Genomic DNA, 576,716 nt, shown 5'->3' on the forward strand with positions numbered 1-576,716 from the left:
AGCTTGCACCACCTTTTTGCCCTTTTGGTTCTTTTTTACTACAAGAAACATTTTCTCAATGTGTTCTATCTTTTTGTTCCCAGCTGTTCTATTGAAGAATTCTGAATCTGAGCCTGTCTTCTGGAAAGTTTACAATCCTTCTCAAACATATCTAATTTTTAGGATGGGCTGTGGTGCAGGCTGGTTAGCAGCCAGCTGCAACAAATCACTCTGACCAAGAGGTCATAGGTTCGAGGCCCGCCCGTGCCTGCGTCTGTCTCTGTTCTATGTTATGGCATTGAATGTTTGCCTTATATGTGTGCAATGTGATCCATCCTGAGTCCCCTTCGGGGTGAGAAGGGCGGAATATAAATACTGCAAATAAATAAATAAATATTCGTTCAGTCGTTTCCAACTCTTCATGACCTCATGGACCAGTCCACACCAGAGCTCCCTGTCGGTTGTCACTACCCCCAGCTCCTTCAAGGTCAAGCCAGTCACTTCAAGGATACCATCCATCCATCTTGCCCTTGGTCGGCCTCTCTTCCTTTTCCCTTCCATTTTCCCCAGCATCATGATCTTTTCCAAACTTTGTCTTCTCATGATGTGGCCAAAGTACTTCATCTTTGCCTCTAATATCCTTCCCTCCGGTGAGCAGCCAGGCATAATTTCCTGGAGGATCTTCTTGTGGTCCAAGGCACTCTCAGGATTTTCCTCCAGCACCAAAGTTCAAAAGCATCTATCTTTCTTCGCTCAGCCTTCCTTATGGTCTCAAACGTATATCATGTGCAATTTTGCAGTAATGTCCACTCAATGTATAATCAAATCTCCATAATCTCATCCAGATTATTAATGGATTAAATTAAGAATTCAAGTCTTGCAAAAACTCTGCTGTAGACCGTCTTTCTAGACTGAAAACCAATTATTATTGCAATCACAGATAAAGCCATAACAAAGTTTATTTCCTATCATTTTCCTTTCTCCAAGTCTGTTATGAGGATATCAAATTCCAAATTTGCATCCACTGCTGCCTATATCTGACAAATACAAATCATCTTCTTGTCTTTTCTCATCTTTTCACACAGTCCTAATGGAAAAATCATTTCAACTAATTCTGTCCAAGAGAAAAACTACAAATGTCCACAATTGTTTTACAGATAGAACACAGCTAGAGAAACGCCACTAGTAAATGTTAATTCACAAGCCATCTTGGTGGTTCTGAGCTTATATTCTTTCAGGTTATTATCATTTCACTCTGACATTATGTAATACCTCTGAATTAAGCAGGAGATAATATATTCCTGTTTCATTCTGTCCCTGGTGATTTTGAGCAAGCTTTTCACTCTGGCATCTTCAGACAACTCATTTGGCACAACAGTGTTATTTTTCCAGATGAGAGACAACAGCATGATCATAAAGAATGAATTATTTACACGAAGATCAGCACTTCAAGTCACGTCAAGGCTTTTGCTAATTGCATTTAATTGAACGTTCCACAGTGAGACGTATGCACAGCGCTCTTCGGATTTATAATATGGAAACCAAAATGTTATTAAAACTTTTACCAGTGAGACAGTGCAATGGATATGCATATGAGACAGAAAACTAGACATTCAAATTTGCAAAATAACTCAAAATAATTGGCGCAAGTGACTCCATACATTGTTGGCTGAACTGCTCATTTCCTCTTAGAATTACTGCACAACTTTCAGATAAAAGCTTCCTTCAGTTGACTTCCTTCTTATTCAATGTGCTCCAAGGTCATGGGCCAACGTAGTCTGTATCTATCAAGCTGTTCAGGAAACCTGTACCACTGAGTGAAAAAAAAGATCTGAGCACATTAAATATGGATTTATATGTCAAAGTCTCACAATGGGTAACAGCAGTGTCTAGACTTTGAATGCGCATTCAAAAATTTTCACTGGACCGACAAGAAGCGAACAGATGGTGAGGCTTAGGGTCAAATATTAAATGTCTGTAATGATTTGCTGTAACTCGCTTTTCCATGAGTTGCCAATGGCGAAAGGATCAAGGCTATGAAGATTCAAATAAAAATATTATTTTTGGTCATTGATTTTTCCTGAAATCAGTGTGCTTTAATCATATCTAATAAACTGATCATCTGGTGTAATCCAGGTCAACTGGACACAGAGACAACATCAGATACAAAATGTAGACCAGAGACTTTGTTCTTATATTTTTTCCTGTTCAATTTTTAAACATCTTTTGTGCACCTCAGTTGGTCAACAAAGATATTGTTCTTTTGATTTTGTTTTATTTTGCAGTACATTTTGCAATATTTTGTTTTACTCTGCCCTGAATTTTTTTACCCATATATTGGAATTAGGGTTTGAAAATGGCCCACAACTCACAAAATAAATGCAATGTGTATGTTTCTTTAAAATAATTATTATAGTGTAATATATTTCACATATCATGGTAAGTTTATGCAAGGTGCATCTACACTTAATGTAGTTTAACCCTACTTTAACTGCCATGGCTCAATGGTAAGGAATCATGGGAGTTGTGGTTTTAAAAGGTCTTTAGTCTCCTCTGCCAAAGGCTGCTGGTGCCTCGGCAAACTACAACTCCCAATATGCCATAAAATATAGCAATGGCATTTAGTGGTGCCAAACTGCATTGATTCTATAATGTAGATGCACACATAGATTTCTTATCAAAACAACAATGTCATCCAACAAATCCTTTTCTTGACAACTACTGTTACTTCCCATCTTACTGGTTCAATCCCTTACCTTATTTTGCAACTAGGCATCATCACATTCATCAGTGGCCCTTACTGCAACCTTTGGATTTGACCTTCTCAGAACACATACAGAGAAACAAATATGGAGTTTCCCAGAAAAAATGCTTTCCACCACACAGAGAAGATTGCACTGCTGCTGATTAATCTGTATGAGCATGTCAACAAAGTTTTATTCACCAGTATGTAACCAACAGCTTTTCATTTGACTACTCCTTCATTCCCAGTTTTTTTTAAAAAAATAAGATAAATAAATAAATAGGCAATAATTCATTTCATGTACTATTTTTCATATGCTTTCAAACATCACTAAACATCACTAAAATAAAATCAATAAATATACATTTCTAAAAGCACACATGTAATCAAAGAAAACCCTTCAACAGTCTGAAGTTCAAACAAACCTTGCCTCAGGTGGAAATTCAGGCATCTCTCTCTTATCATCTCCATGACATCACTCGCAGCTGGTGCTCAACTCAGGCAATCTGCTTCAACAATTGTACAAAGTTCCCAGCATAAAATGTTTGTTCAATTTTTTAGAAAAGTAAGGCACCATTTCTGAAATCTTATCTGTTCAAGGAAGACTTTAAAGACCAAAACAAAAGGCAATGAGGTTAATGCAATGATTTGCAAAATAAGTCCCATCCTTGCAGATTGGATAACAAGACTGAGCACCATATAGGAACCCACTAAACATTCTTCCCTGTTCTAGAAAAAGCTTTGAAAGTGACAATAATTTGGTTTGGGTTTAGGCCTGCAATTCCTGTTAAATCTCTCTGAATCATGACCTCTGCTGACAATCAGAGAAAGGAAGGCACTCAGTTATGAAACAGTCAAGAAATGGTTCTGGGTTGTTCAGTGTATTGCTCTGCCTGATTCCAGCACATTCTATGGGATTGAAGTATTCTTCCTCAAGGCTACTTGGCCTCCACCGCACTCCATGTTTCAATAGTCACAACTCTTCATAAGCAAAAGGGTCTCCATTGGACACAGCAACAGATCTCACTGCAGAATGAGGATTAAGACATAATTCCAAAAACAGGATTATGGCGGCAAATGCTAGGGCCGTATTCTTCGTAATCTTTCTTGGTGTGGCACACTTCAAAGAATTCTGGCTGAGTAAAAAAGAAAGAAAAAAACCAAGAATCTGAAAAGTACACAAGCCAATATAAAGACAAAGCTTTGAGTTAGAGTTCAGATAATGCAATCACTTCCATAGCACACACTGAAAAGAAAGTGGAAATCAACATGCACTAGCAGGAGCAAGATAAACTGTTCAGCATTTATCATATTTTTACATCCATTTCCTTTTGGAAACTTCGGCAGTAATATCCATATTGTACCCACTATTTTTGTACTGTCAAGTGTTATAGTTTTCATTGGAGATCTAAAAGCTCTTTCAATATGGGAGTTAAACCTGAACCAAAGTGGCACAACTGTGTAGTATGAAATGGTCCTAAGATGGAAGTACTTCACCAATTTCTTCTAAGGCTAGTTCCAAAGTAACAGACAGGTTTTGAAAGCAAAATACAGTCGGAGTCTGTGCTATCATTGATCAGTTCATGCAAGATCAAAAAAAACATACATACAATGGAAAGAATACCTAGCTAAAGCTAATATTCTGGGGAGAAGCCTTTCTTTTGACACAGGTCCAGATTAGAAGGTGACCTCCATGTATTTTCCAGCACAACTATCCTAGAGCAAAGTGAATTCATAAAGAGACATACTGTTGATGCAAGCATAGAGCCTCCAAACCAGACTGCATAGCGCTGCATGGGGTGACTGATCACTTGAACTTCAACAGGTTTAGGCTGTAGAGCAAAACAGAACTAACAGTTAAAGTTATGAGAAATGCAGTGCAAGCCTTGACTATTTTGACCAGCTTGCTAGTCAGAAAGAGCAATTTCTAGTACCATTGCTAGAAAATACAGTGCCTGTGGAGAAATAATCACGATGGTACAGATTTCCTATTCAGATTTGGCATGTCTCCAAAATCTGGGCTCCCCTTTGAGCCCCCAAATCTATTACAAGCTCGTGAACACCCTGCAGCAAAAAAGGAGCTTAATTACACATTTCAGGTTCAAGCATCTAAAACACATCCTGAACTGCCCCAAATCTGCTGCTTTAAGGAGACTCAGAAGCATTACTTTGTAGGAGCACAAGTCTCTGAAATCCCTCTAGCTACTCTGCAAGAAGGATTCGGGATGTGAAGTAAAAAAGAGATTTTCTATGCTCCGTCAGCTAGAATCACAGCATTGCCATCTACAGTCCCAAAGAACAGGAATATCTTTACTTATATCATTTTCAGACTGGCAATAGTGATTCCCTTTTCTCTTTTGAACTGTGAGGCCCAGAATTGGACACAGTGTGATTCCAGGTGAAGAGGTCTGACCAAAGCTGAATAGAGAGGCACCATGATTTCAATCGTTCTGGACACTAAACTCCTTCTGATGCAGCCCAAAGGCCCATTGGCTTTTTTAGCTGCTGCATCACACTGTTGGTTCATGTGCAACTTGTTGTCCACAAGTACTCCAAGATCTTTCTCACATGGACTGTTGTTGAGCCAGGCATCACCCATCCTGTATCTTTGCATTTCATTTTTTCTGCCTAAGTGTAGTATCTTACATTTGTCCTTGTTGAAATTCATTTCGTTAGTTTTGGCCCAGCTTTTTATTCTGTTATGGTCATTCTGAATCCTTATCCTGTCCTCTGGAGTATTAGCTATCCCACTAATTTGGTGTCATCTGCAAACCTGATAAGCATGCCCTCTAAAGCTTCATCCAAGTCATTAATAAAGATGTTGAACAGAACTGAGCCCACTAGTCACTTCTTTCCAGGATGAAGGGAGAAGTACCCTTTGGGTTGAGTTGCGTAACCTAATTAACCTAACAGATCTACCTAATAGTAGCCTTGCCTAGCCCACATTGGACTGGTTGGCTTGCAAGAAGGTCATGGGGACTTTGTCAAAGGCCTTACTGAAATCAGGATATGCCACATCCACAACCTTCCCTACATCTAACAAACTTGTAACTCTATCGAAAAAAGAGATAAGATTAGTCTGGCATGATTTGTATTTGAGGAAACCATGTTTACTTTTTGTAATCACAGCATTCTTTTCTAAGTGATTGCAGACTGCCTCCTTAATGATCTGTTCCAGAATCTTTAACTGCTGAAGAAAGACAATCCTGTCAATTCGCAGTGTGGCTTTGGGGCAGAAGGTGCAGTTGTGCCAAAAAAGTCAATGATGCTCTGAATACTGGAATCCCTTTGGATTGGTAAAATTCAAAAGCCAGTCAGATCAATGGTCATGTTAGGGAGATATAAATCATTCTACCGTCTTGAATAGACGCTTGTAGCATACTTGTTTTTTAAAAAAACATTTGATTTACAGGCCTAGCTATCAACTACCTGGTGCTTGTTTTGCTCATTCAAGCATTTAATAGATAGTAAAACCTGTTTACCTTTATCCGGCCCGCACTGAGCTCTTCGCTGATTCTCAGCCGGGTGTCAACTACTCTTTTCAAGTCTCTCTGTAGCCGCCGTCCAAAATCCCTGAACATTGTGGAGCCTCCAGCAAGAACCACATTCTACAGGGCAAAGCAAAGATCATTTCTTTGGCAACGGGACACAGGCCAATTGTCACAGGCTCCACAATAATACACTTTATTTATATTCTGTTCTATCTCCTCAAAGGGACTCAGGGCGGATTACAGAACACATATAAGGCAAACATTCAATGCCGTTTACACAATGACATACAATGTACAGACAGAGGTAAAGGTCTTCCCCTTTTATCATCTCTGGCGTCTGGAAGCAATGCTTAACTCCCGGACATGAGAAGGTGCTCTTGTTCCATTTTTCCATGCCTAGGAGCCTGTTATCCATAGATATCTAAGATCTGTTGCCGGCATGTTTTGCATATCTGCATGGGTGCCCTTTTACCTTCCCGCCGAGGCAGTACCTATTGATCTACTTACATTGCATGGTTTCAAACCGCTAGGTTGGCAGAAGCTAGGGCTGACAATCAGGAGCTCACCTCGACTCATAGCTTTGAACTGCCTACCCTCCAGTCAACAGATTTCTGGCAGCTAGCGGTTTAACCCACTGTGCTATTACGGCGCCTACAAATAGTAGAGAAGGGGCAGAATACAACTGTGATTACACCATATGGCAAAACAGCCCTGCCAATGGCCCATCTTGTTATATACGGTGCAGCAATATGTACTGTTTCAATTCCAGTATTTTATTTTGGTTTTTGTTCATCAGAAATCTTGAAATAAAGAGCGACAGGCAAAAGAGAAGAATGTCGAAAAAGCATATCTGTCTCCCATAACAACCCAACATTTGAGTTGTGGATTATCTGCTTTGATAATCTGGATTATATAGCAGTGTAGAAGGGGCCTCAGGGCCATGACTTTCTTGATTGAGTCCATCCACTTGGAATGTGGTTTTTCCCTTTTCCCACTGCACTTCACTTTAATAAGCATTATCATTTTCTAGTGAAGCATTACATCTTGCAATGATATAATACATTCCTATCATAATAATACAACCTCAGTTTCATCATCTACTCCAAGTAAGAGTATTTTAACAGAGCATCCTATAAAGTACATAATCTTTCAAGACAGAGCTTAGAAAAAATAACTTCATTTTTTGGGGACAACAATTCCCAAGATCTCACACAAGCAACATGGGCTCCTAGGAGCTGCATCCAAATAATAATAATAATAATTTCTTCAAGCTCTGAGTTATCAAGCCTCAGAATGACTTATCCATAGTGCTCCAATATACTCGCAACATGATGCAATAATGACTTCAGCCAATTCTTATTTCCTTTTATGCTACCACCATACCCCCATTTTGGCATTCATACTATGTCATCTATATACTGCAGAGATTTTGGCTGTGCTAGATAGGATTTCTTAGTCTCCTTCCCTAGTATTGGTGAGATACTGCTATAAAGAAGGGCCAGCGGTGGGAGAGATTTTTGAATAAGATATACCAACTGTCACCAAGAGAGCAACAATATTAAATCATAGGACAGGTATGTATAAGAAGATGGTGATTCCACAGTGCCACCTATCTATCATACTTGGTTTTCAAGCCATCCAAACAGACTCAATTCATTTTTGAAACTTTTTTGCCATCACCAATCTTCACAATTAAGGACTTGAATTTGTATGTTTCACTTATATTTTCTGCAACAGCCAAGTACCAATTAAGGTTCATAATAGCTCTGAGCAGCATGAAGTGGTTGCAAATCTTAGTAAGACTACATCCAGTGAGCATGGGCCAGGACTGCATCATAAATGTTGGAAATGGCAGAGAAAATCCATTTTTTCGCAGCCAAAAGGACCTTCAAAAATCAATCTCGATACAAATAAATATGTTCTAGAATAGCCAAAAATTAATAACCAATTAATAAGCATTAAGGCTTAGGTTATGACCATTTTTGATATATTTATTTTCTCTTGTTGGCACAAAACTGGAACAGAATTAGATTTGGTAGCAACCTGATTAATCCTTTCAACCCACTTTTTCAGCTGCTTTTAAAATTACTCATTTTTTCTTTTCTCCTCTGAGTTTTCTTCTTATTTTCCTTCAAATGCTACAAACTGTATTTCAAGTAGAAAAACTCAATTGCATTCAGTTCAGCAGATAAAAGGAGAGGAAGGGGAAGAATCTTGACCTTCCCAACAGGCTCAGGCAAAAACAAAGGACTGCAACCTTATCTTAGTTTGTGTATTCTTCATTACAAAACATTTGTCATATCATGCAGCTGCAGACAAGTCTACCTGGGGACCACTAACTGCAGCATTTAAACACAAACCAAGGAACATGAAAGGCATGGCAGACAACAAGAAAATCCAACAAATGCTACATTCAGCAAAGGACAAGAGGGATCCTCTCACCTCTGCAGGAGTCTACCATATACCATGCAGCTGTGGACAAATCTACATAGGGACCACCAAACACAGCGATGCCCAAAAACAAATCAAGGAACATGAAAGGCATTGCAGACTAACTCTACCAGAGAAGTCAGCCATAGCAGAGCACTTGATGAACCAACCTGGACACATCATATTATTTGAGAACACAGAAATGCTGGGCCACTCTAACATCCACTATGTCAGACTACACAGAGAAGACATTGAAATCCACAAGCATGTGGAAAATTTCAACAGAAAGGAGGAAACCATGAAAATGAACAAAATCTGGCTACCAGTATTAAAAAACTCTAGTATCAAGATAGTAAATAAAGAACAACACTAAAAAAAAAAACAGAAATTAATCAGGGCCAGCTAACATCTCCCAACAAAGGATTCCCCCAGGCAGGGCAGGCAGGCTTTGAATCTACAAGGTCATTCAATGCTAATCAAAGTGGCCAATTGCAACATTCACACTTGCCTCCAACAGACAGGAGTTCTTTCTCCCACCCTGGACATTATTCCACAGATATATAAACCTCACTTGCCTAGTTTCCAACAGACGTCACAACCTCTGAGGATGCCTGCCATAGATGTGGGTGAAACATCTGGAAAGAAAGCTTCTGGAACATGGCCATGAAGCCCAGAAAACTTACAGCAACCCATTTATCATTTTAACCACATTTTGATGTAACTTGGCCATGCTTGTCCCAGTTTTTGTCTTTGAAATATTGGGGAATATAGACAAACCTAAAATACTTTGAGTGCCCTTTGCTGAATAGCATACTAATCACCTATAGATGATTACCTGGCAAGCCTATGGCTTCTTTAAAACTGGACACTCAGCAAAACTTCATATGGTTGTCCCAATAGATGTCTTAACAGGGAATATAGGTCTGTTTCTTTAAAAAAAAACTCAGTTTCCAATCTTAGCTTTCTTTGTCAGGAAGATAACAAATTAAGGCCCCTTCTAGACTGCTGTATAATCTGGATCATCAGAACTGATAATCAACATTATCTGCTTTGAACTGGATTATATGAATTTAGACTTCCATATAATACAGTTCGAAGCAGATAATATGGATTTTATTTGGCAGTATAAATTGCCTTATGAATGAAAATCAAGAGCATTTATTAAAATTATATGTGTGATGATATTCATCACCCTTCCCTAACTAATATTTTATGGAAACTTTATCCATCTTTGAGACAAATTCATAACTAGAGAACAGCCATGAATTTGTACCAGAATGGGTTTATATTGAGCATACTACTTTTTAAATAAAAATGGACAGTGATCAGATCCCCTTAAGATTACAACAGGCACAGCAAGTTAAACTACTAGCTCCCATCTATACTGCCATTATAATGTAGATTGAACTGGATTATATCACAGTATAGATTCATAAAATCTAGTTCAATGCAGTTCAGTCTGCATGATATGAGTCCACACTGACCATATAATGCAGCTCAAACCACATTAAATGACAGTGTAGATAGAGCCTGAGACACAGAACTAATTTTTCATTGCATTCTCATGTGGTCAGCTTTGATGAAAAGAGTGAAATTTGCCGGCTGATCATAAGAGAACACTGACTGTTGTTCAGAAAATAGCATAATAGGGAGTGGAAAAATTACAGCGCACTCCGGGGAAGATCTAAGTAATTTAATCCCAGTTGGAAGAGATTTAAGAAAAAGGAACTGAAAGGAAAGGGTGAAATTAACAAAGCAGCCTGAGCCAGGCGCCCTGCTATGGAGAATGCAGTGGGACTCCCAAATACAGCATTTAGTATTTGAATGACTAACACACTCCAGCAATGGTTAAAATACAAAAAGAGAGGAGCCAGCAGGAAAGGAGAAGCAATCTTTGTTATTGCCAAAATGCTAGCAATTTGTTTCTTCAAAGAGAGCCTGCATAAGGAGGAGTCTCCCATTTTAATTCTGTCCCTTTTACTCTCATCTTACTGCATTTCTTAAGATACAAATAAAACAATTGGCAAAGACGGACATCTGTAACCTTTCCATTGCCAGGGAAATCTAAAGACCATTCAATTTCATATTATCTTGTGGGCCATTCATTAAATTAATGACAAATATGGGGGCAAGAGGAGGGGAGCTATTATCAGCCATGAAAACTAGACAGAATTGTTTACATATAGAGACACTGTATATTTAAATATTTTATTTACTAAGTTTCCTCCAAAAACACAATTCATGTTTATTACATAGTTGTCGTCATCATCGCAGTCTATTCAGTTCAGGTCTTAAGGCAGCATACAGCAGTTAAAACAAACACAACTAAAATTGTGAGAATTAAGACAAAGATCCACCCAGAGGAAAAGTGTTCTTATCATACATACCGCAAAGGGAAGCTGATGAAGAAACACAACCTACAAACTATCTGCTGACTCACCAAAAAAAACCAACAAATGCTACGTTCAGCAAAGGACAAGAGGGATCCTCTTACCTCTGCAGGGATCTACCATATACCATGCAGCTGTAGACAAGTCTACTTAGGGACCACCAAACGCAGCAGCATTGCCCAAACACGAATCAAGAAACATGAAAGGCACTGCAAACAAATTCAACCAGAGAAGTCAGCCATAGCAGAGCACTTGATGAACCAACCTGGACACAGCATATTATCTGAGAACACAGAAATGCTGAACCACTCCAACAACCACCATGTCAGACTACACAGAGAAGCCACTGAAATCTACCAGAATGTGGACAATTTCAACAGAAAGGAGAAACCCATGAAAATGAACAAGATCTGGCTACCAATATTTAAAAAACTCTAAAATCAGGCAATAAATAAAGAACAATGCTCAGAAAACAGGAGAATTCCAGACAAGAAACAATCGGGGCCAGCTAACACCTCCCAACAAAGGATTCCCTCAGACAGGGATTAGCCAATCAAGGTGGCCATTTGCAACATCCGCATCTTTCTCAAGCAGATGAGAGTTCTTTCTCCCAACCTGGACATTCCACAGATATATAAACCCCACTTGCCTAGTTTCCAACAGGCCTCACAACCTCTGCGGGTGCCTGCCATAGATGTGGGCAAAATGTCAGGGGGAAATGCTTCTGAAACATGGCCATACAGCCCAGAAAACTCACAGCAACCCAACAACTATAATTTTAAATATACAATACAATATCAAAAAAAATAAAATCTATTAAAAACTTAAACCCTTAAAAGTAACTTCACCATAATCAATGCTGTCAAGATCATGGATGTTTTGCCATGATACAACAGATTTGACAAATTAAGTGGTAATAATTTAAGAAATCTATGTAAATCAAGTGTTGGCCCTTAATTTTCAGATAGATATGCTTCAGCGACTCTCCTTCATACACAGATCATCTATTCTAAAACCATACCTTATATAAAGGACGCCTGACATCAATAGGGCAGTTCTGTATAACTTCATCAACAACATCCGAAATTGACTCCATGAAATCTGCATTGGCAAACTAAAAATACAAACATGTATGTGGGGAAGTGCAAGAGACATTGGATGTTTAATAGAGAAAATCTCCATAGTCATATTTCAATGCTGAAATTACAGCAGTAGTTATAACAAAAATAAGTAATAACTAAAATAAGATAGAACATGGCCATCCAGTCCAGAAACCGTGCAACACTCCAGTGATTCCAGCAGTGAATGCCTACATCAATACGTTAAAATAATTTTGATTTCACTTATACATTTTCTGTTGTATCTTATTATGATTTAGCCACTAGGTGTTGCTCTATCACAAGAAGTGTGGCTCTTACTTTTACTATTACTATTACAATTATAATACAGTAATACCCTTGTTCCTTACCTCTGGATGAAAGAAGATTTCCGGCCCAAGAAATCGTTCGTAACCAACATCTATAACATACTTATTTTTGTTGATTGCATTGATGCCTGTGTATTGCTTTATCCACTTCTGTGGATCTGCATCATATTTGGCAAATTCTCTTACTATGTCAGGGCAAATGTAGCAATATTTTTCCTGTAAAGAAATGTAATGGAATATATTTATTTTTCTCAGTCTGACAGAACATGACAAATTGAATAGTTGACTCCAAAGTTAATATCACAACACAGCTAGAAATCTACCAACCCAATTTATATTCAGTTAGTGCCAATTCTGTGTCTGTTTATGTGGAAGAAGAGAAGAGACAGAGATAGAAGCTACATCTTTTCATCTTTAAAGCAGACTACACTGTAATCAAGTACTTGTGAACAAAATTAGCTCCAAGGGAGCACTATACAGAGGGATAATTGCATTGTATCCCCAGTAAAAAATCTTCCTCCAATAGAAATGCTTCTTTTGTCTCCAAATGTCTGGCACTGTAGAAAGTGAGACAGAAAAATTCATTCATATCCAGAACTATATTTGCTGTAGTGCAGCAGGGTGGATGTATTTGTATTGGTTTTGTATTTTGTAAGCCGCTTTGAGTCCTATCCACGGGAGAAAAGCAGGATAGAAAATAAATAATAATAATAATAATAATAATAATAATAATAATAATAATAATTTGTATTCCTTTGATTGACTCCCTTTGCCAATTTATTTGGATGCCTAAATGGTGCAATATACCCAATTGAAATCTTAAGTCACTGCAATGCTAGACATTTCAGAATCATAGAGTTGGAAGAGATCTCACAGGTCACCCAGTCCAAGCCCCTGCCAAGAAGCAAAATTCCATGAGACTGAAGTAAAATTCCATGGGAGAAGGAGGAAAATTTAAAGAAGGAGGCAATGCCCTCATTTTTATACTTTCCCACTTGCTCCATATATTAGATATATCTCTGCACTTATGGCCTATATTACGTAGTACTCCCTTCTTCACCAGGTCTGCCAGGCAAAGGAAAAAAGAAGAGAGAGTCTTATTTAACTCCAGAGTTTGTCATGCAAAAATATTTGCGTGCTTGACTTCTGCACGGAATACGGTGCTCTATCAAAGCAAATAGAACTGCTGCATATTCCATTAACTATACAGTACATGCAATATGCACCATAAAATCAATTGCAGTAGCATCAGATAAACCAGGCATGGGCAAACTTGGGCCCTCCAGGTGTTTTGGACTTCAACTCCCACAATTCCTAACCATCTGTTAGGAATTGTGTGAGTTGAAGTCCAAAATAAGTTTGCCCATGCCTGAGATTAATGGGCTAAGGCTTGGGGAAGTTATAAAGACCTACATGGAGCAAAGACCGTTTCTGCAAAGTTCTTCTATTTAAATGACTCACTGGCAATCCCTTAGAGATGGGTTAGTTTCACAAACATGTTTACCTTTATGGCCTTAGCTGTCTCCAACGATTGTTCAGGTGGGATCCCCGCCTCCCTCTCCCTTAGGAGTTGCTGAATGAAATATGTAATATCTCTACCTGCAATGGGGATATGTTTGATGCAGCTGCCAATTACGTAGCCTTCTGCCTAGAGGAGAGAAAAAAGTACTTAGTTAAAATGTCTACAAACAGACCAACTATAGCAAATTCAGTATTCCCTACTTATCAATTATATATTTCATATAGTTTTAGGCTGCCTCTTTAACAAATAAGTCTTGATGCAGAATATAAAGTAGAGAGCCATCTTCTTTCCAGCAGTACTCAGAAGACTCACACGTACACACAGAGAAACCTGTTCAAACTGGTTCTCCAGCAGCAGGATAGCAACAGTTACAAAACCAATTCCCAGGTCCATACAAAATCAGCCAATCGGCCTTATGCATCTGATTTTCCAGTTAATACACATATAGTATCTTTGCATACCATGTCAAATAACACTATATAACAAAGAAAAATATATGTTCCTGGTTTGAAAGTGTTATTCATGTTTAATTATGTGGTCCTTACTTTGAAAGTATTTGTTGCAATATACTTTCACTAACTATTTTGGATTGGTTGAGACTCAATGAAATATTCATTGAAATACTATATCAAAATGTGCTGCAGGATGTCCCTCCCGAAAAAACAAAGTTTGTGCAGTTTAATAAGTTTTCCCCATGTTTTTATGATAGAACCAATTAGGAAATGACATTTATAACCCAGGAACAAAAATCGTGTTACATAGTGTAAGCAAATCTGCAAATGTCAGTCTCACAAAAACGAAGGGCCGACTGTAAAATCAGAAATCTGCAAACACCATAGGATGTCTGTACACTCAAGGACAACAACCTCACGGACAACAACAATCCTTCCATAATATTGATATGAAAAACAGAAAAATTAAAATCTGTGTCACTACAATATTTACATGATTTAGAAAAAGATGCCTAACCTCTCTCAGAATTACTATACATATATATTCAATTGTAAACGGTAACACTATGTGGTTCAGTGACTCTCATATGAACGAGTAGATGGCCATCAAAAATATTATTTGTATGAAATCTATATTCTGTTTGAAAGCTGATTCATGCAAACCCTCCTGCAGACAGATTTTTCTCCCTTGGCCTGGCCTGCTTTCTGCCTACAGCATTTTAGTCTCCAAGATACCAAGTCATGGCCAGAACCACATTCTGACATTTGAAGTCACCCAAGGCATATCAGATAAGCATTGACAGGTGTGTTAAACCCTGCCTTGTGCTCATGAGAAATGTTGGAGATGTCAAGATTTATCAAATGCAAAGTGTAATCTAGGTGGGTAGACAGAGAGAGGGAGGGAGGGAGAACAGACAGACAACAGTTCAAACAGCTAAGCGGATCACTTTTTCACCCTGCAAACAGAATTTCATCTGCTTTAAGGTCCCAAATGAATTAAACTAGCAACAGAAACAGTGTTGAAAACATGCCTTAAGGGAGAAATCGCTATTTTAATCAGCCTGGGCTGGGTTCCAAAAAGCTACTTTCCGTGTACTCGAGGGTTTGCAAAAGCCCAGTGGGATTTTCTTGGCCTTTTCAATCTCAGCGGGTCTCCTTGCCATGCTGCACCACAAATTAGAGCAATGTGCTCTGCCTCTGAAAAGCTTTTGGAAACTCTGCCTGCTGCAAAATGGAGTAGCCGGAGTAACCCCCAGAGATGTTTTATGGAACAATTTGTGAAATGTTTTGCATTTGCTTACCCATTCATTTCCAGACATAATTCCAAGCACAGATTGTTATCCGCAAAGTTCCAAATTATCATATTTTGGAAATAAGATATTCAAAGGGCTGTGCTGCCTCATTCTATACAAAGCTTCCTATCTGCCGATTTCTGCAAATGTGGCCCTGATCCATGAACTGTCACTTTAAGAGGAGTTTGTAGTAAAGATGGAGCAATGGTGCTCCCCCATTCTGGCTTTTAGACAGTGGACCAGGGGTTTAAGTTGTCCCCCTCAATCATTTTCTATAATGTCTAAGATGACTTTTTAACACACTAATATCTCTAGGCATTTGGTTTACACTATTTAAAAATCCTTTTGTGCTGTTATCTTTTTGGTTTAATGTCTCGATTCCCCATTTTAATGGATTCATTGGGGTTTTTATGCTCTTAGATTTTATGCCATTATACTGGTGGTTAATTTTTAATATTAAGTGAAAGCCACCTTGGGAGCTCTTGTAAGGGCTAAAAGGTGGAATATAAATATTTCAAATACAATAAATAAATAATAAACTATTTAAAAAAAAAATAAGCAGTCTTTCAAGCATGGCCAACAACTAGAAATGGGAGGTTCCTATTCACAAAGAAACCAGAATTTCAGTTTCCATTGGGTACACAGATATAATACACAGACAAGTAATTTTGTATACTTCTTATGATACAGCAAACAAGGCCTTTGCATTTGCTTTCCTAATGAGGTTGAAAATATTATGATTTTGTCTGATACTTATCTGTGTTCTCTGAATTTAGATATTAAGATATAAACCCAACTGTTTGTACCAACTATAGTAGAAGAATTGAAGCAATGAAAATTACATTAACGTTGATTTACCAAGTCCCAATCGATTCAGTGGATGTGCTTTAAGTTGCCACTTACAATTAGATTTTGACATAAATGTAAATTTGTAGGTATGTATTTATTTATATTGGATTTATATCCTGCATTTCTCTCTAAATGGTATTTAAGGCAGTCAAACACATCCATTTCACACATTTCATTTGTCCTACAATTAATAAAATGACATTTCTGGAAGGAAAGCCCAAAACATTTCATACAAACAATGTTGAACATACATAGTACTCACCACTGGTATTACATGGGTCACTCCATCACCGCTGTCAATAACTACACCTGTTAAGGTACGGTCCCCAACTTGCCGTGAAGTCCAAGATGCAGCTAAAGCTAACACAGCCTGGACAAAATCAAATAATTCCAGCATAAAAATAGTATATTCATAAGTCTTGGCCAAATTTCCAACAGAAGGAAAAAAAGATTAAAAGTCTGAGAGCCTATGCAAAACAATGGCTAAATATTTCAGCTGCAAAGTAGGGAGGTCTCAGCTCAAATCCAGATTCTGTGATCACATGTAGCTTCAGAACCAAATCAGTTTTGATTAACAGACATATGTTTTATATGTAAGTGTCAGCCAAGGAGAAGACTGGCCAGCCAAAATTATTATTTGAATTTCTAAAAATAAGCCTCTAATGCAGGCATGGACAAACTGGCCCTCCAGGTGTTTTGAACTTCAACTCCCACAATTCCTAACAGCTGATAGGCTGTTAGGAATTGTGGGAGTTGAAGTCCAAAACATCTGGACGGCCCAAGTTTGCCCATGCCTGCTTTAATGGCATCAACTGAGACTTCATTAAATGGGCAAGAAGCAGTGTTGGAGGGAGTAATTTTGTCCTCACCATGGAAAGGAAACTATTAATATAACAAAATGGTATCCATAAACTGCATTTATTAATTGCATTCTGGGTTTAGATGTTAGGAAAGATACCATCTCTCAGTGACTCCTTCTTTGCACTATTATTTATTATTATATTTATTTATACCCCACTTTATCTCAAAGCGGCTTAACATAAAAGCATTAGCATACAATTTAAAAGATACACTATGTGAATAGCAATGTCAACCTATTGGAAAAGATGGCTGAAAAATAGCAGAGAAATCATACTTTAAGCATTTGAATCCTCTTAAAAAGTTGTGTTATTAATATTACTATTACAGCTTCCATCTGCTAAGTAAAATCAAGCAGAAAGGTAATTTAAGGGACTGCCTTGTGAAGATCTTGTGATATCACTTCCAAGGAAGACAACTTCGCAGAATCATTAGATTTACCTTCCTAAAAAGTTCCAAAATAGCATATTTTGAAAATAAGATATTCAGGGGGCTGCCTCCATCATACAGACCTACCTATCTGCTGAATTCAGCATTTGTGGTCTTGATCCATGTGCTGTCACCTTCAATTGAGTGAGCCGCGGTGGCGCAATGAGTTAAACCTTTGTGTCAGCTGGACTGCTGACCTAAAGTTTGGGTTTCTGACCTGAAGGTTGCCGATTTGAATCAGCAAGATGGGGTGAGCTCCCATCTGTCAGCATTAGCTTGCAGGGACATGAGAGAAGCCTCCCAGCAGGATGGTAACACATCCAGGCATCCCCTGGGAAACTTCTTTCACACCAGAAGCAACTTGCAGTATGTTCTCAAGTCACTTCTAACACAATTTAAAAAAAACTTCAAAGGAAGTGGTTGAAAAGACTGGTTGTGTTTCTAGGATGCATGGCTATTTCATGTCCTCTTTAATAAGCATAAATTTAGACAACCCTAACATTTCCTCTACTACTATACCAAAATTCTCAAATAATGAAAGATTTACTATGCACCTGAACAGCAATGTAAAGTCCTGGTATGTTAAAAGATTCAAACATGATTTCTGCCAGATATTCTCTATTTTCAGGAGTGTTCAGTGGTGGTTCTGTCTGGGTTTAAAAAAACAAACAAAGAAAGAAACATAGAACATTAAGATGTTAAGATGTTTTGCAATTTCTTTGTTTACATTTTAATCCATCATTGCGAGAGTCCTATTCATGCAAAGAACATTGCTTTTGCTGTACATTTTTTTAATTGTACAAAATGCATAAGGTTGTGGGTGAACTATAACTGACATCATGCCAGGTTAACCCCCAGAAACTCCATCAGTACTTAAAAGTTTGTTATGATGGGCAAGGTTGCTCTGGATGCATCATCGATAGGGTTCAGTGTGCTCTCTGGCTGTAGGGTAAACTACAACTCCCACTATGGTGAGTCAGTCCCCTCATTCCTTCCAGTAAGTTGAGTTAGTCATGAAGGTTCTGTGTGCCAAGTTTGGTCAGGTCCATCATCAGTGGAGGTCACAGCTTCCCTGATTGTGAGTGAACTACAACTCCCCCAAAGCCCTCCAGTAATCAAATTTCGGCATGTCAGGTATGTGTGCCAAGTTTGGTCCAGATCCATCAGTGTTTGGGTTCACAGTGTTCTCTGAATGTAGGTGAACTACAACTCCCCCAAATCAAAGTGAATTTTCCCCAAAGACTTGCAGTATTATTATTATTTTTGCATGGGGGCTGTGTGTGCCAAGTTTGGTCCAATTCCATCTTTGGTGAAGTTCAGAGTGCTCTTAGATTGCAGGTGAACTATACATCCCAATACCTACAACTCCTATAATAAAGGTGAATTCTCCCCAAACCTCTCTAGTATGTTCAGTTACAGATCAATTCCTCTGTTTGCTGTGTGCCATAGAAAATAATAGGAAAGTGTTAAAGGCTAGACAGTGGGCGGGATCATGCAAATTCCACAATGGAGAGAGTAAGGAACACTGGGAGATGTCTTTGGTGGAGGAAACACAGAAACACAGTATGAATGAAATTGTCCCCGTATGAAAGCCTTCACTTGGGTGGTGGGCAGTATGGTGTTTGTGGAAGACATTGGCAGGGCTCTTGGACATGTTAATGGTGCTCGCTATAATCTGCAATGTCATTGGAGGAGGGCTATTGGTGTCTCCTGGGTAGTGGGAGCTACAGCTCTTTGTAGAAGTGGGAGCTTGTCTGTTTAAGTTGACACCTCAGACACACACATATGTATTTTCACTTTTATTACGTGTATAGATGTAAAATTTACATAAAGTTAGAAAGGTGATCTACTAATGTAATGACAAAATGAAAGGCCTTTTCATTTATGGCAAACACAATTGAAATTAAGAACTTCTGGCTCAAGAATACTATAGAATCATATTAGAGCACCTAGAAATTCCTAAAGACGACCTGGATAAATGACATTCTGTATACAAAACTTGTGAATACGGGGGTTGCACTATAGTTACAACCTAGACTGATATTCCTAGAAAAGTATCATTGCAACCAGGTGTACCTATGTACCAGAACATGATATGGAATGAACATCATACACTGTACTATATTCAGTAAAATTATATTTGTTATTAATTGTCCCAATGAATGTTGCCTGATCACCATTATCACGGTTAGAGTGAAGTAGAACCTAAAATTTTAGGAGACCTCGTAGCTGGAGACCCTGTTCCTTACATGGAAATCTGGTCCTACTAAGTCTTGGAAAGAAGACAGCAAACTTCATATTCCAACCTCACAAAGCCTGACTTCTGAAAAATAGTAAGCTAGGAATAACACCCAAGCACTTTGTCAACCATTTCATCTGGAAAAATAGAAAGGGAGATTGGGTGGGAGGAGGCAGAATGAAATTATGCCACTTACAAGTATAAAAGCAGAGCTAATTTGGTCCCTTGGTTGCTAATATACATGTTTTTAAATTAAATAAGTAATAAAAAGCAGAGTTGGACAGTATATTCTACATATTATTATTTCCTTACATAAACATTTTTAAAATCTCTGATTGCAACTTCAGAAAATATCTTACATTAAAGTAATTTAATGTTATCTCTGGTGAAAAGCTTCCACAGAAGGAAATGCAAAATTGTGTGTGTCGCTACTACACCACATATTGCTAAGCGACATTTTACTCCATTTTGCTGTCCTTTGTCTAAGTAAAAATCAGCCAATTATTTCAAGCGGCATCGGTAATATAATCAAGCTACCAAAAGCTTTTTTAAAAAATTATTATTATTAAAAGCACTCAAGCCGGGCAGCCTGCTAAACAAATTTACTGGAATACAGTTCTCAAGTAATTTTATAAATTGTTCCTTCGGCAATAAAAAATGAATGAAAATTTAACATGGTAAAAAGCATTCTGAGAGCTCCTTGCACAATAGAATTTAGTTGTAATAAAAAGGCATTTTAAGAGTATGCGTCAAAATATAACATGAATTAGGTACATACAATACAACCCCCATAAAGCGTGGAACCAGTACTCATGGTTTTATCCATCCACATCCACAAAATAGGGAGTATTCTAGGGTTCTCCTAGGTCATCAGTTGTGACACTACACCAGGCATGGGCAAACTAGGGCCCTCCAGGTGTTTTGGACTTCAACTCCCAAAATTCCTAACAGCCTACCCGGCTGTTAGGAATTGTGGGAGTTGAAGTCCAAAGCACCTGGAGAGCCTCACATTGCCCAAACCTGCTCTACACTAACTTTCAATGGAAGTTTTTTGTTTCCATTCAGCTTGGTATTGTCCATGGTTTCCTGTTTAATGGAGAAGGACCCTTACCACCAGGAGTGGTCATTCTGTTTGAGCAATGGGACATTGTCCACCCAACTCCAAACAGCAGAGGAGTAAAAGAAGTATTTAGATTTAGATCTTCTAAGGAAAAGAGGCTGAATAGCAAACAAAATAAAACTGGTGCTGTAGCTGTAGGTATAGTTGGCCCATATTGTCTCACCAGGACCAGAGAGAAAGAACTGCTTGCCTCCTGACATTATCTTACCTACAGCCCACAGAACTAAACCAGTTCTCAACAAAACCAAACGAAGAATGGAATACCATTTGCCTTACCATTAAGAAGTAGTGATCTTCTGGTTCCGCCCGAAGATATTTAAAAATAACCTGTTCCATGAACTTTTCCATAAGGTCCCAGTCTTCTACAATACCGTGTCGTATAGGCCACTGAAGCAAGGGCGAACGGAAGCAAAGTGTCACTCTACCAAACTCATCACATAATAGTTGTGTATTCCAGTCTTCCCAGAACAGCAGAACACAACATATTCAAAGAGACAACACTGTTTCACAAGATGCACATTGTGGGCTGATTCTGTTCCACTGGCTTTGATGCAAGGCAATATAAGTCATGTGTAACACCTAAATCAGTGGTTCTCAACCTGTGGGTCCCTAGGTGTTTTGGCCTACAACTCCCAGAAATCCCAAACAGTTTACCAGCTGTTAGGATTTCTAGGAGTTGAAGGCCAAAACATCTGGGAACCCACAGGTTGAGAACCACTGGCCTAAATGAAGAGAGCAGCACTTTTCTATGTCAGGTTCAGTGAACATATCAAGAGTCCAATGGAGCTTCAGAACACAGTCTGGTGCACTACCTCATGTAAAAGAGCACAAACTTGGAATTAAGTTTACATATGTATGTATGGTCAATGCCAAGGACCGAACAAGGGGCAAATTTTGAAACTGGAACCATTATGCAGTGCCACCTCCAAGTGAGCACCATCACCATGGCTTTCTATTAACAAAGAATTTGACTATATTGGAACACACTACACCTTACAACAGCAATAGGAATTGTGCAGACAGTGGTTTGGTAGAGCCTGCCAAGATCTCTAATGTAACCACATCTTGCCCCCATGACAAAAAAAAAACTGGTCCCAAAGTAGAGAACTCTATTGCATAAAGTATAATTCTCTATTTTAAGGCTATTCTGGGAAACCTAAATTTAGGGGAAACTGAAATACCATTCTTTCCAAAGCCATAAAAGATGATGATGTTACTTATGGTTTTGAAAAAGGGGATACTGCTAGCCCCAAGAGGTTTGGGAACTGTATGCACTCTCCTAAATATTTCTTACCCATGCATTCACAGGTGTTAATGCCCTGAAGACATTAAGTCTCATCTGATCTTGGAAGCTAAGCAGGATCAGGCTAGGTTAGTACTTGGCTGGGGGATCAGATACTGTAGGCAGAGGAAGGTAATTTCACGTCATCTCTGAACATTTCATGCCTAAGAAAACCCTATGTAATTCATGGGGTGATCATAAGTCAACAGGTGACTTGATGGCATATCCTTTGGCATCAATGTTTTTTAAGAAGTCTTGAAATCTATCTAAAGCTGCAATACTGTCATGCAAAAAGAAAAATAATCTTGGCAATAGGTTTTTTGGTTGCTTCAGGGGTTGGTTTGCTCTGACTTTACCTTTGTTGCATAGGTAGGTTTATCTAGAGCTTCATCACCAATAAAAAAATCTAGATCATCAACTCCTTGTGTCAGCCTCCTCTGTGCTTGGTCACCTACTTTTGCTGATTCTCTTAGTGCAATACCTACACAAAGAAATCACAAGGAAAAGGAATAACCTTATTTAACATGTGCACCCTTTTGAAACTCTAAAATCCTAGCCAGTTCAGACAGATACAACTCCACAGCCAAGTGGTACTAGCAATTCAATATTTAAACTGAGCAGAACACCCACAAGATTATTCAAGTTGTCTCCATGGTGTCTGGTAAAAAAGGAAGTGACTTGTTCATTATGGCAGGTCTCTGGCAGCAACATCACAGAGATAGGAAGGAAACAGAACTTGTCATGGCAACCAGAAACTAGTTTAATGAGTGTTAGTCCAGGCAAGAAAGTAAGCAAGCTTTTGTCTTTGGCCACACTAGTGTCGTTAATAGCACTTCTCAGAAAAAGAAGATGAAAATTTGAATACTCCTCTCAAAGAAAGCAGAACTGAAGAGGTGAGAAGCCAACTTGCCACTAATTCTTATCAACAAGCACATGGCTTTAGCATGAAGAGCAAAATATTACTCACATGATGGGATAATGAACTGTGGTTCTGTATTGCCTGCATATCCCAGTTTTGTATACCTAAAATAAGATAATAAAAAAGAATGCATCTCATGGAGGCGGGGACAAATCTCCAGTAACTAAAATTTACATTTACAGTGTAGATGCTTCGGATTTTGCATGGCTAAATCATCAGGGACTCTGAAGGATGAAATAAAAACAGCCAAAGTTTGAGGACCCTTCTATTCAACTGACTCACTGAACACATGTTGTTAGGACAAGACATGTATGTTTACTAAACGAATAGTAATCATGGATTATCCAGAACTTCATGATGGTGACTTCTGAAATGACCAGACACGCTGCCAGTAAGACAGTTCGGTTCCTGTGCTAGGAAAATCAATACAGAAACATTGTATTGCTAGTAGGAAAATGAAAGTTCATGCCATTCATCTAATTGATGGAATGCATTTTTTATTTATTTCGCTTATTAAGAGACTAGTGGACCACATACGGTACCTATTATGGTCAGTAAAGAGATGGGCATGAAACAAAATCTGGTAACTTTCATGGATTTATTGCAGTCCAGGCCCAAAAGCTAATCCACTGAGGTTTCTGACTTCTTTTAGGGATTTTCCTGCCAAAGTCCTGCTCCCTACACAGAATGCAGGATTGAGCCAGGCTATAGACATCATCACTTCCAAGTGTACTCAAGAAAATCATAAAATCATGTCACCTTCGTAGTACTATTAGAAGATGAGAACAAGAAAAAGGATGAGCCAGTCGTTTGGACACAAATGGCAAACAGCTAGTAACAAATATGTCTTATCTCTGATGATGTCTTATTAGAAAAACACATATGGTCACCATAAATGGGAGTCAATTTGAAAACGCATAACAACAAACTGACCCAGCCAAGAGAACAACTTTATCCACTTTGGAACTATCCATAGTCCCAATAATTTCTGAATCTACCAAAACTAAACTCCCTGTTTTGACTTGGGTTGACTTACTTTGAACTGTCAATAATAATACACTTTATTTATAATACACTTTATTTATATTCCGCTTTATCTCAACAGAGGGACACAAAGAGGATTACAAAATACACATAGGCAAACATTCAATGCCTTTTTATGCAATGAATAACAATGAGGTACAATATACAGACAAAGGTAATGCCTCCCCTTTCATCTCCGGCATCTGAAGGCAATGCTCAATTCCAATTGTTTATCCTATACAGTTTGAATCATCCTGATTTACCTGAGTTGTGACATATTTGTCTGGCATGGTTTGATACTTCTTATGGAGGTTCCAAGAACTGATAAAATTACAGTATCACAGTATGGTCAAGATGACAAATTTATTAATGAGGAATGACACACAAGGTAGAAGTTACAGCAGTTTTCTTTTGTCTGCTGGGAAAAGCAAAAGGGTTAAACCCTTGTGCTGGCAGGACTGTTGAACAACACATTGGTGGTTCGAATCCGAGGAGAGTGGATGAGCTCCTTCTGTCAGCTCCAGCTCCCCGTGTGGGGACATGAGAGAAGCCTCCCACAGAATGGTAAAACATCAAACATCCAGGCATCCCCTGGGCAACGTCCTTGCAGATGGTCAATTCTCTCACACCAGAAACAACTTGCAGTTTCCCAAGTTGCTCCTGACACACACAAAAAAATCTTTGTCTCTTCTCTGACGTACTTTTGCACTTTGATCTGTTTGCAGCAATTAAAGCAAGCTGAAGACAAGGGGAGGACATGGAAGGACAAAAAAGAACCTTGGACATTTTAAAAACAGATAAAAGGGCGGATGGCAGAAAAACAATTGAAAACATTTCCCTGCAAAATTGAAACAGTTGGATTGTATGTTAAAGACTGTGATTATATTACATTGATTTCACACAATATGCAAACAATTCTTTTCATTTAAGCGTCAGCCACTGGAGCTAAATCCATCCGCTGTCCATGGTGTTCAGAGCTTCAGTGTTACATGTCAGCTTTCCTTCAAGAAATAGTAAAGAGAGCACGATCTTGATATATTTAATTTATACAAAGGTAAGCCATACAAAATTCAAAAGACGTGTTCCCAATATACTCTCAAATAACAAATGCAACATAGCATCAACAACAAACAGAATACTCTGAAGGGCGTCTCATTTTGTGAAATTAGCCATTTATTCAGTTGATTGGTTACATTTAATATGAAACTTTACATGAGATACTTTGGACAGCCCAGGTCAAAGAGGCATATCATCTCCAAGTGTTTTAAAATAGATCGCTCTGTCCCATGCGGAATCAGAGTCAGCATGTAAAATGATCACTAGGGGAACTTGTAAGAGGAGATTTATACAACCATAACTGGTGTCGAAACAATCAGGCTGCTTAGTAGATATTTAAAGAAGTGTGATTATTGGATCACGTAAGAAATTGTTGTAAAAATATTCTGATTGTACCCTAGAAATGTCTATAAATTATATAGGATAAGTATTAATGAAAGAATGAAGCAGTTGCCAAATCTATTTTGGATTCATTGGTGAAACACATGCAGATATTATGGGCACAGATCCTGACTGCAAGCAACATACGAGATGGTAAAATAGCATTGCACTGGGCTGCTATTTTACCATCTTGTATATATGGCAATAAGACAGAACTATTCCCTGCCCACAATACTAATTTCATCCAATTGCATCTTACAACATCAAACATTGAAACGAATTGTAGGAAATAATGAACATTTTGGAGCAAATCTGAGGTTGATTTTGGATTTAGAACCCCAAATTTGGAAGAAAAAAAACCTGTCTTTGTTTGTTTGAATGAAGCCTAGATGAAGTATTTTACATATCTCTTTGTTACAATCCAGCTTGTTAGCTTTGGTCCAACTCTCTAATCTGGAAGGCAAAGTTTGGCCCTACAGGTGTTTTGGACTTCAACTCCCACAATTCCTACCAGCCAACTGTTAGAAATTGTGGGAGTTGAAGTCCAACACATCTGCAGGGAGGGCCAAAGTTTGTCCATGTTTGGTGTAAGTGCTGTAGTAGGAAAGCAAGCAAATGGAGGAGGAAGAGGAAGTAGTGAAAGAGGTAAAGGAGGTAGACAGGGAAGTGGAGAAAGAGGGAAAGGAAGAATAGAGGAGATAAAGGAAAAAGGTGAGAATAAGTTCATGGAGAAAGAGGAGGAGGGAGAGGTTATGTAGCAAAAGGAAGAAGAGGAGATGGAGGAAAAGGAGAAAGAAGAAAGGGAGGTGAAGGAGAAAAAGAAGGTGAAGCAGGAAGAGGAGGAGAAAGATGTGGAGGAGGTGAAGGAAGAAGAGGAAGAAAAGGAAGTGGAAGAGGTGAAGCAGGACGGGGGAGAGGGAGGAAGAAGAGTTGAAGGAGGAAGAAGAAGTGGTAAAGGAAGAGGAAAAGAAAGAGGAAAGGGTGGATGAGAAGAAGAAGAAGCAGTGAAAGAGGAAGAGGGGAGGGAACGTGAAGGAGGAAGCGGTGAAGGAGAAAACGGTGAAGCTGGAAGCGGAGGAAAAAGATGTGGAGGAGGTGAATGAAGAAGAGGAAGAAAAGGAAGTTGAAGTGAAGCAGGAAGAGGGGAGAATGTGGAAGAAGAGTCGAAGGAGGAAGAAGAAAAAGAAGAGAGGGTATGATGAGAAGAAGAAGAACCAGTGAGAGGTGAAAGAGGAAGACGGGAGGAAACGGTGAAGGAGGAAAAGGAAGAACAGAGGAAATAAAGGAGCTGAGTAGGAGAGAGGTTGAGGCGGAAAAGGAAGAGGAAGCAAAGGAGGAAGAGGGGGAGATGGAGGAAATAGAGATGAGGGAGAAAAAGAAGTGAAGCGGGAAGATGACAAGAAAGATGTGGAGGAGGTGAAAGAAGATGAGGAGAAAAGGGTGAAGAAAGAAGTGGAGGAAGTGAAGCAGGAAGAGGGGAGAGGGAGGAAGTGGAGGACAGAGAGCTTAAGGAGGAAAAGGAAGAACAGAAAGAAGAAGGAAGTTGTAGGAGGGAAAAAAGAAGGAAGAAGAGGAGAAGAAAGATGTGGAGGAGGTGAAGGAAAAAGAAGAGGAAGAAGGAAGTGGAGGAAGTGAAGCAGGAAGAGGAAGGGGAAAAGGACACGAAAGAGGAAAAGAGGAGGTGAAGGAGGGAGAAGTAAAAGAAGAAGAGCTGAAGGAAGAAAAGGAGGTGAAGGAGAAAGAAGTGAAGGAAGTAGAGGAAGTGAGAGGGAAATGAAAGAGGAAAAGGAGGAAGAGGCGAAGAAGGCGGGTCCCTCTCACCCGGTGCCGGCGTCCACGACGCAGGGGGGCATGAGGCCGGCCATTTCCGTGTTCTGGGAGGAAAAGGCCCGGGGAAAAGAGAGGAAAGGCAAAGCCTGCTCCTCCTCCTCCTCCTCCTCAGCTTCCCCGCCGAGTTGACAGCGCTCTCCGCAACACGCCTGCGCCAAACCCATGCTGCTGTCTGCGGCCACGCCCCTCCCCGGGCATCACGTGGCTCACACGCACATAAACATCCGGCCCCCTGGCGGGCATTTTGGGAAGGGGCGCCGCTCAGCTTTGGCCCGCCCTTCCCCAGTGGTCGCCTAGCAACGCCTGGAGTTGCCAGACACAAGCTTTGTCGCCTTCCACACGGCCATATTATGTGGCACCGTTGACTCATATAATCCAGCCCAAAGCAGACAATCTGGATTATATGGCATTGTACAAGTGCTCTTAGGCCACTTCTGCACTGTCATATAAAATCCAAATTGTCTGCTTTAAACTGGATTATACGGCAGTGTAGACTCAGATAAGCCAGTTCAAGGCAGATAATGTGGATTCTTCTGCTTTGATAATCTGGATTATATGGCAGTGTACAAGGGGCCTTGGTTGCTCCGCTGTTCATGAGACTCTATTCCATTCCTGCTCCATTTACATTGCCATTTAATGCAGTTTGAAACTACATTAAATGTTTAGCGTAGACTCATATAATGCAATTCTACACTGGCCATACGTTGTTTCAAACTGCATTGTATGGCAGTGTAGACAGGACCCTAAATATTAGTTGTCAGATTGTGATTTTCTCAATGTCTATTTTTCCAAATGCCGGCTGAGACTTTTGGCACGGCACCCAGTCTGCCCATCACCACTGGGACCACTTATACTGGTTTATGCCAGATCCTTTGCAGTTTGATCTTGATAATTGCGGAGTTTTTCCTGTTGTTTATCATCAATTCGACTGATGTCACTTGGTATGGCGACATCAATAATCCAAACCTTTTTCTTTCCCACAACTGTGATGTCTGGTGTGTTGTGTTCCAAAACTTTGTCAGTCTGGATTCGGAAGTTCCACAGTATCTTTGCATGCTCATTTTGCAATATTTTTGCAGGTTTGTGAAACCACCCGTTCTTTACTGCTGGGAGGTGGTACTTGAGGCCTAAGTTATAAGTTATTATTATAAGTTGTTGTTATTATTACTATTATTATTATTATTATTGGACTTCCGAATCCGGACTGACAAAGTTCTGGAACACAACACACCAGACATCACAGTCGTGGGGGGAAAAAAGGTTTGGATCATTGATGTTGCCATCCCAGGTGACAGTTGCATTGAGGAAAAACAACAGCTAAAACTCAGCGCTATCAGGACCTCAAGATTGAACTTCAAAGACTCTGGCAGAAACCAGTCCAGGTGGTCCCGGTGGTGATCGGCACATTGGGTGCCGTGCCAAAAGATCTCAGCTGGCAATTGGAAACAATAGACATTGACAAAATCACGATCTGCCAACTGCAAAAGGCCACCCTACTGGGATCTGTGCTCATCATCCAAAAATACATCACACAGTCCTAGACACTTGGGAAGTGTTTGACCTGTGATTTTGCGATACGAAATCCAGCATATCTATCTTATTTGCTGTGTCATAATAAATAATAATAATAATAAATTATTATTAATTATTTTAATAATTAATAAAAATCATTATTATTATTATTATTATTTGAAAGAAATGCATATAAACCTGTCTAGGCAACATCATAAGATCTGTATTCCTAAGTGTATTTACGTATAATTTAAGTTTATTTTCATACTTCTCTTTGAAAGTTTCACATCTCAGCTTGTGAGAGATCAAATCTAATGGTTAAATTTGGTTCAAAACTGCATACAGTCTACCAGGATACTGTTTGCCCTAATTGTTCTTCTAGTTTATTAAATAAATATAGGGCATCCCAGTGAACTTTTTCTTGCCTGTGGATAAAACAAGAATAACTGATTAAACCAGCCAGACTTTCACCGTTTTAACAAAAAGCAACAGACTCTGGGATTTTCAGAGGAAAGGGGAAACCTTCCTTTTACACAAATACAGCATTAAAATTTCTGGGGTTTTCTAACCCCAGCGGGCCGCATGCCACAACGTAATATACATCTGATTCCTTTCTTTTTGATCTTAACATTTGTAAGCCATAAATAATAGATTGCAAAAGGAATTCTGGGAGCGAATTCATTTTAAAGCAAGCACTAAACTATTTGCAAATGTACTTAGGCAGCCGTCCAAAAGAAACATCAAAAACTGTCAGTTGAATATTGGGAAGTGAAGTGCCTCCATATGTTAAGATTAGAAGGCATAAATCCTAAGTAAGTAGAGAGAAAAATAGCTGTCAGCTCTATTAGAAATAAAAATAGGGAAATATATTCTTCTGGGATCACATAAACTTTGGGGCAAGTAAGGATCCAGGATGCTTCACACATTACATACTTCATACATGGAAAGAACTCACGAATAAGATAATAAATCATGCCATTTGCATGTGGATTGCCAAAAGCAATAATTCTACGTTTCTGTTCAAATTTTTGTATATTTCTCTTTTCAGAAGACTCTCTTTAAGGGGATTGCTTGATAGTACAGTTGACAAGACTCTATCTGAAAAATTAACTTGCCGTCTACAATTCGTCTTCTCTACTATGGATGTAATTTCAATACATGGACCACCAGTAAATTGACTGGAGTTTTGGAATAACACATTTGACATAGATCCCTTCTACATGGATATATAATCCATATTATCCACATTATCTGCTTTGAACTGGATTATATGAGTCTACACTGCCATATAATCCAAAGCAGATAATCTGGATTTTATATGGCAGTGTGGAAGGGGCCTGAGTCTCCACTGTCATATAATCCAGATCATAGCAGATAATCTGGATTTTATATGGCAGTGTAGAAGGGGCTGCGGGAAACTTTGATTGTTAATTGTATTAAATCAACTAATTGTTATAAGGGGAAAAGAATATACAATTTTTTGTAAATCTATTCAATGCATAATTTCCACAGCTCCAACCATCCTAAAGATATCTTAGGTCCCTTCTACACTGCCCTATATCCCAGGATCTGATCCCAGAATATTTGCTTATCCCAGTTTATATGGCAGTGAAGACTCATATAATCCATTTCAAAGCACATCATTTGGGATCAGATCCTTGGATACAGGGCAGTGTAGATCCAGCCTCATTCTGACCTCGATATTCTTTTGCCTAATCCAATATAGTGGAATGGTTTGAGCATTGGACTAAGACTACGGAGACCAGGGTTCAATTTCCCACTTGGCAAGCCACAAACGCTCAGCCTGAAAAAACCCCATGACAACTTCGCCTTATGGTCATCATAACTTGAAGGCATACAACAATCCCAGCTGATATACGAAAGCAAACTGAGTTGAAGAACTGCTGATTTAAGGTTATAATTTTCTCTATGTTAACCTGGCAATAAATTCTACCAGGTTTACTTCTACTGGACACTTAAAGGATTGAATTCATTTGCTGCTCCCACTCATCTGCCATAAACAATAGCAGGACAATAATACCAACCCATTCTATATTACTGCAATACTGAAATAAGTGTGCAAAAGAGGTCGACATGCATGAAGTATTACAGAGCAATGACAGTTTTTAGGTTATTGTGGCTATTCTAGATGTGGATGTGGATTCTACCAACCCCACCTAGCAGATCAATATCTTCTCCACTTGGCCAGTGGGATCTTTTTCCTCTCGCCCTTCACACCTTGCTTGCAGAGATGTTTCCCAGTTATATACCACACAGCTTGATGAACACAGTTTCCACTAGCATCTAATTTCTCATTAGGTGTTGACACCTGCCATAAAGACAGCCTTTCAGTGGGACTCCACCTGAAAAGGAAGAAACAAAAGCAGAAGTGACCGTAAGGTCTAGTGCAATTGATTTTCTGCCTCGTGAAACCAAGAATAGATGCTAGACTGGCTTGATTTTTCAGATATTGCTGTCATTTTTAATGACTACTGTCCATTATAACATGAAGACTTGCTTTTATGAACAAAGAACTGCTGAGTTTAGCACAGCCTTCTCTTTTTCTTTTGGTCCATCAATATATTAATGGCTTTAGAACAATGAATGCATTTCAGCACATTAGCCATCGCAAGGCTAGTCCTTCCACAGTAAGCAATAAGAGTGGTTCAAAGGTGAATTTTTAAGAGGAACATGAACTTAAAGGGACCAGCACAAAACGTTACAATACAATCAGTTAAGGGTTTATTGACCTCCCTTTCTCCCAATATGAGACTGAAGACAGCTTAAAACAAATACTACTAACATTATTATTATTATTATTATTGACACAAAGACAGAATATGACACAGCAAATGTGATATATATGCTGGATTTTGTATCACAGAATCACAAGTCGAACACTTCCCAAGCATTTAGGACTGTGTGATGTATTATTATTATTATTATTATTATTATTATTATTATTATTATTATTTTATTATGACACAGCAAACTAGATAGATATGCTGGATTTCGTATCACAAAATCACAAGTCGAACACTTCCCAAGTGTCAAGGACTGTGTGATGTATTTTCGGATGATGCGTGCAGATCCCAGTAGGGTGGCCTTTTGCAGTTGGCACATCGTAATTTTGTCAATGCCTATTGTTTCCAAATGCCGGCTGAAATCTTTTGGCATGGCACCCAATGTGCCGATCACCACCGGGACCACCTGCACTGGTTTCTGCCAGAGTCTTTGAAGTTCAATCTTGAGGTCCTGATAGCGGCTGAGTTTATTATTATTATTATTATTATTATTATTATTATTATTATTATTATTTGATACACAACAAGATTAGTACACAGCAAACAAGATCACTATGCTGGCTGTTGTATTGGATCACATGTCGAACATATCACAAGCGCCTAGGACAATGTGATGTATTGGCAAATAATGTGTGCAGATCCAAGTAGGGTGGTAAGTAGATGGTAATTTTGTCAGCACCAATTGTTTTTAAATGCTGGCAAAGTTCTTTAGGCACTGCACCCAGTGCGCAGATCACCACTGGGACCACCTTTACTGGCTTGTGCCGGAGTCTTTGCGGTTTGGTCTTTAATTCTTGTTGTTGTTGTTGTGTTTATTTATATCTCACTTTCTCTCTCTACAAGGACCCCCAAAGCAGCTTTGAGTATATACGTATACTTTAAAAACCAAATATGCAAACGGAAGAACTAATTCAAAACCGTTTAAAATATGCAGACTAAAATCTAATTCAAAACAGTTTGCAGCATTTGTAACATGGATGGAATACTTTGTAAAACTACAATTCCCATATTATTGTGAGCCACTTTGAATCCTCACAGGGAGAAAGGCAGGGTAGAAATAAAGATAATGACGTGTTGTCGAAGGTTTTCATGGCCAGAATCACAGGGTTGTTGTGATTGTGATCTGAGGATGCCTGCCATAGATGTGGGCGAAACGTCAGGAGAGAATGTTTCTGGAACATGGCCATAGTACCTGGGAAACACACAACAACCCACTGATGATGATGATTTTGAAAAAAGATGTATGAAATAAAACTATAAAATGTATAATGCCAGTCATGAAATTATGTTTCACCTGGTGCAGAAAGCGTTATTACCAAGAAGCGTGAGCACTCACTGATGTGCAAGGCTTCCCTTTCATCAGCATCCTTGTTGTACATAACCCACACTTTAACATGTGTGACTCATGGAAACAGCCACTCTTCTTGGGCCCAGCTTACTGGGAAATGACATATAAATCTCAAGTTAGAAAATGAGAAGAAGCAGGCAAGCAGCGCTTTTGCCCTCTGGCTGCAATTCAGCTGCACAGGTTCTCTTCTTGAGCACAATTTACTCCATACAGGCTCCTTCCTTATGCAGCATGAACTGGCCCTCAGGGTGCTGACTTGAACTATTAAACATACTAATCATTGTCTTGTATGACGGCAGTGTTTGTACTATATATGGGAGCAAGAGATGTGAACACCTGGCATATGCAGGTGACTATGGATGTGAGCATTCTTAAAGGATATCACTGCAGTGAATGCAAGCTATAGGTCCTGTTGAGACAGCCAGGAGTCACCATCTCAGCTTCTCAGATGCCAAAAAGTGACCATTCCTGTCTTTAGAGAAGAATATGGACTTGATGTCATATACAAACACCTTCCCACACATTTAATGATCTTAATTAGTAATATCGTACCTTAAGCTTCAACTGGTCTAAGCAAGCAACATTGGATCAAAGCCCCTCACAGGTGTATCTCTACATTGTTGAATAAATGCAGTTTGACACATGACCCCATGCTATAGATCCCTGGTATAGTTTGCTAAGGCACCAGTTCTCTTTGGCAGAGAAGGCTGAAGACCTTGCCAAACTATGATTCCATAGCATTAAGCCCATGATAGTTAAAGTGATATCAAATTGTAATAATTCAACAGTGTAGGTGAACCTCACCTTGACAATATAATTGAAGCAACATTTCTATTTCTTTCTTACATTTAAATGCTTTCATATACTGATTCATACTTCCTGTCAGTAGCTTATGACACTATAAACCATCGCCTTCTCCTGAGAAAAACTTATAATATCACAAAGGACTACCACATCACCCGCTTCATAGGAAATCTTCTACATAACAGGAGCTTTTTTTGTTGAATTCCAGAGCCAGAGAAGCAGATGGTGAAAACAGAAGAGCGTGTCTGCTCCATCAATGTTTAACATTTACACAAATGATCAGCCACTGCCAGAAGTGACAGAGAGTTTAATCTATGCTGACGATCATGCCATCACCGCCCAAGCATGGTTGAAGAGAAGCTCTCCAAAGCTTTAGGTGCTCTTACTGCCTATTACAGGGAAAACTAGCTGATTCTTCATCCATCTAAAACACAGACATGTGCTTTTCACCTTGAGCTCTGAGGATTACCTGGAAAGGAATCCCAATGGAGCACTGCAGCACACCAAAATACTTGGGAGTTACCCTGAACCGTGACATACAAGAAGCACTGCTTGAACATCAAGAAAAAAGTGGGTGCTATAAACAATATCATATAAAAGCTGACTGGCACAACCTGGGGATCACAACCAGATACAGTGTAGACATCTGCTCTTGCGCTTTGCTACTCTGCTGCTGAATACACATACCCAGTATGGAACACATCTCACCACATTAAAACAGTGGATGTGGCTCTTAATGAGACATGCCACATTATCACAGGATGTCTACGCCCTACACCACTGGAGAAATTATACACCTGACATCTGCCAGGAAGTAGAAGCCAATAATGAAAGGACCAAGGCAGTGACGTCTCCGGGCCACACCCTGTTTGGATATCATCCAGCACACCGCCTTAAATCAAGAAATAGTTTTCTAAGATCTACAGAGATACTTGCAGGAACATCTCAGCAAGTGAGAGTCCAAAAGTGGGTGCTCAAGTCCCCTTATGTACAATGCAGCAGTTAAAAATGTGTCCTTTATATGTAATGGCAAAGTCAAAGATGGCTTGGGTGGATTTTAAAAAATATTTTCAATCTGTAGATGGTTGAATCTGTGGATGCAGAATATGTGGATAAGGAGATCTAGCTGCAGAACCCATGGGCACAAATATGATCCTGGTCCCTGTCAAATTGAGAGAGAAAAAATGACAATCAAGTTGCTTGAGAAATACTGCTTTGTATGATTGCTTTGGATCTTGCAATTCCTCTGCTAGACTAAAGGTAATTGTATCTTCCCACAATTACTTTTTAATTTAATGTACACTCTCTCCAGAGATATTGAAAGGATTAATTCACTCATATTTGCAAAGCGCTTAAGTATTCCACCACGGAAATGCACTACTGAGCAGAAAATACATCATTATAATCTGCAAATGAAAGTCTATTGTCAAAGGTAGGTAAAGTGAGGCTTGGGAACATATACCCTTCAACAGGGTTTTTATTTTAGGGTTCTCACCCCAACCTGACTTCCTTATGGCCAAAAAAAGGAGTGAATTGCCTTTCTTTGAAACCTCCAATATTGCAGGGATGACAAAAATCATTGATAAGGAAGAACTCACAAACGAAGAGACGGCAGCAATTTGCTTTTGCCTCAGATGACTGAGAAGGGCAGACTAATCGAATGCTAACTTTTGCCTTTTGAACTCAAGTTTGCAGCAATTTAAGTAAGTTGAGGATAAAGGCGGAAAGTTTGAGGAGAAAAATTGGGAAAAATTACCAATTACACTATGTAACAAAATTAGAATTTTTTTCTGTTCCTGTTTTGAAAGTGTTGTTTCCTGTTTAATTGTGCGGTATTTACTTTGAAAGCAGTTGTTATCCTCCAGAAACTTAATTTTTGTGGCTGCCACAAACTATGTTGAATTGAGACAGAATGAGGTATTCATTGCAAAACTATTGCAAAATATGTGGCAGGATATTCCGCAAAAAACATTTTTGCAGTTGAATAAATTTTTCCCATATTTGTATGATAGAACCAATTAGGAAATGACATTCATTACCCAGAAACAAAAATCGTATTACATAGTGCTATTCAAAGCCAATTTTTTTGGCCTCTTCCATGTTGTGGTGTGGAGGGTAGCTTACTGATCTTTACTCCTAAGGGCCCTTCCAAAAGCCATATAAGGGCTGGGCTGTGGCGCAGCTGGTTAGTAGCCAGCTTCAATAAATCACTACTGACCAAGAGGTCATGAGTTCAAAACCAGCCTGGGTCAGATTGAGCGCCCAACCATTAAATAGCCTAGCTTGTTTTTACCCAAGCAACCTGAAAGACTGTTGCATCTGACAAGTAGGAAACTTTTAGAGACTGCTTATGCGGAGAGGCTAATTTAACTAATTTACGGCACCATAAAAACGTCCAGCAGCGTGCATGCGGAAGAATGAGAAAGTACCCCATCAAGGACTTGGTGTCACAGTGGATGACGACGCAGCAGCTCCCCCTGTGGCCGGAATCGAGCATACCCTCATGAAACCAGAAGCTGGAAAATGTTAAATTGCCTCTGTCTATATGTTGTATGTCTAATGCCGGCATTGAATATCTGCCATGTATATGTACATTGTGATCTGCCCGGAGCCCCCTTCGGAGACAGAAGGGCGAAATATAAATGCTGTAAATAAATAAATAAAACCCAGAATATCAAGGCAGATAATCCACAATATCTGCTTTGAACTGCGATATCTGAGTCCACACTGCATATTACTGCATATAACTCAGTTCAAAGCAGATAATGTGGGACTTTATACATCTGTGTGGAAGGGGACTTGTGAAGATAGCATTATGCTACTTGTCTGAGAATTTGCACCCATCCCACTGTATTTACATTAGACAATAGTTTTGTAGCTCTTCTCGAGTTCCTGTGGAGTCAACTTTAAATTATTTTAATGCTGTTTAATACTGTTTTAATACCTGAATATTTTAAGATGTACTGTATTTCAATGTTTTTAATTTTGAGCCACTTTGAGTCTCTGTATGGAAAGAAAAAGGGGAATATAAATAAACAGCACACAAGTAAATATGTAAAAATGTAATTTTAAACTATTAATAGTTATAAGTATTGAATCCTGGTTTAATTGCATAATCTAATAGTGTATTTAGTTATTTTTGTTTAATTTATTGGTGTTAAATACTGCAAACATAACTGCAATTTGAATCCCAGTAAATACACTAAGCAACAATGCATTACTACACTGCAATAAATATTATTATTACAACTGTAAATACTGCAAACATAATTGCAAGTTGAATCCCAGTAAATGCATTATGCGACAATGTAATACTATACTGCAATTATTATTATTATAACTGTAATTGAATACTGCAAACATAACTGCAATTTGAATCCCAGTAGATGCATTAAGCAACAATGCAATACTATACCACAATAATTATTATTATTATACTGTAATTAAATACAGCAAGCATAACTGCAATCTGAATAATACGACACTGCAATAAATATTATTATTATTATAAATACTGCAAATATGATTATTATAAATACTGAAAACATAACTGCAATTTGAATCCCAGTAGATGCATTAAGCAACAATATAATAAATAATAAATTAATCAACCAAGGACGTTTTTAAAACACCCAGCATCAAAAATAAAGGAGAGGAAGAACCTATTCCTTTCGAAGTCTAAAAACTTGCTGCGCGCGTACTTCTGTAAATACGGTACGGCATGAGCAGCACAGGCAGGAAAGGGCAGCGAGAGGAACCTATCTGTGCCCACTGCGCATGCGCAAAACAGGTAGCGAGCTCTCTCCGGTTTTTTTGACAGCTAGTACGCCTGCGCGGCGGCTGGAAACGCATGCGCAGTGGAATCCAAAACCGTGGCTGCCGTCTCCATATAAGAAGCTATAAGCGGAGGGAATCCCGCGCTAGGATGACTGGCAGGTTCGGGGAGGCGGAATCGGGCGCCCAGGTGAGGCAGTTGCGCATGCGCCTTGGGGGCTTTCCCCCCCCCCTCAGGCGTTGAAAGCATTGCCCAACAGAAGGCCTCAGAACAGTAGGGGATATATATATATGTATGCAGTATACACAATATATGTATATATACATAATAGGCCAGGCTCTAGCTATAAATAAATTATTAATAATATTAATATGTGTTATATAATATATATAGATAATAATTATATGCATACAATATAATAATATTTATAATATCTATTATAAATATATATAGATAATATATAATGTAATATTTATATCATTATATATATAGACAGGTAGTCTATATTGTATAATATATATAATACAATACAAAATGCAGGCTGAAGCTATATATAAATTAATACTGTACTATTAATAAATATTTGTTATATATTATTTAGAATAATATATAATATATATTTATAATAGATATAAAATATATAGATTATAATATACTGTGCCTGGCCACGCGTTGCTGTGGCGTTGTCTGGTGGTGTTGGTGAGAAATTGTTGAGGTAGTGGTGGTATTGAATGTCTGTTGTATGGTTGTCTCTATGTTTAGTATGCATTTGGTTGTTTGTGTACTGTGAAAGTGGTGAGGGTAGAGGGGTGTCTATGTTCCTGTGTAGTATTGTATAGTATTTATACGTTGTCCATGTGTTGTGAATGCTTGGATTGTGTCCTGCTGCATAGTAGAAAGGGTTGAGCTGGATGGCCCTTAGGGGTCTCTCCAAACTCTTGGATTCTATGCTTCTATTATTATTATTATTATTATTATTATTATTATTATTATCTGCTTAGAACTGTATAAAATGCATACTGAAGTGGATTATATGGCAGTGTGGAGTCAAGATAATCCAGTGCCAAGCAGATAATATAAGATTATAAATGGGTTATATAGCTATGTGGAAGGGCCTTGAGTCTACACTGCCATATAATCCAGTACAAATTAGATAATCTGTGGAAGAGGCCTAAGTGAGGCCTAACAGTGCCTGTCCCCTGGGCTGAGTAGGTTGCTAGGAGACCAAGTGGGCGGAACTTAGCTTTGTAACTGGCAGCAATTGGATAAAAACAATTATTCCTCTCTCTCTAATTAGGACTTTATTTTTCTTTTCTTTTTTGTTGTATCAACCTAGAGCCGTGTATGATGGGTTGTGTTGTCAAATTTCGAGGTTGGGGGGCCTGTAGTTTTGTTGTTCTGTCCGCTGCCCTGATGCCATCACTCTTTTATATATATAGATAATATAATCATATTATTTATATATATATATATATATATATATATAGATAGATAATATTACATACATAGATTATAATATATAATATGCAATAATGGTTATTTAAAATAAAAAAACACAGCCATAATAAAAACATATTATATAGAGAGATCATTATATATATTAATATATAATAATATTTGTTATTACAAGACAGAATGCAGACTAGCTATATAAAAAGAATAATATTGTGTTATATATATATATATATATATATATATATATATATATATAATTGCATTTATAATATCTATTATATTATATATAAATAATATATATATATTATAATATTTATGACAGTTAAATGCAGGCTCTAGCAATATATAAATAATAATAATAATTGTTATATATTATAATTTATATAATATATAAAATAATATATATAGATTATATATATACTATATATAATAATATATTATATATATTATAATAATAATTGTTTAAAATACAAAGCATGACCATATTAATAGCCAGACATAAAATTAAAATGCATTGATGTCATAGGTCAGGTACAATGCCAAGACACACAACTATATAAACAAACAAAACATTTATTGATGTATAGGGTAAGTTCATTGCCTAATAAAACATCACAGTGGATTAGCATCACTGGACCAAACTAGAATATTGTATCTGCAAGAGCAGGAAATCGAGACAATAAAGCCACATCTGCATTGACTATTTAATGCAGTTTGAAGCCAGCTTCAATACTGTGGCAGGTAGACAACGAATGCCCACAAAAGGGAGCCAAAGAAAAGATAGCGTGTTGCATGTATGAGATTCCTTGCATTGCAGTAGTAATAATTCACCAAGAGGATGCTTTTATTAAGAATGAGAACTATTGTTTCCATTCTAACAAAACTTCATTTTGATCATACTGGTTGCCATTATAATATATTAGTTAATGCCAGGGCTGTAAACATTGGCTACCATTTGATTAACCTTTCCCATTAGACGGTCGTGAAAACTAAGGGGTTAGATGGGAAAGAGTGATTACTGGTATCTTGGACTCCTCACTATAAAGTTAGGATTAATGTGTTATAAATACACACCAACGGAGGTGGAATTTTAAGTTGGTATGATATTGGAAATCTGGAATGTGACCAAATTTATCTTTACTAGTTGGTTTATAGCGATTGATATTTAATTGTTCGGCCTAAGGCTTTGTACACAGAGAGACTGGCCTTTGTGGTGTTTCTTCTTTTTCTTGGAAAGCTGTTTGTTCGCTCCCTCTGTAATGTTGCCCATCACACGCAGCATGCAGCTAAATGACTGTAGTTATTTTGTTTTTTTAAAAACAACTAGAGAGTAAACAGATACATGGAACACAGGTGCATTGGTACTTAAATTATCATAATAATTTGCATATGCAGTTAAGCCCCTGCTGTTATGTAAGAAAAATATGTGAACCATTACACTCATATTTCCTCTACAATAAACGGAGTGTGCGGCTTCTTGAGAGCGGCTTGGAAGGAGAGAAATGCTAGAAGAGCCCCCGCAATGGACAGACTTTTATTTATTTATTATTTATTTATTTATAGCATTTATATTCCGCCCTTCTCACCCCGAAGGGGACTCAGGGCGGATCACATTACACATATAGGCAAACATTCAATGCCTTTTAACATAGAACAAAGACAACACAAACATAGGCTCCGAGCGGGGCTCAAATTCATGACCTCCTGGTCAGAGTGATTCATTGCAGTGATTCATTGCAGCTGCTCTCCAGCCTGCGCCACAGCCCGAGCTTTTCGTCCAAATAGCTGACTATTTTCTCCTCTGGCAACATCTTGCCAGTGCCTTAGGTTCAATATGTCTTTCGTATCATTTGCAACCTGAAAGACCTTTGATAAGAAATGCTAGAGATCTGCTGGGTAAAAAACACTATGTGTTCCTACTGAGCTATTGCCTTTCCACAACAAAATATAGCCAATACATTCTACAAGTGTGTAGAAAGGTATACATCTTCAAGTATAGTTGCTGGTTTGATTTTAATAGATTTGACCACAGATTTAATTAAAATGTTTTCCATAGGAATCTCTAGGCCCTCCAGTGTTACTCTATGTTTTTATCTTCAACTTCTGCCAGAAATTGACAATAAAGTCACACTGAAGAACCTACTGATTCAAAAGAGAACATAGCTCTACTAATTGCTTCAGGTGGAAGTTGACCATAGAGTCTCCCATCAATCTACCAAAATGCTTTTTAATGTGGCAGGACTGGGAGAAGAGCCTTCTTCAAACAATAACAACAACCACAACAACAAAAACAATTTTATTACCTGCCTCTCCTGATGGCTTGGGGCAGGGTACAACAAATTCAAAAACATATGAACATAAAAATTGAGGCCGTAATAGTAGTAGGCATTGAATATTTGCTTTATATGGTATTTCAGATGGCCTGGAGCCAAAGGAAAAGGAAAAAGATTGCCGCTATGCCACTATTTAGAAGAGATTATGAGAGTTAGAAGTGAAATTATGCTTTGTGCTTTCTTTTCAAAAGATATTTACTTAACAATTACAGAAAACAATCTCAGCATAACATTTTTAATGCAAAAATATTACATATACTCTAATGCGTAGTCATCCGAAAGTGTTTTGTGCCTGTCTTCTGGTACATTGGGATATTTGGTGTATTAAAACAAAAGACCCCATTAAATTTGAGAGACTTGTCCATCTAGAGCAAAAATCCATATTGCATTAGGTTCTCTGGCTGAGCTGTCCAGGAATTTCTTGGTAAATGTCATGAAGCTGACAGACCAAAATAAATGGCCAATTGTATCTAGAAAGCTGCAGTGTAAGATAAATGGGAGAATAAAGAAGAAAGATGGTTTGACCTTTTATTCATTGCCTATATAGCTGTGTTTCAATCCAGGCTACAGTTAGAAACGAGATTGATGTCGCTTCCTTGTGGATGTTTGTCTTCTAGAAAGGCCCTGAGGTCGTCCCATTCTAGTCCTTCTATACTTCTCAGCAAACTTTTAACGCAAGTCACAACCAGATACGGGGGAACTTGTAAGAGTGATCAATGGGTAACAAAGAGTGGTGAAGGAGGAAGTTCTATTGCAGAACCCCATGTGGATTGTTGTGCCTTTGTTTTTGTTTAATAACACTATGAAGTTGGAGAGCGGTTGTCTCAAAGTTTGACATGATGAGGACCTCCGAGAATTATTTTCTTTTCCATCAGTCTGAAGGATGACAGCAAACAAGCAGAAACTAAACCCAGACAAGCTAGAATTAAGTTGTTTAGGGGTTTTGTGTATTAAGGGAAAGCAAAGGTGCCCGCAATTAATTCATTAATCAAATTCATAGATGTACTCTTGAGCCTGGAACTCGCCTTAGAAAACCCAGTGGAGGCAGTGGGCTTTACCAGCTTTGCTTAATCCAAACATATAATATTGTAGTCTGTGGGGAAATCTAGCAAACGCCACGTGTGCCTTTGTAACTTTGAAGGTCAATTGCTCCAATATTTCTTGTGTGCAGTTCCCTTCAGAACTCTTGGAAGGCTAAAGTTGGTGCAGGATATGATTGCCATTCTCAGTAAGAATAATAAGATGGGGAAATTATTGCATTAGCTGCCTAAATGATGGTTTTCTGTCACATTCTAGCTGTTGGCTGTGAGATATGGAGTTTGGAGGCCCAAGATACCTTTAATTGCTCTGCCATCTCCTGCTGCTTTTTCATCTACGAAGATCAAGAGAAGCCTTGCTGTAGTTCCCACTAATCTAATTAGGAAGCTGGATTAGTGGAGAAATGCAGAATTTTTTAAATAGTGTTCCCAATACTATAGCATTTGCTAAAAAAATCTGTGTTGGAAAAGAAGATAATGCTTCACAAAGTGGAATGCGCTAGAAATAAGGAAGCCCAGTTGACTTTGGAAGATCTGAGGAAGGCAGTGGTTGATTGGGGATCTTACGGTCTCTCGTTCATTGTGTTGCCATATGTCAAAGTTGATTTGATGGCAAAGAACAGCTAAAGTACTTCAAGGGCATATGTGTGCAACAAATAGCAGTTGGGCAGGGAAACAACATCTTGCTGGAAGGATTACCTCAAAGGAGTCATGATAGGTTGCTACCTGTCAGAATGAAGCTTCCAACAAAGCTTCAGCTGTTTGGACAGTTTCTTAGCCCTATTTCCAAGGACTCTTCAGTCCACTATTAGGAATAAATAATGGTTTTGTTTTTCTTCTCCCAATCTTAACCTTAGAAGGGAGAAAGAAACCTTGTGAAAATACAAAGAACGTAAAAAGTAGCTTGGCAACCATGCAGTCCTTCAAATGGGGAAGGTTTTAATGAAAAGTTCCTTTCCAAAACCACAAAGTCAAATGTTCTCATAGAGAAGAAAAGTTTATTTGGGAAAAGCAGAAAACAGGAGGAACAGGGGTACATTACAGAAACATGGTGTGAAAGAGAATGTGTTGGGCCTCCTGATGAGAAGGTTAGAAAAACGTTTAAAGGTTACAGAAAGACAAAGGCTGCTTCTACACTACCGTATGAAATCCAGATTGCTTGCTTTGATGATCTGGATTATATGGCAGTGTAGAAGGGGTCTCTCATAATCCAGTTCAAAGCAGATAATGTGCATTATCTACTTTGATAATCTGGATTATATGGCAATGTAGAAGGGGCTCCAATCTCTCCATGCTTGAATTATAAAAGAATTGTTATGATTTACTGGGGCAGAGCTTTTCAAACATTTCATGTTGGTGATACATTTTTTAGACATGCATTATTTTACGACACAGTAATTCAATTTCACTAGCAAACCAGAGGTTCAACCAACCCCTTGTAAGAGATATGAGCACATACAAAAGCTGTAATAACAAAGTGTATGGGACACAACATATCTCATGAAATCCATTTATATTTTTGAATGTATACTGTATATGATTTATTTCTTATTTCACATAAACTCAGAGGTTTATTATATTTGTGTGACACACCTACACACTGCCACCAACACACGAAAGTGTCACATCAAGAAGCTGCAGTATCAGTTTGGAAAGTTTGGTACTAGGATATGACAAAAAGATCTTAAGTTCTGGATGTGTTGGGGAAAATAAAGAGGTAGGATATGGCTTATTTGGGTTTCTCAGCGTTGTGCCAACTTACCAGATACTGCAGGGGGAGCTGATGAGCTACATCAAAAAGTGGTGGTTTCTCACAGCTGCTTTCAGCAATTTTGGCAAAATACCATAGAAATAAACAAGACAGGTTTCAGAAAAAAAATTGCTTCCTTGAGTGAACAGCGGGGGACCGTATCTAGCATTTTTTAAAATACATGAGGTACCGTATTTGTAATATGTGCAACAAAGTATCTAAAATTCAGCTGCTGAGAAGTCATTAAATTCATACTTAGTTTTGTGTACATTTACTATGTGTATGCATTACTTTTAAAAAATCTTTCTTTCTCTTTGCTTGATAGCTTCTTGCACGACTCGAGGGCAGAGGTTCGCTGAAAGATCTTGAACCTTGTCTGTTTGCTGAAGAAGGATATCCCATTCCTGGTAAAATATATAGAGAAACACTTTTAAACTTGGGTATCCTCCTTGAGATAGTGTGTTGTAGTAGTTGAATATTACTGTGACTCTGGAGACCAGGGTTCAAATCCCTGATTGATCACGGAAGGCCATTGGGTGATCTTGAACAACTCATACTCTCTTAGCCTCAGAGGGAGGCAAATCTTGCCAAGAAAACCCCACAATAAGCTCATTTTAGGGTCACCATTAATCAGAAACAATTTGAAGGTGCACAGTAAGTCTCACAAACACCAACTAAATGCAAATATGGACATTTTATGTATAGCAGGTATTTTCCCTTCTCACATCCCAGCTATAAACATTCAGAGAGACCTGACCTAGTGTGGCACTTTAAGGAAGCCTTGTTTTGTTGTACACTGAACATTTAATACATCTTCCTTTCATCTATTTATAAGTAACAATTATAATTCTGCCTGCATTTTGGTGGGACTTCACTTTAGGCAATGATAACTTTCATTCCCAGATCTCAAAGTAAAATGATGATGCTTTTATTCCTTAGTACTAGACTCCAGAGGGAGATTTCCCTTGAGTGTCAAAATAGTGTATTGTTCTGTTACCTGGATTTAACAGCAGTACTTTTTTTCTTCTGTAGTCACATTTATTTCTGAACAGGGTAATTATTTAAGAAATTCTTGTCCAAAGAGGTGCCAGTGACATTTCCCCGCCTCTGGGCATTTCTCTCCTTGTCTTTAGTGTCATTTCTTCCCTGTTAGTGCCTGTACATTCATGAAAGTCAGTCTCTTTTAACTTTGCTTGATTGGAGCTGTTAAAAATGTCCAAAATGACTTTTATTTTGGATTAGAACATGGTATGTGTGTATTAAGCCTGAAAATTAAATGGTTCTGTCTAGTTCTTGAGTAGCAGATGGCTTTTCAAGCTTAAACACTTGTTTCTTTATTTGTTGAACAGGAGATATTATTGAATGCTATGGCCCAGAAGGGACAGGAAAAACAGAAATGTTCTACCATCTTATTGCCCGTTGCATTCTTCCAAAATCGAGAGGTGGTTTGGAAGTTGGCTTACTTTTTATTGACACGGACTTTCACTTTGACATGCTGCGCTTAGTGACTATTCTGGAACACAGGTCATCCCAAGGCACAGAAGATATGATAAAGCAGTGTCTGGGGAGGTTTTTTCTTGTTAATTGCAGCAGCAGCTCTCAGTTGCTTCTCACCCTTTATTCTCTGGAAAACATGTTTTGCTCTCACCCTTCGCTCTGCCTCCTGATTATTGACAGCATATCTGCTTTTTATTGGATTGATAGAGTCAATGGAGGGGAGAGCATTAGTCTGCAGGAAGCAAACTTAAGGAGATGTGCTCAGTTCCTTGAGAAGCTTGTCAGAGAGCATCATTTAGTTTTGTTTGCAACAACTCAAGCAATTATGCAGAAATCACTGAATGCTATTGAAAGCTCCAGAAAACGCAACAGTGATGGAGACGTGGATTACCGGCCTTACCTCTGCAAGTCATGGCAACAGATGATAACCCATCGGATCTTTTTCTCCAAACAGTGCAATCCAGACAACACCCAAAGTTTTTCTATTACTGCTTGTCATATCAGAAACAACTCAGTGATAAAACGCTCATTTAGCATTTTGGAAAATGGGGTCCAGTTTTAACAGTGGACTACTTTGAAAAGGGACTGTTGACACCATAGTAAAATCCATTTAAACATTGTATACTGTTTTGTAAAATAATAACTTTTATATGTTTATACTGGTGTTTCTTAAAACATTGTTTTAAAAGCCACAAGATTGTCATTTTTGTAACTGCAAGAATTCAGATTGATAGTTGTAAAGTATTGAAGTTTAATGTAAAAATTCCGCTATGTAAATCTAATTAAACATTGCTTGGTTTTAATGCCAATCTTCCAGCAGTGGATGCTGGTTATGGGCCTAGTACTGTATACTTCAAGCTTGAGTCTATTGGTTAAATAGGATTATATTAGTACATTTAAGTATGCTGTGCATGATAAACACTTGAACATAACAGTCAGCCCTCCACATTTTTGGGAGCTACACTTTTATGAAAGTGGGAAAACTGCATATAAAAGAACACCCTTTATTGGCATGAATATCTCTCTAGAAATCTCTAGGTCCTGTAGCAACACTCTGGTCAATTTACACCAGAAGCTGACCATAGAATCATATTAAAGGACCTAGAGTTTCTTAGAAAAAAACACAATCAGGTCTATAAAAGCCAAACTTACAAGGGAGGATCAACTACAGTTGAAAAAGGGCAGAGTATGTTCTACTTCTCCTGTTAAATAGCTTGCTTTTAATCTACTGTGTCAGGTTCCAGCTAAGTATCAATCAATATGGAAATGAACAATATTGAATTGAATGGGAGTTTCTTCTTTATATCAGTGTGTAAAAATTCACTCACCTGGGTTTACACTGGAGTATATTCTCTAATCCAGCCTTTGGGTTGTGTTGCAGTTCTAAATATTGAAAACCACACAAAAAGAGAACAAATAAACGAAGTTCTTTGAAGAAGAACCGCTTGTGTGATGTCTCAGTAGTTTGGTTTTCTGAAGAATTTACAAGCAACATGTCAGAATTCCAGTAAACCAGTTCAAGCTATTGAGAAATTCCCTGTAGTTTTGGCAGAAAGAGACCACATTAAAACCATAAAGTGAATGTTAATTGTTTCAGCTTTTGAAAAAGTCCTTTGTAAATTAAGCAGCCCTTTGAGCTATGTATAAACTAAGGACACATCACTTTAAAAAAGTAAAATTCTAGAAAAATAAAGTTTATAAGTAAACTATACATACCTTCTAGTAGCCTTTCAGAAATTGATGATAATGATTGGAATTCTACCTTGCCTACATACAAGATGAGATTTCCACTTCATTTTTGCCAACTCACAAAGCAGGATCTCTATCACAAGTCCTTGTTGCAGCCTTGCTGCCAGGTAGGAAGAGATTTAAATTCTCCTGTCCTCTAATCACCAGCTTCGCCTGATCCAACTGGTTTGTGATAAAATAGATTTGGGAAGGAATTAACAATCAAAGCTATAGCGCCACAGTCCTGACTACATAATATTGGTGAATATGGATCATTGACTGATGCATATACATCCATAATCACAATCCTGAATTCCAGCCAATATTTATTAGTTACTTAGGAACTCAGATGAAAAATGGCTTGTGTATGCTGTCTATCTTGTTACAGACATTACAACAAAGTCAATACTGTATTGTTACTCCATAACAGGGACAGAATTCCAACTCTGAATGAACAGGAACAATTTTGTCATGTCTGAATATATTTTTTCTTTAGTCAACACAAACTTGTTCAAGAGATATTATGGTAACCAAATTCTTTAGGCTAAATGTAGTCATGGTTATAGTGGGCTAAGGTGGGTTTTTAAGGACAGCAGAATGTACGTTTGAGCAAGTAACTAGACGTATTTAGCCACCCTCCCGATTTGTTGGAGAATGAAGAGGGACAAAAAGGTGCTATCAGTAGATTGGCTCTATGCATAACTACAGTAGAGTCTCACTTATCCAACATAAATGGGCCGGCAGAGTGCTGGATAAGCAAACATGTTGGATAATAAGGACAGATTAAGGAAAAGCCTATTAAACATCAAATTACATTATGATTTTACAAATTAAGCACCAATACATGTTTTACAACAAATTTGACAGAAAAAGCAGTTCAATACACAGCAATGTTATGTAGTAATTACTGTTTTTATGAATTTAGCACCAAAACATCACAATATTTGACTACAAAAACATTGACTACTAAAAGGCAGACTGTGTTGGATAATCCAGAATGTTGGATAAGTGAGACTCTATATCTAATCCACAAGGTTAAAGTTTGAATTTTCCACTAGAACATGTCTCCTTTGGGAGAAATACACTCCACTTGCTTCTGGAGTATAGGCAATTTCAGTAAATAAAATACTCTCATCAGAAAGCAATTATTTTGGTGATAAATCATGCATAATATATTGTCTGGCTTCAGAGTCGGACATGACTAGACTTCACGTCGGGAAAAACTTTATCCTTTTAGAATTATTTCTATGAGGATACATTTCCACAACTATATTTTATGGTCTAAAAGTAAACTTCTAACCAAACTGATGCTAGAGTTGACTTATACAATCAGTTGTAAATACTAAACCGTTATTATTGACACAACGACGTTGTATGACACAGCAAACAAGATAGATATGCTGGATTTCATATCACAAAATCACAAGTCGAACACTTCCCAAGTGTCTAGGACTGTGTGATGTATTTTCGGATGATGCGTGCAGATCCCAGTAGGGTGGCCTTTTGCAGTTGGCAGATCGTGATTTTGTCAATGTCTATTGTTTCCAAATGCCGGCTGAGATCTTTTGGGACGGCACCCAGTGTGCCCATCACCACCGGGACCACCTGCACTGGTTTCTGCCAGAGTCTTTGAAGTTCAATCTTGAGGTCCTGATAGCGGCTGAGTTTTTCCTGTTGTTTTTCATCAATGCGACTGTCACCTGGGATGGCAACATCAATTATCCAAACCTTGTTCTTTTCCACAACTGTGATGTCTGGTGTGTTGTGTTTCCAGAACTTTGTCAGTCTGGATTCGGAAGTCCCACAGTATCTTTGCGTGTTCATTTTCCACGACCTTTGCTGGTTTGTGATCCCACTAGTTCTTTCCTGCTGGGAGGTGGTACTTGAGGCATAAGTTCCAATGGATCATTTGGGCCACACAGTTGTGCCTCTGTTTGTAGTCTGTCTGTGCGATTTTCTTACAGCAGCTGAGGATATGATCAATGGTTTCGTCAGCTTCCTTGCACAGTCTGCATTTTGGGTCATCAGCTGATTTTTCTATCTTGGCCTTGATTGCCTTTGTTCTGATGGCTTGCTCCTGGGCTGCAAGGATCAGGCCTTCTGTTTCCTTCTTCAGGGTCCTATTCGTGAGCCAGAGCCAGGTCTTCTCCTTATCAGCTTTTCCTTCAATTTTGTCAAGGAACTTTCCATGCAATGTTTTGTTGTGCCTATTATTATTATTATTATTATTATTATTATTATTATTATTATTATTATTATTATTATTTCTTACCAATCCAGTTGAATTAATTGAGTCTTTTGAAATGTCCATGCTGAAAACAGATTGCTAAAGCCAGGATGCCTGTCCGTATAAGGACACAGCTGGGCTGTCAATTGAAATGAGTAGAAGAGGCACCATACCAGTTGAGCCTAAAGTAATAGTAATGAATCCAAGAGAGCCCTCAAGCTATAAACCTGCTTCTTCATAGTACGGCACCAGCCAGAACAGGCTGAACATCATTCCTTTGGACAGGAGAATAACTCACGAACAGTATCTTGGTTGTTGGACTGAGTATCTTGGATTAAGCTGCAGTTCACTGGCCTTCATTCACTCCATTGTTACAGTTGGGAACCAGCAATTTTACAGATACGACTGATGGCAAAAGTGATCTGTCCTCAGGATACTGAGGATTACAAACTCCAGAACTGCAAATGACCCCACTCACTAGTTTCAGTAGAGATATTAAATAGCTTGGAGGACAAAATAGGTCCCTATACAACCCCAAATGAGAATCCATGATGCCAGGCTTTATTCCTAAGTACTATCTTACGAAGCAGCCTTATAATTTGGACAGGATCTTCTGAAAGGATGCCAGGTTCCATGGTATCAAATGGCACTAAAAGATTCAGGAATCAACAAAACTGACTTCTTTAAGTGTGTCAGTGAGCCATTTAGAAAAATAATCGCATGAGTGCTATTGTTTTTCTTTGATTTGTTTGAGTACATGACTTAGAATATAAAAGCTACTGTATGAAGCTCATTCACAATCCAGAGACAATTTTCAATTTCATTAGCCCTTCCCTTTGTCAACTTACATTTTAGTGCACTCTTTGCTTTCTAGCATATTAGATCCAAGTGCAAGATGTAAAAAACCGTACAAAGCAGATCTACACTATTACCTCATTTATGCATTTCTTTTGAAATACTATTTTTTTTACATTTCTATAGGACCCTCTTGCAGTTCAAGGTTTCCCCATGGTCTTGCACACGATGGCATTTGGTTGCTAATCCCATTGCTTTCAAAAGTGCAGTGAATTGCATGTAACCTTGAATTTAAATTACCTACTCCACAGAGTATTCAAAAAGACTGTAATGACTTTGATGGGAAGATGAAGCTTTAGTTTTCTGATTGAGTTATTATTGTCAGCATCTTTGCCAGTTGCGGCAAGGCATGGTTTAATCAAAATAAGGTCAGTTACTTGAGTGACCTTGGATAAGAATTCATAGGTGCTTTTCATAAGATTTCTATAAGGAGCTAAAAATAAGAGTGATCCACTCAATAATAGAACTATTCCATTCTTGATAGTATATTTGAGGCTTTGTGATAAATTGAAGAAAATATCACACCCTAGATTCTCTCTGTTATCTACTTATATTAATGTTGGAAAAGTATAGACTACTTTGATCTTGCTGGCGACTTGGCTACATACCAGAGTATAATTGGGATAGAAGTATAAAATCACAAAGTAATTTTTGAAAATGTTATTGGAAGGCAATCTTTCAACATCATCCTATTTTATATATGAATGAAATCTAAAGTCTATCTAATCCGTCAGTCTGATTCCTATCATCATTGACCAGGTGTCTTCAGGAAATCCACAAGCAGGATATGAAGACAACTGTTTTCTCCAACTTTTCTTCAATACTATTAGAAGGCATGCTGCTTCTGAGCTCAAAAAATGCTTCTGACTAACATTATGACTAGCACACACTGATAGTCATAATTTCTATCAATATGATTAAATCAAATCCCTTTTTTAAACAATTTAGGTGGGTGACCAACATTACACTTAAGAGCAGTGATTCCCAACCTGTGATCCGTTGACCACCTGTGGTCCACAAGAACTAAAGTGTGGTCTGTGGCCTCATCATTATTACTAAGGATAATAACACGGACCAACCAAAAAAAATCTTGGTGTCTTCGTTTTTAGGCCTGTTCCTGGGGTTATTTGGAGTGCTGATTCAGAAAATTGCATTGGATAGACTATATCGGCTCTAGATTATTAAATATGGTGTTCTGTGGGCAAGCAGATGTCGACTACTGGATGGCATATGTTCTGTATCAAAAACTAGAGCTTATGTAGTCTATCCAATGCAATTTTCTGAATCAGCACCCAAAATAACCAAACTGAATCTAAAGTTAACCAAAAACAGATTTGTAACCCTTTTGGTACTAATATTGGAGAGTGGTCCCTGGTCAAAAAAATGTTGGTAACCACTGCTTTAGAGCAGCAAATTCTGCCCTTAACTATGAAGAAGTGAAATATATATTATCTCTCGTAAGTCAACAGTATGTTAAAATATTTCTCAATTAAATAGTAGCTCAGATGTTTCATATTTACATGGAAGCAATTTCCACCATGTCCAGTCGGACTTAATGCTGAAAGTATCTTCCATATAAAATACCTGCATATTTCTAATTGGCATCATGATTTGGAAACTGGAAATACATCCTGCTAACGGGTAGGGAAGACCAGTATTTTCAAAAAACTGAAAACTATTTTACATTCCTTTTTTGGTAGTTCTTAATTCATCATCTAGTTTCCATTATACCACATACAGAGGCTAAATACAAACCAGTTAATGGCCATTTTCTCAGAAGTAGATATTCTGGAACCCTACTACTGGTTTCAGAACAAAGCAGCAGAATTTCACACATATTGTAGGATGTAAATTATCCTGACAGGAAGCCCTGGAGTAGTTTTTTTTTTTGCTATGTAAGGATTGATTTCTTTTTTGCTGAGTTGCCGAACTGTACTTCTTCCAAAATCGGATATATCTAGAACAGTCAGTAAAAGATGTTGGAGGGAAATGAGACACTAACCAACAAAGTAAAAGCTGTAGTGTCTCCCTGAGCTCTCAATATTGCCCTTTCTTTTGCCTCCAGCATCCCATGGTGAAAGGCAGCTTCATCTTATTTTGGTTTTTGGGCGAAATGCCTTCAGCCATTGCTTTTGGCCCAGAGAGGTATTTGCTTACCTGGCTCCTGAGCAATAGCTAGAAATGTTAACTTTTATTGGTCTCCATACATTATTTTTAAAAATTCAAAAATTGGACTGTATTCATTAAGATTGCAATTAAGGCAGTTATACTGGGTTTAATGGATTGGAGCCAACATCATCACATTGTCAAGGGGACTCCTAGGTGTGCTGATTTACCGAGTTGTGAATTAGGCAGTTCTTCCACATAAACTCTTTAAGGATATTAGTCTCTCCCCTCACCCTTCCTTTTTCCCCTCCATGTTCCATTGATGTAGCTTGCATAAATACTTTATAGCTGTGGCTTTTATTTCTAAAAGAACTAATTAATATCAACTGTGCAGGGGCAAAAACCCCTGGCACATTTGGAGCAAGCTTGAAGACTTTTACTCTTTCCCAAGTGAAACATCACACCGGTCCATCTCAGAGTAAATGGTGACTCAACCGTAGCTATTTTAGGTTCCAAATGAGATAGCATCGTACATCTGGAAGCTTTAATGGACTTCTCCAGTGGATGCCATTATTTAATTAACAGCTCCACTAAGGGAAGCTAATAATAAGCCCATTAAAGTTTTCCCCCTCTCACTTCACACCTTTTCCCCTAAAAGATAAGTAACATTGGTAGTAGGAATATACCCTTGCACTGTTTTCTCCTTAGAGAATACTAAAATGTAAAACCATCAAATGTTTTTATTGATTTAAAAAAATGTCTAAATTGTGTCTCCTATCATATTTGGGGTGCAAAAGAGAAAGTCAGTAAAAGTCCGCACTGCCTTGAAACACCATAGCAGCTCTGTGGCTCCATGTATTTCGTTCAAGCACCGAGTTCCAGAGAAAGAGCTTGGCAACCTCTAGATTAACTTTCCAAATGCCACGTGTGACAAGGTTCCTTTTGCCAGTTTCGACAGTGGAAAAATATGGAAAGCGCTTGGAGCAAGTCATATATCAGAGGTGTGCAAATGCCAATGTCTGCCAGCTCACGCAACAAGTTGGCCAAGCCAAAAACACAGTGATGTAAAAAAACAGCTATCAGTAGGACTCATACTCATGGAAAATATCTGATAGAAGTTGTGATTTTTCTTGCAATGGTATTATTGTGACACATCTCAATAATTCCTTTGGAACAGGTGACCCACCGAGCAGAATCAAGCTCTACAGCCTACTATGAGGGCAACCAACTCCCTTTCACTCATCTTTTTTGCATCTCACTTGGTTGTTCTCAAGTAATGTTTCTACTGACACTGTATCTCCTGACATCTTTCCTAGTGATGCCTGGAGATGCAATCATAGTACATTTGAATGCAAAGCATATGTTGCACCCCTGTTCACAAGTGACATGCTCTGAAATAACTACACATATAGTAATTCTTACATTATTTCTTTATATTTGTTTTGATTGTAGCATGATTGACATGACTATATCCACTCTAACCATAAAATTATCCCCAGAAATAAATTATAGCTTTCAGATTTTATCACACTAATCAGGATTTTAACAACTTGCATTAAAGTTGTGCTGTACCACAAATATTACTGGTTTTCTTTGACGGCTGCAATCATAGAAAAGGCCTCATTTTCTGAAGATGTTTGAAAAACCACTGTGATCAGATGGATTTGCAACAATTGGTGGCTTCTTGGTTTGAGCCTGGTGATCATCACTTTAATAATCTAAACATAACTTTCATTGGACAAGTTAAAACCTCTGTGAATGCACAGCTGTCAATGAACATAGCTCTTGTTTGTGAACATATGGCGATTCTGTCCAGAGAGATTAGTGATACAACAGAATAAGGTGTTGTCTACACCAGTAAAATAAATCAGATGCACTTCAAAGCATTCTTCCCTGGAGCTGCTCTGGATTGCTCCCCATTTCACTCCCAGACCGACTCCTAAAACACCTTACTGGCTTATTCTTGATGACCGTATATATCCCGTGTCCATATCCAGATCGAGGCTCCCATCCAGCCGAGCCCAGCAATGAATGAAACCAATGGTGACAGAGTAGATTGAAGCCCTCCCTGTTGAAAAGGCAAAACAAACTATGTCTTTCTCCTTAGGGTCACCCAAGCACTGCTGCTGCCTTTCTTGCCAAGCAACTCTCCAGCAGAGCCCCGCTTAGCCATGAAATCAATGGAATGGAATTACATGATCTTGAAATATAAGATAAAGACCCTGAAATAATTAAAGATTTTCCAAACCATGGCTCAATCATTAGTCAGAAGATGACTAGGAATGGAAAGGGCAACTATGAAGGAGCTAGACAAGATTCTGAAGTCTAAAGATCTATCACTAAATACTAAAATCAAGATAGTCCATGCATTTCCCATATTTATGCGTGGTTGTAAAATAGGCATTGGCAAACTTTGGCCCTCCAGGTGCTTTGGACTTCAACTCCCACAATTCCTAACAGCCGGTAGGCTGTTAGGAATTGTGGGAGTTGAAGTCCAAAACACCTGGAGGGCTGAAGTTTTCCCAAGCTTGTTATAAAACTCAACAGTGAAGAAAGTTGATAGGGAAAAAAATCTCATTTGAGAAGTAGTGCTGGGAAACAGTGGACTGCTAAAAAGACACAGTGGATACCGTGGACTGCTAAAAAGACACATAAATGGGTAGTGGAGTACATCAAGTCTGAACTCTTCCCTAGAAGCCAAGATGATTAAACTGAGTTTGTCACTATTATGCAGAAATGACTCACTAGGAAAGACAATAATAATTAGTAAAGTAGAAGACAGGGCCTAAATACCCTAAAGGCACCAGATCCCATCTGATCTAACCAGTAAGATCGACCCTGGTTAACACCTGGATCCAACAAATTTCAGGTGCTGTAAGCTACACAGAGTCAGAAACTGGCAAAACCACTTCTGTTTATTCCTTACCTATGAAAATGTATTCCTTTCTCTATGAAATTAATGCAGTCACCAGAAATCAATGGGCAACTTGAAGGCACATAGACACATGAGGTAGAAGGCATTAGGAAAAGAGTAAGACCACATGATAGATGGATAGACTCTGCAATCTTATAATTCATTCTGAGTCCTTGGCATACAGCAGGTTTGTACCTAAAACCAAACGTTAAATTAATCCTGTAGATTAGCAGTCATGTTGTAGATGGGGAGAGACGCCGAAAAACTCATTTGCTATGCAGCAGATAGATATTACAGATTTTTTTAAAAAACCAGGTTTACTCATGAATTTTAACTGATTAACCAAATCCCCATGAGTGTCCACTGAAGTTTATCTGTCTTGAGTGTCCACTGAAGTTTATCGATGGAGCCTGATTTCTAAATTATTTTGTGTTATGGAACTACTCTTAATGATTTGCTCAAAAAAATTTCAACCCCTCCCTTGAAATTTTTTTCCGGGTATGGCCATGTGTGTGCGCATCACCTTCAAACAGCCTGAGAACCTTTTGCAACCCCATTAATTTCATAAGTTTTCCTATGAAATTAATGGAATATTTAAGAAGTAGTTTGACATTTTCTTTCCTTTGGAATACAGCCGTTGTCACCTGATATTCCTTGACAGTCTCCTATACAAGTACTAGCCGTGGCTGACCCTACTTAGATCAGGTGGGATCTGGCGCTTTAGGCTACTGAGGCTGTATTATCTTCCCTATATTCAAGGGAAGGCAACAGCTGGCGAACTTTGGCCCTCCAGGTGTTTTAGACTTCAACTCCCATAATTCCTAACAACCTACCGGCTGTTAGGAATTGTGAGAGTTGAAGTCCAAAACATCTGAAGGGCCAAAGTTTTCCCATGCCTGGTCTAAGGGCACTAGTTCCAAGATGATTTGAACAGTTTCCCATAACTGTTACACTGCACATCCAGCAAAATTATTTCCAGAGGTACTCTTAATCACCATTCCACAAACAGTTTATCACAGCACTTAGTATTTCTGCACCACTAAATTAAATTTCCTTTCATCCTAGGCTGTGCTCAAGGGACTAGGCACAGGCCCTTTCCATCAATGTTGGTCCTTCTAGGGAAGAGAGAGTCCAATTTGCTAGAGAGTGTTTGCACTTCATTGGGGTTTTCCATGTGCTCGTTCCCAGTTGGGATCCAAGCTGGAGAGCTGGGAAGTGACTTTGTATTCTTCTCCCTGTCGGCACGCACGCCCCTGTCACCTCCCTCTCGGCACAAGCCTGAGTACTGTGCTGTTTTTATAAACATCCCTCGGGCTTTGCCAGGGCATTGGCAGCGGAACGGGTTGGCAAAAGACAGGCCCTGTCTCTGTTCTGTATCAGGGAAGTCAAAGCAAGCCCAAAGGCCTCCGGCCAGAGGCTCTCTTCAGGCAGGAACGCAACCAATGGCTTCCCAGATGAGGTCATTACATGGCAATGGCACTTCCCCGCTCCGAGCCCAAACTGCAATGCCAACTCCAACTATCAGTGTGTTTTCCTCAGTCTGGCCCATGCACTGTAATAATTAAGTCAACTGGAAAAAATATTGAAGAAAAGAACGGAGGAAAAACAGCATGTAGAGGCAGCTGGAGCCAGGAAAGAAGGCCCCCTGAGAGTTATAAAGGGACATTGTGCTGCGGCTACTCCCGACTTCAGGATATTTAGCTCCCTGACAGGACTTGGAGAAGATGGGCCGTAATAAGCTGGCCTTTATGTCCAGAGGTGTCCCTCGGAGCCACAGCTGCATGAAGATCAGCCTTGGGGGAAACGTGGGAACAGTGCTTGCAGTCTTTCTCTCTCTTGCCGCACTTCCCACTTAATTGAATGGCCTTGGTCCAGAAAAACAAAATAGCCTCTGTGAAGGAAACGGCCATTGAGCTCGGAATGAGACGGAGCAGCAACAAAACCAGCTTCGGAGGAAATTGTGGTTCCCAATGTAAGAGTGCATGTGTTGCCAAAATCACAAGCACCATTCAAAAGAAAACCTCTGTGGGATCCGCTGATAAGTAGTGATACTGTAAGCAAAGCAGGGTGCCATTCTCAAATGATTTTGCCCCGTTCGCATGACATTATAGAGAGTAGTGGGGACTGTTGTTATCTGAGTAGGTTGAAAGATGGATTGTTTGTAGCAGCATCGACAACTAAAAGACAACAGAAAAGTGCCTAAATGGGTCCAGGAGGGGTATTTTTCAAATACAGAAAACCTGTACTTAATTCCAGATGTGTGAGAGCTGAAAAGTTCCTAGAAAAGAAAAGGCACTTTGTTCATGCTCAGCTAGGACAGGTTCAGATTAGTAGGTCCCAGGTTCAGTTTCTTGCACCTTCATCCAAGACATTGCACTGGAAAATAATATAGCATTAGGGGTAGATTCATTGAATTATAGAGTTGAAAGAGACTACAAGGCCTTTTGCTGAGATGTTGGCTCTTCTCTGGGAAAGATGAAGACTAGTCAAATGAAAAGTTAGTCTCCTTTACAGGTGAAAGTGCTGCATCTCTCGAGTCTCTTCAAGACTAGCTTTTGCACACACAAAAAGTAAGCAGGCAGTATGCAAACAGCTTAACAAATTGCACTGAAATGTACCTTAAGAAGATATACACATACATTGTTTAAGACCTAGAGGAAAATTCTAAGTAGAGGAGCAGCTCATAAGTCCTAGCATTCACCATCTTTAAAGAATAGCAAGAGTGAGAAAAAACTGTTTACTTTTTTATTGTGTCAGAAGCGAATTAAGGCAAGTCACTTCTGGTGTGAGAGAATCAGCCATCTTCAAAGATGTGTTACCATCCTGCAGGGGGCTTCTCTCATGTCCCTGCATGGGAAGCTAGGGCTGACAGATGGGAGCTCATCCTCTCTTGCGGATTCGAACCACCAATCTTCAGGTCAGCAGTTCAGCCAGCGCAAGGGTTTAACCCATTGCGCCACCGTGGCTCCTATAAACCAATTACCGTACGAAGAGTTAAGATTTATGGGAGACCATGATGCCAATGTCCCATTTTTAAAGGTAATAACAGGCTGGAGGTGTTGGTGAGAAAGAAGAAGGAAGCTGCAGAGGACACGCTCCCGTCACCAGCTGATCCAAGCCTTGGCTGCTGCAGAAATCTCATTCAGCCCTTCTCTTTCTTCTCCTCAAGAAGGATGACGACCTGGAAGGAGCATAACATAACATATGGTATAATAATTCTCCTTTTCCAGATGTAAAAGTAATAGCATGAGATCCAATCATACATAACTAAGGAATGAAGAGTTGCTCTGCTGACCATATTATATAAGAATCAGTTCGGCGCTGGGCAGAGAATCACCTCTTTCTTTCTCTCTCCCTCCTTACTTCCTTCTCTCCCAAAACATATGCATGAGACTTTTACCATGCCTGATCCACAGCAGTTTTACAGAAATATCAAGATGGATGTCTTCTGCTTGTCATTCTTCTGTTCTTCTCCTCTTTTTCCTGCTCCTAGAAAATTGTGAAGACAGAATAGTGGAATAGCTGTGCAGTGTTTTGACTGGTTGTACTTGGAACCATATATCTCAGTGGTTCCCAACCTTTTTTGACCATTTTGACCAGAGACCACTCTCCAACATTAGTACCAAAATACTAATACCCCAAGCACCAATTTTCCCTGCATGTCTTGCAGACCTTATTTTAGGTCTCGTGGCCCACGGGTAGGGAACCACTAATATAACTGGATGTACCCTAAATTTTACAAACACCAGTAAACCATTGTAGAGGGAAAAGGAAAACCTTACTGGTGTACATCGGGGAGAAGCAAGAGGCTGATAGATTTGTGAAGTGGCAGCATGAATGACACACATGGTACATCAGCAGTATAACCGAAATGCATTACACAGTTAAGAATTAAAATGCTGTTGGAAGTGAATTCTTAAGAAATGTCATTTTGTGGCAGGTCCATGCAGCCTGTGAGTCACCAGTCTGATGATACCTCCCCTATCTCTTTGAAGGATACAGAAGAGACGCCTGATTGAACAGCAGTACATGTGAAAAGGATCTTGCAGTAAACAATGTGATGTGGCAGCTAAACTGGCCAATGGAATTTTGGCCTGCATAAATAGGAGTATAGTGTCTAGATCCAGAAAAGTCATGCTACTCCTCTATTCCGCCTTGGTCAGACCACACCGGGCACTGCAATTAAAGGGAGATGTTGACTCTAAGCTGGAATGTGTCCAGAGAAGGCGACTAAAATGATCAAAGGTTTGGAGAACAAGCCTTATGAGGAGCGGCTGAAAGAACTGGGCATGTTTAGCCTGCAGAAGAGAAGACTAAGAGGAGACATGATAGCCATGTATAAATATGTGAAGGGAAGTCACAGGGAGGAGGGAGCATGCTTCGGAGTCCCTCTGGGGAGATGGTGGCGGGGTATAAAAATAAAATTATTATTATTATTATTATTATTATTGTTGTTGTTGTTGTTGTTGTTGTTGTTTTCTGTTGTCCTGGAGACTAGGACGCGGAACAATGGCTTTAAACTTCAGGAAAAGAGATTCCACCTGAACATCAGGAAGAACTTCCTCACTGTGAGAGCTGTTCAGCAGTGGAACTCTCTGCCCTAGAATGTGGTGGGAGTTACATCTTTGGGGGCTTTTAAACAGAGGTGGAATGGCCATCTGTTGGGGTTGCTCTGAATATAATTTTTCTGCTTCTTGGCAAGGGTTTGGACTGGATGGCCCATGAAGTCTTTTCCAGCTCTATGATTCTATGAAATGATTCAATGCTATGAAATCATGGGAGTTGTAGTTTTACAAAGTCTTTAGCCTTCTCTGTCAAAGAGTGCTGGTACTTTGCCGGTCTACAATACCCATAATTCTATAACATTGACCCATGGCAGTTAAAGTGGGGTCAAACTGCATAAAGCCTACATTACAGATGTACCCATAGGGAAGCATTTCCCTCGAACACTCTGACTGGCGGAAAACAATGCAAGTGCCTTGTTCCAGAAGCACCACCTTAAGAAAAGATTGTTGCGGCTAATGAATAAGAACTGCTCATATCTCCTCCTACAGACTTACCATCTGCACTGATCCTTTGAGACCGAGGCAGTACAAGCATCAAATTAGTTTTCAGTCCTAATTAAATCTCACCAATACAGACCAGTGAATATCAGCGGAAGAATCGGAATTCACTGGAGAACCAAAACATTCAGATCATGCCTTGCAGGCTTCTTCTATGTATTTATTCTGAAAGAAAGTCTGCTGTTTGTGCAGCAAATGTTCCTGGAAGGGGATCTACCTGGCCAGCTGCTGCAAGAAATGTGTCCTCCTGTGATCAATTCAATTCATCTGTATACGGATTATTATTTCAGCCTTTGGACAACACCCAGTTGAACAGGTGGCCAGCCCCTCTCTTCCAATACAATCTCATACTTCTCTGCAGAGATGAAATGGCTTTAGAGACCGTTAGGGGCTGCTATAGATCAGATCTTTGTTTTCTCCCTTCCCACCCTTAATTGTTTATTCTGAAGGCAGAGCAACTATTTACAAGGCCGAGGTTCTCTTCATCCAGTTTACAAAAGCCATCTTCTTGACTGGGTTTGAGTAACAAGTCCAATGTTCATCAAAACACTCACACCCAGCACACACTTCTGTTTGTTAACTTAGCCCACTTCTGATGGATCCATGAAATTCGGCATTATAACCCGGGCAAAAGTTGATGACTGCTAGCCATAACTAAGAGATGGGAATCAATAATTCAAGCCCATGATTTGGGTTTCCAGGAGAATTATAAGAGAAAATGCTAGTAAGAACTCTAAAGTAGGCTTGGTTTGCATAGGAGATTTGTTCCTGATCTTCATGTAGATGCGCAAAACAACAGATACAGTAGAGTCTCGCTTATCCAACGTAAACGGGCCGGCAGAACATTGGATAAGTGAATATGTTGGATAATAAGGAGAGATTAAGGAAAAGCCTATTAAACATCAAATTAGGTTATGATTTTATAAATTAAGCACCAAAACATCATGTTATACAACAAATTTGACAGAAAAAGTAGTTCAATACGCAGTAATGCTATGTAGTAATTATTTTATTTATGAATTTAGCACCGAAGTATTATGATATATTGAAAACATTGACTACAAAAATGCATTGGATAATCCAGAACATTGGATAAGCGAGTGTTGGATAAGTGAGACTCTACTGCAATAGACAATAGGGATGTGCGATCCATTAAAAAATTGTTCAAAAGTAATTACAAACCGGGGGTGCTGGCATTTCGTTTCTAAAGTGTTTCTAAAGTATAGTTAGTGAAAAATTTGTTACTATAACAAGAGCAACGAAATTTTGTTACTAAGACGTGGCTATGTACTCAAGCATTTAATGAATGAGCATTATGATCCGACATGGTCCAAACTAAGGTTTATGTATGAGGTATTTGGATGAATGGACTGAAGTATTTATGTGTTTTAAGCTTTGTATAATGTTTTTATCAAGTATTTAATTGATGTAACTGTGTTGTTTGATTTTATTGAATTCTGTTTTGGGCATTGAATTTTGCCATCTCCTGTAAGCTGCCTTAAGTCCCTTCAGGTAAGAAAGGCGGGGTAAAAATGGTGTAAATAAATAAATAAATAAATTTTGTTATTTTAATTGCGCATGATTACTACAATTGGGGAAACTTCAGAGGCTCCTTTCTCCCTCATTTTTATACATATGGGGGTGAAACTCGCTATAATAGTAGAGCACATTTACTACTCAGTCCACCAAATTTCAGAATGTTTCGCTTACCTGTGGATTTTTAGGGAATTTTCAAAGTTTTTATAAACAACATTTTTAATAGCAAAGAAAATATGCTCCATTCACCCAACAATCACATTTAGCAGCATGACAAATGTTCATCATTATTTTCCTTAATGTTTCTTTCAACACTTAAATTAAAATAAATCCTACTTGAAGCTTGGTAATCCTTCTAAACAAAGCGTACAAAAGAGGTATAATACAACCGACCCTCTGTATTTAGGGATTCTGTGTCTATAGATTCAACCATTCACAGCTTGGGGAAAAAAATTAAATCCAAAAAGGAAATATTGGTTTTTGCCATTTTATGTATGGAACATCATTTTACTGTGCTATTGTATATAATGGGACTTGTGCATTCATGGATATTGGTATGCAATGTGAGGTCTTGTAATCAAATTTTAGCAGATACCAAGGGCCTGTTGTATTTTACATCTTAGTTCTCAGAATCAAAAAAAACTGACTAAAGAAAATTGCCATAAAAGACTTAGTTAACATCTACTTCATTAAGAATATCTTTTTCATACCACTGAGTACAGACACCATCAAGTGACTGAGTAAGCAGGCTTTCAAGAATGAATTCTTCCCTATTAAATATTTGAGTCAAGCAACACTGAATACAATCCATTTGTGCCTTTCCTAACTATCATACGGCAATCAGGAAAATCTATCCATTTTCAGCCAGCTCTGAATATCCTGCTAAAGCTACAGCTTTCCAGCAGCCTCCAATGTATGGAGATGGCTAGTGAGAGCTGTCCTCGGATCATCAATCCTGGATTACATCCTTATGCTGCATCACTTGTGTGTATTTTAGGAAAACCATCACCTTTAACAGCGTTGTGTCTGGCAAGGCACACTATATTAAACAGAGCCTTATCTGTAATCTAATTTATGCCATTGAATGCAGTTTGTCCACAATGCCATTTTCAGGATGCCAGCAAAAGGACCACCATCCTATGCACACACACATTTGCAATCAGGACCGGAAAATTAGAACAACTGGTGTCTAGGCATTTTAATGCTGTCATCGCATATTTGATGTGTTAACGATTAGTATAGGAATGCCACTGAATGCAAGAACATGAGGAGAAATGTCAATTCTTGCTTTGTAATTCAACCTAGATGGTAATATCTGGCATCAGCCATTCACTCCAGAAAACACCATCATCTATATTCTGCAAATGCCACCTTGAGTACAGCTTGCATTGATTCAAGGAAGCTAAAACAATCAGTTGCTGAAGTTTTGCCACAATATTCTAGCATTTTTGCATTGATAGTTTGCCCTACATGTGTGCGCAGTGTGCGCATGTGTGCATATTGCTCTTCTTCAAGTGACTCATTAACCTCACTGATTATTTAATGACTTATCCATTGATAATCCATTGTTACTTTTATTTTTGTACAGTAAAGTCTCACTTATCCAACATAGTCTCACTTATCCAACATAAACTTCCTCACTGTGAGAGCTGTTCGACAGTGGAACTCTCTCCCCCGGACTGCGGTGGAGGCTCCTTCTTTGGAGGCTTTTAAGCAGAGGCTGGATGGCCATCTGTCGGGGGTGCTTGGAATGCGATTTTCTGCTTCTTAGCGGGGGGTTGGACTGGATGGCCCATGAGGTCTCTTCCAACTCTACTATTCTATGATTCTATGATTCTACGGGCCGGCAGAACGTTGGATAAGTGAATATGTTGGATAATAAGGAGAGATTAAGAAAAAGCCTATTAAACATCAAAATAGGTTATGATTTTACAAATTAAGCACCAAAACATCATGTTATACAACAAATTTGACAGAAAAAGTAGTTCATTAGACATTAATGCTATGTTGCAATTACTGTATTTACGAATTTAGCACCAAAATATCACAATGCATTGAAAACATTGACTACAAAAATGCGTTGGATAATCCAGAACGTTGGATAAGTGAGTGTCGGAGAAGTGAGACTCTACTGTAACAAAACCACAAAAATGGACCCATCTCAGTGCTTTAGAAGTAACCAATACAATTTTCACACTAAAAAAATACTCTCTAACATTGTTTTGAAAAAGAAGCATCATAATGCCCTTGTTATTGCAAAAGTTAACCGTGGTATTTGTAATGTTATACTGAAGTGTTGGTTCTTGCATGAGTGGTAATTTAACAACAACAACAACAACAACAACAACAACAACAACAACAACATAACACTTTATTGATGTTCTGCCCTTCTCTCCATAGGGACTCAGAGCGAATTACGGTGTAAACAGATACTGGAAAACATTCAAAGCCTTGTTACTATACAATGAAACACACAAACACAAACAAAGGCAAAGGCTTCTCCTTTCATTTCCGGCTTTGGAGGCAGTGCTCATCACTGGCTCTGAGGAGGTACTCTTCTCCATTTTCAGGCCGAGGAACCTGTGTTGTCACCTCCTGGTCATGTGACCAGCATGACTGCTTGGAGCATCTTATGCCTTTCTGACGAAGCAGTACCTATTTATTTACTCACATTTGCATGTTGTCGAACTGCTAGGTTGGTAGGAGCTAGGGCTAACAGCAGGAGCTCACCTCATCCCACGGATTCGAACTGCCAACCTTGAGGTCAGCAGTTCAGCAGCACAAAGGTTTAACCTATTGCGCCACCCCGGCCTTTCTGGTAATCACAGAAACAAATAGAAACAGGAGTAGAAAGATCTTGAAATTGGTCATGGATCCATTTTAGGAGCCTCAACACATGTCTTGCCATACCTATCCCTTACACACTTTGATATGCAGATTAGTTTTTAAATGGCAATCACCTGTAAGAGTTCCTAAACCATTTATTTCCCTTTGCATAGCCTCCAACTGCCCTGATTTGGCAAAGACAGACCCAATTAATCCTTTCTCATCGCACTTCTTCACCTGGTTTTATAATGCCCCTATTTCTCCCCTACTTCCCTCCTTTGTCCTTAGCTTTAGCATCATGATGTCTTAGAATGTAAACAGGAAATGTGCTAGGACACATTTGTTAGGGAAATGTATAGTGTATAGAGCCCCTGGTAGCGCAGCGGATTGAACCACTGAGCTGCTGAACTTGCTGACCGAAAGATCGGCAGTTCAAATCTAGGGAGCTGGGTGAGCTCCTGCTGTTAGCCCCAGCTTCTGCCAACCTAGAAGTTCAAAAACATGCAAATGTAAGTAGATCAATAGTCACCGCTCCAGTGGGAAGATATCAGCGCTCGGGTGCAGCCATGCCGGCCACATTGGAGACCTTGGAGGTGTCTACGGACAATGCCGACTCTTTGGCTTAGAAATGGAGATGAGCACAAACCCCCAGAGTTGGACATATTGAGACTTAATGTCAGGGGAAATCCTTTACCTTCACTATAGCAGGCATGGGCAAACTTCAGCCCTCCAGATGTTTGGACTTCAAATCTCACAATTGGCATACATATTCGGCGTTGTACTGCGTTAAATCTTTTATATATTGTACTTTATTATGTTTTTAACTATTTTAACTGTTTTATTATTTTATTGTATTATGATATACTGGTAGTGATCCTGCCAGTTGTGTAAGCCACCCTGAGTCCCCTTGGGGAGAAGGGCGGGGTAGAAATATTGGAAATAAATTCCTAACAACCGGAGTCCAAAACACCTGGAGGGCCGAAGTGTGCTTGTGCCTGTTGTATAGGATGACTTGATCAATGTTTTTGTGAAATTATATTCATAAATAGTCTATGGGAAGCATACTTGGGCTTGCTTTGCGTGGGAATCACCTTCAGCTCCTTATCATATTTACCATACAGAAATCTTGACTTAAGCACTGAACTTGGGTCTGAGTTCTAATCTAGTTTGAGGTATGAATTTATCAGATATCCAGCTCCAATATCGCAGTCGGCGGAGCTCACGTCTTCCTTCGGCAAGTTTCTTGAATTCTTGCAAATCCTAGCCCCAAGAAACACAAATACTTTTCAAGATGCAGAAGTTGTGATTACTGCATGTCTTTCTGACCTGGCTATTAGGAGAGCATTGTAATCAGCAAGCACTTCCTAAATACGAGATTCCTTAGCGGGCTGTGTACTTGTATGTAAACCTTGACTCCTATTGCCCTTGCCTAGACCTGAGGAAAGATATATTTGGTCTAGAGCAGCAATACTCTTCCTTTTGCTAAAGCTTATAGAAGAGAAGTTAGATGGATGAAAATAAGATGAGGTACCGGTACTTAGCCTTTTTGAAAGCTTATGAATAGTGCAAAGTATATGCATTATCGTGCCATGGAATATAAAGATTCTAGAACAGAAACCATCCTTGTATTGCAGCCGTTTGGAAGACTGCGGCTAAGAGTCTATTTCCTTAAGTGCTCAAAAGCTGTGCATTATTTGAGATGCCTGAAAAAACAATTTGGACCAATGTCTTTCCATTAAAAGCCTTATGGCTGTGAACTAGCCCCTTTTTCTTGCCCTAGTCCTAGAAAGACAACCAAGAGTGACCATAAATGTGTCCCTTGGAGCATATTATGGAAGAAGATTGGTTTGATGCCAGCATTTCCCCGGCTTAATTAATTCGTTTCAGACACTGTGATTCTTCTAACCTTTCCGGGTTGAGGGCCGTCGTGCAATTGAATTGAATCCAGACCTTTTCCCATCTTGAAGACAAAATTGACAACGACGAAGTTTTGATTGTTTTCGCGATCCAGCGTGGCTCGTGAAAGAGTAGCTGTGCATCATCATCATAATTATCATTATAAATGTGGAGAATTCCCTTTCCGGCTACACAGGGGAGCAAGAAAAGTCTCTATAATTTATCTCGGTCAGAGTTTAGCAGCTTTATGTGCTCATAAGCCAAGACTTTAAAAGGGAACAGGGAACAGTATATCAAGGACATTTATTTACATGTTTTGCAACAGGAGACTGGGTTTTTTAATGGTTCCTGAAACAAATACAGGATGCAAAGAAATACTTTTCAAAATCAGACTCAAGACTAAGGTATTTGTTCAGCATCCAGGAAGAGAAAGTGGAGAGAGAATGAATGAATGAGAACTAAAGATAGAGGGCATGCCATATTCAACGAGGGCACTTCACCTAATTAAACGAAGGTTCTCTTTCTTGACGATTGGGATATATTATTGATCACTTCCAGATAGTGAACCATTGCTTTGTTTTCATATTTATTAGAATCTGAATTCATTCCATCACAATAATATGTATCGTTTCCTCGTGATTTACTTCTTCAAAGTTACTTGGAAACAACGTCCACTTCTAAGCTGAAGAACCGGCGTTGTCCATAGACACCTTCAAAGTCATGTGGCTGGCATGACTGCATGGAGCACCATTACCTTCCCGCTGGGTGGTACCTATTGATCTACTCACATTTGCATGTGATTTAACTGCTAGGTTGGAAGAAGCCGGGGCTAACAGCAGGAGCTCACCTCACTCCCAGATTCGAACCTGTGACCTTTGGGTCCACATGTTCAGCAACTCAGCGCTTTAACACGCTGCACCATCGGAGGCCTATGTATATTTATGTGTGTGTGTGTCATCTCTTCATATATGAGTGTACACACACACACACACACACAAATAATTCGGTAGTATATTGCATCTATCATCCCAGTTTTGTACCATCTTATACAGCAGAGTCTCACTTATCCAACATAAACGTGCCGGCAGAACATTGGATAAGTGAATATGTTGGATAATAAGGAGGAATTAAGGAAAAGCCTATTAAACCTCAAATTAGGTTATGATTTTACAAATTAAACACCAAAACACCATGTTATACAACAAATTTGACAGGAAAAGTAGTTCAATACGCAGTAATGCTATGTAGTAATTTCTGTATTTACCAATTTAGCACCGAAATATCATGATGTTTTGAAATCATTGACTACAAAAATGCATTGGATAATCCAGAACGTCAGATAAGTGAGTGTTGGATAAGTGAGACTCTACTGTAATATGTCCCTCTCTTGATCATATAGCACCCCTATTCTAGATTTAAATTTCCAATTAATTTCTCAGATCTCATCGGTCTCTTGTTTGTACTTTTATTGTTGCCATCTCTGATTACCTGCATGATAGGGATTAGCAGGTATGGACAAATATAGTTTCTGGTTGGTTGGATGGTTGGTTGCTTGCTTGAGAATTAAAGTAGAGTCTCACTTATCCAAGCTAAACGGGACGGCAGAAGCTTGGATAAGCGAATATCTTGGATAATAAGGAGGAATTAAGGAAAAGCCTATTAAACCTCAAATTAGGTTACGATTTTACAAATGAAGCACCAAAACATCATGTTATACAACAAATTTGACAGAAAAAGTAGTTCAATACGCAGTAATGTTATGTTGTAATTACTGTATTTACGAATTTAGCACCAAAATATCATGATGTATTGAAAACATTGACCACAAAAATGGCTTGGATAATCCAGAAACTTGGATAAGCAAGGCTTGGATAAGTGAGACTCTACTGTACAATAAAAGCAGACTTTCAGTTTACCTGCGTGATAGGGATTAGCAGGTATGGACAAATATACTTTCCTTTTGGTTAGATAGTTGGTTGGTTGCTTGAGAATTACTATAAAAAAGTAAGACTAATACTACTATATACCCAATATTACACCATCAACTCTATATTTTCATATTAATATTGAAATGTGGTAATGAAAAGCAAACAAAGACAAACAAAACTTAATGTCACAGTTTTACTATATTATAAAAACAGCATTATGAATGCAGAATGCAGCGTTCCTTTAATTCTGGTGTCAAAACTGCATTAATTCTACAGTGTAGATGCACTCCCGAGTCAAGTTTTTTTCTCTTCTGGTTGAGTTGAAATGAATAAACACTCCCCAAAAGAATGTTGCAAGGATGGAAAAAAAGAGCACCTTATCCACGCATACACGTGTACAGTGCGCGCATTCAGACGTGCACACGCGTGTACTGAGCCTCTCTCTGGAGTCTGGAGGTCCCTGCGCAGGCGCGCTCCCTCCGCGAGCAGTCTCGAGGCGATTCACCGCCGCCTCTTGGAGAGGGCGATCCTTCCGCGCCAAGAGGATAAGAAAGAGTCCCGCCTCCCAGTTTCGTCCCACCAATCAGAGACGGCGGGGGAAGGAGCGCCTGGGATGGGCGGGGCCAACCATGGGGGGAGAGAGAGAGAGAGAGAGAGAGAGGCGGAAGTGGCAGCTGGGCTTTTCCAAAGGGAGGAGGGAGCAAGAAGCGACAACCATCATAAATATATTGCATTGCAAAAAAATAAATTGCAAGGGTATGAACTGTTCAAATGTATGCTTTTTGGAGGTGGGGGGACACCCAATAGATAGATTTTCTATAATTATTATTTAGGGTGTATACATAGATATAGACATACATACAATATAATTTACAATAATATATAATATTATAATATATTGTATATGCACATAATATTAATAATATTATTTTGTAATACAATATAATAATATGAATTATATATTATACATTACATGCAATATTACTAATAATACAGTAGAGTCTCACTTATCCAACATAAACGGGCCGGCAGAACGTTGGATAAGCGAATATGTTGGATAATAAGGAGGGATTAAGGAGAAGCCTATTAAACATCAAATTAGATTATGATTCTACAAATTAAGCACCAAAACATCATGTTATACTACAAATTTGTCAGAAAAAGCAGTTCAATAGGCAGTAATGCTATGTAGTAATTACTGTATTTAAGAATTTAGCACCAAAATATCACAATGTATTGGAAACATTGACTACAAAAATGCGTTGGATAATCCAGAACGTTGGATAAGCGAATGTTGGATAAGTGACACTCTATTGTATTACAATATATAGATATAGTACAATATGGTAATTTATTGCCAGTATTGTGCTATGCAAATACAGTAGAGTCCCACTTATCCAACGTTCTGGATTATCCAACACATTTTTGTAGTCAGTGTTTTCAATGCATTGTGATAGTTTGGTGCTAAATTCGTAAATACAGTAATTACTACATAGCATTAATGTGTAATGAACTACTTTTTCTGTCAAATTTGTTGTAAAATCATAAGCTATTTTGATATTTAATAGGCATTTTCTTAATCTCTCCTTATTATCCAACATATTCGCTTATCCAACATTCTGCCGGCCCGTTTATGTTGGATAAGTGAGACTCTACTGTAATATAATATTGTATGTAAATTTAATTTGTAAGCCACTCTGAGTCCCCTTTGGGGTGAGAAGGGCGGGATATAAATGTATTAAATAAATACATAGATAGATAGGTTTTCTAGAATTGCAAACTATTAGGGAGTGTGTTGTCAAAGGCTTTCATGGCCGGAATCACTGGGTTGCTGTAACTTTTCCGGGCTGTATGGCCATGCTCCAGAAGCATGCTCTCCTGACGTTTCGTAGGCATCCTCAGATTGTGAGGTCTGTTGGAAACTAGGAAGCAGGTGGAAAGATGAACTCTTGTCTGAGGCAGGTGTGAATGTTGCCAATGGCTACCTTGATTAGCATTTGAATGACCTTGCATATTCAAAGCCTGGCTGCTTCCTGCCTTGGGGGAATCCTTTGTTGGGATGTTTAGTCAATCAGGGCCAGCTAACACCAGGCAGGAAGCAGCCAGGCTTTAAAGCTGCAAGGCCAATCAATTCTATTTGTTGCCAATGGCCATCTTGATTAGCATTTGAATGGCCTTGCAGATTCAAAGCCTGGCTGCTTCCTGCCTGGTGAAATACTTTGTTGGGATTTCTTTAGTCAATCAGGGCCAGCTAACACCAGGCAGGAAGCAGCCAGGCTTTAAAGCTGCAACGCCATTCAATTCTATTTTTCCGTGTCAGGAGCGATTCGAGAAACCGCAAGTCGCTTCTGGTGTGAGAGAATTGGCCGTCTGCAAGGACGTTGCCCAGGGGATGCCCGGATGTTTTGCCATCCTTGTGGGAGGTTTCTCTCATGTCTCCGCATGGGGAGCTGGAACTGACAGAGGGAGCTCATCCGCGCTTTCCCCAGGTTGTATTCGAACCGGCAACCTTCAGGTCAGCAACCCAACCTTCAAGTCAACAGTCCTGCCGGCACAAGAGTTTAATCCATTGCGCCAGCGGGGGCTTGAATGCTAATCAAGTTGCCTAATGGCAACATTCACACTTGCCATTCAAACAGACAAGAGTTCTTTCTCGCACCCTAGACATTATTCCAGAGATACATAAACCCCACTTGCCTAGTTTCCAACAGTCCCTACAACCTCTGAGGATGCTTGCCATAGATGTGGGTGAAACGTCAGGAGAAAATGCTTCTGGAACATGGCCATACAGCCCGGAAAACTCACAGCAACCCTGTTAGGGAGTGAATATATTTGGGAGGAACACCGTATACAGAGAAAGATATATTTTCTAGAATTCTAAACTTGGGGAGTGAATAATATTTGGGAGGGACACACTAAAGGCATACATAACTACAGTAGAGTCTCACTTATCCAACGTTCTGGATTATCCAATGCATTTTTGTAGTAAATGTTTTCAATATATCGTGATATTTTGGTGTTAAATTAGTAAATACAGTAATTACTACATAGCATTAATGTCTAATGAACTACTTTTTTGGTCAAATTTGTTGTATAGTATGATGTTTTGGTGCTTAATTTTTAAAATCATAACCTAATTTGATGTTTAATAGACTTTTCCTTAATCCCTCCTTATTGTCCAAGATATTTGCTTATCCAACGTTCTGCCGGCCCGTTTATGTTGGATAAGTGAGACTCTACTGTACATATATTTTCTAGTACAGTAGAGTCTCAACTATCCAAGCTAAACGGGCCAGCAGAAGCTTGGATAAGAGAATATCTCGGATAATAAGGAGGGATTAAGGAAAAGCCTATTAAACATCAAATTAGGTTATGATTTTACAAATTAAGCACCAAAACATCATACTAAACAACAAATTTGACAGAAAAAGTAGTTCAATAGGCAGTAATGCTAAGTAGTAATTACTGTATTTACGAATTTAGCACCAAAATATCACGATATATCGAAAACATTGACTACAAAAATGGCTTGGATAATCCAGAAGCTTGGAAAAGCGAGGCTTCGATAAGCGAGACTCTACTGTATTATAAACTCGGTAGATGATAGATAATTATAGGGCACTGAAAGTTGTTAATGTATTGTGGTGCAGGCTGGAGAGCAAGCTAGCTGCAACCAGCTGCAATGAATCACTCTGACCAGGAGGTCATGAGTTCGAGGCCCACTCGGAGCCTATGTTTGTCTTGTCTTTGTTCTATGTTAAATGGCATTGAATGTTTGCCTATATGTGTAATGTGATCTGCCCTGAGTCCCCTTCGGGGTGAGAAGGGCGGAATATAAATGCTGTAAATAAATAAATATTAATTATTAAAAAATAGATAAATATAGGGTTTATACTTGGGGGCGGGGACATCCTATATGTAGATGTATGTATGTGTCTTATCTATCTATCTGTGGAATCTGTTGGGATTTGTTACCTTTTGGAAACAAACTCCATATGAATATACATATAGGCATGTATGTATGAAAATTGCACATACATTTTGGAGGCATACCTTGTATATATGTATACTAGCTATGCCCGGCCACACATTGCTGTGGCGTTGTCTGGTGGTGTTGGTGAGAACTTGTTGAGGTAGTGGTGGTATTGAATGTCTGTTGTATGGTTGTCTTTATGTTTAGTATGCATTTGGTTGTTTGTGTACTGTGAAAGTGGTGAGGGTAGAGGGGGTCTATGTCCCTGTGTAGTATTATATAGTATTTATACGTTGTCCATGTGTAGTGAATGCTTGGATTGTGTCCTGCTGCATAGTAGAAAGGGTTGGGCTGGATGGCCCTTAGGGGTCTCTCCAAACTCTTGTGCCTGTCCCCTGGGCTGAGTCGGTTGCTAGGAGACCAAGTGGGCGCAACTTAGCCTTGTAACTGGCAGCAATTGGATAAAAACAATTATTCCTCTCCCTCTAATTAGGACTTTATTTTTCTTTTCTTTTTGTTGTATCAACCTAGAGCCGTGGATGATGGGTTGTGTTGTCAAATTTCGAGGTTGGGGGGCCTGTAGTTTTGTTGTTTTGTCCGCTGCTCTGATGCCATCACTCTTTTATATATAGAGAGAGATTTGTATATATATACTCACACATATATTATGCCAATGCAGTCATGGCAGTGAAAGGAGTGTCAAGTTGCATTCGATTGGTGTGTGCTTTCCAGGTGTGCATCCCACCTTCTAGGTCAGGCATGGGCATACTTTGGCAGTTGCTCCAGGTGTTTTGGACTGCAACTCCCACCATTCCTAACAGCCAAAACACCTGGAGCAACAGCCCAAGTTTGCCCATGCCTGATGCAAATGCACTCTTGGAAGATGCAAATCCCAGGCCCCTTTCTCTCCTTTCTCCGTCTGCAGGCCCCACCGGACAGGGGCGAATGGGGTCAACCCCTGGCTTGGACAGAGCCTTGACCTACTTTGTCCTGGAGTGGATTTGGCAGGTTGGGAGCCAGCCCAGCCTGCCTCCCCTTGCTGGTACCTCTCTCCCTTTGCAGAGAGCCTGCCAGTTCCTTGCCCCACGTGACCCTTCCTCCCTCTTTCCCTCCCTCCTGGCTTCTTCTCTCAACCCTTTCGGCTCCATCTCCATAAAAGACACTTTGCCTTGCTCCAGAATAATATCTCTCCCTGCACCCTCCCCTGAAACCTCTCTTTGAGCCACAGTGGGCACAGCATTGCTGCACACAACCACACTCACACAAAATCCTGGCACAGGGAAGTATGGGGCGGAGAGGTACTAGAAAAGCTGGGGTTTTGTTCCAAAGGTGGAGCTTTTATTTTATTTTAAAAAAAATAGTTTTTATTGAATTTACTTTTATCACATAGCAGATATATAATGTACTAGCTGTGCCCGGCCATGCGTTGCTGTGGCGACGTATGGTGGTATGGGAAATAAAGTACAGTAGAGTCTCACTTATCCAACATTCGCTTATCCAACGTTCTGGATTATCCAACGCATTTTTGTAGTCAATATTTTTAATATATCATGATATTTTGGTGCTAAATTCGTAAATACAGTAATTACTACGTAGCATTATAGCGTATTGAACTACTTTTTCTGTCAAATTTGTTGTATAACATTATGTTTTGGTGTTTAATTTGTAAAATCATAACCTATTTTGATGTTTAATAGGCTTCTCCTTAATCTCTCCTTATTATCCAACATATTCGCTTATCCAACGTTCTGCCGGCCCGTTTATCTTGGATAAGTGAGACTCTACTGTATTGAGGAATTGGTGGTAGTTAAGGTAAAGGGTAAACGTTTTCCCCTGACATTAAGTCCAGTCATGTCTGACTCTGGGGGTTGGTGCTCATCTCCATTTCTAAGCCGAAGAGCTGGCGTTGTCCGTAGACACCTCCAAGGTCATGTGGCCGGCATGACTGCATGGAGCACCGTTACTTTCCCGCCAGAGAGGTACCTATTGATCTACTCACATTGGTATGTTTTCGAACTGCTAGGTTGGCAGAAGCTGGGGCTAACAGCGGGCGCTCACTCCGCTCCGGGATTTGAACATGGGACCTTTTGGTCTGCAAGTTCAGCAGCTCAGTGCTTTAACACACTTCGCCACCGGGGCTCCTAAGAATCATTGACCAAATCAGCTGGTAATTCTGGGAGTTGAAGTCCAAAAACACCTGAAGGAATACAGCAGCATTTCTCAACCTTCCGGTCAAGACCCCTGGGAGGGTCGCCAAAGACCACCAGAAAACACATATTTCTGATGGTCTTAGGAACCCAAATCCCTCCAGTATTTTCTGTTGGTCATGTGTGGGAAGTTTGGCACTATCCTATCGTTGGTGGGGTTCAAAGTTCTCTTTGATTGTAGGTGAACTATAAATCCCAGAACCTACAACTCCCAATAGGGCCCCTGGTGGCACAGTGTGTTAAAGCACTGAGCTGCTGAACTTGCAGACCAAAAGGTCCCAGGTTCAAATCCCGGGAGCGGAATGAGCGCCTGCTGTTAGCCCCAGCTCCTGCCAACCTAGCAGTTCGAAAACATGCAAATGTGAGTAGATCAATAGGTACCGCTCCAGCTGGAAGGTAACAGCGCTCCATGCAGTCATGCCGGCCACATGACCTGGAGGTGTCTATAGACAACGCCGGCTCTTTGGCTTAGAAATTGAGATGAGCACTAACCCCCAGAGTCGGTCACGAGTGGACGTAACGTCAGGGGAAACCTTTACCTTTACCTTTATATGTGTGGGAAGTTTGGCACAATCCTATCATTGGTGGGGTTGAAAGTTCTCTTTGTTTGTAGGTGAACTATAAATCCCAGCAACTACAACTCCCAAATATCAAGGTCTATTTCCCCCAAACTCCACCAGTGTTCAAATTTGTACAGATTGAGTATTTGAGTATAAATTTGGTCCAGATCCATAATTGTTTGGGTTCACAGTGCTCTTTGGATGTAGGTGAACTTCAACTCCAAAACTCAAGGTCAATGTCCACCAAACCCTTCCAGTATTTTCTTTTGGTCATGGGAGTTCTGTGTGCCAGGTTTGGTTCAATTCCATCGTTGGAATTGCTCATTGATTGTAAATCCCAGGAACTACAACTCTCAAATGACAAAAATCATCCACCCTCAACCCCACCAGTATTCAAATTTGGGCATTCGGGTATTTGTGCCAAATTTGGTCCAGTTAATGAAAATACCTCCTGCATATCAGATATTTACATTATGATTCATAACAGTAGCAAAATTACAGTTATGAAATAGCAACAAAAATAATTTTATGGTTGGGGTCACCACAACATCAGGAACTGTATTAAGGGGTTGCAGTATTAGGAAGGTTGAGAACCACTGGACTAGAGTTTGGAAATCACTACATATCTGAACATATTTTTTGATCGAAGTCTTGTTTGCTTTTTAAAGAGAGGGAAGTTTCTGGTCAACATGCTGGTTCAGCTTCTAGCTTCTCCTTGGGGAAAAAAACATTGTGATTCAGTTTTAATTTGCAAATGTTGGCAAGTATAAGATTTTTTTTTCTGAGTCAGGGAAAACAATGGAAAGCTGGAATGAGTGGATGAGTACAGTGCGTTTTACTCCCTTCCCCCTTTCCATGGAGCCACAGTTGTACACAATTGACCACAGGTAGAAGGAAAATGAAACAACCCACAAAGAAAGCATCCTTGCCTAGGTACTAAACCAGTTTATAATAGTCACTTTCATTCCACTGTTATTATAGTTGTAACCAAGTCTGTAATAACACACCCGGGCTCCATACAGTAGCAAGGATAATAACCAGAGCAAGGAGGTCCATTGTTTGTAGTTCCAAACTATTTGTCCTTGTCTTGGAACACAATCAGCTGTCCTTAATTTTAAAGAATGGTTCTGTTCAGTCTGTTCGTCAGACCTCACCTGGAATATTGTGTCTAGTTCTGGGCACCACAATTCAAGGAGGATCACATGCTGGCACATATCCAGAGGAAAGCAGACAAAATGGGACAGGGTTTGGAAACCAAGTCCTGTAAGTCACAGGGTGGGTTTGGCACAAAGAACAATGAGAAGAGCTAGAATAATCCATCTTCTGATAACTTGAGGACTATTAAGTGGAAAGGAGAACACGTTTCATATCTACCAGTCCAAAGAGTAATTCCTAAAACAATATTAAAAGAAGGGAGAGTCTCAGAATTTCCTGAAGTTTAGAGATGTTGGAATGGTGGGCTCTTCTTGATAGGAGATTTTAAAACAAAGTTTAGATGGCCATCTCTCAGAAGTGCTTTGGATGGACAGTAAGCCCTCCACTTTTACATGGTTAGGAAAGCAAGGCCAATGGTGAAAGTGAAAATACACAAATAGAGTCTTTTCAAACCTAAGAAACACCTCTCTGGAAATCTCTGGATCCTCTGCTGCAACTCTGTGTTCAACTTTTGCTGGAAGTGAACGATAAAGATTCCTAGAGAAGTATTTAGAGTTGCATTGGAGGACTCAGAATTTCCTAAAAGGGTTGAATTACATGACTATTATGATCCCTTCTAACTCTACGATCTCCTCCCATTCAAGAATGAGATTTTTGTGTGTGTCAGAAGCAACTTGAGTCCCTTCTGGTGTGAGAGAATTGGCCGTCTGCAAGGACATTGCCCAGGAGATGTCCAGATGTTTTTTGATGTTTTTACATCAAAAAACCTCCTTGTGGGAGGCTTCTCTCATGTCCCTGCATGGAGCTGGAGCCGATAGAGGGAGCTCATCCACGCTCTCCCCAGGTGGGATTTGAACCTGGCAACCTTCAGGTCAGCAACCCAACCTTCAAGTCACAAGGCTTTAATCCACTATGCCACCGGGGGCTCCGTAAGAATGAGATGTTTTGGATAGCTCTTGTCTATTATTGAATGTTTGACAGGGTCCCACAGAGATATGGATATTTTCTTGCTGTGTCATCACTCCAGGAGCAGAATCTTGTCTTTTTCCAGGGCTGTGTCTCTTATCTGTTGTTATATGACCTCCAAATGCAGTGTTATCTCACTCACGTTGTAACATGGAGGAGGGAGGGAAAACCATAAGAACTGGCACTATCTATACCTCCATTAGTTCTAGCCTGAGCTAAATTTCAGTGTCACAATAAAGACCAATCCCAAAAATTGCTTTGATAAAAAGAAATAGTTAATGATACACAAAGAGCCAAACTGGGACTAAGAGCAGAAGAAAATGTCACTATGTTAGCTTGTTTAATTACCAGGTGACATTTAAATGAGGGTGAAAATAGATAGCCTTTAGCTAATACTTTGTATACTGTAGAGTCTCGCTTATCCAACCTAAATGGGCCAGTAGAACGTTGGATAAGCAAAAATGTTGGATAATAAGGGGGTATTAAGGAAAAGCCTATTAAATGTCAACTTACGTTATGATTTTACAAATTAAGCACCAAAACACGTTTTACAACAAATCAACAGAAAAAGCAGTTCAATACACAGTAACGTTATGTAGTGATAACTGTATTTTCGGATTTATGACCAAAACATCGCAATGTATTGAAAACATTGACTACAAAAACATTGGCTACTAAAAGGCAGATAGAATGTTGGATGAGCGAAGGTTGGATAAATGAGACTCTACTGTTTCTGTAATATTGAAAAATGTTGTTTCAGATGTATGGAGAAGACCCATAGCATCGGAAAGGGCAGCAAACCTGGCCTGCTACAACACAAAACTGGCCATGGCACTACAAGTCCAGGCAAGTATTCTGTTCCAAAGAGAATGGGACAGCGAAACATTACTGGATATAGTTGCTGGGTTTCCTTTTTTACTTTAACCATTAGGTACCAAATTCTTCGCCGTTGCTAACATACTAGTCCTGAGGGTACATTCACACTTGTGCGGTATTGTTAAAACCATTGGGGGAAAAAAAGCTTTTATTGTGTTTTAAATATTTCAGGACCAATAAACACATTCTGTGAAATCGCCTGGGGAGCGGTATAATCTGATGGCCACAAAGGAGACCCGCATGTTGCCTGATGAGTCCAACTATTTTTGCTTAAAACGGCCATCATGTTGACATTTGTTTGGGACTGCAGGCACGTAGCATAGCCCTATACATATTTACCCAAGAGCTAAATCCCAGAGAGTCCAATGGGAATAAATGTACACAGGATAATAGCCTCAGTTGTCTGTCTTCGGCAAAATCACATCTCCAGAGAGGGCCCTTTTATAAGAACACACGCACCCGTTGCAACATTGCAATGCACAGTTGTGCAACTATTAGCCCATCGCTTTTCTGAGAAAACCGTGTGCTGTTATCACACAGACAGCATGTCATTGTGCAACAGCTTGTAAGCAACTTGAAACTCAAGACGATGGCTGCCTGAGAAGGATTTTTGCTCCGTGTTAGCAACAACTTCAGGGTGGGCTGAACACCACAAAGGGGTCCTGTATATATTGTGTATGATGTATGGCATTGGATGCCATTTATGAGATTTGATTTTTACATGTAATTTAAATAATTAATATAGGAGTTATTAAATATTGAAACCCCTTCGTGACTTTTGGCACCAGAAGCAATTCCTTGTTAATAATATCCATACAATATTTTATGATGGTTTGATGTACACAAAGTTTCTTTTCTGCACATAATTACTAAAAATGTGTAAAATCAGCTTCCGACCATATTAAACATAAATGATACCGTATATACTGGAGTATAAGCCAACCCGAATATAACCCAAGGCACCTAATTTTACCACAAAAAAACTGGGAAAACATTGACTCCAGTATAAGCTGAGGATGGTAAATTTCAGAAATAAAAATAGATACCAATAAAATTACATTAATTAAGGCATCAGTAGGTTAAATGTTTTTGAATATTTACATAAAGCTCAAATTTAAGATAAGACTGTCCAACTCTGATCAAATCATTATTCTCATATTCTTCAATGTAAATGTGCTTATGTATTGTTTGAATAATAACAGAGTAAAATAATACATGTAATAATAATAATAATAATAATAATAATAATAATAATAATAATACAGGAAAATAATACAAGTAATAATAAACAGAGTGAAATAATAAATGTATTATTAATAATATAAATAGAGTAAAATAATAAATGTATTATTAATAATATAGAGTAAAATAAATGTAATAGTAGTAGAAAAATAATAGAGAAAAATAATAAATGTAATAATACAAATAATAATAGAAAAAAATAAATGTACCATATATTCTCGAGTATAAGCTGACCCAAATATAAGCCAACCAGGACCCTCACCCGAGTATAAGCCGAGGGGGGCTTTTTCAGTCTTAAAAAAATGGCTGAAAAACTAGGCTTATATTCGAGTATATACAGTATTTGTATTTTGACCCAGGTCCTTCTCCAAGAGATACGGCACACTGCTGTGAATCACTCAGTGTGAAATATGGGAAAAATAATATAGCTGGGTTATTTTGAATGCTATGGAACTATTTCTATAGTGTAAAGGCCAAGAAGCCAAAAGGCACAGACACTGAGGAAAGAAAGTAAGGCTGGAGTGTGAATTATCTGTCCATTATTGGGGAAAAAGAGATCAATCCATGGCTATGTGAAAAGCATATTCTCTGTCATATTGTGCACCTATGGCTCAGGCAAGGGTAATCCTTTTATTGCCCACAACTCTGAGTCAGCAGTTGCTATGTTGCAACTCACCATAGTAGTTAATCCTAAAGCTTGTTATCTAAAGACCTGAAGAAAGGCTCTGGAAGGCTAGGAATAAACAAATAAAAAGTCATCTCCACCAGGGTCATCGGGAAGCTTGCTTTCAAAACAAGCCCAGCCCAGAAACCCAAAGCAAAAACCTCATCAAAGTACAACTCCCATAGCATTAGGCAAACTTTGTCCCTCCCTCCAGGTGTTTTGGACTTCAACTCCCACAATTCCTAACAGCCTACCGGCTGTTAGGAATTGTGGGAGTTGAAGTCCAAAACACCTGGAGGGAGGGACAAAGTTTGCCCATGCCTGACCTTGGTGAAGTCCTTTGAACACATTTCAGGTGTGCTTCCAGGACCTCCTGGCACAGGATCATCCAAGCAGACCCTGCCCCCAGACCTATTGCTGTGCTGCGGACAAGCTAAATCCCATGTAATGAGGCTTAACCCCCCTGCGCTGAGCCTCCCTGAATCTGGGCAGGTAGCCAGACAGCCAGCCAGGCCCCCACCCCAAGGGAGGGAGGGTGGGGAGTAGGATTAGAATAACCAATAGCACCCCTCCTGCTCTTCCTCCTCCTCCTCCTCCTCCTCCTCCAGCAGCAGCTGGAAACTCTCCTCCCATGGATTCTTTCCTGGTGTGCAGCCACACTATAGAATTAGTGCAGTTCGACACTACTTCAACTGCCCTAACTCAATGCTATTGGGTGTATAACTTGGAGAGGCAACAGTGTCAGAAATATTAAAAAAAATAACTACAGTAGAGTCTCACTTATCCAACATAAACGTTGGATAAGTGAAAATGTTGGATAATAAGAAGCCTCCGGTGGCTCAGTGTGTTAAAGCACTGAGCTGCTGAACTTGCAGACCAAAAGGTCCCAGGTTCAAATCCGGGGAGCGGAGTGAGCGCCCGCTGTTAGCTCCAGCTTCTGCCAACCTAGCAGTTCGAAAACATGCCAATGTGAGTAGATCAATAGGTACCGCTCTGGTGGGAAGGTAACGGCGTTCCATGCAGTCATGCCAGCCACATGACCTTCTACGGACAATGCCGGCTCTTCGGCTTAGAAATGGAGATGAGCACCAACCCCTAGAGTTGGACACGACTGGACTTAACGTCAGGGGAAACCTTTACCTTTACGTTAAGGAGGAATTAAGGAGCACCCGCTGTTAAGCTCCAGCTCCTGCCAACCTAGCAGTTCGAAAACATGCCAATGTGAGTAGATCAATAGGTACAGCTCCGGCGGGAAGGTAACAGCGTTCCATGCAGTCATGCTGGCCACAGGACCTTGGAGGTGTCTATGGACAACGCTGGCTCTTTGGCTTAGAAATGGAGATGAGCACCAACCCCCAGAGTCGGTCAGGACTGGACTTAACATCAGGGGAAACCTTTACCTTTACTTTAAGGAAATGCCTATTAAACATCAAATAACATTATGATTTTACAAATTAAGCACCAAAACCTCATGTTTTACAACAAATCGATAGAAAAAGCAGTTCAATACATGTATGTGTATTAATTACTGTATTTACGAATTTAGCACCAAAACATTGCAATGTATTGAAAACATGGACTGCAAAAACATTGACTACTAAAAGGCGGATTGCGTTGGATAATACAGAATGTTGTGTAAATAGAGGTTGGATAAGCAAGACTCTACTGCACTTATTTGGTGAAGCACCAGCATTGTTTGGCACAGAAGGCAAAAGAACTTGCAAAACTACAACTCTCAGAATTTAATTGCACAGAACCATGGCAGTTCAAGCAGTGTCAAACTACATTAAGTCTACTGTGTAGATGCACTTTAGGACAAGGGGTATAAATCCTCACTCACTCATGGAAACCCACTAGGTGGCCTTGGGCAAGTCACACACTCTCAGCCTCCTGATAGGTTTACCTTAGGCTTGTTATCGATCAGAAAAGACTTGAAGGCAAACAAGGTGCTTCTTGATGAGAAGGTTAAGAGAAACTTTTCGAATTCTTTTGTTTTATTTCACTAGTAACAATAGTGAAAGGCCCCATCCGCACTGCCATATAACCCAGTTCCTGAATCCAGATTATCTGCTTTGAACTGGATTATATAGCAGTGTAGAAGGGGCCTCATATGATCCAGTTCAAAGCAGGTAATCCGGAGTCAGAAACCGGATTATTTGTATGGCAGTGCAGATATGGCCTCAAGTATGCGATTCAAAAGAGCAGGATCCTTTTTGTTTCCTCTAAGAAAGGCATCATTCCCCACCCGTGATGAAAAAACGCGTGTCAGGAACTACACCTGTTCCCACGAGAAAGCCACAACACGGGTTATTATTTCAACAAACACACAGAGAGCTGGGTCCATACACCTCAGGCACGCCCAGCAACACAAACACGCAGGAGAGTGACGGGCTCCCCCTGGCTGCGCTCCCACAGCTGAAAAAGGGGAAAATCCACCTCCGATCCAGTCCGGGATTCCGGGATTCCACGTTTTCCCTCCCACCGGCGCCTCCCTCTCCGCCACTGCCAGCCTGTGAGGTCATTGGCGGCGCCGCGTCGAATGAGAGGTCTGTGCTGGAAAGGGGAGAGGGAGGGGGCGGAGTGCGCATGCGCGGCGCAGGAGGCGGGGGAGTGAGGCCAAAGAGTTCAAGACATACACACACATCATATATATACACACACGCACATATGTATACATATATACATACACACCATATATGTGTATATACATATGTGTGTATACACATATACACACAAATAATAGGGTGTCCAAAAAAGATATAAGGGTGAATATATCACACACACATTTATACAACAGCAGCCACTTTCCCTACCCTATAAAACACCTCCAGAAATCCTATTTGTGTCTATCTATCTATCTATCTATCTATCTATCTATCTATCTATCTATCTATCTATAAACACACATTATCCATATCCAGCAGTTACTTTCCTTGCCCAACATCACACTATACACACATTTACACATATACATCATACATACATTTACACCAGTAGACACTTTCCTTGCAGCACACCAAAATAATCTGACAGATACTCTGTATATATGTGTCCAGTCATACATAAATATCCACCAGCCACTTCCTTGCCCGATATCTAGACAAACATCCATATGTATATGTATGTACACACATGCACATAAATACCCAGCAGTCACTTTCTTGCCCAATGCCACATACACATGTATATATTCATACACACACACCCAATCACTTTCCTTGCCTGATGTCAAACACACCCTATACACATATATTATTATTATTATTATTATTATTATTATTGTGTGTATGCATATATATACACACACAACTAAATACCCTGTGATAACTTTCCTTGCCCAATCTGACCCACCATACATTCACCTACCTAGAAGTCAGTTTCCTTGCCCAACATAGCACAAACCCTATATGTTACATATACATAAATGCAGAGTAGTTACTTTCTTTGCCTTAGGGAACACACACAAACACACACACACACACACACATGAACATATGTCTGTGTAGACACAGACACACATGTACACAAATGACCAGCAACCACTGTCTCTCCTCCAGGCCACACACACATATATACAACTATTTATAGATACACAAATGCCTAGCAATTTCTTTCTTTGCTCCAAGCTGTACTTACATATATATACATCTATATACACATACACAAATGCCTAGCAACTACTTTCTGTGCCCCAGGCCGCACACACACATATATATTTACATATAGATACACAAATGCCCAGCAACCATTTTCTCTGCCCCAGGCCACATACACATATATACAACTTATATAGTTACACAATATACAGTGTGTGTGTATATACACAATATACAACTATATACAATACAAAACTGAATGCCCAGCAGTCACTTTCTCTGCCCAGGCTGCACACACACATATATACATGCACACTCATATACATCTATATACAGATACACCAATGCTTAGCACCACTTTCCCTGCCCCAGTCCACATACACATATATACAACTAAATAAAGATACACCAATGGCCCAGCAACCACTTTCTTAGCTCCAACCCCCACACACATATACAGTATACGTCTATATATAGTTACACAAATGCCCAGAAACCACTTTCTCTGCCCCAGGCCACACACACACACACATATGCAGACACACACATATAAATTCAAGATGTCCAGCAACCATTTTCTTAGCTCCAAGCCAATTATATACAGTAGAGTCTCACTTATCCAACATAAACGGGCCGGCAGAATGTTGGATAAGCAAATATGTTGGATAATAAGGAGGGATTAAGGAAAAGCCTATTAAACATCAAATTAGGTTATGATTTTACAAATTAAGCACCAAAACATCATGTTATACAACAAAATTGACAGAAAAAGTAGTTCAATACTCAGTAATGCTATGTAGTAATTAATGTATTTACAAGTTTAGCACAGAAATATCATGATGTATTGAAAACATTGAATACAAAAATGTGTTGGATAATCCAGAACGTTGGATAAGCCAGTGTTGGATAAGTGAGACTCTACTGTATATCTATATATACATACATACATGCTTAGCCATCACTTTCTTTGCTCCAAGCCACACACACACACACATATATCTATCTATATATACATACACACATGCCCAGCCATCACTTTCTCTGCTCCAAGCCACACACACACACACATATATCTATCTATATATACATACATACATGCTTAGCCATCACTTTCTTTGCTCGAAGCCACACACACACACACACATATATCTATCTATATATACATACACACATGCCCAGCCATCACTTTCTTTGCTCCAAGCCACACACACACACACATATATCTATCTATATATACATACACACATGCCCAGCCATCACTTTCTCTGCTCCAGGTCACACAGGGCTAAGCATACTATCTACATATGTATGCATATATGTGTATATATGCATACATATGTAGATAGTATGCTTAGCCATCACTTTCTTTACTCCAAGCCACACACTCACATATATTATATTCATCTATATATATATACACACACAAATGCCCAGCAATCACTTTCTTTGCTCCAGGCTACACACATATATACATACATACATGTTAGGATTTGTGGAAGTCCAAAACACCTGGAGGGCCTAAGTTTGCCCATGCCTGCTATAGACACAGAAATGCCTAGCAATCCCTTTCCCTGTCCCAGACCGCACACAAATATATACATACATATATACAGATACAGTCACCCCAAAGCTTTTCCTTGCCCGCCACGACAGCTACCCTGTCATGAGTGTAATATCAACACAAGCAAATGCCCAACAACAGCCTCAGCCCTTCCTCCTCCTTCTTCCTTCTTCTTCTTCGCAGCAGCTGGAGGAGCTGTCAAAACTTCCTCCACGTCGGGCAGGCGAAGGGCAACGGGCCAGCGCACTAGGAAGCCTTGGAAGGAAGAGGAGGAGGAGGAAGAGGAGGAGGAGGAAGAGCAGCCTCCTCCTCCTCGCTGGTTCGCCTTGGCCTTCCCGACCCAGCTGCGTGTCACCGAGGCGGGCTCTCTTCTCCTTCCTCCTCCTCCTCCTCCTCCTCTTCCCCATGTTGGCACCGCCGCTCCTGCTGCCTGTACCTGCGGCTGAGGCCAGCAATGCAAAGCGGAGGTAGAAGGAGAAGAGGAGGAGGCGGAGAAGAAGGAGGAGGAGGAGGAGGAGAGAAGGAGGAACAGCAGCAGCAGCAGCAAGAACAACAGCAGCAGTAGCAGCAGGAGGAGCGTCGGGCTCGCCCTCTTCTTCACCCCTTCGCTTCCTTCCATGTATCTTTCGCTTCCTGCTGCTGAGTAAGGATGGCCACGGAGGAGCAGAGCCCGGCGCCGGAGGAGAAGAAGCAGCAGCAAAAGCAGCAGCAGCAGCAGCAAGGGCCTCCTCCTCCTCCTCTTCCTCCACCACCAGCACCTCTTCCACAAAGACTTCTCCTTCTCCCCGAGCTCGGCTCTCCCCCCTCGGCAGCCGCAGACAAAAGACCAAGGGGCCGGCCTCGCAAAGATGGCGCTTCCCCTTTCCAGAGAGTCAGGAAGAAGTAAGTTGCTCAAGGCGTAGATCATGTGTGTGTATATATATATATATGGGGAGGTTGGGGAGAAAGAAAGAAACGCAGGCTCACACAACACTTTCCCTCTTCGGGGTTTGACAGCTCCAGCAACTCCTCGCCTGGGTTGCCTCCTTCTTCCTCCTCCTGAGATCCAGTTGCCATGTCAAGAATGGTTGGTCACCTCTCCTCTTCCTCTTCCTCCTCGTCCTCCTCTCCCCTTTGCCCTCCTCCTCCTCCTCTTTTCCCCTTTTGTTCTTACTTCTTCTCCAGCACTAGATTGAGAGGAAGCCTCACTCGCCTCTCTTGGGTTGGGGAGAAGGAGGGAAACACAGCTGGGACTTCACCCTGACTCCTTTCCTGACCATGTCAAGAATGGTCACCTCTGGCCTCTCTTCCTCCTCCTCTCCCCTCTGACCTCCTCTTCTCCCCTTTCTCTCCTTCCCTTTTGTTCTTACTTCTTCTCCAGGGCCAGGTTGAGAAGAACCCACCTCTCTTTCTTCCTCTTCTCCCTCTCTCAGTGAAAGGTTGAGAAACAGAGAGTGATCCTTCCCAACTCATCTCTCGATCCCTTATTTACTTCCTTCTCCCCTTTGTCACCATCCTGCCCATCTCCATTTCTTCACTTTTAACTAGCACAGTCTTTTCCCTCTCTCTCCCAGTGTGGAGTGCTGCCTACTTTTCACTTCTTTCCCAGACACTTCCTTCTCCCCAGTCACCCCTACTTTCTCTATTTTTAGCTGAGCCCTTCTCTTGATTCTTGCTCTTTACCAAGTTGTGTTGTTGAAAGCTTTCATGGCCAGAATCACTGGGTTGCTGAGTTTTCTGGGCTGTATGGCCATGTTCCAGAAGCAGCTTTGGGTCCCATGAGGGAGAAAAGCGGGATATAAAGATTATTATTATTATTGTTGTTGTTGTTATTATTATTTCGTGTCAGGAGCAACCGGAGTTGCTTCTGGAGTGAGAGAATTGGCCGTCTGCAAGGACGTTGCCCAGGGGATGCCCTGATGTTTTTGATGTTTTACCATCCTTGTGGGAGGCTTCTCTCATGTCCCCGTGTGGAGCTGGAGCTGATAGAGGGAGCTCATCCGCGCTCTCCCCGGGTGGGATTCGAACCTGGCAGCCTTCAGGTCAGTAACCCAACGTTCAAGTCACAAGGCTTTTATCCCCTAGGCCATCAGAGGCTCCTTTATTATTATTATTATTGGTACAGTAGTCTCACTTATCCAACATTCTGGATTATCCAACACATTTTTGTAGTCAATGTTTTCAAAACATCGTGATATTTTGGTGCTAAATTCGTAAATACAGTAATTACTACATAGCATTACTGCGTATTGAACTACTTTTTCTGTCAAATTTGTTGTATAACATGATGTTTTGGTGCTTAATTTGTAAAATCATAACCTAATTTGATGTTTAATAGGCTTTTCCTTAATCCCTCCTTATTATCCAACATATTCACTTATCCAATGTTCTGCCGGCCCGTTTATGTTGGATAAGTGAGACTCTACTGTATTATTATTCTTGCCTGATATTTTGCCCACATCTATGGGGGACATCCTCAGAGGTTGTGAGGTGTGTTGGAAACTAGGCAAGTGGGGTTTATATCTCTCTGGAATAATGTCCAGGGTGGGAGACAGAACTCTTGTCTGTTTGAGGCAGGTGTGAATGTTGCAATTAATCACCTTGATTTGCATTGAAAAGCCTTGCACCGTAAACCATGCATCTGTGGACAAGGCTGCATAGGGACCACCAAACACAGCAATGCCCAGACACAAATCAAGAAACATGAAAGGCACTGCAGACTAACTCTACCAGAGAAGTCAGCCATAGCAGAGCACTTGATGAACCAACCTGGGCACAGGATATTATTTGAGAACACCAAAATGCTGGACCACTCTTAACAACCACCATGTCAGACTGCACAGAGAAACCATTGAAACCCACAAGCATGTGGACAATTTCAGCAGAAAGGAGGAAACCATGAAAATGAACACAATCTAGCTACCAGTATTTTAAAAAAGTCTAAAATCAGGACAGTAAATAAAGAAAACAAAGGAAATCCAGATAGGAAACAATCAGGGCCAGCTAACCCCTCCCAAAAAAAGGATTCCCCCAGGCAGGCAGGAAGCAGCCAGGCTTTGAAGCTGCAAGGCCGTTCAATGCTAATCAAGGTAGCCAATGGCAACATTCACACTTGCCTCAAGTAGACAAGAGTTCTTTCTCCCACCCTGGACCTTCCACAGATATATCAATCCCACTTGCCTAGTTTCCAACAGACCTCACAACCTCTCAGGATGCCTGCCATAGATGCAGGTGAAACATCAGGAAAGAATGCTTCTGGAACATGGCCATACAGCCCAGAAAATGCACAGCAAACCACATAACTTACATCTCTTTCTTCCTCTGCTCCCTTAAGAAACAGAATGATCCCAAGTCATCTCACTAACCCTTCTTTACTTCCTCCTCCCCTTTGCCACCACCCTGCCCATCTCCATTTTTTCGCTTTTAGCTTGCACACCATCTTTCCCAGAGCGGAGCCCTGCTTCCCCTTTAACTTTTCCCTTCCTTCCCAGACACTTCCTTCTCCCCAGTCACCCTCCTTTTCTCTATTTTTAGCTGAGCCCTTCTCTTGATCCTCGTTCTTTTCCAAGTTCTTTCTGTTTCCCTTTGCCCTCTGAGCTGGCTCCCTCTCACCCTGGCCCCATGCTTCAATTTTACAGTTTTCTTCATCCAGCCGATTATGATTTAAGAATATCTGCAACTGGTTTATATTGTTTTGCTTGTACTTTTGGGAACAGTCCTCCTTGCCTTCTGCATACATACATGCACACACACCAACAGCCAGCCCCCCAACCTCAGGAAGGAGATTGTGTAATGGGAAGCTCCTCCCTAGGAGCTGTCAAAAGGCACAGCAGGGGCACCCACAACAACAAGAGAGTGGCTGGGGGAAGATTGGGTGGTTTGGGCTTTGTTTCTTGATCCTGCCATCTTTCCCTGATAGCTGTTGTGAAGAAATTAAAACCTGTGTTTCATTCTTAAAGCTTCAAATACTAAGAAGCACAAAAAAACCCCAACATAATGCTGCTTCTTGAGATGCATGTGCTTTTGCTTGAAAATGGAAGACATGCATTCAAAACTACATTGGCTTGCTGTGAGTTTTCCAAGCTGTCTGGCCATGTTCCAGAAGCACTATTTCTTGACGTTTTGCCCACATCTATGGCAGGTGTCCTCAGAGGTTGTGAGGTGTGTTGGAAACTAGGCAAGTGGGGTTTATATATCCATGGAATAATGTCCAGGGTGGGAGAAATAACTCTTGTCTGTTTGAAGCAAGTGTGAATGTTGCAATTTACAATTTTGATTAGCATTGAATAGCCATGCAGATTCAAAGCCTGACTGCTTCCGGCCTGGGGGAATCTTTTGTTGGGAGGTGTTAGCTGGCCCTGATTGTTTCCTGTCTGGAATTCCTTTGTTTTGTTCTTTATTTACTGTCTTGATTTTAGAGTTTGGCTGTTTGGTTGTGCATTTAAGTAAATCAGATCTAATTTGCCAAATAGTCACTGTTGAATGTTTTTATGCTGAATGCTTTTATATTGTGGAATGATATTTTAAATTGTAAGTCGCTCGGAGCACTCTGGTGGAGAGCGACTAATTAAGAAATAAAGTGAAGTGAAGTGAAGAAGAAGTGAAGTAATACAGTAGAGTCTCACCTAACCAACATAAACTGTCCGGCAGAATGTTGGATAAGCAAATATGTTGGATAATAAGGAGGGATTAAGGAAAAGCCTATTAAACATCAAATTAGGTTATGATTTTACAAATTAAGCACCAAAACATCATGTTATACAACAAATTTGAGAGAAAAAGTAGTTCAATACGCAGTAATGTTATGTTGTAATTACTGTGTTTACAAATTTAGCACCAAAATATCACAATGCATTGAAAACATTGACTACAAAAATGCATTGGATAATCCAGAACCTTGGATAAGCGAATGTTGGAAAAGTGAGACTCTACTGTATTGGTTGCCAGATTTTGTTCATTTTCATGGTTTCCCCCCTTTCTGTCAAAATTGTCCACATGCGTGTGGATTTCAATTGCCTAGTTTCCAGCAGACCTCACAACCTCCGAGGATGCCTGATATAGATGTGGGTGAAACGTCAGGAGAAAATGTTTCTGGAACATGGCTATACAGCCTGGAAAACTCACAGCAACCCAGTGATTCCAGCCATTAAAGCCTTCGACAACACATAACATTATTTTACACTGATTTTTGGAAATAGTTTAGTACTAAGCACTTGGCTTCGGTGTAATATATAGCAGTAGCATGGACTCAGAGAATGCATGAGATATTCTATTATTTTACATTTGTTTTCGAAGCAATCCAGCAATCAGTACAATTGTGAAGAGCGGATTTTAATAGGCAATGATTAACTTTGTAACATAACATTTTAGACATCTAGTACAAAAATATTGTGGGTATAGCACTGAAAAGTTCAGGAGCTTATGGTAAAATGTCAGAGGGATGTGAAGGAGAGACCTAAGTTGTGGGTCCCATCTCAGTAATATACATGTAATGTTGGAACTGTTGTTTGCATAGTTTTTTTTAGTGATCAACATGTTCTCTATGTATTGGGTCGCTGTGAGTTTTCCGGGTTGTATGGCCGTGTTCCAGAAGCATTCTCTCCTGATGTTTCGCCCACATCTATGGCAGGCATCCTCAGAGGTTGTGAGGTCTGTTAGAAACTGGGCAAGTGGGGTTTATGTATCTCTGGAATGATGTCCAGGGTGGGAGAAATAACTCTTGTCTGTTGGAGTCCAGTGTGAATGTTGCAATTGGCCACCTTGATTAGCATTGAATGGCCTTTCAGCTTCAAAGCCCAGCTGCTTCCTGCCTGGGGGTATCTGTGTGAGTGTTAAAACAAAACTCTTATTTCTAAGTATGTTGCAAAATTCAGAAAATACAGCTTTAATGTTTTTTTCTAAATGTTGTAGAAAGATTCAGATGGGAAAGGTTCGGAAAAATAGTTAACACATCCTAACATGGTGCCAATTACTATTATATACTCCCCCCTAAAATATATATATTGCAAAGTATTTAGAAGTGCCCTCAAGTACTGAAAACAGCAGAATTACCTAACAGAGAATGTTTAGTGGGGGTTTTGTACAAAGCAGATCTTGCCATTAGTTCGGTTTCAAAAACAGTGTGATTCTAAAGGTGAGCACTTGACTTGTTCTAATTTCAAAACTCGGGTAGAAAATAAGCTTATGTTGTAAGATAATTCCACATTCTTTTGTGACTACAAAGTGGTTAGGAGGAGAGGAAACTTTGGAAATTATTGAGTGGGGACATTCGTTTATTAGATAGGTGTTGCTTGAATGGTGCTTTATGCTAAAACATGTATACAATAATTACATGCTAAATCTGTAAGCCATTTAAAGATTTCTATAACGGCATGTTTTTATATTTAACTGCTTACTTCCTTTGCCTTTCCATGGAAAAGTATTCTATGTCCCTCCTATAAATGGGGTATTCAATGTATCACAAGTCTTAATAAACGTTAACTGCTGCTACTATTACTTGTAATCATATACTGCTCTTTCTATACCCTAAATTACATTTTTAAAGAGTGTAAGCCCTTTAAAGACTGGGTTACTGTGAGTTTTCTGGGCTGTATGGCCATGTTCCAGAAGCATTCTCTCCTGACATTTCACCCACATCTATGGCAGGCATCCTCAGAGGTCGTGAGGTCTATTGGAAACTAGACAAGTAAGGTTTATATATTTGTGGAATGATGTCCAGGGTGGGAGAAAGAACTCTTGTCTGTTGGAGGCAAATGTGAATGGTGCAATTAGCATTGAATAGCCTTGCAGTTTCAAAGCCTGGCTGCTTCCTGCCTGGAGGAATCCTTTGTTGAGAGGTGTTAGTTTGCCCTGATTGTTTCCTGTCTGGAATTCCCCTGTTTTGTTCATTATTTACTTATTCCTAACAGCTGGTAAACTGGCTGGGATTTCTGGGAGTTGTAGACCAAAAACATCTGGGGACCCCAGGTTGAGAACCACTGCTCTAAGATATCAGATGGTGCAATACCTGCTAAACAGTATAATTTCTCCAGTGGTGTTGAGTGTAGAAATCCTGTGATAATGCGGCATGTCTCATTAGGAGCCACATCCACTGTTTTAATGTGGATTCCATACTGAGCATGCGTATTCAGCAGCAAAGTAGCAAAGTGCAAGTGCAGGTGTCTTCACTATATCTGGTTGTGCTGGTCACCTTTCATATGATATTATTTCTAGCACCCACTTTTTGCATGATATTCAAGCATTGCTTCTTGTAGAGCATGGTCCAGAGGACTCCCAGATATTTTGTTGTGCTGCAGTGTTCCAGTGGGATGCCTTCCCAGGTGACCCTCAGAGCTCAAGATGCTTGTCTATTCTTAAGATGGAAAGCACACGTCTGTGTTTTAGATAAATTAGGAATCAGCTGATTTTTCCTATAATAAACAGTAAGAGCACCTAAAGCTTCAGAGAACTTTTGTTCAACCACTTCAAAGCTCCCTGCTTGAGCGGTGATGGCACAATCGTCAGCGTAGATGAAACTCTCTGTCCCTTCTGGCACTGGCTGATCATTTGTGTAAATGCCAAACATTGATGGAGCAAGCATGCTCCCCTGAGGCAGGCTGTTCTTCTGTTTTCACCAGAAGCTACTTGCAGTATACAGGCAGATGACTTGTGGTTTTTTTCACACTCCCTCCTCGCCCCACAAGAACAATTGCACTACAAAGCTGCATTGAAACAAACAAACAAAAAATGGTACTGTGCATACAGAGGAAATTTGATAAAATATTTTAAGGACTTCCCCCCCTAAAATTGGAGCTTCCAAAAGCCTTACCTTTGATGGGGCCTTATAGGTTAAAGAATTTCCCCTGACATTAAGTCTAGTCGTGTCTGATCCTGAGAATTGATGCTCATCTCCATTTCTAAACTAAAGAGCCAGCATTGTCCGTCAACACCTCCAAGTGGCCAGCATGACTGCATGGAGCGCCGTTACTTTCCTTCTGGAGCGGTACCTATTGATCTACTCACATTTGCATGTTTTCGTTGGCAGAAGCTGGGGCTAACAGCGGACACTGACCCTGCTGTCTGGATTCAAACCGCCAACCTTTCGGTCAGCAAATTTAGGAGCTCGGCGGTTTAATTCACTGCACCACCGGGGGCTCCGGTGAAATATGGTAGTTTTGGGGCCTTAGCTCCAGTGAAATATGGTAATTTTGGGGGCTTAGCTCCAGTGAAATATGGTAGTTTTGGGGCTTAGCTCCAGTGAAATATGGTAGTTTTGGGGGCTTAGCTCCAGTGAAATATGGTAGTTTTGGGACCTTAGCTCCAGTGAAATATGGTAATTTTGGGGCCTTAGCTCCAGTGAAATATGGTAGTTTATCCCCCCTAAAAACCCATTTGCTAAATATGCCTGATGCCAAAATAAAGTTAGGTGCTGGCAAAACAGAGAAATTCTGTGGATCCTATCCTACAGAGTTAAAGTCTAATTTAAAATGACAATATTCCAGTCTTGATGTTGTGAAGACATGAATGATGGTTGACTAGTTTAAAACTGACAAGGCTTGCAGGCTTCTGGTGGAAGCCGTTACTGGGTGCTTCCACTCTTTCCAGATGTAGTGACCGAGGGGCATCCTTAGGTTAGCAGCTTGAGTGATCAGGGGATGGTGAAGAGCTCATCCCTCCGGGTTGTAAGCCTTGTCAACCATCATTCAGATTTGACTGAATTTGGCTTCAGTGGCTCTACTTGCATCCAGTCTCTAACTCAGGCATGGGCAGACTTGGGCCCTCCAGGTGTTTTGGACTTCAACTCCCACAATTCCTAACAGCCGGTAGGCTGTTAGGAATTGTGGGAGTTGAAGTCCAAAACACCTGGAGGGCCCAAGTTTGCCCATATCTGCTCTAACTGATGCAAACATCAAAAGTAATCCTTATAGCTTTTGCTACCTGTAAGCTGATCTCCTGATAAGAAATTTCTGGAATAGCCTCCTTTGCAGAGGCTCTGGGTTTGGCACAAAAATAAACCATAAAAGATTGAAAGATTAAGTATGTAGCGTGCAGTGCGTGCTTGCTGATGCAACTTGCTGGATTCCTGCCAATACTTTGTGAAAAACCGAGGTCACAAGCAACCTCCTTTGCTGCTTGCTGCTGTGGAGGGCCACAGGTGGTGAGGCTTGCAGGAACCCACTGTCTTTGTGGAAAGTTTAAATATGATCAGCTTGCAGCCAAGTTTCCAGTCTTGCTTTTTTGAAGCAATGAATGTGAAGTGAGACTTTAAAACTTCTTGTACAACTTCTAATATACTGTATATACTCGAGTATAAGCCTAGTTTTTCAGCCCTTTTTTTTAACACTGAAAAAGCCCCCCTCGGCTTATACTTGGTTGTGGGTCCTGGTTGCCTTGTATTTGGGTCAGCTTATACTCGAGAATATATGGTACATTTATTATTTTTCTCTATTATTATTGGTATTATTACATTTATTATTTTTATCTATTATTGTTGCTACTATTACATTTATTTTACTCTATTTTTATTATTATTATTATTATTATTATTATTAATACATTTATTATTTCACTCTGATCTTATTATTATTGCATTTATTATTTTACTCTATTTATTATTAAATGTATTATTTTCCTGTATTTATTATTATTATTATTACATGTATTATTTTACTCTATTATTATTAAAAGGACACATTTACATTGAAGATGAGAATAATGATTTGATCAGAGTTGGACAGTCTTATCTTAAATTTGAGCTTTATGTGTAAATATTCAAAAACATTTAACCTACTGATGCCTCAATTAATGTAATTTTATTGTTAGCGATTTTTATTTCTGAAATTTACCACCCTCGGCTTATACTGGAGTCAATGTTTTCCCAGTTTTTTGTGGTAAAATTAGGTGCCTCAGCTTATATTCGGGACAGCTTATACTTGAGTATATAAGGTACTTTGATAGTGAACTTCTAATCTTCGCTCAGATTTTAAATAGGAATCTATATTATTTTGGTCACTTTCCATATCTGCAATTGATCATGAGATACAGAGGTTGTTTGTATCATCATCATCATCATCATCATTTTCCTCACTTTTTCTCAGAACTGAGACCAAGCAGCACACGGTTACATAGCAAGATATAACATATGTTTGGAATGTAGATTTTGTTGCTTCTTAAACGATCTAGTATTTTCATACTTTTACACTCGTCACTCTACTCTCCCTGCTTTCATCTTGTAATTTAATCCCATTTTACCAAATTTATTATCTAATCATGTTTTATTGTGTTTTAATTTATTTTAGTTAACTATTACAGAAGTTTTAGCATAGTGATTAGTGTCTAATTGTCTGTGTATTTTGGTTTTGGCTTTTATTTTTGACTAGCATGAGGACTCGGTGGTGCCCGGGTTATTAGAAGAATAAATTTGGGCATATCGGGTTTGCCTGACAAGTTTGGTCCATATTCATCATTGTTTGGGTTCATAGTTCGCTCTGGATGTAGGTGAACTACAACAATAAATCCCTCTAAAGATCTCCAGTATTTTTTTTTTGGTCATATGGGTTCTGTGTTCCAAGTTAGTTCCAGGTCCATCGTTGGTGGAGTTCAGAGTGCTCTTATATTGCAGGTGAACTATACATCCCAGTACCTACACCTCCTTTAAATCATGGTGAATTCTCCCCAAACCTCTCTAGTATGTTCAGTTGCTGATTAATTCCTCTGTTTGCTGTGTGCCATAGAAAGGAATAGGAAATGGTTAAGGGAGAGGCAGGGGACGGGGTTATGCAAATTCCACTCCAATGGAGAAAGTCAGAAACACTGGGATGTCTGTAGTGGAGGAAAAACAGAAAATCTAGGATGGAATTGTCCTTGAATGAAAGCCCTCATGTGTGGTGGGCATTATGGAGTTTGTGGAGGACATTGACAGGGCTCTTGGACATGTTTATGGCACTCGCTATAACCTGCAATGTCATTGAAGGGAGGGCCATTGGTGTATCCTGAGTAGTCTGTTTAGTGAGTAGTCCACTGACCATATCTATACACATAATAAAAGTGAAAATATGTATGTATGTATGTGGTTGGGATGTCCACTTACATAGACACAAACAGCTATAGCTCCCACTACTCATGAAAATACTAGATATTTTCAACTAGACTAAATGTGTTTTAATAAAACAATAAAAATTGTTGCATGTATGTATGTAAACTTCTAATAAGTAATAGACCTAATATAATTATCTAGTGAATGAGAACTCCTGGTATAAAACTAATTATCAAGAATTTTAAAACCATTTTGAATGTGACACCTATATATCTGGGTTTATGATCAAAAATAAGAATGAAATCTAATAATTTAAAATATCACTTTTGAGTGCATCAAAGCAACCTTGTAGCCTGTTCAAAGGTTATGAGGATAATATAGTTCCGTCCACAATTGACTACATATGGTTTAAATCATATACTTTTACAGTAGTTTAAACCCAGTTCTCATGCAGAAAGGCCATCCTTACAAACCTATTCTGTGCCTTTTTGAAATACCTTCCAGATTTGATATGTATATATTTTTATAGTGAATTTAAAAAGGAAAAGGCGATATAAGGCCCATATCATGATGGATATTTGTTACTTATACAACTGGAAAGTTTCATATCAGGGTATGAAAAACTTTTTATATTAGAACATTTGTATATGTTATATGTACAACAATAACAATCTACCTCCAAGTATAACCTGGAACATAATAGCTTGATTGTGCTGTTGTGCTGATTCTGATCTTCACTTTACTCCAAAGCACACAAATATTTCTTAGACAGGATTCGGACCCCATATGTTTCCGTGATAGCAAGGTGTGTGATACTCGAAGAAGCTTCAAGTTTGAAATGAGGGCAGCAGATGGCAATGAGGTGGGTGTAGCGAAGAGTAACAATGAAACAGCTGTGAATAGTACAATGAGTGGCTGGACTTAGTATGCCAGGTGCTTCAGCATTATTTCATTTGTGTAGGTTACAATTTAGATTCATAATAAATTGTGATTAGGAAGGTATTGTAGCAGGTTTCTCCTTTCATCTTGGAACTTATTCCATTTTTAGGGTGGGCCTTATTCAACTATAGAGACATGGGCCAAGTATGGTAACACACATACAAAAGGGGTGGTGGTAAGGAATTGGTCAAGGTGGTAAAGCAGTTGTCCTTTCGGCACTAGGTGAATATGTTTTTGTTGTTGTAAAATGGAAATATGACTAAGTATAAGTTGAATATATGAGATGGCATATAATAGTTGAGAGAAAGTATATTTATAGTCCTTTAAAATAAATAGGTCCCAGGTTCAAATTCCGGGAGCGGAATGAGCACCCGCTGTTAGCCCCAGCTCCTGCCAACCTAGCAGTTCAAAAACATGCCAATGTGAGTAGATCAATAGGTACCGCTCCGGCGGGAAGGTAATGGTGCTCCATGCAGTCATGCCAGCCACATGAACTTGGAGGTGTCTACGGACAATGCTGGCTCTTCGGCTTAGAAATGGAGATGAGCACCAACCCCCAGAGTCGGTCATGATTGGACTTAACGTCAGGGGAAAACCTTTACCTTAAAATAAAAAGCACTCTATGTTGTCTTATGGTAAGAGAAGTGTTTTCTTTTCTTTCTCTTCTAAAGCAGGGATAGAAATCATGTAAATCTCCAGATGTTGATGGACTGCAGCTCCTACTAACCTACTCCTACTAACCCAGGCATGGGCAAACTTTGGCCCTCCCTCCAAGTGTTTTAGACTTCAACTCCCACAATTCCTAACAGCCAGTAGGAACTGGAGGGCCAAAGTTTGCCCATGCCTGTACTAACCCTAGTAGCCAGCATAGCCAACCCCCATCCCATCTTTTCTCTTTCCTCAAGGTGCCCATTATTTTGGGGGTTTTTTTTCAGGCTATCCAACTTCTTTTTAATTCCGACATACATCTCAAAATGTATGTTTTAAACACACACAGTGGAGAAATACATTCAAAACATTAGGTGGCAGTGTCAAAATGCTGAGTCAGAATTGATGTTGAGGTTGAATACTTTTCGTAGGAGGAGAGACTGAATCCAGCAAGGAAGGAAAAGCCCGAGGTAGTCCAATCACTGCTTGATTTCAGTAGAACATTTACCTAATCTTAAAGAAAACTGAATAAGAGATATGGTAAAATCTATTTCCAGAAGAAGTATGAAACAATAATAAAAATTTAAAAGATGTAGTTGGTCAGTTAAACAATTGGATTAAATGTATAAAGCAAATGTCTAACTAAAAATACATACAAATTCTTGGTCAATATCCAGAAGGCATTGTCCATAGTACTGTACTGAGAAAACCAGGCAGTTTTTCTCAGGCAACTTTTGGCAGCAGCCCCCACCTTGCCTAAAACTGCTCTCCAAGCCTTGACCATCTTCAAATATTATTATTATTATTATTATTATTATTATTATTATTATTATTATTATTACTCTGCTTTATCTCCCCAAAGGGGACTCAAAGCAGCTTGACATAAACGCATGAGGGGGGAAGAAACTGGTTTGTGGTGGTGATGGTAAAAAGACTCACAATTTTGATGCGCTTATGCAAAACTTTATTTATGTAGCATTTACACATGGTTTTCCATCCACTAAAGCAATGGTTCCCAACCTTTGGACCTCCAGGTGTTTTGAACTTCAGCTCCCACACTTCCTAACAGCTGGTAAACTGGCTGGGGTTTCTGGAAGTTGAAGTCCAAAACACCTGGAGGCCCAAAGATTGGGAATCTCTACATTAAAAGCATACACATGTGGAAGCCTGCCTCTGTATGGATCACAACAAGCCTGTACAGGCAGTCCCCAAGTTACAAAAATCCGACTTACAAACTATTCAGAGTTATCTTAAATCTACCCCTAGGAAAGGAAATTCCCTCCTGGAAGAATTATTATCATGTGAAAAAGGTGTCTCAACTGAAGCTGCATCACCAACCCTTGTTTCTACAACAAGCCAATTTTTTCAAAATCCAATTCTCACAGGGACAGAAAGTTCAGTGAAATCTTCTGAACAGGGGCACAGACAGCGAAACAAACTCCACAGGAATGTGAACCCTTCCCTATACTATTCAAAGCTAAAACATATATATTTTGGATGGAGCTACACTTTTAAAATGTATTTTTCCAATTTACATACAAATTAAACTTAAGAACAAACCTACATAACCTATCTTGTTTGTAACTTGGGGACTGCCTGTACATTGAAAAAACTTGTTTTTATCTGTCTCACTAGGAGCCATGGTGGTGCAATGGGTTAAACCCTTGTGCCAGCTGAACTGCTGACCTGAAGGTTGGGTTGCTGACCTGAGGGTTGCCAGTTCGAATCCGCAAGACAGGGTGAGCTCCCATGTGTCAACTCTAGCTTGTGGGGACATGAGAGAAGCCTCCCAGCTAACATATCCCAGCGACCCCTGGTCAAAGTCTCTGTAGACAGCCAATTCTCTTACACCAGAAGCGACTTGCAGTATCTTCTCAAGTCACTTCTGACATGAGAAAAAAATCTGTCTCATTTGAATGATGGCTTGTTTGCCATTTTAAAATTAAAATGTATTAATTTTTTCTGTAACTTTAGCAATGGTGGGTATTTTCTGGGTATCTGTAGTGCTGGATTAATTATTCTGGCCTTTTTATAAAATACAATTTCTTTAGATTTAATATTGAAAGGTGTTACTTGCCAGCGTTACGTAGAATCAAGAGTAAAATAAATATTTTAAAGGCTGAAATTATATGATGAACAACTTCAGGATATAGCCTACAAAAATAAATATTTAGAAATGTGCACCCATGTTACATTTCCCCTAAAGTGTATAGTATTACGTGTTGTTTATCATGATGTCATGATGTTGTACTTTTCCATTCCCAGTCCACATCATTGCCTGATGGTAAGGAAATGAATGGTTTTATGCTACATGTGTATTCTCAGCATTATGCCATTTGGACCTTTTCTGTGTGGTTAAGATTCCTCTCCAGACTGGGTTTCGGAGAGTAGCAAGTGAACCTTAGTTGGTTCACTTTGGCTTGTTTGGAAAGTACTTACGGTAGTCTCCAATTCCTTGCAGTTGCCTAAATCAGGATGCTACTAAGTTTCAAGAAAGGTCCATATGTGTATTGAGCTCACAGTCTGGTCCAGTTTTGTTGGACAAGTTTCAGTTATTTGGTTATATATGGAGTGGGATACAGTTCTCTTGATCGCTGCCCATCATGGTTTATAACATATAGCAGGAAGATATTGACTAGCTGAGTTCTGATGGCGATAAATGCTTCTTTATAAGAGAAAGAAAGAGAGTAGTCGCTGTTGCCTTAAGATAAAATATCCTCTGGATGCCAAAGCTGATAAAGACTATTGACGGACTTCAGATATCCTCCTTGCTGATGATTCCATGGTTATAATCATGCTTGGAAGAAACTTTCCATACCGGTCATATTTAATCCATTTTCCAGCATGGCTCAGTGTGTTAAAGCGCTGAGCTGCTGAACTTGCAGACCGAAAGGTCCTAGGAGCGGAGTGAGAGCCCGCTGTTAGCTCCAGCTTCTGCCAACCTAGCAGTTTGAAAACATGCCAATGTGAGTAGATCAATAGGTACCGCTCCGGCGGGAAGGTAACGGCATTCCATGCAGTCATGCCGGCCACATGACCTTCTACGGACAACGCCGGCTCTTCGGCTTAGAAATGGAGATGAGCACCAACCCCCAGAATTGGACACAACTGGACTTAACGTCAGGAGAAACCTTTACATTTACCTTGGCTTGTCTTGATTCCTTATGCTGGTCAAGAGTCGGAGATGTTGTGATCCTCCTCATTTGTTTGGGAACCATCAGCAACCTTTGACATTGTTGACCATTGTATTCTTCTAAATTGACTGACTATGGCTTATAGGGCTCAGCATTCCAGTGATCTTTTTCCTGTTTGGAATTTCAGGAGGTAATGCTATTTCTTATCACATTTCTGCTATCACGTAGAGATTTAGCTTGTCTCCTATGCTACTCTGATCTAACCTAAAAAAGTGAGTTTCCCACAACAGTATAAGCTGTCATTTGTATGCGGATGAGAGCCAGCTCTATCTCATCTTCCATTTGTTTAAAGAGCATACACTCTACACTTTAACCCAAAAGACTCTCAGAACATTGAATCTCTGTGTGTGCTGAACTGGAAATCAGTAAGGGACAGAATAAAGGTCAATTCATTCAAGCTCAGTCCAGAGAAAACATTTAGGATGACTCTTACTAGTGTGATAGGGTTTGGAATAGGGTCACATTCCCCTGAAGTATTAGCTTCACAGCTTGTAAGTGTTGCCAAATCCAACATTATCACCGAAGGCCTAAGTGATTCTTGTGGCACGCTTTGCCTTTTGACAGCAGGATTGGTATGCCAATTTTGACACACACTCCCCACCCTCACCATTGTTATAAACATAATGCTCTTCTAAGATAGGTTGCATGTTGTATGTGGGCTCTTAGATCTCCAGGAAAGGCTAAACTGATTGCATGGATTTTTTTTAACCCACACTTTGCCATATTAATGACTCTATGGCCCTTGCTAATTTTATGTGTCTGGTTATAAATGTGTTATTGGTTTTAATGTTGATATACTGTATTTTATATGTTCTATGGCACCATTGTGTGCTTTGTAAGCCGCCCCAAATCCCTATGCACATGCAAATGCAAATGTGAGTAGATCAATAGGTACCACTCTGGCGGGAAGGTAACGGCGTTCCATGCAGTCATGCTGGCCACATGACCTTGGAGATGTCTATGGACAATGCCTGCTCTTTGGCTTAGAAATGGAGATGAGCATCAACCCCCAGAGTTGGACACAACTAAACTTAATGTCAGGGGAAAACTTTTATCTTTACCTTTACCTATGGCACCATTGTGTCCTTTGTAAGCTGCCCCGAGTTCCTATTGGAGATGGTGGTGGGTATAAATAAAAAGTTATTATTATTTTATTGTATGACACAGCAAACAAGATAGATATGCTGGATTTCGTATCACAAAATCACAAGTCGAACACTTCCCAAGTGTCTAGGACTGTGTGATGTATTTTTGGATGATGTGTGCAGATCCCAGTAGGGTGGCCTTTTGCAGTTATTATTATTACAGTAGAATCTCACTTATCCAACATAAACAGGTCGGCAGAACATTGGACAAGCGAATATATTGGATAATAAGGAGGGCTTAAGGAAAAGCCTATTAAACATCAAATTAGGTTATGATTTTACAAATTAAGCACCAAAACATCATGTTATACAACAAATTTGACAGAAAAAGTAGTTCAATACGCAGTAATGTTATGTTGTAATTACTGTATTTACGAATTTAGCACCAAAATATCATGATGTATTGAAAACATTGACTACAAAAATGCATTGGATAATCCAGAACATTGGATAAGCGAGGCTTGGATAAGTGAGACTCTACTGTATTATTATTATTATTATTATTATTATTATTATTATTATTATTATTATTTTATTATGACACAGCAAACAAGACAGATATGCTGGATTTCATATCACAAGTCGAAGACTTCCCAAGTGTCTAGGACTGTGTGATGTATTTTCGGATGATGTGCGCAGATCCCAGTAGGGTGGCCTTTTGCAGTTGGCAGATCATAATTTTGTCAATGTCTATTGTTTCCAAATGCCGGCTGAGATCTTTTGGCACAGCACCCAGGGTGCCCATCACCACCGGGACCACTTATTATTATTATTATTATTATTATTATTATTATTATTTTGCCTTATTATTGGAAGGTTAATTATTAGAACACTGAGTAGTGAGATTACTCGGTGGGATCCAAAATATGGTGATAAATGTAGAATGTATCTTACATTTTAAATATTTTTTAAAAGTGGTGTACAGGAAGGTTTCAGGCATAACACATACTGCTGGTGCTTATTCATACAACTCCAGCTGGGTTGAGTTGAGGCTTAACGACCTGAAGGAATACTTGCTATTGTGTTAACCTGCGAGAACACGGTTTGTCTTCTGAGGCTTTGGGGTGGATCCTCTCCATCCTCCATGGGATACAGGGCCTGTCTGGAAGGACCTGAGATGAACCTGCTCCACCTGGAGAAACATCTTGCTATGTTGTTTTGTGCGGCAAAAAAATTGTTCCGTTTGCAAGAGAGACCTCCTCTTCTCGGTCCCGTGCAAACTACCAACAATTTCAAACAGGAGCCCCTCACCTTCAATGATCCAATAGGGGACCTTCTGGGTTGCTGTGAGTCTTTTGCTTTCTCTCCTGACGTTTCACCCACATCTGTGGCCAGCATTCTCAGAGGTTGTGAGGTATGTTGGAAATTAGGCAAGGGAGGTTTATATATCTGTGTAAGGTCCAGGGAGGGAGAAAGAACTCTTGTCTGTTGGAGGCCGATGTAGATGTTGTAATTAATCACATTTGATGGCCCTGTGGCCTCAAGGCCTGGCTTCTTCCTGTCAGGGAGAATCCTTTGTTGGGAGGTGTTTGCTGTCCTTGATTTTTTCATGTCTGGAATTTCTCTGTTTTCAGAGTGTTCCGTTGACTCTTTTTTTGCACTTTACCATTCTGAGATTGAATACTGCTGTTTTATCTACAGCAATTGCTGTATTTTATTTTTACCAGGGGGTACTGTGAATTTATGATGTCGTGTTGACTGTTTATTGCCTGGAACTCCCTCCCAAAGGAGATTAGATTAACTCCCACCCTGGATTCCTTCTGGAAGAATCTGAAAATGTGGATATTCACAGGTGCCTTCTCATAACTGATAATTAATTGTCCTTGTGCTTTGCCTAGGCCTTGGCCATTCCATGCACTTTATTACCTTTAGTCTCTCCCATCCCCAGTCACCAAAGAATATGCATTTTTAGATTTCCATTCCCCTTAAAATGGCCCGTGTCCTATGGTACTTGACTGCAGATTGGCATTACTGTCTACATTTTAAGTTATTTTAACTTTTGTAAGATGTGTTATTATGCTGTGATTTTATTGTGTTATTGTTTTTATTGATGTAATACTGTTTTGGACTTGTCCCAGTGTAAGCCGCCCTGAGTCCTTCGGGAGATGGAGCGGGAATCAATAAAGTTTTTTTATTATTATTATTTGAAACACAACAAGATGAGTCCACAGCAGACACTCTGCTGGCTGTTGTATTGGATCACATGCCGGATACTTCCCACGTGTGTAGGATTGTGTGATATATTGGCGAATAATGCGTGCAGATCCCAGTCAGGTAGCCTTCCTTCTGCAGCTGGCAGATGGTAATTTTGTCAGTGCCGATTGTGTTTAAGTTTAGGCACTGCACCCAGTGTGCCCATCACCACTGGGAGCATCTTGACTGGCTTGTGCCAGAGTCTTTGTAGTTCGATCTTTAAATCCTCATATGGTGTCAGCTTTACCAGTTGTTTCTCCTCAATCCTGCTGTCACCTGGAATTGCAATATCGACAATCCATACTTTGTTTTTTAACATGATCGTGAGGTCAGGAGTATTGTGCTCCAAAACTCTGTCTGCCTGAATTCGGAAGTCCCAGAGTAGCTTGACATGTTCATTCTCTGTAACTTTTTCCGGCTTGTGATCCCAGCAGTTCTTTGTCGCAGGCAGATGGTATTTGTGGCACAAGTTCCAATGAATAATCTGAGCAATGGTGTTATGCCTCTGCTTGTAGTCTGTCTGTGCGATCTTCTTGCAGCAGCTGAGGATGTGATCTATTATTATTATTATTATTATTATTATTATTATTATTATTGCCTATGTTTTGTTTGACACTTGTTGTATTTTGTATTGAGTGTTTTGTGAGCCACCCCGAGTCCCTCTGGGAGATGGTGGTGGGATATAAATAAAGTTATTACTATTACTATTATTATTATTATTATTATTGACTAGCTGTGGCCAGCCATGCGTTGCTGTGGCATTGTCTGTTGGTGTTGGTGAAAAATTGTTGAGGTAGTGGTGGTATTGAATGTCTGTTGTATGGTTGTCTTTATGTTTAGTATGCATTTGGTTGTTTGTGTACTGTGAAAGTGGTGAGGGTAGAGGGGTCTATGTCCTTGTGTAGTATTGTATAGTATTTATACGTTGTCCATGTGTTGTGAATGCTTGGATTGTGTCCTGCTGCATAGTAGAAAGGGTTGGGATGGATGGCCTTTTGGGGTCTCTCCAAACTCTTGGATTCTATGCTTCTATCATCATCATCATCATCTTCATCATCATTATTATGTAGAGGCTGGATGGCCATCTGTCAGGAGTGCTTGGATTGTGTCATCCTGCATGGTAGAAGGAAGTTGATCTGGATGATCCTTAGAGGTCACTCCAAACCTTAGGATTGTATGTTGTTGTTGTTGTTAGTATTGAGAGGCTGGGTGGCCATCTGTTGGGAGTGCTTGGATTGTGTCCTGCATGGCAGAATTGGGTTGGACTGGATGGCCTTTAAGGGTGTCGAAATTTCATTACCTTTTTATATATTTTAGCCTTTCTTGTAAGCTGCCCTAGGGGAGTGGCGGCATATAAGTTTAAATAATAAATAAATAAAATAATATACAGTAGAGTCTCACTTATCCAACACTCGCTTATCCAACATTCTGGATTATCCAACGCATTTTTGTAGTCAATGTTTGCAATATATCGTGATATTTTGGTGCTAAATTCATAAATACAGTAATTACTACATAGCATTACTGAGTATTGAACTACTTTTTCTGCCAAATTTGTTGTCTAACATGATGTTTTGGTGCGTCATTTGTAAAATCATAACTTAATTTGATGTTTAATAGGCTTTTCCTTAATCCCTCCTTATTATTCAAGATATTCGCTTATCCAACATTCTGCCGGCCCGTTTATGTTGGATAAGTGAGACTCTACTGTATATATATATTGATTGGTGTTTGGGCAGTGCTGCGTTTGGTGGTCCCTGCTAGGGCTGACTTCTCTGGTTGAATTAGTGCTCAGTTTCTTTCATGTTCCTTGATTCGAGTTTGGGCAAGTCCCTAGGTAGACTTGTCCACAGCTGCATGATATACTGTAGACTCCTGCAGAGGCGAGAGGGTCCCTCTTATCCTCGGCTGAAGACAGCAATTTTTGGGTTTTCTTCGTGGGTCTTAGAGGACCTTGTGTGGTGCGTCCCTTCTGTCTTGCTTCCCGTGGCTTTCCTTGTCCCTGTGCCCGGCCTGGAAGGAGTTAATGGCTTTCCCGGCGAGCCTGTCTGGCTGGGGCTGGCCCGAGTCCGGATCCTGTGTGCGGGGAAATCCAGCCCGCACCGCCGTGGCAGTCGGCGCCGTCGGATCTACTTTCTCCAGCCCTGCCCTCCCCCTCCCTGCCTGCCTGCCTGGCTTTCTCCCCTCCCCTTCTCCTCCTCCTCCTCCGTCGGCTGGAGGCTGGCGTTGTGTCTGCGTCGGAAGGGAGGAAGGAAGGGGCCAGCCCGGGGAGCCCAAGTTGCGAGGCGGTCCGTCGGGGGTCTTTGCCGTCCCCTCCCCGAAGCGGGGCTTGGATCTTGCGGAGGGAGAGAGAGAGAGAGAGGGAGGGTCCTGAGGGCAGCGCCCAGCCCTGCTTTGGTAGAGAGAGAGAGAGAGAGAGAGAGAGAGAGAGAGAGGTCGCACCAGCCAGCCTGGGAAGTGGAGCCTTGTTTGCTTTGGGAGAGGAATATGGCTGATCTCCGGGAGGGCTGAGCCAGGCGCCTCCTGCCTTCTCTTCCCTCCCTTTTCCCTTCTCTCCCTTCCTTTGGCTTTTCCTGACATGTGAGGAACTTCTTCGGGTCAGCAGCCCTGGGCCCCTCCGTCCTCCCTTCCGAGAGCTTCCAAGGCGGAGGATTCAATGCTGGGCGGAGGAAAATAAGAAGAAGGCGGTGAGTCCCTTGCCATCAACTTCTTTGTATCCGAGAGGAAGAAAACATGACAGGAGAACCCCCCCCCCCCCCGCCTTCCCACCCTATGGCAACTGATTGTGGGTTTCCCCCCTTGGAAAGTTACAGGGACAGATAATCTTGACTTTGTAGATATTTCAAATAAGCTCTCTTGGCTTGTTACGCAGGGAAAAAATGGCCTGTGCCGCTCTCATATAACCCCACCATCAAGTGGAGAAAGCTCTTCTCTGTTGTGACAGGCCGTTTGTGCAGAAAAATCCAACATTTGAAGGGTACTTTGCAAAACAATCCAGATGTCATGACTGTGCTGTCATTTCCCTTTAGTCTAAATACTAAATACAGCAGAGTCTCACTTATCCAACGTAAACGGGCTGGCAGAACGTTGGATAAGCGAATATGTTGGATAATAAGGAGAGACTAAGGAAAAGCCTATTAAACATCAAATTAAGCACCTAAACATTATGTTATATAACAAATTTGACAGAAAAAGTAGTTTAATACACAGTAATGCTATGTAGTAATTACTGTATTTACGAATTTAGCACCAAAATATCACAATGTATTGAAAACATTGGCTACAAAAATGTGTTGGATAATCCAGAATGTTGGATAAGCGAGTGTTTGATAAGTGAGACTCTACTGTAATAATATTTTGTTTATAACCCGCCTTGCGTTCCCAAAGGGACTCAGGGCGGTTTCCAACTAGAAGTAACCCAATGGCAAGCATTCAAAGCCAAAAACAGACCAAGCAACATATAAAATCAGGCAAGGGAAAAAAAATCTGAATATTGAACTTATAAAACTCACCAAAAATTGGTTTCCAACAAAAAAGTAACCAAATGGCAAGCGTTCAGTGCCGAAAACGGACCAAGCAACAAATCAAATCAGGCAATGGATAAAACAATCTCAATATGAACTTATAAAACTCACCAAAAATTGGTTTCCAACAAAAAAGTAACCAAATGGCAAGCGTTCAGTGCCGAAAACGGACCAAGCAACAAATCAAATCAGGCAATGGATAAAACAATCTCAATATGAACTTATAAAACTCACCAAAAATTGGTTTCCAACAAAAAGTAGCCAAATGGCAAGCAGCAAATCAAATCAGGCAACAGATAAAACAATCTCATTTGTGCTAAGAAATCCAACATTTGAAGGGTACTTTTACAGAACAGTCTAGAGGTCATGACTGTGCTGTCATTTCCCTTTAATCTAAACGCTAAATAAAAATAATATTTTGTTTATAACCCCCCTATGTCCCTGAAGGGACTCAGGGCGGTTTCCAACTAGAGTAACCCAATGGCAAGCATTCAAAGCCAGAAACAGACCAAGCAACAAATCAAATCAGGCAAGGGATAAAACAATCTCAATATGAACTTATAAAACTCACCAAAAATTGGTTTCCAACAAAAAGTAGCCAAATGGCAAGCAGCAAATCAAATCAGGCAACAGATAAAATAATATAATTTGTGCACAGAAATCCAACATTTGAAGGGTACTTTTACAGAACAGTCCAGATGTCATGACTGTGCTGTCATTTCCCTCTAGTCTAAATACTAAATAATAATATTTTGTTTATAACCCACCCTATGTCCCCAAAGGGTGGTTTCCAACAAAAAGTAACCTAGTGACAAGTGTTCAGAGCCAAAAACTGACAAAGCTACAAATCAAATCAGGCAAAGGATTAAACAATTCCAATATGAACTTATAAAACTCACCGAAAATTGGTTTCCAACAAAAAGTAACCAAATGGCAAGTGTTCAAACAGACCAAACAACAAATCAAATCAGGCAACAGATAAACAATCCTAATATGAATGTATAAAACTCACTGAAAATTAAACTTAAATTAACATAATATAAAAAAATCACAGATTTCTCGTATAATAAGCTCTTACAAATAAACTAAAGGGACATTAAAAGCGTAAAATGGTTTACAACATCCAATAGGATGAGGTAGGTGTCCAATATCTAGGTGAGAATATATATATAGAGAGAGAGATGTACTAGTCATACAACAGGCATGGGCAAACTTGGGCCCTCCAGATGTTTTGGACTTCAACTCCCACAATTCCTAATAGCCGGTAGGCTGTTAGGAATGGTGGGAGTTGAAGTCCAAAACATCTGGAGGGCCCAAGTTTGCCCATGCCTAGACCAGTGTGTTACAATATATACTGTAGTTTGAAAATACATAATTAAAATTCTGCAAGTTACAAATGTAAAAATTTGATCAATATTTAAGGGATTGTGGGAGTTGAAGTCCAAAACACCCAGAGGGCCCACGTTTGCCCAGGCCTGTCCTACAGAACGATTTATATGTATGTTAAAATCACTACTTTGTCAAAAGTCTTTATTTTCGCAAGTACGCACAAAATTTCAAAGGGAAACGGCTCCGTGAAATATTATTTTATCTGAAGTAAATGTTTTCAGTGTTTGTTGCAATATTCCAAAATGTAGCACCGAAGTATGCCCGGCTTTCTATAAGAAATAGGTCATAAGTGAAAGAATAGGTTATGTAACGAGTTTGTTTCAGTGAACTTGATACATGCTGTAAGGAGGAACTCCAGGACATTGAAGCAAAACAGCTCTTCTCATACAAGGCCTGTCCAGTTTATTTTTTGGGCATCTCTAGGTACACATCAAGACTTTAGAACACTTGTGGGCAAACTTGGGCCCTCCAGGTGTTTTGGACTTCAACTCCCACAATTCCTAACAGCCGGTAGGCTGTTAGGAATTGTGGGAGTTGAAGTCCAAAACATCTGGAAGGCCCAAGTTTGCCCATGACTGCTCTAGAAAGTATGTGGTGCAAAGCCTGGCAGCATACGTTTGGGTTGCTCTTTTATTTCTGAATATTTGCCATATAGTTGTGTTCCTCGTCACACTTGTGCCATTGAGGTAGGTAGGTCACTGCAAAACCTATTGCTATCAGTGGTATGAAATATTCTGGTAAAGGAAACATTTTATTCCCAAATGAAAATCCTAAATATAGCTACGTTAATGGTATATTGAGAGTCTGGAATTATTGTTGGCATTGGGTTGCTGTGAGTTTTTCAGACTGCATGACCGTGTTCCAGAAGCATTGTCTCCTGACGTTTCGCCCACATCTATGGCAGGCATCCTCAGAGGTTGTGAGGTCTGTTGGAATCTAGGAAAGTGGGGTTTATATATCCGTGGAATAATGTCCAGGGTGGGAGAAAGAACTCTTGTCTGTGGGAGGCAAGTGTGAATGTTGTAATTAATCACCTTGATTAGCATTGGAGAGCCTTGCAGCTTCAAAGTCTGGCTGCTTCCTGCCTGGGGGAACTCTTTGTTGGAAGGTGTTAGCATTCCCAACATTGTCGGCACTGTTTTCATATATAATAAAACTCTCTAGCTGTGAAAAAAGGTTTCTGGTTGTTGAAAGTATTTTCATCTTCAATACTTTCAAGACAAATACAGGTCAAGGAAAAGATGCTGTGCTGTTAACCGTGCAGTGCAGCTGCATCCATGCCAAACCATTCCTTAATGTCTTGCCAAGGAGCAGCATACAATAGTTTCTTAGCATCATGGAAATAGTTCATCCTCCTTGAATGCCTGAGACACTTTTGAGTATTGTTTCTACTCAAACTGTGGAGGGATTGCATTTTTTAAAACTTGTAATAGTACAAAACATTTAAAAACATTTAAAACTTTGTTTTTAAATATTTTAGGTGTTGTATATCCCCTCAGGAATATGTGTGCTCTCACTGATAGTAAATACTGTACTTAGATTTGGTAACAACAATAACATAGTAAGGATGATGTTTTTCCGCAATTCTGTTGATTAAAGTTACTCTTCGATACAATTTATAACTTAAGAGACACTACTGGATAGTAATGTATGCAGTTGTGTTTATCCTCCAATCAAAGCAAAAAAAAAAGGCTTTTGCATGACACTTTCTTACTTTTTTCTTTTGTCATAATGAACTATTTCATATTTGAGGAATTCTACTTCACTGCTTTCTAATTGGAGGTTTACTAGCATAAGAGACACACATACACACTTCTGGTTCGTTGTGCAGATGCCCAAGATACGTACTTTTCATCCTAATATTGGGCACTAATAACAATACTAATGGATCCAAATTTTATTTAGAAATAGGCCATTCACCATCGTCTAGGTTCAGTTTATTTGTTTCTTCAAGTAAAAATATCTGTACAAAACTAGTGGGTTATTTGTATCATATATGGCATAGGTTTTGCTATCTGTTACTATCTGGATATGTTAAATGAAATAAGAAATCGTTTTAGAATTTTATAACTTACTATAACTTAGGTTCTGAGATGAACAGTCACGTTGGGTTAAAACTGTTGGAAGGAGTCCTCTTTCCAGCTAAGTCACTTCACTTAATTATAATAATATAATAATATACTTTATTTATATTCCGCTCTGTCTCCCCAAGGAGAGTCACAGCGGGTTACAGGTGCATATATCTGGCAAACATTCAATGCTGTTATGCAATTGTCAGAGACAGACAGTACATAAATAGAGGCAAGGCTGTCCTCTTTTCATCTCTGGCATCCGGCTGTGCTCGACTCAACCATGGGGAGGTGCTGTTGTTTCTTTTTCCATGCTGAAGATGCCTTTCCTGGTTGGATTTTTGCCTGCATGTTTTTCATGGCACCTTTTACCTCCTTTCCAAAGCGGTACCTATTTATCTACTTACATTGTTTTCAAACTGCTAGGTGAGCAGAAGCTGGGCTGTCAGCAGGATCTCACTCCAACCTGGGCTTGAACTACCAATCTTCTGGTCAGCAGGATCTTCTATAGCTGGCGGTTTAGCCCGCTGTGCTAGCCCAAACCACAGCTCAGCTCTTGTGTGGATCACAGCATCTTCTCTATTTGCCTCCAGTCATATCTATTTTGAACATGAGTTGACCAGTGTGACATTGTATGACCATGTTCGTCTCTCTCATTATACGCCATAAGGAATGAATCAGAGCATCAGTTGGGAGAACAACCAAGAGGTCTCACCCATCCCCGAGGGTATCATGTTGCCGTGGCATTGCTCTAGTGCTGATCTGTTCTGCGGATCATGTGGTCTGCAAAGCGATGTTTGAGTTGGGCAACATGGCATAGAGGATCTTTCACTTTTGATATTTTTCGAACATCCTCGTTTTTGCAGTCCGTGTTCTCTCTGTGTTTGGAAAGACATCCCAATGAGCCTCTTTCAAAGGAGGCATGTGCAACCTGTAGTTGTTCCGAGAGTCTTCCTAAATTTTGGCAGAATTTCTTTGTGTTTGAGTTCAATGAGCAAATGACTATTAACTATCAAATCTCTTGAAAGTATTCATTTAGATTTTTTGTTAATAAATTGCATTGTTTATAAATACTGATTCTACATCACGTTGCATGTGTATGTTGAGTTTTGACATCGTATGTCAATGGACTTCTAAACAAAGACAGTGTACGTTCTATTATTAATTTGTTCTTGGTGTATTTTGTGCCATTCATTCTCTTAAGCTATTGTACAAGGAAAAGAATATGATCAGTCATATGCCTATTCGGTATCGTATATACTAGATCTTTTCCAAACAGTTCCAGGCGGCCCCAGCTCAGCGGAATATACCTCCAAACAAATGGACAAAGTAGTAGAAGCCAAATAAAGATAGACAATCCAAAATATACCTGATACATATCTTGTCAATATTTACAGTATATAGCCTGGCAGGCGAAGGGTTTTTAATGTGAACTTGAGTGTTGATGGAAATTTATAGTTTTTGAGGTATAAAACCGTACCTGGGGGCAGTATAATGAAACAGATGACTAGAAAATATTAGAAACAATTGGCAGACAACCACAAATATTAGAATGGTCAAAAGAGATTTTACTTCTTTATTATGAAACTTGGAAAGATAATAGGAGAAAGGGCAGTAAAACCTACGTGGTGTTAGATGGGATCTCAGACGTGCGCATGAACATTGCAGGTGGTCATAACTGAATTATGATGTAGGAATGGATACTTCATGGGAAGCATTTACTGTATGGTGGACTACAGGGAAAAAATGGTTGTGGTTTAATGAATTGGTTATGTAGCCCAGTCTCATTGCCGCCCTGGGAGGCAAAGGACTATTAGCTCATGCTGTCTACACACACCACAGATCAAGAGCCTTATTTGTGTCTGGACCAGGCATGGGCAGACTTCGGCCCTCCAGGTGTTTTGGACTCCAAATCCCACACTTCCTAACAGCTGGTTGTGGGAGTTGAAGTCCAAAATACCTGGAGGTGTTTTGTTCATGCTTGACAAATAACTTTAGTGGCCAGAGGTTATGGATATCTTTAATATGGTGCTTGTTGTACATTTTAACATTATTTTATTTGTTTTATTTGATATCTTAATTGGGTTTTAATTGGGATATGATGTTTTAATTGATTATGTATTGCTGTCCAATGTACTTGTCTGAATTTTATATGTTGTATGCCACTTTGAATCCCACCCATGGGAGAAAAGCAGGATAGAAATGGAATAATAATAATAATAATAATAATAATAATAATAATAATAATAATAATAGCCAAAGTTTGCTCATGCCTCATCTAGAAATTCATATGAAAGGATATTTTACTATTGTGAGGTTTCTCATGGTGGTGAAGAAGAAGGGCTGTGTGCCTGGAAATATTTTATAAAAATAATGTTGGAGTTTAGAAACAGTTTTTCAACTATCATTGTCTACTACTTTTTTGAAGGAGCTAATAAATAATTGCTGTACTTATATGTTGCATTGGTAATGATGTAAAATATAAAAAAATGAGGACATCCATTAAGTTATTGACAGAACTCAACATGAATCCTTGAAGGCACACATGGATCTTTAAATGCCAAAGAAGGAAATGTTCACTAAATCAGTTTACTCGATGTTTAGCATTGAAATTAGAATGCAAACCTGAAGTCGATTAAAGGCCCTTCAAGACAGGCCCTATATCCAGGATTGGATCCCAGGTTTTCTGCTTTAAACTGGATTATATGAGTCTGAGTGCCAGATAATCTGGGATAAACAGAAAAATCTGGGTTCAGATCGTGGAATATTGGGCCTGTCTGGAATGGCTCTGGGTATTGTTTTTACAACATCATACCGTGGGTGGTATTAACTGGTTTGGACTGGGCACTGGGCACTGATAGAAGGGAAATGTATGTGCAGTTCTGCAATAATTAACATGTCTGGAAAGAGGCAGATGGATAAGAGGAGCAGAACAATAGACAGAAAGAGACAGGGAAAGGTGCTATAAAAAGAGAAGGGTAAACATGGATGCAAAGGGTAGAGCGAAGTTAGATTCAATTGATTTCCCCTTCTGGTGGCCCCTGATTCTTAAAGAAGGTGAAGATTAAGGCCCCTTCCACACAGCTGAATAAAATCCCACATTTTCTGCTTTGAACTGGAATATATGGCAGTGTGGACTCAGACAACCCAGTTCAAAACAGATATTGTGGGATTTTCTGCCTTGATATTCTGGGTTATATTACTCTGTGGAAGGACCCTATGAACCTTTGACAATATCATTTGGGAATGGTGGACCCTATATTTTTTTTGTTTCAAATGATTGAACAACACATTTGACCTTAATTTTTACTTTGAAAATATTTTTTGAGAAGGTTTAAATGAAGACAGGTAGATGTGACGGGGTTCAATATACAGTATGAAGATATTGGAAAATAACTGCTTTCTTATAGCCATAGAAGTAATCATAGTTTTATTAACTCTCAAAGATACTTTGCTTTTGGTAGGTTTCCTAGTTTGTCCTGCCTCAAGTCACCTTTGTTTTGTCCTGTTGTTTCCTTGTGTCCCCTGTTGCTTTTATATTCTAATCTTACTCATTTATTACTTATCTTTGGACTGAACTTCTATTTATATTTCCTATCCGATGTTTCTGGAAATACAATCCCGAGACAAATGCATTCTTGCATAATAAACATAATTTTTGCGGGATGTTTCTATTGTTAGTCAAAGTCTTACAGAGGATGTCCTTTTTTCCAATATTCTAGCATTCATTGTCTCTAGTGCTTCTCCTGATCAGATCTTCTATACCAGGGATGACAAACGTGTTGCTTTCTGAATGTTGTTTGATTGCAACACTCATCAGGTCTGGCCAGTGTAGCCAGTGATGAGGAATGGTCAGAGATAAGGGGAAAATATCAGGAGAGCCTCAGCAATTTATAAGTATTTATGACTTTTATTCTCAGTCTCTGTTCTTCATGGCAATCTTTGTCTTCCCACTGGACAGCAATGTCTCTTTCTTTGTCCCTTAATTCATGCTGTGTGTAGATTGAACAATTTTTCTGAATGTGGCAGAAGAACCCAGAGCTGTACAGGTGTATGATGCATTAGAAAGGGTCTAGCCAATCACATGTATACTAGGAAGCAGATTAAATTGTTTCCCCAATGCCAACGCAGAACCCTATACTTCATATTCTGGTTAGATGCCTCTTCTGCAAACATATCGAGAGGGGAGGTTGTGGCTTTGTGGAGATGGATGGGTCTAGTGCAGTGGTTCCCAACCTTTTTTTGACCAGGGACCATTTTGACCGGGACCACTCTCCAACATTAGTACCAAATTTGGTTTGGTTATTTGAGGTGCTGATTCAGAAAATTGCATTGGATAGATCACATCAGTTCTAGTTTCTGATACAGAACATATGCCATCCAGTAGTCGTCATCTGCTCGGCCACAGAAAACAATATTTAATTATTTAGAGCTGATGTGGTCTATCCAATGTAATTTTCTGAATCAGCACCCCAAATAATCCCAGGAACAGGCCTAAAAATGAAGACAGCAAGAAAAACATTCTTGGTTGGGCTGTGTTATTATCCGTAGTAGTAACAGTGAGACCATGGACCATATTTTAGTTCTTGCAGACCACTGGTTATCCATAGACCACAGGTTGGGAACCACTGGCCTAATGTAAAGTCTGGTAATATTGGATGCTTCTGTCTTGGAGTATCTTCCTGGTTTGATGTTTCTAGAGCAGAAGGATTTTAGGGGCATTGTTTCCAAAGTGCAGGGTAGTAGTTTGGCTATGCGGAGGATATTGCATCCCCTCTTAACTTTCCAACACCCCTGCTCCCAACCATGTTTTTGTCAAAGACAATTCATGGGTTGAACTCTGAAAAAGCAGATAGGTGGGGGGAAAGCCCAATGGCCTGCCCATATGTAGAAGAGGAGATTAGAGACTTTTAGACTACATTATGTTGCATAGAGGCTTCTTCTTCTTTTTGGTGACTCACATAAATTGGTCTTTTCTGTCCCTACACAACATAGATTCAGAACCTTCCAAAAGTCTTCAGATATGTGTTTTCTATTCATAACCTTTCTTTGGGTTGTTAGTGATCAAAATGAACATAATAAAGTAACAATAAAACCATGTTGAACGTGTAAAGACATTAAATACATCATTCTCAGTGAGGCTTAAGAAGAAATCAATCGCTCTCCATGCCAACAAGTTCAAGGCAGAATTCTAAACATTACCTCTTTTCCGCTGCCTTTCTTATGTCCAATACTCACTTCACTGATTTAAGTATTGTAGACATAAAGCCATTGCATTATAATACTTTGAAATACTCATGTGGTGAAGCAACCCGACTGAGAACCATTGCTAACACAGGCTAACACAGGTTGCATTAATGTGTACTGTCCTATTACTAGCATGCTATGGGAAAGTAAGATATTGTTTATGAAAAACAGCATGATCATGGAGTCCTGCTTTCTGATGGAAAGGGAATAACAATAAAGGAGTAATTGTGTAACCTGATCTTTCCAGACCTTCCTTTGTGTCTGTCTCTGTGTTAACAAGGCTGGGATCCTCTTGATGCAAACTGCTCATAAAAGTGAGAGTAATTTGACTGTCTGTGGCCTTGCACGAGGAGGTATTTAGGAACTTCTTAGGTGAAAGAAGGAGTAATTGCAATGTTCTGAGCCAATTTTCTGAGTGTATTGGGTCTGAAGGTACCTGGGGGTAGTAACTGAGGCATTTGTGGTGGAGGACACATGTTGGATAGCCATCTCTTTCTGTGGATTGTGTTTGTGACAGCATAGCCACACCAGTGAAGTTTTTCACCAAGCATTGTAAAGTAGCCAAGGGTGTTTGCAGGTTTCTCTGACACTAACTGGTGTGCAAAGTGCAAAAGTTACTCCATCTTACGGAGAAGTACAAGAGATATACCGTATATACTCGAATATAAGCCGACCCGAATATAAGCCAAGGCATCTATTTTTACCACAAACAAACTGGTAAATCATTGACTCAAGTATAAGCCGAGGCTAGGAAATTTCAGAAATAAAAATAAATACCAAAAAATTACATTAATTGAGGCATCAGTAGGTTAAATGTTTTTGAATATTTACATCAAGCTCTAATTTAAGATAAGACTGTCCAACTCTGATTAAATCATTATTCTCATCTTCTTCAATGTAAATGTGCTTATGTATCCTTTTAATAATAATAATAGAGTAAAATAATACATGTAATAACAATAACAATAACAATAATAAATACAGGAAAATAATACATGTAATAATAAATAGAGTAAAATACTAAATGTAATAATAATAAGATCAGAGTGAAATAATAAATGTATTAATAATAATAACAAATAGAGTAAAATAAATGTAATAGTAGCAACAATAATAGAGAAAAATAATAAATGTAATAATACCAATAATAATAGAGAAAAATAATAAATGTAATAATACCAATAATAGAGAAAAATAATAAATGTACAGTAGAGTCTCACTTATCCAACATAAATGGGCCGGCAAACGTTGGATAAGCGAATATGTTGGATAATAAGGAGAGATTAAGAAAAAACCTATTAAACATCAAAATAGATTATGATTTTACAAATTAAGCACCAAAACATCATGTTATACAACAAATTTGACAGAAAAAGTAGTTCATTAGACATTAATGCTATGTAGTAATTACTGTATTTACGAATTTAGCACCAAAATATCACAATGCATTGAAAACATTGACTACAAAAATGCGTTGGATAATCCAGAACGTTGGATAAGTGAGTGTTGGATAAGTGAGACTCTACTGTACCATATATTCTCAAGTATAAGCTGACCCAAATATAAGCCAACCAGGACCCTCACCCGAGTATAAGCCGAGGGTTTTTTTTTCAGTCTTAAAAAAAGGGCTGAAAAACTAGGCTTATACTCGAATATATACAGTAAATATGCTGATTGAACATTTTTTCAATTCATGGGTCTATATACATCTTTCCCAATGTACATTGTTATACTGTTGTGGACTATAGAACTCTTCTAAAGAAAGGCTTTCTGGAACGGATTTCCTTTAAATAACCTGACTGGTAAGGTCAATCTGACATTAACATTGCTTTTTATAACTGAATTAGAATAAAAGTATGTTCAAAGAACAGTCTTCTTTGAACATATATAAATATTTTCTAAATCAGTTACAAAATTGTTCTTTGAATAGGTTTGAAGTGGTGTGCTGCATTATTCTGCTTGCGAAACTGTATCCTGTGTTGACCTTCATATCAGAGCCGGCTAGGAAATGAAAAGGGGAGTTAGATCTCGCCCTTACAATAATCTTGTTAGACAGCAGGGTATATCTTAAAATGCCTTGTGCTGGGTATGCCTTTTGGGAAATTCCAAGGTGTTACCGTAAGAATACTAAATATAGGGGATTGCTTTTTGGTCTTGTATCATATTTGGAATTGAGGTCCCTTGGGCTGTATGAAACTAGTGAATTCACCTATGTTTTAGGAATTGTTTGCACCACTGTATCATTTCCAATTCCCGCTTTGAATATGAGTGGCACATTTAATTTTATCTTATCTCAGTCATTACCAGATTTAAATGGGATGCTGAGAGCATCCCACATGTGGTACCACATTCGTGTAGCATCGCACAGAAGCTGGCAATCCATCACCTTTTCAATATTCATGAATCCAGACATTTTTTTGTAGCAGCATTTAAGTTAACAGTGTTCACTATCGCAGGGGTTTGGAGAAAATACCAGTGCAGATGAATAGCCATGTGTTTTAATAGTAGTGAAAAGATCTCTGGTTAAATCTACACTAGTGCTACTCAGGATATCTGATTTGGGAAATACAGAGGTTTCCCCACCTTTTCTGTCATGGACTAAGACAATAATTGTGTTCATGTTTGGATATCAGCTTTCTTTTCGTGTCAGGAGCAACTTGAGTTTCTTCAAGAGTGAGAGAATTGGTCGTCTGCAAGGACGTTGCCCAGGGGACGCCCGGATGTTTTGATGTTTTTACCATCCTTGTGGGAGGATTCTCTCATGTCCCCGCATGGAGCTGGAGCTGATAGAGGGAGCTCATCTGCACTCTCCCTGGGTGGGATTTGAACCTGGCAGCCTTCAGGTCAGCAACCCAACCTTCAAGTCACAAGGCTTTAATCCACTATGTCACCGAGGGCTCCTGGATATCAGCTAGCATGCCAATAGCTTTCTATGATCCACAGAGATATCCACAGGAACACCTCAGCAAGCAAGAGTCCAAAAGTGGCAGGCTAAAACCCGGAACCTCAATCCATGGCTGATACCAGATGAGAATCTCTTTCCATGGCACACAGAAGACTGGGCGACTTGGAAGGCATTGAACAGACTGTGCTCTGGGACCATGAGATGCAGAGACAATCCTAGGAAATGGGGCTACAAAGTGGAGTCCATGACATGTGAGTGTGGAGAAGAGCAAACCACAGACCACTTACTACAATTCATCCTCAGTCCTGCCACATGCACAATGGAGGACCTTCTCATAGCGACACTCCCAAGTGGCCAGCTTCTGATCAAAGCAAATCTAGTATAATGCCAAGTTTTTAACTTTGTGTTTTTAAATACATTATAATTGTATCCTCAGTTCGCTTCTGACACAATACATAAATATTGTGTCCATTTGCTACAACTGTTTATTTCTTTCCTGGAGCTATAAACTACTTGCAGGAAAAAAGAAATGGTCTTCAGAATTATGATGGTTACAATAATATGTACCTTTACATGTGTGGATTCCAGCCATAATCTTGATCTGTATTGATCGCCTCTTTTTTCTGTAGTTTTATTGTTCAGATTGTTTATTGTGTAGTGTAGTGATTTGCATTAGGACCCCAGATGAGAAATCTCTGTCCAACATGGAAACCCAATAAATGACCGTGGGCGGGACGTATCATCTTAACCTCAGAGGAAAGCAATGGCAAGCCTCCTAAACGAATCTTGCCAGGAAAACCCTGTGAGAGGTTCATTTTAGGGTCGCCATGAGTCCAAAGTGTCTTGAAGGCACACAACAAACAGATGTTGGGTAAATTGATTTTATGGCTGTTTTTAATTATGTGTATGTATGCATGCATGCAGACATTTTCATCTGGTTTTAATTTTTGTTCCAATTTTTACTATTATATCTCGCAGAATTTTAATGATGTATTTCCAAACAGTGTGTTGTAACACTGTTACAGGCGTGAGCAAACTTCAGCCCTCCAGGTGTTTTGGACTTCAACTCCCACAATTCCTAACAGGCTGTTAGGAATTGTGGGAGTTGAAGTCCAAAACACCTGGAGGGCCGAAGTTTGCCCAGGCCTGCTCTAGTCCATGGGTTCTCAAACTGTGCTCTGCGGAGACCTTGGTTGTGTTTTTCCTACAAGGCAAAAGGGGTTTCGACTGGATCGCCTCTGGTGTTTCTGTTGTTGTTTGTTGTTGTTGTTGTATAACTACTACAAAGTACTGTGTTGATCCGAAAATAAGACAGTGTCATATATTATTTTTTACTCCCAAAGATGCGCTAGGTCTTATTTTCAGGGGATGTCTTATTTTTCCATGAAGAAGAATTCACATTTATTGTTGAACAAAAAAATGAACATTTATTCTATACTGTACAGTAGTTGTCATCACAAACCAACATAACCAAACCAGACAAACTGTGACTTCTGTCAAGAATTTCTTGTTACAACCATTATTTCCATATACAACTAGTATGTACATTTACCAATCCTGCATGCTATGGTGTTTTGTTTGGTGGGCGCTGGGCATGCTTCCAAACAAAACTTTGCTAGGTCTTACTTTCGGGGGAGGCCTTATATTTAGCAATTCAGCAAAATCTCTACTGGGTCTTATTTTTTGGGGATGTCTTATTTTAGGGGAAACAGGATAGTAATACGTTGGGAGTGCTTTGCTTGTTCTTTTCCCGCATGGCAGAAGGGGGTTGGACTGGATAGCCTTGGCAGTCTTCCACTGAAATACAGGGTGTTTGAAAAAGAACTCCATAGTTTCCATTTAATTTAAATGGAAACTAGGGAGTTCTTTTTCAAACACCCTGTACTATTAAGTTTCTGTTGGTTAAAATCGTTCTTCATTTTAAATATTGTATTGTTCTTTCGTTCTTCCTTTTTTCACACTGTATGAATTAGTTCACACCAACCCTCTCCATCCATCTGCCACTGGCCCGGCCCATGCCTGATTATATATATATATATATATATATATAATTTTTATCCTGCTGTATCTCAGCCCCAAAGGGGACTCAGAGCGGCATCCAAATTGGCAATAACTTAATGCCACATTAACATAAGGTAAACAAAATACAATATACATTGCGTGTTAAAACATGAAAATCATAAAACACTAACATATAAATAAATAAATGAGCTGTTAAAAACATTACACATACAGCAGACCAAAAATCATAATCCAGAAGCCATTACAATAGCCATTACACATTGCTATTCACTTTGTAGCTGCATATAGCCTTGTGCTACTCTCCAAACGCTTGGTTCCATCACCAGGTTTTAACTTGTTTTCTGAAAGATAGGATAATATATATATTTATACGTATATATATATATGTGTATATATATATATATATATATATATATATATATATAGGATATAATATAGTATATAAACATTTCTTGGGGCTCAACAAGAAACTTTTGCTCCAAATAGGACTCCGCGGCTGAAAAAGTTTGAGAACCCCTGCTTTAGTGTCGGCTGCCATGTGCTGGTTGTTTCATGAGTCTGTGAAACAAGCAAATAATAATAATAATATATACACACATATATACATGAAATATTTTCCTATAATTAATTTTTACCATGTATGTATGTGTCCGAATCTCTTCTAAGGGGTTTGCCACTAAAACCGAAATGATGCATGTGTAAAATGATTTGTCACCAACATGAAATGTTTGGAAAGCTCTGGGTTAAACTGTACCATGCAGAGTGGCCAAACCACTTGCAACTTTCAGAAGTTTTGCTTTGTAAAATGCTGTATGTGTTGAGAAATGATGTTTTTGTGTGTTCTGCTTCACTGTACACTAAGATTATGGGATAGCTTCCCCATGTGTTCAAATTGTGTCCACATTCCTCTAATGCACACTTCAGCCTGCTTTCATGGTAATGAGAAATAGCTCTCCGACTAGCAATTATATCTCCAAGGAGTTAGAGTACTCATTTTAAGAACGCATAGTGCAGGATACGAGAGTACAGTGCTAATTGAAAGTCCTGTAAATATGCCAGCTGAGTACTTTCACTTCAAACTTCATAAGCCAAAACAGAGTATTATCTTTAAAGGTACAGAATTTGGAAATACCGTATGTATACTTTTGTTTGCTTGTAGACTGCTTTTGTTGCTGATAGATAGATAATTTATATATAAAACATTGAGAAGTTTATAAGCATATTTACTATATGGCATGACCTTTATAGAGATCATTTTGGAAAACCAGAATCTCCATAGCCATTTGGACACATGTCCCTTTTTGGAGATCAATTGGCATCTACACTATTTGGAATAATCATAATCTTTTTGTAAAGTATGATTTTCCTGAGAAGAGTTTAAAACTGGCTTGAGTCCATCTTCTCCTTAGTAGTAAACATCCACTAGTATTCATGCAAGGCAATTTAGGTTTCTCAGTTGTTAGACTGATATACCTGGTATTCTCTTTGAACTGTTAGAAACAAAGATATGCCAATTTATAAAATAAACAGTAGATCTTCAGAAGTGTTATTTCAGTTGCCCCAAAATAAATCTACTCTCCCATAAAATATATTGCTTTTAAATCATGCTCTCAAGAGACCAAAAAGCAAGTAGTCTTCATCAAAAATCAACAGATTTGACTTCCTTACAAAACTTCATGTGTTCAGCATACAGGTACATTGCTTATTGGTTCAAAGTTTAAACAGTCTGTTCTTTAAGCGTTCTGTTTTAGTCTCTTCTCTGTTGCCTATAGATTAATACTCTTTTCTGATGCATACTGTACTCAATTATACTATACTCAACTGTACTGGCTTAACAAACGGAGTCTCAGTTTGAATAGTCCCAGATCTGGTCACATGTTCTGTAGTCCCTCCCACAACTTCAAACAACATAGAGTTAAGGGAAATACTGCACACAATATATACATAAAACATAGTAAGCAATCTCAATTATATACATAACAAATAACTAGTATAGGAGGCTTATAGAAGGTTGCAATTTCCAACATAATGATAGTTTACATTTTTCACATTTTTAAAAAAGTGTTGGTTTTATTTTCTCCAGAAATATGGATTGGCAAAGAAGCTAGACGATCACCCTTATTGCATAAGATAGAATGCGGCATGTGGCAAGTTAATGATTCATACTTTTCCAGATAAAACTGCCTAGGTTTGAGTTTGTACGAGCAATGTTGTGTAATTGGGTTTGCACCTGAATAATTAATTATCATATTTAAATTAATTAGTTTCAGGAGCATAAAATATAATTTATGGTTCTGATACTAATCAATTTAAATTTAATTATAATTAATTAATGATAATTAATGATGGATTAAATTACCTTTAATTCAAAGTTAGAAGTCTCTTCTATATATAGCTTCCCAAGAAATACAGTGGGACCATAGTATCGTCTGGGTTTAGACTATAAATTATAATTTATTATTCTGATTCTATTTAATTTAAATATGATAATTAATTGTGGATTTAATCATCTTTAATACAGAGTCAGATTTCTTTTCTATATATAGCTTCCTAAGAAATACAGTGGGAATAATGTTGGATTTAGAGACCCTCCGTCGATACCAAAATCCACTGGTATTCAAATCTGGATATATAAAATGGTGTAGTAAAATGGCGTTCCTTATATAAAATGATGAAAGTCAAGGTTTGCTTTTTTGTTGTTGAGAGGGAATGTTTTCAAGCTATGGTTAGTCTATGGACCATAATAAATTGTTGTTATGGAATCTATGGATGTAGAATCTGAGGATATTGAGGACCGCATGCACACTTAATTTGATAATGAGCTATACATTAAATATCAGCAACTAAATAAATAACTCTCTTTCATTGGTATTAAAATTTCCTTAAGCGGAGACTTGTTGCTTTCCTTCCCAATGCATTTGGAGAAACGTCACTGATTTATTTTTTGCCCTAAACTTTTATCTCTGAGCAAAAATGTGAGCATTTGTGGGTGGAACATCCTGTGGATTCTTCTTCCATCTTCACTTGAAAAGCAACATAGGTTTTGACAGATACTATGAGCTTGGTAAAACGGCCATCTGTTGCAGTTTTGTTTTGTTTATATTGTATGAGGAAAATATCTCTTATAGTTTGAGCAGTAGTTTATATTGCAAATAGAAAAATCTGCAGGAGGCATGGTGATTGGCAGACGCTGGGCAAACTCTCACCTCTTGTGGAGCTTTTGGAGATTTTATGCTCTTTGGAAAGGCATGACCTTGTTAGAAGTCATAACCTTTTGAAAAATGATGGCATAACCTTTTGGGAAAATGGCATTTACGCAAGGCAATTGGATTTCTCAGCTGTTAAACTGATGTATCTAGATAGATATCTCGTTGAACTGTTAGGGACAAAGATATGCCAAGTCTGTCTAGTCTGAAAGTCCAATGGAGTCTTAAAGCATACTGTTCCTATTGACTTGTAAAAGCATACATCTGTTTCTACAGAAGTCTCTAAGCATACTGTTTCTAAAATGGAGTCTGAGTCCTGAACAAGCCCTGATGTGATCACACAACGTAGAGTTAAGAAAAACTGCATCCCAATACACATACTGTATATACAATACAGTAAACAATCTGAATTATATACATAACAAATAACTAGTGGAGACTTGAAGACTGCTATTTCTAAAATACTGTTAGAAATCCTGAGAAACTGCATAGGCCCTTCTTGTGTTGCTTGGCAACTTTTGAACAACATCTGCAATACTGTACTCTGGGGCTAGCTGATTAATCTTGATGTATAGTGAAGCAGAAACACACATAAAATCATTTTTCAACACATACAACATTTTGCACTGATTGTGTCTAAATTGAAGTTGTTGTGAGCCTTCAAATTGTTTCTGAATTTCTGGTGACGGTAAGATGAATGGATGGTGGAGTTTTCTTGGCAAGGTTTATTCAAAAGACACTTGCCTTTTTGCTTCATTTGAGGCTGAACTGACCAGGGGTAGAGTGTTCCACTGCTGGACAGCTCTCACAGTGAGGAAGTTCTTCCTAATGTTCAGGTGGAATCTCCTTTCCTGTAGTTTGAAACCATTGTTCCGTGTCCTGGTCTCCAGAGCAACAAAAAGCAAGCTTGCTTCCCCCTCCCCATTTTTTTTTTCCGTGTCAGGAGCAACCGGAGTTGCTTCTGGAGTGAGAGAATTGGCCGTCTGCAAGGAAGTTGCCCAGGGGACGCCCAGATGTTTTGATGTTTTACCATCCTTGTGGGAGGCTTCTCTCATGTCCCCGCATGGAGCTGGAGCTGATAGAGGGAGCTCATCCGCGCTCTCACTGGGTGGGATTCGAACCTGGCAGCTTTTAGGTCAGCAACCCAACCTTCAAGTCACGGGGCTTTTATCCCCTAGGCCACCGGAGCCTCCTCCCTATGACGTCCCCTCATATATTGATACAAGGTCTCCTCTCAGCCTTCTCTTCTGCAGGCTAAACATGCCTAGCTCTTTAAGCCGCTCCTCATAGCGCTTGTTCTCCAGACCCTTGACTATTTGAGTGGCCCTCCTCTGGACACATTCCAGCTTGTCAACATCTCCCTTAGACTTCAGTGTCGAGAATTGGACACAGTATTCAGGTCGGTCTAACCAAGGCAGAATCGAAGGGTAGCATGACTTCCCTGGATCTAGTCACTAGACTCCTATTGATGCAGGACAAAAATCCCATTGTCTTACAAGCAACAAGTTTGTGTTTAATCTATACCATGTGCATGTTTTATTTAAAAATCCTGTTTTAAAACTGTCTTTCCCCTCCTTTTTCTGGAATTGCTGTTATCTGCTCTGAGCACTTGGGAAATAGTGAGATAGAAAGTGAAATGAATTAAATAGCCACAACTTATTCTAGCTGTTGAGTAGAGATTAAGAAGCAACTGAGAAGGAGTTGGGGAGGATGTTGAAAGGCTAATGGGGTGGGATGAGGATGGATTATCACTGGTTTGTGCAGCAAGTGTATTGCTGGGTTGCTGTGAATTTTCTCGGCTGTATGGCCATGTTCCAGAAGCATTCTCTCCTGATGTTTCACCCACATCTATGGCAGGCATCCTCAGAGGTTGTATACAGACTAATTTAGATGGAAGTTACAAATATTCGTCAGTGCAGGCATGTGCAAACTTTGGCCTTCTGGCTGTAAGGAGTTGTAGGAGTTAAAGCTCAAAACACATAGAAGTCCGAAGTTTGTCCATTCCTGGGTTCAGTGTATGCTTTTTTCAAATGAAAAACTTCCATAGCGATAATAAGAAATTGGAAGTACGAATGACCCAAAATGAATCTTGCAATGAAGTGTTCTATTGCCTTCAAATTTAAAGACAGTTCACAGGAATTTTGAAATTGTCACATTGTAGTGAGCAAATACATTTTTACGCCAGTCTTAAAAAGATGTTAATGAATTACAGAGTGTGACAAAAAATCTAAACCATTTCCATGTTCTAACTGTGTAACAAATGTGTTTTAAATGGATCGATCAATTATTAATGGGCAGAAGCTATTTTAAAATGTACGTCTGCAATTTTTTGTGTGGTCAATAAACGAGGTAGAAATGATGACTGTACTTGAAAATAGGCTACATTTTGGCAGAGTGAAAACCTTTGTTTTGGTGAAAGGGTATTTTAAACACCAAATGAAATTTTTTATTTCAAAATAACAGTTTTCTTGAACTGGACTGAAAGAAACATCGGATGTAGAGGAGTCAGACATGGGGACCAGACTAGCCACATTTACCAGCTGTGTGTAAAAGCTGCCTTGGACGTAAAGGGATTTCACGTTTATTATGTGGGTGGGATGATGTCAGTTTGGTTGATTATGCCCCTTTCAAGCTGCTGTGATAATTACCTGCTTGTTACCAGAAGTGTCGAACCCATTCTCAGTACTTGTTTGCTTTTGCTGTCATGCCCTAATTGCTATGTAATTTTGTCCCTGCCAATTACTGCCTTGGTGTGAAATTCTACGGTGAAGAAGTTGCAAGAAATGATAACAATGTAGCCTTCATCATTTTAACATAATATTTTCAATTATGCATCTTGATCTGTAATCCATGGAGTGGAAATCCAGGGCCTGTTGAAGCTACCCACTTTGGGTTTTCAGTGTAAAGGCAGCAGTATCTAGATCAGGCATGGGCAAACTTTGGCACTCCAGCTTAAGCGGCTGAGGGGGAAAAGGAAGGGGCCTGAGGCCAGGAATTGTGGGAATTGAAGTCCAAAACACCTGGAGTGCCAAAGTTCACCCATGCCTGATCTAGATTGCTCCAAAAATGCAATACCTGTACTTTGTAGAGGTGATAAGAAAGCCTGTTACAATCCTGAGTTATTCACCTATTCACACTATAAAAGCTATTTTTTTGGCTGTCCTCACAGTAGGAAATTTAGGATTTGTGCCCCCGTCATCCATGGAAATGACTGCTTGAACTTAGGCAAGCCTCAGTTTCTCTTTGGCTGAACAAAACAAAAACAAAAATATTCATGAAGTTTAATGCATTAAGGACTATAAAGCATATTACATGCTAAGGTGCCAGCGCCATACACATCTACCTTGGAGTAAATCCTATTGAATGTATCAATAATTACCTCTAACGTGTATTGCATTGTGTTGTAAAAGTACTGTAAAATCGTTAATTTAAGAAGTGTATTTGCTATGTGAAGAATTTATGATAAAGATTGTTATGAGGTCAAAGTGTAGGAGGTGATAATCTTTATAGGTAAAGCTTGATGATGATGATGATGATGATGATGATGATGATGATGATGATGATGATGTCAACTGCAAAAGGCCACCTTACTGGGATCTGCACACATCTTCTGAAAATACATCACCCTGTCCTAAACACTTGGGAAGCGTTCAACTTGTGATTTTGCGATACGAAATCGAGCATATACAGTGTTCCCCCACTACTTCTCTGTTATTTTTTGCACAGATTGCTGGAAACTGAGGATTTGATCCTTCAAAGCACTGGCAGTCTTACCATTCTTAGTTTGCACCTCCTTGCCAATATTGCAAGATTTAAGGGCACTTTAACAATCCCTTGAATCCTGTTTCATGATTTTTTCCAGCACCTTTTCAGAGAATTAAAAAGTTGGGTTCCCAAGATAATTTCACTGTCGTAGTGATTTTGTCTTCCTGTTCAGAACAGTAGAAATGCCTGCAGGCGCTACAGCATATTTTTCTTTTCCCCAGTCATTGCTGAAGAAAATGCATATACCTCAGGCATATGCTAGAGGACATTTCTGAAACAGCTGGCTCTTCTTAAAACCTATGGCTGCTGGGAGCAGACAACGCCTACCTGAGTAAATGGACGAAGATTCCTTTTGATTTTAAAATCATCTTTGGAACAGCATAATGGTTTGAAGATTCTCCACCGTAGGTTGCTTTCTCAGCTCTAGACAAACAAGCAAGCTCAAAAACCTGCTTGCTTTGCATCTGGCACAGCTGAACGTTTGCGTCTGGCGAGTTTGAGGCAGTGTCAGCATAAGCAGTTCACCAACAACCACACTTCACACTGTCACTAGATTTTTTTTTCCAAATCCTATTATAGAATCACAGAATCATACAGTTGAGAGAGACCATTCAGGAACACACAATCAAAGCATCTCTGCTTAAAAATCTCCAGACTCCCAGGCACTATATTCCACTGCTTTTTCTTTTTTTAAAAAAAATCATGTCAAAAGCGACTTGAGAAGAAACTGCAAGTGCTTCTGCTGTGAGAGAATTGGCCGTCTACAGAGACGTTGCCCCAGGGGACACCTGGATGTGTTACCATCCTACTGAGAGGTTTCTCTCATGTTCCCGCAAGTTAGAGCTGACAGACGAGAACTCACCCCATCTCGCAGATTTGAACTGGAAATCTTCAGGTCAGTAACTCAACCTTCAGGTCAGCAGTCCAGCCGGCACAAGGGTTTAACCTGAAGAGCTCTCACCATCAAGAAGTTCTTCCTAACTTTTCATGCAATTTGAATCCATTGCTTCATGTCCTAGTCTTCAGAGCATTAGAAAACAAGTGTGCCCAGTCTTCAATGTGGCATCCTTTCAGATATTTAAACATGGTTTGCATGTCCCCTCTCAGCCTTATTTCTCCAAGCTACACATACCCAGCTCCCTAAGCCACTCCTCAGAAGGATTCATGGTTTGATCATTTTGGTCTCCCTTCTTTGTTGCCCATTGACAGTTGATGGTAAATGTCCCCCTGCTCCCACATTTGTCAGTGAATTTTAGTGAGTTGGTAGAGAAGGAGTGTGTCAGAAGCAGATCTATTGGAAATGACTCCACTCATGCTCCATTGATCCCTTTGGCATGATCAGTGAGCGAGGACTTAGGGATACATACAGAGTAATTTTGCCAATTTGTGCCATAACTTCTAGATCTTAGACTATTTCTGCTCTTCTGCTGTCGCTAAGTATCTCAGCTTGTTCGCACAGTGTGACTATGCATAAGATGAATATTAAAATAAATGGAAATCATACTGTTTTGGAGATAATTGTTTTAGAAAAAATCACACAGAAAAAATTATACCACTTTCAATAATCTCCTGAAATCCTAGTAATATAAATAGCACTTAACCTTTGGAAAATGGAAATCTCCATAACCTTTTGGAGATTTTATGATCTTTGGAAAGGCATGGCCTTGTCAGAAGTCACAACCTTTTGAAAAATGATGCCATGATCTCTTGGTAAAAGCATGACCTCTTAGAGTCATAATATTTGGGGAAAATGGCATTCATGCAAGGCTATTAAGGTTTCTCAGCTGTTAAACTGATGTACCTGGGTATGTCTTTGAACTGTTAGAGACAAGATATGTCAATGCACAAATATATATTCAGAAGTGTTCCTTTAGTTGTCCAAAAACATCGACTCTCCCTTAAAATATATTTGCCTCAAGAGATAAAAATAAGTAGGCATATTTAAAAGTGACATAGTTAGTTTACTCACAAACTTCATGTATTCAGCATACAGGTACTTTGCATATCAATCCAGTTACAAATAGATTTGAAGTAGTTTCTGTGTATAGGTAACACAGGGCATCATTCTTAGAATCAACAGTCTATAGTCCAATGGAGTCTAATGGCTTCTGTACAGCATATTGTTCTTGTATTGAAGTCTGAAGCATACAGTTCTTACTGAAGTCTAACCTGAATTGTTCTAAAATGGAGTCTGAGTCCTGAACAAGCCCAGTTCTGATCACATGGTCTGTGGCCCCTCCCACAACAAAGATATCAATGCAAAGAACAGGTAATAGAAAATAAAAACAATAGGGTCATGTAAATGTAGATATGTTGGAAGAAACTGCAGGGGTGGGAAGGGCACACTTCACCAACCTCTAGTGTCTGTTTTGGATTGGAGAAAAGAGGTTTTAGTTAGCAGTGCAATGTAGTTGATTAATGAAGGCTAAGTTCTGAATGGTTTACAGTAGCCCTGCTGTGCCATCCAGACAAATTAAGCTTCTGTTTTGAATTCAGTTTTGAACTGAAATCCCAAGAGGAGTATCAAAAGCTAACCAACAGTGCCATGCATTAAAATTTATCCCCATTTGGACTGAGACTGTATGCTAACTTTCATGTTTGCAATCTCCTCAGCTGTGGAATGTACACAAATACCAGGGATATGCTGAAATTTAATTTTGGGGCTCCACTTGTATACTATATAAATGTCATCTAAGTATATTCATTTATATATGCCAGCTCATACAACTTCCATTCTACAAGAGTCTTGAGCTTGTGTGTGCACCCACTGCGCTTTGATGAATAAGCCTTGTACAGACAGAATTGATTAACAAATGATTTCAAAACTCATGACCAGGGGTCCCCAAACTAAGGCCCGGGGGCCGGATGCGGCCCTCCAAGGTCATTTACCTGGCCCCTGCCCTCAGTTTTATAATATAATATTTTTATATCAGTTTTAATAATATAATGTTGTATATACATATAATATTGATAGAAATATTATAATGTAATACAATGTAATACTAATAATACCATATAATATTAATAATATATTATATATTACATGTAATATTACTAATAATATTACAATATAGTGGTATAATTCAATATAGTAATATATAATGCTAATATTGTTCTGTACTGATAATATAATATATTCTATATAGATATAAATTGTAAGCCGCTCTGAGTCCCCTTCGGGGTGAGAAGAACAGGATATAAATGTAGTAAATAAATAAATAATAAATAAATAAATTTTTGACTTAGGCTTGCCCAAAATCTGAAATGTCTTGAAGGCACACAACAATAATCCTAATTAATTTAACTATCTTGTTGGCCAGAAGCAGGTCCACACTTCCCATTGAAATCCTGATCAGTTTGAATTGGTTAAAATTGTTTTTATTTTTAAATGTTGTATTTTTCTTTCGTTGTTGTTGTTGTTGTTGTTGTTTTTGCACGACAAATAAGACATATGCAGTGTGCATAGGAATTTTTTTTCTTCAAATGATCATTCGGCCCCTCAACAGTCTGAAGGATTGTGGACTGGCCCTCTGCTTTAAAAGTTTGAGGACCCCTGCTCATGACAATCCACAAATAGTAGAACTGTGTATTCAAAGACCATTTTTAGAAAGAGCACTCCATCATGCGAGCTTCTATGTATGCCAAGATCTTTAGATTAAAGTGCTCTTTTATGAGTGTTCTCTTTATTCACATTAGAAATATGGTCTTTTCAGCTGCGGCACCAGCTTTTTCAAATGTCCTTCAAGAAACCTTGAAGAACTATTTAAATAAATACTGAAAAATTAATAATCAATAAGCCGAGATATTCTTATTGCTGGGAGAGAGAGACTCTGTGTAACACTTTTCTGTTAATACAGTAGAGTCTCACTTATCCAACATTGGCTTATCCAATGTTCTGGATTATCCAATGCAGTTTGCCTTTTAGTAGTCAATATTTTTGTAGTCAATGTTCTCAATACATTGTGATGTTTTGGTGCTAAATTAATAAATACAGTAATTACTGCATAACGTTGCCGTGTACTGAACTGCTTTTTTCTGTCAATTTGTTGTAAAACATGATGCTTTGTTGCTTAATTTGTAAAATCATAATGTAATTTGATGTTTAATAGGCTTTTCCTTAATCCCTCCTTATTATCCAACATTTTCGCTTATCCAACGTTCTACCGGCCCATTTATGTTGAATAAGTGAGACTCTACTGTATATTGCAATGATAAATGACTGGAATCCTGTTGATTAGTACCAACTAGAGTAGACTCAGTCAATTTCTGAGGAGTAAATAAACACATGGGTAAATAGCATTGGTTCAGTAGGTTTACATTATTTAAGACTAGCAATAAATTTCAGATCAGTGTTTTATTTATAATTGCCTTGATAATTATTGTTTTGGGTTTTTTTTGGTGAATTGCCCCTTTGGTCTACTTCGATTATCATTTTGTGGTACTTCTCTTTTTACATATGTCAGGAGATGTATCTGATATATTATTTGGATCATTTTGAACTGATACTTTTAAATGGTTTGGACTTGGGACCTTCTATCTCTACAGTGTGATCGTTTCTTATGACATTTGACTGGTTACCAATTCATTACATTGGTATCCATAGGGATACCAAGGCGCTTGTTTATAAATCTATTGTCCTCCCAGCTCTGTTATATGCTTGTGAAACATGGACTGTCTACAGATGTCAGTCTCAACTTCTGTAACAATTCCATCAGCGTTGTCTCCAAAAAATCCTGCAAATCTCTTGGGAAGACAGGCGGACAAATGTCAGTGTGCTGGAAGAAGCAAAGATCACCAGCATTGAAGCGATGCTCCTACGCCATCAACTCCGCTGGACTGGCCACGTTGTCCAAATGCCTGATCACTGACTCCCAAAACAGTTACTATATTCCCAACTCAAGAATGGAAAATGGAATGTTGGTGGGCAGGAAAAGAGATTTAAAGATAGACTTAAAAGCTAAACTAAAAAAACGAGGCATAGACACCAAGAACCGGGAAGCCCTGGCTCCTGAGTGCTCTAGCCGGAGGTCAGCTGTGATCAGCAGTGCTGTGGAATTTGGAGAGGCATGAACGGAGGGCGAAAGGGAGAAACGTGCCAAGAGGAAGGCGCATCAAGCCAACCCTGACTGGGACCGCCTTCCACCTGGAAACTGAATATCCTCACTGCGGAAGAACATACGGGTCAAGAATAGGGCTCCACAATCATCTACGTACCCACCGCCAGGACACTGCATCGTACTTGGGCAACGAGGGATTGCCTAACTAACATTTTATTACTTTTTAAAAAAAGGTGTCACTAATTCCTTCCTTTCACTTTCCCATGCTAAATTTGTATGCTCTAGCTGAGTGTTAATGAATTAGGAAACAAATATCACAAATGCTGTTGCCTACAAGGGCTTTATGGCATTGACTAAAGTATGTTTTTTTCATCACTTGCCATGCCAATATTGTTAGTGAAGGAGAATAGAAACTTGACAGCTGAAAAGACGTGTACATATAATTATAAGGTAGATGATTTAAGACAGCTGATGTCAGTTTGATGATATGTCTGCAGCTGTTGGTTAATTTAATACAGTTCAAAGGCAGACTTTTTAATGAAAGATGCTCCTAGTAGTCCTGTATTTTTAGGAGCAGGCACACGTTTGTTTCATCCCATCTCCGAAAGAGGAAACTTTGCAAGAGACACAGATGTTACTCTTTTCACATCAGTTGCTTTTGTCTTGTGTCTGTCACTTGTAAGGAAGCTTAGATTCACAGTATTATTTTAAACCAGCTCCTCTTCAGAGTTTAGGGAGCAGATGGGGAGAGTAATTTGCAGTCTTGAGAGAGAAGTTCAAATGATTTACCCAGTGTTATTCCATGAGGTTTAGGTGAAAGTCTTCAGTTCAGGTCCAATGCTCTTTTGGCTGTATTGATATTATATTTGCCTCTGGTATTCAAAGCAGTCTGGTACATTCCTAGTAGGGATGTGCGCGATATATGTTTCCTTCGTGCATTCATTTCGTTTCGACCGTTCGTCTACACCAGGGATCCCCAAACTTTTTAAGCTGAGGGCCGGTCCACAATCGTTCAGTCTGTAAAGGGGCCGAATTATCATTTGAAAAAAAAATTTGAACAAATTCCTATGCACACTGCACATGTCTTATTTGCAGTGCAAAACAACAACAATGAAAGAACAATACAATATTTAAAAATGAAAACAATTTTAACCAACATAAACCTATCAGGATTTCAATGGGAAGTGTGGGCCTGTCACTGGCCAATGAGATAGTCAAGTGAATTAGGATTGTTGTTGTTGTTGTGTGCCTTCAAGTCATTTCAGACTCTGGGCAAGCCTAAGTCTAAAATTAATTAATTATTTACTACACTTATTTACTACATTTATATCCCACGCTTCTCATCCCGAAGGGGACTCAGAGCAGCTGTATGTACATACAATATATTATATTATTAGCATAGCACAATATTAGCATTCTATATTACGATATTGAACTATACCACTATACTGTAATATTATATGTAACATATAACATATAATTAATATTATTATATGGTATTATTATTAGTATTATATTGTATAACATTATAATATTATTATCAATATATGTATATACAACATATTATTAAAACTGATATAAAATATTATATTATAAAACTGAGGGTGGGGGCCAGGTAAATGACCTTGGAGGGCCGCATCCGGCCCCCGGGCCTTAGTTTGGGGACCCCTGGTCTACACAAAATGAACGACAACATTTTCGTATGAAACGAGAGGTGACACAAAAATGAAAGCCACACAGTCATCGTGCTTGCTTTCCCATGTGCACCAATGGGTGTTAATAATAATTTTTTTTTCATGTCAGGAGTGACTTGAGAAAACTGCAGGTCGCTTCTGGTATGAGAGAATTGGCCATCTGCAAGGACGTTGCCCAGGGGACGCCCAGATGTTTTTTGATATTTTTATCATCCTTGTGGGAGGCTTCTCTCATGTCCCTGCATGGAGCTGGAGCTGATAGAGGGAGCTCATCCGCGCTCTCCCCGGGTGGGATTCGAACCTGGCAGCTTTCAGATCAGCAACCCAACCTTCAAGTCACGAGGCTTTAATCCACTATGCCACTGGGGACTCCAATAATAATATTAATAACAATAGTTATTCTAGGACCCTAAGCTGAGTCTGAGAGAGGTCTACTTTCCCATGACAGCTGATGTGTACCAATGGGCATTCATCATATTAATATTAATAACAATAGTTACTCTGGGACCCTAAGCTGAGTCTGAGAGAGGTCTGCTTCCCCATGACAGCTGATGTGTACCAGTAGGCATTAATATTAATATTAATAACAATAGTACTCTGGGGAAGACCCAAATGTTTTAAAAGGTGGAAGCCCAAAAACCCAGCGGGGGGGGGGGGGGGGCTTTGAAGTCCTCCCATTGCTGCCAATGGTGTGAAAATTTTCTTTCTTTTTTTTTGTGAGATGAAAATTTTATTCGTATAGGTGCTCTGTTTTTGGAAACGGGGACAAATACAAAACTGATACAAAATGAACAGCAATTCCATACAAGTGCACACCACTAATTCCTAGTGATCTTTACAATGGATTGAGAATTTAGGTTGGATTTCTTGTTGGTCAATAATGCCCATCATATCTGACCATTTACCAGCTTGGCCTCAGCTGATGCGGGTTAGTGTTATGCCTCTGCAATATTTGTCATTGTTTACTCAAGCCCTCATTTAGTTGGAGGAGTTTAGTATTTTATGTATATTTTGTGGGATTAGTCAAGATAGCCTCTTCCACCTTGTATTTGAAACCTCCCTCGCTCTGTCCCTTTAAGAATCCTCTCAGGGGTGTAACCTTAGCCAAATCCCTTCTAGCTCTTTGAGGAGTCGGACAGTGTGGTATTGGAAGGTGAAGAGTAAGGAAGGTGGAAGAACCACAACATAGAAAGTCACGTTGAAGCCACACGAGTCAGACAAGTTACATTAAAGCTATATAAAAGTAAAGACACAAAGTAAAGACATGTCAGAGATATAACAGATTGAGATCTAATCAAAGCTATTATTAAAGTAACATCCAGTCAGAACTATGGTTGTGCTTCAAGGACTTTAACTCCCTTCACAAAGACTGGTAGTAAAACTCTGGAGGAGAGGAAGTTTGAGATCTGTTATTTAATACATTGTTGTTTTTACGACAATGTGTAGTATTCAATCTGTTCCCTGCATCACAGACACCTTCCAAATAAATAGCTAACGTGGGGGCAGAACAGTTAGAATCCAATAACTTTTGGAGGGCAATGGGTTCCCCACCAACATTTTATAAGAACCCATTAGGTCTGACCAGTAATATTTAGATACGGATGTGACTGAGCATGGATGTCCTAAGGCTGTCCAGGAACTTTCCCCTGGGATTCTTGGTATTGTGTGCAAAAAGGCAAATGAAATCAGAAGCCCCTGATGTTTAGAAATGCACAAATATCAATATGACAAATATTTGTCATATTTCAGGTAAAGCACAATACTTGTATGCAGTATCCTGAGACTTGAAACCTTACGGCCTTAATAAGCTGTATATGTGATACATAGCAAAAGTTTGGGAAGTCGGGGAATTGTATTGAATTGATAATTACACGAATGCCTTATAGAATAAACATTAAAAGCTATGACAGTATAGTTTCTATAATCCATTTGTATAATCCGTTTCTCTTTGTAACTTTAGCACAACAATCTTACCATAAACTAGACAATAACAAGAGGGCAGAATGGAAATACAGTAGAGTCTCTCTTATCCAAGCTAAACGGGCCGGCAGAAGCTTAGATAAGTGAATATCTCGGATAATAAGGAGGGATTAAGAAAAAGCCTATTAAACATCAAATTAGGTTATGATTTTACAAATTAAGTGCCAAAACATCATGTTATACAACAAATTTGACAGAAAAAGTAGTTCAATATGCAGTAATGTTATGTTGTAATTACGGTATTTACGAATTTAGCACCAAAATATCATGATATATTGAAAACATTGACTACAAAAATGGCTTGGATAATCCAGAAGCTTGGATAAGCGAGGCTTGGATAAGTGAGACTCTACTGTACTTTTATAAACAAAATAATGTCTGAGTTCCTCGTTTAGGGTTTAGAAGGTTAATTAAAGGGTTAGAGTTCCTTCTGTGGTGTTGTGTAAGTTTTTACGGCATAACTGTTCCTAAATACATGAAGCTGATGGAATTCAGATTTACCCTCAGTAGTTTCTAGATGCTTCTCTCCGTGAGTATGTGTGTTAGTTCAGACTTTACATAATTAATTCCTAGCCCTGCCACCCCTTAAAACTCCATTAGTCTGCTCTTTAGTTCAGGCCTTGCCTCTTTTGCATTAGATGAAGCCATTAGCATGTCATCTGCAAGGATGCTTCTGAGATGATCCCTTCCATTTATCATGAGTCTCATTTTTTCCCTAATTCTGGATTGTGGAGGCTAATTTCAATTGCTGTTATGAACAGCAATGGCTAAAAGTGGGTTTCCCTGTTTGAACTCTCTTTAAAGATGTGTTGTTTGGAGTCCTGTTCTGTTTGGTTAGGTTGGTGCCACTGAGATTAAATACAGTTTTCCCAAAGCAGTCTAATACAGAAAACTTGTTTCATCCTCTCAAAAGGCATTAAAGGCGTCTAGAAAAAAAGGGGTGTGTGGAGCAGATGATATGTTACTTTAGTAATAATAAAATAGCATGTCTGTATAGTTACTGTATATACTTGAGTATAAGCCTAGTTTTTCAGCCCTTTTTTAAGACTGAAAAATCCCCCCTCGGCTTATACTCGGGTGAGGGTCCTGGTTGGCTTATATTTGGGTCAGCTTATACTCGAGAATATATGGTACATTTATTATTTTTCTCTATTATTATTGGTATTATTACATTTATTATTTTTCTCTATTATTGTTGCTACTATTACATTTATTTCACTCTGATATTATTATTGTTGTTGTTGTTGTTGCATTTATGATTGTACTCTATTATTACATGTATTATTTTACTCTATTTATTATTACATGTATTATTTTACTGTATTTATTATTATTATTATTACATGTATTATTTTACTCTATTATTATTAAAAGGATACATAAGCACATTTACATTGAAGAAGATGAACATAATTATTTGACCAGAATTGGACAGTCTTATCTTAAATTTGAGCTTTATGTAAATATTCAAAAACATTTAACCTACTGATGCCTGAATTAATGTAATTTTATTGGTACAGTAGAATCTCACTTATCCAAGCCTCGCTTATCCAAGCCTCTGGATTATCCAAGCCATTTTTGTAGTCAATATACCATGATATTTCGGTGCTAAATTCGTAAATACAGTAATTACAACATAACATTACTGCGTATTGAACTACTTTGTTGTATAACATGATGTTTTGGTGCTTAATTTGTAAAATCATAACCTAATTTGATGTTTAATAGGCTTTTCCTTAATCCCTCCTTATTATCCAAGTTATTAGCTTATCCAAGCTTCTGCCGGCCCATTTAGCTTGGATAAGTGAGACTCTACTGTATCTATTTTTATTTCTGAAATTTACCACTCTCGGCTTATACTGGAGTCAATGTTTTCCCAGTTTTTTTGTGGTAAAATTAGGTGCCTCGGCTTATATTCGGGTCGGCTTATACTCGAGTATATACGGTATGTCTCTGTCTGTGGTAGCTGTAGGGAAATCCCTTCCCCCTGACTCTTGAATGACAATTGGAATATACCTATTTCTTCTCTCCTCTCTGTTTCTGCTCTCATTCTGATTGATTATGGAGAATGGACACTTTGTAAGTGCATGCCTTTTGTCTTTGACTTCTGTGTGCTGTGTGTATTGAGACCTCTCTCTGCTTGTGTGTCAGGAGAGATATAGTGTGGTTAGAGATCCCCCCCCTCTTTGAATCCTAAAAAGATGAAGTTAGACAGAAGCTCAGACCCAATTCTTAATTATTAAGAAATGTCGTCATTATTTTTGTAAATAAACCTTTTGTAATCTTCAAGATTGAGCTCTACATGTTTGCCTCCTAAACTCTAAATTCTTTACAGCCACATGGCACTTCACACTCTGCTTGCTGTGAGCTGAATGCTCAACTATAAGTATCCTGTTTTTATATTTTGGGCATCCTGCTGTATTTTTGGGTAGTTTTCCCTAACACAGAAACTCCTAACAATTACTAGCAGCAGAAGAAGTAGTAAAAGTTGTTTTTTATTTCTTGCTCGCCTCTCCTCAAGGTGGGTTACAAGATACTGTAATAAAAATGCATAGGTTCTAACATAAAATCATTAAAACATATATATTAAATGGCATAGATGTTAAATTAAACATAGTAAAATCATTCATACCAATAAAATGCCTATTTAAAATCCATAGTTTACAATTGATTGGGTAGGCCTACTGGAAGATATAGGTCTTTAATTTTGTTTTCAGTTCTGACAGTTCATGAAGCTGATTAAAATAGATACATAGGAAGTACATAGGATATAAGCAAGGGTGATACACATATATTGATATAACCTGTCCATATGTACATTTTTGAAGTTATTGTCTAATAAAATAGAATCAATGTACAGTGAAAATCAGGAAGATCTTCTGACCACTGAATGATAGAAGTATTGTAATCTTTCAAGGCGAGCTCCTGGACTTTAGTCCAGCTTCCGCCTGCCTAGCAGTTTGAAAGCAAAATGTAAGTAGATAAATAAGTACGGCTTAAAAAGCAGGGAGGTATTTTAAAGGCACCCAGAAATGCCAGAAAAATGCCAGAGATTAGATCAAGGAGGAAGTTTAGGAACAAAGCTCTTCGACATGGAGATGGAGCAACAGCATCATGGCCAGAACCGAGCAGAAGCCTCCAAGATGCCGAAGATGGGAAAAGCCTATATACAGTTGAGTCTCACTTATCCAAGCTAAACGGGCCGGCAGAAGCTTGGATAAGCGAATATTTTGGATAATAAGGAGGGATTAAGGAAAAGCCTATTAAACATCAAATTAGGTTATGATTTTACAAATTAAGCACCAAAACATCATGTTATACAACAAATTTGACAGAAAAAGTAGTTCAATACGTAGTAATGTTATGTTGTAATTACTGTATTTACGAATTTAGCACCAAAATATCATGATATATTGAAAACATTGACTACAAAAATGGCCTGGATAATCCAGAACCTTGGATAAGCAAGGCTTGGATAAGTGAGACTCTACTGTATATCTTTGTATGCTTGTCTGTCTTGTCTGTGTATAAATTGCATTGAATGTTTGCCACATATGTATGCTCTGTAGTCCACTCTGAGTCCCCTTTGGTGTGAGAAGGGCAGAATATAAATGCTGTAAATAAATAAATACAGTCTATTTGTCTTTTTATAACAATAAAAGCATGCAGGATCATTCCTCAATCTGGGAGCTGCTGATGAAAAGGTCCTCTGGGTGACAATTGCCTGTGGTTGAAATCAATGTCCCCCTGAGTGAATGGCAAGGCTTGCATGGGAGATGGCAATTCCTTTGCTCCAGCAGCTCCTTTGATCTGCACCAGTAGTTATGACCTGTGCAATTAAAGAATATAGACTTCTCTGTGGCCTGTGTGACTCTCACGGATGGGAGGTCTATGCCTGCCCTGTTCCCATTCAGAGTCTTCTGAATCTATTGCATAAGCATTCCCATCCAAACCCTCCGTTCCTTTTTGTCCACTACAGTAGCCACATCCCAGGAACATTTTGGAGCTTTTCTAAGAAGGTTTGCATTCCTCCCACTCATCACTGGCAGGCAAAGACTTTTTAAATTCTTTTCCCGGATTTTGAGAACTAAATGTTTTTTAAAAAGGTGCTTTTTGTAGGATGCGTCGTCTGTAAATAGCTTTCATTTTCCATTGTAAACTGTTATTAATGTTATTGATAGTTCAGTTGACCTGTTACATGTTTTCACTATATCACTTTGCAAATTGGCAGTTTCATTTGTTTCACAGCTGTTAAGTATTTGGATATATTGGTTCCTTGGGATGAATCTGAAATGATTACGTTGAATTTGTCTGCACTATTTGATGATTTATCTCTGGATTTGGGTAAGCGGACATCACTCAAAGTAAGCATTTGAGTTCACATTAATATACAGTAGAGTCTCACTTATCCAAGACTCGCTTATCCAAGTTTCTGGATTATTCCAGCCATTTTTGTAGATAATGTTTTCAATATATCATGATATTTTGGTGCTAAATTCATAAATACAGTACAGTAGAGTCTCACTTATCCAAGCCTCGCTTATCCAAGCCTCTGGATAATCCAAGCCATTTTTGTAGTCAATGTTTTCAATATATCGTGATATTTTGGTGCTAAATTCGTAAATACAGTAATTACAACATAACATTACTGCGTATTGAACTACTTTGTTGTATAACATGATGTTTTGGTGCTTAATTTGTAAAATCATAACCTAATTTGATGTTTAATAGGCTTTTCCTTAATCTCTCCTTATTATCCAAGATATTCGCTTATTCAAGGTTCTGCCAGCCCGTTTAGCTTGGATAAGTGAGACTCTACTGTACTTAAGATGATTGTTTTGTGAAATATCCCCCAGGTTTACTTTTAGAAAATCAATACCATACCTAGGAAATTTATATGAGGGCTCTCACGGTTAGGAAGTCAATCTCACACTGCTCAAGTGTTCAGTCCTCAATAAGGAACAGTTAGTATTAGTCTAGGCTGAGAAAATCCTGAATGTCTGTAAATCAATCAATCAATTGATCAATCTTTATTTATATCCCACCCCATCTCCCCATGGGGATTCAGGGTTACAACATGATTTAATGTTCAGGAGATTGTTTTAATTTTTCACCTTTGAATTTGCACTCTAAGGTGTATCCCTTGGTTTGTTCAAATAACTGGCAAACTTGGCCAAATTCAGATTTTCCTCCTTGGTCAATTTTGGAATCATCTTGTTTTGATGGACTGACTTAGGTTTCCTTTAAGGAAGAAAGGAACAATGCCTCCTGCTGCCAGGATGGCTTGACATACAGTCTTTTGGGCCCGGGCTGTGGCGCAGGCTGGAGCGCAAGCCAGCTGCAACCAGCTGCAATGAATCACTCTGACCAGGAGGTCATGAGTTCGAGGCCCGCTCGGAGCCTATGTTTGTCTTGTCTTTGTTCAATGTTAAAAGGCATTGAATGTTTGCCTATATGTGTAATGTGATCCGCCCTGAGTCCCCTTCAGGGTGAGAAGGGCGGAATATAAATACTGCAAATAAATAAATAAATAAATAAATTTTGTTAGTTACAATCTGATCTATACATTAATGCTAGATAATGCTATGGAATAATTATAAGTGGAAGATTGAAAGACAATTTCTTTTATGAAAGAAGTTGGCTGATAGTGAGATTTATGCCTTAGGTTCGTTTATTGATTGAGATCAAGAATTTTTGCCATTTTTATTATTGCAGTCTACTTGTCATTTACATGTGTATGCACTGTAGCAATATTTACGATTGCAATGTTCGCGTGTGTTTTATATGTGGCCCATCATCTTTGAGTGCCTCAGCTACCCCTGCTGTGTTGGAAACATTAATCATATTGTCAGGGAAAGTGAAACCAACAAACCTAGCTTATAAATGTGTGTTGGAAAGCACTTTGTTTGATATTGATGACGGTAATAGTTAAATGGAATGTGCAAATAATCCATTCGGAAGGTGTTTTAGCTCTTAAATCGAAAATCTCTTTAGACCAAAAACTATGTTTGATCGAGGAAAAATTGATGTATTTATTTTTCCAGCAGGTGTACTGACTACCAGGTGTATTGGCTATCATTATGCCTTTTTGGAAAGACTCTGTCTGCTTCAGCTAAATGTTGGCAGTGTAAGGCAGATAATGTTTTCTTGTGGCATATGATGTAGGTGTGTTCAGTGCTAATTCCTGTCTAGTTGTATGCACTAAAACATATTAGTTTTGCATTTCAGAAATCTTTTGACATTTGTCAGCGCATATGTTCTTTAAAAATATATTTCTGTAATACGGAATTTAATTCCTTATGAAGTCAGTGTTCTTGGATCCTGCATGCTTTTATTGTTATAAAAAGACATGCAGGCTGTATTTATTTATTTACATCATTTATATTCTGCCCTTCTCATCCCAGAGGGGCCTCAGAGTGGACTACAGAGCATACATATGTGGCAAACATTCAATGCCGTTTATACATAGACAAGACAGACAATTGTACAAAGATAGAGGTATGTAGGCTTTTACCATCTTCGGCATCTCCCTGCCAAAGAGCTTTGTGTTGTGGTAATCTCTGAGCGGTTAGACTCAATTTAACCCTCTCTGGGGGAGATTCCACCAAAATCAGCAGAGTAGCAAAAGCAAAGCTTTCAAATGCAACAGTTACTTACACTGGCGAGCAAGAGAAGCCTTTTTAGGATTGCAATGGACTGCAGAGTCTCAATAAAAGTTCAAAAAGTATTTATTCAGGTAAAAAGAACTCCATTGTAGATAGAAAGCCTTGGGAGCTGTCTAGATTACTATAGACTGGATTCTAAGGAAAAATAAGTAAGGAAAAATAACAAACATCTACATAGTTACATCTTGCCAGGAGAGATGGCAGGATGCTGCTTGTTAGTTTGAAGAACAAAGGGAGAAGAGAGAGAACCAAAATGGTTCCAACCTCATGGTCCAGTTTATTGGGGCCATAAAAGACACTCTGACCAATTGGAAGTTAGTGTCCCTAAAGATTCACATTTCTACCAACTTCAAAGTAAGGGACGTGACGTAAACAGGATAGAGTGAAACACAGTAAAGCCTGTCTAGGCATGCTTTGGAAACAGGGAAAGGATTCCCTCAATCTAACTCTATCATCTATCTAACTACATTTGGACTTGAGTAGTCCAGGATGATTTCCCAACAATCCCCTTCTTCAGCCTGGGCTGCTCATGTCCATCAGGTTCAACATCTTCTTCAACTTATCATGAGCATGTCTAGGCAGGGGTTTTGTCAGAATGTCGGCAATCATGTCTTCAGATCTGCAAAACTCCAACCTCATAAATCCTTCTTCGTGTGCATTCTTCACGATGTGGTATCTTGTGTCAATGTGCTTGAGCAATGCACTGATCTTCTCTGTTTGAGTATACTTCAGACAACCTTGATTGTCCTCAAAAACTTGTATTGGTGTTGGTTCTTCGATTCCAAAATCAAATAACATCATATGTAGCCATTTCAATTGTTTGCACGCTTCTGATGCGGAAACATATTCTGCTTCTGTTGAAGATGAAGCTACTACTTTTTGTTTCTGTGTTGTCCAGTCTATCAGTGCATCTCCGTAGAAGAATAGATAGCCGCTGGTAGACTTGCGATCTGTAATATCATTGGCCCAGTCAGCATCCACATACCCTGTCAGTGTAGGGTTGCTGGTGGCTTGTAGTCTCAATTTGAAGTTCAGTGTGCCTTTTAGGTATCTAGCAACTCTTTTGATTGCAATTAAGTCATATTTGGTTGGTTTACTAGTCTTCCTGCATAGTATCCCAACCGCTGCTGAAATATCTGGTCTTGTGATTCGAGAGATGTACAACATTTTCCCAATTGCCTCTCGATACAAGGTGTTGTCACTCAATGGTTCACTTTCTGAAGTGTTTTTCCAATAGTTCACTTCCATGGGTGTAGTCACTGTATTTGCTTCTAAGAGTCCAAGATGTTTTAGCAAGTCAATAATCTTTTGTCTCTGATTCAGGAGAAAGCTCCCATCTTCTTCTCTTTCAACCTGTATTCCCAAATAATGACTCAAATTGCCAAGTTGTTTGATTTCAACGGTACGGCTCAAATGTTGTACAAGATCATCAAAGTCAGATTTCTGTTGAAAGCAACACACTATGTCATCTACATAGGCTAGAACATATGTCCATCTGTTGTTTTTGAATCTAGAATAAAGGCAAGGATCAGCTTTCCCTTGTGCAAACCCCTTCTCAATTAACATTTGATTTAATTTCTGATTCCAGCATTTTGCTGCTTGTTTTAAACCATAGAGAGATCGTTGCAATTTGCATACATATCCTTTGTGTGCCTTGTCTTCAAATCCAGGTGGTTGTTGCATAAATATCTCTTCTTCTAATTCGCCATGAAGAAAAGCTGTAGCAACGTCAAGGTGTTCAACATTCATTTTTCTAGAGGCTGCAATTGCAAGCAATGTCCTCAAGGTGGTGTGTTTTACAACAGGTGCAAAAACTTCATCATAATCCTCTCCATGTTGTTGTGAGCAGCCCTTAGCTACAAGTCTGGCTTTGTATCGCTGTATCTGTCCATTTTCATCACGTTTCAGTTTGAAAATCCATTTACAGCCAACTACATTCCTATTTTCTGGTGGTGGTACAAGTGTCCATGTCTTGTTTTTATGTAATGACTCTATTTCATCTGATGCAGCAGTAAGCCATTTTTCTTTTTCATCCTCTGGAAACTTCAGCATCTGATTCCAGGATGATGGTTCCTGTAGTTCAGCTTCATTGGTAAGATAAGCAAATCTCTGGGGAGGGACCCCACGATTTGTCCTTTGAGATCTGCGTGGTAATTGCTCATTTTGTCCATCAGGTGTCTCTGCACTTTCATCTGGTCCTTGAGGGTGCCATTGATGTTCCTCTGCCATGCCACTATGTGGGTCAATCCTTTCATCGGGTCCTTCGACCTCAGATGTCAGGGTCTCTCCACTGGGTGGCGTTGGCTCATTTCTTTGATCAGCCCTTCTGACCAGCGATGGCAGGACTTTTCCAGCAGATGGCGCAATTGGCTCATTTCCACTCTGCAGACCGCATGTTAAGTCATCAGAGTCATTTCTTAACAAAGGCTCATCAACAGGAGGCTGTAAATTTCTTCCAACTCTTTCATCTATGTAAACCGTCTTTCCTACAAAAATTATATTCTTTTCTGGATCATAAAGTCGGTAAGATTTATGTTCATCAGAATAACCAACCAGTAGGCATTCTTTAGAGCTGCAATCAAACTTCCCACTTCGCTTTTCTCTTGGGATGTACACATAGGCTTTGGATCCAAACACACGCAAATGCTTTACACTTGGAGAATGACCAAACCACAATTCATATGGGGTTACATGACTTTTTGCATTGGGCATTCTATTTTGCAAATAACAAGCAGTATTAATGGCCTCAGCCCAGAATTTACGCTGAATTCCTGCATGATAAATCATGGATTTTGCCATTATAATCAAACTTCTATTCTTTCTTTCTGCAATGCCATTCTGATGTGGAAAATAGGGAAGAGAATATTGGCGTCTAATCCCATATTTCCTCAATAGATCATCCACTGCTTTATTGCAAAATTCTCCTCCGTTGTCTGTCCTCAGAATTTCTGGCATCCTTTGAAATTGATTCTCAACCATGGCCAAATATTCCTTTAATTTGTTAAATAATTCGTTTTTGTGCTTCATGAAATACACTTTGGTATATCCAGAAAATGAATCTTTGAAAACCACAAAGTACAAAGACCCCCCCAATGATGTAGACATGGGGCCACATACATCACTGGATATGACCTGCAGAGGGCGTTGCGCTTCAAACTCTTTGTCTTTTGGAACATTTGGAGCACATGCCTTGGCCTTTATACAAGTTTCACATATCTCCTTACAACATGAATTTACTTCCATATCTCTACATACTTCTTTTGCATTCCAGACATATTTCTCATTTGCATGACCAAATCTTTCATGCCATAAACGAGCACAATTTCGTTTCTCACATTCTGGTAAGGCTAATCCTGAAAACTTTGGCTCAAACATAACTTTGAATATCCCATGAGATTCTTCAGCCTTTAAAACAAGTTTTCCATCTTTCAGCACTTTACATAGTCCATTCTCAAAAACAATTTTACATCCATGACGCATCAGCTTTGCCACAGAAATCAAATTAGTTCCAATGTCTTTACTGTAGTAAACATTGCTGAGAGTTAGATTGATCCCAGAGTCTGCACATGCAAGATTCACTTTGCCTAGCCCTGTACAATTAACTTTTTGACATCCAATTCCTTTCACAGTAGATTTTTCTTTCTCGATTTCAATAAAATAATCCAAATGACAAAAATAATGGTCCGTCGCTCCAGAATCTAATAAGATATCTTTTTCATTAACAAGCTTATTGGTCACATGTAATGCAAGACTTCCAAAGAAATCATTAATTCCTTCTGACTCAGCTGTGTCACTTGGTAACACCAAATTTGCATGCTTTGCAGAGGTGTGCTGACCTAATCTCTCATTTGCATTTTCACTGGCAGATGACTGGCTTTGTCTTCTGACCTGGGTATTGAAAGCCCTAGGCTTTGATCCTTGACTCCTGCTGTGAGAAGCTGTAGAACTAGTTTGATTGTTTTTAGCAAACCAGCAGTCCCTTTGCAAATGTCCTGCCTTTTGGCAGAGATTACAAATCACTTTATTCTTGAGTTTAAATTTGTGCCCAGCTTTCAGAGCCATGCTTTTTGACTGAGATTCAGATTGCATATTATTTTTGGAATCAGATCCATTTCTTTCGAGATATTCCGATTTCAACTCAGCCGTGATAGATTTAAGAGTAAGCTCTTCACTTTCAAGTCTGTGTGTATTACGTAAAATTGTAATAATACTTTTGTAAGATGGATGGATCCCACACGCAACTAATCCTATGCACATTCTCTCAGTAATTGGTTCTCCGCTAGATCTCAATTGATCAACTAGAGATCTTATCTGTTGCAGGTAATCATTCAAATCATCTTCTGAATGCATTTTTGAATTAAAGAGTCTTTTATATGCCAATATAATATCTGCCTCCGACCCTTTACTGTAATTAGTCTGCAAATAGTCCATCATCTCTTTTGCATTAGAAGCATCTCTTACAAATTGAAAAACTCTCTCTGATAGGGAATTTATTATTATGCATCTCACCAAACGATCATCTTCCCGCCACGTCTGGATAGCCTCCTCCCCGGCTCCTTCTGGTGGCCCGCCTTCTTGCAGCACTTTTAGTTGTGCTGGTTTGAGCATGGTTTCCAGTCTTCTTTTCCAGTTCAGGTAGTTCTCTCCATTATCCTGCAGCTTGGGTAGGCTCCAAGAGGTTTCTTTGTTTTGCTCCATCCTTTCAATTTCCAAAAAAATTAAAAATCTCCAAAAAAATCAAAATATTTGGAATAATCCAGAAAAATCAAAAAATTAAAAATCTTGAAATTAAGTCTCAAATCTTTTGAGAACTTTCCTCTGCTCCTTATTTCAATTCAATCCTTTTAAAAAACAGGCTATTTCCCTTTTGCTCAGCTTGCAGTGCCTGGGCCCGTAAACCCTTTGTTGTGGTAATCTCTGAGCGGTTAGACTCAATTTAACCCTCTCTGGGGGAGATTCCACCAAAATCAGCAGAGTAGCAAAAGCAAAGCTTTCAAATGCAACAGTTACTTACACTGGCGAGCAAGAGAAGCCTTTTTAGGATTGCAATGGACTGCAGAGTCTCAATAAAAGTTCAAAAAGTATTTATTCAGGTAAAAAGAACTCCATTGTAGATAGAAAGCCTTGGGAGCTGTCTAGATTACTATAGACTGGATTCTAAGGAAAAATAAGTAAGGAAAAATAACAAACATCTACATAGTTACATCTTGCCAGGAGAGATGGCAGGATGCTGCTTGTTAGTTTGAAGAACAAAGGGAGAAGAGAGAGAACCAAAATGGTTCCAACCTCATGGTCCAGTTTATTGGGGCCATAAAAGACACTCTGACCAATTGGAAGTTAGTGTCCCTAAAGATTCACATTTCTACCAACTTCAAAGTAAGGGACGTGACGTAAACAGGATAGAGTGAAACACAGTAAAGCCTGTCTAGGCATGCTTTGGAAACAGGGAAAGGATTCCCTCAATCTAACTCTATCATCTATCTAACTACATTTGGACTTGAGTAGTCCAGGATGATTTCCCAACACTTTGTTCATAATCTTCCTCCTTGATCTAAACTCCAGCATTTTTTCTGGCATTTCTGGGTGCCTTTAAAATACCTCCCTGCTTTTTAAGTGGTACATATTTATCTACTTACATTTTGCTTTTGAACCACTAGGTAGGTGGAAGCTGGGCTAAAAGCCAGGAGCTCACCCTGACCTGGGCTTTGTACTGTCAACCTCTTGATTGAAAAGATCAAAGAGTTTGACAAGATTAAAGATTACAATACTTATATCATTCAGTGGTCAGAAGATCTTTCTGATTTTGTTGTACACTGATTCCATTTAATTAGACGTTAACTTCAAAAATGTACATTTATTTATTTATTTTGTGTCAAAAGCATTGCATAACAAATACATTTTAAAATGATGAAAAAAGGAAATCACAAGCAACGGTTATATCAATATATGTGCATCACCCTTGCTTATATCCTATGTACTTCCTATGTATTTATTTTAATCCATAGGCCACCTTGAGACTTGATTTTAGGAAGAATTTGGGATATGAATAGCAGTAATAACAACAAGCTGTATTGGGAAAAACTGCAAGACAGCATGTCACAAGCTCTTGGTCCAGCCAAAATGTATTTGGTACAGCATGGATCCATACCATGTAGTTATTCACTTATGCTGAGACCCCAGAAGATTATTGTGGTCTGAGCTTCTTGAATGCATGGTGACTTGGGATTTCCGGTTGAAATGTAATCAACTTAATTGTATATTCTGTCTTCAAAATTCAAATTCTTAAAACCTGTGTTTAAAAATATCCATACAGCGACTATTATGCATATGTATATCTGCAATAGTCTTCTTGATGGGGGAAGGGGCAGGGTTTGCATATCATTTAACTTACAAGCAATATAATTCCTATCTGAGCCATTCCATTGGGTTTGCCTAGGACTTAAAATAGTCGTCGGTGTTCACTGAAGGGGAAAATAGACTTTACAGTATCATATTGCTTGGATTTCATGCAGAATGGGTTGCTCACTATATTCTACTTTTCGAAAGAGGTAGAATTTTTTAGGTTCTGTTGATGTGACTTCAGTTCCAGTCTTGTCTTTATCCTCCGCAACCTGGTGATTAGTTTCAGACCATGTTTATTGTTTAGCCAGTTCTATATTGTTCCATAGAGATTTATTCTGTTGTGGTGCTATCTATGTAAAGCAAGCAAAGTTCTCTGGAGATTTGGAATAAATTGTTGGTTAATGAATGGAATAAAATGGATAATGAAATCCATTTCTTCATAGCATTTTCTTCAAATTCAGGTGAAGTTGTTATATGCTATTTGGGGTCCTTATTGGGGTGCTATTATAGCAGAAAAATAGTTCTGCAAGTAGTTTGGCTTCCTCAGAGGCTGTATAAAAGAAGCTGATGGTGCAGCCAATAATTCACCAAGCATGTGCAAAGTTCTGTCGTACACTTGTGACATACAATTGACACATGGCAACTTACTGACCATTACACAAAAGCTGAGCTCAAGGCTATATTGCCTGTTGCAAAATTGGCTGTGCAGTTGTAGAACCTATTCTAACTATGTAGGCATATATTTTCATTTACTGTGCTAAGAATGTGTAGGATCTTGGACATTACTGTAATCAGCGAGAGAGCATGTCACAAGTTCTTGGTCTGAGGAATGAGGAAAGTGCAGTCAAATAAAGTTCAGGTCAGAGTAGTAGTCTGTTCAGAGTAGTAGTCTGAGCCCATAAAGCCATTCGTCATTTGGATGCAATCCATAAAACCTACTTGGCTTTATGGATTGCATGATCTCCTCTTCTCCCAACTGACATCTCAGGTAACATGGCTGTGATGGAGACAGGACCCTTTCAACCTTTTTTGAATTCTCTTCCCAAAGATGCCCATTTAGCACCATCTCTCTTCTTATTTTTGTGTCAGCTAAAATGTTTTTATTTGTCTGGATCTTGTATGTATTTAGCTTTTGAGGGGATTTTCAGTCTGTGCTCTTCTATCTCTTGTTATGCTGTGCATCCTTGTCTTCTGTGGTTTCTCTGCTTTTTTGTTGTGTTTTATCATTTACAAATACAGTAGAGTCTCACTTATCCAAGCCCCGCTTATCCAAGCCCCTGGATAATCCAATGCATTTTTGTAGTCAATGTTTTCAATATATCGTGATATTTTCGTGCTAAATTCGTAAATACAGTAATTACAACATAACATTACTGCGTATTGAACTACTTTTTCTGTCAAATTTGTTGTATAACATGAAGTTTTGGTGCTTAAATTGTAAAATCATAACCTAATTTGATGTTTAATAGGCTTTTCCTTAATCCCTCCTTATTATCCAAGTTATTCGCTTATCCAAGTTTCTGCCGGCCTGTTTAGCTTGGATAAGTGAGACTCTACTGTAATTCAGAGCTGTGTCGGAGTTGCTTGTGAGTAATTGTAAAATACAAATAATTCAGAGCTGTTTATAAGTAATTGTAAAAAAAATCAAGTGTTTTCAAAGTTGGACATCAGTGTCTCCACCATTTGGAACCATGGTTCTTTTTTTACCTCCCTCTTTAAATTGAAAGACATTTGGCAATTTTATTGCATAATTATGTTGTGTTATATAGAATACTATACTCTTTCTTCGGTGTGTTTCATATTCTGGAGTCAAATTAAACCAAAGTATAAATATATTCTTCTATTTTGTAATTTTCCTCTAATGGATCTATTTTAAACCTGTGCAGTAGCTGGAAGGTCTTTTGTAGTAAATGCAAAAGAGGAAAATTGCGCGAAAACACCAGATGTGGGTATATTCTTTATTGAAAAGCGGTAATTATATTCAATTAGTTCAAACCTGTGATTTTGCTAATGCTAAATGTATTCCTCAAAATGTTGTGTGGAGGGAGATGCAGTTGAGAAATCAGCAGCGTGACACGTTTTAAAAGTGTGTGTGTGTGTGTTTAGTTACCTATAATGTATGCACTGTAGGATATAAATACAAAAGTTTGTATAGAAGGAAAATACTTGAATTTAATTAACTAGTGATTTTCTCCAGGAGGCAAAATATGTGATAATTTGGAGTAATCAGGCATTGTGCTTTTAAACATCAATAATAATTTTTGGTAATACCTTCTTTCACTAGTATGACTGATACGTATAAGTGCTGATGATGTTATCATTGCTGGTCATGTATAGATTCTCATCAGTATAAAGCCTTGGGAGCATTTTGACTATTGGATGCTGCCTGCTGCTTATCTGTATGATCAGAGCCTAAAAGAGACCCATGGGTGTTTGACATCTTTAGGAGATACTCTGATCCTACTTGTTTTGTTTAGAATATTGTCATAATGTATACTTGGATGAATATGCCTTTGAGACATATTCATCAAGTTTTTCCAGAATTAAGTGATAGGGCCATATCATTGATGGGTACTGGTTACAGACAACACATGTCTTCCTTGTTGCAACTCCATTGACTAGCAAACTCTTTCCAGGTCCAATTCACAGTGTATAAAACCCTCTGTAGCTTGGGTCCAGGCTATCTAAAAGCCAACCTAAATCTGGTATTCTCCTATACATGCCTGTCTAGGCTCTGAGACATTTGGAGAGCCTTTCTTTTGATCCTGCCACCTATACAGTCACTCGGTTGCTGTGAGTTTTCCGGGCTGTATGGCCATGTTCCAGAAGCATTCTCTCCTGAAGTTTCGCCCACATCTATGGCAGGCATCCTCAGAGGTTGTGAGGTCTGTTGGAATCTATGCAAGTGTGGTTTATATATCTGCGAAATGTTCAGGATAGAAGAAAGAACTATTGTCTGTTTGATCCAAGTGTAAATGTTGCAAATGGCCAGCTTGATTAGCATTGAATGGCCTTACAGCTTCAAAACCTGGCTGCTCCCTGCCTGGGGGAATCATTTGTTGGGAGGTGTTAACTGGCCCTGATTGTTTCTTGTCTGACAAACTGGCCAGTTGCAACATTCAAACTTGGCTCAAACAGACAAGAGTTCTTTCTCCCGCCCTAGACATTATTCCGCAGATATATAAACCTCACTTGCCTAGTTTCCAACATACCTCACAACCTTTGAGGATGCCTGCCATAGATGTGGGTGAAATGTCAGGAGAGAATGCTTCTGGAACATGGCCATACAGCCTGGAAAACTCACAGCAATCCAGTGATTCCAGCCATGAAAGCTGGCCAATTGCAATATTCACACTTGCCTCCAACAGACAAGAGTTCTTTCTCCCACCTTAGACATTATTCCACAGATATATAAACTCCACTTGCCTAGTTTCCAACAGAACTCACAACCTCTGAGGATGCCTGCCATAGATGTGGGAGAAACGTCAGGAGTGAATGCTTCTGGAACATGGCCATACAACCCGGAAAATGCACAACAACTCAGTGATTCCAGCCATGAAAGCCTTCAACAACAAATTGTTTTAAGATAGCATATATCTTGTATATGAATATAAATACCTATAGTTTTTCATAAGAATTTGTATTAAAAATAATTTTCAAAAAATTGGTGTTAGATTGATCTTGTTTGCAAATGAAAAAGTTTAAATAAGAAGTGGGAAATGGTTGAAGTTCCTAATATACTGTGTCTTTGGATCTTACCCTAGATGTACTAGTTCAGAAACATTTGTTTGGAACTCTTAAATGAAGAGGACAGATATAGCATGCCTCAGCCTTGTAATATATTCCATTCTCAGGATTAAAATCACCCCCACAAACCCTGGCTTTTAACACTTTCACATTCCAACTAATATTGTTTTGTTTAACACTTTAGTAAAAGTGTGATTGACAGTTTTGTGCACTTTCCCACTATGTTATTAACATTCCCATTCTTATATTTCACAGGCCTCGAAGTAGAGGAAAATCTGCAGTGGAGGATGAAGACAGCATGGATGGGTTGGAAGCAGCAGAAACAGAAAACACTGTGGAAACCGGTAAAGCATATATTCCTAGTGGTGATGTTTCCTCTTCAATATATGTAACAGCTCTCAAGAAATTTCATACATAGATGTGCTTTAAAGTGCCATTTTAAAGAAAGATTCTTAAATATCTTAAACTTAAAAAAATGATAATCAGAGGATGAACAAGATGCTAAACCCAAATTATATACTTGTAAAATAGAATCCAACAGAAATGCCTCTGTATTTCACGATGGACATCTTTTAAGTACAAGCACTGGATGGAATGATCCCATAACAATCTTTGTGTTGAGCTTTGTTGTTGTTGTCATTGTTCGATTATTGGGAAATTATTGAATATTCTAGATTTTTCTATAATGCAAAGGTCACCATTGATTTCTTTCAAAGATCGACACAAAGTTTTGAAACCATTCTTCTTCACTACTGCATCCTATCTTCTCAGTATTATCCAGTGGAGTTGACCCTGGTTATTACAGGTCTGTTACAATCAGGTCCAATGTAAGATATAGTTTGAATAAAAGCATTCTCACATCCCTTATAACCTCTATTCAGTTAATCCAGTTATGAATCTGTGGGCAAGGAACTTGGACAGTGTCAACTGACCATCTCTGTGTTGGAACCTTTGTCCTCTTGGATTAATTTCATATCATAGAATCATAGAGTTGGAAGAGACCTCGTGGGCCATCCAGTCCAACCCCATTCTGCAAAGAAGCAGGAAAATTGCATTCAAAGCACCCCCAAGAGATGACCATCCAGCCTGTTTAAAAGCCTCCAAAGAAGGGGCCTCCACCACACTCTGGGGCAGAGAGTTCCACTGTTGAACAGCTCTCTCTCATAGGGTTGTTGTATGTTTTTTGGGCTGTATGGCTATGTTCCAGAAGTATTCTCTCCTGACGTTTCGCCCACATCTATGGCAGGCATCCTCAGAGGTTGTGAGGTATGGAGAAAACTAAGCAAAGAGGTAATATATATCTGTGGAAAGTCTAGGGTGAGAGAGGTCAGTGTGAATGTTGTAGTTAATCACCTTAATTAGCATTGAAAAGCTTATCTGCTGTCTTCTTCCTGCCTCTGGGGCATTCTTTGTTTAGAGTCGTTAACTGCCCTTGGTTGATTCATGTCTGGAAATCCTCTGTTTTCAGAGTGTTGCTTTTTATTTACTGTTCTGATTTTTGAGTTTTTTTAATGCTGGTAGCCAGATTTTATTCATTTTCATGGTTTCCTCCTTTCTGTTGAAATTGTCCACATGCTTATGAATTTCAATGGCTTCTCTATGTAGTCTGACATGATAGTTGTTGGAGTGGTCAAGCATTTCAAAAATCAGAACAGTAAATAAAAAGCAACACTCTGAAAACAGAGGATTTCCAGACATGAATCAACCAATAATAATAATAATAATAATAATAATAATAATAATAATAATAATAATAATACTTTATTTATACCCTGCCAGACAGGCAGAACCAAGGGCAATTAACAACTCTAAACAAAGGATGCCCCAGAGGCAGGAAGAAGACAGCAGATAAGCTTTTCAATGCTAATTAAGGTGATTAACTACAACATTCACACTGACCTCTCTCACCCTAGACTTTCCACAGATATATATTTACCTATTTGCTTAGTTTTCTCCATACCCCACAACCTCTGAGGATGCCTGCCATAGATGTGGGCGAAACGTCAGGAGAGAATACTTCTGGAACATGGCCACACAGCCTGAAAGACATACAACAACCCTGTGATCCCGGCCATGAAAGCCTTCGACCAACACTCTCTCTCATAGTTAGGAAGTTCCTCCTAATGTTCAAGTGGCATCTCCTTCCCTATAGTCTGAAGCCATTGTTCCACGTCCTAGTCTCCAGGGCAGCAGAAAACAAGCTTGTTCCCTCCTCCCTATGACTTCCCTCGCATATTGATATATGGCCCTCATCATGTCTCCTCTCAGCCTTCTCTTCTGCAGACTAAACATGCCCAGTTCTTTAAGCTTCTCCTCCTAGGGCTTGCTCTCCAGATCCTTGATCGTTTTAGTTACTCTCCTCTGGACACATTCCAGCTTGTCAACATCTCCCTTCAATTGTGGTGCCCAGAACTGGGCACAATATTCCAGGTGTGGTATGACCAAGGCAGAATAAAGGGGTAGCATGACTTCCCTGGGTCTAGACCAGTGGTTCCTAACTCCTGATCCTCCAAGTTAATTAAGATTATCAAGTTAACTAAGAGAATAGATGTCTGGCTGGGTCCAGGAGACCACATCTTTTCTTGAGAGGAATCATCCTAGTCTCATTAAAGGACTGTTTTTTTTCAGAAATCTGATCTTTACTTAGAAGACAATTGTAATCTATCAGCCAACATTTTATGTCATTGTAAGGACAGTTGCCATCCAGTTCCCGGGATCCAAATCAGTTCCAATTGGATCTGATTTCTAGATCCATTTCAGTCAGAGTTTAGGTCAGTTTTTAGAATGAAAACTGTATTATTCCACCCTGTGTGGATTGATCATTGCTGAGAGAGCGCTGGACAAGCAACCCTTTTGAATTCTTTTGGATCTCCCTTTGGCTTTTTATACCATCAAACAAAATATAGTTTGTGTGAGATCAAGGTTGGAGGAACTGTACTGCAATGGATTATTTATCTAAAAGTACTTTAGAGGGAATATTGTTCTGTCCTGTGGCAGTAATGCTGTCAGAGTCTACAGAGTTATCTTTTATTCCTTATAAAATTGTACTTCTATGTAGTATTCTTCTGGACTTGGGGGAGTGATGTTTCTGTGTGGGTGGTTGAATGTAGAAGGGGACCCTAGAGATTATTGCTTTGCTCTTTGTCAGTTATACTCTCCAGAGTTATTTTATCTCCATTTTTATTCTCATAAAACTGTGGGTAAAGGTTATTCAAAGTGGAGGCAATAGAGTTACTAATATGTGATTGGTATATTCTCTTTTTCATCTAATTCTGAACTGGTGTCTGGACCTGAGGTTAAAATTGAGTGAAGGACAGTACATTTAATGTTGTAATTCATCCCATGATTGTGCCTGCTCCTAATGTCATTGAGAATGTGGATCATGGGCCTGCGAGTTAGCATGAGATTTGAAGTCCTGAAACTGAGTGGTCTGTGTCTCCAGCAACTGGTAAAGGCTACATTCCAGAGAGGGGCCCAGATGCTGCTGAGAAGTCTTTCTCAGAGAAGAAAGGCCAGAGACTGAAATTAGTTCAAAGGATGAAATCCTAGGTGGAGAGGATAATGAGCTGATAGATAGGAGACTTAGTTTTCATAAACTCTGAGCTGCTCAGTAGAATCTCCAAAGGTCACAGCGCTTGTTAGAGTAGAAGCCGGTATCAGGTAGTCAGGGAAAACGGCATGATTTCATGTGTATATTAGAGAGGCCAGGGTGATTTTTCAGCAATCTGGTCAATGGTGGTAATTGAGGCAACGTCTCTTGCCAAGTCTTAGTCAAGACTGCTAAGGGAATTCTAGTTCCATGTCTTCAATCGTTCATGTTTCATGCTTCCAAGTTTGAAGGATTGTTCCTGGATTTTTGTACTGGATTTTACGCTGCCTTGTGTATCCTGGTTCTTTTGTATTCGTGTGCTTTTGAAACTACTCTTCTACCTTGAATCTTGTGGACTATTTCATACATTTAGACTTTGACGTTTTTACTTTTTTGCTGAACTGCTTTTTATATAATCTTCAATAAACTGCTTTTCTGATTTAACTTGGACTGGAGTGTGGTGGTTAAATACAGGGGTGCTTCCTGTCCTGGAGTACATTTAAATTATATTCAAGATGAATCCACTCATTGCATTACAGTAGAGTCTCACTTATCCAACAGAACGTTGGATAAGCGAATATGTTGGATAATAAGGAGGGATTAAGGAAAAGCCTATTATAAACATCAAATTAGGTTATGATTTTACAATTTAAGCACCAAAACATCATGTTATACAACAAATTTGACAGAAAAAGTAGTTCAATACACAGTAATGATATGTAGTAATAATTACTGTATTTATGAATTTAGCACCAAAATATCATGATATATTGAAAACATTGACTACAAAAATGCATTGGATAATCCAGAACGTTGGATAAGTCAGACTCTACTGTATTTATATATTGAGATGTGTGGTATTCAGAATGTTTTGGTGTTTGCCCTTAATTCCTTTCTATCTTTTAGAGGGTGGTGATAATTGTGCTAACTATGCGCCACAAGTAACCCCCTTCCTGAATTTTTCTTGTGACCTCTTAGTTTTTCCCCATCCACTGAAAAGACCCTAGATACCACATTTCAAAAATGTTAGGGTATTTTTCACCACATGGTAGAGGCTTCAAAAAGACATGGATTTAGTTTGCGAAACCCTCTACTACCACAAAAAATGGCAGGTGTGCTGCTAAATCTGGCAATCAAAAAGGAATAACTTTTGATTGTAATTATTGGCTAATTTTTCAACTCAAAGTGATGAATTGTGGCTCACTAGAGGGGTGAAAATTGGCCTCTGCCTTCACTGCAGGTGCCCATCCTGGGACTGAGAAAGCCTTGCCACAATTTTCCATGTTCAGGTTGCCTGCTGTTTGGATTACTGCAATGTGTGATTATCTTTCTAAGTGGAAACTTTTCTTCTGGCCCCAAACCGAACAGTGAGGTTCTTACTAGAATTGAGAAGTGTGTGCTCTTTATTACACAGGTTCTTTGTCTTCTGTCCCCACTTCAAAGTGCTGTGGTTAAAAGATCTCAAAGTCCTAAGTGCCTCATGGCTAGGTTATCTGAAAGACCATGTTTTTCCACATTTAGCCACCCAGTCTTTATTATCCTTATCAGAGACTCTTCTCCAGGTTGTCAGTTGTGATGTGCTTCTGTTGTGTTGTGCCTTCTCATACGTAGTGCTCTTTTGAATGCTAGGCACAAATCTTTTTATTCAGATGGGTGTTTTAATGTATTTTAGGATATTTACATGAATAGGCTTTCTGATTTATATTGATAACATGCTCTCCTGTGTTTTTTAAAATTTTGCGTTTTGTTGATTTTGTACACGTTTTTTGGTACTGTTAATTCTAAAAAATATATGACGAACTTCTAAAAAATGTAAACCATCAAAGGATTTGATTGGCTAGAAGTATTACGGTAACATAAAACAATGTTTTGAAATAACAAATAGGATATATTTGCCTTGATAAGATGAGGACTAGTAAATGTTTTCTTATTTAATTCAGCCTACTTGCTCCTCTGACTTGATGAGACCAAATCTTAAGTCTCGCTTGAAAATCCTATACAGTAGAGTCTTACTTATCCAACATTCACTTATCCAATGCTCTGGATTATCCAACGCAGTCTGCCTTTTAGTAGTCAATGTTTTTGTAGTCAACGTTTTCAATACATCGTGATATTTTGGTGCTAAATTCATAAATAAAGTAATTACTACATAGCATTACTGCGTATTGGACTACTTTTTCTGTCAAATTTATTGTATAACATGATATTTTGGTGCTTAATTTGTAAAATCATAACCTAATTTGATGTTTAATAGGCTTTTCCTTGATGCCTCCTTATTATCCAACATATTTGCTTATCCAACATTCTGCCGGCCCATTTATGTTGGATAAGTGAGACTCTACTGTATTGGGATCCAGTTTGTTTTAATTTGCTACTATGGGATAAATATCTTCATACTAGAAATTTCATATATAGAGTAATTGCGTAATTTCATTCAGCATCTTGATTCAGCACATGGTTTTGTGGGTATCATTTCAAGCAATTCCTAATCTCGTGGCTCTGGAGCAGTTGCTGCCACCAATACAGGCTCTTTTGTCATCTGAAATAGTTTATTGCAATCTTCATTTAGAAGCTATTTTAAAATTGTATTAATGTTGTTAGTTATGGTACATGTTAACATCCTGTAGTGCAGTGATTCCCAACCTGTGATCCACGGTCCACGGTCCTCCGGAACTAAAATATGGTCACAATTACTAATCCGTTGCCCCAAAAAGGGTTATGAATCTGTTTTTTGTCAACTTTAGATTCAGTTTGGTTATTTGGGGCACTGATTCAGAAAATTGCATTGGATAGACCACATCAGCTCTAGATTATTAAATATAGTTTTCTGTGGGCAAGCAGATGACGACTACTGGATGGCATATGTTCTGTGTCAGAAACTAGAGCTGATGTGGTCTATCCAATGCAATTTTCTGAATCAGCACCCGAAAATAACCGAATCTAAAGTTGACCAAAAACTGATTTGTAGCTCTTTTGGTACTAATGTTGGAGAGTGGTCCCTGGTCAAAGTGGTCCCGAATCTCTAGTCAAAAAAAGGTTGGGAACCACTGCTTTAGTGAGAACTCACTTTTGCAATGATCTCACAGAAGCAGGTTTACATAAGTGGTTTTCTCTGCTTACTGCTCCTCCTGCCAGCTCCCCTATAATCTATATATATAAAAGGGTAATGAAATTTCGGCCTAGGACAAAACAACAAAACTACACATCCCAGAAACACTAAACTTGGCAGCACAACCCCTCATCCATGCCTCTACATTCATACAGCAAAAAGAAAAGAAAAATAAAGTCCTAATTAGAGGGAGAAGAATAATTGTTTTTATCCAATTGCTGCCAGTTGGAAGGCTAAGCTCTGCCCACTTGGTCTCCTAGCAACCCACTCAGCCCAGGGAACAGGCAGAGTTAGGCCTCACTTAGGCCTCTTCCACACTGCCTATAAAATACAGATTATCTTATTTTAACTGGATTCGATGGCAGTGTAGACTCAAGGCCCTTCCACACAGCTATATAACCCATTTATAATGGACTTAATGTCAGGTGAAAACCTTTACCCTTGACCTTAACTACCACCAATTCCTCAATACTTTATTTACCATACCATTAGACTTCGCCACAGCAACGCGTGGCCGGGCACAGCTAGTCCTATATAGAGGGTTGTGTGTCTTTCTGTATGCCCTGGGACTCATTCTTGGAACTTGTCAGGGTGAAATAAACAAGCAAGCAAATAAATTTCTACACCACACATTTAAAATATCAGTAATATGGAGAGTATACTTAATGTGTGTGTTCTATAGTGTTATTTCAGCTACCCCTATTTTCCCCAAAATAAGACAGGGTCTTATACTAATTTTTGCTCCAAAAGATGCTTTAGAGCTTGTTTTCAGGGGCAGTCTTATTTTTCCAAGTTGACTTTTAAAATGAGCTATATCTAGGGCTTATTTTTGAAATAGGGCTTATATTTTGAGCATCCTCAGAAATGCTGAAAAATCATGATAGGTCTTATTTTTGGAGGTGATTTGACATTGAAATGGGTGACCAAATAACTCTCCCTTTCCAACAGAAATCAAGGAACAGTCTCCAGAGGAGGAAGCCCAAGCTGAAGAGGATGGTGATAAGAAGCTAACACAAACTCTTCAGAGCTCAGTTTCTGGGGAACCTGCAAGCCCTGTTGCCTCTGTTGGTGTTGAAGCAAAAACCAGGTTAGAAATGCCAGTATTGGGCTAGTGTTGTGGGAAGAGATGGGACCTCAACAAAAAGTGCGGAGGATGTTGGATCCTGATCCTGCTTTGAAATATCAGCCTGAATTGACAGCTGAGGTGTTACAGTTTTGCATGGGAAAAGACTTAAATGAACATACTCTTCATACCTCTCACTTGAAATCCAGCAGTCTATCATTCATTTCAAGGCTTAGGTGGCACAGTGAGTTAAACCCTCGTGCTGGCTGGACTGCTGTCCTGAAGGTTGGGTTGCTGACGGAAAGGTTGCCGGTTTGCTGACGGAAAGGTTGCCGGGCTGTGGCGCAGGCTGTTGAGCAGCTGCAGTAAATCACTCTGACCATGAGGTCATGAGTTCGAGGCCAGCCTGTGGCGGGGTGAGCACCCGTCAATTAAAAATAAAAAATAGCCCCTGCTCGTTGCTGACCTAGCAACCCGAAAGATAGTTGCATCTATCAAGTAGGAAATAAGGTACCACTTATAAAAAAAAGTGGGGAGGCAAGTTTAACTAATTTATGACTTGGAATGAGGAAGTGCCATCAGAGTGGATGATGAAGAAGCTGCTCCCCCCTGTGGCCAGAATCGAACATCCCCTCAGGAGAAGGTTAAATTGCCTCTGTGTCTGTCTGTCTCGGTCTCTGTTTGATGTGTTTATGGGCATTGAATGTTTGCCCTATGTGTGTATAATGTGATCTGCCCTGAGTCCCCTTTGGGGTGAGAAGGGCGGAATATAAATACCGCAAATAATAAATAAATAAATAAATAAATAAATCCATGAGACGGGGTGAGCTCCTGTCTGTCAGCTCTAGCTTGCGGAGACATTAGAGAAGCCTCCCAACAGGATGGTAACACATCCGGGCGTCCCCTGGGCAACTTCTCTGTAGACAGCCAATTCTCTCACACTAGAAACAACTTTGCAGTATGTTCTCAAATCACTTCTGGCACACACAAAAAATTCAAGGCTTTCCCTAACAACAATTAATCCAAGTTTTGATGTAGGATATGTAAAGTCCCTGAGACTGTTTCATATCTTTCAATAGAATATTGTATTTTGGAATTTAATCAGCTGGTCCCTTTCATATAAAACTGTTACATTTATCTTTGCTTCTGTTAGGGGTCAAAACCACTTAAAATTACTTTAAAGCTTTGGTTTGCCATTATTCTGTGCATTTGAGAGTATTTTGTCTGTGCAGAAAAAATGGAAGACGTTCTTGAAAGTGGTTGAGCACTTAGGCATTTTGCCATATCTCTCCCTTTATTTACATACAGGAGAACAAAAAGAATAGCTGACTTCTTTTCTGTAATCGTGATGCGATCAGGTGGAGTTAGTTATTGTTCTGTGAAGTTTCAGCATTGTCTCTGTATTCAAAGAAGTGCGTGCTTGAAACTTCTTATTGTGCTACGTTGTCTTTTGACCAATCTGTATTTCTAGAGTTCATTGTTGCCTTTTATCGAATTTGATTACTATTTTCTCTATATAAAAGCACACACTTCAGAAATGAGCATGAGTGCAGTTATTTAAAACATCCGTTGTTTAATCCGCCTAAAGCATAAGCTGTCGAAAGCCTGCTCTACAAATTACAAAAGTTTATTCACAAATAACTCGGTCAGTGGAATTGTGGATTTTAGTAAAAGTAGAATTAAATGTAATCCATTTATCAGTGCCTAGAGCAGTACAGGATAATTAAATGTAATAATAGCCCAATTGTTCTTATCTCAATAAAATACAAAGTGATTAATTGATGACATTTCTTCTTGGCCCACTTTTAAAACTACTCTATTTTTAAAAACTTGATACTAATTGAGAGAAATCATTTATTTTCCACTAACTTTCATCCAACTGAAGTAAAATGACTTTAAAGTTTTGTGTGTTGGTGAAGAAAACTCCAGAATTTTTTTTCAATTTCTTAATTGATAAAATAAATCTAGTCTTTGGTTGCTGTGAGTTTTCCCAGCTGTGTGGCCATGTTCCAGAAGCATTCTCTCCTGACGTTTCGCCCACATCTATGGCAAGCATCCTCAGAGGTTGTGAGGTCTGTTAGAAACTAGACAAGTGGGGTTTATATATCTGTGGAATAGTGTCCAGGGTGGGAGAAAGAACAAACAGACACAGGCCTTCATTACAATGACATGCAATGAGACAAATACACAGACAAAAGCAAAGGCTTCTCCTTTCATTTCCGGCTCTGGATGCGGTGCTCATGTCCGGCTCTGGGGAGATGCTCTTTCTCAATTTCCAAGCTGAGGAGCCTACATCTGTAGACACCTCCTGGTCATGTGGCCAGCATGACTGCTTGGAGCATCTTTTTGCCTTTCCCGATGAAGCGGTACCTATTGATCTACTCACATTTGCATGTTTTCGAACATGCTAGGTTGGCAGGAGCTAGGGCTAACAATGGGAGCTCACCCTGTTCTGCAGATTCAAACTGCCAACCTTCAGGTCAGCAGTTCAGCAGCACAGGGGTTTAACCCATTGTGCCACTGCAGAAAATTTGAGAAACAACCATACTTAAATTTTTTGGTAGTTTTCCAGAGACTCAGGCTGGATCTACACTGCCCTATATCCCGGGATCTGATCCCAGATTATTTGCTTATCCTAGATTATCTGGCAGTGTAGACTCATATAATGCAGTTCAAAACAAATAACAGATACAGTAGAGTCTCACGAATCCAAGCCTCGCTTATCCAAGCCTCTAGATTATCCAAGCCATTTTTGTAGTCAATGTTTTCAACGTATCGTGATATTTTGGTGCTAAATTCATAAATACAGTCATTACAACATAACATTAGTGTGTATTGAACTACTTTTTCTGTCAAATTTGTTGTATAACATGATGTTTTGGTGCTTAATTTGTAAAATCATAACCTAATTTGATGTTTAATAGGCTTTTCCTTAATCCCTCCTTATTATCCAAGATATTCGCTTATCCAAGCTTCTGCCGGCCCGTTTAGCTTGGATAAGTGACACTCTACTGTACTGGGATATACGGCTGTGTAGATCCAGCCACAGAGTTCTAATTGAGCTCAATTTTAAACTAAAACCAACTAAAATTTAATATTACGGGTATTTTGGATGGTGAAATTTCTTTTGATGATAATTGCTTACATTATTTTTACCTGGTTTCTGACGTTCCCACACGTTTTTCTGCCTCTTTATCAGTGACCGGCTCTGCGCCTTTTGCTACTGTGGGGAGCGAAGTTCATTAGGACAAGGAGAACTGAAACAATACTGTCCAACACCAGGGTTTCTTGCGCCATGGAGCAGCCAGCCTTTAAATAAGAGTGAAACTGGGGACAGCCATGATGGCATTTGTGAGAGTACTCCAAGGCAGAACTCAGACCTGCACAAATCAAGAGGACAGAGGAAGTAAGTCTTTCTAACTTTTATCAAAATGAATGCTTCATCTTCTGTCTACTTATGAATTAATGTACTCTGAAGAAAATATTTTGATAGGTGGGTTTGAATGGTTTTATACACGTCCTTAGTGAAAAAAGTTGGGGAATGTTAGTTATTCGATATCTTTGGACTTTTGTCTAAGATTCAAAATCAAACCATGTGAATCTGACTGATCTCCATCTGCACCTTGGGGTGATTGAGATTGCAAAATACAAATCTATACACAAAATAAAAGTGACAATATGTATGCATGTGTGTGTGTGACTGGGGTGTCCACTTACACACACAAGCTCCTACTTCTACAAATAGCTGTAGCTCCCACAGTTCAGGAGACACCAACGACCCTCCTTCCAATGACATTGCAGGTTATAGCGAGCACCGTGAACATGTCCAAGAGCCCTGCCAATGTCCTCCAACAAACACCAGACTGCCCACCACCCAAGTGAAGGCTTTCATACGGGGACAATTTCATCCTGGATTTCCTGTTTTTCCTCCACCACAGACATCCCAATGTTTCTTACTCTCTCCATTGCTGTAGAATTTGCATAACCCCGCCCCCTGCCTCTCCCTTAACCATTTCCTATTCCTTTCTATGGCACACAGCAAACAGAGGAATTGATCAGCAACTGAACATACTAGAGAAGTTTGGGGAGAATTCGCCATGATTTATGGGGGTTGTAGGTACTGGGATATATAGTTCACCCGCAATCTAAGAGCACTCTGAACTCCACCAACGATGAACCTGGAACTAACTTGGCACACAGAACCCCCCATGACCAGCAAAAGGTTCTGGAGGTCTTCGGAGGGATTTGTAGGAGTTGTAGTTCACTTACACCCAGAGCACACAGTACAGTATTCCCTCACTTATCACGGGGGTTAGGTTTCAGGACCACCCACAATAAATAAAATTCCATGAAGTAGAGACACTATATACAAGGGTTATCCAAAAAGTAGATTACGTTTTAGAATTGAACAAAGTATAGGAGAAAACATTTAGCATATTCAGTTGAAAACCACACCCAAATACCACTTCTCAATCAAATCTAGGCACTTATCATAGCAATGAATGAGCTTGGCAACTCCTTCCCCGCAAAATTCTGCCCCTTGCAACCTCAACACAGTGTTTGGGTGATGATGTGCAGCTGTGGGAAGGGGTGACTGGCTGGTTGAGACACAAGCGGCAGAGTTTTGTGGGGAAGGAGTTTCCAAGCTCATTCATGCTATGATAAGTGCCTAGATTTGAATGGCGACTACGTTGAGAAGTTGTATTTGGGTGTGGCTTTCAACTGCATATGGTAAATGTTTTCTCCAATACTTTGTTCATTTTTAATTCTAAAACATAATCTACTTTCTGGATAACCCTCGTATTTATACATTATTTTAGTAGTTATACACTATTTTAAGTCTTTATCAACCAATCATGTGTTGATAAATCGCCTTCCTCTCCTCTCATTGCCACTTGGGCTCCTTTTATCTCCCTTTAGCTTCTCCTTACTTCCTTCCTTAGGCTGTAAATTGTAGTTTTTTATGATTTATAATATTATTTTAGAGTTTATTGAGAAACCTTGAAACAGCGAATCCGCAAAAAGCAAACCGTGAAGTAGTGAGGGAACACTAATTTCTACAAAATGTATTGAACTGCTTTTTCTTTCCATCTATCTATCTATATATATAAAAGAGTGATGGAATCACGGCAGCGGACAAAACAACAAAACTAAACACCCCACAACCTTGACAATTGACAGCACAACCCCTCATCCATGCCTCTAGGTTGATACAACAAAAAGAAAAGAAAAATAAAGTCCTAATTAGAGGGAGAGGAATAATTTTGGTCTCCTAGCAACCCACTCAGCCCAGGGGACAGGCAGAGTTAGGCCTCACTTAGGCCTCTTCCACACTGCCTATAAAATACAGATTATCAGATTTGAACCAGATTATATGGCAGTATAGACTCAAGGCCCTTCCACACAGCTATATAACCCATTTATAATCTTATATTATCTGCTTTGAACTGCATTATCTTGTCTCCACACTGCCATATAATCCACTTCAGTGTGCATTTTATCCAGCTGTGTAGAAGGGGCCTCATATAATCCAGTTCTAAGCAGATAATATAAGATTATAAATATACAGTAGAGTCTCACTTATCCAACATAAACAGGCCGGCAGAAGGTTGGATAAGTGAATATGTTGGCTAATAAGAAGGGATTCAACTACCACCAATTCCTCAATACTTTATTTCCCATACCACCATACTTCGCCACAGCAACGCGTGACCGGGCATAGCTAGTTTGTTATAAAACATGAGGTTTTGGTGCTTAATTTTGTAAGATCATAACAAAATTTGACGTTTGATAGGCTTTTCCTTAATCCCGCCTTATTATCCAACATTTTTGCTTATCCAACGTTCTGCCGGCCCGTTTATGTTGGATAAGCGAGACTCTACTGTAGTTGTATCAGTGGGATATTTTGAGAAGTTGTGTTATTGACTATTCCATATTGGAAAATGTATTTATGAGCGATACAATATTGAAGTTCTTTTGTATGCTCCTCCGTGTGTAGCGCACTAGGTTGTTAAAACGTAGCAGAGACTATTCTATTCCATTTTGACCCTGGGCTCCTTAAGTGGCTCCTTTGCTGCTCTTTGGATTCTGCTGGGCCGGCTGATGAGTAGCGCCTTGTGTAGCCCATGTGAAAGTGCAGAATTAATTTCGCTTGGAACGGCTCCCCAACGCTGTCCCTTGGGGATGGTGATGTAATCCTGCCCAAGTGCCATGCTGGCTGGCCTCCAAGTTTAGGTACTAAAGCGATTGTTGTGTTGGACTTTCCTGATTGGTGGCTCATCCTGGACGGCCGCCAGTCGAACGAAGCCGTAAAGAGGAAATGAAACAATAACAAAGAACAGCAGCCTTTTCATGGGACTTAAGGTGGATCGTTTTTAAGGGCAATCTGAATGACTGCAAGATATAATTACGCTCAGAATTCTGTAGATATTTTTTCACTTGTATAGCTCTAGTTTCTTTTACTTTCTGCCGCTTTGTGTCAGTTTGACCTTAAGCATGAATGCAAATTTCTTTTATACACATTAATTACTAAATTGACAGCACTTGTTCATACTCAGCCTGACCTGAATGAGACAATGATTCATACTGTACGCAGCACAAAGTTTCCTAGGGTGAAAATTGAATTAAAATGGAATTTAGGTAGGGAAAATTGTGGGGGACATCTGTACTACTATTTTAATTCTTCCTCTATTATGATTCAGTACCTATTCCAGTTTTGTTTTTAATGTACCCATAATAATAATAATAATAATAATAATAATAACAACAACAACAACAACAACAACAACAACAACAACAACAACATGCCCTGGCAGAATATGTCAAGCAAAGTGAAGAACCTGCTTTGATTGAAGTCAAAAATCAGAAACTCCTCAAAACACAGCAGACAAAAAACCAGTACAAGAAAACCGCACTACAAACTAGAGCTGACAGCTGGCACAACAAAACACTGCATGGAAAGTTCCTTGACAAAATTGAAGGAAAAGCTGATAAGGAGAAGACCTGGCTCTGGCTCACAAATGGGACCCTGAAGAAGGAGACAGAAGGCCTGATCCTTGCAGCCCAGGAGCAAGCCATCAGAACAAATGCAATTAAGGCCAAGATTGAAAAATCAGCTGATGACTCAAAATGCAGACTGTGCAAGGAAGCCGACGAAACCATTGATCATATCCTCAACTGCTGTAAGAAAATCGCACAGACAGACTACAAACAGAGGCACAACTATGTGGCCCAAATGATTCATTGGAACTTATGCCTCAAGTACCACCTCCCAGCAGCAAAGAACTGGTGGGATCACAAACCTGCAAAAGTATTGGAGAATGAGCACGCAAAGATACTGTGGGACTTCCGAATCCAGACTGACAAAGTTCTGGAACACAACACACCAGACATCACAGTTGTGGAAAAGAACAAGGTTTGGATCATTGATGTTGCCATCCCAGGTGACAGTCGCATAGATGAAAAACAACAGGAAAAACTCAGCCGCTATCAGGACCTCAAGATTGAACTTCAAAGACTCTGGCAGAAACCAGTGCAGGTGGTCCCGGTGGTGATGGGCACACTGGGTGCCGTGCCAAAAGGTCTCAGCCGGCATTTGGAAACAATAGACATTGACAAAATCACCATCTGCCAACTGCAAAAGGCCACCCTACTGGGATCTGCACACATCATCAGAAAATACATCACACAGTCCTAGACACTTGGGAAGTGTTCGACTTGTGATTTTGCGAAACGAAATCCAGCATATCTAGCTTGTTTGCTGTGCCATACAATGTCGTTGTGTTGATAATAATAATAATAATAATAATAATAATAATAATAATAATAATAATAATTTTATTCTTATACCTCACCCCATCTCCCCGAAGGGACTCGGGGCGGCTTACATGGGGCCAAGCCCGGTCATGACAATATAAAAACAAGCAGTAAAACAAATCAAACAACAATAAAACAAGTTATAAAAAAACATACAATATATCATGATAAAATCATGAATAAAATCTGTAGGAAACTGGGCTAAAGTGCTAGATTATGTCGATATCATCAAGGGGGATAACTTGCATTTGTACAATTGTTTTATATAGCGGAAACAGTGAATATATTATATGTACTTCAGTGTCTTCATATAAAATAATTATATATTTTGCAAAAAAAGGACAAATGAAGTTGTTTCACCTTTATTTTATTTTTCATTGAGAATTATTAAACCATGGGTTTGAAATGGCACACAAACTGTTAACAGTCTTGAAACCCCAATCTTAGTGTGACACAACTGTACAACCAGAGTCAATGCAAAGAAGTAAAAACCTACTAAAAAGTTAGTTCTAAACTGCTGTACTTTAACTGTTTAGCAAAACTCCATGATCTCATAACTTTTCTGATTATCACCTCTAGCTGCCCCGAGTCCTTCTGGGGAGAAGGGGCCAGGTATAAATAAATTTTATTATTAGTATTATCCCCCCAATATTCATCGCTTTAATATCTCTATACTTAGCTTGAAATCCTGTAACATTTCAAATGGCATTTTGACATGGATAGTGGGGAATATTTATTTAAAAATGTATGCGCAATGGGTTGAACTGCTAGGCTGCAGAACTTGCTGACCAGAAGGTTGGTGGTTCGAATCCATGGGATGGGGTGAGCTCCCATTGTTAGCCCCAGTTTCTGCCAACTTATTAGTTCAAAAACATGCAAATGTGAGTAGATCAATAGGTACTGCTTCGGCGAGAAGGTAACGGCACTCCATGCAGTCATGCTGGCCACATAACTAGGAGCCGGCTACGGACAACGCTGGCTCCTTGGTTTAGAAATGGAGATGAGCCCCAACCCCGAGTCAAACATGACTAGATGTAATGTCAAGGGGAACCCTTTACCTTTTATTACTGATAGTTCATTTTGTCCGATAACATGATCAAATATATTGCATGAACTGGAGTTGCTTAAGAACATTCTATTGTTGAATGTATTACTTGACTCAAGTGAACAATTGACAGTATTTGACAATACCATATGATGAAAAAGCTAGTTAATTTAGGGTTAGCATGAAATTATCTTAGTGATAGGCTGGGAAATCTGAAACATCCATTCCTTTATGTTTTTCAAAATATTTTGAAAGAGTTCACTGCAGCCTGATAATTGCACTTACCTACCTAAATCTCTCTTTTTTTCTTTTTTGATGCAGAGAGAAGTCTCATCAGAGTATAACACCTTGTACAAGTATAAGCACTCAAACTACTCCTGATGATCAGATAGTCAAGTTCTGGGATGAACTCAGAATGGTTGGCTTACCAGATGACATAGATGTCCAAGCCTTATTTGAGCCCACAGGTAATGTACTGCTTTGGGATTTTTTAGAACTGAACAACATGCAGCTACTATTAAGTAATATATTTCATTATATTATATTTGGTGGTGAAGTATTTTGTACTATAATTGTACACAAAGGAACATTCTAAAGTTGCCTTGAAATGACCACTGGTCTTCCTGGCCTTGTATTGTATATTCCAATGGATTGCAGCTCTATAAGATGTCAACACATGGCGATTTCAGTCTTCACTGTCTGAGATACCTATTTTGCATGGAAATGTCTAGAATTTAGTATTAATTTGTAGCCTGCATTTTTGTATGCCACCAGCACATACATTTACATTTCTGGATTATTTTGCCACATTATACCATTCTGTATTACTTATATTGTGCTACTATTTTAGAAAATACTGCAGCATTCAGCTGTTTAACATAAAAGCCTTGATTTTCCCACCAGTGAAGTCTATTGGTTTGGAATGAACATTATTTTATTTAAACATGTGCCTACTTTTTCGGTACACAGCCTTCTATATCGGTTTATGAAATGTGGATAATGCAGGAAACAATAAAAAAGAGACACAAACTATAATATTTTAGAAGAATAAAATGAAATGTAATCCATTTTTGAGCTACAGAACCTAATCTTTAATGTATAATATATTGAAGTATTCAATATAAACATAATGGGTTTCTGCTTCTTGGAAAAAGGACTCTTATTTCTCTGTCTTGGTATAAGTGATCATCGATCAATTCCTACAAACAGAATCGGTAATTGGCAGTTCTTACAAAGCACAGTGTGTTAAAGTGCTGAGCTGCTGAACTTGCAGACCCAAAGGTTGCAGGTTCGAATCCGGGAAGCGGAGTGAGCGCCCGCTGTTAGCTCCAGCTTCTGCCAACCTAGCAGTTTGAAAACATGCAAATGTGAGTAGATCAATAGGTACTGCTCTGGTGGGAAGGTAACGGCGCTCCATGCAGTCATGCCAGCTACATGACTTTGGAGATGTCTATGGACAACGCTGGCTGTTCGGCTTAGAAATGGAGATGAGCACCAACCCCTAGAGTCGGACACGACTGGACTTAATGTCAGGGGAAACCTTTACCTTTACTTATAAAGAAATATCGAGAGCATATCTCCTGTTAATTCTGTCTGTTTATCTTAAGTTGCCTTAATTTGTCTTCATCTCTGAAGTGAATAAATACGTAGTCTTTGGTAAAAGGTGTAGCTCTAATTCATTTCTTTGCTGGTCATCTTGCGGCAGGCCACTGCTGGGCTCATCACCGCTGTGCGGAATGGTCGCTGGGCGTTTGCCAGACTGAAGAGCAGCTACCAGTGAACGTGGACAAAGCTGTTGTCTCAGGGAGCACAAAAGTGAGTTCAAAGTAATTGAGATCATATGGCTGCAAATCCTTTATATTGTCCCTCCGGTGTAAGAGGTCAGAAATGCAGAGCCCGCTGCTAATGCATTGGTGGACTTGATTATTTCAAGGCATGTTTTCATTTGTACGACTTCTGTCTTTAAAGTGTTTGTTTGGATGCTAAAGCAAATAAAAGGAGAAAAGGGGGGATAGTACAATGTTCCCTCACTTATCGCTGGGGTTAGGTTCCAGGACCACCCACAATAAGTGAAAATCCGCAAAGTAGGGACACTATATTTATTTTAATATTTATACATTATTTTAGTAGTTATACACTATGTCAAGATTTATCGACCAATCGTGTGTTGATAAATTGCCTCCTTCTTCTCCCGTTGCCGCTTGGGCTCCATTTCTCTCCCTTTGGCTTCTCCTGCCTCCCTTCCTTAGGCTGTAAATTGTAATTTTTAATGATTTATAATAGTCTTTTAGAGTTTATTGAAAAACCGCGAAACAGCGAATCCGCGAAAAGTGAACCGCAAAGTAGTGAGGGAACACTGTATTTCATTGGCAAATGCTTCTAGGTTGTCCTATAAAAGAAAGTGTTGATATAAGGCAGTGATGGCCAACCTATGACACGCGTGTCAGCACTGACACGCCTAGCCATTTTTGCTGATACACTGCCACCTGCAGATTGATTGGATGACTATGTCTTTTGTGGCCAAATTTGGTGTTATTTGGTCCAGTGGTTTTGTTGTTTACTCCATGAGAATTATGCACATTACATTTTTATATATATATATATATTCTATTATTGTAGTATATTATCATATTATTACAATTATATTATTCATTATTCATGACTACATTGAAACTAGAATTGAGCCCTTCTTAGATGCTATTGAAATCAATTGAAATAAAAGTTGTTTAGAGCTTTTTTAAAAAAAGTCTTATTTCTTCAAAATTTCTTGGACATGTTTTGCAAGTACAGTAGAGTCTCGCTTATCCAACCTTCACTTATCTAACATTCTGTATTATCCAGTGCAGTAGTAGTCAGTGTTTTTGTAGTAAATGTTGCAATGTTTTGGTGCTAAATTCGTAAATACAGTAATTACTATATAACGTTAATGTGCATGCTTTTTCTGTCCATTTGTTGTAAAACATGATGTTTTCGTCCTTAATTTGTAAAATCATAATGTAATTTTATGCTTTATAGGCTTTTCCTTAATCCGTCCTTATTATCCAACATTTTCACTTATCCAACATTCTGCTGGCCCGTTTATGTTGGATAAGCGAGACTCTACTGTATCAGGTACTTTTCAATAAGATGATAAGCGAAAGCCTTAGTATGTCTCACATCTGTTCTCCGAATCACTGTTGTTCATTATCAATCACCTTTCTTTTAGGATTTTTGTACTAAGCATCAATATCAGTATGCCTTTTTTCAGGCATACAACATACTTTCTCTCTATAATATGCATCAGAAGGTTGTTTATTGACTTTCCCTTCAATCTCCCATCTTGTCTTGATAGCTTGTACAAGTAGCATGGTTTTGTCAATATCTGTTCTGTTGATAATGGAGACTCATTTTATTTTGTGTTGCTCGAGTGAATAACTGGCATGTGCTATCACACAGCAGATCTCTGCTGAAGGACAAAGCAGCTGGAATTTCTGCATGGACAAGTGGCACTTGGCTGGAGCACATTTAGAGAAGCCTGCTTCAAATAGTCCGTCAAATGTTTGCAATATATGAAGCTCAGTGTGTTTCCAAGCTGAATGTGCCTTTTGTGAGGAGTTTGATGTGGTGATGCTCACACAGCCCTCACTTAGAATATTTGCTGTATGCATTTTGTGTATGCTTACTTATTGAATGGATTCTATGTCAGCACTCTGAATTCATGCACCACATCTTTTTATAAAATACCATTTAAGACAGATTGCAACAATATATGGTAACTCAGAAGTCTGTGGCCAAAAGGCATTAAGCCTTTTTAAAACAGTCCCAGAACAAAAGAGCAGGTAATAAAGAGGACAATATTTATTTATTTTTATTTATTTACAGTATTTATATTCCGCCCTTCTCACCCCAAAGGGGACTCAGGGCGGATTACAATGAACACATATATGGCAAACATTCAATGCCAACAGACAAACAACATACATTAGACAGACTCAGAGGCATTTTTAACATTTTTCCAGCTTCATGATTCCGGCCACAGGGGGAGCTGTTGCTTCACCGTCCAGTAGTGGCTGTACTTCCTCATTCCTTTCCTCGTGTTTTGCTGGCAGTTTTATGGTGTTGTAAATTAGCCTCCCGCATAAAGCGTCCCTAAATTTCCCTACTTGACAGGTGCAACTATCTTTCGGGGCTGCATAGGTCAACAGCAAGCCAGGGCTATTAATGGTCAAAGGCTTAACCTAACCCGGGCTTCGAACTCATGACCTCTCGGTCAGTAGTGATTTATAGCAGCTGGTTACTAGCCAGCTGCGCCACAGCCCGGCCCCTATCTCTCCTGTTAATTGTAGCTATGCGCCAAACTTCTCTTCCCTTTGATAAAGTATTTATTATAGAATTGCTGAGCATGTAAATATCATTTATTTTGTATTGACAATTCCGTAGCTCCTCTCTCTATGGTTTCTTTTAGCGCACATGTGGCAAACTCAAGGTCTACGGGCCAAATCTGGCCCACTGTGTTGTTTCATGCAGCCCTCCTTCAGATGCTGGACTAGAACTCCTATATTCCTCACCATTAGGCAATATGGATAGAGCTGATGGGAGTTGTGATACAGGAATATCTGGAAGGCTGTTGTTTATTCTGTTTAGTCAGGATAATGGAGTTTGGATTTAGATACAAGGCTTGTGGATGTGATGTCCTTTAACATTTCTCCAACCTCAGAGCCACAGATTCTGTTGGATTGCAATTCTCATTATCCTCTGTCCACATGGTGGATAATCAAAAGGGACGAGAGCTATCTTTTAATAACATCTGGGGACCCAAATTGGATAAAACTACAGAACCACTATGTAAAAACATCATAGTTGGCCCTCTGTAGCTACAGATTCTCCGTCCATGGATTCAGCATCTCTTTAAAGGCAACCTTAAGGCTGATGGAAGCATCCAGGAAAATAAGTTTGACACCCTTGTTTTAGAGCAGTGGTTTCCAAAACTTTTTTTGACCAGGGACCACTTAACCAGGCACCACTTTGACCAGGACCACTCTCTAACATTAGTCCCAAAATGGTTACGAATCTGTTTTTGGTCAGCTTTAGATTTGATGTGGTTATTTGGGGTGCTGATTCAGAAAATTGCATTGGATAGACCACATCAGCTCTAGTTTCTGATACAGAACATATGCCATCCAGTAGTCAATATCTGCTCACCCACAGAAAACCATATTTAATAATCTAGAGCTGATGGGGTCTAGCAAATGCAATTTTCGGAATCAGCATCCCAAATAACCCCAGGAACAGGACTTAAAGACGACGACACCAAGGCGTCCCCGCTTCCAGGCGTCACATGGAATGAGGGAGGAGGAGGAGAAGCAGCAGTCAGGAGGCTTGTTGTCATGCCGTTCATGGGTAGTCAGCCTCTCCCCTCCCGACATCCCCGTTACCTTGGTACTATAAGAGGGTTTTGTGAGTCTAGTCACTCTCGTTGCAGTGGTGTAGTAACTGTGAGGCCGCCGACCATATATTAGTTCTTGGGGACCACTGGTGGTCTACAGACCACAGGTTGGGAACCACTGTTTTAGAGCATTCCATTTATTTTGAGAGATATACAGTGCTTTTCTTACTAATCAAGATGATTGGCCAACCCACAGTTTTCTGCTTCAAGGATGTTTGCAATAACTAAAACATTGTTGTTATCTGGTTAGTGTTAAAATGTTCATGAATAGTATGGAGTATCACCATGAATTTGTTAAATTACTTCTGAGTCTGAGGAGGCTCCATTCTACCATCTAATGCTAAAAAGTAAGCAGATTTCTTATTCTTCCGAAGTAAAATCTCAATCTAACATTGGGAATTCACCATAGATGCAGAAGGCCTAATTTTAAAAGCATGCGTATATTACTCTTAAAGCGCTGCAGCGGCACAGTGGGTTACACCGTGAAGCTGCAAAACTTGTTGACCGGTCAACAGTTCGAATCCGCAGAACAGGGAGAGCTCCTGTTGTTAGCCCCAGCTTCTGCCAGCCTAGCAGTTCGAAAACATGCAAATGTGAGTAGATCAATAGGTAATGACGCTCCATGCAGTTATGTCGGCCACATGAACTAGGAGGTGTCTACGGACAATGCCGGCTCTTTGGTTTAAAATGGAAATGAGCACCAACCCCCAGAGTCGGACTCAACTAGACTTAATGCCAATGGGAAACATTTACCTTATATTACTCTTGCAGAAATATGTATAACTTGGCTAAGTAACACTTGCAACTGACTGCCCAAGTTTGCAAAGTAGGAAATAGAAATACAAAATATAAAATGAAACTTAAATTTGGGGTGTGTGTGTCAAGTGGTTCTTTATTTGAGTTAGTTATTCCACCTCTGTTCATTTTGATAAGCTTGAACAACAAAGCACCATCTGAGATTGCCTTTGACTGCCTTGTTGTTGTAGTCTACATAATATTCCATTCGCTCCAATTAAGCCGACTCTTTTACATGACTCTTTTACAGTTGCAAGCAGTATGGGTTTGTTTAATTCAGGACCTGTTGGCAGTATCCATCAAGAAGAAAAATAGATTTATTCCTTACCAGCCCTTCTTTTTTTTTCCTCTTCCTTGAAGTGTTGCTCTAGTTCAGTGCCCAAAGAATGTCCTGTAGAAAATATTCTGTGTGAATACACTCTTGGCAATAAAGCAGGAAAGCAGAGGCAGTTCTATAATAGTTTTCACTTCTTTCTCGTAACTTCAATGATGTTATGCTGTGGAAAAGGGCTCTGCCTTGAACTCTACATTTTGTATGTCAGAGTACTAGAATGTTAGAAGAGAGGTTGTGGCTGTAAAGAAATTTCAAAGACTGTTTGATGCTGTATAAAATCAGAATTACAACAGATGCTTGAAAGCCTTAAATGCTTTGCAAAAAGACAGAGTGGACAAAGGCATCCAGAGAGAAGCTGACACAGAAGGCACAAAAATACAAATAGAAAAGCTTGAAAGACCCATCAGAGGCACAGACAAGGACTTATGCTTCTGGTGGGATTTCCACAATAAGCTTCATTTATATGCTGGCACTTCGGAAAACTGTTTTCTCAAAGCTCTGAATTAGCATATTATCATGAGTTTGGAGAGGGGTTTTGCCTTATTAATCTGAATAGGAAACACATAGACACTTAAAATGTAGTGATAAATAAAACACCAACACCTCTACACACACATTTCCATTAATTTTCTTTTAGAGACAATCATCCTGGAATTTGGGATTGAGATGATTCTGTCACACAGAAACGCTCACTTCAAAGCCATTTTGTCATTACCTCTTTTTCAGCAGAGATCATAGAATCATAGAGTTGGAAGAGACCTCACGGGCCATCCAGTCCACAACCCCATTCTGCCAAGAAGCAGGAAAATCACATTCAAAGCACCCCCGACAGATGGCCATTCAGCCTCTGTTTAAAAGCCTCCAAAGAAGCAGCTTCCGCCACACTCTGGGGCAGAGAGTTCCACTGCTGAACAGCTCTCTCTCACAGTGAGGAAATTCTTCCTAATGTTCAGGTGGAATCTCCTTTCCTGTAGTTTGCAGCCATTGTTCCGCGCCCTGGTTTCCAGGGCAGCAGAAAACAATCTTGCCCCCTCCTCCCTATGACTTCCCCTCACATCTTAATACATGGCCCTCATCATGTCTCCTCTCAGCCTTCTCTTCTGCAGGCTAAACATGCCCAGCTCTTTAAGCCACTCCTCATAGGGCTTGTTCTCCCAACCTCGTCCTCCTCTAGATACATTCCAGCTTGTCAACATCTCCCTTCAGTTGTGGTGTCCAGAATTGGACAAAAGTGTGGTCTGACCAAGGCAGAATAGAGGGGTAGCATAGAGGGGTAGAATAGAGGGCCGGGCTGTGGCGCAGCTGACTAGTAACCAGCTGCAATAAATCACTACTGACTGAGAGGTCATGAGTTCGAAGCCCGGGTCGGGTTAAGCCCCCAACCATTAAATAGCCCGGCTTGCTGTTGACCTATGCAGCCCTGAAAGACATTTGCATCTGTCAAGTAGGGAAATTTAGGTACGCTTTATGCGGGAGGCTAATTTATCTAATTTACAACACCATAAAACTGCCAGCAAAACACGAGGAAAGGAATGAGGAAGTACAGCCACTAGTAGATGGGGAAGCAACAGCTCCCTCTGTGGCCAGAATCATGAAGCTGGAAAAATGTTAAAATGCCTCTGTGTGTGTCTATACTGTATGTTGTTTGTCTGTTGGCATTGAATGTTTGCCATATATGTGTTCATTGTAATCCGCCCTGAGTCCCCTTTGGGGTGAGGAGGGTGGAATATAAATACTGTAAATAAATAAATAAATAGCATGACTTCCCTGGAACTAGACACTAGACTCCTATTGATGCAGGCCAAAATCCCATTGGCTTTTTTAGCTGCCATGTCACATTGTTGGCTCATGTTTAACTTGTTGTCCATGAGGACTCCAAGATCCTTTTCACACATACTGCTGTCGAGCCAAGTGTCCCCCATTCTGTAGCTTTCAAAGAGATTGGGGAGGTGTCCCCCATTCTGTATCTTTCAAAGAGATTGGGGAGGTGTCCCCCATTCTGTATCTTTCAAAGAGATTGGGGAGGTGTCCCCCATTCTGTAGCTTTCAAAGAGATTGGGGAGGTGTCCTCCATTCTGTATCTTTCAAAGAGATTGGGGAGGTGTCCTCCATTCTGTATCTCTGTATTTCATTTTTTCTGCCTAAGTGGAGTATCTTACATTTGTCCCTGCAGAACTTCATTTTGTTAGTTTTGGCCAATCATCTCTCTAATCTGTTAAGATCGTTTTGAATTCTGCTCCTGTCTTCTGGAGTATTGGCTATCTCTCCTAATTTGGTGTCGTCTGCAAACTTGATGACCATGCCTTCTAGCCCTTCATCTGAGTCATTAATAAACATGTTGAACAGAACTGGGACCAGGACGGAGCCCTGCTTATAGCACTCTACTCATCATATGTTAATGTAAATATCTAAACATTTCTGAGGACAGGTTGTGTTCCAGTGTTATACTGTTTGGATATCGATTACTGATGGATTTTTGTTTGTTTGTTTTGTGTGTAACATGTTTTGGAGTGCATGGTTATAAGAATGGAAGAAAAGCTTTTGTGGATCATACAATCTAATCTAGCATTTTGTTCACAAAGTTGTCAACCAGTTGCCTATGGGAATGCCACAAGGATGACATGAGTGCAGTGGTACCCTCCCACAAAAACTAGTGCTTTGATACTTTGCTTATACAAGGTGTTTGAAAAAGAGCTCCCTTTTCACCATTTAAATTACTGTATATACTCGAGTGTAAACCGACCCGAATATAAGCCGAGGCACCTAATTTTACCCCAAAAAACTGGGAAAGCATTGACTCCAGTATAAGCCTAGGGTGGTAAATTTCAGAAATAAAAATAGATAGCAATAAAATTGCATTAATTGAGGCATCAGAAGGTTAAATGTTTTTGAATATTTACATAAAGCTCAAATTTAAGATCAACTCTTATCAAATCATTATTCTCATCTTCTTCAATATAAATGTGCTTATGTATCCTTTTAATAATAATAGAGTAAAATAATACATGTAATAATAATAATAATAATAATAATAATAATAAATACAGGAAAATAATACATGTAATAATAAATAGAATAAAATAATAAATGCAATAATAATAAGATCAGAGTGAAATAATAAATGTATTAATAATAATAATAATAATAATAATAATAATAATAATAATACAGTAGAGTCTCACTTATCCAAGCCTCGCTTATCCAAGCCTCTGGAATATCCAAGCCATTTTTGTAGTCAATGTTTTCAATATATCATGATATTTTGGTGCTAAATTTGTAAATACAGTAATTACAACATAACATTACTGCGTATTGAACTACTTTTTCTGTCAAATTTGTTGTATAATATGATGTTTTGGTGCTTAATTTGTAAAATCATAACCCAATTTGATGTTTAATAGGCTTTTCCTTAATCCCTCCTTATTATCCAAGATATTCGCTTATCCAAGCTTCTGACGGCCCGTTTAGCTTGGATAAGTGAGACTCTACTGTAATAGAGTAAAATAATACATGTAATAATAATAATAAATACCGGAAAATAATACATGTAATAATAGATAGAATAAAATAATAAATGCAATAATAATAAGATCAGAGTGAAATAATAAATGTATTAATAATAATAATAATAATAATAATAATAATAATAATAATAAAAATAGAGTAAAATAAATGTAATAGTAGCAACAATAATAGAGGAAAATAATAAATGTAATAATACCAATAATAATAGAGAAAAATAAGAAATGTACCATATATTCTCGAATATAAGCTGACCCAAATATAAGCCAACCAGAACCCTCGCCTGAGTAGCCGAGGGGGGCTTTTTCAGTCTTTAAAAAAGGGCTGAAAAACTAGGCTTATACTCAAATATATACAGTAAATGGTGAATAGGGAGTTCTTTTTCAAACACAGTGTATATACCGTATATGTAAACTTTCAAACATGTGATATAGCAGCATTCAGTGACATCCAGAGCAAACCTGCCAAACTAATTTTTACTTTCTGGTACCAGTATTCAGTACAGGTTTATGCACAATGAACAGTTATTCTTTATGCTTGCAGCCACTATCATCCGGGTAAGCCAGTTACAAGATCAGAGCAGAATTATTATTTCTAATACTGTGCTTCATCCCTTGGTAATAGTTAGAGATGTACTCCAATGTTTCATGCAAAATAATTATCTTTAGTGGGTTTTGCATTTACTGCGTCAAGATCGTGCCCTGGGCATCTTGACAATGTTTGTTCCCTGTCAGATCTAGACTGTTATGATGGATAAATCCCCTAGAAAAGGTCGAACCTGGCAGCAATGTTCACTCAGCTGAAAAACAAAAAGGTCAAAGTACTTGAGAGGCAGGTAAAGCAGAGCTGAAAGCCAGGCAAGGCATGCCAGTGTAAGAGGCTCATAATCACATTCTCTTAATTTTATTTGGACCTGTTACATGCATTAACACTGGCAGTTCATTTATTTTGTCTGCTGCAAAAATGTCAGCCTTATTAAGCACTATGTGGTAATTCTGTCCACTTCATTTCACTTTTTTAATTGGACGAAATCAAGGTTGTAGTATTACCACCTCCTTTCATCATGGGCCCTAGCATTAAATTGCTGACCACTGCTGAAGTTCGACATAATGTGTCTAAAATAATTAAGCAGCTCAAGTTTAAACAGGAGACAAATTATTCTTATTTTGTCCACATCAGTGTGGAAATGACTGAATTTGTTTTTATCTTGCTTATGAAAGGCCGTGATAAGCACTAATTTCTTAAAAATTAAAATCTGTTACTATCTTTGTCTCTATATATATACACACACATATATATGCATGTGCTGAATCAACTTGACTCCAAAGCTGAGCTCTGGCTGGTGTCACATAAGATCATTGCTCCATCTTGGGCAGATCTCTAGGGAAAGAGGGTTGATTAACAGGAAAACGGATACCAGTACTTTTCTTCATGCTCCTTTATTTGTTCTTAGTGATATGGTTTCTGTCCTACATATAATCTACATAATAAGGATAAACCATGTCCTCAGTTACACAAGTTTGCATTTTAGTGAGTGTACAAGTGTGCAGAGGTTTTCCACAGAAATACTTTTTGATAGGGAAGATGATAGAGCCTTCAAAATAGATTGATTCATTTTAATAGTAACTGAAAACAAATATGCAAAACCAGTGTGATGTAGTGTTTTGTGTTTTGGAGTTCTGGTGACCAGGGTTTGGATCCCAGCTTGGCCGTGGAAACAAATAGAGGGAAGAGCTACTTTGAAAAAATGTTGTGATGTGAACCTTTGTTCCAGTGCTGTTTCTTCCTTTGTTTAGATTAGTTTAGAGCTCTCCTCTCAGCACTGATTCTTCTAGAATCTCTTATTATGATAAAGATCAGGAAAAGAGGTACTGTACTTGGATACAAGTATTCTACTTCTGTGTTGATTCCTGAAGGCACTGCTAGGAAACATCCATTTGGCCCACATCACTTGTGTGATAGGGTGTTGTACGTTTCTGTCCTATGTCTCAGGCACACGCTGATGAGAGCCGCCTGCAAATTTGGTATGAGGAGTGCCATTGGGATGTAGCTGGCCCCTCTATTGTCTTTTACAACAACAACAACTACAACTACAACAACTACAACTACACACTTTATTTATATTCCACACTTCTCTCCTAGGGGACTCAGAATGGATTTCAGCATTTTACATAACAGGCAAACATTGAATGCCTTTACAGTCACATACAATGAAGACACACAAACAAAGGCAGAGGCTTCTCCTTTCATTTCCGGCTCTGGAGGCGGTGCCCATCTTTGGCTCTGGGAAGGTGTTTTTTCTCCATTGTCAAGCCAGGGAGCCTGCATTGTTATCTCCTGGTTGTGTGGCCGGCAAGATTGCTTGGAATGTCTCTGCCTTTTCCCACAGAAGTGGTACCTATTTATCTACTCACATTTTCAAACTGCTAGGTTGGCAGGAGCTGAAGCTGACAGACAGGAGCTCACCCCGTCTTGTGGATTCGAATTGCCGACCTTTAGGTCAGCAGTTCAGGAGCACAAAGATTTAACCAATTGCACCACCACAGCTCAGTTACTATCTCAGTTGATTTAAGTGAAGTAAGGCAGTGAAAATCTTCTCAAAAAATCTTGCCAAGAAAACCATGTGATAGGTTCACCTTCTGTCAGAAATGACTTGAAGGCACAAAACAACATTGAATACTCCAGCCCTAAATACGGTAAAGGCACCAGTTCCTGGCTTATCTTAGAAGCTAAACAAGTTCATCTCTGGTTAGTGCTTGGATGGGAGATCTCCAAAGAATAATAGTAGGCTATATTTCAGAGGAAGGAACTATCAGAACCACCCTTGAGTATTCCTTTGAAATTTATGACAGTCAGCTTGAAGGGACATACATACTTGGTGAATGATCCAAACTTCAACTCAGGACCATGTAAGTGAAGTATCGTCTAGAGCAGGCATAGGAAAACTTGAGCCCTCCAGGTGTTTTGGACTTCAACTTCCATAATTGTGAAAATCGAAGTCCAAAACACTTGGAGGGCCCAAGTTTACCCATGTGTGGTCTAGAGATTTCTGTTAGTAGATGATAACATTTATTGGATTAATAGCCGTTGCAGAGCTTTCCCTCCTCTCTGTCCCTGAATGATTTTTTTTCAATTTGTAGATGCTTTTTAATATCAGCTCTGCAAAACATTTAAATTTGTTCTTATTGGACAAGATGCCTCCAATTCGCTCACTAGTTTCAGCTTGAAATACCCACCTTTTCCCTCTGCAGATTTTGACGTTTCCTTCCATTATGCGGTTAACTTTTGTTTAACTTCTGTTCTGATGCCTCATTTTAAAGAGAAATTTCTTGGAGGTCTTTATGAAGTGAGAAGGCAGGTTGAGCTTTAAGCAGCAACAAGTTAACTTGGGAATTGAAAGTAACAGTTGCGGATCTTGCTGCTAATAACCCAACACATATTGGTGCGCCTTCCAAGAATATCATCAATGTTTCTCTTAACAGAAATTTGAATAAGTGAAAATCTGTTTCAGAGAATATATGTGAGGATTATATGTGGTATCTTTAATTTATAGCCTTGGAAACATAGATACACAAGCCCTTCCTAGATGGCTTAGTTGTTAGACATTATGGATGATCAATCTGTTTTACAAGAGAAATGATTATTGGTTTGGAAGGCAAAGTTAACAGAATGCAAAATTAAGAAACAGATGGCGAAGCTTTGTTATGGTTTGTCTTGCTCCTGGGCGAGGGGATTATGTGCAGTTGTAAAAATGTCATTGCACTTCATAAACCTCGAAGCAAATAGGATTTGTAGTTGTGCACATCTGTTTTGGGACATACTTAAAGGGTTAGAATAATCAATGTTTTTATATAAGCATATTTATCAAAAAGGTATAATTTACTTAATAGTTACAGATCCTGGTAAGTAGGAGGCTTAATGTACTGTGCAATTCTGTACAAAAAGTTGGCAAATAAAGACAGCTGTATAAAACCAGTGTTGTTACATGTTCAAAGCTCATATAGTAATTATATTGTTTAAGTTTCTGGGTTGTCAAATAAAGGAACCTAATACAAGTGAAAGCTAGTAGATAGTAGGCGTGGGGAAGCAATCACTGTATTTTCCACCGTATTTTATCCATTTGTAATGGAAATACAAAAGGATTCGTTGAAAGGCAGACAGAAAAGATTGTTCTCTGGAAGACGTGGAAAGGCTATGTTTGACGTATGTGGCCCAATTCAGAAAAAACAGAAGCAGCAGATGGATGTAATTTACATAGCGCTTAAAAAGTTATAAATTAATGTTTCAAACTAATTGTTTTTAACATTTGCTGTCTAATTGCTTTGTATGGGCTCAGTGTAAACAATGTAGCTGTTAGTTTATGGCAACAGTGTTTGAAGAAACCAATTTAAGAATAGTCAAAAGAAAAGGAATGTAGTGCTGAAGTGCTAAATGGAAGGAATGGGGAACAGCAATTCAGACAGTGCCTTCAAGAAAGGACATCTGATATGGGGTACTTCCATCAGTCAGAAGCTCTCCAGCCCATTAAAAATGCTGTCTTCAGGGATCACTCAGCCCTGTTCCTTTTGATATGGGCTTCAATACCATCAAATGAGTGGGGTTTGCTTTGCCAAATGATTGTGCTGTACAGTCTTGTATTATTGCATTTCACCATCTTCCTTAATTCTCCAGAATTGATGAGAATGAAGATATGGTAGAGTAGAGAGTGCTCTCTGGGCCTGATTCTTCTCACAACACCTACAAGTTCAGTTATTTACTTTGCTTACGTTCATTGGGGGTTCTTGATGTGTCTGTGGTTTGATGTGTTGTCAAAGGCTTTCATGGCTGGAATCATGTTAGTGTGTTTTGCTGTTATAGAGTGTGAAATGTTAGATCAATTGTATGCCATTGTATTGTGCATCTGTGTTCCGGCAAGCTTTCCAGCAGCATAGGAGTGAATTGCATGCCAGCCCTGATTGATAGCCTGCAGGGCCAATGGGTCAAGACTTCAGTTTCAACTGCATGGACAGAACATTCGTCATGAACTGTGGAATGTGGGAGGTGCCTGCAAGCACTGATTAGAGACTTGGCTTGATGAACGGCTTTTCCCTTGCTGGGGAACATGTGCCCGGAGAGTGATGGTTTTTGGAGTTGTATATAGTCTTGAAAATAAAGCCTAGTACCGCTGGGATCAGCAGTAAATCTGTGATTGAGGTGTCGTTTGTCAGTGCTACTTTTGCCAGCTGCATAAGTGGTCTGACTGATGAGAGAAGGTCATCAACAGGTCAGGGTGACGGTCGTATCACATCTCTCCACCTGCTCCTGTCCTGTCCATCCATGCCCTGACAAATCACTGGGTTACTGTGAGTTTTCCAGGTTGCGTGGCCATGCTCCAGAAGCATTCTCTCTTAACGTTTCACCCACATCTATGGCAGGCATCCATATCAGGACAGTGAATAAAGAACAACAGGGGAATTCCAGACAAGAAACAACCAGAGCCAGCTAATCACCTCCCAACAAAGGATTCCCCCAGGCAGGAAGCACCCAGGCCTTGAAGCTGAAAGGTCATTAAATGCTAATCAAGGTGGCTGATTGCAACATTCACACGTACCTCAAGCGGACACAGCACAGACCCCAAAATACAAGCCAGCAGAGGACTACTGGTCACTATTAGGAACTGGAACCATATTTATGGTTGTTGCCAATCACTGTTTATTTCTTTGGTGAATACTCTCCAAAGACCAGCAGCTAATGGCTTGTGTCATGGCACTAGTCCCAGGACCATCACTTTTGGAAAGCACTACTTTACAGAGTATACTAAATATAACTTAAATCTGTTTTGATTTTTTTAAAAAAAAAAAAAAAGTTGCCTGGAGAAGTATTTCTGCTGTCTCTAAAAAAAATTGCTCTTTATGTAACAGAGCTTTAAAAACATTTTATTTTTTTGCTGTTTGAACTCTTCTTTGTCAAAGGTCAGACAGAGTTACAATAACAACATGCTTGAGCTTCTTAAATCATAACTTCTAGTCTACTAATGGGAAAAAAACCCTTTCTAGTCAGCAGCTGTTGCAAAAAATATCTCCAGTGGGGATTTATTACTTTTGACTGCTTTATCGCTTGCCTCTGTGAATTCAACAAATGTTGATATCCTGAGGGGTTTTTTATTATTTGGTTCTGATTATATATACCACATTGTTTATACAGTGGTTTTCTTGCTAAGTTGCCAAATGGATTTAATTTCTGTTGTGTTTTTCCATATGCGTTGTAACGATTCGATTAAATGTAATTAGACACCCCCTCCCCACCCTGATCCTCCCCCTGCTTCTCTATGTCCTATAGTAAATCATTTTTCACTCTTTCTCAAGTTTCTACAGATTGTTCTCATTTATGAAAACCTATCTAATGCAACCCCCTTGTGTAAAACTGGTGACAAGACCACTTAGCTGATACCCAGAAGAAGAAACAATACAAAGTTGAAGGGTTGAGCACTAAATTTATATCTGAATGTGGCTGAAAGGCGGTCCATATTTAGCCTTGTAGACTTGATGTTCAAAAAAGAGTCTAAAAATCTTTACAATGGAACTTATTGCAGTAATAAAATTAGCATTAAAATTAGCATTTTGAAATGCTGTCTTGTTGGAAATTATTCATATTTGAATTGGAGTGTTTGGTTTGTGAATCAGAAAACTAAATTTTAGTCAGTTCTCAGTTTCAGTGTATGGCTTGGATTAAGTTGCTATTTTTCCACCTCATTTATCTCAGGTGGAGATTGTATTCCTAGGTACTGTATGCTTCCAGCATTTGGATTGATGACTTAACATCAAAAATAGACCAACAAACAGCAAACACAGTGTTCAGCTCCCCAGATGTGTACCATCTTGTGTCTTATTACTTCTGTCAATAAGAGCCTGGTTGTGGTCACTTAAATACTGGCTCAAGATCAGAGTTTTGAGTTTACGATCCTGTTTGATTCACTGTTAACATGTCCTGTTTGACTTTTGTGAGTTGCATTCTTGTTCTTATGTATCTTGCTCGTCTAGTGCCCTGTCCATACATTATGTTGAGCCTTTCCACCCAGCAAAGTATTTATTATTTATTTATTTACAGTATTTATATTCCGCCCTTCTTACCTCGAAAGGGACTCAGGGCGGATCACATTACACATATAGACAAACATTCAATGCCTTAACATAGAACAAAAACAGAAGACAAACGCAGGCTCCGAGCTGGCCTCGAACTCATGACCTCTTGGTCAGAGTGATTTGTTGCAGCTGGCTGCTCAACAGCCTGCGCCACAGCCCGGGTATCTGAAGAACTTGACTTTGGCCAAATACCATTGCCTATTTTCCAAAGCAAGGTGTAATGTGCTTCTGTCTGAATTGCTGTGTGGGAGATTTGCGGGTACCCCATATAATGAATGACTCTGCCCATGAACAGGCCCGAGCACACATACTACTAAGAAACTTACCAGCTCATCCAATGGAATTTTATGTGATGTTTCTACTTGGTGATGACCTTCCCCATGTTACCTTGAGGGTTGCCAAGTATCTTTCGAGGCAATTAGGGTTACACAATTCCCAATTTTAGACACAGACTGAAACATACTGGCACTTCTTCTAGTTTTTTACCTATGTTTTTAGCCAACATGTATTTTAAGCAGTTTTTAAATGTTGTAAATTTTACCCATTTGTGTGTTTAATTATCTGGATGTTGTTAATCTCATTAACCTGTATACCTTGTACACCTACGGTGCAACAAGGGTCTTTGAGCCATAATAAAATGTTGTTGTTGTTGAGATTGCAAGGATGAATGAATGTATGGAAAAATGACAAGATGTATGATATACAGAAATCTAGTAGATCATTATAATCTTTCTGTTAGTGGTATGACTCTGAAATAAATAGGCTTCTGCTTTGTGTTTCAGCGATGTGCATATTGCAAGCACCTTGGAGCCACTATCAAATGCTGTGAAGAGAAATGCACCCAGATGTACCATTACCCATGTGCTGCTGGAGCAGGCACTTTTCAGGATTTTAATAACTTTTCCCTCCTTTGCCCAGACCACATTGACCAGGCTCCACTAAGATGTAAGTAGCAGCTGTGAACCAAATGAGCTTATTAAAAAGGTTTACGTTAATTCAAGATTTGGTTTGTTGTATCAACATAATTCATGAATTGGACTTCCTCCCAAACATTGCAATTTCAAGCTTTTGTGTATTTTTTTCTTTATTCATTATCTGCTGTTTTTAATCTTACTCACCCTGTCCATCTTTCCTTCATCTGAACATTTCCTCTCCCAACTTGCACATACCCCCCAACTTTATTTGATACATTTGGAGGTGTGTAGTTTCTGCTTTTTTGAGGAATCTGAATAACAACCAAGTATCAACAGTAAGAACAGACCACAAAACAACAGACTGGTTCAAGATTGGGAAAGGAATACGGCAGGGCTGCATGCTTTCACCCTACCAATTCAACTTGCATGCAGAATACATCATGCGACGTGTGGGGCTTGATGAATCCAAGGCTGGAGTTAAGATTTCTGGAAGAAACATTAACAACCTTAGATACGCAGATGATACCATTTTGATGGCTGAAAGTGAGGAGGAGCTGAGGAGCCTTATCACCAAGGTGAAAGAAGAAAGTGCAAAAGCTGGGTTGCAGTTAAACATTTAAAAAAAACCAAGATTATGGCAACCAGATGGATTGATAACTGGCAAATAGAGGGAGAAATGTGGAGACAGTGACAGACTTTGTATTTCTAGGTGCAAAGATTATTGCAGATGTGGACTGCAGCCAGGAAATCAGAAGACATTTACTTCTTGAGAGGAGAGCAATGACCAATCTCAATAAAATAGTGAAGAGTAGAGACATCACACCGGCAACGAAGGTCCACATAGTTAAAGCAGAGATATTCACTGTAGTAACCTATGGGTGCGACAGCTGGACTATAAGGAAGGCTGAGCGAAGGAAGATAGACACTTTTGGACTGTGGTGTTGGAGGAAAATCCTGAGAGTGCTTTGGACTGCAAGAAGATCCAACCAGTCCATACTCCAGGAAATAATGCCCGGCTGCTCATTGGAAGGAAGGATATTAAAGGCAAAGATGAAGTACTTTGGCCACATAACAAGAAGACAGGATATCTTGGAGATGATAATGATGCTGGGGAAAAAGGAAGGAAAAAGGAAGAAGGGCCCAAGGGCAAGATGGATGGATGGTATCCTTGAAGTGACTGGCTTGACTTTGAAAGAGCTGGTGGTGGCAACGACTGATCTGGTGTGGGCTGGTCCATGAGATCACAAAGAATCAGAAATGACCGAACAACAGCAAAAGGTTCTGCTTTCCTAGAGTCTTTCGACTCTTATTCTTCTTTGTGGGCCCTTCTAGCAGACTTATTAGAGGATCTGCAAAGGACAACTGATCAAATCAAGCTTGACTGACTGTCCTGCTTGTTTGTAACATTTAAGTAATTCAGTTGATTGTAAGAGTTGCTACCTTTTATGTGAGGACATTGATGTGATGTGCTAGTATAGGTGAAGGTAAGGAATAGCAACACTTTCAATGAAGAATTTCATTAAAGCGATGTTAGACGTAGATGTAGCTACTAAATATAACATGTATAGAAGCTGACTGTTGACAGTTTCCTAGTAACTAATTGTGTACAGAAAGTGTTTCAACCTTTGCAGTAAATGTGAATTAGAGTGAATGATAAAAGGGGAAAGAAGGATAATACCAAGGAAAAGAAATAAGCTCTGTGCATGTTTAACTTCATTTTGAATAAAAGCATATATTCTTGATTCTTTGAATGTTGATGAAACAGATCAAGCAGTTCTGTAGGCAATAACTACATGTGAAAGCTAAAATAAACATGACAGGGTAAAGTTCTTAAATTTTGTTAAATAATCACTGGGGATGAATTTTAAATCTTCCTTTCATTCTAGTTTTCCTAATCAAAATTGCCATCTACTGGTGCTAGTTGAAGCTATTTGAGTACTTTACTCCTAAGATTAATTTGTATTGCTTTCATCTTTGTTCTGTTTGTAATGCTTCTCTGTTTTATCTGTGTATTTTAACTGTTGTATCCCATTGTGAAGAGAGGTGAAATGAAATTTCTGATGATGATATTATTCTTTCTTGCAGCAAAGGAAGAAGCTAACTGTGCAGTTTGCGATAGTCCTGGCGACCTTTTAGATCAACTTTTTTGTACTACTTGTGGCCAGCATTACCATGGGATGTGTCTGGATATACAAGTGACAGCTCTAAAACGGGCAGGCTGGCAGTGTCCTGACTGCAAAGTGTGCCAGAACTGCAAGTAAGCAAAACTGGAGTATTGTTTATTGTGTGCTAACATGAAATACAAAGGTGTCACTATTAGAGAAATTAATGAGAAAGTAGAGGATACTTTAGATCGGTGGTTCTCAACCTGTAGGTACCCAGATGTTTTGGCCTTCAACTCCCAGAAAGCCTAAATTGGCTGGGATTTCTGGGAGGTGTAGTCCAAAACACCTGGGGACCCACAGGTTGAGAACCACTGCTTTAGATAATAGAGACTATAGAAAACCTGCAGATATCAGAGATTGAAAAATTAAGATGAAGGTTGTGGATTGGGAAATGAAAATCACCCTGTGGTGGCAGTTGTTGGAATTCAACCCCACACTACCCAAGACTTCATTCCTCAATGAGGGGTAGTTAGTTTATAAAAGGCTGAGAGAAATCTCCCCTCTCCTGAATGACAATTGGAATGTATCTATTTCTTCTCTCCTCCCTATTTCTGCTTTCATTCTGATTGGTTGTGTAGAATGGATATTTTGCAGGTGCATACCTTTTGTCTTTGACTACTACTTTTGCTTCTTGGTGTGTGCAGTGTTTATTGAGATCTCTCTTTGCTTGTGCGTCAGGAATAGTCTCGTGCATTTGTATATGATCGCGATTTGTTTCTGTTCGTTTCATTAGTACTGCTCTGTTTTCGTTTTTGAGCACCACTTCCAAAAACGGGTGCCTTTCCAAATGAGCTTTTTTGTCCTGCATCCGAAAAAATGAATATTTTTATCCCATGGGTGGCAATGGGCAGGCAATCCTATACAAATACTCCTTCCCCATAATTTTAAGGCTGCTGCCGTACCTTGCGCCACTGCTGAGTTCTAGGGACAAACCCAGGGCTGGAACATGCCGTGTTCACTGATGGCTTGCTGGGGCTCAGCCTCCATTGTGTTTGGTTGGGCCTTGCTCCGGAGCCATGCAGCCATAAAGGTCCTGGCAGGCACTCGTGCTTTGTGCTTACACGCCACATATGCACTATGTGTGTGGTATGTAGGCCCAAAGCACAAGCCCTAGCAGGCACACTTGCTTTGGGCCTACATGTCTCACACACACACTGTGAGTGGGGTGTTTAGGCCAAAACCATGAGCGCCTGCCAGGGCCTGCAGTGAAGCGCCAAGTAAGGAGCGGTCCTTACTTGGCGCTTGGTCGCAGGCACTTGCAGGTGCGCTTTAGGCCTACACACCACATATTCACTGCAAGTGTGGTGTGTAGGCCCAAATCGCGACCTCCTGCCAGGGCTTGCAACTGAGCACCAAGTAAGGAGCACAATCCCTCTTCTCTATGATGCCGAAAAACAGGCTTGGAGCTGGTACCCGCTCCAACCTGCTTTCGTGTTGAGTTTATTTTCGTTCGGGGGGGGGGGGGTGGTGGTCCTGTTCCATGCCTCTGAAGGAATGAAAGAAACAAAATAGTTGGATAACAAATTTTGCGCACATGACTAGTCAGGAGAGATGTAATGTTTGGTGATTTTTTCCTCTTTTTGAACCCCAGAAGAGATGGGGTTAGCTTAGTGTAGCTGTTACCCAGTTCTTTACTCTTTAGAAATTTATTATTTTTGTAAATACATTTTGTGATTTTACAGACAGAATTCTGGATCTTTGTCTCCTAAGCTCTAAATTCTTTACAGCCACATAGCACTTTACACTCTGCTTGCTGTGAGCTGAATGCTCAACGGAATGTTTCTGCATATTTTTGGGTGCTCTGCTGTTTTTTGGTAATTTTCCTTAACACCCAGAAAATCTTAACATTTTCAGAGTGTTGATGAAGAGATAGAAATGAGAATGGCAGAATTGGGCAAGAATGAAGCATAGATAAGAGCTGTGAATGTTTTTGTTGAGCAGTGAGAGGATGAGTGTTTTAAAATGAAGTGGTATATGGAAGCACTTCCTTTCTGTTATCTATAACCAAAATCAATTGTCTTCCCTGTTGAGCTAGTGGGCTTATTAACAAAAGATCCTATTTTGGAGTAACCTATTAGCAGCAGTGTGACCCAGCACCAGTAGCCCAAAGTGATAAAAAGAACAAAAACACAGAGACCAATGTTATCTCTTTCTTAGGAGTAAAATAATATGGTTTCTTTGTAGTAAAATAATATGGTTAGACTATTTACAACAATACTGTTTCCATAGCACAAATAAAGTTCTTTATACTTCCTTCATTGCTTCCATGCTGGGCTTCTTTGGCATGCAGATAAACAGCTTCGCTCTCACACAGCCTCCTCTCATTTGATTTTATTTTTACTCATTTTATGCTCTAAATGAGTTTTCATGGTTAATGTATTGGTCTTGCACAATGTCAATTTTACTGTATTTTTACTCATTGTATTATGTTTTTATTTGTTGTACTTTATTTATTGCTTTCAGGACTTTGCCCCATGTTAGCCGCCCCGAGTCCCTGCGGGGAGATGGTGGCAGGATAGAAAAATAAAGTTACTTACTTACTCATATTGAACTTACACAGGAGCTTTACACAGTAGCTTTTTAATCTGCAAATCTGTTTCTTAGGCATTCAGGAGAAGATAACAAGATGCTAGTATGCGATACATGTGACAAAGGATACCACACGTTCTGTTTACAACCAGTTATGGACTCTGTACCAACAAATGGCTGGAAATGTAAAGTGAGTATTGTATATATAAAATTGGAACTTGGTAGTATAAACATCTGGGTTTTTTCATATTCTTTCTTCTGTGAAGACCCAGCTAACTCACTTCTGCTCACGAATAAGCTGTAAATCGCACCTTATTGTTCTTGACTTTGTCAAATGGTGAATTGCTTAGATTAGTTTAGAATTAGAAACCATGGATCAGATTCTGATTTAAGCACATTTAGAGACCTGTTTAATTCAGTTTACCTTGTGAGTCAAAATTTCATTTATTTCAATAGGTCTGCTCTTAAGAATAATGAAGTCTGAATGGAACTCTTTAGGATTTCTGAACCTAATAATATTGGTATATAACTTGGAGGAAAGTGGTTCTAGACCAAGAATGGGCAAACTTTGGTCCTCGAGGTGTTTTGGACTTCGACTCCCATCATTCCTAACAGCCTACCGGCTGTTAGGAATGGTGGGAGTTGAAGTCCAAAACACCTGGAGGGCCCAAGTTTGCCCATGCCGAGTCTAGACATTGTTCAGTATTTACCATATCAGCATTTTGCAGCTTTCTTTGCATTCATTTTAGTTTTACCAAAATATTGTACTTAAATAACATAAAAGGAGTCAGCATGTGGGAAACTTATAAGTCAGTTTGACTACTAACAAATATTCACCTGCAATTTTTAAAGGAGATTGTTGAGATGCAAGGAGTCAATTTTTTAAAGAAATACTGAATATAAAGGCAATAATTACAGTGTATGTTGTGTAGTAACACATACTAAGTATTTTGAAAGCATAAGGAGAGGCTTCTCAGCCAATTTCATCGGACTCTAACTGGAGAGTCCATTCCAGTGGGTTGCTGTGAGTTTTCCAGGTTTTTCTGGCCATGTCCCGGAAGCATTTTCTCTTGATGTTTCATCCACATCTATGGCAGGCACCCTCAGAGGTTGTGAGGTCTGTTGAAAACTTGGCAAGTGGGGTTTATATATCTATGGAATGATGTCCAGGATGGGAGGGAGAAAGAACTCTTGTCTGCCTGAGGGAAGTGTGAATGTTGCAATTGACCAGCTTGATAAAATTAGCATCGCATGCCCTTGCATCTTCAACGCCTGCTTGCTTCCTTTGTTGGGAGGTGTTAGCTGGCACTGATTAATATTATTAATATTATTTGAGAACACAGAAATGTTGGACCACTCACCATGTCAGACTTCACAGAGAAGCCATTGAAATCCACAAGCATGTGGACAAATTCAACAGAAAGGAGGAAACCATGAAAATGAACAAAATCTGGTGACCAGTATTTTTTTTAAAAAAACTCTAAAATCAGGACACTAAATAAAGAACACCACTCAAAAAATGGGAATTCCAGATAAGAAACCATCAGGGCCAGCTAACACTTTTCAACAAAGGATTCCCCCAGGTAAGAAGCAGCCAGACTTTGAAGCTGCAAGGCCATTCAATGCTAATCATGGTGGCAAATTCAACATTAACACTTGCCTCAAACAGACAAGAGTTATTTCTCCCACCCTGGATCTTCCACAGATATATAAAACCCACTTGCCTAGTTTCCAACAGACCTCACAACCTCTGAGGATGCCTGCCATAGATGTGGGCAAAATGTCAGGAGAGAATGGTTCTGGAACATGGCCGTACAGCCTGGAAAACTCACAACAACCCAGTGATTTTGGCCATAAAAGCCTTCGATAACATAAAGAATCCATTCCAGTTTGTAATAATGAAAAATTCTCTGTGCAGAAAAGTCAGCAATTATTTGAATTGCATTTACGGGACCAAGAGTCAGCATAACTTTTGTTCACGCTTACCAAGGCCTCTTGGTGTCATTTCCTCTGTAGAGGTGTCAAGAAAAAGCTCCTCTGTGGTTAGTAGTTCTTTTGGTGGTTTCTACCAGCAAAGGGGGAACTACACCCAATAAACGACATTTGTGTTGAGTAAAGGCACTGAGTGAAGAAACCTCACTTAGATTGAAGGCTGGTAATTTTGCCTTCTTTAAGTAATTTTAAATTCCTTTCTCAGCCAGGGAAGAACATGCTTTACAATAACTACTCCATAGTATGATCAACTGAAAAAAGTTACTTTTTGTGGCTTTCAGTATTGCAGGGTATGTGCAGAATGCGGCACACGGACCAGTAGCCAGTGGCATCACAACTGTCTTATGTGTGATAGTTGCTACAATCAGCAGGAGAAGCTGCCTTGTCCTTTGTGTGAAAAGACCTCCTCTCCAGATGGACAAAAAGACAGGCTGTATTGTCACTTGTGCAGAAGGTAAAAAGGAAAATGCCAGTTTCATAATAAACCATTAAGTACCATATATACTCGAAGATAAGCCGAGTTTTTCAGCCCTTATTTATGAGCTGAAAAAGCCTCCCCCGGCTTGTAATCGGGTCAAGGCCAGCAACAGAGCCTGCAGGCTATTGCTTTGCAAAAGAAAACACACTGATAAAAGGGAGTAGAGAGAAATAGATCTATTTCTCTCTTCTCCCTTATCAGTGTGTTTTCTTTTGCAAGGCCTCCCTCACTCTTAATCAAGGGAATGTTTTGAAAAGAGAAAGACACCCTTGCAAGTCAGGAAGAAGAAAAAAAAATGCATTACTCTTATGAAAGCCCCTGAAATATTTGTTAAACTCTCCTACAGATATATAGGCATTAACCCCTTGCAAGCTTTTACCATCTCTATGTACATTTATATGTGTATCTATCTATATATATTAATTTTATATATGAATTTCCCCTCATATGTTTGCAAGTATTTGCAAATCCTTTATACATATAGATCCATGTACTTGTGTATCTGTAGCCATACATATACATTATTTTTATATATGAATTTACCCTCATATGTTTGCAAGTCTCTGCAAATATCTATATAAAGAGAGATGTCTGGATAGATATGAATATATTCTTACCTACCTATATATAGGGCTTGCAAATATTACAGGGGGGAAATGAATACACAAATATATATAGACATGTCTAGATAGATAGATATATATATGGCTTGCAAATATTGTAGGGGAAATGCACACACACACACACACACACACACACACACACAAAGGGATTTGCATATGTTTCAGGGGGAAATGCATATGTGAAATTAGTATCTATAATTATAGATCTATATCTAGCTCTGCATTGTTTATATAAGCATTGAATGTTTGCCTGTTACTATGTTGGAAGCCGGCCTGAGTCCCCATGGGGAGATAGGGTGGGATCCAAATGAAGTTTTTGTTATTATTATTATTATTATTATTATTATTATTATTATTATTATTATTATTATTATTAGGTTATTGTTGATACCATATTGTTTTTGTTGCCCCTACTTTTCCACTTATAGAGCTAGTCTGTTGTTTTTCTTTGAAATACGGTAAATATTCAAAAACATTTAACCTACTGATGCCTCGATTAATGAAATTTTATGGGTATCTATTTTTATTTTGAAATTTACCCGTAGCTGCTGCATTTCCCACCCTTGGCTAATACTCGAGTCAATAAGTTATCCCAGTTTTTGTGGTAAAATTAGGTGCCTTGGCTTATATTCTGTTTTTGGGGGAAGGGGGTTGCCATTACCTTCCTCTAAGGCTTTTAGGGCTTGATTTGTCCAAGGTCACCCAATAAGTTTTCATTGTATCAACTCATATAATGCGAGTTTGGTGGGATCATACATTTCTGAACTCCTTTTAATTTGAGATTATCTGTAATGTTGAGAACATTTTCATCTCTTTGATGGTCTTCCTATATCTATCTGTCTGTCTGTGTCTGTCTGTCATTCTATTTTCCAATAAAGCAGGGTTTTTCAATGAGTGAGTGATTTTTTAAAACTTACTGTTCTCTTCAGGTGGATTCACATAGAATGTGACAGATCTCCTAATAATGAACTGGATAGTCATCTGAAAGAGTACGTCTGCAGTCTTTGCAAACATTCAATAGTCGAAGAGGAATGTGCGCTGTCATGTGATGCGATGGAGACGGCCCAACTTCTTCCTGAACCTGACACAGGTAAAATTCATTTTTTTTCCATATTTTATCTTCTCTGTGTCTCCTTTTCATCATTTATATGGGTTTTAGGAGAGCATTTAATGAAGGTTATTCCTGGCATTGGTACATCACACCTCCAAAAGGACAAAAGAGGATTTTGAACTGCATCACTGGGACTCCACATTAAAGGCTTTCAGGAAAAACCGTATCTCATGTCTGACACCAGCTCACATTAGCCCAGGCATCGAACAGAAACAGCAATTTATTATGGTCCATGACCCTCACATATTAGCCCAGGCATGGACAAACTTTGGCCCCACCAGGTAGGCTGTGAGGAATTGTGGGAGTTGAAGTCCAAAACACCTGGAGGGCCCAAGTTTGCCCATGCCTGATTTAGAACCACATTTGGATTTCCATACATTGCTTAGGGCAAGAGTTAAGCTTCCTAGCTGATTGATACCCTGGGCCACCTTCTTCATTTCTAAGCAAGGCTGTTTTATGTAAGACTTCATCTGTATTTTTAAAATCTGTCAAAGAGAAGGTGGGCTGGAGCAAAAACTACAGTGAGACAGAACTAAATTAGACTGATTTGTCTATCATAAACATATGGTGCTTCAAAATGGCAACACAGCCAAAAAATTTGCTACATTTTACAGATAATTCTGTACAAGAGTCCTAACACTTTAGCTACAAATTTTCTTAATTGTCCCAGTCATAGCAGAATTGGACCACAAAGCTTAAAGAACCAAAACATTTTCTGTTTTCGTTACATAACAGAGGGGAACTCAAATATTACACGACAGTTTACACTTCAATGAGAGGTGCATGGAACATGACGTAGTTGAAGAGTTGACACAGTGAATGCAGAATAACTTAGTTCAGTGCATGCGGTGGAGATTACATTTTGCCTTACAGAAATATGAGTGACATAGTAGATGAAGTGTGGACTTCCATATGGTGGACTGCAGCTCTCAGTTTTCATCCCATTGGCTATGCTGGCTAAGGCTGATGGGAGTTGTAGTTGTGCAATATTTGAATGACCACACTTTGCCCATCTCAGGTGTGTGGTGTCATTTGCAAAGGACATCCTCTTAATATAAGTTGTATCTTTTACCTAAGCTTTGAAGGAAAACATACTAGGCAGACAGCTAATGTGCTCAGGTTACTGTGTCAAAATACTTTTGTATGAAAATAATATATCAAGTTCCAAAAACAGTCATAGAGAATATAATAATGAAAATAAACATTGCATTAGGAGTAATAAATTATTTGTTGTTGCCCAAGGTTGTGCAGATGAAATGGAAATAGAGGATAGTGCAGAAGGTGTCACAAATGAAGATCAAGTAGTAACAGATTGTGGCCTCGCTGAACAAGAATCACTGGTTAAATGCACTGCAGATGGTAAGACAATCCTTTTTCTGTGAAGCAAAGGAATGGGGTGTGCAGGGCTAGTGAGAGGCCAGGCTAGTTCCATATTCACAAAACTCTAGTATAGCATATCTGTAGCAGCAATAGAAATGGGAAATTACTTGCTATGAATTATTAACAAAGGGATATGGAAATAAATATCTGGTACTATTTATATAAAGCTATTGTCAAACAATTTGTAAAAATTATAGTTTTGGTCACTCCATTTCAGAAAAGATATTGTAGCATTGGGAAATGAACATAAGACTAGTAATGTGCTGAAAAGTTTATAAAATTGTACATTGTGTAATGTAAGACTAAGAAAAATCTTTCTACCTCTCATAAAACAGGATCACCTAAAAGGATTTGCAAGTTGATTAAGGAAAAATGTATTCATTATTTATTTATAGTATTTATATTTATATTCCGCCCTTCTCACCCCGAAGGGGACTCAGGGCGGATCACAGAACATACATATGCGGCAAACATTCAGTGCTGTTTATAGACAGACAGTTGAACATAGATAGAGGTATATATAGGCTTTTCCCCATCTTCAGCTTCTTGGGACGGGGGTGCTATCGCGCCATCTCTCTGCCAAAGAGCTTTGTTCATATCTTCCTCCTTTTCTATCGAATCACCGGAATTTCCTTATTGGTGCCTTAATATCTCTCTGCTTTAAGCGGTCCCTATTCATCTACTAATTTGCTTTTGAACCACTAGGTAGGCGAAAGCTGGGCTAAAAGTCAGGAATTCACCCTGACCTGGGCTTTGAATTGTTAGCCTCACAACTTACAAGATTTATTGCGGCTAAAGCCCAGCCCAAATCTGGATGAGATATGTTAATCAGCGTTATCATTAATTTAATGAAGTTCAAAAGCACCAGGTGTTGTCATGTGCAAAGGCTTTAAAGACATTTTTAGACAATTCCATAGAGGAAAGTTTTAGCAGAAGCTATTGCTCATGGCTGCTAACTGGAATTGCCATATTTTGATAATATGAAGCAGAATCGTTTTAGAATATGTCTAGAATTTCAGGACTTGAGAAAGCTGAGTACAAACAATATATGCTTTTACATTTTTATGGGATGTATGTGAAATATTTGCATTGTGTCTTCCATAATGATCCTATTACAAGAAACACAAAACGTTCTCTGTTCCAGGCCTCTCATTAAATGAAAACAGTGGTGAACTGGAAATACAGATTTCTCATAATTATGGTGCAGATGAAATGGAAACATCTCCTCAAAAGACTCATGCAGCAAATGGTATTGACATTGGTAAAAAAGTGGAAACAACAGAAAATATTCCAGATCTGATGCCACAATTAACGGGAAAGCAAACTGAGGGAAAAGAACATACACAGGAAAGTATTGAATTACTAAATATGCCCAAAGAAGAGCCTCAGCTTCCTCTAGTAACAACTGAGGACTTAGTAAAGATGCCTGGTGCTTTCATTTTGATCAGTAAAGAGAGGGCTTCCTATCAGAAAGAAGAGCAGTTGGACGCAAGGGTTGTGTCAGAAGGTGGGAATGGAGGTGAAACTCCTGAAAGTTGTGAAACATCATCTCTTCCTGCAAGCGAAAGCTGTGCAACTGACAGTTCACCCTTGGGAGACAAGTCTATTAAGTCACCTGCGGAAACATTCTCTTCATTCCCATCATCGGTTGAAATAAGCAAGACAAGTGTGTCTTCCTCACCAGCAGCCTCGCTAGAGTTGGGCTCCTCCCATGACATGCTCCGTAGTCAGACATCATCACTAGAATCCGCTCTGGTTCTTCCAACCACCTATGTCTCACTCACTCCAAAAATTGGAATGGGGAAACCAGCTATCACCAAAAGGAAGTTTTCTCCTGGAAGACCAAGGTCAAGACAGGTGCGCATATTTTATTTAAGCCATTTCAATAGGAAGGCTTGGATGAATAAGTTATTTTACATGATATTTTGTAGTTGTGATGATTACCTTATATATACTTGTTTGTGGTAAAAAAAAAATAACAGCTGAGAGTCCAGTTATTCCCCCACTCTCTGACTTAGTTCTTGTGGTATTTCTGGTGCTGATTTCATGCTGAATCAAGAAGTGTGAGAGAGAAAGATCTAGTCAGGTAGGGTTCAGTGGGTCACGTCCTGCGTTCAGTACCAATGATAACTTCTTAACAGTTTGTTAATGGCAATGTCCTTGAAAAATATAAAGTTGAGAAGATGTCTGACTCCCTTGCCTCCCAGACATTCTGTGAAATGATGCAAACCATGAAAAGTGGAGAGTGGCAAGTCCCAGGGAAGTGGAGAATGGGGACTGAAGAGTTGTTGTGGGGGAGGCAAAGGAGCTGGAAAAGCAAACAAGAAAGAGACTTAAAGGCAAAATGGCAAACGTACCTGCTGGAAACAGCTTAGCAGTGTCAGCTAAGGGGCTCCCTGCACTGTGGGTGGACAAGTGAATCTATGCCTGCCTGTCTCCCTTTCTAACAAGCTAATCTGCCCCATACAGTAAGGCAGTGCACAGCACAGGCTTACTTACTTACTTAGATGATCCCTCGTAGGCCGAGGATGATGGTCCTCCAGTTATAGGGTCTTGGGGGTGTGTCCGCAGGTGGCTGAAGAGACCTATTCTTGATCTGCATGTTCTCCCGCAATGAGGACATCGGTTTCCAGGTAGAAGGCGGTCTCAGTCAGGGTTGGCTTGACGCTCCTTCCTCTTGGCACGTTTCTCCTTTAAGCCCTCCATTCGTGCCTCTTCAAACTCCGCCGCACTGCTGGTCACAGCTGACCTCCAATAAGAGCACTCAAGGGCCAGGGCTTCCCAGTTCTCAGTGTCTATGCCACAGTTTTTAAGGTTGGCTTTAAGCCCATCTTTAAATCTCTTTTCCTGCCCACCAACATTACGTTTCCCGTTCTTGAGTTCGGAGTAGAGTAGCTGCTTTGGGAGATGGTGATCGGGCATTCGGACAACGTGGCCAGTCCAGCGGAGTTGATGGCGTAGGAGCATTGCTTCGATGCTGGTGGTCTTTGCTTCTTCCAGCACGCTGACATTTGTCCGCCTGTCTTCCCAAGAGATTTGCAGGATTTTCCTGAGGCAATGCTGATGGAAACGCTCCAGGAGTTTGGTGTGACGTCTGTAGACAGTCCACGTTTTGCAGGCGTAGAGCAGGGTTGGGAGGACAATGGCTTTATAAACAAGCACCTTGGTCTCTCTACGGATGTCCCGGTCATCAAACACTCTCTACTTCATTCGGAAAAATGCTGCACTCGCAGAGCTCAAGCGGTGTTGTATTTCAGTGTCAATGTTGACTTTTGTGGAGAGGTGGCTGCCAAGGTAGCGGAAATGGTCGACATTTTCTAATGTGACACCATTAAGCTGTATTCCTGGCATTGCAGAGGGATTAGGTGGTGCCTGTTGGAAGAGCACTTTGGTTTTCTCGATGTTCAATGAGAGGCTGAGCTTCTCGTATGCTCAGCGTAGGCACACAATTAATCACAAGGGAGCAGAATAGCAGCAGCAAGCAAGGGCGTGGAGACAATCCTCCTCTCCCACAGCACCCCAACAATGACATCTCCCCACTCCCTGTCAAACAGTCCCAGCTCTTGCTCTTAATCCAGCTCCGTCTCCAGCTCTGATGGTGGTTTCAGCTCACTCCTCTCCAACGACCAGCAGCTCCAGAACAATGCTACAGCATCACTGGCAACCTATGGGCTGAAGAAGAGCAAACCCCTGCATCAGAGCTAGAGAAGGAGTTGGATAGCTCTTTGGTGTCATCGTTTCTGCTCATGATTAGTATTTTAATTATTAATTTATATTTCATTTCCACATTATGCATTGTGTTTATTTTGTCTGCTGTTGCTTCTTAGCCTTTTGAGTTTGTTGGTTTCATTTAAGTCGCAAACATAATGCAAGCCTGTTACTTTTTTTCCAATATGAAATTTAGAAAGGGTTTTATTGTAAACTGAGTCTATGATTCCCCTGCCTGGTGCATCTTGGATTAGTAGGAAGTAAAGTTGTAACCAAATTACAGCTATATTTCATGTACTAATTGCGGCAAGCAATCTTTTGTTTCCCTAAAGCACCTTTTGCCATTATTTGGTAACACAGTATTTATTCACTTATGTCATAGCATAAGAATGTGGTCCTGGATTGAAATACAGTAGAGTCTCACTTATCCAACATAAACGGGCCGGCAGAACGTTGGATAAGCGGATATGTTGGATAATAAGAAGGAATTAAGGAAAAGCTTATTAAACATCAAGTTAGATTATGATTTTACAAATTAAGCACCAAAATTTGACAGAAAAAGTAGTTCAATATGCAGTAATGCTATGTAGTAATTACTGTTTTTACGAATTTAGCACCAAAACATCACAATGTATTAAAAACATTGGCTACAAAAATATTGACAACTAAAAGGCAGACTGTGTTGGATAATCCAGTATGTTGGATAAGTGAGAAACTACTGTATATACAGTACCAGCAAATCCATGTGTTTGTTAAATTGGATATTTGTTTACCCCTCCACGAGATTTTATTTCAGAGCTTTTTATTTGCATTCTTTGTTTTTGTTTGGCTGAGTTTTATCCATATATTTTCTCATCCGCCATATCCTAGGGGGCTTGGAGTAGCCATAATACAGTGAGCCCACCTTCCTGGTCCCCAGACATTTCAGAAGGTCGGGAATTTTTTAAATCCAGACCGTTACCTGGCAGTGCCATATGGAGCATCAAAGTGGTAATTAATCTGTGTTTATATTCTCATAATCCTTTCTGCTGTGCTACTCTTTACCATGCCATTTCCACCTTCGATACTTAATATGAGGGGTGGTCATCCCTGGAGAAGGGCAGAGGCCAGCCATTCTGGAGGCCACACGACTGCTCCCAATGTGTTTGAAAGAGATGCAAAATAAAGGATGGCTGATTTCCATGGTTTAAAGTATTAGGAGTACATGTTTTGGGAACAGTAAAGATCAAAGGAACTCAATCCACTACATTTGTGGTGCCTTCAGTGGTTTTATTTTTCATGTTTTGCTATTAATAATAATAATAATAATAATAATAATAATAATAATAATAATAATAATAATAATAATAATAATAATAATAAAAACTTTATTTATATCCCGCCACCATCTCCCAACTGGGACTCGGGGCGGCTTACATGGAGCAGTGGCCCAAACAACATAAAAACAAAATATAAACAACACAATACAATCACAATATAAAAAGATAAAACAATAATACAATATGTCAATATAAACAACAATAGAGGATAAAAATTTCATTTAAAACACATAAATGGTAAGACCGTAATAAAAACAGGATAAATTATTAAAAACCCACTGGGGCTGATTAATTAATGACCATGACTTATGGGCAACAATTTTAAATGGAGGAGTCTGTGCTACATTTCGGAGGCCTCTAAACTCATGCCAAAGGCCATTATGCAGCTCACATGCCATGCTATTCCTACTCCTGAAATTCTGAGTTACACTTCACGCATATGATAAAGTGGGCTGTAGTCTAGGAAAAGCTAATCTATATATATATAAATATAATTACGTTTTTAGGACTGAGTAAACAACAAAACTACTGAAGCAAATCACACCAAATTTGGCCACAATACACCAACACATCCAAAGTATGTCCTTCACTCAACCCCCACCCCCCAAAACCGGATTGGCCTAGGTATAATACAGCCAGACATTGAAGCAGAAAGGCTATTCAGTGCAATTTAACTAGACCAACAAAGGATTAACCTTGGTAGAAGGAGGGCAGGTTTTGAAGCAGCGATACTACTCTGTACTGTTGAAGCTGGCCAACTAAAGATCCCCCTAGGTAGCAAGCAGCCAGGCTTTAAAGCAGCAAGGCTATTCATTGCAACTCTAGCAGCTCAGAACGCAAGTTCCCAGGCTTCCAAGCAGCAAGCCAATTCCGTTGCATTCTATCTCACCAAATAAGGATTCCCATAAGAAGAAAACAGCTGTTCCACCTGGCCAACAAAAGATTCCCATACGCCACAGCAATGCGTGGCAAGGCACAGCTAGTTCTATAATAAACCTATTGATCTTCATGGTTCCCTGGGCTCTTGGTTGGTTTGGGAACAACAGATTATCACGGTTAACTCTTTGGAAACAGCATCATAAGAAATATTAATCTCCATCGAGAGGGCTATGAAATATGTTTTGACTCTGTTTAAATTTTGGATATTACTGTAAATAGGGTCGTGGATCAGGATTCCCTGGGAAGCGGAGACCACGTGGTGCAGGTCTTTCAGGCCGAGGTGGGCGAGGGAGATCAAAACTCAAGAGCGGAATTGGATCTATCCTTCCTCCAGGGGTAAGAATCTGTGGCATGTTTGTTCCTTGTCATTTGGCCAAGAAAAGGCTATAAATGTAATAACATAGAGGCAGTAACTTATATATGTTCTCATACATAAGATCGTCTTCGATAATTCTGGAATAGTATGGATGGTAACATTAAATGTGGGTAATCTATGCAAAAAGTGATGCATTGTTTTGTTTTTGCAGGTCATGGATATGGACATTTCTTATATCAAAGACGAGGAGGAAAACTCGATGCACAATACCGTTGTCTTATTTTCTAGCAGTGACAAGTTTACTTTGCATCAGGTTGCCATTTTAATTCATATTTATAGGTTTCTAGTGTTTTCCAATGTTTATCCATTAGGAATATTCACTCCATTTTTGTGCAATCTCGTGGCATTCAAATGTAGGAAGAGAGTTAATCAGTCTAAGTAATTTGGACTCATAAAGAAAGTAATGATGTCTGTAAGTGTTTTAGTAAATGTAGAAATTAAACATCCTAATACACTTCATAGACACTATCCTAGTAGAAAAAAAGGTTATAATATTTGCAAGGCTTCTGATAGTGCATTTTGTGGCTGCTTTGCTCCTATGAAGCTGAGTCACCAAGTACGTGCAAGACCAGTTCTTTACCACGTATTGCACTTGCTAATATCTGGGCTCGGTTCAAATGCTAGTTTCCTTAAAGGGCCATAGAGCTAAAGCTCAGCAGTAGATATGAAGTGGAACACTAGGAAGGATTTGAAAAACATTGAGAAAAATTCTGAAAGACCTAGTTTTTTGTGAGTTTGGGTGGGGTGAGGAAATTGTGTTTTGTTAAAAAATCTCCATGTTCGAAGGCAACTAATTCCCCAGTTCAGTTAAGGAGAGATCTATGCTAACATGAAAAAAATGTGCTATAAGTGCTACACATGTACTATAAGCGCTATAAATGTGCTATACATGTACCAAGTAGTCTGGACAGCCATGGCATCAATTCCACATGTTGACAATGCTGATAATGGAAACAGGACACACTTATTCTTAATGGAGATTAATAACTGAACCATGCACATATAAATTTCTGGAGAACCATAAGAGGTATTGGAATGTGTTCTTATTTACCTTACAACTGTTTCTTACACATTCAGAACTGGCAGTTACTTTTTCTAAAACGCACCTGTTTGATATTGTAGGATATGTGTGTAGTTTGCGGAAGTTTTGGTAAAGGCGCAGAAGGCCGATTGCTGTCTTGTTCTCAGTGTGGTCAGTGTTACCATCCCTACTGTGTCAGTATTAAGGTGAGTTATTTTAAATTACTATATGCATTGTACATGTGTAGACATATTGTGCTTAGAACCATATTGATTCCAGTTTTGACACTATTGGGGAGGCTGCTAACGTGTTAAAGTTTCCTCTATAAATGTGATTATTTTTTGTATGCCACTGGCAAAACACTTTAATTAAATGACATTTTCTAGATGCAAAAGAAGTTAACCTTTCTGTAATTTTGCAGCTATAAATAGCACCAATTATCCTACAGTAGCTTGGAAAAGTATTGAAACATAGTAAGATCCGTATTAAGCTAGATATGAGCCAAGTATTAAGATATATAGCAGGGTTTTTTTTTCTTGGAAATATTATACTCTGTCTTCATTTACAAAGGCAATAAGGTTCAATTAATTTGGTTTGTCTGTAGGCTGTCAGAACTGACAGGGACCGGAGTAGTTAATTAATGTTTTACATTCATTAGGCCAGGAGAGAATGTGTGAAAATTAAATTTGGATAGTTATGAGTTGATTTATACAGGGATAAGAAGCTATTTGTAGCAATGTATAAACTATAAACTGTCCTTTTCCATTTTATGAGTGTAATTATATGAAAAGTGGATTATCCACTATGTGGTTTAGTGTTTACTTAAGACCTACATATTATTTGTGAAAGGGATACATAGTATCAGAATAAGTTAATTGTGAATCCTTCTATAAACTTAGCTGCAGCTCCTGATATTACTGATTATTCAGTGGTGAAGTCTGCTGGGATAGGAGCTGCAGTCAAATGCATATCTTAACTTCTGTAGGGTCAAACACTTATAGAATAATATAGAATCATAGGATCAGAATCATAGAGTTGGAAGAGACTTCATGGGCCATCCACTCCAACCCCATTCTGCCAAGAAAAAGGAAAGTCACCTTCAAAGCACCCCTGACAGATGGCCATCCAGCCTCTGTTTAAAAGCTTCCAAAGAAGGAGACTCCACCACACTCCAGGGCAGAGAGTTCCACTGCTGAACAGCTCTCACAGTTCTAGGTGGAATTTTCTTTCCTGCAATTTGAAGCCACTCTCCTGTATCCTAATCTCCAGGGCAGCAGAAAACAAGCTTGCTAACTCCTCTCTATGACCTCCCCTCACATATTTGTACATGTCCATTGTCTCCTCTCAACCTTCTCTTCTGCAGGCTAAACATGCCCAGCTCTTTAAGCCACTCCTCGTAGGGTTTGTTCTCCAGACGCTTGATCATTTTAGTCGCCTTCCTCTGGACACATTCCAGCTTGTTGACATCTCTCTTAAATTGTGCTGCCCAGAATTGAACACGGTGTGATTCCAGGCAGAATAGAGGGGTAGCATAACTTCTCTGGATCTAGACTCTTATTTATCTTCTCTGCACTCACATGTCGTGGACTCCGCTTTGCGGCCCCATTTCTTAAGGTTAGCTTTGAATCCCGTACGAGTGTGGAGAAGAGCAAACCACAAACCAACTATTACAATGCAGTCTGAGCCCTGCCACATGCACAATGGAGGACTTTCTTATAGCAAACCCAGAGGCACTCCAAGTGGCCAGCTGCTGGTCAAAGGACATTTAGTTTAATTCCAATTTTTACAACTTTGTGTTTTTAAATACGTTACAACTCTAACGTTGGTTTGCTACTGACACAATAAATAAAAAAATAAACTATTTATGCAGGCCAAAATCCCATTGGCTTTTTTAGCTGCCGCATCACATTGTTGACTCATGTTTAACTTGTTGTCCACAAGGACAACAAGTTAATACAATTGTTATCAATTATATAATTGATATAGTATTTCATAAAGGATAGCAATAAAAGAGAGTTTGCTTGAGAACATTAATCTTTGAAACTAAAACCTGATGAGATGACACAGAGTAGTTCTTGAGTGCACTCTTCAGGTTTTTTTTGTTTATGGAGAAAGATTCAAGTGTTTCTACCACTTTAGCAAATTAAATGCCTTTTGTGCTTAAAACCCTACTATAAAAATTGGCATTTTAATCCATCTTAGTTGTTTTCAAAGAATTCTTTCTTTATTACTCAAACTGAGCTTGTTGCAAAAGGATGACTTTGCAGAATGCCCTAAGTTCATTCTGCATCACCTTCTGAAAAAAAAACCCCAAAGATTTTGCATGAAACATTGGAAAGTAAATGCTAGTAAATATTGTATGTACTTGATTGGAAGTGATGACCTGTATGTGTGTGTGTGTGTATAATATATATATATATATATATATATATATATATATATATATATATAATAAAATTCATTCATATATACATACATTGTTGCACACAATGCAATACTTTTCATCTATTAGTCTTTCACAATATTTCTCAGAAAAAATATTTTCAATAAGGGGTCACAGTCTTCTACACAATGCAATACTTTTCATCTGTTAGTCTTTCACAATCATTTCTCTGATAATATATTTTCAATAAGGGGTCACAGTCTTCTATTTCAATAGTACATATAAAGATATTATAGGCTCCAAATTAATATCCATTTCCTCCTTGCCTTCAGTCCATTAGCTTCCTCTATGTACATTTTAAAGTTAATTTTACATTGAGATATTGGATCATTGGTTGCCATTCATTAACAAAGTTCGCTAAAGGTTCTCCTCTTAAGTGTACAGTTATTATCAACAAATCTGTAATATATTGTTCCAGTTCTGCTAAAGGAGGCACCTCTGATGTTTTCCAATATCTAGCGTATACTATCCGAGTTGCCACTGTCATGTAAAACAAAATTCTTCCAAATTTCCTTTCCAGTTCTGTTTTTTTAAATGTTGGAAGGGTTTTTCACATTTTCATAAGCACTGAATGCTGCATTAGGTCTATATTAACTTAGAGTAGCATCCAGTGCTAATGAAAATGTGAAAAAAATCCAACATTTTAAATGCGTTTTGTGTCCTTATTACAAAGGGAGCTAGAGAATTGTTTCCCAGCAAATTTCAATTTGTTTCCATCTACCTTGCATCTGTTCCCTGTTATTGGATTGGCTATCAGAAAGCTAAAATGTGTGCAAGACCTGTTTCATGCATTATAGTCTTAATGAGTGATCACATGGAAGCCAACACTGCTGTGTTTGTTCACTGTTCTGAAACATTTCCTACCGCCTTTCCTTGCAAGGGGGAAGGCTGGAGGAGCTTGGTACTCGCCTATCGTACTAAGCCTTGGCAGGAGTGGCTTCCTTTCTTGCCAGATCCAGACCTCTGCAGGTAGTAAGACAGATTAGCTGCATAGGAGGGGAGCTTCCAGAATCCAACTGCTAGGCAGCAAGTTTCTGTTAATATTAAATATCCATCTGCAAAGACATATTTTTGGCTTCCCAAAAATTGAGAGCATTCGCCTCTTTAAATAGTAATTTTAAATCTCTCAGAAAGATTTTTTTAAGAAGTATTTCTCCAGGATACAGGCAATCTTATTAATAATAGAAGCCTATAAAACAATAGGGATTTATCCAGTGTTTCTATGAATATTTTCCTGCTGTCTTTCGCTATGCAGATTACAAAAGTGGTACTCCACAAGGGTTGGAGATGCCTGGAGTGCACTGTGTGCGAAGCCTGCGGGAAGGCAACGGATCCAGGAAGGCTACTCCTTTGTGATGACTGTGATATCAGCTATCACACATACTGCCTGGATCCACCTCTGCAAACCGTTCCCAAGGGAGGTTGGAAGTGCAAATGGTGTGTTTGAGCTTATTCTATATGATATCCAATATTATTTTTATGCCCGACGGTGTTTTAAACATTTATGTGTGTACTGTATATATTTGTGTATAATATTTGAGGAACTTTTGGCAAGAAATCCACCCAAAGAACCTGGGTTGATTTTGCTGGGGAAAAGGTAACCGACACAGCTTCTTGGTTTTTCCTTTTGTGGTGGAAAGAACAGAGAAGTTTGGTGTTCCTTTTAGGTTATCCTGGGATGGGCTAACCCAGAGATGTCACACCAAGGACCACGTCAGACCTATGGTTGCCTTCAAAGGGCTGGTTGTAATTGTAAAATTGTATAAATGTAACAGGGACCCTTGGTGGCGCAGCAGTTTAAACCACTGAGCTGCTAAACGTGCTGACTGAAAGGTTGGCATTTTGAATCTGAGGAGCGGGGTGAGCTCCTGCTGTTTGCCCCTGCTTCTACCAACCTAGCAGTTTGAAAACATGCAAATGTGAGTAGATCAATAAGTACAGCTTTTGCGGGAAAGTAATGGCACTCCATGCAGTCATGCCGGCCACATGACCTTGGAGGTGTCTACGGACAGCACCGGCTCTTCAGCTTAGAAATGGAGATGGGCACCACCCCTCAGAGTCGGACACAATTAGACTTAATGTCAGGGAAAAACCTTTACCTTCATTATAATTGTAACTACGTTGCCCTGGCATTGAAAGCACATGGGCCACATAAAATGACGTGGCGGACCAGATTCGGCCAGCGTGGGCTTCTTTTACTGCTGCATTTAGCAGCATGGTGATAGCAGTGAGGAGGAGAACATTTTTCAGTTGCGGCTTCATTGTGTGAAATGGTCTCTTCAGAGGTGCTCCTTGGTATACTACAATATTTTGGGCAGCAGGTAAACATCCCCATGTTTTCAAGCATTTTGGGTTTGTAGTTTGAAGTGCTTTTCAGATCCTTCCACTACTGTTATCCTTTCCTGTCAGTTCAATATCAATTCACATCATTTTTCATTATTGTATTTTATGATGATAGCTCAGGCATGGGCAAACTTTAACCCTCCGGGTATTTTGGACTTCAACTCCTGCAATTCCTAACAGCCGGTAGGCTGTTAGGAATTGTGGGAGTTGGAGTCCAAAACACATGGAGGGCCAAAGTTTGCCCATGCCTGTGTTAGCTCCTAATTGTGCAGTAAAGAGGTTCTGTTTTTGTGCAGTAAAGTAAATAAACTGTGTTAGTAAATAAACAATAACATCTTGTTTTCATTTTGTAGGTGTGTTTGGTGCAGACACTGTGGCGCTACTTCTCCTGGTCTGAGATGTGAATGGCAAAATAATTACACACAGTGCGCTCCTTGCGCAAGTTTATCTACCTGCCCAATCTGCTGTTGCAATTATAGAGAAGAAGACCTTATTCTACAGTGTAGACAGTGTGACAGGTCTGGTTTCTACTACATTGTGATCTTTTTTTTCCATATCTCATTTATTTATTTATTTTGCCTGTTCCTGATCAAGACTTTTCTTTTCTTATAAAATAATGTGGTTGAGGGGACTTAGGTGCAAATAATTCTTCATAGAAGAGAAAAATCAGTGAAAATACTTATTAAGACATAGACATATTAGTTGGAACGGTATACCAAGGGATCATGTAGAATCTTAGAAACTGAGAAAGAAGACTACTTCATTAGGTGCATGGAGTGAAGTGCCTAGAAATGGACATTTATAAGCAAACTGCATGTGTAAGCCATAGAAATCCAAATGTATTAAGTTTTTACAATGGCTGTTGGGGCACTAAGACATAAAGAAGGGTGTTGCTGAAAGCCAGATAAAGTAGGTAACCATATGAATGTTGAAGGGAGAATGTAAAGTCGTACTAGCTGTGAGTCAAAAATAAGATGGGGTAGATTGGTAAACAGAGCCTTCATGCATATCTGGTGTTAACAACTAGTGTTACAATATGTGTAGCGTGCCAGGAAATCATTGTGTCTGTTCAACCAACTGTGAATAGATGCCATTCTCCTGTTTCTTTTTGCAGTCTTCTCTTGTAGGTGGTGGTGGTAGTAGTTGTAGATTCCTGGCTGAGGATTGAGATGAAATGTTCTGCAACTGGTTTTTGTGTATTCCCATTTTCAATTTCTGATTTGTATTCATTTATTCTCTGGTACAGGGACTGCTTAGTTTGCCCAATGTAGAGTACTAAAGGGCATTGTTGACAGAATATGGCACATATTGATTAGAAGATGAGCAAGTGAAAATACCTCTAATATTGTAAGGAGCCCCGGTGGCAAAGTGTGTTAAAGCACTGAGTGGCTGAACTCGCAGACCAAAAGGTCCCAGGTTCAAACCCCGGGAGTGGCGTGAGCGGCTGCTGTTAGCTCCAGCTCCTGCCAACCTAGCAGTTCGAAAACATGCCAGTGAGAGTAGATCAATAGGTACCACTCCAGCGGGAAGGTAACGGCGCTCCATGCAGTCATGCCGGCCACATGACCTTGGAGGTGTCTATAGACAACGCCGGCTCTTCGGCTTAGAAATGGAGATGGGCACCAACCCCCAAAGTCAGACATGACTGGACTTAACGTCAGGGGAAACCTTTACCTTTTTATTGTGTGTGATGTGATTCAATCCCATGATGACATTTTTTGAGTAGATGATGTGTGAGCAGAGTTGGCACCTGAGTTTCTGGCAAGGTCTTGTACCTGCTAGTGTTGTGTGTTCTTCTATAGCAGTGGTTCTCAACCTGGGGTCCCCAGATGTTTTTGGCCTTCAACTCCCAGAAATCCTAACAGCTGGTAAATTGGCTGGGATTTCTCGGAGTTGTTGGCCAAAACATCTGGGGACCCCAAGTTGAGAACCACTGTTCTATAGGTAAGTAAGTGTTTGAGATTGGAAGGCTCTCTGTAGGTGAGGATAGGCCTGCCACCAAGAGCCCTTGAGACGGCAGCATGATTATTTAGAGTAATTTGTGGTTTATTGATGATCTCCGTCGGGAGCTGTATGTGACCATTAGTAGAGTTCTGCCATTTCCTGTGTTCGGTCCGTTCTTCCAGGCTACAACTTTTGCCTTGTTGATGTTTTAAAATTCTTATGGTGGGTTCAGTAAGATGAGAAATTATTGTAATTCTGTGAGTTTACTTCCCTTTCTTGTGGGTCTGAGCCAATGGTTCTCAACCTGTGGATCCCAGATGTTTTGAACTTCAACTTCCAGAAAACCTAGCATCTGGTAAACTGGCTGGGTTTTCTGGGAGTTGTAGGCCAAAACACCTGGAGACCCACAGGTTGAGAACCACTGAACTCTGAGCAGATGCAATTGTGTTCAATGGCTTGGCTATAAACTATGGATTTGGTGGTATACTACTCAGGGTGGGATCTGGAGGCATGTATGTATGTATAGGATTATGAGAGAGCGGTGTTGAGATGTCCACTGTGTAGCTGTATAGTGGTGAGCTTGTTGCCTTATCACCATACCCACAGGTCTTGCATTTCCTAGGCACTCCGTGCATCTGATAAAGTAGCTTTACGTCTACGAAAGCTTATGCAACCAACTTCCTTCTCCCAGTTAGTCTCAGAGGTGTTACAAGATTTCTTTGTGTCGTGGTAATTATTGGCAGCACTTTCTATTAAAGTAGTGTTTCAGGTACCCTACTAGTCTGGGCTGGAAAAAGACACTTCATACTTGAATAGTGATAATGGACCTGGGAATCTTATCAAGCTATTAACCGCATAGCTTTTTATAACATGGAGTGAACATTGCTCTTCCACACAGAAGAATTATCAGCCTACTCCAATCCCATCTCATAGGAACTGAACTTCAGTTTACTGGCTGTTGTCCTTTCTGTTACCACGACCCATCACCGATCTAGCATTTCCACGATTGGCGCTTGTTATTTGTTAACGCAGTCAAAGCAATCTCGGTGGACAGAAATCAGAGATGACACTCAACTGAAATGAATCTTGAAATTCCATCTTGTTCAAGAGTGCCTGGAGCAATATAGCAAACCACTTGCTGAAGTACCTTGCTGAGGAAAGAATATTAGCGATCGGCTAATTTTAACAGCTGTTGTGGAGGATTGTACCATGGCCACTTTAGAGCAGCTCTTAAGGCACTAGACACATTCTGTTTGTTTTCAGTCTCAAAGTCTGAATGCTATTGTGGTATTAAATTGTATGTCTTTGAGCTAACTCTTTCTTCCCTCTTCAATTCAACTTCCAGATGGATGCACACAGTCTGCCAAAACCTAAACACAGAGGAGGAAGTTGAAAGCACAGCTGACAATGGTTTTGACTGTACCATGTGTAGGCCATATGTACTACCAGCAAATGGTAATTTCTTAATGGTATATCTAGGAGCATTGCAGTTAGTTTGGAAATGTCTGTGTCTGTCTCTCTGACCATAAGGGCTTTGTCTTTGCTGTCCTCTGAGTGTGACTTTTCCAAGCTCACCCAGCAGTTTACATGGCTGAACAGGGATTTGAACCCTGACTTCCAGAGTCATAAGTCCAGTGTTTAAAATGCTACAAGCATGCTGGTTCTCATGGTGTCAGATGCTCAATAAATTGCAAAGACAGTTCTTGGAAGAAATTACTCATTTTTTTTTAGCATGGTAGAATAAGTAATGGTAAATAAAACAGTTCATTAAAGATGTACTTAAATAACCAGAGTAGTGATGGTGACACTCACTATTGCTGTAAAGGGGCTGGGCTTAGCATAGCAGGCTAAACTGCTGTGCTGAAGGTTGGCAGTTCAAGCCCGGGTTGGGGATGAGCACTTGCCGTTAGCCCCAGCTCATCTGCCCACCTAGCAGGTCTAAAGCAGAAAATGCTAGTAGATAAATAGGTACTGCTTTTAGTAGGGAGGTAATAAATGTGTCCTTAAGGACATCAATTAAGGAAAGCTCCTCAGTATGGAAGATGGAGATACAGCAAATCCCCCCCTCCCCAATGGCCAGAGTCAAGCACAGCTTTCAAGATGTCAGAAATAAGATGGGGAAAAAACTGCCTTTACCTCTCTTTGTGTTGTCTGTCCTTGTTAATTGTATAATCGGCATTGAATGTGTAAGCCACTCTGAATCCCCTTCAGAGTGAGAAGAGCAGGAAATAAATACTGTTAATAATAAATAAATTCTTGCTTACTAAACCTGTTCCATTGTGCAGAATTTTGTATTGGGCTTTCCACTGTTTTTCTTGAACGAATGTGCAGAAATATAAATATATGTCATCTCAAACTGTAGTCGGTGCTGAAACTGAAAGGTTCACAAATAGGAAATGCAGTTGTATTTCTCCTGCACTAATGGAACAGTTAAATAGTTGCAAAATATTAATGAAAAGTATTGAAAAATAAACTTATAGATGATGATGATGATGATAATAATAATAAGTTTATTTGTATCCTGCCTCCGAAGGGGACTCGGGGCAGCTCACAGAAATATCAGATACAAAACAATAACTATGTACAATACATCAACAAACAATAGCATGCACCAGTAGTAGCATTTACACATTAACCAGAACATTAAAAAACACTTACTAAAAACATAGAATTAAAAACAGTGAGGCTGTAATAGTAAATCAGCAAAGTGCACACTATAAGTTGCGAATTAAAACATAGATAAAGTGCTACAAGTTCGTTTGAGGTCAATCTGGGATGAGAGGAGCCCTGAGCCAATGTCAAGTATGAAATATTGTAATTGAGCTAATGTAAAACAATAAATCTCTTTTTCTTTTTCTTTTTAGTGCCTTCCACAGAATGCTGTGAATCATCAGCTGCAGCCCAAATTTTAACGAAAGCAAAGGAACTTGGTAATTTTTGAAATTTTTAATTCCTTCGTCTTTATCATGGTTTTAACTATTTCTGTGCCATTTCTAAAACTATGGCTGCCCATAGTATATAAAGATATCTCGAAGGTATTTCTCACCATACCTTTTCCTTACTTACTTTATTTAAAGTTTGACGCTTCTCTTTCAACAACTTATTTGCTGAATAAATATGGATAAAATAATAAATATGAATAAAAACTGAGCAGCTTCTATGTTAAAGTAGTTCTTTAAGTGAGTCACAAACTATGTTGAGAATGACGGGGTGGGGAGCAGGGGCTAGATTAATTTTAGGCTATGATTTTTAGGAGACAGGGATACAATTCCTTAAAGATGGGGAACAAAACCAACAATAACAAAAAACTACTTCATATTCAATAAGCAAAATTATTAAAGCTATGTATTCGTCTTATGGTTCATGCAAATTTCATAGACCCACCGAAGACATACACTCAGGATGGAGTCTGTTTGACAGAAACAGGGATGTCTCAGTTACAGAGTCTTAGTGCAGTTGTACAAAGAAGAAAACGGACCAAGCCAAAGCTCAAATTGAAGATTATAAACCAGAATAGTGTGGCTGTGCTCCAAACACCACCTGACATCCAGTCAGAACACTCAAGGGATGGGGAGATGGATGACAGTAGAGGTAATTCTTCTTCTGTGTGTGCTATCTTTTCCTATTGGCAATTAGTCTGTAGATGGTCCTTGGTTCCAAAGGTTGTGTTGCTGTCGGAAATGTCATTGCTCAGATTGTATGATATGGAATTCAAAATGGGAGTGACCTGTTATTTCCCTGTTTCTATTACTCTATCTCTTGTCTTCAAAGCCTAAAGTGTTATACCAGTCAGACAACTACTTAGTAAGTAAGTAACTTTATTTTTCTATCCCGCCACCATCTCCCCGCAAGGACTCGGGGCGGCTAACACGGGACAAAGGCCCGAAAGCAGTAAACAAAGTACAACAAATTAAGGCACATTACAATGAGTAAAAACACAGTAAAATCGACATTATGCAAGAACAATACATTAACCATAAAAACTCATTAAGAGCATAAAATGAGTAAAATTAAAATAATATAAAAATGGACCCCCAGGTTGATAGAGGGGGATAGCGTGGAGGGGACATTAAGACTAAAGTGCAATAATGTAATTATAAAGTGCTTCAGGGCAAAAGGACAAAAGGCCAGCATTTCTCGACGGTTGGGATTGAGAACGGACATCCAATTAAGTATAGGGAAAGGGGACAGTGTGAAAAATAGTATATTAATTTTAAGTTTAGGTCATGGGGACTAAATTATTCAAATGCACAACGAAAAAACCAAAGTTTAACTTCATAGGGGGAAACACGGTCAAAAAGGTAGGCAAGTCCTGAACCATTTAGGGCTTTATAGGTAAGAATCTGCACCTTGAATTGGGACCGGAAAATAATCAGTAGCCAGTGGAGCTCCTTACTTATCTATGTTCATGGAATCAACTCTTTTGGAGTGCAAATAATTTTTGTCATCAGCTTTCTTCCGCTCTGTATTCCTTCCACATATGCCTTGGCTGCCTTGTGACAGCCTTCAGTAATTCGCCCAAAATTTTGCTCTTTTTTTATCAAAACAATCTTATTTTCCTGGAAGCGTGCCAATCTAATCACTTTTCCTCCCTTCAGGTACCCTAAGAGGTCAGTCTTCTGCCTAGCCAAAAACAAAACCATTCTTTTTCTCTTGCAATTTTTTGGCAATGCCTACTAGTTTCTAGGCCAGCTCTACGAGATTGGTATTAAACCATTCAAGCAGAACAAGAGACAGAGAAAGATGTAGGCATAATGAATGTGAGGAAGGAATTTTAAAGAAAAGTTCAGTAGTATAAATACAGTAGTAAACAAAAAGCAGGGTGGTAATTGAGCAGAAGAATCTGCAGGTGTAGAAAATACCTAGACAGAGTGCACAAGACTAATCAATATGTTTTGGTGATTCTTGGAATAATAACTTAGGATTCTCTAGAGCAGGCCTGGGCAGACTTGGGCCCTCCAGGTGTTTTGGACTTCAACTCCCACAATTCCTAACAGCCGGTAGGCTGTTAGGAATTGTGGGAGTTGAAGTCCAAAACACCTGGAGGGCCCAAGTTTGCCCACAACTGTTCTAAAGTCTTGATGTGTGTACTTATTCTGTTGCTTTCCAATTCAGCCAAAGACTCTGAGTCATGACATTACCCACGAGCAAATTGTTGTCTATCAGCTCTGTAAAATGGAATGATTGTGACTTATCTGGTAACTAACACAATGAACAATATTGCACTCTCAAGGTGGCATAATAACACTAAATACTGTGGATCTGTAATACTTTCAGTCCATTCACCATGAACACAACTCAGATAAGCAAATTCATTTTACTTGACTTGAATACTTTTCAAAGTTTGAAAAGTCTGTGTCTAAATTTTTGGGGTGTATCACACTTACTTCAGATGCTAAAAACACATCGTGGAATCCTATGACAAATGCATATATGAAGCTTTGTCTTTTCATAAATCATGGATTAAATAAGAATACATTTTGTCACAGTTTTTTTATTCACATGATATTCCCAGCTGTTCGTCAGAACAAAATGCCATAAAGAAGTATATTATATGCCTGATGTAGGTAGCCTGTTGCTGATAGGCTGCATGCAGCCCCTGCCCAATTTTATACCCCTCAAAAGCATCACCCCCCTGGCCACAAAAGGAAGATAAATCATGCTTCTTGAAGGCTTCATGAAATATAATTTTCTGGCCTCTTTTCAATTCAGCTGGTAATGTGGCTCATGATGGATTCTGCCAAGGGGAAATTAAATTCTAGAACTGCCAGCTTTCTCTACCCTGTTATTGACAGAGTTGCACATTCGTTGCACTGTTACTTGCCTGGAAGCAATCTCGTATTAAGTTGTTAAATGCAACTTTTATTGTGTTCTCAATCTTGTAGTAGCATTAGTTCTTAACCCTAGCCATATCTTTCTAATTTTAATAATAATAATAATAATAATAATAATAATAATAATAATAATAATAATAATAATAGAGGAGCCGCAGTGGTGCAACAGGTTAAACGACTGAGCAGTTGAACTTGCTGACCAGAAGGTTGACAGTTCAAATCTGCAGGGCGGAGTGAGCTCCTGCTGTTAGCCCCAGCTTCTGCCAACCTAGCAGTTTGAAAATATGCAAGTTTGAGTAGATCAATAGTTAGGTAACGGTGCTCCATGCCGTCATGTCGGCCACATGAACCTAGAGGTGTCTACAGAAAACACCGGCTCTTCGGCTTAGAAATGGCGATGAGCACCACCCAGTCTAGAGTTGGGCATGACTAGACTTAATGTCAAGGGGAAATCTTTACCTTTAATAATAGTAATAATAATAATAATTTTATTTCTTAGCCGCCTCTCCTCATGGCTCGAGACAGGTTACAACATTGCTAAGAACACAGAATCGTCTAAAAATATCTACAAAATACACGTTAAATCATATTTCTACACAATACATATTAAAATACACAGCACAAAGATTAAACATAAGATGCACGTTGAAAATTTGTGATCCGTGCTATTGTTCCTTTTGTGTTCAAAGCATTCGATTTGCCACTGTTTCACATAACATAATCTAGTTACTTCTGAAAACACATGGTGCCCAACTTTTTTGCGTGTACGGTCAGGTTTGTGCATTCGGGCCTCCACATTTGGTGGGATTAGGGGCACAGGACCAACACAAAAGTGAAATACTGCAAATAAAAAAATGTTGTTCTTGAAAATATCTTGCTAGGACCTTCAGCATGATCCTATGGTGAATTTCCACCGAAGTTGATAATAGAATCACACTGGAAGACCTAGCAATTTCTAGAGATAATATTTTTATCAAATCCATGAATTATCAAATCCTGTCAAAGGTGAGGCCTGACTGTATTCCATATTTGGCTAGCTGTGTATCCACTGAAAATTATTTCGTTCATTAGTGTGCACTACTTAGTGTTTAATAACAGGCTCTTTATGTTAAAGCCATAGGAAAAGGAGATGTTTTTGGATTTTATCTTGGTTATGTTATTTTATTTTTACTGTATGTTTTGTCTGTTGAATTTTAAAATAATGGTATTATGCTTATTTCAGATCTGAGGCAAATATGTAAAAGTACAATGACAAATCCAGTATATGTTAGTTTGTAACTCTCCTTTTTATTATTGTTCAGAAGGAGAGCTCATGGACTGTGAAGGAAAATCAGACACAAGCCCAGAGCGGGAAGCTGTCGATGAAGATCCCAAGGGAATAGAAGGAACGGAGGGGATCAAAAAGCGGAAGAGAAAACCATACCGACCTGGTAGAGTATATGCTTCAGCTGCTTGCATATTCATTATACTCTTGTTTAATAACAATGTGTGTTAAGAAAAATCCTTCAACTTACACATTTAGGTTGATGAAAATAGTCTATGTGTCATGGACAGGAGTTTCCTCTAATCAAGTTAGGATTTAATTTACTGTCTCATTAGCAACCTGTCCATTCCAAAGTTACTTAAGCAGCAGGAAACCTGCCCATATTGTGCTGTTAAGTAGCAATGTTGGGCTGAAATTCACAGTTTGGTGGTTAAACCTGTTAAAATGTTGGCCTGCTGTTTTAATTGGATATATGTCTTACAAATGAATGCTTTAGTCATATAATTTCAAAGAGTGAGTTGGGAGGCATATTTTAAGAGTAACCTCTCTTTTGATTATGTAATCAAAGCAACTTTCATTATTATTAAAATAAATACTGTCACCATGGTGGTTATGTAGCTTTCTTTCGGTTTCTAGAACATATATTTATGTATTACTGAATTTATACCCCACCTTTCTCACCCCGAAGGGGACTCAGAGCCATATTTGCAAAGTCTCACAAAGGAGAATTATTTCAGGTGCTCAAACAACCTATAAAATGTCTGGAGGAAAAGTTGGACTTTGTTCATAATAGTTCTGGCAATATAACCGGAGTAAAAGTTTTACTCCATTTTACTCATGGATCTTACTCAGAGTTTTGCACTAATCACCCTCTGTACGTAGCAATCGATGTCTTGGTTTTAATCATTGTCATGTTATGTTGTTGTTTTTAAATATTATATTGTGTTTTAAACTTTGGGGAAATGCAGGCAGGGTACAAGAATAAAGTTATTATTGTTGTTGGACAGATTCATGTCACTTGTTGTCATGATTAGTGAAAGTCATCTGAGATCCTGTTGAGGGGTGGGAAAAGATAGATCTTGTTGCGGTTTGTTTAAATCGTGCAGGTCCAGAAGACTAGCCCCTTTGTTTGTTCAAAGATGAGCAATACAAAATAGAAGAGTGCAAAACTCAAATTTACTCTTGTATAGGCAGAGTTCAAGAAAGCAGTGACTTCAACACAAACCAATAATACAGACACAGTATTACACTCACATATAGTCCATACAATTCTTCCAGTAGGAAATATGTCTCTTCCAGTGTTCCTTCCTTGGACATGGAGACAATTTTGTCAACATCAAATGGGCTACAAGTCAGGTGCTTACGCCAAGTAGAACTCAGCAAACCCAGGAGCAAACATGCAATAAGCCAAAATCATAGAACAAACACTGCTCAGTTATACCCCTTTGGGAGTGGTTCAAACTGATTGACCTTAATTACTTAACCTGTGGTTTGCAATTAATCAGAGCGAGCCTTTTCCTCTGATAGTGATCCCACAAGAACTTAATCATGTACCTTAAGAGATCTTGCTAGCATACCCTGTACATTTGTTTCCTGTGCTGTCCTATCATGGAGATTCCTAGTGCTTAGCCTCACCGACTCTTCAAAATGGCCAGTAGTTGCTGATGCTAAGTTGGTTGGTATTAACCTTAGTAGACCCAATTTGATTTCCCCCAGTTTCCTTTTCAGAAGCAAGAAGCTCTTTTTGTGTGTGTGCACATAATAGAGGCATAAACACAAAAGTTAACAATTGAGAGAGAAGACTCCCTGCTTCATTGCTTCTCTCCTTGATGATGTGACAAGTCTGGGTAGCCCATCTCTGCTTCTTCTGCCCAATCATTTGTCTTAATTCCCCTTTATTTTCTGTATTATTTTCTTTTCTTTTTTTCTTACCCCTTTTCTTGACAGTAACAGGATAGGGGCGATTTGGCCTCTTTGTAGTGCCCAACACTCAAGGGCTCTGTTTGGCAGATTAAAACATGACTTTCTTGGCAGGAAAGATCTGCTGTAGCATAGTTTTGATTCTTTCTCTCTCAGATACTGGTATGGAGCAGAGGATCAAAACAGTATTATGTGCTCCAGTGCCCTCTTTTCCACTGAGAACTGAACTGCATTAACAGCAAGAGAGATGGCAATAGTTTACCCTCCCCAATTCTGTACTGTACATGTAGCTGCTATCTGGCCTTACAGAATTGTAGACATGGATCCACAGACTTAATGCAAAGCATATTTCTCATTCTCAGTGCCCAATGTTGGGAACATTAATATTCTTCTTTAACTGAAACTGAACCTGAAACTTTATTTATAGCCCACCCTATCTCCCCGAAGGGACTCAGGGTGGCTTACAACAAAATACCGATTTGCAAGCATTCAATGCCAACAGTAATATATGAACAAATTACAAACAACTCAATAAATTAGAAAACAACTTAAATTGACAAGGCATTACACAATCAATGCAATTACAGACATATCAAAACTTTAAAATCTAATTAAAATGATCTAAAATCAGACTAAAATTGTTGGAGGGTAGTGATGAATGGCAGATTAACAGGATGAATGTTAACAGCTAGGCAAGGGTGCATATAAGATAATGGTAAAAGTTTTCCCCTGACATTAAGTCTAGTCGTGTCCGACTCTGGGGGGTTGGTGCTCATCTCCATTTCTAAGCCGATGAGCCAGCGTTGTCCATAGACACCTCCTAGGTCACGAGGACAGCATGATTGAATGGAACACTGTTACCTTCCTGCTGGAGCAGTACCTATTTGCATGTTTTCAAACTGCTAGGTTGGCAGAAGCTGGGGCTAACAGCAGGAGCTCACCCTTTCCCGTGAATTCAAACCGACGACCTTTGGTCAGCAAGTTCAGCAGCTCAACGGTTTAACCTGCTACACCATCGGGAACTCCTGAGGGTGCATATAGATGTACTTAACAAAAAGTATTATTCCTTGGAACAAACAAATAAACAAATCTTTATAATGATCATAGACCAGCATAAGGAGAGTAGGGTATAGCCTCATAAAAGCATTATACGTTAAAATAATTACAGTCTAGGCTAAAAGCTAAAATACAGAGGTGTATTAAAAGGCTAAAACAAAAAATACTAAGGGGAAAAATGTCTAGAGGAAATGAAAAGGGAAGAGAATCTGGAGAGATGGTAGGAGCATTTCTTGGAGAGATCCTATGGTCAGGATCTGAGTCCACATGTTATGTTGTCTCTGAGACTTCATCTCTTATGATTAAATTGCGAGACAGATGAAATGGATGTTTCTCACTGGAATAAGTTGAGAAGTTACTTAACAAAGTTATTGATACGATAAAGTTTCAGATTTCTAAAGCTGAGCAGCCTTAGGTCCTTTCTTGTGAAGATAACTGATGCCTTCCTGAATTCATCACTTCAGCAGATTCCCTTTCCAGCCTCCTTTGAACAGGTTTGGGGTTGAAAGGAAAATTCCCTGAGGAGGCCCATATAACTAACAAGCTCTCAAATAGGCTGTCTTGTCTGACCTCTTGACAGTATCTGAAGTGTGCGCTTCCCTTGGCTGCGCTTGCTTCTTCTGCGGGAGCTTAAATAGGTTGTGATGAATCAACTCTTAGAAAGATCTTTGATGCCTCAGCAACAGACATCAAGTCTTCACCGGCGGCCCCCATCTTCACCAAGACTCTCCCACTATATTAATTAGATTCCTAGCCTTAACATCTTAGAAGAGCTTTATCCATAATCTCAAGAATCTATTTTTGTTTGTAGTGTTTTATAAAAGATGCTGTTTTAGATTCTGTGATATTTTCCACAAGTTTTTGGCTCATAGTGTAGATGGACCAAATCCCCCCAAAACCCCCCAAATACCAGTACCTTTGTCACAGATAATGTATTGGTGACATCTAAAGGCAAAAGGCTTTCTCTTCGTAAGAGATGTCTAAAGTCTCTGCTACAGGGTTTCATTCTACATCTAGTCTTGTATCCCTTAAAAAGTGGAATTTTTGCAAGAAGTGGATCATTTCACAAAAGCCTGAGCCAATAGGTTAACAGCTATTTAAATGATAAAGAGGCACATAACAATCTTGTGTATTTTTTTGGCAGGCCTTTGGAGATACAGTCATTAATTAATCAGCCCCAGAGGGTTTTTAATAATGTATCCTGTATTTATTACGATTTTACCATTTATGTGTTTTAAATGCAATTTTTTATCCTGTATTTTTGTTTTAATTGATATATTGTGTTACTGTTTTTATCTTTTTATAGTGTGATTTGTATTATGTTGCCTATATTTTGTCCTATGTTGTTTGGGCCTCTGCCCCATGTAAGCTGCCCCGAGTCCCCACGGGGAGATGGTGGTGGGGTATAAAAAAAGTTTTATGATTATTATTATTATTTTGAGGTAAGAATTGTCTGCCTAATAAATGTGTACTGTGTGTTAGACTTGTACACAGATTCGTTTTGGCCATTTTCCTTCGGCTTCGTCAAACACCCATAACAGCAAGGGCTTCACCACCACGTTTTTTCCGACTGAGCCGGACCACGTAGCTGCCAGTTGCGGCTCCTTCGGCTCTATTCGGAAGCACGGAGTACACAGAGAGGCTGCCACATGCTTGCACGGGGTTTCCCTGTGGCCTCTGCCTGTTGCGCCAATCAGAATAGAAGACGGCTGTGACATGTCTTATGCAAGCTGTGTCTATTTAATGGGACAAGTGCCTCCATTTCTCTGTTGTGTTCTGACTCTAGAGAGAGGTGCCTCAGTCCGATTGCCTTGCCGCTCGCTCTCAGCTTTAGCTTTTGGCTTGGCTTGGCCTCTCTCTAGCATTGAATCTTTTTTATTTTCCTTTATTTTCCTGATTTTTTGTAGTGGGTCTGGGAGTTGAAAAGTGTGAATGGGTGGGTGTGCTTTTCTTTTAGGGTGTGTCTGAGCTTTGGGTCACTCTTTAGCCTCTACTAAAGCCTTCAGCTTCTTCTCTCATCTCTCCTCCCTCCTCTCTTTCATTGAACTAGTCCATTTTATTAATTATAGGAATTCCAGCAAACAGCAAAGCCTCATTCTCATAAAAATTACCTACCTGCCTACCTACCTAAACTTCCCACCAATATCTAATAATTTAAACTAAAACAACTAAAATTTGTGCACCAGTTGCGCCCATACCTTGAGAAACCAGACTTGGCCACGGTGGTCCATGCTCTTGTTACATCTAGAATAGACTACTGCAATAGGCTCTACCTGAGGCTGCTTTTGAAGACTGTTCTGAAGCTTCAAGTGGTCCAACGGGCGGCAGCCAGATTCCTCACCGGGATAGTATAAAGGGAGCACACAATTTCTCTGTTATGTCAGCTCCACTGACTGCCAGTTTGCTACCAAGCACAATTCAAAGTGCTCACTTTAGCTTATAAAGCCCTAAATGGTTCCAGCCCAGCTTACCTGTCTGAACGTCTCTCCCTCTTAGAGTCAGCCAGGAGGTTTAGATCTTCTGAGGAGGCCCTACTCTCAATCCCACGTCCTTTGTAGGCACGGCTGGTGGGGACAAGGGACAGGGCCATCTCAATGGTGGCTGTTCCGCTATGGAACTCCTTCCCTAGTGAAATCAGAGCAGCCCCCTCCCTCCTGACCAGGAAGAAAGTAAAAAACATGGCTGGGGGACCAAGCTTTCGGCTAGCAATTTTCTAGTGCAATGTGTAAACTCGGAACAGTGCAATGACAACTGGAACAACCTCAAATTATGGCGTTACATCGCATGATTTTAAATTAATGGTTTTAATGTTGATACGCTTTATTGGTTGTTTTCTATGTACAAGTTTATCTTATTGGTTGTACATTTTTGCATCAAATTGTTGCCTAAATATGTAAGCTGCTCTGAGTCCCTGCAGGGTGAGAAGGGCAAAGCTTAAATGCGGTAAATAAATAATCATATAGGAGTGTGTTTCTAATAAGGGGACATGCTGCCTGCCTTCTTCCTTGCTTGTGGGTGGTGGGCTGCTGGCCTCTTCTAGTATGTTGTGAGAACAAGAAATGCAAATTGCAAAAGCTTTGGAAGAAGTTGCTGTTGTTTTTTCCATAGTAAAGAAAGTGTCATAGTAAAGAAAGTGCATCTTTGACGTTTGGTAGGAAGGAATGGCATCCTGCTGCTGCTCCTGAAGAAGTTACCGGGTGGGGCCAGAGGGGGATACTTTTTAAGGAATTTTTAAAAGATTTTATTTCTAGAAAGAAAGAAAAAATTCCTAAAAATCAGGGGATGGCCCAAACGTTATGAAACTTGGTGGGCCGGCAGTGGTAGATGTGTTCTCCAAGTGTTACCATTTTCATCCCGATAGCCTTGCAAATAATGGGAAGGGAAGCCTGTGAAGGCCCCCCCCCATTGCTGCCAATGGGTCAGATCTAGCTGCATTTTCCAGCTGTGAGCCAAAATCGCCTATTTGGGCACTCTCCCATTTTCGGGAGATGTGTGAAAATGCAACTGCAGACTCCCAGAATCTGGATAGCAGAAACGGCTTGAGGTTCAGCCGAAATGCACAAGCCTACTATGTGTATCCTACATTAAATAGCCTGTAGTAGGTGTTTAATATGTGAATGATAATATTTCTGCAAAATGTGTGATCCAGGTATATTCTCTTCTTATTCAAGTACTTTAAAATGTATACTGTGTGTTTGCATGTGTTTTGACAGGCATTGGTGGATTCATGGTACGGCAGCGGAGTCGCACAGGACAGGGAAAAGCAAAGCGATCTCTCTCTAGGAAGGATTCTTCTGGCTCCATCTCTGAACAGATACCTAGCAAAGATGAAAGTAAGATGAAAGTAATTAAGAACATCAGTTGCTTGATCAAATGCAAGTTACTCCCATAGTTGACATTATTACAAATCTTCAATATAGGAGTCCTATATTGCACCATTATATTAAAATGTATTATAATTTCATTTTATTGAACTAAGCACTGCTTTTGTCCACATTTGTATTTTCAAAATTCCTCTTACTTAATGAACTAATTTCCGTTTTAGTTACAAAATCTCATGAACCAGTTTGGAAAACTTTTATAGCTATCTAGCTTCCATACTTTTCTAAACATATGCTAGAGAAGAGTGTCTTGTGCATTTCTTTTCCAACCTGGTTGTCTATTTTAAGTATTTTATCATTTGTGTCCTGTTCAAATTTATCTTAACTTGTTTAAAGGTACATTTTTTTCATCACAAGGACCTCATGATTTTATGTACCATGAATGAAGTGTCCCTAAAGGGTGCTTAATTCACTAAAATACTTGGGATCAGAGGTTTTTCAGATTTCAAATTTAAGATTATGGATTACCTGTATGTACATAATACATAGTGGATAAGGGATGGGGGGAAAGGGGGCTAGTAGAAGAGGAGAGGCTGTGGGATACGCTGCCTCGGAGTGTGGTGGAGCCTCCTTCTCTGGAGGTTTTTAAACAGGTTGGGTGTCATCTTTCAGGAGTGCTTCAGTTGTGTGTTCCTTCATGGCAGGGTATTGGACTGGATGGTCCTTGTGACTTCTTCCAACTATATGATTCTCCATGTCCATGTCCAGCACCTGCTGAGTCCCTCCCTCAAGGAGCCTATGATTCATCACTTCCAAAAACCCAGCAAAGGAAAGAGACCCCACATACATAAAACCCATTGAAAGAGCAGATATCTCAGACCAGGCATGGGCAAACTTCAGCCCTTTAGATGTTTTAATTTCAACTCCCACAATCCCTAACAACCTACAGGCTGTTAGGAATTGTGGGAGTTGAAGTCCTAAACACCCAGAGGGCCCAAGTTTGCTCATGCCTGTCCCAAACACTTCCCGATTAGCACTCTTTCCATGCTTTTAGCAAAATAGGAGGGAGGGAAGGGAAAATCCTCCCTATCCAGCCCCCTGTGGATCTTGTTCATTCTTCTGGATTGGATACAGGTTTCAGCAAATCAGGTACAGTAGAGTCTCACTTATCCAACACTTGCTTATCCAACGTTCTGGATTATCCAATGCATTTTTGTAGTTAATGTTTTCAATATATCATGATATTTTGGTGCTAAATTCATAAATACAGTAATTACTACATAGCATTACTGTGTATTGAACTACTTTTTCTGCCAAATTTGTTGTCTAACATGATGTTTTGGTGCTTCATTTGTGAAATCATAACCTAATTTGATGTTTAATAGGCTTTTCCTTAATGCCTCCTTATTATCCAACATATTCGCTTATCCAACATTCTGCCGGCCTGTTTATGTTGGATAAGTGAGACTCTACTGTATCTCCAAATTCTCCATGGCCCTTGCTATCGACTGCCATCATTGGCAGGGTTGAAAGGGAGTACAAATGCATCTGAGCCATCTTCTGAGCCATCATAGATGGACCTCATGGACCATCCAGTCCAACCCGATTCTGCCAAGAAGCAGAAAAATTACTTTCAAAGCACCCCTGAGAGATGGCCCTCCAGCCTTTGTTTAAAAGCCTCCAAAGAAGGAGCCTCCACCACACTCTGGAGCAGAGAGTTCCACTGCCGAACAGCTCTCATAGTTAGGGAGTTCTTCCTGATGTTTAGGTGGAATCTCCTTCCCTGTAGTTTGAAGCCATTGTTCCATTGTGTCCTAGTCTCCAGGGCAGCAGAAAACATGCCTGCTCCCTCCTCCCCCAGACCTCCCCTCACATCTTGATCCATGGCCCTCATCATGTCTCCTCTCAGCCTTCTCTTCTGCAAGCTAAACATGCCCAGCTCTTTAAACCGCTCCTCATAGGGCTTTTTCTCCAGACCCTTAATCATTTAAGTCGCCCTCTTCTGGACACATTCAAGCTTGTCAACATTTCCCTTAAATTGTGGTGCCCAGAACTGGACTCAGTATTCCAGATGTGGTCTGACTAAGGCAGAATAGAGGCACAGCATGACTTTCCTGGAGTTAGAGTCCTTCCCCTTCCTGCTGTTCTTTTTTCCCAGTTAGGACCCGCTAGACGTGTGACTAGCCCCCTTTCTCCAAAGGCAGAATTCGGCAGGCAGGAGCAAATTGTTTTGGTTTTTAGAGTATTTCATATTTCTGGATAAGAAACTCATGCCTGTGTGTATATATAGTGTTCCTTTCTTGTTCAAGGCAAATAAACCCCAAATATTCCATCAATACGGAGGGAGGGGTAGATTCATGCTGATTTGGGTAAATCTTTCAAAAACTCTTTAGTTGTGTTTTAATTTTATATGCATATCTGTTAGTTTAATTTTGTAAAAAAAAAAAAGCATCATTTACCAAATTGCTCAATTTCTGTGATTTTTTTTCTCTTAACTGTTGTAATCTTTCTGAGAAAAGGAAGAGGTGCTGATCAGGAAATTCAACAATAGGCCCCTCTTAAAATAGAATAGTACCTCGTTTGTGAATTAGAGTAGGATAGGGCGATAATGGTGTTATGCATATTTGGTATTTCTAGGTTGGGGTGAACAGCCACCAGGCACACCAGTTGATGAAACCACTCCTGTTTCTGAAAATGTAGAAAAAAATAAAAAACGCTATAGAAAAAAGAAAAACAAGCTTGAAGAGACCTTTCCAGCCTACCTGCAGGTACTGTGAATGCTGTGTATAGTATAATCACTACATGTGTGTACTGAATTAAGTGTGGCACAATGGTTTAAACCTTTGTGCTGGCTGAACTGCTGATCTGAAGGTTGGGTTGCTGACCTGAAGGTTGCCAGTTGAAATCTGTGAGACGGGGTGAGCTCCCGTCTGTCAGCTCTAGCTTGCGGGGACATGAGAGAAGCCTCCCAGCACGATGGTAACACATCCAGGCATCTCCTGGGCAACGTCTCTGTAGATGGCCAATTCTCTCACACCAGAAGTGACTTGCAGTATGTTCTCAAGTCGCTTCTAACACGATTTTTGAAAAGTGTAATATGTTGTTTCTAAATAGTTGTCATTCTGTTTTGTTTTTGATTACACGTAAAAAAATTTTAAAAAAAAGTTGTCTTGCTATTAAGTACTAAAACAGTAATTATTGCATCTCTTTTTTTTTCTTTTTGGGAAAATGATAAATTTAACTATGTTCCAAAATTTGAAAAGTTTTCTGTTCTTGGTTTGAAAGTGTTATTTCCTGTTTAATTGTGCAGAAATTACTTTGAAAGTAGTTGTTATACTCCAGAAACGTTGTTTTTGTGGCTGCCACAAACTAGGTTGAATGGGTTGAGACTCTTCATTAAAAACTATAACAAAATGTGTTGCAGGGTGTCTCACAACAACCAAGTTTTTGCAGTTTAATAAACCTTTCCCATGTTTTTATGATAGATCCAATTAGGAAATGACATTTATAACCTAGGACAAAAATCGTGTAACATACTTATCAGTCTACATATAATCTAAATGTCTATATTAACATAACTTTTTAAGTTTAGATATCATCAGTTTAATAAACTATATCTACGATTGAAACAAAATTTGCAGAGAAGCTCTTACAAAACAAACTTTTGATTAGAAGAGAAGTGATGATACTAACATTGTCGTACATTTTTTAAAAAACCTTTTGCTTTGTTCACACAATACACTACAACCTGCATACTAGTGGGACCAGAAGCCACAGTTTCACCTACCTGCATCCCACAAATATTTCCTGTCTTGGATTTTTTAAAGTCCTCTAGACAGTTCCATGGTATTCTTCTGCTGGAAGTTACCACAGACATAGAGTTAATAAATATTAATAATAATAATATATTTTATTTTATATTCCACTTTATCTCCCCGGAGGGACTCAGGGTGGATCACAGTATACACACATAAGGCAAACATTCAATGCCTTTTATACAGTGGACAATAACAACATACAATACACAGACCAAGGTGAAGGCATCCCTTTTCATCTCCAGAGTCTGGAGGTGATGCCCATTGGGAAATGCTCTTGTTCAGTTTTTCCATGTCAAGGAGCCTGTTGTCCATAGACATCTCATCATTTTTCTGGCATGTCTTCATGGGGTACCCTTTTACCTTCCAGTCGAGGTGGTACCTATTGATCTACTCGCATTGCATGCTTTCGAACTGCTAGGTTGGCAGAAGCTAGGGCTACTAACGAGAGCTCACCCCGACTCATGGCTTCAAACTTCCGACCCTCCAGTCAGCAGGTTTCCTGCAGCTAGCAATTTAATAATAATAATAATAATAATAATAATAATAATAATAATAATAATAACTTTATTTATACCCCGTCACCATTTCCCCGCGGGGACTCGGGGCAGCTTGCAACAAGAATATGACAACAACATAGGATACAATACACACGATCTAGTAAAACAATGAGATTTAAAAACAATGCACTAACTCGCTGCACTGTCAAATTTCTAAAGAGAATTTTCTAGGCCCTCTAACATGACTCTATGGTAACTCCTGGTACAAGTCATTCATTTCAAAAGTTTGTCTATAGTTTCCTGTTTCCACAGTAAATTTGGGGATATATCCCTTGCAGGTATCGGGCAATACTGTAATTGAATGGAAGACGGTTTGCATCCATTCTTCTCTGCCATAACTGCCTGTCCCTTCCAAAAAACATGTTGGAAAAGCATATGTGGGGCTTCTAAAGTCTTAAACCGCATACCGTGGGCTACTAGAAGAAAAGAGAATCACTCCAGATTGGAAATGTTCCTTCTTTTCATGTAGGATCTCATTAAAAGTAGAGAATACGAAATTAGCTCAAGCAATATTTAGATATCCACATATTTTTTTTAATTTTAAATTCATTCAGAATACATGCTATCTAATGAAATTAATAATAATACATGGTTTTGAGTTACATTTCTCCAATATATTGGGAATTTTGCAGACAATGAAGTTATCTTAACAGCACATAAAACATACATTTGTTTTTTAAATTTCAGGAAGCCTTCTTCGGTAAAGATCTTCTGGATACTAGCAGACAAAGTAAACCAAGTTTAGATCATTTGGGTGAAGAAAACCTTAACATTTCATGCAAAACAAATATGAGCACAAGCTTCTTAGATCCATCTTCAGACCCCCTTCTTAGCTCAACTTCCACGCCGGTGCCATCAAAAGCCGGCACACAAGGTACGCAAAGTTGAAGAAACAGCCTTGGGCATTTTGATAAGGGCTGGGCAATGTGAATGGGCTTGTGGGATTTTGGAAATATGAATGTTGGAGAGGTTGGTTGTGTGAACACAATGGGGGGCTGGGTATCATTCAGAAGTTACATATTATAGCCTTACTCTATCATTCCTTTGTTCAAGGACAGTTACTTTATGTTTCACGGCAGTGTCTTGTGAGACTAAATTTTTTTATTTTTGTTAGTTTCAGCTCCGATTTTTTCATTACAAGAAAGATACCTCTTTTAATGTGTTGTTGAAGGCTTTCATGGCCGGATTCATTGAGTTGCTGTGAGTTTTCTGGGCTGTATGACCATGTTCCATAAGCATTCTTTCCTGATGTTTTGCCCATATCTGTGGCAGGCATCCTCAGAGGTTGTGAGGTCTGTTGGAAACTAGGCAAGTGGGGTTTATATATCTATGGAATGTCCAGGGTGGGATAAAGAACTCTGGTCTGTTTGAGGCAAGTGTGAATGGTGCAATTGGTCATTGAATAGCCTGACAGCTTCAAAGTCTGGCTGCTTACTGCTTGGGAAAATCCTTTGTTGAGAGGTATTAGCTGGCCCTGATTAATTTATGTCTAGAATCCCCTTGTTTTCAGAATCTTATTCTTTATTTACTGTCCTGATTTTAGAGATTTTTAAGACTCAGGCAGGAAGCAGCCAGGCTTTGAATCTACAAGGCCATTAAATGCTAATCAAGGTGATCACACTTGCCTCCAACAGACAAGAGTTCTTTCTCCCACCCTGGCCCTTCCACAAATATATAAACCCCACTTGCCTAGTTTCCAACAGACCTCACAACCTCTGAAGATGCCTGCTATAGATGTGGGCGAAACATCAGGAGAGAATGCTTCTGGAACATGGCCATACAGCCCGGAAAACTCACAACAACCTCTTTTAATGTTTGTTACTTTTAACCAGTTTAACTTCTTTGACAGTTTAAAGTACATTTCTAGGTTTAGCTATGTATACTTTAGCTGCTATATGCTGTTTTGATACATAGATACAAATAAATATGTCTTTTGTGCAGGTATTGCTGATGACCCAATAGCTGCTCTTGTGCTGAATAATGATGACGACATTCTTGGAATCTTTTCTGATGATTTAGTGAAATCGGCAGATCATTCAGGTATGTGCTAATTACATTCTTGTTGGTTCTGTGATCTTAATTCAGATTCATAAGTTAAATATGTGCCACATTTGCAGTAATATTCAACTAGTTATTTATCTCTGTACTTGTTCTGCCTTAAGTTTGCTTCAGCTGGCAAATAACCCCTCTTCCTTGCTTTGATCAATACATCAATCCTTATTTTACTTTCCACTTTACTTTATTGATAGACAGGAATTTTTTTTAAAAGGACTGTGTCTGTCATAATTGTGTACTATTTCAGCATGTGGCTGTATGTACTTTTGATTTGTGTTCTTTCTTGCCTTCCTCACTCTTATTTTCCCTTCTTATTATAATCATCCATTTTATCTGGTTTGGATCCTGTAGGTCTTGATTTATGCACTTTCCAGGTTGAGAGCTCATCCTCCCCTTTTGGTAAGGAGATCATTAGTGGGTGATTCGTGATTAGAAGTAGCCCTCTTTCCTAGTGGTTTCAACTAATTAATTTTTGCTTTTAGTTTTGCATGTACTGCTCTTTCACCATATCACTAAAATATCTTCATTTTTCACCGTCTCTGTCTATAGAGCCTTGTGCAATGTCAAAGGCTGCCTATGCAGTTCACCCAGTAGAATTTGAGTATTCAGTTTCAAAATGTTGTGAATAACTAACTACGTCTTGAATTTGTGTGTGCGTGCGTGTGCATTTCAAAATACAAAATAATTCTGCTCTATGTAGGTATGTTAAAAAAGCATTAGGTATCTCTTATAGCAGTAGTCTTGATTTTCATCTTTCACATTGAAATAAAAGCATGAAATAAAAGCCTTGAAAGGTCATTGTCAAATATAAGCAATGAAGTTATTTTTTGTTTAATGCAGATTTTAATAATTTTTAGCTTTCATAGGGGGTCAAACATTGTTCTTTGAGTTTTAGTGAGGATAGTTGGTTTTAGACAGAGGTTGGAAATACTTGGGTGATAAATCCCCAGCATTCTGTCATTTGCAGATTGTAAATTCAAAAGTGAGCTGTCTGTATGTGTGCCTTCAAGTCACCTGTTGATGTATGACAACCCCATTACTTTTTCATAGGATTCCTTTAGACAAGGAATACTCACAGGTGGCTTAGAATCACAAAATCATAGAGTTGGAAGAGACCTCATGAGCCATCCAGTCCAACCACCAGCCACGAAGCAGGAAAATTGCATTCCAACAAACAGTACTCCCAATGTGATTGCCAATCAAATATGTTCCACAAGAAGAACATCTAGTTTGCACATGCCTGAGCTAGACAATGGAATAGGAATAGGTGGAGAGTCTTTCACATTGAGGACATGGTCTTTCATATTGAGGACATAGATTTCCAGCTGGAAGGTGGTCACAACAAGGATTTTAGCCATGCTTATATGTCATCACAAGCTGGAATTCATGAGAAATCCAGCTTGTCAAGGACAAGCAAGAAACTAGTGTATAGTATATATTATTCTTGCTTTCAGTGACTATACTAGAATGGGTTTGCAGCATTTCCCAACATCCTGTCTTGGCCAGGGCAGAAAGGAGTTGGAGGTCCAAAATGGCCAGAGGGACACAATTGCCTGAGACTAGATTGCACAAACTACAGATTTTAGTTTTGTTAGAATGCTGATTATGAACCCGGTAGAAGCTGGTTTCCTAGCTTTTCCTGAAAAAGCCAGAAAACCAATCTAGGGTTTATTTTAGATTTTGTTGGTTTGTTGACAGGTTTGTTGTGCGTGGCATGGTGACCTACAGTTTGTTTAGATCAGTGGTTCCCAACCTTTGGGCCTCCAGGTGTTTTGGACTTCAGCTCCTGCAGTTCCTATCAGCTGAAAAGCTGGCTGGGATTTCTCAGAGTTGAAGTTCAAAACAGCTGGAGACTCAAAGGTTGGGAATCACTGGTTTAGATTAACAATGGCCAACTTTGATTGGTCTGGGGCCCAGTTTTCCACCACTGGAACCCTCTGGGGGGCCTCATGAAAAAGCTGGAAATCATGAGAAATGTGTTGTTGTTTTGTTTGCTCGTGTTTGTTTATGTTTTCAGTGTTAAACATTGCAGTGGACCCTGAGAACTTCTTAAGTAGTGAATTACTGTTCCTGAAGGCTTTCAGAAGGGACATTTACCCTTTTTGTCACCAGAAAAGGAGAACTTTGGGGCCTTCAGAAACAGTATCGGGGCCCACACCTGCTTTAGACATTATCACTGCATGTTGGCGTGATTAGATAACATGCATGTCATGCTATTGCCACTGCTTTGGCCTTAGAGGCCTCAGAGGAAGAGAAGAAAGAGGCAGAGCTCCATCATGCCTAGAACCAAAAGCAGGTGAAAAGACCCAAAGGCCAGTGCTGTGGCATCAAAGAGAGAGATGAAGAAGCAGTATTTGCTGAAGTTAATCCCTTCCCACACTGCCACCCCCTTTTCATTTTGTGCCATAGCTTAATTAGATTGTAAGCCTGACTTCAAGGAACTGCTTTATTTGTTCTTTTACTTGTAAAGCACTATGCACAGTGGCGGTGTGAAATGAATAAAAAATGGCAAGCAAGATCCCTAAGTTATTGTAATATTGGTACTGTTTTATGAGCCAAATAATAATAATAACAACAACAACACTTTATTTATATTCCGCCCTTCTCCCCAAAGAGACTCAGAGAGGATTACAGCATATATAAGCAGACACAGGCAAAAATTCAATGCCTTGTTACAATGAAATACAATGAGACACAAATACACAGACAAAGGCAAAAGCTTCTCCTTTCATTTCCGGCTCTGGAGGTGGTGCTCATCTACATTTCCAAGCCAAGGAGCCTGGTTGTGTGGTCGCCATGACTGCATGGAGCATCTTTTTGCTTTTCCGCCGAGACAGTCCCTATTGAACTACTCACATTCGTGTGTTTTCGAACTGCTAGGTTGGCAGGAGCTAGGGCTAACAATGAGAGCTCACCCCGTCCCGCAGATTCAAACTGCCAACCTTCAGGTCAGCAGTTCAGCAGCACAAGGGTTTAACGCAGTGGTTCCCAACCTTTTTTTGACCAGGGACCACTCTCCAACTTTAGTACCAAAAGGGTTACAAATCAGTTTTTGCTCAATTTTAGATTTGGTTTGGTTATTTGGACTACTGATTCAGAAAATTGCATTGGATAGACCACATCAGTTCTAGTTTCTGATCCAGAACATATGCCATCCAGTAGTCACTATCTGCTTGCCCACAGAAAACCATATTTAATAATCTAGAGTCGATGTGGTCTATCCAATGCAATTTTCTGAATCAGCACCCCAAATGACCCCAGGAACAGGCCTAAAAATGAAGACACCAAGAAATATATATATATAGGTTGGGCTGTGTTATTATCCATAGTAGTAACATTGAAGCTGCGGACCATATTTTAGTTCTTGCTGACCACTGGTGGTCCATGGACCACAGGTTGGGTACCACTGGTTTAACCCATTGTGCCACCGCGATGTGGAAAAAGATATAAAGATGTTTGTAGCATTCCTCAGGCAGAATGCCCTCCTTGGTCCTACTATGTCTTGGCAAACTTCAGAAAATGTTTTTATTCACTTGAGAAAGTGATTAAGAAGTACACTGTGTATTAATTAAAGGGAAGCATCCATTTTTGACCCCAGTAAGATCTATCATTCACCAGATTAAGAGTTGAATACTCTATGGGACAGATTCTGTGGAATTGTATCTAGATCAACATACCCAATTGTTGTTGATTTAAAAACAAGCAAGCAAGTAAGAAAAAAACTTCTAACTTTGAAATCCTAATAAATATCCCAAAAATAACAATTAAAAAAAAATAAAAATCCATATTTTTATGGTATGCTGAATTTTAAGTTATTCTGCTGTTACTGAGCGTTTGGAACCTACGATTCAAGGATACCTTTGGTGAGATTCTGATTGACATGTACAGAAAATGTGTACATTTTTAAAGTGACTGAACGAAAATACCCCAATTTAACTCATTATAGAAAAATGGGATTCAAAATATTTTGTTAAATGGAAAGAATCAACGTGTTCATCCCCTTTTAAGCTAAAGCGATCTTCTTCCTTCTGTCAGCTGGTCTGGATATTGGAGCCATCTCTGACGATCCCTCTTCTCTGCCTCTACAAAGCGTCAGTCAGAGTTCACGGCCGTTGAGTGAAGAACAATTAGATGGAATCCTGAGCCCCGAATTGGACAAGATGGTCACAGATGGTAAATGACTATCTTTTATCATCTGCTTAGAAAGAAACCTATTATTATAGTTGATAGAAGGCTACGCACATTTTCAGACATGCTTTGTGTTTGCAGTTCTTGAGATTAATCCATTGCATTTAAGACGACAGAAGTACAATGGGTTATAATTGCTCATGTTTGTATTGCTTTTTCTTTGTCCAGGTGCAATTCTTGGTAAAATGTACAAGATTCCAGGTACGACCTTTTGCTTTTTGTTTCATTTTAATGAAGTTTACCGTATTCAAACATTTCCTTATACTCACGTTTAGTATTTTACAGAGCTGGGAGGAAAGGATGTGGAAGACCTGTTTACAGCTGTGCTGAGTCCTGCAAATACTCAATCAACACCTTTGCCACAACCCCAACCACCCCCACCCCAACCCTTAATGCACTTGCACAATCCAGGTATAGTGCTCATTTCATTCCTCCAAAACAAAACATTGCGAGCTTATAGGAAGAGAACACCAAAGGCAGTAAATTGCAGAAAGAAAATTTTGGAAAGTCATTTAACAGCCTAATTGCTGCAGAGGTTCACACAATAATCTCCGGAGATTTCTATTCCTCTTTGGATTCGTTTTTGTGGGAGAGGGTTTGTATTCAATTATTTAATCACATCACAGAAAAGTGTCATGATGTGCATAAATATCAGTATTAGAATGCTCCTACCTATCTTCTTCAAAAAGTATATGGCTACATGTTAAGCCTGAAAATAAAATAGCATTAAATGTAAATGCCGTATATACTTGAGTATAAGCCAATCCAAATATAAGGCGAGGCACCTAATTTTACCACAAAAAAGTGGGAAAACTTATTGACTCAAGTATAAGCCGAGGGTGGGAAATGCAGCAGCTACTGGTAAATTTCAAAAATAAAAATAGATACCAATAAAATTATATTAATTGAGGCATCAGTAGGTTAAATGTTTTTGCATATTTATGTAAAACTATAATTTAAGGTAAGACTGTCCAACTGATTCAATCATTATTCTAACCTTCTTCAATGTAAATGTGCTTACGTATCCTTCCAATAATAATAAATTATAAATAAAAGTAAAAAATAAATGTAATAATAATAATAATAAGAGTAAAATAATAAATGTAATAACAATAGGGGAAAATAATAATAATAATAATAATAATAATAATAATAATAATAATAATAATAATAATTAGAGTAAAATAATAAATGTAATACTATTACTACTACTACTACTACTACTACTAATAATAATAATAATAATAATAATAATAGAGAAAAATGATAAATGTACTGTATATACCCGAGTATAAGCCAACTCGAATATAAGATGACCAGGACCCTCGAGTATAAGCCGAGGGGGGCTTTTTCAGACCTGAAAAAGAGCTGAAAAGCTCGGCTTATCCTCGAGTATATACGGTAAGTAACTCAATGTATTTTTCTTACAATCTCTTTAAAATCCTTTTATCTGTGCTGCAGTTTATACAGATTGGTTTTCAATTAATTATTCTTGTCCTGCAAGGTATTGATCCTGAGTTTTACTGATAGGGAATTTGACACACTTTGAAGCATTCTCAGTATTCTGAGTACTATCTATATATATAAAAGAGTGATGGCATCACGGCAATTCACAAAACAACAAAAGTACAGGCCCCCCAACCTCAAAATTTGACAACACAACCCATCATCCACGCCTCAAGGTTGATACAACAAAAAGAAAAGAAAAATAAAGTCCTAATTAGAGGGAGAGCAATATTTTTTTATCCAATTGCTGCCAGTTTAGAGGGCTAATCTCTGCCCACTTGGTTGCCTAGCAACCAAGGGACAGCCAGGTTTCAGTTAGGGGACAGGCCGATTTAGGCCTCACTGAGTCTTCTTCCACAGATTATCTAATTTGCACTGGATTATAGGGCAGTGTAGACTCAAGGCCCTTCCACACAGCTATATAACCCATTTATAATCTTATATTATCTGCTTTGCACTGGATTATCTTGACTCCGCACTACCATATAATCCACTTCAGTGTGCATTTTATACAGCTGTGAAGAAGGGGCCTCAGATAATCCAGTTCTGAGCAGATAATATAAGATTAGAAATATACAGTAGAGTCTCACTTATCCAACGTAAACAGGCCGGCAGGATAAGTGAATATGTTGGATAATAAGAAGGGATTCAGGAAAAGCCAATTAAACATCAAATTAGGTAATCGTTATACAAATTAAGCACCAAAACATCATATTATACAACAAATTTGACAGAAAAAGTAGTTCCATGCGCAGTAATGCTATGTAGTATTTACAGTAGAGTCTCACTTATCCAACACTCGCTTATCCAACGTTCTGGATTATCCAACGCATTTTTGTAGTCAATGCTTTCAATATATCGTGATATTTTGGTGCTAAATTCATAAATCCAGTAATTTCTACATAGAATTACTGTGTATTGAACTACTTTTTCTTCCAAATTTGTTGTCTAACATGATGTTTTGGTGCTTAATTTGTGAAATCATAACTTAATTTGATGTTTAATAGGCTTATCCTTAATCCCTCCTTATTATCCAACATATTCGCTTATCCAACATTCTGCCGGCCCGTTTATGTTGGATAAGTGAGACTCTACTGTACCGTATTTACAAATTTACCACTAAAATATCACAATTAATTTAAAACACTGACTACAAAAACATTGATTATGAAAAGGCAGACTGCGTTGGATAATCCAGAACATTGTATAAGCGAATGTTGGATAAGTGAGATTCTTCTTTAATATGAAATAATTACTGGGATAGAATAATGCAGAACAATATAATCTCTATAACCAGGACAGTAAATAAACAGGGGAATTCCACACAGGAAACAATCAGGGCCAGCTAACACCTCCCAACAAAGTATTCCCATCATCAAAGTCTGGCAAATCCTCTGTTTTCTCAGGGCCACAGACAGTAGAAGCACATAAAATATCGCAAACAACACCACTCTGAAAACAAGGGAATTCCAGACAGGAAACAATCAGGGCCAGCTAACACCTCCCAACAAAAAATTCACGCAGGGAGGAAACAGCCAGGCTTTAAAGCTGCAAGGCCATTACATCCTAATCATTTTTCCTAATTGCAGCATTCATACTTGCCTCCAACAAACAAACAAAAACCAATCAGAAATATTGTATATTCACAACCTTTAGGAAATAATATCCCCTGATGGCGCAGCGTGTTAAAGCGCTGAGCTGCTGTACTTCTGGACTGAAAGGCCGCAGGTTTGAATTGGGGGAGTGGAGAGAGCCCCCACTGTTAGCTCCAGCTTCTGCCAACCCAGAAGTTCGAAAACATGCAAATGTGAGTGCATCAATAGGTACTGCTCCGGCGGGAAGGTAACGGCGCTCCATGCAGTCATCCCACATGACCTTGGAGGAGTCTACGGACAACGCTGGCTCTTCGGCTTAGAAATGGAGATGAGCCCCAACCCCCAGAGTCAGACACGACTGGACTTAATGTCAGGGGAAAACCTTTACCCTTGACCTTAACTACCACCAATTCCTCAATACTTTATTTCCCATACCACCAGACTTCGCCACAGCAACGTGTGGCCGGGCACAGCTAGTTGTTATATATTAAAACAGATTAATGCAAATTGGTCTTAGAATAGTAGTCACCATTCATTCACTGCTGTATTTGCATGTTTTCTTCAAAGGAGAAAGCACGTTTTCAAGAGTTCCACTTATGAATGGGCTGATTGGACCAAATCCCCATCTCCCTCATGCATCTTTAGTTCCTGGAGGTGGATTAGGTGCTTTTCCTACCATATCACAGCCACCGTTCACAGACACCAGGTAAATCCAATGAACATCTAACTTGCTATGGTAATTATTTTATATCTCTGGAAGCTATTCCAGACATTTAAGTCAGAACTCTCTCTGGATGACTAGGATCTAACACAAAGTTGTTAAAAGTGGAGAGGGTTAATATTCTGCACCTTCTCCACAAATTTATTTATTTATTTTATTTACTACATTTATATCTCGCCCTTCTCACCCCGAAGGGGACTCAGAGCGGCTTACAAATAATATTTACATACAGTGTATTATATCAGCAACACAGCACAACACTAGCACTATATACGAGCATATTGCACCACACCACTATACTGTAATATTACATGTAATAAATGATATATAATTAATATTATTATATTGTATTGTTATTACTATTATATTGCATTACATTATAATATTATCAATATTACATGTATATACAATGTATTATTATTATTGTAAATTATATTGTATATTATATACATACACACACACATATATAAAACTATATAAAACAGCTGCTTCTAACCTAGCGATTTTACTCGAAGTGTTTAATGCCAGTACTAATGCTTTTTTGCTTTTGCTTTTTGGTGTGTTTCTTTGCCAAGTACTTTTGCATTTTTATATCGCCATTTGTTCAGATTTAGCTTTGTTTTGGGTTTTTGGGTTTTCTCTCTCTCCCTTTTTGATCCTTTTTTAATCGCAGTTTTCCTACTTTCTATACAATCAAATATTCTCACTCTTTTGATGTTAATTTACTCTATCTTATAAGGTAAAACTTCAATAAAAATATATATTTTAAAAAACTATATTATAAATTTGTGCCTTTTGGGTTCTATAACAATCATTGCACTAGGAGCGGTGGCGCAATGGGTTAAACCCTTGTGCCAGCTGGACTGCTGACTCAAAGGTTGAGTTGCTGACCTGAAGCTTGCTGGTTCGAATTTGCGAGGCGGGGTGAGCTCCCATCTGTCTGCTCTAACTTGTGGCGATGTGAGAGAAGCCTCCCAGGGCATCCCCTGGACAACGTCTCTGTAGACGTCCAATTTTCTCACATCAGAAGCGACTTGTAGTATGTTCTCAAGTCACTTCTGACACAATAAAAAAAATGCTACCGAGAAACTATCACCAGTTTAGGAAGATTTTGTTTTCTGAATAGTGTGATGGCCTAAAATTTCTCTGTGAATGTCATTCCATCTGTGCCCAACTGGAGGTATTCCCAATATTGAGATGATCTGTGTCTGAATCTTTGAACAACTTAACCCTGGAGATGGTCACAAATGCATCCTTTGCTTTGCTGTCACAGAGATAAAAACGCCTTTAATGCTGTGATGAATGATCCCACGGGCTCATGGGTTCCATCCGCGGCCCCTCTGGAAGGTGAAGGTGACACCATGTCTAATGCACAGAGAAGCACTCTGAAGTGGGAGAAAGAGGAAGCACTTGGTGAAATGGCAACCGTCGCACCTGTTCTGTACACAAATATCAACTTTCCAAACCTGAAAGAGGAGTTCCCAGGTATGTTGAGAATTACAGAATTAAAGCTAATTAGCTATTTTGTCTGATGGTCACTGGTGTTGCTCTGCTTCGTAGAGGGGTGGCTACACGGGAACCATCCCATGTTGTCCCGATAGCAACACGGGAACCATCCCATGTTGTCCTGATGGTGGCACATGCTGGTTCCACTCTCCTTCATCCATGAAGACATACTAGCATCATGTGATGGGAGTTGGCTGGCTTGGTGAGTGACCAGGGCTAAATTAGCACATGCTGCTGAATTTAGCCTCATGTGAAAAAGTCGTTAACAAATCGGATAGTCCTCAGCTTTATTTTACGAGATTCACATTTTCCTAAATCTTTAAGATGTGATTTGTTTAACCCTGAACGGGGGAAATATTGCACAAACAGAAGAAGTTTTAATGATGTTCCAGATCTTTGGGAAACCAATGCTCCTCCTTTCCCCTTCATGTTTTCAGATTGGGCCACAAGAGTGAAGCAGATTGCCAAACTGTGGAGAAAAGCAAGTTCGCAGGAAAGAGCTCCATATGTGGTAATCATTTGTAATTCTTGTTAAAACTTATTCAATCTCTGTCTTCCTCTGGTTGATCTCAAAGTGTTATAAGTGTTTTCAAACTGTAAATACATATTTAAAATGTGTTCCTGTCAATAATTTCTTTTCTAACTCTCTAAATTTACAACTTAGGCCATTAGATTTTGGGCCAGAATGGGCACATCTGTTCTTTTACAACTCTTAAAACCAAATAAGGATTTTGCATATACAATCTTTTAAAAAACAGGAAGGATGACTTGATCATCCGGCGATGTAATGTCAAAATCATTACCCACAATAAGTGCTTGGCGCTGCTTTAAAATGATTACAAGCTCTGTTATTGCTTACTGAAGCAATCTCCTTATTTTTAGTAACCATTTGTCATTTTAACGTTTACTTTACTTTGTTAGAGTTCAGGTACTGCACAAATTTTGCTCAGATATTATATGTACTAGTGGATGTGCTTCTAGCACAAACTATAAGCCTCTTCTGCTCATATTTTAATTTCCTTGTTATTAATTTTTGCTACTACTTACAACTTTCCCCACTATATAAATTGGCACAAATAAATCAGCCCTATGTTACATAATCAGCCTTTTCATATGTCTAGGAAATTAATAGTTCTCAAATTTCAGGATGTGGCCTAGTTTCTTTCTTGTTATGTTGATTTTGTGTTTAGATTTGTTGTGGGTCATTTATCAACAGAAAGCCAGGTAAAGTACATTTGTATGCAATACTCTTTTTTGGCAGCAAAAAGCCAGAGATAATAGAGCTGCCTTGCGCATCAACAAAGTGCAGATGTCTAATGATTCCATGAAAAGGCAGCAGCAGCAGGACAGTATTGATCCAAGCTCTCGTATTGATGCCGAACTCTTCAAGGACCCATTAAAGCAGAGAGAATCAGAGCATGAGCAAGAGTGGAAATTTAGACAGGTATGTTGTATTTTGTGCTTACTTTCACGTTTTGCCTAGGATAGCTGCAGAAAGAATGGCTGTTAGTTATATAAATTGGTTGTCAGGAAAGAAATTGAAGTTTTATGATGAACCCTATGCGTACAGCAGTCATTAGCAACCTAGGAAATTGTGTCTGCATAACCGTCACATAAATACAGAGAATTATCACATTCTGATGTAAATTAACCTGAACACGGTGATGCTAAAATTCATAACCATGTGTCCCAATCTGGAAACATTTGATGGGCTCCAAGCATGTTCACACTTAAACCTCTCAATGAAGCAAAACATGTATAGAAGGAGATATTTCAATCTCTAGTGATGGCTGAAATATTTGTAAGTCAGCAATCTGCTGAAGGCACAAAGAGTATTTTTTACCCAAAATGTCTTGCTGATATATTAATATGTGGTTTCTCAATTGTGAATTTTGCCTTTGTAATGGTATTTGAATGTAGTTGAATATATTTTTGTCCAATCCATGCTCTGAAAATGCATTTTCCATGTTGCTATAGCACAGTGGTTCCCAACCTATGGTCCATGGACCACCAGTGGTCCGCGAGAACTAAAATATGGTCCACGACCTCACAGTTACTACACTATTTGCAATGAGAGCGACTGGTCTTGCAAAACCCTTTTATGGTGCCAATACTTATCAATATGGTTTTCTGTGGGTGAGCATATGGCGACTACTAGATGGCATATGTTCTGTATCAGAAACTAAAGCTGATGTGGTCTATCCAATGCAGTTTTCTGAATCAGCACCTCAAATAACCAGACCAAATCTAAAGTTGACCAAAAACTGATTTGTAACCCTTTTGGTACTAATGTTGGAGAGTGGTCAAAGTGGTCTCTGGTCAAAATAAAGGTAGGGAACCACTGCTATAGCAGTAGACTTCTGTATGTGGTATGGAAAACTCAGATTGAAAATCTTAAAAGAGTCAAGTTTGAGAATCTCTAGTGCCGGTACTTCTTCGAGGCTTTGATGAAATTCTCAGTGTAGTTACTCATTGCTTTTACAGAGATTAATAAATTGTCTGTTTTTTTAAAAAAATACTATTATATGGAAGTGTATATAGATAATTTATGTTTTATAAATTGTCAATCCTTGAACATACATCCATTTTTAATTATATTTTCATTGCCAGTGAATTTAATACCATATTTTTGTATAATTTCCTCACTGTTGCAACACAACTTTTTTCTTTCTTTCCTAAAACAGCAAATGCGTCAAAAAAGTAAGCAGCAAGCTAAAATTGAAGCAACTCAGAAACTAGAGCAAGTGAAAAATGAGCAACAGCAACTTCAGCAGCAACTTGGGTCACAGCAGCCTTTGAACCAGTCAGGTTCAGATACGCCTAGTAGTGGGATGCAGAGCCCTTTAACTCCTCAGACTGGTAATGGGAATATGTCTCCTGGTCAGCAAACATTATACACAAAGCAACCATCTGGCACCCCTTCTTCTTCTCCTCCATCTGATGTGTTCCTGAAACCACAAGTCCCACCTCCACCTGTGACACCAAACAAAATTCCTGGTCAGGACACACACTCACAGGCTTCATCTCAACACTCTTTTTCTCCTATTTCATCTGCTAGACCACCTTCTCCTATTGATCCATATGCAAAAATGGTCGGGACTCCTAGGCCACTACCTGTTAACCAAAATCAGAACTATATCAGAAGAAACTCTGTTCCATCCGTTGATTTCTGCCCACCTCCATCACCCATATCTAGGCCGGCTCAAGCTCCCGAAATAGCAGGAAAGCGGCCATCACCAGGCAGAGATTCATGTTCTTTGTCTCCAGTCAACATCGACCCTTATGCAAAAGCTCCAGATACACCTAGACCTGTGATGGGAACAGAACAGTTTGCCAAGCCCATGGGGGTGTCAAGATCATCTCTAATGGCAGAACAGCCAGGAAAGGCATCTTTAAATGTAGCAAACAGCGACCCATTTGCTAAGCCACCTCCCAGGGCAGATGGATTTCCAAGGCCTCGGATGCCTCTGGCCGACTCATATGCACGACCCCCATTGACTTCCATTCTTGTTGCTGAGGAAAGTTCTGGTCCGTTTAAAACTCCATTCCGCCCAAATCAGCCACCACAAGATCCTTACACAAAAATGCCACTGACTCCGAGACGCCTACCTTTGGATCCGTATGAACGGCCTGTTTTAACACCAAGGCCTGTCGATAGCTTTTCGCACAATCCATCTGACCAATACACTCAACCTCTGACTCCACAGCCAGCAATAAAAGAGACTTTTGCCCATCCACAAAGAGTAATTCGAAACCAGAGTGATGCTTTTTCTCAGTCTGGAACTGGTTCAAGGGCAGTTGCTCAGGATCCCTATGCCCAGCCTCCGGGTACTCCTCGTCCTGTCTCAGACCCATATGCCCAACCCCCGGGTACTCCTCGTCCTGTCTCAGACCCATATGCCCAACCCCCGGGTACTCCTCGTCCTGTCACAGATCCTTATGCCCAACCTCCAGGTACTCCTCGTCCAATCACAGATCCTTATGCCCAACCTCCAGGCACTCCTCGTCCTGTCTCAGACCCATATGCCCAGCCTCCGGGTACTCCTCGCCCTTCCACGGTTGACCCATACATGCATCAGCCACACACACCAAGACCTGCCCAGAAAGCAGACTTGTTTCCTCAGGTTTCAGCTACTCAAAGGCATTCTGATCCATATGCCCAGCCTCCAGGAACACCAAGACCAATGAGTAATGATCCGTATTCTCAGTCACCAGCAACTCCAAGGCCTATAGTTTCAGAAACATACAATCGACCCACACTCATGTTAAATCGAGATCCTTATCTACAGACTTCACAGAATAAGCCTTTTGTAAGACCATCAGATACATGTTCTCAGCCCACAAAGTTATCGGGATCTGTTGTGGCAGATACCTTTAGCCATATTCCGACAGCCCCATCTTGTGATCCTTATGATCAGCCCCCAAGAACCCCAAGACCTCAACCGGAAAGTTTTGGAAATGCTCAACATCCCCATGATGCTGCTGAACAGCCCAGACCTGGATCAGGGGGGAGCTTCCATGCACCTGTGAATGCCTCTGTGAACTTGCAGGGAAATCCATTTCCCCAGACCACGCAAGTTCCTGGCCCAGCACCAACTGCAGGAGCAACAAGTACGCAGAACACAATGTCTCAGGCAGAGGCAGAGAAACTGAGACAGGTGAGTTAATATTCCTATATTATATACTGGCAAAAACTACCGTATGGCATGCTACGGTTGAAGGAAAATGTCGATTGCTCTTAGCAAAACTTACTGTGTTACTTAGTATGTTCTGTTATATGTTACTAGTTTTGCCCGGCCACGCGTTGCTGTGGCTTATGGGAATCCTTTGTTGGCCAGGTGGAATAGCAGTGAATAGCCTTTCAGTCTCAAAGCCTGGTGGTTTTCTGGAGTAGCTGGAGCTTTTTTGTTGTATGAACGTAGAGGCATGGATGAGGGGTTGTGCTGCCAAGTTTAATGTTTCTGGGATGTGTAGTTTTGTTGTTTTGTCCTAGGCCGAAATTTTATTACCCTTTTACTAGCTGTGCCCGACCACGCGTTGCTGTGGCGAAGTATGGTGGTGTGGGAAATAAAGTATCTTATATTCTCTGCTTAGAACTGGATTATATGAGGCCCCTTCTACACAGCTGTATAAAATGCACACTGAAGTGGATTATATGGCAGTGTGTAGTCAAGATAATCCAGTTCAAAGCAGATAATATAAGATTATAAATGGGTTATAGCTGTGTGGAAGGGCCTTGAGTCTGCACTGCGATATAATCCAGTTAAAATCAGATAATCTGTATTTTATAGGCAGTGTGGAAGAGGCCTAAGTGAGGCCTAGCTCTGCCTGTCCCCTGGGCTGAGTGGATTGCTAGGAGACCAAGTGGGCAGAACTTAGCCTTCTAACTGGCAGCAATTGGCTAAAAACAATTATTCCTCTCCCTCTAATTGGGACTTTATTTTTCTTTTCTTTTGTTGTATGAACATAGAGGCATGGATGAGGGGTTGTGCTGCCAAGTTTAGTGTTTCTGGGATGTGTAAGTTTGTTGTTTTGTCCTAGGCCGAAATTTCATTATCCTTTTATATATATAGATAAGCAGATTGTACACTATAGCAGGCACCTCACTGTCATGTTACCTGTCCTGTAAAGTGCATTTATTATGTAGAGTCGAAAGAGCTAAACCAACCCAGAGCTTTACTTCCAGTTTACTGTTTTGTCTGTGCAGCTGCAGCCAGCCCTCTGGTGTGTTCTCCTCCAACAGGTCAGATAATATGTGGTTTGCTTTATGATTACTTTCTCTAGCATGCCTGGATGAGAGGAGCTACAGTGCCAGCAACCACCGCATTGAGACGAAGCCGTAAACAAACCTCACAGCAAAAACTCCATGGTTTCCTTAACTGTTTCCTCAGCAGGCAGAAATAGTTGGGCAATTTGCACTGTCATGCTGCTTGCAGTCGATAAGTCAGGCTTCACACCATTTCCTGATGTATTGCTTTGTCCAAACATGGTCAGTGCATTCAAGGACCAGATAAAAAATGCTCCAGAAAGTCCTAGTGAAGTTTTAATTCCCCTACTATATTATAATCCTTTGTCAAATCATAATGCCATTTAAAATGAAATTTTAATTAGCCTCAACCATAGGAAACATCAGCACTAAATGTATCCTGTACACATGGTTTAAGATGGACAGCACTGATTTTTGCTTTGGAGAGAAATATGTGGATGGTGTACATGCACCCAAAGAGTTGTGTCTGTGCTGTTCCCAAGAACATGGGTAGCTTGAAATGCCTTCTCAAAGATTTTATTTATAAAAAATGTATTCTATAACTCAGCTGCAAATGTATAATTAACAATACTTTTGTTCCCTGTCAGCGCCAGAAATTGCGTGAAATTATTCTTCAGCAGCAGCAACAGAAGAAAAATGCAATCCGTCAAGAGAAAGCACCACAGGAACCAGCAGCATCTCATGCAGGAGCTATTCCTCCTTGGCCACAAGAGAATCTGAACCAGATTTTTAACCGTCCTCCTCCTCCATACCCTGGAAATGTTAGGGCATCTATTGTCCCTCCCAGTGGAATGAGGTTCACCGTTTTTCCTGCTGAAGGACAGTTCAATAGACCCCAGTTTCCAGGAGATATGGCTGGCATGGGAATGAGGCCCCATGGAATTAGGTACATTTTGTGATTGCTGAATCCTAAAATATGTTGTTCCTTAATAAATTTGAGTCCTGTGACTGTGATCAGAATAACTGAGATATATCAAAACATGTTACAGTACTTGATCCAGAACCTGAAACTGTCCTCATAGGTGGCTGCCTTTGCTTTGTAGTGGTTCAGTGTACATAAACTTGGTTTCATACACAAAAGTATTAAAAATATTGCATGAAATTACTTTCAGGATACATGAAAAATTATTTTTGTGCTTAGATTTGGGTCTCATACACAAGATATATAATTTTGTGTGTGTATATACGCACAAATCCATGTACCCCCTCCCCAAAATACCCCAAATCCAAAATACTTCTTTTCCCAAATATTTCAGATAAAAGGTATTCAACCAGTGTATGAATGTAATGCAATCAAATGTGTTAAATATGATGTAGAATCAGTTAAACAATGAAATACCATATGCCAAATGCATTCAGTTAACACATGTTTAACATGTGATAAATTAACCTAGAGAAAAGAAACATTTTACAAAGATTTTGCCCTTTGTAATATTATCTAAGTCAAATATAGCAGGAGCCAGAGTGATGTAATGTTTTTAATACTATACTATTACACTGGGCGGCTAGGTTCGAATCCTTACTCAGCCATGGAAATCTACTGGTTAGCTTGGGCAAGTCAAACACTCTCAGCCTCATAGTAGGCAAAGGCAAATCCCCTCTGAACAAATCTTGCCAGGATAACCTCACGATAGGATTGCATTAGGGTTGCCATAAAGCAGAAATAACTAAATATAAATACAGTAGAGTCTCACTTATCCAACACTCGCTTATCCAACATTCTGGATTATCCAACGCATTTTTGTAGTTTTCAATGCATTGTGATATTTTGGTGCTAAATTCGTAAATACAGTAATTACTACATGGTATGACTGCGTATTGAACTACTTTTTCTGCCAAATTTGTTGTCTAACATGATGTTTTGGTGCTTAATTTGTAAAATCATAACCTAATTTGATGTTTAATAGGCTTTTCTTTAATCCCTCCTTATTATCCAACATATTCGCTTATCCAACATTCTGCCGGCCCGTTTATGTTGGATAAGTGAGACTCTACTGTAGTAATAACTAAATATAAAATAGCAAAGATGTTATTTCAATTATTTAAAAATGTTATGTAAATATGACACAAGAATCACTGAACCTAAACATTCTGTTTTCTTTTCAAGGTATGGGTTTCCTGGAAGTGGTCACGGACCCCCTCCATGTCCAGAACGCTTCCTTGGTCCTCCACAGCAAATGCAACGTCCTGGCATCCCACCACAGCTCAGAAGACCCATGCCTATAGATATGCCTAGATTACCCACCAAACCTCAAATGGCTAATCCTATTGCACTTCCACAGCATTTCCCACCACAAGGCATTCAGGTTCAGCAGCACAACATTATGGGGCAGGCATTTATTGAACTCTGTCACAGAGCGCCTGAAAGCCGGCCAAGGCTGCCTTTTAATTCCCCACCGACGACTGTTATAAACGCGGTTCCCCAGCATCAGCACCATGGAGGGTTTTTACCCAGGCAGGACTGTCAGGGCCCCAGACTCCTGGAGCCCATGAGACACAATTCTCAAAACCTTAACACTCCATTGCATGTGTCAACAGGCTTGGAACATTTACCACCACCTCAGCAGGAAACAATGAATCCAAGCCATCCGCCTGTGCTAGTGATGTGTTCTCTAAGTAATCCACCAGTTAATGATGCTTTTCCAGGAGGATCTTTGCCAGAAGCAACAGCTGCCGAGTCAGCAAGTGACTTACAGATTCCCAACCAGACTGCTGAGGTACTAGAAGAAAAGCTTGATCCTGATGATCCTTCTGTGAAAGATTTAGATGTCAAAGACCTTGATGGTGTGGAGGTTAAGGATTTGGTTGATGAAGACCTTGAGAATCTTAATCTAGATCCAGAAGATGGCAAAGGAGACGAGCTGGACACATTTGATCCTCTTGAAACTAATGATCGCCACCTAGATGACCTTCTGAGATCAGGAGAATTTGACATTATTGCTTACACTGATCCAGACCACGATTTAGGTGACAAGAAGGGTATGTTTAGTGAGGAGCTGGATCTCAATGTTCCCATAGATGATATACAAGGCAGAGGAGAAGACACCCAGCAAAACCACCAGGATGATAAAGTTCCCAGCCCAGGAGACTCACTTCCTTCACAGAACAAAACTGGTGAAGTCAGTGAGATTAAAACAGAAGTGTTGTCTCCAAACACAGTAGCTGAAAGTAACTCTGAAAATGAAAAAGGTGACAGAAATGTGACAGCCTCAAGCACTCAGCATATGGCTGAGCCAGAGTTACATGATGGAGAAACAAAATCTGTGCTGACTTGTAATGTGGAAATAATTGACAAAACAACTACGAAAGAGGAATCCACTGCGTCTAGCCCAGATGCTGCTCAAGGCACTGCTCCCACGCCATCTCAAAGCATAGCTAGTTCTTGCAATATCTCTGGATCCACTCCAGTTCTAACAAGCTTGCTTTCTAATGAGAGTTCAGACAACACTGATGTTGGGACTTCAGCGTCTCCAGCTAACTCTCTGCCAGCAGCACAAGCAAATCCTGTTCCAGGTATTCCTCAAACATTATTGACATCTGCTGGTCAAACTGTGGAGAACGCTTTACCTAACATGGACATCGTTCCCCAAATAAGCCATAGCTTCTCACCAGGGACAACAGTAAATCCAGGTTTTGTCCCTGGCCAGCCTGCTAGTCATAGCTTTGGGCCAGGACAGCCTGGCAATCAAACAGTGCCTGTTGTCAATAGACCCGGCCCCACTGGACTGCCTGGTCCCCAGCAGATGATGCTTCCTCAGACATTGGCCCAGCAGCAGAATCGAGAGAGGCCCCTTCTGCTGGAAGAGCAGCCTCTTTTGCTCCAAGATCTCTTAGACCAAGAAAGACAGGAGCAGCAACAGCAACGGCAGATGCAAGCCATGATTCGCCAGCGTTCGGAGCCTTTTTTCCCCAACATTGGTATGTGTGTTTTGCTTTCATATACTGAAACCATCTATCTATATATATAAAAGAGTGATGGAATCCCAGCAACCAACAAAACAAAAAACTACAGGCCCCCCAACCTTGAAATATGACAACACAACCCATCATCCACGCCTCTAGGTTGATACAACAAAAAGAAAAGAAAAATAAAGTCCTAATTAGAGGGAGAGGAATAATTGTTTTTATCCAATTGCTACCAGTTAGAAGGCTAAGCTCTGCCCACTTGGTCTCCTAGCAACCCACTCAGCCCAGAGGACAGGCAGAAGTTTGAAAACATGCAAATGAAAGTAGATGAATAGGTACTGCTCCGGCGGGAAGCTAACGGCGCTCCATGCAGTCATGCCGGCCACATGACCTTGGAGGAGTCTACGGACAACGCTGGCTCTTCGGCTTAGAAATAGAGATGAGCACCAACCCCCAAAGTCAGACACAACTGGACTTAACGCCAGGGGAAAACCTTTACCTTTACCTTAACTACCACCAATTCCTCAATACTTTAGTTCCCATACCACCATACTTCACCACAGCAACGCGTGGCCGGGCACAGCTAGTTGCATATAAGTTTGTGTAGGGACTCTCCTTGCTTGCTCAGCCTTGTTTTGAAGATGGTGATTGAACTGGGCCTTTGCAATCAGTTTCAATTTAATTGAAATCTTCGCAAACCCTTCGCTTCTTCATTGCTTCTGTCCCTGGCACTTGAGTGATTAGAGAGTGAGTGGGAATTGGGGTTAGTGTTGCTTAATCTTTTCTGTAAGAAATCTGACTAAGGATAGACTGCCTTGGGGCAGAATAAAGGATATGGATTCTCCCTCTTTGAAGGTTTTTGAACTGAGTTGGATTGGATTATTTCAGATGTGCATTTCTGCAGGGAAGGTGGATAAACTCGATAGTCTTTCTGGGTCCTTCCACCTCTATAATTCCATTATTCTAATCAGCATCCTTGCATTAATTAACTAGAGGCATGTTAGATTCTATAACTTAAAATGTTGTCGCATCACTAAGGGCCTGAAAAAACTCAGACATTTTCCTAATTTTGTTGCATAGTTTTTAAAAATGTGAATTAATAATACAAATGAAGGGGTTGTGGTGGTGCAGTGGATTAAACCCTTGTGCTGCTGAACTGCTGACCTGAAGGTTGGCAGTTCGAATCCGCAGCACGGGGTGAGCTCCCGCTGTTAGCCCTAGCTCCTGCCAACCGAGCAGTTCGAAAACATGCAAATATGGGTAGATAAATAGGTACCACTTCAGCAGGAAAAGGCTAAAAGACACTCCAAACAGTCTTGCCGGTCTCACAACCAGGAGGTCTCTATGGACAATGTAGGTTGCTTGGCTTGGAAACCTCTCCCCTGAGCAGAGATGAGTAGCACTTCCAGAGCCAGAAATGAGAGAAGAAGCCTTTGCCTTTGCCTGTGTATTTGTGTCTCATTGTATGTCATTGTAACAAGGTGTTTGTTTATATGCTGTAATCCACTCTGATAATATTATACATTATTGTAAGAAATTGAAAATTTTGTACATTAGCAGTAATACATGGTTAATTTCCTATTAATTTAACACACATTCTAAAACTCTGCTTTCATAGATTTTGATGCTATCACCGATCCCATAATGAAAGCAAAGATGGTGGCTCTGAAGGGGATCAATAAAGTAATGGCACAGAACAATATGGGAATGCCACCAATGGTCATGAACAGGTAGGCAGATACAATGTTTATTGCATGTGACATCTTCTATATAGTAATACGAATGTATGTCCTTCCTCTCTCCTGAGTTTATAGGTCATGGGTGCAGAATATTAGTGAGAGAAGTGATATATTGCTGAGTGGTCTGTTTTCTTCACCTGCTTTTCATATCATACAGTGTGATATGCAGATGTTTATCACATCAAATAGCTATGAAGGTGTGTCAGTGCGGAAAAGTGACCCAGAAAGGTGAAACAATTGATTGTGCATTGTTAGGCGCACAGAGTAAACCAATGCATAAAGGAGCTTCTTTGATGAATAAGTATAATATGTTCAAAATCAACTATAGAAGGGAGGGAGGATGAAAAGCATTGAATAGTGGTGGAAATCCATAAAAATTGAAGAAATTGTTGGAACATCAAAGTTGCTTTGATTAGTTTATATCAAAGTCTTCTGGCCACTTTGTTAAAGCTAGTTGTGAAATAAATTCAAAATAGTTGTTTTTCATTTATCTTTCTCTAGGTTTGCCTTTATGGGCCAGGCAGTGCCAGGAGCACAGACTGGGGAAGGCCAGAATCTGATACAGCAAGCCATTACGCAGGTAATGTAATCTGTCCTTAAAATTGCAGTAAAGTAGCTCTCAGATTTTCTTGAGCTGAACATGCGCTAAATAATAATATACGTAGTATGCAGTAATGATAGTTTTTGGACAAGTCTGAGTTATGTACCCAAATCATTCATGTACTCATTGTAAAGACTGGGGAAAAGTCATTGCTCAAAACCCCCCATGAGCTAAAATGCTGCCCTTCCGCGAAGATGACCAGATTATTGTCACTGTTACCAATGAAAACCACACTTCTTCTTCGTGGTCCCTGTGAAATGCGCACATATGATGGCTGTGCAAATTTCACAATTACCACTCGAAGAAACACAGTTACAGGTGAGCAACCATTTCTTCTTTATGGTGGAAAGTGTTTGGCTTTTTTTGGGGGGGGGGGGGGGCTAATATCTTAATTGGAGGAAGCAGGTTTTGGGACAAGAGACAAATTATGTGTTCACTGTATTGTCAGCTTAGTGGAGCAAGGAGGCATTTCAAGAGTTAAAACTTGTTTCACTATACAGGTTGACACTCCCTGGATTAAAACAATGTGAAAATATATTGTAACACATTCTGCTTTCTCTCTTTCCCATCTTCCATCTCTTTAAAGGACGGAAATCTAACCCCTCAAATGTCTAGGCCAAATCCACCAAATTTTGGTCCTGGATTTGTAAGTAAGTATTCCTCTTATAACATGCTGTTATCTTCCACCTTGACACTCCAAACTTGCACATTGTATTTTGAAATATGCATAAGACTTTTATAAATCTGGGGTGTAGGCTTTCTTTCAAAAGAAGGGACTAAAAAACTACCTCTGAGTTTCTTGCCTAAGAAAAGCCTATGAAATTCATGGGGTCAGCATGAGTTGATCGGCTGCTTGAAGGCACATATACTTCAACAGGGAAGTTCAACAGGGACAAGTGCAAGATACTCCACTTAGGCAGAAAAAATGGAATGTGAAGATACAGAATGGGTAACACCTGGCTCGACAGCAGTACGTGTGAAAATGATTTTGGAGTCCTCATGGTCAGGAAGGTGAACATGAGCCAACAATGTCATGCAATAGCTAGAAAAGTAGAACTCTCACAGTTAGGAAGGAGTGGAACTCTCTGCCTTGGAGTGTGGTGGAGGCTCCTTCTTTGGAGGCTTTTAAACAGAGGCTGGATGGTCATCTGTTGGGGGTGCTTTCAATGCGATTTCCTGCTTCTTGGCAGAATGGGGTTGGACTGGATGGTCCATGGGATTTCTTCCAACTCTGATTCTGTGATTCTCGTACCTATTGAAAAGTCTGTTCAAAGCTCGGTAATTTTTTTGGTATCATTCCAGCATTTGATCAGTACATAAATCAGTAGCTGTATACTTCTATAACAGCTCATAATAAAAAGTATAATAAATTACATTTTTCAGTAAGTGGCAATTTTTCTTGTCACTCCAAGTTAAGAGAATAATTGCAAAATTTTGATATATGGACATTAATTCATATTACATTATGGAAGCATCTTTGAATGATCAACACTACTTAAATTGCAACAGCAATCTTTAGCTTTATAGTGATATACATATTTGTTTTATATAAACTGAATAATCATTCTCAATTTCAAAAGTGTGTCATGAATCATTTATTAAGCTAATAAAAGGGTGGTCTTCAGTTCTGCCTTGGATGTGACACATTTATTCATGCATCTTTTACTTGATATTTCACATTCTGCTTTTTTAAATTAAAGTCTTTTTGAAATGGGGGAAGAGGGAGAACTTGTATGAAAGAGGATCTTATGTTTGAAGGCAGTTTGAAACCCAGTTTTGTAAAAGTTTAATAAGTCCAAGGAAAAGGTCTTATTTACACTTGAAAAATAAAAACCTTCCTTTAAAAGTTGAGTTCTTAGAAAAAATATTGATTTATTGGATTTCTCCTCAGATGATTCACATCGAAAGCAATATGAAGAATGGCTGCAAGAAACACAGCAGCTTCTTCAGATGCAGCAAAAATTCCTCGAGGAGCAAATTGGTGCACATAGAAAATCAAAAAAAGCACTCTCTGCAAAACAGCGCACGGCAAAGAAAGCTGGCCGGGAATTCCCAGAAGAAGATGCAGAGCAGCTCAAGCATGTTACTGAGCAGCAGAGTATGGTTCAAAAACAGCTTGAACAGGTAAAGATTTGTGGAGAGGGGAATGGGGAGGAAGCATATTGAAATAACTTAGTGTTCATCATTAAATTATAAGGAACCGCGGTGGCGCAGTGGGTTAAATCCTTGTTCCAGCTGAACTACTGATCTGAAAGTTGGGTTGCTAACCTGAAGGCTGCCTGTTCGAATCCGCAAGACGGGATGAGCTCCTGTCTGTCAGCTCTAACTTGACAGGAGGGAAGCCTCCCAGCAGGATAGTAACACATTCGAAACATTCGGGCACCCCCTGGCAACGTCTCTATAGACAGCCAATTCTCTCACACCAGAAGCAATTTGCAGTATGTTCTCAAGTCGATTCTGACACGATTAAAAAAAAAATTCTAAGTGTCAAAAAAGAAACGCTTTGTGTTCTTGGCTTCATTTAGTATTTTATTACATATATTTTTATCAAGCCATCTTGTGAGGTTATATCCTGAGATGCAATGTATAAATATAGTTATAAATATATGCATAAATAATAACAAAATTATTAAGAGTTATATAGCATTGTAAAGACAAAGACATTTATTTATTGTGGTGTCAGTCTAGATAGGACCCACTTTATCAGGTACTAACAGTAATATCATATTCATTCCCTAGTTTGCATGGAAGAACAACCCTTTTTACTTTTGGCTTCTCTGCCTGTCAGCCGCTTATGTAGAAGTCTAATGAAAATGGTAGTTGCAGGTTTGTTGTGTTTTCAGGCATTCCAAATTAATTCAAGCTTATTTATTTATCTCTCGTGGCAGGCGCAAACTGAGGGTACAGTTGTAATGTATTTAAAAACACAAATAAAGTTAAAAACTTGGCATTAACTAAACGTCCTTTGACCAGTTGTAGTACCCCTGGTGTTGCTATAAGAAGGTCCTCCATGGTGCATGTGGCAGGGCTCAGGCTGCATTGTAATAGGTGGTCTGTGGTTTAGTCTTCTCCACACTCGCATGTCGTGGACTCCACTTTATGGCCCCATTTCTTAAGACTGGCTCTGCATCTCGTGGTGTCAAAGCGGAGTCTGTTAAGCACTTTCCAAGTCACCCAGTCTTCTGTGTGCCCAGGAGGGAGTCTCTCATTCGGTATCAGCCATGCCCTGAGGTTCTGGATTTTAGCCTACCACTTTTGGACTCCTACTTGCTGAGGTGTTCCTGCGAGTATCACTGTAGACACGAGAGAAGCCTCTCTGCAGGATCGTAACACATCCGGGTGTCCCCTGGGCAACGTCATTGTAGATGGCTGATTCTCTCACAACCAGAAATGAAATCAAGCTAAAAACAGAGTGAATGTGCATTTCACAGAAATAAATATGTCTTTGCTCTTCAGTCAAAGAAAGGTTAAATTTGTTCGTCACTAATACTTGCTTTCAATAGTGAATGTATTTAGGATTGTCTTTTTTCTGGCTTGCAAATGTGCTGTTACAGAACCGTTAATGTTATGGGGGGCCCCGGTGGCATAGTGTGTTAAAGCGCTGAGTTGCTGAACTTGCAGACCAAAAAGTCACAGGTTCAAATCTGGGGAGCGGAGTGAGCGCCCACTGTTAGCCCCAGCTTCTGCCAACCTAGCAATTTGAAAACATGCAAATGTGAGTAGATCAATGGGTACTGCTCTGGTGGGAAGGTAATGGTGCTCCATGCAGTCATGCCAGCCACATGACCTTGGAGGTGTCTACAGACAACGCTGGCTCTTCAGCTTAGAAATGAGCACCAACCCCCAGAGTTGGATACGACTGGACTTAACGTCAGGGAAAACCTTTACCTTTACCTATGCTTGCATTGCAGATACGAAAGCAGCAAAAGGAACACACAGAGCTTATTGAAGAATATCGGATTAAGCAGCAACAATGTGGGATGGGTCCCCATGCTATGATGCCGGGCATGCCTTCTCAGCCCCCAATGGTCCCAGGAGCATCACCGCCCTCAATGGGTCAACAGAATTTCCCAGTGGTCCCACAACTTCAGCACCAGCAGCATACGGTTGTTGTTCCTGGTCAACCCACTCCGCCAAGGATGCCAGGCTTGCCTGGATGGCAGCCTCCCGGTGCTGCACAAATGCATGTCCCACACAACGCACCAAGGATGCCCCCTCCGATGACACCCCTGCCAGTCAATACTGTGCCGCCTGCTCCTGTGCCGGCTCCCACCTCCAGCGTACAGTCAGGACCCCCGCCACGGGTGGAGTTTGATGATAATAACCCGTTTAGTGAAAGCTTTCAAGAGCGAGAGCGAAAGGAGCGCTTGCGAGAGCAACAGGAAAGGCAACGCATTCAGCTCATGCAGGAGGTGGACCGGCAGAGAGCTTTGCAGCAGAGGATGGAGATGGAGCAACATGGTGCAGTGGGCTCAGAATTAAACGCCAGAACTTCCTTGCCTCAAATGCCCTACTTCAATCCCGATCTGCCTTGTGATTTCATGCGGCCTTCGCAGTCTCTTCCGCAATCCCCGCAGCATCAACAGCCGCAGATGGGACCCCTCATCCAGCCTTTGAACTCGCCGCCTTCTACCAACTTTCCCCAGTGTAGTGAGCAGCAGCCAATGGGATCTTCCCCATTTGGACCTGATCCAGCACCAATTCCAGATGGAAGCCCCACTTTCCACTCTGTGAAGCAGCCTCTTGGGAGCGTCTCAGGAGCCAACTTTACCCAGTGCCAGGTTAGACCTCAGTTTGCCAGCGGTCTGCCCGCAGTCCCTCTCGCAGCCGGGAATGGTCCTCCCTGTGGCCAGGACACCAGCATGCCCCACGGCCCAAACTTTCCTGAAACAAGCCAGTCTCTCATTCAGTTGTATTCGGATATCATTCCGGAGGAGAAGGGCAAGAAGAAACGAACAAGGAAAAAGAAGAAAGAGGAGGACACAGAATCGGTAAAGACTCCATCTACACCTCATTCGGATATAACCGCACCACCGACTCCACTTGTTTCAGATCCTGTCTCCACCCCAGCAGTTAGCACGCCTGGTGAACATGCCTGCCACCCGGGAGAGACGGAGGCAGAAGAGGTGCCAGGCTCATCAACTCCAAATGCCGCAGAGAGCCAGTCTTCCTTAGAATCCAAAGGCCAGCTCTCTAGTAGTGATTTGTCACAAAACAAATTGCCCGAGCCATCGAGCACGAAGCCAGAGACGGACGCGGTCAAAGCAGATGCTTCTCAGGGCACTCAGGAAATTACCCAAGAAGATACAGAAGGTGATCCGTGCCCTAGTCAACCCAAGCTGAAGGTAGAAGGTCAAAGCAATATTAAAGTGGAAGAGGATAAAGCTGCAACCCAGACTACACATTCTTCACAGAACCCGGGGCAAGATGCAAGCATCCCAGCCGCAAAAGGAGAATCAGGGAATGAACTCTTAAAACACTTGCTTCGGAACAGAAAATCTACCACTTGCATCAGTCCAAAATCAGACAGCACCTTCCCCTCAGAAGAGGGAGCGGAAGAGAACAAATTTGTAGAAAAACAAGACCCAGCTGAAGGTGGTATGGTAAGTATTTTAAAATGTATATATTGGCATGCAGATTCCGTATTGGTAATTGTATAGCATTGTAATTTACTGTATTGATAAAGAGGCCAGTATCTAAGGGTAATCTTTCTTTTAACAAACATCTATTTGTGACTAAAATGCCAAAGCATAAAGGAAAATAAAGAAATAAAATTATTGTTTTGTGTTTTCCGGGCTGTATGGCCATGTTCCAGAAGCATTCTCTCCTGACGTTTCACCCACATCTATGGCAGGCATCCTCAGGTCATGGCCTAATCTTTAGTGAATATCTTGGTAGTTTTACATAACAGCCATTGTTGATAAAGCAATTCCTAAGTCATAGTGGCATTTGTTAACAAGAACACTGTCTTATATTGTGACTTCATCTTGTAGCTTTATCTTTTAACCTGGTAGTCTGTATTGATATATCTTTCCTTCTTTTCTCCATAAGCAATCAATAGGAAATCCACTGCAGGGTACGTTTGGGTGCGGCAACAACCAGATTTCGAGAGCAGATATAGGACAAGAAATGAAAAAACAGCGGAACAAACGAACTCAGAGGGCCGGGGAGAAGGCAACACCTCGGACAAAGAGGAGGAAAAAAGAGGAGGAGGAGAAGCAGGCTATTTATCCCAACACAGAAACATTTATGCAATTAAAGCAGGTGAGCACTCGGATGGAAAAGGAAACCTCATCCCAGAAAAGAATGAAAACATTGGGAGCTGATTGACTTAGGCTATGTTCTTAGGCTCTATGTTTGAAAAAAAAATGACTCCACACATTTTTCCTTGTTGTCATGTTTGCTTTTTTAGGGTAATATAAATATTAAAATAAATGTGTTGTCAAAGGTTTTCATGGCCAGAATCACTGGGTTGCTGTGAGTTTTCCAGGCTGTATGGCCATATTTCAGAAGCATTCTCTCCTGACATTTCGTCCACATCTATGGCAGGCATAAAGCTGGACCACCCTAACAACGACCATGTCAGACTGCACAGAGAAGCCACTAAAATCCACAAGCACATGTAGACAATTTCAACAGAAAGGAACAAACCATGAAAATGAAAAAAAAATATCTGGCTACCAGTAGGAGCCCCTAATGGCACAGTGGGTTAAACCACTGAGTTGCTGAACTTGCTGACTGAAAGGTCAGCAGGTTCAAACCCAGGGAATGGAGTGAGTTCCCGCTGTCAGCTCCAGCATCTGCCAATCTAGCAGTTCAAAAACATGCAATTGTGAGTAGATTAATAGGTATCATTCCGGCTGGAATGTAACAGCGCTCGATGCAGTCATGCAGGCCACATAATTTTGGAGATGTCTATGGACAATGCTGACTCTTTGGCTTAGAAATGGAGATGAGCACCAACCCCCAGAGTCGGACACAACTAGACTTAATGTCAGGGGAAAACCTTTACCTGTACCTTTCCTAGTATTAAAAAACTCTAAAATCAGGACAGTAAATAAAGAACAACACTCAGAAGACGGGAGAATTCCAGACATGAAACAATCGGGGCCAGTTAACGCCTCCTAACAGAGGATTCTCTCACGCAGGAAGTAGCCAGGCTTTGAAGCAGCAAGGCTATTCAGTGCTAATCAAGTTGGCCAATTGCAACATTCACACTTGCCTCAAACAGACAAGAGTTCTTTCTCCCACCCTGAACATCCCACAGGTATATAAACCCCCCTTGTCTAGTTTCCAACAGATCTCACAACTTCTGAGGATGCCTGCCATAGCTGTGGGCGAAACGTCAAGGGAGGATGCTTTAGAAACATGGCCACACAGCCCAGAAAACTCGCAACAACCCATAGAAATAAAGCATGTGAATTTAAAAATGCATTTTATGGTTGCCTCCAATTAACATTTTCTCTTCGCCATAATATGTGTTGATGCCGACATCGTTAGCCCTGCAGTGCAATGCGCACGTTAGTGTTTGATCATGCAAAACAAGTCTGTATATCTCTTAATGTAATATTGTATTGAAAAATGGTTATTCGAAGCCTCCAAAGTATGGAAGGCTCTGAAGGAGAGTGAGGGTGCACCTTTTTATTGTTTCTAAACGAATGAGCTGGTAGATGTCCTCTTATGTATGTTTTTCAGTGGACCTGTTGTAATCTACCTTCAAAGTACGTAATGTGACTTTTTGATTGAACACCAACTATCAGAAAGGCCAACTCTGTCTGTATCCCAAGGAAATTTCAGAAATTAGGGTGCTTTGATTTATGTGATTCCAAATCTGGAAAAAGTTGGATTTTAGTTGATTTTAAAACCCTGGTTTTAATAGGACCCAGGAACCTAGATGCATGGGAAAGAAGGTTTGGCAAAGGAGGGATGTTACAATGATCTGCAACCGGCTTTGGCAAACTTGGGTCATCCAGATGTTTTGGACTTCGACTCCCGCCATTCCTCACAGCCTGAGGCTGTGAGGAATGGTGGGAGTCAAAGTCCCAAACATCTGGACGACCCAAATTTCCCCACGCCTGATCTAGACTCATTCCAACATCCAAGTCATTTTTAGTATATCTCTTTTTATTGTAATGAGCTGCAAAAAATTTGTGTGCCTTGTTTATGTACTATTTATCATTACGAAGGAGGTCGTTCCAAAGTTGCAGTACTCCCTGTGTGCTTGAGAGCCATTTGACACCAACGGTATTCATTTATTAAGTTGGAGAGCAGCACCTGTGAGTTAAGATGCATTGGTAGCAGCTGCTTGCCCGAAGGGAAGAATCCATCGCTTGATATAAGTGCCTGAAGTAAGGTACTTACAGGGCTTCTGTAGTGCGACTGTAGAATAAATGTGCCAAAATTAAAAAAGCAGGGCTTTTAGTGGTAAGAATCATCTTGGTGTAATTGAGTGCAAAGCTGTGGTTCATTGCTGATTAATCCTGTGAGTGTGATTACTAACTCCCGATCTTCTCTTCCAGCAACTCTCTTTGCTGCCTTTGATGGAGCCAATAATTGGAGTGAGTTTTGCCCATTTTCTGCCTTGTGGCAGTGGCCATCTGAATAGTGGAAGTCGCCTTATGGGAAGCTTTGGTAGTGCCACGCTTGATGGGGTGTCAGATTACTATTCCCAGCTAATCTATAAGGTGTATTTTTTTTCCTACATAGATTTTCCAAAAGTTCTATAAGAAACAGCAACAGTGACTTATTCATGAGACCATGCTGTAGCCAAAAAGATAATTCTGTTTTATGCACTTCTTGCTTTCTTTGATAGAAAGTACAGGCCATTGTGGCACAGCAGGTTAAACCGCTAAGCTGCGAAATGTGCTGACCGGAAGGTTGATGGTTTGAATCCACAGGGTGGGGTGAGCTCCTGTTGTTAGCCCCAGCTTCTGCCAACCTAGCAGTTTGAAAACATGCACATGTGGGTAGATCAATAGGTACTGCTTGGACAGGAAACTAACAGCACTCCATGCAGTCATACCAGCCACATGACCTAGGAAATGTCTACGGATAATGCCGGTTTTAGCTTAGAAATAGAGATGAGCACTACCCACAGAGTCAGACTCGACTAGATTTGATGTCAAGGGGAAACTTTTGCTTTTACCTTTACAGATTGAGGTTCCCTTGTTCAAAATTTTTGGGGCCACAAGTGTTTGGGATTTTGGGGTTTTTTTCCTCTGGATTTTGAAATATTTGCATGTAATAACATATCTTGGAGATGGGACTCAAGTCTAAACATAGACTTCATGTTTCATATATACCTTATGCATATAGTCTGGATGCCATTTTATACTCACGATTTTTAATAATTTTATAGTGAAATAGTGAATAAGACAGTAAAAGAGACAAAGAGTCAAGAAAAGAAGATAAGAGGGGGGAAAGGAAGAAAAAAAGAATTGAGGAAAAAGTTTAAAAACATAAAAAAGACTACACTATTTCACTATTTTTCTAACAACATCACACAGCTGAAACTTTATCTTTTGATTTTCTAATTCCAATTTGGGATTTTTTTATCAACTTGTATAAAACCAATAAAGATTTTATTTTTTAAAAAAGATATTTAGTAATTTTGTGCATTTAGCCAATTTTGTGTACATTGAACCATCACTCTACACAGATAACACTATTTTAGCTGCCCATGTAGACGATTTTGGATTACTTTGCGGGAGATAGGATGGAATACAAATAAAGTCTTATATTATATTTTGGAATTCAGCATAAGGGATTCTCAACCTATACAGTAGAGTCTCGCTTATCCGACATAAACGGGCTGGCAGAATGTTGGATAAGCAAAAATGTTGGCTAACAAGGAGGGGTTAAGGAAAAACCTATTAAACTTCAAATTACATTATGATTTTACAAATTAAGCACCAAAACATCATGTTTTAGAACAGGGGTCCCCAAACTTTTTAAGCAGAGGGCCAGTCCACAATCCTTCAGACTGTTGAAGGGCCAAATTATCATTTGAAAAAAAAAATACAAACAAATTCCGATGCACACGGTACATGTCTTATTTGTAGTGCAAAAACAACAAGAACAAGAACAATGAAAGAGTAATACAATATTTAAAAATAAAAACAATTTTAACCAACATACATTTATCAGGATTTCAATGGGAAGTGTGGGCCTGCTTCTGGCCAATGAGATAGTCAAGTTAATTAGGATTGTTGTTGTTGTTGTTGTTGTTGTTGTTGTTGTTGTTGTGTGCCTTCAAGTCATTTCAGACTTTGGGCGAGCCTAAGTCTAAAATTTATTTATTTATTATTTATTTATATACTATATTTATTTACTACATTTGTATCATACCCTTCTCACCCCAAAGGGAACTCAGAGTGGCTTACAAATTATATGTACAATATAATACAATATATTATATTATTAGCATAGCACAATATTAGCTATATATTAATATATTGAACTATACCACTATACTGTAATATTATATGTAATATATAACATATAATTAATATTATTATATGGTATTATTAGTATTATTTTGTATAACATTATAATATTTTTATCAATATTATATGTAATATAATATTATATTATTATAATATAATATAATATTACATATAATAATAATATATTATTATTATATTGTATGTAATATTCCCCCCCCCCCCCCCCCCCCCAAGGTCTAACTGCCATTCTGGACCAGAATGAAGAAAACTTCTTTCCACCATGTCTCCTGTATCAATTTAATGATATAATAATATATAATAATATTATACTATACTTATATTATAATATATTGTATATACATGTCATATTAATCATAATATTATGATGTAATACAATGTAGTAATAATTATAATTCACTATTACAATTGTATATTTATATTACAAGCAATGTTACTAATAATATTGCAATATTAGTCATATAATCTATATATATAAAAGAGTAATGGCATCACGGTGACCCAAAAAACAACAAAACTACAGGCCCCCCAACCTCGAAATTTGACAACACAACCCATCATCCACGCCTCTAGGTTGATACAACAAAAAGAAAAGAAAAATAAAGTCCTAATTAGAGAGAGAGGAATAATTGCTTTTATCCAATTGCTGCCAGTTAGAAGGCTAAGCTCCTCCAACTTGGTCTCCTAGCAACCCAATAAAAAATAATAAAAAACACTAAAAATTAATACAATAAAATACTATAATAACAGAAAATAACTAAAAATAATACAAGAAAATAATAAAATATAATAAATAACAATATAACTTACAATAAAATTAATTAAAAAAAGGCAAATAACGTCATATAAAAATTACACAACAATTTTTAACCAATACCACCACCACTTTGCCACAGCAACGCGTGGCGGGGCACAGCTAGTATAATATATTGTATGTATATTTACGAATTTAGCACCAAAATATCATGATATATTGAAAACATTGACTACAAAATATATACAATATATTATATTATTAAAACTGATATAAAAATATTATATTATAAAAATGAGGGCGGGGGCCAGGTAAATGACCTTGGAGGGCCGCATCCGGCCCCCGGGCCTTAGTTTGGGGACCCCTGTTTTAGAACAAATCGACAAAAAGCAATTCAATACACTGAAACGTTATGTAGTAATAATTACTGTATGTACGAATTTAGCACCAAAACATCACAATGTATTGAAAACATTGACTACAAAAACATTGACTACTAAAAGGCAGACTGCGTTGGATAATACAGAACGTTGGATGAGCAAAGGTTGGATAAGCAAGACTCTACAGTATTTTGGGTTTTTTTAAAGTAACTTTCTTTTAATGCTAATTCTTAGACTTCTTTAAATCGTGTCGGAAGCAAATTGAGAACATACTGCAAATCTCTTCTGGTTTGAGACGATCGGCCGTCTACAAAGACGTTGCCCAGGGGATGCCTGGATGTACTACCATCCTGCTTGGGAGGCTTCTCTAATGTCCTTGCAGAGCTAGTGCTGACAGATGGGAGCTCACCCCGTCGCGCAGATTCGAACCTTCAACCTTGAGGTCAACAGTTCAGCCGGCACAGAGGTTTAACCCATTGCGCCACCAAGGCCCCAATTCTTAGACTGAAAGCCAATGTATTAAACTTATTCAGACATTTAACTTGGGCAGCTAGTCACCAATGTAGTTGGGCAATCATGGCTTGCATTAGCCCTGAAAACAGCACACACTTCCATTTGCATGTTTAGCTATAGCAGCAAAACATGGTTTGCTAAAAAATTAATAATTACTGATTTTACTGAACATGCAGAGGAAGTGAGGCTGTGGGGAAACAGAATATAAACCTGAGGCTAATTCCAGGAATTTTGCTTAAACTCCACCATTGTGCCTGGTAGAACAGTAGTCACATTGAAAAACATAAACATTCTGTATATGTGGTTATATGTTCAGTTTTATCTAATAAACTGGCTTAAAACTTGCTTAAAATCTTTTTTTTTTCTCATGCAGCAGAATAACCTCAGCAACCCTCCCACGCCTCCAGCCTCCCTCCCTCCCACACCTCCGCCTGTAACTTGCCAAAAAATGGTAAATGGATTTGCAACCACCGAAGAACTTGCCACCAAGGCAGGAATGCTGGGAGGTCATGATGGTACGTTGTTATTCAATGAATTCAACACTTACAAGTGTGCATGCATGTTTCATTTTACAGCAGAATGCTTTGAAATTTTATTTACATTCTCTGCAAAATGCATGGAGGTAACGTCAAGGAATATGTTCTGCGAATGAACATACAGTAGAGTCTCATTTATCCAAGCTAAACGGGCCGCCAGAAGCTTGGATAAGCAAATATCTTGGATAATAAGGACGGATTAAGGAAAAGCCTATTAAACATCAAATTAGGTTATGATTTTACAAATTAAGCACCAAAACATCATGTTATACAACAAATTTTGCAGAAAAAGTAGTTCAATACACAGTAATGTTATGTTGTAATTACTGTATTTACGAATTTGGCACCAAAATATCACAATATATTGAAAACATTGACTACAAAAATGGCTTGGATTATCCAGAGGCTTGGATAAGCGAGGCTTGGATTAGTGAGACTCTACTGTATTCCATGTTGGTAAAGTTATGACAAGCACAACGCAGGTTCAAGATCCTGCCGTTGGAGAGGTGGCCAAGATCAATATGTGTGGGAGCTGGGATCCATTGCTGGCTTTGGCTTTGCCTTTGGGGTTTGGCCACAAATAAACCAGTTGTTTAATGTGGTTTTGCTGCATTTCAGTTACCAAAGCTTTGGGACCCAAGCAGTTCCAGCTGCCTTTCAGACCACAGGATGATCTCTTGGCTCGAGCCATGGCTCAAGGTCCTAAAAGCGTGGACGTTCCTGCTTCCCTTCCGACCCCACCTCACAACAATCATGAAGAGCTACGGTAAGTGTCTGCTCTAAGCCTTTAACCCAGGCTTTCATACAGGGACAATTTCATCCTAGATTTTCTGTTTTTCCTCCACCACAGACATCCCATTGTTTCTGACTTTCTCAATTGGTGTGCAATTTGCATGACCTCGCCCACTGCCTCTCCCATAACCCTTTCCTATTCTTTTATATGGCACACTGCAAACAGAGGGATCAGCAACTGAACATACTGGAGAGGTTTGGGGAGAATTCACTATGATTTATAGGAGTTGTAGGTACTGGGATGGATAGTTCACCTGCAATCAAAAGCTCTCTGAATTCCACCAGTGATGAAATTGGACCAAACTTGCAACTCAGAACCCCCATGACTAACTCAACCTACTGGAGGGGTTTGAGGGGACTGATTCACCATAGCGGGAGTTGTAGTTTACCCTACAGCCAGAGAGCACACTGAAACCCACCAAGGATGCATCTAGAGCAAACTTGCCCAACATAACAAACTTTAAGTGCTGATGGAATTTCTCGGGGTTAATTTGGCATGATGTCAGTTATAGTTCAACCACAACCTTATGCATTTTGTATAATTAAAAATTGGGCAATGCCGGGTACCCAAGCTAATAAACATAATAATAATAATAACAACAACAACAACAACAACAACAACAACAACAACAACAACAACATTGCATGGAAAGTTCCTTGACAAAATTGAAGGAAAAGCTGATAAGGAGAAGACCTGGCTCTGGCTCACGAATGGGACCCTGAAGAAGGAGACAGAAGGCCTGATCCTTGCAGCCCAGGAGCAAGACATCAGGACAAAGGCAATTCAGGCCAAGATCGAAAAATGACCCAAAATGCAGACTGATGACCCAAAATGCAGACTGTGCAAGGAAGCTGATGAAACCATTGATCATATCTGCAGCTGCTGTAAGAAAATCGCACAGACAGACTACAAACAGAGGCACAATTATGTGGCCCAAATAATTCATTGGAACTTATGCCTCAAGTACCACCTCCCAGCAGTAAAGAACTAGTGGGATCACAAACCTGCAAAAGTATTGGAAAATGAGCACGCAAAGATACTGTGGGACTTCCGAATCCAGACTGACAAAGTTCTGGAACACAACACACCAGACATCACAGTTGTGGAAAAGAAAAAGGTTTGGATCATTGGTATCGCCATCCCAGGTGACAGTCGCATTGATGAAAAACAACAGGAAAAACTCAACCGCTATCAGGACCTCAAGATTGAACTTCAAAGACTCTGGCAGAAACCAGTGCAGGTGGTTCCGGTGGTGATGGGCACATTGGGTGCCGTGCCAAAAGATCTCAGCCGGCATTTGGAAACAATAGACATTGACAAAATTACGATCTGCCAACTGCAAAAGGCCACCCTACTGGGATCTGCGCGCATCATCCGAAAATACATCACACAATCCTAGACACTTGGGAAGTGTTCGACTTGTGATTTTGTGATACAAAATCCAGCATATCTATCTTGTTTGCTGTGACATAATAAAATAATAATAATAAAAATAACATACAGGTATTCAAATCAATATAATATAAACAAACAAAATAATAATAAATAACATACAGGTATTCAAATCAGTGGCCTGCCCTGGAGGAAATAATTTCTTGATCCATATATATGGAGGAATCCTGTCTTTTTAAATATAACTCCTATATATTAATCACATCAGAAGTCATATTCAATAAATGCAGTGGAATACATGGACCAATAAATGTTTGATAGGAGAATTCCATGTGATGTTTATGTATAGTTCTTTGTGTCTCTTGCTAATAGATTGAATGAATTAAACATGTCTTCCAAACTGATGTCATCTTTTTGAGTTACCCTGAATTTCCATGTTACCTGTTTGTCTAAGAAGAGCAGTTCCAACTCCTAGTTTTCTTTCCCTTTCTAGGGTTCAGGATCCTTGTGATGACAGAGACACTCCCGACAGCTTTGTTCCCTCTTCCTCTCCCGAGAGCGTGATGGGCATGGAAATAAGCAGATACCCGGATCTGGCCGCAGTCAAGGAGGAGATGCCAGAGCCAATTCCTTCCCCCATCATCCCAATCCTACCTGCCAGTACTGGAAAGGGTAATGCCAATATTATCTTCTCATTCGTGTAGTTTGCTTATGTTTTCACGCACCTTAGCTGCTTGAATGCTTAATTTCTTGTTTCTCTCCAAACTTAGGTTTAGAAGCAAAAAGGAATTATATCAAAACAGAGCCTGGCCCTGGCTTCTTTGGCTCTCAGATTGGATCTTCCCCAAACGTCCCAAGATCTGGTTATGTGTCCATAGCAATTACTTTACATCCCGCTGCTGCAGAGGTAAGCAGCTCAATGTCCCCAAAAACACATCCATAACCACTGAAATTCTGCTGATTTGACAGTTATTAATTAACTTGTCGTATGGTCTCAAATCTATTTCATTAAACTGTTGCATTTTTACTGAAATATTTCCCACTTATTTTTTAAAAAATGTGTTGGAAAATAGGGTTGTTGCATGTTTTCCGGGCTGTATGGCTATGTTCCAGAAGTATTCTCTCCTGATGTTTTGCCCACATCTTTCATTAAAATGCTATGTTTAGGTTGGGTCCCTCTTCTCATTGCTTCCTTAACATCCCATTTACTGCTATGGCTTCTATAGCAGTTATGCTACCATTTAAAAAATAGATTCCTTGCTGAAATGATCCCAAATCAATTAGAAATATGGAAATTACTAGCTGTGCCCGGCCACGCGTTGCTGTGGTGAAGTATGGTGGTATGGGAAATAAAAGCATTGAGGAATTGGTGGTAGTTAAGGTAAAGGGTAAAGGTTTTACCTTACATTAAGTCCATTATAAATTAGTTATATAGCTGTGTGGAAGGGCCTTGAGTCTACACTGCCATATAATCTAGTTAAAATCAGATAATCTGTATTTTATAGGCAGTGTGGAAGAGGCCTAAGTGAGGCCTAACTCTGCCTGTCCCCTGGGCTGAGTGGGTTGCTAGGAGACCAAGTGGGCGGAGCTTAGCCTTCTAACTGGCAGCAATTGGATAAAAACAATTATTCCTCTCCCTCTAATTAGGACTTTATTTTTGTTTTCTTTTTGTTGTATGAACGTAGAGGCATGGATGACGGGTTGTGCTGCCAAGTTTAGTGTTTCTGGGATGTGTAGTTTTGTTGTTTTGTCCTAGGCCGAAATTTCATTACCCTTTTATATATATAGATGTTAATGTTGCGTGGTCACCTAGTCACATTATTTGCATGGTGAAGTCTCATAGATACATGAGAACAAACCCAAGAAACGTTGCCTTCAGTCTGATTGAGCTTCCTGGTGATGTCATGTAGAAATTGAATAGCTATAGTTTTCATCCTGCTTTACAAACTCCCTGCCCCTAACTGGATAGCTACAGTATCGGTTTTGGGGTTGTTCCAATGCATATAAGTCATCCAGCCCGGTTTAATTTTCTACTTAAAACGGAAATAGTGCACATATTTTCCCCCTTTTTTGATTTCAGAACATTGGCAGTGTGGTGGCTGCGTTTTCCAACCTTCTTCATGTCAGGATTCCACATAGTTACGAGGTTAGCAGTGTGTCCGATGTTCCAGCCTCCATGGGAATGATAAATGCTCACAAATCAAATCCTGCCTTTGAATACAGACAGCACTTATTACTACATGGTCCTCAACCAGGCACGATAGGCCCGCCGGGACTAACGGGGCCTTATGGACTCAAACAACATAGTATGTCGTTTCCACCCAGTGGTAATGGTGAGTCGGAATGTGTCCTTTTAACATTCACAAATGATGAGTTTAAAAAAATTAACAATTGAGATTTTATGTTTAGATAATGCATGAGTTTATTTCCATTTTGTTTGGGATGGATGCAAAGAGATTCTTATCAGAAAGCTAAGTCTGCTAGACACTTTTCTCCAACAACTGCAGAAATGCCCATCTTAGGAAGATGAGTTTGCAAGAACTAAGTCAGGCATGGACATATTTGGGCCCTCCGGGTGTTTTGGACTTCAACTCCCACAATTCCTAACAGCCCATGCCTGCTGTAGCACCTTAGATACAGAGATAAAGAAATTGGTAATACAAGTTTTCAGAGACTTGGGTCTATATCAACAGATACATGGAGTGAAGTGCCAAGGAGCTGTGTTTGGGAATAACCATAGAAATAACAACTTAGTATTTATTTATCGTGTCAGAAGTGAATTGAGGATACAGTTTAAATATTATGTATTTAAAAACACAAATAAAGTTAAAAACTTTGCATTATATTAAATGTGGTCAGAAGCTGGCCACTTGGAGTGCCACTGGTGTCGCTATGAGAAGGTCCTCCACGGTGTATGTGGCAGGGCTCAGGCTGCATTGTAGTAAGTGGTCTGTGGTTTACTTTTCTCCATACTCACATGTTATGGAGTCCACTTTGAAGCCCCATTTCCTAAGATTGCCTCTGCATCTCATGGTGCCAGAGCGTAGTCTGTTCAGTGCCTTCCAAGTTGCTCACTCTTCTGTGTGCCCAGAGGAGAATTTCTCATTTGGTATCAGCCATGGATTGAGGTTCTGGGTTTTAGCCTGCCACTTTTGGACTCTCGCTTGCTGAGGTGTTCCTGCAAGCATTTCTGTGGATTTTAGGAAGCTGTTTCTTGATTTAAGGCATTGGCATGCTGGCTGGTATCTGAACAGAGGATGGGCTGGAGATGTCACTGCCTTGGTCCTTTCATTATTGGCTGCTACTTCCCGATGGATGTCAGGTGGTGCAATACTGGCTAAACAGTATAATTTCTTCAGTGGTATAGAACAGGGGTCCTCAAACTTTTTAAGCAGAGGGCCGGTCCACAATCCTTTAAACTATTGAGGGGCCAAATTATCATTTGAAAAAAAATACAAACAAATTCCTACGCACACTGCATATGTCTTATTTGTAGTGCAATACAACAATACCAATTAAAGAACAATACAATATTTAAAAATGAAAACAATTTTAACCAACATAAACCTATCAGGATTTCAATGGGAAGTGTGGGCCTGCTACTGGCCAATGAGATATCAGGTTAATTAGGATTGTTGTTGTTGTTGTGTGCCATCAAGTCATTTCAGACTTTGGGTGAGCCTAAGTCTAAAATTAATTATTTATTTACTACATTTATTTACTACATTTATATCCCACCCTTCTCACCCCGAAGGGGACTCAGAGCAGCTGTATGTACATACAACATATTATTAGCATAGCACAATATTAGCATCATATATTACTATATTGAACTATACCACTATACTGTAGTATTATATGTAATATATAACATATAATTAACATTATTATATGGTATTATTATTAGTATTATATTGTATAACATAACATTATAATATTTTTATCAATATTATATGTATATACAATATATTATATTATTAAAACTGATATAAAAATATTATATTATAAAACTGACGGCGGGGGCCCGGTAAATGACCTTGGAGGGCTGCATCTGGCCCTCGGGCCTTAGTTTGGGGACCCCTGGTATAGAACATAGACAATCCTGTGATAATGAGACATGTCTCATTAAGGGCCACATCCGCTGTTTTAATGTGGTGAGATGTATTCTACACTGGGCATGCATATTTAGTGATGAGGCGACAAGTTCAGTTTAACAAAGGCAGGAAGAATTTCATCGTCTAAAGGCAAGGTGAATGGTGGAGAGAGTTATAAAAGTGTAGATTGATGCTGACTGGAGAACCAGAAAAAGTGAAGCTTCCCAAGAGAGCCCTCATGAACTGGGGTGTTTACTAGTGTTGTAGTATGAGTAGTGTGCCAGGACTGGAGTTTGTTGATATGTACTTAATCTTCTCTTTCTCTTTCCAATCTTCCTTTGTAGCTTTTTGTTTTGTTTTGTTTTTGTTTTGTTCAAGGACCTCTGCTCTGAATTCCAGAATTACTAAAATATATGTTGAATCACTCAAAACAATATAGCAGTGAGGAAGGTTTAACATGTTAAGAGGGAGGAGTGTGCGAATTCTGTCAGCTGTGTCCACATTGGTTGTTAGGAAAATGGTGCTGTATAAAAAGGAGAAGGTGACAATTATGTTGTCGAAAGGCTTTCATGGCCGGGATCACAGGGTTGTTGTATGTTTTCTGGGCTGTATGGCCATGTTCCAGAAGTATTCTCTCCTGACGTTTCGCCCACATGTGGGCGAAACGTCAGGAGAGAATACTTCTGGAACATGGCCATACAGCCCGGAAAACATACAACAACCCAAGGTGACAATTGTATGATTTACAATAATTTGAAGGGACCAGTACAGCTAATAAACTGTTACTTGACTGATTTACATGTTTGTTTACACGTTTGTGTTCTTTTATTAAGTTTTGGCAGGCTATAAAGCACACAATCCCAATGTCATAGACGGTTCGGCATTGAGGCCGCAGTGGTGCTCTCATTGTAAAGTGGTCATTCTGGGCAGCGGAGTACGGAAATCTTTCAAAGATCTACCTTTGCTGAAGCAGGTACTACTGAAAATGTTGCAACCATGTTTTTTTAAGTTGCTCTTTTTAAATAGCTATCTACAAAAAAGAGATGGGATGTGTGTGTTCCTATCATTTCTATACCTTGCATGATGTAGCTATTTAATTGCTATTCTGCTTTATTTAAGTTTTTACTTTTGGTGGATAGAGGAATTCAGTCAAGAGCTCTTTCAGAGCAATTACTTCAAAGAAATTACAGGTTGTTTTTTATGTGTTCAAGTGGAAGAAAATTCATCCAGATGACTCTTGACTCAAGGGAGCCAGGAAAAACAAGACCCAGATGTTAGCCAAGAAAACCTGAGTCTGAGCTCGTTTCCTGAAGCCACACCTGATGATCTGCTTTTGAAACCCATATCTATAATTAAACCAATTTCTAGCTCATAATCTGAGCTCTCCTAGTTATCTAAGTCTCTTTTTCTCCCTGCACACATCTTCCTCTTATTTTCATTGATAATAAGAATACTTCAAAATGTAAATTTGGTGAAGCTGGTACTCCTCTGAACTATCCATTTTAATGTGGGTTTCAAATTATCCTCCCCTTCAAATAGTTCAAGTATATTTAGTATTAGCAACATACCAGCATTTCTTGATAAAATTAATTTGTCAGTGAAAGAAAGCATGTGTTTCTTAAGTGAGTATTTTGAACTTTTTAGTCTAGGTTGAATAATTTTGTATGTTATTAAGTTCTACATAATTGCTCATTTTTTCTTTTGACAGTGTGTTCAGTTTTTTAAAATGATTTTGCATCCTCAAGTGCTTTTTCTAGTCTGTTCTGAACATCTTCAAAGTAAAAAAAAAACCAAATGTCTTACAAGGCATATTTTGATTGTTATGTTTTTTTCATAACTAATGAAAGTCCAAGCACATTAATAAGACTTTTTGACCTCTTATTTTCAGGATTCCAGAGAGAAGACAGAAAGAATGGAGAAAGACCTTTTCTTCTGCAGCAACAATTGCTTTGTTCTGTATTCAGCATCCATGCAAGCAAAAAAACTAGATAGCAAGGTAAATAAAAAGTAATCCCTAGTGTGCTGATTCTTTTAAAAATGCTAAATAAAATTTATTCAAAAATATCAATGATGGTGTATAGTTCAGGATTCTGAAGCTGGGTGAAACATGGGCAAAGGATAATGGCTAGAACATCTATCGCAGTGCAAAGATAAGTAACAGGACACCAGCAAGGGTGTTTTTATATTTTCTGCCCTCTTCCAATATCCATCAGCACTACCTGATCTGTCTCAGAGAATAAAATGATAAAGGTTTTGTTTCATTTATATTTTTAAGAGTAGGACATCACTGCCCGGAGAGGCACGTTTTTCAGCCATATGCTATATAAAATGAGCCCTTGATCCACAGTTACCCGTACTCTTCTCTACCTTACCTGATTGAAATTAATTGCAATCTATTCTAAGATACTATCATTGGGGATACACAAATCAAACATGTGCTTCTTCTTAAGTCTGTTGTGTTTTGTCCCTGTATTAATCTCCAGTGTTTAGAAATAGGAATGTTTGCATTATTGTTACATATTCGATTCTGATATGCGTTTATGGTTGTTCTTTAGTACATTTTTGGAACTGAGAATTATATGGGACATTTAGAGAAATGTGAAAAGCAATGGATAACTGCTCTCTGATCCACATATTACTGGTTCAAGAAATGTAATTCAAATCAGTTCACTTAAAATCATGCAGAGAGAAAAAATTTGTGGTATCCATAGTTATGTTAAAGTGTCATCGGCCAAGAGCATTTCCTCTCCTGACATCAGTGTGGAGTAAAAGGAGGCATGTGCAGAAGATATTCCCCAGGAGTTGTGGTTCAGTGATATTATATGCCATAATGTGAATCATAGTCGGGGCGATTTCCCTGCCTGAGGCCTCGTTTTCAGGCGATGCCCTGGAATAAAAATAGCACTCTGAGTTTGCCTTGATTTCCATTCAAGCATCATGAATAACTTGTTAAAACATATGGTTTAAAATGGCTGGAATGCCTGCTTGTGAATAAATTGACCTATAAGAAGACTTATATATCATTTTTAGTGTCATACATAGTGTGCTTTCCCAGAAGTAATCAGTCTGAAGATTACCCATACCTTGTTCATGTCTTCTAAGGATTTACTGTTGACACTGGGAATATGCAAGTTTTGGATAGCCGGCTAAGGTTGTCAGCCATTCTAGTGCTTTAGTAAATAACTCTAGACTCAATACAAAAATGCGATTTCTCCTGAAAATAATGGGATGCAGCTGATAACAAAAAACTGATTCAAACAAATGAACAGACAGCAGTAAACAGCACTGTGCTATATATATATATTGCATAAATAAGTATAAAACTAATAAAATAGAGGAATAAAATAGAGGAAGCACAAACAGCTAAATAATTTTAGACCAAAAACGGGCAACAGCGATTGCATTGTCTGCAGCTTTAAACAATACTTCCTCTGTGCATGAGACAGGGTATTGTGGGCAAGCAAATAGATGCTGAGTTGTTTGTTCTGCTCCACAGTTGTACAAGATGGAGGATTCGTTTAAGTAGTGCCACTTTGCCAGGTTGTCTTTTGATCTGCCAACTCTGCTTCTGAATTTCTCCAGGGACTTCCATGTTGTCCATTCTTGGATTGCCCCTAGAAGAAGACCCTTGTGGAGGGTCATCCAGTTGGAATTGCCTTGTCTAGCTGCCCAGAAAGATGCTCTTGCTATTGTTGTTGGAGGAATATTAAGAGGAGTGGTGGTTCCCATGAAGCTTTTCCTTGATTTGTGTCTACTGGGAGGAGGCTGATAGCCATGCAGTGGGTGGCTTTCACAGTGTTCAACCTTATTTCTCTCACAATTGGCAGCAACCTCCCGTTGCATATGGGGATGGGATGCCAGCTAACTTGTAGATTCTATCAACAGGTGTACATTTGAGGCATCTTGTGATTATTCTGCATGTTTCGTTCAGTGCTATATTCCCCTGATTCATGTGGACAGATTTGTGCCAGACAGGGCAGGCATACTCAGCAGTTGAGTAAGACAAGGCCAGGGCTGATGTTCTTATTAGTTTTGCGTCTGCACTTCCCTGCTGGGAGATTTCAAGCATATTTCTTCCAAATCCAGAGAAATATGCTTGAAATCTTTGTCTCTCCTTCAGATACTTCTTTGTAATTCCATCCCTTAAAAGCTGCTTCTAACAGTTGGAACATCCAGGCTTATTACAAAAAAAAAATACTGACGTCAAAACAAGTAAACAACAACAACAACAACAACAACAATAATAATAACAAGAACATCAACTTTATTCTTATACCCCGCCCCATCTCCTCGAAGGAACTCGGGGCGGCTTACATGGAGCCATGCCCGGACACAACAATATAAAAGCAAACAAAGCAATAAAACAAATCAATCAACAATAAAACAACAGTAACTGATAAAAACAATCATAAAAGGTCAACATATTAATAAGGTGTTACAAACATGAGTTGAGTTCACGGATCAGGGCCAAAGTGCAAAATATGTCAAAATCATCAGGGAGGCATAGTCATTAAAGTGCAATTAAATGTAATACTGAGAAGGCAAACCTATGGGTCTATACTAAGTGGGCAAATAGGTCAAACCTACAAGGGTTTGACTACTTTATCCTCTTGTGCAACATTGGATGTGAATGTCCATTTACATGTCTGTGGACTTGAAAATAATATAGACTGGGCATGCTTTGTTAATTCCATATTTCATTGCTTTCTCCTTATTCTTCAGGAATCGATTCCTTCGTTAACACAGTTTCCAGCGAAGGAGGTTCCCCCCAAAGTGTTCCACCAATATAACAACAATATTTCTACCTTAGATGTGCACTGCCTCCCTCAGTTCCAGGAAAAGGCTTCTCCGCCTTCCTCTCCCCTTATCATCTTCCCTCCTGCTTTTGAAGCAGCCAGAGTGGAACCCAAACCAGATGAACTTAAGGTCACGGTAAAACTAAAACCCCGTTTGAGAACAATTCCCAACGGTCTTGACGACAGTCGACCAGCCAGTAAGAAATGGAAAGGAATGAAGTGGAAGAAATGGAATATACAGATTGTGATTCCTAAAGGAACGTTCAAACCTCCTTGCGATGAGGAGATAGACGAGTTCCTCAAGAAACTGGGCACAACGATTAAACCCGATCCAGTTCCGAAGGACTACCGGAAGTGTTGCTTCTGTCACGAAGAGGGCGATGGACTCACGGACGGGCCAGCGAGACTTCTGAACCTTGACTTAGACCTTTGGGTCCATTTGAATTGTGCCCTTTGGTCTACGGAGGTCTACGAGACACAAGCTGGTGCCTTAATCAACGTGGAACTCGCCCTGCGGAGAGGGTTGCAAATGAAATGCACATTCTGCCACAAGATGGGCGCCACCAGCGGCTGTCACAGGTTAAGGTGCACCAACATTTATCACTTTACCTGCGCCATTAAAGCACAATGCATGTTTTTTAAGGACAAAACTATGCTTTGCCCAATGCACAAACCAAAGGGCGTTCACGAGCAGGAGCTCAGCTACTTCGCCGTCTTCAGGCGGGTCTACGTGCAGCGCGACGAGGTCCGGCAGATTGCCAGCATCGTCCAACGCGGGGACCGCGAGCACACCTTCCGGGTGGGGAGCCTGATTTTCCACACCATCGGACAGCTCCTGCCGCATCAGATGCAGGCCTTCCATTCTTCCAGGGTGCTCTACCCAGTGGGCTACGAGGCCAGCCGCTTGTATTGGAGCACGCGGTATGCCAACCGCAGGTGCCGCTACCTGTGCTCCATCGAGGAGAAGGATGGCCTCCCCCTCTTCATCATCAGGATCATCGAGCAAGGCCACGAAGACGTGGTCCTTACCGACGCAACTCCAAAAGGTATCACAGGATATTGAGAGAGTAAATGGATGGTTAACTTCACAACAGTATGTCCAAATAGCATATAGTATTATTAAAGTTCCCCGTACAAAGCTCAATATGGCAGTACCAGACAAGATGAAAAGGAGCAACAGCTCTAACACAAAAGTTATCCAAATCTGATATTGGTTCCAATGTATATAGGCTTCAGGGATACAAAGTCAATGAAAATATCTTCCAAACAAAGTAAACAGACTTTACCAATATCAGATTTGGATAATTTTTGTGTTAGAGCTGTTGCTCCTTTTCGTTTTGTCTGGTACTGCCAAATTGAGCTTTGTACTGGGAACTTTAATAATACTATATGCTATTTGGACATATTTTCTTTGTGCATAGACCATCTTGTGTTTGTGTAGATACAAGTATTCTGGGATTTTGTATAGTAACTTCACAACAGTTTCCTAAGCACCAGATAGAGTCAGGCATGGGCAAACTTGGGCCCTCCAGGTGTTTTGGACTTCAACTCCCGCAATTCCTAACAGCCGGCAGGCTGTTAGGAATTGCGGGAGTTGAAGTCCAAAACACCTGGAGGGCCCAAGTTTGCCCATGCCTGAGATATACTATTGAATTGGGAATGCCAGTATGGCTGTTTCCAATCCAGCTAGAGAACAATTATCTTGTCCAATGCTGGAGTGCAGAATTGACATTAATGTGAATCCCCTACCTTGGGAAGAATTCATTCTTAAATGTGCAATCTTTCTTGTATGAATTGGAACAGTCTTAGTTCTATCTTTACTGTAAGAAATGGTGTCATACCAATAAGCTGAGGATATTTTCCCGCTTTGTTGTTGTTGTTGTTGACTGTATCTTCCCTCTGTGTAGGTGTTTGGGATCAAATCCTGGAGCCTGTTGCTTCTGTAAGGAAAACCTCTGAGATGCTGCAGCTCTTCTCTGCATATCTGAAAGGGGAAGACCTTTTTGGATTGACCGTCTCTGCGGTAGCGAGAATAGCTGAATCAGTAAGTCATAACAGAACTATAGCAGGCTCAATTAGGCCTGTTCCTGTTTGGTGTTCATCCACATTCTTAGATATGGAAGTTTGTTTTGTAAAGTGACTATAACATGCAGTTATTGTTGGAATTCAACCCCACACTGCCCAAGTTTCCAATGGCAGTGGCATTGCAATGTAGCTCTGGAATTTGGTCTCTCCTGAACTCACATCCATGGCTTAGAATAGGCCCAGGCTGTGGTGCAGACTGGTGAGCAGCCAGCTGCAACAAATCACTCTGACCAAGAGGTCATGAGTTTGAGGCCAGCTCGGAGCCTGCATTTGTCTTTGTCTTTGTTCTATGTTAAGGCATTGAATGTTTGCCTTATATGTGTAATGTGATCCACCCTGAGTCCACTTTGGGGTGAGAAGGGCGGAATATAAATACTTTAAATAAGTAAATTAGAATTGGCTCAGGAAAATCCCTTCCCCCCTGTTTTCTGAATGACAGTTGGAATGTGTTGTCAAAGGCTTTCATGGCCGGAATCACTGGGTTGCTGTTAGTTTCGGCCAATCAGTGTGTATTGTGATCTCTCTCTGATTGTGTGTCAGGAGAGATGTAATGTTTGGAGATTTTTCCCTCTCTTTGAACCCTAGAAGAAATGGAGTTTAGAGTAGTTAGAACCCAGTTCTTTACTATTAAGAAATGTAGTTACTTTCAATGTAAATATATCTTTAATCATTTAAAGATTAAACTCTGATTGCCTTCTAAGCTGTTTACAGCCACATGGTATTCACGCTCTGCTTGCTGTGAGCTGAATGCTCAACTATAGGTATCCTGTTTTTTGCATATTATTGGACGTGCTGCTGTTTTTTGGGTAGTTTTCCACAGCACCTAGAAAATCCTAACAGTTATTAGGTAATAAAAATCAGAGTTTTAAGAAGAGTGTTATTGGTTTAATGTTGTCTTGTAACAAGAGCAGTAGCTTTTAATCAGTGGAATATTTCCAGCATTGTTCTTTGTTGCATTCCGAGGTGTGTTTTCTTGGAAATTAGTTTATTTCTGTTGTATTAACGGTTGTGAAAATACAAGGTAATGATTTGATGTGAGGTATTGCAATTAGTTCTCCTTTTCTCTAGAATATGGCTTTTTTGGAAGTTGAAGTCCAAAACACCTGGAGGGCCCAAATTTGCCCATGCCTGAGATATATTATTGAATTGGGAATGTCAGTATGGCTATTTTCAGTCCAGTTAGAGAACACTGATCTTGTCCAATGCTGGAGTGCAGAATTGACATTAATGTGTATCCCCTACCTTGGGAAGAATTCATTCTTAAATGTGTAATCTTTCTTGTATGAATTGGAACAGTCTTAGTTCTATCTTTACTGTAAGAAATGGTGTCATACCAATACACTGAGTAGTAGCGGTGGAACTGGAGGGAAACCAATAAGAGCATCTACAAACAGTTGGAAAATAGTATCTGAAGAATCATAGAATCAAGATTTGGGAGTGTCTTGAAAAATAGGAGTGGGGAGTACCGATACCTCCAAACCATCCTAGATCTAGGAAGAAATAGGAACCAACATTGCAACGCACTTGCTTGTATCTTCTGCCTCTGTATGGAATATCAGTGGTTCTTATTCACAGTCCTCTTGCTGTTCTGCAACTGTATTCACACGTCACTTCTTTGTGTGTTTTCAGCTCCCCGGGGTCGAGGCCTGTGAGCGTTACACCTTCCGATACGGCCGAAACCCGCTCATGGAGCTCCCCCTCGCCATCAACCCCACCGGCTGCGCCCGCTCTGAGCCCAAAATGAGCAGCCATGTCAAGAGGTTTGTGTTAAGGTATTTTCTTTTAAATTCACATAGTACAGCCCAGGGTTTATAGGCTGCGTAGGATACTTGTGCTTCTGTGTGCTGCTTACAAACCCTGTTGTCGTTGGCTGTGTATGTGCATGTCCAAGCCAGGGGGCCTGTTACGTTGTCTACGCTAGTTGGCTTTGAATGTCTTGTCTGTCTGGAGGGGGCTTTCAGTTCACTTTGGCGACACAATTCAGAGAGATCTTCAGTTTTTCTTCTATGTCTCTTCTGTTATGTGACCCATTCCTACAGGCCTCATACCTTGAATAGCACCAGCACTTCAAAGTCATTTCAGAGCACAGTTACAGGAGAACTAAATGCACCTTACAGTAAACAGTTTGTTCATTCAAAGTCCTCACAATACCGGAAGATGAAGACTGAATGGAAATCCAATGTCTACTTGGCACGATCACGAATTCAGGTCAGTTGCAGCATCTTCTAGCAAGACATACAGGCCTGAATCCTGTTAGTTTTTCCCAGCCATGAACCATGTCAGCATTTAAGTAAATCCCATTAATTCAATATATATATTTTTCTTGGATCTAACTGTAGGATTCAAGCTTTTGTCGTAAAGTTGTTGTCACTGTCTCTTCTAGTCAGGGTAAAAACAATAAGAAATGCATTTGAAATGACTAGTTGTAGAATACATCTGACAAACCCAAGGCTCATGGGCTGAATGATGAGGATGACGATGACGATGATGATGTCTGATGTATCACACAGTCCTAAACACTTGGGAATTGTGCGACTTGTGATTTTGTAATACGAAATCCAGCATATATATCTCGTTTGCTATGTCATACTGTGTCATAGTGTTGTTGAAGGCTTTCATGCCCAGAATCACTGGGTTGCTATGAGTTTCCGGGCTGTATGGCCATGTTCCAGAAGCATTTTCTCCTGACGTTTTGCCTGCATCTATAGCAGGCATCCTCAGAGGTTGTGAATATGCCTGCCATAGATGCAGGTGAAATGTCAGGAGAGAATGCTTCTGGAACATGACCATACAGCCCGGAAGACTCACAGTAACCCTATTATTATTCTTATTCTTATTATTATTATTATTACTACTACTACTACTACTACTACTACTACAGTAGAGTCTCGCTTATCCGACATTCGCTTATCCAACGTTCTGTATTATCCAATGCAGCTTGCCTTTTAGTAGTCAATGCTTTTGCAGTCAATTTTTCAATACATTGTGAAGTTTTGGTGCTAAATTCGTAAATACAGTAATTACTACATAGTAATTACTGTGTATTGGACTGCTTTTTCTGTCCATTTGTTGTAAAACATGATATTTTGGTCCTTAATTTGTAAAATCATAACCTAATTTGATGTTTAATAGGCTTTTCCTTAATCCCTCCTTAATATCCAACATTTTTGCTTATCCAACGTTCTGCCGGCCTGTTTATGTTGGATAAGTGAGACTCTACTGTACTACTATTTTACTGACAAAATGACAAGTCGAACACTTCCCAAGCATAATAGTAGTAGTAGTAGTAGTTGTTGTTGTTGTTATTATTATTATTATTATTATTATTATTATTATTATTATTATTAAGCACTGACCGCAATAAAAAATCTCTAAAGTTGGCTTCCTGTTTTCTGATTCTCCTTCCATGGATTTAATGGCCCTTTGAAGGCAACCATAATAAAGATGGCGTGGCCCTTGACGAAAATGGATTGACTACCCCTGTTGTAGAAGCATATTGGTGTTCTCATTTAATTGCTGTTTTAGGCTGCAGCTCCTAATACACTCAGAAAGGAATAAGCCCATCTTAACACAGTGGGATTTATTCCTGGGTAAACAGGCACAGGATTCCATTGCAAGTTTATTAAGTAGCATTAGCTTCATCACTTTAAGCTTTTTGGTACTCAAATGTTAATCCTTTCACACCAGCAATAAGTACAAGACTCCTAAACCGTCCGCTTTTACCTTTGTAGGGTCTGGGCTTATATGCTGCTAGAGACATTGAAAAGCACACCATGGTCATTGAATACATTGGAACCATCATCCGCAACGAGGTAGCCAACAGGAAGGAGAAGCTCTACGAATCTCAGGTATTGCATGAGGCAGCTTGATGTGTTTTTCCCGTATTTATATAACATAGCAAGTGTAAGCTTTCTTCTAAAGCAGGTATGGGCAAACTTGGGCCCTCCAGGTGTTTTGGACTTCAACTCCCACAATTCCTAACAGCCGGTAGGCTGTTAGGAATTGTGGGAGTTGAAGTCCAAAACACCTGGAGGGCCCAAGTTTGCCCATGCCTGAGATATATTATTAAATTGAGAATGTTCTTTCATGACTGTGCACATTTAACTGGATTTTTCTCTCTACTTCCCTCCTCTCTTAGAACCGTGGAGTGTACATGTTCCGCATCGACAACGATCACGTCATTGATGCCACGCTGACAGGAGGCCCCGCAAGGTGGTATCGTTTTAGAGATCGGCTATTTTCCTTGTACTCGTTTTTTAATGGATAATATAATTGGAACAATGCTTAGATCGTTACTTTCCTCAGGTCAACTTTGGGTGCAATTGCTGAAGCACCTCCACGGTTTTTAAATCTCATGCTTGAGTTCTTGCTTTGTTTCATTTCCCTTTTAGGTATATTAATCATTCCTGTGCACCGAACTGTGTGGCTGAGGTTGTAACCTTCGAAAGGGGGCATAAAATCATCATCAGTTCTAGCAGGAGAATCCAGAAAGGGGAAGAGGTACGGTTTGTATGGCTTCTACTATGGCTTGTTGTAGGATACGTCTTTAACACAGTTTCCTAGGCCAAAAGGTTGGAAGTGAAATTGACTGGCACTTCCCTCTTTTTCAAACACTGTCATGAGTTCATTTTGCTCCAAACTGATGTAGTGGGCAAGCCATAGCCTTTTTCTATATGCTTCCACAAACATCTTTAGGTTTATGTAAAGCTACACTATGGTGTGTGTATGTTTTAATACTGGGAACACTGGTCCCAAATGCATGAGATACGTATCTCCCATGCCCAAATTTTAGCACTTCGCCCTACATATCTAAATCAACTCCGTGTTGTGACATATAAAAGCTTCTTACGCCATTCGTGGCTGATTCTGGAAATACTTAATAGAAGTGAAGAAACCTGAGCTGACCTGCTCTTGATCATTAAACTCTGTGTCAGGAGTTTAGTTTAATGGAGTTTAAACTCCATGATGGCACTTGTAACTCAGTTTAATTTACTAGCACTACTGGAATCAGTGCTAGCCAACTGTCAATCTGCCTATCTATCTATGAAAGTTAAAATATGTCTGCCAAAGGCTATTGCTAGGTGAAGTGGCCCTTTCTGATGTCACTGGTTTGGCTGTTGCTAGGTAAAGTGGCCCTCTGTGATGTTATAAAACAGGCATGGGGCAAACTTTGGCCCTCCAGGTGTTTTGGACTTCAAATTCCTAACATCCTACCAGCTACAGTAGAGTCTCACTTATCCAACATAAACCGGCCAGCAGAACATTGGATAAGTGAATATGTTGGATAATAAGGAGAGGTTAAGGAAAAGCCTATTAAACATCAAATTAAGTTATGATTTTACAAATTAAGCACCAAAACATGTTATACAACAAATTTGACAGAAAGAATAGTTCAATACGCAGTAATGCTATGTAGTAATTACTGTATTTACTAATTTAGCACCAAAATATCACGATGTATTGAAAACACTGACTACAAAAATGCGTTGGATAATCCGGAACGTTGCATAAGCGAGTGTTGGATAAGTGAGACTCTACTGTATTAGTAAATGTGGGAGTTGAAGTCCAAAACACCTGGAGGGAGGGCTGAAGTTTGCCCATGCCTGATTTACAGGGTTTGATAGGTTTTGCAAGCATAGAATATAATAATAATAATAATAATAATAATAATAATAATAATAATAATAATAATAATATTGATGATGATGACGACGACGACGACGACTACTACTACTACTACTATTACTACTTTATTCTTGTGTCCCGCCACCATCTCCCCAAAGGGACTGGGGATGGCTTACACATAGCACAGTGTGCCAAAAGCAGTACATAAAATAAAACACAATTTAAAAATACATTTGAATAAAACATATAGGCATATTGAACAATGACTTAAAGCTCAATTAAAACAGTGCTCATCGACCAATTATGGTAAGCTACTCTAAACATAGCCAGGCTGTAAACTATTGGACAGGGATTGGGATAAGTGCAAAGCTCTAACCATGAGACAAGGGCCTGGGATAAATGCAAGGCTGCGTAACAGTTGCATAGATCAGCTAGGGACTAGGCATTCTCAAGCTTGTTTGAACAGCCAGGTCTTCAAGTCTCTATGGAAGGAGGACAGTGTGTGGGCCTGTGTAATCTCCCTAATTGGGGGGGGGGGGGGGGTTCCAGAGCCCGGGGGGGGGCTAACACCGAGAAGGCCCTCTCCCTCATGTTTGTGACCATGGTGGGACCAAGAAGAGGGCCTCCCCGGCCAATCTTAGAGCCTGCGCCAGTTCTTGGGGAGGATGCAGTCATAAAGATAGACAGGACCTGAATCATTTTGGGCATTGTAGGTTTGAATTGGGACCGGAAACTTATCAGCAGCTAATGGAACTAGTTTAGTAGGGGCATTGTGTGCTCCCTATAGCTAGCCCAGTTAGTAACCTGGCTGCTGATCTTTGCACCAGTTGCAGTTTCCGAGCCATCTTCAAAGGCAGCTTCACAGAGAGTGCATTGTCTAGATCAGTGGTTCCCAAACTTATTTGGCCTGCCCCCCCCTTCCAGAAAAAAAATGACTCGGCGCCCCCTGGTAGGGGGCATGGCTTAGAGGGGTGGGCGTGGCTCCTGCCCAAGAGGGCGGGGCTGAGCCTCTCCACTAGTCCAAGATGCAGGGCTGCGAGGGGAGGTGGGCGGGGCAACAAATGGGCGACCAGGACTGGGATGGGCGGTTACGAGCTCTGAGGCAGGGCTGAGCTTCTATCCCTGTCCTGCGGCACCTGCCAGGACACAGTAGGCGGGGCTAGAGGAGGGGGAGGGGCCTCTTCCCAAGTGCCTGACGGAGCTGAACCTCTATACCCCGCCCCGTGTTCTAACAAGCACCTCAGGGGAGGTATACAGAGGCTCAGCCCTGTCTCTTGGGAAGAAGCCCCACCCCAGCCCCTCCCTTTAGTCCTAAAAGGCCTCTCAGGAGAGGTATAGAGGCTCAGCCCTGTCTCGGGCTCTTGGGAAGAAGCCACGCCCACTCCTCTAGTCTGCCCCCTGTGTGTCCTAACAGGCGCCTCAGGTGCTCAGCCCTGTCTCCGGCACTTGGGAAGAGGCCCCACCCCTCCTCTGCCCCCACCCCCGTGTCCTAATAGGTGCCATCACCACCCCCCGGATTGCTCCAGCGCCCACCGGGGAGCGGTAGCGCCCACTTTGGGAATCTCTGGTCTAGATGTAACTAAGGTGTGGACCACTGTGGGATCAATTGACCAATATATATATATATATATTCTTTTCAGCTCTGTTACGACTATAAGTTTGATTTTGAAGATGATCAGCACAAGATTCCATGTCACTGTGGAGCCGTGAACTGCCGGAAATGGATGAACTAGATGCATTCCTTGCCGTCTCCGAGGGCTGCGTGTCCCAAGGAAGGAGTGACTCTGATGGCGCCGTTTTGCAGGCTGGAAGCGGGGGGCGAAAGTGGTCCCTTCTGCAAGTTACCTATATTCTGCTCCCAGGCCAAGCGCCAGAAGGGAGGGAGCCAGACGGCGGGAGACGTGGTCGGTCGGCGCCTGGCTTCCCGGGCGCACGAGAGGCGCCACAGATCTCCAGACCGGCCCAGCACTTTTGATTTTATGAACTCGCTCACAACGGAGAAGATGTTGAGTGTGGGCAGAGAAAGCGGTATAGAGAGCTGACCTGCCGAGGGGCAGCGTGGCATCAATGAATGTAGACTGAAATCACCAGCGAAAGAAAGGGAGACGTCCAAAGTGCTGGCCACAGCCTTACTTTATGAAAGGGGCAGGCCCTCTAAATACAGAAAAAAAAAAATAAGTTTAAATAAAAAGTAGACACCACTGAACAAGGAATGTACTGAATGACTTCCTTAGGGATAGAGCTAAGGGAAAAAAATAACTTGCACTAAAATACATTTAAAATACTTGATTCCATGAGTCAGTTTATTGTAGTTTTTGATTTCTGTAAAATAAGAGAAACTTTTTGTATTTATTATTGAAATAAGTGAATGAAGCTATTTTTAAAAGGAAGAGTTAGAAGCCAAGCTGCTGCTGTTACCTGCAGAACTAACACACCCTGTTACTTTGTACAGAAGTGTAAATAATTTTGAGGGGGAAAAAAGTACAATATAAAGAAATAGTAATTGACCAAATGCTACCAGACTCTGCAGCAGTTCGGGTGCTTATTATTATTAAACTTTGATAGGGATGTTACAATATGATCTCATGTATTACTAAACATGCCATTAAAAATTGCTATGGAATAACCAAAATCTCAATTTAAGAGAGGTTTTACTTTATTTTTTTAACCTTGAAAGCAGGCTCAGTTGTGCTCTATCAATAACTTTTTTAAGTCGACCCTTAAGACTGATAATAGAGCATGTATATTACAGCGATGACTTTTGTAGATGTCTGAGGAAATTTAGACTGGTTTTTATTTTATTTGTATTATATTGTTACATCCCTATTTCTTAAATCAGGTTTTTTTGTGCTTAGAATTTGTGATAACTGTGAATAACTGCTTAAACCACCCAAAACAGAAGCCGAACACTGATTTTTTTTTCTTTTCCGGAAAGAGTAGAGGGGGATTACATGAACTGTTCGGCTCACACTAAAATCATGTAATGGAAATAGAAATGTGTAGTGAAAGCGTAAGTCTAATACAATAGCTGCCTTCTTTAAAAATAAAAACAAGGAAAAAAATATAGGTGTAATTGTGCTTTCATCTGCAGGACTCTCGCAATAGGGTTTTGGAAAATGTAATTTAATAACGTGTTTGTATGGATTGTTTTTGTTTACATTTCTTTAAAAAAATAAACACTGTTTGTGTTTGGCTTGTAGAAACCTAATCAACATTTTGAACCAGGTTAGTTTTTTTATTTTGTACTTTAAATTCTGGTACTGACACTTCACAGTCTAAATATTAAAAAAGAAATGAAGTTTTTTTGTGTGCACAGCTGAAGTGGACTGTAAAACTGTCGGTATAATTCAGTGATACAGTTCTGAACTTGTAATGTATATGGCATGATGTATTTTTATCTTACAGAATAAATCAATTGTATATATTTTTCTCTTGATAAATAGCTGTATGAAATTTGTTTCTTGAATATTTTTCTTCTCTTGTACAATATTCCAACATCCTACCAGTATTTGTCCTACAGGTTTTTTTCCTCTCTCTCTTCGGTTCTGTATAATAGTTCTCTAATGTTGGCAAAAATGAATTTTTGAAGTATACAGAGTGTTATGGGCTTTGAAATTTGTGGAAGCAGATTTGGAAGATCAGCATTTACAAATAAAATATTTTACATCTATAAATATCTCCTGTTTGCATTAATAAGTAGAAACGTGTCAGTGTAAGACTTCTAGAGACTTGAGTCTGCTTTATAAAGAGACTGCACTCAGTTAAGGACTTTATTGCCCGAACCTGCTCTGCCCCAACAGTCACATTATAATGGAATTTTTTATCATATCAGAAGTGAATTGAGAACATGCTGCAAGTTGCTTCTAATGTGAGAGAAGTGGCCATTTAGAGACATTGCCCAGGGGACGCCCGGATGTATTACCATCCTGATGAGAGGCTTCTCTCATGACCCCGCATGGGAAGCTAGGGCTGACAGACGGGAGCACTCCCTATCTCACGGATTCAAACCAAACATTCAGGTCAGCAGTTCAGCCAGCACAAGGTTTTAACCCATTGCACCACCACAGCCCCTTGGAAATGCGTCAAGGTGAATACTTTCAATATTGCACCTCTTTATTTGCACAACTGAGCTTGTTCACCAATTTGTGATCCTGCGATCAATCTTCCTCACAGACCTGGTAGCCAAACCTTCCTGCCATACTCCCTACCCAGTGTATTTAGTGTTAGATTTCTGTTCTTTAATATAAACATGCAAATCAACCACTTTGGGAGTGGGGGGAGAACAGCGGACTTCTGCCTACTTGAGAGCACATGACTGTGGCTCCTCTGTATTCCATTTTCTTTTTGATTATCGAGTGCTTCTTTGGTTGTTGTTGCTACAGAAGCTAAGCTCTATTGGAGCTCCACCCACATCTTTTTACACTTTTCTTATGCTCTCCACTTTTGCCCCTCCCTCCATCGCCAAATCCTTAAAATCAAGAATCAGAGTTTTTCCAGCTTTTTGTTAGCTCGGCTGCATTTTTTTTTTGCTTTGCAGGGTGCTTTTTATGCTCCAAATACTCTGCCAACTTTGTGCTTTCTTCTCCATAGAAATAAGATGGGTTACTGTTCTTCCTCTGGCAATTTAATTGACTCATTTCGCACAGCACTGTATTGTGTGTGTTACCATTCTTTCTTTTCTGGAGTGCAGCAAACCTTGTTTCCTCCACCTCACTTTCACCTGAGGACATAAAGCTCCTCTTTATTTCCTCTCCCTGCTCCTCCATGGTGGTTTGCTGCAAAGCAGTCAATTGAGGAGCTTGTTTCTCAGATTGTAATTGTCACTCGATCTGCTTTTCAGGAATTGCTAGGACTGTACTCTAATTTTTTTCATCTCTTATTTAGTCTCAGTAGTTCTCCTCCTAGTGTTTTTTTTAATTATTTTCCCTTTAAAGGATTTAAAAGTACATATAGTTGGTTGTGAAGAATAACTGATGGAGAGGCATCCTGAGCAGGTCTAAAAAAAACAACAATGTGGATTCTTGCCATTAGGTCAGCATATGGGTTCATCCATCCGTAGTGCCATCCAAAGAAAGGGGACACAGTGGAATGAGGAGATATTGATGGGTTTTACCAGTTAATTATAAAAGGGACAGGAGAATCACTGGGAGGGGGGGACCCAAGACAATAGTGGGATGCACATAGTGTCTTAGGATACCTATTGTCACTAATGGTGTAGGCCAAGTGCAATGCATTGTATGCCTCGTGCAATAAAGTCCTAAGAGGATTTCATAAATGAAAGGTTTTATGCAACACTGGGCTACCATGTCTAAACAGCTGTAACATAAAGTAAAATTAATCCCAAAGCCTGAATCATCCTTCATCATCCTGCTTTCAACGTTTCCTGCGGAGGGAGCTGCATAGCTCAAAAGGTAGTTTTGAGGGAACACTTCAGGTCAGAGCAATGGTGCAATGACCATAAATGTAAATTTCCGTAACTGATGTCGTAACTCCACCTTACAACATCATGACTACCAAAGATCATGCCCGTTATTTTAAAGTAGATTTACATTTCTATGTTTATACAATTATTGCAACCACACATGGACACAGAATGGCTCATAAAACCATAAAAATCCTGTCTATCCTAAAGCCAATTAATTATATAATGCATCCTACTCAATGAATGCTTTCATTTTCAGAGAAATTCAAATTTCTTGCCGTTTATTTACATACATATATATCTTACACCATCATGATCGTTTTAAACATACATAGCACACATCAGTTTCGGCAGAGGTCACTGCATAGAAACCGAGTACAGATAATCAAGTATATTTTTCTTTTAAAATCTCAGCCACATCCAAAAGTGCCTTTCATTTGTTCTTGTCCTACATAATTCTAGCCACAATTCTCAGCCACCGCAGCCGTTCCTGGGTCTGTCAAAGGGTTCCTTTAACCAGAGGAGATGATTACAGCGAAAGAGGGATGCAGAGGAGAAGACGCTGGGAAGTCCTGCAGCAGAAGGAGGCTGCCATCCGCATAATTTTAGATACTAGCCAGCCATCAAACTGAAATCGCAGTAACTATCTTAAATACCGGAAGACAAAGGACACATAAAATTGCAACTATGCAAAGTTTAAAATAAATGGATTAAAATTAAATATGCAAAGGACTACAAAAGAAGATCAGTTAAAATAATTCAGCCATTCACCATAATGAAAATATAGTACCATGATATTTGTGCAAGGAATTACAACAAAGTGGGGTACAGTTCTGAGAGTGAGGAAGTGTGCATTAGTTGCATTTCTTCACTAATTAAATTACATGGTTTCTAATTATTATTTAGAAAGCTTCCAGACACCAGAGAATTTCTAAGACAGGCAGGGGAAGACTTCAGCCCTCCAGGTGTTTTGGACTTCAACTCCCACAACTCCAACAGCCTACCGGCTGTTAGGAATTGTGGGAGTTGAAGTCCAAAACACCTGGAGGGCCGAAGTCTTCCCCTGCCTGTCCCAAGAACATAATTGCACTTCTGCTTTGGGGACAGAGGTTGAAACATGATGGTTACAATTTCTGTCCCGCCTGGACTTTATAGTCCACTTAACAGTTTTCTGAACTGCTGCGAGAAAAACTTCCTTTAAATACTGGATGTTGCAAGTGTCCGTTTGGAATCCAGGTTCCTGTTTCAGTTCAACCGAGGGCAATTCAGGAAATGAGCCTCCGCCACTCAGCTCTCCAGACGCCACTGCTGTGGGAGGGAGCCATCACAAATCGCCATAGCCACGTATCCCTTGAGGCTGAAGGGCTCGACAACTTTCATGCACTGCCCAACGGACACCTGATAAAGCCGGTCATTTTTCTGGAGAGGGAAAAGCACCAGGCAACAAGTGAGAGGAAAGGAAACGGAAGCGCCTTCATTGCTGAGCCAATGAGAGCTGGTCCTCTTATGGCTTCTGTCTTTCATCAGCTTATACTTGTACAAATGACCTCTAAGAACATCTAGAGCTCAGGAATGTGGGGGTGGGGGGGGGGAGGTGATCTTGGGAAAGATGCCACATTGGATATTGATAATGGCATTTTTACTTGTCAAAACAGATTCTTTTTATACCCTTAAAATCACTACTTTAAAACCATCCCAGGAGCAAAATAAAAATGTACTTCAGAGATACTGATGTTTCATGTGTCTCCAGATGTTGTGTGTGTTTAACAATGTAAATATAAAGCAGGTGTTGGCAAGGTCTGCAGGCGTTTTCCTTCTCAAGCATAAGGTAGTGCTAAGAAAATGAAGGGAGCTGCAATCTAACAATATCTGGAGGGCTTACAAATGAGTTCCTCCACCCTAAAGGCTTCCAAGACTTGGTAGTTAACTGAGCAGTACAAACATGGTATATGTACCAAGGAAGAAACAGGATACAGGCACATGAAGTATTCTGATGATCACTTAAATGCACCAATACTATGGGGCACAGTTAAATCCCATTTGGAATATGAGCCTAGGACCGCATGAACTAAACTTAAAAATAAAATGTTTTCTAGACAGATGTGCCCTATTGGGTGAGTTTTCTCTCTTAAGGATCTAAGGGAGGCATGGGAAAACTTCGGCCCTCCAGGTGTTTTGGACTTCAACTTCCATGAATTGTGGGAGTTGAATTACAAAACACTTGACGGGTGAAACTTTGCCCATGCCTGATCTAAGGCCAGTAAGGTTTTACCTGTAAAATCTCAACAGAATCTAGCCAATACTTACGTGTAACAGATTGACATCTGAAAACCATGTTAATGGGAATCATTACCCCTACAACCCATTTCCCAATTCAGAACTTTCCAACATACAGAGGACTGGAACAGCTCAACCTAATGAAGAACTCACCCCCAGGACCCACTGCTGAGAGCCTCCTGAGCCGTGGCATTTCATAAGGCGCGGTGGATCAGAAGTCCGGGTTTCGGAAACATCCAGACACAGAAGATTGTTTAGGATTAGTTCATGATCCTCATTGTATAGCCATACCTAAGGGAAGCAATCATTGACATTTTAGTGCCATGTGAACCAAAGAAACCTCCAAGAATTCCATTTCACAAAAGGTAAACTCCACAAAATAGATGGTTTATTGTGTGCCTTGGTGATGTTTACACAATACATCATCTGAACCAGGCATGGACACACTTCGGCCCTCCGGTTTTGGACTTCAACTCCCACAATTACTAACCGCCGGTAGGTTGAAGTCCAGAACACCTGGTGGGCCGAAGTTTGCCCTTGCCTGTTCTGAACGTAATTTGACATACTTGCTTTTTATTAGCTCACCACCTCTGCTTGCTTTTATTAGCTCACCACCTTGTAGCAGAAACAGGAAAACGAAAAACCCACAGGCTGCAGTGGACTCTCAATTCCCACCATTCCCAGGCACTGAACAGGCTTTCCCTGATCCCAGGAGTTCAATGAATTTAAAAACCAATCAGAATAAATGAAATTGCACTTGTGCCCCCTCTGGTGGCCATTATGGCTATTTTTAACTGTCATTTAGTCAACTTTAACTTAAATGGCCCTATGAATGGGAGACCTCCAGATCATGCTATCCTATGCTATGCGTCTATCCACTTGAAATGCAGTCTTCCACTCTTTCTCCTGTCTTCTACCTTACCAACAGTCTCAGTGTCATCATCCACTATGGAGACTACTACTACTATAGACAATCCTCGTGGCTGAGTCTGTCTTCCAAGGGTAGTGTCTTGGTGATGGGTCCATAAGTGATTGTGGAGGCCAATTCTGCATCCGCATGGTCTTTCTTTCACAACGAGGACACAAATTTTCAGATGGAGGGTGGGTCTTGACAAGGGAGCTGTCTTCCTCTTGGCACATTTCTCTCTTCCTCCCTCTATTCGTGCCTCTTCAAAATTCACAGCACTGTTGGCAACAGCTGACGTCCAGTTAGAATACTTGAGGGCCAGGGCTTCCCAGTTCTCGGTGTTTATTCCACATTTTTAAAGGTTAGCTTTAAGCCCATCTTTAAATCTCTTTTGTTGTCCTCCAATATTCTGTCTTCTGTTCTTGAGCTGAGAACAAAGCAGCTGCTTTGGAAGACAATGATCGGGCATTCGGACAACGTGGCCAGTCCAGAAACGTTGATGGCAGAGGATCGTTGCTTCAATGCTGGTGGTATTTGCTTCTTCCAAAATACTGACAAGATCTATGGAGAGTTCAGGCTTGATTTGCTCTTGGACCCTATTTATTTGTCTTTTTAGCAGTCGACTGTATCTGTAGAACTCTTTCCCAGCATCACTGCCAATCACAAATGGTGCAATTCAGCAGCATCATTCGTGCCATGGCAGGCTTTCTTCCAAAATAGCAAGCATCTCAATTATTAAGGAGAATTCATGAGCTCAGAGGGCAAGAGGCTCTCTTGGTTGTGGAGAGAGCAGCAGTGGATGGGACTGGACATTTTGCTGCCTTTGCAGAGTTAACAAAGAAGTGAGTCACTTGTGGTTTCAGCAGCTGCTGCTGGTGGTTGTTTCCTCACAATTTCAACATGCTTGCTTTTTATGTGTTGATGTTTTCCAGTCTGATTTATCAACACGCACATCACAAAAAGGACAGAAGTTAATAAGAAGCTACACAGCAGAAATTTGGAGAAACGAAAGGAATTTATTCCTAGAACAAAGAGAGATGAATGGCCAAAGAGAATATATGTAATCAAAGAAGAAGAAAAACAGCCTAAGATGCTTTCAGAACTCATAGGAAGAAGAGAAGGAAAAGCAGGAACTGAAGAAGTTGGAAAGAGGTTAATACCAAAAAAGACATTGTGCTTGCCTTTTCAGCAACAGAAGACAACTCACAACAGGATGCCTCCCATGCCAATAGAAAAAGAGCTATATTCCTTTTAGTAATGACTGAAAATACTCCTGGCTCATTACTTTCCAATCAACCACTATTTATCATTTGTTTGGAATCTGAATTGCAAAATAAAGCTGCAGATCCATCAACAAGCTGCTATTCCAGCAACAGAACACAGAGCGCTTTAATGCATTTCCACAAGTACTCAAAGAAGACTCTGAAGCCTTGGCCCAAGTGAATGAGTTACAAACAGCATTTCTACTTCAATCAGATCTGTATCCTCTCCCATCTTGCAATAGCATGAATCAAAGTATGTTTGTTTTACCATTTTACTTAAGAAGGAACGGGATTGGGAGCACATTCAAAAGAGGAACTTAATACTAGCAGTAGGGAATATAGATGCCTACCATTAGCTAGAAAGGGATTGTCCTCATCTAATTTATACATATACCAGAAGGCCAAGAAGAGAGGCTTCCTAGATTCCTTTTTTGTCAATTTTGTTTTGGTGGGGTGCTTTTTAAATTATTTTAGTAATGTGTATTAGATCTGATGTCAAAGCATTTACCTGGCTTTTTAAAAGCCCACATACTTGAGTGCTTCATCCTAAAGCAAAAGTACAAGAAGTCTATAAAGAACTAATGCATGCTACCACACTAATCCACATGGCCAGTACAAAATTACTGGGGGATAAATTAGTATAGAAAGGAAACCTTACACATCCTATGTCTCAAAGGCAAACCATGCAATGACAAGATACCCTAGACCTTCTGTCCTTGGATTTTGCTTTACTCTAAGCGTGCATAAACAATAAAAAGCAGTACTGAAACACATTCAATCCAGAAAATGGCAATTACATCAAAGCAAATAAGGAAAAAGTACGGGCTTAGGAGAACTTGCCTGATTTTGATCACTGTAATCACACTCTCTGACCACAACAAGTCCTCCTTTCTGACTTGGGTGGCCTTGGGCAACCAGGCATTTATCTGACTGAAGGTGACGTAACTGCAAAGAGAAAAAACCCTATATTCAATCTTGACATATTTTATGAAATACAGACTGACTGTTTTAATGTGTTGGCCTTTATGTGTTTTTTCTTAACGGATGTTACATGTTTTTAACTGATGAGATCTGTTGCTTTTAATCTGCTGTTGTTCAACCCTTCATCTATGGAGAAAAGAAGGTAAGGAACAATAAAAATTTCATTACGCCCAGTCCTAGCACACAAATTCTTATAGCACCAGTCCACATCCAAGGTAAAATCCATTTTTCAGAACAATTTTGTTAACAGAATCTACAGTCTCACTTGGTTCTGATATTGCTTTAAGAAATACAACTATTTCTGGTGTAATTTTATCACTTACATTCTTCCACAGAAAGAACCTCTAGTCAAAAGAGAACTTCAAAACACATTTGTTCAGACAAAACACTATGAAAATATAAAAAGACATCCATAAAAATGAACATTCTGTTCACCTTCAAAGAAATTGCTCATTTTGGCATCTTTGGCTAAAGCACTGCAGCAATATATTTTCACAAGCAGCTTTTACCATAAAGCTGTACCAAATTGTAGCTGCAAGTGATAAAACATTTCTATTTCATTTACTGTTAAATAAATGCTCATAATAGCTTTCATTCTAAAGGGTAGATTTCAGAATCTGAAGAGAAAGGACAGCAACGTACCCTTCCACGCTGGAGTGTTTTTGGTCTTTTTTGCCCTTTGTTGAAAAAGAGTGGTGGCTGAACTTTGGCATTTGATCCAGAAATTTGCATTTCTGGATATATATTGTCCAAGTACCACTTAAAGGATTTGCAATTCAACTTCTTTCTCAATTCCACCCGGTCAGTAATATTCCCATAGTTCCTCATCCTCAGTTCTGGCCGTAGGGCAAAATACTGATCCTAAATTAAAGAAAGGGAAGGGTAGTAAAGAAATTATAATGTAGAACAATGATTTCAGATACATTACGATGAAATCTATTTTTTTTAGTGAAAATGAGAACACATCATGGCAATGGGGGGAATGTTTAGCTCTTCTGAATATTAAACTACATTTATACTAAATTGCACTCAGAGATACACCAATTCCAGTGCATCCTCACTGAATACAGAACGACACATCTTTGCAGATATGTGGTTAAAAAAACTGAATTTCCCCATTTCCCTTCAGTCAATACTGGGGTTCGGGGTTAAGGAAATTTATATTCTTTCACATCATCAACTCTTTCTGCATTAAGTTACCAAGAAAATGAGCAGCAACATACATGGTCCAAGCCTTAAAATAATAGCAAAAGACATTGAGGCAACAGATTAACACAAGAAAAAATATACCAAATGTTGCAATATCCAAGTTAACACACTGGACTTTCATCCTTTGTTATTACTGGAAACGGCTGAAAGGTAACTATAATCACTAGGCTTTAATATCTATTTCCATAACAGGGTCAAGCTGAATTTTAATAGATTTTCCAACATTTAAGACCTAAGCATTTGAAAGGATCATCTGTGTCTCTCTAATGTCAGCACAGCCATGAAAAGCTCTCTAAGACATCAAAAACCATTTTTGCAAATTTCTACTGTGCGTTAGCATTTGTTGACATTAACAGTCAGTATCAAAGTTTTCCGACACAGAGTTGTGTTTGGGCCAATATTCTATTGAGCCTAAAACTCCCAATTCTATACACAGAAATTAATAAGAAACTGTAGGACTTGATGAGGTCTTGCACCCAAAGTAAATTTGACCAGTTCCTAGAAATACATTCATAGTTCTCACTTCCAAATACACTGGATACTGATAGCATGTAGGTGCCATACTGAACATTATCTTACATTGAAATGAAGTAGTGGGTCAGAAGGAAATCTCCTAGTGATGTGGGTTTCTGATCTGAGATGGTCTAGTGTTTTATTTCCAGTGCACTGACTCATTTTCAAATTCTGTATACAGATTATGGCTACCACTAATAGCATCTCCTACCAAAACCAAACGTTACGATAGACCTAATAACATGCTGTGGGTAGAAGTTATTCATAATGCAATTTGCTTAGTCTAATGTGGGGTGCCCGTCAAACCCTAATTTCTATATACGTTGGCTTTCATCGGATCGAGAATGCCTAAAAAAGACATGTTGTACACTATCACCTGGTCACATTGTTTGTTTCAATCACAATGACACCCTTTTTAGGGTCTGGGAAGAGCCCTTCATATCAGAGAACCTTTGACTATTTCTCCAGGTCACCTGAGAAACCCTTCTGCTCTGGAGGGGGCAAAAGCCTCCTGTAACATGTAACTCTGCTTTGAAATGGATTACATTCCATGACCTCAGCTTTTCATCCTTACCATACAGTAGAAAAGACTTTGGCATGGAAACCCCTCATTTTGCTTTCCACATAGCCTAAGACTGCTCAGTATTTTACATTTTATTTCCTTCACTTATATATCTAGATTGGATGTTCTTCTTTTTCTCCTGCACCACCACTGCAACAAACCTAAACCAGTTTCCTGATGGAAGGCATGAAAAAAACACAGGACAAGATACCTATTGCTTTCTCAACAACAGGCCTACACAACCTGTGGCCCTCAATGTGTTTTGGACTTCAGCTCTCAAAATTCCTGGCTATTGGACAAACTGGAAAGGGCTTCTGGGAGTTGGAGGACCAAAGGTTGGGAACCACTGTTGTGCACCTATCCATTATGTTGGAGTTGTTCTGTCATTCTCATCACCCACGCAGATTGGGACTAATAAATTAGTGCAGTTAGTGCTCCAAAGATACATCTCAAGGAGGCCAGAATTCCCAGACTCTTCCCATGTGATTTAACCTGCCATCCAGAGCTCTCCACCCTCATCTACAAGTACCACTAATTACAATCCCAGCCATGTTAGACTTGCCTTATATTCATCCATCCAGACGTGTGCCAGTCGTAAAGAGTTGTGTGCCATGGTGTCCTGGCCACCTGGTGAGCCATAAGGCCGCCTTTTACGAAAGATGTGTCCTACTCTGGAGCAAGGAATGATGAGAAGCTTGCCTCCACACATCCAGATCTGCCCAGAAACAAAACAATGGATATAATATGTGGGTTTTTGTTTTTTTACTTCGTAACAGTGATATGTTATGCAGACAGACTAACCTTGACCAAAGGCTATGAATACACTTAATGAGGTGTAGTCATAGCTTTTGGACAAGATTGTTCTGCCTGCATAACTTGAAATAAATAATCTCACTGAGCCAATTTTTCTAGGTAATTGAAGGATCGCATTTATATTTATGACAACATTCATTACTCTGTGGGCTCTGTGTAAAAAATCCTACTGAGCAAGCAGCAATAGTTAGTAAGGAGTACTGGACTATGACTGTGGAGAACAGGATTCAAATCCCTGCTCAGTCATGGATAGATAATAAAACAAAATGTCAAGCAGCAATTGCTAAAACAGAACTCACAACTCATCTACTTGAAAAAAGTGTGAAAAAAAGAACTGCATAGTTTTGATATGGAAAGAACATCAGTCTAAATGCTGTCATGCGAAAGGAAAAAAAGTTTGCTGTCTGCTAAAAAAACATACCTACCCGAAATGATATTTCCAGGTTTTCCCCTCCCCAGATGTCCATGCCGCTATCATATTGCCCAAGCTCATTGAAATATTCTCTGTCCATAGCAAACAAGCCTCCTGCCATGGTAGGTGACCTACAAGAAAATGATAATTTTCAACAAAGGTGGAAGGAGAAGAAGGAAGAAAAGACAATATTAAGTAGAGAAAATTCATATTGGGAAGGTTCAATGTATGCATGCACTGCAGCAACACAAAGGATAGAATAAAGATATCAAACACATGGTTAAAGGAGTTCAGAGTACAATGTTTCCCTATATTTTCCCCAAGATCCAGATACCTGTTCACACAATTTCAAAACAGATGGAAATGAACAGCAGGCCTTCTACAGTATCTACTGCTATGGGTCTTCTTCTCTAAATAGACTTTCCAGATAGGTTTTCTCCCAAGTCTTTAGGAGACAGGTAAATATCTGTCTTTGTAGATGCACTTTTGTTAAATGATCCTAGATGACCAGTTGTTTGTTTTTTTAATTTTGTTAATTATTAAATGTTTACTTTTTATTGCAAACAGCTTAGAGATCCATTGTAGCCATATGAATTAAATGAATAAAGTAAGTGAAGGAATTTCTCCCACTACTGTTCTGAATATTGTCTTCTGTCTTGCATGTCCTGCATGTGTCTCAGATCAGGGATGAAGAAAATACGCCTAGGTCTTCTTTCAGCTGCAACTCCAATCAGCTGCTATAGAACATAATGTTGAATAATGACGGATATTGTTGTCCAGAAACATCTGAAGAGTCACACCAGAAGGCCTAAAGGACTACTATTGTCCCACCTGAAACCTATCCAATGTTTTTACAATACATTTCTATCCATGGAGGGAACAGATTTCATGACCTTTTTTGTAACACATTGAACAAATCTATAATTTACTAATAACTAGACCATTTTGCAAATGGAAAGTACTGGGCTTTTAGTTTCAGCTTTCCATGTAGTAGAGGTAGATCAGTTGTTCCCAAGTGAGAAAGTGAGTATCTGCCAAAATGTATTTTTATACTTGTTGCCTTTCTCCTCTCTCAATTTTTCCTCACAGTTTAAGAGTTCTAAAGATCAATGTTCAACCCTATTTCACATCATGTATTTATTAAAAAAATTATTCTGCCTTTCCTTGAAGGAAGCTTTGATGGCATGCAGAGTTGCTCCTTTTCAATGTAAAATAAAAATGGGATGTTCTTTAGCAGATGGTACCTGGGACTAACAGGAAGTGTCTCAATAGCAGAAATCTTACTTGATTGGAGCAGTAGCTCCTTCAGGGCCTTCCAGTTCTGATAAAGGAACAAGATCCCATTTAAAGTGCAGGCCCCAGTTGAATCCTCCACGGACAACTGGGGAAGAGCTGTAGGTAAGGGTATCAGCGCTGATAATATCGATGACAGGGCAAACCACTGTTTTACGTGATTCTCGGATGGGTGTCAGCAGCGGTTGCAGCCACAGCTCATTCACCTCACAATGGCTGTCCAGAAATACAAGCACCTTCCCTGGGAAATCAAAGGCACATTAAATACAAGAAGACTATGTGACACATGCACAGAAGTGAAAGCAACATAGGCTTGGGGATCTACACTTTTGGACTTCAACTCCTAGAAATCCCAGAAAGCTTACCAACTGTTAGGAACTGTGGGAGCTGAAGTCCACAACACCTGGAGGCCCAAAGGTTCGGAACCACTGATATATTTATTTATTTTATTTATTACAATATTTATATCCCACCCTTCTCACTCAATAGGGGACTCAGGACAGCTTACAATAAAACACATACTGTATATAAAATTGTACAATACATTGTGAATCAATTAAAAAGTTATTAAATTACATCAGACATTCATAAAAACACTTATAAAATACAGATGGGCATGTTCGAGTATAAAAGACTGGGTCTGTCAATTGAGTTCCAGTATACATAATAATAATTAGTGCTGCTAATTGTTATTTGAAAGCCTGGCCCCACAACCAAGTTTTATATATGAAAACATTGCTTAAAAATAAAACCCAAGGTTCTTCTAGAAGCATGAAAATAAATACATGCCATTTTAGAAGGGAAGTGCTATGTTACTGCTATACATATTTTTCTACCTCTTCTCTCCAGTGGATATATATTATATACCATACAGAGCTATTCTTGGGAGATGTACTGAGCTCGAATAGCATTATTGTCATTTCAGCAAATTATAAAGCTGAATAAGTACTGCTGAATGCTGGGAACTTCAATGAAATCTTATTACTTTAATGTAGGTGATTAACACATATTAATTAGGAATAGCTTATGCCATCGTTACAAATTACAATATGAGCTTTCCTGATTTAACACCGATGTGTGTTAATGCACAATGAAGGCTGATTACAGATTACCAAATGATATTCTAACCCAATTAGTTATTGTAGCCACAACAAAATTCTCTAGTGAGATCACTGGGAATTGATTGTGTGAGATGCTGGTAAACTGCATTTCTTAAGAGGTGGAGTGCAGTTGGCAGATACACTAGAGTCTCGCTTATCCAACAATCTGTATTATCCAGCGCAGTCTGCCTTTTAGTAGTCAATTTTTTTGTAGTCAATGTTTTTAATACATTGCAATGTTTTGGTGCTAAATTCGTGAATACAGTAATTACAACATAATGTTACCATGTATTGAACTGTTTTTTTCTGTCAATTTGTTGTAAAACATGATGTTTTGTTGTTCAATGTGTAAAATCATAACGTAATTTGATATTTAATAGGCTTTTCCTTAATCCCTCCTTATTATCCAACATTTTTGCACATTCTGCGTTCTTCCAGCCCATTTATGTTGGATAAGTGAGACTCTACTGTACAAGTGTATTTGCATTCAATAACCTGTGTATAATGAGACATGGCCGGGGAACTGTTCTTTGGCCGAATAGGGATAATCCAAAGATAAGAAACGCACATTATGAGTAAAAAATATTTTCAGCAAGGAGGCTGAAAGCTTAAGTTTAGAGTTTACTATACCTGTAGCATGAGAAGCTCCTATCATTCTCCCCCGAATGAGCCCTTCTCGCTTCCCATTTCTGACTAGTTTTACATTGCTTGGAAGGTTTTTTCTTAGATAAACATCTAGGTCTTCTTTCAGATCAACTAGAATGTGGAAAAAAAGAAACATGTCATCTTATTAATAATCTGTTCCCATTAAAATTTCCAACAAGTCTGATTTAAAGCAGTAAAACAAGCTGGGAACTAAACCATCTGGATTAACATCCTTATCAAACTTTTTTTGCCATGTACAGCAAATGACTCCCTTCTAATGAGGAACTGAAAGATTTTATGATGTTCTTGATACAGGAGTGTGGGTTGAAGGAAATAACTAATGTTATCAAAGCCACATCTTACTGATAGGAATATAAGAACTGTGTCATTTGATTAAACCACAGTTTAATTAGCCCAGGGTTCTATTGCTAGAAAATTAGATGTCATTGGGCAACTTGCCAGTAAAGTATGAAAGCAGCAGCCTTTCTGTGTTATTAGCTGAAACAGATTTAAACACAAAGTAATTTGGTTATAAATTACTATAAAATCTACTAAAATAGGTTACAGACCACAAAAGCTTAGTTTGCAGATCTTTAGGGTTCTATGGGAGCTAAATATTTCCCAACTACTATTAACATTTATTTCCATAAAAACCTGTAAAATAGTTGATTAGTGTGTCTCTTTATTCATAAAGAACTGAAGTTGGTGAAAATAGTTATCTCATTGGAATCCAAGTCTCCCTAGAACTCATCAAAACTAACATAAAAGCATGCATCTCATACCTAACTCACTATTGTCATCCACCAAAATAATTTCATGGAGAAGATGTGATGGTGTACGGTCCAGAACACTATGAACTGTTCGAAGCAAGGCAGAGAACGCTTCATTATAGAAGCAAATTATGATACTAGCAGAGGGCAAATCAAGAGGATATTTTTTGCCTTTACATCTAAAAACACAAAACAAAAAAGATTATAATAATTTTCATGTACTGAAATTACAGAAATGGACATTCTCCCTCAATTTTGCAATAAGAATATAAGCAAAGTTTAAAGAATTCAAACAGCCAGTAAACAACTGATAACTGAAAACTTGGGCCTGGTAAGTAAGTAGCTGACCAGCACTATAGGCACATTTTTTCTTTCTACTCTGTGCACTGTTTTTTTAAGATCTGGCCTCCACTAATTCTGTCTTGATTCCTATATGCATATTTCCTTCTCCATTATTTTTGCCTGTAAATTCTATTATTTCCCATTAATATTATCCAGAATTAAAGGTGCAACTGGAAATAAACTTGGCAGTGTGGTCATCTTGAAGTATGTGGCTATGGCTTTAGGTTTAATGTTTTATGGTATGTTTGATTATCTATATAGTTTTAATGAGCTAATTTATGATTATATGTATTGCTTTTAGACTTGTAATGTTTCTTTTTTATGGTTGTGAGGCATTGAATCTTTGCCATTTATAAGGCTGTGAACCACTTTGAGTCCCCCTAGGGGTGAGAAAAGTGGTATATAAATGCAATAAATAAATAAATGGCTACACTCCTGTCTGGCAATACAAATATAACATCAAAACAAATTCCTCAAGAGAATCCACATCCTGATACATACAAAATTAATTCTGTAATGCCACATTCCCCAGGCATCTCTACAAAAATACAGTATCTCTGTTCCTTAATCTTACTTGCCTAATGGTCAGCATTTTTTCTAGGATAAATGTAAAACATCTACTTTGGGGGTAAGGAACATATAAAAACCTACTTTGCGTCTCTCGTGTCTGGCACATCTCTATGATATCCCAACCGATTACTGATGAGCATATTGAAAGCATGCTTTTGATAGCCCAAGTCTCTCACTTCCTGATCTCGTTCATTAAAAATCATACCTAAAAGATGAAATGTGTCAAAATGAATTCTCTAATTTCAGAATATGTATTCAGAATGATCAAGTCTCAAAACAAAGCATTCAATTACAATTTAGCCCATTATTAGTCAGACTTACCCATTTCAGGAGAGAGCTCAGTGTCATCTTTGATAGGATCCTGTACTGCATTTTCCAATGGATTCCTGATCTTGCTATATCTGTGCTGCGGTTCAGGGACATGCACTGGTTCATGGACAAAACGAGGATAGAATCTTTTGGGAAACGGCTTCTGAGGTTCAAGCCCCTTGATGGGCACATTCTTGAAAGATTGTGTTTCTTCGCTAAAATTGAAATAAATAAAGAGCAGAAGCGTCCAGGTCACAGAAGTGAAGAGGCAGCCATAGCAGAAATAGCGAAGTGTGACACTTCCCATTGTAATCCTAGCATTATTTCTGGCACATTTTCAGTCCCCTAAAGGAAAACCAAAGAGACAAAGTGAGGTTTCCAACTGAAATACGCTCCTAGTTAATAGTTCCATAAAACATGTTTTAGAAAACTGCCTATTTCAGCTTAATTCCATATTGCAACAGCTGCACTTAAGAACGAGACAATATTTTATCGTATCTGAAAACAAAGCATCCAAACATACGTCAGCTGGGCACAGCCCTCTAACAAGTTTACTGAAAGCCTTAACAATAGATCACAAACACATACAGAGTTTAAGTTAAATATTAACAGCATGTTGCATCAAAGTAAGACACGAATCAGCACAGCCAAATCTGTAAAGATCACATTACGTAGTATGCAAATCTCTCAACAAATGACTTTATTTAGACATGTCCCCAGTGACATTCGGCAGGCCCCATCCCTTTTGGGGTTCAGAAAAAAACTGAAGACCTGGCTATGTACGCAGACATTTGAAGAATAAGCATGCGTTGGCTTTGACGCGGTCTGAATTACGGCTCTTGCATAAGGTCTGGTACATAAGGAATGGCATGGGCACTCTGCGTTGTTTTAAACTTTGTATATTGTATTTTATGACTGTTTTAACTGTTTTAACGTTTTAGTTCATTGTATATCAGTGTAACGGCATCAATTGCCACTTGTAAGCCACCCTGAGTCCCACCGGGTGAGAAGGGCGGGGTATAAATGATTGAAATAAATAAATAAATAAATAAATAAGCATTAGGTAGAAACAACCTTGTTGCCTAATATAGGTCCAGTATCAGGAACTGAAAGTCCTCTGAAAATCTCTTCAATCCTGTAAGTAGAATTACATCCGCTTCAACACTAACCATAATTAATACCAGCCAAATCCTCTTTTAGGGTACAGTAATCTCCTGCAGAATATAGTTAAACTGGATAGTTTATAGCTATTGAGCCATTCTGTCTTTTTAAGCCAGCAGGCAACCTTCAAGCCCAACACCTAGAAAACATTCTACTCACACTGTTCTTCAACTCCAGCCAGGGCTGTAGCCAAGGGGAGGGGGAGGGATTCAAACCCTCCTCTGAAATTTTATAGGCTTTTAAAAAAAAACACCTGGTTTACTAAATCCCCATAAGTGTCCACTGAAGTTTATCGATGAAGCTTGATTTCTAAATTATTTTGCGTTATGGAACTACTCTTCATGATTCGCTAAAAAAAATTCAACACCCCCCTTCTCCCAAAAAAAATTTCTGGCCATGGCCCTGCCTCCAGCTATAGTCCTCAATTTTGGAGACAAGTACTAAAAGACATAAAGGGCACAGACATCTTGGTAAACATGCAGGCTAGATCCTATTAAGGTAACACTATGTTTCTGAAATACCCAAGGCAAAAATGACTAGACAGTTTAAACATTTACAGACTAACTATTTTACATTCCTACGAATTAATATCTAATTTTTAACAGAAACCTTATTGTGAATTAACCAAAGACAAGAACGCCAGTAATAGTGATTCCACTTCAGTTCATCCCAAAGAACCAAAACCAGGTCAAAGGTCCCTTTACATCTTTTTAGTAGAAATTGAGATAATCCATCAAAATTCATCACATACTGAACTTACTGCCTATGGCATGTTATGCATATGCACATGTGGTGGCAGCAGAGGCCAATAGACATCACAGGGAACTTTAAGTAAGGTCTTAACAAAAATTATGCTGCAGGTTGTATTACCATAAACAATTAGTTGGCCACTGTATTAACAGACCGTTTGATTGGGTAGGCCTTGGCCAGATCCATCTTGCGTTCTTACGAAGTAGGAAATGCTAGGAACTAGCAGACAAGGCCACTGGACACAAGTTTCAGCTGCCTAATTCATAATTTAAGAGCAGATAAGACTATTCTTAGTCACAATGTATATCAAGTCTCCTTTCTTGCTTTCTTAATTGAAATGTGGATTAAAATAAACACTATCATAACATTGTTATTGAACACAGCAGTCCTCATAATACAGGTCACAAAATAGCCTTTACCTAGTCTAGAATATTATAATAAATGTCTGAGGATCTGATGGATTCATTTTCCAAAAAGGTCACTTCCTATGCCAAACCCCACTCTTTAAATACACGCGCACACAGGAAAGCAGTGCTACAAATTTCTATAATTGCGATGATTTTACTATCCTTCCACTCAATTGAAAAAAGATGCAGTCTAAGAAAAGATGAACATACCACCTGAAAAGACAGGATGGGAATGATCAGGTAAAACTTCCAAGTGGATGTTCAATTAAAAGTGTAAGAACAAAAAACAGCAATTCCATTCCAGAAACATGGTGAGGGCATATACATAGAGCAGAAGGGGCTGTTAGTAAGCACTCGGTTACCTCACTTTTACCTGGCCAGTAGAACAATAGTAGGTTTTAGGGTATGTCTGGGCATGATCTCATCTCAGGTACAGCCAGCTTCATATTCCACTTTTATCCAGAAACTACTCAAATACTTGAATGAGAGCTCATGTTTTTTATCTTACTGATCATATTTCCTTCTCCTTCCTTTTCCAAGATATATCACTCTCAAAATTAATTCTATCATTACTGTTAGCTTTTGAATAAATAATCTTACTGGTTTTGTGACTTGTGGTGTGAAAACGACCCATGAAGAAGGAAGGTTGATGCAAAAAATAAGTTTTCAAGTACCTTTAAATGTATTTATTATAATGTGAATTGGGGTGGATAACAATTTGCTTTGATTCAGAAAAAATAGTTATATCATTCAGAAACTATTATAAAATACGACTTATAAAAATGATTTCCAACTACACATGTTCACGAAAATATTGTTCTTTACAGTTTTAACAAGTTTCTCCTAAATATCATTTAAAAAACTGACCTTACAGATTTTGCATGTTGGTGTTCCATACACTGATGATCACATATTCCCTTTTTTAGGGAAACCCAAATGATTATCCAAAGCACAATATGAATTTCTATGTGTAGTGTGAAAGGTAGAGGGTGAAGAAACCTGACAGGCACTAAATCGGTTCATTTGAAAGATGGTGCTGGATAAGAGTTCTATGGATACCATGGACTCCAAAAATGACTAATAAATCACTATGAGCCCTAGTTCTCCCAGACTGTTGTACTTTGTGAACAACATGGAACCATGAAAAGACATGGTTCAGTGGAAAATACAATAATGCTTGGTAAAGTAGAAGAAAGTAGGAAAAGAGAAATGCCGCATTACATTCAATCTGCATTCAGTTAAGGAAACCAGTCTTGAATTTGCAAGACCTTAGCAGGGATAACAGGGTGACTTTGGAGCTTTCTCATTCATAGGATTGCCATATGATGAAAAAATAGACGAAGTAAGACAATTTGACAGTGCTTAACAATAACCAAGAAATGTCACTATCACCACCTGCATTACTATAATATATTGGTTCACAGAATCAGAGTCAGAAGGATTTGTTTTAAAAGTTTAAGACTATTTACTAACCAACTGAAACTACATAGCATCACAAGAACTGCCCATTTGTTGTTAACTGCGATCAAGTCATCTTTGACTTGCAAGGACCCCATGAATGACAGACCTCCAAGTCACCCCTATCAACAGCCCTCCTCAGACCTTGCAGCCTCAGGCAGCTATAGCTTCCTTGATTGAATCCACCCATCTGGAATCTTTGCCAATGCTACAACAGAATAGCACAAGTTTAAAATAAACTTTCTAAATAATAAAAGAAGTACTGACCTTTTTACCACACGCATTAGCTAATTAGAACAAGTTAAAATGTCACCACTGCAGGAGTTACATTGTAATCCTTCTGATGTCTTTTGTCTTTGTGAACACAGGAAACTTATTAACACACAGCAGTTAAGCAGTAACTCCGATCCTGCTGAGGATAGACTATTAACATAGATCACAAAACCTCTGGACACATTTAAGTTGTATGAAAATTTAGAAAAATATAGTACTAAAGGCAAGCTAGCCAAAACAAGAAACAAACAGTTAATACTGATTTTGCCAGAACTGGAGTGCCTTTCTTCCACCTCTCCAAGTTTTGTTCCAGGCTTCTCTCTGCCTTGAAATCTGTTTTGCAAAACTTGTATTCTTCCTAATCAGCAAATGACTCAATTGAACTCCGCGTAAATCTAGTGCTCCATATGCTCTTCTTGCTTTTAATTTTTCAGTAAAACTCTTTAGCAGAAAATAATGTTAGAATTAAACCAAATGTTTTCACCAGGGATGGGCAACACTGAGAAATAGATTGCACAAAAGCTCATGCTGAAGTAAAGATCAGTTAGTCTTAAAAGTGATGCTACAATCTTTTCTCTCCCTCCCCCCCTTTTTTCCCTCTGTCTCATAATCTTCTAAGTGACAACAAAAATGGAACTTGGCACAAAGTCACTTAAAAAAAACTGCAAGCTAATGCCTATCCTATTTCTATTTCATTCTAGCCATTATATCAGCCCATAGACACTTAATTGCTTTTTTAAAAGTACATCAGTTTTACAGACAAGAGAATGAAATTGTGCATGTTTGAGGAAAACATTCTCTGTATTTTCCATGGCGCAATTCAAAGGGTCATTACTAATAAAAATCAGAGCAGCTCTATGTCGAAAACAGCTGTAGCAGCTACAAATTGATAAGGAAATGCCACAATTAAGTGTACCAGCTTAAGTATATATTTCACGCAATCATTAAAGGCTACTACAGCTTGTACAGTATTCTATTGGTCAGGTGTTTTGACACAACAAGCTAAAGTATACCATATAATTCTTTTTGTTTTAACAAATAAAGAACAAATACAAGTTGAGCTTCTCTTATCCAGCAACCTTTATGAAAAATTAAAGGACATTTTGCAGTCCCTTCTATGAAAGCTAACATGCTTATGGGAAACAGGTATGTTACAAAACTGAGAAGAGGAAGGAAAGAGGGCATACGCCTGAGTTATGACTACATTAGTCAGTGAAATTGAAGATGGCCACAAACTTTTCCTGCCACTCTCATGACTTTTCATTGAGCACAGAAGTAAACATCTTATCGTGAATGTTTGGACCTACTAAAGAAAAGTGATTTTATACCCAGTGCTAGGTAGATTCCATTTTGAAACTACTGTATATTATTTCTTGTATTATATGTTTAATTCTGCACATAATGAGGATGAATGAAAGGACTGCACAAGCTTAGCACAGGACTCAAGCGTTTAAGAATATTGCCATGTGCTGAAACTAAATTAGTTTTAGGCCTAGATAAGCTCAAGGAACAAATTGTCATTTGGCAAACAGGTAGACTAATACATTGAAAAGACTGATCAAGTGAATGATGCTCAATACATCCAAGAGTATGCTCAATACATTCAAGAGTATCCAGGCCCGTGTAAGACTAAGTGAAAAGTTTCCTGTCCTCACTGTCCGTAAGGCCTCCCCATCACCAGTAAGTTCATATACACATCCTTAATAAAGGGAACAGAATACAGATACCAAGATGATTCAAAGTGAATTACAAATAAAATCTCTCTTCTGTGAATATTTTGTCCACCACATAAGAAAAATCACTGAAGCAGACATATTTGCCTTGGGTTCTTTTCCAAACATTTTCACATCTCTCTAACAACATAATGAGCTAAATCCAAGTAGCCGGGCTCAACAATAAACTTTATTCGTTATTCAGCAGCTGACTTGCTGGGTCTCCTCCTGCAGCAAAAAATGGATGAAACCAGTAATTTCTCACTTATTTAAAATATTAAACAATTCTAGGCAAAATATTGATCAATTTAACAAAAACTGGGTATTTTAAAACACATTAATAATGCCTCACAATATCTCAGTTACATAGTACAAAGAAATTCTTGTCTCTCAGGATTTTTACCTGACTTCCTCACATCAGTTCTTTTAATTTCCCTTGGGTTCCCTATTCAATAATCACTATTTAATCAACCTGCAACTAAACCCATCCCTGCCAGAAGATTAGACTCTGAAAGCTTTAGCTGGCTTAATCCAGCAGTCAGATGCTAAAGTATCGCTCTCTGTCCCATATCCGTCTTTCCTGAAGTGCCCTATATAACCTTCAACAACAATACTTCTTTACAGTCCTCAGCCAGAGTTGTGAATATGAGGCAATCACTATTACCACAAGCATAATTTTAAAAAGTCCAGTATATGTACAGCACATCTTTACTGACAGTGCCAGAACATATAAAAAGGCACAATAACCATTCATATTAAGGCTGTAGCATGGACTCTATTTCACCTATTTCTCCGGCACAAAGGAAATTATGTACAAACAGTTAGGTTAAAAAACTTGTTCACAAGGATAGGCTGGTAACCTGCATGATAAGTATAATACCTGATAACTACAATAATATTGTTGATGCTTAACCAACTCATCAACATTAGTAATTAAATTCTTGTGCAAGGTAAAGCAACACCCAATCTCAGAACAGTTTGTGCCAAGAAAAATGAAAGGATTACTGAACCAAACAAATCTAAGTCATGTGGTATTTTAAGAACAGGAACTATTTTTCTCTTTCTTTACAATCATTAGTATCTTCAAGCCAGTGCAGCTGAAATATTAAGAGTATATTGGAAATATAACATCATGGAAGTTTTTAAAACATTATTTTCATTTTTAATGTAAGCGTAAACTTTGAATGAAAGACAACCAAAGTTGTAATTCAAGGACACTAACATAGCAGTCAGGGACACTTAATTTTGAGTATATGTACATAGACTTGCATTGCACATTACCATCTTGATTAAGTAACTATTTTTTTGTAAATACTAAAACAGGTAAAGATGTTCTTGCCCTCCTAACGCTATATAAATTCATTCAAACACAAACTCAAAGATCTTCCTAACAAATCATGTTTTAAAAGCTAGCATATAACTCCTAACTCTATGAACTTATTTCAGATATGAATACCTGGGAGCAGCGCTACATACGTTTCTTGTGTTAGCATTACAATTCTGACCATCAAAGTCTTCACAAATACAAACCAAGCTTATACCATAGCATTTATTTCCCTTATTACCATGGACCGCAGGACATAAAAACCCATGAATTGTAAACACAGTAGTATGTTACATTGTTTTTTATTTTCCAGTTTGTTAGAAAAGGCTATTGCACTTTACATGTATGTAAAGTATGATAAGCAAACATATTTCACAGTAACACAATTATTTCTTTTGACAGCAACAGATTGAATGAGAATGACACACACCTCAGAACAGTTAATTCCAGAAAAACCAAACAGTTTATTCAGAGATGAATCCAACCGACATATGTTAATCTTGAATTTGGTTAATTTTACTCCGTAAAACGTACACTCAGATCTACAGCTTTACATCAACCTTTCATTAAAAGAATTTCTAATGTGAATGCAAGATCCTTTATATTCCAACACTGAATGACGTATCACATGCATCAGAAAAAGATTATCTTAAAGTCAAGTTTTCACCTTTCTATGTGAAAATCATCTTGCACTTTGATTAATAGAACCCACAAGTGGCTAGTTCAATATACAAGGTAACACCTTTCAACTTCAGTTTTAGACTACCCATCATCCTATAAAAGCATGAGAGGAATCCCACACCTCTATGTACCAATTCCCAAACTCTTTGACGGAATGGTAGAAAACAAGCATTTAAATACTCATTTGGTGATTTTGAATAACTACCTCCCTTTACCGCAGCAACAGGAGATTGGAAAGCAAGAGATAATATGAAAGAGAAGAGAAATTATTTTAAAATTATATTTACGCGCATGATCTTTATGCAGATCTTAAATGACAATGCACTGAATGTTTTCCCTTCTCTTCTAAAAATGAAGAAATTCCACTACTCCCAGTTATTCTCTCTTTTCAAAGCTTAGACTGCAAGCTGCTTAGGACTGGATTTTCTGTCTCTTCTACCTTCTCTTCCTCTTTTTATGGTATGTTAGCTTATGAAGTTTTATTCAGAAGTCTAGTCAAATGGAACTTACTCCCAGGTTAAGTGACATACATATAAGTGACATACAGAAAGGTCTTGTGCATTATTTGGCAAAATGTTGTATAGATCACTGCATCTTACTGTGGACCCTGACCTCAAAGGGAGTCCCCTTCACTCAATGTTAGGGTCACATAAAATTTGACAATCTGTTAGGAACAATGTACAGTGTTTACAATGGTCTCTGCAGATACTGCTTCAGTTGTACTCCGCAAAAAAGTAAACCAGACTGTTTAGCAAGCCTTGCAAGTTCTGGTTTGTTATAAGTAAATGCTTGATTTTTACACCTATTTTATATACCTAACTACCAGGGGTCACGTAAAAGTTTATTGAGCAGAAAGGGTCATGAGTGGAAAATGTTTAAGAAGCCCTGGTATAAATGAGGTTCCAGTAGCAAGTTTTGCTCGTTGCCTGCATCAACCTGCAGAGAACTGCAGAGGACAAACACATCTATTCACAGGCTGGCTAAGTCTGCAGTGAGCCTGAATGAGAGGAAGGAGGAAAATCAACAATACTCTTCCACATGCCAGGTATTCAAATTGTATTCCACCCAGCCACTCCCTGCTCACACTGTCAAAACACCTCACTTCATATTTTGCTTGTCATTACGTGGTTCTTCTCTAGAATCATAGCATTGGAAGGGACCACAAGGGCCATCCAGTCCAACCCCCTTCTACAGGCAAGAACACAGAACCAAATCACCTCGGACAGATGGCCTTCCAGCCTCTGCTGAGAAAGAAGGGGACTCTACTGGACTCCTAGGAAGCATACTGCACTGTTGAACAGCTCTTTCCATCAAGAAGTTATTCCTAAAGTTCAGGTGGCATCTCGTTTCTTGTCATTTAAATCCATTGCTCCATTGTGTCTTAGGCCTCTTCCACAGAACTGTATAAAATCCACATTGAACTGGATTATATGGCAGTGTGGACTCAGATAACCCCGTTCGAATCAAATATTGTGGATTATCTGCCTTGATATTCTGGATTATATGGCAGTATAGAACGGCCCAGAGTCTCCAGAAGAAAACAAGCCTTGCCCTTTCTTCCGCAATAGGACCTCTGCTACTGTTTTTTAAAATCCTGTTAATGAGTGTATACATTGGGGGAAAGGTTTGAAAATAAATATACATGCAAGAAAAGGGGTGGCTCTGAAGGGGTGATAGACAGACAGATAGATGAAGCTTGTTTCCAAAAAGTACCATTCCACCTGAACAAATTTTACAGGAATTGCAAAAAAACAAAAGTGCTGAGGATGTGCCTTCTTTGGGGGATGGTGGTGGGGGAAGAGATGGGATCTATGTTCATTGCTGTAATAGCATGTTTCATGCATATGTCTATGTTTGATGTTTTTATAGTTTTAATGGTTTTATGTATTGTATTTAGATATGTGATATATTTTTTATATATTTGTAAGGCATTGAATTTTGCCATTTATTATGTTGTAAACAGCTCTGAGTCCCCCCAGGGGTGAGAAAAGCGATATAGAAATGCAGATAATAATAATAATAATAATAATAATAATAATAATAATAATAATTTTGCTATGAAATGCCATTATCCCAAGGCCTGGATCGAAGTGATTTGCAACATGTCCATAGCTTTGATCTGCATGTATAACATTGTACTCCTCGCCGGCAATTGGGCTGACACCTATAAATCTTTCTTTTAATTTGGGGTTAAGATTTGGTACCTTTTGGAAATAAAACTCTACCATTGAAGACCCAACTAAAAATAACCAACCTAACTGATTTTGACGAATAACAAGAGCTACACGTTATGGTTAAGATTCCTTATGACTAAAAAAAGCACCCATAAATGAGTTTCCAAGCATTCATAACATTCCTTCATAGATTTAATCATTTATTTGGAAAGTTGGGACAACTCAACAAATTTGAACAATATATGTAACGTGTATGTGTATACATGTGTGTATATGTATGTGTGTACATGTATATGTGTGTTTTATATATAGTATGTATATGTGCTTATATGTAGTATTATATGTATGTATATGCATGTGTGTAGTATGTATATGTACCATATGTATGTGTAGTTGTATGTGTCTATGTAGTATGTATATGCATGTTTTATATGTAGCATATACAGTAGAGTCTCACTTATCCAAGCTAAACGGGCCGGCAGAAGCTTGGATAAGCAAATATCTTGGATAATAAGGAGGGATTAAGGAAAAGCCTATTAAACATCAAATTAGGTTATGATTTTACAAATTAAGCACCAAAATATCATATTATACAACAAATTTGACATAAAAAGTAGTTCAACATGCAGTAATGTTATAATTACTGTATTTAAGAATTTAGCACCAAAATATCATGATATATTGAAAACATTGACTACAAAAATGGCTTGGATAATCCAGAAGCTTGGATAAGCGAGGCTTGGGTAAGTGAGACTCAACTGTATATGTGTATATGTAGTATTCTATGTATGTATATGCATGTGTATATGTATATATGCATGTACTATGTATATGCCAGAAAACGTGGAGGCAGTGACAGACTTTATATTTCTAGGTGCGAAGATCACTGCAGATGCAGACTGCAGCCAGGAAATCAGAAGACGTCTACTTCTTGAGAGGAGAGCAATGGCCAACCTCGATAAAATACTGAAAAGCAGAGACATCACACTGGCAACGAAGGTCCGAATAGTGAAAGCAATGGTATTCCCCATAGTAACCTATGTCTGCGAGAGCTGGTCCATAAGGAAGGCTGAGCGAAGGAAGATAGACGCTTTTGAACTCTGGTGCTGGGAGAAAATCCTGAGAGTGCCTTGGACCGCAAGAAGATCCAACCAGTCCATCCTCCAGGAAATAATGCCCGGCTTCTCACCAGAGGGAAGGATATTAGAGGCAAAATTGAAGTATTTTGGCCACATCATGAAAAGACAGGAAAGCTTGGAGAAGATCATGATGCTGGGGAAAATGGAAGGAAAAAGGAAGAGAGGCCAACCAAGGACAAGATGGACGGACAGTGGCCGACAGGGAGCTCTGGCGTGGACTGGTCCATGAGGTCACGAAGAGTCAAAAACGACTGAACGAGTGAGACGACGATGTATATGCCTGTGTGTGTATGTATATATGTAGTGTATGTGTATATATGTAATATGTATATGTGTTTGTGTGTGTGTGTGTGTGTATGTATGTATGTGTGTGTGTGTGTATGTGTGTGTGTATATATATATATATATATATATATATATATATATATATATATATATATATATATAGTGTATGTGTGTGAGAGAGAGAGACATGGTATGACTGGAACATTTCTTTTAAACTGGCCCTGAGGTGGTGATGTTGGGGTGAGCGCCTTCGTGTTCCACCCCTTGTGAACACAGTGACAATGGGATGGAGGCCTCGGGCAGCCAATCGGCTGGGGCCGGCCTGAAGCATCGCCTCTCCGTCCTCCTCCTGCTTCTCTTCTCCCTCAGACTCACCTGAAGAAAGACGACGGGGCTCCGGAGCCGGACGGGACATAGTAGTTCTCCTCGGTCCCTCCTCGCCTGAACAGTAAGAATAACGGGTTCAATAACAGACGCTCCCCTGAAAGGAAAACAACGACGGCGAAGAAGCAGAAGCAGAAAAAGAAGCAGCGGCAGCGCGAGACACCACCAACCGTCACCCGCCGAAAAAGGGGCGGAGCTCAGTAGGGAGCCACCTCGCCGACACCGCGGCCTCTCATTGGGAGATGCCGAAGACACGTGACCCCTTTCTGGCCGCTCCAGCCCCGTCCGCTTTCCGTAGCGCGCGTGCGCGGGCGGCTGGTTGGAACCCGTCCCGCCATGACACTAGAGGCACAGACTCCAGGTTTATTTATTTATTATTTATTACAATATTTATATCCCGCCCTTCTCACCCAACAGGGGACTCAGGGCGGCTTACAATAAAACGCGTATATAAAAATTATACAGTGCAATATAAATCAGTTAAAAAGTTATTATTAACTTACACTTGTCCTATAGAACAGGCCCAAGTTTACCCATGCCCATCCTAGATAGATAGATAGATAGATAGATTAGATTAGATTAGATGCTCCTGCAATTCTAAGGCCCCCTCCACACAGCTGTATAAAATCCACATTGAACTGGATTATATAGCAATGTGGACTCTGATAGCTCAATTCAAATCAGGTACTGTTGATTATCTGCCTTGATATTCTGGGTTATATGGCCCTAGGTTTTTCTGAGTCCACACTGCCATATATCCCAGTTCAAAGCAGATCATGTGGGATTTTATTCAGCTGTGTGGAAGGGGACTTATATTTAATATATTACTATTATATTATATTACAATATTATATTGTATTGTATTTTAGTATTATATTGTATTACATTATAATATTATGAATATATATTATATTTAATATATTACTATTACTATATACTAATACTAGCTGTGCCCGGCCACGCGTTGCTGTGGCAAAGTATGGTGGTATGGGAAATAAAGTATCTTATATTATCTGCTTAGAACTGGATTATATGAGGCCCCTTCTTCACAGCTGTATAAAATGCACACTGAAGTGGATTATATGGCAGTGTGGAGTCAAGATAATCCAGTGCAAAGCAGATAATATAAGATTATAAATGGGTTATATAGCTGTGTGGAAGGGTCATGAGTCTACACTGCTATATAATCCATTTAAAATCTGATAATTTGTATTTTATAGGCAGTGTGGAAGAGGCCTAAGTGAGGCCTAACTCTGCCTGTGCCCTGGGCTGAGTGGGTTGCTAGGAGACCAAGTGGGCGGAGCTTAGACTTCTAACTGGCAGCAATTGGATAAAAACAATTATTCCTCTCCCTCTAATTAGGACTTTATTTTTCTTTTCTTTTTGTTGTATCAACCAAGAGGCGTGGATGATGGGTTGTGTTGTTAAATTTCGAGGTTGGGGGGCCTGTAGTTTTGTTGTTTTGTCCGCTGCCCTGATGCCATCACTCTTTTATATATATAGATAGTATATATACTGTACTATATTACTATTATATTACATGAAAGGACTATACTATGTAAGGAATACTTTTTACACCCACAAAAAAATGCAAATATGCATTATCATAAACATGGAGCACCAGAAATGAAAATCCCCTGATTTCTCTGTGGGAAAATTAATACAGTAGAGTCTCACTAATCCAAGCCTCGCTTATCCAAGCCTCTGGATAATCCAAGCCATTTTTGTAGTCAATGTTTTCAATACATCATGATATTTTGGTACTAAATTTGTAAATACAGTAATTACAACATAACATTACTGTGTATTGAACTACTTTTTCTGTCAAATTTGTTGTAGAACATGATGTTTTGGTGCTGAATTTGTAAAATCATAACCTAATTTGATATTTAATAGGCTTTTCCTTAATCCCTCCTTATTATCCAAGATATTCGCTTATCCAAGCTTCTGCCGGCCCGTTTAGCTTGGATAAGTGAGACTCTACTGTACCTCCAGTTGTAATTGACGCATAATGTGTGTCTTCTTTTTGGGAATTGTACTGGTATGGGGCATTTTCTATCATTGGTCATTTTGGACAAAGTAAGCATAAATTTAAGAAACAAATCCTTGGTGTGAAGAAATACGAAACATTGAGCACAGTTGGCCCTCTCTACAGTGCCATATAATCCAGATTATCAAAGCATACTGGATTGAACTGGATTGTATGAGTCTGCACTGTCATATAATCTAGTTTGAAGTAGATAATCTGGATTTTATATGGCACTGTAGAAGGGGCCATAAAAGGGGCCTGAGTATTAGGGCTAACAGTGCATCTACACTGTGAAATTAATGCAGTTTGACACCAGTTTAATGACCATGGTTCAGTGCTATGGAAAGATTGGAGTTGTAGTTTTGTGAAGCACCTGGGCTCTTTGGCATAGAAGGATAAAGACCTTATATAACCGCAACTCCCAGGAATCCATAGCATTGAGCCATGGCAATGCTATGATGGATGGCGTCAAACTGCATTGATTCTACAGCGTAGATGCACCCTAAGAAATAGAATTAAACTGAGATGTTCTCAATGCATTTTAATCAAGATTCCTCATGCCTGCATTAATTGAATGCCTAATCTAATCCAAATGACGGAATATGCTCAGAGAGCTGCATAGTGTTAATGCTCTTATGCTCAGCCTGTTTAGTAGTGCATATAATTCAATGAACTGTATTTAATTAATAGGAATCAAGAATGACTTGGCTGTTCCTACTCCACCCTTAATCCCTTTACCCCGTGTGCCATTTTTAGCTACAAAAGCATGTCAGTGGTTCCATCTGGCACATTGTAGTTCAGCAAGGTTATAGAGGGCAACGTTATGTTAGTTAATGGGTGCATCTACACTGCAGAATTAATGCAGTTTGACACCACTTTGGCTGCCATGACTCAGTATGATGGAATCATTGCAGTTTTGAAAGGTGTTTTGCTTTCCCTGGCAAACAGTGCTGGAACCTCACCAAACTAGAACTCCCAGGATTCCATAGCATTGAGCCATGGCAGTTAAAGTGGTGTCAAACTGCATTAATTCTGCAGTGCAGATATACTCATTGGACCTCAAATGTCTTCCAATACGAGAATGCATAGGGAGGGAAGTCCTTTAGAGATTTTTATGGTTTGTTTTTTGTTAATTCTACTTCTGGAACTGATTCAAACAATAAAAGCCAAGGTATCATCTAGTCCAAATTAAGGGTGCGTTTACACAGAATTATTGTTGTTTGACACCACTTTGCGTGCCACAGATCAATGTTATAGAATCATGGGAGTTGCAGTTTTACAAGGCCTCCTCTGCCAAAGAGTGATGGGGCCTCACCAAACTACAATTTCCAGTTAAAGTGGTGTCAAACTGCATTAATTCCACAGTGTACCTGCATCTTCAAAGACTGACAAAAGAAAAAGAAATATCTACACTATCGAGCCCCGGCGGCACAGTAGGTTAAACCTCTGAGCTGCTGAATTTGCTGACCGAAAGGTCTGTGGTTCGAATCCAGAGAGCAGGGTGAGCTCCCACTGATAGCCCCAGCTTCTGCCAACCGAGTAGTTCGAAAACATGCAAATGTGAGTAGATCAATAGGTATCGCTGCAGCAGGAAGGTTACAGCGCTCCATGCAATCGTGCTGGCCACATGACCTTGGAGGTGTCTATGGACAACGCTGGCTCTTCGGCTTAGAAATGAAGATGAGCACCAGCCTCCAGAGTCGGACACGACCAGGCTTAATGTCAGGGGAAAACCAGAAATTGACACTATGGAATTGATGCAGTTTGACCCCACTTTAACTGCCATGGCTCAACGCTATGGAATCCTGGGAGTTGGAGTTTGACACGGTCTATAGCTTTCTCTACCAAAGATTGCTAGTGTCTCATCATAAATAAATACTCAATAAGGAAATCATAGCAGTGTAGATCCAGCTTGTTATCTTTGTTTAGATGTAATTCTTCATGTGCTCACTAGGTGGGCCTCCAGAACAATATATTATATAGGAAGATCCAGAACACAAGCAAGGAGAAACATGACTAATAGCTTTTCATTCCTGCAATTCAGCCCACACTTTGTGCTCAAAGATTTGGAGTATAGGCAGTGATATAAGAACTGTTTAAAAAAAGAAAATTGGGAATATTGTATTTTTTCATCTACTATGATAATGTTATCGACCGCGTTTGGGGGATCGGGTCCCTTAAGGAGGGAGCCGACCCGGTCCTGAGGGAACGGACCCTGGCGAAGCCAAAAGAAGAATATAAGCCGCAATACAACCTGAAGCCTGGAATGAAGAAGGTCCGCCAAGTTGAAGGAAAATCCGCCAAGGAGTTTTTATTTAGCAATTTCAGCTGAAAAGGACGCTAATAGCGATCATTCAATCTACTAGCGTAACATATGTTTCAAATAAAGTCATATTTATACAATGTTTCGGTCTGACAGCCCTTTGAATTTCCCGCCCCGCTTCCCTGCCCATCTGATCGCGGATAGGCTGAGAGGTTGAACGAGGCGGGCTTTCGTTTCCCGCCTTGCCCTGCTGGCCCAATGGGGAGCTGTTTTTTGTCCCCCCTCGGGCCAATCAGAGAGGAGGAGGCGGGAGCTATAGAAACAATGCGGTGACCGGACAGGAAACATCGGATTAATTCTGGCCCAGCCAATTTCTAAAGGAATTAATGACACCCATCAAGGATGTCCGGGGTCCTGTCACGTTCGCAGATTTTAGATATGTCTTTGGGGTGTCAGACGGGAAGTGGTGATTTGATGAGCCATCATTGACGGCCCCACAGGGTGCCTTCCTGCGGCGTCCTGGCCTGCGATGTGACAATGCTTGCCTTGGGGGCGAGTCACCTTTAGTTTGGTGACTCGCCCTATATTGTCCATGCGATCGGAGTGAGATGGGATTAACTGTGGCAGATTATCCCTTTGTTTTTTGGGAAGGGGAGGTCTGAGTCATGGGGCTAGAGTTCAGGTTGGGGTCATAATATTTCCCATTTGATTTCATGATCTGACAATTATTTGGGATAAAATGAAAATTATAAATAAAGTCGGAACATAAACCCAGCAGGGAAAAACACATATTTTCCGGGGATCCCAAAGAGTGTAAATACATATAGGCAGATAGGTAGATAAAGGAGAATCCATAAAGGTGGGTGGCATTGCATAAAGGGGAATCATGAATGATATAAACAATATAAATGAGCAATAGAAAACATTTGATAGGAACGAAGTTCACAACATCTGGGGAATCCAACATAGAAGTAGGGTTCAAGCAGCATGATTTCACAATCCATGAAGTTAGCCCAACAGTTTGAAATTCATACAACAGTGAGTCATGTACATAGAATATAAAAATTCACAAATACATGAGGGGAAAGAGTTCATAAGGAATTCATTGAGATGGCATGGGGAAGGGGCACATATGGGTTAGTAAGTCTTTGGAGGTATAGGATTTCATAAGTCCAAGGGGTAGGTGTGGGGAAGAGTGTTCTTCTCTTTCATAAAATTATGAAATTATGAATGAAACGTGGAGGGCCCCCGTCCGGGCATCCCTTGGCAGCTGTAGAGGGTGAGGGTCCTTGGTGAACTATGTCTCCCCCGCGAGAGAGCGATCCCCCCCATCCCCATTTCACAGAAGGGGGCCAGGGAGAACCATTCCGCGAGTCGCGGGGAGAGAAAACCCCGGGATAAAGCAGCAACTTGGCTTGGAAAGAAACGCGGTTCTGTTTGACAGTCAGCTGTTGAGATGCCGAAAACTGGACCGATTCCGGGTCTGCTGGTTGTCTTCGAGTCAGGAGCCTTAGAAAGGGTTAAGACTAAAAGAGGAGCGTTCTAGGGGTAATTTTGATAGAGATATGAGCCAATTTATATCGTCCGCCATGTTAATCTATGGCGGAGAACCTCAGCCGGAGTTAAAGGACGGGAGGGAGAGAAACCGCATGCAAAAAGGAAGGAGTCAGAGGGAGATACAAAATAACCAGGTAGAGAGTGTTACTGTTAAAATAAATGCTACTTTTATTGGGGGGATTTGTTACATAGTTCAGGGAAAGGGAAAATGAAGGAAAAAAGGTCTTTTAATAGTGGTCTGTTGCGGTCCCGCTCCGTTCTTTCGGAGAGTAATCTATGGAACTCTCTGCTGCGTTTTCAAATTAATTTGAAAGCGGGGGCGACGGTTATCATACCCCCACTCGGGAGGGCGGGGCGAGATGGGCGGAGCCTATTTCGCCCCTGCCCTACCGCATAAGCGTTATAACCTCTCAGCGGCAGCATGGCCATCTGCTGAGAGGGGTTCGAATGGTTCTTTTTGCGACAAATTTGGAACAGAGCGGGCAAATGCGACCAGCAACAGCTTATTATTAGAAGGAAAAGGATTACAGCTAGAAAGAGGAGAAAACCTTTCCTCAACCAGTCTAAAGAAGGGAGCCAGTCGGTTAGAAAACTAAGGTCGAATCCAGTCGTCTCCTTAATTTCTGAGGCCAAATCATTCAAACCCTCGATGGATTTACGAATCATAGGAGTCTGGTCTGTCAAATTAAAGCAGCACATGTGCCTTACACTCTCACAGCCATAGTGGTTTTTCAATAGGAGGAAATCAATAGCTGCCCTGTTATCTAATACAGCCTCCCGCAGCTCATGCATTTCCTTTGCCACTGATGCCAAGGCCTGAGAGGTATAATTGATGTTTTTGACCAGAGCGCAGGCCAGGTGCTTTATGGCCCTATAATTCATGGCTGAGGCCACTCCAGGAGTGAACAATGCAGCCGCCACAAATTGTGGGATACCTTTTAGCACTACTGAGGGGTCACAATTCGGGTCCAAGTTCTGAATGGATCTTGCCTTCCGACCCAAAGAGTGTGCCAACTCTAAGTCGTTCTTGGAGGGCATAAAAAGAGACAGCCTACCCAATGCACAATTCCCCATGGAGGTATTGGCAGGTAGATAACCATAGGCTGTCTGTCCACACAGGAAAAACCATCCTGGGGGCAGGACCAAATGGGCATTCAAATGAGACAGTTTTTCTATATGTGTACAATTTAGAGAGTTGTCAATGGGAAGCTGATGGCACTCACCGATGCAGGTGGGTATTTGAAAACAATTTTCTGCTTGAGGAATATGGGCAAGGCGGATGGTAGCCATGCCAGGCAACCTATCCATGGAGACTCTTCCCCAGTTAGAGAGGTCTCTGTAAGACATATCCTTTGGGATGTCTTGGAACATGGTATAATTTCTAAAAATTTCCAGAGGTTCTGGAATGCCAATTAAACAGGTGGAAAACAGGTCTGTGGCTGAGGCTCCACTGGACAGGCAAAAATCTGAGACATTTAAGGCTTTTGTGGCCAACTGCTGCCAGAAGTTTACTTTAGAGGAAAGCCATTCATACAACACCGGGCTAGAACTGGTGGGGAGAGTCAAAGAGAAGATGAGAATTAGGGTTAGCATTTTCTAGGGTTAAGTACCAGGGACAGCTCCTAGTGGGAAAGACAGGGAGAGAGCAGAGAGAAAACTAGAAGGGAAATTAGGACTCACGGCTCCTGAATCAGCACGCCGGACAGCTCCCAGTGGAATCGTGGTGTGAGTTCTCCCGAGCGGGGGTTGAAGTGAGGGCCGATTTGACAGCTGTCAAAGCGAGCTGTCAAATGTTTGTTGGTCCAAATGGGGGTGTTCCCGTGGTGCTAGAAGGATGAAATTTGGAGAGGTCCTTGGAGAGGGTCTTGTGCTTTGGTCTCTGGCTTTTGGTCTTTCTCCGGGCCTCGGGAGGGTGTGGGTCAGGACAGTTCGCGGGCGGCGGTCCCTGAGGAGGTGTTTTCCGGAACAACACCTTCAGGTCGTCTCCCAGCTCAGCTGTCCACAGATCTTTGTCTTCCTCACCGCTGGTGGGGGCTGGCTCAGGTTCAGGAGCGCTCTTGAGCCTGGTGTGATGGATCCAGGCACGGATTCCAGCTACCTTGCAAGCGGTGTAGGAGGTCAGGAGGACTTGGTGAGGTCCGACCCACTTCTCAGTCAGAGGCTCCGGTCGCCACGTCCGCACGAAGACCCAATCTCCAATGGAAAAGTCGTGGACTGGAGCATCCAAGGGGACAGGAAGGTGGGAGAGTAGGTACCTGTTTAGAGAAGAGAGGACAGAGGTAAGAGAAGACAGCCTAGCTCTAAGGCTTTCGGAGCCCACCTCATGTAGGTGTTCAGCCTTCAAGGGAACCTGGGAAGAAGGAAAAGGTCTACCATAAAGAATCTCAAAAGGACTTAATTTTAACTTGCCCCTGGGGGCAGCCCTGACTCGAGTGAGAGCGAGTGGAAGAGCCTCTGGCCAAGGTAGGTTAGCTTGCTGACAGATTTTCGCCACTTGTCTCTTAAGGGTTTGGTTCATCCTTTCAACCTTGCCGCTTGCTTCTGGGTGCCAGCTGGAATGCAAGTCCCACCGGATCTGGAGGACCCGAGAGACCTGTTGGGTGACCTTGGAGATGAAAGAACTCCCGTTGTCCGAAGAAATGCAGAGGGGCAGGCCGAAACGTGGGATGATGTCATGGAGGAGGGCTTGAGAGACCTCTTTGGCAGTACAAGTATAGCAGGCGAAAGCTTCAGGCCACCCGCTGTAGCAATCCACAAACACCAACAGGTATTTGTACTTCTTACTGGAGGGCAATTCAGCAAAATCCACCTGCCATACCTGTCCTGGCTGCAGTCCTGCCCTGAGATGCCCCACTTCTGGCTTCTTCTGGATCTTGGGGTTGTTCTTTAGGCAGAGGAGACATCGCTTACAGGCCCAGATAGACTGTTGGGCCATGCGTGGTCCAATGAAGAAGGATCTGAGGTGTTCCAGCATGGCATCATGACCCCAGTGGGTGCTTTTGTGAAGGCGGAGGGCCACTTCACGCATCAGGGGATCTGTGAGGAGCAGACGGCCTTGGCTGTCCTTCCACCAACCCCCATCCTGTGTCAGTCCTTCCTTCCTAGCAAACTCATCATCCACAGTCCCATACAGAGGGAGGCTGGTGATGGTGGTGTCCGGGATGAGGGCTCCCTGGAAGGTGGGCGTTTTGTTGGCGGCCCCCTTAGCCGCGGCATCTGCTCTCCTGTTTCCTCTGGCAGCGTCCTGGTCTCCTGCCTGGTGTCCCCGACAGTGGATGACAGCAACAGCAGTGGGCTTGCAGACGGCGTCCAACAGCCTCAGGATTTCTGCCTGGTGCTTGACTGGGCTGCCTGCAGTGGTCAGCAGTCCCCTCTCCTTCCAGATGGCTCCGTGGGCGTGCAGGACATTGAAGGCAAACTTAGAGTCTGTGTAGATGTTGACAGTCCTTCCTGCTGCCAGCTCCAGAGCTCTGGTGAGGGCGATGAGTTCTGCTTTTTGGGCGGAGGTACCGGCTGGCAATGGCTCTGCCTCTATGGTGTCCCACAGAGTAACAACTGCATAGCCCGCCTTCCTCACGCCCTGATGGACACTGCTCGACCCATCAGTGTAGTATTCCAAGTCTGCCTGGGGAAGCGGTTGGTCCTTGTGGTCCGGCCGGCTGGAGTAGACTTCTTCAATGGTGGCGATGCAGTCATGTGGCTCCTGGTCGTCCCCTTCGGCTGATTCGATGGGCATCAGGGTGGCTGGGTTGAGGCAGTTGGTGGTGGCCAGGGTGAGGTCTCCCTGGTCGATGAGCGAAGCCTGGTAGCGAGTGAGCCGTCCTGCTGACAGCCAGTTGGTCCCCTTAGCATCCAGGACTGCCAGGACGCTATGGGGCACATAGACAGTCATTGGTTGGCCCAACGTCAGCTTCCGGGCCTCCTCGGCCAGCATAGCAGTGGCAGCCACGGCACGAAGACAGGCTGGCCACCCAAGGCTGGTGGGGTCCAGTCGCTTAGAGAAGTAGGCGACTGGCCTTTTGGCGCTGCCCAGTGGTTGGGTCAGCACCCCCGCTGCCACCCCCCCGACGTTCGTGAACATAAAGGAAGAAGGGCTTGGTCATGTCAGGGAGTCCCAAGGCTGGTGCAGACATGAGGGCTTTCTTGATGGCATCGAAGGCTGTCCTGCATTCTGCGGTCCAGGTGAGGAAAGTCTCCGGTCCGGTGGTTGCCTCATAAAGAGGCCTGGCGAGCAGTCCGAAGTTGGGCACCCAGATTCTGCAGAAGCCAGCCATGCCCAAAAAACCCCGCAGTTGCTTCTTGGTCTTGGGCTCTCGGACCTTACAGATAGCTTCCTTCCGCTCCGGCCCCAGAGCCCGCTGTCCTTGAGAGACATCAAACCCCAAGTAACGCACAGTGTCCTTGCAGATTTGAGCTTTCTTTTTGGAGACCTTGAAGCCAGCCTCTCCCAGGAAGTTGAGGAGACTGATGGTAAGTCTTTCACAGGTAGGTACATCCTCACAACAAAGCAATAGGTCGTCAATGTATTGCAGAAGGACCCCCTGGTCCCGATCCGGCCACCTGTCCAGCTCCGTAGCAAGGCTTTGGCTGAAGATCGTAGGAGAACAGGTGAAACCTTGCGGAAGAACCTGCCAGCAGAGCTGTACCTTCCTGGCCGAGTCCACATGCTCCCACTCAAAGGCAAATATTTCTTGGCTATCTATGTGCAGAGGGATAGAAAAAAAGGCATCTTTTAAGTCCAGAACAGTAAAGCAAGAGCAGGAAGGAGGGATAGTGGAAAGAAGAGTATAGGGGTTAGGCACCACGGGATGAATGTCCACCACAACAGCATTGATGGCTCTGAGGTCCTGCACAAAGCGGTATTCATCTGAGTTGGGCTTCTTGACTGGCAGCACAGGTGTGTTGTAAGGGGAGGCGCACTCTCTCAGCAGAGAGTGCTTCAGAAAATTTTCAATGATGGGCTGGAGGCCCTTTTTGGCTTCGAGGGGAATGCGGTATTGGGGAATCCTAGGAGGCCTGATGTCCGGTTTTAGGGCAATTTTGACTGGGGCAACGTTCTTGGCCCTCCCTGGAATCCCATCGGCCCACACAACAGGGTCGACTTGTTCCAGAATGGCCAAAGGGATCAGGTCAGCCTCGGGGCTGGGCTGATGAAGCAGGAGAGCCTGTATCCTCCACCCCTCCTCCTCTGGGACAGCCAAGATGATCTTCTCTGGCCCAAAGGTGACCTGCGCCCTGATTTTGCAAAGGATGTCTCGGCCCAGAAGGGGAACTGGACACTCAGGCATGTACAGGAACTCATGAGACAGAGTCTTCCCTCCCACCTCACACTCCATGGGCTTGAGAAAAGACCTCTCTGCCTCTTTCCCTGAGACCCCCACTACCTGAGTCTTCCTAGCTCCCATGTCTGTTCCCCGAAACCCTTCGGTGACCACTGAATGGGTGGCCCCACTGTCTAGAAGGAAATCCACAGTTCTTTTTCCTAACTTCAATGGCACCAACGGGTCACTGGGAGCCAAGACGATCCGCTGCCCTAGTCACATGACCCGGCTCTCTGGTCCCTTATCCTTGAGATCGGGACATTCTCTCCTGTAGTGCCCCCTCTGCTGGCAGTAATAACAACGGAGTTCCCTTGGTGGTTCTCTTCCTTGACCCCTGTCCCTCCAAACTGGCCTTTCTCTGTTCTCCCCAACTCCCCGTCCCCTGTCACGTTCTGCCAGTGCAGCCACCATACTGGCTGCTTGGACCTGTGCTTGAGCCTCTCGGTCATCTTCTTCCTTCTGGGCTGCTGCATCCTCCCGGTTGTGGAACACCTTAAAAGCAATGTTGATTAACTGGGAGATGGGCATGCCTGCTCCCCCTTCCAGTTTCTGGAGTTTTAGCCGAATGTCCCTGCAAGATCTGCCAATGAACAGGGAATTTAAAGAGGATGCATTTTGGGGGTCAGAGGGGTCAATGTGTGTCCACTGTTTTGCAGTGCGACATAACCGATCATAAAAATCAGAGGGGCTTTCCTCAGGAGTTTGTTTTATATCATAGTATTTAGAAAGGTTTATGGGGCGAGGATAGACCAACGGTAGGCCAGCCAAGATGGCACGATGGAAGGCCTTTAGAGACATCATACCAGCGTTGGTATTGTAGTCCCAACTGGGGTCTTCCTTTGTTGGAAAAATAATTTCAGCATCTCTACCGTCATCTACATCGGCCTTCATGATTTCAGCCTGAGCTGCGGCCAGTAGGCGGCGCTTCTCCTCTTGAGTAAGGAGAGAGCCCAAGAGAGTCATAACATCTGCCCAGGAGGGGCGATGGGTTAGAAAAATGGTTCTAAAAAGTTCGGTCATTTCTGAGGGGTCCTGGGAAAGTGGTGCAGTTGTCTTCTTCCAGGTAATGAGGTCTGTGGTACTGAAAGGGACATGAATTAGGACCGGGTCTCCCCTTGCCCCGACCACCTCCCGTAGAGGGGCCATTACAGTGGCGGGGCGGGTCCGTAGGCTATTTTTGGTGATGAGGGGCTCAAAGGGATCCTCTGGTGTTTGGGAAACCCTTTGAGGGGGGAGGGATGAAGTTCCTGACGAAGGAGTGGAAGGGGGACAGTTGGGGCTGGGTCTTTTGGGCGCTAGGGGAACTGGTGGGGTGGTTTGGGAAGCTGAGGGTGCTGAAGAGACGAGGGAGGTCCCCGCAGGAGGCGCAGAGGGGAGCAATAGAGGGTGGAAAGTCTGAGAGGCGAGAGGGTCTGGGATCGGGAAAGGTGATCCTCTAGGTAGCATGTATGGAAGATAGCCATTAAAGAATGGAAAAGGAAATTGGGAAGGAGAGGGAGAAGAGGATTGGAGAATGGGGGGGTTGGGAGGAGGAGAGAGGAGGGAGGATTGGGGGGGCTGAGAGGGAATGGGAGGTTGGGAAACGGAGGGGAGATGGGGCTGGGAGAAAGGAGAGGGCTGGGGAGCGGAAGGGGGATGGGGCGAGAGGGTAGGGGGCTGGGAGGGTGAATCTAGGAGGGTGGGGATCCCGGGAAGCAGAGGTTCCCTTGAGGGGTCAATCTGGGAGTTCTGGATCGGTGCAAGATTCAGAACAGGAGGAGAAAGTCGGGGAGGAGGTGGGGCAAGGGATGGGAATTGGGGTTGGTACGGTGGGGGACAAGCAAATGTCTCCAGAAGTTCCTCTTCTGGTGGAGGTGGGAGGGGAAGTAGGTCTAGAGAGGAGCTTTTGAGGAGGGTGGGTTTGGAGCCCACGTCCCTGCATGGGAAGACTTGGACCCCCTCTCCCCTTCCACTCTCCCTCTGGCTTAAGGCCATGAACATTGCAGCATAAGCAAGTTGGGTCCACTTGCCCTCCCCATGGCAATGGCTTTGGAGCTTCAAAATGAGACTCTCATCCTCACTGCCATGTGGAGGCCAGGCGACTCCTCCTTCAAGGGCCACGAGGGGCCACTTACGCTTGCTTAGTCGGACCAACCTGGCCTGCACCATGTTTTTCGATGCAAACCCACCCCAATCGGCCAGGATCTTGCCCAAAGGAGAATCCTTGGGGATGTCTGCTGGGGTGGGACACCCTAGGCGTGTGGAACAAACACCCATCCTTGGCTCAGCCCCTGCCCAGTACCTGACAGTTAATGGAGTAACGACTCACCCACCGGCTGGATGCACTCGTCCTTTCAAGAGTTCTCCCTACACCAAGGCTGAATGGCTGGCGTTCTTGGGATCCGTAGGTGCCCTGGGAACACAATCGTTCCCCTTCCCCACGATCCTAGAACCTGTAATCTCACAAGCCAGACTGTTCTCGCACACCACCGGGCGCCAGATGTTCCCGCGTTTCACCAGGAATTTGTTACCGAGCCCTGATCCGAAGTGCAATACCTCCAGAACTCCGCCCACCTGGGTCTTAACAACGGGGCCGGTTCCCTTTTTATTTTTTACAGGGCGTCCCCTGTTTCACGTTGGCGCTTTTCCTTCGAGGAGCTAAAAATCTGCTTCCTCCTATCTGGCTCCTTTGTTCAGTACCCTGAATCAGATCTAGAGAGAGAAAGGGGCTGCCAGAAAATTTGGATGCGAAATGAGGTCAAATTGTTGGTCGGAGGGCCCTCCTTGCAGCCGTTTCTCTCCCCAACCTGTCCCAGAATATCTGGACCAAGGTCGCCGCTTGGAATTTTAGCCTAAAAAAATTGATTTTTGGAACTTCCAAGCAAGTCCCTTCGTGGTAAAGCCAAATTATGTTATCGACCGCGTTTGGGGGATCGGGTCCCTTAAGGAGGGAGCCGACCCGGTCCTGAGGGAACGGACCCTGGCGAAGCCAAAAGAAGAATATAAGCCGCAATACAACCTGAAGCCTGGAATGAAGAAGGTCCGCCAAGTTGAAGGAAAATCCGCCAAGGAGTTTTTATTTAGCAATTTCAGCTGAAAAGGACGCTAATAGCGATCATTCAATCTACTAGCGTAACATATGTTTCAAATAAAGTCATATTTATACAATGTTTCGGTCTGACAGCCCTTTGAATTTCCCGCCCCGCTTCCCTGCCCATCTGATCGCGGATAGGCTGAGAGGTTGAACGAGGCGGGCTTTCGTTTCCCGCCTTGCCCTGCTGGCCCAATGGGGAGCTGTTTTTTGTCCCCCCTCGGGCCAATCAGAGAGGAGGAGGCGGGAGCTATAGAAACAATGCGGTGACCGGACAGGAAACATCGGATTAATTCTGGCCCAGCCAATTTCTAAAGGAATTAATGACACCCATCAAGGATGTCCGGGGTCCTGTCACGTTCGCAGATTTTAGATATGTCTTTGGGGTGTCAGACGGGAAGTGGTGATTTGATGAGCCATCATTGACGGCCCCACAGGGTGCCTTCCTGCGGCGTCCTGGCCTGCGATGTGACAATGCTTGCCTTGGGGGCGAGTCACCTTTAGTTTGGTGACTCGCCCTATATTGTCCATGCGATCGGAGTGAGATGGGATTAACTGTGGCAGATTATCCCTTTGTTTTTTGGGAAGGGGAGGTCTGAGTCATGGGGCTAGAGTTCAGGTTGGGGTCATAATATTTCCCATTTGATTTCATGATCTGACAATTATTTGGGATAAAATGAAAATTATAAATAAAGTCGGAACATAAACCCAGCAGGGAAAAACACATATTTTCCGGGGATCCCAAAGAGTGTAAATACATATAGGCAGATAGGTAGATAAAGGAGAATCCATAAAGGTGGGTGGCATTGCATAAAGGGGAATCATGAATGATATAAACAATATAAATGAGCAATAGAAAACATTTGATAGGAACGAAGTTCACAACATCTGGGGAATCCAACATAGAAGTAGGGTTCAAGCAGCATGATTTCACAATCCATGAAGTTAGCCCAACAGTTTGAAATTCATACAACAGTGAGTCATGTACATAGAATATAAAAATTCACAAATACATGAGGGGAAAGAGTTCATAAGGAATTCATTGAGATGGCATGGGGAAGGGGCACATATGGGTTAGTAAGTCTTTGGAGGTATAGGATTTCATAAGTCCAAGGGGTAGGTGTGGGGAAGAGTGTTCTTCTCTTTCATAAAATTATGAAATTATGAATGAAACGTGGAGGGCCCCCGTCCGGGCATCCCTTGGCAGCTGTAGAGGGTGAGGGTCCTTGGTGAACTATGTCTCCCCCGCGAGAGAGCGATCCCCCCCATCCCCATTTCACAGAAGGGGGCCAGGGAGAACCATTCCGCGAGTCGCGGGGAGAGAAAACCCCGGGATAAAGCAGCAACTTGGCTTGGAAAGAAACGCGGTTCTGTTTGACAGTCAGCTGTTGAGATGCCGAAAACTGGACCGATTCCGGGTCTGCTGGTTGTCTTCGAGTCAGGAGCCTTAGAAAGGGTTAAGACTAAAAGAGGAGCGTTCTAGGGGTAATTTTGATAGAGATATGAGCCAATTTATATCGTCCGCCATGTTAATCTATGGCGGAGAACCTCAGCCGGAGTTAAAGGACGGGAGGGAGAGAAACCGCATGCAAAAAGGAAGGAGTCAGAGGGAGATACAAAATAACCAGGTAGAGAGTGTTACTGTTAAAATAAATGCTACTTTTATTGGGGGGATTTGTTACATAGTTCAGGGAAAGGGAAAATGAAGGAAAAAAGGTCTTTTAATAGTGGTCTGTTGCGGTCCCGCTCCGTTCTTTCGGAGAGTAATCTATGGAACTCTCTGCTGCGTTTTCAAATTAATTTGAAAGCGGGGGCGACGGTTATCAATAACTCCACAAGCTGAAGGACTAATGGTTTCCTCTTTCACAAAGCTATGTGCCTATTGTTTTATGCAGCATTTTTACACAGTTTTACATCATATTTGTATGTAAATGGCCTATGATCTAAGGAAGCACTAAGAAACTACTGCTTTATACCTTATTATATGCATAGCCTGATGGTAGTTTTATCTATAATAAAAGTGAAAATATGTATGTGTGTGGCTGAGGTGTCCACTTACACAGACAAGCTCCCACTTCCACAAATAACTATAGCTCCCAACACTCAGGAGACACCAATGGCCCTCCCTCCATTGACATTGCAGGTTATAGTGAGCACCATGAACATGTCCAAGAGTTTGTCAGTGTCCTCCACGAACACCACACTGCCCACCACCCAAGTGGACAATTTCATCCTAGATTTTCTGTTTTTCCTTCACCATAGACATCCCAGTGTTCCTTACTCTCTCCATTGGTATGGAATTTGCATGACCCCACCCACTGCCTCTTTCATAACCCTTTCCTATTCTTTTCTATGGCACAGAGCAAACAGAGGAATTGATCAGCAACTGAACATACTAGAGAGGTTTGGGGAGAATTCACCATGATTTGTAGGAGTAGATACTGGGATGTATAGTTCACCTGCAATCTAAGATCACTCTGAACTCTACCAATGATGGACCTGGAACTAACTTGGCACACTGAAACCCCATTACCAACAAACTGGAAGTTGTAGTTCACCCATAACCAGAGAAACTGTGACCTCCACCGATGATGGACTTGGTCCAAACTTTCCACACAGGACCACCATGATCAACGCAACCTATTGGAGGGGTTTGAGTGGAAATTGTGGTTTACCTTAGAGCCAGATCACACTGAACCCACCGATAATGCATCTAGAGCAGTGGTTCTCAACCTGTGGGTCTCCAGGTATTTTGGCCTACAACTCCCAAAAATACAGTTTACCAGCTGTTAGGATTTCTGGGAGTTGAAGGCCAAAACATCTGGAGACCCACAGGTTGAGAACCACTGATCTAGAGCAAACGTGCCCAACAAACTTTAAGTACTGATGGAGTTTCTTGGGGTTAACCTGGCATGATGAGAGTTGTAGTTCACCCACAACCTTATACATTTGTACAATTAAAAAATTGCTTTTTTTCAAATAACCTGGGCAATGCCGGAAACCCAAGCATAATACAGTACAATATTTTTTAATACTTTTGTGCATGAGACAAAATTTGTATACATCGAATCATCAGAAAGCAATGGCATCACTGTCTCTGCCAAACATATTTTTGATTTTGGATTTCTGGGTAAGGGTTAGCCAACCTGTACTTATCCAAAATGTGTTGGCAATTTATACCCACAAGATGGAGCTATCATTAGTCCAGAAGGGGAATAAAATGCTTGCAGATTTATTTATTTTTTAAAGATATGAATAGAATCAATCTTGCTTCCCACCAGATGTTACTGGACTGCGGTTCCTAACAACCCTAACCAAAATAGCCAATAATTAAGAATGCAGGAAGTTGTGATCCCATCACATCTTCAATGCCATGTGATTGTCACCCATGTTTAAAGAAATCAGGTCATGCTAGGAAATCTGCAATACGGGGTGAGCTCCCATCTGTCAGCCCCAGCTTCCCATGCAGGGACATGAGAGAAGCCTCCCACAGGATGGTAACACATCCAGGCAATGTCTTTGTAGATGGCTGATTCTCTCACACCAGAAATGACTTGCAGTATGTTCTCAAGTCGCTTCTGACACGATTAAAATAAATGTTAGGAAAGATCTCTCTCTATCTGTGGCCTTATCTATACTGCCATATAACCCAGTTTCTGATCCCAGGTTATCTGTTTTGAATTGGATTATGTGGCAGTGTAGACTCATAATCCAGATCAAAGCAGATAATCTTAATTTTATAAGGGAGTGTAGATCCGGCCTTAGGTTGCATCTACACTGCAGAATGAATGCAGTTTGATGCCACTTTAACTACAACTCCCATTATTCCACAGCATTGAGCCATGGCAGTCAAAGTGGTGCCAAACTGCACTAATTCTACAGTGAGAGGTTGGAATGCAGATCGATAGATCTATACTGGATTTCTTCCAACCATTCAAGAAAATCTAAAGATAGCTCATAGCTATCCCATCCTACTCAGTCCCATTTTCCTGACAAAACAACTTGCTGAGATCACAAAGAGCTGTGGTTCGGTGCAGCTGCCAAAAACAGTTTATGCAGTCTTTGGTTTCCTCGTGTTGGTTTTGCAAGTTGGCCTTTGCTGGAGTGTAATCCAAGAGAAAGATTACTTTTTGGCTTCCACAATAGCGGTAGTGAAAAGAGCAGTGGCCATTCAGTTTCAAAAGGCTGACTTGTTCAGAACCTGCCCAAACAAAATATTTCAGCGCTATCAGCCGATCTTCAGGTAACTCCTTGGCTGGCGGAAATCCTTGTTAAAGTTGGTCCAGTTGCCAAGTCTTAAAACTTCCGTGTCAATTGTTTGTCTGGCAAAACTTCCCTGATCTTTGGGACTTAAATGCCAAAGTATTGTGTTCTATGGTGGGAAAAGCCTTGCAGCTTCTTATTTATGTACTTATTTATCTAAATATTTCTATTCTACAAGTTCTTAGGATGGTAAGCAAACACAGTAGACTCTCAGGCTGGATGTACACTACCATATAATCCTGATTTTCAAATCAGGTAATCCAGATTATCAAATCAAGTAATCCAGATTATTTTATTTGATCTAGATTATATGACACACTACCATATAATCCAGTTATGTAGACACACTGTCATATAATCCAGTTCAAATCAGATAATATGGATTTTATATGGCAGTGGAGATGGGGTGCCACGTCAATGAACTGGTACCCATGGTAGATGACAAATAAATGTAGTTTCTGGTTGCTTGAGAGTTACTATTAAACATAAACCTAATATTATAACCCATAGTATACCATATCATAACCTCTGTATGGACTTGACATAGATAGATTGTGTGTGTGTGTGTTTGTGTATTGGAATACAGTAATTAGAAGCTAACAAAGAGAACCCCTTAGGATGCCTTCCATAGATGTGGGTGAAACGTCAGGAGAGAATGCTTCTGGAACATGGCCATATAGCCCAGAAAACTCACAGCAACCCAGTGATTCCGGCCATGAAAGTCTTTGACAAAGAGAAATAAAGACAAGCCTAATATAACATAGTTTTACTGTATTATAAAAACAACTTTGTGAATGCAGCATAGCTTATATCTTTGATTTTTTTTAACTGATTGCTTGAACATTCTAGTTGCTTGCGTACCAGTTAACTGAGAGTTTACTATAATACTTTATTACCACAACAAAGATGGAAAATAGTTTTGCATCACCTTTAAGACAATTTTATTTTAGCATGAGCTCTTGTGGATGGCAGTCCATAGCTTCACATCTGATGAAGTGGGTTGCAATCTATGAAAGCTCATGCTAAAATAAATGAGGCTGTCAGTCTTAAAGGAGCCACATTGCTGTTGTTGTGATGGAAAAGGTTAACATGGCTATTAGGCTGTGTTTCAGGAGACAGTAAAGCTGTGACTTTGGCGGTTCCAGAAAGAAGTATACTCATGCTGTGTTTATTTATTTCGTATTTAAAGCACTATCCAACTATGCCTTAACTCTGCACTGTGTGTGTGTGTGTACATGTACATAATTATATATTAGCACCTGGCCTTGTAAGATAGCTGTTCGAGTTGGAATTTCAGAAAAGGTAATCAATCATTCACCAGCTCATGGCATCATAATATTTGTTCTATTCTCTCTCCCTCTCTTTTGTTGGAAAGGAATTCTCCCAGGGCACTCCCTACGATAAAAGCAACAAAATAAAGCCAGTTAAATGTTTAAACAGAGGCATTTGGTAACTATTGAGCCACAGCCAACAGTTCATAGTCACATTATTATTATTTTCAAGTTGGGAGGGAGGGAGTAAAGAAGCTGGAATGTTGTCATTATAGGACTCTAAAACTTCATAACTAAATTAGTACTGGGTTTAAAAAAATGGGTCGATAAGATTAAAGGTAAGGCAAGTCAGTTATGTTTATCTTGGCTCGCTGACAAACCCACAGAAAGTTGTGTGGAGATCAGATATGTAAAGAATCATGAAAAGACTAAATTTCAAGAAGCCAAACTGGTATTTAATTTCAGTGGGTTCAAAGGTAGAGGAGATTGCTCAATAATTGCACTATGTAACAAAACTTGAAAAATATTTTGTTCCTGGTCTGAAAGTGTTATTTCCTGTTTAATTATGTGGTACAGTAGAGTCTCACTTATCCAACGTTCTGGATTATCCAACGCATTTTTGTAGTCAATGTTTTCAATATATTGTGATATTTTGGTGCTAAATTCGTAAATACAGGAATTACAACATAACATTACTGTGTATTGAACTACTTTTTCTGTCAAATTTGTTGTATAACATGATGTTTTGGTGCTTAATTTGTAAAATCATAACCTAATTTGATATTTAATAGGCTTTTTCTTAATCTCTCCTTATTATCCAACATATTCGGTTATCCAACATTCTGCCGGCCTGTTTGTGTTGGATAAGTGAGACTCTACTATACTTACTTTGAAAGTAGTTGTTCTCCTCCAGAAACTTCGTTTTTGTGGCTGCCACAAACTACCATATGTTGAATTGTGTTGTCAAAGGCTTTCATGGCCCAACAAAGGATTCCCCCAGGCAGGAAACTGCCAGGCTTTGAAGCAACAAAGATATTCAATGCCAATCAAGGTGGCAAATTGCAACATTCACACTTTCCTCAAGCAGACAAGGGTTCTTTCTCCCACCCTGGACGTTCCGCAGATAAATAAACCCCACTTGCCTAGTTTCCAAAAGACCTCACACCCTCTGAGGATGCCTGCCATAGATGTGGGAGAAACGTCAGGAGAGAATGCCTCTGGAACATGGCCATATAGCCCAGAAATCTCACAGCAACCCAATATAAATAACCAATTAAAATACAGTAGAGTCTCACTTATCCAAGCTATGCTTATCCAAGCTTCTGGATTATCCAAGCCATTTTTGTAGTCAATGTTTTCAATATATTGTGATATTTTGGTGCTAAATTTGTAAATACAGTAATTACAACATAACATTACTGCGTATTGAACTACTTTTTCTGTCAAATTTGTTGTATAACATGATGTTTTGATGCTTAATTTGTAAAATCATAACCTAATTTGATGTTTAATAGACTTTTCCTTAATCCCTCCTTATAATCCAAGATATTCGCTTATCCAAGCTTCTGCCGGCCCGTTTAGCTTGGATAAGCGAGACTCTACTGTAATCCCAAATCGGTCCATGTCAGATGTAAAATTATCAAAATTAATTAAACAGTTTAAAATACCCAGGGAGGTAAAATGTGATTATAAAGTACAGGCCCTAGGCTTCTTTGACAGTAGTTGTTATACTCCAGAAACTTTATTTTTGTGGCTGCCACAAATTATGTTGAATTGGTGGAGACTCTATGAGATATTCATTGAAAAACTATAGAAAAATGTGCTGCAGGATTTCCGGCAAGAACAAAGTTTTTGCAGTTTAATAAACTTTCCCCATGTTTTTATGATAGAACCAATTAGGAAATGACATTTATAACCCAGGAATAAAAATCATGTTGCATAATGTTATAGAACAGATTCAGGAAGCTTCGTAAGAGGTGAATCTGAGCACTGATTCTGGAAATATGCTTGGAAAAAAATATATAAGGATACTTTATGACTCCATAAATAGCAAGCAATATGTACAAATGCTTATAAAATTGTATGCATCACAGAAATGAATTCAAATGTTTTATCCTATTTTAATGTTTTATGGGCTTTAAAAAAGATTTTAAATGATATATTCTCATGTTTTTAGTGTTAGCGGGTCTCTGAAGAGAGATAAAGCATGATAGGATCCCCATTGTTTCTTCTCTTTTTTCCTGAGCTCCCCTCCATAAAGTCCACCGCTGCGGGTTGAATAAATCCAAGTCAAAGGCATTCCTCGTTATCAAATCTTAACTTTTGAAATGTTCACTTTCCCCCCTGCAGTTGCAATTGTTTGGCTTCTTTTATCAGCTCTACAATATGACTCAATAGCGCTATCATCCGACCTGGCCAAAAGCCAGAGAACTTTCAACTATCAGGAAATACAGAAGTAGGAAAAAATAGGTTTTAGCAGGAGGCATGTAGATAACAACAGAACAGAGGTTTGTCCTTTGAACCTTCAACACCAACAAAGACTTTTCAAGTTGGGTATCCATCATACGGATGAACGAGGTTTGCCATTTTAATAAAAACTGATTGAGACAGCACCTTGTATCAAATAATAGATTTCACCTTTTGATATGCAGTCTAATCAGGTGGTCTGCAGCTGAAACCAAATACAGTAGAGTCTCACTTATCCAACATAAATGGGCTGGCAGAATGTTGGATAAGCGAATATGTTGGATAATAAGGAGGGATGAAGGAAAAGCCTATTAAACATCAAATTAGGTTATGATTTTACAAATTAAGCACCAAACATCATGTTATACAACAAATTTGACAGAAAAAGTAGTTCAATACGCAGTAATGCTATGTAGTAATTACTGTATTTACAAATTTGGCACCAAAATATCACGATGTATTGAAAACATTGACTACAAAAATGCATTGGATAATCCAGAACGTTGGATAAGCGAATGTTGGATAAGTGAGACTCTACTGTAGTTGTTTTCATGCATCTCAAAGCTTCTTGTAGAGTAATTTCTCTGCTCTTGATTCTTGTCTGCAAGTGAGAGAAAAAAAACCCAATGGTAGTCATTATAAGTTTGCTTTATAATCCAAAGTGCAATATATTAGATAACATATCTACATGATGTTTTAATGTGCTTCTCAGTTTTTTTGCTTCCAGACTCAACAGAAAAATTCCACAAAAGCCGCAATAAAAATACAGTGCTATTGTTTGTCATATTCCAGGCAAGGCCAGGGCGGGATGGGTTTTGGAAGTGCAGACAAAGCAGTCCAAGGATTTATGTCAGCAAAGCCTGGAACAGGAATTAAAATAAGCCTCAGGCCGCTTCTATGCTGCCACATAAAATCTAGATTATCTGGTTTGAGGTGGATTATATAGCAATGTAGACTCATATAATCCAGTTCAAAGCAAATAATGTGGATTATCAGTTTTAAAATCTGGATTATATGGCAGTGTAGATGGGGCCAAAGATACAGGATGCATCTATTGAACTGAATTAATACCTGGAGTAAATTCACCACCCTACCTACACGGAGGCTACCGCCTACTATTCCTTGAAGCTGTGGTTATTTGGATCAGATAGAGGACATCCATTATTCTTTTGCCTCAAAATATATTGCAACATCTTGAGGATTCTTTTTTTACTGTGTAGCCTGCCTACAGCATCTCTTCAGTTCCTCACAACAGTAAATAAATACACCTATTGAGATTCTCCTTTCATGTTCTGTACCATTTGAAGTGAAGTGGATATTGACTTATGTTAATTGTCCTTTTGTGGCTCAGCTAGTTTTTAACAGAGACACCATTGTGTCATTGTACTCTGACTACAATGTTTTATTGTTATTGCTTCATCATTGTGTCTTCACACCAGGCTAAAGGGTAGCAACCAATAAATTTGCAAAACAGACAGCATGCAAGCAACCTTTTGCTTAAGGCAGAAGAACCCTGGAGAACAATATGGATAGCTGTAGGCAAGCTAAGTGGTGGAATGTAAACACAGAATGGTTAATATCTCTTTTATACTGCAATATGTGATACTTATCAACAGACATTGCTAGGACTAACATCTGAGTAGACATGAATAAGGATTGCATAGTTAATTATGTGAAATCTCTATGGAAGCCTCTTTATATAACCCATCTATCTATATATATAAATGAGTGATGGCATCACGGCGACCAACAAAACTACAGTCCCCCCAACCTCGAAATTTGACAACACAACCCATCATCTACGCCTCTAGGTTGATACAACAAAAAGAAAAGAAAAATAAAGTCCTAATTAGAGGGAAAGGAATAATTGTTTTTATCCACTTGCTGCCAGTTACAGGGCTAATCTCTGCCCACTTGGTCTCCTAGCAACCAACTCAGCCGAGGGGACAGGCAGACTTAGGCCTCTCTTAGGCCTCTTCCACAGATTATCTAATTTGTTATTATCCAATTGCTGCCGCTCCATGCAGTCATCCCACATGACCTTGGAGGAGTCTACGGACAACGCTGGCTCTTCGGCTTAGAAATGGAGATGAGCACCAACCCCCAGACTCAGACACGACTGCACTTAATGTCAGGGAAAACCTTTACCCTTGACCTTAACTACCACCTATTCCTCAATACTTTATTTCCCATACCACCATACTTTGCCACAGCAACGCGTGGCCGGGCACAGCTAGTCATTCATATATACACAATATATAAAGAGGTGTGCACATGCACATACAAATATATATGTACAGTAGAATCTCACTTATCCAACATAAACGGGCTGGCAGAATGTTGGATAAGCGAATATGTTGAATAATAAGGAGGCATTAAGGAAAAGCCTATTAAACATCAAATTAGGTTATGATTTTACAAATGAAGCACCAAAACATCATGTTAGACAACAAATTTGGCAGAAAAAGTAGTTCAGTATGCAGTAATACTATGTAGTAATTACTGTATTTACGAATTTAGCACCAAAATATCACGATATATTGAAAACATTGACTACAAAAATGTGTTGGATAATCCAGAACGTTGGATAAGCGAGTGTTGGATAAGTGAGACTCTACTGTATAAATTACACACACACACACACACACACACACCCAATAAGAAATGAACCCTAAACTGTCATATTCACAGTATTAAGAAATGCTGGCAGTGAAAATTAGTACCAAAATGTTTATTGTGAGCCAAATATGTGGAGGCGTGCAGAGGGAGCTGTGCTGACAAAAAGTACACAAAGTGATATGCTCCAAATGAGGTTTAGTACTGACAGTTCTCATTTTTTGGATAAAAGGAACCAAAAAAAAATTAGAGGGTTTTGTTTTTCCATGAAAAATATTCATCTGTTGCCTGCCATGCATCAACACTGAGGTGCAAGGCAAGTGATTTATTATCTTTGGAGTAGAGTGCAAAACTATCAGTGTGACCAGACCTCAAGCCAGACATACAGTGACAATCCCAAGGAGGCAAGGAAGACTCGATCGGTCTTTATAAGGGAACATTAAACTTGCACAATCCAAATTCAAAGGATAGCTGCAGGGAAATTGAGTGATGGAATGTAAACACAGAATGGTCATGTGCCAAACATGTTTTTAAATCTTTTTTTTGGAATGGAAAGAAACCTGGGATTATGCAATTTTCAACAGCCAATATCACCTCGCCTTGTGCCAAAAGCCTTTTGGGGATCTACACTTTGTCTATACCAGGGATAAAAGAGTATGTGACATCCAGTCAAACTCAGTCCCTGGGATAGGCAAACAATCAGACTTTTATGTATGTGTGTGAAAGGTGGATGGTGCAGAAACATGACAGCTACTAAATCCACTCATTTGGAACGAGGTGTGGGAGAAGAGTTCTGTGCACTGCCAAAAAGACAAATGAGTGGGTCCTAGACCAAATAAAGGCTTCATCTATGATGCAGAATAATGTGGTTTGACACCACTTTATCTGCCACTGCTCAATGCTATGGAATAATGGGAGTTGTAGTCCTATCCAGAGAGGGCTGATGGCACCAAAGAACAAATCCCATAATTCCTTAACATTGACATCTGTTTGATGACTCCGGCACATTTATGGGCATCTTTCTCAGTTTACTGATTCTAAAGACACACATGCTGAATTATTATTAGGTCCCTCTTATTTTGGGTATTTTAATCTGATGATGCTATTTCTATATTGCTGCTGCAGTTCCCCCACCTATGAAGTTGATTGAATTGTATTATTGGTGGTTTGATATTACTATTGTTGTATTAACTCTTGTGTTATTACCTTATTGTGTTTTCACTTGTGTATATTGTGCAAATGTATTTATGTCGTTACTTCTGTGAACTATGTGAGCCGCCCCAAGTCCCTGCGGGAAGATGGTGGTGGGGTATTACATAAAGTTTTATTATTTATTATTATTATAATGGAGAGTCAATTCGATAAAATTTGGCTGAAAAACAAAGCATTAAAACATATTCTATTGGGAATGCCAAATAAGCAAACAAAATCACGCAACTACAATTGCACTACATGATAATTGCAGCACAGATATCTTATGCACAACAATGGAAGAAGGCAGACCTCCCAACAATAGAATAATGGGTTGTACGTTTTTAAAATAGCAGAAATTGACAAATTGGCAATGATGAACAAAGAAAAAACACAAGTAACTTTATCAAATATTGGGAGCCATTTCTAAACTTTGTAAAAAAAAAAAAGAAAGAAAGAGGAAAAAGTCTTTATAGAAGGCCTCATAATTTAATTTGTGGGAATCTTTGTAGGGAATTTGTAAATAATAACTATTAGGCCGGAAGGAAGAAGAGAAAAACAATGTAATAACATGTACATGTATATGTATATATGTATATGGAGCCCCGGTGGCGAAGTGCGTTAAAGCCCTGAGCTGGAGACCAAAAGGTCCCAGGTTCAAACCCCGGGAGCGGAGTGAGCGGCCACTGTTAGCTCCAGCTTATGCCAACCTAGCAGTTTGAAAACATGCCAATGTGAGTAGATCAATAGGTACCGCTCCAGTGGGAAGGTAACAGCGTTCCATGCAGTCATGCCAGCCACATGACCTTGGAGGTGTCTACGGACAACGCCAGCACTTCGGCTTAGAAATGGAGATGAGCACCAACCCTCAGGGGAAACGTTTACCTTTTATATACACATACACACACACACACACACACACACACACCAGTTACAACCACCCCCAACCTGGAAGTCTCCATAGAAGGAAGATGTCCATGGCTGAGATCCAGAAATTGTAGATTTGAAGCCAGATTGCAAGTTGCATTGATTAGTGGCAAAGGGGGAATATTTGCTTCTTTCCCACTTGTCATAGCATCTTGTTCTCTCCCACTTTCTCCTCATGGAATATAGCTATACCATGAAGTAATGAAGTAGCGGAAGAAATAACATGGGGAAATATAAGGATAGTTTCCTGCAGCATAGAAAGAAGAGCCGTTTAACATGTTTCAGATAATGTTTTATTCAAAACTTAAAGAAAACAACCTGGTCGGGTAAACTTTGCAGAAGCAAAGAAAAACATTTTGATCCTTCCATAGAGAATTTCAGGGGTTTCCCCCCCCCCCCCAAAGGCTGTATTTACACTACCATATAAAAGACAGATTATCTGCTTTGAATTGGATTATATATTGGCAGTGTAGATTCATATGATCCAGTTAAAACAGATAATGTGGATTATCTGCTTTGATCATCTAAATTCTATGGCAGTGTTGATCTAGCCAAAGTGCAGCCGATCATGACTTCTACAGTCAATAGCCTCCAGCTTTCTTATGATTTCCACATGGCTGGCCAAAATTAGAAAACGATGCTTGCTCATGGAGGCCCCCTTCTATACTACCAAATAATCCAGATTATCAAAACTACAGTACAACCCCATTCTTTCCGAGCTCAAGCTTTATTGTTTCCTGCAGATACACTGCTGCAACCTGACATTGAAAATTTGTGTTTCTCCAGCTCTCCATTACCATCTGCTGCTAAAGCCTTCCAGGTACACATAGGATGGAGAAGAAAGGGAAACTGGGTGGACTTTAAAGGGCTTTGTAAAATGGAGCTTCTTTTTCAGGGGCTTTGTTGTGTCTGAGGGTCCTTCCACGCAACCATATAACCCAAAACATCAAGGCAGATAATCCACAATGCAGTAGATTCTCACTTATCCAAGCCTCTTGATTATCCAAGCCATTTTTGTAGTCAATATTTTCAATATATCATGATATTTTGGTGCTAAATTCGTAAATACAGTAATTACAAAATAACATTACTGCATACTGAACTACTTTTTCTGTCTAATTTGTTGTATAACATGATGTTTTGGTGCTTAATTTGTAAAATCATAACCTAATTTAATGTTTAATAGGCTTTTACTTAATCTCTCCTTAATATCCAACATATTCGCTTATCCAAGCTTCTGCCAGCCCGTTTAGCTTGGATAAGTGAGGCTCTACTGTATCTGCTTTGAACCAGGTTATTTGAGCCAGCACTGCCATATAATCCAGTTCAATGTGGATTTTATACAGCTGTGTGGAAGAGGCACACATGTGATTTTGCAGGCCCTAGACTGAATTCAGACTATTTGGAGTTTTGATCTGGTCTTGCAAGAAAGCCTTCCTAATTTTCTATGGGATTTGCCATGCAATTAAAATAGAATCATAGCAGTGTGTTTACATAGAGTGAAAGGATGCAATCTGCCTTGGAGTGCATCTACACTAGTGCAATTTGACATCACTTTAACTGCCATGGCTCAATGCTATGGAATCATAAGCTTTGTAGTTTGGTGAGATACCTGCACTCTTTGACAGAGAAGGCTAAAGAACTTGCAAAACTGCAACTCCCATTCATTCTACAGTGTAGATGCACCATTAGATGTCTCTCATCTATAGGGTTGCTGCACATCAACACTAACTTGATGGTAATTAACAGCCATAGGCTTTTGTCCTTTGACTTGTGTCTCTGCAAGTCATAGGAATATGTCCCCCAATAATTTTTGGATCCTTACTCTGTCTTCAGGTTGAAAGAAGTTTTGCACCCTTGATGTAGAATACAAAGCCGTGGATTTGGAGTTAAGAAACTAGGTTTTGGAATGAAATCCTTTGCTGGCCATAAATCCTGATGATGTACACATGATGGCTTCATCATACCTTAAAAATAACTACCTTGCAGCATACCTGGGAGGATATGAAATGGGGTGTGACAATTCAGACCGTACCCACTGCATTCCTAAAATATTGTCACCCACATCATCTCCAATGCAAGCACCTGCCCAAGGCATTTTGCTGCCTGAAGCAGAGCCCAAATGGTGGCACCTCTTTTACCTCTAGCACCAACATTTTAACATTTGCTGCATTACTGCATAATTTATCCTCTCCTCAATCATTGTGCTGCCTGAAGCAGGTTGTTTTACCCAGCTTTATGGCAGGGCCAGCTTCAGCAAACCTTGCAGTAATGTCAATAAGGCCAGTGTTTATGACCCAGGATTGGAACAGTGGTCTATGCTTTATTATCTCCTGCAAATGCTTGCATGTATCATAAATGTGAGGATCAGAAACGCCAGTGTAACCATTTAAAACCCCAATGGGGAAGACTTTCAGGTAGGTACAGCTTGGGATCAGATCCTGGGATATAGGGCAGTGCAGAAGGAGCCAATGTCCCAATTTACTGATAGAATATTCAAACCATAGTGTGAATTTACATGTTTCAACAGGAGCAAACTTTGGACTTTTGAATGTAATCTGACTTTTGCCAGATTACATTCAAAAGCTTTACAACTACAATGTATACCCTTATAAGGGATTAATATAGACATAGGCCCCTTCTACACTACCATATAAAAACCAGTTTATCTGCTTTGAACTGGATTTGACTCAGGGTTCTTCCACACAGCCATATAACTCAGAATATCAAGGCAGAACATCCCACATTATCTGTTTTGAACTGGGATATCTATGTCCACACCGCCATATATTCCAGTTCAAAGCAGATAACGTGGGATTTTATTCAGCTGTGTGTAATCCACTTTAAAGCTGATAATGTGGATTATCTGACTTGATATTCTGGATTATATGGCAGTGTTGAAGGAGACATAGTTTTATTTATAGGGGTAATTTAGCACAAATACTAGGCCAAAACCAAGACATTTTGTACCTAGAGAGGAGTAACAAATGGAGCTCCAGTCCAATTCAGATACAAGATCCATATTACCCAAAGCTTTCTGAGTTATTTTGGCAGATATTCTACTAGCACCTCATCAGAAAAGGAAAAAAAGAATATAATAAAAAAAGAATAATCAAAGAATTATCATAGACCAATTATTTCATCCTACCAAATAGTAGGACTGGTCTTAATTTGCACATGCTGGAGTGAACAAGAAGTAAAGACACTATAGGAAATTTGTTTTATAAAAAAGGACAAGATATCAGGATGCTGGACGATGCTGAATAGTAGCTAAAAAGCTTAATGCATGTTGACATGTGGATATTTGTAATAATAATAATAATAATCATCATCATCATCATCCTTAGGACATATTCTAAGTCACTTCTGGTGTGAGAGAATTAGCTGTCTACAGAAACGTTGCCCAGGGGATGCCCAGATGTGTTACCATCCTACTGAGAGGCTTCCTTGCAAGCTAGAGCTGACAGACGGGAGCTCACCCTGTTTTGTGGATTCGAACCGGCAACCTTCAGGTCAGCAACCTAACCTTCAGGTCAGCAGTTCTCCTGGCACAAGGGTTTAACCCACTGTGCCATTGCAGTTCAAAACAGAGCTGGTTATCTGCTTTGAACTTGATTACACAAGACTACACTGCTATATAATCCAGTTCAAAGCAGGTAATCTGGATTTTATATGGCAGTGTAGATGGGGTCTCTGTTTCTCTCTTCTCCCACTTTCCCAATTTTCTCTTACTTCAGTTACTGCAAACTATTGTTTAAACTTAAATAATCCTCCAAGGGGAAAAGACAGGAAACGTCAGAATCTTGTCCTTCCCTGTTGGTTCAGGCAAAGGCAAACAGCTGCAACCTCTCCTACCGTGTTTCCCCAAAAATAAGACAGTGTCTTATATTAATTTGTGCTCCCAAAGATGTGCTAGGTCTTATTTTCAGGGGATGTCTTATTTTTCCATGAAGAAGAATTCACATTTATTATTGAACAAAAAATGAACATTTATTATATACTGTACAGTAGTTGTCATCACAAATCAGCATAACCAGACAAACTGTGAATCCTATCAAGAATTTCTTGTTACTACCATTATTTCCATGTACAACTGGTATGTACATTTACCAATTCTGCATGCTCTGGTGTTCTGTTTGGCAGGCGCTGGGCATGCTTCCAAACAAAAACTTTGCTAGGTCTTACTTTCGGGGGAGGCCTTATATTTAGCAATTCAGCAAAACCACTACTAGGTCTTATTTTTTGGGGATGTCTTATTTTCGGGGAAACAGGGTAGTTGGTGTGCTATTGTTGATTAATATCTCTTGCCACCTGGGCCTCGTTCTTATGTTGCTTGCCCACAGGTGTTATGGTTTTCAACTCTGAAACGTTGAAGGGTAAATGAGGGCATCCTCACAGTCACAGCCCAGCCGTGCGTTTTCCAGGCTTCTGATTCGCTGCAGCATTCTGTGTGGCATTGACGACTAGTCAAAACAAATATGCCGTCTCAACAGGAACAAGACAAACAGATTTTGACAACTTAATGGGTTAGAATGTATTCTCCACCCTTCCCAGTTACTTTCCCAGATACAGACCTGCATAATCCAGATTGGAGAGGAAAGTATGCATATAAAAACAAGACTGCCTGCAATTGCAGCTCTGTAGGCTTAAACGTCCGAAATTTCAATCAATTAAAGACAAGTGCGAAACAAAAAAGCAAAACAAAAGGACACATAATGCAACCACATTTGTTGTTTTTTTCTTTAAAATCACATTTACCACAATCTTATGAATGAAAGACCTCCAAAACCTCCAGGCAGCAACAGATCCTGCAAATTGAGGTCCCTTCTACACTGCCCTATAAATTATAATCCAAATTATCTGATTTGAACTGGTTTATATGACAGTGTAGATTCATATAATCTAGTTCAAAATAGATAACTTGGATTATCTGATTTGATAATCTGGATTATATGGCAATGCAGAAGGAGCCTAAAGCAAATAAATTGGGGTTTTCCAGCTTTTTTATTGTCCAACTTTCATATCCAGACATAGAAACTGGGGGGGAAAACAATAGTATTGATATTCCTGATTTTGGTGCCTTCTACACTGTCATAGAATATCCAGATTATCTGCTTTGAACTGGATTCTATGGCAGTGTTGACTCATATAATCCAGTTCAAAGCAGATAATGTGGATTATTTCATTTGATAATCTGGATTATAGGGCAGTGTAGAAGGGGCCAAAGGTATTCAAAACTTGAGGATGCTAATCTAGTTCCTTCACGCTGCAGGTATAGAAAATTACAGACAATTGAAGCTAAATTTATTCTTTAACCTTAGAACACGATACTGAATGCTTCACTGGCTTTGAATGATATATGACAAAATAATGTTCATTTCTTTTTTTAAAAAAAGTTCCCAGGCTTGTTTCTACTATAGACAATTCATAGGCAGAGGTGGAGTTGAACACAATGCCTTCCGGATGGGTGTGAGGGAACACTTTGCAGTTTGTTGTAATTATTATAATAATTAACATCATTATCCCAGGGCTGACACCATAGAAGTATTCTGTGCTTTATCAGAGGGTGGGTCTACACCAGGGGTCCCCAAACTTTTTAAACAGGGGGCCAGTTCACGATCCTTTGGACTGTTGGAGGGCCGAACTATAGTTGGCCACCGAGCAATAATAATTAATAATAATAATAACAATAACAATAATAATAATAAAGAGGGTAGGAAGAGACCCTTTGGGCCATTGAGTCCAATCCCCCTCTGCCTTTGTGCACCAAAAGCACTAGCAAAGCATCCCTGACAGATGGCCACCCAGCCTCAATGTTAATAATAATAATAATAATAATAATAATAATAATAATAATAATAAAGAGGGTTGGAAGAGATCCCTTGAGCCATTTAGTCCAATCCCCTTCTACCTTTGTGCACCAAAAGCACTAGCAAAGCATCCCTGACAGATGGCCACCCAGCCTCAATGTTAATAATAATAATAATAATAATAATAATAATAATAATAATAAAGAGGGTTGGAAGAGATCCCTTGAGCCATTTAGTCCAATCCCCTTCTACCTTTGTGCACCAAAAGCACTGGCAAAGCATCCCTGACAGATGGCCACCCAGCCTCAATGTTAATATAATAATAATAATAATAATAATAATAATAATAATAATAATAATAAAGAGGGTTGGAAGAGATCCCTTGAGCCATTTAGTCCAATCCCCTTCTACCTTTGTGCACTAAAAGCACTGGCAAAGCATCCCTGACAGATGGCCACCCAGCCTCAATGTTAATATAATAATAATAATAATAATAATAATAATAATAATAATAATAATAATAATAATAATGGTTGTAAGAGAAGAAGAGACCCCTTGGTTCATTTAGCCCAACCCCCTTCTGCCCTTGTGCTGTGGGGGCCGGATAAATGGCTTCAATGGGCCGCATCCGGCCCCCGGGCCTTAGTTTGGGGACCCCTGGTCTACACTGCCCTATATCCCAGGATCTGATCCTGTCTGCTTTGAACCGGATTATAGAAGGGCCTTTCTGAACTGCCATACAATCCAAATTATCAAATAAAATAATCTGTATTATTTGCTTTGAGTTGGATTATATGAGTCTACACTGCCATATAATCCAGTTCAAAGCAGGTCATCTGGATTTTATATGGCAGTGTAGAAGGGGCCATGGAAATGTTCAGGAAAACATGGGGTACATCTACACTACCAAATGGATGCAGTTTGACAATTTAACTGCGATGATAGAATGCTATGGATGGTTGAAATTTGTAGTTTGCTACAAATCCCTCTTCGACAGTGAAGGCAGGAGACCTTGTCAAACTACAACTTCCACCAGACCATTACTGTGTCTATCACAGTGTGGCACTTTTTGGATACTGTCTCTAAGGTATATATTATCCACTTTGTAGAATTAATGCTCAGTGCTATAAGATCCTGGGATTTGTAGTTTGTTGAAGCACCAGCACTCTTGGGACGAGAAGGAAAAGACTTTGTCAAACTGCAACTCCTGGGAACCCATAGTATGGATATTCATGGATATTATAGTTTTAAAAGCCTTCTCTGCCAAAGAGTGCTAGTGTCTCATCAAAGTACAACTCCTATGGGTTGCTGTGAGTTTTCTGGGCTCTATGGCCATGTTTCAGAAGCATTCTCTCCTGACGTTTCCCGTGCATCTATGGCAGACATCCTCTGAGGTTGTGAGGTCTGTTGGAAACTAGGCAAGAAGAGTTTATATATGTGTGGAATAATGTCCAGGGTGGGAGAAATAACTCTTGTCTGTTTGAGGCAGTGGGAATGTTGCCATTGGCTGCCTTGATTAGCACTGAGTAGCCTTTCAGCTTCAAGGTCTGGCTGCTTCCTGCCTGGGGGAATCCTTTGTTGGGAGGTGTTAGGTAGTAAAGGTAAAGGTTTTCCCCGGACATTAAGTCTAGTCGTGTCCGATTCTGGGGGGTTGGTGCTCATCCATTTCTAAGCCAAAGAGCCAGCATTGTGTGTAGATATCTCCAATCTCAGATATCTGCATGGAGCGCCATTACCTTCCCACAGAAGTGGTACCTATTGATCTACTCACATTTGCATGTTTTCGAACTGCTAGCTTGGCAGAAGCTGGGGCTAATAGTGGGAGCTCACTCCACTTCCCAAATACGAACTGCCAACCATTTGGTCAGCAAGTTGAGCAGCTCAGTAGTTTAATCCACTGCACCACTGGGGTTCTTGGGAGGTGATAGCTGACACTGATTTTTTCTTGTCTGGAATTTCCCTGTCTTCTGACTGTTGTTCTTTATTTACTGTCCTGATTTTAAAGCTTTTTTTAAAACTGGTAGCCAGATTTTGTTCATTTTCATGGTTTCCTCCTTTCTGTTGAAATTGTCCACATGCTTGTGGGTTTCAAGGGCTTCTCTGTGTAGTCTGACATGGTGGTTGTCCAAATGGTCCAGCATTTCTGCGTTCTCCAATAATATGCTGTGTCCAGGTTGGTTCATCAAATGCACTGCTGTGGCTGACTTCTCTGGTTGAGGTAGTCTGCAGTGCCTTTCATGTTCCTTGATTCCTGTTTGGGTAAGTCCCTATGTAGACTTGTCCACAGCTGCATGGTATAGGGTAGATTCCTGCAGAGGTGAGAGGATCCCTCTTGTCCTTTGCTGAAGGTAGCATTTGTTGGATTTTCATTTGTCCTATGAATCCATAGCACTGAGCCATAGCAGTTCAAAGTGCTGTCAAACTGCATTGATTCCACAATACAGTAGAGTCTCGCTTATCCAACGTAAACGGGCCGGCAGAACGTTGGGTAAGCAAATATGTTGGATATTAAGGAGAGATTAAGTAAAAGCCTATTAAACATTAAATTAGGTTATGATTTTAAAAATTAAGCACCAAAACATCATGTTATACAACAAATTTGACAGAAAAAGTAGTTCAAAATGCAGTAATGCTATGTAGTAATTACTGTATTTACGAATTTAGCACCAAAATAACATGATGTATTGAAAACATTGACTACAAAAATGCGTTGGATAATCCAGAACGTTGGATAAGCGAGACTCTACTGTAGTTTGCACCTTGGCCCAGATCCGTGTATTAGTCTCCTGTTTTTAACATTTTATTCTGTTTGTTGATTTTTATGACTGTTTTATTGATGCTGATGTTTTATTGTTGGGATATTTGTTTTATTGTCTTGTTGTTGTTGTTACATTGTTGTGTTAGGCAAGGCCCCATGTAAGCCGCCCCGAGTCCCTTCGGAGAGATGGGGCGGGGTATAAGAATAAAGTTATTATTATTATTATTATTATTATTATTATTATTATTATTATAGTTGCAATCACCCTTGCATCGTTTCTTGGCCGATTGGGAAACATGGAGGCCTGGCAAGCAAAAACTCATAACGCCTCCGAGGGGAACCAAACGCGAAGCTTTGCTACACCGAGCCCCGTTCACACGCAACAGAGGCAGGCAAACGAACACGTGTCTTCCGTTTGGGCTGACCACAAACTTGGAGGCCAGAGGAAACCCACGCTCCTCCTCTCTCTACACCAAACATGGGCAAACTTGGTCCCTCCAGGTGTTTTGGACCGCTGCTGAGGGGCAAAAGGAAAGGGCCTGAGGCTGTTAGGAATGGTGGGAGCTGAAGTCCAAAACACCTGGAAGGACCAAGTTTTCCCCATGCCTGTTAGAAACTACAGCTGCCATGTGTCCATAGCCTTGAGCCATGGGTAGTTCAAGCGTGCCAAACTGGAATGGAGAGAGATGCGCCCTTGGAGTGTACACGCCTCCCGTGTCTTCCTGCCCAATGTTGCCCTCTGGGTTGAGGAGGAAGGTGTGTAGGAGGCAAGGAGCTGCAGAAACCCCAAGGAAGGTCCTTCTCCTCCTCCTTCTCCTGCCAGCCTTGGCGACCTTGGCTCCTCCGAAGAGAAGGGGCGTGCGCCTTTGGAGAGAGAGAGAGAGAGAGGAGAAAGTTGCCTTTCGTGATTGTGCACTTCCTGTTCAGACGCAAGAGAGAGGCACACACACACAACGCCACACACTCACACCCTGCTCTGCGCCTCCCTCCCTCCTTCCCTGAGCTGGCTTTGCTCCAGTCCCTTCCCTCTCTCTTTCCCTCCTCCTCTTTTTTGGGTAGATCAGCAGCTGTCAGAAGAGTCTCCTTGCAAAGCCCGAAAGAGGAACCCGACCCAAGGCTCTCTCTGCTTTTCTCCTCCCTCTTTTTTCAGCACCCGCCTTGGCTGGGAGTCTTGTTTTGCAGCACGAAGAGGAAACCAGATTTTCAAGTAGAATTGCATCTCTTTGCTCCGAGTTCCTTCTCCTGCCTGGCAGCCAAGGAGAAGGGCTTGGGCAAAAGCCAGAGAGAAAGAGTGAGTGGCGCTTCAAGGCACTATTGATTCCCTTCTCTGCCTTTTTTCCGCTTTGCTCCCATGCATTTTCAGACTTCCTCCCTTCTGGCAGCCTGAGCGAAAGGAGATGCCCACCTGGCAACTTTACCAACCGCTCAGCATCAGCTCTTTCTGACAAGGGACAGGATTCCCTCCAGACTCAGTGTCCCAAAGGTTGCCAGGACTGGTGCTCCTCCTTCCAGACCATGGATGGAACAAGCTTCTTGCACCTTTTTGTCAACCTATCCTTTGCTCATCAAACTTTCACCTTCTGCTGACATCCCTCCCCTTTTTTCCTGAGACTCTACAAAAAAGAAACCCTCAGCAGATACCCAGAAGGGCTTTGCATCTGAGACAACCTTGCTGGACTGACTCTTCAGATCAGAGTCGGTCTGCTGGGTCTGAATTGAGGTGGCACCAAAGAAATGGGGAGCACTGCCATGGACACCAAGAAGAAGAAAGATGCCTCTTCCAGCAGCGGCTGCAAGAAAAGCTCCGGCCAGAAGAAGCGCTTGTTGCGAGTCCACATCCCAGTAAGTGCCTTTTATCCCACCCTCTCCTCCTTTCCTCCTGCTTAGCGTAGTCCTTCCATTCCTTCAGTGCATCCCACTTCTTGGCAAGTCTGTGATGACCTTCCTCCTTATCATGCTGAACACACCCCACATTGTCAGATCTCAGGAGATAAAGAATGTCAGGCCTGGTTCTTATGAGGAACAGCTGAACTGGGAAATAATTTTAACAGAATCTTGGGGAGTCATTGTTGACAGTCAAGGTTAGATGGACCGATAGTATGACTGAGTAAAAGTCTTTTTGTGTTCCTAGGAAAGCTACCTCTCTCACTCCCACGGGTGCAACTCCTTCTTTGGAGGCTTTTAAGCAAAGCCTGGATGACCATCTGTCGGAGATGCTTTTAATGTGATTTTCCTGCTTCTTGCAGGGGGTTAGACTGGATGGCCTGTGAGGTCTCTTCCAACTCTACAATTCTATGAGTCCTCCTTATCATGCTGAACACACCCCACATTGTCAGATCTCAGGAGATAAAGAATGTTAGGCCTGGTTCTTATGAGGAACAGCTGAACTGGGAAATAATCTTAACAGAATCATGGGGAGTCATTGTTGACAGTCAAGGTTAGATGAACCGATAGTATGACTGAGTAAAAGTCAGTTTTTTGTGTTCCTAGGAAGGCTGCCTCTCTCACTCCCACCGGTGCAACCCTTCTTTCCCTATTTTCTTGTCTAGGGAATGGGGCAGGACAGGCATGTGCAAATAGTCCATCACTTAGCAGGGAACAGGGCTTGGTGGTGGTCACAGGAGGAAACAAATAGTGGGAGAGTAGAGGAACCTAGCAGTTTGAAAACATGCAAATGTGAGTAGATCAATAGGTACCGCTCCGGCGGGAAGGTAATGGCGCTCCATGCAGTCATGCTGGCCACATGACCTTGGAGGTGTTTATGGACAACGCCGGCTCTTCGGCTTAGAAGTGGAGATGAGCACCAGCCCCCAGAGTTGGTCACGACTGGACTTAATGTCAGGGGAAACCTTTACTTTTACTAGAGGAAGGTATAAGGCAGGGGTCCCCAAACTTTTAAAACTGGGAGCCAGTTCACAATCCCTCAGACTGTTGGAGGGCCGGGCTATAGTTGGCCACCAAGTAGTAGTAGTAGTAGTAGTAATAATAATAATAATAATAATAATAATAATAATACCAACCCCGTTCTGCCTTTATGGACCAAAAGCACAAGCAAAGCACCCCTGACAGATGCCTCCCAGCCTCAATATTATTATTATTATTATTAATAATAATAATAATAATAATAATAAGGGTTGGAAGAGACCCCTTGGGCCATTTAGCCCAACCCCCTTCTGGCTTTGTGCTGTGGGAGCCGGATAAAAGGCTTTGATGGGCCGCATATGGCCTGCGGGCCGTAGTTTGGGGACCCCTGGTATAAGGTTTTGGTGGCGCAGTGTATTAAAGCCCTGAGCTGCTGAACTTGCAGACCGAAAGGTCCCAGGTTCAAATCCCAGGAGCGGAATGAGCGCCCACTGTTAGCCCCAGCTCCTGCCAACCTAGCAGTTCGAAAACATGCAAATGTGAGTAGATCAATAGGTACCGCTCCGGTGGGAAGGTAACGGCGCTCCATGCAGTCATGCTGGTCACATGACCTTGGAGGTGTCTATGGACAACGCCGGCTCTTCGGCTTAGAAATAGAGATGAGCACCAACCCCCAGAGTCGGTCACGACTGGACTTAACGTCAGGGGAAAATCTTTACCTTTACCTTTTACTACTTCCCTTGAGAGGGATTACATGCACCACCAAGTTCAATTGATGCTGTCCTTACTCAGAAGTAACTTCCTTGTGAATGGGTGGAGGATTGTGGCTTCCTGGAGTCCATTGCATTGTCAGCACTAAAAGGGGCGTGCTCTCAGGATCTGTGCTGCTTCACCCAATGAGAGGCTTGACAGATATTCTAAAAACATGCACATGCCTCAACCAGTTCTCATCTGAATGGAAAACCTGTGCCGCACTGATCATATTGAAGTAAAGATTAAAAGGCCCCCGCTCAGCCTTCCAATAATTACTAAGAGTGAGCTCATGTTTGTAGATGCAACCAGGGCTGGGCCAAGACATTTTGATGCCTCAGGACAAGATGGTACTCTTCTCTGTGGCATGGCCAAAAGCCAATTGGCCTGGCAGCTGAATCTTGTTTATCTTCTTGTAATTGGACACAGTCCTCCCTATACTTTTGAATAACTAGGATAGTTTATGGGGTGTAGGGAAAGTGATAGAGCAGGGGTCCCCAAACTTTTAAAACTGGGAGCCAGTTCATGATCCCTCAGACTGTTGGGAGGGCCGGACTATAGTTGGCCAACAAATAATAATAATAATAATAATAATAATAATAATAATAATAATAATAATAGGTTTGGTTCATTGATGTTGCCATCCCAGGTGACAGTCGCATTGACGAAAAACAACAGGAAAAACTCAGCCGCTATCAGGACCTCAAGATTGAACTTCAAAGACTCTGGCAGAAACCAGTGCAGGTGGTCCCGGTGGTGATCGGCACATTGGGTGCCATGCCAAAAGATCTTAGCCTGCATTTGGAAACAATAGGCATTGACAAAATTACGATCTGCCAACTGCAAAAGGCCACCCTACTGGGATCTGCATGCATCATCCGAAAATACATCACACAGTCCTAGACACTTGGGAAGTGTTCGACTTGTGATTTTGTGATACGAAATCCAGCATATCTATCTTGTTTGCTGTGTCATACAATAATAATAATAATAATAATAATAATAATAATAATAATAATAATAATAACAACTAGCCCAACATCCTTCTGCCTTAGTTTGGGGACCCCTGTGATAGAGAGCGCATATAGTGGTTAGAGATCCTGGTGAAAGAGCAAAGGCACCAATGACTTGGAGGAAGCAAATCAGGTCTTTATTATGAGAACTGTATTCTAAAATAGATTAAATTAGATAGTACTAATCTAATCTAGCTTCATTCTAGGGAAGCACTGAAAGAGAATTTAGAGAAGAGAAGGGGTAGGAAAATAATAGTATACATTTGCATTTCTGAGGAGTCAAGACATGTAGACAAGATGGGAGGATGGTTTGAGTCATTTAGTCTAAACCAGGCATGGACAAACTTGGGTCCTCCAGGTGTTTTGGACTTCAACTCCCACCATTCCTGACAGCCTCAGGCCCCTTCCTTTTCCCCCTCAGCCGCTTAAGCTGAGGGGGGAAAGGAAGCCTGAGGCTGTCAGGAATGGTGGGAGTTGAAGTCCAAAACACCTGGAGGACCCAAGTTTGCTCATGCCTGGTCTAACCCCATTGCCACTCTGAAGCATTCTTGACTATTCAGTGCTCCATGTTGACACACTGAAAGATAGCAACAATGGGAGTTGGAAAGTAAACCAGAAGAAATTCTAGTGTGCAAAGACTGGAGAAAGTGGACTTGATGAATAGGTGAGAGAGCTGCTGTGTATTTCCATCACAAACAACTACTGGGTTAGTACACAAAGGGTTCTTGTAGCGCCTTTGAGACTAACTGAAAACCCAAATATTCTGCATCTGGAGCAACTGACAAAGTAGACCAAGTTTATGAAAGCTTATGCTACAAACTGTTTTCTTTCTGTGTCTTTTCATACTAAAACAGACAAAAATGGCTACATCTTTACATACAACTTCTGGCTTGGTCAACTAGTAAGAGAAAATGCTCTTACTTGTACTTTGCTCCGGGACACAATTTCCTTGAGTTCAGGGTTTTTTGCACTGCACATCTGTGGTATCGTACCCATATTGTCTCTTCTTTAGTCCCCAGCCCAGGATCAACAAAAGGGATTAATTAAGGTCCAAATTGTGGTTGGAAAGGGCAAACAAGCAATGCTTCCTTGCATTTCCTCATGTCTGGTTGAAGATATGTGGCTGATCCAAAAGATGGAAATTGAATGCCATATTTATCTGCAAAAGGAAGAGAATCCAAGAATCATACTGGACATCCAATGGGCATTGCCTTCAGTGTGCAAATAGCCTTCACGCTGAAAGTAATAGTCTTTCAGTATTTTGTAGTGCTCTTCCATGAAGAAAATGCAACCAAGGGGAAAGAGTGTAGTGATCTAAATCCGCTTTTGATACTGATTGAGTATCTTTTATTGGAAATGCTTGTGACTCGAAGTATTCTGTATTTTGGATTTTTTTTTTAATATGGAATATCTGTTGTTGCATTTGCATACATAATGAGATATCTTGGAGATGGGACCCAAATCTAAACACCAAACCCATTAATGTTCCACATACACTTTATATACAAAGCCAGAAGGTAATTTTATACACAATGTTTTAAATAATTTTGTGCATGAAACAAAGTGCGGGTACACTGAACCATCAAAAAGCAAAGATGTCATTCTCTCCATCACTCATGTGGACAATTTTTGATTTTGAAGTATATTACATTTTGGAATTCTGGATAAGGGATGCTCAACCTATAAAGCCTTCAACAATATGCTCAACTTATAGTTTGCAGACATGTCAAAGAAAATAAGAAGAAAATTCTGAACACTTGTAACATTCTTTGATACTTGTGGGTATGGTCTTTAATTCCACACATATTTCTTTAGAAGTGATAATTGCTATGTGTCTTGAAGTCATTTCCAGCTTGTAACAACTCTAAAGCAATCCTGTCATGGAGGTCTGTCTGTCTGTCTATCTGTCTATCTATTTATTTTATTTCTACCCTGCCTTTCTCCCCATGGCGATTCAAGGCGGCTAACAACCCCACACTTTGATCACAGTTTAAAACAGAACAAATACACAAATCTAGAAACAATTATATAATACAGTGTGGATTTAGATGAAAATACAGATTAAAATATACACTCAAAATTGCATTTAAAACTCACAATTTGTGGCAAGATCCGTTTAGAATGTGTTTATCTTTGTCTTCCTCTCAGCCTAAAACAGCGGGACTTGTCCAAGGTCATGGATTGGATTTCCATAGTGAGGCTGGATCTGCACTGCCATATAATCTAGTTTCTGATTATCTGCTTTGAACTGGATTATATGAGCCTACACTGAGATATAATCCAGTTCAAAGCAGGTAATCTGAATTTAGAAACTGGATTATATGGTAGTGCAGGTGGGATCTGAAAGAGGATTCAGACTTTCATCTCCACAATTATAGTACAAACCCCTAAATCACACTACCCTTTTCATTGCTTATTAAGAAGTTAATTTAGAGTTCACACTTTCTCTATCTCCCTCTCTTTCTCTGTTTGTGGGTATTTTAGTGCTACTCTCCTTTCCTAATATTCAAACATGGCACTAGCATGTAATGAGGAGTGCATTACCAGAGCATGTACAGAATTTGATCAGGAGGATAAGCCTACAATGCCCTTTTCCCTCCAGTTACTGTGAGAACTTTTGAGCAGTAAAAGCTGTTTCGTCCAGACATTTGAATGGGAGCAATTTACTTGTCTCAATCTGTCACCATATAAACATTATGATTTTATACCAACCAATTAATTCCTGTTGCCCTGTGCATTTATAAACCTACTTGCCATCACAGATTAAAAAACCTGTCCTGTGTAAATATGCATTGCAGAGCCGGGGAGGGTGAAAATATAACACTTCTTAACTTTCATTGTATTACTGTCATTGGCCCCTTCTACACTGCCATATAAAATCCATATTATCTGCTTTGAACTGGATTATATAGCAGTGTAGACTCATATAATCCAGTTCAAAGCAGATAATCTGGATTATATGTCAGTGTAGAAGGGGCCTAATATTCTTTCCTGGACCAAACTGAAGATGCCTTAGATTTAACCTGAGATCTTCTGTATGCAAAACTTGCACTCTACGACCTATTGCAATTCAATGCATTTTTAATTGTGTCTGAAGCAAATTGAGAAAATACTGTAAGTTGGTTCTGGTGTGAGAGAATCGGCTGTCTTCAAAGACATTGCCCAGGGATGCCTGGATGTATTACCATCCTGCGGGGGATTTCTCTATATCCCTGCATGGGAAGCTAGAGCTGACAGATGGGAGCTCAACCCGTCTTGCAGATCTGAACCGCCAACCTTTAGATCAGCAGTTCAGCCATTGCATCTCTTATTATTAATGCGTATTAAATGAGCATATGAGCAGAAACCCTTTAGAGATTAATGTAGATTTTGTAACTCCATATAGGTTATAGGCCTAACCCTTCCAATCAGGAACTAAAGCTACTTGCAATCTCCATAAGTGTGTGAAGCATTATTATTCTTAAATACTGTTGGACTTGCTTCTGAGTAAAGACCCCTGGATTGTTTTGTAAATCACCATGAAAGGCAATAGGACTTGCTTCCGAAAAAGGCCTGTTCAGGGCAGACCATTGTCTTCCTGGGAGGATTGCTCCCATTTTGTGGGCATGCAGCCAAGTGTGCACAAGTGCGTGATGTACAGTCCCGTTATCCTCCGGAGGCAACTGATAGGTCGGAGTGGTAATTGGTGTTGTGCAATTGTGGTGTTGTGAAAAACCTCGGGGCTATATGTTTCCTGTCATCGAATAACAAAGTGATTTTTTGGGGGGAGACATTGCGTTTCCTTCTGGTGAAAGTGGGGGCAGATAGAATCCTCTTGTCTGAAAATATAGGAATCTAGTGCCATGCAAAAGAAATGTTACTCTAGGTATACAATCTATACACATAATAAAAGTGACAATGTTTACATGTGCATGTGACAGAGGTATCCACTTACACAGACAGGCTCCCGCCTCCACAAACAGCTCCACACCAAAAGCACTCCCTCCAATGACATTTCAGGTTATAGCTAATGAACATGTTGACCAAACTATGCCAATGTCCTCCACCAACACCATACTGCTCACCATCCAAGTGAAGGCTTTCATAGGGGGACCATTTCCTTCTAGATTTTTTGTTTTTCCTCCAGTATGGACATCCCAGGGAATCTTTCTCTCTCCATTGGTGTGGAATTTGCATGACCCTACCCACTGCCTCTCCCTTACCCTTTCCTACCCTTTTCTATGGCACATAGCAAACAGAAGAATTGATCAGCAACTGAACAAGAGGTTTGGGCAGAGTCCACCATGATTTATAGGAGTTGTAGTTCACCTACAACCAGAGAGCACTGTGAACCCAACCAGCAATGGATCTGGACCAATCCTCCCACGGATGATGGGACTTACAGTACCTTCACTCACTTCCAGAGACCACACTGCGGCCCCCACAAAAGATGGACCTGTACTTAACTTGGCACACAGACCCCCATGACTAACAGAACATACTAGAGACATACCTCACAACATACCTCACAACCTCTGAGGATGCCTGCCATAGATGTGGGCGAAACGTCAGGAGAGAATGCTTCTGGAACATGGCCACACAGCCCGAAAGACATACAACAACCCCATACTAGAGACGTTTGAAGGAAATTGACCTCGATGGGAGTTATAGTTCACCTGCACCCAAATAAACTGTGTCCCCTATCGACAATGGACTGTGATCAAACTTGGCACGGAGGAGCCCCATGACCAACTGAACATACAGTAGGGGTTTGGGGGAGTGGAACTTGATTTTGGGAGTTGTAGTTCACCCTTATGCAGAGAGCCCTGAACCCAGCCGACATCAGATCTGGACCAAACTTGGCACACAGACCCAACATGGCCAACTTTGAATACTGGTGGAGTTTGGAGTGATTGAGCCACGATTTTGGGAACTGCAGTTCACTCACATCCTTAAGCATTTTCTAATGGGAGCATTCATTAAAAAACAACAGGAAAGTGGATTTTTTCCAAGAAATAAAGCTACAAATTACCACACTGATATTACCTAATGCCCCAAAACAAACAATGCCTTTTATTTTGTAAATAACCTGAGCACCGCCGGATTCCCAAGCTAGTACATAAATATGTTGATGGACACATTTTCATTAAGGTCTTTGGAATCTAATCTGTTTATCCAATTTGTATATGAACATAATTTTCATTCTCTTTAACGCCTTAACTGTCTTAACATGTTATAAGTTGTGAAAAAGTTTAAGATGTTTTTAGAATTTAGAATTTAAATTATAGTATAATATATTTATATTATAAAATAAAGGACAGCAATTAGGCTTCCCATATATTATGGGGTGGGGAACATCTCTCCCAGATGTTTTTGGATTGCAGATCCCATCTGCTTTCACCATTCACTATGGTTGACCAAAACCAATGTGTGTTCCACTCTAACAACATCACCTACTCTTTTGCTGGCATGAAAATGCTGGTTGGAGATTCTGGGAATTGTGATCCAAAAAATCAACATGTTGACTGCATGCTATGAATTCAAGTTCAAAATTTCAACTGTCCAGGACAATCTGGATAGTACTGCTCCTGGTTATACCTTTGTGTGTCTCAGTTTAAGAAAGGATTGCTCTTCTAATGCCAAGTGTACTTGTCGAAAGTTCAGTTCCTCCTGGTTTTCCTCCTCCTGCTAACATCAAATGTTCACTTAACTACTTTAGAAACCAGAGACCAGGTTGCCATGTTATTAGCTGTACACTTGACAATGGAACAAGTGGATCACTTCCTTGGGAGTCTAATGTTGCGTAATGCAGAGACACACAAGGTCTGCTGTTGTTTTGCGGCACCAGAGAAGAAAGCAGGAAAGCAAACACTTCAGATACAAAATACAAAGTGTGTGTTCAGGGTTTTCTCTTATGATCGTGACTGTAGCTCAGTGCAATATAAAAGAAGCGAAGAAACTGGAACAGCAAGGTGAAGAAAATACAATGACAGTCGTACTTAGAAAACACATTGTACGGCTCGTGTTCCACCTAAAGTACATTAAGAACCTCCTGGTGGTAAGAGCTGTTCAATAGGCGGATGGGAATTGCCAGCTAATAACATCTGAGGGAGTGAGCACATGCTCAGTATTCTCAGAGATAAAGAGTCCTTTTTAAAAATTACATAATTCTCCCAAAGTACAGATGCGAGGCATTTTTCCTTGCTTTCCTGGTTGCTCCCCTCCTTTTGCGATCATTACACAATGCCATTTCTGTTATTTCAGTAGTTCCTACAATCAGCTGATGCCGTTGTCAGGAAACCTTTTTCTTCTCCCCTTATTTTTTCCTCTTCTGTCTTTTTAAAAATGAGATCATGCATATTCTTCTGACATGAGATGAGTTTTTGACTTGATAGGGAGCAGGGGAAGGAACAAAGCTGAAGGTATATGCAGGTGGTTTACTCTGTAATCCGACTCCAGGTTATTTTCTACTACTGAGCTATTGCTGATCTCCCTCCTATGGGACTAGTTTGGGTTGCTGTTACTTGTCTGAACTAGCCAAAGTCATTCCTGGGCAAAGATACCAAGAGCAGAGACTGTTACCCTCTTTCTCCAAAAATAAGACAGTGTCTTATATTAATTTTTGCTCCCAAAGATGCCCTAGGTCTTATTTTCAGGGGATGTCTTATTTTTCCACAAAGACGAATTCACATTTATGGTTGAATTTTTAAAAATGAAAATTTATTATCTACTGTACAGTAGTTGTCGTCACAAAACAGCATAACCAAACTGTGAATCCTTTCAAGAATTTCTATATTATATTTTATTGCTATACTGTTTTAAAATTACTGTTTTAAATTTCTGTTTGTATGTAAATGTATGTTGTTGTTGGGCTTATCCCTGTGTAAGCTGCCCTGAGTCCCTTCTGGGAGATGGAGGTGGGATACAAGAATAAAATTATTATTGTTATATTATTATTATTATTATTATTATTTCTTGTTACTACCTTTATTTCCATGTACAACAATCTATGGTATGTACATTTACCAATCCTGCATGCTTCTAAACAAAAACTTTACTAGGTCTTACTTTCGAGGGAGGCCTTATATTTAGCAATTCAGCAAAACCTCTACTAGGTCTTATTTTCTGGGGATGTCTTATTTTCAGGGAAACAGGGTATTTAAAGGGCAAGACAGGCACATAGCAAGGCCTAAGGCTGTGAAAACCCTACATTTGGGACTACAACTACCAGAATCCCTCAGCCACCATTGCAATACTAGCTGGAGCATTCTGCGAGTTGTAGTCCATAAAGACACATCCCTAAGACTCTGGGAAAGCCTAATTTTTCCAAACATTGCTTTGGGGCTAGAACAAAGCTGCTTCTTGTATCTTGGTTTAACGGAACTGCTACAGGGTTAAACATTTGGAATTTGAAGCACCACTTAATAAAGTGCTTAGGGTGAGGCACAGCATCTCAACCAGCTGTGTCATGCTGGAGCTGCAGGTCTGTCTTGGCTTTTGCATTAGATCTATGGCTCGGTTTCTGTTTATCTCTCATTTACCCATCTATTCCACATACTGCATATTAGGTAAATATATTTCTTGGTAGAGAATTGGGTCAAGAAACTGCTTACTTATGGGGTCATGACTCACTTATTCCTTGTTTACACTGTTGAAAAGATATTTGGCACCGTATTTCGCCAGTCTGCATTGATCTTGTGGTGATACATTGTGGTGAGATCGCCATTACTGGCTACACATTCCCTCCTACAGAAATCACTTCTCTGTTAGAGGGTTGTCTGCATTTCCAAATCCTTTGCATTATTCTTGGGTGCAGGGCCATGGCCTTTCTACTTTTTTCCCTTTATGCATGTGTTGTCAAAGGCTTTCATGGCCGGAATCACTGGGTTGCTATGAGTTTTCCGGGCTGTATGGCCATGTTCCAGAAGCATTCTCTCCTGATGTTTCACCCACATCTATGGCAGACATCCTCAGAGGTTGTGATGTCTGTTGGAAACTTCTCAAGTGGGGTTTATATACCTGTGGAATAATGTCCAGGGTGGGAGAAAGTACTCTTGTCTGTTGGAGGCAAGTGTGAATGTTGCAATTGGCCACCTTGAGTAGCATTTAATAGCCTTGCAGCTTGAAAGCCTGGCTGCTTCCTGCTTGAGGGAATCCTTTGTTGGGAGGTGTTAGCTGGCCCCAATTGTTTCTTATCTGGAAGCTGCAAGGCTATTAAATGCTAATCAAAGTGGCCAATTGCAACATTCACACTTGCCTCAAACAGACAAGAGTTCTATGTGTTGTCGAAGGCTTTCATGGCTGGGATCACGGGGTTGTTGTATATTTTCCGGGCTGTATGGCCATGTTCCAGAAGTATTCTCTCTTGATGTTTCGCCCACATCTATGGCAGGCATCCTCAGAGGTCATGAGGTAACCTCACGACCTCTGAAGATGCCTGCCATAGATGTGGGCAAAACGTCGGAAGAGAATACTTCTGGAACATGGCCATACAGCCTGGAAAACATACAGCAACCCAGACAAGAGTTCTTTCTCCCACCCTGGACATCATTCCACAGATATATCAACCCCACTTGCCTAGTTTCCAACAGACCTCACAACCCCTGAGGATGCCTGCCATAGATGTGGGCGAAACATCAGGAGAAAATGCTTCTGGAACATGGTCATACAGCCTGGAAAACTCATTGCAACCCAAACATATTTTCTGTTAAGCGGAGGTGCGCTAATACTGATATGTGAGTATCTATACAAAGAATGAACCAATTTCTGGCAGTCATGATCAATGCCCACCAACCAGTTCCACCCAACAGAAACTCCTTCACAAACTCCATAGCAAAGCAGTGCCGCCTGGAGGGCAAATCACAGCCCTAAAAGTCCAGATTTTCTGCAAAACCTCAGTATAAAAGGGAAAGCCTTTAAAATGTATTTACATCCAAGCAAAAACATTGCAAATGGCTTGTCTTGGACATCATGTGTCAGGATCAGATTGCCTACAATGTGTCCATTTAGTCCATTTAGACAAGCCCCCAGTGGCTGTTTGGAGATTGCTTATTCTGCTCCATTGTAGCAGATCTTTAGGATTAGGAAAGCGAAGATCGCTGGATCCACAACCCAATGACATTTATTCGAGATCAGTTTTTCCTTCTCTTTGTGCATATAGCCTTTGTGTTGTAAGTCTTAAAGCTTGGTTTCATTGAAACATTCAGCATCGCATGTCCCCACCAGTTATAGGTTCTTCAAGCCCAAGAATATCTCAGGGCATAACTGTCTTCCTCTTCTTCTGAGATACTCATTTAGCTAGTGATCCAGATGAATAATTCATAATGAGAGATCCAAAGCCTTGAGAATGGTATGTCAGCTTGAACTCTAGACTTGATGTGAGGAACAACAACAACAGCAGCAACACAGGCATAAAATATAGCATGTAAAGGCTTTTGGAGTTATTTGCTTCCTGAATTTTTTTTTTGGTCTTGTACTAAAACCAAGAAGACATTAGGTAATTCCTTATTGACCCAAGTTACTGGTCTGTTTAACCTTCACTATCTTTGTTCTAACTAGAGGGAAGGGATGGTGCACTTACACTATTTATTTGAGTTTTTTAAAGTGGAGGATCAGGGGTTGAATTTGAACTTTCTTCCTACAAGCCAAGCTCTCACCACCCTGAACTTCATACATAAAACTGAGGAGCCATGACAAATACAATTTTTAAAAATGTGGTGTAACGAATCCCATCAACTTAATGGACACTGTTGTTGAGCAGACATATAAAGAATTAGATTGCAATCTACACTTACTGAGTTGTGACCTACTTCAATTTGAGCAGATGTTGGGTTGCATGTTTAATGGACATTAGTGAGGACAAATGAGAATGAAATTTGATTCCTTTGCTTTGAGTGAGGCTTAGTTGCAATAAACTTGTTTCGATGTGTATTAACAGCATTTCTTAAAACATATAGAGTTGGATCAGGATCTAATATCTTTGGAGTAAATCCACTGAAATCAAGGAGGGTTTTAGTAATGGCTGACTCAAGTTTTATTAATCTCATTGGGTCTTTTCCAGCTCTTTCATAGATTATGTTAATTTCTGTAGGTCTGATCCAACTCTACATCATTTCTGTTCATCACTGAAATATCTTGATAATGAGATCACAGTCAGGTTTAATGGTTCTTAACCATTGCAGGGGGAAATAAATAGATTTGCACAGAGAATTTTGCCCAGTTCTCTATGATGTCATATTTACACCAGAGATATAGAACCTTTCTATAACTAAATTTATTGTACAAGAGAAATAACTTTCTTAATGTTTTGCCCTAGCTGATGGAAAATACTCAATTATATGCAGTTGAATGGAGAAAGTGATATATTTACCTTTGAACCAAGTTGTTGGAGATATGTTCCATTTTGTTGTCGACGGCTTTCATGGCCGGGATCACAGGGTTGTTGTGTGTTTTCCGGGCTGTATGTCCATGTTCCAGAAGTATTCTTTCAGGATGTTTCACCCACATCTGTGGCAGGCATCCTCAAAGGTTGCCTGCCATAGATGTGGGCAAAACGTCAGGAGAGAATACTTCTGGAACATGGACATATAACCCGGAAAACATACAACCCTATGTTCCATTTTGGTTCTGCCCAGCAGAATGGAGACTATTGTTTGAGTTGCACAAAATGAAAGAGCCTTTTATAACTGCATGACTCAGACACACAATAATATAGAAAGCCATATTTTTAATGGTGTTAGGTTGGTGGCCGCAAAAGAGAAGACCTTCTCAGTTGTGGTTCCCTTCCTGTAGAATACGTCCTTCTGGGAAACTTGCCTGCTGCCCACATTGTTATCTTTTTAGCACCAAGCTGAAACACTTCTCTTCTCCCAGGGATTCTGGCTGCTTTTAAATATTTTAGTCTGTGCTCTTAGTATTTCCTGTGCTGATTTTATTGTGTACTGTATTTTTATTTATAGTACTGTACAAGCCATTCCAAGAACTTTTGTTAGAAGGGGTTCAAAATATGATGAATGGATAAATAAATGCCTTGGCCTGGATCCATACAACTAGTTCTTCATGTATTTTTGGAACAACAGTTCCCTTGGGCACACGGTGATCTGGCCTACATTTGATACACGTTTTGGGATTTGCTGATCTATTGCCAGCCTCACCGGGCACACTCAAGGTGTTAGGCACCCATATACTACTTCTATGCAAGTATCATCAGAACCAAGTTCTGTTGGATTTGGGAAGATGTATCCCAGTGCGACTCTGCGTAGCATTATGATCCCAATGGAGCCTCTAGATCAAAGGTGAAGGCCTTTGGCTCTCTAGATATTCTGGCTTACCGTTCCCACAATCTCCTAAATCATTCTTGTCAAACGCAAGGGCTGCGGGCTAAATCTGGCCTGCCACGTCATATTATGTGGCCCACGAGGCTTTCAATGCAGGGCAACATAGTTCCATTTATACAGTTTTACAATTACAAACAGCCCTTTGAAGGCAATCAGAAGGCTGGTGTAGCCCTCGGTGAAAATAAGTTTTCCAACCCCTGTCCTAAATACTGGCTATGGGCAAGCTTGGTAGGAGTCTTCAGGCAAAACAGCATGGAATAGAACTATTAGGTTGATATGTGATGTTTTACTTTGTGAGATAGGAACTGGGAAACTTGATGGAACCACAGCTTTTTATTGGTTAACCTGAGGTAAAGTCTGGAAACAGACAAGTGAACATTGCTGTATATAAGAAGATAATACCACACAACATATACTTTTAGGTAAATACATGATATGTGTTCATTTTATGCCAAAACTAATTCAGGTATCTGTGGTTAAGAATGCTGTGAGTAAGACAATAAAGTTGATGAGAACTGAGCAGAATAAGCTGAAGACATTTGAAGAATAACAGTATTGTCTTAATGTATTTTATGTGTTTATATTGATATGCATGAAGTGCTTATTTGTAGATTTGTTTACTGTGTATTTAATAAACATGATTTTAAACTCCCATCTGACAGAGCAAGGAAGGTTGTCTACTTTTGATTTAAATATTTTGACATGTTTTATTCCGCTGCTGCAGTTTGAAGCAACAATTGTTGGAGAAGACAGCTGGAATGTTACAGACACTGGCTGTTGGGAGTATGCGCAAAGAAGCCCTAGATGGGCAGATCCTTGAGATACCCTGTTTCCCCAAAAATAAGATATCCTCTGAAAGTAAGACCTAGTAGAGGTTTTGCTGAATTGCTAAATATAAGACCTCCCCTGAAAGTAAGACCTAGCAAAGTTTTGGTTTGGAAGCATGCCCGCCAAACAGAACACCAGAGGATCAGTAAATGTACGTACCCTAGATTGTTGAACATGGAAATAATGGTAGTAACAAGAGATTCTTGATAGAATTCACAGTTTGTCTGGTTATGCTGGTTTGTGAAGATAACTACTGTACAGTATATAATAAATATTCATTTTTTTGATTCAACAATAAATGTGAATTCTTCTCCATGGAAAAATAAGACATCCCCTGAAAATAAGACCTAGCAAATTTTTGGGAGCAAAAATTAATATAAGACACTGTCTTATTTTCAGGGAAACAGGGTAAGAGGAGAAAATGCAACATCAATGGGACATTAATGGTTCCAGTGGTGCAGTTGGTGTTGGTGATCGCAAGCCTCATCAGTCGTTAAAGGGGCAAATGAGCAAGCTGTCATGCCTTTCATTCATATTTCTTCTCACTTATGCAGAATCCGCATTCCTGAAGCATCATAATTATTTCGTTTCACTCCTGTTGATGCCCAAGAGCCCAAAAAGTGCAAATACATCCTTTTCCAGAATATTTTTTAAAATACACTTTATTTATATTCCACTCTATCTCTCCGAGGGGACGCAGAGTGGATTACAACATACACAGATAGGCAAACATTCAATTCCTTTTAATACAGTGGAATAACAATGACATACAAATACACAGAACAAAGGTCAAGGTTCCACTTTCATCTCCAGCTTTCTGGCCATGGGGAGGAGCTCTTCTTCCATATCCAAGCCGAGGAGCCTGTTTTCCGTAGACACCTCCTTCTCATGTTGCCAGCATGGGTGCCTTTATTACCTTTCCACTGAAGTGGTACCCATTGATCTACTCACATTTGCATGTTTTCGAACTGCTAGGTTGGTAGGAGTTAGAGCTAACAGCGGAGCTCACTCCAACCCGTGTCTTTGAACCACCAAACTTTAGATCAGCAGATTCAATGGTTTAATCCGTTGTGCCACAGCGCAGGTTGGCCTGCTCCTTTTCAGAAGTCCTCAACCAGCTGCAAGGATGGCAGTCGTTTCATCGGGGACATTTCTCAACCTTTGTGCATAAATAACTTTTCTTTCTGATGGCACTGTGATCCAGATTGGACAGCTGAGCCTGGAAGCTGTGCTTTTAATTTTTCACAGTGTCACAAAGGGACTGTATGCCAGTAGCATTCTCAGAAATGAAAATGACCCAGCACTACAGAATTTATTGTCACTGTTGTGTCTGCTTGGCAACACCAAATAAGCTCACAGGGGATATTTAATTATCTTTTTTTTGGTCAAGGGCCTCCTAAAATTGTGTGTCAGAAAAAGGAGATAGAGGTATTAGAACAGCACCAACACAAAGAGGTGATAGCGATGAAACAGACAGCTTAGATTTAGCTAATAAACTATTAAAGTTAAATTTAACAAGCATTTTATAGTGCATTCACAGTAGTACATTTAGATCAGTGGTTCCCAACCTGTGGTCCATGGACTACCAGTGGTCCCCAAGAACTAAAATATGGTCCACAGCCTCACTGTTATTACACCGTTGCAACGAGAGCGACTGGTCTCGTGAAACCCTCTTATAGTGCTGAGGAAATAGGAGGGGAGGGGCTGACTACCCACAAAAGGCACAACAACAAGCCTCCTGACTGCTGCTTCTCCTCCTCCTCCCTCCCCTGAGCAGAGCCATTCCATGTGGTGCCTGGAAGCGGGAGCGCCTTGGTATCTTCATTTTTAGGCCTGTTCCTGGGGTTATTTGGGGTGCAGATTCAGAAAATTGCATTGGATAGACCACATCAGCTCTAGATTATTAAATATGGTTTTCTTTGGACAAGTAGATGGGAACTACGGGATGGCATATGTTCTGTATCAGAAACTAGAGCTGATGTGGTCTATCCCATGCAATTTTCTGAAGCACCACCTCAAATAATCGAACCAAATCTAAAGTTGACCAAAAACTGATTCGTAACCCGTTTGGTACTAATGTTGGAGAGTGATCCCTGGTCAAAGTGGGGTTTGATTAAAAAAAAAGTTGGGAACCACTGATTTAGAAGTATGTCTGTTTTATTTCTAAATCTCCCAGGATCCCTTTTTCCCGTTGTAATTTAAAATATTTATTCAATCATGCATAGTAGTTTGAACAAAATATCTGTTAATGTGTTTCTGGGGGAAGTCCTGTTGATTCTTACTAGGGGAGATTAGCTAATGAACAGAATTTAGAAGAAAGAACACCATGAAATGAATGTGTTTTGTGGGGAAACATGTTTTGGCTTAGCAGAATCTCAGGGAGTTTATTTACAGTTTCAGCTGGGGAACAATTTATGTCATAAATAATTATTTTGATAACTGTGAACTCTTCTGAGCTGTGGGGGAGAACTGTTTCGGGTCCAAATGACCTGCTTCCTAAGTGATGTAGTAAATTCACCATGTCTTGATTATAGTGATGAGACAAGGGCACAGCAATGCATGGCAGGGCACTCTGTGATACAATTACTGAAAATAGGAAGCATCAGTAGAAGATCTTCTTCCGATGTGGATATGCATGGAATTGGAATCTCATTAGGAGGGCACAAGAGGTGAAAGCCAATGATGGAGTTCCATGCTTTTTTCAGAGTAATAATAATCATCTCTGGACCAAACCAGCTGTAAAATTTTAAGCCCTGCAAAGGGCTGTAAATAGAGCAGGCATGGGCCAACTTCTCCCCTCCAGGTGTTTTGGACTGCAACTCCCACAATTCCTAACAGCCTACCGGCTGTTAGGAATTGTGGGAGTTGCAGTCCAAAACACCTGGAGGGGAGAAGTTGGCCCATGCCTGAAATAGAGCCACAGACAATTTCTAGCCCATGAAGATCTTCATATTCTCATGCCTTGGGACCTCTTACAATCCAAGTCTCATCCTGGAACACCAATTCCCTCTTTTTCCCCATACACAGTTGCATCCACTACTTTTTCTGTTGCCATGCCATCCCTGTTGCGGAGATGCTTGTCAGCTCCAGCATTACATGGTCTTCGGGTCTCACTGCGGGGAGAGAGAAGCCCAGGAACAACGCAAACAAGCACAGCCAGTCACTTCCACTAATTGTTGGAGTGGGTGACAGAACACATTAAGTGTGAGAAAAGAGAAATGAGTAGGAGCATATCTGGCTTACAAGCAAGCTACATGAACAATATTGGTAGTGGTGGGAATAATGGTCCTGATAAGTGTGATGTTTCTTGTAAAGTATAACCCAGGCATGGGCATGTTTTGGACTTAAACTCCCACAATTTCCAACAGCCTACAGGCTGTTAAGAATTGTGGAAGTTGAAGTCCAAAACACCTGGAGAACCAACATTTGTCTATGTCTGATAAAACGGCTGCATCCATGGAACCAATATCTATTATTTCATTTACAAACATCTGAAAAAATATCCAGGCATTTTCTAGGCCAACCTATGCAATTCAAAAGTTTCCCATAGAGTCATGCTGGAGGATATGGAAATGTTAGAGGGGTGTTCTTTCTGTTAATGTGGGATTTGTGTATTGATAGTATTTAAATGCAATTTGTGTCTTGGTTTGTATTGCATACTGATTGCATCATCCAGAGTGTACTATAGTCTGGAAAGAGTTAATTACTAAGAAGCTGTGTTGACCTTGATATGTGACTGGAACTGGGGAGTGTCCAGACACAAATGTTTGTGCATTACTGATTGCATCAGTTCAGAGTTCTGCCTAGAGTGAGAGTCCTGTGTCTATTGTCTGCAAGTCTGTTTGTCTTGATTATTACTGAAGTCAGTAAAACTTTGTATATAGTTTTACCAACGTCTCTGATGTCTCTTCGTTCTCCATTCCTCTGACTCCATCCAACTGACACTTTCTAGGTCCTCCAATATGATTCTCTGGTATGCTTTTGTCAGGCATTGACCATGGAGCCATGCTGAAGCAGAGCTTTCCAAACCATGTCTCGCAACATGTTAGTGTATCAGCTGCAATGTGTCGCTGTGTTACATGAACGTAACAAGAAACCTCTAAGTCTATGTGAAATAAGCAATAAATAATGTATTTTTAAAAATATAAATGAAAGGTTTAAATGAGATATGTTGTGTTCTCATACATTTCATTATTACAATTAATGTATGTGTTCATATCTCTCATAAGGAGTTGGTTTAATCTCCGGTTTGCTAGTAAAACTGAATTACTGTGTTGCAAAATGATGCATGCCTAAAAAGCAATAATAATAATAATAATAATAATAATAATAATAATAATAATAATAATAATATGCTATGTCACCCCGAGGTGGACTCAGAGCAGATTACAGGTACATATAGCTTCTCATATAGTAACCTGTCACAAGCAATTCTACACAATGTGAGTTGCCATTACGCAATCCTATACAGCAGGCATGGGCAAACTTCGGCCCTCCAGGTGTTTTGGACTTCAACTCCCACAATTTCTAACAGTCTGCTGACTGTTAGGAATTGTGGGAGTTGAAGTCTAAAACACCTGGAGGGCCAAAGTTTGCCCATGCCTACCATGCAGTGTGAATGCTTGTGTTTTTCAAAGCCATTTTCTGCTATGATGTTCAGCTGCCACAACAGCTATCCAGATGCCAATGGGAAGCCAGCTTGGGAGTACATCTTCTTGTTTATGTTCTTCAGCCACTTGTACAAAAAGCATACTGCCTCTTATTCTAACATTCAAGATAGAATATCTATCAGGTTATTAAATAAACGTGAAAGGCTCTCTTATGGAGCACTGACTGTGCTGATATGAGAATATTAACTTCATTATTATAGAGTGGTTTTCTTTCTAACTTGGAAAGAGACTTGCATTTTACTGTCAGGATTGAAGCCAATGTGGTCTAGTGGTTTGAAAGTTGGGCTAAAACCCTGGAGACCAGGGTTCAATCCTCCACTAGATCATGGACATATTGGGTGAATTACACATCCTCCATCCCTAAAAACCCCAGGATAGGTTGCAATAAGTCAAAGGTGTCCAAAAACAACAATTGGAATTTAGAAACCACTTTTGTGATGCCAGAGAATTACAAATAACAATGAACAGATGGGGAAAAATCCAGAGTGTATCTGCTTACAGAAGAGGCAGTATGTCAGGAAATGTGGGGGATAGTCAGGATGAAAATAGAAAACAGAGGCAGAAAAGACATTGTTTTAAGAGCCTTTTGATCCTTTACATGATCTCAAACTTGTTTTTTTCCTTTTAACAGTGGTTAGTAAAATATCTGTCAAAATATCTCTTGAGTATCTTTTTCAAAAGAAAAGTAACACGGGAAAGAGCCTCAAGGAACTTGATTGTGCAGATAATGACTTTTGGAACCGTCAGGGAAATGGAAAGACCAACATTAACAGAAAGCGTAAGGAAAATATATTTTCATTCACAAAGTATTTTCTAACACAGAATGATAATTATTTATCATGAGAAGAAAGAGTTTTGGTTTTCATACTTGCAAACCAAAGAAAGATTTAATCAAGATAAAACGAAACTAGCTAGTGAAACTGGAGAGCATTGGTTTCATTTAGAATTGTGCAAGGATGATGATCATGCAATTTGAAAAGTGTGTATATGCCTTTTGAAATTGGAGATGGATGATTAAATGGTAAAACATAATAAAATTGGACCAGAAATTTGGGCATGATGTTCAAATGGATGCATGAGAAATAAAATCTGGATTAAGGATATTAAATGTACCTTGTGCTGTAATTTAAAAGAAAACTTGGATGGTACATAACTTCATATAAACTGTTAACAGTATAAATCATGAGTCATTATAAGACATTTGACAGCTAGATCCGTAATGGAATAATGCATTTCTTTGTTCATTACAGTTTGGATTTGGGGGAATCAGAGTTTTTGTGTGTTTTAATTAGTGTTACATGTATAAATATTTATGGTTTTAGAAAAGCATGATAAAATTGGCAATGATCTGAGTCAAGCTGAAGTAAACTGGAGAGAGAGAGAAATGCAGTGTTGGATATCGTCCTGACTATGGATGCTCAGACTTGTACACCATTACATCCAATGGGCAGAATAAGATATAAGATGTTTTATATCTTATCATTATAGATAAATAACTTTCAATAATAATAATAATAATAATAATAATAATAATAATAATATACTTTATTTATATTCCGCTTTATCTCCCCAAGGGGACTCAGGGCGGATTACAGAACACATATACAACAAACATTCAATGCTGATATACAATTAACAAAGACAGACAATACATAAACAGAAGTAAAGCTTTTCCCGTCTTTTCCATTTCCGGCATCTGGACGCTGTTCTCAACTTCGGCCACGGAGGTGGGGGGGGGGAGCTGTCACTCCATCTTCCATGTCAAGGAACTTTGTTATCCTTTAGATATCCTCTCAATCAAATTGTCAGCATGTCCTAATGGGCATCTTTTATTACCTCCCTGCTTAAAGTGGTACCCATTTATCTACTCACATTTCTGTTTTCGATATGCTAGGTGGACAGGGAGCTGGGGCTGACAGTGGGTGCTCACCCCAACCAAGGCTTGAACTGCCAACCTTTCAATCGGCAGGATTTTCTGCAGCTTAGCTGTTTAACACGCTGTGCTAAGCCCAGCCTCGTTAAACTTTTTAATAAGTTCAATAATAATATTTTCCCAAATTTGAACCCCTGGGAAAGTTGTTATAATGAAATCAGCATAACATTAGAATGATGCTGAAGGTTATATTCTGATAACCACATTTTTGCAAAGTGTGGGATCATGTGCTTTCCATCCTAAGGTTGTGTGATAAAAGTTTTTAAATTTTAAGATGCTGGTTGTTTATTTCTTTAAAGTTTTGTTCCTGGTGAAAGCTACCTTTTGCTAAAACATCATCTATAGAAATAAAGTAACATACATTTCCTTACAGTACCCTTTTCAGTAAGGACTTTGCTTATACAAAGCTTCCACAGTGGATATTAGGCTTGTGCAGAACAGGTAAACCTTGATCTGTTTCGTGTCCTGGCTTTTGGTGGGGACCGCAGTCTGTTTTTGGGAGCCTCTCGAAATTGGGGGGGGGGGGGGGAGGTAAATATCTGTTTTCACTCTGGGGTCTCGAAAGATCCATTTTCTATTGGGGGGGACTTCCCAGGCTCCCCTTCCCATCATTTTAGGCATTTAAGCTGTTTCTACTCTAGAGGAGAGGTGCTCAGCTGCAGGCAGGCACATGTTTAAAGGAGGCTTCTTTACTCTTTCTCTACTCTAGAAGAGAGGCGCTCAGCTGCAGGCAGGCACATGTTTAAAGGAGGCTTCTTTACTCTTTCTCTACTCTAGAAGAGAGGCGCTCAGCTGCAGGCAGGCACATGTTTAAAGGAGGCTTCTTTACTCTTTCTCTACTCTAGAAGAGAGGCGCTCAGCTGCAGGCAGGCACATGTTTAAAGGAGGCTTCTTTACTCTTTCTCTACTCTAGAAGAGAGGCGCTCAGCTGCAGGCAGGCACATGTTTAAAGGAGGCTTCTTCACTCTTTCTCTACTCTAGAGGAGAGGTGCTCAGCTGCAGGCAGGCACATGTTTAAAGGAAGCTTCTTTACTCTTTCTCTATTCTAGAAGAGAGGCGCTCAGCTGCAGGCAGGCACATGTTTAAAGGAGGCTTCTTCAGTCTTTCTCTACTCTAGAGGAGAGGTGCTTGACTGCAGTCAGTCAGGCACACACACTTTCTGGGCCTGCACGCCACACACGCACACACTCTTACTAAGATAAGGAGGCAAGTTCTGTTTCTTAATCTAGAAGATGTGCGTGGTTGTAGGCAAGTGTTTGTGCTTTCTGAAAGCCACACACACACTCTTTCCAAGGCAAGAAATCTATTCGCAAAAAGCAGATTAGGAGCCGGGATCAGTTCTTTTTGTTTTTGTGTCAAGCTGATTTTCTTATCAGGAGGGGGCTTTCAGTGGTTCTCAACCTGGGCCCCCCAGATGTTTTTGAACTACAATTCCCAGAAATCCCAGCCAGTTTACCAACTGTTTGGATTTCTGGGAGTTGAAGGCCAAAATATCTGGGGACCCCAGGTTGAGAACCACTGTGTTACGTGCTCCCAAAGATAACAAAAGTAATGAAAGAATTGATGTATTGAAGGAAAACTAGAGTGCACAACTCTAGTGGATATACCATATAGTTACAATTTACCAGGTGGAAATGCTGTATCATGCTGTAGATTGTATATCTGTTGTTTGGAGAGCTAACTCACATCTTCAAAGGCAACTTGCTGCTTGATCTTAGGAAAGTGAAAAGGCCTATTCAGTTGGCGATAAGAGGCGTACATATGAGTGGACATATTTGCTCCATACAGAGGCATTTTGCTCCTACGTTTGCACTATAGAAATCTCTAACCCTCCTTTTCTTTGTAACATGCTAGCTTCCTTGATGAAAATTTTAGAGATGGTTTTGAATGTTGCTTCATTCTGCATGTGGTTACCATGGTTTGCCAGTTTGGATGAAAGAGAACTAAACACAAAAGTGTTTTTCTTGTTCTTACGGAGTCCGCTTCAGCGCTGAAAAATGTTGCGCAATGAGAAACCTCGTGGCTTCTGATAAACCCGTTTATGGCCCAAACTTCTGCCTTTAATTTGGAGGAAGAAACATCTGTCTCCCAAGAAGTCCTAAAAACTGAGTTATTTTTGGAGCAACTGGGTCTCAGCCAGGCCTCCAGGAGCAGTGGGAGCTCCTAGTGACAAATGTTCTTTATCTTGGATCCCATTGCCCGGTTCACTTTCATAAAACAGGTTTTATAGCCTGGAGAGAGAAAGAGAGGGAGAGAGAAAGGTTTCTTCATGTTGTGAAATGTAACAGTCCTTTTACAAACCTGCTGACCCTGGAATAGTCTTTTTCTTTATCTGCCTTGAAAATAACTTACGAGTTCAGGCAAATATGTAGGCTCTGGCTGTGATTTGTTTCCAAATGTGTGTCTGTATCTATATTGGTCCATCTTGTCCAAGAATGTTTACAGGGATCATGGGATCTTCAGAACAGAAAAGGGAAGCGTTTTCCTGTCCCTTCTTTTTGAGATAAATAATGAGAGGTTATATCCAAATGCTTTTGCATGAGCTCTGCCATTGAGCTATAGCCCCTTCTACATGAATTATTTAGGCTGGAGCCTTATACCTACTTACCTATGGATAAGTCCTATTTTATGAAGTGAGATGTACTTGTGTGTTTAGCAGTAATGAGCTGAAGGAAGATGAGACTGTCCATTTGCTCTCTAGGCCGCCAGAAAAGTGAAATGCTGTTTTGGCTACATGAAGATTTGCCTCAAGAATTGAATCCATTATCCAAAATGCCTGGGACCACCAACATTTCATATTTTGGACTTTGGAATACCCATATTTGTATATACAGAAGAGTCTCACTTATCCAACGTTCTGGATTATCCAATGCATTTTTGTAGTCAATGTTTTCAATGCATTGTGATATTTTGGTGCTAAATCCGTAAATACAGTAATTACTACATAGCATTAATGTGTAATGAACTACTTTTTCTGTCAAATTTGTTGTATAATGTGATGTTTTGGTGCTTAATTTGTAAAATCATAACCTATTTTGATGTTTAATAGGCTTTTCCTTAATCTGTCATTATCCAACATATTCACTTATCCAACGTTCTGTCAGCCCGTTTATGTTGGATAAGTGAGACTCTACTGTATGTGCATAATAGAAATGCGACCCATGTCTCAACATGAAATCTATATTTATCCATTTCTGTTTCTTTGATGCCTTATACGTAGGGGCTAATGGTGACCTTAAACAATATTTGTCATTACAAGTAAATGTGCCTAGTACTGCCCAGGTTGATGTCACTGATCCTTAAAATGTATTTCACACCAATTTCCATGCAAAATAGATCCCAATATGTGTTGTCGAAGGCTTTCATGGCCAAAATCACTGCGTTGCTGTGAGTTTTTTTCGGGTTGTATGGCCATGTTTTAGTAGCATTCTCTCCTAATGTTAACACCTCCTAAACAGGATGCCTCCAGGCAACAAAGCCCAGGCCACCTCTATGCATATACTGTCACTGACTAAATTTGCAGCTTCATGGCTACTCAATGCTATTCAAGCTTGCTGATTGCAACGTTCACACTTGCTTTAAACTAGTGGTTCTCAACCTGTGGGCTGCGGCCCAGCAGTGAGCCATGAGAACAAAAATCCAGTCCGGGAACCTCTTTATTTATTTATTTATTTATTTTATTAATTTTATTTCCGCTCCTTTCTGCAGAGCTGACCATTGCATTGGATAGACCACGTCAGTTCTAGATTATTAAATATAGTTTTCTATGGGTGAGCAGATAGAGATTACTGGATGGCATATGTTCTGTATCAGAAACTAGAGCTGATGTGGTCTATCCAATGCAATTTTCTGAGTCAGCACTCCAGATAACCAACCCATATCTAAAGTTGACCAAAAACTGATTTGTAACCCTTTTGGTACTAATGTTGGAGAGTGGTCCCTGGTCAAAGTGGGACCTGGTCAAAAAAAGGTTGGGAACCACTGCTTTAAATGGACAAGGGTTCTTCCTCCCACTCTGGACATTATTCCACAGGTATATATACACCCCACTTGCCTCACTGCCGACAGAACCTCTGAAGATGCCAGCCACAGATGCAGGCGAAACATCAGGAGAGACTGCTACTGGAACATGGCCATACAGCCCGAAAAACTCACAGCAAACCAGACACCCCAAACTGCCCCTCACAAAACAAAACAAAACACAAACCTCTTTTCTGGGACCATAGCCTTTTCTGGTAGGCTATTTCATAAATGCCACAGGGCTGTTATGACATATTAAATTGTAATTAATGCACATTAAGATAGCAATGTATCACCTACAAGATCATAATGTTCTGGAACTGCTGGTAATGGAGTGTATCCGCCCTCCTGTTTCTTTTGCATTAGCTGATTACATTTGCTAGCATATTAGCAGTCTGTCCGCAATGGCTTTTGCTGGTGTTCTTTGCCAGGGAGAGAAGCAGTTTACATGAAACCAAGGCTGGAATGCAGTTTTGGAGAGCACCCTAATTCAAACTGATGGGTTCTTTTATCATCATTATTTTTTAAACTATATCACAGAACACTCCTGTGTACTAGTGACTAATCTGTGAAAGACCATATAGAAGTCATGGAGCTCCACGTTACTGTTTTTTTAAATGCTCAGAAACATGTGATATATAAATATAGAGCTTTAAAATGTTGACCCAGGAAAATTGGACCTTCTGGCAGGAAGCTTCCTCTTCTCTTCCTAATGGCAGAGTCCATTTATTTATTTGTCACACCTTTCCACTAAAAATAGTGCTGTAGTCAAGGCAGCTAGCAAATAGGATTTCTAAACATTCAAACAACATAATTATGGTTATAGAGTGAAATATATAATAGAAATGGCACATCTTCCTCCCCTTCGTATCGGGGATGCATTCTACAACCTTATACCAACATAAGGAAAATATTTATTTCCATATCTTCAAGAAATAACCTCCAAAGTGCATTGCCTGAATATCTTAGGTGCTGGACAGATCATAGTAAGATATATTGTCCTTTAGATAGCCTTGCCCTGAAAACAATGGGCAATTGGTGCATCTTTTTCCATATAGGAGTAATATTATAATACTATGTACCAGTTACTATATTGTGCCTCAAATACAAGACTCTGTTTTCTCCTGTACTGAATCAATTGAATGCAAATTACCTCTGCATTTTTAACTTTGTTTACGGTGAATGAAGTTAAGAACAAAAGGCAAAAGTGGGGCTAAGACAGTGTAACCAGGGCACTTTAAGAGTAGCTGAGAAAGCAGGATTGCAGAGGATTAACAGGTTTTCTCTACCAAACTGGGATAGCTGTAGGGTATGACATTGCAGTTGTTAAAATATGATTTAACTAAGGCAAGGGCGGATTGTTGCAAAGTCAGGTTGACTCAGGAAAGGTCATGATTGGCAGGTTGAGCTGAATTGCGTAAAAACATCTCTCATCACAACTGCCTCCTGGGAATACTGTACAGGGAAAGCACAGGAGCTTAAAACTGATGTTTTACAAGTATTGTAATAACACTTTATCTATTTATTAAGTATCTATAATAAGAAACATTGTCATCTGTAATATTTAGGAGATTAACAATGTTGTAACAGTAGCTTTAAAATGGTTTAATGCTACGGTTTATTTACAAGTAATAACTCTTTATTTATTAAGTATCTATAATAAGAAACATTGTCATCTGTAATAAGTTGGTTTAGGGGTTAACAATGTTGTAACAGTAGCTTTAAAATGGTTTAATGCTATTGTTTATTTGTATGAGTGGTATGTGTATATGCATTTGTAAATGGAGTCACGTTTACCTGTTACTCCTACATGTTTTTGAGAGGTGACATTGGGGGGGATTTGGGACTATTTGAGGGTATATTTTAAAATCTGAAGGCTTTTCAAAAATGAAAAATAATAACTTGCTTAACATCTTCTTGAAGTGAGAAGCAGGGCATCTCTGGGTAGAAGCAGCGCATTACAGTCCATGTTTTCTTTGCTGAAGACAATCCTATCTCAGTGTTGCTGTGAATTTTCCGGGCTGTATGGCCACATTCTCTCCTGACGTTTCACCCACATCTGTGGCAGGCATCCTCAGAGGTTGTGAGGTGTGTTGGAAAATCCCAACAAGGATCCCCCCAGGCAGGAAGCAGCCAGGCTTTGAAACTGCAAGGCAATTCAATGCTAATCAAGGTGGCCAATTGCAACATTCACGCTTGCCTCAGACAGACAAGAGTTCTTTCTCTCACCCTGGACTTTCCACAGAGATATAAACCCCACTTGCCTAGTTTCCAACAGACCTCACAACTTCTGAGGATGCCTGCCATGGATGTGGGTGAAACATCAGGAGAGAATGCTTCTGGAACACGGCCATACACCCCTGAAAACTCACAGCACCCCAGTGATTCCAGCCATGAAAGCCTTTGACAACACAATCCAATCTCATTCATAAGTCGACAGGCAACTTGAAAGGACACACAGAGAGGTTACATTTAAAGTTTTATTATGTTTGTCCCAAAATATTGAAATATAATCATACCTGGAAAATAACACCTTATAGGGAATATCTACTACCTGGATGTTTCTTATGCTATGTTTTCCTTTTATTTATACTGAGTAATGTTTGCACTGTGCTGTGTTTTCCTTTTGATTTTATGTGCAGTGTTTCTACTGTTTATATTGCATGTACTCTGTCTGCGCTATGTCAGATTTGGATTCCTTATGTGCAGTGTAGCGTTTTATGCAGTCTATTGTCTTGTGTGTGTGTGTGTGTGTGTGTGTATGTATGTATGTATTACGTTACACATTTATGCTGATTGGCACTTTGTGATGTGGGCCATATAGAAAGTCCATCTAATCTGGCATATAGCCAGTTGGGCAGAACAATCTCATGGCAGTTTCACTCCCTTGTTTGCCAATATCTGCCAACAGTACCAACTTTGTACCAAACCAGTCACCTGATTACTATTGGCAACCAGCAATTTCCTTGTCTGTCAAGTTGCTCAGCTTCTATTCTGACTGCAAATGAATTGAGACTCCTTCCTTTGTGGCTAAAACAGAAACTCAGCAGCTCTTCGTGGTCAAGCTAAGCAATTTGTCAGCCCAATGTGCTTCCAGTGCAATTTTGTTTTTTTACTAGCCTGCTCCTTGCTCTCGAAAGGGCCTCCATTTGTTCTGTTCAGTTCCAAATATGGTCACTTCTGTCAATTGACTTATTGGGGTTGTTGTTGTGTGTTTTCGAGGCTTTTATTTTGTTTTGTTTTTTTGCAATTTATGATGTCACTTAAGTGAATGGGATTTTCTGGGACTAAGAATATTTGATTCACCCAAGGTCATCCATGTTGGATTATGGATGTATGTGTATGAAATGTAAATCAAGTGTTTTCTGCTGTTGTGCAAGATGTGTGTTTCAGCAATGAAACAGTTAACAGTAGGCTAGTTTTGACTGACAGCTTGCCATGACCTATCAGGCATGATTTCTGCCTTTGAAGGTCGGAACTTCCTTCGGACTGAGGAATGTGCTTTCTTATCTCTGTGTGTGTTGAGCTGTGCTTGCCGAGGCGAGAGGCTGAAGAGAAATGCCAGCTCAGAGCGATGGCTTTTGCTATGCTTTGTAAATATGTATTATAGATATTGAAATAAATGTTTGGACTTCAAACTACTGATGTGTTTAAGTCTGACATTGAAGAGGAATTGGTGTGGCAGATGATTTCAACCAATTCATCAGGGTGCTGAGGATCCGGAACAGATGATCGATGGAGCTTGAAGAAACCCACCTGGCTCGCATCCTGACCTACAATCCAATGGGTTTCCATAACTGAGTGGGGAATCAAAGCCTGGTCTCCAGAGCCAACCATTCAAACCAGTACACCACACTGACACTCTTATTGAGAGAGTAACTTATTTTACCTTCTTACAAGTTGGAAATGCACCTAGTATTGCAGTGGCTGAGTCAGGGATAGGAAATTGTGGCTCTCCAAAGGTTTTGGTTTTCTAGAAACCTCACTCAGTATAGTATGAAGTATGGGAGATATAGTCCACAACCTCTGGTCAGTGCTTCCCCAATGATAGCCAAGTTGTGCCATGAACTACAGTAAACACTTCATTTTCAAGTAAAGATGAAACTTGTACAGAGTTCATAGCAGTGAAAAAAATGTAATTAGGAAGTCTGTAACCTTTGTAACACCCCTTACAGTGGTTGGTTTGCCTGCCTGAGTCTCTGTTGGCTTTAGCCCCTCGACAGAGTCTTGCAGTTGAAAGAGAATGGGGAAAATTGTTCTTTCATAATAATTTGTTTGTTTGCCCTTCAGCCTATTTTTACGCACAGCACTAGGCCAGGGAGTTGTGCCAGCCAAATTACCAGTCAACAATTAATGCAAAGAGCGTTCCCTTGCAAAGCTGCATGCTCATGCTTCAGATGCTTGCAATGATTCAATAGCAATCTCTCCTCTAACATTTGCCCAGACAAAAGGCACTATTTTCAAATTGCAATATTACTCCTCTCTTATTTATATAAAGGGCGCCCATCTCAAAAGTAAACAGCAAAAGCAATCTGGGCTGGGACCAATGGTCAGAGCTCACCAGCTGCGTGAGCAAAAAGGACAGGCATAAAAATGATCAGTGATACAATGACAAGGCAAATATGATGTCTTAATGCCAGCTGAACTCTGTCAGGGAGCATCTTGTCAGGAGATGTTTTTCCTATCACATGAAATGACACATTTAGCTCTATCAAAATTCCCCTTTTATTTATGTGTTAAACCATTTCAGTGCACTGATGTAATCCTGGAAATCATAAGTTTTTAAAAAGTAAAACTAGAGGCAGAATAGAGCCATGTCTGGATCTGTTTGAAACTGCATTATGTGCTCAGTGTAGACCAGGCATGGGCCAACTTAGGCCCTCCAGGTGTTTTGGACTCCAACTCCCACAATTCCTAACAGCCTACTGGCTGTTAGGAATTGTGTGAGTTGGAGTCCAAAACACCTGGAGGGCCCATGTTGGCCTATGCCTGGTGTAGATCCATATAATACAATTCAATGCAGTTAAACTGCCTTATATGGATCTATAGCCTCATTGACAGTGCTTTATAATGCAGTTTGAAAATGGTCAGCATAGGCTCACATAATGCAGTTCAATGTGGTTAAATTGCATTTTGTGAGTCTCCATTGAGCATATTATGCAGTTTCAAACTGCATGATATGGCAGTGCAGATCTAGTCTAAATCACCAAGATGTTTGGTGGGAAAGGAAACATTTAGTAATCCTTTTAAGGCCCATTTATAGCGCCATGATTCCACTTGAAATACCATGGCAACATACTACAGAGCCCTGGGAATTGCAGTTTAAGGAAGAACGTTTAGGATTCTCAGCAAAAGAGTTGCTTGAAACTCTCTAGATTCTGGATTTCTGCAGGATGTTGCCATGGCAGTTAAAATAATAGTGCCGTAACAGTGTGTTGAATAGGGCCCATAGAAGCCCAGTCATGGGGGAGATATTCATATCTCCTTAGAGAGAAGTTTCTGAAGCTTTGAGGTCATGGTCATAAAGGCCCTGCTTTTAGGCTAAAGATGGAATAGCAATTTTATTGTATTTAGTTGTACCTTAAGTCAGTATCATATCATTATAGAGATGAATAGCTTTCTTTGCAGCTGATTTTGACTACTTACATAGTTCTATCGAATATGCTTAAGACTGACATCCATGCACAGTGACAAACCTTTGCACCCTTCCATATGTCTTATCCTGCAATTCCTACCAGCCCCGACCAATATTGAAGGGATGTCTGTATTGCAGGTCAAAATGTCTCTCTGGTGAAGACAATTCTGAGCGAGATGACTCACTCAACATGACAGTGTCCTACCATGGTCTTCTCATATTATCACCCATCTACAGAGCTTTAGAAAGTGTTAAGATATTTTAGTCAACAAAACAGCTTCCAGTTTTTCAACTCTGTAGTATGGAAATTTCCACCAGTAGTAGACTTGTAAAATGAAATAATAATACAAAACGAAAAGCCTTGTTGTTTGAAAACCTTTAGTTCCAACTGCAAAAACAGTATCCAAATGGAACCCATTAGTTTTGATTAGTATTTAACAAACCTACAACCAAAGGTCTGAGATTTCAGCTCACAGTTTTCTACTATTCATTCTGCATTTTTGTTTTTAAAGCTGTTTGCTAAGCTGCTGCTGCTGCTGGCAAATGTTTCTCAGATGCAAGAGTTAAGAATTACAGTTGGTGAAAAAAGCTAAAGAAAAGCCACAGAAACCACCAAATTCTCTTTAATCTCTGAAAAGAATTCATGATTTGTTACCTTTATATTGCCGTTTCTTTCAAGGAGCTCAAGGCAACATAGATGGTCCTTCCATTTGTATCTATGTAATAAACCTTTACAGGAGATTAGGCTAAGAGATAGTGATTGACCCTAAGTCACTCACTGACTTTCGTAACCCAATTAGGATTTGAAATCAAATACATTTAGTAGTCTATCACATTAATAAACTTTTTTATTGAAAAAGGAAGGAGTCTGATTGAGATATATTTAGAATATAGTTATGAGGATTTTTTGTAACATAAGAAAGAAAGGAGAGGGTGAAAAAAAACATGGCAGCACTTTTAGGACCAACTAGTTTTTATTTTAGCATGGGTTTTTGTGGATATAACTCTATTTCCTTGGACACAGCACTGAACTAATATAAATCCACTTCTTTAATGGCTATAGTGGATATTAGTCAAGCATTTCAGCTCAACCTTGATCTGTTTCTGCTGGCTGCATACCGGTAGACCCCCATATCCATTTTTGCATGCCGGATGGAGTTTTTGGACCACAGCAGATAAATACTTCTAGATCCAGCCCATTGATGGCAGTGGGGGGTGGGGTGGCTCCCCGGGCTCCCCTTCCCATCATTTTAGGCAATAGCATTGTTTGTCCTTATATCCTTCATTTAGACCTGCATCAGAGTTAAGATTCCATTCTTTCTGCAATCCTTTCCCTTTGGTCTGTAGAGGAGACCTGGCTTTAATACTTCCTTAAAACTTTCTACTTTTTACTCTAGAGGAGACAGGCAGCAGTGCACACACTCTTTCTCTGCTCTCTCTTCATGCAGCTTTACGTTAAGGCATTTTTAAGGAGTCTTCCCACTGGGAAGGAAAAGTGATGACCTGAGCTATCCTTTCTTAAAAAGCTCTCTCTTTTCTCTTGACTTGCTTTTGCACTGCAAATCCTGCCTTGCCTTTTCCCCTCCCACGCCTTTCTACTTTGGGTTTAATGCTTCCTTAAAGCTGTTTCTACTTTCTACTCTAGAGGAGAGGTAACTAAATACACTGAAGCCCAGATGCAACTGTGATGCCAAATAGGGGAGGAGGAGCCGTGATGGGCTGCCACGTGGTCCCATTATGAACGGGAAAACATGACGGCTTGCCCTTGCCGTTACGGCCACCCGGTAGAGCCAAAGAAGCAGGTTTAGCCAAAGTAAAATGGTTAAATCGGATTCGTGCACAAGTCTAGTGGATATAATCCTCTACTTTGTATGCAGTCCTTGATACTATGTGTTTTTCAATGAAAACACATGCTGAAATAAAACCCTATGCTGCTACATTTCATTTTAAATCCCTATCTCTTCCTCCTTTTTATGTTACTTTAAGGTGCTTTAAGGGTTTTTGATTCAGGATGCATTCACAGTTATACATAAAACAATTCTAATTCACAGCAGAAGAAAAGCCCTGGGCAGTAAGCATAACCACATTTCAGAAGTACTTCATCCCAGCAGGCTCAGCAGGAATGACTTCCGAATAAACATGTAAGGGCTTATGCTGACGGCACATATAACTGTGTTTCTTTGCATTCATCCCATGTTCCTCTTGTCTTTCATATTTCTCTCCATCAGTTTTGTTCTTGTCACTCTTATATCATTTTCTTGCCTTGGTTGGCTGCCTTAGATTGCCTATTTTCAGCTCCTCTGCTATAGAATCACTCAGTTGGAGATATCTCTGGAAGCTACAAGGGTTATCCAGAAAGAAGATTATGTTTTGGAATTAAAAATAAACGAAGTATAGGAGAAAACATTTACCGTATGCAGTTGAAAGCCACACCCAAATACCACTTCTCAACATAGTTGCCATTCAAATCTAGGCACTTATCATTGCGAGGAATGAGCTTGGAAACTCCACCCCCACCAAACTCTGCCGCTTGCTTCCTCAACCAGCCGGTCTCCCCTTTCCACAGCTGCGCATCGTTGCCAAAACGCTGCATTGAGGAAGCAAGCGGCAGAGTTTTGTGGGGGAGGAGTTTCCAAACTCATTCCTCACTATGATAAGTGCCTAGATTTGAATGGCAACTATGTTGAGAAGTGGTATTTGGGTGTGGCTATCAACTGCATATGGTAAATGTTTTCTCCTATACTTTGTTCATTTTGAATTCCAAAATGTAATCTACTTTCTGGATAACCCTCGTATTTAGCCCAACTGCCTGGTCAATGCAAGATCTGCAATGCAGGTTGCGGCGGGGACACCAATTTAGATTAATGTGTGCTTTTAAAGACAGGATAAGACAGGTTAAAAGGAGTGAAGAATGCTATACTGTTGGGGAATGTGTCTGTTGCCTTGATGGAGCCCAAAGTTCACTCTCTGCCTTGAAGATATGCAAGAACAGATGCCATATTTCTAATATCCCTTTTCTGGGCAACTTGTCTGAGCATGTGGTGGCTTGACAAAGATGATCTGCTTTCAGACCAGGATATGGCACTGAAATGACCTTAGTTCTTCTGACGGCTGCTGCACTTAGGAAAGACAAAGGAGTGCCACAGTATTGAGCTTCCTAGATGTCTCTGTTGCTTTGCAACCATTGATCATGCACAGGGCCGGTTGTTACTAGGCGGCCGCTGACGCGGCCGCCTCGGGCGCTGGCTGCTAGGGGCGCTGTCGAGGCGTCGACAGCGACCCGTAGCGCCACCGACGCCTCCGGTGTTGGCGCGGGCCCGTGGGGCTTCAATCCCCGCGCCCGCGCCAAGCACCTAGGCCATTTTGCCCTTAGTAACAAACTAAGGGCAAAAATGGCCTATCTGTGCTGTGCGCATGCGCACAGCCAGATAAGCCATTTTTGCCCTTAGTTTGTTACTAAGGGCAAAATGGCCTAGCTGTGCTGTGCGCACGCGCACAGCACAGCTAGGCCATTCGGGCCTTACTTCCTGGTCGCGGCCGGCGATCGCCCGGGCGATCGCCGGCCGCGACCAGGAAGTCAGGCCCGAATGGGCTATCTGCGCTGTGCCCGTGCGCACAGCGCAGATAGCCCATTCGGGCCTGACTTCCTGGTCGCGGCCGGCGATCGCCCGGGCGGTCGCCGGCCGCGACCAGGAAGTCAGGCCCGAATGGCCTAGCTGCGCTGTGCGCGTGCGCACAGCACAGCTAGGCCATTTGCCCTTAGTAACAAACTAAGGGCAAAAATGGCTTATCTGGCTGTGCGCATGCGCACAGCCAGATAAGCCATTTTTGCCCTTAGTTTGTTACTAAGGGCAAAATGGCCTAGCTGTGCTGTGCGCACGCGCACAGCACAGCTAGGCCATTCGGGCCTTACTTCCTGGTCGCGGCCAGGGCACGCTGGGCGGGGGGCGGGGCCAACTCTGGCCCCGCCCCCCGCACTATTCGCCCTGGCCCCGCCTCCCACACAGCGTGGGAGGCGGGGCCAGGGCACGCTGGGCGGGGCCAGGGCGTCGGAGGCGGGGCCGGTGGCGGGGGCGCTTTTTAGCACCCCCGCTTAACATTTAAAAATATCTCCGGCCGGCCCTGATCATGCATCTTAGGCAGGGGTCCCCAAACTAAGGCCCGGGGGCCGGATGCGGCCCTCCAGGGTCATTTACCTGGCCCCCGCCTTCATTTATAATATAATATTTTTATATCAGTTTTAATAGTATAATATATTGTATATACATATGATATTGATAATAATATCATTTTATACAATATAATACTAATAATATTATCATATAATAATATTAATTATATGTTATATATTACACATAATATTACAGTATACTGGTATAATTCAATATAGTAATATATAATGCTAATATAATAATAATAATAATAATAATAATAATTTTATTCTTATACCTCGCCCCATCTCCCCGAAGGGACTCGGGGCGGCTTATATATTGTGCTATGCGAATAATATAATATATCATATGTACATACAGCTGCTCTGAGTTCCCTTCGTGGTGAGAAGGGCGGGATATAAATGTAGTAAATAAATGTAGTAAATGAATAAATAAATAATTTTGGACTTAGGCTCGCCCAAAGTCTGAAATGACTTGAAGACACACAACAACAACAACAACAATCCTAATTAACTTGTCTATCTCATTGGCCAGAAGCAGGCCCACACTTCCTATTGAAATCCTGATAGGTTTATGTTGGTTAAAATTATTTTCACTTTTAAATATTGTATTGGTCTTTCATTGTTATTGTTGTTGTTTTGCAATACAAATAAGACATGTGCAGTGTGCATAGGAATTTGTTCATAGTTTTTTAAAAATATAGTCGGGCCCTCCAACGGACCGAGGGGCCGTGAACTGGCCCCCTGTTTAAAAAGTTTGGGGACCCCTGATCTTAGGATAGGAGGATATGATGGTGCAACTCCTCTCAATGTATCAGGGTGGCACTGGATAATTTCTGCTGAGCCTCCTGACTGTTAAGCTGTGAGATGCTTCAGGGTTCCATCTTATCTCCCATGCTATTTAATATGAAACTATTGGGAGATGTCATTGGGGTTGGATGCCATGACTATTCAGGTAATGTTCAACTTTGCTTTTCATTGGAGTCCCCTGGATGCTGTAATGAGTGGAATGAGAGATAATCAACTACGCTGGTTCCTAATAACATGGAGGCTTTGTGGATTGGTGTTTTTTATTCTGGAATGTAAGTCTTGGATAGCCCCCCCCCCCCTTGAAATGACTTCGGGCCAGTCAGTATCTTTCAACTAAACCTTTACAGGTTTATTATTGTGCTAAAAATGAGGAAAACACTCACATATTCCACCTTTGTCCACCTTGAAGGAAAGGTGGGATTTAAACGTGACAAAAACATCAATAACATTATTGCCTTGCTTACATTAGTATATTGGGACACCACTATTCATGTATGAATGCCATTGATTGATAGACCATAGAATAATAAAACTATAAAATTGGAAATTATAGTATAAACCTCATCTTCACAGGATCAGTACCTGTGATTTTACCTAAAATATCTCTCTCTAGGTCAGTGGTTCTCAACCTGGGGTCCTCAGATGTTTTTGTCCTACAACTCCCAGAAATCCCAGCCAGTTTATCCGCTGTTGAGTTGAAGACCAAAATCATCTGGGGACCCCAGGTTGAGAACCACTGCTCTAGGTATTTTCTGAGTTCTTCAAGGTAACTCTATGACAACATCCAGCAAAAGCCATTCATTTCAGTAGAGTTTGCTACTGATCAGTTTCTTATTTCCATTATAAGTTGAGGAGTGTATGCTCACAGATACTGGGGTCTTACTGTACACCAAGGATAATTGAGTCCAACCCTGTTATGATGTATATATTGAAATTTACCTTGTACATTGACTTGTATTTATATGAAGCCCATCTTACTGTACATCAAGGATAATTTAGTCCAACCCTGCTGTGATGTATATATTGAAACTTACTATGTACATTGTCTCAGATGTATATAAATCCCCAATAATTATAATAATAATACAATTGTGTTGCCTTGTGCATACATTAGGGAATCTGCTTTGCCGTCTTCCCCTTCCAAAGGCTCTGTTATAGCTTGGGAGGCCTGTGAATCATTTTAGCATACAAAGCACATGGAAAGGTCTGTCTAGGTCTTAATAGCATATGCAATAATGCAAGTGCTGGAGCACTGAGCGAGGGGAGGCGTGTTGTTTGTCCATTAAAGGCTATTAATGTGCCTGTTCTGGAAGTCAATGCACAGTGCTTTACTGGAAGAAATTTCCCTTATCCCCAGGAGTCGATAAGAGCTGCATTTAGGCAGATCTGAGAGATAGGTTGCTGGTATCCCCACACACCAGCATGGCATCATTAACCCCCACAGTTTTCTATAAGTCTCCCAATTTGGAGTCTATGGGGCTTTGGCCTTTCCAAGAATATAAATTCAAGCACTGCTTAGCAAAGCTCTGAGCTCCCTCTGCTGCTCTTTGCTAACATAAACCACAGCTCTGCCTTACATCTGTAGTTTCTTAGCCATTTCAGAGCGAAACATATTAAAAGCCTTGGGGAAAAATCAGCTAAAAAAACTCTTTCCTCTCATATTTTCTCTGAAGACTGTTGTGTGCAGAAACAAACAAAAAAGGTGATTTAGAATATTTTCTTTTAGAATGATGAATAAAATGCCTAAGATAAGGTATTTATATTTTTGGGGTTGTTGTATGTCTTTCGGGCTGTGTGGCCATGTTCCAGAACTTCTGGAACATGGCCACACAGCCTGAAAGACATACAACAACCCTGTGATCCCGGCCATTAAAGCCTTCGACAACATATTTATATTTTTATTTTCCTGCACCATTATTTGGTAGAGTAGAAATTTATATAATGGCATTATTAGTAATGTATGTTTGACTCAGCAATACAATACACTGCCCTAGTTAGTACCTGGATGGGAAACCACTGAGGAATATCAGTTGCTGTAGGCTATATTTCATAAGGAGGCAATGACAAACCACCTCTGAGTATTGCTTGCTGAAGAAGTGCATTGAGTTTCCATAAGTCAACAAGTGAATTGAAGGCACACAGACAAACATTAAATTAGGAGCAGACTAATTCTGAATAAAAATAATTTGTTGCGTTCACTGTTAAGTGTTGCCTGATGAAATCAAATCTGTCACTTAAGAAAAGACAATTGAAATGACTAAAGCAAGAAGAAACAAGTTTGGCTTGCAAAGCTTTGCTTAGTTACAAATCATACTTATCGCTCTTTCTTTTATATTAATAACTAATGGGATTGCTACTGCAGTCGCTGTTCTCATCTCCCAGTCTGTAGGCAATGCTATTTAAATGGATGCATTTTCCTGCTCCCAGTCAGCCATTGGAGAGCGCTCCATCTGCATTGGAAATGGAGAACGCTCTCCTATTGGCCAGCGGGCACCTCAGTCCAGTCTCTTCAGGGAATCCTCTCTGACATCAACAGGGCTCAGCCAATCACGGCGGAGCCAGCTCCAGCTGGGGCGGGAGCAGGAATTTCAAATGTCTGTACTGTATAAAATGCCTGTTTTTCAATGTAATGAGATCTCGGCTTACTTTGGTGGATAACCGTGAGCTGGCATCACTTTCAGCTGATTGAATAAAATACCTAGGAGGCTTCTTCTTCAATTTGGTGAGATTTATTCGAGAATATTGGGCTTCTTCGTCTCACCAAGCACATGGACCTACAGGGTGGCTTGTCATCGGTACCAGTAACAGCATATCAGAACTTGGTAACCACGTTTCAGGTTTCGCTATCTGCGACTCGGATCTTGCTATCCACAGCTGTTTTAAATTGTTTTATTTCAGATATAGATAGATAGATAGAACTGCTATAGATTAGATAGAGATTTTTTTTTGGTTAGCAGGTCTGGAAAAGTAGTAAGGTTGCTGAACAAAGTGACTTGGATTTCGATTTAGGGGCCTAATTGTCCTCTGCCGACACAGCAGACTAATATCTCTTAACTTTAACAAGATTTGGATTTGAAAACTGCAAAAGGAGACGCCTCCACATCTATCATGCCTTTTTAATAGCAAATGTTTCCTAAAAACCATTTAAAACAAGGGGTGATATTGATTTCTACAGGACAATCCCAGGTAGTTTTAGTTACTGGTAACAGCTACACACAACCTTTAGAAATGTTTACATTGCTGTGGCAAATCTGGAGGAGAGCCTATTTTCTACTCCTCTCAAGTAATATTCTTGCTTGACTGAAAAGCACCTGCGTAATTATGGTTCAACCCAAGAGTTGGAGAATTCATAACTTAAATCCCATAACCCTCATAGAGGATGTAAAGGGATTCAGTAGATTACTCTCCTGAAGAGTCTGCTAATTGCTGTCTTATTTTGCTCTGAACCTATAAATCCATCAGCAAGAATGATAAATGCTGTGCTTATAGTTTAGCTGAAATTCTGGGGAATCTGTTGGCTTGTTTTCAGATCATATTATAATTGTTCACCATGAACAAGGTGATCCTGTTCTGAAGCAGATAGGGGTAAACGCTAAAGCAGATACAATCCATTGCAGTGTATTTCTAACTCAATTTAGCTTTCTGTGTAACATGGAAATAGGAGTACTTCTTTCAGAGTTTAATGTCTGAAAAAAAGCATTTTTAATTCATAGTTTTTCAATTTTTGGCTTTGCAACTGGTGCAGTCCCAATACAATATGCAATTATTGTGCTAAGAGCAACAGTTCTGGAGAGCTTATCTAAATTCCTCCTCTAGTTCCAAATGGCAAAAATAGCCCAGTTGTCCAGAAGATACAGCTTCAGACCGGACCATCTAGTGCTTTACATGACAAAACCCATGTGCCCTCAATTATCTTATTGAGGAAATAAAAGAAAATTGATGAGCAGCTGAGTATGTGCGTTTCTTCTATTCATGAAGGGAACTGAACATCTTCCATTAATAGGACTGATTTCATATTCAAAACAATTTGTTCTAAACACAGAACAAAATACTTTCTCCTAAAAGAGATTGAATAGCATTGAGGCACATTGACAATGGAATTCCAAACTGGGATTCGGCGGCATCTTTACTTAGATATTAGACAAGTTCCTAGTTTGAATTGCAATTCTTGTTTTTCCCCAGCTAATGTTGATGTCAGCTTGGTGATCCTGGATAGTTATAGTCCAAAAAGGGAAAATTATCTGACCTTAAGTAGAGTTGGCAATGAGATCTGAGAATAATGCAGAATCATGGTAGTGAAGGATGGGTGAAATCTGCACATCCAGGGGAAACTGCCTCCTTCAAATCCATAGTTTTGTGAATATCATATAAGAGTTTATAAACACTAGTTAGTAAAACACAGCCTCTTGAATAAGCCATACAGACCTACCTCTGCTTTTTGCCTACCTTATGTGAACACGGCCTGAGTCAGCTGTGGGCAGCTTGTTTTGCCTCTCAGTTAATGCAATTAATCAGTTTGCAGTTACCTCCGTGCCCTTCCCTGGAGCATCTGCCTGACCGCTATTGGAACAGCTTGCTGAGTTGGACAGATGCTTAGCTTGATCTGGGAGGGCTCTTTTCAAGTTGTAATGAGTTAGAGATAGTACATCATAATAATTGACTGGAAGACCTTTATCCTTCACCCCATTTCCATTTCATTTTTTTTCTTTGCCCAATTTGCATCCTGCCCATAGAAGGGGAGAGGAGGTAAATACCATATATACTCAAGTATAAGCCAACCCGAATATAAGCTGAGGCACCTAATTTTACCACAAAAAAACTGGGAAAACATTGACTCCAGTATAAGCCGAGGGTAGTAAATTTCAGAAATAAAAGTAGATACCAATAAAATTACATTAATTGTGGCATCAGTAGCTTAAATGTTTTTGAATATTTACATAAAACTCAAATTTAAGATAAGACTGTCCAACTCTGATCAAATCACTACGGTAGTCTCATCTTCTTCCATGTAAATGTGCTTATGTATCCTTTTAATAATAATAGAGTAAAATAATACATGTAATAATAATAATAATAGTAATAATAATAATAATAATAATAATAAATACAGGAAAATAATACATGTAATAATAAATAGAGTAAAATAATACAGTAGAGTCTCACTTATCCAAGCCTCACTTATCCAAGTTTCTGGATTATCCAAGCCATTTTTGTAGTCAGTGTTTTCAATATATCATGATATTTTGGTGCTAAATTCGTAAATACAGTAATTACAACATAACATTACTGCGTATTGAACCACTTTTTCTGTCAAATTTGTTGTATAACATGATGTTTTGGTGCTTAATTTGTAAAACCATAACCTAATTTGATGTTTAATAGGCTTTTCCTTAATCCCTCCTTATTATCCAAGATATTCGCTTATCCAAGCTTCTGCCGGCCCGTATAGCTTGGATAAGTGAGACTCTACTGTAAATGTAATAATAATAATAAGATCAGAGTGAAATAATAAATGTATTAAAAATAATAAAAAAACAGAGTAAAATAAATGTAATAGTAGCAATAATAATAGAGAAAAATAATACATGCACAATATATTCTCGAGTATAAGCTGACTCAAACATAAGCCAACCAGGACCCTCACCCGAGTATAAGCCGAGGGGGGCTTTTTCAGTCTTAAAAAAAGGGCTGAAAACTAGGCTTATACTCGAGTATATACAGTATGTTAATGTGTGGTGAAGTATGGTATTGGGTGCTATTTTACTAAATTAAACCATATATTGTTGGAGTGTGTGTTGCAGCTTGGACTTTCTGCAAAAGTTGTTCTATGTAGATGCTGCTAATATAATGGAATGCATGCCCCATACTTGTCAGGAAGTGAACTTGTTAAGAGTAGATTGAATTAGATTCTTAGCTCCATCACAAGAGATAGTTATCTAAGTTGTTGGCTATAGTAGGGATACTTCTTGACACTGTGGTAAATTTAAGATCATACACAAATACATACACACACAGTATATGTATGTGTGTGTTACACACACACACACACACACACACACACACATAGGCCACCCCTAGTGTTAATTGTGTTTGTAAATTGAGAACTTTAATGACAGATCAGTTTCAATCAGGGAAATAAATCTATGGACTCATCAGGCAATATGGATCTTGTCTGGTGCGTTACATTATTGGATGTCGCAGTTTTTCGGGGCTTTGCAAAATCAGTGCCTGGATACTGAATATATCCCACATCTTTATTTTATTTACAGTATTTATATTCTGCCCTTCTCATCCTGAAGTGGACTCAGATCCCAGAACACACACATGTGGCAATCATTCAATGCCATTTATACAATGACAAGACAGACAATTGAACATAGATAGAGGTATATATAAAGACTTTTCCCATCCTCGGCATCCTGGAGGCTTGTGCTCAGTTCCAGCCATCTCCCTGCTGAAGAGCTTTGTTTGTAAACGCCTCACCGGCGTTTTTCTGGCACTTCCTTATGGGTGTCTTAAAATATCTCTCCACTTCTAAGCAGTACCTATTTATCTACTCACATTTTGCTTTTGAACCACTAGGTAGTTGGAAGCTGGGCTAAAGGCCAGGAGCTCATCCTGACCCAGGCTTCAAACTGTCAGCCTTTCAACTGACAAGATTTATTGCAACTTGTGGTTAAACCTGCTGTGCTAAAGCCCAGCCCATATGTACCCTGTTTCCCCAAAAATAAGAGCCCCAAAAAATAAGACCTAGTAGAGGTTTTGCTGAATTGCTAAATATAAGGCCTCCCGTGAAAGTAAGACATAGCAAAGTTTTTTGTTTGGAAGCATGTCCGCCAAACAGAACACCAGAGCTTGCAGGATCGGTAAATGTACGTACCATAGATTGTTGTACATGGAAATAATGGTAGTAACAAGAAATTATTGAAAAGATTCACAGTTTATTTGGTTATGCTGGTTTGTGATGACAACTACTGTACAGTATATAATAAATGTTTATTTTTTTGTTCAACAATAAATGTGAATTCTTCTTCATGGAAAAATAAGAAATCACTTGAAAATAAGACCTAGTGCATTTTTGTGAACAAAAATTAATATAAGACACGGTACATATATGTAAATAAAGTCAACCTTCCATATCTCTGGGTTCCACCACTCACAGCTTGAAGATAATCTTTAAAAATGCCAGAAAGCAAGCCTTGATTTTGCCATTTTATAGGAGGGACACAATTTCACCATCCCATTCTGTGCAAAGGGACTTGAGCATCCATGAATTTTGGAACCAAACTCTAGAATGCCAGGTACCAAAATCCAAAAACATTTCGAGTTCTAAGCATTTTAGATAAAAGATGCCCACTAGTGGATTAATTCAGTCAAGGATGTTATGGATTGCAAGGCCTGAGCAGAGCAGGGGTTCTTGGAAGCCTTTCAGCTGTCAGTAGAAATTGACTTGACAGCAAAGAACAACAAAGTACAGAGAAGAAGGGAAATTAGCATGTGCAGTCTCTCAAGTGTTTATTGCATCCGCCTAGACTCTGACTGCACAATGTGCTATGCTCTGTGCAGTGAGCTGCAATAGGAGCGCACCGTAGACATGGCTTGTGGATGCAAAGTAAGCAAAGCAGAAACCAATCCTTTTACTATATATCATGTTGAAACTTCTCTCCCTTTGTAAAGTATTCAGGCTTTAAAAGACTTGTTATGTAATTTTAACATGTTTTTTCAGCTGTGTTCCGGATTAAAACATCTCACCCTTCCAGAAATACATGGCAGGTAAAGGGCTGTGAGATTTTTTCCCCTCTTCTGCAAAGGTTCAGAAGGGCTTGGTAGTAACCTCAAGCCAATGATGTTTTATTTCCCCCTTGTTCTGTGTTTTAAAACCTCCCTCTCATTAGAAAACCTGTATATCTGGGCTGTAGGAGTTCACAAATGCTTTTATTATTATGGTGGCTAACAATAAAAGCGTTTTTGCCTCCTGGTGTGCCTTGATGAGGGCATTAGTTTGTAACCCACTTACGCAAAGTTTTTTTATCGTGTCAGAAGCGACTTGAGAACATATTGCAATTCGCTTCTGGTGTGAGAGAATTGGCTGTCTACAGAGTTGTTGCCCAGAGGATGCCCGAATGTGTTACTGGGAGACTTCTTTCATGTTCCCACAAGCTAGAGCTGACAGACAAGAACTCACCCTGGCTTGCAGATTTAAACTGGCCACCTTCAGATCAGCAACCCAACCTTCAGGTCAGCAGTTCAGCTGGCACAAGGGCTTAATTCATTGCGCCACTGCTCCTTTCCTCAAAGTTAAAGTCTGATATAATAGGAATTAAAGCTCAAAGCCGCTTTTTTAAAAGTCTGTTTTATTGCTATCAGTAATATTTTCCCAGAAATTGCAACTATGGTAATAGAATATATTCTCATAACCAGAAATTATGTGCAAATTGAGATTCATTTAGATTCCTAAAAATTCATTAGCTGGATGAATAAAAGCATGCTAAGCATTTTTATGTGGAAAAGGTGTGCTTGTCTCTTTTTGATGAACTTCCTTCTTAAAGCCACTGTGATAGGCTTATAAAAAATATAATCATGTCTTCTCCTTAATGTGCCAATCACGTCTCTGTTAAACATGAGAAAAGTGTCCTGTGAGGATACCAGAGATCTGGAAGAAATGAATATGGTTCGCATTTTTTAACGCAAACTTACCTCACTCATCCTTCCTGAATCTGTACATTAACCAATGCATATCTGCATTTTAAAACACAGTAAGTCCTCCTTATTAGCATGGGTTAAGGACACAGGAGCTCCATGAAAGTGAAAAAATACAAATTAAAAAACTATTTATTTGTCTGATAAGGTAAAGGTAAAGGTTTCCCCTGATGTTAAGTCCAGTCGTGACTGACTCTGGGGGTTGGTGCTCATCTCCATTTCTAAGCCGAAGAGCCAGTGTTGTCCATAGACACCTCCGAGGTCATGTGGCCGGCATGACTGCATGGAACGCCGTTATCTTCCCGCTGGAGCGGTACCTATTGATCAACTCACATTTGCATTTTTTAGAACTGCTAGGTTGGCAGAAGCTGGAGCTAACAGCGAGCACTCACTCCACTCCCCAGGTTTGAACCTGGGATCTTTCGGTCTGCAAGTTCAGCAGCTCAGTGCTTTAACACACTGAGCCACCAGAGGCTCCATGACCATAGACCTAGAGATTCCTAAAGAAAACATCTTAAGCAAATCTGCAAAAGGTAAATCCACAAACGTGGAGGGCCTACTGCATATTGTATTTGTTTTAACCTGTAAGCTTCCTTCAGTCTGAATTTAAGTGACAAGGACCAAACTCCATAACAATAATAAAAACATGACTATTAATGTTATTGAAAACCCAGCCAATGGAACTTGATTTGGGGTTAAGATAGATGACCTGCAGAGGTCCCCTGCCTGCTACTTGGAAATTCCTAAAAAAAAAAACAGGGCCATTGCACCCAGGTCCTGCCTCAATCTTTTCACCAAGTACGCACAAGCACCACAATCTCTCCTTTCTTACACTCCTAACAGCTGCCAACCAATCTCCCTGTGTCACAAAGGACCCAGGCCTAGGAGCACACTTTAAGCTCATCAAGCTATCTTCACACCCTTTTGTCTGCATTGCTTGGACCCATCATAGGATCTTGGGATCTTGTCACCCACTGACCCTAATCTGTTACCATCATGGGACCCTTATCCCAAGGGACAAACCCATTAAGCACCCATTGTCTCCATGACCCAACCCACAATTTTCTCAACACTTTCACTCCCAGAGTGAGCAGACACACCAGACTGCAAACAGTTTCCAAGTTAACCAATGACAGTTTATTGAAATTCCCATTAGACCTCTCCACTTATCAGCAACTGAGGGGAGCCCCCGGTGGCCAAGGGGATAAAAGCCTCGTAACTTGAAGGTTGGGTTGCTGACCTGAAAGCTGCCAGGTTCAAATCCCACTGGGGAGAGTGCGGATGAGCTCCCTCTATCAGCTCCAGCTCCATGCGGGGACATGAGAGAAGCCTCCCACAAGGATGATAAAACATCAAAACATCCGGGCGTCCCCTGGGCAACGTCCTTGCAGATGGCCAATTCTCTCACTCCAGAAGCAACTCCGGTTGCTCCTGACACGGGGAAAAAAAAAAAAAAAAAAGCAACTGAGGAACTTTCAACTGATCAACCACCATGAACCAACGGCCCCTTTAACCAATGAGACTACAGATCCAGAAACCACACCAATCATCTAAATTCTCACTACTTTTAATGTCTGTAAAATACCTATAAAGTGTCCTTCCTTGTAACTGTGAGGTATGTCAGATCTGGGATTATACTTTCTTCCCTGGCATCCACTTTGGCCATCTGTCAATCTCAATCAATCAATCTCTGTTCCTACCTTCATCCTTGCATGTCTTCATTGGATCAATCAGAGCTTCGGGCAAGCCCCAAGATTTTGGATGTGTTCAAGACATTTGGCTAGATCTTTTTTTTCATGTCAGGAGTGACTTGAGAAACTGCAAGTCACTTCTGATGTGAGAGAATTGGCTGTGTGCAAGGATGTTGTCCAGGGGACGCCTGGATGTTTTTGATGTTTTATTATCCTTGTGGGAGGCTTCTCTCATGTCTGATAGAGTAGCTCATCTGCGCTCTCCCTGGGTTGGATTCAAACCGGCAACTTCCAGGTCAGCAACGCACCTTCAAGTCAGCAGTCCTGCTGGCACAAGGCTTTAATCCATTGCACCACCTGGGGCTCCTTGACCATGTAGGAAGAAGAGGACCTATTAATCTAAGCTAGTGGTTTCCAACCTTTGGTCCTCCAAGTGTTTTGGACTTCAAGTCCCGGAAATCCCAGCCACCTGAAGTCCAAAACACGTTAAAGACCAACAATTGGGAACTACTGACTTAAGCAGTGTGATGCTTATTGGCATCATCTACCTTCCCATTTAGTTCTGTCTTCGCTCATTGGGAAGATGTTTTGCAATCGGCGATTTTTCCCCAACAGTGTTACTCCGGAGATGTCACGTTCGATTGGTGCATGGTAGAAGAACTGTCAGCGCTGGCTCTTGGCATTATTTTCTCATCCCTTTTCTCTCCTGCAGTTTGTTTTGCCTCCTAATTTGCTGCAGGGAATGCAATGATATTATAATGCAAAAGCCTCATTATGCCATGTTGGCAGAAGGCTGGGAACAGTAGACAAGGCAGTAGCGTTTGGGCTGCAACTAATTTAATACAAGCCCGGTTGCTAATCAGACCATCATTACTGCCATGCCTGTCTTATGTTCTCCAATAAGTTCCCTCTAAAAATGTATTAGCACTGACAATATCTTTAAAACAATGCAAACAATTCTAAAGTAGAGGTCTATCTTCTTCCCTCTCCGGAACAATAATTTGTTCTCACTACATTGTCTTAGATTCCCATCTCACATACACCCTAAACCTCCCACTTATGCATTTTTAAACAATCCCTTTCTCACACATGGATAAGTTTGTGCTTTTGTCCCAATAGTATTGGCATTAGCCCCTCTTTCTAAAGTTAATAGAAGGATTCTTATAATCAACTCTAGATTGTCTGAAGTGTGCTTGGCTCACAGCCGCCGAGCATCAGATAAAATTGTTGTCTGCGTTCTCCTGGGTTACCTTGCGTTCGTTGCCATCTCTCTTGTCACTCTGCCCTGGGAATTAAGAAAACACCAGGCACCAGTCCCCATCTGTTGTGACAGCAGCAGCATCCCTGGCCGGACCTGAAACACTTTAATTTTGTTTTCCTATATTCAGAGGGTAAGAAATTCCCACCCTCCTATATGCAATTCTATGGATATTTCAACCCAAGGCGCAGGATTTCTCAGAGCTGTAAGTAATGGATTTGAATGAGTCATCTGTGTTTTCCCTAAAGCTATAGGAAAAGCAGACAAATTGTGCCAGGGAAAGGGAAACTCTGAATATTTTGTGGAAGACCAAGGCTGAAGGGAAGAGATGTTTGTTCGACTATATCGAGGAATGGCATAGTACATGTGCATTCTGCTGTGTGGGTGTTCTAGGTAATGTTGTGTCTGTTTTGCATGCATAATTGAAACAGTAGTGTTTCCCTTGATTTCAGCAAAATCAAAGGCTGTACATAGTGTTCCCTCCATAGTTGTTTTCTGGCTGTAACTTCCTCCCCCTTTACAATCTGAACAGAGAAATTAGATGTTTAAGGGGTGGGATGGAGTGCAAGGGAATATGTTGAATTTTTGCTTAACCATCTGTTCTCTGCCTCCTGCAATGTCTGCCTGTTTGTTCTGTGCGTCTGGTAGAAATTATCTCAGTACAGTTGGTATTACTAATACACAAACATGAAATGAGATACAGTTATATATGCACACTCAGGCAGAAGAGAGACACAGCGAGAAGTTAATTAAATGTGAATGTTGTTATTGCTGTTGTTGCCATTTTTAAGATTTGCAGTGCAGGTAACTTTGGCTTCCTATCAGACCTGTAGCTGTTGTTGCTGCTAGAAATTGTAGAGATGCGAATCCTATGAACAGCAGCACAAGAGAATGCTTCAGAAGGTATTGGCTTCTTCTACACTGGAAGTCTTTAAGCAGAGGCTATATGGTTGTAAGGGATGCTTTTTTTTCTTCGTGTCAGGAGCGACTTGAGAAACTGCAAGTCACTTCTGGTGTGAGAGAATTGGCCATCTGCAAGGATGTTGCCCAGGGGACGCCCAGATGTTTTGATGTTTTACCATCCTTGTGGGAGGCATATGTTAAATATGTTGTTGTTGTTCGGGCTTGTCCCTGTTGTGAGCCGCCCCGAGTCCCTTCGGGGAGATGGGGCGGGATATAAAAATAAAAATAATATAATATAAAATAAGGCTTCTCTCTTGTCCCTGCATGAGGAGCTGGAGCTGACAGAGGGAGCTCACCCACTCTGTCAGTCAGCAGTCCTGCCAGCAGCCTTTGCATCATTGGGGACTCCTGTAAGGGATGCTGTAGTTGTGGTTTCCTAGATCATCAAGGATTGGATTATATAGGACTCTTGAGTCCCTTCCGATTCTCCAGTTCTGTGATTCTACAGTCAGCATCTTGAAGAAACCTATTGACATAATGGACTGTGTGGCATCATGGTTTAAATGCTAGATTACATCTCTGGAGACCAGGGTTCGTGATAAAAAAACAAGTGGGTAATCCTCTCAGTCCCAGGGTATCTTTGGGTTCTCCATGAGTCAGAAATGACTTGAAAGGACACAACAACAATAAGTATAGCCTTCTTTTGTAGCTTCTGTTATGCCATGATTGAAGGAAATGTAGCCTCATGCAATGCCAGTGGAGTAAACCAGTTCTGTGTTCTAGTCCAGATTTTGAAGGACCTCTGCAAGGGCTTGGACCCTGCCTTCCAAATAACACCTTAATAATGCTCTTGCTATCCAAAATGGACAGATTGATGCTGCAGTTACCTTTTATCTCCAGCACAATACAACAATTGCAACACTAGCATTAAAGTCTTGGACATCCTTTTGTAGATTCGATACAAGCCTTGCTGATTTCAGTTCAAATGACTTTTTGATAGATTTACATAGGATCATGCTAGAAAATTTATACATTCTACACTGCAATAATAAGAGTAAGCTCCAGACAATTCCACAAATCCCACTTGGGCCCTCCAGGTGTTTTGGACTGCAACTCCCACAATTCCTAACAACCTACCGGCTGAAGCTCGGATCTACGGATATCACAGTCAAGCAATGGGGAAGAGATGGCTTTCATCATGTTCTTCTGTTTACAGACTTCCCAGGAGCCTCTATCTGGCAGTAAAGGAACAGCCAGCCTGTTCTAGCACATACAGTTCTCATAATTGGATGTTGATTGTGAACAAAGGGGCAGGAAACACTTGCTGGTTAGGAACAGGGCTAAAGTGTACATATGATGGTATTGTCAGTTACTATAGATCAGTGGTTCCCAACATTTTTTTGACCAGGGAACACTCTCCAACATTAGTATCAAAAGGGTACACCAGAAGCAACTTGCAGTTTCTCACGTCACTCCTGACACACACACAAAAACCTCCAAAAGGTTACAGATCAGTTTTTGGTCAACTTTAGATACGATTTGGTTATTTGAGGTGCTGCTTCAGAAAATTGCATTGAATAGATCACATCAGCTCTAGTTTCTGATACAGAACAGATGTCATCCAGTAGTCACTATCTGCTCGCCCACAGAAAACAATATTTAATCATCTAGAGCTGATATGGTCTATCCAATGCAATGGTCAGTTCTGCAGAAAGGAACAGAAATAAATAAACAAAGAGGAAGGAGTTCGTGGACCAATGCTGGGCCGCGGCCCACAGGTTGGGAACCACTGCTATAGATCTTGTTTGGAGATTAACAGTAGGTTTGGCTTCTGGTTTGATTGTGATGGGAAGCAGCATCTTGCCCTTATGGCCACTTTTACATGTATGTTTATTTTGAATTTTATACCAATTGCCTTCTCTCCAATTGTGGCCAATGGAGCTGTAGTTGGGTCACATTTGCTGCTATAGATTATAGGTTGACAGATAGTCTCCCTGAGAGCAGGCATGATAAACCGTATTTCCTGAAAATAAGACCAGGTCTTATTTTAAGTATTAATGTCAATAGTATTAGTTATTCATACCTAATTATATATCACTAGTACTACTTCAGTACATCTGTTGAGTGTTGCAACGGTTGTACTAAATGTATCCTGTCTGTCTGATGACCTTAATGGGATTATTTTCAGGGTGGGTCTTATTTTTGGGGAAATAAGATGGTGCTTTGAGCATTTATTTATTTACAGCATTTATATTCCGCCCTTCTCATCCCGAAGGAGACTCAGGGGGGATCACATTACACATATAGGCAAACATTCAATGCCTTTTAACATAGAACAAAGACAAACAAACATAGGCTCCGAGCGGGCCTTGAACTCATGACCTCCTGGTCAGAATGATTCATTGCAGTTAATTGCAGCTGGCTTGCTCTCCCGCCTGCGCCACAGCCCGGGCCATTGGACTATATGTCTCAGGAGACCATGTTCAATTCCCTACTCACCATGGAAAGCCATTTGGATGTCACTGGGTGAGTCATACAGGCGCCCCAGATAAACCCATGATAGTTTTGCCTTAGGATTGCCAGTTGCTCGAAGTGACTCGGAAGCACACATTAACAACAACAATGAAGGAAAAGTCTGGTTGAGTACAAGGCAGTTTTTCATGTGGCTGCATAAGAAAATACGGATTATCTTTCTGCAGTAGCTAACCTGATACCTCCAGGTCTGCACAAACTTGGCTTGCAGTTTGAGGTCTACTTGCTTGTGCAGATAAAATTCTGCAAACTGTAATCCAAACAATAATGTTTTCAACCTCTGTCACAACAAATGCATCCTTTGTGAGCTTGTCTATTTTTTTCAAACCAGCTTTCTATCCATCTCGGTAGTTTTCACCCCATTGTGTGGAACAGAGCATTCATCAAGCTAATTAGGTGTGGATCTTCTGCTAGTCACCCTAATTGGGTGGCCTCGAGTCACAGGAAAATAAAAGAAGGATTTGGTTATCTTTGAACAATTTCCTTCATCCTTTTGTTTCCTGTAGATATTTTTTAATGTCTTAAAGATAATAAAGCTGAATTTTAAATGGCTTCTGGACAAGGAAAAATGAGTAGAAAGAAATAAAGGTATAATCAGGCTAGAAGATATCCAGCTCAAACGACTGTGAAATAATTAGGGATTTTTGTGAGCATGCACAATTCCTTGGTAATTTAAGCAAGAGTTGTATAAGAACTGAAATGTCTAGTAACCTACATATGTTGGACATTTTGGTCTAAATTAACACGGCACATTTACATAACAACTGTGCGTAGTCAGCGCTCTTAGACCGAAGAGAAAACCTTTGGTGATCTTTTGCACGATGCAAGCAAAAGCAAGTGAAATGCAGCCTTCTGTACTCAGTTTAAAAATATATATGGATATATCTGTTCAAATGTACTTAGTTTAGTTTCTAAACAGTTTATTTAAGTGGAAACATACAAAATATGTATTGATACACACTATTCAAGAATAGTTGAATAAGGGTAAAGGTTTTCCCCTGAAATTAAGTCTAGTGGTGTCCGACTCTGGGGGTTGGTGCTCATCTCCATTTCTAAGCCAAAGAGCCAGTGTTATTCATAGACACCTCCAAGGTCATGTGGCCGGCATGACTGCATGGAGCATCATTACCTTCCTGCCGGAATGGTACCTATCAATCTATTCACATTTGCGTGTTTTCAAACTGCTAGTTTGGCAGAAGCTGGGGCTAGCAGTAGGAGCTCACCCTGCTCCCTGGAATCGAACTGCCGACCTTTCAGTCAGCAAGTTCAGCAGCTTGGCAGTTTAATCCGCTGCACCATCGGGGGCTCCATTGAATAGTTGAATACAATCATTAAAACTATTGTTATCACAATCTACTTTTTGAGGATTGAATTCCAGTGTCTTCTACCCTATTGCCGCTTGGCACAATTTGAGAACAGATTCTAGAAAAGAAGGAATATAATATTATGTTGTCATTACATGCCTTCACATTGACACTGACTGATGACTAACCTCCCACAAGGTTTCCTTGGCAAAGTTTAATCAGAGGAGGTTCACCACTGTCTTTTTCCAAGTACTGAAAGAGCACGACTTGCCCAAAGTCACCTCATTGGGACCATGGATGAGAAGGGATTCAGCCCAGGGTCTCTCAGGGTCCTGGCTCAACTCCCACAAGCCTCTCTCACGGTTGCATTTACTTGTCATAATTAATGTCTGGGATATGATGCCAAATAATTACATTGTGAGGTGTGGTTTGGCTCCATATGAAGCGACTTTTATCTCTGTTCTTTGAGATCCAGTGAGCACCAAAGGGGCAGCTTCATAGGAGCTGATGTCTGTTGCATAGGAAATGGTGTCTAATCTTGGCTCTTACACATTTATTCTTTTTAACTGGCAGTGTTCTTAGTTCTTATGTCGTTCTTGGGATTCTTGACTTCCAGTCTGGGTATATTTAATGACTCATTGGCTGAGCCTTCTTGGCTTTGGTTGTTTGGACTCTTGACTTTGTACAATATTTGAACCAGCTGAGATTTTTGCTACTATGCCTGCCTTCATCTTCCATTAAATTACTGGGCTACCAATGAATGACGTGGTCTGGATTAAGCTGCTTGAATAATCTGTCTTGCTGGACACTTGCTGTCTGTAGGCCTACAATATTGTTATGGTTGTTGTTGTTGTATGTCCTCAAATCATTTCTGACTTATGGTAACCCCAAAGTAAGCCTATTATTGAGTCTCTGAGAGTTTTCCGGGCTGCACAGCCATTTTCCAGGAGCATTCTCTCCAGACGTTTCGCCCACATCTATGGCAGGCATCCTCAGAGATTGTGAAGATGCCTGCCATAGATGTGGGCAAAACGTCAGGAGAGAATGCTTCTGGAACATGGCCATACAGCCCAGAAAACTTACAACAACCCAGAAAATATCAGGTTATACATTTTCAAAAGGAATATGTGCATTATACACACCTAGGTAGGATAGGTTACTCACGGAGGTACTGGATGTCCTGTAAGATCAAATATTTGGTAGTTAATCATATCTTCTTATCAGTTCTGTCAGCAATGAGCTTGACGCCTGAAACTGCTTATTTCAAATATTTTAATTTAAATAAAACCATGGCACACTCTGTTTTTCTTGCCTGGGGTTATCAGAGGTCTGCACGATTCGTGACATGTTGCACACACTCCAGGACATTGCATTGCAGATGGTTTTGCTCTTTGGACCTTTCCTCGATGTGACACAATTACTGACTGAATGTAATTCACATTCCCAAGGGAGAAATGGGCCACTGACTTAATTCTAGCCCAGATTAACCGTGTTTCTTTTTTCTTATTAATGTTAAAGTCATAGTTTGCAGCCTTCTCTAAGAAGAGCCAAAACAGCAGACAAAAGAGTTTTTAAAATTAAGAATTCCATCTGCATATTGTTCCCATCGTTACTTTTATTCACATAACTTTCCTCCTAAATCAGGACTCAAAGTATCCGACACTTTAAAACCAATACAATACAGTTAAAGTATACACAACTTTTACTTAAACAGTCCCAAGCAGGGAGCTTTGAAATAGTTGAACAGATGCTCTCTGAAGCTTTAGGTGTTCTTACTGCCTATTACAAGGAAAACCAGCTGATTCCTAATCCATCTAAAATGCAGACATGTGCTTTTCATCTTAAGAACAGACAAGCATCCCGAGGTCTGAAGATTACCTGGGAGGGAATCCCACTGGAGCATTGTAGCACACCAAAATAGCTGGGAGTCACTCTGGACTGTGCTCTGCCTTATAAGAAGCACTGCTTGAATATTAAACAAAACATGGGTGCTAGAAATAATATCATATGAAAGCTGACTGGCACAACCTGGGGATCACAACCATTTACAGTGAAGACATCTGCCCTTGCGCTTTGCTACTCTGCTGCTGAATACGCATGCCCAGTGTGGAATACATCTCACCACGTTAAAACAGTGGATGTGTCTCTTAATGAGACATGCCACATTATCACAGGATGTCTATGCCGCACACTGCTGGAGAAATTATACTGTTTAGCCAGTATTGCACCACCTGACATCCATCGGGAAGTAGCAGCCAATAATGAAAGCACCAAGGCAGTGACATCTCCGGCTCATCCTCTGTTCAGATATCAGCCAACATGCCAACGCCTTAAATCAAGAAACAGCTTTCTAAAATCTACAGAGATACTCACAGGAACATCTCATCAAGCAAGAGTCCAAAAGTGGCAGGTTAAAACCCAGAACCTCAATCCATAGATGATACCAGATGAGAAACACCCTCCTGGGCACATAAAAGTCTGGGTGACTTGGAAGGCACTGAACAGACTGTGTTTTGGCACCATGAGATGCAGAGCTAATCTTAAGAAATGGGGCTACAAAGTGGAGTCAACGACATGCGAGTTTGAAGAAGAGCAAACCACAGACCACTTACTACAATGCAACTTAAGCCCTGCTACATGCAGAATGGAGGACCTTCTTATAGCAACACCAGAGCCACTCCAAATGGAAACTGGATGCATACCCAGGAGACCAGTCGTTACTATTGGAACTACATGGAACTTTGATTTACTTTGAATGAGTTACTATTGACATGGAACTTTGATTTACTTTGAATGATCGATTTTGAAGAAGAGTATTACAAACCTTGAGAATATTATCAAGACTATAATAAAACTACTTTATGTACCAATAATTATATTTGTTAAAATTGGACATTGAAATATGTACTTATCTGTACAGTTGGAATATATAAACTGATACTACAATCATAATATATAAGTGATTATATCACTTGAGGAAGTATAGAACTATAACTTACTTTATAATATATTATATACCATACTTTTCCTTTCCCCCCCGTTTTGCTAAATCTAGTATAATGTCAAGTTTTTAACTTTCTTTGTGTTTTTAAAATACATTACCTGCAATTCACTTCTGACACAATGAATAAATAATAATCACAAATATATATTTTTAAATTAAGTACAAAATTTAAAATATCATCACCTGGGCTTCTGTTCTTGGCAAACAACATAAAGCTTGCAGACTAGCCCAGCCTATGTGAATACTTTGGAGGCTCACTATCTACTTTTGCTTGGTCAACAGAGCATAAAACTTTCTGTCTCACTGCATTGCTATCTCCAGTGTTTTTCCTCTGACAGATACTCTTTTTAAACAATGTCCAGCAGAAGGAACTCTAGGCCAGACAAAACACTCTTGAAGTCTAACGATGTGGGCACAGCTTTTTATAGCATGATGCCCACTAGTGACAGGCAATCAAGGGTTGCATTTCCTGGAGAGAGAGAAAATAGTTCTGCATTACCATTAATTACAGTTATCATCTCTGGAATTCATCACTATGGACAAGTATCTATTATGTTCCTTTGCTTCTCTTCGTTATTTTGTTTCCTAGTTCTTCTCCCATTTGACTACATTTCGATGGGGAAATCTTTAAGTCGTATGTCCATTGTACTTTGTAAAGTACTATGAAATGGTTAGTTCTGTTCATGGGACAATGGTTCTGTTCTCTCCATAGGACAATGATTGTTTGGGCAAATTATGCTTTCCAAACCTCACTTGTCCATCAGTAAAGATAGAAGTGACAGTGGCTTATTGTGCAAAGTTGGTGTGAAGATGAAATTGGATGAACAATCTGAAAACTGCTTGTGGTTCTGTACTGCGTAAATGATGAATAATAATAACAACAACCTTCAAGCTTTAATATCTTTGTGTGCCAGCTGATCTCTTTGCTCATGATAATTACTCATGGCTATTAACCGAAGAGAATGTGCAAAGCAAGCCGAGAGAGCAGCTGTTTCCCCCAAGTGCTGTGAGGCTGAAGAATGGCTCTGCCTGAATCGCATTGGCACGATTTGGTCCATTTTTACCAATTTGACACTTTGTGCATGGTTTCACGCCCTCATTCAGTGTTGCAAGCAGATGGCGAGGAATATTTCACCTTTTATTGAGTATGCATGCCTACTGTTGGCATTCATGGCAGGAATCCAAAGTTTCCTGAGTTTTCACAGCCACATAGGAGATTGGAAGGAGCTCCTATACATACAAATTGTACAATGGGGTCTGTGTATCTGTTGGATACCTTCTGTGGATGCCAAATTTTGTGGATGTTCATGTTCCATTATGTACAAGAACATGGTAAAATAGTGTCCCTTGTATTTCCCACATAATTTTTCCTTTTGGAATATTTTCAAGCCATGGAGAGTGGAATCCATGGCTCTAAGCAGGTTCATTTTGAACAGGACTAAGGACTTCTGATGTTGGGTTGTTGTGAGTTTTCCAGGCTGTCTGGCCATGTTCCAGAAGCATTCTCTCCTGACATTTTGTCCACATCTACGGTAGGCATCGTCAGAGGTTGTGAGGTCTGTTGGAATCTAGACAAGTGAGGTTTATATATCTGTGGGAGGTCCATGGTGGGAGAAAGAACTCTTGTCTGTTTGAAGCAAGTGTGAATGTTGCAATTGGCCACCTTGATTAGGATTGAATGGCCTTGCAGCTTGAAAGCCTGGCTGCTTCCTGGCTGGGGGAATCCTTTGTTGGGAGGTATTAGCTGGCCCTGATTGTTTCCTGTCTGGAATTCCCCTGTTTTTTTTAGTGTTGCTGTTTATTTACTGTCCTGATTCTAGAGTTTTTTAAATACTGGTAGCCAGATTTTGTTCATTGTCATGGTTTCCTCCTTTCTGCAAGGCCATTCAATGCTACTCAAGGTGGCCAATTGCAACATTCACACTTGCTTCAAACAGATAAGAGTTCCTTCTCCCACTCTGGACCTTCCACAGGTATATAAACCCACTTGCCTAGTTTCCAATAGACCTCACAACCTCTGAGGATGCCATAGATGTGGGTGAAACGTCAGGAGAGAATGCTTCTGGAACATGGCCATACAGCTCGGAAAACTCACATCAACCCAGTGATTCTGGCCATGAAAGCCTTTGACAACATTTCTGATGTTATTTCATTGGTATATGGTAACAGTAGAATACAGCAACAGTGGTATATTTAGTCACATGAGTTGAATAATTTGCAAGGAATCAATTAAAATGCAAAGTGGATCATCTTAAAGATATTGCCATCTATACAGAACGTTTTGCTGCCTGTTACAGCCTTAAATGAACCAGAGCCGTCAAAGCATCACTTGGTTGAGCTGAACCCCTGGGATGCAGATGGCTGGTTAGGTTCACTTGTACAGCTACATTATTCATTAAATGGACACAGTATTCTTTTAAACTATTGATGCATATGCCAGTATATTAATAGCATGGTATAAAAGCAGCTGGCCGTGCTATCTTGGGAACTTTAAGATTTATAGTCCAAAAAGTGCAATATTTCCAGCTTCGGTCTGAAAACCCCGTGATACAGCCAGCTTGCAAAGGCTAGATTGTTTTGAGTATAGGCAGCAATTTAGGTGGAAGTTATTGCTGCAGATCCTATGCACTTGTCTCTAAGTTTCATGGAAAGAAGATAGAATTAGATAATATATCATAATGAGGTGGGAGCCCCCAGTGGCGCAGCATGTTAAAGCACTGAGCTGTTGAACTTGCAGACAGAAAGGTCACAGCTTCGAATCTGGGGAGCAGAGTGAGCACCCACTGTTAGCCCCAGCTTCTTCCAACCTAGCAGTTCGAAAACATGCAAATGTGAGTAGATCAATTGGTACTGCTCCGGCAGAAGGTAACAGCGCTCCATGCAGTCATGCCGGTCACATGACCTTGGAGGTGTCTACGGACAATGTTGGCTCTTCGGCTTAGAAATGGAGATGAGCACCAACTCCCAGAGTGGGACACGACTGGACTTAATGTCACGGGAAAACCTTTACCTTTACCTTTAATGAATTGTAATATTGCACATTTCTTCCATTGAGATGACTCCCAATATTTTCCCAATGTGACTGCATCTTTTCTTGCTTATAGCTACAAACCCAAGTAATTCCTAGATCTGTATAAAGAAGTGTGTATTTGCAGTGCTTTATATATTGTATGATAAAATATGTTTATTTTATTGTAAGTCATATTGTGTTCAGTGAAACTCACTCCTGAGGGGAACTGTGCTTAGAATTGCAGTGATAATAAATGTGCATCTGGCTGTACATTCCTAACATTGTACCATTGATCAGGTGTTTTGTAAACTCGTGAATCTCAAATTTGCAGTGGAACCAAAATTACTCCGAAGTCTTCATTGCTTTCTCGTTTATTCGTGATATGAGAACAGTTCGGTTCAGCCAGCCAGCCATCTGCCATAAGAAAGAATGTCCAATAGGAACAGCATATCATAATTCTGCGTGTGAAGGGATGAATGCAAAAGCAGTCCTATGCCTGGGGTGGTTTCTTTGCCAAACTCCCATCAGTCATAAATGAAATTGCTTTGTACAGTGTAAATATTTAAAAACACAGCAGTGATATGAATTTTTGCTTTTGTGTCTTACAGCCAATTTATTTCCAGTGCTGGAAATAAATAAGCTTGAATAATGTAAAAAATTCACTGGATTCATACTTATATGGTACACTAATCTAACATAGTGGCTCATATATTTGCCTCCTGAATAATTCAATGTGGACCAGAAGTTGTCTTTCTCTGAATCCATAGGTTCTCCAAGTATGGCCAATGAACAACTGTGGAGCTGCAAGCTTCATCCAGGCAGAAAGTTGAGAAATGCTTTATTTTAATGTCAATATGCAGTTCCCCGGGCTATTTTTTGTAGCCCCTTGGGGATCAATTACCCTGAATGCAATCTAGTGACTGTGAGTGACATTTCCATCATGTTTGGAGTCTCCCAGAGTCATCCAGGGATCAAAAAATAATTACACTATGTAACAAAATTTGAAAAACATATCTGTTCCTGGTTTGAAAGTGTTACTTCCTCTTTAATTGAGCAGTACTTACTTTGAAAGTGGTTGTTCTACTCCAGAAACATTGTTTTGTGGCTGCTACAAACTAAGTATGTTGAATTTGTTGAGGTTTTATGAGATATTTATTGAAAAACCATAGCAAAATGTGTTGCAGGATGTCCCACAAAAACTTTTTTTTGCAGTTTAATAAACATTTCCCATGTTTTTATGATAATACTAATTAGCAAATGACATTTATAACCCACGAACAGAAATCATGTTACATAACGTTATTGCAATTTTTAATTGCAATTGTTGGAAATTGCAACCTGCTTCCAACCTCCTCTAGTAATTTGTTAATCTATGAGTCTGTTTGCTTACTGTTTTATATATATGTTCTGGTATGCAGCACCATTTGTTCTATGTTTCCTTAAAGGTTGTGGGAGGGGCTGCAGACCACATGATCCGATCTGAGACTGCTCAGAACTCAGACTTCATATTTAGTTTCTTTTTAGACTTTGGACTGCTAAGAGCAAAACACTTGTTTGATGTTTGTAAGAAATATGCCCTGTGCCATCTGCATACAGAGATGATCTCAAACATATATGAAACTGGACTGATAAGCTATGTACTTGTGTTATGCTGAACACATGAAGGTTGTGAGTAAACCAAATATGTTATTTTACCAAAGCCTCCTTCATTTTTGTCTCTTGAGTGCATGATATAAAACTAATTGTTTTATGACAGAGTAGATATATTTTTGTGCACTGAAAAACACTTCTGAAACACTGCTATTTTTATGCACTGCCATATTCTCTGATTTCTTAACAGATCAGAGATCATAGGTTCAGTCTAACAACTGAAGCCAATTGCCTTGCATATTACATTTGGTGTATACCATTTGAGAAGATTATACTCAAACAGGTTTTTTGGTGAAAGATCAAACCTTCCCAAAAGGTTATGATCTCCAAATGGTTGTGAGTGCCATTTTCCAAAACATTTGCATCCCAGGGTTGTTGTATGTCTTTCGGGCTGTGTGGCCATATTCCAGAAGTATTCTCTCCTGACATTTCACCCACATTTATGGCAGGCATCCTCAGAGGTTGTGAGCCTTCGACAACATATTTGCATCCCAGTTTGTGGGCTCCATGGATCACTGAATGTTCTGTGCAGAAATGCTTTACTTTTGACAGTATTCGTTCTACGGCCAATTGATTGTATGTAATTTTTTAAAAAATTATGAAACAAGAAGACATGTGGAGATAACATTTAAGGAAGCACAGCCTGGCAAAGTGCAAAACTGGCTTGTGTGAATGTAGTAGTCTGTGCGTGTTGCTACCACCCACTCCTTTGAAGTCACGTTGACGCTTAGGCAGCCCGGTGCTGGCGTCTCGCTTGCCACTCCGGCAAACTTGGCACACACACAGAGATGTGCACACTCTTGCTGACATTTAATGGAGCATGAAAGGAAAGAGAATAAGAACTGGTTTCAGCATTGAAGCACATCTTTGGTATTAAACGAGGATTTTATACCAAGTTATGGTCATAACTCATCATTGGACTTGACATCATTTCAAAATTGGAATATAAAAGTTCCCTTCCTTATGCCTTGTTGACCATTGGTTGTGCCAACTGTGCCATATTATAACTTGCCCAACACCTACATCACCATTCCATGCTATATAAAGTAGGTAGAGTCTTCCCAGCAAATTGGCATGAAGTTGTAGTAATACCTAAACAAACAAACAAAAAAAACCCCACTGCCCTCATCAAATGACACTGCTTTGTTGTTCTAGAGAAGGAACAGCATTTTTGGCTTATGAGAAGAGCTTTGGGAGAGCAGCAGACTGTACATTAATTTGGTTTATAGGTATTTGGTTTTGTGGTTTATTTGTTGAGAATCTTATAAAAAGTAAAGTATGTGTATTTGTTGTCAGAAGTAGAGTCCCAGACTGAGAAAGATGAAGATGTGTTGAATTAAGATTCAGTCTCGTTGGGTGTTGGACTCAAACCGCTGGATACCAGGATTTGAATCCCCACTCGGCTGTGGAAATCCACAAATCCTTGGGCTTTTTCAGCCACAGAGCAAGGCAAAGCCAGTATGATATAGTTCTTTGAGTGTTGCTTTATTGAGGCAAGGATTAAATTTCCTACTTGGCCATGGAAATCCTGTGTTAGTTTCACCTTCGTGCCTCAGTATGCAAGTTTCAAAGGCAAACATCTTTACAGTCGTTACATTTAATCGTGCATTCAAACAGATACTTTTAGCACCTACAGGAAAGTTTCAAGAGAAGAAGCAGCTCAGCAGAGTCTGCCCTCACAATGTTGAAGGAGGAGGAAGAGAAAGAGAGAGAAGAGAGGGAGGAGTATTTTATGTGTTTGCAAACACACCTGTAAAGTTCTGTGGTCAAATGGTGTGGTTGCACCCTGAAAATTGTGACTGACCAAATAGAAAATTCTGCAAGTAAGATATAGGGTGGAGTATAGGATTTTAGATGGGCCATAGTGATGCAGCAGGTTAAACCACTACACTGTAGAACTTGCTGATTGGAAGGTCGGTGGTTCGAATCTGCAGGATGGGATGAGCTCCTGTTGTTAGCCCCAGCTTCTGCCAACTTAGCAGTTTGAAAACATGCAAATGTGAGTAGATCAATATGTACTGTTTCAGGGGGAAGGTAATGGTGCTTTATGCAGTCATGCCAGCCACATGACCTAGGAGGCATCTACGGACAACGCCAGCTCTTCAGCTTAGAAATGGAGGTCAGCACCAATCCCGAGAGTTGTACACAACTAGACTTAATGTCAAGGGGAAACGTTTACCTTTATAAGATTTTAGAGTAGAAACTTACAGAAAACTCTTGTTATCCAAAACCCAGACTCTTGAAGATGTGCCTTTGAAATCAGAGTAATGTTGGGAGTGTCTACTGCCTTGAATGGTTGTTTTTCCTAGCCTCAGTAATTCTTGCCGAAACTTCTGGATCAAATTATGTTCTTTTTTGGAAAATCTGATAGCTGTAAAATCCTCCCTTTTCTGGTTATATCTGATGCTTTCCAGATTTTGAGCTCGAGATGCAAAAGACCATCAGATCATTTAATTTAGGTGTCTCTGATGCCAAGAATTTGAGATTTGTCATCACAGATTTTCTCTCAAAACTCACTGGCATTTTATATCCTTGCATAAAAAATAATTGCTTTAACAACTCTGACTTGAAGTTCATCATAAAATATTCTTAGGTACCTGAAGTATGTTGGAAGCCTAGCCACAGATTGCAAGATTTGGTCTGATGGTTTCTTTCTATATCTATTTAAGGCTGCAAACCTACGCACACTGACCTTAGAGCTTGTTTCATGTAGCTCTCTGGAATGAACCTTTATGTCGACACAGTCATAGGACTGCACTGTAGCAAAGGATGAATTGCGTATTAGATCAAGCACCCGTGTCCAGCAAATACATTTCCCAGTAAAATCCATCAGAGGGGAAGGGAATATTGGTCCTTTCCAGCATCCAAGAGGAAGTATAGTAAAAGCAGAAAGGCTATCTTTGTGTTAGATGCATGTGTGTAGTTAGTGACTGTCTAGCTACCTTTGCTGTTGTCAGCAGTCTTAGCTAGTCAGGAAGCATGGCACCAACTAGACCAGGGGTCCTCAAACTTTTTAAGTGGACGGCCGATTCACAGTCCCAAAGACTGTTAGGGGGCCGGACTATAATGAAATAGTCCAAAATTAAGATTGTTGTAGATGTGTGCCTTCAAGTTATTTTAGACTTAGGTCAACCCTAAGTCTAAAGTTTAGGACAGGGGCCAGGTCAATGACCTTGGAGGGCCGCATCTGGCCCATGGTCCTTAGTTTGGGGACCCCTGATCTAGACGAACTCATAAGACCATAAGTAAGCAAAGAGACCTCCAAAGACCATCTAGATGGTCTCATAAGACCATAGATAAGGAAAGGGCCACCCAAAGACCATCTAGATGGTTTCATAAGAACATAGGTAAGGAAAGGGACCCTCAAAGGCCATCTAGATGGTCTCATAGGACCATAGGTAAGGAAAGTTACCTCCAAAAGCCATCTAGATGGTTTCATAAAGCCATAGCTAAGCAAAGAGACCTTCAAAGACCATCTAGATGATCTCATAAGACCATAGGTAAGCAAAAAGACCTCCAAAACCAGATAGACTTAGGTCAACCCTAAATCTAAAGTTTAGGACAGGGGCCAGGTAAATGACCTTGGAGGGCCGCATCCGGCCCCCGGGCCTTAGTTTGGGGACCCCTGAACTAGACCTTCCCCTTACATCTTGATTATTACTGGAAGAGCAAGGGTTTTGGCAACATCTCAGCTTTCAGCCTTTTGGGGATCTATTAGTGAGGTTGATTGTGGCAGGTTTCTTATGGGAAAGGGTCAAGTAGCACCGTTCAGACCATCCATACTGCAGTTCAACACCTATTTAATTATAGCAGATTAAAACCAATTTAATTGCTATGACTCTATTTTATGAAAACCCAGAATTTGTAGCTTGTTGTGGAATCAGGGCTCCCTGACAGGGAAGCATTCATATCTCACAAAATAGCAATGAATATGGTGCCAAACTGCTACATTTCTGCAACATTGGAGACTAATTTAGAGAAAGACATTGGTAGCATAAGCTTTTGTAGACTTACCTCTGCTCCATCAGATGCATGAAGTACCCAATAAGAGCACGCTATATGTGTGAATAGAAATGCAAAGAGTATGGGGATGTGGTGAAAAGTTCAGTTTGGACTATGGTTATTGGGAAGCAAAGGCAAGAGGAAAAATATTGCCAACAGCCATGGAGAGAAGATGGGTAGATAATTTTACCCATCAAATAAGGTGGGTAGATATAATTCTACCACCTCAATATGTTCCTGTTTGTCTTTGGTTTTTAGGTTGGTGTCTGAAAGAGCAAAGCATGTTCCACTTGTAGATGGGTTGAGTTTAGATGCCTGGTGATGCTCAACCATTTGGCGGCAGAGGGTCACATTTTGATCTTTTGCTGGGTCCGGATTTCTGCTATGCCTAGGATGGAATTTTAATAATAATAATAATAATAATAATAATAATAATAATAATAATAATAATAATAATTGGGTGCCGTGCCAAAAGATCTCAGCAGCATTTGGAAACAATAGACATTGACAAAATTACGATCTGCCAACTGCAAGGCCACCCTACTGTGATCTGTGCACATCATCTGAAAATTTATTTATTATTTATTTATTTAATACATTTATATCCCGCCCTTCTCACCCCGAAGGGGACTCAGAGCGGCTTACAAATTAAATTTATATACATTATATTATTAGCATAGCACAATACTGCCAATAAATTACTATATTGTACTATATAAATATATTGTAATATTATTAGTAATATTACATTTAATATATAATATATAATTAATATTATTATATTATATTATTAGTATTATATTGTATTACAAAATAATATTAATATTATATGCATATACAATATATTATAATATTATATATTATTGTAAATTATATTGTATATATGTATACATGCAAATACATCACACAGTCCTAAACACTTGGGAAGTGTACGACTTGTGATTTTGTGATACGAAATCCAGCATATCTATCTTGTTTGCTATGTCATACAATATAATAATAATAATAACAACAACAAAAACAACTTTATTTTTGTACCCCGCCTCCATCTCCCCGAAGGGACTCGAGGCGGCTAACATGGGGCCAAATGTTTTATTTAATGAAATAAAATACATACATAATACACATCCTCAGCAAGGTAAAAACACAATTATACAATAATAATATAGTAAAGTACTAAAATAGTAACAATAGCATTCCCCCAAAATTATTTTTTGTTGGTCATGGGGGCTCTATGTGCCAAGTTAGGTCCAGGTCCATCTTTGGGATCAGCTTGAACCCTATACACTGTCTCCTACTGCACTGTTTTGCTCAGTGTGCTTATTAAACTGAGCTCAGTGTGCTTATTAAACAAACATGTAACAAAGCAAGACATTATTAATTAAAAATAAGGTTCTTTAGAGAACAAGCAGCAGCTGTAATTGTATTTCATGTTCATTAATTAAGAGTAACTTGGGCAAAATTGTCGCACAAGCATAATTTTCCTTGCACCTCTCAAAGCTATCCAATTGCTACTGTCAATACGTCCCTTCCCCTTTGTGTTAATTGTTGTTAATTCATTTAACAAGAACACTGTTCCTGCTAATAGAAATATATTGTACGGCTGCACAAAAGGATAATTTCCTTTTAATGACATTTGAGGGTAATCTACCGCTCCTGATGTTTTATATCTTCTGCTATGCAGGAAGATTACTACTAATGATAAGAGGTCTAACACATTCTTGACTTGTGCGGGGAATCCGAGATACATAGTACTGAAGCTAGGATATCATCTTGTTCATACATGGGGAAGTATTCCAGTCTAGAACCTTCTAGAAAAAGAATTAATTCCAGAAGATGGGGTTGAGAAACTGCCTCTTCTAACTGACTATAGAGACAGGTGGAAGTGTCGGTAAGGAACACACAAGTGTTGTGTATGTACGAACCGGATCACATTTTGACCAATTATTTTTGGCTTTTCAAAGAGAGGCTTCCAAACTGTGAGAAACTTTGATGTATTTAGTTTTATTACTGCAAAATAATAATACATGGGCCCAGGGTTGGCAGGCACATAAAATCTCCTTGCCCTTCATAAAAAAAGATATGACTCAGTGAGTTGCCGGAGTCATTGGAAGATCCGCCAGTGAAGCCTTTGCTGCTTTCCACCAGCTTTATAGCTGATGCAGGCTTACAAAGCATTTTTCAGAAGAATAACTCTTTTGTGATGAATTGGCCTGTAAAAGAATATTATTGTATCCCTAGCATCCTTCTGCCCTCTTAAAACAAAATTTGGGCCATTTAGAAGGTTTAATTGTATTCTATATTTTTCCTTCTCTTCTAGGATCTCAGCTCATTTGCCATGCCGTTCCTGGATGGAGATATGGACAATTCAGAGAAACATGCCTCACGAAAGGTAGGGTTCTCGGGGCTTCTTTATATTTGTTATACAAACCTCATGAAAAGTACTTGTTTAACTTCTCGACACTGGAATATGTATTTTACTGTTTACAGAAGAGCCATGGCTTTGTCTGATTTTGGCAGTTTTGTGTGAATTTTTGAATGGGGAAGTTTCTATGACTTCGGTTGTGCCCACAGTGCTGATAGTGTGGTCAAGTGGTCAACTACAAAACGTAAGCCACCAATGCATCCTTACTTGTATTGTAACTCTTCATAAAACTATAGAAAGCAAAAATGGTCTCATAAAGGGTATGTCAAATAACCATAAAGCGAGCTATATGCTATATATCACACATGGGCAAACTTGGGCCCTCCAGGTGTTTTGGACTTCAACTCCCACAATTCCTAACAGCCTACTGGTTTCTCTTTTGGGTATGTTTACATTATTACCTTCCTATGTCCCACTCCCTAAAAACGTTAAATCAATAACATATTAATTTTTCAATGTTAATATTTCTTTTTCCTTTAGTTGCGTAGTTGTCTGAATCTCATGTTCAGTTGTTATTTTATTTTATTTCAAAGGGTAGGTAGATTTTGTTGTGATTTTGCTATGAAGTTCACTGCCTGTTGAATTCTGTTGGCTGAAATGTTGAAGATTACGAAATCAATAGATAAAAGGCACTCTTTGCAACCTGGTGCCCCACACATATACTTTTCTATCATTCCTACCTTTTATTGTTCTGCCTTGGAATAAAGGAATATATAGTCCAATGTGTGGGTTGAAAGTTGCTTTAAAGCTTTTCTGAGCAGCTGAAAGGGTTACCTGTCTTCTCTCCTAACCCCAGTGATTGAAATTCATTAAACATTGCCAGATTATTAAAACATTGAAGGTTTTGATTTTTGAAAATCCCACTGCCACTGTAATTTGTGCAGGGATTGAGAGCAATGTCCTTTTTTCTTTGCAGAAGGGAGCTTCATCTCATTCCTGCATCCCTTTGATATACAGAGTCATTCTTGTCACTGAATGTTAGGCTTTTCCTGCTGCTGCCCTGGGAAGAGAGCTAATGACTCATGAGTCAGTCGGGCCAAGGAAGGAAATTGTACCTCTTGCAGGGAAAAGAAGATGAGAAATTAGTCAACACTCTTTGCTCCAATGATAAGGTTCCCTTTGCTAAGGTTAAGATTAAGAAGACATCTGACTTCCAGCTCATTTCCCCGTGTGACTCTTATCTTATCCAGTGTTTGAAGTCTTCCTTGTCTTCTTCCACTTGGCGTGTAATTAGGATAATAAATAGCACACCGTTGGTATGCATGGCCTTTCCTAAACTAAGAGGGTAATTCTTGATCTTAAGTACAGTATTTGGATTCCCTCCACCTTTTTATTGCATGTGGAGTTTTGGAACATAGGTACCTGCCTTAAGCAATGTCAGAGCATTGGCCCATCTAGTCTAGTATTATAGACTCAGGCAGATAGCGGCTGTTGTTTTTCTCTGAGGTTGAAAGAGAATGACTTGCCCAAAGTCATCCAATGGGTTACAGGGACCAAGTGGGGATTCAAACCATAGTCCTGGGACCTCATCACACTAGAACATGGATCCACTTGAAATCTGGTTGCTGTCTCCTGCAGAATTCTGATGAAATTCTGCTGCAAAATAATTTTTTTTTCGTGTCAGGAGCAACCGGAGTTGCTTCTGGAGTGAGAGAATTGGCTGTCTGCAAGGACGTTGCCCAGGGGACACCCGGGTGTTTTGATGTTTTACCATCCTTGTGGGAGGCTTCTCTCATGTCCCCGCATGGAGTTGGAGCTGATAGAGGGAGCTCATCCGTGCTCTCCCCGGGTGGGATTCGAACCTGGCAGCCTTCAGGTCAGCAACCCAACCTTCAAGTCACAAGGCTTTTATCCCCTAGGCCACTGGAGGCTCCTTGCAAAATAATAATATACTATATTTATATTCTGCTCTATCTCCCCAAGGGGACTCAGGGCAGATTATAGAACATATATATGGTAAATATTCAATGCCGTTATACAATTAACAAAGACAGACAATACATAAACAGGGGCAAAGGCTTTCCCCATCTTTTCCACTTCCGACATCGGGAGGCTGTACTCAACTCTGCCCACCGGGGTGTGTGTGTGTGTGTGTGTGTGGTGTCACTCCATCTTCCATACCAAGGAGCTTTGTCATCCTTAGAAATCCTCCTGATCAAATTGCTGGCATGTCCTTATGGGTGTCATTTATTACCTCCCCGCCTAAAGCGTTACCTATTTATCTACCCACATTTCTGTTTTCGATCAGCTAGGGAGCTGGGGCTGACAGCGGATGCTCACCCTAACTCAGGCTTGAACTGTCAACCTTTTGATTGGCAGGATTTTCTACAGCTTAGCAGTTTGGCTCACTGTTCTAAGCCTGACCCCCAAAACCATTGAAAAGTTGAAAAGGAAAACTCTCAGGGAACAGTTTAAATTTATTCCCTGAAGAACTGAGACCTTTGTGTATGGACAGCTTGCTGGCTTGATAAGCTTGGATAAGAAGATAAGTGACAATTTCTCTGAGGGCAGAAGGTACTCCAACACTGGGCCATTTTGTTATCCATTTCATCACATTTTGTTTTGATGGAGTGACATCTTTTTGACCCCGTAGCATTCTTTGATATTTCTGTGTTGTTGCTTTATACAGAGTCACTGAATCAGTGGGCATATACTCACGCTGCACTGGAGAGCAAATTTTCCATTATCTTCTCAACTAAGTTGAATGTAGTGCTTTGGTTTTATAAGTTCTTTTGTTCCACCATAATGAGAAAAAAAATCTGATTAAATGTATCATTTAAATGAACTGGAGATGCAAAAAACCCAAAAATCCAACGCAAAACTCAAGGCTTTTGGTCACCTTAATTGCAACTACTCTCTCCAAGATGAGCAGAAGCATTTGCTCTTTTTGTGAATCTTTTTGTTGCCTCCATGGATGTACGACCAGCAGTGTTTTTCTCTCGTTCAGTACTATTCACTCCAACTTGGCTTCAAGAAAACCTCATTACCACCAATCTTCTCTGAGATCATTGGCTTGAAAGGAAGTCTTTCTTCAGTGATGCTACAAAGATATCCCCTACAAATACCAAAAGTTATAAAGTAGGAGTGCCAGAGAGCAAGCACATGGCAAAGAGGACGTGCACATACACATATACATCACTCCCATTTCTTCCTCCAATGATGAAATAACTCAGCTGTCTCTCTAGGACCGTGGTTCCCAACCTTTAGGTTTCCAGGTGTTTTGGACTTCAACTCCCAGAAATCTCAGCCAGCTTAACAGCTGTTAGGAACTGTGGGAACTGAAGTCCGAAGCATCTGGAAGCCCAAAGGTTGGAAACCACTGCAGCCTAGGATCACATCTCTACTTTCTTAACCTTTCAGTAGACTGTGCTGTGAACACATGTGCATTAGAATTGTATTTTTCACACACACTGGAGATACATGCAATGCATTCCTATCTAATATGGCATTTTTCTTCTGACAATTGAGGACTTTAATTTATTTTTGAAGTCTATCTTTCTTACAGTCTTTTGGAGAACACCCTTGCTTTTATTTTAATGCTTTTATGCTGTGGCGCAGGCTGCAATAAATCACTCTGACCAAGAGGTCATGAGTTCGAGGCCAGCCCATGTCGGGGTGAGCACCCGATAATTAAAAATAAAATATAGCCCCTGCTCATTGCTGACCTAAGCAACCCGAAAGATAGTTGCATGCATCAAGTAGGAAATTTAGGTACCGCTTATATGTGGGGAGGCTAATTTACGACACCATAAAAATAACCCAGCCGCCGTTGGAATGAGGAAGTGCCATTGTAGTGGATGATGAAGCAGCTGCTCCCCCTGTGGCCAGAATCAAGCATATCCTCAGAAAGCTGGAAGCTGGAGAAGGTTTAAATTGCCTCTGCGTCTGTCTCTGTCTCTGTCCTATGTTTATATGGCATTGAAAGTTTGCCTTATATGTGTACAATGTGATCCGCCCTGAGTCCCCTTCGGGGTGAAAAGGGCGGAATATAAATACTGTAAACAAATAAATAAAATAAATAAATATGTTAAGCCATTTTGAGTCTCCTTCGGGAGAGATGAAGCAGGATATCATTATCCTCATCATCATCAATAATCATAATCATAGAATAAGATCTGTTCAGAAGACACATCACTTTCCATAAGGGGAAAATGCCAGAGTTATTGCAGGGTTGGGACTGATGCCAGTGGAGCTAGTGTGTCCACCTCTTCATGTGTTCCTTCAACACACTTTCATAAGTGAATACTGGTTCCAGAAAGGGAAATTTCCATTGTCTTTGCCTTGTGCATAAACAAGAAGGGAAGAGGTTTGTTGTGATGTATGAACCGGTGATGAATGTGCTTTCTTAGATTCAGTCCTTCTGCTGTGTGTTTAATATTTTATTCCTTGGCACACTTTCAAGAAAAAAAATGTCAAGAACCTGTCTCTCTGGCTTTTACATTTAACAAAAACCATTTATTTAATAAGCAGAGATCCTTTGAATTCTGTGATTCTGCAAAGCTGACTCACACCTTTCACAATGCAGCACTGAACACACTATGCACTTCAGGATTTTATAATCTGCTTATTTGATGGCAAGAATGCATATTAAGTAAAAGCATCGTAAGTAGGTTAGATTTTTTAATGCATCCGTGATACCGTATTTTTTTTATTCCTGTTATATGTAAATAATCATTAAAATATTATTATCTGAACACATTTGAAGAGTAAGTGCCTCACTCCTGTTCTATCAAAGTCAAAGAGGAAAAGTAGGTGCCAATAGATAATGGATTCATTGTATGCAGAGAAGAAACGGTGCTTGTTAACCTGTTACCAGATATAAAATAGCTAGGTTGCTGTGAGTTTTCCAGGCCATATGGCCATGTTCCAGAAGCACTCTCTCCTGATGTTTTGCCCACATCTATGGCAGGCATCCTCAGAGGTTGTGAGGTCCTTTTGCTAGAGAGTTATTTATTTATTTTTATTTACAACATTTTTACCCCGCCTTTCTCCCCCGAGGGGACTCAAGGCGGCTTACAACACCCAGCAAGATTCAATGCCAAACAATCAATAAAATTAACAACACATTTAAAACCATTAACAGTAATCAGTAAAAATACATTATACAAACATTAAAAAGCATTAAAACATATAAATTTATCAGCCTGTGGCGCAGGCTGATAAAGCAGTCAGCTGCAATAAATCACTCTGACCAAGAGGTCATGAGTTCGAGGCCAGCTCGGAGCTGCGTTTGTCTCTGTCTTTGTTCTATGTTAAGACATTGAATGTTTGCCTTATATGTGTAATGTGATCCGCCCTGAGTCCCCTTCGGGGTGAGAAGGGCAGAATATAAATACTGTAAATAAATAAATAAATAAAATAAAATAAATTACTTAATTCAATTCTTCTAAGAACCTTGTACATAGACCTTAATTCAAGACAGAGTTGTCTGTCTGTCTGGTTGATGATGGTCTACAATGTATTCAGTTCTGGTTTCAGCTGTTGTTTTTGTCTTTTGGTGTGGAGAGCCATGTCTTTCTCCAGTTTTCTGCAGGTTAGGTTGTCTATTTTATCCCAGTCCTGGATATTCATCTTTTGGCTGGTGTTGATATGGAAGTGCAACAGTTCTTTGTCTATGTTTGTGAGTTCTTTGCAGAGAGTGTGAATTCTCTCTCTTAAAAGGTTGCATTCTAGGCGGTCGTAAATATGGTGTCTTGAAAGTCCTTTTGGCTACGAGAAATTGTGGGACAGTATCTGTTTCTTCAGCATAGAAGGAAAATCAGGGAGCACAACAGATGTACTTTCCTGGTCTTTAGTTCTTCTTGGAACAATTTCTCTCCATAGAGATGTTCAATGTGTTGTTGAAGGTTTTCATGGCTGGAATCACTGGGTTGCTGTGAGTTTTCTGGTCTGTATGGCCATGTTCCAGGACCATTCTCTCCTGATGTGTCACCCACATCTGTGGCAGGCATCCTCAGAGGTTGTGAGGTCCTTTTGCTAGTGGTCTTCTGAGAGTTGTCTGTCTGTCTGGTTGATGATGGTTCACACCAAAAGGAAAAAACAAAAATCCTACAAATGCCAAAAGCAACATCTGAAAGCAGAACTGGATGCATCGTGAACCATCATCAACCTGACTGACAGACAACTCTATGAAGACCAAGTATCCATACTAGCAAAAGGACCTCACAACCTCTGAGCATGCCTGCCATAGATGGGCAAAACGTCGGGAGAGAATGCTCTTGGAACATGGCCATACAGCCCGGAAAACTCACAGCAACCCAGTGATTCCAGTCATGAAAGCTTCCGACAACACATAGATATAAAATAGGTTGAATCTTCCTTATTTTAAACCAGAAGTGTTTGGAATTTCGATTTGAGGGAGAATTTGCTGGAGGGGTAGGTAATATCATTAGCATTGAGTAATATCAAACCACATTAATTCTATGATATTTCATCCTGCACGTTTTTCACCATTGCAACAGATTGCTCTCTCTTGATCCATTTCCCTCTTGGTGACACTTCCACTTCTCCACCTGTGCGCCAGGTAGAAGCCGAATGCTCTCAGACAGAGTAAAAGCCCATTTAATCTTATAGCTGCTTCACATTGTGTTCTCTTGTGTAATGTTTTATCTGGAAAGACCATCATTGCATTAGTTTGTGCAGAGGGATACTTTAGTCAAAATTTCTCTCATCCTAGATGGCAGCAATCCTGCTGAGCTTTGACAGCAAAATGGATGGGATGCCATTTCATGCAATCTGGTGGATGCATCGAATGTTCAAATCGCTTGAGAAATTGTTAAGCAACTCCCTGCCTACACCTTGTATGGTTTATATATTTATTTGTGGTCAGAAATGATACCTTAGGCAACTAGTCTTGTCCTGTTCTGCCTTTCAGCCTCATGCGAAAGTAACATCCATCACACCCCATCATGTTATCATTTTGAACTTGTATTGAATCATTTTTAGCGCACCTTTGGTGCAGAAAGAGGCAAGAACGGATAGGTATGGCAGATTTTCAGTAATATCACGAAGTGCATGATTTTCAGGAATCACTTTCTTTAATGGCCTCAGCTTCTTTATGTAGAGCATCCCCTATCCGGGACTCCGAAATCCAAAATAATCCAAAATTGTGCACATGTGTGGCTGAAATATTGGCACCTTCACTCTCTGATAGTTCAGCAGATGCAAAGGTTGTCTCATGCACAAAATTATTAAAATATTATGTATATAATTATTATTGGATGATGCGTATAAGGTGTCTTTTACATTTTATTTATATTCAGCTCTATCTCCCCGAGGGGACTCAGAATGGATTACAGGTACATATATATGACAAACATTCAATGCCATTATACAATTGACAGAGACAGATAATACATAAACAGAGACAGGCTTCCCTCTTTCATTTCCGGCATCTGGAGGCTGTGCTCAACCCGGCCACGGGGAGGTGCTGTTGTTCCATTTAATAAATAATAATAATAATAATAACAACAACTTTATTTATATCCCGCCCCATACATGGGGCTTACATGGGGCCAAGCCCAACACATACAATAAAATGCAGCAATATAAAATACACAGTATAAAATACCACAATATAAAATACATAACAATCACAGTGAAAACAATAACGTCAACGGGGTAAAAAGCATAGCAATTAAAAGAGGCGATACCATGGTGCTTCAGTTCATGATCTTGGAGGAGAGGAAAAATTATAATTATGTAACGGATTAGAAAAACTATTCACAATCAATCAAAACTAATCAATTTTTCTATGCCGAGGAGTCTGTCAACCAAAGCGCCAGCATGTTTTTCAGGGGCACCTTTTACCTCCCTGCTAAAGCGGTACCTATTTATCTACTCACACTGCTGTTTTCGAACTGCTAGGTAGGCAGAAGCTAGGCTGACGGTGGGAGCTCACTCCATCCATGGCTTGAACTGTCAACCTTCCGGTCGGCAAAATCTTCTGTAGCTGGCGGTTTAACCCACTGTGCTAGTCACGGCCTGTGTCTATGAAACATAAATGGAATTCAGGTTTATACTTGGGTCCCATTTCTAATATACGTTTATATATGTAAATACAGATATTAAAATATTTTTTAAAAATCCAAAATACTTCTGTTTCCAAGCATTTCAGATCAGGGATAACCAATCTGAACATGGTCCTTTTCCAACCTGTTTGTAGGTTCATACTCCCAGTGAAAAGACTAAGTAAATATTTAAACTTGCCCACACATCTATAATATTTAGAGTTGTGAGAGCCAGCATTGTGTCATGGTCCCCCTTCTGGTCCCAAGCATTTTGGATAAGGAATACTCAGCCTGCATATCCTAATCTTCAGGAACTGTAATTACAGTAGAGTCTCGCTTATCCAACATTCTGGATTATCCAACGCATTTTTGTAATCAATGTTTTCAATACATCATGATATTTTGGTGCTAAATTCGTAAATACAGTAATTACTACATAGCATTATTGTGCTTAATTTGTAAAATCATAACCTAATTTGATGTTTAATAGGCTTTTCCTTAATCTCTCTTTATTATCCAACATATTCGCTTATCCAACATTCTGCCGGCCCGTTTACATTGGATAAGTGAGACTCTACTGTATTCAAAACAATATGGGAATCTTTCTCAAAAATTAAGAAAACAACAATTCCAGGATCATCTGGCTAGGAAGAGCCCATGGCAGATAAAGTGGCATAAAACGGGAATGGATCTTATATTAATTCTAGTGGGTATTAAATATTAAACAATATTTGAAACACACTCTCTTGCATTGAAAATTCCTACTGTATGTATGGAGCTAGTCATATCACTCAGTGGGTAGGAAGAGATTCTTCAGCAAACTCAGTGAGCCTTGGATTCATCTTCTTGTGTTTTGCAGTAGCCTTTTTCATCTCCTGATGCTCTGATTCCTGAACAGTATAGGATTTAAAAGGCTCTCCTGACATTTGCTCCTGCGGTTCTGTGTTGCTCCATTCGAGAACCCTTTGCTCTCCTGCCCGATTAATGTTTAAATAGGACGCGCCAAGAACAATGAATCAAGACATGTCCAGCCTTTGAAATTTGCACCTGAGCTTTTGTAACTAGAGCAATAAAAAAGGCCTGCATGCCTTAGACAATTTGTATGTTTTTACTGAGATTTATATACTGTCTGATAAGCAAACAGAGAAACCGAATAAATGAGATGCCAGTGGAGCAGCAAATATGTGCAGCTGCAGTTGTCTTGCTTTAAAATGTACTGTACTCCTAGTCATTAAGGTAAATAATTAATTTAAAGTATCTTATCTGAGGAGCTCCAAGTGGAATAATCATCATTATCAGCGAAGAGAATGGAAAATCGATTTATTTCTTCCTTCTATCCTCCACCTAATGGTTGTAAGTAACCATAAAATACTGGAGACTATTGTGTGCAGAGTTTGTACTAGAGAGATCAACTTATCACCATAATTGGCTTTGTGCTGCTCACCTAAGCGGCACACCTGGATCTAATATGGATTGTGATGGAAAGCCACAACCCAATTTCAGTTCAGTCAAAGGGAGTCGTGTATGTTTCAGTCTGAATTAACATAAAGGTTTTCATTTAGTTTTCAGATACAGCTAGACATTGTTTAAAAAAATAATGCTTTTACCAACTGTACTTTATTTGTATATATGTGGAACTTCAAGTCATCTATCAATGTGTAAGGGTTTCTTAGGTAAAGAATACTCAGAGGTGGTTTTGCCGGTTCCTTCTTATAGTCTAGAACACCTGGGATTTATTGACTGTCTCTCATCCAAGTCCTATTCTGGGATGATTCTCCTTAGTTGCCAATATCAGATAAGATCTGGTATCTTTAGCGTATTTTGATCTGCTACAGTGAATGAATTAGAACAACACCATGCCTTTCTTTGGCAGAGGATAACCCATGAAATATATTAATATCTGGATTTTAGGTATATTAGGACCTTATGTATGGCTGAAATGTGATTCCTGTGCTCAGAACCAGTTGTATTTTGTGGTGAATGGTTGACATCTTGATGGATAACCTTCTGAGTTCAAAGGTTGGCCAGCCCAGACCCAAGTCATTATTTAGAGGAGATTCATATCATGTAATTCGGGCTAGAATTATGTGGGCTTCCATTGATGGAAAAAAAAATGCCTCACGGAGCTGCCTCATTTGGAGAGCGAAGTCTGAAATCAAGAGATGGCTGAAAAAACGAGGTAGCATTGACATAGAGCAAGAGAGAGAAGATGGCACTGAGAAGGAGACAAGACAAGACGTACACAGAAACACAGAATGAGAGAGGGCTCCAAAATTGAGAGAGTGGCTGGTTACGCTAGGGAGGAAAATGTTACCACATGTACAGAAACATTTGTTCTGTACTCGTTACTCCTACTGTGCAGCGAATTCCAGGCAGATGGGTTGACCACCATTCAAGTATCAAACTCAAGCCCTGTCAGCCAAATTCAGCCTGCCGTGTCACTTTATGTGGCCCTCCAGATGCTGGATTACAACTCTTGTATTTTTCATCAGTAGGCATCATAACTAGTGCTGATGGGAATTGTGATACAGTAACATTAGTCAGGAGAGTGGGTTTAGATTTAGATACAAGGCTTGTCAATATGGCTTTAAAATGTGCTTCAATCTTTTTCCAGCCTCAGAGCCACAAGTACGGTTGGGTTGCAATTCCCATTATCCCAAGCCTGCATACAGAAATATGATCAAAACTGAAGCAAGTTGTGGTTCTATAACATCTGGGCACCCAAACTGGGTAAAAAGCAAAAAGCACCGACCACTATGTAGATAGATAGATAGATAGATAGATAGATAGATAGATAGATAGATAGATAGATAGATAGATAGATAGATACCGGTAGATACCGGTAGATAGATAGATAGATAGATAGATAGATAGATAGATAGATAGATAGACAGACAGACAGATAGCTTCTGTATCTGTGGGTTCTCTATTGATGGATTCAGTGGCCCTTTGAAGACAACTGTAAGGCTGATGTGGCCCTCAATGAAAATGAGGTTGACATCCCTGTAATAGATGATAGGGAATTCCATGCACTACCCTGTTTCCCTGAAAATAAGACAGGGTCTTATATTAATTTTTGTTCCAAAAGATTCCTTAGGGCCTACATATAGCTGCCTGGACTCTATTTAAATTGACTTTTTATTTGAAGTAAGGCTTATATTTGAGCATCCTCAAAAATCCTGAAAAATCATGTTAGGGCTTATTTTCAGGGTAGGTCTTGTTTTCAGGAAAACAGGGTAAGCATTCACTACCTTAATAATAATAATAATAATAATAATAATAATAATAATAATAATAATACTTTATTTATACCCCGCCACCATCTCCCCAATGGGGACTCGGGGCGGCTTACATGGAGCCACGCCCAAAACAATACAATGTAAACAGCATATAAAAGAACAGCACAACAAAATACAATAAACAATACAGTAAATAATATCCATTACAAAATAAAACAAGGAGACAATAAAAACAAGGGCAGACCACATGAACATTAAGTTAAAACTCGGGGTGAGAGAGACATAAAAATAAAAACCACAGCAAACAGGGTCATAAGGGAGTGGGGTATTCTGGAGGATAGATATTAGGGGGAGCAACGGAAAAGAAATATAAAATGGTTACTCTCCAAAAGCGCAGCGAAAGAGCCATGTTTTCAAGTCTTTCTTGAAGGCTGCTAGTGTGGGGGCTTGCCTAATCTCCGCGGGCAGAGAATTCCACAATCGGGGGGCCACAGCAGAAAAGGCCCTCTCCCTTGTTCCCACAAGGCGGGTCTGGGATATTGGGAGTGGGGACAGGAAAGCTTCCCCTGATGAGCGAAGGGATCATGTAGGCTTGTGGTAGGAGATACGGTCACGAAGGTAGGTGGGTCCCAAACCATTTAGGGCTTTATATGTGATGGTATACACCTTGAATTGGGACCGGAAAATAAAAGGCAGCCAGTGGAGCTCCTTGAACAGGGGAGTAGATCTCTCCCTGTAACTCGCCCCCGTAATTAACCTGGCAGCCGAGCGCTGGACCAATTGTAGTTTCCGGGCCGTCTTCAAGGGAAGCCCCACGTAGAGCGCATTACAGTAGTCCAGTCTAGAGGTAACTAAGGCATGCACCACCGTGGTCAAGTCAGACTTCACGAGGTATGGTCGCAGTTGGCGCACAAGTTTGAGTTGTGCGAAGGCCCTCCCGGCCACTGCCGACACCTGCGCCTCAAGCGTCAACGCTGAGTCCAGGAGGACCCCCAAACTGCGGACCTGTGATTTCAGGGGGAGTGCGACCCCGTCCAGCACAGGTTGCCACCCAATACCCTGATCCGACGCGCGACTGACCAGGAGGGCCTCTGTCTTGTCAGGATTGATCCTCAGCTTGTTCCTCCTCATCCAGTCCGCCACAGCGGCCAGGCACTGGTTCAGCATCCGAGGGGCTTCCTTGCAGTCAGATGGGAACGAGTAGTGGATTTGCGTGTCATCTGCGTAGAGATGGCAACACCCTCCAAAACTACCTTGAAGAAGTACTGTAATATTTTGACATGACACATCTGCTGCAGTAGTTGCTTCTTGCATGAATGCCTTTATACAGGTAGACTTCAAGTAGAAAGAGGGATCAACCTAATTGTTTCCATTCTGCTTTCTTTCCAGACAGAAGACAACTACACCACAGGCAGCCCTTCCAGAGGACTTTTCTCAAAGGGGCTCCAGAACCGGCCTTCCAGCCCAGCCTCTGCTCCGGTCAAATCTAAGCATAGCCCAGGTTCACCCAAAACAGTGTTCCCTTTCCCGTACCAGGAGTCCCCGCCTCGCTCCCCGCGCCGCATGAGCTTCAGCGGCATCTTCCGCTCCTCCTCCAAGGACTCTTCCTCCCCGGCCTCCAACCCATCTACCTCCCCTGGCGGGATCAAGTTCTTCTCCAGATCAAGAAAAAGTAAGAAACTGGTTGCTTTGATTTCATAAACACCCTCTAGGTTGGGCTCCATTTCCTCTCCTTGAAGTAGGAAATTAAGAGGGGATGCTCTTGGGGGCTTGTGGTTTCAAAATTTGTTCACAATGCTTTTACGCCATAGTTTCATATTCTGGTGTAATTTTACCAGATTCTGAATAGTGAAGTAGTAGATCCCACATTTTCTAATGCCAAGACACAAGGGTATCAAGGGTTATTGTTACTCACTTGTGTCATCTCAAAGATCAGGTGCAACATTTCTTGGAAGCAACATAGAGTTTCCCATTGGCAGGTTGGAAACAGTGCATTTGTTAAACACTCATACTCTTGGTGCCGTTAGATGTATTTATTATTTATTTGTTGTGCATATGTCACCATGCTGACCGAGAAGAGTTCAAGGTAACAGATGTCAAGAGTCAGACGCCAGTTAACAAACAAAACAGAGTTTATTCAGAAGATAAGCCAAAAGTAACATAAACACAGAAGGTATCCTTGAAACACTTCACTTATCAGTGTTTCAAGAGTAGTTTGGACAAAAATAACTCAAAAACAAGCCAAGCTATTTTCCCACGCTGGCATTCAATAAAAACTAAAAGACGCTTCAATTCAGCTTTGGAGAACAAATTGAGTTGACTGCTAGAAAATATGCAAAATAAACGAAGGCTTGAAACTTTCCAGAAGCTGCAGAGTATAACTGAAAGTGCAAAAGCCTCTTTTGGCTCCAAACCGTTTCTGAAAACAGCCAGCCAGCTCTGCAGATTTAAAGGGACAGTTCCCAAAAGAAAAACAGTAAACTGGTGTGAAAACAAAACAAACTAGAAGAGCAGTAAACTGCTTCCACGGTGCAGATAAAGCCGAGAGCTTCAAAGGGATGATGAATAGCCGTCGTCAGGAGAATCCAAGGTCAGGTCAGGAGGCAGCAGCAAATTCCGAAAGGCAAACCAGTAGTCAGAAGCCGGGAGTAGTCAGAGGGCAAAGACAGAAGCCAGGTCAAATTCCAATCCAAAGTCCGAAGAGGGTGCAGTCATCCAAACCAGGTCCACGATAAGACACAGAGAGCCAAGCCACGATGGTATCAGCAGCTAGAAATAGTAATCAGAATGCAGTCCAGGGAAACCCACACAGTTCCATCCCTCTGCTGCAGAGCAGTCCCAGATAACTTACATCCGAATCACAGTCCAAAGTCCAGTCTTCACGGAAACACAGAGATCCCAATGGCACCTCAGCAACACCTTGCCACACGCAAAGTGCAGTGGCCAAACATTCCCATTTTATTCCCCTTCCTCCTGGGTGACCAAACACTCACACCCAAACACCAGGTGTCCCAAATCTACTCAGAGTCCAAACTCCACACAGCTAGAGCTCGTGGATCCGGAGTACCTAGCAATTCGTCTGAGTCCCAATCATCCTGCCCACACTTAGCCCCATGAACACTTAAAGAACCATCCTCCCTTCTCCAAGCATCCCAAGTGGGATCAGCTCCTGCAGAAACCCCAGGTTCAGTAGTATCCATAGGCCCCAAATCCCCAGACATCTCCGGTGGCTGTGCCCATTCAGTGCCCACTTCCCCAGCCACCACCTGTTCCTCAGCATCCATTTCCCCAAACTCCCCATCTGAATCTTCCTCAGAAGATCCCCCATATAGCTCTCTAAGTCGCTTCCTGCGCAACTCCTCCAGTGAACCCTCATCACAAGGGTTTTTTCTTCCTCTTCGAATCCCATCACCATCAACCATAATCCCCGAAGGCGCAGTCACAACAACAGACATTGAAAATCATAATAAAGCTGAATGCAATTTGTAATACAGTAGAGTCTCACTTATCCAACGTTCTGGATTATCCAACACATTTTTGTAGTCAATGATTTCAAAATATCATGATATTCTGGTGCTAAATTCGTAAATACAGTAATTACTACATACCATTACTGCGTATTGAACTACTTTTTCTATCAAATTTGTTGTCTAACATGATGTTTTGGTGCTTAATTTGTAAAATGATAACCTAGTTTGATGTTTAATAAGCTTTTCCTTAATCCCTCCTTAATATCCAACATATTCACTTATCCAACGTTCTGCCGGCCCTTTTATGTTGGATAAGTGAGACTCTACTGTAATACCAAAAATGTGTTGTCAAAGACTTTCATGGCTGGAATCACTGGGTTGCTGTGAGTTTTCCAAGCTGTATAGCCATGTTCCAAAATCATTCTGTCCTGACGTTTCGCCCACATCTATGGCAGGCAATCTCAGAGGTTGTGAGGACTGTTGGAAACTAGAACAAGTGGGGTTTATATATCTGTGGAAGGATGTCCGGGGTGGGAGAAAGAAGTCTTGTCTGCTTGAGGCAAGTATGAATGTTGCAATTGGCAACCTTGATTAGCATTGAATGACCTTGCAGCCTCCAAAAGCTACATACCAAAAACCATTTGTACATACTACAAATCATTTGGCATGTACTGTGCTTCCACTATCACATTATCTCTCACCTACTTTAGGAAGTAACATCTTCCTCCTTGTTTTAACACAGTTTATTTCTTACTTTCCTGGTGGTCACTGTTACTGAGATTGGTGATAAATGAGATCGGTGTGCTTATAACTGTGCTGAAGTATAAAGATAAAGGTTTTCCCTTGACATTAAGTCCAGTCATGTCTGATCTGGGGATTGGTGCTTATCTCCATTTCTAGGCTGAACAGCCGGCATTGTCCATAGACACCTCCAAGATCATGTGGCTGGCATGACTAAATGGAGCACCGTTACCTTCCCGCTGGAGCAGTACCTATTGATCTACTTACATTTGCATATTTTCAAACTGCTAGGTTGGCAGAAGCTGGGTCTAACAGCAAGAGCTCACTCCACTCCTCAGATTCAAACTGCCAACCTTTTGGTCAGCAAGTTCAGTAGCTCTGTGGTTTAATCCGCTGTGCCACTGGGGCTTCTGTACTGAAGTATGTTTCAAAGGATTTCTTTTAATTTTTGCAATCCACCTTGAATCCCATTGTTGGTGAGAACGTGGGATATTAAAGAGATTTATGCTGATAATGATATTAACAAAATCATCCTGTGATAAATTCCAAAAGGAAGGGCCAGCAAAAGGAGCAAGACCCAGCTTCCACATTTGTTATAATGCAATTAGGTCTCTCTATCCCAGGCATGGGCAAACTTGGGCCCTCCAGGTGTTTTGGACTTCAACTCCCGCCATTCCTAACAGCCTACCAAAACACCTGGAGGGCCCAAGTTTGCCCATGCCTGCTGTATTCCTTCCTAACCATGGACAGTCTTCTTGATGGGATTGAAAGGCTTTAAACACAATGGTTGCTCTTCGGTTTTGTGCCCGAAGGTGGTGCTATTTGTTCTGTTTCAGTGACAAGGATTCAGGATTTTAAATTGCGGTGGTTTTTGACTTTGTGGTATAAAAGAGACTCACTTAAAATTCAGCCTCCTTGGTATTCTCCTTTGATATTCAGAGGTCAATTTTGTTATCTAAAATATGAATGATACTTGATCACAGCTTCTTAAAGATTATAAGCCCAAATCTTTTATCCAGCACGCACAAGTTAGCTCAATGTCCGTATTTGTTGGGTGGAACATGATTGTCAGCTCATGTTTATCAGTGTATGTTCCACCATCCATGTGCAAGGCACTTTATAGAGTAAAATAGGTGCTGCCCCCAAAAGTATGCCTTCAACCATTGGTTCATTACTTGATCAAATTGGTTAATTACTTGGCCATCCTCTCTGAGGTTGATGAAATTTATAATCCAACACACCTGCAAGGCAATGCATTTAGAGAAGTTTGAGACTTTTATTTTCAAAATGTTGTCATGTTTAGGATGGATTTGTTGGTCTCTCTATGTGAATATTGACAAAGGATAAAGGGGCGGTGATTTTTAAAAGCATGCTGGAAGTTCCTGGGCGTGATCCAACAAAATCCTGTTCTCTTCTGTGTAATGAAATTAATTCTTTCCACCCTATTTGGCTAAGATAAAATGACATAGAAGGGTTTTTTTCCTTCCTCGGGGCCAAAAAGAACAAAAATATGGTTTTAAATGTGTTGGGATTGGTTTTAGAGTTCTAAGCCAGCTCAGTCATTTCCTACCATAACATTGGACTGTAGAACATGAAAGGTCTTGCTGTTGAAAGAGCAAAATGCCAGTAAAGAGAAAGAAAGAAAACCCTGGACTGATATTTCTCAGTGGTAAGGTGCAAAAAGGCCATTCCCATGGTCTATGCTATCCTGCAAACTGAATTAATTCATGTGTCAGTCTTAAGTCTTTGTAAAAAGGCTGTTATAGTTTCAACCAGGAGTGGCCCCATTTGTGGTGCTTGAAATGAGCCTCGTGCCCTCTTTTCATAATTACCTTTTCAGATCTGTTATCAGTGTAGCTGCCATCCTTCTTGTTTTACTCTTTATGGTCTATCCTTTTATTTGGTTCATTAAAATCCCAGCAGGATAAAAGGGAATACAGTAATTATATTATTTATCGTGTCAGAAGCGAATTGAGGATACAGTTATCATGTATTCAAAAACACAAAGTTGAAAACTTGGTATTATGCTAAATGTCCTTTGACCAGAAGCTGGCCACTTGGAGTGCCTCTGGGGTCGCTGTGAGAAAGTCCTCCATTGTGCATGTGGAAGGGCTCAGGCTGCATAGTAGTCAGTGGTCTGTGGTTGATAGTCAAGTAGTACTTCTTGTAAGTCAGAACATGGTCCATGGTAACTCCCTGGTATTTTGGTGTGCTTCAATGCTCCAGTGGGATTCCTTCCCAGGTAATAGTCAGACCTCGGGATGCTTGTCTGTTCTTAAGATGAAAAGCACATGTCTGCATTTTAGATGGATTAGGAATCATCTTGTTTTTCCTGTAATAGGCAGTAAGAGTACCTAAAGCTTTAGAGAGCGGCTGTTCAACCATTTCAAAGCTCCCTGCTTGAGCAGTGATGACACAATCATCAGCATAGATGACACTCGCTGTCCCTTCTGGAAGTGGCTAATCTAGTGGTTCTCAACCTGGGGTCCCTGGATGTTTTTGGCCTACAACTCCCAGAAATCCCAGGGGGCCGGGCTGTGGCGCAGGCTGTTGAGCAGCTGCAATAAAACACTCTGACCATGAGGTCATGAGTTCGAGGCCAGCCCGTGGCGGGGTGAGCACCCGTCAATTAAAAATAAAAAAATAGCCCCTGCTCGTTGCTGACCTAGCAACCCGAAAGATAGTTGCATCTATCAAGTAGGAAATAAGGTACCACTTATAAAAGTGGAAGAATGTTTAACTAATTTACAACTTGGAATGAGGAAGTGCCATCAGAGTGGATGATGAAGCAGCTGCTCCCCATGGTGGCCAGAATCGAACATCCCCTGAGGAGAAGGTTAAATTGCCTCTGCGTCTGTCTGTCTCGGTCTCTGTTTGATGTGTCTATGGGCATTGAATGTTTGCCCTATGTGTGTATAATGTGATCCGCCCTGAGTCCCCTTCGGGGTGAGAAGGGCGGAATATAAATACTGTAAATAAATAAATAAATAAATAAATAAATTTACCTACTGTTAGAATTTCTGGGAGTTGAAGGCCAAAGACATCTGGGGATCCACAGGTTGAGAACCACTGGGCTAAACATTTGTGTAAATGTTAAGCATCAATGGAGCAAGCATGCTCCCCTGAGACAGTCATTCACTTTCTACGTACTTTCCAGTTGGTAGATATAATTGCAAGATTATCTAACTTTCTCATTCACAGTCTTTCCCATGTTCTTCTACTATACGTGAGGTTCTAGTCTATTAATCATCCATTAATCTCTCCTTCTAATATTTTGCTCATTTTCAAAATCAAAAACTGATAAATCTTCCTGTAATTCTCTCAAATATATTATCACTACAGTCTTTTTGAAATTCACTAGTGATCCTTCTTTAATCAGTCTGGTCAGCTTTTCCGTTTCAAGTTTAGGCGACCCAATGTATTTTCTTGGCTGAGCAGGGATCCGAACCCTGTTCTCAAACCCCCACCTCACACTCACTCCATCCTTAGGTTATGTCCCTTTTCTTTAAAAAAGTACAGAAATAGATAAATGCCGGCTCAAGCAATGTTCCACTCAGAAACACTTCCTTCCCATTTGGAGCAGAAGATCCTCACGGGAACCAAGAGGCAGGAGAAGGTGGTTGTTTTCCATTGGCTCCAGGCTTGATTCGCAAGCTCCCTAATTGCCCCCGTTCTTGTTTTCTGAAAGCAGAAGTAATTGGTGGCAAGGATTCTTGCCCTCCTAACACCTCCTGCAGTCGAGAGCTTATGGTAAGCTTTTGCACAAATGCTGCGGATTAGCATGAGCTGGTTTGTACAGCTGCTTCAATTTCCTAGAATCAGAAGTCCAGCCACTAGCAAAATACTTAAGTTGTGAGCAAACCCTTAGATGGTAGGGCATATGGATGGGAAGGGGGAACCTCACAAAACACTTGCTGCAGATACATAGAACAAAAAGGACACCAGGTTGTTCAGCATCTCTGACTATTATACCTTCTCCAACCTGTTTTAGGCTCACTCTCTCAGGGTATGTATTAGGTAAAGACTTAAATATGCACACAGACCAGGCATGGGCAAACTTGGGCCCTCCAGGTGTTTTGGACTTCAGCTCCCACAATTCCTAACAGCCTACCAGCTGTTAGGAATTGTGGGAGCTGAAGTCCAAAACACCTGGAAGGCCCAAGTTTGCCCATGCCTGACATAGACACATATATATTAAGCCTTCAAGTTTTGAGAGCCAGCATGGCGTACTGGCGTGAGCTATAACTGCGAGCTACAACAACTCGTACAACACTGGAAACCAATCTACATTCCCAAGGAAATGCAGTGGCTCCTTTTTCTTCTTCTGAGGCTGAGAGTTTGTGATTTGCCTAAGTTTACCCATTGGGTTTCATAGCTGAGCGAGGATCTGAATCTTAGTCTCCAGAGCTGTCGTCCAGCACACAAATCAGTACCCCACACTGCCTCGAAATCCCTCGAAGCCAGTTGGGGAAAAAAGTTAATTGCATGTTGTTGTTGTTGTTGTTGTTGTTGTTGTTGTTGTTGTTGTTATATTCCACTGTCCTTCATTAAACAAGATTCAAAGTGGCCCATGCAATAGTCGGTTATAGTTGGTGTGGTCCCTTTAAGGTCAGTATCAGTTTTTGACATCATACTAATTTGCCACTCTAAGAAATGTAGGTACTGTTCCATTATCAGCACAATAGAGGCATAACATGATTTGCCTGGATCTAGACACTATACTCCTATTTACTCAAGCCAAAATCCCATTGGCTTTTATAGCTGCCGCATCATGTTGTTGGTTCATGTTTAACTTGTTGTCCACGAGGACTCCAAGATCTTTTCCCCACATACTGCTGTCGAGCCAGGCATCCCCCACTGTTTATTAAATAATTCATTTTAAGTAATTTAATTTCATTCAATCTTATTCTATTTTATATAGGCAGATACAAACACAATACATTGGCAATATTTATATAGCTTCCCTTCCTGACGCTTCGCAATTTGGCCAAAATTTTAAAAAAGTTGCCCTCCTCTGCCTTAAATAATGGAATGAATGGATGTTTGGAAAATTTCAAACCTGGCACCCCGCTTCCAAATTCAGTTTGAAATGAGAGGCAACAAATCAAATAGATAACCTATGGATTTAAAAAGTAGTTGAATTGTCCTATAAAATGCAAATCCCAGTGACAAATACAATTTGTTCTTTTGGCAAAGCCTCTGATTTTGGTGTGTGTTATATTAAACCTCCTTTAAAGCCGCTGACAGCTTTTGTAATGCTTCTTATCCAGGAGGCAGAAGAAATTGCTCGGCATCATTAACATCCTGAGAACAGATTTAATTCCTTTTCACACAGAGGTGGAAACTGCAAGTAAACAGTCCTCTTCTAATCTGCGCCTTTCCCCCACCGCAGACTTCATTTCCCCTGGACTCCTGATAGTCCTCTCAATGCCCTTAGTTGGTATTTGGTGACATATTTCATTTTATATTGTGACGTTGCAGTGGATGCCCAGTAAAAATACTTTCCTCATCCAGTTAATACTAAAATGTCATGTTTTCAAAGGGAGGTGCGAGTGTATGCAATGTAGGAATGGAAAGAACATTAGAAAATATTCCGAAAATGAATGAAAAACACGTTTTTCCAGTATTAGGAAACCTCAACAAAAAGAATTGTAGAAAATCTTCTGTGTAAAATAATATTTCTAGATCAGGCATGGGCAGACTTTGGCCCTCCAGGTATTTTGGACTACAACTCCCATAATTCCTAACAGCCTAAGGCCCCTTCCTCTGAGGCTGAGACAATGCAACTTCCACAAGGCCAACGAATGGACTTTCATAATTGAAAAATGACTCTCATAAGGGAGAATATAGTCCTGTCTTTGAACCCTAGGGAGGTTTATAGATCAAAACCATCACTGAATTGTGCTAAGAATTCAACCAGAGAAGCAACCAGAGGAACTTCCACTGATTTGGAAAATCAACTGTGGTTGATTTAGCATAATTAGCCTCTGGCAAATTGACATAAACCCACATAGAAATCGGCTGAACCAGAAACCCACCCACATGACCACCTGCTATAAGGGAAGTCTGTGTATTGTGGGTGGGCAGAGGGAGAAATTCATACTCCGGTTTAATTGCTTGATCTGTAGTTTTCCTAATGAAGCTGCCTGGCACTGATCAGCAGCTACTTAACAAGCTGTGATAGATTTCCCAACGTTTCGCCAGAACTTCTGCAGAGTTTTATTGTGTGGCGCCACTTAGCAAGCCCCAAATCAGTGAGTTTTAATGTAATTGGCGCATCTAAATGCCAATGGCAAGTTCCGCCTCCAAAGGCAAATAATGGCCAGGCAACTTGATCTGGACTGGAACCGTAAGTAACAGCAAACAATCCATCAAATCTAGAAATCCAGGGACTGGATTTTCTTTCATTTCTAGGAATGCAGTGATTTAAAACTTTTGAAAGGCGCAGGAATATCTGGAAGGCTGACGTTTGTTCTGTTTAGTCAGGAGAATGGAGTTTCAATTTTGATGCAAGGCTTATGGATATGATGTGTCTTTGCCTTTCCCCAAACTCAGTGCCACTGTTGGGTTGCCATTCCCATTGTAAGGCAATTTATCTCAAAAGGAGTTCTGGCACAGGAGGCAATCAGACAGAAATCTAGTCTCATGAGAGTACAAAAGCAAAGTTTATTTTCATCATAGCTATGAGAAAGGCAAAACAGCCATACACACACCAAACGTCTGTACTTGCAAATGGCTTCTGCGAAGCGTGGCGCAGTAAACAAAGAATATATATCTTGGTTTATCTAAACTTGACTAATTACTGAGGGTGTCTTCACCTCCACACCTCTTTGGCACAAAGTGGTGTTTGTGATCTCACTTATTTACTCCGAACTAGCTTCTGTCCTTGGAACTTTCTAGAGAAAGGTACCAGCTCAAAGAGCTAGTTACACACACTACCCTGGCTTTGTTACACACATTGTCTATAATATGATATATGCAGAAGCAAAGCTATATATGCAAAAGTCTACTATTTTCTGGTTTATGGTCCTTTCACCATCATCCGCAGTCCACATGGCGAATAATCAAAAGTAATGTGAGTTGCCGTTCATAACATCTGGGGATGCAAATTGTGTAAAGACTAAAGAGCACTAAGCACTATGTGGCCCTCTCTATCCACGGATTATGGATTCATCAGCCCTTTGCAACTATAAGACTGATGTGGCTCTCAATGAAAATGGGTTTGACACCCTTGCTGTATGACATTCATAGAATTGATGTAAATCCACAGGCAAATTGAAGGCACATAGACACAAACATAAATATTCCCTCATGAACCTGCCATGTTTTGAGATCTTTAAGTGAGGCCCTTTTTTCTGTCCCCTAATGTACGTCTTCTTCTACTACTATAAATTGATTATTAGTTTTCTACAGGCTTTATTGATGTTACAATGGGACAATACAGTATTTGTAATGAATGCATAAAATCCAGTACAACTTTTTTTTTCTCTTCTAAGTTATTCTTGGGCACCCTTTGAGGATAAGTATGAGGTTAAAAAATAGCAACATCTACAAGGGTTGTAGCATCTTGCAGGGTAACATTTTATCTGGGATGAGCTTTTGTGGATTGTAACCTATTTCCATAGTTATGCTAAACAAAACATATTTATCTTTAAGGAACCACAACATTCTTTCTCTCTGTCTCGGACATAAGGACACAGTCATCATCTGAAAATAGTTTTGATAATAACGAAAATAATAAAACTTGGAACAGCAATGTGCGAACTGCTGAAAGGGGTGTAAAAATTTATAGCAATTCCCTGAATCCCTGGGAGAGTCACAGTTGGCCTTTTAAAGGGCAGGCATTTAGGAAGGAAGTCATTGAGTGCTTAAACAAAGTGTTAATTTTATTGCACAGCCTAAAAATAGATTCAGGGGCAAGGAGGGTCTGGTGGATGGTGAAACGCATTGGCTGCTGTGTCCCAAAAGAAAGCCAAGCGTGACACTCCTTATCTGCCTTGCGTTCTCTGTCCTTACTGTGGGTCTTGTTACCTCTCCGAATATCCTGAAAGGGAAAGAAAAGCAAATTCTCAAAAAATTTAATATTGAGGCACAGTAGGCGACTAACTGTACCTGCCCACTGCCTACTATCGGCTCAGTTGGAGCTCTTGATTTTGGCTGGCTGGGCTCTGCTGTAGTAATTGTTTTGGCACCGATCTCTTCTCTACAATAAACCATTTGAAGGAAATCAAATGCAGTCTTTACCCATTGTGCCTTCTCAGCAGAAAGATAACAGGGTTTTGACGAAGGAGGACTCTAAAAGGAAAGGTATCCTTTGAATGACCTTCAAAAACTACAGAGAAAGGTATAGTTCTTGCTCTCCTATTTTTTTTGAAGCTTCAATGTCACGTCCTGCTTCAGAAAGGCTGAGGAAGGAGAATGGCACAAGATCTGAAGCACACACCCTATTATTCTCATTTCATTTCAGTTATTTTCCTTATCAATCCAGTTACAAATAGATTTGAAATAGTTTGTGTGTAATAATAATAATAATAATAATAATAATAATAATAATAATACTTTATTTATACCCCGCCACCATCTCCCCAACGGGGACTCGGGGCGGCAATAGGGTAGGGTAGGTAACACAGGGAATCATTCTTAGAATAAACAGCCCATAGTCCAGTGGAGACTAATGGCTTCTGTACAGCATACTGTTTCTGCATTGAAGTCTGAAGCATATAATTCTTACTGAAGTCTAAACTGAACTGTACTAAAATAGAGTCTGAGTCCTGATCAAGCCCAGTTCTGATCACATGGTCTCCCATAACAAAGAGTTAAGGTAATATTGCATACCGATACAAACAATACAGTAAGCAATCTAAACAATATACATAGCATATAACTAGTGAAATCTTGAGAAGGTTGCTATTTCCAACATACACATGTATAAGTCAACCTCAGGTCTATGCTGAAGGCAGGTTTGGTGACCAAAACTATGGATTTTGCTTTGATTCATGCATGAGTTGAGCATAAAACTTTGGGGCATATAACACATACTTGGTGCCTCAAATGTAAGCCCTATTTCCGTGTATATTTGACCTGCTGATTCCAAAAATGGCATCAGTTTTCCCTTATGGGCTCTAGTTTTTGAGATATGGAACATATGCCCTCTACCATTTGCAATCTGCATGCCCAAAGAAAATCATGATAACCACATCTAAGAAATAACCCAAAGAACAGGCCAAAAAAACCAAGACATCCAGATTTTTTTTTGTTGGGTTGTGTTATGGTTTGGTAGGTTTAATGGAATAATTTCCACTGAAGGTACTTACACACAAATCCTCTCGCTTTGTCAGACCTGTTTCTTGAGGAAATAGGATTCCTACCACTTCTAACATTGTCGATATATCTGACATTCCCATTTGGTTCCATATTTCAATGACTTTTCCTGAAGAAACAGGTAATTGATAGCGTTGTAATAAGGGTGGCAGTTCATGGTGGTGCTTCACGGTTGAATCTTAATATTGTGAAATGTATAATATGCATCAATTATATAATTCCCTCTTCATTATGTTCAACACAGAAGCAAGCATGATGATGCAATGGGGCTTGGAGGAATCATTCAAACTACAGGAAAGGAGATTCCACCTGAACATCAGGAAGAACTTCCTCACTGTGAGAGCTGTTCGACAGTGGAACTCTCTCCCCGGGGCTGTGGTAGAGGCTCCCTCTTTGGAGGCTTTTAAGCAGAGGCTGGATGGCCATCTGTCGGGGGTGCTTTGAATGCGATTTCCTGCTTCTTAGCAGGGGGTTGGACTGGATGGCCCATGTGGTCTCTTCCAACTCTACTATTCTATGATTCTATGATTCTTGCTTATGAATCTTAACATTCAACTTTTAATATATATGGGTCACTCCCATATCTTGTGTTAATTTTGTCTTTTCAAACCTTGATAGCTTGCTGCTAAGCAGATGACATGGACATTTTTCTTCCCTAAACAAACTGCAGTAGTTTAATTCTAAAATGCATTTTGGGATAATATTTCATTAAACTAACCAAAGGGCAAACAATTATGTGCAAACTGTAGACATTCAAGAAAGGCTTTAGTGGGTGATGGCATAGTTTCAAGCTTCACCTGGAGAAACCCTGAGGAATGCTAGGAGCAGCAATGTCAGTAATGTTTATTACGCTATTCTTGAAAACATAAAGCCCAGCTGTACATTCAGCTCTTCCTTTACCTTGGGTGACTCATACTAGTTCCTTCATAACTGGAAAATAAAGAGAAACAAGGTGGAGTGGGTATTATTTATTATTAATGACTGTGCTGTAGTTTGCAAAATGGGGAGTGTTCTGTCTCTCTTAACAGCTAGAGACTTGACAACTTACCCAATCAAATCCTGATTTTGACAGATCTGATAATAAATCACCTCAAAAGCTTTCCAGTTGAGGCTAACAATGGACTTAATTCCACATCTCAAAGCAGGTAATCTCCAATTTGTCACCAGCTGTAGAATGAAAAAGAAAATAAGATGCCTGAATGGAAACTGGATTGAACTTCTTTGTGCTCTTACGCTGGAGGGTGATGTATAAATTAATTAAAACGGATGAAACCAGTGAGTACTGTGGGCTGTAAGAGAGAATTCACAATCATCACAGTCCTTAAGTAGACTGCTAACCTTTGACTGCATGCATTTTAATAGCGTTTGGCAATCACTGCAGAATTTGTTTGCAGAATATCAACCAGCACTGGTACTGCCATTGAATACCACATGTGGTAAGCTATATTTCAGAGGAAGGAACTGGCAAAAGATCATCTGGGGATTTCATCAGACACTTTAAAAACAGTTTAAAGATGGAGTCCCACAAAGTCCATTATACAATGCAAGAATCCGTCTTTACATTGTTTTTAAAGTGTGCAGAAACTGAGGTTTTGGAGTTGGGTAGTAATCATCTTCAGAGCTCCCAATTCACACAGAAACAGCTAAAGGCGCTTATTTTTTAATATTATTTTATTTATTTTCAGTGTATTGTTCCATTTACAAAAATTAGGGATGGAAACCTGATGTTTGTAGGTAGAGGCAACTCCACGTATTCTCAATAGTGTTGGAAGATAGTTTCCATGAACTGCTGTTCAATTTGAGTCTTTTGTCAGTTCAATGTACTTTATTGAATTTAAGAAGCCAGTCATTGGTATTTTTAGATTTTCCAAGTAGATGGTTAACATTTTGTAATCTTTTTTTTAAAGTATCCTTTTTTACAGTACCCTGATACTGTAGCCATCTGGACAGCTTGCCCATTTTGGAGAGTTCCATGAGCTTCGTTTTCCATTCTTTCACTGTTGCAATTGTCTGTTGTCTCCAATATTTAGCAATAATATGCTGGCTGCTGATACCATATATTGAAAAATTATATTATTTTGAAATTTGTTTATGAATGAGACCTAATAGAAATGTTTCGGGCTCTAAAGGGCAACAGTACTAAGTAACGGAGAACACTGAGTATTTTACAATCCAGAGAGGAGTTAGGCAAGGATGCCCATTTGCTCCCCTGCTATTTATCTTAAAAATAGAAATCTTGGCCAATAAAATTCGAGGTTCTGAAGAAATCCTAGGTATTGCTGTTAAACAAGAAATATTTTAAATCATACTTTTTGTGATGCAGTCCTCATGATGGAAAAACTTCTTGGATCTGTACCTAAAATAATAAAAATAGTCGAAGAATTTGGAAGAGATGCTGGCCTCATGATAAATAAGAATTTTGACTAAAATACAAAGTTAAAAGATCAAATGAAAATCAAGAAATTGGCAAACATTAATTGTGCAAAGAAAGTAAAATATTTAGGGATACAACTAAGCCTGACCTGGTGAACAATATCTATGAGAGTATTTGAGCCACTATAAGGCCTGATCTGACCAGGTGGTCAAAACAAGTATTATTACGAATGGGCTGCATAATGTCAATAATGTTCTCCCCAAAATTATACATTTATTTCAAAACATACCAATTTCACTAAATGACAGCTACTTTAAAGGCACTTATTTTAATGTGGGATGGAAATTGTCAGATTCTGTATTAGATCATTGTAGTGACGTCAAGATGTGGGGAGCGTTTTTGTGGGCAGTTGCAAAATGTGCCTCAGTGTTCCTTTTCTCATCATGAATTCTCATGCATGAAACTTTTAAGGTAATTTTTTTAAAAAAAAATTATTCCTAGGGAATTGTGTATTTTTCAATATATATTACAGTTTGCTGTTACTATATTTTTGTTGTAGTGCTGTATCAGTAAGGGTGAGGACTACATCCGGCCCTGTGATAGCTCAGAACAGAGAGGATTACGCTAGAAACAGACAAAAGTACATCACATGTAATGGGGTGAATATATTATCTGTTTTCCTTATAAACAGAACAGAACAAAATGCTATGGTAAAGAAAACAATTTCCTCCCGCTTTCCCCTTCCCATGGGATAAGGTCCTGAGTAATCTTTACCTTAGAAAAACCCTTTTCATGGAGTTGATCTCAGTTAACATGCAACCTGAAGGCACATATTCACAACTAACTACTGCTTGCTCTCCATTGTGTATTCTCAAGGGCAGGTGAATTCAGTAGGACTTAGGCTGGATCTACACTGCCATATAATCCAGATTTTTTTTTTCCGTGTCAGGAGCAACTTGAGTCGCTTCTGGAGTGAGAGAATTGGCTGTCTGAAAGGACGTTGCCCAGGGGACGCCCGGATGTTTTGATGTTTTTACCATCCTTGTGGGAGGCTTCTCTCATGTCCCCGCATGGAGCTGGAGCTGATAGAGGGAGCTCATCTGCACTCTCCCTGGGTGGGATTTGAACCTGGCAGCTTTCAGGTCAGCAACCCAACCTTCAAGTCACTTAGTCCACTACGCCATCTGGGGCCTCCAGATAATCCAGATGACCCAACCAGATAATCTGGATTTTATATGGCAGTGTAGATGGAGCCCTAGAACGGTAGTCTTTTCCTAGGATCTTCCAGGAGATGATTTCTGTTTGACATAATCTGGATTTTATATGGCAGTGTAGATGGGACCCCAGAACAGTAGTCTTTTCCTAGGATCATCCAAGAGATGATTTCTGTTTGAAAAAGGAAAGAAAGTTAAACAATGCAGAGTGTTCTGAATCTTATCTTCAAAGAGATGAATTGCTTGTTATTGCTAGAGGCCTCCAGAAGAATCCAATGTACCTTTAGCTTTATCAGAAGAAAGGGTAGTTTAGGAAGCCTGGGAGAGTTGGGCATAGAGATGGTCAGAGGGGGATGCATGCCATCTATCAGGGTTACTTTGATTGGGCTTTTCCTTCATGGCAAGGGGTTGGACTAGATGGCCCATATGGTCTCTTCCAACTCTATTATTCTATGATTCTATGCAGCCCCACAGCCCACCTGGCTTTGGCCTTGTCTCTATAATTGAGATCTGAGCAGAGTTGGCTCCAGTTTTGAACCTCTTTCCGTGACTCCATCCAGCTTACCTGGATGTAGTAGCAATATTCCAAGTAGCACCAAGCTGCTGGGTCTAGTCAACCTTTGAATTGCTCACAGTACTACAGAATGAGTACATAGGCCATTGCCATAGTAATTAGAGTGGAATCATAACACTCTAACTGCATAGTGTGAAAGGGTTCTCAATCTCTGTGAGAGGAAACAACCCATCAGCCACTAAACTGAAGATTATTGTGTATGTTATTGCTTGTGTTGTAGTTTGGGAAGTGGAAACTGAACTACAGAGAAAGCTCCCACTCACTGTGTTTTTTTTAAACGTAGGCGTTATTTGAACTGTTAGAATAACACATAGACCTACTTATTCCTGGAAACCAACTGCCTTGTTTTGTTATGACTGAAACCTTCCCTCTCTTCTTCCTTGCTAACATTCCCGTGTATCTTTCCATCTGTTTGTGTCTTTGGGTCTGGGTTACAAGGATTCGGGAGGAACACTGCCTTAGCAGTTGTGCAAAGCATCCCCACAGCCTTTGAGTAGGATTGGCATGACTTCTTCTTATTGTTCAAGAACATAAACAGTTTGTTTGATGGGGTAAAATGTTCCCTTCCTCCCCACAATTATACCAACTTTATATGCAGGGCGGCTGAAAACGTCTTGGCATTCAGGATCAGACTGAGCATGTCAGCCACCTTTTACATTTCAGCCCTTATGATGAGTTCCAAATTACAACCATATGCTACAAAACAGTAATAATGTCAGCAAAATTACACTGCACCAAAATATTTGTTCCAAGTTTCTAAAGGTAAGGAGAGAAGGTCACTTGTTTGAGAACTTCCCCCAAAACTTCTATTGTATCTGAAATCACACAAGCACTTCCTAACTCTTCTGTCAGTTTCATGTGTTTGTGGGACTTGAGAAATGTAATACAATGTATGGGATCTGATTATTTGCCTCATTGAAGCTGCACAGATGAAAGCAGATTCACACATCAAGAATATTTTTCCTGCTATTGTCTAAAATACTTTATGATTTATTCATTTACTATGCAGACATTTTCCACAAAAGCTTATTTATTTATTTATTTTATATACCGCTCTTCTCCCCCAAGGGGACCCAGAGCGGACTTACATAATGGCAAGATTACTGCCACATATAATACAAAATATAGTAAAAACCAACAATCATAAAACCAATATCATGCCCAATTAAAACAGTAAAACACTTGAGGATTGAGTGAGCATATTTTCTGTTATTCCAGAATATAGATCATGATCCAACAGATTCAAGATAGAAGATACAAGGAAACACATTCCATCTAAATATTAGGAAGAGCATCTTGACTATAGGAACTGTTTGAAAGTGGCAGAGACTGTTTGGAGATCTCTAAATAGAGTTTGGAGGGGCATCTTTCAGAAGTGCTGTAGTTGTGTTTTCCTAATCAACACAGTCAGACAAGATGACTCTTGTGTGTCCTTCCAATTTTTAAAATTCTATGATTCAAAAGAGGATCTCTTTTTGGAACTGTTTTAGTGCCCTTAATCTAGCCTTATTTGCAAATCCTAAAGTTGAGGGAGTGGAAAAGCAGGCATGTTTCTCCCTAGATAGTCTGGGATTAGATGTAGTCATATCTAGATGTAGTCATAGGTCTTAGCATGTGCAGTGCAAACACATGAGGCATTTGGCTCTTGCTGATATTATGCTTGTCCTGGGAGCAGATGGGGATAATTCTATGATGGGAAGGGTCTAGCTATGCAATGTGCAGAGCAATCTTCCTCCTTCTCTCAATGGAAAAACTACTTCGCTAGTCCAAAGACTAGCCTGGTGTTCCTAGTCATGCACTAACTACTAAGTGAGAAAATCAAGCAGTCTATCTTGTCATGGTTTGCAAAGGCACTGTACTGTGTGTGTTAACTGGAAAATGAAGTGTATGAAGCTGATTGGCTGAGCCTGCAATGACCTGGGGATTGATTTGATACTGTTTCTGTTCTGCTGCTGCAGAACCAGTTTGGACAAGTTTTCAGTGCTGACTGAGTACTGCTGGTAAAGAGAGCGGTGTACTCAGAAAGGCCTTTCTATTTTGAGGCCTGTTTGCTGCTGAGGAAAGAGGGTGAAGAACCAGGACTGTATTCTCCTCTGAAGCAGATTTGTGGACTGAGAAAGGACTATTTATGGCTGGACTTCTATCAGTGATCAGAGAGACCATTGTAAATACTACTGTTCTTTGATCTTTTGTATTTTTTGTATTTTTGTTCTGTAAACCTCAGGGGCATGTTACTGTTTTGTGGGTGACTCTGGATCACGGGCACACATAAGAATTTCCATTGATCATCATCAATCCATAACATATCTTGGTTCTTGCCAAAATAGTGGTACGGATTGGGGTCTACAAAAGAAGCAGTAGAGTTATTTCCTTTGCCTATTTCCCTTTTGTGTTGCACTAAAACCATCTGTATCAACCACTCATCGAAATCAAGGAAAGCAAACTATGGTGGGAAGGTGAGGCAGATCTGGCATTCTGTACGGTAACTTCATGGGAAGTGGTTTGCAGGACATGGGATTATTTAGCTCTTAGCACCAAAGTATATACTTTACTGCTGACAGAAGAGTTATCCCATCGACAATGATGTTTATGAGATTACTCATTTGAGTCACACTGTGATTAAATAATTGGCAGCCTCCAAACCCAACTCTGCTATTAAGAGGCAGGATGTAAAACTCTGAGAACAGAAGCTCTAGTTCTCCTTTCAGGGGATTTGAGTCAGTCTGCAGTTGAAGCAGCAAGATGATAGAACTGCTTTGACTGTATTTCTTCAAATTCCCATGGAAAGGGGTATATTTTGAATGTCTGCATAAAAAATAGTACCAAACCCAGAACATTCTTGTGTATGGTGGTAAGTTAGCACAAGAGACGATGAAGTCCAGATTAGTGTTATGGATATTAACTGAATTCAGTAGAACGTAAGGATGCCAATTTATAATATCTTTGGAGTAAATCTCATTTAACATTATAGGACTTACTTCTGAATGTATAGGATAGTACTTTCTGATATGGAGAAAATGGCAATCAAAATGTTTTTATTTGATCCCTGTGATGGCATGCCCGAGCGTATGGGAAAAACTATAGTGTCTACTCGGGGGCTATCTGTATACCTTCTGTTAAGATAAAGACCCTTAACATACAGAGGCACTTTAGGCAAGGTGAAAACATAATCAAAATGATTATCAAAACATATCAAAAACAAGATGAATAAAGGGTTAACTCCACCCAGGACTATTATAAGATAGCTTAAAACAATACATTACAAAATGAGATTTTGCTGGTTGCAGTCATCTCTCTGGAGTCATTGAAAGTCTTCTGCCTCTGATGCAAAGTGATGGTTTACAAGCTGGTGCTTACAAGTTTTCTCAATCTTCTTTCTTGTGAAGCTTAAGCTGGTCAAAAGCTTCTGTTGTCTCTGGGACTAGTGGTATATGAATACTGGTTGAATGGAGGTGCTAAGGATGCCTGTTTTGGATTGCTTGGGCCTAGGATTACCAGACAATGCCCAAGTCTCTCATCTCTGTAGTTCTATTGCGGAAAAAGGAAGAGTATAGCAAGAGAGCTCTGTACAGGCAAATGGAATGGATCAACTAAGGCTGGTCTCTGGGGGGGGGTATGCTCCACCCAAAACTAATACAAAGGAAGGTATCTATCTACACTATTGGGAAAACCTATAAACAGGGAGACCTAAAGCAAAGGAGAGGAAAAAGCAGAGCCAAGACTTCACAATCCCTTTCTTAAAAGGTGAGACTCAAAAGTGTCCCCCAATATAATTAATTAGGAAAAATGCATGGACAAAAAGACAAACAACAACAACATTAAAGCAAAATAAAAACAACATCAAATGAAAAATAGAAGGGACATCAATAATTGGCAGTTGGTTGTCCATATATATGATTCTACACTCATAATCCATGACTCCAAAATATTTAAAAATTTCCCAAAAGCACATTTTGAATTTGCCATTTTATATAAGAGACATCATTTTACTATGTGTTGTCTATAATGGGCTATTTGCAGTGTGAGGTACAGCACCCAGGCATTAAAAGCTTCTTCAATCAGTTGCCGAAGTCTTTTGTTTAAACAATATCTAGGAAAGCCTCAGCCTTTTGCCTCTCTCCTACCAAGACGTGTTGGGGTCCTTGCTGCTCTTGGGAACCAGACCCAGATTTAGAGCAAATGCCCAGCTTTCTGGCTGCCAAACTATTTTCTGCACATCCTGCCAAACGTATTGTGAATGACCCCTGGGCAACCTTCCTCAGAATCATGAACCATAGTGACAGTGGAGTGGAAAATCAGAATGACCCAGCACCTCTCCCATCACCTTCCTAATCCTATTAGAAAGAACAATTCATCACTTCCCATTTATGCCTTTGCTTGATCCCAGCTCTTTTTATTTCTTTCTCAGGGCAATACATGCAATTTGGTTCCAAAGCTTTCAACCATTAGGGGTGGTTCCCTAGTCATATTGTGACACCTGCAACTACCATAGATTTTCAAATAGTGTTTATTTTAACTGTTGTAATTCACCTTGAGTCCCAGACTGGAGGAAAAGGCAGACAGACAATCAACTAGCCCAAGTATCAATAATAGATCAAGGACATGATTGAACAGGATGAATATAGGTTTCTCATCTCTTTATCTCTATCCACTTGCCACACATTGACTTTTTGGGCAACATATCTGACTTGTCTACCTATGTTCAATGCATTGCCAAGCCGTTGTTGTATGTCTTCAAGTCATTTCCAACCTATGGCAACCCAGGGGTAAAAACTTATCACAGGATATTCCAGGGCTGAGAAAATTCATCCAGCACCATTCAGTAGGTTTCCATGGCCAAGCAGGGAATCAAACCATGGTCTCCAAAGTAATAGTCAACACTTAAACCACTATACCACTTTGACCCTAAGGACAGACAACTCTATTTGTGTTACTGTGCTCAGTCTATACCAGTGGAGATGTCATCTAGTTCATGATTATAAATGAGTGATAATAATCTGTTGACTCAGCCTTCTCCATAAATGTTATTTATATTCTGAGTGTGATGGGACCTGCATTGAAACCCATCTAAAGTGTGCCAGCTCCACCCCCTATTATTATCTTGCATGTTAGTTCTTTTGTGAGTCAGCAAAGATTAGTTGCACTTGTAATTTGTAGTCTAAACATGTATTTAAATGTCTGAAGACAGGTGTCTCCAGTCTCTATCTCAAGTACTGTATCTGTTCTGTTGCTCTCTACTTACTCTGGCTACAATCCAGTCACAGGTAAGCAATTTAAGGCATCTCTAGGCGAGATCTATGTAGCAATAACATATCATTGCAATCACTGTTCAACCACCTACAAAAACAATAGCCCACCACCTCCTCCCCAACTCTGTTACATCGGTACAAGTATCATTTGGTGCATTTAGTACAGCCCTATGATTAGAGAGAATGACGTGTCTGTTGGTGGGGTAGGAGAAGGAAGATGTGGGAGAACAGAGTTTTGTGAACCAAATAATATGCTCTGTACTTTGTTGGCTATTCTGCTGTCCTCAGGTTGAATGACTGACTTCTCAATTAGGTTGTGTGTTTGGCTTCTCAATGTCAAAGCAAGAGTCATCTCTGCATGGAACAGGAAATGCCATTTTTCATCTTAAACAATGTTTTGGACCATCCCTGTCCAGGGGACGTGATGTTATAACATTGGAACTTTCTTCGAGACCTCATCTCTTTCTATGAACCGGTGCAGGCTTTGAGATCAGCTGTGGAGGCCTTTCTCTTGGTCCCACCACTGTCTCAAGCTTGGTTGGTGGGGACGAGAGAAAGGGTCTTCTCTGTGGTGGCTCCCCGGCTCTGGAATACTCTCCCAAAAGAGATTAGATTAGCCGCTACCCTTCAATCTTTCCAATCCAGCCTAAAAACATGGATTTTTAAACAAACTTTTGACCTTGAGTAGGTTGAAATGTGTCCATATGAGGTTTACACTCTAGCACTTTAGTAGTGAATTGATGGCAGCTAGTTTTATCTACAGATGTTCTACGTTTTTAAAATGGTGCTATTTTATTTTATGCTATATGTGTTGATAGTGGTTTGTTAACATTTTATGTGATATTGTTTTATACTCATGTACTGTTTTATGTATATGCTGCACCCTGGAGTGCCTTTGTAAGCCGCCCCGAGTCCCTTTGGTGAGATGGTGATGGGATATAAATGAAGTTTATTATTATTTATTATTTGTCTCAGAAAAGAGTAACTAGTAGAGTACAATTAGGGGAAAGAGATGTTAGGCAGTGATAATGGTGTAGGAACCTGCTCCTAAGCATATCTCGTGAAGTCTCCAAAATAAATCTAGGAAGACTTTACTTAGGAGAAGATCTCATTCTCAGCTTTACAGCGCTCATACTAAGAACAGCAACTTTATGGTTCATGTGAACAGTGAATCTTGACATGGGTTGGGGTCTTAGAAATGTATTCATGTTATTAAAATATCACAGGAGTTCCATGATACATACTCCTTGCATAATTTTCATGTGTGACAGTTGCATGCATGTGCCACTGTGGCATGGCCTTTCTGATCTCAGGGGGTCTTGATACAAATCTCAGCCCATCTCCACATTACATGCATATTGATACACGGGAGGCTATTGGGAACTGAAATACAGTGAAGGGGAAACTAAATGTCATGTAGCTACAAGGAAGAGCTGGAATCATTCAATTTAGGCACAGTGCAGTTTGCAGCATCTTTGGTCAAAGGATCCAAAAGCAAGCAAGATATGAATCTCCTGAGGGGAACAACTGGACCGCCAAAAGAATTGAGCCAGGAAACTTCACTTTGTACAGTCAAACAACAGGTCAAATCTAGACCAAGCAGTCACTTTTTGGCTGCACATATTACCTTGTCCACTGGCACTGCATTATTGCCACCAGACAGACTGTACTAGAGAGAAGCAACAATCCAATCAATAACCCCTTTCTATGGGAGCAAGGTCTCCAATATCAGGGGTTTTTTTTTCCTTGCAAGGAATTCTTTGCTTATAGGTAAATCTTCATAGGTAACTTTCTTTCTTCCCCATGTGATTTCGAATGCATGTTTGCTCTTGAACTCTCCTTCCTATAATATTAGCAACAGTTCATAAACTCTTTTTCCACATACTACTTCATTTTGGGTCACTTCCATCGGGAACAGTTTGTGGGGACCTGTAATGTATCACATGTTTCAATAGCAACCCTTCCAGGCTCATGTAATATAGAATAATAGTAGGAATGTAGGTTTGATCTTTGCATCCTAAGCTCTATTCTTAAAACTTGAAAGGGAAAACATGTTAAATGGTGGGCAGAAAGGGAAGCTGGATATATTTATTATTTATTTACAGTATTTATATTCCACCCTTCTCACCCCAAAGGGGACTCAGGGTGGATCACATTGTACACATATAAGGCAAACATTCAATGCCATATAACATAGAACAGAGACAGAGACAGATGAAGAGGCAATTTAAAGCTTCTCCAGCTTCCAGTTTTCTGAGGGTATGCTTGATTCCGGCCACAGGGTGAGCAGCTGTTTCATCATCCACTGTGACGGCAACTTCCTCATTCCAACGGCGGCTGGATGATTTTTATGGTGTCGTAAATTAGCCTCCCCACATATAAGTGGTACCTAAATTTCCTACTTGATAAATGCAACTATCTTTCGCGTTGCTTAGGTCAACAACGAGCAGGGGCTATTTTTTATTTTAATTGTCGGGTGCTCACCCCAACACGGGCTGGCCTTGATTTATTGCAGCTGGCTGTTAACCAGCCTGCGCCACATGACTTTGAGATGTCTCATTGATTTGCAAAGATTTCTGACTCCCAGTTGTTTAAAAGTAACAACCTGATAATGACTCCTTTCCTGCCGTAATTATACTGCCAAAATGAGGGGGGGAGAGTTGAAGAGGATTTAGTACAGGAAAACAGTGAGCTCTGTTTAGTTTTGGAACTCAAAAGAACTGCCGGGGGTGAGATTTCTTTTATGTTTCTGCTGAGGCACCAGTTCCTGGCTTGTGGGTCTTAGCATTAAAACAGAACCTACAAGGCTAAAGTTGAACCAGTGCTAATGTTTTTGTCCCGTGGAATCATTAATATTCTATGTGGAAACATTCAGCTGTGCACTTGGTGTATTTTTGCATACCAAGGAGCAGAAGATCCAAGGGGCTTTTCACCCTTGCATTTCTAAGAACAGACCCACCTACTTGCTTGTGATGAAATTGGCAGCCCCTCCGTCCTCATTAACCGGCTGGTTGCTGGGTCCCGAAAGGGGTTTGGCATCTCTTGGGTTGCCAGCAAGCAGCCGCCGCTCAAGACCCAGGAGACATGAATCAAAATAGTTGTGTGATGTCATAATGGGAATGTTGCTCTGGCCAATTGGTGCCAGGAATTGTCTGCTCCGGGGTGGTTTCCTTTTACAGTCTTTTTTAAAGGGACATCACGCCAAACTGCACATGGCAGTTACCTTCAGGGGATCTCGTGCTCACTTCGCCCATTCAGTGTTTTATTTAAATCGAGGCCAGCGGAGTGTCATCCAGCCACAGCACTTTTCAGCTGAAGCGGATCAGCTTGTTGAAAATTTTTACTTTGACAGCTGAGCAAGCTGCTGTTGCGTCCTTCCTTTTTCTTTTTTCCTTCCTTCCTTGCTTGCTTTTTCCTTCTCTCCTCTAGAATATAAAACTATTGCTAGTTGGAAGGGGTGTTCAGCTGCTCCCGATATCAACAGATGTTGGCTGAACAATATTACTACTGAGACTTGGAAATGAGTTACTCGCAGGTGGCTCTTGCTGCAAATTTCTGTTCCTAAGGCACAAACTTCTTTGGGCTCAGACTTCTGAATCAGAGCTTAAACTTTTGTTATTACTCGCCTTGATCTATGCCTACTTTTTCCCTGGATTGATTTGATCATTTTAGTTCCGCCAACCATTGTTGACAAGTTGTGTTGGCGTCTTTCCCCTTGCCCTCCACGTCCACCTGTGGGACATACTTGCTTTCGGATACAGGGTATGAGTGACAGCTGTCGGTGCTGACGCCTGTTGTAACCCATGAAGCGGTTTGGCAGCCTCAGAGGAAGCAAGAAGCGAAAGGACCAAGGCCGGAGCTCCGAGAGGCGCAAATCTGAACCCCATGGCCTTCTAGGTAGGCAAGTTCTGCCTGGATGATTGCATGTTGGAGTAGAAGTTGGGAAATGCTGAGCAGATGGATGGATTGTGGATTCAGCGGTTGATGGGCTGTGGGTGGCTGTTCAAGGTGGGTGTATAGTAGGCATGGGCAAACTTTGGCCCTCCGGGTGTTTTGGACTTCAACTCCCACCATTCCTAACAGCCTCAGGCCTCTTCCTGAAAAAGAATGGTGGGAGTTGAAGTCCAAAACACCCGGAGGGCCGAAGTTTGCCCATACTTGGTGTATAGGTTTTACCTATGTTCAAACCCAAGTCCCATTATATTCATTAGTGCTTATTCCTAGATAAGTGGGTATACGATTGCAGTCTTAAGTGTCTTTCTGCAGTGCTTTGTAACATTTCATTTAGGAGCACTGAATAATGTTCTCTTAGCCTGTTGAAAATCAATTTCATTTTAACAGACTAAATCAATATCAGCCAAGATACATGGGGAAGGCAAAGGACAAGGACATTTCACACGTAACTTTTAAAAAAAATCCTTGTAAGCCAAGGCTGGTTGTAGTGTAGTCGCCATTCTCCTTAAACTAAGAATTATAAGGGAAGTTCAAGGATGGTTTGATGGCTCAGTGCTTTGATACAGTGCCGACGGATCCACGCTGCAGCAGTGAGCTCTCTATTTTGCTGAATGGCTTTATTGCAAAGAGATGCAAACAACTATATCAGGGTCACTAACAATAGTAAAAGGGAGGCATCTCAAGCGTAATACATCACAAAGTAGAATGCAATGATATGTAATAGCAAAATTATTGGAAATCATGTTCAATTACAACCTAGTGTTGTTTTTGTTTATGAATCTGGGTTTGTTGGGTTGTGGAGCAATATGCGGGATCGCCCCAAGATTATAACCATAAGAGTGAGATAGGTTCACACTCTTATGTTCTTTCCCAACAATAATCTTGGTATAATGTGTCCTCTCTTCTGTTTTATAAACTTCTTGAAGTTTTCTAAGTATCAATTCTGTGGATTCTCTGGCTCCATAATGTACAATAGGTAAGGGTAAGGGTTTCCCCTGACATTAAGTCTAGTTGTATCTGACTCTGGGGTAGTGTTCATCTCCATTTCTAAGCCGAAGAGCCGGCATTGTCCGTAGACACCTCCAAGGTCATGTGGCCAGCATGACTGCATGGAGCACTGTTACCTTCTCATCAGAGCGGTACTTATAGATCTATTCACATTTGCATGTTTTCAAACTGCTAGATTGGCAGAAGCTGGGGCTAACAGCTCACCCCACTCCCTAGATTCGAGCCACCAACCTTTCAGTCAGCAAGTTCAGCAGCTCAGCGGTTTAAACTGCTCCGCCACTGGGGGCTCCATTATATACAATAGCATAATAAAATTGTGTCTCTTATATAAAATGTCAAATTATGTCTCTTATATAAAACGTCCAAATTAAGGTTTGCCTTTTATTTTTAGATTTTCAAGCTGGGGGTAGTTGAATGCATGGATACAGAATCTGTGGATACAGAGAGCCAACTGTGATGCACCAAGATTAAAATGTGTGCATGTTTACACTCTTAAATAACCAATCATGAACAGAGAAAGGAATGAAGCAGAAAGAGGAAAGTGGGGACCTAGATATACTGAATGATGGATGGGTCAGGCGCAGCTAGTCCCTGTCATTGAATTGTTTGAGGAAGCAGGGATTGCTGGTGGCAAGAGTCAGAGTTTCAGGATGCTCTGTAAATTACTTATCCCTTCTGAAAAAGCCCCTCCACACATTTCAGTGTTCTTTAATTCTACCATGTATATCAATGAAGGTTGCCACTGATTTAGCAACTTGATCAGTCACTGCCATGTCTCTGAAAGTTTTGTGTGCTGGAAATGGTGATCTTGCACCCATTGTTGTATCTTGACCTGAATGTTTTAGTTGCTGTCACAGTCATTTTTGTAACCGGATCCTAAATTAAGGTACTCTTTGATATGGTATAGAGATACAGTTCTAACTGATATACCGGATAGACCACTGGTAACAGACAAATTGTAATTCTTACAGGCGCATGAATAATGCAGAAATGAAAACTGTTTACAACATTACAACAAACATTATATTCATGTTTGTATGTTTTTTCAATAACAGATAAGTATGTTCAGTATCTGAGTACAACACTTAGTTTCCAGTATTGTCCCACATAAATAAAAGTCTTAGAAATGCATGGTCAAAGGAATAAACAACTGATGATTTCTTCTGTAAACTGTAGTTCACACTTCAGATAATTTCACCATTGTCCCATGCAAATAATTGTCTTGAAAATACGCAAAAGAATGGTAAAACAATGTAGAACAACAAGGATTCCCGGGTATTTTGTAATCCTTGTTTCTGGATCAAAATCCCTTCTTCAGGTAGCTTCTGAGGGTTATTTGTAGTAGACTTTGAGTTTGTAGTAGACTCTCCTGAAGCTTTTGTAAACTATATTTAAAAAAGACAACATAATAGATTTGCTGTTGCCAGCACCCAGTAACATTACACAATTTCTCATTAGTTTAACATCCATTAAACAAAGAAAAACACTTACTTCCACTAAGGAGTTTGTGGCTCTGCTGTAGCACTTCTACTGTGGATAATGATCCTTCTGCCTTCCATTTGTGAGCAATTAGCTCATGGAGGTAGCTCCCTTTTTAAGGATTACTAGCTACTTGGAGAACTCATTAACCGGATCCTAAATTAAGGTACTCTTTGATATGGGGCAGAATGCCACCTCATAATGAGCAGCCCAAGGCCATGATTCTACATCAGACATTGGCAAACTCTAGCCCTCCAGGTGTTTTGGACTTCAACTCCCACAATTCCACGTTTGTGTATTTGATTTTTATGCATTTATTCACAGATTTGATTAAAATCTCTCTAGGAATTTGTACGTCTTCCAGAGCAACTCTACTTTTGGAAGTTGATCATAGATTCATGCTGAATGACCTAGAGATCCATGGGTCGTTGAATACAATCTGGCCAAAGTTTGCTTTAGAGGCTGGAGATAATAGTCCTCAAGTAACAATTATTATTGTGGGTTTTTACTTCGACTGAGCAAGCATCATGTAAACGATCATGTAAATGCATCTAGAAATGAATGGGTTTGATTGTTACATACAAAATCTGCCAGTTTCATTTTTGTTCTGTTGTTCATTTTTCTGACACATCCATCTCCCAATTTTGTGTTGGGTTGTGATGCTTAATTTTTTTTGTCTCCATTCATGTTTTTTAAATGTATTCCTTTCTTACACGTTACCCACCCTTTGCCGGAATATATTTCAAGCCTCAGCAATGTATAGATTTCCGAGACAATATGTACTCAGCCTGTTGCAAGTCAGAGGAAGTGTGAAATTGAAGTTTTCACAGGGAAATGTCAACCAAACTGATATATTTTCCAGCCCTGGACTCAAATAAGGCATTTTGCAAATGCCTATATGCTGCTGGGCAAAAATCAGGGATTCACTGTTAGCATATAAAGTCCTAAGCAATTTGAGTCCAATTTACATGAGAGGCTGTTTGATGCCTTATATCCTCCCTCTTTATTACGTGCTGCTTAAGGCTCAACTTACAACTTCTGAAAGCAGAATTCTTAGTATAGTATCCAATGTAGTCTAGTTGTTTAAGTAAATGAACTATGACTTTAGAGCCCAGGGTCCAGATCCCCATTCAACCATGAAAACCCATTGGGTGACCTTGGACATGTCACATACTCTCAGCTGAGAAAACCCAACGATAGGCTCAGAAATGACTTGAAAGAACATAACAACAAATCATCCGTTTTATAGAATTCTGTTCTTGTAAATGTAAGGCCTGTGTGAACAATACTATTTATTAAAAACCTTCAACCCTTCCCAAAGATAGGATTTCAGTTATGTATTGTTATTACAGTGAGTTGATGTCTGTTTTATCATCGTTTCTCTAGGCTATGTTTTTCTACACCACTTTGGTGTTTGGGAACACTTAGACTCTTATGTTAAATTAATGTTGAGCTGCAATCTATATACTGTATATAAAAGGGTAATGAAATTTTGGCCTAAGACAAAACAACAAAACTACACATCCTAGAAACACTAAACTTGGCAGCACAACCCCTCATCCATGCCTCTACATTCATACAACAAAAAGAAAAGAAAAATAAAGTCCTAATTAGAGGGAGAGGAATAATTGTTTTTTATCCAATTGCTGCCAGTTAGAAGGCTAAGCTCCGCCCACTTGGTCTCCTAGCAACCCACACAGCCCAGGGGACAGGCAGAGTTAGGCCTCACTTAGGACTCTTCCACACTGCCTATCAAATACAGATTATCTGATTTGAACTGGATTATATGGCAGGGTAGACTCAAGGCCCTTCCACACAGCTATATAACCCATTTATAATGGACTTAATGTCAGGGGAAAACCTTTACCCTTTACCTTAACTACTACCAATTCCTCAATACTTTATTTCCCATACCACCATACTTCGCCACAGCACAGCTAGTTTCTTATATATAGAGACAGGGCATCAGAATAACTTGGTGTACAATGTGTGCCTTGATGTTTAAGTCCGTTTAAATGCATCTAGTTGTTTTGTAAGCATATCATCTCCTTGCTGCTTTTCCCAAAGGGACATTATTATGATTGTTATTGCTAGTATTTGTTCCAGGCAAGAGGAGAGTAATATCTCTGCCCTTTAAAGGACACCATCTGCTCAGGGGTAGGGTGAATGACACTTATGATGGATATGTAAGAGATGAACTCAGTCTGACAAATGAGTGAAGTCTCTGCATTGCAGCTGTCAAAACATCTGGGGAACATCTTGTTCAGCCTCACAGTGTAAAAAGACCCACCTGTTCATCCAGATGTCCAGCTGTAGATTCCAGTGTCAGCCCAAAAATGCCCGGCCTAGGGACTTTTCTACCCAATGTTTGGAGCCTGTGCTAATGTTTCCTTGCCTTTTCTTGGCCAATTGAAGCTGACTTCTTCCTTTGCTGCTCCGGGCTCAAAAGGTCAGGTGAAACTCCTGCTGTTGCGGTTGCTGGGTATTTGCCAAAATCAGCCCAGATGGACTAATTGCACCCAACTGTGACCACCACAAGCAAGAAAAGGTCATCCTATCAAGTCTTTTAGTCGGTGCAGCTGTGGTTGCAGCACCATGCATGAGTATGGTTTGGTATCGAGCCAAATCCTGGTTGATATTTCTGTAGAGATAAGCTTCAAAGCATACTGGATGAAATCTCAAACATCAGTTGGGGGGATGAATAGGACGTCTAATGATGGGAGGTAGAGCTTCAGTGCTTTCTGCAAATCATAAAGTTGGGCAAGCAACAATATACAAAATTCATCCTACAAGAATCAGTTTTTCCTCCTCTTTCAATGTTGTTTTTTCCCCTATTGGTTATGTGCTGAGTATTCACAGCTCTGTTTTAACCTTAATTTTGAAAACCTTTGATCTACAGAATCTGGTACAAAGTCAGAATTCAGTATTCTGGCCATTCATTTCAGGGATGGAACAAGCATCTAGTTCATATGGCAGCACAGACAGGCATGAAAGAGAGCCAGTAATGTTTATACTTTCATACTAACACTGTGTAGGTCCGAGTGCAAACTCTCATCTGATATGAAGTGTTCTTGATGCGCTTAATCAAGTTAAAACTGCATGATATGAGTTTGAAACTGCATTATATGGCAGCGTAGATGGGGCCTTAGAGAAATCTCTGAAGGCAGTGAGAAACTCTAGCAGTTCTAGTGAATATTGTATTAATTTTCTGTGTACTGAGTAGCTCAGAAATTGTTGCATCCTTCTCTAAATGGATGTTTCTGGGAACTAAAGTCCAAAAAAGGTTAGTTTTCCAAGTGCTAACGGCCACTTCTTTGGAATGTGAAATTCTGATTGAATTGGAGAAATGGTTCCCCCACTTTTTTAGCTTTCAGAATTCAGCTTTTCTCAGCAAAGAGGTTGGTTTGTCTTGGTTACTTTTGTGCAGTCCTGCTACTCTCTGGCTTCTGATACATTCAGCTTTTGCCATTTTTTGTGTCTCCTTTTTACCTAAGAAGTTTATCTATGGGTTCTTGGAACTTTGACTACCAGAACTATATTTTGCAGAACCCTCACATACTTTGGGAAATGTGGAGGTGTATGAGACCCTTTCTACACCGCCATATAATCCAAATAAGCAAATCAGATAATCCACATTATCTGCTTTGAACTGGATTATATGAGTCTACACTGCCATATAATCCAATTCAAAGCAGATAATCTGGATTTTATATGGCAGTGTAGAAGGGGCCAGATTAACCTTCTTATAGACAGTGCCTATCATTTTGGCTGCCCTTCCAGACAGGCCCTATATGATATCCCAGGATCTGATTCCAGGTTTTCTACTTTAAACTGGATTATATGAGTCCGCACTGGCAGATAATCTGGGATAAACAGAAAACCTGGGATATAGGGCTGTTTGGAAGGGCCCTAGGTTATCAAACCTTCACATACTTAGGTTGTATTCAAATTTTTTCATGGAAATAGATGCCCAGTAAGGCATCTCATCCATGAACTCCAGCTTTTATTTAACCATCTCCTCACTCAATCCACTGAGTTGAAAGTCATTTCATAAAATGTGCATCAGTGTTCAACCAATTCCAAATAATATTCTGTTACAGATAACTCTGAGCTTTGTTACTTGGAGACTTTGGAGCAACTGCTTGCCATATCATAGCAGTGGGCTTCAGCCATGTATACAAAATCTCCTTTTCCTTTAGATTTGCTTCCATTGATATTGATCCTCTTCCCTCTTCTGTTTGTCTGAAGCTCAGTGTGTGCTCTTCTCCAAAGAGGTTTAAAAAGTCAAAGTATTTCTAGAACAACAAAATGCCCGCCTCACCTTTTGTTCCCAATTTAGGATGTTATTGCCCAAAGAAGGTCTTGCACAATGTCCACAAACCTGGATTGTCACGAACAATTAGGCTGCTATACATAGAACTGACTTCAGGATTTGGCCCAACTCTGCCCATGTTGAAATCGTATGACAGTGCACCGCTACAATAGTAAGCAACAGATATTATCCTGTGTCCAGTTTTAAATACCTTTAGATGATCAGATCATCCCTTAGGATTGAACAACTAGCATTACTGTTAAAAAGAAACAAAGGTTTCAGGGAACTTGAGATTTCAGCATTTGTTTTCCTGTCATATCAGGGCAACTAAGTAGGGAGCTGCAGTGGTGCAATAGGTTAAACTTTTGTGCCGGCTGAACTGCTGACCTGAAGGTTGGGTTGCTGACCTGAAGATTGCCAGTTCAAATCCACGAGATGGGGTGAGCTCCCATCTGTCAACTCTAGTTTGCAGGGACATGAGAGAAGCCTCCCAACAGGATGGTAACAACACATCCAGGTGTCCCCTGCGCAACGTCTTTGTAGACGGCCAATTCTCTCACACCAGAAGCGACTTGCGGCATGTTCTCAAGTCGCTTCCAACATGATAAAAAGGGGCAACTAAGTGATTTTGTTTCCTGGGTCTTCTATATACAAAAAGGTTACAGTATTTTTTTTTTATAAATTCAGAAGTTACAGAAACTTTGTGCACATGGAAGTCATACATTTTTCTTATCATACCAAACATTAACATTGTAGAAAGATCAACCACATAGCCTTAAATAAAGGAATTCAGAAGGCACTGAGATTTGTAACTTGAGTTCCTTATGCAAACTTTAAAAATGTGCATGGATTTGCATCACTCTTCCATTTCATTTTGCATTGGAAGTGATTTGAGGGAAAGGTCATGGACTTGTATGCATAATGATTCCTCCTAGCCAGCTTTTTGGATTCCTTATCCTCTCACAAAATTTCTCGGAAGCAGAGAGACTTGAAGGCCACATATAGCTCTGAGGTGGAAGATGCCATTCACTGGCTTATTTTTGTTGTATGTGGTTTCAAGTTCAGTATGATCAAAGGTCATCGGACTTTCCTCCGGTGTTTGCAAAGTGTGATGTGTTTAGTGCATACTTTATGAATTATATATGTACTTATGTATATTCTGTGTTCCATGTGTGCTTTGAAATGGCCATAGCTCACTTGCAGAGCACATGCTTGGCATACAGAAAGTCACAGATTCAGTCTATTAACTTGTGACCTCTTAATATATCTTGTGAAGAAGTAGAATCTTGGATTATTATGTGAGCCACTGCTTATCAGTATAACCAGTTTGATTGTGTTCTGCCTTACTTGCATGTAAATCCAGGTGGTATTTGAGAAGTTCCCCGGCAACGTCCCATCTATATGCTTTAGCAAGGCTGTAGTATCCCATGATTATCCCATGATTATGAGTTTTTTATTGTGTCAGAAGTGACTTGAGAACATACTGCAAGTTGCTTCTGGTGTGAGAGAATTGGCCGTCTACAGAGACATTGCCCAAGGGATGCCCAAATGTGTTACCATCCTGCTTGGAGGCTTTTCTCATGTCCCTGAAAGCTAGAGCTGACAGACAGGAGCTCACCCTGTCTCACGGATTCGAACCAGCAGTCTTCAAGTCAGCAACCCAACCTTCAGGTCAGCAGTTCAGTCGGCACAAGGGTTTAACCCATTGCGCCACCGTGGCTCCTGATGATGATGATGATGATAAAGAATGTTGCATTGTGGAACTTGTTGCCTTATGGAATTTCTCTTCTTTGGAAAATGTTTTATGGGCATCTCTTTCTTGTGCTTTGACCAACATATTGTTAATTTTATTTCCCCACAATTCATGGGGAAATAAAATTACATCTCCCCTAAATCGCTGTCAATTCCTCCCAAATCCCTCCAGTATTTTCTGTTGTTCATGGGGGTTCTGTGTGAAAAGTTTGGCCCAATTCTATCGTTAATGGGGTTCAAGGGGCTCTTTGATTGTAGGTGAACTATAAATCCCAAATGACAAAATCAATCTCTCCCCAACTCCACCAGTATTCAAATTTTAGTGTATTGGGTATTTGTGCCAAATTTGGCCCAGTCAATGAAAATACATCCTGCATGTCAGATATTTACATTACGATTCATAACAGTAGCAAAATGACAGTTATGAAGTAGCAACAAAAATAATTTTATTTATTTACATGAGGAACTGTATTAACAAGTCACAACATTAGGAAGGTTGAGAACCACTGCACTAGAGGAACTAGAAATTCCCAGAAAGAACATTTTACTGAAATCTGAATAATCAAATTTGCAGAAGTCCAACCTGCAAATGTGGAGGGCCAACTGTCCTGCCTGATCTGAGAAAACCAACTTCTGCCTTGGTGGGATGCACACATCTTAGCTCTCAGCCAAGAATAATTTAAGATGCTCTTGAGTCCCTTTCTTCCTTAGACATTTTCTGCTTGAATTCATTTACTTGATTGAGGAATTGCAGCAGAGCCCAGAGTTTGTGTCTGCTAGCTGTCACTATAGCAATGCTTCTCTCGCCCAAGTCTCCCTGCTAAATATAGATCACCTTGAACCCAGCGAAAGAAATCAAAGGGGCCCCGTAATACATGAAAGGTGAGTGACTTCCAAGAGGCACAGCAAGGAAGCTGAGGCTTCAAAACCTCCCAAGTAAAGCATCCTGAGAAATCAAGTAAGTGAGGAAAGCCTGCTTTAAAAAGGAATAAAAAATGTGATTGAGTTGAGTCCTCCTCAATAGCATGACTGACAGGCAGAATAGCATATAGTTTGGGATGTAGTTGTATTCTTAGTTGTGGTGCCAAAAAGTGGAAAAGCCTTCATTGGAGCCAAGAAGCAAAGAAGGTATGGAACCCGGGCTGTGGCGCAGGCTGGTGAGCACTCAGCTGCAGCCAGCTGCAACAAATCACTCTGACCAAGAGGTCATGAGTTCGAGGCCAGCTCGGAGCCTGCATTTGTCTCTGTCTTTGTTCTATGTTAAGGCATTGAATGTTTGCCTTATATGTGTAATGTGATCCACCCTGAGTCCCCTTCGGGGTGAGAAGGGTGGAATATAAATACTGTACATAAATAGAAAAATGAATAAACAAACAAACAAACAAACCAGATGACTTACCAGATTCATAGTTCCTGAACTTACACAATGCAATTGTGGTCTAAAGTCTCTCCTTTTCTTGAACACTGTGATTATGATCGTCGGTGGAGAAAAATGCAACATGCACACAGACCTTACAAATAAGTACATATCAAAGTACAGCCAAAGTGCACATACAATGGCTACCTACTTTGGGTGAAAAATTATAGATATCTGAAAGGGGGCACAAAACTATGTTGTATTAGAAGTGCGAACAGAAGGATGACTTTTCTGCGCCAGCTTTGAGAAGCCAAATGTGTAAATTGTAACTTTGACACCTTATCCAAAATATTCCCAAATTCTCCAAAATACAAAATTGTCCCCATAGAGTAAAAGGTTTTCCCCTGACATTAAGTCCAATCATGTCCAACTCTGGGGGGTGGTGCTCATCTCCATTTCTAAGCCGAAGAGCCAGCATTGTCCGTAGACACCTCCAAGGCCATGTGGCCGGCATGACTGCATGGAACGCTGTTACTTCCCGCCGGAGCGGTAACTATTGATCTACTCACATTTGCATGTTTTTGAACTGCTAGGTTGGCAGAAGCTGGGGCTGACAGTGGGCACTCACTCCCCTCCCCTGCTGGGGGAATCCTTTGTTGGGGAGTGTTACCTGGCCCTGATTGTTTCATGTCTGAAATTCCCCTGTGTTTTGAGAGTTGTTTTTTATTTACTGTTAGCCAGCTATCACCTCCCAACAAAGAATACCCCCAGGCAGGAAGCAGCTGGACTTTGAAGCTGCAAGGCTTTTCAGTGCTAATCAAGGTGGCCAATTGCAACATTCACACTTGCCTCCAACAAACAAGAGTTCTTTCTCCCACCCTGGACATTATTCCACAGATATATAAACCCCACCTGCCTAGTTTCCAACAGACCTCACAACCTCTGAGGATGCCTGCCATAGATGTGGGTGAAACGTCAGGAGAGAATGCTTCTGGAACATGGCCATACAGAGGAGGATTTTCCAAAGAAGAAAACAAAATTCAGTGGAAGCAGGAATCCAGGACAAAGAGGTACTCCCTCAAAAAAAATTGGAGCAGGGGTTGGGATTTTTCTTCAGTGACGCCTTCTTGTGCCTGGCTATCTAATCAGTTTCTGTACATGTCAGCAGCACATCCAGAATAAGAAACTGCTGTGTGGCGGCGTTTGAACTGGAATTAGAGATGAGATAATCACCCCGAACAGTTGGAGATAATGTGAAGGCTGTGCGGCATTCCTTCGGGCATGAAGAAGCCATATATGTGCACAGGCGCCGCTTGTTTAGAGCCAGGATGGTCTTAAGAGACTTCTTTATCATTCTGTAGGGTGATTCCATAAGCTTCTCATAGCCAGCCTCTGCAAATAGTAAACCAGCCAGGCTTAACAAACGTGAGCACAACCTCCTTGAATCACACTTGCTGGATATATGAGTGGCATAGGAATGTAGGGTGGAATCCCTGGATGCAATACAGATCCCAGAGTTACAAACATCCAACTTACAAATCACTCATAGTCACAAACAGAGGTGAGACATAAGGAAGTGAGAGAAATCTACCCACAGGGAGTAAAATTTACTCCTGAAAGAGTTATTATCATGGGGAAAAGGTGTCTCCACTGAAGCTCTCTCACTGTCGGTCAGTGCCTCCAAGGTCATGTGGCCGGCATCACTGCATGGATCACTGTTACCTTCCCACCGGAGCAGTACCTATTGATCTACTCACATTTGCATGTTTTCGAACTGCTAGGTTGGCAGAAGCTGGGGCTAACAGCAGGAGCTCACCTCACTTCCTGGAGTCGAACCGCCAACCTTTCGGCCAGCAAGGCGTTACACTTTAAAAACCTACCTGTTCCGTCTTGTGTACAAATACATAACCCTGGACTTTCCCAATTAATTCTCTAATTAGGCTTTCATTTGCATTCAGATGCAACCTGAACACAGTTCTTTAGGTCCCTGCTGGCCAAGTCTGGTCCAATATGAATTGGTTTGAACAAGCATATGCTTCACAATCCGCTGATATACTAACTGATATAACAAACTCATTGTCTTGAAAACCTACTGGTCAATGGGAAGAGTTTACCAAGAATGTTAATTAATTTTATAATCTAGTCTGTGTTTTTTTGCTGACACAAAGGACTTCTTTGTTTACATCCAGAGTGACTTTGCTTTGGATAAGCAGATACATTTATTTATCCTGTTACACCCTGCCTGGTGCTGTGTTTGAGGAGGCTTTAAAACACAAACAAGTTGCACAATGTGAACACTTGGGGCCCTGCTGGTTGGAAAACTTGATAATGATTATTATTTTGTGACATTTTGTTTCCTCGTAACGAAGCTGTTGCCCACAAGGGACTCAATACCAGTTAACCAACACACAGTCCTTTGCTTTCTGTGGTTTTGTGTATTTTGGATGATATTGATTTGATAGAATTGAGATTCTGGAGCTGGAGGTCGATGATATTGATCCAGCAGTTTGATGCTGCTGCCAAGCAGGCAAATATTATTTTATCTGCCATGGCCCAATACTATGGAATCATGACATTTGTCTGGGCTGGGCTTTAGCACAGCTGGTAAATCACCAGAAGTAATAAGATCAACCAACGAAAAGGTGGCCAGTTCGAAGCCCGGTTGGGGTGAGCACCCGACCGTCCAGCCCAGCTCACTGTTTACCTAAGCAGTTCGAAATAGAGAATGGAGCAACAGCACCCCCTGTGACTGAATTCGAACTCAACCTCCAAGGCAATGAAACTGGACTTTGAGGCAACATACCTCCTTTCTGTCTGTCCTGTCCTGTCCTGTCTGTCCAAACGGCATTGAATGTTTGCCATGTATGTGTACTGTGATCCGCCCTAAATCCCCTTGGGGAGATTGGGCGGAATATAAATAAAGTTTTGTTGTTGTTGTTGTTGTTGTTGTTGTTGTTGTTGTTGTTTGGATTAAGGCCCTCTGGTGGCACAAAGGGTTAAACTGCTGAGCTGATGAACTTGCTGACCGAAAGGTTGGTGGTTTGAATCCGGGGAGTGGGGTGAGCTCCCGACGTTAGTCCCAGCTTCTGCCAATCTAGCATTTTGAAAACATGAAAATGTGAGTGGATCAATAGGTACCGTTCCTGCGGGAATGTTATGGTGCTCCATACAGTCATGCCAGCTGTATGACCTTGGAGGTGTCTTTGGACAACACCGGCTCTTTGATTTAGAAATAGAGATGAGCACCAACCCCCAGAGTCGGGCACAACTAGACTTAATGTCAGCAGAAACCTTTACCTTTACCTAACATTATTTGGCAGAGAAGACTAAAGACCTTGTAAAATTCCAACTCCCAGGATTCCACAGTACCAAGCGATAGCAGTTAAAGCAGTGTCAAACTGCATTAACTTGAAAGTGTATATGCACCCCTTTTAAAACTCCAACTCCCATAGCATTGAACCATGGGAGTTAAAGATGTATCAAGCTGCATTTATTCTGCATTAAATGCACCCAGTTATATTCCAGAGAATAACTTTCTTAAGCTGTCTCAAGGAGATAAACTCCCAAAAGGTCTATCTCTGCCGGAGACACAGGAGACCTGCTGCTAGTTAGCATACATCAGATCAACCCTAGTGTATTCCTGTTCTGCCCTCTTCTTGATATGTATTGTGCTTTGGTTCAAGCTAAGATAGATAACAGGAAAGCAACTGGCAGCAGAGATAGGAGTACAACGAAAGCCGTCTGAGCGCTCAATAGCAGAATCCAGCTCAGACTTTTTTTTCTTCCATAACTTGCAAGGAGAATGAATGTCTTTGGTCTCATTCTGCAGAGTCTTTTCAGGCATGAGCAGAGGGCAAATGAGCCATATGATAGGAGCGCACACAATGCAAAATGAAGCTGGAGGGCTGTGGGTCTGGGTGGCTGCATGAGCATCAACAGAGCAAAGCTGTCTGCCTGAGACAGAGACATAAAAGGACCAGAAGTGGAAAGCTTGCTTTTCACACCAGCAAGGCTTGTGAAGTATATGGCAAGCAGTGTGTGTGATGTGCAAGAGATATTACCACTTCTGGCATCAGCCATAGGCATCTTGTCACCAGAGGTGATTTATTGAAATGGCACCTTCCTTCTTGTCTTGGCTAGTGCTCCTGTAGTCTTTTATTTATAAATGTATGCCTTCAAGTCATCACTGACTTATGGCAACCCCAAGGCAAACCTATTACTGGGTTTTCTTAGCAAGGAATTTGTTTAGAAAGAGTTTACTTTTGTCTTCTTTCATGGCCAAATGCAGGTTCAAACCCTGGTCTCCAGATCCGTAATCCAACGGCCAAATCATTACACATTCACCACCAGTATTTTTATTTGGGTGCATAGACAGAATTACACCATAAGCAAAGTCTGGAACTGACTCTTGGAATCAGAAAACTCAGGGTAACAATGGACACGTAAGCGTAGCTGCCCTTTGTACCCAAACTTCAAAACATCCCTTTTGGACAACAATTCCCATCACTTCCAATCAGAATTTGAAGTAGCCATGCTAGCTAGGTCTGTGGTTCAAAAGGAAGATTTTCCAAGCTCTTGTAGGTCTCCTCTTCTCCTCATTATAGTCCTCCCGACATTCAACAGTTTTGATGGAGTTTGCTGAATGGATCCACCCTGAGCTCTTTGGAAGGATGTGATGAATGTGGACAAGGGTTTGAAAAGCTAAAGGAAAGTGAGGTGAGGATCCAAATAAGAGATATAACTCACAGTGTGTAAAGTGAATAGCTGGGTATATCAAGATGTGGGAACCAGCATGGTTTGAACATTGGATTATGACTGGAGACAAGGGTTCAATTCAGTTCAGTTCTCAGCCATTGAAACCCACTGGATGAGCTTGTGCAAATCACACTCAGAGAAAGACAATGGCAAGATCTTGCCAAGATAACCTTATGACAGGGTCTTATGTGCTGAGGCATCTCCCAGGTCTCAAAACAGACTCACTTTGCACTTCACAAAGTCATTTTTTTTTCATGACTGAAACCCTTAGCGATTTCTGTAGGGCCTAACCTCTGCATTGCAAGAGAATAGAATTCACTTTCTCTCTAAACCATTCTTAGCAGTAAGGTTTTGAGTTTGCTCTTGAAACAGCAAACTTCACCTTGAGACATTTGAATAATTAACAGAATGACAGCCAGGCTCTAACTTTGCTACTAAAGAGAAGCATTGCTTTGGCATATGGTGAGGATTGCCATGTTTTTTCTTTCTTTTGTTTTAAATTTATATCAGTCTCTCAAAGGAGGAGTGTGGCAGCAATATATGATTGATTTGTATACTTCTGCAGTTTTACAGTGGGTATTAGGATGAGTTGCTCTGGCATTTTGGGAATGATCTTTGAACCTTACCTAAGCCACCTTTTCTTCAATTTACTATTTCATGAACAGGAGTCTTCTTGCTTTGTTCAGAAGCAGAATATCTGCTGGTAGTGTCATTTCCAGGGGCAAGATCCAAGTTGAGTGGCATACTTTCTGATGGTTTTTGGAATGTCCTAGATCCTTGAGCTATTAACAAGTAGCAATTCACAATTGTGTTGAGATTCTGTTTTCTTACATACTTTTTCCCTCCTACAGCACTGGTGTGTGGAAGAGCTTGCTTGTTGATTTGCTAGATTAGAAAAACCTGGGCTTCCAATCTGATGAGCTCTTTGGTCCTGGTCCCTGGCATTGTGTAATTTTCTTTAATCACTGTAAACAGCTAAGAGCTAAATATATGGTGCCAAAAGGTACTGAAAAGATAGCTCATGCTCCTAAATGCTGCAGTCCATAATGTCTGTTGTTTAACAAGGCGGGATATAGGAAGATTTATTTACCGAATGTAACTGATCTTGATGATTTGGTGGAATTAGATTGGTTTGCTTTTGGTGTTTTTGGATGGATTGATTGTGTGTGTTGTGGCCTTTTCATGAAATCATAAGTCAAAGAGTTTGAAGAGACCTCTAAGACTATCCTTTCCAACCCCTTGCCATGCAAGAATAAATAATCAAAGCACTCCTGACAGATAGTCATCCAGCCTCTGCTCAAAAACCTCCAGAGAAGGAGAGCAATATATTCAGAGGCAGCATATTCCACTGCCAAACAGCACTTGCGTCGTCTGTTATCTATGTTCTGTGTATTTTAATATGCATTTTGTAGAATGATAATCATGTGTTTTTAGTTATGCTATAACCTGTCTCGAGCCAAAAGAGAGGTGGGTAGTAATAAAATTATTATTATTATTATTATTATTATTATTATTATTATTATTATTATTATTATTATTATTACCATCAGGAAATTCTTTATTCTTTGTAATTTTAAAAATAACTTTTAATAATGATAAAAGGTGTAATGCATCCTGTTATTTCTTGTAATTTTGTTTTTATAATATTTCTATTGAAGTTTGGGAGATAAATCTAAAGTCATGCCACAAAATAATTGAATTGCTATGTGTGGCATTGCTTTCTTGTCCTTCCCATTTGGGATTTTCAGCCTTTTGCCAAACAATCCCTCTCTTCCTTTCATTAATTCTCTCACCAAGTTCAGTTTGGCTCAGCTCTCATGAGATGTATATAGGCTTGCCCTTTTAGCTATACTTTCCATTCTGTATACAAGTTCTGCAGATCCACAAATGTTGGACTGGAGGAAGGTGTGTACTGTCTTTCCACAAGGTTTGTTTTGCTAAATGAGCAAATGTGCACCAGTTTGATGGATTTGCTCCAAGAGTAGCATTTGATTAGCACATGCTGGAGAAGCAAGGCTGTGTTTTCCTGACTCCCAGCAATTTGGTTGTTGCTCACAGAGGATTGCCTCTAGGCATCCTCTTCCACATTTTCAGAGCCTTTCCGTCTTCCTTTGCAGAATGGCTCCCTTGGGCGTACAAGCCTCAGCTTTCTGCCTTGTAGCGCAAGACAAAAGCTCTCTGCATACCAAAGATGACGGGGGCTTGACCCAGGTTTGGTCTGAATCCAGGCCTCTCTTGCGATTTGGCGGCATAATATTTATCCATGCATCACATTGCCTGCCAAGTCGTCACATGGTTTGGCAGCTGGACACACGCTCGGGCAACCAGGGCTGACGTGGGTGCGCCGACACACCTCCCAGTCATGCTCCTGCGCTCTGATGACATCCAGATAAAGTCACGCTGCGAGAAGCAACGGGCTTTCCGCTGTCCGGTTCCCTGCGGAGGGCCAGAAAAATTTAGATCAGATGACATTAAGCCAGATACTGAAGGCGGAAAAAGAGAGCGAGGGATCACATGCTCCCGGCAAGAAACCCGATTGAGGCAGAAGCAGAATATAAACGATTGTGTTTCTGAACGTTGTGCTTTAAAGCCCTGCTGTGTAGCATGTGGAGCGAAGGAGTCACATGGGGACATTCAAATGTGTTTGTGTTGTACAGACCAATGTAGGACAAGAGTGAAATAAGGTGGCCCTCCACAAAGTGCCATTCCCAGCATTCCTTTCTTGGGAATCATACTCACTTCCAGAATGATTCCCAGCCTTGATCTGGGATACCTTCTTTTTGAAGGTACCTATTTCTTTGATTTTTAAGATGCACTTTTTAAATATAAACATTTCTAAAAATGGGATGTATCTTAGAATCAAGAGTGATATATATACAGTAGAGTCTCACTTATCCAAGCCTCGCTTATCCAAGCTTTTGGATTATCCAAGCCATTTTCGTAGCCAATGTTTTCAATATATCATGATATTTTGGTGCTAAATTCGTAAATACAGTAATTACAACATAACATCACTGCGTATTGAACTACTTTTTCTGTCAAATTTGTTGTATAACATGATGTTTTGGTGCTTAATTTGTAAAATCATAACCTAATTTGATGTTTAATAGGCTTTTCCTTAATCCCTCCTTATTATCCAAGATATTCACTTATCCAAGCTTCTGCCGGCCTGTTTAGCTTGGATAAGTGAGACTCTACTATATGTATGTGTGTGTGTATATATATATATATATATACACACACACACACACACACACACACACACACACACACACATACAATGTATTCTGTCTCTATATATATGCACGCTATGTGTGTGTATATATATCTATCACCCTTGATATATACGCATACACAATATATTATTCCTCTTTCTCTCTGTAGTTTTGTGTGTGTGTGTGTGTGTGTGTGTATATACACACACACACTGTATACACATGCTGTGTGTTTGTATGTATATCACCCTTGATATATATACGCGCACACACAATATATTCTCTCTCTCTCTCTCTCTATGTATATATATATCTCACCCTTGATATATATGCACACTTACAGTATAGTTTCTCTCTCTCTTTATCTATCTATTTATCTATCTCAAGGGTGATATATATATATACACACACACATGCTCTGTATGTGTGTGTGTGTATCACCCTTGAGATAGATAGATAGATAGATAGATAGATATATACCTGTATATATAACCCTTGAGATATCACCCTTGAGAGAGAGATATACACACACTCACAGTATAGTCCCCCTATATATATATATATACACACACACACACACACACACATACATATACATATATACACACACACATACATATATGCACACACATTCTATATCTTCTTTTTTGTTGGTGGTACTGAAATTAGCATATATTTTACAATCTATGGCATCTTAAAAGCAGAAGAAATACGGTACTGTTTTGCGTGTGGTTCTTTCCTTCTAAGAGCAATAAGACGTTCCACTGCACAAGGTCTGCTTCCTTGTGATGGAAAAATGCTGGAGGCGTTTGGTGTTCTTGCAACTGCCTTCCCACGAATTCCTCTGCCATTGCTTCTTCCAGTTATCCCAACTTGCCTTTTTGGGATTTTGGTCAGGGGGCTGGAGAGGTGCACTATGTATGGGTGCATCTATACTGTGAAATTAATGAATTTCAATGTCATTTTAATTGCCATGTCTCAGTGCTATAAAATCATGAGAGTTGTAATTTCATAAGGTTTTTATCTTTCTCTGTCAAAGAAGGCTGGCACCACAGCAAACTCCTCCTCCCTGGATTCCATATCATTGAGCTATATCAGTTAAAGTAGTGTCAAACTGTATTAATTCTACAGTGTAGGGTGTATTTGGGGAGAGTGACCAAGCACTCTGTTCTGAACTGCTGGAGGTGGAGAAGAGGAATAAAAGGTGTGAATAGAAAAAAAAATTAAATAGTTTCCATATGCATGGTTTATTATGTCTGAAGTGAACAGGAGAGAAAGTCAGGTGCCTAGGGCCATTTAACAAATTTACCAGCCAGATGGTATTTGAACCTGGGTTTTCCATTTCCAAATTTGAGATTCTTGCCATGCCAGTTCATAGTAAATGACAAAGATACGTTCAATCTGTTTCATTCTGCTGCAAGAATATCTCACTTAAATTTCTTACTCCAAAGGTTTGATGCCATTTAACTGTGCACTATATTTTGTGCTAATGATAGAAAATATGAATTATTACTTTTACTTTTATTTAATCTCTCACTCTCTTCTTGTCTAATTAGCAGTAGGTATTTAAAGTGTGTGTGCCATATGAGTTAATTAGTAATGCAAATGAAACATGATTGTGTTCTTTTTCGTGGTGGAGTGAAAGAGAACGTCCCCCCTCCTCCAACTGAAACCTGCTTTACTTCAAACTCACACTTCTCTTTTGAGTTTTGGAGTGCTGATATGAATAGTTCTTTTTATAGTCATCGAGTAAGCTTGGAGACGGAAAAGGCAAATCAGACAGCTCTGTAGAAGGAAGCACAGATGAAGGGAGAGGGGATGATAGTAGATTTTCGTTGGTTGGTCACGGCTGTCACATGGCACCAGACGGCGTGGTCAGCATGTGCTTGCGTCCCATTCCCAAATCCAATGCTGCTGACACACACATGTCAGTCACACTCCAGTACTGACATCGGATCCACAGCAACTGTTGCTTGATCCAGCTGTGCTTCTGAAGTTACTATGGTCACTGTGTCTGGAGAGTAGATGTGCGTGGCAAATACAAAGCTGTAACAATAGTGTCATAAAAAAACTGTTCTAATGTAGGGGAGCACTTAGGTTATTATGCCTGAATACATTTAGCCTGTTTTGCTTTGTGTATTGTCATGTGGCTGCACACTGGGCGTCTTGTGACTACAGAAATGGCCCAGAATGTGATTTCAAGTTTGCATGAACATTTAATTTCTTTTTCAGCCTGCTTTTAATTTGTTGAGAGATGCTATCCAGAGATGGACCTGTCTGATCTTGACTTTTGATAGCGATAAAATGATGTGGGGGCAAGTGATATTGGCCGAATTTCTATGTGTTGGGAAACAATGCGATGTCTAAGTAAAGGTAAAGGTTTTCCCCTGACATTATGTTTAGTTGTATCCAAATCTGGGGGTTGGTGCTCATCTCCATTTCTAAGCTGAAGAGCCAGCATTGTCCATAGGCACCTCCAAAGTCATGTGGCCAGCATGACTGCATGGAGTGTCGTTACCTTCCTGCTGGAGAGGTACCTATTGATCTACTCACATTTGCATGTTTCCAAACTGCTATGTTGGCAGAAGCTGGGGCTAACAGCGGGAACTCACCCCACTCCCCAGATTTGAACCACCGACCTTCGGTCAGCAAGTTTAGCAGCTCAGTGGTTTAACGCACTGTGCCATCGGGATCTAATCAGAAGTAAATGATTGTCCTAAATCATAACAGCCCAACAACAGAAACATTTTTTGTGGTGCCTTAGATTTTAGGATTTTTCCTGGGATTATTTGGGAGCCTAACTCAGAAAATTGCATTGGATCAACAACACCAGCTCTAGTTTCTTATCATGATTTTCTATGAGTGAGCAGGTGGCAACTGGTAGATGGCGTATGTTCTGTGTCTCAAAAACTAGAGCCGATAAAGGAAAACTGGTACTGTTTTTGGAATCAGCAGGTCCAATATACCCAGAAACAGATCTAACACTTGAGACACCAAAATGTGTTGGCCAGTGTAATAAATGATAAATTTATTTATTTCATATCAAAAGCATTGTATAATAAATAAGTTTAAAAGTGATGAAATAAAGGAATCACGAGCAGCTAAAGCAACAGCAACAGCGACCGCATTGTCCGTAGCTTTAAACAACTCCGTTCATGAGGCAGGACATTGTGGGCAAGCATACATATGCGGAGTTGTTTGTTCAGCTCCACAGTCACACAAGGTGGAGGTGTTCCTCAAGGTAGTGTCATCTTGCCAGGTTGTCTTTTGATCTGCCCACTCCACTTCTGAGTCTATTCAGGGACTTCCAAATTGCCCATTCTTGGTTTGCCCCTGGAGGAAGACCCTCGTGGGGGGCCATCCAGTTGGAATTGCCTGGTTTAACTGCCCAGAGGGATAGTCTTGCTGTTGCTGGGGGAACATTTACAGGGGTGGTGGTCCTCATGAAGCTTTTCCTTGATTGAATCTACTGGGAAGAGGCTCACAATGTTCAACCTTATTTCTCTCACAGCAGCAACTTCCCGTCGCACATCGGGGGGGGGGGGGGGGTGCCAGCTAACTTGTAGAGTTTATCAACAGGTGTAGTTTTTTTTAAATAAATGATAAATCACATTCAGTAGTTGCTTAGTAAAGAACCAGTGTGGTGTTGTGGTTTGAACATTGGATTACAATTCTGAAGACCATGGTTCAGTTTCCCGTTCCACCATGGAAACTCATTGGGTGAGCCAGAAAACCCCATGAGGATCAACATAAATAAAAAATGATTTGAAGGCACACAACAAGAAGATGCTTAGTAAATGTGCTAAAGCAGTGATTTCCAACCTTTGGGCCTCCAGGTGTTTTGGACTTCAATTCCCAGAAATCCCAGCTGTTAGGACCTGTGGGAGCTGAAGTCCAAAACACCCGGAGACGCTGTGTTAAAGGATGGCAGCTTGCATTGCACAAGGTGTGACCCTTATGCATTGTGAAATGCTAGCAGGTTGTCAGTGGTGAAAGAGTTACACTAAAATCACACTGTTGGGGCCTTCTCTCTGCTATCTCCCCAAGGGGCTCATTCCTGCTTTATGCCTTGTTTCACTTGGCTGTTTTAATGACTAATCCCACTCCGTTCTTGTTCCTTTTTGTTTCCTTACCTCTCACCTCCTCCTCCTGTGACCAGCTGCCACCCTCCTCTCTTCCCTTCTTCCTCTCACTGTTTTCAAATACATTCTGAGGTTTTCATTAGCAGCCAGGACGGTTTATTCACCACTGTTGGTTTTGCGCAGGCAAAGGCAAAATGGGTGACTCCAGATCACGCAGGGCAAATAAACCAAACAATCATAGTCCCTGAGAAACAAACCTCCTGCTGTTTCGATCTCTCTGCCTGCTGTAATGTAAATGTAAGCATCAGTGCTTTCCATTTGCAGGATGGGCCCCTGGTGATTGTGGAACTCAAAATAATATTGCACAAAACCCCTCGGGAAGATTGGTTATTAGCCTTGAGATCTGCACGTGGTCAGCTGAATTTCACACAGGATGATGAGATCCAACAGAAATGTGATGGCTGCACGTACTATGTAAACTAGGCATTGACAAACTTCAACCCTCCAGGTGTTTTGGACTTCAACTTCCACAATTCCCAACAGCCTGTTTGCCCGGTTTCCAACAGACCTCACAACCTCTGAGGATGCCTGCCGTAGATGTGGGCGATATGTCAGGAAAGAATGCTTCTGGAACATGGCCATACAGCCCGGAAAACTCACAGCAACCCTGAACCATAATGGAGAAAATAGAGGAGGTTGCTGCTTGTTTTAGTTTCTCTTGCATTTCACCTCTCTACTCAGACAAGGGGACGGTTGCTTTTTTAAAGAGTTAGACAACAGTACTCACATTGACCTATTGATAAATTGACCCAGTTTTTTTTTAGATTAAAATTTCTAGACATAGACATATACTTCTCTGTGCTTCATGGATGTTTTCCACAATCAGCGTGCATGACTTTGGAGAGGGGCCTTTGTCAAACCATTTCTCCATCACACTCATTGTGGTCAATTCTGACTGGTAATAACTTCCCATGATTTCAGACCATGGGTCTCTTCTAGGTATGAAATTGGAAAACTTATGTATGTGTCCATTTTCATCCAAGGCATGTATTCTTCACTGAACGGTACCCTCCTCACTTTGTCTGCTTTTGGTCTGACACCATATTCTGAAGATGCAAGAAATGGCACCTGCCCTTCAGTGACATGACACCCATCTTCCAGGCTCTTTCATACAGTATGTGCATGGACTATGCTGACTGGAGCTTTCTGAGAGTTGTAGCTCACATACAAATGCCCTTTCCTGATTCTGCTCCTTCTTGTTGCTTTCTCCTGCAGTCTCTGCTGCAGATCCAATGCAGTGCAGTTAAATGTTCTGCTGCAGTCAAGAGTGTGTGGCACCTTGCCCTGATACTCAGTCAATTTAACTCAATTCAGTAATTGTGATGAGTGATATATTAATGTTTATCCCCTCTTTCCCTGTATTTCATACTATACACATTTCTTATTGTTTTTCATACAATATTTTCAAAATACTAAATTATACTGCAGTGTAAATTGTACTTTACACTGTAGTCAGATCACCACCTTGTTTCCTCCTTGTAGTTGTGTTTTTCAAGACCACATTTTCTTCATTTGACAGTAAGGATCAAAAATACAAATGATTTGGAAATAAAATAAGTACAGTATGACCACCGTAATGCAAGGGGATACTTTCCTGAACTTTGCATGGCTATGTGAAACCATGGGCAATAGTGAACCCAATTGAAATGAAGGACAATAATATCTTAAAGTCATACTGGAGGATGTAAAAAAAATGCTTACAGAGGGCATATTTTGTCAAAGGTGGATAAATGAAACTGCAGGTATCGGTCCCATGGATATTGGAATTGTACTCTACTTCTCATTTCATTCCAGTCATTATGGAAGATTCACATAGAAAAATGTCCACATTTCACATGCCCAACATAGCACAATCTTCCTTTTTAGGCAGTAGGGGAAAATTTATACAAAAATGTATATAGATCTGGAAGAGGCAGACAAATAGTTCAGGCTTCAAGGAATTGTTTGTGCCACTCCTTGGATTCCACATCACTGGTCTTATACATGCACCAGTCTCTCTGAGTGGGAGTCACTCCTTAACTCAACAATTCCTGTTGTGGTTTGAGTTCAGAAATGGAATGAAAGTGCATGCACACTGGGAGCAGATGGACAAGCTGTCTCCAGGGTAATGGGAGATGGAGATTTGCACCTCCAGCTGAAATGCATCACAGGTCAGGAATGGTGACCTGACTAGGCTTTCTGCAATGAGCGAGAAGCCCGGAGATGAACCCCATTAAGGCAGCCTTTTAAAGTAAGACCACATCGATTAATAACGTGCAGTTTCTTTTTTACTAGTCTGGTAAGAGGTTAGGAGACTGTTTCCATTCTAACAATGGGTGAGTGAACCCTCCAAAGGATGAAAACAGTGTCCTGCTTTCTTCACTAGAATTGCAGAAACAGACATTACGCACAGCCCATTGCATGATGGAGCAATAGCAAACACATTATCAGATAAACAGTTAGATCCATTCAGCAGATGGGCGATGTTGTATTATTAGTGTGTAACTATGTAAGTGATTCATGCTATTCAAGCATAGGTGCAGAATCTCAGTACAGATAAATAAGGTTCTAAACTGAGATAGGAAGATCAGATGCACAACTTTAAGAAGCTTCACAACATGATCTCTGTACTACTTTATTCAAACCTTATCTGGAACACCATGTCCAGCTGTTCTTTGTTCTTTGTTATTTTTCATTAAGTTGACCTTCTCTTATGGATACCCTATGAATGAGAAACTTCTCGGTCCTTAACTGTCTTGATCGGGTCATGTAAAATCAGGGCAGTTGTGGTAGGCTGGAGAAGAAAATATTAAGACTAGATAACCATCTTTAAAAATCTGAAGGACCATCTTGTGAAAGATGGAATAAGTTTGTCTTCAGTCAAACCTAAAACAATGAATTCAAGTTACAAGAAAGGAAATTCTAAGTATTAGGTAGGACTTCCTAAACTGATAACTTGTGAAATGATCTGCCTCATAAGGTGGGAGAGTCTTCATCACTAGAGGTTTTTTAAAACAGTTTTTCAGGTGAGGTTTCATGAATTGATGTTTGGAGACCGGTGATGTCAAGTGCATGTGTTCGGTTATGGTTATCATTCCTAATAAGAAGAGAAGTTGAAAGTAGGTTTCGTGGTTTCAAGATTGTGGATAGAGCCTGGGGACAAACTTTATGTTTCAAAGAGAGCTCCATCTCAAGTGAAAGCTTAGAAACTCCTTGAATCCCTGGGGTGCCATAAAGGGGCAGGAGCCCAGCTCAGCTGAGCCCAAGAACTTGAAGCTAAGGTTGGATCTATATTGCAGGATCTGATCCTAGATTATCTGGTTATACCAGATTATCTGGCAGTGTAGACTCATATAATTCAGTTCAAAGCAGATAATCAGGGAGGAGATCCTGGGATACGAGGGTAGTATAGATCGAGCCTAAGTATGCTGATCTCTGAATAGAACTGGACTTGAGAGTAATTCCAGGCTGAGGAGTTCTGGTTTCTCAAATGGTTGAGTTCACCAATGGAGTTCGGTCCAGGAATTTACTAAGCCAATACGATTGCTGGAGCCTCAAATTCTTCATCTGTGTCAATTAGTATTGCTGACTTTGGGTTCATGGGAGAAACCGGATGCTGCTCTAGCTAGTCCCTTGATCTTACCCGGCAGAGTTCTTCTTACACTGCAAAAGAAAGATTGGATAGGTTCTTTTTTTGGCCCACAGCTCCCTGAATTCCCCAGCCAACTGTGATGGCCGGCCAAGGCATTCTGGGTGTTCCAGTGCATCAAAATAACTTTACCAAGTTCTGAAAAGCAGAATGAGGCAAAAACAAAGGTTGTAGGAGGAAGTCTGAGGATGCAGATACTTGTCCTGGGGACAAAGAGTTTCCTGGAGAGGAATAGTGCCTTACCAAGTGCCTGGGAAATACAGACCTGCGTTGGATTAAATGCTGCTGACAGGCAGGTCTGCCTTGGCCCTTGCTGGGCTTTTCCAGCCGAGCGTTGAGAGGAGCCAACAGCTGCAGGCTGTCCTGAGCTAGGCTTGGAAAGCCACCTTGCGGTGTGTTTTGTCAGGATGTGCCGAGCCTCAAGAGCAAACACGTAGGCCAGCTAGGGTCCCCTGAGGCAGAAACAATGGCCTGTGCACTTCACAAGCAGCCAGTGACAAAGCCATTGCAAGTTTGTTTTTAAAGGCATTTCTTTGAGCAACCAATCTCATAGTATTGAAACTGGCTCGGTACTGACATTCAACTCTGCCACTGCGGAGATGAAAGGAGCTGGAGAGCAATGAACACAAGTTTTGGCTTGTTTGGTGGCGAGACAATTCAAAGCCCCCTGCCCCCCCCCCAACTCAATGGGAAAGAAATATGAGCAACAAACAAAGTAAACTCACTGTTCTTTCTTGCATACCTGATAAATTGCAGGTGGTTGGGAAAGACACACTGAGGAGTGGTGAAAAGTTCTATACGCAGAGATGGAGCATCATTTTCTATGGGGAATATGTAAATAAAGGTAAAGGTTTCCCCTGACGTTAAGTCCAGTCATGTCTGACTCTGGGGGTTGCTGCTCATCTCCATTTCTAAGCCGAAGAGCCAGTATTGTCCGTAGACACCTCCAAGGTCATGTGGCCATAGGCATGACTGCATGGAGCGCCGTTACCTTTCCGCCGGAGCGGTACCCATTGATTTACTCACATTGGCATGTTTTTGAACTGCTAGGTTGGCAGGAGCTGGAGCTAACTGCAGGCGCTCCCGCCGCTCCTGAGGTTTGAACCTGGGACCTTTCAGTCTGCAGCTCGGTGCTTTAACGCACTTCGCCACCCCTCAAAAGCAATAAAAAGGTTTTGGGAACATGATTGAATGAACTGATTTATTTATATCCCACCCTTCTTTCAAAGGGAGATCCACGTGTTTAACAATCTTCTCTAACCCAGTACTCTCCTAACGTATTGGATCTCAACTTCTAACCATTAGGTTGGAACCATGGATGTTACGGCACAACACATGAAATATCTTAGAGCAGTGGTTCTCAACCTGGGATCCACAGATGGTTTTGGCAGACAACTCCCAGAAATCCCAGCCAGTTTACCAGCTGTTAGGGAGTTGAAGGCCAAAAACATCTGGGGACCCCAGGTTGAGAACCACTGCCTTGGAGGCACCAGAACCCACCCAATCTTGGAAGCTTACTTGATTAGTACTTGAATGGGAGACATGTTGTCAAAACCTTTCATGGCTGGAATCACTGGATTGTTGTGCATTTTCCAGGCTGCATGGCCATGTTCCAGAAGCATTCTCTCCTGATATTTCGCCCACATCTATGGCAAGCATCCTCAGAGGTTGTGAGATATATTGGAAAACTAGGCAAGGAAGGTTTATATATCTCTGGAAGGTCCAGGGTGGGAGAAAGAACTCTTGTCTGTTAGAGGAAAGTGTGAATGTCGAAAGGCACTGCAGACTAACTCAACCAGATAAATAGCCATAATAATAATACCATTGATCATATCCTCAGCTGCTGTAAGAAAATTGCACAGACAGACTACAAACAGAGGCACAACTATGTGGCCCAAATGATCCATTGGAACTTATGCCTCAAGTACCACCTCCCAGCAGCCAAGAACTGGTGGGATCACAAACCAGCAAAGATCGTGGAAAATGAACACGCAAAGATACTGTGGGACTTCCGAATCCAGACTGACAAAGTTCTGGAACACAACACACCAGACATCACAGTGGTGGAAAAGAAAAAGGTTTGGATCATTGATGTTGCCATCCCAGGTGACAGTCGCATTGACGAAAAACAACAGGAAAAACTCAGCCGCTATCAGGACCTCAAGATTGAACTTCAAAGACTCTGGCAGAAACCAGTGCAGGTGGTCCCGGTGGTGATGGGCACACTGGGTGCCGTGCCAAAAGATCTCAGCCGGCATTTGGAAACAATAGACATTGACAAAATTACGATCTGCCAACTGCAAAAGGCCACCCTGCTGGGATCTGCACGCATCATCCGAAAAGACATCACACAGTCCTAGACACTTGGGAAGTGTTCGACTTGTGGTTTTGTGAAACGAAATCCAGCATGTCTATCTTGTTTGCTGTGTCATACAACGTTGTTGTGTCAATAATAATAATAATAATAATAATAATAATAACTACTTTATTTTTATACCCCGCCTCTATCTCCCCAAAGGGATAGGCAGAGCACTTGATGAACCAACCTGGACACAGCATATTATTTGAGAACACAGAAATGCTGGACAACTCTAACAACTGCCATGTCAGACTACACAGAGAAACCAATGAAATCCCCAAGCATGTGGACAATTTCAAGAGAAAGGATGAAACCATTAAAATGAACAAAATCTGGTGAACAGTATTAAAAAAAACTCTAAAATTAGAACAGTAAATAAGGAACAACACTCTGAAAATAGAGGAATTCCAGACATGAATCAATCAGGGGTAGCTAACACCTCCAAACAAAGGATTCCCCTAGGCAGGACATGAAGCTGGCAAGGCCATTAATACTAATCAAGGTGATTAATTACAACATTCACCCTGGCCTCCAACAGACAAGAGTTTTTCCTCCCACCCTGGACCTTCCACAGATATATAAACCTTCCTTGCCTAATTTTTCCAATATACCCCTTTTCCCCTAAAATAAGACATCCCCAGAAAATAATACCTAGTAAAGGTTTTGCTGAATTGCTAAATATAAGGCCTCCCCCGAAAGTAAGACCTAGCAAAGATTTTGTTTGGAAGCATGCCCACCAAACAGAACACCAGAGCATGCAGGATCGGTAAATGTACGTACCATAGAGTGTTATACATGGAAATAATGGTACTAACAGGAAATTCTTGATAGGATTCACAGTTTGTCTGGTTATGCTGGTTTATGATGACAATTACTGTACAGTATATAATAAATGTTCATATTATTTTTGTTCAACAATAAATGTGAATTCTTCTTTATGGAAAAATAAGACATCCCCTGAAAATAAGACCTAGAGCATCTTTGGGAGCAAAAATTAATATATTTCGGGGAAACACAGTATCTCACAACCTCTGAGGTTGCCTGCCATAGATGTGGGCGAAACGTCAGGAGAAAATGCTTCTGGAACATGGCCGTACAGCCCAGAAAATGAACAACAACCCACTCAATTAATACCCGATGCCATAGGCTATATTTCAGAGGAAGGAAATGGCAAAACCAATGGATAGTTGCCAACCTGGTCCTTCCTTATAGACGGTGTCAGTTTCTTTCGCTAGTGTGCAGCAGGGATCAGACATGGGCCACGGGCAGTTTATTTTCTGTCAAACAGGACCCGGGTAGTAATCAATCTTTCCTCCAGGAAGGCTTTTGGCAGGTGTCCAGGGAGCCATGCTGTGTGTTATATTCATAAAGAGATTAATTCCCCACGTCCGGGTGATAAAAGTGATGATGAGCAGAACTGAAGCGGGCAATGCTTCTCATCTCTCCTCCACCTTGCTATACCTCCCCATGGGCTGTGAATGTGCTGAGACGCCTTTTGCATTTTAAAATGGAAGCAGGCCTTGCTTAGGGGAGCTTTTAACAGTTCTGCTAGCAGGAAGACAAATTGCTGTGTGTCGAAAGAAAGAGAAAAATCCAGTGTCCCGAAGAAAGGAAATGGAGAGCTAAAATTTTATTTTTTGTTAACAGCCCTTTCCCTCCAAGCGCTAACATTTTAACCTTGAGACCCCAACAATAAAAGGTTGTACTCCCAGCTGTGAAGTGGGAAACTTAACCTAACACATTGCTTTGCCAAAGGATTGCCAAAGACAAACATTTGAAACAGCCCATGCTTAGAAGCAAGTCCAGATTAAGTTTAATAGACTTACTCCTATTTGGGATAGTAGGTGTTCAAGCTATTGCATCTCCAAGGTTAATGACAAAGAGTCCTTCAAATGGGAGCAAAGAGATAGCAATCCTAGTACAGTACAACATGGTTGAAAATACGGTTGAAAACCCAAGGATTAAAGCCTGTTGCTTTCTAATATGAAGCATTCAAAGTTCAGGACCTAGAATAATCAATTTTGCTTTCTTTCATTTCAATTTTCAAATAGATCCTCATTATGAATATAAGGGATTTGCAAAGTTTGGATAGTTCTTATCTAAAATAAATTGAAATTAAATTCTACTCATCATACACCCTCATCTGTTCATGCAACTGATCAGCAATAAATCCACTTTAGATATATTGTGTTACCTTATTACTGCGTTTTTATTTTTTTTTAGATTCTATATTGTTTTTATTTGCTCCTTAGGAGATGTTGGATCAAAAATAAGTTTAGGGAAAGCTCCCTCTCTAATTGCGCGGGCGTTGCTTGATTTGACACACAGTCCAAGAAATGCCCGCATTGAGCTGTCAGCGCTGGGATATTTTCCATCTTTAGAAATACCCAGCGCGCATACCAAGCAGATAGCATAATCCTTTTACATGCGTTAACAGTCCATGTTCTGGATGACATGCATAACATGCGGTGCATTTTACAAACCTCAAAGAGATTTAGTATGCTGAGGATTAGATTGTGAAATGGTTGCTTTGGTACATAACATGGCCTTTCCTTTGTCTAATTGGGAGTAAATTACTGAACACACATTGGGATAGGATTTGGTTAGCACATGAAGGACTAGATTGATGGCTGATCAGATTAATTTATATTTTTCTTTTGAGGCAGATACCTCTCACCTCAGGAGCCCTCGGTGGTGCAGTGATTAAACCGCTGAGCTGCTGAACTTGCTGACCAAAAGGTTGGCAGTTCGAATCCTGAGAGCAGGGTGAGCTCCCACTGTTAGCCCCAGCTTCTGGCAACCTAGCAGTTTGAAAACATGCAAATATGAGTAGATCAATAGGTACTGCTTCAGCAGGAAGGTAACAGCATTCCATGCAGTCATGCCGGCCACATGACCTAAGAGACATCTATGGACAACGCCGGCTTAGAAATGGAGATGAGCACCAACTTAATGTCAGGGGAAAACTTTTACCTTTACCTAGCTGTCATCTCACTTGAAAACACTGGAGAAGTAGAATTAAGAATAAATGATAAAATAATTAGGGGAACCATTTCTCATCCCAGTTGCTTTATTTTAGCTAGAGTTGTAGATACACTATGAATCTTAACGAACTTGGAAAATGTGCAGAATATGATACCAGACACCAAATGTAGCTCCTTAAGAATAAAAGTTTTCATTGGAAGTGCCACGTACTTTCCAGTCTCTGGGGATGCAGAGATGTACTTAAAAGCAAGGAGGCATCGTTAGGGGAAAATTTGAGAAACCAAAGAAATGCTTTGATAAATTTTTTAGTGGTCGAATGTACCTTCAAGAGGAATATCTTTCTGTATCCTTCCTTATAATTAGCAGGAGTAAAAACGTAAGAGTAATTCTGCTGGGTCGAACCAAGGAGACATATAGTATAGCATGGTGTTTCCAACATTTTTGAGAACACAAGGTGGAGTTGCCTCTACCCACGAACATCAAGTTAACTATCTTCTTTTCCATTCTTAAATTTTTGTAAATATACTGAAAATAAATAAAGTAATATTTTAAAAAGGAAATTTTAAAACGTCGTGGCTCCGTCATGTTCTGCTCTTTGTTAACTTCAAATGCAATGCATTCACAGTTGCAATGCAGTCGCTCTGTTGGAATTGGAGGCATGAGTACTTGCTTTTACCATAATCCTTTCACCACAAATCATTAACACGCTTTTCACCTGCTGATTTGTATGCGCCCTAACAGCCATTAAGCAACCGCACTCAGCTGTTACCACATGAAATTTACCTTGATGGATTTCAATGAGTGGTATTTTTGCTAGGCGTCAGCCTAATGAAGAAATAGCTGGCCCAGCTTGACTTGGCTTTCCTACAAGAGACTTATCGTTTGTCAGACGTTGCTTGCAGATCTTTTGTCTTCACTGCTAGCATAAAATTCAAAAATTGGAGGCAGGGGCTGTCCTCAATTCATATAAGGATCTCAAGGGAAGGGAGCACTCAGATCTTTCCCTTTCTGTAGCACATAGGATATCTGTTTATTCGAAATATCGACACAAGTATGGCATGCAACACTTACAAGGTATGGAAGATATCTATACCCAGGAAAAACAGCCTTGTGCACTTAGATCTTGAGCTTATTTGGGTACAAAAATTGTAATTTCTTCCCCAGTATTTTAGGTCCTGAAAGGGTCACAGAAACAGCTTCGGGACAGCCAGCAACCCTAGCATAAATCATTGGGAAGAATGGTCTTGGGGGTATATGTGGCCTATGGACAGGGCCAGCCCAAGGTAAATTTTCAAGTACAGTAGAGTCTCACTTATCCAACCTAAACGGGCCGGCAGAATGTTGGATAAGTGAATATGTTGGATAATAAGGAGGCATTAAGGAAAAGCCTATTAAACATCAAATTAGGTTATGATTTTACAAATGAAGCACCAAAACATCATGTTAGACAACAAATTTGGCAGAAAAAGTAGTTCAATACGCAGTAATGCTATGTAATGCTATGTAATGCTGTGTATTTATGAATTTAGCACCAAAATATCACGATATATTGAAAACATTGACTACAAAAATGCGTTGGATAATCCAGAACGTTGGATAAGCGAGTGTTGGATAAGTGAGACTCTACTGTATAGGCGAACAGAATTTTGGCGCCCACCCCCAAACCAATCACTGAAAAATAAAAGTGTTGAATAAGCGAAAATATTGGATAATAAGGAGGGATTAAGGAAAAGCCTAAATAAAGAAGAACACTCTGAAAACAGGGGAAATCCAGACAGGAAACAATCAGGGCCAGATAACGCCTCCCAACCAAGGATGCCCCCAGGTAGCAACAGCCAGGCTTTGCAGCTGCAAGGCACCTCAATGCTAATCAAGCTGGCAAACTGCAACATTCACACTTGCCTCCAACAGACAAGAGTTCTTTCTCTCACCCTGGACCTCCACAGATATATAAACACCACTTACCTAGCTTCCAACAGACGTGAACCTCTGAGGATGCCTGCCATAGATGTGGGTGAAATGTCAGGAGATGATGCTTCTGGAACATGGCCAGGCAGCCCGGAGACCTGGCCTCGAGAAAGGTGCGAGAAGGAAGGCGTTCACCGCTTTGGGGGGCCAAGAAGCAGGATGGCGCCACAGGCAACTGCCTAGTTTGCCTCGCGGTTGAACCGCCCCTGCCTATAGATCACTTTGCCCTCTATAGAGAGCTGCCTTGATCTGACCAGTCTCAATATTGTTGACACTGATTGGCAGTAACAATTCAGGAATTCAGACAGTTTTTCCAGCAGATGATACTATGAGTTAAGTTTGTGACTTTCTGCCTATAGCGTATGTGCTTTGAACACTCTTCTTGTTCCCCCAGATTGCCAATCCTCTCATATACTTACCGTAATTGGTTATAGCAGGAGAAAATAAAATGTAGTCTGCATGAGACCACAGTTTGCACTGTTCTTTAATATTCTGAAGACAACACATTTAATGATTGTTTACAAATAATATCAACACTCCCATCCTTGTTTTTGTATTGCATTGCTTATCTTGCTGATTGTCTCCTATGAGTCTGGTGATTTTACCATTTTGGCACAGCCTATTGCTGTCACAATGCAATTCGGTTGACGTCCCAGTCCATTAGTTCTCATTACAAACACATCCCGCCCATCCAGAGATCAGATGGATTTTTGGTTCATATCTCCTTTCAGTGGTTTGCCATTTTCCTCATTTGTAGCATTCTGATGAAACCTCAAGCACTCTGAAAACACTTGTCTGTCTATAAACACTGCAGAGGAAAGGGATGCGCTATACATTATGGAGAATAAGTTGGCTGCAATCTAGTATATAAGTGTTGTCCATATGAGAAAATTCCATTTGGTACAGTGAGGTTTGGTCCTTTCTGCCTCCTTGATGTTTTGGAATGCAATATTGAAAAGCTCCACTAAGATGAAGGACAAGGAATTTTGGGTACTATAGTTCAGATCATTTGGCAGTCCAGACCTTCCCTAATCTTTTATCTTTTAGGAATATCCTGTGTGTGTGTTAACCTTTTTCACAGTCTAGCAGGCCTACTATCCACATCACCCGTGCACATTGATAGGCAGGAGTAAAATGTGAAATCTGTTAATGTGGGATTTGTGTATTGGTAGTGTTTAAATGAAATTTGTGTCTTGTCTGTATTGCATACTGATTGCATCATCCAGAGTGTAACATAGTCTGGAAAGAGTTAATTACTGAGAAGCTATGATGCCCTTGATGTGTGGCTGGAACCAGGGAGTGTCCAGACACAAGTGTGTGTGCATTGCTGATTGCATCAGTTCTGTTCTGCTCTGTTCTGAGTTGAGTCGAGTGCTGTCTGCTGAGAGTCAAGTCCTGTGTCCATTGTCTGCAAGTCTGTTGGTCTTGATTATTACTGCTTACAGTAAAACTTGTATATAGTTTTACCATCGTCTCTGATGTCTCTTCGTTCTGCGTTCCACTGATTCCATCCAACTGCTGCTGCACTGTAAAATTACTCTGACAAAATCTTCTGTACTCTGGCACATCACAGTGATTTTTTTGGTACACAAACCATGATTTTTGCACTGAAAACAATGAGGGTTGTTTTGTGTTTTCCGGACTGTATGGCCATGTTCCAGAAGCATTATCTCCTGACGTTTCGTTCACATCTATGGCAGGCATCCCCAGAGGTGAACCTCTGAGGATGCCTGCCAAAGATGTGGGTGAAACGTCAGGAGAGAATGCTTCTGAAACATGGCCATACAGCCCGGAAAATACATAACACCCTGTGATTCCAGCCATGAAAGCCTTTGACAAAACAATGAGGGTTTGCAGAAAAGCATGTGCACTTCTGCACATAATAACTTCTCTGAATGTGTTAGGATTTGGAATACAAATATTAATTCAATCCCTTCTTTAAGGTTAGTATTCTTTAACTAGTACCACTTGAGGAAAAGCTGTAGCACCACTTCTCCCAATCGACCTTTGAAGATAGTCTCAGGAAGTAGAGAAATTTATGTACTGTACTTATTTTCTATCCTATTTTTCTTCTAATATGGGACTCAAGGTGGTAATATAGAAGCCAGTGCAGAGGTTCATATGGGAGCAGCTGTCTTTCAGATTATCCCAGTAGGATGGCATACCCTCCTACGGCTTTTCAGGTACTAACTTTCAAAAGAAATAATTACTACTGGACACAAGTATAACAAAAGCTGGTGAAAATCTTTTCATAGCACCGAGGTATGTTCAAATCAGCAAATTTTAATCAGTAGACTAACTACTGTGATGGAAAACTGTTGATGTTTCAAAGTAACCTTCAAGACCAGTGTGATGTACAGCACATTGCTGTAATATAATACTAGAACCCAAGTGAGGAACTGCAGAATCAATAGACATCTTGAGCAATGATCAATCTCTTTGCCCCCAAGGAACTGGGAAATTGATGCTTCTGTTCGATGTTTTGTCTTATGTTTGATATAACGGACTGCATTTTTTATTTAATTTTAATTAAGTCATAATTTGTTTTTATATGTTGGGATGACAATTTTCGTTATTATGGGTGTCTTGTTGTTGTGCTCGGGCATTGAATGTTTGCCTTTTATGTTTGGAATCCACTCTGAGTCCCTCCAAGGAGATAGGGCAGAATTTAAATAAAGATTATTATTATTTTATTTTATGACACAGCAGACAAGATAGATATGCTGGATTTCGTATCACAAGTCGAACACTTCCCAAGTGTCTAGGACTGTGTGATGTATTTTTGGATGATGCGCGCAGATCCCAGTAGGGTGGCCTTTTGCAGTTGGCAGATGGAAATTCGTCAATGTCTATTGTTTCCAAATGCTGGCTGAGATCTTTTGGCATGGCACCCAGTGTGCCGATCACCACCGGGACCACCTTCACTGGTTTCTGCCATAGTCTTTGAAGTTCAATCTTGAGGTCCTGATAGCGGCTGTGTTTTTCATGTTGTTTTTTGTCAATGCGACTGTCACCTGGGATGACAACATCAATGATCCAGACCTTTTTCTTTTCCACAACTGTGATGTCTGGTGTGTTGTGTTCCAGAACTTTGTCTATTATTATTATTATTATTATTATTATTATTATTATTATTATTATTATTATGACACAGCAAACAAGATAGGTATGCTGGATTTCATATCACAAAATCACAAGTCGAACACTTCCCAAGTGTCTAGGACTGTGTGATGTATTTTTGGATGATGCGTACAGATCCCAGTAGGGTGGCCTTTTGCAGTTGGCAGATTGTAATTTTGTTAATGTCTATTGTTTCCAAATGCCGGCTGAGATCTTTTGGCACGGCACCCAGTGTGCCCATCACCACCGGGACCACCTGCACTGGTTTCTGCCAGAGTCTTTGAAGTTCAATCTTGAGGTCCTGATAGCAGCTGAGTTTTTCCTGTTGTTTTTCGTCAATGCGACTGTCACCTGGGATGGCAACATCAATGATCCAAACCTTTTTCTTTTCCACAACTGTGATGTCTGGTGTGTTGTGTTCCAGAACTTTGTCAGTCATTATTATTATTATTATTAGAACAGTTTTAGCCCCACAGGGAAACTTAGAGAGCCATACCTCTTCACCGTATCACTTTCTGTCTATCTGTCAGTCTGTCTGTCTATGCCCCCATATCTTCTCTAAGTGGGATACAGGCACCATTTCACCATGTTTAAGACCTTTCTGCACCAATATAAGCCAAATAGTGGTTCCTGTTTAACAACAGGAAGTAAACAGAAGCCATCTCTTTCTCTTTGGAGCCTTTTTGGAGATATATCTCAGGGGAGGTGCTGAGGGATATCATGTATCCCAAATAAACTGCACTTTGCTGAGGTCCATTAGAATATCTATTTATTTTGCATTAGAACTGGAGAGTGAAATTTGTACTTGAAAGAGTTTTTTGCAGCTTCAGCCATTATTTGCCTGTTTGTCAACAGCAAAGCTCAATGAGTTACATCTTTTGCATGTTTTATTTATAGCCTCTGGCCTGTCCTCTTCTCCATCAACCCCAACGCAAGCGACCAAACAGCCAACATTTCCTCTGGAATCCTACAAACATGAACCTGAAAGGCTAGAAACACGGATCTACACGCCCTCCTCTCCTCCGGACACCGGCCAGAGGCTCGGTCAGCCTCCCGGACAAAGCGTGGCCAAGCCCCCCACCCCAGCGCCCACCCCCTGTGCTACCTCAAAAGCAGTAAGTATGGAGTGTTGTTTTCTTTTTAAGAATAGCAAGGCACTGTATATTAGCACTGGTGCTTTGGAAGGTTCAGATGCTTATGATAGGTTATCTCCTTGTGGCACTTACAGTAACAATATAAAATAGATATGTTTTATTATTATGACGATATCGCTAGCATGCAAGGGGTACAAAAACTGAGGATGAAATTCGTGCCTCACTCTTCCAACAAAATCAAGGTACAGGAAAATTTCTTTCAATTCTATCATAGCCCTGCAATCCTTTGTGAGTGGGAGTGAGCCCACTGAGCTCAAGAGGTTTTGCTTCTGAACAAATACACATAGGCTCCACAATTATCTGTAGTTTTTTTTTTCTTTTCTGAGATGCGCCTACATTTTGCTCTGCATGCTGAGAAGTCTAGACACTTGACTCATCTGTTGTGGCCATTATTTATTGCCATTACAGTCAGGTTCACAAATGTGCTGGTTTCTCTTTCACAGATTTAATTATTTATGAGTTTGTAGCTGCTGCTTAGCTGGCTGGACTTCCTTGCCCCACTTCCTCTGCTGACCCTTTGCCTCTCCATCGCTGTTTTCTCAACAGCACCAGCACTTCATCTCCTTCCCACCACAAAGCCTCCTTTAGATTTTAAACCCCTTTCTTTATCACTTCCTAGTGGAAAAGTTGGAAAGAGAAGGGTCTAAAGCAGGCATGGGCAAACTTGGGCCCTCCAGGTGTTTTGGACTTCAACTTCCACAATTCCTAACAGCCAATAGGTTGTTAGGAACTGTGGGAGTTGAAGTCCAAAACACCTGGAGGGCCAAAGTTTGCCCATGCCTGGTCTAAAGTCTCTGGATAAGGCTTTGCAGTGGTAAGGTGATGGAGAAGACGAGGGGCCGTTGGGAGGATAGCAATGTAGGGATGAAGGATCAGCAGACGGAGTGGGACAAAGAGATGGATAGGAGCAGTGGTTCCCAACCTTTGGGCCTCCAGGTGTTTTGGACTTCAACTCCCAGAAATCCCAGCCAGCTTACCAGCTGTTAGGAACTGTGGGAGCTGAAGTCTAGAGGCCCAAAGGTTTGGAGCCACTGGATTTGAGGGAAATAGTTTTAAAATCTGAGATAGGGGGTCAGGGCTGTTGGTAGTTAACAATTCTCTAGCATGCTTTTTTATTTTATTTTACAATATCCACATTTTGTCCACTTTCCCCAGGGGTTCCCATGCCATGCCTCCATAAATCCCATGCCTCCATAAATGTGTGGGTCTGACTGTGTTATCTTCAAGAGATGCAGTATTTAATTTACAGAAGACAGTATTCAGTTGTAAAATAATGGCAAAGCTATGTTAGTAACTTGGGTTCCTTCTCCAGATCCAACTTGTTCTGCATAATGTGTGACATTTTTGGCGATGCGCTCCACCATCTGGCATCATTATCCCCATGATGTTCAAGAACAGATCCTTCCTTAGGCAAATGGAAATAAAGTGCACATCTCTTTTAAAATCCTTTGCTTTGAAAATATAACTTTATCAGTAGACAACATAATTTTGCTGAAGCTCAAAGGTTTAGAGGACTGCATTTGTACCGTTTCTATAGCATAGGTCTGATCAGAATTAACTGTTACTATAGAACTATGTACAGTAGAGTCTCACTTATCCAAGCTAAACGGGCCGGCAGAAGCTTGGATAAGTGAATATCTTGGATAATAAGGAGGGATTAAGGAAAAGCCTATTAAACATCCAATTAGGTTATGATTTTACAAATTAAGCACCAAAACATCATGTTAGACAACAAATTTGACAGAAAAAGTAGTTCAACGTGCAGTAATGTTATGTTGTAATTACTGAATTTACAAATTTAGCACCAAAATATCACGATATATTGAAAACATTGACTACAAAAATGGCTTGGATTATCCAGAGGCTTGGATAAGCGAGGCTTGGATTAGTGAGACTCTACTGTAATTAATTTTCAGTCTTCCAAATATATGCACATGCTTGTTTCAGTCAAAATCTCCAGTGCTTTACATAATTCGATACAGATATATTTGGGACACACATCTGTTCCCGTATACTGTCATTTCAGTTTAAATGTGGGATGATATATTGATGGGAAGAACTCTAATTTGGCGCTGATATGCCTAAGGAAGGAAGAACGCTACCAAATGATTTTGCTAAATGTTTGGGAGAGCCCTAAGTAGAATACAGTTGATGCAGTAGTCAAGTGTGACAAATGTTTAGCCCACCATCAAAAACAAGCAGAATATACAGAGATCTAGCAACAATGAAAACTGCTGGGAATTCACTATAGAAAGCGAGTTTCATAGTTGCAGAGCATCTACTGAGAATTGCTATGCATTTTTTCCTACTTTGAAGAGGTGAAGTTGAGAAGTATTGCGTTGAGCTGAGAAACCACAGCAATGGACAGAGGAGGAAGTCACTAATCCTTGCAAGGGTCTAATATTGTTGTGCATAGTATTCTCTTCTGAGTCACATAGCTCTGTATAAAAGTCCCAACAGTCCACCATCTAAACCAGACACATCCATACCATGAGAAAATTGTTTAAACAAAGGCAGTTCCAGAAGCAAGGTCATAAGGCATTACAGAGGTCAAGCCAACTGAGACTTACCAGAAAACAAATAAATGGAGTAAAGGTGAGTTAGAGCCAAGGAGGAATCACTGAAGTTTGGACACAGAGGTCAAATAAGTCAAGCAAGAATAGTCTAACAGGATCATAGTCCATATTTAGATATCAAGACAAGAGGAAAGGAGTTAGGAACTGTTGGTGAGCTTTAGGTTACTATTGTTGTTCCTATCGGGAACTGAGGCTTTCATGGCTGAGATACCCGAGACACACTCAGCAGACTCAGTTGTAGGCATTTTAACATAAGGCCTCCGCAGGAACATAGCTCTCATCTCATAGAGACCACCTTCTGAGGAGTCTCTTACTCATGAGGAATCATGCCGTGCTAATGTGCACTTGATAGGATCCTCTCCAGCTTCACTCATGCTTTCATCCTATGTTGCTGCAATGTATCTGAAGGAGGCTCTGCCTCACTCTCAGACCCTGGAGTTGGGTTTCCTCTGTCTTCAGGCAGGACTTCCACTACCTTCCTGGGGCCCCAGAAATTCCTCCAGAAGCAATCTCTACATCATTGTTTCTCAACCTGTGGGTCCCCAGGGGTTTTGACCTACAATTCCTGGAAATCCCAGCCAGTTTACCAGCTGTTAAGATTTCTAAGAGTTGAAGGCCAAAACATCTAGGGATCCACAGGTTGAGAACCACTGCCCTACATGGAGGATGTGACCTATCAAAGCTGAGGGGGACCCAGTGCAGATGAAGAACTATCTATATATATAAAAGAGTGATGGAATCAGGGCACCGGACAAAACAACAAAACTACAGGCTCCCCAACCTCGAAATTTGACAACACAACCCATCATCCATGGCTCTAGGTTGATACAACAAAAAGAAAAGAAAAATAAAGTCCTAATTAAAGGGAGAGCAATAATTGTTTTTATTCAATTGCTGTCAGTTAGAGGGCTAAGCTCCACACATAGACCCCCTCTATCGTCACCACTTTCGCAGTACACAAACAACCAAATGCATACTAAACATAAAGACAACCATACAACACACATTCAATACCACCACTACCTCAACAATTTCTCACCAACACCACCAGACAACACCACAGCAACGCGTGGCCGGTCACAGCTAGTTTCCCTTCTAAAAGGCTGAAGGATTATACAGATGGTAGACCAAATAAATAACTGTGGTGAGGCACAGGTCCCCTATACTCTAGGAGTCTAGAGAAACTAAGAGAGTGATGTTGAAAAATGAATCAAGGAAATCCATATGATTTACAGTTGGCCCTCCACATTTGCGAGTTTGACTTTTGCATATTTGATTAAAATTTTCTTTCTAGAACTTTCTCGGTCCTCCAGATATGATTCTATGGTCAACTTCTGCTGGGCATTGATAGTAGAGTCACACTGAAGAACTTGGAAATTCCTAGAAATAACATTTCTCTGGGAATGTATAGAATCTCCAGTGTGATTCTGAGTCCAGCTTCTGACAAATATAATCTCCCAGGTTGAAAAAGTATTTTTTCACAGTTTTTCCATTTTCATGGGGGTCCTGTACCCATAACTTTAAAAAATGTGGAGGGCTGACTGTAGACCGGCGGTTGTCAACCTGTGGGTCCCCAGGTGTTTTGCCCTACAACTCACAGAAATCTCAGATGTTGGGATTTCTGGGAGTTGAAGGCCAAAACATCTGGGGACCCACAGGTTGACAAGCACTGCTGTAGAGGCAAAGAGGTACATATGTGTTTCCATCTTAGAATTACAAAGCCAGCAGATCTTTAAAGGACTGGAGTATACAGCAAGCAAGGAGAACTGCAAAGTTACAGTCAGTAGGCAGCCAGCCAGAGAACTGAATCAAAGGCTGAGGTGTAGTACATGCCAGGAGATTGGAATCTGAGTAGAAGTGATCTGCCAAACAATTACCCCAGCAGTCCGAGTTCAAATCAGAAGGTCAAGATTAGTACACTTTGTCTGTGGGATGTCAGTCTAAGACCTCAAGGACAAGAGCAGGGACCTGGTGCACTTTCTCATATCTGCAGTACCACAACTGTTCGTTCTGAACACAGTATCCCACAACTTTGAGCTTTCACTTAGTCATAGAAGCAAGATACTTTTCTAGCAATTCACACTAAATACAATTGCTCGTCCCCAATAGAATCAGATGTTGCTGTGTGCCTTTCTGACATACAACAACTCTAAAGCAAAGCTCTCACGTGGTTTTCTTAGGTTTTGTTCAGAGAGAGTTTACTTTTGCCCCTTCTTTCCAAGGCAGAGAGAGTCTAACTTGCCCAAGAGGATCCAATGGCCAAGCGGAGATTGTTGTATCCCAGGCATGGGCAAACTTTGGCCCTCCAGGTGTTTTGGACTTCAACTCCCACCATTCCTAACAGCCTCAGGCCCTTTCCTTTTCCCTCTCAGCCGCTTAAGCGGCTGAGAGGGAAAAGGAAAGGGCCTGAGGCTGTTAGGAATGGTGGGAGTTGAAGTCCAAAACACCTGGAGGGCCAAAGTTTGCCCATGCCTGCACTATCCTCTATGTTCTTATACTGGGAAGTGCAGGAGAAGTAACTGGCTGCTTGAAGGACTCGTGTTCCCATTACTGGTCAGACCTTGTTCTTCCTCTCAGGTAAAAATACAATGCTCAATTCCAGCCACAGGTGGAGCTGCTGCTTCACCGTCCACTTGTGACACCGAGTCCTTGATGGTAGTACTTCCTCATTCCTTTCCGCATGCTGTTGCCAGTTTTATGGTGTTGTAAATTAGTTAAATTAGCCTCCCCGCATAAAGCAGTACCTACATTTTCTACTTGACAGATGCAACTATCTTTCAAGCTGCTTAGGTCAACAGTGAGCTAGGCTATTAATGGTTGGTTGCTTAATCCGACCTGGGCTTCAATCTCATGACCTCTTGGTCAGTAGTGATTTATTGCAGCTGCCTACTAACCAGCTGTGCCACAGCCTGGCCCTAATAACTTTCCCACTGCCACCTTCACCAAAAAGCAACTTCTATCCTCCCTTCAAACCAACAAGATAGCAAATGTTACTTCAGTCAAGATATACTAACTACTATGTATCAAGCCTGCATCTTTCCTTTCCCTGAAAACCCTTTATACCTATTTAACTGAGAGTGATCACAATTGAATTCAATAGGACTTGCTTCTCAAGTAAGAATCCATAAGATTGCCCTTACTAGTAACATTTTTAACTGAGAGAAATGAAATAGTGGGAACAATTTGGAAGCCTTGAGCTAAGCATTCTGATTTTTATCTCCTTTGAAGAGGTAAGAGTGCAGATGGAAGAAAGACTCCTACACAGTGAAATTCCTTTCTTGCTGCAAAGAGAGAACCAGCCCAAGGCAAAGTTGTTCGACCAAGTCCCTGCCAACAGGAAAGCTTTGCAAGCCTGGAAAGATCAGCTTGTGTCCACCTGCCCTGCTTTAGCTCTTGTGCCTTTCTTAGCCAGAGGCAGAAATTCAGGATGTTATTGATTACTCTGTAAGAATATTTCCTTCTTTCTTTTTTTTAAAGCATGGTGCCTCACAGAAGGTTGGCAATCCCTAGTTGAGGTGTCTGTTTCTTGGGCCTGTCTGTATGAGGCTCAAATTCCTGAAAGTACTCTGAATGGATCCCTGGCTGCTTTCATGACTACTCAGAGCAGTTTATGGTGATTATCGTGCCTTCTTTTTGTAGATTTAAGCCCAAAGGCAAGGGATTCTCCAGAGTTTGCAGTAATTTCCAGAATATGCTGGGACTTTGTGGCATTCTGAACAGCTGTATCGGGGCAGTTTGGAATGACCCTTTGTCCAAATGGATACCACCACCACCACCATAAACCTTTTTCTTGGAGTGATCAATGCCAGGGAAAGAGATAGCTGTAGCTGCTCTTCAGAAGCCATGGAGTTCTATGGGAGCACCAGGCCATGGTGACTGCATCTGCTGATATCAACATGGGGTAACCCCACCCCTGATGATTGTGTGGTTGCCCTGTTTTGACATCATCAAATGAGACAACCAGGTGATTGCACTGAGCTCCATGGTTGGTGGGAAATGGTGACAGCATTGACACAAAAGACAAGAATGACAGCCCAATGGTGCCAATGTAGTTTTGGCCCAAATGGATTGCCTGTATGTCAACACAGCACTGTAGTTGGTTCATTGTTACAGTTGCTCTAGACCAGGGGTCCCCAAACTAAGGCCCGGGGGCCGAATGCGGCCCTCCAAGGTCATTTACCTGGCCCCTGCCCTCAGTTTTATAATATAATATTTTATATCAGTTTTAATAATATAATATTGTATATACATATAATAATGATAGTAATATTATAATGTAATACCATGTAATACTAATAATACCATATAATAATATTAATTATATATTCTATATTACATGTTATATTACTAATAATATTACAGTATAGTGGTATAATTCAATATAGTAATATACAATGCTAACATTGTTCTATGCTACTAATATAATATATTGTATATAGATATAAATTGTAAGCCGCTCTGAGTCCCCTTCGGGGTGAGAAGGACAGGATATAAATGTAGTAAATAAATAAATTTTTGACTTAGGCTTGCCCAAAATCTGAAATGACTTGAAGGCACACAACAACTATAATCCCAATTAACTTGACTATCTTGTTGGCCAGAAGCAGGTCCACACTTCCCATTGAAATCCTGATCGGTTTGAGTTGGTTAAAATTGTTTTTATTTTTAAATATTGTATTTTTCTTTTGTTGTTGTTGTTGTTGTTTTTGCACTACAGATAAGACATATGCAGTGTGCATAGGAATTTGTTCGTTTTTTTTTTTTCAAATGATAATTCGGCCCCTCAACAGTCTGAAGGATTGTGGACCGGCCCTCTGCTTTAAAAGTTTGAGGACCCCTGCTCTAGACTGATCCTAGCTTAAACAATGCCAGACAGGTTTCCCTGTAGTGAGTACTCCAATGCCAGAGTGTCATCACTGAAAAGGCTTGCTTAATAGCAGCTATTCACCCCACACTAGAAGGCAGGAGAATCCAGCATAGGCTCCCTAGGTTAAAACATATTGGGACAGCAGGTACATTCATTGTCATAGGGGTTGTGCTTCTTGTTGGGCACTGGCAGAGCTCCCATTCAATCCAGAGCAGTTTTGGGAATGGTAAAAGTAAAATCTAGAGTGGGTTTGTGGCCAGGCCATTATCATATGGAAGTTGGTTGCCCAGTTTCCCCTGGAATATGATGAGACTGTTCTTGCAAGTATGGGAAGAGTGGATAAAGTAGCTAAAGGGGAAGGGAGCGGCTATGCTTCCCAGTTAACAGAGGAATGTCAAGGACTAGCATCAATCTTCTGGGTTGCAGCTTAGCAACTGTGCTAAACGGCTGTTTCTAGCGAGTGCTGTAGAGTTGCTGTTGAAATTCTGAAAAAAGATGACTAATGGGAACTAGAGCAAAGGTAATGGATATCTGGGGTCAATAGCCTTGCAGGTAGTGGTGGTGGCAAGGAGCCATTGATAACTAAATCGAAACTTTCAGCCACAACTTGTTCTGGCAGATACATCACATCAACTCACTGTGTACTCCAGTGTTTACACTTCAGTGTGCTATTCCATTTGGCTTTGATAAGGACATCTTTCTGAATGTCAACACTTGCATAGGAAGCATGGGTGGGGAGGATGGAGACTTTGATTGGGGATTAAATATACGTAAATATAGTCGAGTAATATGGGACATCAATCTGTGCCTCAGCGCTTCTAGAGAGGGGCTTTGGGGTCTTGAGACCAAATACTTGCAGAGTGAATTGTCAAAATAAGTGCCATCAAGACAGCTTAGTGAAATAGAGCAACAGTGTAAGTACTGTAGTAATATATGGAGAAATTTAAGTGGACTTGGATCTGTGTAGCAAATCTCCAAATACCCAGAGGTATCATTTGACCATTGCTCCCACCCTGGTTGAATGATCTATCAACATTTGACCCATGATATGCCAGCAGAAAACATCACACTTTAGTATTGAAACTAAGTTTAGTTAAGAGTGGATCAGCAGGCAAATGCTCACCTTTACAAAGGCCAATGGTATCTTGTTTTCTCTTTGTATTCCTCAAGTATTTTTGTTCACTGTACAAAACAAAGGTATAGTTAGGACATGTAAAGCATTTCAAATGTGCATTAAGAGATCCCAGCTATGGGTTTTTTTGCCTACGCATATTCTTTAGTGCAGTGTTTCTCAAACTCTGCTTCTCTAGATGTTTTGGACTTCAGCTCCCACAGTTCCTAATAGCTGGTAAACTGGTTGGGATTTCTGGGAGCTGAAGTCCAAAACACCTGGAGGAGTAGAGTCTGAGAAATATTGCTTCAGTGGATCAGATGAAGATCTAATTTAGACCTGAGGAACATGTGGCCTCAAGATGTTGCTGAATTGCAGTTCCTAGGATCCCTTGACATTGGCTATAGTATCTAGGACTGATGGCAGTTGCAATCCAATCATATTCAGAAAGACACAAGTTGTCCAACCCCAATATGAACAGATATTCTTTCCAAAATTATATCTTATTGACTTAACAGAAATTGTTCAGTGGTTGTCCGTGCATTGTCTCCTTCTCTTGGGCAGCATGCTTTCCCTTCTGCCAGTTCTTGAGAGGGGTCTCTCTCTGACATTACTCAGCCTATTGATTGGCAAGCCTTACACACTCTTGCATCTAGCCTCAACTAGTATGTTTACAGCAACAACACAAAGGTACATACTTCCTGTCACCATTAACTCTGCCTTGATTGTTCTTAATTGGCATCAAGTCAACTTCAGCTTGTGACAACCCTGTGAATGAGAGACCTCTAAGTCACGCTCTTATCAGCAACTCAGCTCAGATCTTGCAAACTCTGCCTCATGATATTTGTGTACATTATTCCTCCTATTTAAATTCCAACATTGCAGTCATGTTCTAACTTCCGTGACCCTTTTTGCTGCATACTGCAGTCCCCAACACCTGTTTTCTATTCAGTGGTTTCCAATTGTGCATGCTGATTTTCAGACCCTCCTATTGCAGGCAACTTTTGTGAATTTTGTATATGTACCTGTAGTAGGATGTTCTTCAAACTTGAAAGGGCAGTAGTGCTAATGTTGACACATTTGCTAATCCCTGTGTTTTGTGTCGGGGCCCTGCGGGCTAAAGCAGTGTGTGATCTCTTACCTCTAAGACTGCTAGCTTTTCTCCTTTCTGACAGCAGCCTGGTAGATAGTGCTTTTCAACCCACAGAGTTAAGTGATGGAGAAAAAAAATCCACCTACTGATTTTCCTCTGTAGCCAAATGTTGTTAAAGGTGCAGCGTCAGTTTTTTTTATAAAAAGGGAAAGGTGGAAGAAGCGACATAAATAATTCTGTTTTGTTCCAAACACTCTACTCAGCAAGTGTTACTGCAGAGTACAGAAAGGTTTTTGTTCTTCTAAGAGCCATCTTTACACCCCAGATGTTCCATCAGAAGAACACAAAAAGTTTTAAAAGCCACAGGACACTCAAAGCTGACTGCAAGATGGATCACTTGCCCTACTCTATGCCTGTATTTATCGCCTCTTGCATTGGCTCAATAACTCTTTCTATTTTCTGGAGTGTGGCTGCAAAAGATTGCTGGTGAACCCGACAGTGGCTGAGCAACCTTGATTTATGTGCATTCTGTGTTTGGCAATAACATTGATTTAGCTCCACCATGCTCAGGTGTGGCTTCCATCAGGGCCTGTGCTCTTTAAAGCCACCTGTGAAACCAGGTGCTTAGTAGCTGGTGTAGGTGACAGTGGAGAGTGAGATCATCAACATGGGTGGAATGCTGGTAGGAAAAGCAATGGTTGCCTCAACTCCTGCTTTGTCCATAAACATAAAGGTAAAAGAGTGACTTTATAGTGTTATCTGCAGCTAAGTTAGTTGACTACAAACCTTGTATACCCATTTCTTGCAGTCCCCATTGTTGTTTTATATTGTCCATTGTTCAGAATGCAGTATCCATTCTCCACAGGTCGCTCTGCTAAGGCTCCCATTTGAAATATGCTTTTGGACAATCTATTGCCCTGTTTGTTGGAAGTCTAGATGGACGAAGGCGATATTCTGCCTGTCTACCCTTTCCTTTCCTATAACTTTAGCGCTCCAGCTCCCTTTTTTGTTGCTGCTAAATGCACTTTTTGGAGATGCGGGAGCTCATAATAACATGGCTCCTATGGATTCAAAAAGAAGGTTAATATTATATTAATCAGTCCTTCAGAATCAGAAAGCCATAGAAGGTTGCACTGATAAGAATGAGCATGTTCAGTGTATTCAACAAGTGGTTGCAGCCAAAGATTCATAACATAAATGTATCAACTGTGAGGTGAACACAGCACTTCTGGTTTGTCTTACCTAACCCTCCTCCCTTTCCCTATGGCACAGGTACAATGCCGTTTTCTCCAGCAGGTGAAGAAATTGGTAGGCAAATCTATGTTTAATTGGTAATTAATTACCATGCTGCTGCATAGCAAATCTTCAGTGACTTTTTTTTGAAATAGGTGCATTTATTTTTCTGTCTGTTACGATAGGACAAGGGGGGTGTTCCGACCAAGAGGTTTCCACCATCAAAAAGGCCAAGCAACTGTGATTAAATAGAGAAGCATACAATTTGACCCCTCTCCCTTGGGAAATATGCCATCAATGAGGCATCCACTTGTACTTTGACTGTTTGTTGTTTGAACTGCCTGACCTTCAAGGCAGAGCTGGAGGATGGGAGCTCAACTCATCTTTGGTGTAATATTACCAACCTGGATTGGAATGCAGGGAGGATGCAAATTTCATAGTAAGCACCCTTTCCCATGCTTCCGCTGTGCCTGTGTGCTGTGTGTGTTGGGAAAGAACAGAATTAATGATATACTCTTCTTTTCATTCCTCCCTCTGCGACTTTATGGTCTGGCTGGTGCATATGTGGCTGTGTTCCAGGTATTTCCACTGACCTGCATTGCTGAATAGGGCTGCCAGTTGCAGAGGGTTGTACTCTCCTTTGTTAATTATGTAATGTAATATAATGTAATGTAATGTAAGAAAATACATTTTTCTTTCTTAGTATCAAGAATTCTGATCCCATAATGCAGGCAGCCTCCAGATGTCCATGCTGATTTAGAATTGTGGGAATTATAGTCCAGCACATCTGGGGAGTTTCTATTTAGGGAGAAGCTGTTTTAATAGTTTAAGTTCCATTCCTTCCAATGTGATTGAGAAATTACTAGTTGTATTGTGTGGGATTTGTCCATTACTTTGAAGAAGAGGAGGGCTTAGAATATAATTACATTCACAGTTCAAAGACATACGAGGGTTGAATGAAAAGTAATGCCTCCACCTTTGTAACTCCTCAACAGATGGCAGTACTCTTATGTGTCAGGTACTGGCTTGTTCAGTAGACTCTCCTCTATAGTTCCGTTCGGTGGGAAGCCTTAGCATTGAATGGTTGTGTTGTTAAAATGCGAAGTATTGAACCCTGTGCAGACGGTCGATCAATGTGACTCAAGCAACGTACAGTCATTGAATTCTTGACAGCAGAAAGTGTCACCCCAAAGGAAATTCATTAGAGAATGCAAGCTGTTTATGGTGATTGTGTTGGTGTGAGTACTGTGTGTTGTTGGGCGAGTAAGTTTAAAGATGTTGAGGTGGGAACAACTGACTTGCGTGACAAACAAAGAGTTGGATCTTCCAATAGCCAAGCAAAGCAATAATGTGACCCACACGTTCTTGTGAAATGCCAATGATGCTTGAAATTTCTCTGAGTGATACAACGATCGTCCTGAATCAATCCATCAACCTTTTGCTTGTGAAACTCGGTGGTTGCTGTCACAGGACGTCCAACTCTTTGTTTGTCATGCAAGTCAGATGTTCCTGTCAGAGTAATTTACGCAGCGCAGCAGTAGATGGAGTCAGTGGGACGCAGAACAAAGTGACATCCAGAGACTTTTTACTGTACAAGACAAACAGACTTGCAGACAATAGACACAGGACTCTCACTCTAGGCAGACAGAACAGAACAGATGCAATCAGTAATGCACACACACTTGTGTCTGGACACTCCCCAGTTCCAGCCACACATCAAGGTCAACACAGCTTCTCAGCAATTAACTCTTTCCAGACTATAGTACACTCTGGATGATGCAATCAGTATGCAATACAAACCAAGACACAAATTGCATTTAAACACTATCAATACACAAATCCCACATTAACAGTTCCCACCACAACATCTTTAAACTTACTCTCCCAACGACGCACAGTACTCACATCAACACAATCACCATAAACAGCTTGCATTCTCTGATGAAACTACTTTGGGGTGACACCTTCTGCTGTCAAGAATTCAATGACTGCACGTTGCGTAAGTCGCATTGACTGACCTTCTGTGTAGGGTTCCATACTTTGCACTTTAACAACACAACCATTCAATGCTAAAGCTTCCCAACAAACGGAACTGTAGAGGAGAGTCTACTGAACAAGCCAGTACATGCCGCATACCAGGACTGCCATCTGTGGAGGAGTTATGAAGGTGGAGGCATTACTTTCATTCAACCCTCATATTTGAGGACAGCCCTTCTTAAGAACCTATTAAGTGGTTAGATTTTCATGCATGTCCCTTGTCAAGGCCCTTTCCCTGTAACAATTTGTCTAATTCATATTGCCGATCGAATACTGAATCTGACTTGCAAAGCATTTACTTGGAAGTAACTCCCACTCAGTTGGCTAGAACTGACTCTCAAATCTGTCGCCATGGTGTCTTTCATATTCGAAAGCTGGAGCACGCTCAATCTTTTTTTTATTACCCTTTCACTACATTTTAATGACCCCCAAAAAAGGCCATTGTTTATATTATGGAAAAAGTCTTCATCCCACAGTTCTGTTCAGTGGAGATCTGATGAAGCTCTAGATTAGGTTTTTAATATAGAGACTGGTGACGTTCTTTCCATAAATTTTCAGTACCTCCAGAAATAGTTTTTTTTTGCCTTTCATGGTGTACATGTATGAATCCCCCCCTCCTTCCCATGTATGTGGTTATATGTATATCTATCTGTCCATATAAAGCAGGTGTGGGCAAACTTCAGCCCTCCAGGTGTTTTGGACTCCAACTCCCACAATTCCTAACAGCGGGTAGGCTGTTAGGAATTGTGGGAGTTAGAGTCCAAAACACCTGGAGGGCTGAAGTTTGCCCATGCCTGATATAAAGCAACTAGCTGTGCCCGGCCACGCGTTGCTGTGGCAAAGTGGTGGTGGTATTGGTTAAAAATTGTTGTGTAATTTTTATTTGACGTTATTTGTATTTTTTTATTAATTTTATTGTAAGTTATCTTTTTATTTATTATATTTTATTATTTTCTTGTATTATTTTTTAGTTATTTTCTGTTATTATAGTATTTTATTGTATTAATTTTTAGTGTTTTTAATTATTTTTTAGTGTTTTTTATTATTTTTTATTGGGTTGCTAGGAGACCAAGTTGGAGGAGCTTAGCCTTCTAACTGGCAGCAATTGGATAAAAGCAATTATTCCTCTCTCTCTAATTAGGACTTTATTTTTCTTTTATTTTTTTTGTATCAACCTAGAGCCATGGATGATGGGTTGTGTTGTCAAATTTCGAGGTTGGGGGGCCTGTAGTTTTGTGGGTCGATGTGATACCATCACTCTTTTATATAAATAGAAGAAGTCACACCTTTCTAATAAGGGAAAGCAGTTTGAGATAATGATTTTGCTCTCCAACTTCGACTGGCATGCATTTTGCAAGCACGTTCCTACAAATTAAGGGTGTGTAGAAAATGCTGTTTAGAAAATGTATTCTACAGATACTCAGTCATCAAATAACTTGTCTGTTTTGGGACAAGGCAAAGATGGAAGATGAGTGTCATCTAACTGGCCCCCTTTCACCATAAAACTGCATATTTGAGGCAGGAGAGTTGGACAATACTTCTCCAGTCTGGAGACACCTTATATTTGCCAGCACAAAAAAAGGAACTTAATGGAAATCGGTGCCTTGAGGCAATAGGAATCCCTCTGTCCTTCTATTATGGGTCAAGAAGTCCAGTGTTCAGGAGGCCAGACAGAATTTACCAAGGTGTGCTGAGACATTTTTGTGACTCAACAGTGATATTTTTATGTCCTAGTAAACAGGTCCCTAAAAGGGTTTTACTAGTAATTGCAGCGTCTCCTCCTTGGTCAGTGGCCAGCATCTGAGTTGCCATTGATTTCTCAAAAATAGCATTTTATCCAGTCTGGTTTTAAAGTCCTCCAGCTACCCACAGCCTCCCTCTGGGAAATCACTCCAGAGCTTAATGGATCTCGGTGGACCACAGCCAGCAATACATTCTTAAATAGAGCTCTCTGTTGACATTATAGATGCTGGTGTCAAAGCTATGGCAGTTAGTTAAGAACTGCAAGAAACAGATATTTGTCTGAAAATATCTTAAGGTTACGGCTTCATATATTTTTCCAATGGGCCCAGTAGCTAAATATGCTACAATCTTTTTATTAAAATCAGTTGCTTTATGTACTAGACCAGGGGCAGGATATATACCTTGTTTCCCCTAAAATAAGACATCCCTAGAAAATAAGACCTAGTAGAGGTTTTGCTGAATTGCTAAATATAAGGCCTCCGCTGAAAGTAAGACCTAGCGAAGTTTTTGTTTGGAAGCATGCCCATCGAACAGAACACCAGAGCATGCAGGATTTTGAAACTAACAAAATGAAGTTCAACAGGGACAAATGCAAGATACTTCACTTCGGCAGAAAAAATGGAAATCAAAGATACAGAATGGGGGACGCCTGGCTAGACAGCAGTACATGTGAAAAAGACCTTGGAGTCCTTGTGGACAACAAGTTAAACATGAGCCAGCAATGTGATGCAGCTGCTAAGAAAGCCAACGGGATTCTGGCCTGCATCAATAGGGGTATAGCGTCTAGATCCAGGGAAGTCATGTTACCCCTCTACTCTGCCTTGGTCAGACCACACCTGGAATACTGCGTCCAATTCTGGGCACTGCAATTGAAGGGAGATGTTGACAAGCTGGAAAGCGTCCAGAGGAGGGCGACTAAAATGATTAAGGGTCTGGAGAACAAGCCCTATGAGGAGCGGCTTAAAGAGCTGGGCATGTTTAGCCTGTAGAAGAGAAGGCTGAGAGGAGACATGATAGCCATGTACAAATACGTGAAGGGAAGTCATACGGAGGAGGGAGCAAGCTTGTTTTCTGCTGCCCTGCAGACTAGGACGCGGAACAATGGCTTCAAACTACAGGAAAGGAGATTCCACCTGAACATCAGGAAGAACTTCCTCACTGTGAGGGCTGTTTGACAGTGGAACTCTGTCCCCCGGGCCGTGGTAGAGGCTCCTTCTTTGGAGGCTTTTAAGCAGAGGCTGGATGGCCATCTGTCGGGGGTGCTTTGAATGCGATTTCCTGCTTCTTAGCAGGGGGTTGGACTGGATGGCCCATGAGGTCTCTTCCAACTCTACTATTCTATGATTCTAAGTGTTGTACATGGAAATATTGGTAGTAACAAGAAATTCTTGATAGGATTCACAGTTTGTCTGGTTATGCTGGTTTGTGATGACAACTACTGTACAGTATATAATAAATGTTCATTTTTTTCCAACAATAAATGTGAATTCTTCTTCATGCAAAAATAAGACATCCCCTGACAATAAGACCTATAGCATCTTTGGGAGCAAAAATTAATATAAGACACTGTCTTATTTTCGGGGAAACACGGTAGATCCTATGGGCTGCATGCAGGTTGAGGTCTTATGTGACTTGTGGGTGTCTCTGAACACTTAATCATACCCTCCACCATCAATTAAAATATCAGGGTTGCTGTGTGTTTTCTGGGCGCTATGACCATGTTCCAGAAGCATTCTCTCCTGACATTTTGCCCACATCTATGGCAGGCATCCTCAGAGGTTGTGAGGTGTGTGTGTGTGTATACTTCACAACCTCTGAGGATGCTTGCCATAGATGCGGGCAAAACATCAGGAGAGAATGCTTCTAGAACTTAGCCATACAGCCCGGAAAACACACAACAACCCTGAGATTCCGGCAATGAAAGCCTTCGACAACAAATTAAAATATCCCTCTAGCACCTTGAAAAACATTGTTTGACCTAACAAGTCTCTGGGAGGTTTGTTTTCATAGTCCGGTACTGCTTTGTACCACTCCCCCACCCAAAACAACAAAATTATTGTCTAACCCAGAGCTCCCATACACAGTGAAATGCCATTTCTGGTCCTCAGAAATGGTGCGTATGTTGGCACAATATAGCCCACATGGGATCAGCAGATGCCAAAAATAGCCCACCAACTGTCAGTGTGCCCACAGTGGACATAAAACATGGTGTAAAATATATGAGTGCCACTTATTTTCATTGGTCCATTTCTCCTTCTCTTGGTATGGAGATCTTCTGGCAAAATAAAAGTAATAAGCACTATCATGCTTAACATGCATATGTAACACTCCAATACACCTCAAACTATGATTATAACGGTCTCATTAATGTTATTTATTTCTGCTGAAGCTAGGCTGAGTGAGTGAGATAGCTGGAGGGGTATCTTGGAGCTTGGACAGATCTGTGAATTTAGGGCACAATATTGTGTGCTTAATCTCCCTCCTCTTTGTCATTTTATTTATTTAAAATGCCTAATATATGAATTAGACCACCTGTGTTAGATGCATAATGTCAGAGGAGAAAAAAGGAGTTGAACATGCTGGTTCAAAGCTTTGTATCTTCCTTGATGTGCTACACAAGGAGAAAAAGGGAAGTAGAAGGTGGATCAGTTACAGCCTTTGAGGCTACTTTACATAATTTTTTTCCAATGGTAAAATCCTCTGTCCCACATGGAAAGCAAATGTGAAATATTGCTCTTAGGAAAATGTTTCCAGGAAAGAAGTATGTGTGTGAATGTGTATCAGCTGTGAGTAGTAAATGCAGCATTATGCCAGTTAGGTAGTTGGTAGATGTAGTACTGTTCCAGGTATTTTGCTAAAGGGCAAAATACACTTCCATGTGTAGAAAAGAAGTGAGTTCATAGAATCATAGAGTTGAAAGAGACTACAAAAGTCCAACCCCATGCCATGCAGGAACACAGAATCAAAGCACCTCCATCCAGCCTCTGTATGAAAACTTCCAGATTGAAAGTTGAGTTTTGGTTGACCACACCTGGAAACAGGCTGATTTGGTGGCACGGGATGAGGTATATGGCATATCCAGTTTTGTCCTCCTACAGAAAACACTTGATGTCCCATCATCTGTTTCCAGAAACAGCTGGTTTCCTCTGCCGAACTCCGGGGATATCTGGACTACAGAAACAGGACATGTTCTGTATTTAGAAAGTACTCAGCTCAGTCCTTTGCATCTCTAATTAAAGTTCCTGGAAGACTGGGCAGTTGGAGTCGAACTTTGCCCTAGACCAGTGGTTCTCAACCTGTGAATCCCCAGATGTTTTGGCCTCCAAATCCTAACTGGTAAACTAGCTGGGATTTATGGGAGTATAGGCCAAAACACCTGGGCACCCACAGGTTGAAAACCACTGCCCTAGACATAGTTTGAATAGTTATGTTTTGGACTAAAGGTAAAGGTTTCCCTTGATGTTAAGTCCAGTCGGATCCAATTCTGGGGGTTGGTGCTCATCTCAATTTCTAAGCCGAAGAGCCAGCGTTGTCCATAGACACCTCCAAGGTCATGTGGCCGGCATGACTGCGTGGAGCGGAGTAACATTTTGGACTACCCTTCCCCAAAACTGGTCAATCACCACTGAGAGATTATGAATATGGAGTCTAAAAAATCTTCCAAATTCTGATCTTGGATAGTCAATGCCAAACTAGATGATACAATACTGTGTAGAAATATCAGCAGTCCGTCTGTGTTAGGGATGTTCAGTGCTAATGTACTTGGAGTTAAATATTTGTGCTACATTTAGACATATACCATCAATGTGCATATGTATTGCGAATATGTTTGATCCCATTCTAGAGATTATAGCAGGCTGAGGCTCAGATAGTCATTTGCCAAAGCTTCCTGATGAGTTCCCATCTGATCTGATCTCTGGGACGTGGAACTGGGGCTGGCTTGTCTTAAGCTGAACTACTGTGACCCACAACACATGAGCTCATCAGATGTTTTTTTCAGGCAGGGAGATAGACACATTAAGTGTTTTCAAAACAAAACTTTTTAAAAACAAGATGATTTTAATGAGCAAAGTAACTGGAATGTCAGGTGCTTTGTGGGAAGTTGACTCATAATACGGCAGGAGGGTGTCTCGGCAGTGGGTTAGAGAATGTTTCCTCTCCTTAATGACTGAAAGTCAAAATAGTTCTCATTTCACATTCATCGTTGTCATGTTTTCACTTTTAATGGAGAGTGTTGATACAAGCAGTCATTTTGATTGTTTTGCACCAGAGATGCAAACCTTGTCTTGCCGTTCTTGAATCGATTATAGGCAAATGCTACACGATCCAGATTGACTCCCCAAATTATTGATTTTGGTTGACCTGTGTCCTGCAATGGGGCGGTCATGTGTATATGTAGTTTCAGGAACATCATAGTAAGGTACATTAGTACACTGTGACCAACTTTCCCTACGCTGTTTTAGTCATATGACCGTTGAATTGTTATGAGTTCCTCCAAAGAATGCTGAGATTTCTAGTTTACTGAATGAAGTTCTCTGAACTGAAAACAAATTGCCTCCTTGAATCTGACAAGTCCTTTCTGTGACTCAGCTTTGATATGCTAAATTAATAAAAGACTCAAGCTCCCATGTGTTCCTGCCCACATACAGAAAGAATCTAGGACAGACCTCCCCAACCAGATGCCTTCAAATGTGTTGATTTGCAATTTCCACCATTTCCAGCTAACATGCCCAGTCGCCATGAGGAGGGCTTCCCTGTCAGGAGAAAACAACACAGTTGCTGAAGATGATGAACAGTGGCCAGTGGAAGGGACTTACATGTTATGCTTATATTATGGAGCACTCTTGCTTAATCTTAGAGACCAAGGTTAAAAACAGTACGTCCCATGCTGCAAGATTTAATTAAACCGCAAGGTTGTTGCTTTCTGAGATTTCCAAAACGGATGCATTATAGGACATTACTACTGTCTTTAAAAATTCAGTGTTGCTTTGGTTGTTTTGATTTTGATTTTCAAAAACTGTTTTATTATGATCTATTGGTAGTTCTCTTTATTTAAGCCACTTTGTGAATAGTAGATATCTCAAATGAAGTGTGTGACTCGCTCAAGCTTAACTAGTGGATTTCCATGACCAATTGGGGAATCACAGGGTTGTTGTATGTATTCCGGACTGTATGGCCATGTTCCAGAATTATTCTCTCCTGACGTTTCGCCCACATCTATGGATGCCTGCCATAGATGTGGGCGAAACATCAGGAGAGAATACTTCTGGAACATGGCCATACAGCCCGGAATACATACAACAACCCTGTGATCCCGGCCATGAAAGCCTTCAACAAAAAAAAGGGGAATCAATTGTAGTTCAGCATTAAAAATACTACACCATGTTACTAGGAGCTGCGGTGGCGCAGTGAGTTGAACCCTTGTGTCAGCTGAACTGCTGACTTGAAGGTTGGTGGTTCCGAATCCAAAAGACGGAGTGAGCTCCTGTCTGTCAGCTCTAGCTTCCCATGTGGGAACATGAGAGAAGCCCCCTGCAGGATGGTAACACATCCGGGCGTCCCCTGGGAAATGTCTTTGAAGACAAATGTCTTTGAGTCCCCTTCAGGGTGAGAAGGGCGGAATATAAATAGTGTAAATAAATAAATAAGATGGCAGATTATCTCACACCAGAAGCGACTTGCCTCATTTTGCTTTTGACGCGATAAAAAAGGTTACTTATGCTTATTTTTGTGTGTGTGTCTGTGGGAGTCCCCGGTGACACAGCAGGTTAAAACGCTGAGTTGCTGAACTTGCTGACTAAAAAGTCAGCAGTTTGAATCCGAGGAGCAGGGTGAGCTCCTGTTGTTAGCTCCAGCTTGTGCAAACCTAGCAGTTTGAAAACATGCCTATGTGAGTAGATCAATAGGTACCACTCCGGTGGGAAGGTAACAGCGCTCCATGCAGTCATGCCAGCCGCATGACCTTGGAGGTGTCTACGGACAACACCGGCTCCTCAGCTTAGAAATGGAGATGAGCACCAACCCCCCAATGTCAAGGGAAAACCTTTACCTTTTATGTGTGTCTGAGGGATCCAAATAGGCTTCAAGATACCATGGTGTGGATGCTGGGTCATGGTACAAGCCATCCCTTCTACTTCAATAGTAGGTCAGCCATCGCTAAAAATAAGCTGCACAGATAGCCTCTATATTTCTTTCTTCAAAACCATATCATCATCATAGGTAATTACTTTGAGTATGATTTTCTTCTAAGGATGGGGTCATGGTGGTGGGTGTAGAGACCTATTTGGGATCCTCATGGTCTTTCACAATGAGGACATAGGTTTCCAATTGAAAGGTGGTCCTAGCAAGGGTTTGCTTTGAGGCTCCTTCTTCCTCTTGTCACATTTCTCCCTTTCGTTTTCTGCTTGTTCCTCCTCAAAAACCATCAACTTTGATACACGTGATATTTTTGCTGGTTGCATTCATGACCAAGTACACTGTTAATTCAGCCCTCTCAAAGGCATGTTATTGCTAGGAGAGAATTGCTAATGAGCCACATTTATGGTGAGTGCAAAATAAGCTCAAGGAGGAAGGATCTGTTCAGGGATCTCTTTAGAACAAGAAGTCTCTGGTTGTGTCCTGCAGTCCATCTGCTGAATGCCCAACCAGATGGCCGGCCGTCTTCTCCTCCCACCTTCCCTAAATGAAAGCATAGGCAAAGCTTTGTGCTTGTACTCTATAGTGGATTTTACCGATTAATTGTAATTTATAGCATTTGATTAAGCTACAATTCTACATTGTCTACTGTGAATATTTTTTGTCTCAGAGGAGGAATGAAGCTCCATTCGCTTCCTCATTACCTTCATTTATGCCACTAAGAAGCCATTAACATCATCATCTTTGCCCAGTTTCAAGTAGACTTGCAATTAGCGTGGTTCTGGACAGAGCCTGCAGCGTTACCCTAGGCTAGTGAGATGAAGGATTTTTCAAGTGGAAATATAGTATCAATCTTAATTGACTGAATTGTGTTTTTTTGCTCATCTATGTAAAATGGTATGAGAATATGTGTTGAAGGCTTTCATGGCTGGAATCACTTGGTTGCTGTGAGTTTTCCAGGCTGTATGGCCATGTTCCAGAAGCATTCTCTCCTGACGTTTTCGCCCTGAGATGTTGGGAGGTATATTAGAAACTAAGTAAGGGAAGTTTATATATCTGTGGAATAATGTCCAGGGTAGGAGAAAAGACTATCTGTTGGAGGCAAGTGTGAATGTTTAAATTGGTCAGCTTGATTAGCATTGAAATGCCTTGCAGCTTGAAAGCCTTGCTGCTTCCTGCCTGGGGAAACCCTTTGTTGGTAGTTGTTAGCTGGTCCTGATTGTTTCATGACTGGAACATGGCCATACAGTTCGGAAAACTCATAGCAACCTGGTAAGAGAATATCTTCAATGCATACATTCATAATGTTTGCAATTTGATCAGGCTGGTGGAGTTGTAACATTTCCAAAAACTTAGCTTTGGCTAAACAATTATTGTTGTCGGTGTTGTTAATTTATATAGCACAATCAAATGTACATCGCATTTTGCAAGCTGAAGATGCTAAAAATGTGAAATCTAAAATATATGTGCTTACACATGCAAACACACAGAGAGAAGGAAGAACAACAAAACACAAAACTGTGCCATGCATTTGCAAAACAAATCAAGAAAATGTAAATAAAAAACCAAAAATTGTAAACAAGTATCACGTTTGTGCATATCCACCCACATCTAGATCTGTGCCCTTTCAATTTCCCTTCCCAGCAAAGTGGAGTTAACTGAAGTTAATATTTACTTCTGGAGCAATCTTAATAAAAATTCCTACTGTAACCAAAACCAGCTGTATAAGATAGCTTCAGAAACTGGATTAATTCTCAATTTAGCAGGAACAGTCACCCCATTTTCAGCTGCTTTTAAAATGGCCCAATTTCTCCTCTCACTTTCTCATTTTGTCCTCAGCTTACTTTAAATGCTGCAAACAGTTCAAAGTGCAAAAAGTTTTATAGTTCAGTTAATGGAGGGATGGAAAATCTTTGGGCACAAATATGTTAAGGTTCCGTGTGATGTGGTTCAACCATGGATTGGGTTCATATGTCCTTCCATATTATTTTGAACTACAAACACAGTTAAGGAATGTTGGGTACCTCAGTCCTACAAAATACGGAGAGCTGCATGATGTCCATCCTTAGATTAAACTCTTAACTATTTGATCATTTCACTGAGATTGGAGAGATGCAGGTTCAAGTCGCTACTCATGTTTCCACATAACCTGACTTGCAGTGTTGCAGTAAGCGGTGAAGATAATAATATATGAGCTTGTTGGAGGAACGAGGGGATATAAAGATAACTAATAAAATAAAACATTTCAACACCCATACTTTTTCACTATCAGCCCTGCTTGGAAGCCTTGACAAGAGTTGAAATCTAAAGCATTTGGAGGGCCAAGGTTTTATATGCCTGTTATGGCTTTTTCTCAACATCAAGGCAAAGCAAGGGTGGGTTTTGAATTAATTTGGCAATTAGAAATGAATACAAAGACATCTTCATTTGTGCTGGTTGCATGTTAGCCACTCAACGAATATGCGCTTCCTTTCCAATTCAAGCAGAATTTGGCTTTATTTGATGACATGACTAGCAAAACTAATAATGCCCCCATACAGTCTAACAACTGAAGTTCCAGATGGAGCTTTAAATTGGTACATAATAGGAAAATGTGAGTTTTTTTCTCCTGCTTGAGCTGGAACTGACATCGCAATGGCCTGAAGACAACCCATTTGGAGAGGTCTGCAAATCATTTCAGCCTTGCCCCACTATAATTGTGGTAAGTTATATCCACAAATGGTGGGAAAAGTACTGTTTGTAACTATTTGTGCATTCAAGACTGCGGCACCTTGATTTACATTTAGATGGGAATTCCTTCTTGGGAGTCTCAGTTAAACTTTTTTAAAAAAAATAGAGGTCTATTTTTACTTCATCAAAAGTACTCTAAAGGAAATCAAGCATTAGTGTGTCATTAGAGAGACTTATTCCAAGTACAGCGTTCGAACCAAAATCTTGTTGCCTGCCTTGACTTTAGGAACCACAAGGAAAAGTGACTCTTTTTTCTCTCCTTTTAAAAATATTTTACCAATCAAGGAACATCAACTACTAAAAAAGGGCAGCTGTGCTTCTTCTTGAAGTGCTTGAGTAACTCCCTGCCATGCAGCCTGTGGCTTTAAAACAAGATTCTTGAGTTTGTACCGAGCCACAGCAGATTAATATGTAACCTCTGGAATTACTCAAAACACCATTTGCTCAAAACACCATATTTTAAATGAAAGCTGTCTGTTGGGATAGGAGCTTTCCTAGTCCTTGAAAAAGTCTAATACCAGTACCTGGAACCGATTACACTATGTAACAAAATTTGGGGGGGGGGGGGGGAATTCTGTTTCTTGTTTGAAAGTGTTATTTCATTGTGTGGTACTTACTTTGAAAGTAGTTGTTATACTCCAGAAACATTGCTTTTGTGGCTGCCACAAACTATGTTGAATTGGTTGAGACCTTCAGAGATATTCATTGAAAAAATTCAGCAAAATGTGCTGCGGGATGTCCCACAAAAACAATTTTTTTTGCAGTTTAATAAACTTTTTCCATGTTTTATGATAGAACCAATTAGAAATTGACATTTATAACCCAGGAACAAAATTCATGTTCCATGGTGTTATTTATGTTTCTTGCCTTTTTTGTTACAATGCTATTTTTGGTTAGGTTTTTTCCAAACCTGGGAAGAGAAAATAAATCATAGTGACCTATCACTGGCCAGAGATGGGTACATTTTTGTAGGCTGCATATTCTTTTAAAACTCTCCGTCTACAACTGCAACCATTCATGTAGTCTGGATTATGTATATTATACATATACTGTATTGGTGGACTTTTACAAATCACCCCATCACAAAGTAAGCTCACAGCCTAAGAGTAGTACATAAGGTAAAGGTAAAGGTTTTCCCCTGACATTAAGTGTAGTTGTGCCTGATCCTGGGGGTTGGTGCTCATCTCCATTTCTAAGCCAAAGAGCTGGCGTTGTCCATAGACATTTCCAAGGTCATGTGGTTGGCAGAAGCTGGGGCTAATAGCGGGAGCTCACCCTGCTCCCCGGATTCCAACTGCCAACCTTTCGGTCAACAAGTTCAGCAGCTCAGCAGTTTAACCCACTGCACTATCGAAGGCTCCGAGAGTAGTACAAAGCCCACCATAATGGAGAAGAGCTTGAAAATGCGGGAGCAAGTGTTGCTAATGGTCCAGATGAGACTGGGGTCTGATAGTTTAGTTTTTCTCCAGTTCTGGCCTCTCTCTTTGTGCATGCCTCCCATTAAAATAACAATATAAACTACATTTATGTCCTTATTGGTTGCCGAATTTTCAGTTCTCGGTCCTAGACAATTAAAGTCAGAAAAGCAAGTTTACAGCAAGGGTTGTGTCAAAGACAGAACGCTCCAAGTAGAATACAACACAGTTTATTGAGGTTACAGAACTAAAAATTGCCCGTAGGAAACAAAGGACTAGGCAAACACTTGTCTTCAGTGTGAAAAGTAACAAAAATAACTTCGTTTGAGTCTAGATAGTTCAAAAGAATAAACCGGATTAAACAGAAGTTTAATCCGGATTAAAACAAAGGTGCTTACTTCAGCCTGGCAATTAAACAAACAAAAACTGGTTAACAAAAGGTCAAAATGAACACAAAACCCAGCAGCAGATTCCCCTCTGCTACTCAAGAGCTACAGAAGTAACTCGGGCTGTTGCTCCTCCGTGCAACGGGCGAAAACCAGGTCCAGGCACTTCAATCAGGGTAACGGCGGTCAGCGGGGTCCCAATCCGGTCCGAGGTCGAAAGCCAAATGCAGACGTCTAGGTTCCACAAGTTCCACCGATAGCCACAGAAGGGTTAGTCCAGAGTCGTAGTCAGTCAGTCAGTCCAGCGTCAATCCAGAGTTGGCAATAATGTCCGTCAAAAAGACGACGGAGGTCCAAGCTATCAAGATTAAACACAAGTTGCACAGGAAAAGCCCACACAGTTCCTCCCGCCGTCTATGCCCAGTGTCCTTGGTAACTTACGTATCCAGCAAACGAATCACACCCGTCTTCAGGAAGTTCCCCAACAAGAGCCCAAGCGTTCGTCCAGATTACCTTGCCCAACGCAATTAGCCATTGATTCTAAACCCCATTTTCATAACTCCTCATCGCTGTCGTCTGCTATCCTAATTCCAGGTGCCTCCTCATCATCATCCTCATCAGAACTAACACACCTTTGACTACGCCCCACAGCATCCCCAGCTGTGGATCCCGTTCCATCCCTCCAGCCCGTCCACGGGTCCGATCCTGCAACCCGCCAGTCGCCTCCCATGCTATCATTACCAGGAACACCCAAATCCTCCCTCACACGAGTCCATTCCATGTCATCCTCCTCTGAGCTAACCATCTCTTCCTCCATTCCCTCGGTAAAACCCTCGAAGGAGTCTTCGTCAGTTGGTTCTGCAAATAAGTCCCGGAGCCGCTTCCTTTCACGCTCCTCAAAAGAGTCTGACTCTCGAGGAGTCTTACGACCTCGTCTCCTAGTATCGGAGCCAGAAGGCTCAACCATAACAGGTTGCAAGTAGTGGAATTACGCATGAAATAAAGAAATCACACTTGGTCTAAGAAAGCCAGTTATTATTAACTAATGAGTTGCAGGGAACATAGTTAAGCACCATTTGGATGGTATCCATTCTGACAGACTTCTTTATACTAGCTAGTACAGGCACGGGCAAACTTCGGTCCTCCAGGTGTTTTGGACTTCAACTTCCACAATTCCTAACAGCCGGTAGGCTGTTAGGAATTGTGGGAGTTGAAGTCCAAAACACCTGGAGGACCGAAGTTTGCCCATACCTGAGCTAGTATTTTTTCCCCCAGTCCTGCCGAGGACTATAGCAGCAGGTGGAGGGAGGGAACGCCCCAGTTCTGCCAGCAGCAAATGCCTAATTACAGAATAGTACATGAAAATTGTTATTTGGAAAGACTATGATGAAGACACGGTCTGCTTTTAAAGCTTGATCTTCTGCCAGTGACCAACCTGACAGCGAATGATATAGTGTAAGACAAGGGCATGCCTGCATTATGCATTTATATACACTTGGCTGTCATTCTGTCTCTCAGATAGTCATAGGAACTGAAGTTCTGTTTAGGAGCTTAGTGGTCTCTAACAGATTGTCCTTGTCATTACCATCAAACCCAAATGCCCCAGATTTATTGAACGTCTTAACTGTTAAGCTGTGTTTGCATCAGTACTCAGGTCTGTACTATGGTATATTTGTTGTTCACTGCCATCAATGGTAATCCTCTGAATGCAAAGCCTCCATGGCTCCCCAACTTCCTTACTAGATCTTGCAGGTTTAGGGTTCATCTACACCAGGCATGGACAAACTTCAGCCCTCCAGGTGTTTTGGACTTCAACTCCCATAGGAATTGTGTTAGGAATTGTGGGAGTTGAAGTCCAAAACACCTGGAAGGCTGAAGTTTGCCCATGCCTGATCTACACCATAGAATTAATGCAGTTTGAAACTACTTTAACTGCTGTGGGAGCTATAATTTTACAAAGTCTTTAGCCTTTTCTACAAAGAATGCTGGCACTTAACCAAACTACAACTCCCAGGATTCCATAGCACTGAGTCATGGACGTTAAAGTGGCATCAAACTGCATTAATTCTACAGTGTTGATGTACCTTACGAGCCATGGATTCCTTAATTGCATGAAGGCAGAAGAGGGTTGGACTAGATGGCCCAAGGTTTTTTTTTTCAACTTTTTATTATTATCATTAATATTGAGGCTGGAAGACCATCTGTCAGGGATGCTTTGATTGTGCTTTTGCTGCATGAAGGTATAATGAAGGGGGTTGCACTAGATGGAGCAAGGGGTCTCTTCCAACTTTCCTTATCATCATCATCATCATCATCATTAATATTGAGGCTGGAAGGCCATCTGTTGGGAGTGCTTTGATTGTGCTTTTCCTTCATGGAGGCAGAATGAAGGGGGTTGGACTAGATGGCCTTCAGAGGTCTCCTTCTAACTCTGGGATACTATGAAAGGAGTCTTAGTTTACCACGAGCTGACCATGAGCCAACAGTGTGATGCTGCAGCTCAAAAGGCCAATGCTGTTCTAGGCTGCATCAATAGAGGAAGCCTGAGAGAAAGCAAAAGGGAACTGATTATGACACTTTACCTTGGCTGATTTTTAATTGCTTTTAATGATAATTATTTAATGCAACTGTTTATTTTTATTTTAATTTATTGTACAATGTTTAGTATTGTCTTTCATTGTAAATTTTATGGTTTTTTTGTTTATATAGGCACTGAACGTTTGCCTGTTATATGTTGGAACTGATTATGACACTTTACCTTGGCTGATTTTTAATTGCTTTTGATGATAATTATTTAATGCAACTGTTATTTTAATTTTAATTTAATGTACAATGTTTAGTATTGTCTTTCGTTGTAAATTTGTATGGGTTTTTTTTTGTTTTTGTTTATATAGGCATTGAACATTTGCCTGTTATATGTTGGAAGCCGCCCTGAGTCCCCATGGATGTAGGGCAGGGTACAAAGAAATTATTATTAATTTAGGCTACCCATCTCATATATAAAGGTAAAGGTTTTCTCCTGACATTAAGTCTAGTCACGTCTGACTCTGGGGGTCTCATATATATTAGTTCACAATTAAAAGAATTTGCAGGATGGAGATCTTTCGATTCCATCTCCCGCTGGAGAAGATAGCCGTATTTGGGATAAAAGCCAGAGCCTTAATGTTAGTTGAATTGTGACTCATATCCTTCCATTACAAAGGCACTTTAATTTTCTTCGGATCCATATTTTATTACTTCAAACAGCCCTTGGATGGTGGCCGGTGTTCTTGTGTGGTGGTTTTGCATGGATCAGCATTTTGACTGAAAACACCCATTTCTAACAATTTGGCCATAAAAATAATCTCTGCTCTAAAAGCAAGTGCAGAGGAGAAATGGAGCGGGACTATTTTTATTCCAGGCACATAATGTGTTGTCTGACAGGTGGTGCAAAATAATTAGATTGTCCCTGGAAGATAAACCAATTTCATATCAATAGCTATGAGAATACTCTGGTAAAAGAGAACTCAACGTAAGAGTACAGGATAATATTTCTGGCCTCAGCACTATAGATTCAGTGTAAATCTCATTCCTTAAACTGCCTATATGTGTGCATTTATTAAAACAAGAGGGTCTGCTTGGCTCTGTATTGCCTAAATTTGTATCAAGACACCCTCAGCAAAGAAATCAAAGCAGTTTTGTATGCCTTATTGATGCGAGAAGAGTTATGTATACACAGGCAACTTAAAGGTCATGTTCGGGAACAAGAAATTGAGTCTTCTTTAGCAAAAAAGAGGGAAAAATACCCACACCTGCAAATCAATTGCAGAGGTCAGTGAAGGAGAGCGTGAAATGAATCCAAATAGGCCTGGCATGGAAAGGGACAACTTTATTGCATTCTTATGCCACAATGGCTCCAATAATGATTAAAAGAAGCTTTGCAAACTATCTTTATGTACCCTTTTGAATGAAGCCTACCAGCCAGGTATGGTCATTTTCTTAGCCTATATTGTAACCAACTTTAGGGGTTTTTTTGTCTTTCAGGAGTGACTTCTGGTGTGAGAGAATTGGCCATCTGCAAGGATGTTGCCCAGGGGACACCCAGATATATATATATATATATAAGACTAGCTGTGCCCGGCCACGCGTTGCTGTGGCGTTGTCTGGTGGTGTTGGTGAGAAATTTGAGTTAGTGGTGGTATTGAATGTCTGTTGTATAGTTGTCTTTATGTTTAGTATGTATTTGGTTGTTTGTGTAATGTGAAAGTGGTGAGAGTAGAGGGGGTCTTGGTCGCTGTGTAGTATTGTATAGTATGCATACGTTGTCCAAGTGTTGTGAATGGTTAGATTGTGTCTTGGTGCATAGTAGAAAGGGTTGGGCTGGATGGTCGTTAGGGGTGTCTCCAAAGTATTGGATGGTATAGTTCTATGATTATTATTATTCTTATTATTGTTGCTGTTATCATCATGATTATTATTTTTATTATCATCATTATTATTGTATAGTGGGTGGATGGCCATCTGTCAGGAGTGTTTGGATTGTGTGGTCTTGTATGGTAGAAGGAGGTTGTACTGGATGGTTCTTAGGGGTGTCTGCAAACATAAGGATTGCGTGATATTGTTATTAGTATTATTATTATGAAGAGGCTGCATGGCCATCTGTTGGGAATGTTTGGATTGTGTTCTCCATGGCAGGAAGGGGTTGGACTGGATGGCCTTTAGGGGTCTGTCTTATCTCTGTGACTGTAGGATTCTATTATTATTTATATGATGGAGATTGTGGAGATATTGGATGGCCATCTGTCAGGAGTGTTTGGATTGTGTGGTCTTGCATGGTAGAAGGTGGTTGTACTGGATGATTCTTAGGGGTGTGTGGAAACATGAGGATTGCGTGATATTGTTATTAGTATTATTATTATGAAGAGGCTGTATGGCCATCTGTTGGGAATGTTTGGATTGTGTTCTCCATGGCAGAAAGGGGTTGGACTGAATGGCCTTTAGGGGTCTCTCCTATCTGTGTGACTGTAGGATTCTATTATTATTTATATGGTGGAGATTGTGGAGATAAGCACCAAAACATCATGTTAGACAACACATTTGTTAGAAAAAGTAGTTCAATATGCAGTAATGTTATGTTGTAACTACTGTATTTACAAATTTAGCACCAAAATATCATGATATATTGAAAACATTGACTACAAAAATGGCTTGGATAATCCAGAAGCTTGGATAAGCGAGGCTTGGATAAGTGAGGCAGTACTGTAAATAATTCGGATGATGGGCGGGCGCTAGGACCCAGGGGACAGCTTTGCCTGCCTTTCCTCTAGCCGGCGGCCATGAGGGCTTCTCTTTTCCCTCCCTGGCATCATGGCTCCCATGGTGGGTTCTGGGTTCTGCTGATGTGGAGGTGCATGACGTGATTTTGTGTTGTTTCAACCTGAAGGCGTGGGTGATGGGTTGTGTGGTTAAATTTCTATGTTGGGGGGTGTTTAATTTTGTTGTTTTGCTCGGTGCTCGAATTCCATCACTCTTTTATATATATAGATATATAAACCTCCCTTGCCTATTCTCCAACATATCTCTCAACCTTGGAAGATGCCTGCCATAGATGTAGGCGAAACCTCAGGAGAGAATGCTTCTGGAACATGGCCATACAGCCTGAAAAACTCACCGCAACCCAGTGATTCCAGCCATGAAAGTTTTCGATAATACATTGGACGCCTGGATGTTTGATGTTTGACCATCCTTATTGGAGGCTTCTCTCATCTCCCCACATGGGAAGCTGGAGCTGACAGAGGGAGCTCACCCATTCTCCCCGGGTTCGAACCGCCGACCTGTCGGTCAGCAGACACAAAGGCTTAACTCACTTCGCCATATCGGAAGAAAAGGGAGGATGTGAGAAATACAGTAGAGTCTCGCTTATCCAACGTAAATGGGACGGCAGAATATTGGATAAGCGAAAATGTTTGATAATAAGGAGGCATTAAGGAAAAGCCTATTAAACCTCAAATTACATTACGATTTTACAAATTAGGCACTAAAACATGTTTTACAACAAATCAACAGAAAAAGCAGTTCAATACACAGTAATGTTATGTAGTAATTACTGTATTTATGAATTTAACACCAAAATATCACAATGTATTGAAAAAAAATTGACTATAAAAAACATTGACTACTAAAAGGCAGACTGCGTTGGATAATACAAAACATTGGATAAGCGGAGGTTGGGTAAGTGAGACTCTACTGTAAATCAATTAAACCTTTGGAAAGGGGTTGTTTGAGATGTTCTCCCTCCAAAATTCTAATCCTAATCCTCAATCAAAGAGATAAAAGAGCATGATGATGATGATGGTGATGGTGATGATAGAAAACAAGTTCATTCAGCCTATAGGACAGATAGCTCACTCTGGCATATATCAGGTAGGAAACTCATAAGTTATCAGATGTTGTTGGATTGCAACTCCCATCAGCCCTAGCTAGCACTGGAAGTGCTCATCACATTCACTTGGCCCTTTGTTCATATTACGCCTTGTCAACAAATAGACAGCACTCAGCTAATGGGGACCAAGCAGTTTCCCTTCCTGCGTTTCATGTGTTTGTCACGCTAAACATTGCCAAAGACAGCAATAAAGAGTAATAGCGTCTTACTATTGACACAGGACTGTCCTGGGAAGTTTTGTGGTAGACATGGCTATCAGTAGGCCATGGCCGTCTAGACTTTGACAGTCTAGTGTGATGGTTGTTACCCATTCGCCTGCATGTCATTCCTATAACCCAAACATGACAGAAAGAACTTGGCATCTGGGATTCTTGGCAAGAGAGTGATTTGTAGATTTGTTTCTGTGAGCAAAAATCGCCAAGGTGGCCTTGAAACTTAATGTTTTTGAACTAGGCATGTCCAGAATGGGAAACTATTTATTTTGATTTATATCTCCCCTCCATACCAATATGGGAGACTCAAGATCATAGAGTCATAGAGTTGGAAGAGACCTCATGGGCCATCCAGTCCAACCCCATTCTGCCAAGAAGCAGGAAAATCCCATTCAAAGCACTCCCAACCAGATGGGCATCCAGCCTCTACTTAAAAGTCTCCAAAGAAGAAGCCTCCACCACAGTCCAGGGCAGAGAGTTCCACTGCTGAACAGCTTTCCCAGTTAGAAAGTTCTTCATAATGTTCAGGTAGTTTGAAGCCGTTGTTCCGTGTCCTAGTCTCCAGGGTAGCAGAAAACAAGCTTGCTTCCTCCTTCCTATAACTTCCCATCACATCTTGATCTATGGCCCTCATCATGTCTCCCCTCAGCCTTCTCTTCTGCAGGCTAAACATTCTCAGCTCTTTTAGCCGCTCCTCATAGGGCTTGATCTCCAAACCCTTGCTCATTTTAGTTGCCCTCCTCTGGACACATTCCGGCTTGTCAACATCTCCCTGCAATTGCGGTGCCCAGAATTGGATGCGGTGTTATTCCAGGTGTGGTCTGATCAAGGCAGAGAAGAGAAGTAGCATGACTTCCCCGGCTCTAGACACTAGCCTCCTATTTATGCAGGTCAAAATCCCATTGGCTTTTTTTGCCGCCGCATCACATTGTTGGCTCATTTTTAACTTGTTGCCCACAAGGACTCCCAAGATCTTTTTCACACGTACTGCTGTTAGCTATAGCTAACTATATATACATCAAAATTGCTTAAACAATATGTGGAACCATTTGAATCTTTAGTTTAGAAAAGTTAAAAGCACAATTATGAATTACATACAGTAAGACCTCTGTGAATGTGGAATCGACAGCTGTGATTTTGCTTGCCGGTAACGGGGGAAGTGGTCACTGTAGCCATCTGCTAGGACCTCCAAGCAATTGTATGGCATACTTCCCTATGATGTTAGCAACACATTCCTTATTTGGGGATTTACTGAGCTTCAGCAGCCTCTGTCTCTTGTGTTGGCCTCCAGCAAAGTCTGTATTCTCTGCATGGTTCCTTTTTGAAGAGTGATGCCTGCATCCAGAGATTTTCCTAAGCAGCAATAACGACGTGGTCTGCAGGAGAAATGTGTTTCCGAGAAATATGAATACACCCATTGATGTCTAATGGCTAATGGCAAACAGGAGCCTCAGGGGACCACTGTAGCCCTGCGGGAAAATCCCCGGCTCACTGTCTCACTCAGCAAACAACACTGAAAATTTCACAACACTAAAATGTCCCGAAAATGAAATGTGACAATCTTCAGGCATAACATAAGTTTTCATTAGAGAAAAGTTTAAGTCCCTCTGGCAAACGTACTAGTCAACAGCATCTAGAGATCAGCTATTTCTGTTGTTGAAACATAACACAGTTGAAATACAAGATCCTGGAGCGTTAAGATAAGAAGCCAATTCCTCACCACTAAATCCACACAATGCTATGCCTAGAGAAGCCTCAAAAAGAGATACCCTGTTTCCCTGAAAATAAGACATCCCCGAAAAATAAGACCTAGTAGAGGTTTTGCTGAATTGCTAAATATAAGGCCTCCCCTGAAAGTAAGACCTAGCAAAGTTTTTCTTTGGAAGCATGCCCGCTAAACAGAACACCAGAGTATGTGGGATTGGTAAATGTACATAACATAGAGTGTTGTACATGGAAATAATGGTAATAACAAAAAATTATTGATAGGATTCACAGTTTGTCTGATTATGCTGGTTTGTGATGACAACTACTGTACATAATAATAATAATGTTCATTTTTTGTTCAACAATAAATGTGAATTCTTCTTCATGGAAAAATAAGACATCCCCTGAAAATAAGACCTAGTGCATATTTGGGAGCAAAAATTAATATAAGACCCTGTCTTATTTTCGGGGAAACACGGTAGTACATAGGAATAGAATAGGAATAAGAAAGTAAGGGCAACTAGGGTGTCTGCTGATTTCTTTTATTTTGCTCTTTGAAAAGCTAATAAACTTGATCCATTGTTTCCAATGCACTTCATAGAACAAAACACTAATATAACTACTCTGCTTTACTAAGATGTCTTCGCAATCACACTGAGAATTTACTACAGCACATATATTTTCTCCGAAGTAAGCCCCCGATAGTGCAGCGGGTTAAACCACTGAGCTTCTGAACTTGCTGGCCGAAAGGTTGGCGGCTTGAATCCAAGGAGCAGGGTGAGCTCCTGCTGTTAGCCCCAGCTTCTGCCAACCTAGCAGTTCAAAAACATGCCAATGTGAGTATATCAATAGGTACCACTCCAGTGGGAAGGTAACAGCGCTCCATGCAGTCATGTTGGCCACATGACCTTGGAGGTGTCTACGGACAACGCCGGCTCTTCAGCTTAGAAATTGAGATGAGCACCAACCCCCGGAGTCGGACACGACTAGACTTAATGTCAGGGGAAAACTTTACCTTTACTAAGCCGCCTCTGCATTTATTAAGGCGGAGAAGCTATGATCAGGACTGGGGTATTTAAGAACAATTTGACAAAAACAAGGTTGTAGAAATGAACTTTCCAAGTGTGTTTGAGATAATTTGGTGGCGGAAGAGAGTGTGTGGATGGGCTGCTGTTTTGAATCTTTTGTATACAGTCAGTCCCCAAGTTACGAACAAGATAGGCTCTGTAGGTTTATTCTTAAGCTGAATTTCTAATATAAGCTTTGGATGGCATAAGGAAGGGTTAACATCCCTGTGGTGTTTGTTTTGCTGTCTGTGCCTCTGATCATAAGATTCCACCGCATTTCTGAAAATTTGGCTTGTTGTGGAAACAGGGATTGGTGATAAAGCTTCAGTAGCGACATCTTTTCCCCATGAGAATAACTCTTCCAAGAGGCAGGTTTTCTCTCACTTTTTGATATATCAGCCCTGCTCTTAACAGTGAGTCGTAAGTCGGATGTTTCTAACTTGGGGACTGACTGTATTTCTTCAGTTCTAAGACACACATTTCCCCCCCAATTATAAACATCTCTGAAAATGGAGTGCGTCTTAGAATCACAGGTATTTTTGGTGATGGTACTGAATTTAGAGTGCGTTTTACAATTGAAGAATTGTTGTTGTTGTTGTTTTTGTTATTTTATTGTATGACACAGCAAACAAGATAGATATGCTGGATTTCATATCACAAAATCACAAGTCGAACACTTCCCAAGTGTCTAGGACTGTGTGATGTATTTTCAGATGATGCGCGCAGATCCCAGTAAGGTGGCCTTTTGCAGTTGCCTTTAATACCGTGCACATAACCAATTTTCAATTGCCTTTAATACCGTGCACATAACCAATTGTAAGACTCTGAAAGCCAATTGATCCACTATCTCATTTGAATATAGTTGATAAATATAAATTATGAATAATAATAATTATAACAACAACAGCAACAATACTTTATTTATATTCCTCCCTTCTCCCCAAGGGACTCATTTTTTTATATCATTATTATTTATTATACCCTAACCCTATTATTATTTTTATTATTTTATTATGACACAGCAAACAAGATAGATATGCTGGATTTCGTATCACAAAATCACAAGTCAAACACTTCCCAAGTGTCTAGGACTGTGTGATGTATTTTCGGATGATGCGTGCAGATCCCAGTAGGGTGGCCTTTTGCAGTTGGCAGATTATTATTATTATTATTATTATGACACAGCAAACAAGATAGATATGCTGGATTTTGTATCACAAAATCACAAGTCAAACACTACCCAAGTGTCTAGGACTGTGTGATGTATTTTCGAATGATGCGTGCAGATCCCAGTAGGGTGGCCTTTTGCAGTTGGCAGATTATTATTATTATTATTATTATTATTATTATTATTATTATTATTATTATTATGACATAGCAAACAAGATAGATATGCTGGATTTCGTATCACAAAATCACAAGTCAAACACTTCCCAAGTGTCTAGGACTGTGTGATGTATTTTCGGATGATGCGTGCAGATCCCAGTAGGGTGGCCTTTTGCAGTTGGCAGATTATTATTATTATTATTATTATGACACAGCAAACAAGATAGATATGCTGGATTTTGTATCACAAAATCACAAGTCAAACACTACCCAAGTGTCTAGGACTGTGTGATGTATTTTCGAATGATGCGTGCAGATCCCAGTAGGGTGGCCTTTTGCAGTTGGCAGATTATTATTATTATTATTATTATTATTACACAGCAAACAAGATAGATATGCTATATTTCGTATCACAAATCACAAGTCGAACACTTCCCAAGTGTCTAGGACTGTGTGATGTATTTTATTATTATTATGGAGGAAGGCAGGTGGATGCGACCTCATTGACTTACCTGTGAGAGCCATTAATTGGTGTCTAACCAAAGAAGGAAGCAATTAATCCCATTCTGACAGAACTATGGATCTCTTAATGATAGACAAGGGGGTAAGAACAGTCAACGTGTATTGCCTCCCCCTATCCGCGAGTAATGGTTCATCCCGCTTCCCCGGCTAAGCCTATGCAGGTGAATTGGCACCCTGGATTATACCAACAGTGGCAGAGGGGTGGGGGTGAGATAAAATCAAGTTATTACCCCCATCATTTAAAATTTGAACCAGAACGCTTTCTATATGAGTGGAGAAAAGAGCCAGGAGTAAAAGTTTACCAGATTTTTTGGGGGGGAGATTTAGTTCAGATTTGTCCGCGTCCCCTTTTTCTTAGTGCAAAGTGGTATCTGCGACGCTTTCTTACGATGGAAGTATGGAGCGTCCCATTGCGGGGAAGAGGGGGGAGTTAAAGGACGGGGAGAGAGGGGCGTGGCTTCGTCAGCGGCTCAACCTCCGCGTCTTGGCCAATGATCTCTTGAGGAGGGCGAGGGGGCGTGGCCAACGGGGCCTCAGAAGGGGAGGGAGGCTGCTCCTGGATGCTGCTGCTGCTGCTCCTGATCTGTCTGTCTGTCTGTCTTTCTTTCTCTCCCTTCGGTGTCTCCTCCCTTCCTGCCCTTCTGCAGGCGGCAGCAGCCTCCTCCTCCGAAGGGATGCTGGAGAAACTGGAGCTCGAGGATGAAGGTAAGGCAATGGGAAGGAATGCAGTGCATGCAGAGGCAGGCATTGCATTCCTATTGCAGCCTCAGCAAAAAAAAAGAAGGAAAAAAAAAGGGGGGGGGGGTCTTAGCAGTCTGTGCTGCCCATATTGTGCTGCTGCAGCTACAAAGGCCAATACCATTCTGGGCTGGAGTATCAAAGGGAAGCCATACTCCCATTCATGTCTGCTGTAGTTATACCATGCCAAAGTGATGCCAAGCTGCATTCATTCTATGCTATAGATCAGGCCTGGGCAAAGTTGGGCCCTCCAGGTGTTTTGGACTACAACTCCCACCATTCCTAGCAGCCAGTAGGCTGCTAGGAATGGTGGGAGTTGTAGTCCAAAACACCTGGAGGGCCCAACTTTGCCCAGGCCTGATGCAGATCTTTAATTCAATTATTATTATTATTATTATTATTTGCATATTTTGACGTACGGTCATGAACTGGAAGCTGGCCGAGTTGCATTGTCGGAGATCTCTTGCCAAAGTGTGATGTAGTAATTGTTTTCATGCTGGTCTGAAATGCTGTATTTATTTATTATTTATTTACCATAATTATACCCCGCCTTTCTCAACCCCTGGGGGGACTCAAGATGGCAATATCCCCTCCATACATACTTTAATTTTCAACCCATAACCAGGATAGCTGTAAGTTTTCCGGGCTGTCTGGCCATGTTCGAGAAGCATTCCCTCCTGACGTTTCGCCCACATCTATGGCAGGCATCCTCAGAGGTTGTGAGGTCTGTTGGAAATCAGGCAAGTGAGGTTTATATATCTTGAATGTCCAGAGTGGGAGAGTAAACTCTTGTCTGTTGGAGGCAAGTGTGAATGTTGCAATTGACCAGCTTGATTAGCACTGAATAGCCTTGCAGCTTCAAAGCCTGGTTGCTTACTAGGAAAGTGGGGTTTATATTCCTGTGGGAGAAAGAACTCTTGTCTGCTTGAGGCAAGTGTGAATGTTGCAATTCGCCACCTTCTTTCTCCCACCCTGGACCTTCCACAGATATATAAACCCCACTTGCCTAGTTCCTAACAGACCTCACAACCTCTGCCATAAATGTGGGCAAAACATCAGGAGGGAATGCTTCTGGAACATGGCCAGACAGCCCGGAAAACTCAGAGCAACCCAGTGATTCCGACTATGAAAGCCTTTGACAACCAGGATAATGTTTATATGATACTATTTAAGACTTATGTTGTGTTCAATAGAGTGACTTGAGAAATTGAATATTTAATATTAAATAATGATCCCTTGATAAGTATGGGGCTTCATATTCAGTGGAAGAGGGGATGACATCAGAGGCGGCACTATTGTGACAGTAACAAGCAAACCAGCTAGGTTTTTAAAATTAAGATCTCTCTAAAGCTGCGATGGGAAAGTAGTGACTCTGGGTATTATCTTCTGATATATATATATATAGCTGTGCCCGGCCACGCGTTGCTGTGGCTAGGACTTAATTTTACTTTTCTTTTTGTTGTATGAACGTAGAGGCGTGGATGAGAGATTGTGCTGTCAATTTTCAAGGTTGTGGGGTGTTTAGTTTAGTTGTTTTGTCCGGTGCCGTGATTCCATTACCCTTTTTTATATATAGATATATCCCCAGTGGCACAACGGGTTAAACCGCTGAGTTGCTGAACTTGTTGACCGAAAGGTTGGAGGTTCGAATGTGGGAAGTGGGGTGAGCTCCCGCTGTTAGTCCCAGCTTCTGCCAACCTAGCAGTTCGAAAACATGGCAATGTGAGTAGATCAATAGGTACTGCTCCGGCGAGAAGGTAACGGTGCTCCATGCAGTCATGCCAATGGCCACATGACCTTGGAGGTGTCTACGGACAATGGCGGGTTTTCGGCTTAGAAATGGAGAGGAGCACCAACCTCCAGAGTCGAACATGACTATATATCTATATCGATAGGATATATATATATATATATATATATAGAGAGAGAGAGAGAGAGAGAGAGAGAGAGAGAGAGAATATACATATATAGTGTTTGTATATGTATATCTATGCACGTGTGTATATATGTATATATTATATACAATCTCTCCCTCTGTGTTGTCGAAGGCTTTCATGGTCGGAATTACTGGATTGCTGTGAGTTTTCCGGGCTGTATGGCCATGTTCCAGAATCATTCTCTCCTATGGCAGGCATCCTCAGAGGCTGTGAGGTCTCTTGGAAACTAGACAAGTGGAGTTTATATATCTGTGAAAGAAAGAACTCTTGTTTGTTGGAGGCAAGTGTGAATGTTGCAATTGGCCACCTTGATTAGCACTGAATGGTCTTGCAGATTATTTCCTGTCTGGAGTTCTCCTGTTTTCTGAGTGTTGTTCTTTATTTATTGTCCAGACAGGAAACAATCAGGGCCAGCTAACACCTCTAAAAAAAAAAGGATTCCCCATTCAAGAAGCAGCCAGGCTTTGAAGCTGCAAGGCCATTCAGTGCTTATCAAGGTGGCCAGCTGCAACATTCACACCTGCCTCAAACAGGCAAGAGTTCTTTCTTTCACCCTGAACATTTCACAGATATATAAACCTCACTTGTCTAGTTTCCAACAGACCTCACAACCTCTGAGGATGCCTGCCATAGATGTGGCCAAAACGTCAGGAGAGAATGCTTCTGAAACATGGCCATAAAGCCCGTAAAACTCACAGCAACCCAATCTATTCCTCTCTTTTTTTGGACTAAAAAATGATAGTTTTTTTTAAATGAAGCTGGAATAGGACACATTTGGCCTCAAGGCCTCACTTTGCCCTGTTCTATAAAAAAACCGTATTTCTGTGTGTTCCTCCTCCCATGCGTTGAATCATCACCCTGCTTAAATGCTCTTCTAATTATTTGCACCACTTCAATTTTGTGCTAGGAAAGATAATAATGTGGGATTCCATCTTCCCATTGTTTAAGCATGCTGTTGTGAGAAATGACAATTTTAAGATGCAGCATAAGATTAAGGCCAGAGATGGGTAGAACAGTTAAACGTATAATGGGGCAAGGAAAATTGGGTGGATTTTGTTATCTGCAGTCAAGCCATATGTATTATTATCCTTTGCATCTTCACCATGCAGAAGGGACAGCTCTCCACGCCCCTCTGCACATTTCCCATTGAATCTGATAAAACAAGTGGTTTCTCTGAGGTCTCCAAAGGACAGATGTGTGTTAAGTGCAGCGTCTGTTCCAGCTCCACAAAATAGGCTTCTTCTCTGAGTCTCATAAATATCCCCATTGGCAGCCCTTTTGTCTTGAATGCACTCTAAATCGTTGGGGGTTGTTTTTCCGCCTAGAAGTCTTTATAGTACCTCTAAAGAGAGTTTCTTCAATGCATATGATCCTGCTGTGCAGAGAAGTAAAATACTCTGAATGCACTGTTGCATTCAACCCTGTAAAAGGGAAATTGTACCAAATATCCTGATAGAAAACATGCTGCATTTTTGTCAGTTGTTGATTGTGAAGTGTCTTTGTTTTTCTGGTGTATTTCTTGTGAAACAGAACAGACAAGATACTTGATATGAGGAGTGTTATGTATAGTTATAGCACAAGAACTTGACTCTTTTCCTGATTAAATCTCAAAGATATTTACAAGTTACACACATGGAAGAAGAGAGCTAGACAAATGTAAATAGATTTCCAAATCAGTTCACAAACAAAGGCCGGTGACATTAGATTCCTGGCATCAACATATTGTCCCTTTTATACGCATTTATCTATTTTAAATTACAGTAGAGTCTCACTTATCCAAGCTAAACGGGCCAGCAGAAGCTTGGATAAGCGAATATCTTGGATAATAAGGAGGGATTAAGGAAATTCCTATTAAACATCAAATTAGGTTATGATTTTACAAATTAAGCACCAAAACTTCATGTTATACAACAAATTTGACAGAAAAAGTAGTTCAATATGCAGTAATGTTATGTTGTAATTACTGTATTTACAAATTTAGCACCAAAATATCACGATATATTGAAAACATTGACTACAAAAATGGCTTGGATTATCAGAGGCTTGGATAAGCGAGGCTTGGATTAGTGAGACTCTACTGTATCTCCAAATAGATGGTTCTTCGTCTATGAAGGATCTCAGAGCAGTTTACGAAACAATGCAAAAGGAAATCCATAGCATAATAATAAAATTATAAAACAAGGGTTTCTGTGAGCTTTCCGGGCTGTTTGGTCATGTTCCAAAAGCATTCTCTCCAGACGTTTCAACCACATCTATGGCAGGCATCCTCAGAGGTCGTGAAGTCTGTTGGAAACCAGGCAAGTGGGGTTTATATATCTTGAATTTCCAGGGTGGGTGAGTAAACTCTTGTCTGTTGGAGGCAAGTGTGAATGTTGCAATTGGCCGGCTTGATTAGCACTGAATAGCCTTCCAGCTTCAAAGCCTGGCTGCTTACTGCATGCCTGGAATTCCCGTTTTCTGGGTGGTGTTCTTTATGTACTGACCAGATAGGAAACAATCAGGGTCAGCTAACACCTCTCAGCAAAAGATTTTCCCAGGCAGGAGGTGGCCAGGCTTTGAAGCTGCAAGGCCATTCAGTGCTAATCAAGGTGGCCCATTGCAACATTCACACTTGCCTCAAACAGACAAGAGTTCTTTCTCTCACCCTGAACATTCTACAGATATATAAACCCACTTGCCAAGTTTCCAGCAGACCTCTGAGGATGCCTGCCATAGATGTGGGCAAAACGTCTGGAGAGAATGCTTCTGGAACACGGCCATACAGCCTGAAAAATCTCACAGCAACCCAGTGATTCTGGCCATGAAATCCTTTGACAACATATAAAATAAGGGTTTAAAAAACTATTCACCTTGCAACAAAGAAATATCTTTTTATAAAAGTACAATACATTTCTCACACTGATTTAATCACAAAAGAAGTTTCCCCCTGAACATATTAATGCCTGGGCAATATGATATGGGATCAGACATTCCTTCACATATTTGGGCCTTGGTCTGTTTTGGGTTTTAAAGATGGAAACCCAAACCTTGAATTAAGCTTAGTTGCGAGAAAGAATGCCAAGTCCTTAAGATTTGGGTTAGACATTATCCCATTTAGGGAATGCAATCCTATGTCTAGCTGCTGAATCCATTCGTTGTAGTTTCCCAAATATTCTCAAGAATAGTGAGAAAGAATTTACTGTGGTTAGCCAATATGAATGTTACCAGGTATGATTTATCTTCAATCATAATATATACAAGAACTTTTCAAAGGGGAGGTTTGGAAGACTTTTCTCAATTTCTTTAGTGGTCCTGTACAAAAATATCCCAATTCTGGGAATACAGAATTCTCTGAAATAGTATTGCTAACCTGAATATTACATATACTCCAGAATTAGTCCTCTTGAATTGGTTTCAGGGAGCTAATGCAGGCCTGTCAGTAAATCTTTAATTGGTTATTTATTATTAGCTTCCAAGTTGGTTATTGTTTAGTATTGTAAGGATTAGAATCATAGATCCCTAGAGACCTCATGGGCCATCCAGTCCAACCGCATTCTGCCAAGAAGGAGGAATATCACATTCAAAGCCCCCCTGGCAGATGGTCATCCAGCCTCTGTTTTAAAACCTCCAAAAAAAGGAGCCTCTACCACACTGCGGGGCAGAGAGTTCTACTGTTGAACAGCTCTCACAGTGAGGAAGTTTTTCCTAATACTCAGGTGGAATCTCTTTCCTGAAATTTGAAGCCATTGTACCACGTCCTAGTCTCCAGGGCAGCAGAAAACAATCTTGCTCCCTCCTCCCTATGATATCTATGGTAACCTCCTATAATAAAGTGTGGCAATTAATCTAGCTTGAAAAAATATCCAATAAACTCCAAATGGCCCAAGTACAGGAAAAATGCATTTCAATAATTTGGAACTGTTTTATTGACTCGATGATGGAGCAAGATAATATGATTCCCAAAGGCATTCTGGCCTTACGACTAACTGTATGGAAAAATGCTTTGGGCATTTTACATGTGTATAGTATGATTGCATACTTTAATATTGCATGTTACTCTGAGAATGGCTGTAGAGGCATCAGTATGGACATTCATAAAGTATAAAGACAAACGACATGAAATTTCCCGGCCCTACAATGTCAACTTCTGGCAGAACGTGAGCATAGGTTCACCCTGAAGGACCTAGAGCAGGGGTCCCCAAACTTTTTAAACAGGGGGCCAGTCCACAGTCCCTTAGACCGTTGGGAGGGCCAGACTGTAGTTTTTTTTTTTAAAAAAAACTGAACAAATTCCCATGCACACTGCATATATCTTATTTTGAGGTAAAAAAACAAAATGGAACAAATACAGCCTTAATGTTAATAATAATCATAATCATAATAAAAATAATAAAGAAGGTTGGCAGAGAGCCCTTGGGCTATTTAGTCCAAGCCCCTTCTACCTTTGTGCACCAAAAGCACAAGCAAAGCACCCCTGACAGATGGCCACCCAGCCTCAATATTATTAACAATGTTAATAATAATAATAATAATAATAATAATAATAATAATAATAATAATAATATATCACACAGTCCTAAATGCTTGGGAAGTGTTCAACTTGTGATTTTATGATACGAAATCCAGCATATATATATCTCGTTTGCTGTGTTATACTGTGTCCTTCTGTCAATAATAATAATAATAGTAGTAGTAGTAATGCGGGTTTGGAAGAGACCCCTTGGACCATTTAGTCCAATCCCCTTCTGCCTTTATGCACCAAAACACTAGCAAAGCACCCCTTGATAATTAATAATTAATTAAATAATAATTAAAATTCCATTATAAACAAGCAAAGCTTTGGAAGGTGCGCACCAGGCTGCATGCGCCTTCCTCGGTGAAGGAGGGAGCCGCCGCTGCAGGGGACGGATAAATGGTTTCGATGGACTGCATGTGGCCCCTGGGCCTTAGTTTAGGAACCCCTGACCTAGAGATTCCTTTTTCTATGCCTTCAAGTCATTTCTGAGTTATGGTGACCCTGTCATATGGTTTTCACGGCAAATCTGCTCAGAAAAGGTTTTGCATTGCCTTCCTGTGAGGCTGAGAGATTGTGACTTTTCTGTAGTCATCCAGAAGGTTTAATGAGTGAACAGGGGTTCAAACTGTGACCTCCTGAGTCATAGTCTACTGCTCACACTACAACTAAAGAAAACATTCTATACACAGCTTTTCTATGTGTGGCGTTGCTCACAGGCCAAGCCATCTAGAGAAGCGCAGACTTCATCGTGCAAGTGCATGTCCCCAAAGAGGAGGACCCAGTGGTGGTGGGCTACTATTTGGTTGCAGCCACCTTTTGGGATTTTATTTGAATATGTGAGACATTCTTACATCTCCTCCAACTGACCTTCCAAGCTGAACCTTGGTGAGTGCAGATCTTCTGGCCATTCTACTGTAACCGGGCCATGCTTCCCATTACTGGTCTCTGACGTTGTTTGGACCTCAAGAACCTTGCATGGAGCTACAGTGGAAGGAAGGACCGGGATAATTGTGTCCACTTATGTGTGGCTTTCCTGGGCTGTTTTGTTAGTTGAGGAACTCCTACCAAGGAGAGAAATGAGGCTATCAAAGGGTAGACCTTAGCTGAAGTTCTGGTGCAAAGGAGGAGCAAGAAGGAGGGCCACTCAAGATTAGAGGGAGATGAAATGAAGTGGATGTGAATTACAATGGAAGACCTGTATCTACCCAAATTTGGTTAGGAAGGAAAGAAACAAACAGTGAATGGAAGAAAGCTTCTTCTCTCCATCTAGATATTCCGATCTGAATTATGGACACTATAGCAAAGCATTGCCCCGAAAAGAACATTCTTGCATACCAAACTTATGATACTGGAGTATAAAGGTTTAGGTCAAGCCTGGGCAAACTTGGGCCCTCCAGGTGTTTTGGATTTCAACTCCCACCATTCCTAACAGCCGGTAGGCTGTTAGGAATGGTGGGAGTTGAAGTCCAAAACACCTGGAGGGCCCAAGTTTGCCCATGCCTGGTGTAGGTGAAGCACATCTCAAAGAAACAATGATTGTGTTAGACTTCCAAGACTGCTCTGCTGAGAAGTGGTAATGGAAAAAGAGCAAAGAAGATGGAGAGGGGTTGAATTCCAAGCATCTTCCCTTTGTAGGGTCATGTTTCTTCTGACGGCTGCTAAAGTAAAGCAAATTTATGCTGCTCTTACATATATCAGAAATAAGTACAGAACTATGTTAAGAGTTGTGCTACTTGAGATATGATTTTTGTATGCTCCCTTCACAGTATCTATCATCCACAGTCAACAGAATCAGTTTTGTCAGGGAAGCTGCAGGCCATTCTCAACACCTTTTTAAAAATTAACTGTCTGAAAATAATCAAAATCAATGGGTACTGCTACAGGAACATAAGAAGAGCCACACTTAATCAGATGTGATTTTGGCCCATTCTTTTGCATTTGTAGGCTGAACATGAGGATATTTAGGAAAGATCTGAAAACCTGTTTTTTTTTCATACCATTTTTAATTAAGAAGAACATCAAATGAACTCCTACCGCTTTTTATTCCAACACTTTGCACCTTATCGCTATACCATTCCACTAGAAGTTATAATGCATTGCACCTTGTTAACCTTATTCCTCGCCCTTAGTCTGAAGATTGAAGTACCAATTATACCGCTCGAGGGCATTGAACATGTTTTAATTGTTTTTAAATTGTTGTTGTTGTATGCTTTTTTATGTATTTATTACTGTGTTTGGATTTGTTTTTACTGTTGTGTTTTTATATTGTTTGGGCATGGTCCCTTTGTAAGCCACCCCGAGTCACCTTGGGGAGATGGGGCGGGATATAAGAATAAAGTATTATTATTATTATTATTATTATTATTATTATTATTATTATTATTATTATTTTACTGGACAGAGCATGTTGGATCAGTCATGGTTTTTCACCATATAGCTGTTACTCTCCTTTGTCTGCCAATACGGCTTCACGCTGAGCAAAAAGAGTCAAGTTAATAGTTTATGAGCGATGTTGTATGTTACAATATTAGAACAGGTGAAAATATTTGGAAGTGTGCTTCCTAGCATCATTGAAAAAAGGCCAAGTGCTGATGAATAAACAGTTCTGGAAATCTGCAGCAAAGTCAGCTGTGTTATGGCACAGTGGGTTCTGAAATTTTTTTTAAAACCCTCAGACACCTTTGCTGTGCAGTTTGAACAGCAATTATGTTAATTTCTGACTGCACAGTATGGGCAAAATGTGAGATGGTTAAATTTAGTATTGCTAGAAATGAATTTTATGAGCATTTATAATGCACTTAAAATTCAAAAAGTGGTCATACAACCGCGCATATTTATGAAACTTTCTCATGAGTCAAAACCATCTGATTATAGAGTGCTAATTATGCCATTCACGATGGCTCTTGATATAAATGGTGAGTGATTTTGTTCTGATGTTGCTCCAACTCATATTTGCAGTTTTCAGTGAAGGGATTCAGAAGGATTCTTTATCCATTTGGAATGTGTTTCCTTTTCTCAAGGATTTACTTTAAACGAAGAGCTAAATATGAGTTGTGACAGAAAGGGAGATAATCCTAGCATTTCTTTCTCTCCGTAGCTTTCTGGGAAAATCTTTGAAAAGCTGCCTTTGCCCTTTCCAGGAGTTAAACTAAAGCATCGAGGCATGATCATCAATATGATTTTTTTGAGTAGGATCTCTTTTTTGCAGGGTGGAGGGAATTGGAATACAGTATCAGTAATGCCGTAGAGATTATGAGATGTACTCTAGCACCAGACTTATTATCCCTGAATGCAATTAACACACTTAACATTAGTTGTTATTCCCTTGAATGGCGATCTAAAAGACTTTCATTGTTAGGGTAGTTTTAGTTATTGATAATTAGAGTAGAGATGTATGTTGTGTAGTTCTTTAGGTAATTGGTGTGTTAAGTATGTGTTTAAGTATATGTATTGTGGCTTTTCTTTTCATGTGCTTTTTATTACAGTAGAGTCTCGCTTATCCAACATAAATGGGCCAGCAGAACGTTGGATAAGTGAAAATGTTGGATAATAAGGAGGGATTAAGGAAAAGCCTATTAAACATTAAATTACATTATGATTTTACAAATTAAGCATCAAAACATCATGTTTTACAACAAATAGACAGAAAAGGCAGTTCAATACATGGTAATATTGTATTTACAAATTTAGCACCAAACTATTGGAATGTATTGAAAACATTGACTACAAAAACATTGACTATTAAAAGGCCGACTGCGTTGGATAATACAGAATGTTGGATAAGCAAGACTCTACTGTAATTAAAAATATTGCAAAAAAAAAAAAAACAAAACGGAGCGGTGAGGAAATATTGCTTTGTTTGAATGTAGAATGCCAGATTCTGAATTTGAGACTATTTCTCTTGGAAAACTGGAAAGGTATTTGTGACATTTCATTTAGACTACCATTATTATTAAGGTGGACTTTGGGTTGCTGTGAGTTTTCCGGGCTGTATGATTATACAGCCCAGAAAACTCACAGCAACCCAGTGATTCCGGCCATGAAAGCCTCTGACAACACAAGGTGGACTTTGTTTTCTATCCTGCAGAAGAGATGATATGCCATGCTTTGGCCCATGCTATACTCAGTTTATTGAGAAAGTGTGTGTGACACACCTTGGATACCAATGTTTACCTTGGAAGATTTCAGAGTAGTTTGTTCTCTTTGTTTCATTTTGGTCACACTTCATGGTCTGAAAGACTTCCAGCTCTTGCTCAGCAAATGGGTAAAGAGTGTATCACAGTCTCTTATTAGTCCTTTAGGGCCCCTTCTACACTGCCATATAATCCAGATTATCAAAGCAGATATTCTACATTAAAGCCGCGGTAGAGCAATGAGTTAAACCCTGGTGCCAGCTGGACTGCTGACATATCCACGAAACCAATATATATAGTTTTACTTGTCCACCATGTCAATTCCTCCGTTATTCATGTAGGCCCTCCTGTTCAAACTATACCTCTTCTCAGTACCACTGTCATTCATACCATTGAAAAGTTGTTATGTTATAAGCACTGATATACGGACCATACGTATAGTATGGTATAAGTACAGGTTTAAGTGGATATCCCAGCACCAACCACATCTCCAACCTTATTGCTGTGGATATTCTCTGATAAAATTCATTTCCAGAGCATATGCTTCACACAAAGAATCAGGAACAATCCATGGTAGCAGGTCCTCTGTCAGCTCCTGAAAATGAACATGTCCTGATGAACACCAGCATTCTTTTTCACCTCACTGCTTCACTGGGTTAATGTGTTAATGTGAAATATAGCATTGCTACTTCCATGGCAACCCCACTTCACAGGGAAAAGCTGCAGCAAGGTGGTTGAAAAGTTGTCTCTCTTGCACTCAACCCTGACATCACCTCTCCATGCTGGGTCGGGCAAGGAAGATGTGCCTTTTTTACTTTATCTCTACACCCCTGTTTGTGTAACATGGAAGTCTGTAAGTGAATATGTAAATATGTATAAATATGTGAAGGGAAGTCATAGGGAGGAGGGAGCAAGCTTGTTTTCTGCTGCCCTGGAGACTAGGACTTGGAACAATGGCTTCAAACTACAGGAAAGGAGATTCCACCTGAACACAAGGAAGAACTTCCTCACTGTGAGAGAGAATGCTGTTCAGAAGCGGAACTCTCTGCGCCGGAGTGTGGTGGAGGCTCCTCCTTTGGAGGATTTAAAGCAGAGGATGGATGGCCATCTGTCGGGGGTGCTTTGAATGCGATTTTCCTGCTTCTTGGCAGAATTGGGTTGGACTGGATAGCCCACGAGGTCTCTTCCAACTCTGTGATTGTATGAAAAACACCTCTCTGCTCTTCAGTCTGCTATCTTTGGTGTGCAATTTCCACTAAGCCCAACTGTACTGGACAACTACAGACCTGTCTAGTCTCTCAGTTTTAGAAGCATATGGTGGCTTCACAACTCCAAGGCTTCCAGGATAAAGCTGATTATCTAGATCCATTTCAGTCTGGTTTCAGGCCTGGTTATGTGACGGAGTCAGTTTTGGTTGCCGTGGTGGATGATGTATGCAGAGAACTGGGCAGGGGAAGTGTGTCCCTGTTGTTCTCCTGGGCCTTTCAGTGGCTCTTGATACCATTGAACATGGTATCCTTCTGGGTTGCCTTTCTGGGATGGGGCTTGTTCCTCTATGGCTCTCCTTCTAGGAAGGTGGTGCTGGGGGACTTCTGTTCAACTACTTGACCACTGGCCTATGGAGTCCCTCAGGGCTCTGCGTTGTCCTCTATGCTGTTCAATATATACATGAAACCATTGGGAGAGGTCATCTGAAGTTTTGGAGTGTGGTGCTATATGTACGCAGATGACACCCAACTAAATCACTCCTTTCCACCTAATTCCAAGGAAATGGTTCCTATCCTTAACCAGTGCCTGGCAGCTGTAATGGACTGGATGAGGACAAACAAGTTGAAGTTTAATCCAGACAAGACAGAGGTTCTCCTGGTCAGTTGGAAGGCAGATGTGGGAATACGGGGTCATCCTGTGTTACATGGGGTCACACTCCACTTGAAAACACAGGTTCGTAGTTTGGAAGTACTCCTAGATTCAAGTCTGTACCTGGAGGCCCGGGTATCAGCAGTGACCAGGAGTGCTTTTGCACAGTTAAAGCCATCTATACGCCAACTGTGCCCGTTCCTGGAGAAGTTGGACTTGGCCATGGTGGTACATGCCTTGTTTACATCCCGGTTGGACTACTGTAATGCACTGTACATGGAGTTGCCTTTGAAAAGTACTCAGTCATTCTACACATTTTAAATATTCATCTGTGAAGAGTCAGCTCCATTTTTTTTTCATTTGTCCATACAAGTCACATTTGCAATAAAGTAAATAGCCCCCCTGGCTGTTTCTTAAGAAGGGAGAATTTTCCCTGACCATGTTGCTGATGGGAAGACTATAACTAATCACCTAAGGCTGAAGCTCAAGTCAAGCAACTACCCTGTCAAGTAGGTTTTCCAGAATACAGCTATTGCAGAATGGGAAGAGATTAAAAGGGCCATCCAGTCCACCTCCCTGCCATGCAAGAAAACACAAAGTACTCCTGACAGATGGCCATCCAGCCTCTGAATAAAAGCCTTTAGAGAAATAGACTCCACCACACTTCAAGGCACATAGTTCACTGCTGAACAGCTTTTACCAACGGGAAACTCTTCCAAATGTTTGGAATCTCTTTCCTTGACATTTGAATCCATTCCTCCATTGTGTTCTGGTCTCCAGAGCAGAAAAAAAACAAGCTTGCCCCTTCCTCAATGTGACATCCTTTCAAATGTAGGAGAAAGAGACCAGACTGATTTCACTGGTTTAGAATGAAGTTGTGGTGTGCATGATTTCTTTTATGGACTTCAAAGCATTTTCACATCTCCTTCATATACATCTCATTCTCCTTCTTTCTGCCAGTATCTTCCTGCATCTGGAAAAGTGAATGAGCGGGTCATTATTTCTGTAGGAAAACGGCCTGAATCATTTCGTTTGTAGGGTTGGGAAGGTTTTACATTTCAAAATCCAAATCTCACTTTACGTGTAGCAATTTTAGTCGGCACAATGACGTCTACCGAACAGTTGCGTAATTCAGGGTCATCTGTTGCAATCCTTTCTGGCCTTTTAGTTTGTGGAAGATAACAAGCAATGGGTCTTTTTAAAAAAGGTCATTAGACTGTCTAAAAAGAAACACAAAATGATAGTAATACTCCATTATTAAATTAGATTAATCTGAATCCAAAGTTCTGATTAAATTTTACATATTGAGTCTACATTTTAAACAATTAACTAATTCTGGTTTGCCATAATAGATATTCATTTTCTTCTATAGTGCTTACTGATATAGTTTGGGCCCATAATCCCCTAAAGATAAAGATAAAGTTTTCCCCCTGACATTAAGTCTAGTCGTGTCTGACTCTGGGGTTGGGGCTCATCTCCATTTCAAGGCCGGAGAGCTGGCGTTGTCCGTAGACACCTCCTAGGTCATGTGGCCAGCATGATGGCATGGAGCACCGTTACCTTCCCGCCAGAGCGGTACCTATTGATCTACTCATATTTGTATGTTTTCGAACTGCTGGTTTAGCAGTAGCTGAGACTAACAGTGGGAGCTCACTTTGCTCCCTGGATTCGAACCGCCAGCCTTTCGGTCAGCAAGTTTAGCAGCTTAGTGGTTTAACCCGCTGCACTACTGGAGTTGATCCTCTAATCTGTTTTTGTTCATGTTCAATTTGGCAGATTTATGTATCACTGTCTTTCTTTTGAACAAGGCACAGCATTTTATCATTGGGAAACTGGAGTTCGGTTCTTCACCTACAAAATAGGCTACCGATTGCTACCGAGGTAGCTGTGTCTTTGAGTCTTCGTTGCATTTATGATAGCCTTGAATTCCTTTCATAGCTTCATCACTGTGTGAACTTTCTAAAATAATACTGTTGTAGCAATCCAGTGCACAAATACTCAAGTAGTTGTGTGGGTTTTTTTTCTTTTAATGCTAAGCAACAAACGTATGGCTCTTGTCATTTTGCAAATCATTCGTTTAGTCCTTGGAAACTGGGCACATTTTTCTGATTTATGTTCCGACACATTCAACAATCCAGCAGCAGTCATTGCTTTTACAGCAAACCTACTCCTCCACCACAATTTATTACATGTGAGTAGGATGTCTTCCTATTGACATTGAACACAGTCTTGTGAAAGTATTGAGATGGATTTCTATTAAGTGAAGCATACTTTGTTCATGAAGGAAAGTAAGGGTGCATCTACACTGTAGAATTAATGCAGTTTGGCACAACTTTAACTGCTGCTGTTCAGGACTATCAAATATTGAGAGTTGTAGTGATTATGTACAGTACTTGTGAGAAAAGAAATCAATAACACTCTGGTGTGATTGTGAGCATTTTGCTAAGAGGAAGCGTGGAGGACAGTTTTCTATTTTGTATCTGCCATCTATTACGTACAGTAAATATTGGATAACACTGCCATTCGTTGGATGAAAGAGAGATAGATAGATTTGGAATAATACATTAAAAGATGGCCAAAATAGTGGGGATTCTGCTTTGCATTTTCTTACATTACAGTTGTATCCAAACTATTTGAGTATTTATAAGAAACTTCTCAATTTTCTTTTACAGCTGTTGGAGAATCAGAAAGTGATATCTACATGCGTTTTATGAGGTCGCACAAGTGTTATGATATTGTCCCAACCAGTTCAAAACTTGTTGTTTTTGACACTACGCTACAGGTGAGCTTCTTCTATTTCAGTACACCTTGCTCATGGTTAAGTATTTTTATATTGAAATGCTTTGGACCAAAAATGTTTTGGATTTTGGACTACAGTAGAGTCTCACTTATCCAAGCTAAACGGGCCAGCAGAAGCTTGGATAAGCGAATATCTTGGATAATAAGGAGGGATTAAGGAAAAGCTTATTAAACATCAAATTAGGTTATGATTTTACAAATTAAGCACCAAAACATCATGTTATACAACAAATTTGACAGAAAAAGTAGTTCAATACGCAGTAATGTTATGTTGTAATTACTGTATTTACGAATTTGGCACCAAAATATCATGATATATTGAAAACATTGACTACAAAAATGGCTTGGATTATCCAGAGGCTTGGATAAGCGAGGCTCTACTGTACCTGTGTTTTCACAAAAAGAGATCCTGGAAATGGGGCATGGCTCTAAATACAAAATGCATCATATATACATCTTATACACATAGCCTGATAGTAATGTTATATGACACTACATAATACAATTTGAAAAAAAATCTGTTCCTGGTTTGAAAGTGTTATTCCTGTTGAATTGTGCTGCCCTTATTTTGAAAGTAGCTGTTCCACTCCAGAAATTTCATTTTTGTGGCTGCCACAAACTAGTATGTTGAATTGGTTGAGACTCTATGAGATATTCATTGAAAAACTAGTGCAAAATAAGCTGCAGGGTGTCCCTCAAAAACAAAGTTCAACAGAAAGGAGAAAACCTTGGAAATGAACAAAATCTGGTTACCAGTACTAAAGAAATTCTAAAATCAGGACAGTAAATAAAGAGCAACACTCAGAAAATGGGAATTCCAAACAGGAAACAATCTGGTCGAGCTAACACTTCCCAACAAAGGATTTCCCCAAGCAGGCTTTGAAGCTGCAAGGCCATTCAATGTTAATCAAGATGGCCAATTGCAACATTCACATTTGCCTCCAACAGACAAGAGCTCTTTCTCACACCCTGGATATTATTCCACAGGTATATAAACTCCACCTGCCTAGTTTCCAACAGACCTCACAACCTCTGAGGATGCCTGACATAGATGTGGGCGAAACGTTAGGACAGAATGCTTCTGGAACATAAGCCATACAGCCTGGAAAACTCACAGCAACCCAATGCCTATATATGCTGAACCATCAAAAAGCAAACATGTCACTATATCAGCTGCACATGTGGATAGTTTTGGATTTTGGAGTATTTCAGAATTCTGGATAACTGATGTACAACCTGTATTTTATTGTGTTGGTAATAATCTAAAATGGCTACATGCGCTTTGATTGTTTGCTGGGCCACAGATGACTTTGCTTTGAGGGTCAAATGTTTCATGTCATTTCAAAGGCTTTTGAAATTTGTCGATGACATTATAATGGTAAACGGAACCATTCTTCCCCCTTGAATCAATAGCTGCACAGCAATTCTGGTGACCTATGGACATTTATTTCCTTTCGAAGTGAAAAGAGCAGACAGCAAAGCTTTCAAAAGCAGAAACTGTATGGCCATAAAAATCTATCGCATCTAATGTTTCTGAAACGTCGATAATACTCCTTTTCCGTTCTATGAATTTAGTAACATTAGACTTGGCAAAATGAAGTTGGAAAAGATCATTAAAAATCGCCAAGTTGAGTATCAAGATAGAGTAATTTTCCCAATTCTTTTATTCTTGAATATCTATGGTGTGTGATCTTTCAAAGTTGAGCTATTCCCTATTTAAGTGATCTATAGGGAATCTCATCTCAGTGTGAGATATTCACTTTAGTAGTGCTTTCATAGACGATTATGGCAACATCAGTTGCTCTTCACATCCATTAATAACAGCATGATTCTTAAGACTGAGTCTCGTTTTGGGGACAAAGGTGAGATATACATTCAGTCAGTCAAGAAAGATAGACTATCTTTTGAGTAAATGTGTTGTCAAAGGCTTTCATGGCCGGAATCACTGGGTTGTTGTGCTTATTCCGGGCTGTATGGCCATGTTCCAAAAGCATTATCTCCTGACATTTCGCCCACATCTATGGCAAGCATCCTGAGAGGTTGTGAGGTATATTGGAAAATTAAGCAAGGGAGGTTTATATATCTGTGGAAGGTCCAGGGTGGGAGAAAGAACTCTGTGGGTGAAACGTCAGGAGAGAATGCTTCTGGAACATGGCCATACAGCCTGGAAAATGCACAACAACCCTTTTGAGTAAATTTCCAGAAATTAGACTTTAAATGGATCCTAGGCTAGAGTAGATCTTATTTTGGATATCTTCACATTCTATACTTGAGGAATCAAAATATTTTCATGGGCATTACATTTTCGAAAAATCCCTTCAATTTTCCCCATTTACTTCTCACTCATAAATTGGAGGCAAGAACGGTGACACTGCATTATTTGAGAAATATTTTAATTTTGAATCATAGTCATATTCCTAGAAATTGTTTTTTTATCTTAAATTAGCCGCTTTGGCCCTAAATTACTATTGGTATTTGACACAAAATCTGTCTGTTGTTTGTTTGGTAAACTGACTCTCAAAGGAATGTTTTTATTGCAAATGGAGCAGTGCGTGTTACTAAAAATATGCTCTTTTATCTTATAGCAACAGGATCTGCTTGAACTGAAAAGTCCATTATAAACAAGAACTTGTCTGTGTTAATAGACTGATCTTTGTAACGAGATAAACACTTAAGCTGCAAAATAGAGATTCTAAAAAGAACAAAGTATATTGTTTTTCTATTACCCCTAAAAGAAAATGTAGTCTTTTATGTATCTTTTATCATCTTGACAAGATCAAAGCCTGACACCAAAACTCTGATTTCTCATTTTTGGAAAATGTACTATTTAACACTAGTTAGCATAGCCACATGTATTTATGTATGTATACCATATATACTCAAGTATAAGGCGGGTTTTCAGCCCTTTTTAGGGCTGAAAAAGCCCCCCTCGGCTTATACTCGAGTGAGGGTCCTGGTCGATTTATATTCGGGTTACATTAATTGAGGCATCAGTAGTTTAAATGTTTTTGAATCTTTACATCAAACTGTAATTTAAAATATGACTGTTCCAATCTGATTAAATAATTATTTTCATCTTCTTCAATGTAAATGTGCTTATGTATCCTTTTAATAATAATAGTGAAATAATAAGTGTAATAATAATAATAAATGCAGTAAAATAATAAATGTAATAATAGAGTAAAATAATAAATGTAATAATAATAATAATTAATAGCGTAAAATAATAAATGTAACAATACCAATAATAATAGAGAAAAATAATAAATAAACCGTATATACTTGAGTATAGGCTGACCTGAATCTAAGCCCACCAGGACCCTCACCCGAGTATAAGCCGAGGAGGTTTTTTTTTTCAGTCCTAAAAAAGGGCTGAAAAACTAGGCTTATACTTGAGTATATACAGTAACCTATTGATGTCTCAGTTCATGTAATTTATTGGTATCTTTTTTATTTTAATTTTTAATTTACCAGTAGCTGCTACATTTCCCAGTCAATAAGTTTTCCCAGTTTTTTGTGGTAGAATTACGTGCCTTGGCTTATATTTGGGTTGGCTTCTACTGGAGTATATACGGTATATGCATTTTTCCACAGCGAACCCAATCATAGTTTGTTTCCTCCTTTTCAGTTTCCTGGCTTATCACTTTGACAACTTACTTTCAGTATAGACACATGCAAAAACATGCCCAAAATGTAAGCTAGAGTTCATAAGTGTACCATGCTTTCTCGTTTTCATTTGTGACTATCTAATAAGATGTAGAAACAAGGGGAATTCCAGACAGGAAACAATCAAGGCCAGCTCACACCTCCCAACAAAGGATTCCCCCAGGCAAGAAGCAGCCAGACTTTGAAGCTGAAAGGCAGTTCAGTGGTAATGAAGGTGACCAATTGCAACATTCACACTTGCCTCAGGCAGACAAGAGTTATTTCTCCCACCCTGGACATCATTCCACAGATATATAAACCCCACTTGCATAGTTTCCAACAGACCCCACAACCCCTGAGGATACCTGCCATAGATGTGGGCGAAACGTCAGGAGAGAATGCTTTTGGAACATGGCCATACAGCCCAGAAACCTCACAGCAACCTAGAATTTTACTAGTCATAAAAAACGTTCCCTTAACATAAAGGAGAAAGGCTATTTTATTGTAACACGTTTATCCTAAAGCTCTTAGACTAAATATTTTCCCCTTTTTGGAAAAACAGTTATGGATAAATGGATAATAACATAGATTTGAAACCCGTGTAGCTATATTCTCTCTGCTTCAAGCTTTGGGCAGACAGAGTTCAGTTTTATTAAGCTTTTCTTAGACATGAGTGCTACTGAGTTTACTAAGTTTTTCCTGCTAGCTTGGTGTTTATTGAAAGTGCTGCTGCTTTTCCCCATAAAAATATGCAGTAGGCTGAAGGAATTACTAGCCGGTGAGTCAGCTTCGTCTCTTTTGGTAGGCAATATGTTATGTTTGTGGTTCCGCAACATACACAGTTAGGCCAGCGTCCTTTTGAAATGACTGCAATATTTTGCATTTGTATCTAGTACATGCAGCTTTTTGTCACTAAAATTGCCAGCGGGATGGTCCAAAGATTGATTAGTAGCGAAGTTTAATCAGTTAATACAGCTTGGCAATGATGGGCAAGAAATAAAAAGCATCAGTTAATCAGCATTTCCTCCTCTGTAACATAACATGTTCTGTACAAATTCAGCCTGAGGCTAGTTTCATCAGATTGGAAGAACCCAGGAAAAGCCAGTGCTGTATTTGAATAGTTTATAAGTGTCCCCAAAGTGTTGTGGTCACGCATGCTGTGTAACAAGGGTTTTTTTTTGCATATCTGATGGTACAATATTTGCAAACAAAATACTATTCCTTTATAAGGTATAATGTTTACGCTTTATCAGCTTCAGAAACACCTTTGGGTTACTGTGAGTTTTCCGGCCTGTATATAGCCATGTTCCAGAAGCATTCTCTCCTGACGTTTCGCCTGCATCTATGGCAGGCATCCTCAGAGGTTGTGAGGTCTGTTGGAAATTAGGCAAGGGAGGTTTATATATCTGTGGAAGGTCCAGGGTGGGAGAAAGAACTCTTGTCTATTTGAGGCAGGTGTGAATGTTGTAACTGGCCACCTTGATTAGCACTGAATAGCCTTGCAGCTTCAAAGCCTGGCTGCTTCCTGCCTGGGAGGTCCTTTGTTGGGAGGTGTTAGCTGGCCCTGATTGTTTCCTGTCTGGAATTCTCCTGTTTTCAGAGAGTTATTCTTTATTTACTCTCCTGATTTTATAGTTTTCTTTGTACTAGTAGCTAGATCTTGTTCATTTTCATAGTTTCCTCCTTTCTGTTGAAACTGTCCATATGCTTGTGGATTTCAATGGCTTCTTTGTGTAGTCTGACATGGTGGTTGTTAGGTTTCTCCCCAGGCAGGAAGCACCCAGGCTTTGAATCTGCAAGGTGATTCTGGCCATGATAGCCTTCGACAACAGAAACACCTTTCTTTAGAGAATAAGATTGGATGGTGATAATATTTTTTAAAGGTTTCATAGGGTATAATGTGGATGGAACTGCATTCTTTTGAGCAACACATTATTGCCATAATTAATGTTTTTCCCCCAGAATTAAAAACTGAAAGACAGCATTATTTTATTGATATTTGTATTGACCCATTCCATTCTTGGTGTATGGTACGGATCGTCTGCCATGGCATAGCAAACCTATAACGAAACTTATAAGATACAACAAGGGAAAGATTCTAGAGTCCAGTTCTTCAGAGACGTATCTTTTTATTGTCATTATCCCTTATCAGCAATCTCATTGGCCCTTAAGTAATTTATACATGTTACTTTATACGGTCACACCTTAGCATGTTTTATTTTATCCTGGCTCTGTTTTGCCAGGATGTTTGTATTTACCGGTTGAAATTAATAGACCTGGATATGCAAAACTGAGCATTGATGTAAGGCTTTTGTTACGTTTGCGCCCTTATAGAGTACCCTTACTTATAACATTGTATGTAGCACATTTAGATGGTTAAAGCATATGTGAATGAGTTGTGAAATTCACTATACTCCATAGTAAATAAGTGGACTTTTTCATCACACTTGTTTCTTTGAATTACACGATTTTTACATACAGAGAGCTGTTAACACTATCAGTCATTGTTCTCTTACAAGAAGACTTGTGTATGACGGCTTATATTTTGTATTTTGGACATCTAGCAGTTTTTACTTTCTTTCCCTCAAGAATTGCTCTGTTTCCTACTAGTAGTGAATGTGGCGTAGCTATTACTGCCCCTTCTTTTTACTCCATCCCTTGTTGCCGTTGTTGGCTTACTTCCAAGTTATATCCCTGCATGCTAAAGTCACCTTAACAGATTCTTCTTATGATTGGTTTTGGCCATCAGATGGGCTTCTGTCACTGGTAGCAGACTGGGAAATGTCCTCTTGGGAGATGCTATTTTTTGCTTCCTGGCATATATTTTTGGAAGCAAACCTCTCCTGCAGGTGGGACCATATTCCAGCCAGATATTGCCATGAGATGAACCATCTGCTCATGTCACCAGTCCAATTTCCCTACTAGTATTAGAATCTCTCCTGTTGATAATGCTGATGACTCTAGTGCTTCCTATTCTCTTGTGCCTTGAAGTAAACCAGAGAGGAAAATCATGTGGCTGTCAACTGAAACAATCTCTCCGTTTTGGTGGTTCTGGGCTTCTGGGTTCGAAAATGAGAATTTCCATTCTTGGAAGCTTAGAGGAAAAATATATAGTTCTCGTACATACATTGTTCTAAAATAAAACATAATACAGCATTGCTTTATGCTTTATCTCTTCCAGGTTAAGAAGGCTTTCTTTGCCTTGGTGGCAAATGGTGTTCGAGCAGCACCGCTGTGGGAGAGTAAAAAACAAAGTTTCGTAGGTATGATAATTGCTGTTAATTAATATAGAAATTTTTTTTGCAAGAGAGATTGTGGAATGGGTTTTTGAGTGTATGCTTTCTGCTCCATTTTTCCATGATCTGTTCAAGGAATTAGGCTTAGGGTTGATGCATACATACTGGGAAGTTGTAGATTATTAGTACGTGAGCAAACTTTGAAAATTCTGGACTGTCATTATGTTCTGTTCTGTCCTTTAAACAGAACAGACATGTCAGTGGCTTCTGAAATAAGGGAATTGTTTTCTATTTAAATTTTAGTTTGTGGAAATACTCCAGATTCCAAGGAGGCGAAAAATGGCAAGCAGTAATTCCTAGATACAAATGGTATTATCATGAACCAGGCCTACAAAAGGATAATTTTTTTTCCAGAACACCTTTCTATATATTGCTATCATAGCTAGGTAAAGGTAAAGGTTTCCCCTGACTTTAAGTCCAGTCATGTCTGACTCTGGGGGTTGGTGCTCATCTCCATTTCTAAGCCGAAGAGCCAGTGTTGTCCGTAGACACCTCCAAGGTCATGTGGCCAGCATGACTGCATGGAGCGCCGCTACCTTCCCGCCGGAGCAGTTCGAAAACATGCAAATGTGAGTAGATCAAGAAGTACTGCTCCGGCGGGAAGGTAACGGCGCTCTGTGCAGTCATGCCGGGCATATGACCTAGGAGGCGTCTAGGGACAATGCCAACTCTTCAGCTTAGAAATGGAGATGAGCACCAACCCCCAGAGTCAGACTCAACTAGACTTTGTGTCGGGGAAAAACTTTACTTTTTTATAGTAAACAAAAGCCTAAAATTGTCTAATTTTCATATGTGAAAAAAAACCATATTTATTATATTTTATCTAAAGGAACAGTTATGGAAAGTATTTATGTGGGACACCAGACAAGCTTCCATTTCACTCTTTATGTTTTGCCTTACAAACTGAAGGAAAAGTATCCTTGCAATTTCTGGGATGTGATTTGTCAGACCAAAATCTTTTAGGGAATTTCTTTTTCTGAAATTCTTAATGCCTCTCGTAGTGTACAAATGTTTCCAGAGCATTACTGAGACTCTTACCAATTAAGGCTGTGATTTTTTCCCCCCTATTAAACTCTGTTGATTGATAGGATATAATAAAAATTATGATTTGAAACTCAAACATTGAAGTGCTTCTTCTTTGTCCTGTTACAGGAATGTTGACTATTACAGATTTCATTAATATATTACATAGATATTACAAATCTCCAATGGTAAGTACTCCTGCCTAAATACCATTATTATTGGGAAATGGTTCGGTTTATTGATTTTAAAATAATGAAAATACTGAAAATAATTAAAGGGTTTTTTTCCACCTGGGGTTTACAGCTCCATTATAAAGATGAATAATGACAACATGGCGAATAGAGACAAGCGGAACAGCTAAATTTATTTTTACTGCCTGTCACCCATAATTCTGTTTCATATATTAAGATAGGCAAAACACTGGTTATGGCTGTTCGTTTTTACCACTGTGCCTGCTATTGGCTGGGCTGCTTTCATATCATCCCTGTTTTCAAGTTACAGATGGCTCCAAATTTTCAAAATAATAGTGTTTATATTATTAGTGCAACAAAACCTCATGGTCCCCATGCTGTAGGAGTTGCATGCATTGCAAAATCTTGCAAATGCTTTCCATATTTGTAGCTGCATATGGATTCTGTTTCTTTTTTGTTGTTGCTATTCATGATGAGGAAGGCTGGAGTTTCTAGAGGAACAGGAGTTCCTATTTTGTATTAGAGCAGCAAGCAAGCAACCATGCCAAAGGATTTGTGTACAAAGCTCAAGTTTTTCCATTGCTGCAAACATTCCTGTCATTGCTCAAGGCATTACTGCTACAGTAATGTCAACAAGTCAGATCATATACCCAAATTGGTCCATGGTTTAAAAAGGGAGGTTTGAAGTGTCAGGCATTTTTTTAAAAGAAAAAAGATTACTTATTGGGTCAGCAGGCCATAGATATATTTCTCTTTGCTCTTGTCATTTGCCTGGTTCCAAAGGCAGAATCATTCACTGTTTGAATGCAGTTAGAAGAAGTTGTGCGTCCAGTTTACAAGGCATCTTATCAGTTGTAGTAAAATGGACTGGAGCGGAATATACAAAACTCATCCATCCTACCCTCCAAGGTCCATTTCTGTATTGTTTTTAGCCAGCCATATTATCCAGTGATAGGATTGGGGTGTGAACGGCTCCTGCCAAAACTTTTAATTTCTTAAAGGTATTGAAATGGAGCTATGTGTAGGTGTAACCCCCCTAGATATGAATGCATTGAGAACTGCTTTGTGAACTTCAGCTTCCATGTAATTGTCTTGCCCCTTTCAAAACAAGAATGAGAAAGGACTGCTCCCAAAAAGTTGCATATGCTAATAGTCCAGCAGTGTGATATCAATCATGAATGGAGTTTCCAATTCATGCTGGACTGATGCTCAACTTCTTCTCTTATTCTAAGAGATTGCTGAATAGAAAACCTTGGGCATGCCAATTTAGTAACTACCGCACTATTCACAAGTGTTGCTCTAACTGTAAATTTTAACTATATTCTCTGATCTTAGCATTGTTTACTTGTAAGTAAGTTGTCCTTACTTTATGAAAAGTTTTCAGTGTAATATAATAATAATAATAATAATAATAATAATAATAATAATAATAATAATACTTTATTTATAAAGTTTTTGGTGTATGTAGAGGTGTTTAGGTTACTGTGTTTTTTCTTTTCTTTTCAGGTACAAATCTATGAATTAGAGGAGCACAAGATTGAAACATGGAGAGGTAAGCACGCTCCCTAGAAGTGTTGCTTAATGTATGTGTATGTTTAGTAACTCTTTGATCCACTAAATCTGCTATCTAGCATCATATGTACTGCGCCATTGCCTTTCATGTATGCTTAACCATACAGGCCGGGCTGTGGCGCAGGCTGGATAGCAAGCCAGCTGCAACAAATCACTCTGACCAAGAGGTCATGAGTTCGAGGCCAGTCCGTGCCGGCATCTTGTCTCTGTCTCTGTTCTATGTTATGGCATTGAATGTTTGCCTTTATGTGTGCAATGTGAGTCCCTGAGTCCCCTTCGGGGTGAGAAGGGCGGAATATAAATGCTGTAAATAATAAATAAATAAATAACCAGAGATCCTCAAATATGTACTCCTTGGATCTGTCCAGCGCACAGGCTTTCAGAACAACAGTAAAGGAGTACAAAATCTAGAACAGGCATAGGAAAACTTTGGCCTTCCAGGTCTTTTGGACTTCCAACTCCCACAATTCCTAACAGCCTACCAGCAGAAAATACAATATATGAAAATGTCTTTTTTCTGTTTTCTTTAAGAAATGGTAAAATGAAAATGTTGATCAGCAGAAAAAAATTCTTTGAGGTGTTTCTTCAGCATGTGCTATGAAATTTAAAAAAAAGTTGAAAGTCCATTCTTGCATAAGTAGTTTAAGACAATGCTGGCCCTTTTCATTGTTCTTGGTTCATTGATCTCAAACAATACTCTAAACTTTAAAATGCACCACCCTTCTTGTTGTGTTATGCTATTTATGTGCATGGCTATACTGACCTCTCGTGGTCACTATGCAGAGGCACATTGTCCTTCAGTTTGGCAGCCTCCAGCCTACACAGTGGACCTAAACACACCAAAAGCACCAAATCCTGGGTTTTGTTGTCTAGTGGAAGACCAACACTCATTGGCAGCAAAGATTAGAGAGCTTGTAAAACCACAACTCCCGTGATTCTTTAGCATTGAGCCATGACAGTTAAAAGGGTGTCAAACTGCATCAATCTTGCAGTGTAAATGCATCCAGAGAGAGTCTACACAGAGCTCAGTGCTGTGTTACCTGCTGTGGGAACATCACTGAAACCACCAGTCCCTTTGTGGTTATTTAACAATATTATTTGTGTTAAAAATGCCAAAAATTGTCATTACCTTGCAACATATTCTTCAAAAAATATTTGTGTTGCTTTATGAAAACATTCACTCTGTTTCATCACACAGAGCTTTATTTGCAAGAAACCTTTAAGCCTTTAGTGAATATTTCACCAGATGCAAGGTAAGTTGTGTTTTACTGTTGTTGTTTTTTCAAATTTAATGTAAATTGTCTTAATATATTTATCAGAAAACTGGGGGGAATGTTGTTTAAGCCAGATGGCACATTTTGCTCTCAGTCTTAGCTGAGACACATTTTGAGACCGTCTGCTTTACTTTCTTGAGTCCAGTGAAGATATGACTGGTGTTAATTTTCTATGGGCTTTTTTTCTTGCCTCCATTCTATATGTGTTGCTATCTGTATTGATGCTTTGTTGGCATAATTTTTATTGGATCAGGAGGAAGAATGGTTAAAACTGCAGCTCCTAGGGGTTCTTAGAGTTATAGTTCAGCTATTATTATTATTAATAACAACAACACTATGTAACACTATTTTTGTTCCTGAGTTATAAATGTCATTTCCTCATTCGGTCCATCATAAAAACATGGAAAAAGTTTATTAAAAAGCAAAAAGTTTTTTTGCGTGACATCCTTCAGTACATTTTGCTATAGTCTTTTCAATGAATAGCTCATAGAGTCTCAACCAATTCAACATAGTTTGTGGCAGCCACAAAAACAAGTTTCTGGAGTACAAATACTTTTACAGTAAGTGCCGCACAATTAAACAGGAAATAACACTTTCAAACCAGGAGCAAAACAGTTTTCAAATTTTGTTTCATAATGTAATTCAACAACATCTGGGGAGCTACTTGATTCCCATCCCAGTATAAACCAAGCTTCTATCTATATCGGGATGATGTGCCATAATTAATCATTTTTCATGTGCAACCCTTTCAAGCAGCATTGAGTCATACTGCAGAAAGTTGTTTTGGGATTATTGTCTCTAGTAGTATTTTCTTGCGCTTGTTTTGATTAAAGGGATCCACATTGATATTAAACAGTACTGTTGCTTGTCTAATAACTGCAAAATCAAAGCCTGTATCTTCAGTTTTTAAATTGATATCCAACATATTATGGCGTAGAGCTTTGATGAATCAAATACTGGAGAGTCAACACTTTGATAAATCTCATTTATTCAGTTGGGACTGCCAACAGGATTCAAGCTTACATGTTAAAAATTATTTTGAAAGGATGGAATGGTGTCTTCTTTTTCATAGCAGAATAGACTAATAGATGCAACACTTTCCTCTCCAGCCTTTATGATGCTGTGTATTCACTGATCAAAAACAAAATCCACAGATTGCCAGTTATTGATCCTGTGAGTGGAAATGCACTTTATATCCTTACCCATAAAAGAATACTCAAGTTTCTCCAGCTTTTTGTAAGTAAATTGATTTGTCTTTGAGCTCATTCCAGATTAATTGCCTTGGTACTGCTATTATAAGCACACAGGAAAACTAAACATTACATGTGTTGCCTATCTACAAGCAGTTGGTATTTGTCACTTAACAGTACTTTGCAGTATTATTGTGATTACATATAAGATACCTGGCCAGAAAGTAACTTCCTTAAAGTGCAGCTTCCCCATGGTATCGTGGGGGAGGACCTGTGTATAATTAGTAATAGTTTGCAAATGGCATTAGATACAATAGTTCAGTTTGAATATTTAGCAGACTGTTAATGTATAGTATCCATTTGAAGGCTTAGTAATGTTTGTGATGTCATTGAAAAGTATGTTGGTCATATAGCTTTACAAATGTATCATGTGCCTGTCAAGAACATTTATTATTATTATTATTATTATTATTATTATTATTATTATTATTATTGTTATTATTATTATTTAAATTGTAGGTGTCAGAAATGCCAAAGCCTGCCTTTATGAAGAAAAATCTGGATGAACTTGGGATAGGAACTTACCATAATATCGCCTTTATACACCCGGACACTCCTATCATTAAAGCTTTGAATATATTTGTAGATAGAAGGATATCAGCACTACCTGTTGTGGATGAATCAGGTATGTATTAAGAATTTATTTACTTATTTATTTCATTTGTATGGGACCCAAGGGAGTCCCTAAAGGGAAACAATTAAAGAAGGCATCTAACAACAATTTCTGAACAAATACAGTGATTGAAATTATATTATGCAGAAGTTGTGTTTAGTTTGCTAGTGATGTTCTATATTACAGACTAAACATTGTTAGTCTTATTAAATATGAAAAAGATAGCAGAAGATGCATCTTTTAGAAGATGCCATCATTTACTCAGAAAGTCTATGCCTAATAATCAGTCTGCCTCAGTTATTGCCATTTCCAGGATCCTGCAACATTGTAAATGGCTTCTTAGCTTTCAGACATTTGTTGTGAAAGATAAATGTGTGCAGGTACTACTAGTTTTATATGATAATTGAAAGTAAAATGGCCCTTTCCCCACAGGGATCACCTCATTAGACCTTGTGGTACCTAGGTTTGATTAAAGGTTTTTTAAAGATCCCAGTCTTGGACTTCTGTTTGGTGAAATTATTCCTTCTTTGCACAAGCTTACCTTATCTGGGCTTTTACTACATCTCTGCAGTCCTTTTGTTTTCCTTCACTACCCTCCCATCTTCTGTGCACAAACTTTGTCTCATACACAAAATTATGTACAATGATATGAAGTTAACTTCTAGTTAATTCCTTGTTTTAAATGAAGGCCTTGAATTGGAAAAAAAGAACCGCATGTTGTATGACAAAATAGTATGTAGAAGCACGTTTGTCCCTCTCCAGTCCAAAAATTCTCTTTTAAAATTAGTGGATTAGAAACACATGGCAGGAAGCTATGACCCCTGAGCTTTCCTAAAATAGATTTGGGACTTCACTGGATTGGGGCAGAACAAATTTCAAGAGGAAAGAATGTGAAATTATAATGGAGAATTGAAAATCGTAAATTTTGCAAATTAGTAGAAGAAGGAGCCATGAAACGAGGAGTGCATGTTGTGTTACTTGAAATTCGGAACACTTTCAAAGAAATACTTTCCCATTTAACTTTGTTAGAAGATCTGTCACAAGACCCATAGAAAATGGGAGGGAGGAAATAGAGTTCTAATTGTGATTTTTACCGGATTGAACAGGAGAAGGAAATTAAAAGTTCAGTTTCTGTATTCAGAATAACTAAGCTTTGAGATTCAGACAGTCGATCTGCTTGGACCCACCGCAGCTTTAATCATATTCTGATAACAGGTACAGTCTTGTGAGCAAAAATAATGATATAGTACTATATGTCAACAAAATAATTACTATTTATTTTTTTCATTATTATGTAGCATAGTTAACACTTTCAGGGTTTATATTTGGTTTGTCAGATATTTGCTGGCACGTGATTAAAAAAATATTTTTTTCTTTGCAGGAAAAGTTGTAGATATTTATTCCAAATTTGATGTAATTGTAAGTATTAACATTTTGCATTTTACTTACCTTGTAATGGTGCTTTTTAATTATACATCTCTATTCATATAGAATGGCTTTTAGACTGTAGTTTAGAAAACCTTATGGCTTCTTAGTTAAGAGAACTGAGTCAGAACTTGCATGATCTTTGTGTGTGACATACTTAGTTTTCACTACTTAGATTTCCAAATTGTTTTCCAATTTGACACATAGAATAGAATAGATTAGAATAGAATAGAATAGTGGAGTTGGAAGAGACCACATGGGCCATTTAGTCCAACCCCCTGACATGTAGGAGAAGCACAACCAAAGCACCCCTGACAGATGGCCATCCAGCCTCTGTTTAAAAGCCTCCAAGTAAGGTGGCAGAGAGAGAGAGAGTTCTACTATTGAACGGCTCTTCTTACGGTCAGGATGTTCATCCTTCAGGTAAAATCTCCTTTCCTGTAATTTGAACCCATTGCTCTGAGTTCTAGCATTGTCACAATAATTTCCATGTACAATAAATGGTGGGGATAATATTCCTTAGAGAAGCAAGAGCTTCTGACAACCAGCAGAGAACTGAAATCTATAGCATCCTGTGACTCATTTCAAACGTAATGCTGACTTCTTTCATAACACTATGTCACACGGTTTTTGTTCCTGGGTTATAAATGTCAGTTCCTAATTGGTTCTCTCATAAAAACATGGGAAAAGTTTATTAAGATGCAAAAACTTTGTTTCTGCGGGGTATCCTGCAGCACATTTTGCTCTAGTTTTTTCAATGAATATCTCAGAGTCTCAACCAATTCAACATAGTTTGTGACAGCAACAAAAACAAGGTTTCTGGAGTATAACAACGACTTTCAAAGTAAGTGATGCACAGTTAAATAGGAATCACACTTTCAAACCAGGAACAGAAAATGTTTCTAATGTTGTTACATAGTGTAATAAAGATTAGGAGATCAGCAGCACTTTGTAGACTTGTATATATGTTCCTTCTCACCTCTTCCATGAATATTTCCCATTCATTTTGAGTTCTGGAGGTAAGTGTCATAAGATGATGTCCATTCATCCCTCACTTAGTTCTAAATCACATTTTGCTCCCATAAGTTACAATGAACTTGCAAACTGGTTAGTAAAATAATTGGTACAAACTGAAAGGCAAATCCAATATGAGAGGGAGGAAATGCACAGATATGGTTCAGGAGATCAGGCAGCATTAATCTGTACGGAGTCAAAACATGTTTAATAGAGGCACATTAATCCTGTTACGTCGAACGGAAGTTTGGGTATAATATTATGTGTTGCTGTGAATTTTCCAGGCTGTATGGCCATGTTCCAGAAGTATTCTCTCCTGAGAATCACTGGAACATGCCATACAGCCCAGAAAATTCACAGCAACCCAGTGATTCCAGCCATGAAAGCCTTTGACAACACATATAACATTATGCTTCCTTTTTTTTTCTACAACTACAGATCTGTTTAGATCACATGTTGGAGAGGGAAATGATAGTGAATGTGCTGAATTGCTAAGTAATTAGATCCACCATCCCATGTGGCTGAACTCCATAGATTTAATTAACGCTTCACTTTACCACATTTAAGTATTTTAGGTCAGTAAGATTTGTTAAGAGGTGTTCTCTCTCTGCAAGATTCAATATGAGAGGAGGGTCCCATGAGCAATGTTTGGACTGGAGGAAGTATATCCTATGGCTTTCCTTATACTAACTTGTGGGTTTTAAAAACAAGAAAATAATAATAATAATAGTAATATTTTATGTATATACAGTAGAGTCTCACTTATCCAACATAAACGGGCCGGCAGAATGTTGGATAAGCAAATATTTTGGATAATGAGAGATTAAGAAAAAACCTATTAAACATCAAAATAGGTTATGATTTTATAAATTAAGCACCAAAACATCATGTTATACAACAAATTTGACAGAAAAAGTAGTTCATTACACATTAATGCTATGTAGTAATTACCGTATTTACGAATTTAGCACCAAAATATCACGATATATTGAAAACATTGACTACAAAAATGTGTTGGATAATCCAGAACATTGGATAAGTGAGTGTTGGATAAGTGAGACTCTACTGTACTACCATATCTCTTCAGGAGGACTCAGAGGGGTCTCCAAAATATTCAGTTGACCATACAACAACATGAACATAATAAAAATAATAAACATAATAAAATAAAAATACAGTAGAGTCTCACTAATCCAAGCTAAACGGGCCGGCAGAAGCTTGGATAAGCGAATATCTTGGATTATAAGGACTGATCAAGGAAAAGCCTATTAAACATCAAATTAGGTTATGATTTTACAAATGAAGCAACAAAACTTCATGTTATACAACCAATTTGACAGAAAAAGTAGTTCAATACGCAGTAATGTTATGTAGTAATTACTGTATTTACGAATTTAGCACCAAAATATCACGATATATTGGAAACATTGACTACAAAAATGGCTTGGATTATCCAGAGGCTTGGACAAGCGAGGCTTGGATTAGTGAGACTCTACTGTATACAATTCAAAAAAATCCACAAAAATAGTGAGCCATTGTGTGAAATGGAGAAATTAAATATGTGTCTGAGGGAATGGTTTCCTTAGAAGTCCTTAGGCATCTTTGACTCTTAAAAACTTCCAGGTTCTTTAGCATTGAAGGAAAGTCTCCCTCCCACAATCTGCATGGAGATTGAGTCTTGTTTGCTTGATAGGGGCAAGTGAGTATTTTGGTAGGGCAAGTCAGTATTTTCATTTCTTCTCTCATTTCTATTAGCTTTATTTAGATGTTCCATATATTATTACTAGCTGTGCCCGGCCACGCGTTGCTGTGGCAAAGTGGTGGTGGTATTGGTTAAAAATTGTTGTGTAATTTTTATTTGACATTATTTGCATTTTTTATTAATTTTATTGTAAGTTATATTTTTATTTATTATATTTTATTATTTTATTGTATTATTTTTAGTTATTTTCTGTTATTATAGTATTTTATTGTATTAATTTTTTAGTGTTTTTTTTATTATTTTTTGGGTTGCTAGGAGACCAAGTTGGAGGAGCTTAGCCTTCTAACTGGCAGCAATTGGATAAAAGCAATTATTCCTCTCTCTCTAATTAGGACTTTATTTTTCTTTTCTTTTTGTTGTATCAACCTAGAGGCGTGGATGATGGGTTGTGTTGTCAAATTTCGAGGTTGGGGGGCCTGTAGTTTTGTTGTTTTGTGGGTCGCCGTGATGCCATCACTCTTTTATATATAGAGATTTGGGTAATGATTCCCTCTGAAACTTCTTACTGCTCATACAGTCCACTTGGATCAGTAAGTGAAATGCTTTCCTTACATCCATGCCCATCCCTTTTGTTTTCTTATATCTGTACTGTCTTTAGGCTTGGACTTATGCCTCTCTCAATACTGAGAGTTTGGGTTAGACTTTTAAATTCACAACTGATAAGAGATGGGGGAAAGATATGGTTTTAGAGCTTGACCGCAAAGGATCAGCAAGGCGATGCTGCCAGAGCGGATATTTTGAGATGCTCTAATGATAATGTCATCATCAGTCTCTGGACTGCTTTGATTCCTTCCTGAACATTTCCTGCAAGACTGACAGGCTGCTTGGATTCATTAATGTTTCATGCAAGGTTAAAAGATTTAAGTAAGTCGGCACAGAGCTAATATGGCTGCAGGGAACAGCAGTTCATTTAGATCCCTAGCTCCTTCATGTAAAACATGTGCTCTGCTAGTAATATTTGCAGAAAGAAGTGAGAATACAAGAAATAATAATAATAACTTTATTTCTATCCTGTCCTATCTCCCCTTGGAAACTCAGGGCAGTTCACAACAAAACAAAGCCAAACATTCAATGCCGTAGAGTGCAATCAGTAGCAAAAACAACCATAAGTCAAATAAACATAATAAGGCAGTCAGTTACTGTGTTATATGTCAAGATGCTTTGCATCAGCTCTGGGGCATTTCAAACATTTCTGATGAAGACATCTCCACCAAGATTTGCTGGCTATCTTTGGTGCTGCTTCTTCTGCGCTTGTAGGAGATCAATGCCCCTGGCTGAAAGAAACCCATTGCTTTGCAGTAACCTTTAACAACGCTCCTCATTAACCTTTGGGAGAAGGATATGAAGTGTGAAAGTAAAGCCTACATGTTGGCAGATGGCTGAGAGGAGAGAAATCCAGATGAGTGATAAGACTTAATTGGAGAAGTTGTAAAACGAGACTCCCTCCTATTTCCAGACTCTTACTATCCTCACCTACTAATCCTTTAGAGGCGTTTGTAGTGTTTGAAAGGGGGAAGGAGCATGGTTTGAGAAGGCAAATTTAAAAAGTCGAAAGAGCACTTTTGAAGGATCCAGTAATAGGAGGTACATGTAGGGATTACTGATGACATCATGTCATTCTCTGAAAATCCAGTAGTCTGTTGTGAAAACGTAACATTTCATATATGAATGTGTTGTTGAAGGCTTTCATGCCTGGAATCACTGGGTTGCTGTGAGTTTTCCGGGCTGTATGGCCATGTTCTAGAAGCATTCTCTCCTGACATTTTGCCCACATCTATGGCAGGCATCCTCAGAGATTGTGAGGTCTGTTGGAAACTAGGCAAGTGGGGTTCATATATCTATGGAAGGTCCAGGGTGGGAGAAAGTACTTTTGTCTGTTTGAGGCAAGTATAAATGTTGCCATTGGCCACCTTGATTAGCATTGAACAGCCTTGCAGCTTCAAATCTGCTACCAATATTAAAAACTCTAAAATCAGGATAGTAAATAAAGAACAACACTCTGAAAACAGGGGAATTCCAGACATGAAACAATGAGGGCCAGCTAACTCCTCCCAACAAAGGATTCCCCTAGGCAGGAAGCATCCAGGCTTTGAAGCTGCAAGGCTAATCAAGGTGGCCAATTGCAACATTCACACTTGCCTCAAACAGACAAGAGTTCTTTCTCCCACTCTGGACCTTCCACAGATATATAAACCCCACTTGCCTAGTTTCCAACAGACCTCAGAACCTCTGAGGATGCCTGCCATAGATGTGGGCGAAACTTCAGGAGAGAATGCTCCTAGAACATGGCCATACAGCCCGGAAAACTCACAGCAACCCATTTCATGTACGGTATCAACACTAATTCAACTTTTTTTTTGTTATTAGTGGTAATTTTTATTTAATCCTGCAATTTCTAACTTCTAGCATCAACAAAGTTCTAATCTGGATTGAACACATTGCAGTGCCTCTATTAAACATTATTCTGTTTGTGAAATGGTTCACACTTCTGGTCTAAGGTGACAAATATAATTGCTTAGTTGTTTGCGAAATGAACATTTATACTTATATAGCTGCTTTTTCCCCCAGAATCTTGCTGCTGAAAAAACTTATAATAACTTAGATATCACGGTGACGCAAGCCCTCCAACACCGCTCTCAGTATTTTGAAGGTGTTGTGAAATGCAGTAAGCTGGAAACACTGGAGACCATTGTGGATCGGATAGTAAAAGCCGAGGTGAGATTTCTTGGGCCGCACTATATCTCTCACTCAGACTATGGCACTATCAAGAAGATTTTTTTTAAAGGTGCACTTAAATTTACTGTACATTCATTCCTAATCTCACAACTCAAATGGCAATAATGTACTTCATGGGACCTTTGTTATTATTGTGTGCCTTCCAAGTAACTTCTGACTTACAGCAACCATAAGGAAAATCTATTGCAGGGTTTTCCTGGCAAGATTTGTTGGCCTTTGCCTTCCCCTGAGGCTGAGCATTTGTCCAATGGCATCCAGTCCCATGGAATAATTGCCGTGATTTTGAAATGCTGACAGATTTCTTAATTTTACACAAGACTTATTGAAATTACCTAAGCAATATTTCAGAATGAACGCTGCACTCAAGATGCTTTTTTGGCAAATGTGCTTGTGCAGCATAACTATTATAGTAAGTCATAGAATGATTTCCTTCATCCAATGTTTCCCGAGTCCATCAGTTGGGTTTGGCTCATAGGTGATAGAAGATCATGGGTTCAAGGTTTAAGAATTAGCCTAAGAAAAAGTTTGAAAGTTTTCATGGTTCAGATCAAACAAACTACACATTTATTTGGGTTTGAACATTACAGAGAGGATGGTTAGTGAGAACAAGTCACATTTGTGAAACCATGGTGAATAAAATGGCTGGAGGACACTTTGGTTAACAAGAACAGACAAGATCCAAAACAAACCAAAGTGTTTTATGAAAGCTTTCCTCCTTCAATCCCTGCTTCCATCACTTGTTCGTAGGTGGTGGCAAAGGAAGTCTGGAGGAAAGATTTGTGGGTCAACAGAAAAATGAAACTGATATCACGAGAAGCCACATCTAAGTTGCTATGATGTTGTGGTGGCGTAACTCTCATGCTAGAACATGGTGTTAAGGTTGGATCATGCGTGTAGACCAGCAGAAGATTAGACCTTTGTATAGTCAAAAAGCAGTATCACAAGTAGAAGAAAATGCAAAACTCAAACTTTACTCTTGCGCAGCAGAGTTGATAAAAAAGCAACTTCAAATAACTTTTAGTAATAATATAGTCACAGTTCCTCTGGAGTATCAAACTCACATATGGTCCTTGCATTTAGTTCATGCAATGCTTTCCATCAGAAAATATGTTTTCTCCCAATCTTCATATCTTGTTCATGGAGACGAGCATGGAAGACAAACTTGTCAGTATCAGATAGGCTTGTGCCGAGTAAACTCAGAGGCGAACATTCAGTAAGCCCAAAACATACAACAAACTCTCCCCAGTTATACCCCTTCGGGAGTGGGACCTTAATTACTCCAGTTACCCAGCCTGTGGATTGTACTCAACTAGGGTGAGTCTTTTTCTCTTAACACACACACACGATAGTGATCCCACAGGAACTCAACCATGTACCTTAATACATGGGACCCAAGCCTTGGAACATGTTATGGCCATCTGCAAACACGCATAGTGATATTGATGGACTGATGAGAGATGGTGGTTTTGTGTGGAGTATTTACAAGGTGAATTTAATGAATCAGTGGTTACGCTAAAACTGCAATTATTTTGTTACAATATTCTTAGTTTAGCTGTTGTTGTTTTTTTTTGTTTTAGTAGGAAAAGCTTCTCCAAATGTAAGTTTTCAGGAAATGAGATTTCATTGCAAGTTATAAATCAAACTCTCAACCATCACCTTCAAAGTTTTGTTTTTTCCCTTAGGCAGGAATTAATAATAATAATAATACACGTAATTTATATTCCGCTTTATCTACCCGGAGGGACTCAGAACAAATTGCAGCTTAAGGCAAACATGCAATGCCTTTTTCTACAGTGAACAACAACATACGGTACAATTCATAGACAGAGGTAAAGGCCTTCCCCTTTTTATCCCCGGAGTCTGGGAAGGTGCTCTTGTGCCATTTTTCCATGCCAAGGAGCCTGTTGAGCATAGACTTTCTCAGATTGTTGCTGGCATATCTCCATGGGGTGTCCTTTACCTCCTCACCGAGGCAGTACCTATTGATCTACTCGCATTACATGCTTTCAAACTTCTAGGTAGGCAGAAACTAAAGCTGACAGCCAGGAGCTCACCCCAACTCACAGCTTCGAGCTGCTAACCTCCGGTCAGCAGATTTCCTCCACTTCTGTTTTGGCTCTGATTGATTTGTTTTGGATTTTATTTTGCTTTTATTTATTTATATTCATACCTAGTGATGTAGCAGCAGTTAGTAGTGTGTTTTCAGAAGGTGGTTATATTTGTCTTGTTAAATTATAAATTGTAATGCTGTGCATATTTCCCTTGTTTGTATTGTCACTTTATTACTCAGTAGCCTTTTGAGGAGAGAAGCTGCTGAATTTTAGAAAGACGGCTAAGGAATTCAATTGTGTAATAACAATCCTTCCTTAATAGTCACACTAAACCCATCCATCCTAATACCTCTATCTAAAATATCACCCAACATAAGAGAAACATATAAAAATAGAATTTTCCCCCTTTTCTATTTCTTTCCTGTGTTCCCCATTGTATCAGGTGGGTATGACTGTTCAAATACAAGAGAAGAGGAGCTCTAAGTTGCCTGGCCGGTATGTAGTTCACCTCTGTCCTGAATTCTTGAAGTATCTTTACATGAAACTGACTGTGTTTATCTCTTTGATAAAGGCCTTCCTCTATCTCTTTCTTTTGTATGTCACAAGTTCTCTTTCATTTATGCCCTGAAAGTGGTTACGTAATTAGAAAATGATTGAGAGAAAGAGATAAGTCATAGAAAATAAATCCTTTGCAAGGCTGAGGCTCTGTTTGAGAGGATGGAAGATCTTTTAAAAACTTGAAATTTGGTCATCCAAACGTGGTCTCTCTTTTTCTCTATCAGTTGGGTTGCTCTGAGTTTTCTGGGCTATATGGCCATGTTCCAGAAGCATTCTCTCCTGACGTTTCACCCACATCTATGGCAGACATCCTCAGAGGTTGGGAGGTCTGTTGCAAGTGGGATTTATATATCTGTGGAACAATGTCCAGAGTGGGAGAAAGAACTCTTGTCAGTTTGAGGCAAGTGTTAATGTTGCATTTGGCCAGCTTGATTAGCATTGAATAGGGCTGGGCTGTGGCACAGCTGGCTAGTAACCAGCTGCAATAAATCACTACTGACCGAGAGGTCATGAGTTCAAAGCCCGGGTCGGGTTAAGCCCCCGACCATTAAATAGCCCGGCTTGCTGTTGACCTATGCAGCCCCGAAAGACAGTTGCATCTGTCAATTAGGGAAATTTAGGTACGCTTTATGCGGGAGGCTAATTTAACTAATTTACAACATCATAAAACTGCCAGCAAAACACGAGGAATGGAATGAGGAAGTACAGCCACTACTGGACAGTGAAGCAACAGTTCCCGGAATCGTGAAGCTGGAAAAAAATGTTAAATGCCTCTGTGTCTGTCTATATATGTTGTTTGTCTGTTGGCATTGAATGTTTGCCATATATGTGTTCATTGTAATCCGTGAGAAGGGCGGAATATAAATACTGTAAATAAATAAATAAATAAATAAATAGCCTTGAAGTTTCAAAGTCTAGCTATTTCCTGTCTGAGGGCATCCTTTGTGGGGAGGTTAGCTGGCCCTGATTGATTCATGTCTGGAATTTCTCTGTTTGCAAAGTGTGGTTCTTTATTTACTGTCCTGGTTCTAGAGTTTTTTTAAATACTGATAGCCAGATTTTATTCATTTTCATGAATGAACAAATTGTCCTCCTGCTTGTGGGTATCAATGGCTTCTCTGTGTAGTCGAATATGGTGGTTGTGAGAGTGCTCCAGCATTTCTGTGTTCTCAAATAATATGTTGTGTCCTGGTTGGTTCATCAAGTGCTCTGCTATGGCTGACTTCTCTGGTTGAGTTCATCTGCAGTGCCTTTCATGTTCCATTGAAATCCATAAGCATGTGGACAATTTCAACAGAAAGGAGGATACCATGAAAATGAACAAAATCTGGCTACCAGCATTAAAAAAACCCTCTAAATAAATAAATAAAAATAAACACTCTGAAAACATGGGAATTCTGGACAAGATACAATCAGGTCCAGCTAACACTTCCTAACAAAGGATTCCCTCAGGCAGGCAGCAGCCAGGCTTTGAAGCTGCAAGGCTATTTAATGCTAATCAAGATGGCCAATTGTAGCATTCACACTTGACTCAAGCAGACAAGAGTTCTTTCTCCCAACCTGGACATTAAACAGATATATAAACCCGGCTTGACTAGTTTTCAACAGACCTCACAAGCTCTGAGGATGCCTGCCCTAGATGTGGGCAAAACATCAGGAGAGAATGCTTCTGGAACAAGGCAATATAGCCCGGAAAACTCACAGCAACCCAGTGATTTTGACAACATATATATCAATTATACATTGCAAACCTAATCTAGAAAAGGAGAACAAGTTCCTTCCAAAACTCAGAAGTTTCAAAAGCAATGTCTGATACATGAAGGCAGTCCTGCTTTTCCAACACAAACCATCAAAAATGTAACTAAAATAGATTGCAGTGCATAAATAGTAAAGGAGGAGACCTAATTGGGTTGCTCAGATTCGGAATATGCTTCAATTATATATGAAATGAGTAATATTCCGTTGTATTCTCATAATAAAAATAGATTTGTTGGTTTCAATGCGTTCCTTGTAGATTGTGTTCCAGTCTTTGGCTTACGGACACTGTCTATTTTTAACAAGAACTTTCCACTTGTATGTATATTTGGGAGCAGGAATCGTTTCTGCCGAACTTTACATTCTGCTCTGGCAACACAATGAAGGCAACGTCATTGATATACTCAAATCTTTCCATCTCTCTTTCTCTGGACAGAACTTTGATGTCTCGTAACACCATGTTAGGATTTCAACAATGCTCTTTTCATAGAACGTTTTCTAATTCTGTGCAACCTGTACCTGTTCTAACTACATGAGCAAAATAGGTTAGGCTTTTCAATTGCAGGCCCTCTGTCTAAAGCAGGCATAGTGAAATTTTGGCTTTCCGCGTGTTTTGGACTTCAAGTCCCAGAATTCCTAACAGCCTCAGGCCCCATCCTTTTCCCCCCTCCGCCGCTTAAGCGGCGGAGGGGGGGAAAGGATGGGGCCTGAGGCTGTTAGGAATTGTGGGACTTGAAGTCCAAAACACCTGGAGGGCCAAAGTTTCACCATGCCTGGTCTAAAATATATATCAATGACTAGGGCTAACAATGAGGAACATCAGGTTTTTTCTAGTAACAAGACTAAACACTCCAAATTTCAGTTGCATTCATGGGAAAACAGATCATGCCCGTGTTTTTCTTTTTTGTACTTTTCACAAATTTTTAAAGATACCTGAATATAATTAATTTTCAGGAATGACCGTCCTTCTCAACAATGTGATTGTTACTTTTTAAGTTAGCTACAAGTTGGAAGTAGCTTTCTTTTGCTTGCTGAAAAATTCTTCCCTTGTCTCTTCTGTGTTGTCCCCCATTTGCAGGTTCATCGGTTGGTGGTAGTGAATGAAGCCGATAGTATTGTTGGTATCATCTCCCTCTCTGACATCCTACAAGCACTAGTGCTTTCTCCCACAGGTATGGATGCTGCACTATATGTGTTATAGGTAAAGTCCAGTCATGTCTGACTCTGGGGATTGGTGCTCATCTCCATTTCTAAGCTGAAGAGCCGGCGTTGTCCGTAGATAACTCCAAGGTCATGTGGCCGGCATGATACCATGGAGCGCCATTACCTTCCCACCGGAGCAGTACCTATTGATCTACTCATATTTACATATTTTTGAACTGCTAGGTTGGCAGAAGCTGGTGCTAACAGCAGGAGCTTACCCCGCTCCCTGAATTTGAACCACCGACCTTTTGGTCAGCAAGTTCCACAGTTCAGCAGTTTCACCCACCGGGAGCTCTAGTATAACTGTATATAAGGGTATAACATGGGCTCCGGTATAACGATATAAGTTAAAATACTCAGTATTAAGTTATAAACCAACATTTTCATTGAACGAGAAAATTACAAAGGAAGACTAGACCGAGAAACTACTGAATTGGAATATATCCACAAATAATAATAATAATAATAATAATAATAATAATAATAATAATAATAATAATAATAATAATAAAACTTTATTTATACCCTGCCACCATCTCCCCAGCGGGGACTCGGGGCGGCTTACATGGGGCCATGCCCAGAGCAAAACAATATAACAAGTATGAATACAACATAATATAGAGCAATAAACGATACAGTAAATAATAATATACAATATACACTACAACGCAAATCACAAAAAACAGTAAAAACCGGGCAAATTTCACTCCATTATTTATTTATTTATTTATTTATTATTTGCTACATTTATATCCCGCTCTTCTTACCCCGAAGGGGACTCAGAGCGGCTTACAAATCAAATGAACATACAATATATTATTAGCAAAGCACAATATAAGCATTAAATTACTATATTGTATTATATCATTATACTGTAATATTATTAGTAATATTACATTTAATATATCATATATAATTAATATTATTATATTGTATTATTAGTAGTATAATATTGTATTCCATTATAATAATATTATCAATATTATATGTATATACAATATATTCTATATTTATAAATTAGCAGAGGTTGGTACAAGAACAATGGCTTCATGGCACACTCCATATCTTAATATTAGGGTCATTGCTACTGTACCTATAACAGAAAGACTCGACTGTTTTGAACCTTGAGGAAGTAGTTCCATCCAATCTCCATTAAGCCATGAAGTTAATTGGGCTTAATGGAGATTGGATGGAACCATCAGAACCATCACAGCTTTAGTGTGAGAGTAAATATGGGGAATAGTCACTA

General features: G+C 40.1%; 5 protein-coding genes and 4 long non-coding RNA genes across 37 annotated transcripts in view; 3 read left to right on the top strand and 6 right to left on the bottom strand.

Moving 5' to 3' along the window:
* Positions 1–888: 888 nt before the first annotated feature.
* actr3b (actin related protein 3B) lies at positions 889–28,463 on the bottom strand. Of its 5 annotated transcripts, none has more exons than XM_008112270.2 (12): positions 27,703–28,458; positions 23,470–23,525; positions 22,859–22,983; positions 21,497–21,607; positions 18,416–18,511; positions 16,837–16,944; positions 13,964–14,107; positions 12,502–12,675; positions 12,055–12,147; positions 6,205–6,330; positions 4,471–4,554; positions 889–3,854 (listed from the first exon to the last, which is right to left on the bottom strand). In XM_008112270.2, exons 1-12 carry the CDS (start codon positions 27,873–27,875, stop codon positions 3,696–3,698), a joined length of 1,449 nt encoding a protein of 482 aa, XP_008110477.1. In that variant the 5' UTR covers positions 27,876–28,458; the 3' UTR covers positions 889–3,695. The 5 variants fall into 5 exon arrangements, with proteins under 5 accessions (XP_008110477.1, XP_003221960.2, XP_062840434.1 ...); XM_003221912.3 differs by having other exon boundaries at positions 889–3,858; positions 27,703–28,454; XM_062984364.1 differs by lacking the exon at positions 12,055–12,147 and having other exon boundaries at positions 27,703–28,463.
* A 998-nt stretch (positions 28,464–29,461) lies between these two features.
* LOC103279077 (uncharacterized) lies at positions 29,462–38,007 on the bottom strand. 3 transcript variants are annotated; one of them, XR_009999626.1, is made up of 4 exons: positions 37,842–38,002; positions 37,124–37,182; positions 31,401–31,586; positions 29,462–29,648 (listed from the first exon to the last, which is right to left on the bottom strand). It is a non-coding gene; the product is annotated as an uncharacterized LOC103279077 (long non-coding RNA). The 3 variants fall into 3 exon arrangements; XR_009999625.1 differs by lacking the exon at positions 29,462–29,648 and having other exon boundaries at positions 31,128–31,586; positions 37,881–38,007; XR_506536.3 differs by lacking the exon at positions 29,462–29,648 and having other exon boundaries at positions 31,128–31,586; positions 37,842–38,007.
* xrcc2 (X-ray repair cross complementing 2) lies at positions 37,989–47,467 on the top strand. Of its 2 annotated transcripts, none has more exons than XM_003221911.4 (3): positions 37,989–38,143; positions 44,855–44,936; positions 45,879–47,467. In XM_003221911.4, exons 1-3 carry the CDS (start codon positions 38,030–38,032, stop codon positions 46,586–46,588), a joined length of 906 nt encoding a protein of 301 aa, XP_003221959.2. In that variant the 5' UTR covers positions 37,989–38,029; the 3' UTR covers positions 46,589–47,467. The 2 variants fall into 2 exon arrangements, with proteins under 2 accessions (XP_003221959.2, XP_062813266.1); XM_062957196.1 differs by lacking the exon at positions 37,989–38,143 and adding an exon at positions 39,866–39,997.
* An 11,120-nt stretch (positions 47,468–58,587) lies between these two features.
* LOC134292397 (uncharacterized) lies at positions 58,588–87,431 on the bottom strand. Its single transcript, XR_009999627.1, has 2 exons — positions 86,872–87,431; positions 58,588–59,037 (listed from the first exon to the last, which is right to left on the bottom strand). It is a non-coding gene; the product is annotated as an uncharacterized LOC134292397 (long non-coding RNA).
* kmt2c (lysine methyltransferase 2C) lies at positions 86,264–290,691 on the top strand. 10 transcript variants are annotated; one of them, XM_062957189.1, is made up of 60 exons: positions 86,264–86,787; positions 154,885–154,973; positions 162,276–162,414; positions 165,590–165,796; positions 171,572–171,717; positions 172,956–173,065; positions 189,230–189,392; positions 191,447–191,618; positions 194,131–194,245; positions 196,329–196,501; positions 198,078–198,238; positions 199,502–199,618; positions 200,784–201,496; positions 204,218–204,337; positions 205,825–205,941; positions 206,133–206,234; positions 207,104–207,208; positions 210,701–210,882; positions 212,142–212,306; positions 215,078–215,187; positions 216,597–216,662; positions 217,111–217,323; positions 220,868–220,996; positions 227,520–227,639; positions 230,265–230,395; positions 232,690–232,876; positions 233,944–234,042; positions 234,409–234,456; positions 238,093–238,230; positions 238,414–238,446; positions 238,531–238,656; positions 241,914–242,052; positions 243,341–243,552; positions 244,011–244,084; positions 244,835–245,017; positions 246,258–248,231; positions 249,928–250,226; positions 251,448–253,258; positions 254,865–254,976; positions 255,487–255,565; positions 256,173–256,236; positions 257,478–257,710; positions 259,498–261,189; positions 261,638–261,850; positions 264,106–264,270; positions 268,070–268,211; positions 268,851–268,998; positions 270,911–271,089; positions 271,188–271,324; positions 272,498–272,750; positions 275,345–275,484; positions 276,400–276,507; positions 279,234–280,353; positions 281,215–281,351; positions 283,022–283,152; positions 283,432–283,600; positions 285,124–285,240; positions 285,531–285,604; positions 285,784–285,892; positions 288,658–290,691. In XM_062957189.1, the coding sequence occupies exons 1-60, from the start codon at positions 86,555–86,557 to the stop codon at positions 288,748–288,750; spliced, it is 15,036 nt and encodes a 5,011-aa protein (XP_062813259.1). In that variant the 5' UTR covers positions 86,264–86,554; the 3' UTR covers positions 288,751–290,691. The 10 variants fall into 10 exon arrangements, with proteins under 10 accessions (XP_062813259.1, XP_062813257.1, XP_062813262.1 ...); XM_062957187.1 differs by having other exon boundaries at positions 86,265–86,787; positions 268,073–268,211; positions 283,022–283,164; XM_062957192.1 differs by having other exon boundaries at positions 86,265–86,787; positions 264,106–264,144; positions 283,022–283,164.
* Positions 290,692–292,703: 2,012 nt separating this feature from the next.
* Positions 292,704–318,348, bottom strand: galnt11 (polypeptide N-acetylgalactosaminyltransferase 11). The gene is made up of 12 exons (XM_003221910.4): positions 318,144–318,348; positions 306,417–306,749; positions 306,177–306,300; positions 305,196–305,362; positions 304,399–304,524; positions 302,660–302,909; positions 301,389–301,506; positions 300,713–300,865; positions 298,509–298,727; positions 297,726–297,830; positions 294,870–295,007; positions 292,704–293,858 (listed from the first exon to the last, which is right to left on the bottom strand). Exons 2-12 carry the CDS (start codon positions 306,709–306,711, stop codon positions 293,727–293,729), a joined length of 1,827 nt encoding a protein of 608 aa, XP_003221958.2. The 5' UTR covers positions 306,712–306,749; positions 318,144–318,348; the 3' UTR covers positions 292,704–293,726.
* Positions 318,349–354,721: 36,373 nt separating this feature from the next.
* prkag2 (protein kinase AMP-activated non-catalytic subunit gamma 2) overlaps positions 354,722–576,716 on the top strand; it is a 223,253-nt gene continuing 1,258 nt past the window's right edge. The window contains exons 1-15 of one of the 4 annotated variants that reach the window (XM_062957929.1): positions 354,722–355,536; positions 422,076–422,147; positions 434,818–435,100; positions 497,303–497,520; positions 534,788–534,845; positions 549,973–550,082; positions 556,926–557,007; positions 558,193–558,251; positions 559,761–559,806; positions 561,025–561,079; positions 562,210–562,336; positions 562,810–562,975; positions 564,345–564,382; positions 569,733–569,879; positions 575,343–575,436. In XM_062957929.1, the coding sequence (XP_062813999.1) occupies positions 355,429–355,536; positions 422,076–422,147; positions 434,818–435,100; positions 497,303–497,520; positions 534,788–534,845; positions 549,973–550,082; positions 556,926–557,007; positions 558,193–558,251; positions 559,761–559,806; positions 561,025–561,079; positions 562,210–562,336; positions 562,810–562,975; positions 564,345–564,382; positions 569,733–569,879; positions 575,343–575,436 (1,663 nt within the window). In that variant the 5' untranslated portion in view covers positions 354,722–355,428. Of the gene's footprint in view, positions 355,537–403,501; positions 403,556–422,075; positions 422,148–434,817; positions 435,101–459,960; positions 460,269–497,302; positions 497,521–507,829; positions 507,940–534,787; positions 534,846–549,972; positions 550,083–556,925; positions 557,008–558,192; positions 558,252–559,760; positions 559,807–561,024; positions 561,080–562,209; positions 562,337–562,809; positions 562,976–564,344; positions 564,383–569,732; positions 569,880–575,342; positions 575,437–576,716 lie in introns of those variants that run through there. The other 3 variants (XM_062957930.1, XM_062957931.1, XM_062957932.1) reach the window with 3 other exon arrangements.
* LOC103279075 (uncharacterized) lies at positions 444,286–465,307 on the bottom strand. 10 transcript variants are annotated; one of them, XR_009999820.1, is made up of 5 exons: positions 465,103–465,307; positions 448,009–448,127; positions 447,861–447,890; positions 446,954–447,069; positions 444,286–445,683 (listed from the first exon to the last, which is right to left on the bottom strand). It is a non-coding gene; the product is annotated as an uncharacterized LOC103279075 (long non-coding RNA). The 10 variants fall into 10 exon arrangements; XR_506533.3 differs by lacking the exon at positions 465,103–465,307 and adding an exon at positions 462,825–463,041; XR_009999817.1 differs by lacking the exons at positions 446,954–447,069; positions 465,103–465,307 and adding exons at positions 449,270–449,316; positions 459,335–459,471.
* Positions 498,264–507,707, bottom strand: LOC103279076 (uncharacterized). Its single transcript, XR_506535.3, has 3 exons — positions 507,255–507,707; positions 506,126–506,184; positions 498,264–498,964 (listed from the first exon to the last, which is right to left on the bottom strand). It is a non-coding gene; the product is annotated as an uncharacterized LOC103279076 (long non-coding RNA).

The sequence above is a fragment of the Anolis carolinensis genome, chromosome 6 (genome assembly GCF_035594765.1).
Source record: "Anolis carolinensis isolate JA03-04 chromosome 6, rAnoCar3.1.pri, whole genome shotgun sequence".
Taxonomy (NCBI): Eukaryota; Metazoa; Chordata; class Lepidosauria; order Squamata; family Dactyloidae; genus Anolis; species Anolis carolinensis.

Excerpts from the sequence above, each read along its gene's own strand:
- kmt2c (XM_062957186.1), top strand. The coding sequence starts at position 86,555 with ATGGCCACGGAGGAGCAGAGCCCGGCGCCGGAGGAGAAGAAGCAGCAG. Across the intron at positions 189,393-191,446 it reads TGACCAGGCTCCACTAAGAT|CAAAGGAAGAAGCTAACTGT; the intron begins GTAAGTAGCAGC and ends TCTTTCTTGCAG. Across the intron at positions 272,751-275,344 it reads GTTTCCACCCAGTGGTAATG|TTTTGGCAGGCTATAAAGCA; the intron begins GTGAGTCGGAAT and ends TCTTTTATTAAG.
- xrcc2 (XM_003221911.4), top strand. The coding sequence starts at position 38,030 with ATGCGCAGTGGAATCCAAAACCGTGGCTGCCGTCTCCATATAAGAAGC. Across the intron at positions 38,144-44,854 it reads AGGCGGAATCGGGCGCCCAG|CTTCTTGCACGACTCGAGGG; the intron begins GTGAGGCAGTTG and ends TTTGCTTGATAG. Across the intron at positions 44,937-45,878 it reads AGAAGGATATCCCATTCCTG|GAGATATTATTGAATGCTAT; the intron begins GTAAAATATATA and ends TTTGTTGAACAG.
- actr3b (XM_008112270.2), bottom strand. The coding sequence starts at position 27,875 with ATGGGTTTGGCGCAGGCGTGTTGCGGAGAGCGCTGTCAACTCGGCGGG. Across the intron at positions 6,331-12,054 it reads TCAGGCGTCCTTTATATAAG|AATGTGGTTCTTGCTGGAGG; the intron begins GTATGGTTTTAG and ends TTTGCCCTGTAG. Across the intron at positions 3,855-4,470 it reads GCTCTATGCTTGCATCAACA|AATTCTTTGAAGTGTGCCAC; the intron begins GTATGTCTCTTT and ends TTACTCAGCCAG.
- galnt11 (XM_003221910.4), bottom strand. The coding sequence starts at position 306,711 with ATGGGAAGTGTCACACTTCGCTATTTCTGCTATGGCTGCCTCTTCACT. Across the intron at positions 306,301-306,416 it reads TGAGCTCTCTCCTGAAATGG|GTATGATTTTTAATGAACGA; the intron begins GTAAGTCTGACT and ends TTCATCTTTTAG. Across the intron at positions 300,866-301,388 it reads ACCTGGAAATATCATTTCGG|ATCTGGATGTGTGGAGGCAA; the intron begins GTAGGTATGTTT and ends GTTTCTGGGCAG.